This window comes from Bos mutus, chromosome 10, assembly GCF_027580195.1.
Source record: "Bos mutus isolate GX-2022 chromosome 10, NWIPB_WYAK_1.1, whole genome shotgun sequence".
NCBI lineage: Eukaryota > Metazoa > Chordata > Mammalia > Artiodactyla > Bovidae > Bos > Bos mutus.
Genome location: NC_091626.1, coordinates 92,912,363 through 93,335,591, shown reverse-complemented (window position 1 = coordinate 93,335,591; position 423,229 = coordinate 92,912,363). Strand labels below are relative to the sequence as shown.

At 43.2% G+C, this 423,229-nt stretch overlaps 3 protein-coding genes, 1 long non-coding RNA gene and 1 other non-coding gene across 10 annotated transcripts; 1 reads left to right on the top strand and 4 right to left on the bottom strand.

The window, feature by feature from the left end:
* Window positions 1-19,591: 19,591 nt before the first annotated feature.
* Window positions 19,592-57,636, bottom strand: GTF2A1 (general transcription factor IIA subunit 1). The gene is made up of 9 exons (XM_005894264.2): window positions 57,213-57,636; window positions 53,129-53,230; window positions 45,950-46,154; window positions 43,730-43,794; window positions 38,811-38,886; window positions 37,240-37,373; window positions 34,609-34,929; window positions 31,492-31,581; window positions 19,592-24,461 (listed from the first exon to the last, which is right to left on the bottom strand). Exons 1-9 carry the CDS (start codon window positions 57,240-57,242, stop codon window positions 24,354-24,356), a joined length of 1,131 nt encoding a protein of 376 aa, XP_005894326.1. The 5' UTR covers window positions 57,243-57,636; the 3' UTR covers window positions 19,592-24,353.
* On the bottom strand, window positions 44,640-44,783 carry LOC138989630 (small nucleolar RNA SNORA79). Its single transcript, XR_011465887.1, has one exon. It is a non-coding gene; the product is annotated as a small nucleolar RNA SNORA79 (small nucleolar RNA).
* A 182-nt stretch (window positions 57,637-57,818) lies between the features above and the next one.
* Window positions 57,819-71,620, top strand: LOC138989445 (uncharacterized). Its single transcript, XR_011465750.1, has 3 exons — window positions 57,819-58,752; window positions 62,549-67,484; window positions 69,050-71,620. It is a non-coding gene; the product is annotated as an uncharacterized lncRNA (long non-coding RNA).
* A 15,838-nt stretch (window positions 71,621-87,458) lies between these two features.
* Window positions 87,459-272,062, bottom strand: STON2 (stonin 2). Of its 6 annotated transcripts, none has more exons than XM_070378421.1 (8): window positions 271,911-272,061; window positions 264,637-264,830; window positions 223,017-223,295; window positions 218,948-219,241; window positions 189,948-190,142; window positions 105,507-107,345; window positions 96,610-96,812; window positions 87,459-94,701 (listed from the first exon to the last, which is right to left on the bottom strand). In XM_070378421.1, exons 3-8 carry the CDS (start codon window positions 223,102-223,104, stop codon window positions 94,618-94,620), a joined length of 2,703 nt encoding a protein of 900 aa, XP_070234522.1. In that variant the 5' UTR covers window positions 223,105-223,295; window positions 264,637-264,830; window positions 271,911-272,061; the 3' UTR covers window positions 87,459-94,617. The 6 variants fall into 6 exon arrangements, with proteins under 6 accessions (XP_070234522.1, XP_070234523.1, XP_070234521.1 ...); XM_070378422.1 differs by lacking the exon at window positions 264,637-264,830 and adding an exon at window positions 235,649-235,721 and having other exon boundaries at window positions 271,911-272,057; XM_070378420.1 differs by lacking the exon at window positions 264,637-264,830 and having other exon boundaries at window positions 271,911-272,062.
* A 32,885-nt stretch (window positions 272,063-304,947) lies between these two features.
* Window positions 304,948-369,498, bottom strand: SEL1L (SEL1L adaptor subunit of SYVN1 ubiquitin ligase). The gene is made up of 21 exons (XM_005894262.3): window positions 369,316-369,498; window positions 363,954-363,991; window positions 362,680-362,911; window positions 342,038-342,205; window positions 340,554-340,659; window positions 339,571-339,733; window positions 333,767-333,820; window positions 333,617-333,676; window positions 331,213-331,294; window positions 330,746-330,900; window positions 327,979-328,035; window positions 325,625-325,693; window positions 323,893-323,970; window positions 322,475-322,537; window positions 321,084-321,171; window positions 320,622-320,770; window positions 319,621-319,786; window positions 317,712-317,786; window positions 316,598-316,770; window positions 312,414-312,542; window positions 304,948-309,260 (listed from the first exon to the last, which is right to left on the bottom strand). Exons 1-21 carry the CDS (start codon window positions 369,383-369,385, stop codon window positions 309,051-309,053), a joined length of 2,385 nt encoding a protein of 794 aa, XP_005894324.1. The 5' UTR covers window positions 369,386-369,498; the 3' UTR covers window positions 304,948-309,050.
* Window positions 369,499-423,229: the final 53,731 nt, after the last annotated feature.

Here is a 423,229-nt window from a genome sequence, read left to right as displayed (position 1 = left end):
GATGGACTGGTTTGATCTCCTTGCGGTCCAAGGGACTCTCAAGAGTCTTCTCCAGCACCACAGTTTGAAGGCATCAATTCTTTGGCACTCAGCCTTTTTTACTGTCCAGCTCTCACATCTGTACATGACCACAGGAAAAACCATAGCTTTGACTATACAAACTTTTGTAGGCAAAGTAATGTCTCTAGTTTTTAATACACTGTCCAGGTTTGTCACTGTTTTTTTAAAGAGCAAGCATTTTTAAATTTCATGGCTGCAGTAAACCGTCCACAGTGATTCTGAAGCCCAAGAGAATAAAGTCTCTCACTGGTTCCATTGTTTCTTCATCTGTTTGCCATGAAGTGATGGGACCAGATGCCATGATCTTCATTTTTTGAGTGTTGAGTTTTAAGCCAGCTTTTTCACTCTCCTCTTTCACTTTCATTAGGAGGCTCTTTAGTTCCTCTTTGCTTTCTGCCATAAGGGTGGTGTCATCTGCATATCTGAGGTTATTGATATTTCTCCCTGCAATCTTGATTCCAGCTTGTGCTTCATCCAGCCCAGTGTTTCACATGATGTACTCTGCATGTGCTGTGCTGTGCTTAGTCGCTCAGTCACGTCCGACTCTTTGTGACCCCATGGACTGTAGCCCACCAGGCTCCTCTGTCCATGGGATTCTCCAGGCAAGAATACTGAAGTGGGTTGCCAGGCCTTCCTTCAGGGAATCTTGCCAACCAGCAATCTAACCCAGACCTCCTGCACTGCAGGTGGATTCTTTACCATCTGATCCACCTGCATAGAAGTTACATAAACAGGTGACAGTACACAGCCTTGACATACTCCTTTCCCAACTCTGAACCAGTCTGCTGTTCCATGTCTGGTTCTAACTGTTGCTTCTTGACCTGCATACAGGTTTCACAGGAGGCAGGTAAGGTAGTCTGGTATTCCTATCTCTTGAGGAATTTTCTACAGGTAAGCTCAAACATTACTTCCTCCAAGAGGACGTCCCCAACCATTTTCTGGAGCAGTACTCATTCCCCTGGCCACTCTATTTTATCATCTTTCTTTGATCTCAATTGCACTTACTATTTTCCAATATTATCTTGTCCATTTATTAATTAATTTAAAAGTTTTTTTAATGAATCATGTCTTTCCCAACTAGGATGTGAGCTCCCAGAAGGCAAGGACTTGGTCTGTTGTGTTCCTTGTTAAATCTTTAGCACTTAACAGTGCCTGTCATGTTGTACACACTCAATAAACTGGATACACTGCGTGAATAAATGAATGAATGACAGAAATTACATCTATTTTTGCTTCAAGTCATTTTTCTTGCTCTGCGTGGTCTTTATTGTCAATAATGGCGTGTCCCCTAACACTCCTGGGTAGAGGTGAAGATGTGACCAACTCGGGTTAATTATGGACCTGCATTCTTTCAGATACAGTGATTAGTCCAAGGATTGGGTATACAGTCCAAGCCAGGTCAACTGGTACAGTTCTCTAAATTTTAAAAAATATGAAGTTAAGAGACATATCCCTTTCTTAGCTCACAAGCTTTAAGAATTTATATACAGGGCAACTTGTGGCCACCATCTTCCTTTGACATAGTCTGTCAAGGGTAGATCAAAATGAGATTAAAATTTAAGGTTAAATTGGACCACGAGATGAAGGTAGAGGGAATGCCTTTATAACATTAGACAAGCTTCTACTTCCAGTCTTGCTTCAAAAGCCTGGTATCCCAATTCTGTGAGTCACTACATTTCTATTTTTGCTTAAGCCAGGTTTTTGTACCATGTGATTCTGAAAGAGTCCCGACAATGAGTTGGTGCTTACACAGTAACTTTTAAGGCCTCCACTCCTCTTTTACAAATGAAACAATAAAGAACCGCCAAGCGACAGTCATGGCATTTGGCCCCATAGTCCTGGAGTGCTGTTTATAACCTGGGCTCGAGAGATGGCCACCACAAGTCTATCCCACCCCCACTCCCCCGGCCCACTTCAGAGAAGCTGCATGCTAAGTGAGAGGTCACAACAGTTTTCCCTTCCTCTCACCGCTCAGTAAGCAACAGAGAGCGAGGCTTATTTATGGTCAGTGAAGGGTGACTTTCTCTCCCACCCCATACCTGCCCTGAGGGTGTCCTTTGCCTCAGGTCTGGCCATCAATAGCAGTGGAATGACGGTGACCCTCTCTCTGTTTTCCCCACACCCCTTTCCTACCGGCCAAAGCCCAGATGAGAGGCAAACCAAGAATGTATGCCTAAAGTAGTAGCTGGCTTATCCATTCTGCTGCTGCTGCCAAGTCGCTTCAGTCGTGTCCGACTCTGTGTGACCCCATTGACAGCAGCCCACCAGGCTCCCCCATCCCTGGGATTCTCCAGGCAAGAACACTGGAGTAGGTTGCTATTTCCTTCTCCAGTGCATGAAAGTGAAAAGTGAAAGTGAAGTCGCTCAGTCGTGTCCGACTCTTAGCGACCCCATGGACTGCCGCCTACCAGGCTCCTCCGTCCATGGGATTTTCCAGGCAAGAGTACTGGAGTGGGTTGCCATTGCATTCTCCGTGATTGTGCCTGGGTGGTTATAAAACAGTTCCTTTCCTGCCAAGGTCAGAGCCTGAACGGTTCACACTGGCTTTAAAGCTCATCAGAAAACCCTAGGCAAAAGGTGGCAAACATCAGACCACAGAGGCAAGGCCCTCATCTCACTATGTTCAGTGCCTGACCAGATCCCTTGACTTTTCAATCTAATTCTCCTCATTCTTAAACCTATTTATAACCTGGCAGGGATCGGTTCCTTTTCCTGAAGCCTTCCAGCATGAAAACAGCATCTCCCTCCACACAAACACTCACCCCTCCCTGTCAGTCCCCTTAAGTGGGGTGCTTCAGTTAAGAGTTCATCAGAGATGTTTATCAGTATTCACAAATTAATAGCCAGACAAAAAATAAAAGATAATTCTGTTGTGATTATGTAACTATTACTCAATACTGTTGTATCATGATTGGTCAACAAAAAAACAATAAAATTCTATATCACCCAAAGTACCATTTAATACAAAATACCTGTAATCATTTTTTAAAATCCAGATGCTTATCAGAATTATCTTAGAATTTTTTGAAAAATACACAGGCCAGGTATTGCTTTTTTTTTCCTTCAGAGCTCCAGGTATGTTTCTAACGAGCAGCCATGTTTGAAAACAACTGGACTATATGATGATCTTTTACTTTTATCTAGCTTGTTTCACTTTTTCTATTTCATATTTAGTACTCCCATTTCATTTAGTTTATGTTTTCCAGTTTCTCCAACTCTGTTTTTTTTTTTTTTTATGGTCTTTCTCAAGCCTTTATCAAGTGTAGTAGAAAAGCTTTTGTATACATATATACAGATAATATGCATAACATATATATTTCAGAAAATTTATGAATTTTGGCCTAACTAAAAAATGTATGACATTTTGATTCCACTTGTTTGACTTAGTATGAACAGAATGCTAGATTTTTTTTTTCTTAATTTTATTTTTAAACTTTACAATATTGTATTAGTTTTGCCAAATATCGAAATGAATCCGCCACAGGTATACCCGCATTCCCCATCCTGAACCCTCCTCCCTCCTCCAACAAGCAACAAAGGTTTACTGTACAGCACAGGGAAGTATAGTCAATATTTGTAATAACCTATAATGGGAAATAATTCCAAAAACAATTTATGTGTGTATGTGTACCTGAATCACCTTCCTATGCACCTGAAACATAGTAAATCAACTATACTTCAATAAAATATATATATTAAGAAAAAAAAAGTTCATCAGAACAAAGGCCTCTTCACATTCCTACTCATGAACTTCTTTCAGTTGCCAAGACCTAGAGGCAAGAAAACCCTGTAATGAAGGAGCTTCCAGAGTCTGCTACATTATCTGGACCACACAGCGAAAAGAGAAGACACAGAACCAAATTTGCCCTGGCACGTGACTGGGGAGAAGAGCTCAATATATGTTCAGTATTTATCTGTTTTTATTGGAGTAGAGCTGCATTACAATGTTGTGTTCGTTTCTGCTGTACAGCAAAGTGAATCAGCTGTATGTATACACACAAAGGTGAAAATGAAAGTAGCTCAGTCGTGTCCGACTCTTTGTGACCCCATGGACTGTACAGTCCATGGAATTCTCCAGGCCAGAATACTGGAGTGGGTAGCCTTTCCCTTCTCCAGGGGAATCTTCCCAACCCAGGGATCGAACCCAGGTCTCCCACATTGCAGGCAGAGTCTGTACCAGCTGAGCCACCAGGGAAGCCCATGTATACACATATCTCCTCTTCTTTGGATTCCCTCCCCATTTAGGTCAGCACAGAGCACTGAGTAGAGCAACTATATAAATATATGCCAATCCCAACCTTCCAATTCCTCCCCCCGCAACTTCCCCCGCCCTGATATCCATACCTTTGTTCTCTACATATGTGTTTCCATTTCTGTTTTGCAAATAAGATCACCTAAACCTATATGCAAGTCAGGAAACAACAGTTAGAACTGGACATGGAACAACAGACTGGTTCCACATAGGAAAAGGAGTACATCAAGGCTGTATACTGTCACCCTGCTTATTTAACTTCTATGCAGAGTACATCATGAGAAACGCTGGGCTGGAAGAAGCACAAGCTGGAATCAAGATTGCCGGGAGAAATATCAATAACCTCAGATATGCAGATGACACCACCCTTATGGCAGAAAGTGAAGAGGAACTACAAAGCCTCTTGATCAAAGTGAAAGAGGAGAGTGAAAAAGTGGGCTTAAAGGTCAACATTCAGAAAACGAAGATCATGGCATCTAGTCCCATCACTTCATGGGAAATAGATGGGGAAACAGTGGAAACAGTGTCAGACTTTATTTTATTGGGCTCCAAAATCACTGCAGATGGTGACTGCAGCCAGGAAATTAAAAGACGCTTACTCCTTGGAAGGAAAGTTATGACCAACCTAGATAGCAAATTCAAAAGCAGAGACACTACTTTGTCAACAAAGGTCCGTTTAGTCAAGGCTATGGTTTTTCAGTGGTCATGTATGGATGCGAGAGTTGGACTGTGAAGAAAGCTGAGGGCCGAAAAATTGATGCTTTTGAACTGTGGTGTTGGAGAAGACTCTTGAGAGTCCCTTGGACTGCAAGGAGATCCAACCAGTCCATTCTAAAGGAGATCAGCCCTGGGTGTTCTTTGGAAGGAATGATGCTAAAGCTGAAACTCCATTATTTTGGCCACCTCATGCGAAGAGTTGACTCATTGGAAAAGACTCTGATGCTGGGAGGGATTGGGGGCAGGAAGAAAAGGGGACGACACAGAATGAGATGGCTGGATGGCATTACCGACTCGATGGACATGAGTTTGAGTGAACTCCGGGAGTTGGTGATGGACAGGGAGGCCTGGCGTGCTGTGATTCACGGGGTCGCAGAGTCAGACACGACTGAGCAACTGAACTGAACTGATACCATTTTTATAGATGCCACATATATGCATTAATATACAGTATTTTTCTTTTTCTGACTTTGTATTACAGTCTCTAGGTTCATTCACATCTCTACGTGCATCTGTGCATGCTCAGTTGTGTCCGACTCTTTGCAACCCCATATACTGTAGTCCACCAGGCCCCTCTGTCCTGGGAATTTTCCAGGCAAGAATACTTAAGTGAGTCGCCATTTTCTTCTTCAGGGGATCTTTCTGACTCAGGGATCAAAACCCCATCTCCTGAATCTCCTACACTGATAAGTGGATTCTTCACCAACTGTGTCCCCTGGGAAGCCCCCATGTCTCTACAAATGACCCAATTTTGTTCCTTTTTATGGCTAAGTAATATCCCATTGTATATATGTACCACATCTTCCTTATTCATTTCTCTGTTGATGGATATTTAGGTTCCTTCCCTGCCCCAGCTATTGTAAATAGTGCTGTAATGAACACTGAGGTGTGTATAGCATTTAATAATACTAATAGCTGACTGTAGTAGGTGGAATGGTGACCTCCCAAAAGATAAATGGTGGCTCCCTAAATGTGACTGTATTTGGAAAAAGCACTTTGCAGATACAATTAAGGACCTTCAGATGAGATTATCCTGGATTACTGAAGTGCGCCCTAAAGACGAGTGTCTTCACAGAGTGAGGCAGGGAGATGAGGAAATGGCCATGAAAACGAGGCAGAAGTTGAAGGGACACAGCTATCTATCGAGAAAAACCTGGGCCACCAGAAGCTGACGAAGCAAGGAAGGATTCTCCCCTTAGAGCCTTCAGAGGGAACATGGCCCTGCCGATATGTGACTTCGAATGTCTGATTTCCAGATCACAGAGTGAACTTCTGTTATTTTGAGCCACCTGGTTGGTGCTGGGTTGTTATGGCAGCCCTAGAACGGAACGCATGGCCCTCGTGGTGCTTGCCTTGTGCCAGCCCCTGTGCTAAGTGCTTTGTCCTCATTTCCTCCTCTGTTCAGGGCAAACCCTCCTTCCATGGGAGGTAATGCTCTTCCCCCTGAACAGACTAAAGATTTAAATGCCTCACCCAAAGTCCCCTGAGGAAAGGTGGAGACTGAATTCAAATTCAGATCCAACTAACTCAGAGGCGCATGCTCATTCCACCATGCCTCTATTTCTGTATTTAATAAACTGTTTCTGAATCATTAAATAGGGTCTCATCCTGATGCTCAGTTTCTAGAATATCTGACACCCAGAGCGCTTCATTTTTTAACACCTCCTCCTCTCGTAGACGACACAATTATTTTCAGTAACGGTCATGATATGAAATGAGTGTATTCCATTTATAGATGAAAATTTGCATTAACCAAACAAAACGGTTGCACTTCAGAGTTTGTATTGTTTCACTGTTTTGATACATAGATATGTGTGTGCTTAGTCAAGTCTGACTGTAGCCCACCAGGCTCCTCCGTCCATGGGATTCTCCAGAAAAGAATACTGGAGTGGGTTGCCATTTCCTTCTCTAAGGGATCTTCCCAACCCAGGGACTGAATCCCCGTCTCCTGAGTCTCCTGCAATGTCAGGTGGATTCTTTACCACTGAGTCACCTGGGAAGCCCCACTGTTTGATACTTAAGCATAAATAAAAATTTCCAACGGTCATATCAAAGGACATAATTAAAAACCTAAATTTTGTTTCTCTGCTTACAATTACTGTGTTCCAACTGTTTCTTTCTAATCTACTGTTTAGATGCAGAAATATATAGTACCACAAGAGTTCAGTTCATGAGCTTAGCCTTCAGTGAGTGTGAAGGTCCTGGACGCAGGGGAATTTATTCTTGAAACAAGTCCGACTGTGCTCCAAGTGTCCGGGTGGGGCAGTATTAAGTGGAAGATTTCCAAATTAACTTACATGCTGTTTACAATGGTCATGAAAAGCTATTTATACTTTTAAAAATTTTGGTTAAAAACATATAAAATTTACCATCTTAATTTTAAGCATATACTTTATCAGTTAAGTATATTCATCTTTTTGTGCCAATAATTTCCAGAACTTTTTCATCTTGCAAAAATGAAACTCTCTATCAATGAAGCAACTCCCCACTTCCCCTCCCCAGCCTCTGGGACCCCCATTCTACTTTCAGTTACTATGAATCAGACCACTTTGGACACCTATCAGTGGAAGCATACAGTATTTGTATTTTTTTAACTGTCTTTTTTCATTCACCTGAAATGAAGAAAAATGGCTTTTAAAAAGATGTAATGCAAATGAAGAAAACACATATATTATTAAAACAACACTAGGTTGTTTTATATAGGTTCATTTTTTAACACCTATATTTAATATAGGTTTTTTAACCTATATTTTTAACACAATATTTAATATATTAAACCTATATTTTAAAATAATATAGGTTATTTAAAAATAATGCTATATTTAGGTTAATTAGAACTCACACTAAAAATTATTTTTTGCAAGGAGTTGTTTTACTATTTACATTGCTTAGGGTTGCTGATACACAGTAATAATAAAATAATAAATAATATTATAAATAATAAAGTAATACACACTAATAATAAAAACATACCAAATTTAATCAGCACTATCGTCATATCTAAATTCTCTGGTTTGCCACCATCTTGCTTGCTCCTGGGACAGACTGCTCCCTGCCTTGAGGATGTCATTGCTGCAAAATGTGTCTGGGAGGGCTGCATGCAACAGCTTTACCTGCAGGCAAGAAGAGCTACCTATGCTCAGGTACTTCAGTTAAAGACTGAAAGTAGGGCTTTTTGATGACTGCAGGGCATCAGCCTTTGGGTTTCCATATACCTGCTGTGCCCTGCAATGAAACACTCAAAAGCTGCAGAAACTGCTCTGATTGCATTAGGGAGCTTACTTGGGAGTAAACTTCCAGAAGAGAAGCAATGTGAGCTGTGAAGACAGCCCTCCCTTCCAGTAAACAAACAAACAAACAAAAAAAATTATTTTCTGAAACCATATTCTTTTCCTTTAACTCATCTGATCTGATCCTATTAGTAAGAGGGGAAAAACCACAACTAACCACTTTGCTGATCCTCAAGTGAGCACAGAACCACTCTGCAGACTGGCTTTGCCACGTGGCCCAAGATGGTACATTCATTTCTCTCCCTATCTTTTCAGTGCCTTTTTAGAGTGATAAATGCAAACAGTGGTGATTCAGAGTGTTCCCAGAATGTTACCTCATAACAAAAACAGGTGACCAGGCTACTGGAAGGCCACAGCCTCTTCTCAACGAGTTTAGCTAAGGTGAAAACCATTTTTTCCTGCAAACTGAGCAGAGAGACTTTAACTCAGCCTAGCTACCATTTTGACCTAAGCTTCACTATTACCATTTCACTATGTAATCTTAGGCAAGTTATTTTACTTCCACAAAAATAACCATCCTTGGGGCTATTATGAGAATTAAAAGAGCAGAAGTTTCTGTGCTCAGTTGCTCAGTCATTTCCAACTCTTCGTGATCCCCACGGACGGTAGCCCACCAGGTTTCTCTGTTCATAGCATTTCCCAGGCAAGAAGACTGGAGTGGGTTGCCATTTCCTTCTCCAGGGGATCTTCCTGACCCAGGGACTGAACCCACATCTTCTGTGTCTCCTGCATGGCCATGCTGATTCTTAAACCACTGAGCCATCTGGGAAGCCCTATTAAACAATAAATAACATTAATAATAATACATTGCTGTCTTGTGTATCCAGTGAGGGCTGGTAAAGAATCCACCTGCAATGTGAGAGACCCGGGTTTGATCCCTGAGTTGGGAAGAGCCCCTGGACAAAGGAAAGGCTACCCACTCCAGTATTCTGGCCTAGAGAGGTTATGGGATACTGAATGCCTAATGGGAGGAATGAGTTAATACGAAGTCGGACAACTAAGCGTAGGAAGATGGTTAAGACATACCTCTGTTTCCACAGTTCTGCTGAATCAAACCTTGTTTACCCCAGCTTACTAAGGGATAAATGTGGAAGTGTTTGAATACTGCATAGGTATATATAACTGAGTGTGAACCTTGCTGGTGAACCATGCAAAGGACACTGCTTGGCATGATTAATTAACCTGTTAACTCATTGTGGCTCATTCCCAGATGAAATGAGCTACACCATCAGGGTTCTTGGTTGTGAACAATAAAAACAGGTTCTGATTAACTTAAGCAGAAGAATAAATTGGAATAGTTTGCTGAATCAGTGCAAAGCCTGAAAAACCAGGTTCAGTGAGTAACCAAGTGAAGGAGGCAAAGCCACAGCCCTGCCCCAGCAACAGTGTACCCAGGCAGCTACTATGCGCCCCCTGCCCCAGATAGCCACTGTCACACCACTGAACCAAAACACATACAGGACCTCCCCCTGCTCCTGAAACTTTGTTTCAAACTCTCAAGATTCAGAGTTCTCGGATTTTAAAACTTACCTCAAAGCTATCATAATTAAAACAATGTGGCACCAATTATAAAAGCAAATATATAGCCTAAATATGCTCGTCTAATATGAGAGTCTGGATTATTAGACTAATATGAGAGTCCAGAAATAAACCCTCACAAATATAGTCAAACTACTTTGACTAGGGTGCCAAGATCATTCATGGGGAATGGACAATCTTGAGGATAATGGGGAAAGGACAGTCTTTTCAACAAATGGTGCTGAGGAAACTTTATATCCACATGCAAAAAAATGAACCTGGACTCAACACATGTAAAATTTAACTTAAATGTCTAGATCTAAGGCCCAAAATTATAAAATTCTTAGAAGAAGAAAAAAAAGGGCAAAATCTTCACAAGACTGGATTTGGCAGTTATTTCTTGGATACTGCACCAAAAGCACAGACAACAGAATTTTTAAAAATAGATAAATTGTATTCAAAAAGGAAGTTCAACAGTAAAAAAAAAATCAATGCACGGAGAGAAAATACTTGCAAATCATATGAGATTAACATCTAGAATACAGAGAACTCCTAACACAACAACAGAAAACACAAATCACTCATCTTAGAAATGGGCAAAGGACCTGAACAGATATTTCTCCAAAGAAGATAAACAAATGGCCAATAAGCACACAAAGCTCAACATCACTAATCACTGAGAAATGCAAATCAAAACTAGGAGATACCACTTCACACCCATTAGGATAACTACTATAAATTTTTTTTAAGAAAAACTAATGTTAATAAGAATGTGGAGAAATTAGAAATCTGCATTGTTGATAAGAAAATGGAAAAGCAGTGTGGAAAACAGTGTGGCAGTTCCTCAAAAAATTAAATACAGAATTATCATATGATGCAACAGTTCCACTTCTGGATATGTAATCAAAAGAATTCAAAGCAGGATCTCAAAGAGATGTTTGTACGTTCATATTCACTGAAGCATCACTGACAATAACTAAAACGTGGAAGCAACCCCAGTGTGCATCAACTATGATGTGTCAGCTCAAAAACTAGTCACAACCTAGAAGTTAGAGTTATGTTTTATTTGGTGGGTATTTTTAGGACGTCAAGGCCTGAAGACAGCATTTCAAGTGACCCTGAAGGAACTTTTCCGAGGAGGTGAGGAGGAAGAGTCAGGTTACGTAGAAGACTGCAATAAGTGGAAGGTAGTCTGAACATCACAAGATCATTCTTAATTAAGGGAAACCAGATTCAAGGGATTAGATCTGATAGAGTGTCTGAAGAACTACGGACAGAGGTTCGTGACATTGTAGAGGAGGCAGTGATCAAAACCAACCTCAAGGAAAAGAAATGAAAAAAGGCAAAATGGTTGTCTGAGGAGGCCTTACAAAGAGCTAAGAGGAGCAGTGAAAGGCAAAGGAAAAAAGGAAGGATATACCCATCCGAATGCAGAGTTCCAAAGAATAACAAGGAGAGACAAGAAAGCCTTCCTCAGAGATCAATGCAAAGAAACAGAGGAAAACAATAAAATGGGAAAGACTAGAGATCTCTTCAAGAAAATTAGATACCAAGGGAACATTTCATGCAAAGTTGGGCTCAATAAAGGACAGAAATGGTATGGACCTAACAAAAGCAGTAGATATTAAGAAGAGGTGGCAAGAATACACAGAAGAACTAGACAAAAAAGGTCTTAATGACCTAGATAACCAGGATGGGGATCACTCACCTAGAGCCAGACAGCCTGGAATAAGAAGTCATGTGGGCCTTAGGAAGCATCACTATGAACAAAGTTAGTGGAGTTGATGAATTCCAGCTGAGCTATTTCAAATCCTAAAAGATGATGCTGTGAAAGTGCTGCAATCAATATGCCAGCAAATTTGGAAAACTCAGCACTGATTACAGGACTGGAAAAGGTCAGTTTTCATTCCAATTCCAAAGAAGGGCAATGCCAAAGAATGCTCAAACTATCACACAATTGTTTCTATTTCATATGCTAGCAATGTAATGCTCAAAATCCTTCAAGATAGGCTTTAGCAGTCCATGAACTGAGAACTTTCAGATGTACAAGCTGGATTTAGAAAAGGCATAGGAACCAGAGATCAAATTACCAACAGCCGCTGGATCATAGAAAAAGCAAGGGAATTCCAGAAAAACATCTACTTCTGCTTCACTGACGACACTAAAGCCTTTGACTGTGTGGATCACAACAAACTGGAAAATTCAAGAGATGGGAATACCAGACCACTTTACCTGCCTCCTGAGAAATCTGTATGCAGGTCAAGAAGCAACAGTTAGAATCGGACATGAACAATGAAATGATTCAAAATTGGGAAAGGAGTACATCAAGGCTGCATGTTATCATCTTGCTTATTTAGCTTGTGTGTACAGTACATCATATGAAATGCTGGGCTGGATGAAGCACAAACTAGAATCAAGATTTCCAGGAGAAATATTAATAACCTCAGATATGCAGATGATATCACCCTTTTGGCAGAAACCGAAGAGGAACTAAAGAGCCTCTTGATGAAAGTGAAAGAGGAGAATGAAAAAGCTGACTTAAAGCTCAACATTCAAAAAACAAAGATAATAGCATCTGGTCCCATTACTGAATGGCAAACAGGTGGGGGAAAAAATGGAAACAGTAACAGACTTTATTTTTTGAGGCTCCAAAACCACTGCAGATGGTGACTGCAGCCATGAAATTAAAAGATGCTTGCTCCTTGGAAGAAAAGCTATGACCAACCTAGACAGTATGTTAAAAAGCAGAGACATTTCTTTGCCAACAAAGATCCATCTAGTCAAAGCTATGTTTCTTTCCAGTTGTCATGTATGGCTGTTAAGAGTTGGACCATAAAGAAGGCTGAGTGCCGAAGAATTGATGCTTTTGAACTGTGGTGTTGGAGAAGACTCTTGAGAGTTCCTCGGACCGCAAGGAGATCAGACCAGTCAATCTTAAAGGAAATTAACCCTGAATATACATTGAAAGGACTAATGCTGAAGCTGAAACTCCAATACTTTAGTCACCTGATGCTAAGAACTGACTCATTAGAAAAGATCCTAATGCTGGGAAAGACTGAAGGCAGAAGAAGGGGATGACAGAGGATGAGATGGTTGGATATCATCACTGACTCATTGGACGTGAGTTTGAGTAAGCTCTGGGAGTTGGTGATGGACAGGGAAGCCTGGTGTGCTACCTTCCATGGGGTCGCAAAGAGTTGGACACAACTGAGCAACTGAACAACCCCAATGGAATGTATAGTCCAGTGTTCATCTTCAGCTCCTAAGGAACCGCATAGAATATTATTGAGGCTTTTAATAAATGCCCACATTCTGATCAATATGATGGCTGAGAAATGGAATATTTCCTGCCATATCAGTAGTATGGATGTCACAGACATCAGTGATTCCAACCCTCCAAAGCAAATTTCTGAGTCTGGAGGGCACAATACCAGGAAAGAGACAATATGTGCCATCTGGCAGCCATAAGGCAAATGCCAGTGCCTATGGTGAGCACTGAGGAACTCAGGACATGAAACAAAGCAGGACACTGGCCCCAGGTAGGTGAGATACATATGAAAGGCATGATTTCAATGAGGGTAGACTCTCACATCTTCCCAAACATAGAAAAGCACTACATTCCTTAAGATAGCTGGTTTTAATGAACAATGATCTTTTGATGTTTAGACCACCTGCCCTTTGTTGTAAGATTTCTTTAGCACCTGACTCCTCCCCTCACGTCCTTGGAGCAGTTATCTCAGGGTCACTGGAGTTGTCGTCTCCCAGTCTTGAGGACCTAAAAATTCCCATGGGAAATAATATAACTCTCTACTTTTAGACTGTGACTATTTTATGAGTCAACATGGCCTCCAAAGTCTACGCCTAAGAAAACAAAATGACCCAGATAACCCCTCGTTTCCTTTATCCTATGGGAAACTTGGAATGTGTAAAATTTTCATATTGAGTTTTTTTCATATTTTAGACCTCTTAATAAAGGAATGAGTATCAAGGAATGGAAATTATGCCTTTAAATCAAGCTTGACAACAAAACAGCCAGCTCTACTCTATTTCTCTAATTACACTCAGGAGAATTTCATACACAAAGGTACATGATTAAGCCCACAGAGACACTGTGGTGGTCTCCAGGTATCCCCTTACTACCCCGCAGTCTGCCTTGTTGTAGAATACAATTGACTTTTATTTGAAAAGGCAGCAAGGCTTTCAGCACCTTCTCACTGATAAACCCAGAGAAAATACAGTGGGCTAGGAGGGTAACCACTTGACTCCAAATTGAATGGTGTATTTTCACCAATCACTTTGAACCTGTTCTTAAAACCAACACAAGCTGACAGGCTGTTACACGGGATCAGAGATGTATTGCAAAAAAAAAAAAAAGTTAGGACAAATGTGTACAGTAGACCAGGTGCAAGAAGAGAATTGCTATTCTTGTGCTGCAACTGTGCATTAAAAAACATCCCAGGATACTGTTTAAATTCAATGAAACTTTGCCACGGACCACCACCGCCTGCCTCAAGGATTCCACCTAGGCATCAGGAGGCTTTCTGGCTACACCTTATACTAGTTGCACAATGTTGGTTAGTTTGCATTCGTTTTTGGGTTTTTAAAGGCCTCAACTGTAGAGTATTAAGATCAAACCAAAAGAAACTTAAGGCCCTTTTGTTAATATAATGAAATATTTTTCAGGGAATTCCCTAGCAGTCCAGTGATTATTAGGACTTGGTGCTTTCACCTCCAGGGCCTGGGTTTGATCCCTAGTCAAAGAACTAAGATTCTGAAAGCCACAGTGCACGGCTAAAAAGAAAAAAAAATTAGACCTAATGTGTACTCTACACTTTACATTACACTACATTTTACAAAAAGGGTGTAAGGTAACCATTATAACAATGGTTTTACTATAGATTTTATAGATGAGGGATCTGAGTCTGAGAGAGAGTGGTATAGCTAGCCCCCACCCCGAGATCTGGTTCCAAAGTCAGAGCTGTCTCAGCCTCTAGTACTGTCCACTGTCTGGGAGCTACGCTTACAGGCTCCTCTGTCTGCAGGGAAACCATCTCACAAGTGAAGTGTTAGTCGCTCCATGATGTCCGACTCTGTGACCCCGTGGACTGTAGCCCTCCAGGCTCCTCTGTCCATGGGATTCCCCAGGTAAGAATACTGGAGTGGGTTGCCATTTCCTTCTCCAGGGGATCTTCCCGACCCAAGGATCAAACCCTGTTCTCCCACACTGCAGACGTTTTATTTACCATCTGAGCCACCAAGAAGCCCAAGTCTCAGTCTGACAACCCAGGCCTAAAGCAAGCTAGCAAGTGAGCAAGGTAAAATGCAGAAAACTGTATACAGCTAAAAGGCAGAGAGGTGAGGAAGATTAAAGGAAAAGAATGTAAACAGAAAATATAAAATCAGTATTTATGGTTGGTGTAAACAGAATAAATTATCAACTAAAAGGCTTAGTTAGTTGTAAGGTCATGAAAGACATTGTTTCTTTATGTCTTTTGCTCTGCCTCCCCATATCATCTTTACCTTAAGCTTAGTTCTTCTCAAGGTCACAGGATGGCTGTTGAACTAATACCTCCTCATTCAACTCTGAAGGGAGAGTCTGAGCATTTCAAGTAAGAACTGTGAACCCCAGAATCAATGACCATAGCCAGGAAAGAATGGCTTAAGCTTTGTTGTTGTACAACAAAAAGCGGTGTTCGCCAAGTTGTGTCTGACTCTTTGTGACCCTATGGACAACAGTATGCCAGGTCCTTAGTTCACTATCTACTGAAGCTAGCGCAGATTCATGTCCATTGAGTCAGTGATGCCATCGAACCATCTCATCCTCTGCTGCCCTCTTCTTTTACCTTCAATCTCTTCCAGCATCAGGGTCTTTTCCAATGAGTCAGTTCTTCGCATCAGGTGGCCAAAATATTGGAGCTTCAGCTTCAGCACCAGTCCTTCCAATGAATATTCAGGGCTGATTTCCTTTAGGATTGGCTGGTTTGATGTCTTTGCAGTCCAAGGGACCCTCAAGAGTCTTCTCCAGCACAATTTGAAAGCATCAAGCTGACCAGGACCCGACCTTTATTAAAATACTGTGCTCTTTGAGTTGTAAGATACCAACCTCTCCCCTTTCTTCCTTCTTCACTAGCCTTGCTTCCTCATTCTCCCTGACTGACTCCCAGGGCCAGCTTCAAGGGTATGTGACAAGTGCACTCACAAAGGGTCCCACAGTCACTACCTTTAAATTTTTAATATGTTTTGAACAATGGGCCTCCGTTTCTCATTTTGTACTGGGTTCTATAAATTATGAAGCCATTCCTGTTAGCTAATTCTTCTCTCAATATTTAGCTTGGTTGTGCCTTCAGGGTTGGTCCTTGACCCTCTCTTTTTACACTCTTGCTTGGGTGGATTATCTCTGTGGCTTTAAATGCTCTTCACATGCTAATAAATCCCAAAGGTATTACTCAGCTCAGGCATCCCTGCTGAGCTCCAGGCTCCGTCTCCTTATCTTGCTTTCTTGGTATGTCAAGCTGGATGTCTAACAGGCACCACAAAGTTAATATTCCAAACATGGGTCTTCTTAGCCCACCCCCAAGGGCCTGTCCTCCCCCACGGTCACTACACTCTTCTTAGATAGCTTTTGTTAAGGGGGACGAGTAGGTACCGTCCCCGCCCTGACTTGAAGCACTTGTGTTTCTTCCCTCTGTCCACCAGAAAGTAGTACCATTTTGCACTCCCACAAGCAATCCACTGTAAGGTCCATTTATGCACACCCTGACTATGACAGAGTATTGTTTTCTGATCACTGGGTAAGTAGAAAAATGACTTAATATTTTGTTATTATTTGTTGTTAATAGTCTTATTTTGTACTCCTTCAATTATTAAGAGAGTCAATTAAATGATATGTGCTTTTCTTCTTTGATGAACTGACTTGCTACACATATGCATTTTCCCTGATGGAGTATCTTACTCATTCTTAGAGTCCATTATATATTTAAAATATCAGCTGTCTTAATAAGAGTAAGTTAGAACAAATCTGGAATGAGGAAGGAGGACCAATCAAGAGATGTCACTGTTAAAACAAAGCATGGTAGAAGCAACAGGAATGTTCTTGATAATTAGAATCTAAAGATCTGAAGGGAGAGTGTTGCAGGACTAGAGAAAAATCAGCTGCAAATGCCTCACTTAGGAACTGTACTTGTATGCTCATGTGACCAGGTGAGTCCCCCTGTGGAGTTGCACCTGTGCATGAATGTGGGGTAAGAAATGGGCTTTAGTGAGACAAATCTGCAAGTCAGGGTCAGCAAGAAAAGAACAGGAAGGAGCCCACATCCTGAGAGGCAGACCAGGGACTCTGACAGACACAGCTGAGATCCGATTAAGGAAAGCTTGCCCCTTCCCTTTGTAGGAAGGTAAAGTGTAACTTTTGTCAGACCGGTTGATGCCGGTTGGGTTTAGGGGTGACTTACAGTTGGTACCTGTGAAAAGAGAAAAAGGAAGGGAATAAGGAACAACTTGTGGATTTTGTTTTGAGCAAAACTTAGTAGGCAGTAGAGCTATTTCCTAGTATTTGTTAAGACTAGGTTAGATGATATTGAGCTTCAAATCCCAGTGATGGCTGGGGAAAAAAAACAACAACAACAAAAAACAAGAATAGCCATCAAATCCAATATGTGCTGAGGAAAAGGAAGAGGGCTAGAGACACTTTTCAGGAGTCCCAAAAGACACCTAGTAATGATCGGACTGATTTAAAACAGTTGACAGCAAGGTTACCTGTGTAAGTCTTTAAAGCTACAATGATCAAGGCCATTTCTGGTGACCCATTTTCCAATTGATAATTTGTTGGTTCACTGTAAAGAGAGTGAAAACTTGATTATTTGGTAACTTGCACTTCTCTGAGGGATAATTTATAATTTTGGCTAACAAGAGAAAACTAGTATATAGGCAGGCACATGTGCTATTTTTAAGGACCTGTTTTTGCAGATTTAGTTATTCCAATTGTTTTTATTGCTTTAAAAAAGTGATTGGGAAAACAGTAGTCACTAATTCACATTGTGTATTTGGGAGTGGGGAAATAGAAATCGGAATGAATTCTGTTTCTGTCATGTTGTGTTTGAGAAAGTAGGCTATTTCAAGAAGTGCTCAGGAGGTAACTGGTATCGTATCAACACAACAACCTTCAGAAAGCTGAAGTTCAAAGCTAAGATCCAGGCCATTCTTGGTTCAAGGACACAAAATTCATTTCCAATGTGAGGAGCACAACTATAAGTTTCTAGAACTATTTCCACTAACAAGTTCAATGCTCTCAATAATTGCTAATATTAAGTTCTCAGATCTCTCACTTCTTTAATTTTTTTATTTTTAATTTAAAATTCCTTTTTTTTTTTTTAAATTTTATTTTTAAACTTTACAACATTGTATTGGTTTTGCCAAATGTCAAAATGAATCCGCCACAGGTATACATGTGTTCCCCATCCTGAACCCTCCTCCCTCCTCCCTCCCCATACCATCCCTCTGGGTTGTCCCAGTACACCATATCTCTCACTTTAATCTGCTTAAGTCTCATTATAGATGGTAGACCTCTTTCTATTAAATAGGAAGATAAGGAGAACTCACATAAGTAACCCGGCCAGTTTAAGATCTTTTCTGTGACCATCATGCCTTACAAAGACATATGGGTACATACAGGTGTCAAGGGTACATACACGTTGTCAAGGACTGTAATAAATGCAACGTATGTATCATGTCATTTGTCATTATGTCACAACAAACCTATGAGGTAGTCTAGTTTGGTAATATGCCCAAAGTCACTGCTGTCAATCCAATCCACACTAGGATTAGAACCCAGACAATCCAACTTCACTGCTTTTAAAGACAGCAACTACCTTATTCATCTGTGGCTTATCCAATAACACTGATCACAATTCCATGCCTATGGAAGATCACAGAGTTGAATGAGTATGTTAATACATGCTCTGTGCTTGATTCCCTTTCAGCCTCAGAAAACATACATTTCAGACAGAAACAGAAGTAACCAGTTACTTACACAGCATCTTCCTCTTTGGCTGGAAGTAGGAGCAATGACACAAAGGCTATTTGCCTCCATAAACAGGATTGCCAACAAGCACTGGGAGAGAGGTTCATGTCAGAGTGATGTAATCATTCTTTCAATGTCTTTCAGTAACAGTGTTTCATTATTTTCTCCACAAATGAAATGAGCAGAACCCAGTGCTATTTAGGAAAATTACATAATTTTTAAAATGTTATAACATTACTACAGTTTTAGCTTTGGGAAAAATCCAATCTATTTTAGACATATAATTCAAGAAGGGAAAGCAAAGCTTACAGACTTCCCAGTGTGTTTCATTCTTCTTCTCCATACCCCATCATTCACTTTTCTCCTCTTAGGCCCTTTCTGCTACAGACAGACGCACGGCTCCATTAACTCAAACCTCCCAGGCTTAATTTGTTTTGGTGTATCCAAATCTTTTACTGCCTCTCAATTCAGACCATATTCTCTTTTGCTATTCTTGACCATTTAAAAGTATTTTTCAGCTCCACGGATATTATGAAGTTAATAACTGGGATATCTGAGCGCCTACTATGGTACAAAATGCACCACTTTAGGATCTTTATGTATATTATCTCACTTAATTCTCAAAACCATACTGCTGTAATTTTATGTATGGAGAAACTGAGGCCAAAAAGGTTAAGGTCATCAATGTAGGAGCCTGAATTAAACTGCAAAAATACAAGATTTGCTGCAACAAAGAAAGCATCTTTATTATGATTGTTTTAATGGTTAAACTTTGCAAGTTTCCTAGATAAAATAGTAACAGGATAAAAAAAATTACAAAAAAGCAAGCTTCTTAATGATTCATTTGAAATAACTATAAATAAAAATACTTGCTAATTATTTAATACTTTCTAAAATAACACAAAATATATTCAATATGTAGTACAGGCCTTAATGATCTGATTCTTTTATGCAACTATTTACAAACTCTAAAGTAAAATAAAAATATATAGCTAAACAGTGAAATTAAAAAACAAGGTTGTTCTCAAATAATTTTATCCTAAGTAATCTATTCTTTGGAGTAGAAATACTCACTTAATACAATATGTTATTTATATCAATTTTTAGTTACACTTTGTTGGTGTGGCTTTAGCCCAATTTAAATTCCTGTGTGCCTAGAAATTACAACTATTCCTTTTAAAAAGTACTAAGAATTTATAACAGTTTAATATTCAGACTGACATCCCACCCCAATTAAAGGTATAGAATTTAATGATACCTCTTTTTGATAATGGAACTTATTAACAATGTGAAGCATTTTCCTTTCTCAACTCTATAGTTTTATTCAGTTATCTATATAACAATTTTATAAACTAGTAAGCAAAGCAAGCAGCATTACTTTTTTTAAATAACATCTTTAATTAAAGTTTTTGCAAAGGTAAAATATTAAACTTAAAATAGGTCTTAGTACATCAAAATACTAAGTTCTCTAATTGTATTCCAAGATGGTCTTTAAAACATAATATCCCGTATATCACAGAAGAGCAACCTTGATCTGCAATTGTACAGAATGAATTTTACAAACATAATAAATATATTTACGCCCTTACACATAACAGTATGTACAACAGCAGTTGACAATAGTAGCTCAGAACAGCAAAAAGAATTAGCTCCTCCCCCCAAATTGTAGCCCTGAAGCATACCGGATGATTTAAGGAAACTTAACTTGAAATAGTAGTTAATAACTCAGTGTAGTTCTTCTCCTAAAAGAAAAAACAATTTTTCTTGTTCCTCAAAATAAAAATATCAAGTTCTGTGTGTTCTTCCTTAAACCATAAAAAATGACAAAAAATAGACTAAGGCAGACTTAAAAAGGGAATACAAACTTCAGAATAATTTCCATAGCATAATAGATTAAAATGCAAAACTATTTAACATAAACCCATGAGGAAATATATAAAGCAACTATTTTTCAACCAATGAATTAAAAACCTGAAACAGCCGACTCAGACGGATAGGTGGGAGATAGATAGATGTATGAAATAAAATGAAAATGTACAAAGGTGGATCAATAAAATATTACATTGCACAAAAGCTCAAAAAAGTTCAAGATGAAATAATCTGAAAATACAGGAATTTCTTAAGAGGAAGAAAAAGCTAAGATATAAAGGGAGCTCCCAAGAAAATTATGTCTGATTTCTTATACAAGGTTTATTTATTTCTGAAAAGAATGGTGACATTATTGCTATAAGATAATCAAAAATTACTCTTAGAAGGAGATAACACTTTTCATTCCTCCATAAAAGCCAGAAAAAAAGCAAACCAAATCCTTGATTTTCATATAGCAAAAGAAAATCTTTATACAAAAGCTATTATACTTTTATTTTTATGTTCTTGCAGTCTAAACCAGAGTCTATTAGACTATGCTCTTCAAGAACACATTTTAATCATATACACACTGCTCAAATCTTGATGCATGCCAAAAAGAACATCATCAAGGTGGCTTTGATTTTAAGAGAGGCAACAATATAAATGTGGTGCTATGATGGCATTTAATAGAAAGAAATGTGAACATTTAAAAAAATATAAAAGCCCAATATAAAGATCCCCCTCATATAACAGACATTTTAGTCCAGAAACTAATTGCACATTAGAGTTGTTTTAGCCAAATGTGGCACTCCACAGAATTTAAATGTGCTCTCAGCCATTCAAATGGTCTGATTATCCAAATGACCACCAAAAAAAAAAAGAGTACATACACTGAAAGGCACACATTTTCACACTTAAACCTAGTACTTTTGTGTAAATTTTCCTTAGCACTGTTGATTGTTTTTTAATAAAAGGTGCCATCATCATCTGTGCAAATCTAAACAAATCCTTTTCTGAAACCTTCACTTATTTCATAATACCAAGTCTGAACTATTTTCCTTCTTTGAATAAACGTTATCTTTACTTCAAAATTTTGAAAGTGGGAATCCTTGCATTTTCAAAGGAATGACATTTTTAATGGAACCTAATGAAATGATGTTAAATAAAATGTTAAAAGCATGATTAACAATTCAAGTACAATAAAAGATAAGCAAGTGGCATTCTTACAGCAAGCCACTATAATAAAACTAAAACATGCTATTTGACTGTAAAGGAACACAATGCAGTGATATATAAGAGCACAATTTGGTATGCAGTGTTGTTTGGACCAGTTTTCAGAATTTTCACAGGTAAAAGAAAAGCGCTTGCCAAGTATGTTATAATTGATATGCAATATACACAGGTGCAAATATAAATGGTTATTTTCTGCTTCAAAACAACCCTACTAAGTCACACTGAAAGCAGTGGTTGTTCATATTTCACTGTTATAAAAACAGGCTAGTATACAATTCTATTATGAATACAATGTTTTTGTCTACATAGAGAGTCCAAAATATAAGCTGAGTATCATATAGTAATCCAAGGTTCAGTAGCGTAAGAACTACTAGATAGCCAAAGGGTTTCAATCAACACTGCAGCAATGCTAAACTTTTATAGGTAGTTCAGGTCACTGACTTCTTCACCAGGTAAATATAAACCTACTAGCAACTATACTGAAGGACAAACGAACAACAGGACTTCTGTGATTTTACTCCCTTCCTCTCTCCTCCCAGGCTCAAAAAAAACAAAGCAAAACAAAAAACCTGCGTGTGCTTTGAGCATAGTGGGGTAAACAAATAAACCTCCAAAAAACTAATATAGTAAAAATTAAAACCGTATCACCAGATATGGCATCGAAATAAATCTAACTACTAGCATGCTAGAAACCACCATTTATATCAAAGTTCAGAACATAAGTTAAAGGGACCAAGGTGGTATTTTGGGAGGGAAGTAGGCAAAAGAAAAAAAAAAAAAATTAGCCTTTTCAAGAAGTTTAAAGATTTGTGCTAAAAAAAAAAAAAAAAAAACAATATAAAACAGCTCACAGTTTTTCTCTGCAACGTACTTTAAAGTGTTTCTCTGTTACTTCTGGAAACACAAAGGCAAATAAAAGGAAGACAAAAGTGGAAGACTTAAAAAAAAATCAATATACAAGTTAAACACATGTGAATTTTGTCAAAATAAACCATGAAAAGAATTAGGTGTTAAGAACAAAGGTGAGGACACGTGTTCCTGCAATTCTCCCAAGCAACTCGTTCACACTGAACATAGAGCACTGCCACATCGTTCTTTAGAGCCCCTTACAGAATACAGAGCTATGCATTCTTCATATACATATTACATTTCTACTGTTTTTAATATACAAGTCAAATTTCTATGCTGTCTTCCCGATGTGCAAACTGGAGCCCATGTCTGTATTATCAGCGGCCTGGAAGGGCCAGTGCAAGAGAGGTAAGTATGTACTTAGTGGCCCACCCTCCTCTAACCCCAAAAATTTCTTCCTCAAATTACAAAGTTGCATTTTAAAAAATGTGTTCAATTAGAATAAGAGTTTTAAAATTCTTTACTAGTAAACACAAAAAACTTTTAAAATTACTAAACTGTTTGATAAAAATCCAGGTCCTCACCACCTGCCCAATGCATCAATCAATGCACAGAATGTTATCTAAATGTTTGTTTAGCTTAAAGACTAAACATATATATAAGCATACACTTCAGCCCAACAGGAAAATTATCTATTCATATGTATATAATTCCAGCTAGATGGTACCTGTGTGCAACAAAACTGCATTCCTGAGGAGCCACTTGGGGTTTCTTTTTAAGGTGTGGGACTAAAAGAAACAAATACAATTCTGTTAGGAAACTGAAGTTGTCATTTTAATTCTGCTCAACTCAGACAAGACCCAAGTCTTTATAATGAGTCTGAAAACCTAATTAAAATAAACATCCACTCCTAGGTAAATTTTGTCTCCAAACTGTAATTACTGATTATACACTTCCTTTAACTTGTAAATAGATGTTTCATCAAGCAGGGAAGGAAGAGGTATATATTACTGAGGGAGAACAGCAAGTAAAAATATTTAAGACCTATAAGAGTTCTAAACTGTTTCCTTATACAAGTGAATTAAAATTCAACACCATAATTCTTACCCTTTTGTAAAAAGCTCAACACGCAATTTTTACCAAATATAACCACGTACAATAAGCAGTTTCAGTTCAATCTATCAAAAGGGAAGTTTCTTCAGTTCATTCCAACAAGTATCTTCTGGCTGAACTCAAGTTGGAGGAAGGAATATAAACAAAGCTTTACATGCTAATCACCAGTGGCAGGTACCTGTATTTAAAATCGACAACTCTGGTTTTCTTACACAAATCCCCACCCTCCCCACCCCAACAACCCCAGGTGCTACAGTTCCATGGCTTGCCAGTTAGAAGTAGTGTCTGTGTTGTCAAGGTCTCTTTGTTCCAGTAGCTCTGCTTCTACTGCACTTTTCTGACATGCAGAAGTTAAGTTTTGGTTGGTATATGTCCCAAGTTTCAAACTGTCCACTTTAAATTTTTTTTTAAGTTTCTTTTGTTTTATTTATAAAAGAAAATGAACCAACTCTTTTCACCATTCTGCATCTCCAATGGCTTTGGAAAATATATAATCTCTTCCATTAAGATTCATAATGCCATCCTTGAGATGAAATTTCCATTTGTTTTTACTTCTGTGTATCTAAATAAATAAGTAAAAAATGCATGAAATAAAATAAAAAGAGGAAACAAACAACAACAAAACCCATTCACACACCAAACATGTATATTATTGCAATTGCAAACTGTTTTCTTTTTTGAGATATAATTGACAAGTAACATAGCAGTTTCAGATGTACAAAGTAATGACTAGATCTCTGTGTATACTGCAAAATGATCTCCACAGTTAAGCCTGTTAACATCCATCACCATGCATAGTTACAAATTTTTTTCCTGTGATGAGAACATTTAAGCTCTTTGTTAACTTTCAAATACACAGTGTCATCAACTGTAGTCATCATGCTGTGCATTGTATCCGTGAATACTTATAACTTGAAGTTTGTGTCTTTGACCACCTTCGCTCATTTCACCTAACCTCCAAACCCTGTCTCTGGCCATCTGTTCTCTGTATCTATAAATTCAGGGTTTTTTGTTTAGATTTTCTTTATGCTGCAGTTGTTAATGGGATTGTTTTCTTATTTTCTCTTTCTGATAGTTCATTATTAGTGCATAGAAACCCAACAGATTTCTGTATCCTGCAACTGTACTGAACTCATTTATAGTTCTGACAGTTTGTTGGTGGAGTCTTTAGCATTTTTTTTGTAGTATCAAGTTACCTGCGAATAATGAGTCTTACTCCTTCCTTTCTTCATTTGTGTTTTATTTCCTTTTCTTGCCTAACTGCTCTGACTAGGACTTTCCATCCAGTGCTGAATAAAAATGGTGAGAGTGAACATGCCTGTCTCTTTTCTAATCTTAAAAGAAAAGCTCTGTGCTTTTCAGAGTATGTTACCTGTGGGTCTGTCATATATGACCTTTATTCAGTTGAGGTACATTACCTCCACAACAATTTTGTTGAGACTTTTTATGTTACATTTTGTCAAATGCTTTTTCAGCACCTACTGAGACCATCCCATGATTTTTGTCCTTCATGTTGTCAACATGGTATATCACACTGATTTGAAGATGGTGAGCCTTCCTTGAATCCCTGGAATAAATACCACTTGATCATGGTATATGATCTTTTTAAATAAATTGCTGAATTTAGTTTTCTAATATTTTGTTGAGCACTTCTGCATCTATACTCATCAGGATGATACCAGCTTATAATTTTCTTTTCTTATGGCACCCTGGTCTAGTTTTGGTATCAAGGTAACTAACGCTGGTCTTGTAAAATGAGTTTAAAAATGTTTTGTCTTCTTCTGTTTTTTCGAACCATTTGAGAAGGATTGGTATTAATTTTTCTTAAATGTTTGGTAGAATTTACCAGTGAAACCATCTGGTCCTAGACTTTTGTTTATTGGGAAGTTTTTCATTATTGATTCAATCTCCTTACTAGTAATCAGTATGTTCAGATTTTTAATTTCTTCATGATTCAGTCTTATAAGGTTTTATGTTTCTAGGAATTTATCTACTTCTATATGGACCAATTTGTTAAAGTATAATTATTCACAGTAGTCTCATATGATCCTTTGTATTTCTATTATCAGTTGTTAACTCTTTCATTTGATTTGAATCCTCTCTTTTCTCTTTTTGAGTCTCACTAAGGTTTGTCAAATTTGTTTATCTCTACAAATAATCAGCTTTTAGTTTCATTGATCTTTTTTTCTATTATCTTTTTAGTCTCCATTTAGTCCCTCTGATCTTTGTTATTTCCAGCCTTCCATTAACTTTGGGCTTCTTCCTGTTCCTTTAGGTGTAAAGTTAGATTGTTTGAGATTTTTCCTTGTTTCTTGATGTAGGCATTTCTATGTACTTCCTTCCTAGAGCTGCTTTTGCTGTATTCTACATGTTTAGTATGGTGTATTTCCATTTTCATTTGTCTCAAAGTATTTTCAAGTTCAGTAGCATATTGTTTAATCTCCATCTGATTTCTATTTTCATACAACTGTGGTCAAATTGCATTTTAATAGTTTGATACAATCTCTCTCTCAAAAAAACCAATTAGCTAGGTGAATTTTTCAAAAGTCTATAATTAATATTTATTTTATAGCTCTTAGTATTTGGGTTCATTAAAGTAGTTAATAATGTTTCTCTGCAAATTATTTTAATCTCTACCAGGTCTGCATATACGTGTCATTTCCTATACAATTCTTTAGAGGCAAATATTTAAAACAGGAATACCCTTTGTTCTCCCTGATGCTTCTAGAACACTTTTTATGTTTTGCCTTTTCTCTGTAACTCCTTTTAAGTCTATACGATTTAATTAACCAGAGGCTTTTCTTCATTCTCCCTATCTACTGACCACCAGGACATTTTTTCCTCATTATTGGTATCATGCTTACAACTACTCTCTTCTTCCTCACATACACTAACAACTTACATATTGCTGACTTTTTAAATACTGTGGCCCCCCAGTATAAGAATTCATACTAATATTAGTATTTCTCTAATTATTATTTTATCTCTAATTCTACTTTACTTGTCTTCAGGACACCTGGCAACTGTTTTCTAAAAGGCCACCAATAAGTTTCTAGTTACTGCATCAATAGCCTCTTGTCATACGACATATTAAAATACTTTTTAACTGATTTCCAGGTCTTCACTCTCTCCCTTACCTTCAATCATAAGCATCACTCCCATTTCAGGCTTTCATTTTAAAAGGAGAAAATTACAGCCTGGAGAAGTTCAATGAGATGATCAATGACATATCACAATTAAGTGACAAAAGATGATTCCTTTGCCCCAGTCCAAGACGCTTTCTATTTATCAGGCTGTTTTCCATAATAATGCAGAAATTCTCACTATGTACAGGCATTTTCTTATCCCACTGCTAAAACTCCATGGTCTAACATCCCCATGCAAACAGTCTCCATGAGTATTCTTGGCAAATCACTGTTTAGTGTCTGCTTGAGTGTGATTAAAAGTGGAAGGTGAAGAATTGCAAATTCAGTTATCCCTTCCTGGGACAGCCCCCTTGCAAGTCTTTCATACTTTACCCCTTACTAAAAGCTGCTTACCCCAAACTTCTTATTGATCCTAGTCCTGCCTTTTGGAAAGTTAATCTAAAAAACAGTGAATACTTCATATATTTGAAAACCACTCTCATGCCCTTCCTTAAGATCACTAACTTAAGCTATATATAAATTTACCATATATCTATCTTTTCTCATTTATTACAGCAAAATAGAGTATAATAAAGTGAAACAGTATTCAGAAGAGGGCCTCTTACATTAAGTGGTCTTATTTTGTTGTTGTTTAGTCACTAAGTCGTAGCTGACTCTTTTGTGACTTCCCCTAGACTGAAGCCTGTCAGGTTCCTTTGTCTATGGGATTTTCCAGGCAAGAGTACTGGAGTGGGTTGCCATTTCCTTTTCCAGGGGATCTTCCTGACCCAGGAATCAAACCCATGTCTCTTGTGTCTCTTGTACTGGCAGGTGGATTCTTTACCACTGAGCCACCAGAGAAGTCCAAGTGGTCTTATAACTCTGGTCTAATTACACTATTTAGATTATTACACTTAACACCTTAGGATGGATGATTTGAACATCTAACAGATATAAAACTAACATGTCCCAAACCAGCCACTCTCCCCTCCTAAATCTGCTCCATCTGCAGCTTTTCCCATCTCAGTTGATGGTATCTTCATTCTTTTGACTAATTCCTCATTTAAAAAAAAAAAAATCCTGGAGTCATTCTTGATTCCCTTTTTTATCTTCTTCCACATACACAAGAGTCAGGAAAGCCTGTTGACTCTTCCTTCAAAACATCCAAGATCCAGATGCTTCTCATCACTTCCAATGCTATCATCCTAGCCTTAATCACCATTTTCACTCATGTGGATTACTATGATTTCCCTCTATTAATCTCATTTCAACCTTTGTTTCTTCTATATTCTGTTCCCAACAAAGCAATTTTTTTTTAAGATTAAAATGTAAGTGATACTACTTTTGTATATTTGAAACCTTCCAAGAGCTTCTCACTCAGAGTGAGAGCCCATGTCCTCACAAAGTCCTACACCACACCGCCTGCCCTCACTGACCTGATTTAATCTCCTGCTATACTGCTCCCCCAAGCCCAGCTACACTGGCCTCCTTGCTGCTTCTCACACAAAGAAGGCAGGTATGCCATCAAATAACGACATGGCTAACTTTCATCAAGCCTTTGATCCTGTTTCCTTTCCCACTCTATAATTACCCACACTAATTATCAACTTCTAACATAGCATATTAATTACAGTTGAACCTTTAACAGTATGGGTTTGGAAATGCACAAATCAACTTATACACAGGTATTTTTCAATAATAAATACCACAGAATTAAGTGGACTGTGGTTGGATGACTATACATATACAGACGAACCACAGATACAGAAGGCTGCCTCTAAGTTACATGCAATTAGCCCCAGTGTTGTATTAAGGTAACTGTAATTTGTTTTATCTTTTTGTTATGTTTTAGCCTTTTCTCCCTCAACTAGAGTAAGCTTCCAAATGGCAGGGACTGTTTTGTTTTGTTCACTGGCTTATCTCAAGCTCCTAGAACAGTGAGTGCCCTGGAACATCACAGACACTAAGTATTTTTTGAATAAAAAGATCTCTGTCTCCTTTTCTCTTTGACTTCCTATAGAGAAAGTATTAATTATCCTAAAAATGGATATATAAATTTATTTCTAGTACGGAACAAGTAACTATAAGCTGAAAGATATGGAATTAAATAAACAAGCAATGAGTAGCCAGGAAAAAAGAATTCCACAGACAAGTAAAGGAACTGCAGTTTGCTGCAAGACAACTTGCAAAAAGCAAATACAGAAAGTATCATATGCATCAAGTAATATTCCATATACTAAGTACTGAAGTCATATTGAGTATTAAGTAGTAAATATTTTTACTTGACTAAATCACAAAATATAACTTGAAAAACAATTCATTTACTGGCCTTACATTAAGTCCTGTATAAAGGAGTATACAGGACTGAGTGCAAGGAAAAAGGCCTCTGAACTTTCCTCATGACAAAAATATTAAGTAACACTATCTACAAACAAGGCCGATGCCTCAATACCTGATGCCATCAGTCCTTACCTATCCATACTATGTGAGAACTCTGCCTCATTATTAGATTTAAAGCTCTCATCTGACTGGCAACACAATCAATTCTTTGTATGACTGCTGCTAAAACTGACTCACTGTTGAAATTTAGGCTTCAAAAATAAACTCCTAAAGTTCAAGTTGCCTCAAACTACACCCAAGCCCATTTCAGAACACCACCATTCTTACACTGTTGGCTAAAACCCTCCAATCTCCAAAACTCATTTGATAATAAAAATTAGATCTCTGTAAACTTTAAAACTGTTTACCATACAACAAACTACTTAAAAGTTACTTTTAAATTTCTTACTTTAAAACATTAAAATATTGCCTCCATGAGCAAAACAAACCAATTTTAACGTTAAAAATATTAAGTGTACAAAGGAGAATACTAGTCTCTTATAATATGAAAATACTTAGAAGCATATTCCTCAGTCAAGCTAAGGTAAAGGTCCTTTCTTATGTATCTGACATCCTGCTATCATGATACTGCATTCTGGATAATCTGGTTGCCAACAGGGTCCCTTGAGTCTTCCTGACAATAAAGATTTACTGGTATCCCCTGTTGTTTCAACTTCAATACTTTTCCTCCAAATGCATATAACAAGAAATTACTTGTATTACCATGTGCTTGGTGTAAGGTATTATGAGTGCTTAACTTAGTAGTCATAAGGTACAAAAGTGGATGCCCTGATACTCTGAATCAGTGACCTCACTAACCTAATTCTATAATTTCACTGGTACTTAACTGGCTTAATTTTACCTTTACATTAGGAAATGATAAGATTCATTTTTTAATAAACATTTTTCCTACAGATGTTTGCAATAAACATGGCTATTTATAATATTCATTTTATAAAAGCAACACAAATTTAAGACTTTCATCATTTGTAAAAGAGGGCATAAAGAGCACAAATTTTGCATGAGTATAGATTGATCCCTGGGTTGGCAAGATCCCCTGGAAAAAGGAAAGGCTACCCACTCCAGTATTTTGGCCTGGAGAATTTCATGGACAGTCCATGAGGTCACAAAGAGTCAGACACGACTGAGCAACTTTCACTTTCACTTCTAGTACTTGACACAATTAGGCACTTAATAAATAGACGTTTAGTGAATGAGAAGTGCTTATAAATAAAACCCAACTATATCTATCATAGTTTTCAACACTCGGAAAAGATCTCTGTTGAAATTAAACTATAAAAATGAAGCATAATTTGTGGATTATAAATTTAATGGCTATAGCCAGAAAACAATTCTGATTAAATGTTTCAATAAACAAAAAAATCTCGACAATGCCAAAACTATAACGAAAATACTTGAGAAGTAACATCCTTTTTAAGAATTAAGAAATTAAGGAGTCAATAGCTAATTTTCATAGAACCTAGTTTAAAATTTTTCTATTGCTACCAAAATTTTGTTGTTGTTCAGTCCCCACATTGTGTATGGCTCTGCGACCCCATGGACTGCATACAGCAAAGTTAAATAATTTAAAATAACTTTCAGTAAAAACGTATCTTTTGTTAGTTACCAGTCTTGTTTATTACCCTCATTCAAAAGGCTACAGAAAGGTTCAATTAAAGCCTTTTAAGTTTTGAGGTAGTTGAGGTCAGAGGGAAAATAGGGTTATCCCACTTACTTAATATTCATATTAAAAGACAACATAAACTGGCTTTACTTTGTTAATAAGTTGGGAGACACAATCTAAATGGAAAACAACATACTTTTTATGATTTCATGCATAACTTATTTTTCAACTATAGTTATACAAATTAATTTCTCACTCCATTACAATAATCTACTAAAGTATAACACTGTTTTCATTCACACAGTTTATACTCAAGTTTCTAAGAGGCACCAATCAGCTAACCAAATGCTTGAACACGGCAGACAGGATGGTTTAAGAAAGAAATTACAATAGCAAAAATGTTAGTAACCTGATGACTGGCTTCCCTGGTGGCTCAGACAGTAAAGAACTGATTAAATCCTTACCTTATCATACTGGCACACAACAACATTTTCTGTATCAAAGAGTTCCTGTCCTTCCTCATCACTCACATCATCTTCACTATTGAGAGGTTCCTAAAAATTAAAAAAGAGTTCATTTATTTATATTTCATGTATTACTAAAAAAAGGTCCTTCTAATATTCACTGAAAAGAAACACAGTGACCTTGAAGTTCTTTGAGAACCAAGGGCCAGACAGATCCACATACACTATGAACATATTGTTAATTGGCTATGTTAAGATTCTGCCAGTGTCACTGAAATTCCAGCAAGAAATTAAATATAGTAATTAAAATAGTTAAGCTATATAATTTATATGACTCAAAAGATGTTACTTTATTTCATTTTTTCAGAATAGCACAAGAAGATAACTCTTTCCAGTAACTATTTGTCTACAAGTGGACCTAGGAAAATATGAAGATTTAATGAGATAATGGTATGTGTACCACCAGAAGCAGCTGTGTAAAAAAAAGAAAACACTGGTGAAGTTGGAAAAGGAAAACAAGTATATAAAAAAGGTCGGCAGCCTAGCTAGTCTTGACATTAAAGACTAGGAATACAAATTAGTATGTCTACTGGTGGAGGCTTAAAGCATAACTAAGGCAACCACATTTTAAAGGGGGGGATCTTGATCTCACTAATGAAGAGAATCAAATGCCAAGATCTAGCTAGAACATAAAATGACCAATCAAGTTAACCTTGACCTCAGCTGTGACAGACAATAAAACATACAACTCTAATTTCTAATTAATGAAGAAAGAGAAGCTAGGGCAAAATAAAAATGGAAAGAAAAATAATCAAAACAAATACTGTATATAAACTATGAAATCTAGAAAAATGGTACAGATGAACTTACCTGCAAAGCAGAAACAGAGACACAGAGAATAAGTGTATGGATCCAAAGGGGAAGGCAGGGGTGGGACAGATTGGGATTGGCATATATACACTCTTATGTATAATACAGATAACTAATGACAACCTACTATATAGCACAGGACTCAATGATCTGTGATAACCTAAATGGGAAGGAAATCCAAAAACAGAGGTGATATGTGTATATATATAGCTGATTCACTTTGTTGTATAGGAGAAACTAACACAACATTGTAAAGCAACTATACTCCAATTTAAAGAAAAAACAGATTTTAAGTCTCTAAGCCTGTACCTACTTACACACATGTATATGTATATATTCTGTAATTCAAAATAGTTATCACCAACATAAATGTAAAAAAATTTACTGAGGTAAATTTCATCAGTTTTAACCATTCTAAGGTGTACAATTTGCACTTAGTATGTGCAATTATCACCACTATCACCGTTTCTAACCAATATTATAGAACTTAGCCAACTAGGCAAGAAAAACTGCTATTTTTTCACATTTGATTTGATTGCCTACAAAGAATACATGAAAGAGTCAAGAGGCTACCCAGTAAATACAGATGACCATGGCCGCCGGCACCCCCACCTGAAAATCCTGTTTCTTTTGATCATCCCACTGTGTACAGGGAAGGAGTAGGTAGGCATTAAGTACACTCAGGAAATCAAGAACTATATGTTTCTCTTTTCAAAGAGCTTTTTAAAATTTGCTATGGTGTTTATAACAAAAAAGAAAATTGAAAAAAAAAAGTGGTGTAGCAGAAGCCTTTTGCTGCTCATCATTAATCAAGGAAATAAAAATTAAAATCAAAATGAAAAATTTTCTGCCTACCAAACTGGCAAAAAAAATTAAGAAGCCTGACAATGTCAAGTATTGGTGAAGACAATGCATGCATCATTATATACTGAATGCCAGAAGTGTAATTAGTACAACATTGTGCCATTTTATTGTAACTTGAAGATATGCATGCCTTATGATTCAGCAATTCAATCTTTAGGTATAGCACTTGAATGTGTCCCTAGAAGACATATTCCAGAATATTTTATAACTGTACAGTTAACAAGTGGAAACAACCCTAATGCCCAATGTATCACAAAAATGGATAAACTTTTAACATTTAACAGTGAAAATACTTTTAGGTGTATGCAACAACTTAGATGAACCTCAAGAATACCATCTTGGGAAAAAAATCAACTTGCAGAAGAATACACAATTATTCCACTTCTAAACAGGCATGAAAAACTAAACAATATGCTCCTTAGGAATATAAATACTTATGGTAAAATATAAAGGCAAGGTAGTGACGAACACACAATTCATGAGCAAGGATACTCTGATGGTAGAAGGAAGAAGATGGGGATTAGGGAGGGGCACTCAGGGGACTTTATGTTTGGTAAGGGGATTTTTTTTTTTTTAATTAGATGCAGACACTGGGTTGTTTACACCATAAAACACTTTTTATTTGTTTTATCTATTCAATATTTAATAAAATAGTACTCTTTAAAAAACATTACTTAATTTAAAAGAAGAAAGAAGATAAACCAGAAGATCACATCTTAGGTTGTTGCAGGAGGCAATAACAGTGAAAACTGTGGATAAGACCAACACCATCTTGACTATAAGTACCTAAGCTGGAGCACTGAGGAAAACAAAGATATATTTATGTACTTCTAGAAATACACAACAAAAGATGAATAAGAAAAAATGGTTTGTGAAACTGCCGACAGACAATAAGAGCAGATGAGGTTATCTAAGGAACTGGTATGGAATATGGAACATTTTAACTCTGAAGTGTCTTCTCTTCCCAAATGCTGTTTTAGATTACTGAAGGAAAAGATGAACCACATCTACCTGGTTCTACCAATGTCTTACCCTTAAGCCACATCATGATGAATGTATTAAGCCAAAGAATTAGAATTACTTGCACTGTCATCACATTTCTAAGTAAAACCTAATTTGGTATACGTCTGCTTTTTGTTACCAGCTACAGAAATATTTTATAAATACATCCAGAACAATCTAAAAAACTTATTAACAGTTTAACATTATTTAAAATCTTACACTGTATAGTAATTTTTAAATTATTTAAAATCTTAGTATTTAAAATCTTACATTGTATAGTACCCTAACAGCCTCTAAAAACATAGAATTCATCAATTTGGCACCAAGTGAAGGAAGAACAACTGAGCAGGTCCTCATTTCAAGTCTTTTACTTAAACTTACCTCTTCTACTTGCCCATCTTCAGCTCCATCTTTCTCTTTGTCTTCCTCCTCATCATCATCATAGTCTTCTTCTTCATCTTCATCTTCTTCAGATGATGTATCCCCAGTTCCATCAACTTGCAACACCAGCGGAGCCTGCTGTTGAGCAGGCTGGGCCTGTGGCTGCTGCTGGCCAGTGGCAGTTATCTGCGCTTGTGCTGGTGTAGGTGCTGCCACTGTTGTAGGTATGACTTGAGTCTTGTTTCCTGTAAATAAGATTTGCTGGGGCTGGATGATGACACCTGTTTGTGGTGAAATCCCTCCAGGAAGAGGGGCCAAGACCTAAGACAAAAGAAAAACTACACATTAGGAACTACTCAGAGGATCAAATTGCTCAGATTCATCATTTGATACACAGAAACAGGCCCCAGTGGGAAAGAATCACCCTCAAATGGCCGTATCTCATATACAGGTAAAAACTACCAAAGCACAAGAGGAATGTTTATTGAGTGTACAGATCCACTCAATTTTCATTTTACCATTCAAATTTCTAAAGAAAAACAGATTTTAAAAAATTACAACTGCTACATTTATCAAGTAATTGCTATTATGTATATTTCAGATTCCAGGCCAAGAGTTATATGTTATTAATTTGCTTGAGGTATGGAGGTTTAATAACTTGCAAAGCTTGCAATCTAGTCACTAGGAGACAAAACATGAACCTAGGCTTTCTGGTTCTGCTCTTAATACTAGGCTACACTTTCACTCTATGAAGAACACTGATCTGGAAACTGAAGCCTTGGGTTCCAGTTCTAAGATCACAGATAAAGATGTAGCAGAGGCAAGTCATTTAACCTCGCTTCATTGTTTAAGGTCAATGGTTCTCAACCCTGCTACAAATTATAACAACCTGTAATTTAAAAATATTGATACCTAAGTCACTACTTCTAATATTCTGATTTAACTGATATGAGATAATATCTATTCATTTTATTTAAGGCTTCCCAGATAATTCTAATCATATAACCGAAGTTGCGAACTACCAAGTCAGATGACTTCTAAAGTTCCTTCCAGCTTCTGCATTCTAGGGTTCTGAAGTAAATCGCAGCTCAGAAAGAACATATTAATAAACATTAATTACATCTGTTATAATGGACATATTTATAATTATAGTTACTAAGTAAAAAGCAGAGAATACCCAGTTATAAATTAAAAGTACTAAATGGCAATGTCTTGTCTCTAGGTTCAAGGAAAGCAAAAATAACAAGATAGTATTTCTCTTCACAAGTTTACAGATAAAGTGCAATAGACAAAACAATAACAACTCAAAAAGACAGAAGGTGTAAGAGACATATGATATAGCATATGAGAGGACAGGAACGAGTACTAAACTCAGCTATGGGGGACAAGACCTGGTCAAGGAAGTTTCTCCTGTAGGTAATACTAGAGGTTCTAGTATTTGTGTTTTGGGAGATTAGCCAGGCTTTCTCTGTTTGCCGGGGGGACAGTGGGGAGAACTGCTAGAAGGAAGGCCAAAGGTGGCATTCTATACAGACTGGCATCAAGAGAAACCCAGAAGAACCAGCAGAGCAAAACTGGGAAAGCTGTGAACAGGTTTGATGAATGCGACTCCTCTGACCTAACCTCCCTCATCATACTATCATATAAACATGTGTTTTTGTCTCTACCTCTTTTTCACAGTACACAAGATCCTCAAGAAAATAACTATTTCTCTTTCATCTTTGTCCTCACAAAAGTGTTTAACACTTGGCACACAAGCAGATTCAAGTTATCTGTCAACGTTGATATAAATAACAGCTGAAGCAGGTAAAAACTGGAAGCATGGCAAAAAATAAACAGGAAAGATTAAAAAAAAATCAAGATCACAAAAAAAGATCTTACAACCCATGCTGAGAAATTTACATGTTTTCCAATAAGCAAAAAAGATTTACATATGTTTAGAACAATGACTATAAATAGAGCGGCAGTCAACTTAAGAGGGCATAAGACTGGAGGCAGGGAAATCAAGAGGATAACACAGTATTTTAAGTTAGAAATTATGAAAACATGAACTAAGAAAATGAAAACGGAGTATGGGAAAACAAAACTTGCTTCAAATATATTAAAGGATTGAAAACATGTTTAAACTGAAGTCTGAAAAAAAGAACTATTAAGAACTGGTAGAACTTCATGGTACCTTAGATATTAGAGGTAAGCAAAAGGGAGGAGTCCATGTACCCCTTTCCAGATAATACAAAAGCAAAATGAAACTAGACGTGTTCCTGCTTTGTTCACTCCTAAGCTCCTAAGTCTTTAGTCTCTTGCAAAGACCCTGATACGTAGCCACCCAGTAAATGTGTGTTGAATGAATGCTGAGTAACTAGCTTACGAGGCTGGATGGAGAGTGGTGCCACATATAAAAAGGAAGGTGGGGGTGGGGAGAGGAGAAACCATTAGTAGTGATAACAATTCAGTCAAACATACTGAATCTAAGTTAAGCTATGAGGTGTACAGGAGAAATTCAGAATGACAGGTTGTGTAGTATTGGAGAAGAGTCTAAGAATATGTGTAGATACAGCTGTGGAAAAAGGAAAGGGAAGCACGGAGAAGACAAAAGAACCCCATGGTGGTCAGAACTTAAAAGACTTTTACCTGCTGTATAACAGGAGCTTGTACTCCACCAGGCTGCATTTGTGGTATAACCTGTTGCTGCAGAACCACTGACTGCTGAGGCTGAAAGATATACTGGGCACCATTGGCTGCTCTGACCACTTGCAGAAGCTGGCCTAAAGCAAAAAGTATGCATTCCAAGTTACCACTTCAGCAGTGACCACCTCAAAATAAAACATTTATAGTGACTGACAGCCCATAGTGAATGTCAGAAATTGTTGAGTAAGAAAATTAACAATATTATTAAGGGCTGTCATCTATACACAGTAAACTATAATCCTCACCTTCTCTAACTTCCACATATGGTGAAATACATTGCTTAAAATACTTTATTTTCCTGATAAAGCTGTTTTCCAAAAAAGTTTTAACAGGTTATAAATTGATTAAAAGCATAAATTATTTTTGATAAGTCATGTAAGACCAAATATTTCAGGGGCTGTTTATTTTCAAAGCTTTAAAGAAACAAAAGTATAATAAAGCATTAATATCTTGAACCAAAGCATTGCATTAACTTAGCTTCAACATGAAAAAAAGTAAGAGTTTGCTGAACCAATTATCAATGCCATATAACACTGCATGATTGGCTTACGCAAAATCCCTCTAAAATATTGTTTTAGATAATTCACAATCTTGAGTTAAGTAGCAAGCAATTATATTTCATTAAAATATGCAGCAAGATAAGCTCCTAAGTTTGTTCTTCAAAAATTAAGAAATTAACAAAATAACAAGAAATTGCGTAATTAATATTACAAAGAAAATACTTAAAATCCAGATAAATAAATTCTTCAAACATTATGCTCAGAAGTAAATTTTGCCAGCCTATAGAGAGATACTATTAGAATGCAATAAATTTTGCTATTTTATAGTAAAGTACTATAGGATTTAGTTTAATGCCACAAATTAGTTCAAACAAATTAAGCTTAATTTGGCAGGTTTTAAATTTAAGTAAAACTTTAATTATTTCACAGGTTAAATGCATTTAGAAAAAAAGACCAAGTGAAATAAGCATTCTAGATAATCATACTTTATTTCAAGAAATAGTATTTCATTCATAGATCAAAAGTTCAAGTGCAATTCTCATCTTCTTTACTGCATCCTCAGCAGTGTCTATGGTTTAATAAGCTATAGTCCTCAAATCATCTTATTTTAATAACGTAAGCCAAATGGCAAAAGAAATATTACTATTTTCTGTGTTTCAAGGAAGACAAAACTAAGGCTGCTGCTGCTAAGTCGCTTCTGTCGTGTCCGACTCTGTGCGACCCCATAGACAGAAGCCCACCAGGCTCCCCTGTCCCTGGGATTCTCCAGGCAAGAACACTGGAGTGGGTTGCCATTTCCTTCTCCAATGCATGAAAGTGAAAAGTCAAAGTGAAGTCGCTCAGTCATGTCTGACTCTTAGCGACCTCATGGACTGCAGCCTACCAGGCTCCTCCGTCCATGGGATTTTCCAGGCAAGAGTACTGGAGTGGGGTACCACTGCCTTCTCCGAAACTAAGGCTAGATGGTACCATATTCTGAGTTAAGTAAGTAACAGTTCAGTTATTTCTATTTACCTGAATTTGTTAATATCTGTTGAACAGGAGTCACACCAGCAGGGAGTGCCAAGGTTGCAGCTGTAGCAGCAGCACTCTGAAAAGAAAACAATCAAACTATGTATGTGCTTAACAGCACCTCAGTTTACCTCTGGCATATATTAATCGTATTTGAAGTTTCATTTAGAATATACTAAAATGAAAAGTTCTGGCAGTAAGACTACCTCCCAATTAATAAAATGGTACAAAAAAGACCAATGAGCTAAATATCTTACCTAATTATTTCAAGCAATTATGCAGAATAATGTAATTAAGAGGTTCTCCGCTCCTAGAGAACGTACGCTAAGGAACTCTAACCCACACTAATAATGCTGTACGATAAATAAAATATCCATTCCATTATTTCTTTCTTATTCTATTTGCTTACCCCCAATTCCTTATTGTCAACTAATATACTAGTGGCAAAAGTATATCTTCATTTCAGAGATCCTAATATTCTTAATTTATACCGTAAGTAACAAGTCTGTAAAGAAAATCTTTTATCAAAAGATTGCAATTCTTAGCTGGCATCTCTAAGAATTGCAATCTTCTGATAAAAGATTTTCTTTATAGAGAGCTGTTAACTATGGTATAAATTAAGAATACTAAGATTTCTGAAATGACAATACACTTATGGCATAAGGTGACAACACTGGCATTATCAAGGTTAAACATATATTACTAACAGTTTTAGTAATATAAAAAATGCCTTAAAAATCTTGAGTCACAAAAATTAATTTCTGCATTTTAAAATGGAGTTATATTTTCTGACTTTAAGCTACAAAAATATACATGGAATTACATACTCTGTTTTTAAATCCAAGATAAATTCTTGATTTACTACTTCAACAGATTTCTCCCCTTTCCTCCAAAAGAATTATACGTTTTTACTGTTTTTCCTTTTTGTTAAAAAAAAAAAAAAAGAAAAATCCTGAGCTGTAAGTATTTCCACGTAAACACATGCATGCTGTCACTACAGTCATGTCCAACTCTTTGCAACTCTGTAACCCGCCAGGCTCCTCTGTCCATGGGGATTCTCCAGGCAAGAATATTGGGAGGGGTTGCCATGCCCTCTTCCAGGGGATCTTCCAGACCCAAAGAGCAAACCCTCGTTTAATTCTCCTGCACTAGTCGGCAGGTCCTTTACCACTAGTGAAACCTGGGAAGCCCATTTTTCCATGTATCTCACTATACTGTAACTATAAAACTACAGAAGAGTTGTTTCCCCCCCTCCTCTCCTTCAACCTTTTTTGGGGCTTCTGGTGGCTCAGCAGTAAAGAATCCGCCTGCAATGCATGAGCCACAGGAGATAGAGGTTCGATCACTGAGTTGGGAAGATCCCCTGCTGGCGGGCATGGAAATCCACCCCAGTATTTTTGCCTGGAGAATCCCACGGATAAAGGAGCCCGGTGGGCTACATACAGTCCATGAGGTCACAAAGAGTTGGACATGACCAAAGCAACTTAGCATGAAGCACGCTTCAACCTTCTTCAAGGTACCAGGCTCGTATATACAATCTAACGAACACATTTTTATAAACACTTTTATGTGAGTACTCACCACCCTCCACTCCCTCCAGGGGCCAGTGCAGGGACAATACAGGTTAGGGAATCAAGGGAGAATTCCTTTAGAATTTTCACAGCCCACAAATCTGCCTGCATTGCAGGAGACTAGAGTTTGGGAAGATCCCCTGGGGAAGGGATTCACCACCCACTCCAGTACTCTTGCCTGGAGAATCCCATGGACAGACAAAGCCTGGTGGGCTACAGTCCATGGGGTTGCAAAGAGTCAGACAGGACTGAGTGACTAACACTTTAATTTGAAAACACTTCAAGAAATAAACATTAACTGCTTTGGAGATGCTAATCTTCGAGAAGCCAACAAATCTTGGAAAATTATACTGAAGTAGTTTAATGATGTAACTATCAAGTTAGGCTCTAGAAACAGCCCTCCAAGAAAACATGCTTGTTGCCATTTGACAGCCCTAAGTAATCTTTATATCTCAAGCCTGAAATTCCCATTATATCCTCCTAATTCAGCTACAGCTTGCCAGGTTCTCTTTATAAAATGCCGCATTCTGCATTTCATTTTATTAAATAAATGAAAGATTTAAATAAATCTTGTCCATATAAGCAAATGAAAGGTAATCTAAATTTAAGGAATATACTAAAAACCACTCAGTATTGAGAAATATTATTTAGGAATGTTAAGTGCCTGTAATTCACAACTTAAGATTAATAGATCTCACTCTACTAGCAAACTGACCTACCATTTTCCTTATAGCACACATGACACAATACCACCTGCATACCTCTGCACATTCAAGTTGCTATAAATATCTCTTGTGATGTATCATACACATGGGCTTCTTAGGTGGCTCAGCGCTAAAGAATCTGCCTGCCAGTGCAGGAGACACAAGAGATGTGGGTTCAATTTCTGGGTTGAGAAGATCCCCAGGAGCAGGAAAATGGCTACCCACTCCAGTGTTTTTATGCCTGGAGAATTCATTCCATGGACAGAGGAGCCTGGTAGGCTATATAGCCCATGGGGTCACAAAGAGTCAGACATGACTGAGCAACTGAGTATACACACATACATCATACACAAACCATCTTTTTAATGTCTGCTGAAAGTTCGTTCCTGGATCTTGTGAAAAGGCCATAACATGAATAATGCATTTCAGCAATAATTTCATAAAGAGAACCTGCAAAACTAGTTTGATATAAGGTCCTGTTTTATAAGTTCCCTGAAACAGCCTTCTACCAAATACATTATCAGTATTTCATATCTTATGAAATTATGTAACTCTTCAATATGTTCATTTCCAATGCACAAAGAGCTGTTAGATTTTTTTTTTAATCAAACTTTTTAATGGCTATCTCTGAATCAGGAATAGTAATGCAAACATATAAAAATCCAAAAAACTTTTATTTGCAAGAGCCTATACTGATTGCATTTTAGAACATGAGAAACACATGGAACAAACACTAACTGAAAACAAGTAAAATGCTGAAATATATATAAATGCTAACACATTTTATTGATTGAAGTCTGACCTATGATCTGTTTAAATACATATGTTCTTTAGAATCAAGGAGACACAACTAATCAGAGATGGGTCATTAATTTTGCCAGTCCTTTTAAAGACAATTTTAATTCAAAATTCTTTCCCACAACACTAAAAATTCTTCAAAATTAGATGGGCCTACTACAAGTGATTCTGCCAAACTTTCTGTTTTATAGTTATACAAGTTATTCCCTAGGAAACAGCCTCAATAGTACCAACCATAATATGGATCGTACTGTAAAACTTTTTTGTTGAGAACTTTTTAATTTTATTTTTGGCTGCACTGGCTCTTCACCGCTGCATGCAGGCTTTCTCTAGTTGCTGAGTGGGGACTATTCTCTAGTTGCAGTGTGCAGGCTTCTCACTGCAGTGGCTTCTCCTGCTGCAAAACACAGGCTCTAGGGTGTGTGGGCTTCAGTAGTTGTGGCTCACAGGCTCTAGAGCACAAGGCTAACTAACTGCCCAGTGGCGTGTGGAAATCCTGGACAAGGGATCAAACCTGTGTGCCCTGTACTGGCAGGCAAATTCCCAACCATCGGACCACCAGGAAAATCTGAGGTTTATTTTTAAGGGTGGAGGTTAAAAAGAAAATTTTGGTGCCTGGAACTTGAAAGGAAATTTTTTTAAAAATAACAAAACTATGTGTTAGAATCAACAGCAGTGGACTTTTGTGATTTTCACCCAAAATAACTGACTCTGGCAACCTGAACTAGAAGTACAAATAGAGATTCTCAATTTTTTGTGAATTAAAAATTCCAATTTCTGTCATACAGAAGTGGAAAATTCTGTAAAATTATACATATGTTAAGGCTGGTATATAGCAACAGATAGAAGTTATTTGTCTGGTATGTTAAGCGCTGCTCCCTATATGTCTTATAAAACACAATTTTCAGGTTCACTGCTCATCATTCACAAAATCATAGAAACTGACTTTTTTTTAATTGCTTCTTCATTAAAAAAAAAAAAAACTTGGATCAGAAAAGAAAATATCATAGATAGCACTAAACTAAGAGATGTTATTTAAAATAACAATTCTTACCTAATAAAAAGATTTGGTTGAATTTAAGAATGGAGTGCCAGAGCTGAGATACCACTAACAGTCTGTGTATTTTAAACAAAAGAAAAGCCATCTATAAGAAAGTACTGGAACAACTATGGTAATTCAACTTTATTTTAATGTTTCGGTTTTATAGTTATACTGTATTATATCTGACGGGATACACTTTATGTGCTGAGTGAAATGTGAAAATTTGAGGACTTATGAAGTTCAGTGGCTATCCCTTAGAAATATCAAGTCTACATATAATAAACTCAATCGGTTAAAACGCATTTTATATATTGTATAGCAATTTATATACTGTAATAAAACTTACTAGGCGATGCTATGGTTAAATCAGAGCAGAATTTGTAAATGTCTGATCTTAAAGATACTAGGTATCTTTATTCAAACAGTTTATTTTCATTTAAAAAAATTTATAATTCTTAGCATTCCTAACCTGTTTCAGTTAATAGATCTTCTGAAACATAACTATACTTGGCATAATGTTTGGTAGGTCCCCTAAACCTATTTTCAAAAAATAGTTCCCATGAAGCATCATCCTTTTGGTATTTTCAACAGAAAATTATGTAATTTTATGAACCTTAATTGTCTTAAGTATCAAGCTAAACTTTAGATTTGCTGTTAAATCTAATACTTAGGAAACCAAGCAAAACAGGTATTTTTCTCAAGTCTTGATTAAAACTTTAAGATGTTAATACACAACATACTCAAGCATAATCACAACCTGGACTAGAATAAATAGAGCCAAGCAAAGAACTGTGTTCTGAGTCTTACCATGTTTGATGCATTCATATGTTGTATCAGCTTAGAATCAGGAACAATAACTTGTGGTGCTGCAGCTATAAAAAACATAAGCACACATAAAGACAATGGATGATGAGGCTATTTCATAAGAAGGCTATACCATACTGAAATTTTTTTTCATGCTGTCCAAATATTTGCTATCTCAGAATGTTATAAACTTCTATGGTAAATAACAGCCATGATATACCCTCCTTCTACTGTAAACCACAGTTTAAAATATTTGAGTTAACAAACACCTACAAATACAAAGGACCTTGGAAACACAAAGCAATGAGATACCTAACACCTAAAACTTTTTTAAAAAATGCACAGAAATATATTATTTGTTTATTTTTGGCTATGCTGGGTCTTCATTGCTATGCCGACTTTTCTCCAGTTGTGGTAAGCAGAGGTTGCTCTCTAGCTGCAGTACACAGGCTCTCATTGTGGTGGCTTTTCCTGTTGGGGAGCATGGGCTCTAGGGGGTATGGGCCTAAGTAGCTGCGGCTCCCAGGCTCTAGAGCAGAGGCTCAACAGTCATGGCGCTCGGGCTTCAGTGCTCTGCCACACGTGGTGGATCTTTCCAGATCAGGGATTGAACCCGTGGCTCCCGCATTGGCAGGTGGATTCTTTACCACTGAGCCACCAAGGAAGCCCTCTGTATATTCTTAAATTGGAAAATTTAATACTGTCTTGCCAACTCAGCACTGACCATATTATTAATATATTACTGCTGAATGTGTTATTAACTCATTCAGAGTGAACTCAAAAAGTTATAATTTAGCATTTAAAAATCTTTTTCTCCCAATCTGACAGTTTCCAGAATCTTATTTTCTTCAGCTTAAAAAAAAAAACACAACCCATAAATAATGGCAATACTTATGCTGATATAAAAGGAATTAGGTGTTTGATTCCGCAAATTTCAGAGAATAAACAGATAATTCCATTATCCTAATATCCTCTGAGTGAAGAAAATCAAATTTTAATTTATGATGACCTAAAATCCTAGTGCCAGATCTGAAGGCAATAGGAGGAACAGTCATCAAAAAAAATTAAAAGGACAAAGTTACTTAGTATAAGGTATAGAATAAAATCAAATATTGTCATATTTGATACAAACAGTAAAACAAACATTTCTAATATGCATCAATATCAATTTTCAGTCTCATATAAACTCTCAGGTGAGGCAAGTGAGTAAACAGTTACCTTAAATTGAAGCTTTCATCTTACCTTCATTCTCCTCTCTGATTTACATAATTGAATGCCCAGAAGTTTTACAACTGAACTGTTTGTCAAGACAGAAAATACTCCATGTAGAGGATAAAGCTTCTAAGACTTTTCACGGCCCAGGTTTTCCTCACTTGTGATTTTTAAGAGCTATTTCACAAAGCCTTTAAGAGGCTTCAATGAAACAAAATCTTTAAAATGACTTGCACAGTACAAAAACACTATGGACACAGTCTATGCTGCTAAGTCGCTTCAGTCATGTCTGACTCTGTGCTACCCCATAGACGGAAGCCCACCAGGCTCCCCCATCCCTGGGATTCTCCAGGCAAGAACACCGGAGTGGGCTGCCATTTCCTTCTCCAATGCATGAAGGTGAAAAGTGAAAGGGAAGTCGCTCAGTCGTGTCCGACTCTTCGCAACCCCATGGACTGCAGCCTACCAGGCTCCTCCGTCCATGGGATTTTCCAGGCAAGAGTACTGGAGTGGGGTGCCATTGCCTTCTCCTATGTAAAATCATATAAGATATCATATATCCACTCTTTACTTAAAGGAAATCTAATCTAGTAAATTCTCATAAATGGGAATTTGAATTTCAGACTGCCAAAGTATAGTAACAAAAATCCTCCAGTGTTTATTAATAAAAACTAAGGTGAAATATCTTTGAAGGAACAAATCAGTTTCATAAAGATAATGATCCTACTATAATAATGAAACTCTTAATAAACAAACTTATAGATCTGACTTATTTTAGGAAATTCACCATTGCATAGCCTTCTCAAAGTATTAATATACTTACCTAAATATCATTTTAGGCTTCTGTTAGTGAATTACTCTTCATTATTACACAAATAGGACCCACATCGTATATACAGACACACACAGATCCAACCCCTCAGCCAACAGAAAGGAGACATGCAGAGTATTTCTCTTCTTTGAAAATGACAGCTTTCACCTCCAAGCTGTAGTAGGATTACCCAGTCTCACCTTGCTGTGAAGCAGGAATAAGGACCTGCTGGGCCTGCGCTTGCTGAGGCACTGTCTGCTGAGGCTGAGCTTGCTGATGGTGGTGATGGTGATGATGCTGCTGCTGCTGGGGTTGATGCTGCTGTTGAACTTGCAATAAAAGCTGCTGCTCTTCTGAATGAAATCCATCTACCGCTCTAGACTGCATTAGTTTATTCTCCCATAACTGAAGCAAAGAACATTAAAGATTTCTAAGTAAGAGGGAAGATCTGGACATGTGGATAAAACATACTTTATTCGTCTGTTTATAAAATTCTTCCATTTTCAAAACTGATAAAACCATAAAACCTGCAAATCTCTAATTCTGACCCAAGTGTATACAAATATGAAAACCAATTTCTAAAGCATCAAACCTCATTTTTGCTACTTATTTTGCTACTGAAGAATTTTTTCTATTATCTTCAACAAACTTTGTATAGTAATTCCTTATTTACCAGTTTCATATAAGTAATTTTTCGGCAATCAAAAATCATCCTTTTTAATATCAAATCATTATCTACTTTATGGAAATCTTTCTTTCCTTTTAAATAACATGTAAAACACAAATCCATCTTTCCTCGAACTATGAGAAACACTATTAAAGGCAGTTCTCAAGTTACAAAAATCCACTTTTCTATCTGTCCAATCCTATATAAGGGAAAAGAATTCTTAATGCACTTTCAAAGGTATTCTCAAACCTCCACACTTCTTGAAATTCCCTTCCCTCATTTCATTATGACAAGGATTGACAATCCTTTTTTGCTTAACCACTTCTATTTTCTCATCTAACCCATTTCTGTGATGAAGGAGAAAAAAAAAAGTGGGCAAAAAAGTAAGAAAATATTTACAACTATTTCATCCGTCTCCCAAATACATTTTCTCTCTACAAGGTTCAATGTTCAATCTATAGAGCACTTATAAAAAATTGCCCAAGAAAGTTGCAAACCTTCCTTAAACATACACATCAAATTTAATCCCATCATTTTGTATACAAGACTCTATGGAAACTTTGTTTTCTCCCCTAGGATCTGCTCTTCCGATACTGTCTAACTCATGTGAGGCTTCAAAATACAAAATAGGCTTAGACATTTAATAAAATATACTATACAGTGTAAGATACACTCTAAATGTATTATGCAGTAAGGCTATATAGTAAGCCTCCCAAACAAGTCTATCACCCAAACTGTCGACACTTTGCTCTGCTCTAACACAAAACCTTGCTTCTTGTAGGCCAAAATCAAGGTTGAAAAAAAGTACTATTAATTAATGTTTTAAGATACAAGTCTTTACCCTAATTTTCTAAATTTAAAGCTTCAGTTTTATCACCTCCAGTTGGTCTCCCCACTGTAATCCTGACCCCTTACTTCAATGAAGTTTCCATGATAAAGGCAAATATTAATGAATACACATTACGTGCTAAGTGCTATTTACCACTTCTCATCTAGCCTCTCAAGTCAATGATCTGTGAGTCAGAATCTACCCTGACACCCTATTATCACTGTTGATTTCCCTTCCAAAGCATTATTCCAATCTATCCCTACTATTATGGTCCCAGGTTCAAGTCCTTTCCTCCCATCAATATTACTGCAAAGTGTTAATGATAAGCTAACTGAGCTCCCTGCTTCAAATCATACATTCTACACATAATTACTGGGTATCTCTCATATGCTACACTGTTAGTGGCACTGAGAACAGAGTGAACAAATATGACAAAAATCCTTGTCCTTAGAGACTCAACATTTTAGTGCAAACTTGTCCTTCCAACTTATCCTCTATAAATCAGTGGTTCTAGACTAACAGCATCAATATCACCTGGGAACTTGTTAAGACAGACCAATTCTAAGCCCCCTCCCGCCCGCCCCCCCCCCCATCAAATCAGCAACTCTGAAGGTAGAGCCAGGAATCTGTTCAAACAACCTGTCCAGGTTATTATGTACACTAAATGAAGAGCTGCCGCTTTAAAGTATAAACCAATACTTTAAAAACTGCAGACTACAACCCATTAATGCATTTTCAATTGTTAATTTAGGGTGGGTTTTTTGGTAAATGCAAATTTTTCTTTTTAAATGTTAGAATGTACCACTATCAAGTGAGATTTTCTGAGGCAGAAGTCCAAAACTCTGCCTTTTAACTAGCACCCCAGAGAATCCTTCTCATTCTAAAGATGCAGCTCCTTCAAGCAGTTATTATGCTAACTTCTCCAACTACTATAACTTGCACTCTATTTTTCAAACTACCTGCAGTTCCCTGAATATAGCATACATATCTCATTTATTCAGCTAGCTTAGAAAATATAAAGAACTCTCTACTCATTTTCATAGTACTTTTTTCCCCCAACAGGCTATTATTTCTGGCAGTCCTTCTTTAGCAATCTTCACCAGGTCTCTGAAATTAGACATGGAGAAAATTCATTTTCTGTTCCCAAAATGATTTGGTTATGCATTTGAGGATCACGTTTACTAGACTAATACTGAGCTTAATGTGCACCTGATAAGTACTTTATGTGTACCAACTCATTTTTCACAAAAATTCTTTACAACAGACATTGTCATCATCTTCTTTTCACAGAAAAAGAAACTGAGGAACAAGAAGTTAGGTATCTTTTCCAAGATCACCAGCTAATAGTAAGCAAAACCACAGCACAATCCAGGCAATCTGACTCCAATCTTCCCAGACATGGAGTCAGGAACACTGGAACCTGAGAATAAATGTCCTTTAAATATAAAGTTTAAGTTTTGGACTCTGGGACCTTGCTTGCTTCATACAAGTCCAGCTCTGGTCCAAATTTCTAATCTTTAAACTGTGCTGCTGCTATCAGAGCAGGTCTAGTCACATCTTTGGTGCCTTCCTTATCTGGACACAAAAGGCTTACATTCAAGTCTCTACCACTAGCTAAACTAAACAATCAGCTATTTATTCCCTCTGAGTCTTATTTTTGATCTATAAAATGTGATCAGAGCTACTGCTTCCTGGAAGTACGCTGGGCTAGAAATTCTGAGGGATTCTCCTACTCTCACAAAAACATCTAGCTTCCGGACAAAACATAAAACAAATGTATTTTAGGGCTCTGTAGAAATGACGTTGGGAAACAGAGCTTTCCCCAAGGCCAAAAGACGTAGAACAGTAGATCCCTGTTCAACAAGTGTTTATATAGAACTAGAGAATATTTAGAATAGTGGTTCTCAGTCGGGGTGGTTGTGCCCCTTCTGCCTGGGGGACACCTGGCAATGCCTGGAAGTACTTTTGGTTGTTAGAACTAAGGGGTGCTACTGTCATCTAGTGGGCAGAGATCAGTTATGCTGCTAAATTCCAACAATAAATAGCCTTCTACAGCAAATAATTAACACGTCCAAAATGTCAGCAGTGCCAAGGATGAGAAAACAGATGTAGGGGAAGATTAACTACTTCAGATTTGTTTCCAACTGAGGAATTCTTCTCACTTTGTTCTGCTAAAAAGAGGGTCCATGTTCTCTCTCCCACAGTACTTGGATAGGGGTGGGTCTGACAGTTTAGAAATCAGGATAATTCTTTCACTTTCTTTGAAGAAGACTCCCACCTGTAGTCATTCACCAATCTAAAACACAATTTACATTCAAATATAGATTTAATGAAAATCAAGTGGTGATCATTTTGAAATGCATAGAAATCCTGAGTCACTATGTTGTAGACCTAGAACTAATAGTGTTGTAGGTCAACTACACTTCAACTAGAAAAGAAAGAAAAACACTACATTTCATGTGTCTTTTCTATCTCCTATAATTTATACATTAAAGGAGACCCATACTGTTAATAACCTCAAGAATCAGGTTGAATTTTTTAACGCAAGAGGTCCCTTCCTGTATTATCTAGCTAAACTTCAAATTACAGGCACTCTCATTACTCATCTTAATTTACAATCTAATACACCACTGTATCCTTCACAGCCGCATGGAAGTTTTTGATAAAAGTCTGTCAAATACCATAAAAGGGTGAGAAAGAGGACAGAGCTAATGACAAAGTCCTTTATAAACCACAGAATATGAAACACTTAGTTTTCATTAGCAAGAATATTCAAACCTATAAGGTCCAATACAGTAGCTACATGTGATGATTTAAAGTGAAATTAATTGTAATTAAATAAACTTCAGTTCTTCAGTTCCACTAACCATATTTCAAGTGCTTTAATAGTCACATGTGGCCAGTGATTACTATACTGGAGAGCAAAAATTATAGAACATTTGCATCATCACAGAAAGTTCTACTGGGTAATGCTGGCTGTCAAAACTGTAAAAACTAGGGCACATTCTGTAAATTCTAATGAGATCCGGAAGAAATCTAGTGCAGAGAATTAAAATAATGCAAACTCATTTCAGTCTAACAGTTTTATATTTAAGTTCAGCTACAACCCAGAATAGAAGAGTATGTCCCATTTAAAAAGCAACAAAAACATTAAAATACTTTTTTCAGTTAGATTCTGAAGCAACATTTGTTATTAAGTTGTTTAATTAAATATTTACTGAATGCCAATCACATACACCAAGCATTGTGGTAGAGGCTGGGAATTCAAAATTAAATAAGGCAATTTTTGTCATATAAAGCTAAGCATTGAACAAAAAATCAGTGCATAACCTATAGAGCATAGATATATATATTACTTTTACAATATACGTACATATATCTGCAAGTATGTGTGCATATATACGTAAAATCCTATGTACTAAAAATGTAGGTGGAACTATTTGGTCTCAAAGACAGTTCATTCTGTTTGAAGACAACACCTTGATTCTAACTGGGACCAGGAGCAAAATATCAATCTCAGACTGAAAAGCTAGAGCAGATAATAACTTGGATTGACCAGTAGTTTGACCAAGGGTAAATTAAAGCTTTGGGACTAATTTTCTACACCTAAAAATGCTGTATCTTTTACATAAGGCCACAGAACTACAACAATCATCTTAAGGGTTATAACATAATTTGTAAAATATTCATTCCAAAAAACACTAAGGAATCAAAATAAGTTTATACTCTTATTCATATCCCTGAGATACATTATGTGTTTGAGCAATTTCCATTGCTATTTTTCCAACTCATATCTCAGAGTTGGCATTCCTTCATTTTATTTTTAGATACCTACTCTTCACTTGCAGTAACCATCATATTTCTCCTAAGGTAAATAAATGTTTCCTCGTCTCATTCAAACCTGTATTTTCCCTTCCTCACATGGGCAGACTCTTAATGAAAACCCTACAGAAGCTGCCTACAGATGCTGCAATATTCTAAGATATATTTCATCACCACAATACAAGTGAGATTTGCTTTATTTAAATTTATAAGTTGCTAAATTGCAGCCTCCACACCTCTGTTGAACGGATAAATAAGACCACAACAAGTGCTACATAGCATTCACTAACTGTGATTTCTTATTTATACAGAGCTCTAAAGGAGCTCAATTTCCAGCCTCTAAACCAGCAGTTTTAAAACTTTTTGGTCTCAGGCTCCTTTATCATTTTCACAAATTAATGAGGACCTCAATGAGCTTTAAAAATAAAAAATTATTTATTTACTCAGCTGCACTGGGTCTTAGTTGCTGCACATGAGATATTCCATCCTTGTTGTGCAATGTGCACTCTTTAGTTGCTGCACGTGAACACTCTGCTGCCCAATGTGGGACCTAATTCCCTAACCAGGGATCAAACCCCGGCCCCTTGCATTGAAAGCATGGAGTCTTAGCCACTGGACCACCAAGCAAGTCCCTCAATGAGCTTTTACAAAATTTTAAATAAGATTGAAAAAAAAACTTTTACTTATTTAAAAGTAACATGTATCCATTATATGTTAACATAAATACTTTCAATGAAAATAACCATGTCTTCCAAATAAAATTTAGTGAGAAATGGCTTAAAGGAAAATAGTTGGGTTCTCTCATCTGCTTCTGCATTCACTTTGTTTTCATCGACGTATATTAAGAAAATCTGTCTTCCCACAGCTAAGTAGCTGGGAAAGGAAGTATTTTAAGTAATGGTTTCTTAAAGGTTAGCTGCAATGTACTATGTGAAACCACATACTAATTAACTTTTCATATTCTTAGATTAAAATCCATTCATTTATCTTTAACTTTGAAAGGATTTTGCAACATCATGCATTGGTCATTTGGAAAATGCGAGTTCAGTGTAGTATGCAGATAGGCTGATGTTAACACATCTCACTACAGAATATCAAACAACTGAATATCTTAATATCAACAATGATCTTATCTCAACTGTAAAAGTAAGCATATTTTTAACAGTCAGTGCATCAAAATATGAAGCATGCATAATGCACTTCTGCTGCATATGGAGCAGTTATCTCAAGCAATAGCACTTGTTCATTTGAGTTTCAAGTTTAACTGGTCACTTTTTTCATGTAATACAACTTTTACTGGAAATGTGAGAGACATACTATGATTATTCAGACTTGGGCATTGCTCTACCTCACTGACCCCTTGGAAGAGCCTGTGGGAAAGTCCATGGACCATATTTTGAGAACCTCGGTTCTGAGCAGTAAGGTAAAAATACTCCTTGATTTCATGACTCATTAGATCAATAAGAAAACACAAACATAAAATAAAAATATCTATATTTTTCTGCTTAAATCCACATACATCTGAGAGACAGAAAAGGCGCTCCCAAACTAGGATATATGATAAACCAAATACTTGGCCCACACGGAAAATCTGACTCCAGAATGTGAAATTTATCAAGCACTTGCTCAATCTCTACAGCATACACATTTTAGAATATCCATACATTGAGACAACAAAAAAAAAGGAGAGGAAAAAAAAACTTACAGGAATATAAATATGAAGTTATTAGATCATAAATGAAACTGCCCACTAATAATAGCTAATACTACTGCCAGGCACTGTGCTAAACACTTCAGATAGTTATTACATTAAATCCTCAAAACAAACCTAAAAGGTCAGTACTATGAACTCCCATCTGATATATACAGAAACTGAAATATAAGTGGTTTGCCTAAGGTCAGAGGAAGAATGTATGGTAGAAATGGAATTCAAAACGAGCATCCTTCACATAACTACACCGCCTCCTGCAACAAAGTCAAATGGCCATCATATGAAAAAATAATGGGAGTATCGTTTTTGAATGAAGAGTGTTAAAAAGGCAAAAAAAGAGGCAAACTCACAGTTTTTAGTTCCATCAGAACTTGTTCATCGACTCCATCATCCAAAAAGATGTCTCTCACATCATTAATAACATCTTCAATCACAGATCTATATAATTTAGGCTTTAAAGGGAAAATAAAAATTTAAGACTGTTGAAAAAGACTTTTTCACATATTAAAATAGGTAACATGTTTCATAAATTCAAAACAAATTAACACAATAGTCATTTTTCTAACTCTCTAAAACTTATTTTAGAAGATGTAACTTTAAAGGAATGGTCATTGTAAAAAGATCATTTGCCTTAGTTAAACTGAATGACTTGATGACTGCATATTGTAACAAAAGTTTTATGACTAATACAATTCATATTTAACAGAGAAGATCATTACACATAAAGAGCCCACACTATTTTCAGTTATAATTTCTATGTTGTTATAGTCAAAACAGTCAATGGGACCCAACAATATAGTATTACTGGTTGCTATGTCTGGTTCTTATTATTCCTTGCTTAGTTTAACCCGTTATATCTCCTAATCTCATCTCTCTCTTAAGACTTCGGAGAGTCTTATGTTCTGTGATCATTCGCCTGGCAGTAATTTGCAAGTTAATGAGTATTCAAATTTAAAATCACCTGATTTTGGCTTTTGTTACCCAGTCTGTACCTTTAAATTATACCATAAAGCCTTTCCTATAACCACAATAACAGGTCTCGGTCTCAGAGGAACAAGGCACAATGATCTCTTTTCCAGGATTTCTCTCCTACTACTGCCCAGAGAAGGAAATGGCAACCCACTCCAGCATTCTTGTCTGGGAAATCCCATGGACAGAGGAGCCTGGTGGGTTCATGGGGTCGCAAAGAGTCGGACATGACTGAGAGACTAAAACCAAGGAGCTGCCCCAGATGACGCTATGGAACAGAATAATGAGCAGCCTTGATACTTATTTTTTAAACTATTATTATCATAACTGTTATTATTGGCATTACTGGCCGGGGGTGGGGGCTTTTAGAAGGTTGCCAAAAAGTAAAATGAGAATAGATGTGAAAGCACTTCAAAAGTATATAAAGTATTTTTAAAAAACCAAAAAGTAAGAGAACAATTTGCCCAACCCATATCCTATTTTTAACATGTTGGACAAAAGGAAGTTTGCTGTCAGAGTGTAAAACCAGAACCACCTTGTTATAAATTCTATCCATTATCACACAAAGCTATTAACAGCCTTTTTGTTTTAATGCTTTGTCATTATTTGCACTTTATATGTTGCTTAAGGTAAAAGTTACTGCTACCCAATAAAACCAAAGGTTTGCTCTTATAAGCAAACCTCAAATACAAAAGTTTTATTAGCATCTCCATCAGCAATACTGTTATCACAGGGGAAACCTCTTTATGTGTCCTTGTCCAGCCAAAAATACAAGTTATGTTCCTCTATATAACTTACCTCAACCATTAAAATCCATTTGTTCCCTTTCAATGCAACAGAATAACAATGTATCTGAGTTCTCACCTTTGCTGTTCCACTTCTTTTTATTTTGCCACATCTGTCTCTGTGAACTAAAATTATTCAAGTGACTTCTGCCATCTCTACAATATCTCCTTAAAATGTCTCTCTGACTCTATAAACAAGGAAAGCCTGACTATGGATATTACTTTATCTATAGTGATTCAACTACTGAATTACAAAAATACATTTATAAAGTTTTTTTAACCAATGATTCAAGGCATTATAAAGATGCAGTGTAATTTTCAATTGGCAGTGTAAATCTCATATTGACAATATAAATTTATTTTTCAGCAAAATAATTGTAATGTTTCTGAAGTTAGTCATCCCTAAAAATATTCTGCTTGGATATCTGCACATTTATTGGTACAATGTGCTTTCTTCTGGCACTCCCTAGTTAATGAAACAATCCTGTTTTAATATTTTGTTTTTCTGCTTTAATTAACCCACAACCTGACCACTTAATGTGTTCGTATGCACTATAGTTAAAGGGAAATGTGTATTCATCATTAAGTACAGAATTTTAAATTGTTCAAGAGTTAAAAAGCACCCAAATTACTGTGATCTTTCAGAGTATGCGAGTACATAGGCAATATTTGAAAAAAGCAATTTCCAAATTATTTAAAATGCTAAACTTTACTTGAACCAGTTTTTGCTTTTTATGGAATACACAGTAATTGAGGTTTGTCCTGGTTTTCAAACACCAGATATTCCAAACTCGTAAATTAAAGGGCCATTAGTGTCATTAAGTAACAAAGAATTTCTTTCAAAAGTGTTAGTTCCTAGTACAATACTGGAAAATAAACTGGATTAATTTCTACACTGGATACCATATGAACATCCAATGCAGCAAGAAGTCTACTTAGAACTTTTTTAATACCCAGTTTGCACTAAGCCTCTTCACATTACTCACAATTCCCCTAACAATTAATATACTGTAGACACAAGACCCTACGTCGAAGGTTTAGGCACTTCTCTATTTCTTTGCAAAGCTGTGTGTCTCAAACATTTATTATAGGAAAACATGATGAAATATTATAAGCTGTATTTCTAACATGTCCTGAATGCTCGGTGAAAAAAATACTACCAAATCAAACCCTCTACAGCTAGCAGTTAGGGTTATAAAGCTTTTTAAAAAAATGACAATAATGCATGTACCTTCTTAAATACAGAAACGACTAGACATCTGAGCTTAAAATTGTTTTTAAAAACAAAAATAAAAAGAAGAGACGGCAAGTCTATTCTCCCCTAACAAAGACCGGCAAATCCCAGCTGCTGCGTCCAAACAAAAACTTGCGGCTCCGAAGGCCGCCCCGACTGGGCACAAAATTACAGTAGAGAGAAAAGGACCTAGAAATAAAAGTGAGCTCTGCACGCGTCTGCTTCTCGCCTCGGGAGCACGCACCTCCCAGCCCCGCTCTCAGCAGCTCTCACTATTTAAAGCCGGATCTGGTGTTTAAATGGAGAGGCGGTGACGTAGGCCTGAAAAGCACCTTCCCATCCTGGCAGAGTCTATATTAGAGAGCGGCAATGGCTCTATATAAACAGGGCAGCCAAAGGGAGGAGGACCACAAGGCTCAGGGACTGAAAAGCAGGGTAAGCGGCCGCAGCCATGATGGATCGACCCGAGTCGTCAACGGTACGGGGCCGGGCTGCCGCGGGGCTGGTCTGCGTTTGGGACCGGGCAGAAACGTGTTTTATTGTCAAAATAAAAATAAAAAAGAGTGGGGGTGGACTCGTGATCACACTGCGTTGGTGACTGACAGACAAGGTTATTTATGTGACTGCTTTTTGCAAACCTACGTGATCGCAAGGAAAAAAGGAAAAAAAAAGGGACCAACGGTGGCAAGTTGGCAGATTTCAAGGCGAAAGCGGGGCACTTTGGACACTGGAGGCTTTGTTTTGTTTGGTGCTTTTGCTAGTCGGAGGTATATACGACGTGCGGGGGGGTGGGGGTTGCTTCCCCTTCGCCATTTTACCGATTCGGAAGGAACCGAGATAAGTGCTTTTCAACCTTCGTCTTTTTTTTTTTAAATAATACATAAAATGGCCCCAGTGAAGGCTCCCTAAGCACAACCGCCAGAACACCTCAGAGTAACCCCCAGAGTAGCCATTCGCCTTCCACCGCGTTAACAGTGGATCGCGGTGGGTCTCGAGGGGGGACTCGCCCGGCTCCCCCAGACGCCGGTTTTTCTTTGAGGCGGCTCGCGGGGAGCCCCTTCTCCTGCCGGTTCGGGGGCGGGCGGGCGAGGTGGGGGTAGGGAAGCGGCGGCTCCCCTCCTGCCCTCCCCTCCTGGCGGCCGGGGGGGGTCCAGGCCGGGACCGCGCGCTCGCCCCGGCCCAACCGCCCGCGGCGGCCCCAGGCCCGGCCGGCGCCCCCGCCCTCCCCGCGCCGGCGCCCCGCCGCGAGCCCCGGCGCCCGCCCCCCACCACCCCCCGCGCCCCGCCGCCCCGGCCCGCGCCGCCCGAGGCGGGAAGCGGCGGCCGCGCGCGGGCGGCTGAGGAGAGTCGAGGCCGGGGAGTCGCCGCCGTCCCCGCCCCCGCCCGGTCCGGCCGTTGCTCGCCGCCTGAACGAAGCCCCCGCCGGCCACCGAACCACGTCCTTACCACGGTGTTTGTATTTGCCGAGTTCGCCATTTCCACACACAACACAAACAAGAGTGGGGGGGGCCACCCCGAGGAAACAAGATGAAAACAAAATGAAAAAGAAAGGGGGGAAAAAAAAAAGAACACTCGAGGGTGACCCAAGCCACCGCAAAACTGAGGGGAAAATCTTTCAAACAAAATCGGATCCTGACGGAGGAGAGGGGAGCGGCGAGAGGAGGAAGGGGAGGACGGCGGGAGGGGGAGTCCTCCCGGAGCTAAAAAAACTCGAGAATCGCCCTTTAAAAAAAAAAAAAAAAGGCCACGACCCTTCAAGGGTCCCGGGGGGCGTTGCCCGCTCCCCACCCCCGCGGCAAGGAGGGAAACCACCACCAGTCGCCGCTCCCCGCGCCGCCGCCGCCACCGGCTGCAGCTCCAGCCGTCCGGTCCGCCCGCTTCTCCCCTTTATATAGTGAGCCAACGAGCTGCGCGAGCCGCCGCCGCTGCCGCCGCCGCCGCCGCCGAGAGACAGGGCGGAGGGGGGGAGGGAGGGGCGGAAAGGGCGGGGGCAGCGGTGGGCGGGGCCGAGCGCGAGAACACCGCGAGAGCCGCGTGCGCAGGCGCGCCGGGGCGGAGGCCGCCGCAGGCCGCGTTGTCGAGCCCTGTGGAAGGCATCGTGAGGGGCGGGGCCGACTTAAAGTTGTGAAGAAGACCCGCCGCCTCCCCAAGTCTCGCGTGATCACGTGGTCGGCACCCAGGCGGAAGTCTCGGGCAGCTGCTTCGGGATAGAGAAGTAAAGTGAGGTGGTTCAGTCGTGTCCGCATCTTTGCGACCCTGTGGCCTGTAAGCCCACCAGGCGCCTCAGTCCGTGGGATCTTCCGGGCAAGAATACTGGAGTGGGTTGCCATTTCCTTCTCCCGCTTCGGGATATAGGGGCTCGCTAACCGTTGCTGGAGAAAAGGCGTGAGTGCTGGTAACCCTGGAGTCCAGAGCTAGCTGGGGGACCGCCTCCTGAGGGGTGTCTATACGCCGTCCGGTGCCGGAGGGGCTCGAAGATGTGGAAGGGCCTGTGGCGGTCACCCTACTAGGCCTGGTCGCGGAGGAGAGTCGGTCACGTGCCCCACCCCGTCGCCCGCCCGCGCTCGGACCGTGGGCAGAGGTTCAAATGCGGAGTCATCTCTGAAGAGGAGCTCAGCTCAGATACCACATTCGGAGGCGTGGGCACCTCTCGCCTGGCCTGGGTCTTTAGCTTGCAGAATTGTACCGAGTTCCTAAAAGGGATGAAAGCTGACTTGCCACACCACCCCCCTCCCCACTTTAACACATTCCAGAATCAATGACACCTGAAGCCAGATGAGTTGTCTCCGCGGGTACATCCACGAAGCCTCTGGGTTTCAAGTTTCCCAAAGGTCCGGCCTCCACGTACTTTAAATGACTTTTCAAGGCAGTGGAAAAAGCCACCCCCTCCCTCTCCAACCCGAAACGGATCACCGGGATTATGACTGCACAAGTCCCACCGGTTTTTAAAAATGTTGCCCCAGTTCAGTGACTCCACGTGGCAAAGGTATATTAACATCTGAAATATTGGGCCTCTGACCCCCACTAACTGGTAGGGCCTGTTGCTGCTAAAGAGCGGGCAGAAAATGTTCTTGTCTTCGGGTGCAGCTCCATAGACATTTGACCTACTCTGCGGAAGCTAATCACCCGCCTTTATAGCAGCATTTCACACAACAGAGAATGTTCTATGTTTTAAAAGGTGGAACTTAACAGTACCTAATTTTTTTGTCCATAGGGAATTTCCAGAGACACGGAATGTAGTCTGGACAAATGAGGGAGTTTATCCTCAAAAGGCAAAGCAAAACAAAATGTCAAAGTTATATAGTGTCTAAAGCCATATTGGAGGAACATCACTTGCTTCTCAGTTCCCTGCAGAGTTGCTTGTTTGGGAGCATCAAAAGGAAAAAAAAAAATCACAGAAAATGATAGTGTTCTTTATGCTGTTCAGCCGCTCAGTTGTTGTCTGACTCTTTGCAACCCCATGGATTGCAGCACACCCTTCATCTACCGGAGCTTGCTGAAACTCGTCCATTGAGTCGGTGATGTCCCCTTCTACTGCCTTCCATCTTTCCCAGCATCAGGGTCTTTTGCAATGAATTGGCTCTTCGCATCAGGTGGCCAAAGCGTTGGAGCTTCAGCTTCAGCGTCAGTCCTTCCAATGAATATTCAGGGTTGATTTCCTTTAGTGTTCTTTATACATTATATAAAATTATGATTCTGTCTACATTTGTAGTTCATTTAAATGTCAGGTGACCTTTAGCCGGAAAAGTTAATACTAACCAACACTTTCCTTTTCTATTTTAAGAAGACTTGCTGGTGCCTTATATAATACTGCTGTTTGCCTGTGGAATCCCTCACTTTTAACCTCATTTTCTTTATCGCTTCATGTTCTTGAATGATAAGTGTTCTGCGGTTAAAATTAAGATCATTGCAGATGGGGCATGGGGAAGAATTTATGAGATTTATTTGCCACAGAATTATTCCTTAAAGGAATTGATGACAGTTATTCTCTGACTGGATCTGACCTGTAAAATAATAGAATACAGTGACTGGATTAAAAAGGCAGAAAACTGAGTCCAGGCCTCCATTTAGGACCTTCAGACTCCCTGGAGGCTCTGCATCAACCTCCTTTTACATACTCTACATTACAATAATACCTTGATTCATACTTACCCAAGTGTCTCAGTGGTAAAGAATCCTGCTGCCAATGCAGGAGATGCGTTTGGTCCCTGTTTGGGAAGATCCCCTGGAGAAGGACATGGCAACCCACTCCAATATTCTTGCCTGAAAAGTTCCACAGACGGAGGAGCCTGGCGGGCTATAGTCCGTGACTGCACAGAGTGGAAGGCAACTGAGCACGGCACATTTACCTTCACCACTGCTCCTCTCCCATGACTAGCATCTAAGAAACCATCATGGATTCCATTCCAATTAATTGTTTACAATATTCATTTAACTATAATGTGCCTTCAATCACAATATGTATATGTCAGCTAGTTTAATTCTGAAAAAGACGTTTTCTGATCTTGCACCAAAATGGTAGTCTGAGTAATTTGGAGGTCATAGCTCTCGACTTCACAAAACTGAAAATTTGTGAACAGAAAACCTCCCATGTAAGACTGGGGTTACCATCATATTTCAGTTGCTTTTATCTAAACTTTTTCTTTGAAAGTTATGACCAACCTAGATAGCATATTCAGAAGCAGAGACATTACTTTGCCAACAAAGGTCCGTCTAGTCAAGGCTATGGTTTTTCCAGTAGTCATGTATGGATGTGAGAGTTGGACTATGAAGAAAGCTGAGCGCCGAAAAACTGATGCTTTTGAACTGTGATGTTGGAGAAGACTCTTGAAAGTCCCTTGGATTACAAGGAGATCCAACCAGTCCATTCTAAAGGAGATCAGTCCTGGGTGTTCTTTGGAAGGACTGATGCTAAAGCTGAAACTCCAGTGTTTTGGCCACCCCATGCGAAGAGCTGACTCATTGGAAAAGACTCTGATGCTGGGAGGGATTGGGAGCAGGAGGAGAAGGGGACGACAGAGGATGAGATGGTTGGATGGCATCACTGACTCGATGGACGTGAGTTTGAGTGAACTCTGGGAGTTGGTGATGGACAGGGAGGCCTGGCGTGCTGCAGTTTATGGGGTCGCAAAGAGTTGGACACAACTGAGTGACTGAACTGAACTGAACTGAAACTTTTTTTTTATATATGAAAGTTTAAATAACTTTTCTAATTTTATCATCTCCTTATACCATATATGAAACACTTATATTGGATTTTCAGTTTGTGAATTCATACTTTATAGCAGTCACATACTTAGTAACCTAGTAGTGCTCTCTTGCCTCTAAATGAATCTTTTTTTAACTTCAAAACATTTTATGTTTGAGAATAAAAACTTATTTATTTCTTTTAATATTAATATCTGCCTAACACTGAGTAACTGTCAAGAAAGAAAAGGAAAAACTCAATACCTAAATTTTAATATACCATGAACAGAGTGACACCAAACTTTAGTGTGTCCAAGCATTTAAATGTTTTATTGTCCAAATGACTATTAAGCAACAATACCAAGGAAGAAGAAAATCTAAGAAGACTACTCATTGGCTTAAAGTAAAATATCATTTTGTAATTTCCCTTTATCCTATATCTTAAATAATGATAAATGAATAAATAAAGCAAATGATGTATATAGGCATCATGCAGCTCATATATGTTCAGTAGTGTTGGTTTCTTTTGTGGGATACATAAGTTGAGAGGAAAGATCTTATATCTCAAACTTGCTAATCCTAATGAAAGTCTTATTGTAAAGTATACTGCATAGTTATTGCATTCATTCAAGGTATATACTGCATTCATTCAAGGTGTGAAAAGCACTGATATATTTCAGTCCTACTAAAATATTCTGGTTTCACCTCATTTTTATTTGAGGTATAGTTGACTTATGATATTGTGTTAGTTTCAGGTATACATCAAAGTGATTCAGTTATATATGTGTATTTTTTTCAGATTTTTTTCTATTATAGGTTATTATAAGATATTGAATATAGTTCCCTGTGCTATACAGTAAATCCTTGTTGCTTATCTATTGTATGTGTAGTAGTTTGTATCTGTTAATTCCATACTGCTAATTTATCCCTCCACCCTCCCTTTTTCTCTTGGTAGCCCTAGTTTGATTTCTATATTTGTGAATCTGTTTTTGTTTTGTTAGGTTCATTTGGATTTTTTGAGATCCCACATGTAAGTGATATCATATAATACTTCCTTTTCTTTGTCTCACTTACTTTACTAAGTATAATATTCTCTAGATCCATCTATGTTGCTGAAAATGGTGATATTTCATTCTTTTTTAAGACTAATATTCAGTGATAAATATACACACACGTGAACACACCAGAAATATATACCACATCTTCTGAAGGCAGTCATTGGTTGGTGGGCACTTGGATTGTTTCCATGTCTTGGCTTTATAAATAGTACTGCTATGAATATTAGGGTGCATGTATCTTTTCAAATTAGAGTTTTCGTCTTTTCTAGGTATATATCCAGGAGTTGGATTGCTGGGTCATATGGTAGCCTGTTTTTAGTTTTGTCAGGATCCTCCATACTGTTTTTTATAGTCACTGCACCAATTTACATTCCTACCAACAGTATAAGAGGGTTCCCTTTCTCCACACCCTCTCCAGCACTTATTTGTAGATCTTTGATGATAGACATTTTGACCTGTGTGAGATGATACCTCACAGTGGTTTTGGTTTGCATTTCTCTAATAATTTCGTATTTTCTTTGGTCATCTAATGCGAAGAACTAATTCATTGGAAAAGACCCTGATGCTGGGAAAGATTGAAAGCAGGAAGAGAAGGGGATGACAGAGGAGGAGATGGTTGGATGGCATCACTGACTCAATGGACATGAATTTGAGCAAGCTCCAGGAGTTGGTGATGGACAGGGAAGCCTGGCATGCTGCAGTCCATGGGGTCGCAAAGAGTCGGACATGACTGAGCGATTGAACTGACTGTCTAATAAGTAGCAATGTTGAACATCTTTTCATGTGCCTATTGGCCATCTGTATGTCTTTGAACAAATGTCTAGGCCTTCTGCCCATTTTTTGACTTCAATGGACATGAATTTGAGCAAGCTCCAGGAGTTGGTGATGGACAGGGAAGCCTGGCATGCTGCAGTCCATGGGGTCGCAAAGAGTCGGACATGACTGAGCGATTGAACTGACTGTCTAATAATTAGCAATGTTGAACATCTTTTCATGTGCCTATTGGCCATCTGTATGTCTTTGAACAAATGTCTAGGCCTTCTGCCCATTTTTTGACTGGATTTTTTTCAATATTAGGTTATATGAGTTGTGTGTATATTTTGAATATTAGCTCCTTGTTGAGTGCGTTGTTTGCAAATATTTTCTCCCGTTCTGTAGGTTGTCTTTTCACGTCGTCTCTGATTTCCATTGCTGTGTAAAAGCTTTTCAGTTTCATTAGGTCTTATTTATTTTAGCTGTTATTTGTTTGGCCTTGGGAGACTGATCTAAGAAGATATTGTTACTATTTATGTTCGAGGATGTTTTGTCTGTGTTCTCTTCTATGAGTTTCATGTAGTATGTCTTATATTTAGGCCTTTAAGCCATTTTGAGCTTATTTTTGTGTATGGTGTGAGGGAGTGTTACGGTTTCATTGATTTACATATCACTGTTCTGCTTGCCCAGCACCACTTGTTGAAGAGATTATCTTTTCTCCATGTTATGTTCTTTCATATTCTTTTTTGTAGATTAATTGACTGTAGTTGTGTGGGTTTATTTCTGGGCTGTCTATTCTGTTCCATTGTCTGTTTTTTGTACCAGTACCATACTGTTTTGATACTCTAGCTTTGTAGTATTGTCAGGATTCTTTTGGTCTTTTGTCATTCCATGTAAATTTTAGGATTATTTGTTCTAGTTCTGTGAAAAATATCTTGGGTATTTTGATAGTGATTGCATTAAATCTGTAGATTGCTTTGGGTAGTATGGTCATTTTAACAGTGTTAATTCTTTCAATGTAATAACATGGGATATCTTTTCATTTCTCTGAGTCATCTTAAGTTTCTTTTATCAGTGTCTTATAGTTTTTACACATAGCCACCTTGTTGGTTAAGTGCTGCAGTCCATGAGGGTTGCAAAGAGTCAGACATGATTGAGTGACTGACCTGAACTGAACTGAATGTCCTTCTCTGCTTTCTTTTATGTCCTTTGTTTTAAAGTCTGTTTTTGCTGATATGAGTATTGCTACCCATTCCACCCCCACTTTCTGTTTCCATGTGCTTGAAATATCTTTTTACATCTCAATATTTTCAGTCTCTTTGTGTTTTTTACCCTGAAATGAGTCTCTTGTAGGCAGCACATTGTAGGTTCTTGTTTAATCCAATATGCCGTTCTCTGTCTCTTGATCAGAGCATTTAGTCTATTGACATTTAAAGTAATTATTGATAGTATGTGCTTACAACCATTTTAACCAGTTGTTAAACATAACAACATAAACATAAACAACATAAACAACATAAACCAGTTGTTTATGTTCTTCTTTGTTCATTTCTTCTTTTTGTTCTTTTTTGATAGCCTGGTGATTTTCTTGTATCGTATGCCTGAGTTCTGGAGAAGGCAGTGGCACCCCACTCCAGTACTCTTGCCTGGAAAATCCCATGGACTGAGGAGCCTGGAAGGCTGCAGTCCATGGGGTCGCTGAGGGTCGGACACGACTGAGCGACTTTACTTTCACTTTTCACTTTCATGCATTGGAGAAGGAAATGGCAACCCACTCCAGTATTCTTGCCTGGAGAATCCCAGGGAGAGGGGAGCCTGGTGGGCTGCCGTCCATTGGGTCGCACAGAATCGGACACGACTGAAGCGATGTAGTAGTAGTAGTAGTATGCTTGAGTTCTGTTTAATGTGTGTGTGTGTGAATCTGTTGCATGTTTTTGATTTGTGGTTACCATGATGTTCAAGTCTGTTGACCCATAACTATATCTGCTTGCTTGATGATCATATAAGTTCAAACACATTCTAAAAGACCTGGATTTTTATGCTCCCCTTCCCCACACTTTGTGATTTTGATGTCTAATTTTACAAGTTTATGCTTAGCCTTGTGCTGAATGATTAACACAACCCTTTTCTGTTGGCTGTGGTTATAATCACTTTTACCAAAGTTTTTATATTTTTGCCTTTTTTATTGGACTGTTCCCTTTCCAATAGATTCTTGTTTCATCTCTATTTAAAGAAGACCTTTCACTATTTCTCTTAGGGTTGGTTTGTGTGTGTGAGTGTGCTCAGTCGTGTCCAACTCTGCAACCCTGTAGCAAGACTGTAGCTTGCCAGGTTCCTCTGTCCATGGAGTTTTCCAGGGAAGAATGCTGGAGTAGGTTGCCATTTCCTCCTCCAGGGGATCTTTCTGACCGAGGGATCAAACCCATGTGTCTAGCATTGGCATTGGCAGATGGATTCTTCACCACTCACTAGTGCCACTGGGGAAGCCCAGGGTTGATTTAGTATTGCTGAATTCTTTTTGTTTTTGCTTGTCTGAGAAACTCTTTATCTCTCTATTCTAAATTCTTCTGTTTTAAATATTTTGAGTCATAGAGTAGTCTAGGTTGCAGATTTTTCCCTTTCAGGACTTCAGCTATATCATGCCCCTCCTGGCCTGCAGAGTTTCTTCAGAGAAGGTTTCACCCAATTTTTAGGCTTTTACAAAAAAAAAAAATATATATATATATATTTGATTTTCACATACAGTAATTTTTGATCCAGTGTATAATATGAAATTGGCTGACCACAGAAATCATTTCTATTCATGTTCTCTTCCTCCCTTCTCACTTATAGTTTGATATTGTTATCCTGTTCCTTAAAACAGCAAACTAAACTGCAGTTTCTATATACCAAAATATAAAGTAGTCTGTGGTGACTTAGCAAAAATGAATTAAATTAGTTTAGCAGAGTCTTTGTGGAATCAGGCTTGACTGTAATTATTGTATGACCTTCTGCAGTAACTAAGCCTCTCTGTATTGCTAAGACCACCGCATATGAATGTTGGGAAGATCAAAGGTACTAGAAAGTGCTTTAATAAGTATTTGGTGGCAAGTAATTTATTATTACTAATTATTAGTATTATATTACTAGTTAATTATTAATAAGTAATTTATTAATTATGGTAAGTATACAACAGCTATATCAGTGATGTCCAAACAGGTGGAATGTCTCTAACTCAGTTGTAGAACACTACCATTAGATTTTAATAATGATGCCAATGGTCAGTGATTACTTTTCTACAAAAACTTTGGCAAAGCTTTAGTATTTCAAGTGGTGAATACAAAATATAATTATGTGCTATCATGAGTTAAAAGTTAAGGTGAATGATAATTTATTGGTTGAATTCATCAAGTTGCTTACTCACATATCCAATTATATATAGCAAAGTTACTTGTGAACTTGCCCATTTACAGTCCTAGTTTTAGGACTCTGACCCATAGCTATATGGCAAAAATATGGAAAGATGTATATGCAGGACTATTCATTGTGAGACTAATTGTAAACTGAGAGAATGGAAATACCCCACATGTGCATAAAAGGAGATTGGTTGGATGAGCAGTAGATTACTGTGCACTATGACAAGAAATGAGGAATATCTCTATGTACCACTGTGGAATGATCTTTGGGATATAGTGTTGAGTGAAAATAGGAAAGTATTCTTTGTATGCTACCTTTTAAGAAATAATCATAAAATATGCACATATATGTTTGCTTACATTAAAAATTAGAAAGGGAAAGATAAACCATAATTTTTTAAAAATAAAGTTACTTATAAGAACAATGAGAAAATAGTGTATAGAGGACAGGAATAGAAGCTGGCTTATACAAATATACTGAATTATTTAGATTTGACTCTGGAAACAAATACTTATAAAACAAAATTAACTTTTGAGAAAAATCCCAAAATTGAAAACAAAATGAAGCAGATTATTAACAGAATGTTCCCTAACACACAGAGAAGAACTTTTTCAAGTGACTTGAAAAACACAGTAGTTAGATTGTATATCTGCAGTGGAATATTCTCTAAGGACAAACATATCAAAAGATTATTTTCACTTTTTTTAGTAGTTTTATTGGTGGTAGTAATGTTGTATATGTATTCTTTTTTTAATGTGATGTGTAAGATAAAGAAAATGAGTACTTTATATGATGTTCTAATTAAAAAGAGTGAAAAAGTTGGCTTAAAACTCAACATTCAGAAAACTAAGAACATGGCATCTGGTCTCATCACTTCATAGCAAATAGATGGGGAAACAGTGAGAGACTATTTTGGGGGCTCCAAAATCACTGCATATGGTGACTGCAGCCATGAAATTAAAAGACACTAGGTCCTTGGAAAAAAAGCTATAACCAACCTAGACAGCATATTAAAAAGCAGAGTCACTTTGCCAACAAAGGTCAGTCTAGTCAAAGCTATGGTTTTTCCAGTAGTCGTGTGGATGTGAGAGTTGGACTATAAAGAAAGCTGAGCGCCAAAGAATTGATGCTTTTGAACTGTGATACTGGAGAAGACTCTTGAGAGTCCCTTGGACTGCAAGGAGATCCAACCAGTCCATCCTAAAGGAAATCATTGAATATTCATTGGAAGGACTGATGCTGAAGCTAAAACTCCAATACTTTGGCCACCTGATGCAAAGAACGGACTCATTGGAAAAGACCTTGATGCTGGGAAAGATTGAAGGTAGGAGAAGGGGATGAATGAGGGTGAGATGGTTGGATGGCATCACTGACTCGACAGACATGAGTTTGAGCATGCTCCAGGAGTTGATGACGGACATGGAAGCTTGGAGTGCTGCAGCCCATGGGGTCGCAAAGAGTTGGACATGACTGAGTGACTAAACTGAACTGAATTGAATTATGCCCTTCCAATCATTCTTGAGAATCTGGAGTCCCAACATAGGAGAGATTTAGATTTAAGATAGAAGAGGCTGAGTGAAAATTCTATAGTCCTGAATTTGAAATAGAGATATCATGAGGTATTTTGTCTTAAATTTTTCTCCCTGGCTCTGAAAAAGCCTGGGAACAAGAACCAAGCCAGTAGCAATGAGTACACCTAGTACCTAGATTATGATACTTCAAGACGAGTTTTCCTTGGAGAAATATCTTACTCTGATTCTAGGTCAAGAGCAGGAAACGTCTTTTTTTTTTTTTTTTTTTAAGCAACTAAAATCCAAATTTGGTATATTTTAACTTATATACATAGTTCTGAAAAAGCCTAGACGCTTCACTGGTGATCACCCCAGTATACATGATAACTTCTAGCTCCAAGTTATAATCTTACAGTACCATTTTCCACTAAGAGGAATCAGAACTGCTTGAAAATAGTTCTGACTCCAGGACTGGGGCAAGAAAAATACTAATTTTAACCAAATTGCCTTATTGCAATGTGAGTGTGTGGGTACTCAGTTTTGCTGGACTCTGCAACCCCATGGAACTGTAACCCACCAGACTCCTCTGTCCATGGGATTTTCCAGGCAAGAATACTGGAGTGGGTTGCCTTTTCCTCCCCAAGGGGATCTTCCTGACCCAGGGATCAAACCTATGTCTCTTGTGTCTCCTGCATTGGCAGGCAGATACTTTACCACTGAGCCACCTGGAAAGTTCTTTTAGTATTGCCCTACTTAATACAGAATGAACCTGGGATATCTTTTCATACAGCTAGCACTGAAGTATATTGGTTCTCTAGAGCTGTTGTAACAAAATAGCGCAAACTGAGTGACTTAAAGCAACAGAAATATATTGCCTCATAGTTCTGGAAGCTTTAAGTCTAAAATCTAGCTGTCAACAGGGCCGTGCCCTATTTGACACTCTGGTTAGAATCTTTCCTTGATTCCTCCCAGCTTCTGGTTGTGGCTAGCAACCCCTGGAATTCTTGTATCAATAAGATTGTTCTTGCAGCAAGTTGAACTCCATCGAATATTTATATTTGTTAATTTATAATGCTGCTAAAAAAATGAAAATTCTGATTGGTCACCATTGGAGAATGGTAGGGAAACAATTCATCATCTTGAAGATTGGTAAATAAAAATAGTCAAGCATTTCCAGCTTTTCCTATGAACTGTACACCAAGTATCAAATAGTAGATGTCCTGGTTTGACTGGTAGCCTCCCAAAAGATATGTTCATGTTCTAATCCTTATTTATTTATTTGGAAAAAGGGTCTTTGCACGTATAATTAAATTAAGGATTTTGTGATGAGATCATTACCATGGTACACCCTAAATTCATTGGCAAATGTCTTTATAAGGGACAGAGAAATGAACAAACAGGAGAGGAAGAGGAAATGTAACTACAGTGGAAGAAATTGGAGCAGTACAGCAACAAGGAATGCCAACGGCTAACAGAAGTTGGAAGAGACAACAGAGTTCTCCTTTAGAGCCTCTGGAGGAAGTATGTCACTGCCAGCATTTTTGTTTTGGACTTCTGGCCTCCAGAACTACGAGAATAAATTTCTGTTGTTTTTAAGCCACCAAGTTTGTGGTTATTGCAAAAGCCTCAGGAAACCAGTACAGTAAATAAGAGGATGTTTCTCTTTAAAGAAGTAGCTAATAAGCGAATAAAGAATCATAAAATATCACCGTTTCCCAAACTCTAATAAATTAAGAGATAGACACTGACATCTGCCAGCATCATAAAAAGGAAAATACCCTGACATTGTGTCCTTCTTTTTTTAAAAAATTAAGTATTTATTTATTTGATGGCTCAGGCTCTTAATTGTGGCATGTGGGATCTAGTTCCCTGACCAGGGATCAAACCCAGGCCCCTGCACTGGGAGTGCAGAGTCTTAGCCAGTAGGCCACCAGGGACATCCCTGTCCTTTTTTAAAAGTTTTTAAAAACTTTTTATCCAGATATTATGTGCTTCTTGAAGAAAATACTACCACCTGTAAAGTAGTCTTACTCACACTCCTACCGCCCCAAAATATAAACCCTGAATGTGATCAAGCGTCTATATCCAACTAAAATTTACAAAAAATACAGAGGATGCAGGGACGTTTAAAACTATTTGTGTCAAAAATGCAATCATTAAAATCCAGACCCTGAGAAGGTATGGGATAAATGATGTCTCTTCTTCAACAAACAATTTCAGAAAGAGAGTGGAACTTTCAGGCTTAAGACATTTAAGAGACTTAACAGTCAATCACAATACACAGAACTATAAACTATAAAAGATGACAATTTGCAAGACAACTGGAAATTTGAACACTTACTGGATATGTGATGAAATTAAAGGAATTATTAAATGAAATTTTCCACTAAAGAATTCAAAATAAGCCCAGTGAATCATTTACAATCAAATGGTTCTTTATCCATACAGCAAGGCCTGGTATTGTAAATAATATTAAACATTTTGTTTAATTACACAGGTTTCCTGTTTCTCTGATTCTTGGATCTCAGCTGCAAGTTGAGCAGCTGTGATTTGGGACAGTTAGAAATGCTGAAGAGTAAGGTGCTTGCTTATCTTTCTAATGGCCAGGTTTTCTTTGATTTACCTACGAACTTCATTGTTCCTGTATCTTCAACTTGAAAGAGGTTTGAAGGATAACTACACAGACAATTTTCTAATAAAATACATCATAGCAGGTAAATTAAATCTTAATCTACAAACTATATCTTAGAGAATTATTACTGAAACTAGATGGGCCAATTTCAGTTCTGCAAAACCTACCTTCCTCTGATAGTAAAGGTAGGAGAGATTATAAGAGGGGAGGTGGCAGAAAGATTATTATAGATTTCAGACCATAATGGAAGCAAGGAATGTGTAAATACTGAGGGCTGGTATTTGATTTAACAAGGGTTTCTTGGAGGAAATCAAGAGGCATAGTTCTAATACCTTCTTGAGAACAAGGGTCTGCATTAAATTAGGATGGTTCCTCAAAGTAAGGAGATAGCCAGGAGGCACAAAGAAAGGACGTTTAAACCGGAAAAAATGGAGGTTTTAAAAAAGATGAGGAATTTGCCATCTTGTGTTCCCTGCCAAGCTGAGAAGCAATAGTGAATTTACTCTAAAAAACATGCAACCTCCTTTAAAACTTGTAATAGTCCAATGAGACAGGTAATATTATCGCTTTGTTATGGATAGGAAACAGACTCGGGTTAAGCAGTGTCTTGCCAACATATTGCTGTTTTCTCATGAAGTGTTAGAGGTCCAAGTTCAAAGCTCTTTCCACCTGTCTTAGAAATAACAAGTTATCAATCAAGGAAGATGTGAAGGATTTGAATTAAATCATGTTGGTCCCTGTTGTCGTCGTTGTTTAGTTGTGTCTGATTCTTTTGCAGCTCCATGGACTATAGCCTGCCAGGCTCCTCTGTCCATAGGATTTCCCAGCAAGAATACTGGAGTGGGTTGTAATTTCCCTCTCCAGGGGATCTTCCAGACCCAGGAATCTAACCTGTGTCTCCTGTGTTAGCAGGCAGATTTGTTACTGCTGAGCTACCAGGGAAGCCCCTGTGCTGGTCCTTAAGCTTGTCAGATACATGTTAATTATATAATGTGTTAAACTTCACTTGGGAGAAGAAACTGTAACATATTCAAAGTTGGAGACTTTGTTCCAATTAAATGTAATTGCATCTGTAAAAAGCATCATCAAAAGCATTTATTAAATCATTTAAATAACTGATTTCTCTGTTTCTACATTAGTTGAAAATCATCCATTTCCCATTCAAAATAGCATTTACTCATTTACAGAATTTGACAAGAGTGGTCATTTTCTAGCAAGTATTTCTAATCAAAACCTTTCTGTCTTAACTTTACAATTATATTTTAAATGCTTTCATAAAACAAGAGAATGGAGGGTGACTTTTTAGTGGTAGAACATTGGGAAGGAGAAGGCTTTCTATTTTACCTGATGAACCAATAGTATAGCTCCCATTGTGTAGACAGGAAAATATAATTAAATTGGGTCTGTGCCAATGTCATTGCACAATAAATTAGAAGAGGCCATGTATATTGACTGGAATAATGGAATAGCAGTACTCAAGAGCGTGAACTTTGTAATTACATAGACTAAGATGCTTGTCCTTATTCCAGGCATAGACAAGTTACCTCATCTGTAAAATGGCAGGCAGTGAAATTAATAATTCTCTACTTTAGAGAACTATGGGAGGACTAAGAGATAGTACATGTCAAGCCCTCTATCTGATTGGCACAAAGTAGGTCCTCCATAATGATTAGAGATGAGGATAATATTGATAGCACTGAAAATTAAATGGATTCTATTTTGTCCTTGCCTAGATCATGTTAAGCAGTGGAGTGGAATAAAAATTAGGAATCAGAACATACTTCTGAACTGAGTTTGCCAATACATATCTATCTTTGAACATGTGAGTTTTTTCCATCTGTAAAATTAGAATCAAAAAAGAAAGTAATTCCAGGTTTGAGATAAAACACATACTACACTCTAGATACCAGTTCTTGAGGATAGATCATTTGAATAACTGATTTCTCTGTTTTCACTTCAGTTGAAGATCATCACGTTTCCTAAAATGACTCAGATTATTTAAAACTGAGACATTATATAAATCTCTAGTCAAGAGTTATAATTGCTCATTTGTGAAGTGTAGAATCCATTATCAGTTCAGTTCAGTCAGTCATCTCCGACTCTTTGCGACCCCATGAATCACAGCACGCCAGGCCTCCCCATTCATCACTAACTCCTGGAGTTCACTCAAACTCATGTCCATTGAGTCGGTGATGCCATCCAGCCATCTCATCCTCTGTCGTCCCCTTCTCCTCCTGCCCCCAATCCCTCCCAGCATTAGAGTCTTTTCTAATGAGTCAACTCTTCGCATGAGGTGGCCAAAGTATTGGAGTTTCAGCTTTAGCATCATTCCTCAGTAAATCTCAAATGATAAGTTTTCAGGCTTCAGATATATTGTCAGATCACAGATCAGATCAGTCGCTCAGTTGTGTCCGACTCTTTGCGACCCCATGAATCGCAGCACGCCAGGCCTCCCTGTCCATCACCAACTCCCGGAGTTCACCCAGACTCACGTCCATCGAGTCAGTGATGCCATCCAGCCATCTCATCTTCTGTCGTCCCCTTTTCTTCCTGCCCCCAATCCTTCCCAGCATCAGAGTCTTTTCCAGTGAGTCAACTCTTTGCATGAGGTGGCCAAAGTACTGGAGTTTCAGCTTTAGCATCATTCCTTCCAAAGAAATCCCAGGGCTGATCTCCTTCAGAATGGACTGGTTGGATCTCCTTGCAGTCCAAGGGACTCTCAGGAGTCTTCTCCAACATCACAGTTCAAAAGCATCAGTCCTTCAGTGCTCAGCCTTCTTCACAGTCCAACTCTCACATCCATACATGACCACAGGAAAAACCATAGCCTTGACTAGACGAACCTTTGTTGGCAAAGTAATGTCTCTGCTTTTCAATATGCTATCTAGGTTGGTCATAACTTTCCTTCCAAGGAGTAAGTGTCTTTTAATTTCATGATATTTTGAAATTTCATGAAATTTTCATAAAACTTTCATGAAATTTCAAAATATCAATTTCCATAAAATTTCATGAAATTTTAATTTCAGATATATTGTAGTATATGATAAAAATCAATACTGTTATTTGGCCACAGGATGGCAAAATACACCTGAGCCTGGATAGAATACAAGACTAGGAAACCACAGTCCCTAGGGTAGTATTTCATTTCCTTTTCATATATTTTGTTGTCTCCTTAGTGACATTTATCACTAACTGTGGTTTTATTTTCAAAAGATAGAAATCATCACATATTTCCTTCTTCAGTTCAGTTCAGTTGCTCAGTCATGTCCGACTCTGCAACCCCATGAACTGCAGCATGCCAGGCTTCCCTGTCGGTCACCAGCTCCCAGAGTTCACCCAAGCTCATGTGCATCGAGTCAGTGATGCCATCCAACCATCTCATCCTCTGTTGTCCCCTTCTCCTCATGCCCTCAATCTTTCCCAGCATCAGGGTCTTTTCAAATGAGTCAGCTCTTCGCATGAGGTGGCCAAAGTATTGGAGTCTCAGCTTCAACATCAGCCCTTCCAATGAACACCCAGGAGTGACCTCCTTTAGGGTGCACTGGTTGGATTTCCTTGCATTCCAAGGAACTCTCAAGAGTCTTCTCCAACACCACAGTTTAAAAGCATCAATTCTTCAGCTCTCAGCTTTCTTTACAGTCCAACTCTCACATCCATACATGACCACTGGAAAAACCATAACCTTGACTAGACGGACCTTTGTTGACAAAGTAATGTCTCTGCTTTTTAATATGCTGTCTAGGTTGGTCATAACTTTCCTTCCAAGGAGTAAGTGTCTTTTAATTTCCTTCTTAATTCTTGCTAATTTTAGCAAATGACAACACAGTCAAGTCTAAATCCCTTCTTTCTCTTTGCCCTTTTCCCTTAAGTTCTATTAACATATTATACTTTTCTTTCTCCCTCCCTTTTCTTCTCATAGTCTCCGTTTCTCTCTTTGCTTTTATTTTTCCTTTTTAATGCAATAGTTACAGAATGGTAAACATAGCCCTTGTTCAGTGACCTTGATGTAGTTTCATCCTCCTAATAATGGCTTCAAAAAATCAAATCAGAGTTCCTGTCCTTTAAGAAAGGTGATTGGATGATTATCAAATACAGACCATTTTGAAAGTCTCAATTTGTTCTTAGTCTCTATTTAGCCCTCTTAATTTTAACCTTAGCCAATCATAACATTTAAAAAATATTTTGTTGAGAGTGGGAGGGCAGCAAAATGAGGAATGTTAAATTACTAAAACCATCAAATAAAAATTATAGAAAATAAAAATGGAATTCCTGTGTTCCTGTCTCTGCTCAGACCTCTCAGTCACACCTGTGTCTTCCCTGCACGTATCTCTAGATAGGTAAATATGATAATGGAATCATGCTTTAAATTTTAGAGGCAACTTGCTTTTTTTTATAGATCCAGTCTATCACAGATCTCTTTCTAGGCTAGTGAATTTCAAGCTGACTCAAGTGTTTTTAGTGGCTGCATGGAATTTCATAGTATGAATATGCAGTACTGTATTCTCTTGAAAAGTACAGTTAGACTCTTCCCCCCCACCCCAACTATTTTAAACACTGCTGCAACAATATCCTTGTGCATTCCCCTGTATATACTTCTGTTACTATCTTTGTAGGATGGATTGTTAGAAATGGAGTTTATGAGTCTTAGGATTTCCACCTGTTAAGTATTCATCAGTAGTCACAAGTCAAGCCAGTCCACAGGTTGTCCCTGCTGCCTCTTTGACTTTGTAAAATCCCACAAAGCTATCCTGTAAAATTGGGACCAACTTCTGTTTTCTTTCCTCTAGAAAAAAGTTCTTTACCTTTTTCTGTACCTTTCTTCATACCACACACTTAAATGTCTCCACAGATCTTTATCTTTTCTTCCTTGCTGGAGAAATCAGCTCTTGAATCCTTTAATTCCTTCCATCATTTTCCCTATCATTATTTCTCTTTTTAAAAATCATTAGAAAAGTAATAATATTTGATACAATTACTTGTGTATTTTGTTCTGACATACATTTTAAAGGGAAAATTAAGACAAACATTTTCCCAGTGTTCTTTATTCGGGTACTTATTTTTCTTTCATACAAAGAGAAAGATTAAGCTGTACCTAATTCTAAGGTCTGGAAATAATATCTTTTCTACATTGTGTACATATTCTCCTTTTTTGGAAAGTTTTATAATTACATTTTTGACTCCCACTAGACTTTTCTTCCATTCATTCAACAAATATTTATGGTGCATCAAGTCCTGTTCTAGGCCAGGAGGGCACACACAGAGCAAAGCAGACCAAATTCCCTTCACCCGTGAAGCTCATAAGGCTGGAGAGACACAATAGATGAGGTACATAAATAGAACGTTATGAAGCATGTTTGGTCATTGTAGAAACTCAGGTAAGAAGAGTGGAGATAGACTGATCATGTGTTTTGAAAAGAGACACAACGAGGCTTGCTTGGGGTAGAATATGAAGCTTAGAAAAATGAACAATTGAAAACACCTCATAGGTTTCTATTAAGCAAATGAGAGAATATTGGTGCCCTATTATACTAAGGTTGGGGAGAACTGAAGGAAAGACATGTTTGGATGAGAAAAGTTATGCTTTGGTTAGGTTTAGATGTCTGTTGAACATTCAGATGGAGATAATAATAAGCCTGAATATGAGTTTAGAGCTCAATAAACTCACCTGGAGATAAAGATTTGTGAATCATTTAGCATATACAATTATTTATAGCCATGGAATGTATGAGATCATGGGTGGAGTGTAAAGGGAGAAAGTGGAAGCATGCTGATATTTAGGGAATAGACCTAGGAGAAAGAGCCAAAAAACACAACTGGGAAGGAGCAGGAAATGATGTAGCATATAAACCAGGAGAGTGGGACGAAGAATGAAGGCTGGATATAGGCACCAAGGGAAGAGGATGTTTCAAAGAGAGTGCTTCTTGCTGTCCAGTGGTGCTAAGAAGCAAGCAAGATAATGATAGAAAAAAAATCTTGGATTTATCAAGTTGAAACACTTTGGGAAAAAACCATTAAGGTGTAATGATGGAGACGGAAAATAAATTGGAATGAGTTGAGAAGAAAATAAGTGAAAAAATGATGAGAACAAATATAGACAATTTTTTGAGAAGCTTTGTTGTTAAAACACAGAAATAGGATTGTATTTGGTGGGAGTGGCCACCTCATGCGAAGAGTTGACTCATTGGAAAAGACTGATGCTGGGAGGGAATGGGGGCAGAAGGAGAAGCGGACGACAGAGGATGAGATAGCTGGATGGCATCACTGACTCAATGGATGTGAGTGTGAGTGAACTCCGGGAGTTGGTGATGGACAGGGAGGCCTGGTGTGCTGCGATTCATGGGGTTGCAAAGAGTCGGACACGACTGAGCGACTGAACTGAACTGAACTGAATCTCCTACCCTTATGTTGCCCCTGCATAGCCACTGTTAGTTCTCTATATCTGTGAGTCTTTTTTTGGTTGTATTTTGTTATAGTTTTGTATCTTAGATTACACACATAAGTGATATCATACAGTATTAGTCTTTTTCTGACTTAATTTCACTTTGCAAAATTACCTTCCAAGTCCATTTGTGGTTGCAAATGGCAAAATTTCCTTCGTTTTTATGACTGAGTAGTATTCCATTATACTTCACACCTTATTTTCTTCACCTGTCTGTTGATGGACACTTAATTTGCCTCTGTATCTTGACAATTGTAAGTAACACTGCTATGAACATCGGGGTGCATGTATCTTTTCAAATTAGTGGCTTCATTTTTTCCAATATATGTCTACGAATGGAATTGGCGGGTCATGTGGTGGTTCTATTTTTAGTTTTTAAATAAACCTGTTTTCCACAGTGGCTACACAAATTAACATTCCCAACAATGGTGTTCAAAAGTTCCCTTTTCTCAACATTCTTGCCAACATTTGTTACTTGTATTCTATTTGATGATCACTATCCCAGCAGGTCTGAGGTGACATCCCTGCGGTTTTGATTTTCATTTCCCTGATGATTACCAGTGTTGAGCATCTTTTTCTATGCCTGTTGGCCACATGCATGTCCTTTTTGGAAAAATGTCTATTCATTTCTTTTGCAGATTTTTTTAATTGGGTGGTTTGGGTTTGGGGAGGAGGTTGTTTACTTGTTGATGCTGAGTTGTATGAGCTGGATAAGCTGTATATATAACATTTGGGATATTAACCACTCACAAATAATACAATTTTCCAAGTTTTTCTCCCATTCAGTAGGTTGTCCTTCCATTCTGTCAATGGTTTCCTTTCCTGTGCAAAAGCTTTTAAGTTTGATTAGGTCCTATTTGTTTATTTTTACTTATAATTCCTTTGCTTTAGGAAAGAGAGCCAAAAATATACCGGTGTGATGTATGTCAAACAGCATTCTGCTTATGTTTTCCGCTAGGAGTTTTATATTATCCAGTCTTACATTGAGGTCTTCAGTCTACTTTGAGTTTATTTTTGTGTATAGTGTTAGAAAATAGTCTAGTTTCCTTCTTTTACATGTAGCTGTCCAGTTTTCCCAGTGCCACTTACTGAAGAGACTGTCTCTTCTCCTTCGTATAGTCTTGCCTTCTTTGTCATAGATTAACTGACCTTAAGTGCAGGGTTTTTCCCCTAGTCTATCTGTTCTGTCCCATAGATCTACATGTCTGTTTTTGTGCCAGTACCATATTGTTTTGATTACTATAGTTTTGTAATATAATGTGAAGTCAGGGAGCCTGATTCCTCCCGCTCTGTTCTTTCTCAGGATTGTTTTGGCTATTCAAGGTCTTTTGTGTTTCCATACAAATTTTTGAATTATTCTAGTTCTGTGAAAAATGCAGTTGGTATCTGGATAGGGATTGCATTGAATCTGTAGATTGTGTTCAGTAGTATGGTATCATTTAGGATCTCTGTTGCCTTATTGATTTTCTGTTCAGAAGATCTGTCCATTGATGTATGTAAGCCTGAAAAATGTTTTCCTATTATTGTATTCTTATCATTTCTCCCTTTATATCTGTTAGTTTTTATGTATTTGGGTGTTCCTATATTGGGTGCATGTTTGTTGACAAGTATAATTTCCTCTTAGTCATCCTTTTATCATTATATAGTGTCCTTCTTTATCTTTCTTTATGGCCTTTGTTTTAAAATCTGTTTTGTCTGATATGAATATTATGACCCCTGCTTTCTTGTAATTTCCATTTGCATGAAATATATTTTTCCACCCCATCACTTTTAATAGGTGTGTGTCTTTTGTCCTAAAGTGAGTCTCTTGTAGGCGGCATATTGTAGGATCTTGTTTTTTTAATCCAATCTGCCACTCTTTTGACTGGAGCATTTAATTCATTGGCACAGAAGGTAATTATGAGAGAGAAGTATTTACTGTCATTTTAGACCTTATTTTCCAGTTGATTTTGTATTTCTTCCTTGTTCCTTTTTCTTTTTCCTTTTGTGATTTGCTGATTTTCTTTTGCATTATGCTTATGATCTTTTCTTTTGGCTTTTCTGACTGTGTTGTATGTTTTTGATTTGTGGTTACCCTGTTTTTTCAAGTATGTTAACCCTTTCCTATATATACTTTCATTAGACTTAGAAAAATAGGCTCAAACACCTTCTAAAAAAGAGTTACCTTTTCTTAATCTCTTCCCCCACATTTTATGATTTTCATGTCCTCTTTTATATCTTTGTGTTTGTCCTTTTGCCATTCATTGTGGTTATCACTTTCACAAAGATTTTTTGTTTGTTTTTTTAATCTGAAGACTGGTCTATTTAAGTAATTTACTTTTCAGTTGTAATTTCTTCTTTCCAATAGATTACTACTTTTCTTATATTTATAAAAGATCTTTCAATATTTCTTTTAGGAAAGGTTTAGTATTGCTGTATTCTTTTAGTTTTTGCAGATCTGAAAAATTCTTTATCACTTCTATTCTAACTCATAAACTTGCTGGGTAGAATATTTTGATTATAATATGTCTTAGTGTAGGTCTCTTTGGATGCATCTTGTTTGGGGCCTTCTGTGCTTCCTGTACCCAAGTGTCTCTTTCCTTCTTCAGGTGTGGGAAGTTTTCAGCCACAGTTTTTTTTCAGTTTGTTTTTGACTCCTTTTTCTCTTTCTTCCCCTACTGCAGTCCCTAATATGCATAGATTGGCAAGCTTTATGTTATTCTATAGGTCTCTTACATTGCTTTCATTTTTTTTTTTTTTCATTTGGTTTTCTGTCTGCTGTTCTGATTGGGTGATTTCCATTATTCTGTCTTCCACTCAGATATCCCTTAGGCACTGAGTTTCCAAAGCCGACATGAAGGCATAAATCTGCACACCTCAGGTTTCAGCCCCACTGCCGCATGTGGGCAGTCTGCTGGTGCTCTCCCCGAACTTGTAGAGGTGGCGCCAAGTCTTCCGAGAGTGTGCGGGAAAAGAGGATTTTATGGAGACCTCGGTCCCTTCCTTCCATGCTTATTAACAAAGGCACTTCACTTTTATGGTGGGCCTATCTCCACTTCATTTATATTTTTTCTCTGGGCTTTTATATTGTCCCTTCATCTGGGATATAACTTTCTGCTGTTTCATGATGATTAACTTTCTGTAATATGGTGTTTGTTTTAGCCTCTGTGAGACTGTGCCTTTTCTTGCTTCTTCTGTCTGCCCTCTGATGGATGAGGCTAAGGGGCTTGTGTAAGCTTTTTTAAATTATTTATTTTATAATTGAAGGATAATTGCTTTACAGAATTTTGTTGTTTTCTGCCAAATATCAACATGAATCTGCCATAGGTATACATATGTCCCCTCTTGAGCCTCCCTCCCATCTCCTTCCCCTTCCCACCCATCTAGGTTGTTAACAGAGCCCCCATTTGAGTTCCCTTAGTCATACAGCACATTCCCAATGGCTATCTGTTTTACATGTGGTAATGTAAGTTTTCCATGTTACTCTCTCCATACATTTCACCCTCTCCTTCTTCCCCGCCACGCTCTATGTCTGTTTTTCAATTGCTTCCCTGTAAATAAATTCATCAGTACCATCTTTCTAGATTCCATATATATATGCTAGTATATGATATTTATCTTTCTCTTTCTGACTTACTTCATTCTGTGTAATAGGCTCTAGGTTCATCCACCTCGTTAGAACTGACTCAAATGCATTCCTTTTTAAGACTAATATTCCACTGTGTATCTGTACCACAGCGTCTTTATCCATTCATCTGTTGATGAACGTCTAGGTCGCCTCCATGTTCTAGCTATTGTAAATAGTGCTTCAGTGAACATTGAGGTACATGTGTCTTTTTCAATTTTGGTTTCCTCAGAGTACATCCCTAGTAGTGGGATTGCTGGGTCATTGGTGGTTTTATTCCTAGGTTTTTAAGGAATCTCCATGCCATCTTCCATAGTGGCTGTATCAATTTACATTCCCACCAACAGTGCAAGAGCATTCCCTTTTCTCCACACCATCTCCAGCGTTTATTGTTTGTAGAATTTTTGATGATGGCCACTCTGATTGGTGTGAGGTGATATCTTGTTGTAGTTTTGATTTGCATTTCTCTAATAATGAGCAATGTTGAGCATCTTATCATGTGTTCGTTAGCCATCTGTCTGTCTTCTTTGGAGAAATGTCTGCTTAGGTCTTTTTCCCACTTTTTAATTGGGTTCTTTTTCTGGTATTAACTTGTATGAACTGTTTGTATATTTTGGAAATTAACCCTTTGTCAATTTTTTCATTTGCTATTATTTTCTCCCATTCTGAGGGTTATCTTTTCACCTCATTTATAGTCTCCTTTGATGTGCAAAAGACTTAAGTTTAATTAGGTCCCACTTGTTTACTTTTGTTTTTATTTCCATTACTCTAGGAGGTGGGTCATAGAGGACCTCGATTTATGTCATCGAGTGTTCTGCCTGTGTTTTCCTCTAAGAGTTTTATAGTTTCTGGTCTTATATTTAGGTCTTTAATCCATTTTGAGTTTATCTTTGTGTATGGTGTTCCGAAGTGTTCTAATTTCATTCTTTTACACATAGCTGTCCAGTTTTCCCAGTAGCACTTATTGCAGAGGCTATCTTTGCCCCATTGTATATTCTTGCCGCCTTTGTTGATAATAAGGTACCCACAGGTGTGTGGGTTTATTTCTGGGCTCTCTATCTTGTTCCATTGATCTATATTTCTGTTTTGATGTCAGTTCCATACTGTCTTGATGACTGTAGCTTAGTAATATAGTATGATGTCAGGAAGGTTGATTCCTCCAGCTCCATTCTTCTTTCTCAAGAATACTTTCACTATTCAGGGTCTTTTGTGTTTCCATACGAATTGTGAAATTTTTCATTCTAGTTCTGTGAAAAATGCCATTGGTGATTTGATAGGGATCACACTGACTGTAGATTGCAAGCTTCTTGATGGGATGGATTGGCCATGGGAAAAACCAGGTCTTGCTCTGGTGTACAGGGCCTTGCTCAGTAAAGCTTTAATCCAATTATCTGCTTATGGGTGGGGTTGCACTCCCTCCCTGGTAGTTGTTTAGCCTGAGGTGACCCATCCCTGGGGTCTTTGGGCTCTTGTTGTTGTTGTTGTTCAGTCACTCAGCTGTGTCTGACTCTTTGTGACCCCATGGACTGCAGCATGCTAGGCTTCCATGTCCATCACTACTTCCTGGAGATTACTCAAACCCACGTCCACTGAGTCAGTGATGCCATCCAGCCATCTCATCCTCTGTCGTCCCCTTCTCCTCCTGCCCTCAATCTTTCCCAGCATCAGGGTCTTTTCTAACGAGTCAGCTCTGCACATTAGGTGGCCAAAGTATTGGAGTTTCAGTTTCAGCATCAATCCTTCCAATGAATATTCAGAACTGATTTCCTTTAGGATGGACTGGTTGGATCTCCTTGCAGTCCAAGGGACTCTCAAGAGTCTTCTCCAACACCGCAGTTCAAAAGCATCAATTCTTCAGCCCTCAGCCTTCTTCACAGTCCAACTCTCACATACATACATGACCACTGAAAAAACCATAGCTCTTACTAGATGGACCTTTGTTGGCAAAGTAATGTCTCTGCTTTTTAACATGCTGTCTAGGTTGGTCATAGCTTTTCTTCCAGGGAGCAAACATCTTTTAATTCATGGCAGTGATTTTGGAGCCCAAGAAAAAAAAGTCTGTGACTACAGGTTCTGTGGTAGGGTTGATGGTGAACTCCAAGCGGTTTATGCCAAGGGAGCCTTCCAGTGCCCCCGTCCCTGTGGTGAGCCCCTGCCGACCCACACATCCACAGGAGCCCCTCCAACACTAGCAGGTGGTTTTGGTTCCGTCTCCTGTGTGGTCACTGCTCCTCTCCTCTGGGTCTTGGTGTGAACAAAATTTTGTTTGTGCCCTCTGTGACTGGAGTCTCTGTCTCCCCCAGTGCTCTGGAAGACCTGTAATCAAATCCCACTGGTCCTCAAGGCCAGATTCCCTGGGGATTCCCAGTCCCTTTGTTGGATCCCCCAGGCTGGGAATCCTGATCTGGGGTTCAGAACCTTCACAACAGTGTAAGAACTTCTTTGGGTATTACTATTCTCCAGTCTGTGGGTCACCCACTCAGCAGGTATGGGATTTGATTTTATTGTGATTGCGTCCCTCCTACCGTCTTGCTGCGTCTTCTTCGTTGTCTCTGGACGTGGGGTACCTTTTTTTTGGTGGGTTCCAGCAGCCTCCTGTCCATGGCTGTTCAACAGCTAGTTGCAATTTTGGTGCTCTGCGGAAGAACACACATCCTTCCACTCCCCCTTCCTGAACCGGATGTCTGTGGTGGGCCTAGACGTTCACGTACACCCCTGGTTGTGGCCTATACCATGCTCCAGTCACTGCAGGCTGTCTCCATACTGCCAACCCGAGTTCTCTCCCCAGGTGCGGCCTCCGAAGCCTGAGTTTCAGCGCTCAGCCCCTGCCTGCTCCAGCAGACACAGGCCCGAGGCTCAGCACAGAGTGACGGCCCAGACCGTGTGTGTAGGTCTCTGTTTTGCTTGCCGCAAACCAACAGCTGCACTCTCCTCCAAACCTTTGCAGCTTCCTGTCTGTCCTGCTTTGTCTTGAGTACTCTTTAAGTTCATCATTTTAAAGTCTCAGGAGAGAATATATTAGTATATACTTGTTAGTTTGGTAGCAAAAGAAAGAGCAAGTTTTGGATTTTTTAAATGTTAGGTTTCTGATAGGCTACTGGCAAGACTTGCAGGATAAACACACTCAGGTTCAGTAGGTCTAAATTGTTGATTCTCCTTTGCCCCAACATTCAATCTGGTCACCAAATATTTGTATCCCTTGCACTGAGCATTTCTTTTTTGCATTGCAGTTGTCATCCCCTTATTAGATGTAATTATTAAGAGAGTGAAATTGAGGCATAAGTTTTGTACTGCCTAGTGTCATGTATGGATGTGAGAGTTGGACTGTGAAGAGGGCTGAGCGCCGAAGGATTGATGCTTTTAAACTGTGGTGTTGGAGAAGACTCTTGAGAGTCCCTTGGACTGCAAGGAGATCCAACCAGTCCCTTCTAAAGGAGATCAGCCCTGGGATTTCTTTGGAAGGAATGATGCTAAAGCTGAAACTCCAGTACTTTGGCCACCTCATGCGAAGAGATGACTTACTGGAAAAGACTGTGATGCTGGTAGGGATTGGGGGCAGGAGGAGAAGGGGACGACAGAGGATGAGATGGCTGGATGGCATCACCAACTCGATGGACGTGAGTTTGAGTGAACTCAGGAGTTGGTGATGGACAGGGAGGCCTGGCATGCTGCGATTCATGGGGTCGCAAAGAGCTGGACACGACTGAGCGACTGAACTGAACTGAGCAAACTGGGAGAATTCAGCATTCTTGCAGCATTTCTAACAGCAGTAAACCTCTGAGGTGCATAGAGAAAGAAAAGCAGCAGTAGATTTCCCAGACTGCAGAGGCTCAGAAAGGGAAAGAGAAGTTGACTTCAAGAAAGTCTTAACTAAAATACAGAATGAATTTTAGTCATATTCAGTTGCATGTTGATTACACTTGCTGACTCATTTTGGTTTAGGTGCACTTTGGCCATATACTGAGAAAGCAATAATAGCTGTTGCTTTTTAATGAGGAGGATAAAGCCAATAAATATAAAATGTTAAAATGCAGCAGATCAGCATTAAAGGCAGTAGAAAAGATGTACAATGGGGGCTTGTTCAAAAAGAGTTCAATGTGGGAAGAAATAACTGGAGACTGTCCCAGTTTCTGAATTATATATATATCCTTTTCTCTGCTACTGTCAGCAGATTAGTTTGGGCTTCTGGGACTTTATCCCTATTGGTGAAAAGAAGAGAAGGGAGGAGAGCAGAGGGGGCTAAGAGAGAAGTCTTGACCCCGGGTCCGCTCTTGACAGGTAGAGAATAGATTTCATCCCATTCTTTTCTGTTGAGACCTAGACTGTGTTTGGGAAAAGTACCTGTATTTTGGTTTTAACTCCTACTGAAAAATATTATCTGTAATTTTGAGACCTCTAAATAAAAATCGTGAATAAGTTCTCTTTGAGATCTAACACATAATTCTCTTTGGTATGGAAAGATACTTCAGCATCTTTTCTTGGGTCCATAACAGGATGTGATGGAGTGGAATTAAAAATTGCCTTGTGTAATAAAGTGAAGTATAATGGATATACTTCTGTTCAAGTTACTTGGTCTGCCATTCCACTCAGTGGATCTGTGAGGCAGATAAAAGATGCTGTCAAGCCTGAAACAGTCAATTCACATCGCTAAACTCAGGGAATAATTGTGTGACTCATTTGAATGATTTCTCCACATTGACCGTGAACTGGAAGGCACTTTTCAGGGGGCTGGGATTTTGGGTGGTGATGATTCGGGTGGTATCCTCCATGAAGAAGCTGAAAAATTAAGAGTCACAGAGTGACTTTCATTAAAGACTGACACCCTAGTCTATTTTGTAGACAATTTAAGTGATTTTCAAGAGTGTTGAAACTTCAAAACTTAATTCCCACTTAAGATGGGATTTTAAGAAGAGTTTTCAGTTCTCCCTTGGCAGTGAAACAGTAAGTCTGGGGACTTGAAGGATTGGTGCCTTTACTCAAGCTAGAGCTAAGTGAGAAAGATCTTTAATAAGAATTCCCTCCGTGGGTTATTGGCAATGAACTTTAGAAACAGGGATATGTGATGCTTTGTTTTAGGTTCTTTCCCTGCTGTAAATACTCACCATTGATTTTAAACTAAAGTAAGCATCAATTGTACCACCAGCCTTGAATTATTAGTGCCTTGACGCATGGAGAGAGGGGGCTGCCATCATTAAATAAGATCTAAAATACTTGGTACAGGTGGTGTCACCAGAGTATAAGTACTACCTAAGTGTTCAGTCATGTTATTATGTCTAGGGAGTCAGAAAGTGCCCATCGTGGAGGAATACAGAGCACACAGTAGGAAGTGATGAAAGAGGAGCTGAGAGGAGTTTAGAGTGAGAGCTGACAGGTGACACGGAAGACGTTTAAATCCTCGTCTTCACTTCCTCTCATTCCCAGCCCTTCCTCCCCTACATCCTAAGGAACCCCAGGAAGCATACTTGGCTCCCAAAAGTTACTTGAGTAGTTGCTCCACTTGGATATTAAAAGAAAGGGGGATTTTAGAAAGCTAAAACCTTGTGACAGCACAGGAACTAGACAATTAGGTCTCAACATTTGCTCAAGAGGACTCTGGGCAGATAGGAAGGGAAGGATAAGGGGAAGGAGTAGAATATCCACAATCTAAGAAAACCTTATGTTCCTATTTGGCTTTTCATCCTATTGTATACCTGATAAGTTACTAATATAAATTACTTTTGCGCCGACTAGGCTATGAAACTCTGTGTGTTCTGTTCAGGATAGAGTTTTCTCAAAGTAGGCACCACTGAATTGGCCTGAGTTCTCCCCTTGTGGATAACTGTATTTTGCAATAAGATGTCTATGGTCTGTTTGAACTAAACAAAACACAGATCTCTCTTTCTTGTTTACACCAAAAAAAAAAAAAAAAACAAACCAAAAAACCACCCTTTATTTTCCTTGCCTTTAATCTTTCCCCTAGACCAAAACAACCTGCATGTTGCAGACAGATTAGTCATTCCAGAATAAAGCTTTCTTGGCAAGATCCTCAAGTGGCTCCATGGCATTTACGAGACTGAGTCCAGCCACAAGCTGGAGGCCAGCTCTCCCACAGCTGGCCCCTCTGTCACTTGTACCTCTTGGTGTGCATGAACCCCTGACCCAGGTGAGGCTTATCTCTTAATCCAATTATGTTTATATTTGCTTCTTCCCAACTCTAAACCCCTGTTCTCTTGCCACTGAATTCAATTTTATCCCCACCTCCAGGCCTCACTGAAAAGCCGTCTTTCTTATGAAAACCTCCCAAGTATTTTAGTCCATAATGATTTTTTTCCCTGCATTTATGTTGACATTAGTCATTTGGACTCATCAGTGAATTAAACAGTTTTTTGTTGAGTGCTAACAATATGTGTGGATGTGAGAGTTGGAATACAAAGAAAGCTGAGCACAGAATTGATGCTTTTGAACTGTGATGTTGGAGAAGACTCTTGAGAGTCCCTTGGACTGCAAGGAGATCCAACCAGTCTATCCTAAAGGAGAGCAGTACTGGATTTTCATTGGAAGGACTGATGTTGAAGCTGAAACTCCAATACTTTGGCCACCTGATGTGAAGAGCTGATTTGAAAAGACCCTGATGCTGGGAAAGATTGAGGGCAGGAGAAGTGGACGACAGAGGATGAGATGATTGGATGGCATCACCGACTCAATGGACATGGGTTTGGCTGGACTCTGGGAGTTGGTAATGGACAGAGAGGCCTGGTGGTTCATGGGGTCGCAAAGAGTCGGACACAACTGAGCAACTGAACTGAACTGAACAATATGCCAGGAACATAATATAAATAAGTGTGTTATTTGATTATATTCTGTTTTATATTTCTCACTTATTTATATATGTATTTTCTTACTGCCAAAAAAATCCCTATAAGAACTGTTTTCTTACAGAATTAGGCACAAAGTAGGAATGCAGAAAATATATCTTGAATTCACTAAAGTATATTCATGATAAACAACTTAGGATACAAATCACTTGGTTACTTGTCAACTTATGATCACTCACTGTATTAACTGGGTGATGAGTCTTAATAATAAACATTTTTTATTATGCTTGATCAAATTAAATCTTGCATCGTGACAGATTTTGTTTAAAAGTTTTTATTAATAGGTCTTTTTCATAGCTCAAAAAGGGGGTTACAGATGATAATCAGCAGAACAATTGAAAACAAAACCTCACCTCCTTAGAGTTAGCCAGTGTGTAGACTTTATTACATAGGCACATATTTTTTTAAGTAAACTTTTTACATAAAATAAATCACAACACTGAATGAGGATGGATGATGAAGAAAGAAAAACCCAAGCCTTGGACCAGCTGAATCGTTCACTGGGACCCTGGGTCCCTCCATCCTGACATATTGAAATTCACGATGAGCATCACAAGTGGAAAGTGAGGAGGGGGCGCTCTTTTATCACTTCCAGGCTTAACACACTGGTTGTTTCATTTCCTGAATACGGTAAACTTTCTCTAGGTTCTGTTGGCAGGCTGACACAAAGGTTAAATGAACACTGACTCAGAGTGAGAGCTGTTCATATTCTTCCCTCTGCTTCCTCAGTACTTCAAAACCCTTAGACGCTCTGGTCCAACTAACTGCTTGCTGTCAGGACCTGAGTGCACATCTGCTTCCCCAGAGCTGCTCCCATTGGGAACCACATGAGGACACTGACCCTGAAGCACACGGAGGCAAGACCGTGGAGCTTAAGGCGTCAGTCACAGTGCAGCTAGAGGGAGACTGCAGCCAGCGCTGAGGGCTCGATCTGAGGCAGAAGATGGGGCCGGAAGGAGGAGGAGGCTGGAATTTCTTCCTCTGGCTGGCTGGAATTAAGCCATTACATTTGACCAACTCTTAGTACTAGAAACAAAATCATACTAACACATACCACAAAGGAGATGCTACTGTGTAGCTTGTATGTGGTTTTAAAAAAATTAATAGTTATATTTTCCTGTTACTAAAAGATCGGATAGGGAGGACCGGCCCTTTCTCTAGTCTGGTTTTGCCATAACTATGTGACAGATATTCCCAGAATCTTTCCTGTTTTTTCTTCCTTCGATCTCCAAAGTCTTTTATATAAAAGGACATATTTATAAATTGTTGGTCAGCCTTCCATATCTTGGAGGGTTAGACCTACTTCTGTTTCGGGTAGTATCCAAATCCTGTGAAGTCCTCTTCACCCTCACACCACTGCTGTGCTGGATGATGCTAGGGGAACTTCCGGAGCAGGGTGCCAATGAGATTACAATCCACCATGTTTCTCTGTGTTTTGAAGGCAGCTTCTAAATAGAGGGTTGCAGGGTCATGTGGGCAGACGGTCAATGATAGAGACATAAAAAGGGGAAAGATGGGCCAGCTGCTTTCCCCAGTATTCAAATCCTAAACTTCCTGCTTCTCAAGACTGTATGAAGAGTCCTACTGACATGGAGTATGACCAACGGTGGCACCAGAGCACCGTTTATGCAAGTGGAGCTGGAAAGGACCTGCGGGAACAATTAGTCCGGCGTCTTCACTTTTTTAGCTGAGGTTTCTGAAACCCAATTGGAAAAATAGCCAGTGACTTGCCATGATGATTTTCTCTATGACCGTGTCCTTTAAAGATTCCTAGAAACCCCGGTTCTCTTTACATCAGCAGTCCGCAGTGTCCTTAGCTCCCATTACAGAACTGGCTGCTGGGACAGAACCTTGACCAAATACTTGTTGAACTCAATTACCTCTATTGTTTACCCCTGCCAGGCAAACTTAGTATTCCTGGAGCTCCTTACTTTTAAGGGATGACCTCTCATTCACATATTTTGAGGTTTGGTGGCCAGTGCTCTATTTGTCATTTCTCTGTACTTTATATTTTTTGATTCTGTTCTTTCATAACTTTTCATTAAATGCCATTATTATTTGCCTCTCTTCAGGCACTACCAAACACATTACTATGGATATTTTCTGCCTTTACAGGCCTGGAATATTACAAATTCAGAGATACTTTTTTTTTTCCAGTTGTTAAAAGAACTAGACTCTTAACCAGACTTGCTAAGGCACCATTAATAGAAATGTAAAAATTCCATTTTCCTGGTTTAGTGAATACATGGGAGAACACTACTGATACACACATTTATTTTCTACCTTGTTGACTGCCTTAAACATCTCTTTCACTTTTAATTCCTTAAATACATAAATATGAGCCACAATATCGAAAGCAAGTTTCATTTACAAAGAACATAATTAAGAAATGAAGAAACGGTGACTTGTAGGGAATTGGCACTTAAAGATTGGTCATGTTTAGAAAACATGTTTAGAAGTTGGTGAGAGTGCTATGACTAATTTCATAAGAGCTGTCACGGTTCGGATGACACTTATTAGTGAAATGTTAAGAGATAATTCCTTTATTGGATGATATTTTTTGTGGATTTAGTTTTTTGGCCAGTTTTGTTTGAAGTTCCTGTTGCATTTTTAACATGGCCTACACTCTAGATATGCCAGAATTAACTTACAATCATCATTCATAGAAGAGTTAAAGTTACCATTCCCAACGGAGAAAATTTTAAAAAGTAGGCTCGATGGCAGCGCTTCCTATTCACATCAACTTAATATTTTCAAGAGTTGGAGGAAAATTTCCGGATCATTCTGTTTTCCCACCACCATGAAACTTACAAGATTTAAAGCAGTTCTGAAATCCTGATGTTACTTGACAAGTTTCAGCTTACTGTCTCAGGCCTCCTTACTATCAGGTCTCCTTCTTACTATGATAACAAAATAAACAGCGACACTGGTGAGTGGTTACTGTTAGGGAAAACGAAAGACCTAGCACACGAGACTGCCCACGATTCTAGCAAATGCTTCCTTCTCCCACGGACCATTCGAAGAGACAAGGCTCGGGCTCACAGAGCTCTCTGACTTGCCGGAACAAAACTGAATCAGTAATCCAGACTATTGACAGCATCTGTGCTGCTGTTATCTTTGGGCACAAAAATGTTTTTCAATATGAATAAGGTTCACTGTAGTTTAAATTCAGCTGCACATTAAGTGCTTAAGTGCTCACAGTTATTAGTTGACAGTGGAGGCAAGAAAAGAAATTACTTAAGTGCTCCAGGAAATGAAAGCGTGCTTGTATGCTTTAAGGTTAATGATGTTTGATGATAAGGAAGGGTTAGGTAGTCTTGGAGTCTCAGGGTCAGTATTCATTCAGCAAACATTTACTGAATACCTAATAATTTTTCTTTATTACATAAATATGTTTGTCCTATCGGCATGGATTTAAGGTAGCTGAAATTTATTATATTCCAAGTTTGGTGCTAGATAGTAGAAAGAAAGAATAAGATACATTTCTTGCCTCCACGAGTCACATTTCTTGGGAATGTGAATTTCTGGGGACCTACTGATGCTAAAGCCAAAACTCCAATAATTTGGCCACCTCATGTGAAGAGCTGGCTCATTGGAAAAGACCCTGATGCTAGGAGGGATTGGGGGCAGGAGGAGAAGGGGATGAAAGAGGATAAGATGGCATCACCGATTCAATGGACATGAGTTTGAGTGAACTCTGGGAGTTGGTAATGGACAAGGAGGCCTGGCGTGCTGCGATTCACGGGGTCACAAAGAGTTGGACACAACTGAGCGACTGAACTGAACCGAACTGATTTCCAGTATACTCTTGCCTGGAGAATCCCATGGACAGAGGAGTATGGCGGGCTACAGTCCAGGGGTTGCAAAGAGTCAGACACAAATGAGCGGCTAACACTTTGAAGCTCCTGCCCTCATCTATAAGATCTGAAAAGAAATTACTCTCATTTCAAATAAGAAATATTTTACATTAAACAACATTCTCAGGAATTCCCTGGCAGTCCAGTGGTTATAACTGAAAGCTTTCAATGTGGTGACCCAGGTTTAATCCCTAGTCCGGGAATTAAGATTCTGCAAGCCACGCAGTGCCCCCCACCTCCAAAATAACGTTCTCAAGAGTTATGAACCCTGAAAATAATGCAGGATGGTCAGGGCAGGTGGGGGGCGGGGGACAAAATAGAAAAAAAAAAAACAACTGTCCAGATTATATTTAAGTGAAATACAAAATTTTGATAAGACATAACTAGTACTATGTTCACAAGAGTAAGAGTGGCAAAGGGGGGGTTAATGGTCTCCCCCCAAAGTACCTCATATTCTCTTGTCTGATATATCATAATGAGAGCATTTCTTATCTTCCTTTACTATGAAGTCATAAAGCAAGTCACCAGCCTCAAAAAAAAAAAAAGCACAGCTCTTGATATCAAGGGACATCTAATTTATGTTCTAATAGTAACAGTCTGTGTACTGGTAAAATGAATTCACTTCTAATATTTTCACATTACTGGTAACATAGAAAAGGAATATTTGTGGCTATAGACACACAAAATAGAAATCCAGGGTAGCAAACTTACAATCTGCCTATCAAAAAGGTATTTCTCCAACTGTGTTTTCTATGTAGGCTATTAACAAAACTACATAGAAACTATGTCTAAAAATAAGTAGTCTTACATTTTGCAATTCCCTAAATGCTACCCATAAACAATTTCTAAAATACAGAGGAAAAACAAATCTGATGAAATCAAGATGTTAAGTTTTTAAAAATGAATGATAATTTGAATGTAGATAGCATGGAAGGAAGTTTTCCAACCCTTGGTTTTAAAAAAAAAAAAATCCAGGTAAAGCACAAAGGCAATGAGAATTAACCAATAGGAAAAAAGGCCAACCACCAATACGTACGCGATGCCAGCAGGTGAAGCGGAGCTCTTGAGAGGGTGCAGGGCTCTAAACTTGGGTAAAGAAGGTGTTAGAATACGCTTGACCTTGACAACTCTTCCAGCCATCTCAGTGCTTCTATGAGGAATCCTCAGGCGCTTTTAGCACAACGGGGGAAGGGCTATGCCTTGGAGTCCCCCCACTTGACAAAGACCTCTAGAGGAACCCACCGTATTTCAAAGAGCATGAAAAGCCACTTACAAACTAAAACCAGGTAGAGTTAGAGTCCTATTACTGCTGAAACTAAACATCTATGTAGAAGGTATCTTGGTAAGAACCTTGCCTACATCCAATCTTAGAGTCCCTTTCATGGCATTTAGGAGAGATGGGTTATTTTAGCTTTTGCTTGGGTATCTATAGCAACTGGAAATTCTACTAGTTGAGTCCATTCCTCTTTAGAATAACTCCTATTACAAGGTTCTTTCTTGTGTTGAAGCAAACATCTGTCATCTATTAAGCTCCTCTTTTTGCCCTTTGAAGCAACACAGGAAAAATCCAGTTCCTCTCCCCTTTTATAGTTCAATGGAGATTTCAAGGCAGCTATTATATCATCCTCTCTTTTTCCCTTTGCAGCTATATCTTCTGTTCTTCAGGGGAACTATTTCCTGGTTCCACATATAATCAGACTCTTCATGGTCCTGGCCACCTGACTCTGGATGCAATAATTTATTAATGTCTCTCTTAAAATGCAGTTCCCAGAAGGGAACCCAGTCCTCCATGCAGATGTGGACTGAGCTGTGCCGCATGCAGGGCTCCCTGGATTTCTGTCACCACAGGCCGAGTGTGTCCGTTTAGCCATGAGATACCCCTAACTCAAAGCTGGACTCACATTTCCCTACGAAAACATTCCTACAAAAACTGCTGTGAAACCAGGACTTTCTAACACCTTTCCCATTAACACACACATCGTACACACATAGGTGCCCTCATCTATACTCAGAAGGTTGCATTTAAGAAACTCAGAATATGGAAGTCTCTCGTTAATGCCTGTTCAATTTTATCCTTTTAGTTTCAGTCTTATGTTCACATATTTCAAAAATTATAATGATTTCTGTATCCCAATGTCAGTACATAGTTAGAATTCAGTGAATATTCATGGGATGAATTCATCCTGAATCTACTAGTCAACAGACTAGATATATGTGTCTACTTCTGGGTCATCTATAAATCTGATAGGTGTACTTTCTGCCCCCCTTACTCTCTTCTTCATCAGAGAACTAAGAAGGCAAATAAAAGCTGCCTTTAAATTGTTGAGCTAGTATCCCCTTTGGGATGCGGAGGTACAGAATGTGAGCAGGAGCAGATAAAGAGAAAGAATACTGAGTGTCCTAGATCCTTGGAATCAGGATTTAAGGTTCCCAACATTAGAAAAATATGGCTTCCCCCTATCTCTACCCTAGAGTCTTCTGCCTTTCAGATCTATTAGAATACTGTGATTATCAAACTGTGGATTTTTAGGAAAAACTCATACAAGCTTAATTTTGAAACAGCTTTTAAAATGATCTTTTCAAATTACATTTCCTGTAAAGTCTGAGTTAGAGACACACAGCTGTCTATTGGCTATGAGGTATAAAATGGAGTTCCCAAAATGCCCTTGACAAATGCCTGAGATAATATGTATCCATTTATTTCAGGAGTCAGAAATGGCATATATTTTTCAGTGTGAATTTAGAAAATCACTGAGCTTGAAGCTGTCTCCTGAATTGAATATTATCTCAAAATGAACGTTCCTTTTCCCCGGAATGAAGAAAAATAGCTCAATTTTGCTTTCCCTTCAACAGCCACTCTGCAGAATACAGGGCTAATTACGGAATTTAAAAGCATCCTATTGTGCCCTTTTCCCCATTGTCTATTGTGACCCAGGATGGTGAACCCTGGGACTGACACTTTAGAAAGATGGAAAAAGCGTTTCAATCTCGAACCCGGAAGAAAACATTTCAGAAACGTCCTTCTTGCATAGTGCTAACGTTTGAAGCACGGAGACACCCATGAAAGGTCTAGCAGACCCAGAGAAGAAATTGGTTTTGTACCTTTTGTCATTTTTTCTCTAGAGGGAATGATGGAGGTGGAGTCTTGGTTAATTAACTTCTCAAGAAACTGTTTTCCAGAAATTGATTGACAGATGAACATCAGGAAGGAATTGCACCAATGCTGTAGGGGGCGGCGGGGGTGGGGGGGTCTTTTCCTGACTATTATCAGTCACGACAAGCAACACGCAAGAGCCGTGAGATAAGCAAGAGTGGAGATGAGGCTTAATTATACGGTAAGCTCCACAGGCCAGGGGACCCGAGAGCTTCAAGCATAGTCAGAGCCTCTCTCAGGCAGCCACCTTAGGGTTCCTGTTAGAATACAGGTAACTGCAAACAGGACACTCTATACCCTGTTCCCCACAGGGAGGAGCCATGCTAGGTACTGACTTGAATTTCAGCTATTCAGGAAGACATCCTATCGGGCTGCTTGGGTCAGGAACCCCTGCAAGACAGGCTCATCACTGGACCCCGCACTCCTTGGGATTTTCCATGTCGTCTCCTTCCAAGTCCAGCTTCAAACTCTTTTTTTGCTCAATTTCCACCTGTCAAGGAATAAACATCGGAGAGAAATAATCAGAAAGAAATATCAGGAAAACATCCCAACAACTAACCAAAAGAGAAAAACCTCACTAGGTTCTTTGAGAGTGCTCCTTATAGTTTGGTTAATGTTCTGGGGTTTAGCCACACCAAGCTACTGGGCCTGTGTACATCATGGCTTTGAATGTGCACATGCCCTTGGCTTGGTCTGGAATTGCTCTCCCTCTCAGTCCACCTGGGAAATCCTTCTTTGCCTTGCACAGTTGCTCAGAGTCTCCTGTAAAGCTATTCTTGACTCCCCAGGTAGAATCAGGTGCCCCCCTGGGTATACTTCCCCTGCACCCAGTACACTTGCCCAGCCCCACCACACCACAGGCTCTGTAAGACAGGGCAGGCCCTTTTTAACTGTTAAACCCCAATAATACAGGCATACACAAAGGTTTATCAAATGAATGGATTTCTTTGCAGTTGGCTGTTTACACTCTCTATGACTTTGTCCCTTTAAACAGTCTGCGGAGAATTCCCTGGCAATCCAAAGGTCAGGACTCTGCACTTCCACTGCAAGGGGCACAGGTTCGATCCCTGGTCAGTGAACTAAAATCTTACCTGCCATGCGGCACAGCTAAAAAAAAAAAAAAAGTGTCCAATAGTATTTACAGTTCTGCCTGTATCTTTTGCAGAATACTATAGCTGTTAATTATAAAGGGACTAATCAATTAATCTTGTCTTGAGAGTGACACAGCTCATCCGAAGCCTTTTGAGAAGTCAGGCAGGGAATCTTTTGCGTTACGGAGCTTCATAATGAAAGCTGCTTCCCTCAATACCAATATTTATAATAATGAGGGAAAGAATTCAAGACAAAACAGCTGACTATGGTCATGTTTGAAGTGCTGAGTTTTTTTTTTTTTTTTCCTGGCCACAAGATGGAGTATTTGTTCTTTTCGGTAGTTGAATGTTTTGGATCACACAACTAAGGAAACATTTAAAGAACAATTAAACGATGGTATAAATCTAAGCATGTTATTATGAATAGAAAATTATTAAACCACTTTGCCAAATCCTTCTTCAGTATGTCCCCCCCTCCCCATTTTCCATCCCCTTTGGCATTTAATCTCCCGTGTGTGTACTCAGTTGCTTCAGTCGTGTCCGACTCTTTGCAACTTTATGGGCCTTAGCCCGCCAGGTTCCTCTGTCCATGGGATTCTCCAGGGAAGAATCCTGGAGTGGGTGGCCATGCCCTCCTCCAAGGGACCTTCCCAACCCAGGGATGGAACCCGAACCTCGATGTCTCTTGCATTGGCAGACGGGTTCTTTACCACTAGAATCTCTTCCTACTGAATCTCTTAACTCCCCAGGATATAATCACTCTTTATGTCAGAACTCTCCAGCTTCACGGCCCCCTATGCAGCCCTGATCCTGTTACTACTATAAAGGTTTGCTTGGCTTTTGAGATTGCTCTGTTACAGCCCAGTGACCAGGTCAGATGTGTCTTAATGTCACTCAGATCCACTTCATCAACATCTGCAGCTGAAATATATGCTTAGAGTTAGCATTTTCCTGAGCCTGCCTGCACTTCCAAGCCCACTCCACTGCACATAAATTATATGATAAAAGAGTAATAATAATCCCCTTACCCCATGACTCTTTTGTTGTTGTTCATGACAACTGAGACATTATATCCTCCTCTTTCATTAGCCTCTATTTCTCTTTCCAGCCTTTCTGTTGCCCACGAGCGGGATTATTCATTTAGCTCGGAGCAGACTCAAGCCCAGCTATGCACGGTGGGCCACCTCCACGGTGGCCGGAGCGCCCGTCTGCACCCCGGGCGGGCATTGCTAAAAGGAATGGGAGCAGGGAGCGTTTGGGGGTAAATAGACAGACTTGGAAGCATTAGCCAGATGCCCCGAGGCTACCTTGTAGCTGTAGTGTGCGGAATAATTGACCCACTTCCTGACGTCCGTCTTGTCTTCCACTGAGATGGATCTCACAGCAGCTTTGGAGGCAGACGTTGTAGGCATGCTGAACTCGACGTTCACATGATTGGCAAATCTGGAAGGCACTTCCCGGTCCGAGCCAAGTTCAAGGTGGCAGAAGAAACAGTGTGGGTGACCAGAAGCTATAAAAGAAAAACAAAGAATCTAGGGTTCGGGTTCTTTGGCGAAGAAATGGAAGGAGAGCCTGAGCAACAAACAAAGGAGGCCTGGCAGCCTTTCAGAGGGTCCAACGCTGAGCAGAGGACTGGCCTCGGCAGAAACCACACTGCGTGTATATGCCTCAGACCGTTGGATGTAACACTGTCTCATTTTGGTAGCCTGGTATCCTAGCAATAAAACGCGGGACCTGGGAAATGAGGCTCACTCCGCCTGCTCAGGTCAGAGTGCCACGTGAACACAGCACAAATACCAAGAAACAGAGATTGTAGATTGGCAGAAAGGAACAAAAGAGATCAGCACTTAGCACCTAATAAAACATCCAAGACAGCCACCTGGAGCAAAATCATCAATTTCTCTTGAAAGCTGAATTGAATTTTCTTCATAGCCGTTCATTTTTTTTTTTAAATGCTTTTGGCATGTTTTCCAGGTGAATGAAATATGTAAACAACAAAGCCCTTAGAAACTGCACATAAGCATTAGGGAAGCATGGTTTCCCAGCTGTCTCCCTAGGAAGACATCTTTCCCAGTGGTCAAGAATCTGCCAATGCAGGAGACCCGGGTTCCATCCCTGGGCCACGAAGATCCCCTGGAGGAGGAAATGGCAACCCACTCCAGCAGTCGTGCCTGGGAAACCCTGTGGACAGAGGAGCCCGGTGGGCTACAGTCCATGGGGTCCCAATGAATCGGACACGACTGAGCATGCAGTCATGCCCATGGAACACCCGAGCGAACACAAGACTAACAGCCAGGACCTGTTAGTCCTGGATTTGACTTGCAACTCTTCTAAGTGTGAGGACCACACACCCAAATCCTTTGTTCTCTCCAGGCTTCTTCCTCAAGGATGAAGTGCAGAGTTGGGGGTTGGTGGGAAAGGGTGAGCTGAACAAGGCCAGGCATCGGCCCTTACTGCTATTTAACTCTGTAAATCTGTGGCTGGTTCTGCCGTATCTGGAAGGCAAACTTATGGTCTGATTTTCATCTGAAGATTGTTACCAGATTATTTGAGGCAGAAGAGCCAGAGCTGAGTTCCCTGCCTCGCCACGGACGCGTCGCCGCCGCCACTGGTCAGATGCGGCAGGAGGCATTTTCTGAGAACCCTGAGCCAGGTTGTGAGCAAAGAGTTTGCTGCAGATTCTCTCACTGCATCATCACAACCGTCCTCTGAAGCTGTGCTTTGTTTGTACAGATGAGGAACTAAGGCTTCGGGAGGTGAGCTTGGCCGCCCAGGATCATAGTTAGCAAGTGGCAGAGCCAAGAAAACTGGACCTAGCGGTCCGCCTCCCAGACGCTCTTAACCGATTTGTCTCTGTGACAGCCTCACAGTCCTCAGACCTCGGTACCAGGTTTGCAGGGTGACAGGGGTGGAGAAAAAGCCTTAAGGACCCCGTAAAGCAACTCACTAGGGATAAACAGTGTGCCTCTGACTTCATGATGTAACTGAAACAGCCCTTGGTTATCTGAGTTTCCCCAAATAAACAATTCCAGTTTCCTCTATTGGTCTGGGCAGGACTTTTTAATCTCGGAGAGTGAGGACATACACACCCGCTCTCCAAGGAAAACATTACGGAGTGAAGTATTTGTTTTGCTCTGTTTCACAAATGTAACACATTTCAGTGGTTCTTTCTAAAAAGCAATACTTAAGAAAAAGATTGCAGTTTTTTCGGAAAGGAATTTAAGATACATGTAGTAGTAAAAATTACATTATTTTAAAATGAATTGATTCAGCTTTTTTTAAACTGTATAACCACAGATGTCATTATACAGCCATCACTTACTGAACTTTTATTATAGGCCACAGACTGTGCTAAACACTTAAAAGCATTATCTAATTTCATTCTTATTAATGAAATAATAATATTAATGAAATAATAAGGGTATTAATAACGCTGTTTCATAAAACAGGAAACTGAGATTTCTCTGAAAGGTTTAAGTAAATTGACTGAGGTCACAGCCATTAAACTGTAGAACTGGGAATAAAATTCATATCTAAGTGCCTCCAAATTATGTCCTAGACTCCTCTCAATATATTGCTATTCAGATCAGATCAGATCAGATCAGTTGCTCAGTCGTGTCCGACTCTTTGCGACCCCATGAATTGCAGCACGCCAGGCCTCCCTGTCCATCACCAACTCCCGGAGTTCACCCAGACTCACGTCCATCGAGTCAGTGATGCCATCCAGCCATCTCATCCTCTGTCATCCCCTTCTTCTCCTGCCCCCAATCCCTTCCAGCATCAGAGTCTTTTCCAATGAGTCAACTCTTCGCATGAGGTGGCCAAGTACTGGAGTTTCAGCTTTAGCATCATTCCTTCCAAAGAAATCCCAGGGCTGATCTCCTTCAGAATGGACTGGTTGGATATCCTTGCAGTCCAAGGAACTCTCAAGAGTCTTTTCCAACACCACAGTTCAAAAGCATCAATTCTTCGGCACTCAGCCTTCTTCACAGTCCAACTCTCACATCCATACATGACCACAGGAAAAACCATAGCCTTGACTAGATGAACCTTTGTTGGCAAAGTAATATCTCTGCTTTTGAATATGCTATCTAGGTTGGTCATAACTTTCCGTCCGAGGAGTAAGCATCTTTTAATTTCATGGCTGCAATCACCATCTGCAGTGATTTTGGAGCCCAGAAAAATAAAGTCTGACACTGTTTCCATTGTTTCCCCATCTATTTCCCATGAAGTGGTGGGACCGGATGCCATGATCTTTGTTTTCTGAATGTTGAGCTTTAAGCCAACTTTTTCATTCTCCACTTTCACTTTCATCAAGAGGCTTTTGAGTTCCTCTTCACTTTCTGCCATAAGGGTGGTGTCATCTGCATATCTGAGCCTATTGATATTTCTCCCGGCAATCTTGATTCCAGCTTGCGTTTCTTCCAGTCCAGCGTTTCTCATGATGTACTCTGCATAGAAGTTAAATAAGCAGGGTGACAATATACAGCCTTGACGAACTCCTTTTCCTATTTGGAACCAGTCTGTTGTTCCATGTCCAGTTCTAACTGTTGCTTCCTGACCTGCATACAAATTTCTCAAGAGAGAGATCAGGTGGTCTGGTATTCCCATCTCTTTCAGAATTTTCCACAGTTTATTGTGATCCACACAGTCAAAGGCTTTGGCATAGTCAATAAAGCAGAAATAGATGTTTTTCTGGAACTCTCTTGCTTTTTCCATGATCCAGCAGATGTTGGCAATTTGATCTCTGGTTCCTCTGCCTTTTCTAAAACCAGCTTGAACATCAGGAAGTTCACAGTTCACATATTGCTGAAGCCTGGCTTGGAGAATTTTGAGCATTACTTTACTAGCATGTGAGATGAGTGCAACTGTGCAGTAGTTTGAGCATTCTTTGGCATTGCCTTTCTTTGGGATTGGAATGAAAACTGACCTTTTCCAGTCCTGTGGCCACTGCTGAGTTTTCCAAATTTGCTGGCATATTGAGTGCAGCACTTTCACAGCATCATCTTTCAGGATTCATTACAAGGTAGACAGAGGAGTTTCTTAATTCAATAGCAACCTCAACAACAGTTTTATCTCATTGCCCTTATTTACATATTGTTGGAACATTGAAAATCATAACTTTCCACAAAACTGACCCTCCTCTTCTCACCCCACCAAAGAGTATTCACAGCAAATTCTATGAAAACAACAGTCTTTCTTGAGTTCTAGCATCAACCAATGGATGCTGGGGCTCGTGGACAGACGTGCTGTGTGCTCAGCTGTGTCTGACTCTGACCAGCAGGCTCCTCAGTCTCTAGCCTACCAGGCTCCTCTGGCCAGGCAAGTTTTCAGGCAAAAATACTGGAGCAGGTGGGTTTCCCTGGTGGCTCAGCCAGTAAAGAATCTGCCTGCAATGTGGGAGACCCAGGTTCAATTCCTAGGTCTGAAAGATCCCCTGGAGAAGGAAATCGCAACCCACTCCAGCATCCTTGCCTGGAGAATTACATGGACAGAGGAACCTGGCGAGCTATAGTCCACGGGGTCGCAAAGAATCGGACATGACTGAGTGGCTTAAACTTTCACTTTCACTAGAGTGGATTGTCATTTCTTACTCCAGGGGATTTTTTCTGACCCAGGGATCAAATCTGCGTCTCTTGTATCTCCTGTATTGGCAGGTAGATTCTTTTTTTTTTTTTTTAATATAAATTTATCTATTTTAATTGGAGGCTAATTACTTTACAATATTGTATTGCTTTTGCCATACATCAACATGAATCTGCCACAGGTGTACACGTGTAACCCATCCTGAACCACTCTCCCATCTCCCTCCCCATACCATCCCTCTGGATCATCCCAGTGCACCAGCCCCGAGCATCTTGTATCATGCATCAAGCCTGGTCTGGTGATTCGTTTCACATATTATATTATACATGTTTCAATGCTATTCTCCTAAATCATCCCACCCTCGCCCTCTCCCACAGAGTCCAAAAGACTGTTCTGTACAACTGTGTCTCTTTTGCTGTCTCACATATAGGGTTATCGTTACCATCTTTCTAAATTCCATATATATGCACTAGTATATTATATTTGTGTTTTTCTTTCTGGCTTACTTCACTCTGTATAATAGGCTCCAGTTTCATCCACCTCATTAGAACTGATTCAAATGCATTCTTTTTAATGGCTGAAGCAGGTAGATTCTTCACCACTAATCCATCTGGGGAGCCCAACAGATAGGGAAGTGCAATTTTGAAAGCTAGTATAGTTTAATTCATTGGAATTAAATTAAAATTGAATTCATTGACTCATTGGAAAAGACCCTGATGCTGGGAAAAACTGAAGGCAGGAGGAGAAGGGTTCGACAGAGGATGAGATGGTTGGATGGCATCACCGACTCAATGGACATGAGTTTGAGTAAACTCCAGGAGTTGGCAATGGACAGGGAGGGTTGGCCTGCTGCAGTCCATGGAGTCGCAAAGAGTTGGACAAGACTGAGCGACTGAATTGAACTGAACTGATAGTTTAATTCACAGTAATGTACTAATTAGCTCACAGATTATGTCATCTTATTCAATGACGTTGAGAAAATTTAACATTAAAATTCAGCCTGCTATTTCTCATGGAAGGGGAGCCCTACTGGAATTGTTTTCTCTTTATCTGATCTAACGAGAACTGTAATTCCAGCAAAGAAACCTACCTGTGCAGGACAGAATGTTTTGTTCCCCGGCAGACAGCCTGGGAAAGCACAAAACTTGTTCTGAGTGCCTTCTAGGAATCAGGAACGCCCTTGGGGTTAGAGTGAGAACGCGGACGGGCCCCGCCAACGGGAGCCATGTAGGAATCTAGTGGGGGGCTTGTTAGCCTTTTGCTGGCTCGTTGGGATTGCCCTGCTGTGGCTGCAGGCTTGGGGTGCTGGCAAGGCCTGGGATGCCGGCTTGGCCATAGCTGCCTCTCAGCCTGACCATCCCGTCTCCAGGAGCTAGGGTTACAGGGCCACCACAAGTGGGATACACGGGCAGAGGTTCAGTCGTCTTCCACTGCAGAGACGTGAGGATTCTGACAAATAATAGCCTTACAAAGGCACCTTCCCAAAGCTATCTCTAGACTGAGACAGAAGAGCTCAGAAAGGCGACAGTTACTAATAGGTCATCACCAACTCTCTGGGTTCATGGGTGGAGCCCCGGATGGGGAAGGCAGGGGGCTCAGAACACCAGCAACGGTAAGACCCTGCAGTCTGCCTAGAATTCAGATCCTGTACATTTCCAGTTGCCAGAAATGGGGTGCTATCAATTTCCTGAACCGATACAGAAATATACTGTTAGCCGAAGTAAAATAAGAAGTTCTCGGGGCGGGGGGGATTTCACTTCTAAAAACATACAACCATGACAGCAAATCAGTAATTGAGGAGGCGGCGGGGGTAGGTTTAAGTGAGAAACATCCCCAGATATTCTTGCCATGTCGTGTATTTTAACAATCGTTCACAAGTAAGGTGCCAGTAACCCGGAAATAACCTACTCGATATATAGGCTGTACTGACCTGGCCTTGAGCATGCTGAATACTTCCTGCCGTGGGAAGCCTTAAGGAGACTAGTTGCTGTTGCTTGAGGACGATGTATTCCCTATCCTGTATCTACTCCTTTTTTAATCTGGTAACAATCTTCTTTTTGTTTTTTTTTCTTCTCTCTCTCTGAGAAATACTCTTCCCCAGCACGGCATCTCGGGAGAAGGAAATGGCAACCCACTCCAGTACTCTTGCCTAGAGAATTCCGTGGACAAAGGAGCCTGGTGGGCTGCTGTCCACAGGGTCGCACAGAGTCAGACATGACTGAAGCAACTTCAGCTGCAGCAGCAGCAGCAGCAGCCCACTGTGTGTCATCTTGGTGGTCATGTCAGTCACGACCTTCAAGCCTTGGGAAGTGACACGAAACGGCTTGCAGTGGTTTGTCCCAACGGCTGCTGCCTGAGGACACCTCCCAGGGCTCCTGCCTTCCAGAATTATCCTTTCTGAAGCCTGCTTGATCCTCTAGTTCTCCGAGACCACCTGTATCTTCCGGTCTCTCTCTTTTTGCTGAAAGAAGCCAGTCAGTCTCTGCTGCTTATAAAGCCCCTCATGTGGTACCTTTCAATATTTGAGAGAAGGAACTTTGAAGCAAAGGAGGTATGTGAGGAAACTGCAAATCCCTGTGCTCATAATGGAAGTTACTTCAAGTTTGTGTCTGTTTTGTATGACCTAGCTAGAGGCAGCGGGGGTATCGAGAATAAAAAAAGACCCTGGATGTGATGGGTCAGGTCACTCCTGGTCCTTAATTTTCTTGTCTGTGGAAGGAAGAGGTTTGCCTAAGTCATCCCCCAGGTCCCTTCCAGCTTGAAAATCCAGTTATTTCATAAGGAAGTGACCTGAATCCAGGCTTACTAAATTGCAGAGCTGAAAATCCCAGTAAACAGAAACCAGAGGCCCTGTTTTTTGTGATGTCACCCCTCCAGCAGGTTAAACAGCGATTTCCCCTCTGTGACCTTGGTTCTGTTCTCAGGGGGCATCTGTGCCACAGGAGAGGTGAGAGGTGAGGGCCTCTTCTCTCTGCCATCAATTCAGATGGGCCAAGACAGAAATCCCGGTGCTGTCAGCCAGGTGATACCGTGCTGGCCTCAGAGAAGTGAATGAGCAGGCGCCGAGAGGAAGGCTTTAAAAATCCTGCCCGTTTAGCAACAGGGTGTCCAGTCCAGCCTCAAACACAGAAGCCCAATTGTCCCTTCAGTCTGCACCACTACACCAAGCGTCGACACAGAAAGCCCTGGTGTGTGTCCCCCGCCTGTCTCGCTGGGGGAGCTGACATGATCGTATTGCCTCTTGGCTTCATGTCATATGGCATCTAGGGTAAAACACAGCCACTCCACACTCCCAACAGGAAAATGAAGACTCTAATTATGTTGTTAGGATTTAACAGGGAGAATGGAATAAAGAATATCTGCATAAGGGAAACTTTAACCAACAGTTTTCCCAAATATTTGTTGTTGTTGTTGGCCACAATACCCACTTTTGTTTATTAGAGATGAGAGGTGGTTTCAAGGACCATGGGTTTTATTGCCTGCCATTGGGATCGCCCAGACTTACTCTAAGAAATAAAACTATTAAAGCTGGTTTGCTCACTCCCGAGTTTTGTCATTCCACCAAATCTCACCGGATCCAAGAGGAAAGCCATTGCCTTTGGGCTCACCCAGGCAGACAAGCACCCCTGCTCACTTGTGTAGGCCAGCAAGGGCTGGTGAGCTGTCTCCTTTGATCAAACACTCCTTCCCTTACTTTTTGTCAGAGTTCCAGTCCTTCTGGACTTCATGTCCTGGCTGTCTTCAGTCTGACCAGAGGCCCCTTCTCTCTCTCCCTTTCTCTCTCTCTCAAAGTCGCTCAGTCGTGGACGAGTCTTTCAACCCCATGCACTGTCGTCCAGCCTTCTCCATCCGTGGCGTTCCCAGGCAAGAATACTCAAGTGGGTAGCCATTCCCCTCTCCAGGGGATCTTCCCAACCCAGGGATTGAACCCAGGTCTCCCCCATTGCAGGCAGACTTCTTTACCATCTGAGCCACCAGGGAAGCCCCCGGAGGCCCCTTCCCCATACCCAAATCCCAGCTCTAAGCTTGGGACATTATGATTGACGGGCCTTGCACAGGATTGCTGGAATCATAAATCCAACTCCCCGCCTACACTGTACACGATTGGCCATCACCTGGCCCTTTTACCTGCACCCAGGCAGGGAAACCTGGCGTGCAGCAGCCCGTGGGATGGCAAAGAGCTGGACATGACTCAGCAACTGAATAACAACAACAGGATGCAGATGTCTCTTCAAAACCCAGAAGCCTTCTAGGGTCTGAAAAAAAAAAAATAGCTTCCAACACCAGCTAAAATTTTGAGTCAGAAAACAAATTCATAAGCTGTCTTAGAAATGTGCTTGGCAACTCCGCTAAGAAGAATAACGCATTGTTTCAGGAAAGAAGTGTGAAGAAGGTAGGGGAATAAAAAGATGGAGTGACCTGGGTCATGCAGGTTTGTGACTTAACCTCACTCAAATAACTTGTGCTTCCTGGCCGTCCATTCCCCTGACCCTGCCCACTACCATTCCCCTCACATAGCACAAAACCAGCACTTTGCAGGGGAAGAGAAAGCGGGCACTTGGATCCCAGCTCTTTCGCCCTGTGTGGCAGCTCTCAAAGAAGATGGAACTCTGCCTACCTGAGTTTTTGTCGGGCAGTCGGTTTATCCTCCACACGATGGCATTGAAAGCGTGCTCGTACTTGGCAGTCCCCAGGGTGACTCTCATGACCGGCTCAGAGCCGGAAATGCTGGCTGAGCCAAAACTTGCCCCCCGGTTCACTTTGGCTTTCAGAGACTTCTCCCCCAGGACGCTTTCCCTGCGGAAGTTTTTCACCCACTCGCTGGGCACGGGGTAGCGGACCATCACATTCTCGCAGGGGACCTGGGTGAGGGGGTCCCAGTTGGAGGAGAAGCCCGCCGACATCCTCAGCCAGCTCTGCACCTCCACCTCCGCCCCGTGGATGCTCGCCGCCGTCCTGAGCGTGAAGGGCAAGGTCTTCTCAGCGAACACGGTCCGGAACCGCATGAGCTCGAAGCGGCAGGCGTCCAGAGGGTTGAAGAGGATGACGCGCGAGCCGCGGAACACGTCCTCATCCACGCAGCCGTGGAAGCGGCACTCGTGGAGCCGGATCCACTTGGTGGTAGTGGTGGGCACGATGTCCTGGCGGGACACCACCTCGTTCCCTTTGACCAGGACGTCGTTGAGACCCAGCCGGCACTCGGCCAGGCCCGAGAGGAAGCTCAGCACGTGGATCCGTGTCAGGACACGGTGCTGGAGGATCTGGTTGTCTCCCTTGCTCACGAGGCCAGAGAATTCATCTTGGACGTCCACCGTCATCTCCTCTTCCAGGTAGTTCAGGCCGACCGTGCTCAGCTCCGTTGACAACACCGGCAGCTCCATGAGGCGGTCCTGAACCGCACGGATGAAGCTCAGGAAGTCCTCGTAGTTGGTGGTGCCCAGCTTGATGACTTGCTCCCTCTCGGCCAAGTGGGCCACGGCGGGTTTAGGCTGGTACTTCTTCTTCTCCTTGTAGGTGACCCGGTCTATCCGCAAGCTGTGGATCCTACCATTCTCGTCGTAGTTTTGGAGCCGGGGTTCAGAAATCTCATGGTACATCTCCAGCTTGAACTCACGGAATGGCCTCTCCAGGCCCTGCTCGTAATACAGCTGCAGGTAACCACCGTCCGTCAGTTTGATGTAGATGGGTCCCCAGTGCCTAGAGGACATGATGTTCTTCTTCTCGGGGATCCTAAGCATCATGGGCCACCCATCCCTGGGTGGGGACTGCTCGGAGCCTGCTGGGTGGGCATCCAGTTCAGCCCAGGCGGCCGGGTCATCATCAGGGAGTGTCACACCACCCAAGTGGTCGGAATCCTCGATTTGGAGCCTCTTGAGTTTTTCCACAGCATCCGAGCGTGACTGGTTTCGGCTCGAGTCATCAAAACTGATGGCGTCCCGGTAGACGACAATGAGGGAATCTCTCTGGCTCTTGCCTAGGGTACTGGACACAGAACTGCTCTGGGCTCGCCTCTCCTGCTCCTCAAAGAAAGCCCGGAAAGGGTTGATGGGGGAGGGCTGTACATCCTGTAGCGTCTCATTCAGAAAAGGATTGGTGGCCCGCCACGGTGGAGCCTCTGGCACGGCAGGCGGACGGCTTACGGAGGACACGTCTAGCTTCTGAACTTTGGAGAAGTTCATCAAAGAGCTCTTGGGCCGTTCCCTCTTCTTAAATGACCCTGTTGAGTTGTAAGGTCCATCTGGGGTCACAGAGGCGAGAGGCAGTGTTTCTGGCTTCAGAGGAGACGTGATGGGGGACAAAGGGCCGCTGACTTCATTGTCATCAAAAGTGACCCAGCTGGGGAAACGCGCAGAGGTCACTGGTGTGGTGGGGTGCCCGTTCATGGCCGGGCTGCCGGCCTGCCAGCTGATGGCCTCCATCTCTACCTCTTCATCCTCCTGAAGAGAGGAGGAATTGTCTGAAAGGAAAAGGAGAACATGTGAGGGACTGCTGTTCAGGGCCTCTATGAGTATGGGGACGAGGGAGTTTTGCTAGAATTTTAGCTGGAATCCAGTAAATTCCTAAGCAGTTCATTACCTATCTCAAGTGTTTAGTCTGGCACAGCTCTTAACAGTTTTGTAGTAAGCACACCAGAGAAAGTAGAAGTCGCTCAGTCGTGTCTGACTCTTTGCAATGCCATAGACTATACAGTCCTTGGAATTCTCCAGGCCAGAATACTGGAGTGGGTAGCTTTTCCCTTCTCCAGCGGATCTTCCCAACCCAGGGATCGAACCCAGCTCTCCCACATTGCAGGTAGATTTTTTACTGTCTGAGCCACCACAGAAGCCCACTAGGGGGCCATACCTTAAATGCAGTAAGAATGCAAACGTCAATACAGAAGCACTGAGAGAACCCAGGTCCGTCACAATTTAACTCTTATACATTCTACTTTATTTTATAGAAGTTTCTGGAATAGGTTTCTTTTTTCTTTTTGACTCTAATGTATGTACTCTTAATTTTTAAAAATCAAAACCACCTCTTACATAAAATGATATAAAGCTGATCACATTGAACAAAACAAGCCATATGCTCTAAGTCATGATATGACTGTGAACAATGTAATTAGAGGGATTTTTACCCAAATGTGATCAATAAATACTAAAGACAAAATGCTAACATCCTTAATATGAAATAAGTTTCATATACAAGTGAATAAGAAAATATAAAAACTTGAAATAAAGGCAGAGGACAGATAGACAACCCAGGAAAGAGAAAGCAAAAATGTCTAATAACTACGTGGGAAATGTTCAGTTTCACTAGCAATAAGAAAAATGAAAATTAAATTCCCCCCAAATAAAGTGAAGATTTTCCAAGTTTTAGTATTTGATGAGGGTAAGGGTGCTATAATATAAACAGTAAATAGATCCTCAGTGGGACCATAAGTTGCTACAAATTCTCTGAAAATGGTTTGGCCGTTTGTATTAAGGGTCTTACAATGACTTAGTAATCTTACCCTAAGGAAATGAATCCAAACTGTGAACCAAGTTTGGGGTGAATGTTAGGAAACTGAGGCACACAGTGGAATAACACACAGCCATTAAAATGTTTACAAGTCCGTAGAAACATAAGAAAATGCTCCTGATATTAATCTCTTCTTTTTTCTCTAAAATATTTTTTCCATCTTGGGGTTTATTTTATAAAGGACAACAAAGACTATTATAAATAAAACTCCACTCTTGCAGAGCCTTCAAGGAAGGAGCTGCAAAGTTGAGTTTCAAGGCAGGAAAAATCCACACCTTTTCAGTAAAGACCCTGTGCATCTGCTGTGGTTGTGCAAAGGGAGAGGGGTGTGGGGCCTTTACAAAGCCAGGAGTGGATTCTGATGAAGGAATGTCCAGGAAAACAAATCAGTGTCTGGCACAGAGCCATTGCTCAGTAAAGGGTTGTTGACTGAATGAGTGAGAAAAGAAACTCTGCTCTGGAGCAGTTGTGTTCTCTCTGTCTCCTTAGAAATGTGTATCGGGATCTCCATCCCACCCACCGTCTCCACCTCCAGACATTTGGACTCAAAGAGAAATGAATATTCAAACAGTTGAGTTTTCTTACCATCCTGCTAAATCTTCATGAATATCATACCCAGCCACGCCAAATCAGCAGTGTGACATATAATTAGACACGTAATTACACATGGATGGGATGGCTACCTGTCATCCATCTTTCAAAGTATATTTATTCAAACAAATAGTGATTACCTCTACTGAAAGCATCAGTTTGAAAATGTAAGCTGAATACATGCGCGCACACACATACGTACCCACACTCACCCTAGAAATAAAATGAGCAAAAAGTATTTTCTGTATGTACAGCATCACAAAAGAATTTCAAAGCATTTTAAAATTAAAGAGGAGGCTCTCCTTCAAATTAATGATTAGTGTAGTTTGTAGATGTATAAGTGATTTATTTTCTGGAAAATGAAGGGAAAAGAATCAGAAAACAATCAAGGTTTGTAGGACATATTTTACTACTACTACTACTACTACTATTGTTATCATTATTATTACAGTGAGGTGGTTGTAATGAGGGCTAAAGGGAACAATGTAGCCCTAAGTAAAATATAATCACTTCCTTGAAATAGTAACTGAACCTCCCTAGGGAAGGAGATGTATCACAAAATGTATCACTTTCTAATGAAGCAGCTCTATGGAGCTTTTGTGGACAGTATTTTCACTCAGACAGTCTGGTGCTGACTCACCCCTTGTACCAGGGATATCCTTTCTGCCTTGGAGCTCAGGACTACTCCCAAGCTTCACATGTACCCTAAGTCCTTTTTGCTTGGAGTGGATTCAGCCAAAGCTGTTTATTCTTGCTGCCAAAGGGTTCTCTTCTGTTGGGAATTTTGTCCCCAAAATAGCACTTACCATCCTCTCCCAAACTGAAAAAAAAAAAAAAAAGGAAAAAAAGGCCTTTGTCTCCACTGAAGATAATTTAACTTTCTTACAGTAAGTCTTAGAGTTTTAAGCCAAGTTACTTGAAATCACACCAAGTTCTAGACAGTTTTGAAGCATCAGACTCAGAATACAATTTAAATGAAGTTATCTTTAAATTTGGGGCTTCCCTGGTGGCTCAGACGGTAAAGAATTTGCCGACAACGCGGGAGACCCAGGTTTGATCCCTGAGTTGGGAAGATCCCCTGGAGAAGGAAATAGCAACCACTCCAGTATTCTTGCCTGGAGAATTTCATGGACAGAGGAGCCTGGTGAGCTACAGTCCATGGGGTCACAAAGAGTCAGACACAACTGAGCGACTAACACACACACATCTTCAAATCTGGAGGCAAACTTTTTAATTAGATCAATTTCTAGAGATTCTATATTCATTAAATAGTATCAAAAGACTGTTACAAAGCTACCTCTTCTTTGGCATCTTCATCTTCCATGATTACAAACTGTTTTAAAAATCCATCTTTGGGGATGGTGGTAGTGTAGTAGGTCAAATTTCTGAAAATGAGAATTTGGTTTTCTACAAAATCATTTATAAGGAAAAAATAATAAAAGCATTTTTCTAGATGAAAAACAAAATTGGTTCATAGTTCACAGAGGGTCATGGTGGTTCATATTTTCATATGAAAATAAAGCATTTCTTGAAGTGAACCTAAGGACTGCCAAATACTATTTTTAAAATTCTCCCCTATTAACACAGAGTTCTCTTCCCTGCTCGGGAAGATCCCCTGGAGAAGGGAACAGCTACCCACTCCAGTATTCTTACCTGGAGAATCCCATGGACAGAGAAGCCTGGAGGGTTACAGTCCATGGGGTCACAAAGAGTCGGATACGAATGAGTTAAAGAACACTTTCACTTTCTAAATATCCACTAATAGGAGACTGGTTATATCCACTGTTATATCCTTAAACTGGAATCCCATCAGTCATGATGACGCTGTTGATGATGTTAACTCACATGGAAGCTGATCATGATATCTATATTACTGAGTAAATAACAAGAGCCCACAATGTGGAGTCAGACTGCCTGGGTTTCAATTCCATATCCATATATAAGCCATATAGCTTATTAGCTATATGGCTTCGGGCAAGTTGTTTTAACTTCTGTGTCTCCACTTTCCCATCAATGAAACTAGAAAAATATTAAATCCCACCTAACAGCGTTGCTCGGAAAAATTAATCCAGATGTTAGAATTGTGTTTGGTAAACATTAAGTGTTCATTAGACATTGGCTGCTATACCTACTGTTGTTGCTGCTGCTAGAATGATATATGCTCATGATATAAAGTATATAAACACATTAAAAAGCTTTTTGATGTGAAAACAAATATGTGGGGTAAGAAGTGATTTTTGATATTCTAAATCTGTAGTCTTTTTGTCTTTCAAAAATGCTGTATTGCTTACAAAATAAAGAAATACCAAAAGGTCAAAATGTATCTTTATGCCTCCCACTAACTAACCTTAGAGAAAGAAAACCAAGAGCTTTGCTGTAGTCTGTGTTGATAAAGCCACAGTTAGATCTTTCCTAAGACACTTGTGACTGGTGTGGCTGGTATTGGAAACAATCGGGGGAAGGGAAAGTCTGGCAAATTTCTCCACTAAGAAACAAGCAAAATGAAATCTCTTCAGAACAACACTATCATCCACAATTCTGTTTTACTGACTTATTAAAATATAACCAAAATCCAGCTTCATTTTACTTACTCTCTCTTCCACTCGCTACCTCCAAATTACTTTTAGTATTATGAGTTGTTGGTGGTGGTTTAGTAGCCAAATCGTGTCCAACTCTTGTGACCCCATGGACTGTAGCCTTCCAGGCTCCTCTGTCCATTGGGATTCTCCAGGCAAGAACTGGAGTGGGTTGCCATTGCCTTCTCCACAGGTGTTATGAGTTGGGCTGCTGCTAAATAAAAGCCATGGATGAGGGTTAGGTTTTCATCCTACATCACAGGGATAATTTCCAGTACCTTTCCAGTAGTCATGTGTGGATGTGAGAGTTGGACTATAAAGAAAGCTGAGTGCCAAAGAATTCATGCTTTTGAACTGTGCTGTTGGAGAAGCCTCTTGAGAGTCCCTTGGACTGCAAGGAGATCTAACCAGTCTATCCTAAAGGAAATCAGTCCTGAATATTCATTGAAAGGACTGATGCTGAAGCTGAAACTCCAATATTTTGGCCACCTGATGTGAAGAACTGACTTATTGGAAAAGACCCTGATGCTGGAAAAGATTGACGGCAGGAGCAGAAGGGGACAATAGAGTATGAGATGGTTGGATGGCATCACCGACTCAATGGACATGAGTTTGAGTAAACTCCGGGAGTTGGTGATGGACAGGGAGGCCTGGTGTGCTGCAGTCCATGGGGTCGCAAAGAGTCAGACACGACTGAGCGACTGACCTGAAGTGAACTGAAGAGCTTCCTTAGTGCCTTTACCAATATAAACAAAAAAGAAATGGTGGGCCCTTTTGATGTTAGTCCACAATCGATTTTAAGTTCCCCAAAGATTAAATTAATTGATTACAATGGCAATCAAAACCACCAAACTGCAGAAAAAGTAAGCTCTGTGGGGGAAAAATGTAAGGTTATATAATATTTTTGAAAAAAGCAGATGAGACTTGCCATCTTCCTCCCCCATTTGTTAACCTAATTTATTAAATGCAATGACAAGTGCAAAACACTTATTGAGAGCTGTCCCTTGGAATTTATGAGCAGTGGCAAAAACAAACAGATTACTGCAGTAACAGTTACTGTTGCACAAGAGCATGTACTGCATGACCAGCCTTGGATTATCAGTGGGCACCTAAATATTTGTGTGTGTGTTCAGCTGCCAAGTCGTGTCTGACTCTTTGCAACCCCATGGACTGTGGCGTGCCAGGCCTCACTGTCCCTCACCATCTCCCAGAGTTTGCCCAAGTTCATGTCCATTAAATTGGTAACACCATCCAACCATCTCATCCTCTGTCACCCTCTTCTTCTGCCTTCAATCTTTCCCAGGATCAGAGTCTTTTCCAGTGAGTCAGCTGTTTGTATCAGGTGCCCAAAGTATTGGAGCTTCAGCTTCAGCATCAGTCCTTCCAATAGTATTCAGGGTTGACTTCCTTTAGGACTGACTGGTTTGATTTCCCTCCTGTCCAAGGGACTCTCAAGAGTCTTCTCCAGCACCAGAGTTCAAAAGCATCAATTCTAGCAAGAAGAGGAACATAGAATTTTCTGACTTGAAGGGATTTTAGAAATAAGAAAACCTGACTCCTTCATTTTGTTGAGAAAGCTGACACTCAGTGAGTTTAAGTCAACTGCCTAAAATGAAACTGAAAGTCAAGTCCTAATTTTAATATTCAGTAACTCTGGTATTGTCTTAACGCTTGTTCATTAAGTTAAAATCTGGTTAATTTACCTTTGAGATTGGCAAGAGTTATCTCGACACACAACTTTTTAGGAGCACTGTTCAGCGGGAGAAAAGAAGTTAAACAATGACTGACATTTCCAGAGGGAAGCCTTTCGGCATGAAGTCAGCCCCTGATATGTGAAGGTGTATGGGTGAGAGAAAGGAGTTATTCGTTTAAACCTTATCAGGGAAGCTTCTTAACTTGGATAAAATAAGCTTAGTCGTCGCAATACACTGATAAAAAGGGGAGTCAGAGGGTCTGAGTCTGTTTATCTGTCCTTAGCATTCTTAGCATTTATTGTCCTGGAGAGGGGATGTTTGGATGCTGGTCAGAGATATATCAAAGTGAAGAAGTGAGTTCATCAAACTACCACTTACCACCACTTGACAGAATCTCTATCACTTCACACTAGGTTCTGGTTTTTATTCAGTGAACTGAACTGAACTGAACTGAAGAGGGACTAAGAAGCAGTACTGAGCACCTTCCAATGACTGGTCCAGCTCACAGGCCAACTCCCTCCCTGCTTATCAAGATGGGCTAACATATTTCATCACTTTTTTTCCCTCATAAAAACAAGCATCAGACTTTAAGTTTGATGAATGGCCCAGGAACATCCCCAGTATTTTGGGTGTGCCTACCTAGTCTGTTGGAGAAGGTGCTATCACCCCACTCCAGTACTCTTGCCTGGAAAATCCCATGGATGGAGGAGCCTGGTAGGCTGCAGTCCATGGGGTTGCGAAGAGTCGGACATGACTCAGCGACTTCACTTCACCTAGTCTGTTCTAAATTTTTAAAATCTGGTTCTAAACATCTGGGCTTCCCAGGTGGCTCAGGGCTAAAGAATCCACCTGCCAATTAAGGAGCCACAGGAGATGAGGGTTCAATCCCCGGGACGAGAAGATCCCCAGAGGAGGCAAAGGCAGCCCACTCCAGTATTCTTGCCAGGATAATCCCATAAACAGAGGAGCCTAGAGCGCTACAGTCTACAGGGTTGCGAAGCATTGTACACGACTGACCACGCACGCACGCATGTCTAAACATTTCCTGGTTTTACCATTACCCATTTCCCCATGCATCTTCAACACTCAGCACTTTGGATCCGTGCTTTTGGCTTCTTCCTCTAACAACTAAACTTCCAACTCAACTGGCTCACCAGTTCTCTGCCTTAATGTGCCTCTCTGATGTCGGCTTCTCATGTTGTCTGAGACGAAGGCTCTAGTCTCCAACACCCACCTGGGCAGAGATCCCACTGTAACACCTTGCTGTTGTCTGAAGGGGCCAACTTCAGTTCCCCAGCAGAGGTCACAGGCAGGGGAGCAGGGCTAGATTCCAGTATCTACAGTAAACTGAAAAACTGGCAATCCATTTTACAAATTAGTCTCTTAACATTTTAAATATCAGGGCATCTCAGAGACTTAACTAGTGATGCTACCTGATGACCTAACCTAATCCGTGTTTTACTTATTTTTCCATTCCATAGTGAAAAAGCCTCCTGCATTTCTCTCCCATCTTAAACTGTTTTCAGAGCCCACCAAAGAGGAGCGAACTGAGAGGAGTTTCCAGGGTCTGAGCCCTTTTGGACAGTCTGTGAAGCTCTCTGCTTACTGACCCATCACAATCTTCCATGTGACAAAGTAGTGGAAAGGGCTCTTCTGGTTCAGGAGCTAAAAAGAAAAGGAGCAACGTCCTGGTGTTACTGTCAAGGAGACCATATAGGCGGGGCAAGAGAAACGAAGGTGTCCATCCTGACTCTGGTTTGAGCACAGTTCTGTCCTGCCAGTGCCAGGCCTGGGGACCTGGGACAGGACTACCTAGAGGGGCACTGGGCAAGTTCCCACACGCCTTCAGTGTGGTCAGGACGGATCGCTCATCAGGACTGCCTGCGTCGTTGCCATCGTGGGAGTCTCACCTGTGTGTGTCCCCACAGCCTCACACACGATTCACCTGGTCACCACGTGAAGACACACCCCAGTCACGAGCCAGGATGCTCATAAGCTCCAAGGGACCACTGAACCCACAAGGGGGGCAATGGTGCAGTCAAGGTCCGGACTTCAGTGAAAAACTAGACATCCTAAAGCAGTGTTAAAAGGGACTGAACCCTGCTGTTACATTTGGTCAGAGATCTCAGTGTCTAACAGCCTCACCCCTCTTATACAAACAGGTAAAAACCAGGTGTCAGGTTTTGTAGGTTGCTCCCCCAATCCTGGAACTTCTTCTGATGAAGGTAATGACACACCTCACCACATTTACCATGTCTTACTGCAACACTGAGAAATGGAGAAGGTCCAGATCTGTGAAGAATTAGGGAGCACCCAAAGAAAGCTGAGCGCCAAAGAATTGATGCTTTTGAACTGTGGTGTTGGAGAAGACTCTTGAGAGTCCCTTGGACTGCAAGGAGATCCAACCAGTCCATCCTAAAGGAGATCAGTCCTGGGTGTTCATTGGAAGGACTGATGTTGAAGCTGAAACTCCAATATTTTGGCCACCTGATGTGAAGAGCTGACTCATTCGAAAAGACCCTGATGCTGGGAAAGATTGGGGGCAGGAGGAGAAGGGGACGACAGAGGATGAGATGGTTGGATGGTATCACCGACTCCTATATGCAGTAAGTCACTTCTTTTCAACTGAATTTGGAATAGTTTGATTTCATTTCAGTACTTGTCCAGCTCCCTTTTAGTCAGCAAGATCAAAGGAGACATTCTTACAGACTGGTGGTAGGTGCGACTTATAAACTGTAAGTTCAGTTCAGTTCAGTCGCTCAGTCATGTCCGACTCTTTGCAACCCCATGAATCGCAGCACTCCGGGCCTCCCTGTCTATCAACAACTCCCGGAATTCACCCAGACTCTCGTCCATCGAGTCAGTGATGCCATCCAGCCATCTCATCCTCTGTCATCCCCTTCTCCTCCTGCCCCCAATCCCTCCCAGCATCAGAGTCTTTTCTTCTTGCATGCGAAGAGTCAACTCTTCGCATGAGGTGGCCAAAGTACTGGAGTTTCAGCTTTAGCATCATTCCTTCCAAAGAAATCCCAGGGCTGATCTCCTTCAGAATGGACTGGTTGGATCTCCATGCAGTCCAAGGGACTCTCAAGAGTCTTCTCCAACACCACAGTTCAAAAGCATCAATTCTTCGGCACTCAACCTTCTTCACAATCCAACTCTCACATCCATACATGACCACAGGAAAAACCATAGCCTTGACTAGACGGACCTTTGTTGGCAAAGTAATGTCTCTGCTTTTGAACATGCTATCTAGGTTGGTCATAACTTTCCTTCCAAGGAGTAAGCATCTTTTAATTTCATGGCTGCAATCACCATCTGCAGTGATTTTGGAGCCCAGAAAAATAAAGTCTGACACTGTTTCCATTGTTTCCCCATCTATTTCCCATGAAGTGATGGGACCGGATGCCATGATCTTCATTTTCTGAATGTTGAGCTTTAAGCCAACTTTTTCACTCTCCACTTTCACTTTCATCAAGAGGCTTTTGAGTTCCTCTTCACTTTCTGCCATAAGGGTGGTGTCATCTGCATATCTGAGCCTATTGATATTTCTCCCGGCAATCTTGATTCCAGCTTGTGTTTCTTCTAGTCCAGCATTTCTCATGATGTACTCTGCATATAAGTTAAATAAGCAGGCTGACAATATATAGCCTTGACATACTTCTTTTCCTATTTGGAAGCAGTCTGTTGTTCCATGTCCAGTTCTAACTGTTGCTTCCTGACCTGCATACAGATTTCTCAAGAGAGAGATCAGGTGGTCTGGTACTCCCATCTCTTTCAGAATTCTCCACAGTTTATTGTGATCCACACAGTCAAAGGCTTTGGCGTAGTCAATAAAGCAGAGATAGATGTTTTTCTGGAACTCTCTTGCTTTTTCCATGATCCAGCGGTTGTTGGCAATTTGATCTCTGGTTCCTCTGCCTTTTCTAAAACCAGCTTGAATATCAAGAAGTTCACGGTTCACATATTGCTGAAGCCTGGCTTGGAGAATTTTGAGCTTTACTTTACTAGTGTGTGAGATGAGTGCAATTGTGTGGTAGTTTGAGCTGTAAACATAAGTTAAAACGGTGGTTTAGCCACTACGTCGTGTCTGACTGGTGTGACCCCATGAACTGTAGCCCTCCAGGCTCCTCTGTCCATGGGGTTCTCCCAGCAAGAATAGTGGAATGGGTTGCCATTTCCTTCTCCGGGACATCTTCCTGACCCAGGGATTGAACCTGGGTCTCCTGCATTGCAGGCAGTTTCTTTACTGAGCTACCAGGAAAGCTCCTAAATTAAAATAATCTGTTAGAAAAACAACAAACAACTAATTCCTACCATGCCAATAGATTTATTCTAGCAGGTAGAGATCTATTTGTACTCTCGGACCTGTCAAGCTTTTTGGAAGACCTCAAAGGCAAATGGAGTGTAAAGCTCCTCCAGATGATTTGCACCCACACTCAGCGTTTTTCCTGGCTGGCCCCAGTACCCTCTTCATCCAGCATATGAACAGCAGGGTCCCCTGGGTGGACACAAGGTCTATAATAGAAAACATAGCTTCAGGGTGGTTTATACTAATGCTGCCTTGAGTTCCTGGCCCCATGCTCATCCTCACCACTTAATCTGTGACCCTGCAGAGAAGGTAAAGGACTTTGATGTCAGACTGACATGGCCTTGCTTTGGAAAATTGCAATATTGGGCATGTTACTGAACCTTCTCTAAGCCTCATGTTTATCAACTCTTCAAGGGAATTAACAGTACCCACTTTGTAGTGTTGTGAGGGTAAATGAGATCAATTAAGGACAGTGAATTTAACTAGTCCACAGCACAATAAATGTTAGCAATCATGATAAAAATATGTAAATATTATCATTATTTCAGAGTCCTTAAGCAAAAAAAGGAGTGAGTTGGGGGGGAAGCAGGGAGAAACAACTGCCTTGGAAGTTTTATCACTATCAAAGGAAAGGGGGGAGTGGAGAAAAAAAGAAGAATGTTTGTCTCGGGCTACAATTCCATGAATCTGAATCTTCCCACAATTATTGCAAAGGCTTAGGAATTACAAGAGATGTGAGAGTCTGCATTCACAAAGCCACCTTGATTATCACAAAACAGCGCTAGAATCAGCTACATAAGGGAAGTGCGAAGTCATGAGTGCACTTTGCTCAAGACAGGACACAAAACTTCCTATTAACCCTCTAGTACTAAGAATTGCCTTTGCAATTGCAGGCTGAGTCTAAGATGTTTTAGTGTTCCAGGGCAGCAGGCCCCAGAGAGGAGGAGTGCACCCAAGTATGTACACAGAATGAGCCACTTGGACATGAGAAGAAAAATACCAGAACTTCTGTTTTTGTTGACTTTTTAACCCATCCTTTAAACATTTCTATTTTTTTGTTTATATTAGAAAACATATACTAAAAATATCTAGTATGTTTGTAATTTAGAAATACATTTATAATATAGTATATTTATAAATATACAAATATTAGAGGTTCATGATCAAACCTTTGGAGAGACATGACCAAACATTTAGAGAAGGCTGGATCAGTGCACTAGGCATATTTTAAATACTTATCATGGGTGCACACACACACACACACACACACACACACACACAGATACCACCTCTTCCCTGTCTCCGTCAGAGTGGGCTACTGTAATCAGAAATATGGTCTTGGTTGTCAGTCAAAAGGGAAAGGTACTTTGGCAAATAAGAAGGATGTATTACTCTCTGAAGCTCTCCTTTTGTTTGGGCAATAATTGAATCGTAGATGCTCCAGCTCCCTGGTGGTGCTAGCAACCTATATCTTAGCCTTTTCACGTTGCATAGAACCCAGTTAAGCTTGACTTGATCATCACCCACCTTGCTCTCTAGGAAGTTTTAAAACCAGTCTTCCACCTCTTCAAAATGATAAAACTCATCTAAACAAATAACTGTTGGACTTGCTGCCAGGGCAACAAGTTCAACCTCACTATCACAATACTGGTCTTTTGATGTCTCTCTCTTGGCTATACACTTAGTGCCCAATAAACATATAGCAATGCTAGAAAGAGGGGCTGTCTCAAAAGACACTGAATAGCCAAAGCAATCTTGAGAAAGAAGAATGGAGCTGGAGGAATCAATCCTCCAGACTTAAGACTGTACTGCAAAGCCACCATCATCAAGACAGTTCAGTACTAGAACAAAAACAGAAATAAAATGTAGGGTAAGGGAGTTAGAGAAGGCGAGGTTCAGACAAAGAACAAGACGAGCACTTTACGGGAACAGATCCCCTTTAATGAGGCGAGAATGCGCAGCAGTCAGATTAGTGAGCTGCTGCACTAACCCAAGAAAAGAGTAAGTATATATAGGCATGTATGTGGAAAGCTACTGTCTTAAGGGGGCCTGTTCTTCTCCAAGGTTGTTCAGAGTAGTTATCTCTTAAACGGCTGGGGCAAGGAATTTTGGAGATCGGCCAGAGGCTGGACTGTGGGAGCTGGGCGTAATCAGCCTTAATGTCCAATTTTTTTTTTCGGTTGAGAGAGTTCTTTGTTTTGCATAGAATGGTGAGGAGGACCTGGAGGGGAGTTTTAACTCCAGGCTATTTTGAGCCATGTAACTTTCCTTCTTATAAACCAATGGAACAAGATGGAAAGTCCAGAGATAAACCATACACTTATGTGTACCTTATTTTTGACAAAGGAGGCAAGGATATACAATGGGGCAAAGATAGCCTCTGCAATAAATGCTGCTGGGAAAACTGGACAGCTATGTGTAAAAGAATGAAATTAGAACACTTCTAAACACCACACACAAAGATAAACTCAAAATTGATTAAAGACCTAAATGTAAGACCAGAAACTATAAAACTTTTGGAGGAAATCATAGGCAGAACACACTATGACATAAATCACAGCAAGATCCTCTATGACCCACCTCCTAGAGCAATGGAAACAAAAATAAACAAGTGGGACCTAATTAAACTTAAGAGCTATTGCACAGCAAAGGAAACTATAAACAAGGTGAAAAGACAATCCTCAGAATGAGCGAAAATAATAGCAAATGAAACAACAGAAAAGGATTAATTTCTAAAATATACAAGAGCTCACACAAGTCAATACCAGAAAAATAAAACTCAATCAAAAAGTGGGAAGAAGACCTAAACAGACATTTTTCCAAAGAAGACAAACAGATGGCCAATAAACACATGAAAAGATGCTCAACAGCACTCATTATTAGAGAAATGCAAATCAAAACTACAATATTACCTCACACCAGTCCGATTGGCCACCATCAAAAAAATCTACAAACAATAAACGCTGGAGAGGGTGTGGAGAAGGGAATGCTCTTGCACTGTTGGTGGGAATGTAAATTGATACAGCCACTATGGAAGACGGCAAGGAGATTCCTTAAAAACTAAGACTAAAACCACCATATGACCCAGCAATCCCACTACTAAGCATAAACCCTGAGGAAACCAAAATTGAAAAAGACACGTGTACACCAGTGTTCACTGCAGCTCTGTTTACAACAGCTAGAACATGGAGGCGACCTAGGTGTCCACTGACAGATGAACGGATAAGGAAGCTGTGGTACGTATATACAATGCAATATAACTCAGCCATAAAAAGGAATGCATTTGAGTCAGTTCTAATGAGGTGGACGAACCTAGAGCCTCTTATACTGAGTGAAGTAAATCAGAAAGAGAAAAACAAATATTGTATTCAGTTCAGTTGCTCAGTCTGACTCTTTGCGACCCCATGGACTGCAGTACGCCAGGCCTCTCTGTCCATCACCAACTCCTGGAGTTTACTCAAACTCATGTCCATTGAGTCGGTAATGCCATCCAACCATCTCATCCTCTGTCATCCCCTTCTCCTCCCACCTTCAATCTTTCTCAGCATCAGGGTCTTTTCAAATGAGTCAGTTCTTTGCATCAGGTGGCTGAAGTATTGGAGTTTCAGCTTCAACATCAGTCCTTCCAATGAATATTCAGGACTGATCTCCTTTAGGATGGACTGGTTGGATCTCCTTGCAGTCCAAGGGACTCTCAAGAGTCTTCTCCAACACCACAGTTCAAAAGCATCCATTCTTCGATGCTCAGCTTTCTGTATATCCAACTCTCACATCCATACATGACTACTGGAAAACCCATAGCTTTGACTAGATGGACTTTGTTGGCAAAGAAATGTCTCTGCTTTTTAGTATGTTGTCTAGGTTAGTCATAGCTTTTCTTCCAAGGAGCAAAGAAAGAAAAGAAAGATAGCACTAAGTCATCTCTGACTCTTGCAACCCTATGGACTGTAGCCTGCCAGGCTCCTCTGTCCACAGGATTCTCCAGGCAAGAATACTGGAATGCATTGCCATTTCCTTTTCCAGGGGATCTTCCTGGTCCAGGAATTGAACCTTGGTCTCCAGCACTGCAGGCAGCTTCTTTACCAACTGAGCTACATGGCAAGCGTCTTTTAAATTCATGGCTGCAGTCACTATCTGCAGTGATTTTGGAGCCCCCAAAATAAAGTCTCTCCCTGTTTCCATTGTCTCCCCAACTATTTGCCATGAAGTTATGGGACCTAGAGCTACCAGGGAAGCCGCAAATACTGTATATTAACACATATATATGGAATCTAGGAAAATGGTACTGATGAAGGTATTTGCAGGGCAACAATGAAGACAGAGACATAGAGAATAGACTTATGGACACAGGGGCTGGGGAAGAAGGCTAGTGTGGGATGTATGAAGAGGTAACGTGGAAACATACATGACCATATGTAAAATAGACAGCCAGTGGGAATTTGCTGTATGACCCAGGGAACTCAAACCAGGGCTCTGAAACAACCTAGAGGGGTGGGTTGGGAAAGGAGGTGCGAGGGAGGTTCAAGAGGTAGGGGACTTCCCTATGGCTGACTCATGTTGATGTTTGGCAGAAACCAACACAATCAGATCAGATCAGATCAGATCAGTCACTCAGTTGCGTCTGACTCTCTGCGACCCCATGAATCGCAGCACGCCAGGCCTCCCTGTCCATCACCAACTCCCAGAGTTCACTCAGACTCAACGTCCATCGAGTCAGTGATGCCATCCAGCCATCTCATCCTCTGTCGTTCCCTTCTCCTCCTGCCCCCAATCCCTCCCAGCATCAGAGTCTTTTCCAATGAGTCAACTCTTCACATGAGGTGGCCAAAGTATTGGAGTTTCAGCTGCAGCATCATTCCTTCCAAAGAACACCCAGGGCTGATCTCCTTCAGAATGGACTGGTTGGATCTCCTTGTAGTCCAAGGGACTCTCAAGAGTCTTCTCCAACACCACAGTTCAAAAGCATCGATTCTTCAGCGCTCAGCCTTCTTCACAGTCCAACTCTCACATCCATACATGACCACAGGAAAAACCACAGCCTTGACTAGACGAACCTTTGTTGGCAAAGTGATGTCTCTGCTTTTGAACATGCTATCTAGGTTGGTCATAACTTTCCTTCCAAGGAGTAAGCGTCTTTTAATTTCTGTAAAGCAATTATCCTTCGATTAAAAATAAATAAATTTTTAAAAAAGATTAATAAGAGGGGCTGTCTGTGAGATCCTGACCTATGCCAAAGTCACCACTAGCTTTATAGAAAATGTCTTTGAATTAATGCTTTAAATCTCTTATTGTTCAAACAACAGGTTGACACTATGGTTTTCAATGAAGTTTTAGAGGAAAAGTCAATCCCCATGGTTCAGAGGGGAAGAACAAAGTCAATATAGTGAGCAATATACAGGGAAGGAACATTGTATTGTTACCTGTCCCCGGCATCCCTCCCCTGATACTTGGGGTAACAACATCGCAGATGAACTTCTCTCCTCTCATGCAGGTCTTCCTGGAGTATCAGTCAAGGTACTCCACCCAGGATACATATGACCCAGGTAAAGTCAGAGTCTTGTTGGAAATTTTGAATGGACTAACTCAAGTGCAGGAAAATGGTGGGGGCTGTTATTCAGATGGACGCACCCTGAAGAGTCTACACGGAGGTCCTGACCATCTGTTGTTGTTGTTCAGTCGCCTGGTCATGTCTGACTCTTCCTGACCCCGTGGACTGCAGCACGCAGGCTTCCCTGTCCTTCACTCTCTCCTGGAGTTTGTTCAAACTCATGCCCACTGAGTCGATGATGTCATCCAACCATCTCATCCTCTGTCGTCCCCTTCTCCTTCCACCTTCAATCTTTTCCAGCATCAGGGTCTTTTACAATAGTTGGCTCTTTGCATCCAGTGGCCAAAATATTGGAGCTTCAGCATCAGTCTTTCCAACGAGTATTTGAGATTGATTTCCTTTAGGATTGAGTGGTTTGATCTCCTTGCTGTCCAAGGACTAAGCTGCCCATCTGTGGGAGACAGCAAAAATGGCCACAGAATCTTTTCTCTACCCATGCTCTCAGGCAGCCCCCGCCCCACTGACTTTGAGACAGAGTACACAACTTGTTTTATTCTAGATCAAATACCTTGCTAGCAGAGAACTCAAAAGTGCAGTGAGCTATGACTTGTCGTCTTCTGCTCTACTTGGAACCCACAGATCATCATTCGAATGAGGCTGCAGGTGGATGAGTGGCCAGGTGAAGAAGTTACCCAAGTCAACCAGGCAACTGACTACAGACGCATGCGTGACCCCCTAAGGAGATGAGTCAACTCTGCTTAGACAGAGAACTGCTCAAGCTTGCCCAGATTGCCAAGTTGCAGAATCTTGAGCTAATCTTGAACAAACGGCTGTTTTGCGGGGAGGCACTAATTTTCAGGGTGCTTTGTAACACAGTAAAAGCTAACACAGCAACTTCCAGGATTTGAGTTTTTAGCATTTCTTCTGATTCTGTAAACAACTATATCCTTAAAATAAATTCCTTTCCTTTAAAGGTAGTCAAGTTGGCTGCTGCTGCTTGCAGTCCAAGCTCCTTAGCCGCCAGGAGGAAGAAAGGTGAAAAGATCTTTGTTGGAAACATGGGCGGATATAAATTCCTAGAATCTTCCAAATGTGTCTGGCTATTGAGCAAAAGTGTTTCCATTTATTGCTTCTATCTCCTTACTCTTTCTGCAAGGAAGTAGGACAGTACTCTTCTTGTTTAAATAATACAAGACACATACCTTCAAACTCTGCAAGTTTGGAGGAAAGGAGTTTCAAAGGCTCTTATCCCTAAAATTGTCATCTTTGGCCCTGGTCACACACAGGTGGAGGATAGATCCTGACTGCCCTGTCCCGTGGTCAAGAGTATGGACTCTGGCTCTAGGCTGGCTCCTATCCTAGCTCTGTGACCTTGGACAAGAGCACTAGTTACTACTTAGTGCAGCATGACAAATTCACAAAGCCTCAGTACCCTCAACTGAAAACGGAGGTCATAATAGTACTGACCTCTTAAATTGCGGTGAGGACTGAGTTAATGTATTTAAAGTTTGCATAGCAAATATTATATAAGTATTAGGAGGATTATTATCACAATACTCCTTAGGGTCCCAGTACCCTTGGGAAAGATTTTGAAAAGAGACACTTGGCACTGCGGGATCTTTGATAAAGCCCCACCACAGAAGGGTTTTCTTCTAGCCCTGGCTCTGCCACAAACCCCCGGTGGTCTTAGGCAAGTCTCTCGGTGCCATTTCCCCCTCTAACGTGGATAAATATAATCCCTCTTCTGGGTTGGAAGCAAACATGAAATAACACATGGGAACAGGCTTCTACACACCCAAAAATGCTCGACCCTGTTTGGGAAGGCCTGTGATTGCTTTTCAGATAGCCAGGTGGTTTGAGGTTCCAAGTGAGCCCTGTAGTCCCTCATGCTGTGTGAGTGGATCCGAGGTGGGCAGTTATTGCATTTTTTAGAAACAGAAGACCACGGACATGCAGAAAACAGTCTTGGATTAAAGACTTATTTACAGGACTCCCCTGGGGGTCCAGGGGTTAAGAATCCACCTGCCAATGCAGGGTGCACGGATTTGATCCCTAGTCCGGAAGATCCCACGTGCCATGGGGCAACTGAATCCACAGGCCATGACTACTGAAGCCTGAGCACCCAGAGCCCATGCTTGGCAACAAGAGAAGGCACCGCAAGGAGAAGCCCACACCCCACAACTGGAGAGTAACCCCTGTTCGCCACAACTAGGGAAAGCCCACACACAGCAACACAAACCCAGCCAAATAAATACATCTCTAAGAGTAAATTTTTATAGACTTATGTACAGAGACATTAAACTCAAACTTGTGTGTTGAGAGACTCAGTTGCATATCAGATCAAAGGGGTCCTGGACTTTTCAAAAGTCTCCGAGAGACCAGTGAGTGTTTCTGAGCAAGGACATGAAATGAAATAAGCAGAGAAGAGGAGAAAGTAGATGAGCGATCACACTTTCACACCTTTATACCCCTTGAACTGACTTAAGATGCCCCTTAAGTGATTTTGCTCCCCAACTGTGCCTGGGACCAGGGTTGAGTGTTCTTTACCACCACTGGGGACAATGCAAGATTTAAGGCCCACAGAACTTAATGTACTCACATTTGAGTTCATTTTATTATTTTTTAAATGTTTATTTTTATTTATTTATTTGGCTATGAAAGTGAAAATCGCTCAGTTGTATCTGACTCTTTGCGACCCCATGGACTATACAGTCCATGGAATTCTCCAGGCCAGAATACTGGAGTGGGTAGCCTTTCCCTTCTCCAGGGGATCTTCCCAACCCAGGGATTGAACCCAGGTCTCCCGCATTGCAGGCAGATTCTTTACTGGCTAAGCCACCAGGGAAGCCCTTATTTGCCTGTGCTGGGTTTTATTGTCGGCATGCAGGATCTTTAGTTGCAGCATGCGGGATCCAGTTCCCTGACCAGGGATCGAACCCAGGCCCCCTGCATCGGGAGCACAGAGTCTCAGCCACTGGACTGCCAGGGAAGTTCTGTTCAATCTGAGTTCAATTTAAAGCACACCAGTTTTATAAATGTTCCAGCCACCAAATCCTAAAGCAAATAAAAGTTTATTTCTATAATACAAACAAGGCGAAATTTTTGATAATTTTAAGGAAGAAGTCGTATCTTAGAAAATTTGGATGGTGCAGAAACACAGACAGTTAAAAGCACCCAAATCCTGCAGCCACCTGAAACGATCGACGTCACCATCACAGCATGCTTCCTCCACGCTGGGCACTCTGCTCTGACATGTTCATGAACACATGCCTCTCTACAAAGCAGGGCTCATTCCACACATGCAGTTTTAGGGTCTAGGTTTTTTCGTTTAACGTTCTCAGATGAGACTTTTCATGGGACAATACTCACAACGAGTACGTGCCAGTAGTCTGGCAGGATCTGACCGAGCCGTTAGTATGAGCGTTATGTTTGCTACAAGGGTTTGGAATGCAGAGCATGCAAGTATATTCATTCCAGTCCCTAAATGCAATGTCTCGCTGCCTCTGTAGGGAGGCGCAGGACATGTGAAAAGTAATAAGAAAGTATGACACTGCTTGAAGGGTGATCAATGCTGATGATTTGTTTCAGGAAGTAAATGTGCCTCCTGTTGATAGTTAGGGGCTGCAGAGATGAGGCAATGGGATCAGGACTATTTCCAAGCCTGAAGCTTCTAGCCTGGCTGTGACACAGAGAAATGTTGACAAACATCTGTGTCTCACTTTGTAAAAACAGGAACTTTTCTGTCCTCACTGGGGGCCTTTCCTGGGGGTCATAATGAATTTCCTCTGCAGTTGGATGCACAGCCAGCCAACCAATACATGTGGCTGGGACTTCCTCAGAGATCCAGGGGTTAAGACTGAGTTGCTTCCACTGCAGGGGACACCGGTTCAAAGTCTGGTTGGGGAAAAGAAGATCCCACATGCCTTGCAGCGCAGCCAGAAAAATGAAAATCAAACAAACAAACAAAAAAATACACGTGGTAACTTGTTACAGTGTTGTGGAATCCGGAGTCGCAAAGCACACCTTGGAGGACACTCAAGACAGTGGAGTACAGTTTATTACACCAGGGGGTCCAAGGGGAATCAGTTCCCAACAAGGACCCTGATGTTTCTGAGACCCAGTTTTATACCCCACACTACGTGACTGATTACATGTTAGCAACCTCTTCATTGTATATTACTGAGTTTTACATCATGTAGGTGCTAGGAGAACAAGCAATTAAGGTTTAAAGCGGGGAACAATGATTATACATCAAGGGGGGATGTCTCCATGGTTAATCTAGCAGGGGCAGCCTGACCTCCACTAGAAATCCCTGTTTGTTGTCTGTAGGGGAGGAAGTCTCCAGGAGAGCTGGTTTTCACCAGCAATGGTTTCCTCATTCTTGGGCAGGGTTTAGGCCCAGTTCATATCCTGTCTTTAAGATGGATGACAAGCTTCAAGGTGGACTCTCTCCTGCTTTTCTCACGCTGACCCCAACAATAGCTTCTTTGCGTATATGAGAGAAGTTAAGCAAAGGACCTAAGTCCAGAAGCATGTTGCAGGGATCACAGTTCCCCTACCAGGGATTTGAACCCACATCCTAGACAATGAAAGTACAGAGTCCCAACCATTGCACTGCCAGGGATTTGCCACTATACAGTCTATTTTCATTATTACTGATAAAAGGAAAAGAAAGAGGGCACTAATTTCTTCTTCTTTTGAGGTTTTCTTTCTTTCTTCTTCTTCTTCTCTTTTTTTTTTTGCTTAGTATAAAAGTTTTAATTTTAACAATCAACATAAAGCAATGAAAATAACTAATATTCACTAGTAGGCGAATCTGCAGGGACATCTGTAGGGGAAGGCAGGTACATTAAGTATTGATCAAAAATCAGAAACACTTCCTGTATCAGGAACCTATGATTAAGAAAGAAAAGGAAACAGGACAATGTCTTAGAATGGCTCCTTGCGGGGCTGGGCAGCTCTGGTGATAAAACTACTCTACTGGCAGGCAGGTGACAGTTCCCTTTCTGGAAAGGGAGATGAACTCTCAAGGGTTTGTGACTCTCCAGATAATGACTTCCTGCTCCACGAAAAACAAAGCCCAGCCTCTGGAAATAACGGCCTGTCTCTGGTCCCTGTTGTCTATCCTGGGGCTTCCAGTCTAGGTCTGGTCTGAGGGAGGCTTCTCAAGCTTCAAGCCTCCAAAGCTTCCCTGTTTCAGAGACACACAAAGATACCAGGCTTCAAAGCCAAGGTTAGAAAGAGTCACCTCTGGGTGAAGTCACCCTGGGCTCAGACTCTGTCTGCTGGAAGTCATTAAACACCCAAGCAGGCCTGGAGTTCCTGGTCTATACTTCTATTCCAACACCCACAGGTGGGACCTTTGTGTTTATTTTCCAAATATGGTCAGTAAGTTCCTGGAGAAGAGAGGCTACATAAAAGCCTTTTGGCAGGGGGAGGAAGCTCCCTAGTGGTCCAGTGACTAAGACTCCGAGCTCCTAACAGAGGACACCTGGGTTCAATCCCTGGTCAGGGAATTAGATCCCACAGGCCGCAAGTAAAGATCCTGTATGCTGCAACTAAGACCCAGAGCAGCCAAATGAATAAAAATAAGCTGTGCGGTTGTTTTTTTTATAAAATTTTTTTGAACTGAATTGTACTGGGGACTTCATCTAGGCACCCAACATTGGGACAGAGGGAAAAATGAGCATCTCCTGTAATTACATGGTAAAAAAAAAAAAAAAGACCAACAAAGAAGCATTTAGTCATCCATTACTAATGGTTTGTGAATGTGCTGCTCTCAGAAATTTAGGAAACACCCAATACTAATCGAAGGTGACTTGGGTATAATTTCAAAAAGATTTGATAGGAATGGGTCTAAAGTTTACTATCCATAATCTAATTACATAGAAGTTTAAAAACTTTTTTTTAACACAAGTAATTCATGTCCATTGAAGAAAATTCACAAAATACAGAAAAGTGAAATAATAAAAAGCATCCAAAGTCCCACCTTTACCATCAAAATAGAAGACATCTGTGCTGTCATGAAGGCTGATGAAGGAGAAACAGAAAATTCCAGCCACAAGTGCTCAAAAGTTAACTGTCATGTGATGCTAAACCTGCATGGCACTAGGAGCTGGTGGTCATGTTAATACACATGCCGGGAATCTGTCCTCTTAGGCAACTCCTCTTCACTTCGCAGGAATATTATGAACGTTATCCACATGTGCAAGGGATAGTGTTGTGCAAGAATATTTTGCAGCATCACCTCAATAAATTAAGAAAAAGTATCTAGTAAAATGTAAGACCCGTTAGTGATAAAAACTTTCAGCATGCTAGGAATGGAAGAGAACTTCTCCATCTGATAAAGCGCATGTGTCTTAAAAAGACCAGCTAACTTCACATTGGTGGAATACTGAATGCTTTCTTCCAAAACTCATCACTTTATTCAGTATTGTATTGGAGCCCTTAGGCATTGCAACAAGGTAACGAAAGGGAATCAAAGAAGCTATACAAATGGCCATATAACACATAAAAACGTGCTCAACAGCATTAGACACCAAGGAAGTATCTTATGATGAAGCTACAGTGAACAACAATGAGATGAAGCAACAATTAGATACAACAATGCGATACAACAAGAAAGGCTTAGAAAATGTGAGAACACTATTACAGCGATAAACATGAACTATTTAGACATGCAGAAACATAACGAATCATTAAACCGCTATCTGAATCTCAAGTCACTATCACACCATTGCTCACCTTGGTTTCATTCATTCATTCAATCTCATACCAACCCTATAAAGTAGATACTATGACCCCTATTTTAATAATGAAAAAGATTCACAGATGAAAAGCAATCCCCAAGATTATGTTAACTCATTCAGTATTTATTGAGCATATGATTTGTGCAAACAGGCAGTGCCGCATGCGCTGAGTGTATAATGTCAGCAAAAGTGAGCCCAGTTCTTCCTCTACACAAAACAGCTAGGAAATGTGATGGGCCTGTCATGAAAAAATAAGACACTGTCACTACCTTTAAGGAGCTCAGAGTCTAGCTGTACACTAGAATCTACCACAGTATTGTAAATCAACTATTTGGTGGTGTTGTCCAGTCTCTAGGTCATGTCTGACTGTTGGCAACCCCATGGACTGCAGCACGCCTGGCTTCCCTGTCCTTCACCATCTCCTGGAGTTTGCTCAAATTCATGGCCATTTAGTCACTGACGCTACCACCTAACCTTCTAATCCACTGCTGCCCCCTTCTTTTGCCTTCACTCCTTCCCAGCATCAGGGTCTATACTCCAACTTCAGAATCTAGGAGAAGAAACAGGCAGATAAATAAACAATTACAATGCAGTGAAAGAAAGTGAAAGTCACTCAGTCGGATCTGACTCTTTAAGACTCCATGGACTATACAGTCCCTGGAATTCTCCAGGCCAGAATACTGGAGCGGGTAGCCTTTCTCTTCTCCAGGGGATCTTCCCAACCCAGGAACCGAACCTAGATCTCCTGCATTGCAGGCGGATTCTTTACCAGCTGAGCCACAAGGGAAGCCCAACAATGCAGTGAAAGCAATTACAGATCAGCACGAAGTGCTCGTATAGTATACGCAAAGTGCTATGTGAAACCAGAACAGGAAATGACGGATACTTCTGCGGGATTCGTTGAAGCCAAACTGGCAAACATTTGAGTTGATAATATAACAACAGACAGAATGCCTTCAGGCCCTGAGGAAGAGCTCAAGATTTGTAACTGAATACACCTGGCTAAGATGCCAGCTCAGGATTCCCATGTGTGAAATGTGAGTTTCCAAAAATTTGAAAGGTTGTGTGAGAACTAAAAATAATACCTGTAAAGATCGAAGTACATACATAAGGAACTCGATTCATAGTATTAATGGCTTTTAGTTTTTGAACAAATCACTAGTGACAGTCATCTTGCTCACAGACATCTCCCATTGTAAACATGTGTCATTCCCAAAAGTCTCAGCTCCCAATACAAGAATGATTCACTTTCTGAAGCTGCAAAGCTTAAGTTGTTGTTCAGTCACTCAGTTGTGTCCGACTCTTTGCGACCCCATGGACTATAGCACGCCGGGCTCCCTGTCCATTACCATCTCCCAGGGTTTACTCAAACTCATGTCCGTGGAGTCGGTGATGCTATCCAACCGTCTTGTCCTCTGCCGAGTGCCGCTGAATACTGAGTCATTTACAGAGAAGAGCTCCGAAGTTTTGTGCAAGGCTGACTGTCTCTTTATTGCCATTTCCAGTCAAAGCAGAATGGTGACAGCGAGAGGTGACCACGGTGCCCAGCTCCCTTCTGACTACATGAGTTTATATGCACACAGTTGACAAACTGATGCAGAAGGGTGTTTGCATGATTTAATTATTCGAGCAAACCCTGAACAGCTCTACCAGGAGCCCAGCACCCAGAGACAGAGCTGGCTCGCACTGTGCCACAGATGGGCTGTGGGTGATGCTGGGCAAATTATGCAAGCTATCCAAGCCTCAGGTTCCTCACCCATAATGTGGGATAATGATGCCTGGAGGATGTCATGAGAGTTAAATGATGTAGACAAGAGCCTGGCATAGTCCCTTGTGTGTAATGAACACCTAGTAAATGGCTATTTCTGTTACCATAACTAACGGAACACATGGTCATCCACAGTGTGGGGGAGCCAAGGAAAAAATATATTGGGTTGGCCAAAAAGTTCATTTGGGTTTTCCTGTAACATGTTATGTTAAAATCTGAACAAATTTTTTTTGCCAATTCAATACTATGCTGCCTTGATTGTTTTGTTAGATAGAGGCCATGATAAATAGCCTTTAGCCTGTGTACATGGAGTTGAGTGAAGGTTGCGTGTGTGTGTGTGTGTGAGTGAGTGAGAGAGACAGATGATGATGAGAATGAAAATGCGAGAATATGTACCAGGTGAGTAGAGGATACCAGAAGAGAAGGGAGGAAAAGCTTTCAGAAGAAACATGCACATCTTTTTACTAGACTATAAGCTATTTGCAGGCAAGGCCTCTGCTTTATTTTACTGCACGTGTGGCCCTGTTTTTGTCACTACTGCATGCTCCATCAGAGTCTGCTGGAACGCCTGGTACCCAGCAAGCACTCAGTAGACAGCTCCTGGGCCAGGCACTGCCCTCCCACTTGCAGGTGTGGCTGTGACTACACAGGAAAAGGAAAGCAGCAGTGGGGGGGGGCACCTGTCAAGCAGTGGCTCTGATAAGCAGAAGTGCCCTTTGTCCCCGGAGTTGAGTCACTGCACCACCACTCTGTGCACTCTGGCAGGTTCCATTCACGCCAACAATGACATGAGGTCATTCCCCCAACAAAGCAATAAACCCCAGGTGGAGGCCCCAGATCTTAATGCAGGAAATGTCAGCCTCTACCCTAGGGAACCGATCAGGGGCATGAAATATTTTGCCATTCCACCCTGGAATAGGTATCGCACATAACCTGCTCCCAAATCCTCATGACAACCCTTTGGGAGGTTAACAGTCCTAGCTTAGAGGTGAAGATCCCCTGGAGGAGGGCACAGGCAACCCATTCTCCAGGCATGCCTGGAGAATCCTATGGACAGAGGAGCCTGGCGGGCTGCAGTCCGTGGGGTCACACAGTCGGACACGACTGAAGTGACTTAGCACCCATAGGTGAAGAAAATGAAATTCACAGAGGTTAAGTAGCTTGCTTGAGGTCAAATATCCACCAGGTTTCAAAACCAATGCCTTTTACATATACTTGAAGGAGAACACACATACAGAAAGGTGCACAGGCGTGTACAGCTCCATACATTTTCACAAACTGAGCTCATCCGTGTAACCAACACTCACATAATAAACAAGTCATCTGCATCCTTTTTCTTCACTCCCCCTCCATCGGCAGCCACTACTCTCACCTCTCTGTGAGTTTCACCCAGAACACTCTATGACCATCTCTTCTTCCAATGAATCCTTAGGCTTTTCTTATGTGTACCTCTCATCTGGAATTTCCCAATACTCCCTTGTAGTGTCAACTATTTATTCTTTTACCCACTTTTTCTTTTCTAATTACTACTATAAACTCCTTGAGGCCAGAGTTTTTATGCTTCTTGCTGCTGCTGCTGCTGCTAAGTCGCTTCAGTCGTGTCCCACTCTGTGCAACCCCATAGATGGCAGCCCACCAGGCTCCCCCATCCCTGGGATTCTCCAGGCAAGAACACTGGAGTGGGTTGCCATTTATGCTTCTTGACATGCCCCCTAATACATTTGAAAGTGAAAGTGAAAATCGCTCAAGTCGTGTCTGACTCTCTGCGACCCCATGAACGATACAGTCCATGGAATTCTCCAGGCCAGAATACTGGAGTGGGTATCTGTTCCCTCCTCCAGAGGATCTTCCCAACCCAGGGATCGAACCCAGGTCTCTCACATTGCAGGCAGATTCTTTACCAGCTGAGCCACAAGGGAAGTCTTTTTTGGTATGGAGCAATTACTCCACAATCTATGTACCTGACAGTTATTGTCTGTACATCTGACACTGTTTCCAGCACTTTATCTGATCTCATTTAATCCTCCCAACAACCCAATAAAGTAGGTGCTGCAATCATCTCCCTTTGATGGACGACAAAACTGAGGTACAAAGAGGTAACCGGCCCAGGGTTACACAGGTAGCAGGGAATGGAGTAAGGTTCAAACCCAGGCATCATTACTCCAGGCCACACGTGGACTGGAGGCCTTTCATTATCCTGGTCCCCTTTCGTAAATTGTTTACTGAACAACTGAGAAAGAAAACCGCATAAATCACACACTTAAAGTTCCGCAAGTTTTCACAAAGTGAACGCACCTGGGTAATTCACACCCAGATCAACAGACAAGGTGGCCAGGAGCCCAGAAGACCCCTTCATGACCCGCCTCAGTCACCCCCAGGTTACCTGCTGTCCTGACTCCTAACACATTAGGAGTTCACCTGTTTTTAATTTCAATTCTAAAAAATGCATTAGTTTACCTGTAACTATATAACTGAATTACACAGTACGCCTCTTTATAATCGTGAGATTCGTTCATTTTGCTGCACGTGGTTTTATACAAACACTAATTTGTATTTCTGTGATGTATTTAATTGCGTGAACATGACATAATTTATCCATTCTGTTAATGGTGTTAATGGACAGTTAACAGACTCTAGATTTGAGTACCTATAGCTAGTGCTTTTATGAACACTCCTATACATGACTTTTGGTACATATATGCCTTTTTAGCATACATATCCAAGAATGGAATTCTTCTGTCGTCAGGAATGCAAGGTGACCATGGCAACTGACATTCTCGTTCACAGTGTTGGAGAGTTCCGGTAGCTCTACACCTTTGCCACTGGCACTATTATTTTCGGTTTAGCTATGCTGGTGGGTGTGTCACGATGTCACATTGTGGTGTTAGTTGGCCTTTCACTGATGACTAATGAGGTGATACAACTTTTCACGTGTTCGTTGGTCATCTGGATATCCTGTTTTGTGAAATAGCTTTTCAAGGCTTTTGCCCACTGAGTGATCTGTGGCTTTGTAGAAGGTGATTTGTAGAAGCTTTATGTATTCTAGATATGAGTTCTTTGTCAGCCCAGTTCTCTATTGTAAATACCCTCTTTCACTCTGTGGCTTATCTTTCTCTCTCTTACCAGGGTCTTTTGATTGACAGTCTTTATACTAATGTAGTCTAATTTATCAGGCTTTTTTCCCTTTATAGTTAGTACTTTGGGATCTTGTTTAAGATGCTTCTTTTGGCCATGCAACATGGCATGCAGACCTTAGTTGCCCAACCAGGGATAGAAGCCATGCCCTCTGCAGTGGACCCCCAGGGAATTCTCTAAGATGCATTTTCTAGGGACTGTCTCATCAGATTCACTGGTAGGACTGTCAGTAAAGGTACATTGCCTTCCTATAGCCACGTGAGTTAAGCTCAGCCACTGTAAAATTCTTTCACTGAAATTTAAGTCTTATTTGAAAATAAAATTGAAAATGGTTGTCATTCATTCATCATGATAGTAGCACTGGAAGAAACATCTGCAAATCCTTTCCAGAGACCCAAATACTATTCCAACTACTGCCCTTTTCGGGTCTGGCTTTTCAGCTTGATTTCTCAACCTTCCCTTCAATTCTGTGAACACAGTCTCTTGTCCCATATCTTTTCAACAAACTCTCCTTTTTTTATTTCTAAGTAGCCAGAATCTACTTCTGTTGCTTGCAACCAAAAAATCCTATTGATTCCTTCTTTCACTTTCTCTATGTTGACAGTTTTTCTCTATTTTTATATATGGTACTAAGCACAGAAGCACAGCTTGACCACTCACACACACTTTCATGATTTCAGTATAACTTTTCACAGCTTTTTGAAAATATTTATTTATTTGGCTGCAACAGGTCTCAGTGCAGCATGTGGGATCTAGTTCCTCTGCTGCTGCTGCTGCTGCTAACTCGCTTCAGTCGTGTCCGACTCTGTGCGACCCCACAGACGGCAGCCCATCAGGCTCCCCCGTCCCTGGGATTCTCCAGGCAAGAACACTGGAGTGGGCTGCCATTGCCTTCTCCACTAGTTCCTCTACCAGGGATCAAACCCGGGCCCCACGCATTGGGAGAGTCTTAGCCACTGGACCACCAGGGAAATCCCAGTTTCAGGACAATTTTTGAAGACTATGAGCTTCCTGACATCCCAGAGCTGGCTCTGACTTGACACTCACCACGGTAGGAAAAACAATGGCATTTTCAACACATTGGCTCTTAGGGAAATGAAGAAGGGGAAATCTAGCTAAAACTGGATGTTCTCCAATAAAGCTGACAATAAAAAGGTACAATAGGGCATGGACCCCTTAAATTATCGAGCAAAGGCAGCCCTGCAGCTGTGTCTAAGCATGATAATTGCTATCTTTTCTACTGGTAGCTATAATAACGAGCACTGATAATTTAAATGGAAGAGCAAACAATACTGTGGGTGGAATATTGTTTAAATAAGGAGCACTTCTAAAAATCAAATTTATCCTGAAAAGCCAATCTATAGGAACACTTATTATCGGAAGGGTGTCTGGGGAATCGTCTCAAAGATTGCTCTCTTAGACCCTTCACGTTTCACAAAATATGAACACAGGCCAACATTAACAAGAGAGATAAAAAGAAAAAGAAATAGAAGTTACAACTCCAAATAAATCTAAGATGGTCCAGGCATCGTGCATGCTAAGTCACTTCAGCTGTGTCTGACTCTTTGTGACCCTATGGACCACAGTCTGTTAGGCTCCTCTACCCATGGGATTATCCAGACAAGAGTACTGGAGTGGGCTGGCATGCTCTTCTCCAGCGGATCTTCCCAACCCAGGAATCGAACCCATGTCTCTTCCGTCTCCTGCATTGGCAGGCGGGTTCTTTACCACTAGTGCCACCTGGGAAGCCCCAAAGATGGTGAGCCATACATGTATTGCACTGACGAAATTATAACATTAGGTGTGGTGGGTTGCATCTTCTGGAAGTGTTTTCAGAAGCTGTGGTGGTATCTTCAGCATGACGCAAGAGCTGGCATACCTTTATTCCTCAAGGTCAACTGGGTTTGATTTTGCAAGACAATCAAAACTCACTTGGAGTGAAAGCTAGTAAGTAAATTTCTATAAATCTCTCTTCAAAAAAAAGAGAGAGAGAGATAATACAACATAGTAGTTGAGAGTACTGACTTTTAGAGAAATCTAGATTCTAAATGATACTTGCTGGTATGATCTTGAATACAAACAGCCTATTTGAGCCTCAATTCCCTTATGCTTAAGAAGGGACTAACATGGAATAAGGATATACTCTATAGCATAGGGATATATAGCCACTATTTTTTAGTAACTTTAAATGGAGTATAAACTATAAAAATACTGAATCCCTATGTTGTACACCTGAAAATAATATAATGTTGTAAATCAATGATATGTCAATTTTTTTTAAAAAAAGAAGGGACTAACAGTCTATCTGATTGATGGGTGTGACTGGTAAATGAGATCATGCAACTGAAGCTATTACAGCTTTAGCTTTTATTATTACAACTAAGGAAGAAGAATGACTTTTGCCTGTGGAATGTAAATTGATTCTGGAAGAACTTCCCAAACAGAAGTGTATGAGTTTTACACATTAGCATAGTCATTTGTGAGTGTCAAGACTTAAACTGTCTCTGAATTTATGGAATGGAGCTCAGACCCAGAAATGTCTTTTTAAAAGAACTTACAGAACATGATCACAGGGTCCATGTCCTACCACAGCTGGGGTATTTATTCATAGGTGTGCTTCCTGGTGTTTGACAAGGCCTAGCCACTCATGCTCTGAGTTCATCATTAACAACCCACGGGAGGTGAAGGGGGCCATGAACACAGGGTGACCTGGGCGCAGGGAAAAATGAAAGAACTGATGGAGGAAACAGACATTCTCAAGGGACAGTCAGATTTACCTAGAGACATTTGTCTATGTTTTCCCCATAGACATATACTCTGAGAAACTCTGGAAGGATTCAGAGCAAAAAACCCCCCTTAGATAGGCAAAAATCAGAATTTCAAAATTCAGAAGGGCTGGTTTCTAGGGTAGTGCTTACCAGGTAGAACAGGCGGATCTTCTAAAAGGAAAGCTTTATTTGATTCAGCAACGGGCTGAGCGACCTTTCCTTATGTTTGCCTAAAACTTCTGCTCTGCCTAGCTTCGACAAGAATAGAAATCAGTCATCAAAACAGCCACAAAATTGTTACCTTACCCCTGAGCCTCAGTGTCCATATCCATAAAATGAGACAACTCATACCTACCCTCACAGTCCTGTGCAAATTAAATGAGAGGTCATGAAAAGCATTCATTACAGTGTCTGGCACATAGCAGTTGCTTAATAAGTAACAGTTATTACTATTATTGGTTTTAAACAAACAAAAAAAGAGCTGCTAAATATTTGGATTCCGAACTATTAGGAAGATAATAATCTGTAGGTTCAGGGAAAAATTAGGTCTAGTCTGGATAATCCTAGAACTTGCTGAATCTTGGTTTGAGCTATCATAGCCTGAATGTATATTTTCTCAAAATACATTCTCTATAACTTTTTGTTTCTTTACATATATCACACAATTTTACTTAAGATAATTTTTTTAACCACTTAATCAATTCTAAAACTATTCATAAATTTCTGGGTCTCATGCTCTGCAGATCTGAGCCTTTCCTGGAGTTGCAGAGCTGGAGAACGGCATTCCACTGTGAAGCGTGCTTTCAATCAACCCCTTGGACCGTGTATGGAGCTCAGGGATCTGGATCTTCTCGGATCATGGCTCTACCTACAGGCACAGTCTGTGGAGGAGATACCCTTTAGAGGGAAAAACAGGAACTGTTCACATTGTCGTGCCTGCCACTGTCACATAACAGACAATGTGCATTTCCTATGGAGAGTCAGGGATACCGTACCAAGGACAGGAGGAGACTGGGTCACAGGGGGTGTTGTTTTGTTTGTGAATCCCCCACACTGATGACCACGTGCACATTTCAAAATGATGACTCAAATGTCCCCGGTTACTCCGGAAGGGCAATAAACCGAGAGGCCCCGTATTCAGGGCCTGAATTGGGGTGGAAGACCTGTCCTTCAGCCACTCAGAGAATTCATCAAGTGCCCATGGGCCTCAATCTCCACACCTGTGAGTGAAGGGACTGCATTAGATGATCCAGAATTTGTCTTGTCTTTAAAACGCAAAATTCATCTCCATTCTTCTACTTTTTCATTGTGAAAGAAAACAGGGTAAGCCACCTCACTTCCACTAGAATGAAGGATATGACATTGCTTTGACGAGACCGCAAATAAAAGACGTGATAAACTGTGGATTCGTGTTAAAGAAAGAAATACACACAGTGCCATCCTGCAGTTGTTAACAGAGAGCTGTCTGCTTACCATATCACGGGCCTGCTTGTCACATGCTCTTTCTCTCTCGTCTATGGCAGTGATCGAAAAATAGTTCTGAACTCTCAAAATGGGTCATTTAATTTCCATTTAAGAACTGTCAAGACTAACCAGAGCTGCAGACAGTGCACCTCCATGGCCAACAGGTGGGTAATGGCAGCCTCAGGGGCAGGTGGTGACGTCTAAGTTATACAGACTGAGAAATCCAGTTAGTGTTATTCACTCAGTTCTGTCCGACTCTTTGTGACCCCATGGACTGTGGCCCGCCAGGCTCATCTGTCCACAGAATTCTCTAGCCAAGAATACTGCAGCATGCCCTTCTCCAGGGGATCTTCCCGACCGAGGAATTGAACCTGGATCTCTTGCAATGCTGGCAGATTCTTTACTGTCTGAGCCACCAGAAGTCTCAGTTTAGTTCAGTTCAGCCACTCAGTCGTGTCTGACTCTTTTCGACCCCATGAACCGCAGCACTTCAGGCCTCCCTGTCCATCACCAACTCCCGGAGTCCACCCAAACCCATGTCCATTGAGTCGGTGGTGCCATCCAACCATCTCATCCTCTGTTGTCCCCTTCCCAGCATCAGGGTCTTTTCAAATGAGTCAGCTCTTTGCTTCAGCTGGCCAAAGTATTGGAGTTTCAGCTTCAACATCAGTGCTTCCAATGAACACCCAGGACTGATGTCCTTTAGGATGGACTGGTTGGATCTCCTTGCAGTCCAAGGGACTCTCAAGTCTTCTCTAGCACCACAGTTCAAAAGCATCAATTCTTCAGCATCAGCTTTCTTTATGGTCCAACCCTCACATCCATACATGACCACTGGAAAAACCATAGCCTTGACTAGATGGACCTTTGTTGACAAAGTAATGTCTCTGCTTTTGAATATGCTGTCTAGGTTGGCCTTAACTTTCCTTCCAAGGAGTAAATGTTTTTTAATTTCATGGCTGCAGTCACCATCTGCAGTGATTTGGGAGCCCAGAAAAATAAAGTCAGCCACTGTTTCCACTGTTTCCCCATCTATTTGCCATGAAGTGATGGGCAGATGCCATGATCTTAGTTTTCTGAATGTTGAGCTTTAAGCCAACTTTTTCACTCTCGTCTTTCACTTTCATCAAGAGGCTCTTTAGTTCTTCTGCCATAAGGGTGGTGTCATCTGCATATCTGAGGTTATTGATATTTCTCCCGGCAATCTTGATTCCAGCTTGTGCTTCCTCCAGCCCAGCATTTCTCATGAGTCTAATTGCCCTCTAAATAGCTAAGTATCCAGGTGTTGTCCATGAGCTAATTGTGGCTAACATTTACTGAGTACTTATTAATACCTGGCCTTAAATCCATGAGCTAAATGTATGTATAAGTAAGTTTATGTATGTATGTGTGTGCATATATATAAAATCTCATTTTATGTTTGATTATCACACTTATTTTGTGGGCCAGGAAACTAGAGCTATGCAGGCCCAGGGTCCTGGCCATGCTACTCAACCCAACTGTACTGACAGCTGGTGAACACGGTGGCGATGAACAGGACATCTCCTGCTTCCTTCCTTGTGTGCCTTTTTTCCTGGCCCAGTAATTCACATCCTTTTCTCTCAAGTCCTGAGAGGTTGGATGACTCAGGAAGGTTGATACTTGATCTACCCTTAAACTTTTAAAAAGTGCCCCTGAACATGAAATGGTTAAACAACTAGCTCTGTCAGCCATGATCAAGTCAGCTGGTGCCACTGATACCCCTACAGGGCTTGCTATGTGTTGGGCATAAGTCCGTGTGTTTGGGTTGAACAGCGAGCACATGTAAAGCAATGGTCAATGATCTCTGCCTGCTTGCCTCTCCTCCCACCACCCTCCACAAAACTGGAATTAAAAACCCTGATACTCAGGAGCATCAAATGTCAAGCACTGTTTCTAATTCTGGAGGGGCAAAGGAGAAAAGGCTGAAATCTCTCTTATTGGAATTAAAAAAAATTATAATTTTTAAATTTCTACCATGTGCCAGGCACTGTGAAAGTGCCTTTTCAGGCTGGTCTTCTTTGCTTCTCACACAAATCCTGTGAGGGTGATGCTATTACTGACGCCACATGAAGAGGAAGAGAAAGAAGCAGAGAAAGGCTGAGTAACACGCCCATGTGTCCAGTTAGGAAGTGCCAGAGCTGAGATTTAAGAGAAGCTGAAAACGTTTGTAAAGAATTTTGTCGGGACTTCCCTGGTGGCCCAGGGGCTAAGAATCTGCCTTCTAATGTGGGGTACGTGGGTTTGATCCCCGGTTGGGGAACTAAACTCCCACGTGCTGAGGAGCAACTAAGCTCATGCACGCAGCAGCAACTGAGCCGGCAAACCACAGCTAGAGAGCCTGCAGGCCGCAGGGAAGATCCTCTGGCTGCAGCGAAGACGCAATGCAGCCGAATACATAAATGAATAAATACTTTTTTCTTTCTTTTTAGAAAATTTTGTTAAAGTGATATTTGTCCTGACAGCTCTTTAAAAAAAAAAAAAAAAAAGGCAAATCTCCAGGAAACCCAAGAGATTGCTTATAGCTGACCTTCTCTGAAACAAACTGGCCAGGAGACATCAGATAGTAAAGTACCCTATCCCCACAGATTATCCTTGCTGTGTCTATTCTTGTAAATAAAGGAGTGGGCAATTTATATTGCCCAGGGAGACATGAGAGCCTGATGCTTGGCTTGGCTGCATTTTACTCCAACACAGTTATTTCCTGGTTTTTGGCCAGCACAGCATACCATACTGTCTCTGCTTAACTATGTGAATAAGCAAAGTGGATGTGTGTGTGTGTGTATAGTGTGGTGTGTGTGTATGCGGTGTGTGTGTGTGTGTAGTGTCTGTGTGTGTGTGTGGTGTGTGATGTGGTGTGTGTGTGTTTGTGTCTTAGGCAGCACAGGCACAAAGCCCACAGGCACACCTTGCATTCTTGGCTGGCGTTCCTTCCTCCCCACGGAGAAGAGAGACTCATGGTTTAGTCCTTCCTCGCTTCCTGAAATGGCTTTGGGAGGAACAGCCGGGTTGGGGTCCACGCTCCCAGCTGGACCGAGCACAGCGCAGCCTGTTAATTGCCTCTGTGTCTGGGCGCTGGGGAGAAAGGGAGGCAGGTGCAGCCACACAGGGAAAGGCTGTCCTCTGCCAGTAAAGGGGGCCTCTAGGCGCAGAACCGGGAGAGGGACTACCTGCCTTCACCTGCCTGTATTCTCTCTATATATACCTCTTCTCGAAAGAAACTGAAGCTGCTTTGGCTTTTTGAAGCTACTAATTTCATGCTTCCTACCAAAATTTAGTAAGTAAAACTCCCCTAAGCCCCTTCCCCTACAAATTGCAAATTCACTGAGACCAAAAGGAGTTGCATCTTCTAATTCAATCTCTTCCCCTGCCTCCTGCACCTGGCTGACTGATGAGCATCCATTGCACCTCCCAACCTAAGGAATTCTTGCTCTTCCCTCCTGGCATCATCTAGACCTGGCTTGCTGTTTAAAGTCAAATTGCTCCTGGCTGTTTTATTGTGTACTGGCTCGCTCTGTTTCACAATGCAGAGGCCTGTTATTGATCACAACTGTATGGGTTTACAGGAATCCACCAATCCTTCTGAAAATTAGTATCTTTCCGGTAATTAAAGCAAAGAGATTTCTGATGTCCAGTCAACTTTTTGTGTATTCGTAATCACCTTTTGTTGCCAACTCTCCATACCATGACTCAACACTTCGGGTAAGAATTCTATTGAAGAAACATGTCTTTGCTTGTAAAGCCTGGCAGTCAAAAAAAGAGGACACTTAGCAGCAAATTAATTAAAGAGACACAGCTGAGGTTTTCACTGCCCTTCTGGTCTCTGCCTCCTCTTCCTCTTCATCTCCTTCTCCCTCCCTCTCTTTCTTTCCTTCTTTTTTTTTTTTTTTTGGCCACCACTGCCGTTCTATATTGTTGTTGTTGTTTAGTAACTATGTTGTGTCAGACTCTTTGCAACCCCATGGACTGTAGCCTTCCAGGCTCCTCTGTCCATGAAATTTTCCAGGTAAGAATACTGGGGTAGATTGGCATTTCCTTCTCCAGGGGATCTTCCCGATCCAGGGATCGAACTGGTGTCTCCTGCAATGGCAGGCAGATTCTTGACCGATGAGCCACCAGGGAAGCCCTCCATTCTATATAAGTAAGTAAGCGTTAGTCGCTCAGTCGTACCCAACTCTTTGCGACCCCATGGACTGCAGCCCACGAGGCTCCTCTGTCCATGAGATTTTCCAGGCAAGGATACTGGAGTGGGTTGCCATTGCCTTCTCCATTCTATATACTATCTTCTAAAATCTCCTTTCAGAGTCTTGGTTCATTTCATGGATTCTGACACAAGAGACTAATTGGTCCAATCGAGGAAAAATAAAGTCTATTGAATGAATACACAGATCAGTGACAAGAACCCAGGGTTTTTTGTTTGGTTTTCATTTCTTGCAGCATATTTTGGGTGTAGACTGGGATGATGCTAGAGAAGAGGAAAAGCGAGAGCAAATCTGAAGACCCTTGAGGGCAGAGGCTGATCCAATCACTTCTCACGCTCCATGGAACCTGTCAGCCACACAACAGTATTCACTGGGCAGCTTCCACGTGCAGAACCAGCGGTGAACAAAACGCACTGGGTACATGCCTCAGAGAGCCCTCAGGCTCATACCAAGAAAGAAAATTAAATGAGAAAAATAAATAAATGGGTAATTACAAGCCACGGTAAGCATGGTGAAAGAAAAGAACATACCATCAGGGAACATGTGCCCGGGGCCTGATCTAGTCTGGGGGTCAGTGACACTGAAACAGAAGCCTAAAGTCTGAGCAGGAGTTAATAGAGTTGCAAATTATAAGACAGTCAACAAAGCAAAGGGCTTTTCTACTTCTAAAACAGCTGCAGTACCACTTCGTGTGTGGGAGAGACATGAAAGAAATGTTAGGAATGTCGTCCAAATCTTTTACTTTACATGTAACAGAGTTAAAAATCCCTGTATGAGCTGCCCAAGGCCCCTCCAGCTAGGACAAGACCCCAGGCTCCTGGTTCCCAGCCCGGAGCTCCCTGGAGCACCCTGTGACTACAGCAACAAGAAGAGCAGTTTCAGTGGCCACAAAGGACTTAAAGGCTACTGGAGTGGGGAGCCTTTCCCCTCTCCAGGGGATCTTCCCAACCCAGGGATTGAACCCAGGTCTCCAGCATTGCTGGAGTATTCTTTACCAGCTGAGCCACCAGGAGAGCCCAAGAATACTGAAGTGGGTAGCCTATCCCTTCTCCAGAGGATCTTCCTGACCCAGGAATTGAACCAGGATTTCCTGCATTGCAGGCAGATTCTTTACCAGCTGAGCTATGAGTGAAGCTAAACACAGTTACGGCCAGGACTCTGAGATGTAAAGATCAAGGGCTTATCCCATATTCAAATGGTATGTAGTGGGTTCTCCTGAAGAAGGAAATGGCAACCCACTGCAGTATTCTTGCCTGGAGAATCCCATGGACAAAGGAGCCTGGCAGGTTACAGTCCATGGGGTCATAAGAGTCGGACATGACTTAGCAACTAAGGAGAGAGTGGGTTGGGAATAAAAGGTTTTTAAGCTTTTAATAAAAAAGGGATCAGTGCTGCTTCTGAAGAATGACTTGATATGGGATTTTTTGTTTTTTGGGTTTTTTTGACCAAAAGGTATTTGTAAATCAGGAACAAAGAGTGAGCCAGGCAGATATCCCCATCCGCAAGCAAAGTGCAAACCAGGGGTGGGGGTGATAACAGTGGTAACAGCAGTGTGGCGACGCGATAAATCAATCTGAAGTGACAGTTAAAGTCTAGAGACTTCATCTATCAGCCCAGCGAGAACTACAATTAGCCCTAAACTCAGATCACCCCCACCCCCACCCCCAGATGGCAAGCATCACCCCGAGTGACACATGGGGCAATTTTCAGGTGCCTGTGAAGCCTCCTAGGAAGTCAACAGCACCTAAGCACCTTTCTCAGCAGATTCTGTTTCCTTTCCTCTCCGTGACACCAGGGGAAAACAAACGTCACCACTTATCTTTCCTGATTGGCTTGAGGAGAGCTCTCAGAACAGAGGTCTCATTAAAAAGGGGGAAAAAAAAGATTCTATTGACGAGAGATTAAACCTCAATTCTTCCCGCTGCCTCACACCTCTTCAAGGGACAAGAGATTGGAACTGTTGCTCCAATCAAAACAAAATCTCTCTCTGCCTTTCCGTGATTCTTAGCCCTTGCTTTGTATTGGCCTCTTGGTCTCTGCCAAAAAGCTGCTTCATCGAAACATCGCAGAGAAAAAAAGACAAAGCCGTTGTCCCCTCCACCAGACAATGAAGTCGCCTGCACTCGGCCATCTCCGATGTAGGCAGAAGACAATGCCCGGCAGAATTCTCAACCTGTTGCTATAGTAGCAGAAAGAATGTGATTCCAGCAGCTCTGCAGAGATCCATATCCAAATCCCACCTGCTCCCAAAAAGCACATTAACCCTTTGCTGGCCCTTTCCAGGGGCAGAAACACCTGGAACGAATCCTAAAGTTTTCTAGGAGCTGGATGTTACAATCTTAACATTCACTCACACATTCATTTATCGAATGGCCATTTATTTTGATTCCTTTAGGCTGGTTCCTAGGTTTTCCCTGGAAAACCATACAGACATGGCTCTTGGCGTTATGCAAGAGGGTGGAACAGGATATTAAATCACTGCTCAAAGAACAATATACTCTGTGGCAACAGGGTTACAAGGGAGACACCTTTTTCAAAAAAGCCATCACCAGAATGGAAACAACCTACCCAAGAAACTAGCTGGAACATTAGTTGTAGCTGCTGCTGCTGCTGCTAAGTCACTTCAGTCGTGTCCGACTCTGTGCGACCCCATAGACGGCAGCCCACCAGGCTCCCCTGTCCCTGGGATTCTCCAGGCAAGAACACTGGAGTGGGTTGCCATTTCCTTCTCCAATGCATGAAAGTGAAAAGTGAAAAGTGAAAGTGAAGTCGCTCAGTAGTGTCTGACTCTTAGCGACCCCACGGACTGCAGCCTACCAGGCTCCTCCATCCGTGGGATTTCCAGGTAAGAGTACTGGAGTGGGGTGTAATCGCCTTCTCCGTTAGTTGTAGCAGACCCTATATATTCGAGACGACTGCAATTCTTTGATAGTTTACATGTGTTGCTTTGACAAAAACACCACTAGCAAGGCACATCTCAATCACATCATGCCTCCTAAAAAGTATTAGTTTAAATGAGCTATTTACTCAAATCAGTTGTCCAGATAGAATAGAAACTATTTGTCAGAGAACACTGCAAGCAGTTGCTGAGCTGTCACCTGGGAACAGAAACAGCAGGTGAGGGCTCAGAAAATACACAAAAGAAACACTGTCCTAAGGACCCTGGGAGCATCCTATCAACAGCCCTCATCCCAATTTATTTCTGGGATCGACAGAGTAACAAAGAAACCTCAGGAAATACAATTTAGAAATGGCCTCTAATCCAGCTTACTTTCTCTAACCTTGTGGTGTGAAATCTCATGCCACTGAATACCTTCCTACTAGACTTGCTTGTTTCCCATGGACAATAAATACCAGAAGGGCAGGGTTTCTTAGGAGGATAAACTCTGTAGGTAATGATATCCTTATATGTATTTTTGTGAAATGAGGCAGCATGGAAAAATCAAGCAAAAGCTGAAAAACCAAGAAGACAGGTTACTAATCTTGGCTGGCTAGTAAGACATGGTCTCAGGGAAGTTACATAAACCTTTGTACCTCAGTTTCCTCGGAGGTAAATTTGATACACTACATGGATCCAAAGGCACATGGATCAGCAGCAGTGCTGGAAATAAAGTACTCCGTCATTACGCTTAGTAACACTGTAAAACGGGCTCCCCAGGTGGCTCAGTGGTAACCTGCCTGCTAATGGAGGGGAGAGACACGAGTTTGATTCTTGGGTTGGGAAGATCCTCTGGAGAAGGAAGTGGCACTGCACTCCAGCATTCTTGCCTGATAAATTCGACGGAGAGAGGAGTCTGGTGAGCTACAGTCCATGGAGTCACAGAGTCAGACGCGACTGAGCAACTACACCACCACCACCACCCTGTAAAACAGGCTCTCTGTCCTGAGAACCTCAATCATCTTTTAGAACCCTGGCTTCCTATCTGAACCAGACACACAGGTACAAGTCTTGCACAGAACACATCAGGGAAAACGGACCATCAAGGAAGGGTCCTCACCCAAATCTCATTTAACCACTGCATTGCTAGAGAAGGGTTTAGGGATATAAAGAAAAGAATGTTACCCACCATTCCAGTTTTATAAGGATCAAGTAACTGGTGACCACTGTCTTCCACCAACAGTGTGCCCTGAGGGGAATTCACGGTGGAGTAAAACAGGAAGCATTCTGGGCTTTGGATATACCAGCCCCTAGATAAGATCCATAGAGAAGTAAAAAATTCAGTGACTCCCGGATTCCTGCATCTTGCCACACATAGAGAAGCACAAAATCACTAAGTTAAAACCATTAGCTTGAGACGTGTGTTCTTTGTGATTAGCAGTCATCATTGGATGTTTGACTACACAGGTTTTTTTTTTTTTTCCAGCAAAAATAAAAAGATTCATATATATTCTGGCTCCTCCTTGACCTCTTCCGAGTAGTTCCTTAGAGATATCTGAGAGGCTGTCTCCCAGGCTAAGGTAAGGTCCCCAAATTAAACTGGAGTCACCACTTTTACAGGGTGCACTTTCATTTCCGTCGAAAAGCAAAAGGTCCTAAGTGTTCAGACTACACGGAAACCTGGTCTAAGAGAAAAAGTGACGATAGCAAAGGGATGTGTGAGGTAAAGTTATGACTCCACTCAAACAGTGCCGTCCTGGAAATCCATGGCCAAGCCCAGTGACCCCCCCCCCACCCACATACCCCTTTGCATTTTGGACGACAGAGCAAGAATGGAAACGCAGGCATTTTGTTGGAATTCCGGTGCCATGTCTGTATCTGTCAAGTTTGAAGTCCCTGCAGGAATTCCTTCCCTTTAAAATTCCATTGGCTAGATCCCAGTAGCAGAGAGTCTGATGCTTACTTCCACATTACAAGGAACCGGCTGGTTCCAGGAGATGGACACTTTCTGCCTCCTGTTACTCTGACATCCTGCTATGACTCCACCAGCTTTTCGAAGCAGGCAAAAGGACACACACACACACACACTCACACACACACACCACTCCCCCACTAAGGAAGCTTAACTGTAATAGTCCTGATTCGTCACCCCTCGCAGTATCCCTGCCCTTTGTCCCATGACTTTACGGTCTCTCCCTGCCAATATACTTTTCCCCACCCTTTGACGATGGACTTGGCGATTTGACTTACATTGCTCTCCAGGAGGTAAACATTAATGACATAACCAGAAGACTGAAATGAGTGTGCTCGCCGTGGTTTGCACTCTTGTATCTCTGCCATCGCCATGAGAAGAGCGTGCCCAAACTAACAGCTGGTTCCAGGGGGGAGGAGGAGGCACACGGAGAATAAAGCCATGCCCGAAGCCCAGACAAGATCAGCTGATTCTCCACACCCCAACCTACAGTCATGGGGTTAAAGCATACTGTTGTATGCTGCTGAGATTTTGTGGTTGCTTGTAACACAGCATTAGTACATCAATAACTAACTGATATATCCACCATAGCAAAAATTAACCTGCAGTTTATGAATTAAAAGTTTGCTTTTCACTTTTTGCCGTTTCCTTAATACATAACAAGTCATGGATCTCTGATTTCTCCCATTACACTAAAGCAGGGTCCCATTACATCCCCAACACCCAAGATTTATGTGCATGAAGTCCACACCACGTTCTAAATCCCAGGGGCTACACGGATAAACAACACGCAATTCCAGCCATCATCAGCCTGCACCTGTGAACTTTTCCCCATGTAGGCTCAGGTCAATGTTCTTTTGCTCAAAGACGATTATAAGGTTTACTTAAGCAGCTGGAAGTACACCGAGTCAGTGGTGAACTCTGAACCACTTGAGTGTTCTATGCCTAAGCACAGGTGATCTGGAATCATAACATCTTTCAGTAATGGAAGGAATTGAGAAGACCACTGGAGAGTGGCTTTCAATATTACCCAATCACCAGAGCTTCTAAATTACAGATTCCTAGTTCTGATCTGTAGATATTCAGTTGACTACTGTGGTACAAGGCCCAGGTGGCTGTGTTGTTAAAAAGGTCTCAAAGTAACGCTGACAAAGATAAGAATTGAGACTCCCCCCATCCCTGCTCCCACACCTCATAAAACCCCTCCCTCCAATGACTGAATCTCTTATGTTGAGTCTCACTAAGCATTTGTGATGACAATAACAGACCCAAAAGTGGACACTGAGGGACTGTTTCCAGAGGACCACATGCATCCACCAGTTAGTGTTAGCATAATAAACCATCCCACAACTCAGTAGCCTGAGCTACTACTCATGAACTATGAACCTGGATCAGTTTGCCTGATCTCTGCTGGACCTGCTCATGGGTCTAAGTCAGCTTGGCTGGTCTAGGATTGCTTCATCCACATGTCTGGTACAAGATCACTATCGGCTAGGGTGACAAGGGTCTTAGGGCCACAGCAAGTGAGTCCAGGAGTGTCCCTGTGGTGACTGGGCTGGATTCCAGGGAGCAAGCAGAAGTTTCAGTAAGCTCCAGGAGTTGGTGATGGACAGAGAGGCCTGGCGTGCTGCGGTCCATGGGGCTGCAAGGAGTCAGACCTGACTGGGACTGAACTGAACTGAAGCAGAAGTGTGTGAGGCCTCTTCAGACCTAGGCTGAGGACCAGTACACGAGCACACCTTTCCTTCTGCAACGGTTATGGCCTAAGTCACTTCGGAAGCCAGGCACAGACTCAAGGGCTGGGAAAACAGACTCCACTGTTTGATAAGAGAAGCTTCAAAGTCACATCACAGGGACTACATCCAAAGAGGGAAATAACTGGGGCCATTATTTGCAATCACTCTATTACACAACCTAATGAGAAAAAACGTTGGCTCCAGCCAAATGGGGCTTCCAAGCGCGGGCCGAAGTTTTCACCTTCATCTCACAATGTCCTAAAATCCCCAGGTTGAAGTTCCTTCTGACGTTCCTCATTTCTATTCCTGCCTGCAGATGCGTGCGCACACACACCTTAGTCCTCAAGATCTTGGTCTCAAATGAAAGCAAAAGTAATCTATTTACTCTCATCACATTTTATTTTATCCTTTGAGGCTTTTAAAGATGAGGCTGGGTGGCGTGCTACCCTCATGAGGATTTGCTCAGGGCAAGTCTTTCTGTGACACGTCTTCCTCGTTTAGGACGTCCGTACAGATGAAAGGTGAATGAATGATCACCAGGGTTACAGCCTCCAAAGGACCCCGCAACATTAACATGAAGAGCAGCAATGCACAAGAAGTATTACAGAAAAAAGGAGACACCCGAGAGCAGCAAATGGCCTTGAGGAGCAGGAAACCGGAGCTCCCTGAAGATTACAGGCTGAGGCTAATTATATTTCAGCCCCCAGCTGCTGGCGAAGCCCTCTTCATTCCCACTTCCCCCCTTGGTTACCCTTGCCCTGTGACCATTTAAGAAATGCACTAAACTACAGTGTCTGAGCTACAGTTTTTCCATTAGTCATGTATGGATGGGAGAGCTGGACTATAAAGAAAGCTGAGTGCTGAAGAATTGATGCTTTTGAACTGCGGTGTTGGAGAAGACTCTTGAGAGTCCCTTGGACTGCAAGGAGATCCAACCAGTCCATTCTGAAGGAGATCAGCCCTGGGATTTCTGTGGAAGGAATGATGCTAAAGCTGAAACTCCAGTACTTTGGCCACCTTGTGCTAAGAGTTGATTCACTGGAAAAGACTCTGATGGTGGAAGGGATTGGAGGCAGGAGGAGAAGGGGACGACAGAGGATGAGATGGCTGGATGGCATCACTGACTCGATGGACGTGAGTCTGAGTGAACTCTGGGAGTTGGTGATAGACAGGGAGGCCTGGCATGCTGCGATTCATGGGGTCGCAAAGAGTCGGACACGACTGAGCGACTGAACAACAGTGGCTGAATCCACAACTGTCTTCCCTGACCCTGCCCCTCATGTGTGCAGCAGCTATTAGAGCATCCCTACCATTAAGGTGCTGCTTTCTGTGTTTTAGAAAAATTAGCACGACCTTTCGGGGCACTCCACTCAACTTCTCTCCACACCTGCTTGTGAGGTCTGGGGCAGCGGGAGGTGCTAGAGAAAGGAACTGCAGAAAGCAGAAAACATAGAGTGGCTGGGGTTAGGCAGGGCCTGAGGCTCTCTGGGGAACGTGGGGGAAAGCTCAAGGGCAAGGCCAGCTCAAGGGCAAGGCCGGCTCAAGTGCATGGTTTGGTTCCTGTTTAACAGAGTCATTTTTCATGCTGCCTGGTTGGAGCACTGCTTCAAAGACTAAGAAACAGGAGAGGATGAAAAACACAACGAAAAAAGCAGCGAGAAATTCATCATAAAGATGCCTCAGAAGATACTGCACTCGATCTATGAAGAAATTCTAGTAAGTTCTGAAAACGTTTAGAACAGGACTTCTATAAGAAGAAATGTTGTCTACAGTCTTCAGATCTGTATTCTATTCCTGAGCACTGAATCTGGGAGAGGAGGAGGTTTGGTAAGAATGGTGACGGTTTTATACCGTAACACTTAGCATCCAAAGCACAAATGCCTAGGAGAGCCAGAAGGGCTGCAGCTTCTGCTAAGTCCACAGGTGGCCTGGAGGAGCATCTGTTTTTTTGATCACGACTGTAAAGAGTCACACGCTGAAACCTTGCGTCACGAGGTAAAATCATCATAAAGGTACCCAGCCTCCCCATCTCTTGCTCCCTTGGCTACAAAGTAAGTGGCATTCTCGGATGCCTTCTATGGGCTGGTTGATCGGACTGCAGTCAATCTGTGCATTTGATTAATTAGCCAAGGGGAATCCGGAACTGTAAAAAAGCAAACTAAATGGCATTATCACCACAGGAACATTGATAATGACAATGATGACAAATCGCTGATTTCTGTTCAGCAAAAGCCATCCTGTACTTTCTGAAACATAAAAGAGGGGTATGCTATCTAAGGAGATATTCACCCTGTCTGTGCCCCTCCCTACTTCAACACACACACACACATACACACACACACACACACACACACACACCCCAACTTCACCCCCTTCCGGGTACACTACTTTTCAGGACTATTATTCACTACTGCTCTAAAACCCTAGACATGCTAAGTACAGGGTGCTCCTTATAGAGAATCCTTCAGTTGCTTGCAGAGCCAAGAAAGAACCAGGGCTGCATTTGCAGACACCTGGACACCAGTCAAACTCTCCCATGTGTCTTGGAAGTGCTTCTGGCTTGGGCAATTTCTATTGCAGTTTCCCTTGCCATTCTCCTACAAAATCACTTAGCTCATCATCTCCACACTGTAATTTAATCATGGTGTAACTCCTCATGGCTATTAAAAGAACAGAGCGTCTCAGATATACTGGTGAAGTATCAGAGCTTCCCAGGTGGCTCAGTGGTAAAGAATCCCACTACCAATGCGGGAGATGCAGGAGATGTGGGTTCGATCCCTGGGTTGGGAAGATCCCTTCGAGGAGGAAATGGGAACCTACTCCAGTATTCTTGCCTGGAGAATTCCATGGACAGAGGAGCCTGGCGGGCTACATTCCACAGGGTCGCCAAAGAGTCGGACACGCCTGAGCACGAAGCACGCCCAGTGTAGTATCAAATTCACGTGACACTTACACAAATGTTGTCTTTCCGACAACATTTTTCTTGAAATCTCCTTAGGTATTAAAGTTCAGGCAAGGCAAGGACCCAGAGGCAGCCGTTTCATTCCTACGCATGCCAGTGCAGTCAACAGCTTGTGTTCAGAATAAATATTTGGAACTCAGAAGCCTGTGAACAATGCAGCGCTTGATTGCTCTGAATTACTCTCACCCCCAGCAATCGAGGGAGAAGTCCTTGGCACCAGCTCCATGCAAAAAAACCTGCTTCCCAACCTCCTCCATTTGCCTCGAGACTCTCCCCTCACAGACTTCTCCTCACACCACACAAAGGTCTCAGTTTTCTCCCCGAAATACCACATGAATCCCACATTGAACATCTGACTTCTCTCTTCCCAGAGCACCACAGACTTACACTTCCACGTTCAGATATCCTTAACGAGATCGACTTATCTTCTAACCCTTTGACCGACTTACCTTCTAACCCTTTGACTCAAACCTTTCTGCTGGCATCTTTCATTCAATACTGAAAATACGGCTTTCTGTTTACCAGGTTTGAGAGGAAATGTCATTTGGTCTATTTTAAAGCTATGCTAATGATTCAGCTACATTTCAATGAGTCAGGGGTGCCCACGGGATTAAAATGCCCACAATTCTTACCTGCCTTTCCTTCTCCAAAAACCTATTTGGTAAGCAATGCCATTTTCTTTCCTACGGGGGCCAAAAGGTAAACTCAACTAACCAGAAGTAATAAGAAGGTGAAATGTTGCTCAAGGCCCGGCTATCAGATTACAAGTTCTGATAAACCCTGCTGGGAGGACTTGCCTTTGTCTTGGGACCACTGAGAATGAGCCAATCAACCAAACCAAACAACTTCGATTCTATCTGAAACTCTCCCATCTTAAACACGATGGAAAAGGAAAGCCAACACCAAAAGCAAATATGATGAATGAAGTGGTCCCACTGCTGGCAGCCCTTACCATGGGGGGCAGAGGCCCCCTGCAGACCCTTGCTGGGGCTCAGGCTCCTCGTGGGGTGCTGGAGGGTGGCGAGGGGTCCAGACGTGGGTGCGGGAAGAGGTATGCCGCATGCATGCTGGAACAGGACTCCCTGCCTCCTGCCTGCTGCCTGTCTGCCACTCCGTCCTCCCGTCTGGGTGGGAAGGGCCAAGAAGAAAAAAAAAAAAAAAAACCCTGCAGGTTACTCACTGGCCTTCCCAGGCGGGGCGGGCGCACCCAGGAGGAGGGAGAGGCCAGGCACAGACAGGGAGGGTCTTGGAAATATTGCTTCTGATTTCCTTTGTGAATACTTCCTGAACTTTAAACTCCATCTGCACAAGCCTGGGTACTCGGGGAAGCAGATAACACTTGGGAAGTTAGATTCCAAAAGCTCAGTGCAAAGCTTACTTTGAGAAGGCCAGGCTTTTGTGCACATACTTTCACATGGAACCCTGTAATTTGTTTCTCCTCTGTCTGAGCATCAATCCTAGCACAGAAAATGAGAGGAAGGGGGCAACCTCGGTGCAGGGGCCTGGAAAGGCCATGAGTGGGAGAGCCTGGATGCAATTCAGAGAATGAATTTCTCTTTTAGGCTCTCAGTTTCAGAAAAGGAAGATTCCTTGCCTTGTATAAGAGGCACATTCTTGAAACGGGTATCAGAAAATCAAGATTAAAGGAATGGAGGCACATGGAAAAGGCAAGAACTTGTTACCTGAGAGCTTGGCTGTTGATCAGTCCTGAAATGAAGTCTTTCATAAATGGGAGGGATCCTGCAGTTGACCGAAGGCTTAATTTTTTTATATACCATTTCCAAAACTGATGTGCCATGAAATGTACTTCTGCAAGATACTAATAGGTATAATAAAAGTAAAAAAACCCAAAAATGTGCTGTACAGGTTTCTTTACTGTTGTTGTTCAGTTGTTAAGCTGCGTCTGACTCTGTGATCCCACAGACTGAAGCCCGCCAAGCTCCTCTGTCCATGGAACGTCCCAGGCAAGAACACTGGAGTGGGGTGCCACTTTCTTCTCCAGGGGATCTTCCCGACCCAGGGATCAAACGCAGGTCTCCTGCATTGGCAGGTGGATTCTTTACCGCTGAGCCACCTGGAAAGCCCGAAGCTCCTCGAAACCATTGCTGCTAAGTCGCTTCAGTCGTGTCCGACTCTGCGTGATCCCATAGATGGCAGCCCACCAGGCTCCCCCGTCCCTGGGATTCTCCAGGCGAGAACACTGGAGTGGGTTGCCATTTCCTTCTCCAATGCATGAAAGTGAAAGTGAAGTCGCTCAGTCGTGCCCGACTCTTAGCAACCCCATCAACTGCAGCCTACCAGGCTCCTCCGTCCATGGGATTTTCCAGGCAAGAGTACTGGAGTGGGGTGCCATTGCCTTCTCCACTCACAACCTTTAACATGCAGCTATTGTGAATCTCCAAGATCAGGACTTAAAGTGTCAAGTTTCATTTTCCAGATGTTTTCTACTTGGGACCAGGAGGTCTTTGAGGTTCGAGAAATACAGAGATGGATTACTGGCATAGTTTTCGTCTGAATGTTTAAATCCTCCCCAAATTCACATGCTGGAATCCAACGCCCAAAGCGATGGGGTTAGGAGGTGGGGCTTCGGGAGGTGATTAGGTCGAGGGTGGAGCCTCGTGAATGGCACTGGCGATCTCTGATAAAGGAGCCCTTCCTCCACGTGATGATACAACAAGAAGTCTGAGACTCTAAAGAGGACCCTGACCTGATCTCAGCCTTCCAGCTTCCAGAACTACGAAAAATAAATTTCTGTTGCTTATAAGTCACTCAATCTGTAGTATTTTGTTATAGCAGCCTGATTAGACTAACACACCTTCCTTTTTCTTTTTTTAATTTTTTAAACTTAGAGAAAAATTCAAGACAAAACATTTCAAGCAGTCTGTAAGGATATAAAATAAAAAGTAAATATCTGCCTATTCTAACAACCAGCCACATTCCCCAGAGGCTAGGAATTTCTTATGTATCTGCTTCAGAAATATTTATGCATGTAAAGCACACATAAATAGCCTTTTAAAAATAACACAACCAGAAAAATAACACAACTGGAATTAAAGTATACAGTATATTTAATTTAATATTAAAGTATATTAAAGTGCTAAGGTGTGCAGCAGTCCATGGGGTTGCAAAGAGTTGGACAGGACTGAGCGGCTGAACTGAACTGATGTGTTCTTATATTTTCAGGATTTTCCATAATAGCACACAGAATGACTACTAGCAAGTCAGAGTCAAAAAAAAAGTCAAAGGTAGATCTATAACATGGGAATCCTGCTTTACTAAAGGGTCCCTTACGTGGGTCACAGGACACTTTGTGACTCAATGTCAGAACGCCCACTTCCTTTCCCTGCTGCTGCTGCTAAGTCGCTTCAGTCATGTCCGACTCTGTGCGACCCCAGAGACGGCAGCCTACCAGGCTCCGCCGTCCCTGCAATTCTCCAGGCAAGAACACTGGAGTGGGTTGCCATTTCCTTCTCCAATGCAGGAAAGTGAAAAGTGAAACTGAAGTCTCTCAGTCATGTCTGACTCCTAGCGACCCCATGGACTGCAGCCTACCAGGCTCCTCCGTCCATGGGATTTTCCAGGCAAGAATACTGGAGTGGGGTGCCATTGCCTTCTCTGACTTCCTTTCCCAGCTCTGTCTAAACCCCACACGTGACACCTGCGTCCAGAATGGAGAGGACCCGAAGACTGAAAACACACTACCAGTCACTGCGAGGATCAATAACAGTGACAACGGCACCTCAGCTGCCACTCTGCACATTTTTTAATGCTTTGCACTTGTTAATTTCATGAAGCCTTACTCTCAACAATCTGATGAAGCGGGGCTATTACTAACCCGTTTCAGATTGAGACAGCCATCTCAGAGCGCACACCCAGCACACAACAAGTGCACAGTAAGGGCTGGTCCAATGTGTTCCCAGTGGACTTAAAGGTTCTTTCTTCATTGCAAGAGAATTCAGGGATGAAGCTAGGAGGCTAAGAAAGTGAAGTGAGAGTTGACTTAAGAAAGAATAGACCCTGAGACAGAGAGCAGGCGGAACAGAAGAGGAGCTCCCGCCCTGGGTTTCTTCAGCAAGCCGGTTATGTGGTTCAGTTGCTCAGTCATCTCAGACTCTTTGTGACCCTGTGGACCGCAGCATGTCAGGCCTCCCTATCCATCACCAACTCCCGGAGTTTGCTCAAACTCATGTCCAGTGAGTCAGTGATGCCATCCAGCCATCTCAGCTGTCATAGTCAGCATCAGCTGGTGATGAGGGGCATGCAAATGAGGGGGCGGGATAGTCACTGGGGGAGGAGGAGTTTGGGGGCTGTAACTCCTGATTTTCATCCCAGCTCCAATCTTTCCAAGGGGAGGAGGGGCTTTGTCCTTACTCAGATCAGAAAAGTCACCACTTTGGTGCATGATGAGTGTTTCTTATCTGTAAGGCTAATTTTATTGTAATGAGAGCATCACAAACAACAAGTTACATTTGGATAAGAGAGATTCCTGACTTTTCCCGCCTTTCTTTGTCCACTTCCAGGATACTTATCAATCAAAAAATGTGCCGCTTCCTGTCAGTCTGGAGGTTCCTGTTTTTCTTTATCTACCCAAGGACCCTGGCTATTTACAAAATGCCGTGATCTCCCGTCACCTGGTCCCTGGCCCCATTTCTCTGCTCGTACCTAGCTACCTGCTGTAAGGCCTGAAGTTCTATCCAGGAAGGAAACACGATGTTGGCAACCCTGATCCACAGGTTTAGGTCAGCCACAGGTGACCCACACATTTTCCAAATGTTATTTCATTCACTGATCAGTAAAAAGGAAGGATCGTAGGGGCTAACCTCTCAGAATCTCTGAGCTCACAGAACATCATTCTGCTATTCAAATGAGATTTGTTGTATCTCTCATTTTACCAGATCTTATATCTGGCGTGAATAGGAAGCCAGAGGCAGGTTTGGGAATGGAACTCCCAGTTGCATTATCTCTAAGGGAACATGGGCACCACTTTCTAGTACCACTGTGAGGAATGTGCTGTGCCAAAGATCAGGGTTGCCAACATCGTGTTTCCTTCCTGGATAGAACTTCAGGCCTTACAGCAGGTAGCCAGGTACGAGCAGAGAAATGGGGCCAGGGACCAGGTGACGGGAGATCACGGCATTTTGTAAATAGCCAGGGTCCTTGGGTAGATAAAGAAAAACAGGAACCTCCAGACTGACAGGAAGCTGCACATTTTTGACTGATAAGGTACTGTGGGCACGTACCTTATTATATTGTCTCAGTCATAAAACAATGCTTAAATGTGCACAGGGACACCAAGATATTCTATTGGTATCGCACACACAGAATATACGGTATCACAAATCTGACATAATGTTAGTACACAAGTTAGAACAAGCATCAAATATTTACTTAGAAATAGCTTGTCTCGCATTCTTAGAATTTAAAGGTCACTTGAGAAGTGATTTGACCGATTCGTTTCTCTTAGAAAAACTGTCTAGGGATATCGGGAATCAAATCTCCTTAACTCTCTGAATCTATTTTCCTTTAAAAGCCAGAGACCTTCAGGATCAGTCCACTGGGTTCTTCTTCCCCTAGGACAGCTACAGAAGCATCCCTATGGTTTGGGACATCACTCTGGGCCTTAGCTTGATTCCAGGCGCTTGGATCTGATTCTCCTGCCAATCTCTCTCTCTCTCTCTCTGTTCCCCATCCTCCCTTCCCAGCAGGAAAAGCCTTGAAGGTGAGCTAAGTCTCGGAGAGGCCAGCAGAAAGACGGGAAGAAGAGGAGAGACACAACTGGCTACAAGCGATGCATTTTCCTCTAAGGGTTAAAAGAAAAAGAAGGACAAAGAGCCTAGCTTCTTCCCTCCTCCCCTTTGACTCTGACCCAATGCTAGACGGTCGCTTTCAGCAGGGTACCCAGAAGATGGTAAGGAGCTTATGCATTTGGGGCCACCTGTCCCTACCCTGCCCTACAATTTAGCATCATTTTCATGCCCAATGCAGTGTTTCTTATCCTTAATTATATTCAGCAAAGACTGTCCATCCAGAAAGAAGTCCACACCAGCAGAGGTAGCACAGCCCTCCTCTGACAGAGGCATGCATTTAAAAGACAGAAATGTTTGCTTTGGCTGGTGCAGGGTCAGGAGGGCTGTGGGGAAGGAGCCTTCTTGACGGCACCAGAGGCAGGGCTTGGGCCCCAGCTCAGCTACGTTATGCTCTGGTCCCGTTACAGGCGGGGACTCAGCTTCTTGGTCTCTCAGGTAAGGATAATATTATCTACTTCACGAGCCTGTGATTGAAGATTAACCAAAAGAGTACATAAAACGTTCTTTAAACAGCAGAGTTCCAGGTAACAGCATGAATACCGGGTAGTGACCATCACTCTAAAGGCCTCGGTGGTGGAGCATGACGATTGCTTTAATAGAGAAATAATGTTTCTGTGGTTCATGACCCCTCAGCCCGGGGTCTACTCAGCTGCTGTTCCCAGGTCCATCAGAATAACTAGTAAATGAACACAACTCCAGTAGGAAATGGACCAGCTTATTTTCATGTGGACGCTGATTTTTTTTTTCCTTCATCCTTTTCGATTTATCAGCTCTTCTGAACTACTTCCTTTTGGCAGAACTATTTTTAAATCTTTTTTTATGGAAAATTTCAAACATACATAAAAGTAAGAGAGAAAAGTCTAACAAATCGCCACGTAGGTACCACCAGCTTCGATAATTATCAATGTATTCAAATGTGCTTTTACCCTACCCGAATGGAATAAGCAAATTCCAGTATCATATCATTTTATTCAAAAACATTTCTACATGTATATCCAAAAGATAAGGAATAGGTTTGCAAGCATACCCAAAAATGTTACATCAGAAAACTATAATTACTTAATATCTAGTCAGTATGAAAATTTCTCCAAATATCAAAGATTCTTTGGTTCCTTATTCAAATCAATCCTGTAATTAGTTGACAAATGTTGCTTTTTTAAATATAAAAGTTCTTTTTTTATCTTTCCATCTTTATTTTCTTCCTGGCAATTCATTAAACCTGGTTCTTTTGTCATATAGATTGTCCCACAATCAACATTTTGATGATACTGTGATTTAACAAGTTCCTCCACCTCCTGCGTTTCCTGTGAATTTATAGTTAGATCTAGGGGCTTGCAAATATTCAGATTTAATTTCTGGATAGGATATTAAATTGATAGGTGGTCTTATGTCCTTCCATCAGGAGGCAATTCATATCAACTACCTCTGGTTTTGTGAGCTAAGCAACCATTGAGAATCAGGGCCTAGTTATACCTGCATAGAGATTGGAAAACGGTGATTTTTTTCCCCATCATTTCTCACATTACTACTTCTTATTAACTGGGTGCTATTATTATTAAAGGTTTACATTTGCCAGAAAGTATATAGTTCCCACTTCTGCTTTTGGCCATGAGGTGTTATGTTAGACAAAATATCAGTTCCTTTCTATCTACATATTTTATTAAAATCCATTATACTGAAAAGATGACCTAGTTTTAAAAATACTCTATTCGATTTCTGGGGAAACAACTGGGAATACTATCCAGAAACCTTCACTCCAAGGCAGAGAAAACGCAAGCCCACAGCAACCATTCAAGTTCAAGCTCGATTCTTGGCAGCATATTTTAGTCAAAGTGTAACAGTTTAACACCCAGTTTTTTCATCTATAAAATAGGGATATAATACCAACTTTGTGGATTTTGTGAGAATCCATGATAAAGTATGCAAAGAGCCTGTTCCAGTGTCCAGAAAAAAAAAAAAAACAGTAGATGCTCCACAAAATGCAGTTACTACTGGTTTCAGCTCTGTCTCCCCCAGACCCAGCACAGATTCTGGCCAAGAGGAGTCACACAATAAATGCTGGATAAATAAATAAAGGGCTGCTGGGCTTACTCTGTCCCACGTTGATGATGGCTTAAAGATGCTGAGAATATAGAAATGAATGAAACAAAGTCTCTACTCATTAATTTACATTTAATTGTGTGAAGGAATGGAGATGGGCATTATTTGCTCCAGGATAATTATCCCAATTGGCTACTTAGAAAATAAGTACTGTTGGTAACTCACAGGGTGGGGCAAGAGAGCGGAACAGGATCGACTCAACTACATCACCAGACACATGAGAAGACATCAATTTTCTCCATCAGAATGATAAACCAGTACTATTATTACCTTTGACTTATGCAGTAGACACTTATCTAGCACACTGGGCTCAACTGTATCTTCCCAAAAGACAGGCTGATGTCCTAACTCCCAGAACCTGTGAATGTGAGCTTATCAGGAAATACAGTCTTTGCAAATGTAATCTATTTAAAATGAGGCTTCCCTGGTGGCTCAGATGGTAAAGACTCTGCCTGCAGTGCAGGAGACCCGATTTCGACCCCTGGGTCAGGAAGATCTCCTGGAGAAGGGAACTGCTATCCACTCCAGTATTCTTACCTGGAGAAGTCCATGGACAGAGGAGCCTGGAGGGCTACAGCCCAAAGGGTAGCAAAAAGTTGGACATGACTGAGTAACTGACACTTTCGCTTTTCACTTTCACACTGGACTAGAGTGGGTTTTTAATCCAGCCACTGGTGTCCTCACAAGGGACAGGGAAACTCGGATACACAGGGAAAACCATGGAGAGATAGATTCAGAGATTGAAGTTATGCTGCCATAAAACAAGAAAGGCCCAGAACTGCCAGTAACTATCAGAGGCTAGAAGAGGCAGGGAAGGACTCTTCCTTGCAGTCTTTTGAGCGAGCACGTCTCTCCTGATACACTGACCCCAGGTTTCTAGCCTCCAGAACGAGGAGAGAATGGATTTCTCTTGTTTTAGGACACCCAGCTTGTGGTAACTTTTTTGGGCAGCTCGAGCAAGCTAACACACCCAGGAAACCCAACCAACGATCTGGACCAGTCAGCCTACTTATGGCTCCAACCGTTTAGTGGAATAAAGAGAGGCGAGGAGAAGGGAGGGGGTCCTGGACAGGAGAACCGGAACCAGTTTTAGTCCATCTTACATCAGCGGGGCCCAGGACTGACTCATCGGAGCTGTGCAAGTACCAACAGGTAAGCCTGCTTTACCTGAAAAGCAGGGAGACAGAAGCCACAGAACTTGCTGACATGGATACCTTGGGAATGAGACTGCTCTTTGTGAAGTCTGGCAAGGGAGATACTGATGGCCTCTTCCACAGGATAAAGGGGGAAACACAAACACTTCAGACACCGCGGGAGAAGCCTGTGTCCCAGGCACCCACCTCTCTACCCTGACGGGTCTCGAGAAGGCTCGATGGCCTAACAGAGAAGCTGCCAAGCGCTCCCTAGTTACCCAGCCCCTGCCACCTGAGCCCTGAGCTCTGAGTGCCATGCGGAGCCTCTGCCACCCACCCCCTCACACTCAGTGCAGTAAAGAACTCAGCCTGGGAGAGGTGCTAGTCTGGTGCTCTTTATAAAGTCCTTATCTGGATACTGGGCTTCCCTGGTGGCTCAGCTGGTAAAGAATCCACCTGCAATGAGGGAGACCTGGGTTTGATTCCTGGGTAGGGAAGATCCGCTGGAGAAGGCACAGGCTGCCCACTCCAGTATTCTTGGGCTTCTTCTGGTGGCTCAGCTGGTAAAGAATTCACCTGCAATGCAGGAGACCTGGGTTCAATCCCTGGGTTGGGAAGATCCCCTGGAGAAGGGAATGGCTACCCACTCCAGTATTCTGGCCTGGAGAATTCCATGGACTGTATAGTCCATGGAGTCGCAAAGACTAGGACATGACTGAGCGACTTTCACTTTCGCTTGTCTGGATCCTGGGGTAGGACCAGTGGCCTGGCCATTCACAAATGCCTTTGCAGCCCCCTTTCTGTGCCAGCTGCTGGGCTCGATGCTGGAGTCTAAGAACGAGCTACCACTTCTGATAAATCAATTATCTTAGGGATGAGGGATTCTCAGTGGGTCAAGAATCTGCCTCCAATGCAGGAGACACAGGAGACACGGGTTGGATCCCGGGGGCAGGAAGATTCTCTGGAGGAAGAAAATGGCAACCCACTCCAGTATTCTTGCCTGAAAAATCCCATGGACAGAGGAGCCTGGCGGGCTACAGTCCTTGGGGTTGCAAAGAGTCGACACGACTAAAGTGTATGGGATTAGGTATGGCTCCTTTTCTTCCTCTTACACTCTCTTTTAATTTTATAATAATGTTTTATAATGAAATACTTAAAACTCTGATCTAAGTTTAAAAAGAGATGTGGGAAAAGCTACATGTATGTGTATATATGAATGTAGTTTATATATCATACATACATATCTCCCCCTACACACACACACACACACACACACACGTGCACAGGCACACATGCGCACACACTGCTCAATCTCCCCACAAGGCACAGCACTAGGAACTAGGAAGCCAGGGCCTGCCCTCCGGTCCACCCACCCCCACACCACACTGCCTACCACTGCTTCGCAGCACATGAGTCAGTCCTTAATTGGTGGCTAATTATCTCAAGTGTGCCAGTCTTATTTCCCCAGACGAGCTCCCCGAGGGCAGGAATCCCCTCCTTTCAGCCCATCTGTTAGGACCTGCTCAAAAGCCCACCAGGCCCCAGGATTAGCAGGCCTTACAGACTGGACGATGCAATAGACGTCTCTGGACATTCCTGGAAAACAAGGACGAGCTGCCTGGGGATTATATTTGGGCAAGGAAGGAAGCAGAAGAGAGCGGGCCTGAGAGCTCTGCTCACATGTAGGGTCTGCTTATTCATGACCTATCCGTTCACCATATGGCACCACCAAGACCTCGGTGTAGAACAGGCAAACAGATTAAGAGAGAGGCACCTGTGAGGCACCAGCACCTGGGGAACAGATGTGTGTGCATGCACACGTGCACATGTGTGTGCATGTGTGTGTGTGCGTATACACATATGCACACTGGCATGTGTGCATGCACACGCATGCCCCCTGGCATGCATACAACACTGGGAGGCTACAGCAAATAAAAGCCTCTGTGGTGGGTTCTGGAATTGTATTGCTCCTTCATGATTGCCATGGGTGCTTTGGAGGCCTGCTGGGAGCAACCAGGATAATTTAGTCCCAAATGTCTTTGGAAATGTGGAGTACTACGTGCCAGCCATGGTGACTTAGTGGTAAGGAATCTGGAAGAATCCACTTGCAATGCAGGAGACACGTGTTTGATCCCTGGGTCAAGAAGATCCCCTGAAGAAGGGAATGGCTACCTGCTACAATATTCTTTCCTGGAGAATCCCATGGACAGAGGAGCCTGGCGGGCTCCAGTCCATGGGGTTGTCGAGTCTGACACGACTGAGTGACTACAACAACAACCACCCGTGCCAGACTCTGAGCTAAGTCCTTTATGTCTGTTCCTTGATGTGTCCCATTCAGAGGCTCTGCCTCCGGGTACTATTATCCCTGTGCCAGTGGCTGGGAAACTGCCGTGAAAGCACAGGTCTCCTGTTTTGGTGACACCTGCATAGATTTTCTCGGAGAAGGCAATGGCACCCCACTCCAGTACTCCTGCCTGGAAAATCCCATGGAAGGAGGAGCCTGGAAGGCTGCAGTCCATGGGGTCACTGAGGGTCGGACACGACTAAGCAACTTCACTTTCACTTTTCACTTTCCTGCATTGGAGAAGGAAATGGCAACCCACTCCAGGGTTCTTGCCTGGAGAATCCCAGGGACAGGGGAGCCTGGTGGGCTGCCGTCTATGGGGTCGCACAGAGTGGGACACGACTGAAGTGACTTAGCAGCAGCAGCATAGATTTTCTGCATGACCGCAGTTCAACACTACCGGGAGGGAGGGAAGAGGAAAGTACTAAGGGACGTTGTGAGTCCCAAGCCCTTTTTCTTCTCCGCTTGCGTCCATCAGGCAGCAATATGAGCGAGGAGCTTTGACCAGAGACCCTGAAATGATTCCACAAAGCCATCTCCATGCATCTCTCTGTCCTTGAGCAGAAGGGGAAAGAGAATCTCCCTGAAGCTGCTGAAGGAGGGTTAAAAGCGTATGACCCTATATTCGAGACAGCAAAAGAGACACAGATGTAAAGAACAGACTTTTGGACTTTGTGGGAGAAGGCGAGGGTAGGATGACTTGAGAGAATAGCATTGAAACATGTATATTATCATATGTGAAACAGATCACCAGTCCAGGTTCAATGAATGAGACAGGGCACTCAGGGCTGGTGCACTGGGATGACCCTGAGAGATGGAGTGGGGAGGGTACGGGGAGGGGGGTTCAGGATGTACACCTATGGCTGACTCATGTCAATGTATGGCGGGAACCACTACAATTTGTAAAAATAATTAGCCCCCAACTAAAAAAAAAAAACCTGCATCCTCCTTCCTCTCCATACAGAGCGGCTACTGGAGGTGAGAGCCATAGAAACCAAACAAAAGGCGCCCAGGAGCCACACATCCTCGCCCGCCTGCTGCCAGCCGCTGTGGGAAGGGGAGGGGGCGGCTCTCCTCAACAGCTTAATGCAGATCGGGGCTGTCATCTTCCCAGGGAACAGACTCCACGGCTGGCTGAGAGCGAGCAAGTGTTATCCTCAGGCAACACAGCAGACAGATTCTCTTTTGAATCCAAAAGTCAGCAACAGAATGGATCACAAACATGTGGATGAGGTTCTAACCCCCCCACCTAATCTAAGGAGGCTGGGTTCCTCCCAGAACCGGCCCCATCCACCCACCCATCCTCACCCCCACCCCCAGTCTCTCAAAACCAGGCTCCCAGCAAGTTATCCCATGTCACAGCGGGAAGGGGCGAAGCTGGGGGTGGGGCGGTGCAGGCGGCTTTCCTGGGTTCCAGCCACAGACGGCACTCTCAGGCCACGTCCCCTGGGGTCTCATGGTAATGGGCGAGTCTGTCTGACAGCATCTATTAGCAAATGAGAATATTCAGCTTGCTGTGCAGATTTAAGAAGATTGTGAAAAAAAATCACAATCACACCCTAAAATGTCCAAGATGCTAAGTACATCAATGACCCAAAAAAGGCAAGTACTTTGCATACATCACAAGCAAGCACTGCGTTTTAACCCAGCAAAGAAAACAGAGCCATTTCCTTGTTGGGCTTATTTTATTTATACCCTTTAAAATCGCTCTTCTGGGGATATAAATTCCATGAAAGAAGTCATCATTTTTTTTGGACATTAAACATATTTTACTGCTGAGGTCTCCAAATGGGCTTGAGTGTATTAAACCTACCTCAGTGCCTAGGACTTCTTTTGTCATCTTTGTAGAACTAAGCTGAACAGTAAGCTGTTCAAGTAAACAGCTTACAGGTCAACTGTTTCTGGGACTGAGGCTGCCATACAGAAAACAGATGATCTATCCTTTATCAATCCAAGGCATGGTGATAATAACTATAATAATAATAATCATTATATTATTATACTAGAAGAGCTGACAAGAAGCACACCTATAGTATCAAGCACTTTTCTAAAAGCATTAAGTACATTTTTCGGCCCTCTCATCAAACCTATGAAATGATTAACACCACTATGATTGTTCTGTGGTTTCCCCGTGACTCAGCAGTAAGGAATCTGCCTGCAATGCAGGAGATCCAGTTCGATCCCTGCATTGGAAAGATCCCCTAAAGGAGTTCACAGCAACCCACTCCAGTATTCTTGCCTGGAGAATCTCATGGACAGAGGAGCCTGGTGGGCTACAGTCCACGGGGTCGGACACACACAGAGCTGGACACGACTGAAGTGCCTTAGCAATGATTCTTCTAATTTCGTAGACAAAAGAAACCGAAGCTCAGGAAAGTTAAGTGTCTTGTACAAGGTCAAACTGCTCATAAGTACAGAAGCCAGTGTTCAACCCAAGCAGTTGGTTGCCGAAGGACTAGTGGGCAGATAGCAAACGTGGCTTGAACATGGAAGGGGCTGCCTCTCTAGGTAGAGCATCCTTCAACGTGAGGTGTTCAGGCAGTGACCGCTGTACCAAGGACCCATATACACACTGCTCAATATAAAATGGAGAGCCAATAGGGACCTACTGTACGGCACAGGGAACTCTACTCAGTAATCTACAGTGACCTATATGGGAAAAGAATCTAGAAAAGAGTGGATATATGAACATGCAAAACCGATTCACTTTGCTGTACACCCAAGACTAATACAACATTGTAAATCAATTCGTCTCCAGTAAAATTTATTTTTAAGAGCTTCACTGAGAACATGGGCTAACTACCCGCTCTGGTCCCTGGTGATACTCAGTTCTTCACATTCCATTACTCTGAGCTGTTAAGTAGTTACACTGAGTAGGTGTCACTATGGCCAAGCTTCAGATGAAGAAATAGAGGCTTGGAGGCATTAAGTGATTTCTTAAAGCTTGATCACTGCTAAGTGGGAGAGTGAAGCCTCCAATCGAGGTCTTCTGACTCCTAGTCCAGGGCTCAGTCCAGCACGCCAGGGATCCACATCACTGGAGGTAACATGAAGGGGAGGACGGGCCTGGAGAAAACCTAGTCAAGGGCCAGAGTCAGCAGTACACATGCACGGCCTGGGCAGAGGGTGGTGGAAGTGCACTCTGGAGGCTTATTTAAAATGTGGGATGGTGGCAGCCCACAGTGGCATGAAAGTGACCCAGGGGAAAGGACATGATGCCCATCCTTCCAAGGGTGAGGAACTTAGGATCACAGAGGAGGAAGGGAAGCCAGACAGCTTTAGGACAAGAAAGTCAAAGGAGCAGGTCTTCCTCAGAGGCTAAAGAATCTGCCTGCAATACAGGTTTGAGCCCTGGGTCAGGAAGATCCCCTGGAGGAAGGCATGGCAACCCACTCCAGTATTCTTGCCTGGGGAATCCCATGGACAAAGGAGCCTGGAGGGCTACAGTCCATGGGGTCACAAAGAGTCAGACATGACCGAAGTGACTTAGCACCCATGCAAGTACAAGGAGCACAAAAACGGGTAGAGAAGGCGAACTATTTTCTCACTATCAACAAAAGTTTGAAAGATACAGGTGACTGAGGATGGAGCATGTGCTCAGTCACTCGGTCGTGTCTGACTCGGGCTCCTCTGTCCATGGAAATTTCCAGGCAAGACTACTGGAGCAGGTTGCCATTTCGTACTCCATGGGACCGTCCTAACCCAGGGGTCCAACTCCCATCTCTTGCGTCGCTGCACTGGCAGGCAGATTCTTGACCGCTGCGCCACCTGGGAAGCACAGGATGGAGTCAGTGAATGAGGAAAAGGCGGAGCGGGGCAGAGGGGCTCTGGCCTCAGACGGATGACGAGTGGCAGCGGGGATGGGGGAGACGGGGGATCTCGAGGGGTGGGGCTCTAAAAGGAAAGGTGTAGCTGCTGCAGAAGCTGGGGAACCTTCCCAGGGTTCCATGTCCTAGTCCCAAAGCTCTCACCAGAATATTAGTATGAGGATGGGAGAGGCACTGTGAGTTTTAGATGAGACGACATGTGTAAAAGTACCTGATGGTGCCTGGCAGAGAGCAGGGACCTGAGAACTTTTTGCTGAAATTAAAGCTGAGTCCTGTAGACCTTCCCTGGTGGCTCAGATGGTAAAAGCGTCTGCCTACAATGCGAGAGACCCGGGTTCGATCCCTGGGTCGGGAAGATCCCCTAGAGAAGGAAACGGCAACTCCCTCTAGTACTATTGCCTGGAAAATCCCATGGATGGAGGAGCCTGGTGGGCTACAGTCCATGGGGCTGCAAAGAGTTGGAGATGACTGAGCAACCTCACTGTCTATCAGTTTCACTTTCCTGTAGACCTTGGGAAATTTTCTCCTCTCTGTTGGCTTCCGTCTTTTAGCCAAATACTTACCGTGTATACTGTTACGGGCACTGTGTTTGAGGTGATCTGAGAATGACTCGATGGACGTGAGTCTGGGTGAACTCTGGGAGTTGGTGATGGACAGGGAGGCCTGGCATGCTGTGATTCATGGGGTCACAAAGAGTTGGACACGACTGAGCGACTGAACTGAACTGAACTGAAGAATGAATCAGATATTGACACAGCTTTCAGTCTCACTGATAGAGACTATACTGCAAACTGATGGTCAATATTCACTTGTTCAGCAAATAATTACTGAGCATCTATTGTGTGCCAGGCACTTGGTGATGTACCAGTGATGACAGAAAGTCCCTTCGAACAAGGAGCTCGTATGCGGCTAACAGACGATATCAGAAACAGACAAATATCATCAAGTGAGGTTAAGGGCAATGGAAAAATACAAAACAGGGTAGGAATACAGAATGAAGACCGGAGCACAGGAGGCCCTATGTCACATGGGGTGATCTGGGGAGGCCTCCCCGAGGAAGCAACTGAGCAGAAACACGAATGCAGTAAGGGAGGGAGGTGTGTGACCATCTTGAGGAGTGGTTTTTCCAGATAGAGGGACTAGCAAGAGAAAGAGTCCTGAGGCAAAGAACAGCACATGAGCCAGTTCTGTATGAACATAACAAAGCAGAAAGGAGTGAGGGATCCAGTGGAGCTGCTGTGGTAGAGAAGTTACTCCTGCTGGGGGAGTGTTGGTGTATTTCGGGAAAGCATGATGAGGAACCAAGGCAGGCTTCCTGGAGGTGCTGACGTCTGAGATGGACCTTGATTGAGGGACCATATGGACCCCTGGCAAAAAACACTGACAACCAAACCCCAAAGAGAGGAAAACAGAGGATGTGCACGGGGAACAAAGAAGCATTTGGTTTAGACGGACAGTGTAACTGATAGAAGGTGGTGGTTGACAATCAAGCAGGAAAAGTAAGACCAAAAAATGGATAGAGAGAGAAAGGGAATCATACTTTATACGATTTCACTTAATTACTATTTACTTCAGTAAATAATCATTTTTTTCCATTAGATGAAACAAATATTTCTCTTAGTAAATAGCTCCCAATACACACTGCTGCTGCTAAGTCACTTCAGTCGTGTCCAACTCTGTGCAACCCCATAGATAGCAGCCCACCAGGCTCCCCTGTCCCTGGGATTCTCCAAGCAAGAACACTGGAGTGGGTTGCCATTTCCTTCTCCAATGCATGAAAGTGAAAAGTGAAAGTGAAGTTGCTCAGTCGTGTCCAACTCTTAGCGACCTCATGGACTGCAGCCTACCAGGCTCCTCCGTCCATGGGATTTTCCAGGCAAGAGTACTGGAGTGGGGTGCCATTGCCTTCTCCGATACACACTGCTAAGCTCATTTAAAGATGACGAACTGTGGGACTTCCCTGGCAGTCCAGTGGTTGAGACTCCTTGCTCCCAAGGCAAGGGGCAAGGGTTCGATTCCTGGTCAGGGAACTAAGATCTGAGTTCCTTACGGCTCACAGCTCCACCAAAAAAAAAAAAGACAACCTGAAGACAGGTTAAACCTGAGACTGAGCCATGGATGACAGAGTAAGGAGGTCAGAGTTCAGGCAGGGAAGTCCTAGAAGGTTTGTGAACACAGGCGGCACTGTGCCACCCTGGGGTGAACACAGTGCAGACTGAGGTTGCAGGGTCAGGGACAAGCAAATGATGGTACAGACCTCAGACTACCGACTTCCGGGATTGCCTTCTTTCTTTTGAAGAGTTGGCCCTTCCACATCCCCGGATGAGAAACAGATATGGCGCTCGGACTATACTCATTACATCACATCATTTTACACATGGTATTTTAGCATCCTTGGGTTTTTGCATCCACAGGGGCTCCCGGGGTCCCTGCAGAGATCAGGCATGCAAGCATGTATGCTCGGTCGTGTCCAACTCTTTGTGGCCCCCTGGACTGTAGCCCACCAGGCTCCTCTGTTCATGGGATTCTCCAGGCAAGAATTTGGGAGTGGGTTGCCATTGCCTACTCCAGGGGATCTTCCCAACCCAGGGATCGAACCAGCATCTCTTGCAACTCCTGCCTTGGCAGGTGGATTCTTTAACCAACTGCGCCTCCTGGGAAGCCTGCAAAGACGGGGGGGATGACGATATTCCCAAGGTCACAGGGCACAGTGATTGGCCTATATTAAGTTTCTAGTACCTGATTACTAGCCCACCCAATAAGAAGTTCGGAAACAAGAAAAGCACAGACCTGCGCAATCTAGTCCTCTTTTTCTTGTGACTCATATTCTGGGTGACACACTCAGGACCTGCCCACAGAAGGCTGGGCATTCTGAACTTTTTCTAACTGTCACAAGGCAAAGTGTCAAGAAGGTCCTCAAACTTTGAAAACTTGGATTTGGGGTTTTTAAAAAAAACAAAATAATACAAATTGTGGTATATTAATAATATAATTAAGCACTACTCAGCAATAGAAAGGAATGAATTATTGATACATGCAACATGGATGAACCCCCAAATAATAATGTGTGAGACAAGCCAAATTACAGAAACTGCGGTACGATTCCACTTAGACAAGATTTTTAAAAATGTAAGCAAGTCTGTGTAGGCAAAGTAAGGGGTGCCTGGGGCAGGACTTGGGGGTGGGGACAATTAAGGAGAAAAGGAGGATTACAAATGGACACCAGGAACTTTCGAGGGTGGCGGATGCATTCATCATCTTGATTATGGTGATGGCTTCACCGATGTAGACAAGTGTCAGAGCTCATCACACTGTACCCTTTTAATGTGTTTCGTTTATTGTGTGTCTATTATACCTCAATAAAGCTGGAGGAAAAACAGAATGTTCTGTCTGCGGATCTTAAACAAAGCCCCTATAATCAGGGGAGAACTACACATTTCCATGAACTTTGTGGCACAGATCTTGTGTATTCACGAACAGCTGTGTTCTCTGCTTTCTGGGCACGAAGCGAGACCACGTTTTCCAGCCTCTCTGGCAGGAAGGCATGGCCAGGCCTTGAATTCTGGCCGGCAGATTGTGCACGCCCACCTCCCACCCACCACCTGAATGGAGGAGACTCTGAGGGCAAGTGGGTCCCCGAACTCTGGAGCACAGCACCCTGTCACCAGTACCCACGGTGGCGAGAATGAGAAATAAACCTGAACTCTGCTGAGCCACTGAAATCTTCAGAGATGCTAGAGCAGTTAGCCTCCTCGCCAAGGCATCATATAAATTACTTAAACATCATGAACATATCTCAATATTTGACATAAAGTATATAAAATATATATAACACATAAGACAAAATATATCATTAACACATGTATCGTACAATACATGCATGCGTGCTCAGTCACATCTGACTCCTTGAAACCCCACAGACTTTAGCCTGCTAGGTTCCCCTGTCCGTGGGATTATTCTGGCAAGAATACTGGAGTGGATTGCCATTTCCTACTCCAGGAATATTCCTAATACCAATACTACTATTGGTAGCTGAAGAGAGAGCAAATCATTGGAACTTAAGAAGCCTTAGTTTTGCCCTCTGTGAAAAGGCAGGACATTTTTCTTCTTATCTCATGGACTATAATAAAGAGTGAATAAATTTATATATGTATTTGAAAGCTTTTTGAAAAAAAGTATGTTTTTCACCTACAATATAATTACTTTAACTGCCATTACAAATGTCCGTATTTGATAGCCTTAGGACAAGCTCACGGTATTACTCCTATCCAGGACTAATTTGTGACTTTTCTTTGTTCCAAATCAGATAGTCTCAGCTCCAGCAAGTCCCTCATATTTGATATAATCTGAGCAGCCAGAGGACGAGATGGTTGGATGGCATCACTGACTCGATGGACATGAGTTTGAGTAAGCTCCAGGAGTTGGTGATGGGCAGAAAAGCCAGGCATGCTGCAGTCCATGGGGTCACAAAGAGTCGGACACGACTGAGCGACTGAACTGAACTGAACTGAGCAGCCATGACCTGAAAACCATTCACTGGGATAATTCTTAGCAATAATAATAATGCTAAGCAATAATGTTAGCAATTCAGGAACAGCAGTGAGAGCAACTGGGTGCCTATGGGGCCCAGATGTGCCCAGTCACCCGCTCTGCTTCAGAGGGTGCCCCCAGACCCTGGGTTAGACCTGGTTTTGGTGCTTTCTCTGGCTTCAGTTGTCCCCACACTCCAGCTTCTAGACCACAGTCCACTTACCCAGGACTCTAGAGTCCTTTGCCTAGATAGCCATGGGCCTGCTCTCTGATCTCTTCTCCCAAGATTTCTCAACTCCCAAGATTTCTTCCAGACTCTTCCAGGTAGCACTAGCGCTGCCATGGGAAAGTGAAAGTGTTAGTCACTCAGTCGTGTCCAGCTCTTTGTGACCCCACAGACTATGGCTTGCCAGGTTCCTCTGTCCATGGAATTCTCCAGGCAAGAATACTGGAGTGGATTGCCATTCCCTTCTCCAGGGCATCTTCCCAACCCAGGAATAGAATCCAGGTCTCCCACGTGGCAGGCAGATCCCGTGCCAACTGAGCCACCAGGGAAGAACTACCATACGTACAATAACAAAAAGTTCTGCCTATAATACTACATTTCAAGCAGGTGAGATCAGACATCTTCATCTAATGTCACCTCTTCATTTTGGAATTAGTGATCTCAATCTAAGTTACACCATTGTAACAGACAACTCCAAAATACTGTGGACTTATAATTATGAAGATTTATTTTTCCCATAACATCCATTGAGAATTAGCTAAGCTTGGTCCACATCCTTCTGAGGCTCAGGCTGAAATGCAGCCCCATCTCATCTGAGCATTCGTGGGAACTGCCCAAGCAGTTCTGATGCAGGCCCATGTAACAGATATCCAAGTATCTCAGAGCAAGGACCAAGCTAAAACTGTTTTAATAAAGTATGTCTCATCCTCCATGACCAATGCATGTTCATACCAATCCAGAAGGCCAAGATGGAACTGTGACTTCCTAGCCTCCTCAGAGCATGACACAGAAACCTCTCTGTGCAGCTAGAAGAGAGCCCCGGCCGGAGGGTCCTTCCCTTCTCTCTCCCCTCCCCTAGCCTCCTCCATTCCCCACTGTCCTCAGCTCCAGGCTTTATTCCCAGCCCCTGCAGGCCTAGGGCTACACATGCCCACAGTGCGGGCTGTATCCGGGCACACAGATCTGGAAAGAGATCAGAGAGCAGGCCCACGGCTATCTAGGCAAAGGACTCTAGAGTCCTGGGTAAGTGGACTGTGGTCTAGAAGCTGGAGTGTGGGGACAACGGAAGCCAGAGAAAGCACCAAAACCAGGTCTAACCCAGGGTCTGGGGGCACCCTCTGAAGCAGAGCGGGTGACTTTGACAAAGGGAAAAGCACATGGAAATTTATGCTGGAAATGTGACTTCTACCTGCATTGCACTGGTCAAGAAGCAGGTCCCGTGGTCAAGCCTGACATCAATGGGGCAGGAATATCATCCTGTTGCAAAGGGGCCTCTGTCATGGGGAGGGATCAGGAATGTTTTGGCCACTGATACAGGCCAACTTTGTTTTTATTGCATTTTGCTTTATTGCACCATACAGAGGTTTTGTTTTTTTTTAACAGACTGAAGTCTTGTGGTGCCCCTGCGTCTAGCAAGTCAATGTTCCAATAGTATTTATTTGCTTACTTTGTGTCTCTGTGCCCTGTTTTGGCAATTCTTACAATATCTCAAACTTTTCCATTATTACATGGTTATGGTGGTCTGTGATCAGTGATATTTGACATTACTATTATAAGTGCAGATGTGGTGGAAACGGCAAGAGAACTAGAAATGGAGCCTAAAGATGTGACTGAACGGCTGTCATCTCATAATAAAACCTTAACAGGTGAGGACTTGCTTCTTATGAAGAGCAAAGAAAGTGGTTTCTTGAGATGGACATTCCTCGTGGTGAAGATGCTGTGAAGATTGTTGACATGGCAACAAAGGATTCTGAATATTAGGTAAACTTAGTTGATAAATCAGCGGCAGGGTTTGAGAGCACTGACTCCCATTTGGAAAGAAGTGTTACTATGGGTAGAATGCTATCAAGCCTGCTATAGAGAAATCATTTGTGACAGGAAGAGTCAATCAATGTGGTAAACGCCATCGCTGTCTTATTTTAAGAAGTTGCCAGAGTCACCTCAACCTCCAGTCAACATCAAGGCAAGACCCTCCACCAGCAAAAAGATGACAACTTGTCAAGGCTCAGGTGTTGATTAGCATTTTTTAGCAATAAAGTATTTTTGAAATTTTTAATCTTTTATTAATCTGGCTGCACCAGGTCTTAGCTGTGGCATGCAGGATCTTCAGTCTTCCTTGAAGCATGCAGAATCTTTAGTTGCAACATGCAGCATCTAGTTCCCTGACCAAGGATTGAAGCCAGGCCCCCTGCATTGGGAGTATTAGCCACTGGATCACCAGGGAAGTCCCCCAAAAGTATTTTTTTAATTATGGTATCTATCTTGCTTTTTAGACATAATGCTATTGCACACAAAATAGACTCTAGTATAGTGTGACTATAACTTTTACTATACTAGGAGACCAAAAAATTTGCATGATCCACTTTATTGCAAAATTCACTTTACTGTGGTGGTCCGGAAAGGAACCTGAAATATATCCAAGGTCTTCTTTCTTTAGACATCAGTTATTGCTGTCATTGTTGCTGTTATTGTTGCTGTTGTTCAGTCACTAAGTCATGTCTGACTCTTTGTGACCCCACGGACTGCAGCATGCTAGACTTCTCTGTCATGCACTACCTCTCAGACTTTGCTCAAATTCAGGTTCATTGAGTCAGTGATGCTATCTAACCATCTCATCCTCTGCTTTCAATCTTCCCCAGGATCAGGGTCTTCTCCAATGACACCAGACACCATTACTGAGGGTTCAAAGAAGGTGAGCAAAGCCCAGGGGTTGAAAACAAGGATTAACAGCTTACAACTGGTTGCTTTCTCAATGCTTAATGCCTTGCCAGAAGCAGACACTCAGTGTAAGGGAGGTGGAGGGGGGGTGGGTACTGAGATATGCCAAAGTGGAAAATGCCCCCACAATCCCAGCATCCTCTTTGGGAAAAGGACAATTACTTGGCAAAAGGAAAGCAGCAAGTCTCCCGGGATACATTCTGGCTCAAACTAATAATGTGTTGCTTGAGGCAACCAATTTGTACAAACAAACCAACCCTGAAGAGGAGGAGGGGGAGGCCCCTCATGAAAGTAACCCTGGCACTGGCTTCCTGCCCCATCCAGCCCTCTCTCTCACCCCACCTTCCCTCCCACCTCTTTTCAGGAAAGCATTTTATTCCTGATTCTAATTCTGCAGGAAAATGCCATAGACACAAGTGGTTTCCCCAAGCATGCTGATGAGCCCACCCTTCAGTCAGTAAGAAGAGAACAGATAAAAGAAACTGCCTTTCTCTAAAGGCAGTTTACACAAATTAGCCAGCAACATAAAGTGGGACTTCTTTGGGGTTCCATTTAGCCGTTTTTCCAAAACATGAAAGAATTTTCCTCCCAGAGACTCAGTCTTGGATCTAAAACAAGAGGAATTCTGAGAACCACTTGATATTGCTACCATCATAATAACTACTCCTTATTTTATTCCAGAAACTTTCTGTTCCAGATCTCGTGGAACCTTCAGAATAAACCTGCAAGCTCAGAGTTATCATTATTATTTCCATTCTACAGTTGAGGAAACTGAAGGTCACTGAGGTTAAAGAATCTGCCAGATGTCACAGAGCAGAGAAGCAGCAGAATTGATGTTTGGTCTGTCAAACTCAGAAGATTACGGCTTTCCATTACACTATATTTACTTCCTGCAAAGAATAAGCAACTAGCATTATGCTAGTGAGAAATCAAACACAAGTGCGTGACAGCAAAACCTGAAATTCTAGCCTCCTGTCCAAAGCAAAAGAGGCTAGCACTCAACCCCTCAAAAAACCAGCCTCCAAACGAATGCATATATCATAAAAGAAATTTTAAAATGCTCCAGTAACATGTCTAATTTTCTAAAAGGAAGTATTTTCATGCTTATTTTTTCTGATTTTTAGAATTATCTATGGTTATTATAATCTAGATCCTCCAGAAATAAATGTAGTAAGGAATGGAAAGTCCACTACCCCAGTATAACCAATATTAGCAGTTGGGGATATATCCCATTAATATTTTTTCTATATAATTAGAAATATACATACACACACACAAATATAGCAAAAGTATATATACAGACTGGGGCTTCTGTGGTAGCTCAGTCGGCAAAGAATCTGCCTACAACATAGGCGACCTGGGTTTGATTCCTGGGTTGGAAAGATCCCCTGGAGAAGGGCATAGCAACCCACTCCAGTATTCTTGCCTGGAGAATTCCAGGAGCAAAGGAGCCTGGTGGGCTTCAGTTCACAGAATTGCAAAGAGTTGGACACGACTGAGAGACTAACATATATATATATAGACCAGTATAACAAAATAATCATACATCCTATTCTCTAGCCTGCCTTTTTCAATTAATATAATTGGAACACTTCCCATGCCTGCATAGCATTTCACATTGACATTTGGGCTTTGTTTGTTTGCTTTGGCTAATACAAATGGTGCTCCTTTGCACATATAGGCACATATCGAATTATTTCCTTGGGATAAACTGATTGTTAAAAAGTGACATTTAAATTGACATCAATAGCGAGAATGCCCTCCAGAAATGTCTTTCTGCGATCCTTGTATGCAAATTCCCAGCTCTCCACTGCCAACACGAGATACATCCAATCATCTGAACTTTACCAAGCTGATGGACATCATTGTTGATCTGCACAACTGATTATAGGCATCATCATCTTTTTGCATAACATCCGCATTTCTTCTTTTGTGAACTATTATATTTACTTTTGAGTTGGCATGTAAGCCAATGAGTCCAGCAGGATAAACCAACCCCTTCATGAACGAGCAAGCCATTCAACAGGTAAGCAGGCGAAAAGGTTGACTGAGGGGTTTATGAAGCATAAACTCCTTTCTCTTTACTATAACTACGGGAAGTGGGCCTTAAGTGGAGTGTCGGAGCCCAAAATCCAGTTTCCATAGCAAGTAGCATGGGCAGTAATGACTCCAGGAAGACGATACAGGACAGGTTCGTAACGTCAATCTGCCTGCCTCGGGCAGGGCAGGGAGAGGACTTCTTCCAGACTGTGCTTGCATAGTGTTATGGCCTGAATTATATATCCTCCTCAACATTCATATGTTGAAATCCTAACCCTGAGTACCTCAGTATGTGATCTTTTTTGGAGACAGAACCTTTAAAGAAGTCTGTGTATGCGTGTTAAGTCACTCAGTCGTGTCCACCTCTCACAACCCTATGGACGGTAGCCCGCCAGGCTCCTCTTCCATGGGATTCTCCAGGCAAGAATACTGGAGTGGGCTGCCATTTCCTCCTCGAGGGGATCTTCCTGACCCAGGGAGTGAACCCACGTCTCTTATGTCTCCTGCATCGGCAGGCAGGTTCTTTACCACTAGCACCACCTTTAAAGGAGTAGCTAGGCTAAAATGAGGTCATTAGGATGGGCCCTAATCCAGCATAACCATCCTTACAAGAAGAGATCAGGACCCAGACAGACACACACACACACACATACAGGCAACACCATGTAAAGGACCGGGAGAGAGGCTTCAGAAGGAACCGACTCTGCCGATGCTTTGATTCTGGACATCTAAGCTCCAGAATTGTGAGGAAACAAACGTCTGTCGTTGAAGCTGCCCAGTATGTGGTAACTGTCATGACAACCCTAGTAAACTAACAGGCCTGGCACCCCACCCAAGACTCAGGAAAAGCCACGTGTCCACTTGACAGCCGACGCACACCCTGGGGCTGCCACTGTCAGGAGGGCTGACATCTTGCTGCTGTTTATAATGCCGTGTAGAGCGCGTCTCTGTGTTTCCAAATGAACCACAGGGTGGTGACAGGAATATGTTCTGGAAGCTCATGGCAGATGTGAATTCTCCCAAGGACAGCTGCCCTTTTACAGCAGTATCATCCATTTCCTCACTTGACCCAAGCTACGTTGCAAACTCATTGTCTCCCTTGAAATGAACATGAAAAATTAAGCCCCATTTTTTGAAGAAAGTCTATTTTAACTAAGAGTCATCTCCGACTCTTTGTGACCCCATGGACTATACAGTCCTTGGAATTCTCAAGGCCAGAATACTGCAGTGGGTAGCCTTTCCCTTCTCCAGGAGATCTTCCCAACCCAGTGATCGGACCCAGGTCTCCCGCATTGCGGGTGGATTCTTTACCAGCCGAGCCACAAGGGAAGCCTCAGAATACTGGAGTGGGTAGCCTATCCCTTCTCCAGAGGATCTCCCCAACCCAGGAATTGAACTGGGGTCTCCTGCATTGCAGGCAGATTCTTTACCAACTGAGCTATCAGGGAAACCCCATTTTAACATTAACCAGGAGCTTTTCTAAGCTCTGAGAAGTGGAAGGAAGAGATGGCCCCAAGGCAAAGTCAGGTGGGGGGTAACAGATCTGTAAGAAAATCTCAAAGAGAAGACAGCCAGCAGCTTATTGCCAAAGAGCCCCCAAGATGAATCACAGAGACCAGACCATGTCCCACCCAAACCTCAGCACCAGGACATATTTGCTTGGGAGTCAAGAGACCTCCTATGGTCACAGCTCATTAAGGTGTCAAACTTCCCATTAAGGGAAAAATCGCCTTCTTGGATCTCAGGGCTTCCATCTCCACTCGTTCCACAGGGTTTAAATTTTTAGGAGTGAACTGAAGCCTCAAGAAAGAAGGGTTCACTGTTTAATTCAGGAAAAGGAAGAAAAGAAGGGAGGGAAGGAGGGTGCGAGGGAAGAGATGAAACATTCAGAGAGAAATAAAAGGAAAAATTATCGTTATGCCTGGCCAGTCTTTTAGAAATTTTTTTAAAATTTTATTTATTTATTTTTGGCTGTCCTGGGTCTCTGTAGCTGTGTATGGACATTCTCTAGCTGCAGCGAGCTGGGGTCACCCTCCAGTTGCAGTACTCAGGCTTCTCCTTGCGTTGGCTTCTCTGTGTTGCGGAGCGCAGGCTCTAGGGCAGGGGCTCAGTGGTTGTGGCACACAGGCTCAGGGGTACCAGAGCAGGTGGGATCCTCCAGGACCAGGGATCGAACTCATGTCCTCTGCAGTGGCAGGTGGATTCTTAAACACTGGGCCACCAAGGTAGTTCTTAGGTTTTCAAACGAGTCACAGAATGGGCGAGAGACCAGGAATGACAAAGCCTGACTCTGTTGCTAATACTTTCTAGGCTTTGATTTTCTTGCCTGTAAAGTGGGAGAAATTCTACTAAATAATCTCTGACATTTTTTCTAACTTTAATGGCTAAAGAATCCAAACCAACCCCTATGATTCCAAACCAAACATGAAGACATCCATTTCCAGAGGCTCAGGGCTAATAACACACCCTGGAGAGGGCCCGTGTGCCAGCCACCATGGTTTGAGCATTTTATGCCCACTGTTATTTTGTTGAGTTCCAGTTAAAATCTTATTATCAGGGAAAAAAGCAGAGCTTTCCCTCTTGGAAGCCTCACTTTGCTAGGTGTTGAATGGTTTGCACAAAAGCTTTAGTGAGCAATTTCTATCTTAAATCAAATTAGTGGTGTTAAATCACTCACCTGGGAAGCTCCTTAACAGGGATGACACCATCCTTCACAGGTGGATCCAATAAGCTTATATTTAAAATAGTGAGTAAATTAATTCAAACCTGTGGCCAGAGGAACTCACTTCTAGTGAGTAAGCCAAAAATCTCATTCAGGTTTTTCTGGAACATCTAGCAGAAAACCCAAACAGACTTTTTGGCCAACCCAATATTTTTCTTAATTTCTTTTTCTAGACTTGAGTATCTGGGACCAAAGTATTTTGAGGCAAGTTTCCCCACCTCCCTACCCCTGAGGTTGTAGGCAAGGGCATAATGCTCATGCAATGTGGCAAAAAAGGAGAGAAATAATGAAAAACATGCATCGGATGCCTCCTTGATTCCTGCCATTGTGCTGGAGACCAGACTGTAGGAATGATTCAAACATGGAAACATCCTTGTTGCCCTGGAGGACCTGAGCCTGTAGGGAAATGACTTCCATGCAAAGATCCCTCTACCAAAGGTAGAAGAGACGGTAGACACACGGGGGCCTAAAGTAAAGCTCGGAGAGAACCCGCTTGGGGTGGCTTTGTTGGAATGCCATACTTAGCACAAAGTAAGGACTTGGTGTGAAAAACCATCACTTGAGTTTTATTTTAAACCAGGAGTAGGTTTGTCATATTGGGGGGGAATGAGCTATTCAGGATAATAATCAAGAGTGGAGGCATGGAGGTGGAACCATGTGATGGGGACTCTGTCCCTTCTAAACCCTAAATGTCTGTTTTTAAAAGTGTTGCCATTTGTTTATTTATGGCTGCCCTGGGTCTTTGTTGCAGTGCACAGGCTCTTCAATGCTGCGTGTGGGCTTTCTCTACTTGCAGTGAGCAGGGCGGGCTACTCCCAAGATGCGGCACTCGGGATTCTTGCTGCTGTGGCTTCTCTTGTTACGGAGCACGGGCTCTAGAGTGGACCCAGTAGATGTGGCACATGGGCTTAGATGCCCCGTGGCATGGGGGATCTTAGATCCTGGACCTGAACCCATGTCCCCTGCACTGGTAGGTGGATTCTTCACCACTGGACCACCAGGGGAGTCCCCTAAAGGTCTTTTGAATCTGTTCAGTTCCTAACAGGGCACTAACTGAGCTCAGGGCACTAACCGAGTTCACTGCCCTAGTCCAAGCCACCATGTGTGTTACCTGGATGACAGCAGAATATTAATACCACCATTAATACGGCCACTAATACAGTCAATAACTACCACAGTTTCTAAGTTGCAATGAGATACATGATACTTTGAGATAATCTGTCTTATAAACTTATAATGTGTGAATATCTATGATTTCTGTGGATGATTAAGGGGTACTGCAAATGCTACTATAGTTTGCTCCCTGCACTAATAAGTGAAGGAAAGCCTCCTTTTACTAACCTCCCTTGAGGTGAGAGACAATAACAACCTGTTATCCAAGGTCATGTGCTCAGTCGCTCAGTCCTGTCCGACTCTCTGCGACCCCAAGGACTGTAGCCCGCCAGGCTCCTCTGTCCATGGGATTCTCCAGGCAACAACACTGGAGTGGGTTGCCATTTCCTCCTCCAGGGGACCTTTCCAACCCAGGGATCAAACCCGCATCTCCTGCATTGCAGGTGGATTCTTTACCACTGAGCTATCAGGGGAGCCCCATCCAAGTTCATGGACTCTTTCAATTCTAAGTGGTATCTAGTTTAGATCACCTGTTTGGCACTAGAGGAACACAGCCTCTTAAGTTCTGCCCTGTAGGAGTGGATGCCATGACATGGTCCTTGCAGAGAGCTCTGCTACAGGACGGGCGGAGCTGCACAGCGTCAACAAGCCTGGACATCAATCCGAATTCTGTCACTTAACTAATGTGTGCCTCTGGGTGTCGTCATCTGTAAAGCTGAAGATCACAACAGTACACAGAACACTTCAGAAGGTAATCAATAAAAGGCACTGCAGTTGTCACTTCCTCTTCAGGACTAGTGCATTAGCAATTCTAAAAGGGATTTGCAAAATCTCTGGTTGGAGGTCACAGTTTTTTGTTTTTGTTTGTTTACCAAGTAGTTGTCAAAGATCTGGTTTAGATCATCTGTATGGAGCACAGCATCTAAAACTCTGCCACTCCTTCTCAGATTTTGCTTTACACAGATGGTTCAATAGTCACAAGGACTGTCACAAAAACACTTTCCCCAAATCACCTTCTTTGCACTCTGACATATTCTGGGTAAGTGAGATTCTGAGATACCAAACAGAGAGACAATCCCCCACTGCACACATATACATTCACATACAATTTAAAACATCCTTATTGTTCTTTAGTCACTGAAGTTGTGTCTGACTCTTGCAACGCTATGGATGGTAGCTCACCAGGCTCCTCTGTCCATGGGATTCTCCAGGCAAGAATACTGGAGTGGGTTGCCATTTCCTTCTCCAGGGGATCTTCCTGACCCAAGGATCAAACCTTCGTCTCCTGCATTGGTAAGTGGATTCTTTACTACTGAGCCACCTGGGAAGCCCAAAAGGTGATAATAAGATGCAAATAAGAAAACAAAATGAATGGATACCACTGGATAAATGCCTAACATTTGAAAACACAGGGGAAAAAGTCATCTTTTCAGACTAGCTGTAACTATTTGTTCTCTTTTACTTCTTCCCTGTTATGAAGTTACACTTCAATTAGCAAATACACTTAAGCCTAGATAATTGGAGAGTAGGATTGGGAACACAGGCCGTCCAGCCCTTTATCAGAATAGTTAATTTATTCTACGAGGATCCACTGTGTAATTTCAATGTGCCAGGCACACTATGGGAACATAAAATGAATAGGATGTGGTTCCAGCTTCCAAAAAGGTCTCAGTCTAGTGGGGACTCCTGAACAAGTCATTGCCATCCGGTGAGATCGACCCAGAGGGAGGTTTGTACACGGTCCCTGGGATGTAGAGGAAGCAGTGCCAGGCCCCAGGAGGGCTGTCTGCAGCCCCTGTCCACACTCATTGAACCCACAAACACTAGCCTCTCATTCCCAGGAACCAGGTGGGGAAAAGGAGGAGAGAGACTGGGACTGAATCCCAACGCTACTCTTTAGAGTCATGTGTCTTTGGCCAGATAATTTCATATCTTTAGCCATGTTTCTGCATCTATAAAATGAAATAGTAATATCTACTTCAGTTCAGTTGCTCAGTCGTGTCTGACTCTTTGCGACCCCATGAACACCAGGCCTCCCTGTCCATCACCAACTCCTGGAGTCCACCCAAACCCATGTCTATCAAGTCGGTGATGCCATCCAACCATCTCATCCTCTGTTGTCCCCTTCTCCTCCTGCCCTCAATCTTTCCCAGCATCAGGGTCTTTTCAAATGAGTCAGCTCTTCGCATCAGCTGGCCAAAGTATTGGAGTTTCAGCTTCAACATCAGTCCTTCCAATGAATATTCAGGACTGATTTCCTTTAGGATGGACTGGTTGGATCTCCTTGCAGTCCAAGGGACTCTCAAGGGTCTTCTCCAACACCACAGTTCAAAAGCATCAATTTTTCAGTGCTCAGCTTTCTTTATAGTCCAACTCTCACATCCACACATGACCACTGGAAAAACCATAGCCTTGACTGCTGCTGCTGCTAAGTTGCTTCACTCGTGTCCGACTCTGTGCAACCCCATAGACGGCAGCCCACCAGGCTCCCCCATCACTGGGACTCTCCAGGCAAGAACACTGGAATGGGTTGCCATTTCCTTCTCCAGCCTTGACTAGATGGATCTAAAAGATTGTAAAGATTAAATGTGTGTATATGTGTGTGACATACTAGATTTTCTGTAGATGAAAATTATTTTCCGGCACATACTAGATGCTCTATAGATAAAAACTATTTTTAAAGTTATATATAATAATCCTTTCAAAGGCAAAAATTTGCCTGGAAATTATCCATTCTTCATAGACAGATGTCATATATCTCACTCTTCTCTATATTTGCGATGACAGGTAAAACACCAGTTTTACTCAAAAAGAAGTTTGTGTTTCTGAGAAACTTTTGAACCTCTCTGGAGAAACTTTCAAAGAAAGCAATCATCAAAGTTTTAAAACACTGATTTAAATCCAAAATGTACAACCTAATGGAAACAAACCATAGCACAGGGGGGGAAAAAAGGTACAATCTGTTTGTAAGCCAAATACTAAGTTACATCTTAAAAATGCATTCCAGTATACACTGTGCGTCCTAAGTCGCTTCAGTTGTGTTCAAGCCTGTGCGACCCTATGGATGGCAGGCCACCAGGCTCCTGTGTCCATGGGATTCTCCAGGCAAGAACACTGGAGTGGGTTGCCATGCCCTCCTCCAGAGGATCTTCCTGACCCAGGGATTGAACCCATGTCTCTTACATCTCCTGTATTGGCAGGCAGGTTCTTTACCACTGCTGCTGCTGCTGCTAAGTCACTTCAGTCGTGTCCGACTCTGTGCGACCCCAGAGGGGGCAGCCCACCAGGCTCCCCCGTCCCTGGCATTCTCCAGGCAAGAACACTGGAGTGGGTTACCATTTCCTTCTCCAATGCATGAAAGTGAAAAGTGAAAGTGAAGTCGCTCAGTCGTGTCCGACTCTTTGCGACCCCATGGACGGCAGCCCACCAGGCTCCTCCATCCAAGGGATTTTCCAGGCAAGAGTACTGGAGTGGGTGCCATTGCCTTCTCTCTTTACCACTAGGTGTACACAAATACTGTTTGATTCTACTGATTCTACTTATATGAGGTACTTAGAATAGTCAAATTCATAGAGTCAGAAAGTACAGGGGTGGGGAGGTGGGGAGTTGGTACTTAATGGGGACTGAGTTTCAGGTTAGGAAGATGAAAAATTCAGGAGATGGATGACGCTGAGAGTTGCACAACAATGTGAATGAACTTCGTGCCACTGAACTGTACAGTTAAATATGGTTAAAGCAATATGTTTTATATCATGTGACTTCTACCCCCTCCAAAAAAAATTTTAAAAAGAAGAACATCAAGGATCCTGGGCATCCTAAAAACAGAAATGGGGACAAATTTATATTTGTTAATGAAAGAGAAAGGCTTTCCTGATAGCTTCCCTGGTGGCTTAGATGGTAAAGAATCTGCCTGCAGTGAGGGAGACTTGGGTTTGATCCCTGGGTTGAGAAGATCCCCTGGAAGAGGGCATGGCAACCCACTCCAGTATTCTGGCCTGGAGAATCCTTGCAAAGAGTTGGACAAGACTGAATGACTTTCACTTTCAATGAAAGAGAAAAAGATGTAGTTTGTTTAAAAGTATGTTCTACTGTCCTTTAATGTTGAGGAGACTAATGCTCAAGAGGAATATGAGTTATCACTGATATTTGTAGCTGGGTAAAGAATTTCTAAAATAAGTTAACTCATTTCGTCTTCCACACAAAATATATTCAAGGCGAAAAGAAAATCATAAAATACAAATATGCCTTAGGAATAACCAGAATCGTGGACTTGGCTGATGGCACAGTGGTTAAGAGTTCGCCTGCTAATGCAAGGTCACGGGTTCGATCCACGTGCTGCAAGCGAGCGGAGTCCGGGAGCCACAATTAGAGAGTGCTCCCCACTCACTGCAACTAAAGAAAGTCTGTGCGCAGCAACAAAGACCCAGAGCAGCCAAAAATAGATATATAATAAATCAAAAATTAAAAAAAAAAAGAATAACCAGCATCCCCTGTAGCCCCATCATGCTCAATGATAATCACCGTTTACTGGGACTCTGGGCCCCTGAACCTAGTCTTCTACCAGCGGCAGCAGGATTATGAGAAAGCAGGCAACAGAGAAACATGTTACATCCTGCAAAGAGCCACACAGCCCCTGTGATGTTTTCACATCATCCTTAACCAGTCATTGAAAACAGAAACTTTCTGAGCATCTAAGAAATGCTTGTCACAAAAAAGTGAATTATCCAGTCCAAAGCTTTCTACCCATCATAAACATTTGTGTCTGAGAAAAGAAAAAGTCCAAAATCCCTGGGGATATCCTACTGCTCTGGCAGAATTCCACTGTGATCAGTTAAATGCAAATAAATCAAGAACATCTGGTCTACATTTATTTTACAGCCCACAAGGGCTTTAAATACAAAGAATGTTTGGCAAAATGTAGTCTTGAGTCTATTGAATGAGAATTTTAAAAAAGGCCAAAAGGTATAGCAGAGCGTGAGACAAAGGAGAGCGACCTTTGTAAATCCAGAGAAGTTTGTCCAAGTATTTCCTTCTGGTTTCTCTGGATTCCCAACACTTTAGCAATGGCATGTGCTTCCAGCACAAATCTGCGAATTTATGTATGTTTGGGTTTCTGTACCTTGAGATCTGCCCAGGTAGCCAGGTAGGCACTATGGGTGAATGTAAGACCAAATTTATTTGAATACATATATAAACATAGGTGTGTGTACATATACATACATTGTTGCTGTTTAGCTGCTGAGTCGTGCCAACTCGTGACCCCACAGCCACCAAGGAAGCCTGGATATACATGTATACACACACAAATATAAATTATACATATATGTAGATCCATACATAAACATATATCATTTCAGGAGGCTTCAAAATCTTTAACAAGCTAATACATGCTATGACTCTATCTTTAATAAGCTAATACATGTTACGACTCTCCGGAGAGTCCAGCATTCTGGCTTTTCTTAGGCTTCTGCATGGGACACACTTGGGCTTCCCTGGTGGCTCAGATGGTAAAGAATCTGCCTGCAATGCAGGAAGACCCGGGTTCAATCCCTGGGTCGGGAAGATCCCCTTGAGAAGGGAATGGCAGCCCACTCCAGTATTCTTGCCTGGAGAATTCCATGGACAGAGTGGCCCAGCGGGCTACGGTCCATGGGGTCTCAAAGGGTCAGACACAACTGAGCAACTAACACACACACGTGGACACACCTGGGAGAAATGCTGGACTCAGATCCACGTGGGATACAGATGTCTGGGATGCAGAGGAGTCTCACCACCTGCAATCCTACTCCTTTCATCCAAGGAGCCATTCAACAGACAAGGAGTAAACACCTGCTGTGTGCTTCACCCAGCATGACACGCCTCCGTTTGCACACAGGACCGAGCACTCTAACCGCACGCTAAAACAACACCTTTCCTGTGCATAAAACAAAACCAAAATGCAGACCCACCACTTGGCGGCAGCCTGTGCGACGGCGAACGTTTCTGTATTTTCTCTTCCCTGGGTTGCCATGGACTTCTGAGGCAGAAGGCTGATTTTTTATTTCTTGGCCCCTCTATTTATCAACTCAGGTAAAACTAGCGGCCTTACAGAGGTACTCTGACCGCTGAAGACAACAGGGTGTGCCTGTCATCTGGAGGAAGGGGACCCTGGGGAGACAGGGTGTTACTGGGGGATCTGGCCTGTTCCCACCCGTGCCATCTGCACTGGCAAGTCGAACCCCAGAGCAGACATCCACATGGCTCTCCAGCTCTGCCCTCAGCCTGTGATTTAACCAAGGTGAGGGGATTTGGGGAATGTTTGCCTTCCTCCTCCTAATTATCCCCTTGGTGAGAAAATGACAAGAGAGGGGTAGGCTGATCACAGAGTCTCTCTTCCACAATTACAGTGGGAATCGGGGGCTGCCTGGAGTCGCTGCCAATCCGCTACAGAACAGCTGCCCTGGGGGGCAAGGAAGGGCCAAGGCTTGCTGCGGGGGGTACAGAGCAACAGAGCCAAAGTAAGCCGGCCGGGCCCACCCGGGGCCACCGAGATCCCACTCCACACAGGAGAGGGACCACGAGCATCAGCCTCGCCCCATCCCATTCTCCACTTGTTCACCTCACCCCTCACCCAAAGCCATTCTCCACCCACCAAGACCTGCTGCGTGGTCTGGCGGCTGACCGCTACGAGCTTTGTGCCCTTTGGTTTCTGATGAGGTCTGCCGATGGGAGCACCAGCACAAGTTCGGGGGGGTTATTTCCTTCGCCCTCCCCACTTCACCAAGCCCCTGGCAGGGGTGCTATTCTTGCAACCTATGGGATAGTCCCTGTCTCGTGACTCTAAGCTCTCGCTGCCTCTGTAAGCAGTCCTTGCATTAAACTCCCTTCAGATGAACCCCTTTGAGGGCACCATCCATTTCCTGCCAGGACCCCGACCAAAAGACACGGGGGTAGGCCTTCTCTACAAAAAGGTAGATACTGAACATAATTATAAGCTTTGGGGACTGATGAGCAACATTCAATTCAGCCTAGGACTCTGATCTTCATCATCTGAACCTCTAGGAATGAAAGCAATTTTCACATAAGAGGAGACTGAAAAAATTCAACCTGAGGCCAGCGATTTTGACTCTTCCTGCAGTGAGGAGCCCACCTCTACTTCTTTTAAGCAACCAGAACCCTGGGGCAGGAGACAGAGGAAATTATCCTCGATGAGCCTTTATTCTGTGTCAGGCATTGTGTAATTGTTATACATAAACTGTCTCACTTGGAATGAGTAGTAATTTGGCAGAGGTAAGTACTATTCTTATGGCCATTTTTCAGATGGGGAGACTGAGTCCTAAAGCTATTAAGAATCTTGCCTGAGGTCACAACGGCCGAAGGAGGATGCAAACCTGAGCAGTCTGACTCCAGCGTCCGTGTGCTCTTAGCAAATACACTGCATGCCTCCTCCTCCTGGGGAAGGCTGGGCCAGGAGATTGGGAGCAAGGAGAAGCGAAGGGAGCCAAGCACAGCCGCAGCTTCTGACTTCCCATCCACGAGATGGTCCCATCCATGAAATGCTTCCCATGGGGGAGATGGGTGTGTATTCTAGCCGCAGACCAAGACACAGAGCATCAACCAGAACTGAGAAAATGTCAGAGCAAACAAAACACAATAAAGAACTGTGGCTTCTTCAGAAAGAGATCATCATAAACCAGGATTCCTTGCAATATTATCAAATACCAAACCAAATCCTGTCTGAACCCTTTAGTCTGCAAGAGGGATCACTCTCTCCACTTGTGGAAACCCCCAGGAGCACACAGCATGATGGCAAATGTTACCCCAAATTTGAAAACGGATCCAGAGACACATTCCCAAAGGACAGCTTTGAGAAGGAGAAACAAATATTGCCAGACATGCTGGGTAAACTCATCCACAGAGAAACCATTAGTAACTCTATCCCTTTCAAAGGAAGGCAATCCCTGGGGCCAAATGGCCTAAACCCTAAGCACAGGCAACGTCCTTCCAACACTGTTGTAAACCCAAGCCACAATCCAGAGCGTAGGGACAGGCCGACAACCTCTACCTGCAAAGCCAGCAAGCATCCACCTTACACACCTACCGGAAATGCTATAAATGAGAACATGGGATGTTTCAGACTGATGCACAGCTAGCTCAATATTCAGGCACAAAAGAGTAAACAGACAATGAAATTATCTGCAGCCTAGACACAACGGCTGCAGCCCGATTCTCATTCCGCTTCACATAACGTTGACTTTTTTCTCTGCTTAAATCTAACCTCCCTTTGCAGAACAGGGGAGGTGCGTGGGTGGTGGGATGAAAGCTTCAGCCTTGCGCACATCACACACCGTTCAGTTACCCAAGGAGAAAACAAGCCGACACGGAACTGTGCTTGAACAGAACAGTCAGAAGACAGCCCCTTAAGACAGCATGGCAAATGGTTTCCCAGGTGTGCGAACCTGCCAACCAACCAGCCAGTCTGTGCGCGTGTTTTCCCCAACACAATTCTGAAACACTGAGGGCACTGGCTTTCTCCACTGGATTACTATGCCTCACTTCATTCTGCAAACAAAGCTGGCTGCAGAGATTTGATGAGAGGCAACCAAAAATGCCGTGCAGAGCCCTCTGGCCTGGGGCTCCCTCTTACCTGTCGAGTCAGCCCCGGAAGCCAGGCCACTCTGCTCCCCAGCACTGACGAGCTGCAGGTCTGTGTACGAGGGGCCAAAACTAGGACTGCTGGTGTCTTCAGAATGTGTGGTCCAGCTGCTCTCGGAGGGCAGTGGGCATCTCCCCAGGGAGTCGAAGGAAGGGCAGGTCCAGCAGGGCATGGCCAGTGATGTGGCTGGGGACAGACCGAAAGCATGCAGGGTAAACAGCTGCACTCTGCTCATCTTTAGCGCTTGTCTGACTTTGATGCTGCTCTGATCCTATGACATCTCAACAATCATACAGGGCAAAGAAGGAGAGGGAGTGTCACTCCTGACACAGACAGGGAAAACTAATTGACCGAGACCCCACCAGCGAGTCAGGATCAAAACTGGTGCTATAAGTAAGGTCTCAGCACCCTCAAATAAAAAATTAGCTCTTCAAAGAACATGTGTGATTTTAGGCTCTACTTGTATTTCCTCATCTTCTTTAAAATTTGTCTTGGAGTATAGTTGCTCCACAATGTTGTGTTAGGTTCTGCTACATAGCAAAATGAATCGGCCATGTATCCCCCCTGCTTCTGGATTTCCCTCCCAGTTAGGTCACCGCAGTGCGTTAAGTAGAGTTCCTTGTGCTATCCAGTATGTTCCCCTCAGGTGTCTATTTCACACATTAGGCTTTACTTAGATTTCTAACCTAGGCTGCAGCTTCCTTCAGATCCAAAGTGCACGCAGTTTCACCCTTACCCTTACATTTTCCTCCATTTTTAGTGGCGCGCCAACAATCTCAAGAAAACTCACCAACCTGCACTGCAAAATTAGAGCTAGATTGGGTTAAGGGACAGGAACTTGAATATCTATCTATGTATGCGCCTAGGAATGCGATATGTGTCTGCTTGCCTTGAGTTTGACTGTAACTGGAGTCTGTAGTCTGTTACAAATACAAATTGAGATCTACCAGGGCTGCTGACCTGCTGGACGATGAAAAATACCTTTAATGGGGAAGTGCACAGGATCTGGCTTTATCTCTGTAACACTACACACTGAATTCAGCAAAAACCATTTTGCAGAGTCCCTTTTTTGAGTTTTCTGATGTTCCTAAGTTGTTTTTGCTCAATTGGCCATCACATGGCTTCTCCATGGTGTTTCCTGAGAGGCTTATTGCAAGTTTACTGACAAATACTGAAAGCAAGTGCTGAAAAAACTGAGGACAGGGAAGGAAGACTGAAAAAGAAAGAAACTCAGCTTAATGACTTTGACGTTCATTGACACTGTTGAACGTATCAATGCTTCCTTCCTTTTTATTGCTGAGCAGTCTTTCATGGTGTGGATGTACTACAGGTAGTCCCACCATTCATCGGCCAAAGGACACTTGGGCTGTTTCCAGTCCTTGGCTCTTATAAATAAAGGTGCTATGAACATTCATGTACAGATTTTTGTACAAACATAAGACTCAATTTCACTGGGATAAACACCCAAGAGTACAATTTCTTAGATATATGGTAACTGCGTGTTCGGTTTTATAAGAACCTACCAAACAGTTTTCCAAAGATGCTGGGCCATTTTACATTCCCATCCGCATACATGAACGTCTCCTTATTTTCTTAACAGGGTCTTTGCAGAGCAAAAGTTTTAAAAGTTTTACAAGTCTTTAACCAGCAAGAAAACAATATAGCATCTATAAAAGCAACACAAAATAGGAAGCATCTGTAGTACTAAATTTAACAAAAGAGGGGCAAAGCCCCAGAGGAGATACTTGTAAAGTTAAGAGACCACTGAGAAGACCTACATAGATGGAGAGATTCTATATTCATCGATTGAAAGAACTGAGGATGAAAAGATGTTTGTTGTTCTTATTTTGTTGCTCAGTCGTGTCCAACACTTTGTGATCCGATGGACTCCAGCCCGCCAGGCTCCTCTGTCCATGGAGTTTTCCAGGCAAGAATATTGGAATGGGTTTCCACTTCTTTCTCCAAGGGATCTTCTCCACCCAGGGATTGAATCTGTGTCTCCTACATTGGCAGGTGGATTCTTTACCACTGAGCCACCAGGGAAGCCCTTGTAAAAGATGTTAATTCTCCCTAAATTGGATTATAGAATTTTGCACTCTCAATCAAAATCCTAGCATGGCTTTTCTCCCCTCCTAGTAAGCAGAATCACATGATTTAGATATGAATGAAATCAAAATTTTAATAATACAAATTCATTGTAAATACACATTAAAATAAATAAAGTGATAGAAATAACATAGAAAAAATGCTACTATAAGAAAAAAATTAAATTAGACTCCGACTTCACACTATATAGAAAAATCAATTCTAAATGGGCTGAATGTCAAAGTGTGAAAGCCTACATAAGATGTTCTTTAGAAGGCATATATTGGGTTGGCCAAAAAGATCTATTACAGCTTATGGAAAAATCCAGCGGATGTTTTGGCCAGCCAAACAGCTTAATGTGGTCATGATTTCAGAGGTAGTAAAAGATTTTCTTTACCGAGACCAAGAAAACACCAAGCATAAAAGAAAAATAAACAAATTTCATAGCATTAAAATTAAGTACTTCTTTTTACTAAAAGTCACATAGCACCCCACTCCAGTACTCTTGCTTAGAAAATCCCATGGATGGAGGAGCCTGGTAGGCTGCAGCCCATGCAGTCGCTAAGAGTCGGACATGACTGAGCGACTTCACTTTCACTTTTCACTTTCATGCATTGGAGAAGGAAATGGCAACCCACTCCAGTGTTCTTGCCTGAAGAGTCCCAGTGACAGCGGAGCCTGGTGGGCTGCCGTCTATGGGGTCGCACAGAGTGGGACACGACTGAAGTGACTTAGCAGCAGCAGCAGCAGCAGCAGCACCATAATGAGTAAAGGGGACTTCCCCAAAGACTGAGCAGGTAAAGAATTTGCCTGCAATGCAGGAGACACAGGAGACTCGGGTTTGATCCCTGGGTAAGGAAGATCCCCCGGAGAAGGAAATGGCAACCCACCCCAGTATTCTTGCCTGGGAAATCCCAGGGACAGAGGAACATGGCCGGCGGGCTACAGTCCATGGGGGGTCACAAAACAGTCGAAAACGACTGAGCTACTAAGCACACACGAAGCGTAGAAAGACTCCCCACAGGGCGGGAGATAATATCTGCTGCACATTGTGTCCGCAAGGAACTCCTAGAAATCAGCAAGAAAAAGGGAAATACCATCAAAAAATACTCTCCAATAGGCATTTTATGAAAGGAAAAAACTAAATGGAAAAAAAAGGAAAAAAAAACAAACTCAACCTCATTAGTAATCTAGGAAATGCAGATTAAAACCACATGAGCATTCACTGGTCTTCGCCCTTCCCTTCCTCCCTGTCTCCCTGTGACAAAATTAGTGAAACGTGCCTAACCCGGTATAGTCAGGGCAGTGGAGCCACGGCTGCTTTTCTGTGTGGCTGGTAGGAAAGCAAACTGGAAGCACCGCATAAAACACGTTGCTGTTAAAGTCATCTGATCGATTGGAGGATAAACACACCCTGCAGCACAGCAGTTCTCCTCAGATGTTTTTAAACAAGAGAATCACTTGCACTTGCACGTGTTCACTAGGATAGGAAGGCTCACTGAAAAGGCAAAATGCATGTTCACAGAAACACGTTCATAATTGCTCCAAAGTAGAATAATTCTAATATCCATCACACTGCACAGGTAAATGAACTGCGGAATATTACTAAGATGGAATGGGCTTCCCTGGCGGCTCAGTTCAGTTCAGTTCAGTTGCTCAGTTTTGTCCGACTCTTTGCGACCCCATGAATCGCAGCATGCCACGCCTCCCTGTCCGTCACCAACTCCCAGAGTTCACTCAGACTCACGTCCATCGAGTCGGTGATACCATCCAGCCATCTCATCCTCTGTCATCCCCTTCTCCTCCTGCCCCCAACCCCTCCAAGCATCAGAGACTTTTCAATGAGTCAACTCTTTGCATGAGGTGGCCAAAGTACCGGAGTTTCAGCTTTAGCATCATTCCTTCCAAAGAAATCCCAGGGCTGCTCTCCTTCAGAATGGACTGGTTGGATCTCCTTGCAGTCCAAGGGACTCTCAAGAGTCTTCTCCAACACCACAGTTCAAAAGCATCAATTCTTCCGCACTCAGCCTTCTTCACAGTCCAACTCTCACATCCATACATGACCACAGGAAAAACCACAGCCTTGACTAGATGAAACTTTTTTGGCAAAGTAATGTCTCTGCTTTTGAATATGCTATCTAGGTTGATCATAACTTCCCTTCCAAGGAGTAAGCATCTTAATTTCATGGCTGCAGTCACCATCTGCAGTGATTTTGGAGCCCAGAAAAATAAAGTCTGACACTGTTTCCACTGTTTCCCCATCTATTTCCCATGAAGTGATGGGACCCGATGCCATGATCTTCATTTTCTGAATGTTGAGCTTTAAGCCAACTTTTTCACTCTCCACTTGAGGCTTTTGAGTTCCTCTTCACTTTCTGCCATAAGGGTGGTGTCATCTGCATATCTGAGGTTATTGATATTTCTCCCAGCAATCTTGATTCCAGCTTGTGCTTCTTCCAGTCCAGCGTTTCTCATGATGTACTCTGCATAGAAGTTAAATAAGCAGGGTGACAATATACAGCCTTGACGAACTCCTTTTCCTATTTGGAAGCAGTCTGTTGTTCCATGTCCAGTTCTAACTGTTGCTTCCTGACCTGCATACAAATTTCTCAAGAGGCAGATCAGGTGGTCTGGTATTCCTGCCCCAACCAGTAATGCTGAAGAAGCTGAAGGTGAATGGTTCTATGAAGACCTACAAGACCTTTTAGAACTAACACCCAAAAAAGATGTCCTTTTCATTATAGGGGACTGGAATGCAAAAGTAGGAAGTCAAGAAACACCTGGAGTAACAGGCAATTTGGCCTTGGAATATGGAATGAAGCAAGGCAAAGACTAATAGAGTTTTGCCAAGAAAATGCACTGGTCATAACAAACACCCTCTTCCAACAACACAAGAGAAGACTCTATACATGGACATCACCAGATGGTCAACACCGAAATCAGATTGATTATATTCTTTGCAGCCAAAGATGGAGAAGCTCTATACAGTTAGCAAAAACAAGACCAGGAGCTGACTGTGGCTCAGACCATGAACTCCTTATTGCCAAATTCAGACTAAAATTGAAGAAAGTAGGGAAAACCACTAGACCATTCAGGTATGACCTAAATCAAATCCCTTATGATTATACAGTGGAAGTGAGAAATAGATTTAAGGGCCTAGATCTGATAGATAGAGTGCCTGATGAACTATGGAATGAAGCTCGTAACATTCTACAGGAGACAGGGATCAAGACCATCCCCATGGAAAAGAAATGCAAAAAACCAAAATGGCTGTCTGGGGAGGCCTTACAAATAGCTGTGAAAAGAAGAGAAGCGAAAAGCAAAGGAGAAAAGGAAAGATATAAACATCTGAATGCAGAGTTCCAAAGAATAGCAAGAAGAGATAAGAAAGCCTTCTTCAGCAATCAATGCAAAGAAATAGAGGAAAACAACAGAACGGGAAAGACTAGAGATCTCTTCAAGAAAATTAGAGATACCAAGGGAACATTTCATGCAAAGATGGGCTCGATAAAGGACAGAAATGGTATGGACCTAACAGAAGCAGAAGATATTAAGAAGAGATGGCAAGAATACACAGAAGAACTGTACAAAAAAAGATCTTCACGACCCAGATAATCACGATGGTGTGATCACTGACCTAGAGCCAGACATCCTGGAATGTGAAGTCAAGTGGGCCTTAGAAAGCATCACTACGAACAAAGCTAGTGGAGGTGATGGAATTCCAGTTGAGCTATTTCAAACCTGAAAGATGATGCTGTGAAAGTGCTGCACTCGATATGCCAGCAAATTTGGAAAACTCAGCAGTGGCCACAGGACTGGAAAAGGTCAGTTTTCATTCCAATCCCAAAGAAAGGCAATGCCAAAGAATGCTCAAACTACCACACAATTGCACTCATCTCACATGCTAGTAAAGTAATGCTCAAAATTCTCCAAGCCAGGCTTCAGCAATCTGTGAACCATGAACTTCCTGATGTTCAAGCTGGTTTTAGAAAAGGCAGAGGAACCAGAGATCAAATTGCCAACATCCGCTGGATCATGGAAAAAGCAAGAGAGTTCCAGAAAAGCATCTATTTCTGCTTTATTGACTATTCCTGGTGGCTCAGCTGGTAAAGAATCCACCATAATGCAGGAGACCCCAGTTCAATTCCTGAGTTGGGAAGATCTGCTGGAGAAGGAATAGGTGACCCACTCCAATATTCTTGGGGTTCCACTATGGCTCAGCTGGTAAAGAATAATGCGGGAGTCCTGGGTTCGATCCCTGGGTTGGGAAGATTCCCTGGAGGAGGCCATGGCAACCCGCTCCAGTATTCTGGCCTGGAGAATTCCATGGACTGTATAGTCCATGGGGTCGCAAAGAGTCGGGCACAACTGAGAGACTTCCACTTTCACTAAGATGGAATACACTGCAATAAACACTATACCCACAGGTAATGAAACGGAAAAACCTCATAAATAAAGTGTAAAAGGAGTCGGCCACAGAATAATACATACAGTATTGTTCCACTTACATAAGCTTCACAAACAGATGAAACGCAATTCTATCATTTGAGATGCATGTGTAGGAAAGCTGTTAGGAAAAGTCGAGCAGTTATCACAAAACCCAGGGAGAGGGTGACAGAGGACAGAGGGAAATGGATGACTAGAAAAAGGATGTCATGATCAGTGGGGAAACAGAGTGCTTCTGAGCGATGCCAGTGTTCTATTTATTAAACTGGGGGGTGGGCTGTACTATCGTCCTTTGTAATTTAACACACACTTTAAACGTGATCCTTAGTGTTTACTCAGTAGTTAATAAAGCTTATTAAAGCCACATATCAAAAGACTATTCAAGAAAGGAATCTAACTATTCGTATTTTCACATTAGCTCTTCTTTCTTCCTTTATGTAGCTGCACCTGGTCTTCGCCGTGGCACGCGGGATCTTTAGTTGCAGCATCTGAACTTTTAGGTGTGGCATGTGGGGTCTAGTTCCCTGACCAGGGATCAAACCCAGCTCCCCTGCATTGGGAGTGTGGAGCCTTAGCCACTGCACCACTAGGGAAGTCCCCAGATACAGCTTCTTTACATTTGTTAGCTAACACTCTCAAATTTCCCTCGAAAGAAAAACTAAGAATAATAAAGCTGGGAGAAGACTCTTGAGAGTCCCCTGGACTGTAAGGAGATCAAACCAGTCAATCCTAAAAGAAATCAACCCTGAATATTCATTGGAAGGACTGATGCTGAAGCTGCAACTCCAATACTTTGGCCACCTGCTGCAAAGAGCCGACTCATTGGAAAAGAGCCTGATGCTGGGAAAGATTGAAGGCAGGAGGAGAAGACGCAACAGAGGATGAGATGGCTGGATGGCATCACTGACTCAATGGATATGAATTTGAGCAAACTCTGGGAGATGGTGGAGGACAGAGGAGCCTGGCGAGCTGCAGTCCGTGGGGTCGTGAAGAGTCAGCCACGACTGAGTGACTGAAGAACAAAAACCAAAGTAGCTGGGAGAGGTGATGTCTCTACATCCTACCGTCTGTTCTCATTTGATCTCATACATTTTATTTATCGGCTTAGCAAATTTGAATATATCATGGTGTCTAGTTTCTGGATTGAATATCCTCAGGCCACATGATCAGTTGAACAGTGAGAGAAAGTTCTCAGTCTGGAGTTGACTCTTCTCCCAGAGGAAGACCAGACCTCTGACAGCCAGGCCGGTGAGCAGCAGGTTGCTGTCATCATGATGCTTCACATCTGATTTGCAAGGAATACAGAGAAACAAAGACAGAAATCTGCCTTCTCTCCTTTCCTATGAGGTTGTATGTAATGACTCTGGGTCCAGACTGCTTGCTGCACACAGCCCTGTAGCCTGGGACAAGTTACTCAATACATCTGTTCTTCTGTGTTTTCACCTGTAAAATGGAGCAGAAAACAGGGCCCCCCTCATAAACGGATTAGGCCAATACTGATGAAGCACTTGGCAAAATGCTTGGCACAAAGGAAGTACTCCAAAAGGGTGGTTAGTCGCTCAGTCTTGTCTGACTCTGTGCGACCCCATGGACTGTAGCCCACCAGGCTCCTCTGTCCACAGAATTCTCGAGGCAAGAATACTAGAGTGGGTTGCCATTCCCTTCTCCAGGAGATCTTCTGCACCCAGGGATTGAACCCAGGTCTCTCTCATTGCAGGTGGATTCTTTACTGTCTGAGCCACCAGGGAAGCCCCAAACAGCGTTAAGTGGTAGTTGCTACTTCCAGACATAAACTTATATCCAAATTTACTTGAAATCTTAACTGACATCTCTACAAGTTGGAAACTAAGTTCCTCTTCTCCCTTCCACACCAGCTCGCTCTCCCTTTCCGATGTTCAGAAGGACACCTTGATTCTTCTCACCTTTGGCGCCTCACAGCTTCTGTTAATGTTACCTTCAAAGGACACTTGGAATCCAATCACTTCCCACCGTCTCCAAGCTACCACCCCAATCCCAGACCCCATCCTCTCCGCGGTCATCCCAGTGGCTGTCCTTGGTCTCCCCACTTCCACATTTACCCTCCTCCTCAGTCTGTTCTCCACATAAGAGCCCCCCAGTGTGAACAGAATCACCTGTGTGTGCAAGCCTAGGCTGCTCACATCTCACCTCAGGTGCAACCCCTGCCCCCTCCCCACATACACACAGCTTTCCTCCTCACCCACAGTCAAGGTCCACGTCCTCACTGTGCCCTTAAAAACCTACGCCATCCAAGACCCCACAATTTCCCGACTCGCTGCCTTCTCGAACTTCTCCCCCATTCATTCCACTTGAATCACACAACATGAACATGGCCACCTCCCCAGGGTCCCATCGCTTGTTGCTCCTTCCTCCTAGAAGACTCCTTCCCCAGTTTCTGCAAGGCTCAGGCCTCACTTCCCTCAAGTCTTCATGCCAAAGCTACTGCTCAGAGTAGCTCCTGGACCTTCTGTAAGTTTCACATCCTCTCTCACCCGGCTCCCTTTCTTTGCCTCGTTTTTCTCCTCTTCCCACTGAACACGTTATCTGACACACATTCATCTACTTCTCGATCCAGTTTCTGCTGTGGCTTCCCCCGGCAGAATGGATCAGGCAGGACTTCCTGCTGTATCCCCAGTGCCTTGAATAGTGACTGGCCCAAAGTGGGGGCCCAAAGCTCCATTGGTTGAATAAATAATAAACAAGCTGTCAGGGCTTCCTTGATGGCTCAGCAGGTAAAGAATCTGCCTTGCAATGCAGGAAATGCAGGAGAGGTGGGTTCGATCCCTGGGTGAGGAACATTCCCTGGAGAAGGGAATGGCAACCCACTTCAGTATTTTTGCCTGGGAAATCCCATGGACAGAGGAGCCTGTGGGCTACAGTTCATGGGGTCCAAAAAAGTCAGACATGACTGAACAGGGCACAACAATAAGTTATCAGCTAAAACAATTCATACAGCAAATACTCTTCTCTCTTTTTATCCCCTGGGATCCTGAGCAGACTAAAATTTAAAATACTTATACACACTTTGATGTCATGTGCTTTATTTATACTTTAATGCTTACTCAGTTCAGTTCAGCCGCTTAGTGGTGTCTGACTCTTTGGAACTCCATGGGCTGCAGCGCACCAGGCCTCCCTGTCCATCATCAACTCCCCGAGTTTACCCAAACTCATATCCATTGAGTCAGTGATGCCATCCAACCATCTCATCCTCTGTCGTCCCCTTCTCCTCCTGCCCTCAGTCTTTCCCAGCATCAGGGTCTTTTCCAATGAGTCCGTTCTTCACATCAGGTGGCCAAAGTATTGGAGCTTCAGCTTCAACATCAGTCCTTCCAATGAACACCCAGGACTGATCTCCTTTAGGATGGACTGCTGGTTGGATCTCCAAGGGAATCTCAAGAGTCTTCTCCAACACCACAGTTCAAAAGCATCAGTTCTTCGGTGCTCAGCTTTCTTCATAGTCCAAATCTCACATCCATACATGACTACTGGAAAAACCATAGCCTTGACTAGATGGACCTTTGTTGGCAAAGTAATGTCTCTGCTTTTTAATATGCTGTCTAGGTTGGTCACAGCTTTTTTCTTCCAAGGAGCAAGCATCTTTTAATTTCATGGCTGTAATCACCATCTGCAGTGATTTGGGAGCCCCCCAAAATAAAGTCTGTCACTGTTTATTTGCCATGAAGTTATGGGATCAGATGCCATGTTCTTAGTTTTGTGAAAGTTGAGTCTTAAGCCAGCTTTTAAACTCCCCTCTTTCACTTTCATCAGAGGCTCATTAGTTCCTCTTCGAATTCTGCCATAAGGTGGTGTTATCTGCATATATGAGGTTACTGATATTTCTTCCAGGAATCTTGATTCCAGCTTGTGCTTCATTCAGCCTGGCATTTCACATGATGTAGTCTGCATATAACTTAAATAAGCAGGGTGACAATATACAGCCTTGATGTACTCCTTTTCCTATTTGGAACCAGTCTGTTGTTCCATGTCCAGTTCTAACTGTTGCTTCTTGATCTGCATACAGATTTCTCAGGAGGCAGGTCAGGTGGTCTGGTATTCCCATCTCTTTCAGAATTTTCCACAGTTTATTGTGATCCACACAGTCAAAGGCTTTAGTGTAGTCAATAAAGCAGAAGTAGATGTTTTTCTGGAATTCTCTTGATTTTTCTATGATCCAATGGATGTTGGCAATTTGATCACTGGTTCCTCTGCCTTTCCTAAAACTAGCTTGAAAGTTCATGGTTCACATACTGTTGAAGCCTGGCTTGGAGAATTTTGAGCATTACTTTGCTACCATGTGAGATGAGTGCAATTGTGCGGTAGTTTGAGCATTCTTTGGCATTGCCTTTCTTTGGAATTGGAATGAAGACTCACTTTTCCAGTCCTGTGGCTACTGCTGGGTTTTCCAAATTTGCTGGCATATTGAGTGCAGCACTTTAACAGCATCATCTTTTAGAATTTGAAATAACTCAACTGGAATTCCATCACCTCCACTAGCTTTGTTTGTAGTGATGCTTCCTAAGGCCCATTTGACTTCACATTCCAGGATGTCTGGCTCTAGGTGAATGATCACAATATTGTGGTTATCTGGGTCATGAAGATCTTTTTTGTACAGTTCTTCTGTGTATTCTTGCCACCTCTTCTTAGTATCTTCTGCTTCTGTTAGGTCCATACCATTTTTGTCCTTTATTGTGCCCATGTGTGCATGAAATATTCCCTTGGTATTTCTAATTTTCTTGAAGAGATCTCTAGTCTTTCCCATTCTATTGTTTTCCTCTATTTCTTTGCACTGATCACTGAGGAAGGCTTTCTTATCTCTCCTTGCTATTCTTTGGAACTCTGCATTCAAATGGCTATATCTTTCCTTTTCTCTTTTGCTTTTCATGTCTCTTCTTTCCTCAGCTATTTGTAAGTCCTCGTCAGACAACCATTTTGCCTTTTTGTATTGCTTTTTCTCGTGGATGGTCTTGATCCCTGCCTCCTGTACAACGTCACGAACCTCCACCCATAGTTCTTCAGGCACTCTATCAGATCTAATCCCTTGAATCTGTTTCTCACTTCTATTGTATAATCATAAGGGATTTCATTTAGGTCATACCTGAAAGGTCTAGTGGTTTTCCCTACTTTCTTCAATTTCAGTCTGAATTTGGCAATAAGGAGTTCATGATCTGAGCCACAGTCAGCTCCCAGTCTTGTTTTTGCTGACTGTATGGAGCGTCTCCACCTTTGGCTGCAAAGAATATAATCAATCTGATTTCAGTATTAACCATCTGGTGATGTCCACGTGTAGACTCTTCTCTTGTGTTGTTGGAAGAGGGTGTTTGCTATGACCAGTGTGTTCTCTTAGCAAAATTCTGTTAGCTTTTGCCCTGCTTCATTTTGTACTCCAAGGCCAAATTTGCCAGTTACTCCAGGTATCTCTTGACTTCCTACTTTTGCATTCCAGTCCCCTATAATGAAAAGGGCATCTTTTTTGGGTGTTAGTTCTAGAAGGTCCTATAGGTCTTCATAGAACTGTTAAACTTCAGCTTCTTCAGCATTACTGGTCAGGGCATAGACTTGGATTACCATAATATTGAATGGTTTGCCTTGAAATGAATAGAGATAATTCTGTTGTCTTTGAGATTATACCCAAGTACTGTATTTCAGACTCTTCTGTTGACTATAAGGGCTACTCCATTTCTTCTAAGGCATTCCTGCCCACAGTAGTAGATATAATGGTCATCTGAGTTAAATTCACCCATTCCAGTCCATTTTAGTTCACTGATTCCTAAAATGTCAATGTTCACCCTTGCCATCTCCTGTTTGACCACTTCCAATTTGCCTTGATTCATGGACCTAACATTCCAGGTTCCTATGCAATATTGCTCTTTACAGCATCGGACTTTAATTCCATCACCAGTCACATCCACAGCTGGGCACTGTTTTTGCTTTGACTCCATCTCTTCATTCTTTCTGGAGTTATTTCTCCACTTATCTCCAGTAGCATATTGGGCACCTACTGACCTGGGGAGTTCATCTTTCAGTGTCCTATCTTTTTGCCTTTCCATACTGTTCATGGGGTTCTCAAGGCAAGAATACTGAAGTGGTTTGCCATTCCCTTCTCCAGTGGACCACATTCTGTCAGACCTCTCCACCATGACCTGCCCATCTTGGGTGGCCCCACACGGCATGGCTTAGTTTCACTGAATTAGACAAGGCCGTGGTGCATGTGATCAGTTTCTAGAACTGCCATAAGAAGTTACCACAGACTTCACTGCTTAAACAACAGGAATCAGTTTCTCTCACATTGTTCTGGAGGCAAGAAGTCAGCAAAACTGGTTCCTTCTGTGTGCTGGGGGGGAAGACTCTGTTCCAGACCTCTCTCTTCGACTTGTAGATGGTCATCTTCTCTTTGCATCTCTTCAGATGACAAACCCCTCACTTATGTGCATGTCTCCAAATTTCCCCTTTCCATCAAGGCACCTTTATTCCCCTTTCATCTGATATTCCTTGTCCTGGGTTGCGTTCTCTGGAAGCAGCTGCTGAGATGGTATTAAAAGTTTGATATGTGTCTTAGAGAGTAATACCTTCCGGAATGTTTTTTTCTGCTCATCATCCTCTGAGATTTGAAGGCGGCCTGGGCAGAGATGCCAGGTCAGGAGAGCCAAGGTTACCCCTGCTAGAGTCTTCCACTTTCTGCTTCTAGTTAGATGTTCACTAACTAGGGCTAAATGATTTCTCCAATGTTGTAAACACGGTCATCCATGAATACAAAATAGATCTCATTTAACTCTTCATTTGTGGCTTTCACAGCTTGCGATACAAAGCAGTGGCCCCAGGACGGGTTCAGAGAAGCTTTGGCTCACCCCAGAAGGCTTCATGGGAAATAGGCTGCTGGACTGTTAGGTAATCTCAGCTTGGGGAGAAGAGGGACTGTGTCCAACTTTCTTATAATTGCATTCCCAGCACCTAAATATGCTTTGCATGAATGAACTGGTTAATTGATGCATGCTTGGGCAGCTGATTGTGTTCTGTGTCCCAGACTGAGGGTGGATGGGTCACATGGCCCCCTGGGTGAGTTAGCATATTCTCTGGAAGAGGAGAACATCGGGGTTGTAATACAATATGTACATGTTATGCTAGGTGTATATGTAATATGTGTGTATGTGCATGAATGTCAGTGTATATGTTTTATGTATGTATGTAAATGTACATTACTATGTGTATGAGTACATGTTAGCTGCATATGCTATGTCTGTGGATCTATGTGTACGTATGTGGTAGGTGGGTATACATACTGCGTGCACAACAATGGAAAGCAAACAACTGATGATACCAAAGCAAAACAAAAAAATCACTTTCCTGTGATTTACCGAAGAGGGCATCGTTCAAGTTCCACCTAACAGCTCATTAGCCACATAAACAGGAGTCCTTCTGCAGTAGATTTCATGTCCACCTTTTACCTTTTCCTTCATTTATCCGATAAATACAAAGAAGGCCGCTACTAAGTTCCATGGACCATGTTCTGGGATAAAGAGTAAATGAGACAAAGTCCCTTTTCTCTAGTGGGGAAGACAGACAGTAAACTCATAAGCACACAGCCTAATTTCAGGGAGAGACATGTAAGGGCCTTCCCTGGTGCTCCAGGGGTTAAGAGTCCGCCTGCCAAGGCAGGGAACATGGGTTTGATCCCTGGTCTGGGAAGTTCCCTCATGCTCTGGGGCAATTAAGCCCACCTGCCAGGACTACTGCGGCCCGCGCGCCTTGAGCTGGTCTCCGCAGCACGAGGGACCACCGAAAGAGAAGCCCACAGACGCAACCAGAGAAAGCCCGGCACGACTACAGGGCACGGCCAAGAAAGGAACAAATACAGACTTACAGAAAGCAAACGAGGGCCTCACTTAAAAACAAAGGATGAAGAAGCAGAGAGGGGCTGGGGGGCGGTGGTGCTGAGCAGAGCTCGGAGAGAACTTCGAGAGAGAGCCTCAAAGGCTGAGGGAGCCGGCAGGAGCGGAGAGGCACTCGGGGGAGCAGCGGGAGAGGCGACAACCGGAGCAGAGCGGAGTTCTGTGGGGACGCGCAGGCCCTGAGGGAGGCGGGCTCGGTTAATAAAATTCATTCCGGAGAGCATCCCGGGTCTGAGGTGGAGTCCCGGAAGGTCATGAATTACCTTTCCAAGCAGAGAAGAACCATGCAGGGTATTAAAAGAAAGCGAGACCCAGAGCCGAAATACACGCAAGCCTTGCGGGGCGCCTGGCCTCCATAGTCAGCAAAAGGCTGGGATCTTATCCCACCCCCGCCCACCACTCTCCCCCAACAACCTCACAGAAACTAACCGCTGGGCTCCTCTTCTTCAGGACTCTCAGCTGCCTCCTTCTTACATGGCTGACATCATCTCTGGTCCTCCCCCAAACAAGCGGGTCTTTCTCTGGTCAGACAGTTAGCTTCCCTCTGCTCCCCCAGACACAATGGGAAGGCCTCAGTCCAAGCTCTGAGGGAAGACATTTGAAGGACAGGGGAAATAAAGGTTCCGGAAATCAAGGTTTTTTTTTTTTTTTCCATGTTCGAAATTATGCATATCCTGCAGGATCCGCATAATGGGTCCAATTCAGCCTCGTGGCCTTGGCCTTGCCACAAAATCACTGTGTCCCTGGAAGAAGGTCAGTGCACAACACGATGAGTGAACAGGAAGCTTCCTGCAGATAATAGCGCCTTAATTTTTTTTTTTAATTTCGGGGATGAACTTTGCTCTTTCAACTTGGCTGCATGCATTTGCAAATGTATTCTAAGCACACCCACACACTTGAAAATGCACATTGGCCTTGTCTCTGAGACAATCTGTGTAACAATTTTAGGTGACAGCGAAGCTGACATCTACATTCCTCCTGGTGCGTGGTACAATTTAGAAGTCTGAGGAGGTAAAACATTAAGTTAGGAAAATTCTGTGCAACTGGCCCACTTCAGAAACACTACTGCTAAAGCACAACACGGGAATAAAACACACCTGGTGTAGATCCATTTTCAAAAATGTTTCTTTGAGAGAAAAACATAAAGATTCAATTTTGATTTGAACAGATCCATCAGAATCTTTTTTTTAAAAAGCACTTTGGTTCCTCTCATGGTTTAACAGAATATCTTTGCATTTACTTCAGAGTTCAGCAAATGAGTTTTCAGTTAAGTTTGTTTTTTTTTTTTGACATTTTTTACCATGTAATTCAGACTGATCACACAGCATTTTCAAACCGGAACAATATTTCCAAGGTGTGAACAGTATTCCTACGCTAATTTAAGTCCAAAGTGTAAGTGTTCCATGGGTTTCCCTTGTGGCTCACCTGGTGAGGAATCTGGCTGCAATGCGGGAGGCCTGGGTTCGATCCCTGGGTTGGGAAGATCCCCTGGAGAAGGGAAAGGCTACCCACTCCAGTATTCTGGCCTGGAGAATTCCATGGACTGTATAGTCCATGGGATAGCAAAGAGTCAGACACAACTGAGTGACTTTCACTTTACTTTAAAGTGTTCGACGTTCAGTTCAGTTCAGTCACCCCAGTCGGTGTCCGACTCTTTGCAACGCCATGAACTGCACACCAGGCTTCCCTGTCCATCACCAACTCCCAGAGCTTGCTCAAACTCATATCCATTGAGTCGGTGATGCCATCCAAACATCTCATCCTCTGTAGTCCCCTTATCCTCCCACTTTCAGTCTTTCCCAGCAGCAGGGTCTTTTCCAATGAGTCAGTTCTTTCTTTGCCTCAGGTGGCCAAAGTATCGGAGTTTCAGCTTCAACATCAGTCCTTCCAGTGAATATTCAGGGCTGATTTCCTTTAGGATGGACTGGTTGGATTTCCTTGCAGTCCAAGGGACCCACCACAGTCTTCTCCAACACCACAGTTCAAAAGCACCAATTCTTTTGCATTCAGCTTTCTTTATGGTCCAACTCTCACATCCAAACATGACTTCTGGACATTATTTGTTCTAATAAAAAATCTAAAGAGAATATTTTGAAAGTGAAAGAGGAGAGTGAAAAAGTTGGCTTAAAGCTCAACATTAAGAAAACTAAGATCATGGCATCCAGTCCCATCACTTCATGGCAAATAGATGGGGAAACAGTGGAAACAGTGGCTGACTTTATTTTGGGGGGCTCCAAAATCATTGCAGATGGTGACTGCAGCCATGAAATTAAAAGACACTTACTTCCTGGAAGAAAAGTTATGACCAACCTAGACAGCATATTAAAAAGCAGAGACATTACTTTGCTAACAAAGGTCCGTCTAGTCAAGGCTATGGTTTTTCCAGTAGTCATATATGGATGTGAGAGTTGGACTATAAAGAAAGCTGAGCACCGAAGAACTGATGCTTTTGAACTGTGGTGTTGGAGAAGACTCTTGAGATTCCCTTGGAGATCCAACCAGCAGTCCATCCTAAAGGAGATCAGTCCTGGGTGTTCATTGGAAGGACTGATGTTGAAGCTGAAACTCCAATACTTTGGCCACCTGATGCCAAGAGCTGACTCATTGGAAAAGACTCTGATGCTGGGAAAGACTGAGGGCAGGAAGAGAAGGGGACAACAGAGGATGAGATGGTTGGATGGCATCACCGACTCAATGGACATAAGTTTGAGTAAGCTCCGGGAGTTGGTGATAGACAGGGAGGCCTGGCGTGCTGCAGTCCATGGGGTTGCAAAGAGTCAGACACAACTGAGTGACTGAACTGAACTGAACTGAAAGAGAATACTTGGGCTTCCCAGGTGGCCCAGTGGTAAAGAAGTGAAGTGAAAGTCGCTCAGTTGTTTCTGAGTCTTTGCAACCCCATGCATTATACAGTCCATGGAATTCTCTAGGCCAGAATACTGCAGTGGGTAGCCTTTCCCCTCTCCAGGGGATCTTCCCAACCCAGGGACCAAACCCAGGTCTTCTGCATTGCAGGTAGATTCTTTACCAGCTGAGCCACAAGGGACGCCAAAGAATCCCCCTGCAAAGGCAGAAGATGCAGGAGACTCGGGTTCATTGCCTGGGTCAGAAAGATCCCCTGGAAGAGAAAATGATAATCCACTCCAGTGTTCTTGCCTGGATAACCCTGTGAGACAGAGGAGCCTGGTGGGCTACAGTCCATGTGGTCACAAAGAGTAGGACACAACTGAGAACACACTCACACACACACACACACACACACACACATGTACACAAAGAGAATATGTATCAACATGGCTTGAGCCAAACTGATCTTAAGTCAGATATGTGAATTTCACATTGGCCTTCACCAAATTTCAGGGGTTTTAACAGAGGAAACAACTTTTCCAAAAGATTCAAGAGGCATGATTTTATATGCCCTTTCATTCCTAACATCATCAGGTCCAGGGAACTGGTGCCCATTCTTTTTCCTGTATATGTGTTTTTAGAAAGGCTCCATATTTTATCTATATTTTTTATCCATATTTTTCTGAAAAAGATCACACAGCCCCTTTTTCCCAGACCAACCATAATGGCACTCCACATTCTGCCCTCGCTGATGTCCAAAGAAAGTCGTCTCCTTGATGGATTTAAGCGTTTCTGGACCTGTTTTCCTTCTAGCTGTTGCTCCTAGTTATTCAGTCACCCTTGGTACGCATCAGTGGTCAGTGAACAATGAATTAAGTGGCCAGGTCACCAGGGTGGGGACACACCACTCTCTGGCTCCTCTGAGTCCCCAGTGCAGCTTCTGGCATTCAAATGCCACAAAAATAAGAGATTTACCACTACTGACAGTCTCTTTGTCCCTTCCTTTCCCTGCCTACAGCCTCCTGCATTTTAATGAAGGCAAATTGCACATTCTCCTGCCAGGCTAAAATCCAATGCCCCCTTGGCTTTATTCTTAGGTGGCACCGCTTAAAAGAGAAATTCTTTTGTGGGGTTTTGGGAGGGTTTTTTTTTTTTTTGGTTTTCATCTCTCAGGAAAACTGTGGAGGTGCTGAGGAGCAGGGACCGAGGGAGAGGAAAGAGTGTCCCAGGGAACATTTCTCTCCCTACAGACTCCCCTGTGATTGCTTCTTTCCCAGCTTCTCTTTGCAAGCCAGGATGTTAAGGTAAGGGACAAGCTGGTGGAGTAAAGCTCCATTTTTTTGCTTCCAGGAATCCAGGCACTCATCAGTTCTCCTCTGTCACCCCCCCCGCCCCTCCCCCACCTATTTCTCTGAGGCCAAGATCATCCTTTTTCTTATAAAAGTATATTAGTAGAGAGGTCACATGGGATGAGTCCAAGACACACATTTTTCCATTTTTTCCTGACACAAAGACAGCAGATTGGAAAGTGCTAGGCATTTGCTAGAAGCAAATAGAACAGATGTTAAGGAATAAAATGAGAATAAACTGAGAAACTACAATCACATTATAGGTAAGAGTCAGTTTCCATGGGTGATGCTTATGTGACTGGGAAGAGGGCTGAAGTCAAAAAAATCAGTTTCCATGGAAACTTTGTTCTTGTGGAACGTCACACCCTGCCTGCATGCGTGGGGCTGTAAACTTTGGAGGTAAAGCATTGTGGCTACCACAGAACATGCACTTAATAAATGGCCTGCCCTATTAGAGGTGCTCCCCTAGACCAGCTTGACTTACTCAGCCTGCCTCCACATAGAGAGGAGGGGTATAGATGTATACTTATGGACACTTGCTCCTTGGGAGAAAAGCTATGACCAACCTAGACAGCTTATTAAAAAGCAGAGATAGATATCACTTTTCTGACAAAGGTCCATATAATCAAAGCTATGGTTTTTCCAGTAGTCATGTATGGATGTGAGAGTTGGACCATAAAGGAGGCTGAGCGCCTGTTGGGGGCCAGAGTGAGGTACTCCGCCCGTGACAAAGGTCATGAGGAAGGAGGCTCGACATACGCAAAGGCGGGATCGAGCCTCAGGAGTCCCCCTGGAAATCCTCGAGCGTCTACCCCCATAACCAGAGCCTGCCTACTTTACTACTTTGTGCTCTTACCTACACCTCTGACTTTACGGGGGGCTGTCCCCCACCACCTCTTTCGGAGAAGGAGTTAACCTAGAGCTCTAGTCAATAAAAACTCTTGGGTGTGACAAGAGTGTTTTAACCTACAAACTCCTCTGAAGTTTCTCTAGCCTGCCTGACAGGCTCGTCGGGCCACATGTGATTGCTCACAGCCTCCCAACCGTGAGAGGCACGAGATGCTTTAAACCCTCTAAAAACAGGTTCTTTAGAGAAGTTAGAAAACTATAAGTATAGTGGGCTAATTAGAAATTGTGTTGGTGAAGGGTTTTTCATTTGTTGAGCCAATGTTTGTTGCTAAGTCTCCATATCCCCTGCCCTTACACACATTAATGAATATATAGAAGGAATAAGTATTAACCTTTGATATTAATCATGTTAGACCTTAGGCTAAATAAATTCTTTCCTTAACTAAAACCCACTACACCCTCACCCTGTAGGAATGTAACTTTATTTGGGTGTAACTTTATTTATCTGTTTTGAGAATAATCAGCCCTGGAGAAATAAGTGTCCTGATTGACTGACCACTGTCACAAGGAGAAGGTCGTAAATTGTCAGCAGGCCCCCCTGGCCAGAAGATGATGTAACACCCCTAAGACCTCTGTATACATTTGTCTGAAGCACCTGACTTTAATAAAAGTCAGGACTGCTGTCCCCACGTGACTTTTGTATAACATCTCAGTGTATAAAAACAGACTCTGGAAAATAAAGAATTGGGATCAGTTTCTCGGAAATACTGGTCTCCCCATGTCGCTCTCTCTCTCACCCTGGTTGAGTCTCCATCTGGAGCGCGGAACCCACCATGCTTACTAATTATGCCTGGGCTTCTAAGATCCGACCGGGGAGGCCTCAGTGTCTCCTCTCCTTCGGGAGAACGGAAGGACGCCTGCGGCCTATGTAAGTGGTGCAAACTTCTTGTCTTGAAGTTTTATTGGTCTCCCGCGTAAACCAAGCTACTCAGCCTCTTTTCTCCACTGAATTTTCCTACTGAGCTATCCTCATCCTATTACTCTTTATATCTTTGATAAAATATTTAAATAAATAGGTCGCCGACGCCGTCCCCGCTTCGAATACCCTGGATCAGCCGGGGCAGGACCCCGGCAAGCGCCGAAGAATTGATGCTTTTGAATTGTGGTGTTGGAGAAGACTCTTGAGAGTTCTTTGGATTGCAAGGAGATCCAACCAGTCCATCCTAAAGGAGATCAGTCCTGGGTGTTCATTGGAAGGACTGTTCCTGAAGCTGAAGATCCAATATTTTGGCCACCTCATGTGAAGAGCCAACTCCTTAGAAAAGGTGCTGGAAAAGATTGAAGGCAGGAGGAGAAAAGAGGGTACAGGATGAGACAGTTAGATAGGACCACCTATCTGGAGATAATGGAGAGGAGGAGAGAGGAGCCTGGCCTGCTGTGGTCCATGGGGTTGCAAACAGTCAGACATGACTGGGCGATTGAACAACAATGTGGCTGATTCACAATGTTGTACAGCACAAACACAGCCCTGTAAGCAATTATATTCCAATAAATAAAAGAAAAGGCAAGAAAGTTAAACAAGAGATTCTTTTTTTTTAAGTTAAAAAAAAAAGAAAGAAAAGTGGAGGGAGGGAAAGAAAGGGGGAAAATATTTTAGAAACTTGGTATTTAAAGTAACCATGGCTGCTGCACCAAAAACCTGGTGTGTTCAAACAGCAGAAAGTTGTTCTCTCATAGTTCCAGAAGCTAGGAGACTGAACTCTGAATCACTGGGCCAAAGTTAAGATGTCAACAGGGCAAGGCTTCCTCCAGAGGCTCGAGGAGAGAATCTGTTCCTTGTGTCTTCCAGCATCTGGTGGCCACTGGCATTCCTTGGCTACAGCCTCCTCACTCCAGTTCTCAGGGCCAGCATCTTCAAATCCCTTTCTGTTCTGCCTTCACACTGCCTTCTCTATGTGAGCAACATCTCCCCCATGTCCCTCTTATTTATGTATGATTATACTGCGGACCCACCCAGATAATCCAACACAATTTCCTTATCTCAAAATCTTTAGCTTAATCCATGAGCAAAAATCCCTTCTACAAATAAGACAAGGTTCACAGGTTCCAGGGCCGAGGACCTGACGGCTTTAGGGCCCACTATTCAGGCTACCACACCAGGAAAACTCAGTATTACCCAACGAACAGAGCCAGCAGCAGCGACTACAAGAAGTCTCGGTCTGTTTCTATCACGGTGAAGATACTTGCTGTAAAACACGGCACCACTGTCGTGTAATGCCTGCAATTAATGTATGTGATGTTGCTGACATAGCACAAGTACCAGAACCTTTTGGATTCAAATTAAAACCTGAGTTGCTCAACAGCCTCCAGGATGGAAGCTGGGGAGATGTCTGCATTATCTGTGTTGAGTGCGGTGAAGCCTCACTTCTCCTGCAAGTACCCTGACCTGAGCTCTACCAACCCCTCACTCTTCCTTACTGTTAAACACAGCTTATGTGAGGAAACCCATGAAGGAGCTAGTCTAGTCGGTGAGGCTAGTTGGGGTAATAGGGATGTACCCAGCAATCCTTTACTTGGTAGGTTCCTTGATGGGCAAGAGAGGGCTCCTGGATTTTTTTTTACTTTTTATTGGAATATACTTGCTTTACAATGTTGTGTTAGTTTCTGCTGTACAGCAAAGTGAATCATCCATACATATATATATCAGTTCAGTTCAGTTGCTCAGTCATGTCTGACTCTTTGTAACCCAATGGACTGCAGCACACCAGGCCTCCCTGTCCATCACCAACTCCCAGAGCCTACTCAAACTCATGTCCATTGAGTTGGTGATGCCATCCAACCATCTCATCCTCTGTCGTCCCCTTCTCTTCCCACCTCAATTTTTCCCAGCATCAGGGTCTTTTCAGGTATGGTAGTGATGGTGGTTTAGTCACTAAGTCGTGCCCAGCTCTTGCGACCTCATGGACTGTAGCCCGCCAGGCTCCTCTGTCCATGGGATTTTCCAGGCAAGAATACTGGAGTGGGTTGCCATTTCATTCTCCAGGGGATCTTCCCAACCCAGGAATCGAACCCAGGTCTCTTGCATTGCAAGCAGGCAGATTCTTTACCAACTGAGCTATGAGGGAAGCCCTCATACATTCCCAGTGTATACACATATCCCCTCTTTTATAGAATTCCTTCCCATTGAGGTCATCACAGAGCACTAAGCAGAGTTTCCTATGCGTAGGCTGTCATTAGCTATCTATTTTATACATAGTAGTATATGTATATGTCAATCCCAATCTCCCAGTCCATTCCACCTCCCCTTCCCCCACATTGGTATCCATAAACTTGTTCTCTACATCTCTAGTTCTGCTTTGCAAATAAGTTCATCTGTATCATGTTTCTAGATTCCACGTATAAGCAATATTATACATTTGCTTTTCTCTTTCTGACTCACTTCACTCTGTGTGACAGACTCTAGGTCCGTCCATGTCTCTGCAAATGACCCAATGTCATTCCTTTTCGTGGCTGAGTGATGTTCATGGCAGCACTACGTGCAATATAGCCAGGACACAGAACCAGCCTAAATGTCCACCAACAGAGGAATGGATGAAGATGTGGTACATCTATACAAGGGTCCTTGGATTTACTACCATTTTCTTTGCCACCCTGTGGCTCTGCACAGTCCTCCAGGTACTTGGGTCTCTGAGCTAGAAACACGGGCTGAGGCAGGCCTGATCCTACACGTCCAGCCTCACATCTGCTGGGAAACCAGTTGATAAGACTCTTTCTGCAGAGGAGAGTCCCACCTCCACAGAGCTCAGTTAAATGTTCATCCATGGAAACAGATGGAATTAGTAATGAATGTCTGAGCCAATGTTCTCAGGCCAAAATTATGCTTTCAACACATTTCAAAGTTGTCATTTCTTGATTCGTTCTCTAGTAACATCAATAAATCCCCTGTCCTTAGTACAATGCAAGGCTAGCACAAGGGTGAGGCAAGGGAGGCACTCACTGTGGGTGCAAAATTTAAAAGATAACTTAAATAATTCAGTAATTAAATAATATTTTAAATGCAACATTTAAAAAATATAGACTCAGCCAACCGCAGCCTATAGGCTAGCTATCTATTTCTGTATGCAGAATTTTACTGGAAAAAGAGCTAGGATTAGGGTGGAGTATGGCAGTCATCCAGGTTTTAGTTGGATTTTGTCTTTAGTCTTTAAAATGCTGATATTTTGTTCATTAAGGAATTTTTTTTGCATTGTTTTTTACTTTTTCAAATAATTTTGGCTTTTAAATTTATTTTTTTAATCACAATATTTTCAAGCCTAATTTTTTCAAGATAGCTATTTTTCTTAAGACAACCATTATATCTCGATACAGAGCACAAATATTTTATATATATTTCCCAATTTATCACAGAGAATAGTAAAAAGATGTACTTACAAATCCAGATTCAATAAAATTAGTCTTTACCACTTTGCCAAGGATATTAATGAAATTAACTTTATTTTTTACTATATGTACACAGTAGCCATAAGTTTATTTGCCATTACTTTTATACTATTAATGCAAATGCCAATATAATAAAAAAGGCAAAAAGCATCTTAGACTTCTTATGAAAATATTTTTGATCCTACACATCCCTTGATAGGATCTTAGGAAAACCCAGAGATCTATAGATCACACTTTGAAAACTGCTGACTTAAAGGATAAGGTTTTAATGATTTAAAGTTAAAACCATTAAAGGTCAAAACCATTATCAATAACGAGCTAAGGTCCTCAGTCAGATGGGGGCAACATAATTATGACTAACTCCAAAGTTAGCTTTGCAGAAACAAGCCGAGAAGAGTTAAAGTAAATTGATCCATCTGTCGTATAACCAGTTCTGAGCAATTAGGAAATCTTTAAAGCTCAAGGTATGCACAAGATGTGAAAGAATCTGAATGCTTTGAAAATAATCAGTGATCAAGCCGGCAGGGCCATTTTAGGGCAACCGAGCAGAGAAAACTGCCCACCGCCTTCGTTTCTCGCCTCTGCTGTCTCCTGGGAATGAGGCAGCAAAGGAAACTATCTCAGTAGCAGGAAGATCGAGGCAAATATACCACACAGGGCACCCCTAGGCTGTTCAAAGGTCCTGGAGCCAGTCTGCCTGGTGGGAAACTCTCTTGCCACTTCCTAACATATAACTGTAGGCATATTCCCAAACCACTATCTGTCCCAGTCTCCTCATGGGTATTCAGTTCAGTTCAGTCGCTCAGTTGCGTCTGACTCTTTGCGACCCCATGAATTGCAGCACGCCAGGCCTCCCTGTCCATCACCAACTCTCGGAGTTCACTCAAACTCACGTCCATCGAGTCAGTGATGCCATCCAGCCATCCCATCCTCTGTCATCCCCTTCTCCTCCTGCCCCCAATCCCTCCCAGCATCAGAGTCTTTTCCAATGAGTCAACTCTTCGCATCAGGTGGCCAAAGTACTGGAGTTTCAGCTTTAGCATCATTCCTTCCAAAGAACACCCAGGACTGATCTCCTTTAGAATGGACTGGGTCTCCTTGCAGTCCAAGGGACTCTCAAGAGTCTTCTCCAACACCACAGTTCAAAAGCATCAATTCTTCGGCACTCAGCTTTCTTCACAGTCCAACTCTCACATCCATACATGACTACTGGAAAAACCATAGCCTTGACTAGACGGACCTTTATTACAAATATAATATTAAATACCTTCCTCCTATGACTCTTGTAAATAGGTCATGAGATGATGTAGAAAAGCACTGAGCACAGTGCCCAAAAGAGTAAATATTTAGTAAATGTAACATTAAAAACAAACCTACTGGGACTTCCCTGGCAGGCCAGTGCCTGGGACTTCACCTTCCAACACAGGGGGTTTGGGTGTGATCCCTGGTTGGGGGACTAAGATCCCACAGGTCTCATGGCCCAAAAAAGCAAACGTAAAACAGAAGCAATACTGTAACAAACTCAACAAAGATGTTTAAAATGGTCCACATCAGAAAAAAAAACAACTTAAAAAAAAAAACCTTCTGTACCAATTCATTGCCCTGTGTTCAGTAACTTTTCCCCACCAGCACAAATGCTCAACCCATTGTCTTATTGGTGTTAGGTGTTCTGTAAAGGTTAAATCCTCCTTCCAGCCAGGTTGGGAAGCCTGTCTGGACCTGTCATTTATTTCATCCATGCTGCTTTGAGCATCATGGGTTTTTCACCAACAATTCACTGAGAAAAATGATGCTTAAATACTAAAAAATATAATAATATGCAAATTGTTATATAGAAATGAAAATTTTATATGATAGAATCATGCTTGATATTTGTTTAATGATGTTGAAAACCCATGTGAAAAAGGGATTGTTTTAAAAAATCCAAACTAGCAAAACATTTAATCCATCATGAGAAAAACATCCCTTTTTCTAGGTTTCTGTGGTAGAAAAAATGTTTGCTCCCCTACAAACATGTCTACATCCTAATCCTCAGAACCTGTGACAATGTCCTCTTACATAGCAAGAGACTTTGCAGAAGTGATTAGGTTAAAAAACCTGGAGATGGGGAAATTATCCTGGATTATCCTCGTGGGCCCAGCATCATCACAAGAGCCCTTAGAAACAGGAGAGGAAGGCAGAAGTCAGCCAGGGGACGACCTGACGCCTGAAGAAAAGCACAGAGAGAAGCAACACTGCTGCGTTTGGAGACTGAGGGAGAGGCCACGTGCCAGAAACACGGGCAGCCTCCCGGAGCTGGAAAGGGCAGGTGAACAGAGGCTTCCCCAGGGCCTGCTGAAAGGAGCGCAGATCAGCAGCTTGATTTCAGCTCGGTGACATCCACGTCAGACTTCTGAGCTACAGAATTACAAGACAATCAAGCCGTGTGGGCTCCTATGTATAAAATAGATAACTAATGGGAACTCCACCCGGTGCTCTGCGCTTAGTCACTCAGTTGGGTTTGACTGTTTTGCGACCCCCTGGACTGTAGCCCGCCAGGCTCCTCTGTCCATGGGATTCTCTAGGCAAGAATCCTGGAATGGGTCGCCAGTCCCTCCTACAGAGGATCTTCCCGACCCAGGGATTGAACCCAGGTCTCCTGCATGGCAGGTGGATCCTTCACCGTCTGAGCCCCCAGGGAAGCCCACACTCAGAGCACTTTGCTGCACCCACGCTTGGCGATCTGCGGTGACCTAAATGGGAAGGAAATTCAAAAAAAGAGGGGACATATGTATGTCCGGCCGATTCACTCTGCTGCACAGCAGAAACTGACACAGCAGTGTAAACAGCTGTGCTCCAGTATGTTTTTTTTTTTTTTTATGTGGTACATGTATGCAATGGAATACTACTCAGCTGTAAAAAAAGGATGAAACATGCCATGTGCAGCAACATGGACGCAACCAGAGATTATCGCACTAAGTGAAACAAGTCTCAAAGAAAGACAAACGCCATAGGCTATCACTCATATGTGGAATCTAAAATATGACACAAGTGAATCTACCTACAAAACAGAAGCAGACTCCCAGGCACACAGAACAGACGTGCGGTTGCTACGGGGGAAGGGGAGAGGGAGAAGGAAGGACTGAGAGTTTGGGATTAGCAGATGCAAACTGTTAAATTTAGGATGGATAAAAACAAGGTCCTACTGTACAGCACAGGGATCTATATTCGATATTCAGTGATAAAACACAATGGAAGACAATTAAAAAAAAAGAATGCATAAAAATAAGTATGTGCTGCTGCGAATCTTGTTATAAATAATTTCAGACATAGTAAGTAAATAAGTTGTGTTGGTTAAGCCACTAAGTTTGTGGTAATTTGTTATAGCAGCAAATAGAAAGCTAATACAGTCCTGAAGGTTATCCCACATCCCCCCTGGCAAGCTTCAGCGCCCAAGAAAATAAGTAGCCAGCTCACCAGGGTGGGAACTAACCAGTCCCCTGGCTTCACCCAGCTTCCCAGTGCAGCTTCTGGCCGTTCAAATGCCACAGAGTCAGAGACTTGACCATTCATGACAGTCCCCACTCCTGAAGATTTGGAGTCTTAAGGTGTGGGATACAAGAACATCCACGTGTAACTGGTGACCCTGATAGAGATGGTTAGCGGTCCACACTTTTAGAGACATCCGTTTTACTCAGAGGGAGCTTACAAGTTAGGTGCTGAGTAAATACAATTGCAATCCGTAATAGATGAATCCATACGCATCCTTCCAGGGAGAGATGAACAGCCAGGAACAAAGGTATGTGGGGAGCGAGCTCCGCCCGTGGCAAAGGTCATGAGGAAGGAGGCTTGACATACGCAAAGGCGGGATCAAGCCTCAGGAGTCTCCCTGGAAATTCTCGAGCAATCTACCCCCAAAACCAGAGTCTGCCTACTTTCTGCTTTGTGCTTTCACCTACACCTCTGACTTTACGGGGGGCTGTCCCCCACTACCTCTCTGAAAAAAAGTTAGCTTACAGCTCCAGTTAATAATTCCTGGGTGTGACAGTGTTTAACCTACAAACTCCTTTGGAAATCCTCTAGCCTGCCTGAATAGGTTTTTCCGGCCACATGTGATTGTTCAGAGCCTCCCAACTGTGAGAGGCAGGAGATGTTCTAAACTGTCTAAATACAGATTCTTTTGAGTAGTTAAAAGATTGATTAGAAATTGTATTGGTGAAGGGCTTTTCACTTGTTGGGCCAATGTTTGCTGCTAAGTTTCCATATCCCTTACCTGCTGTGTCCCTGGCAGTGTATTGATTAATATAATTGGTGTAAGTAGTAGCTTTAATGTTTGTAACCTGGGACCCTTGAGTTAATTCTTTTTCTTGTTGTAGCCCACCACACCTTTGCTCTGTAGGAATGCAACTTTATCTAATGCTTTTGGAGGGTGGCTCCTGACCAATCACCTTTAGAGAAAAATAAGTTTTCTGAAGAAAAGGTCTTAAAATGTTAACAGGCCTCCGGGCCAGAAGATGATGCAAATCACCTAAGCTTTTGCATATGATAAGTTTGCAGGAAGAAAGCCTGGCTTGCTGCATGACTCTACCCCTTCCCCCATTATCCTCTATGCATAACTTAAGGTATAAAAACTACTTTGGAAAATAAAGTGCGGGCCTTGTTCACCGAAACTTGGTCTCACCGTGTCGTTCTTTCTCTTACCTTCTGGCTGAATTATTCAGCCTCTTTTCTCCACTGAATTTCCTTACTGAGCTATCCTTATTCCATTACTCTTTATATCCTTAATTAACGTTTAATTAAGCAATTGTCTCCTGATCTTCGCCTACGCCGTCTCTCCTTCGAATACCCTGGATCAGCCGGGGCTGGTCCCCGGCAAAGGTAAAAGGCTAGAAATGGCCCAGAACACATAGATCCTTCCACAAGGTGCAGAGTCAAGCCCAAGGAGACCTCCGCCTGCTGTCTCCTAGGCAGCCAGGCTCAGGGCCCTGGAGCAGGCACAACAGAATCCTGGCAGCCCCGCAGACCTCTCTTGGGAAAGTATCCCTGGGAAAGCATCCACAGACCTCCATCCCAACCCTCCCCAGCCCCTCACCTGGCCTACCTGTCCCCCCTGCTTCTTTAGGAGGTGGTGATGAGCTGGCCCAGGGTGCATCGTCTTCAAACTGAACCCAGCTGCTGATGGCCGAGACCAGCTCAGGTGGGCGCTGCTCGGGGCTCCCGGGAGGGGAGGCTGCTTCAGAGATGAGGCCCAGCTTTTCGGAAGAGTCATCATGCTCCGAGTGGGAAAGGTCCTGAGAGCCTCCATCCAAGGCATGATGCTCCCCAGAGGAGCTCTCTGACTGGTCTGAGGAAGAGGATGCTCCTGGGAGGTGCTCTTTGGGGCCCCCTGAAACAGATACCAGAAACTGCCATCACCTCACAGGTGGAAGGTCACTCTAAGAACTGTCTCGTGGAGGAAAAAAAAGAAAAGGCAACGGTGATCAAAGGACTCACCATGACAGGGTGTGAGAGCAAAGAGACAGCCGTGCCCACCTGCTTCTATGCTAAAGTGTTTTCCTAAAAATGTATGAAAACTACACCCTAGGATGTGGTGCTGGAGAAGACTCTTGAGAGTCCCTTGGAGACAAACTAGACAAACTAGACTCTTGAGAGTCCAAGGAGACAAACTAGTCCATCCTAAAGGAAATCAGCCCTGAATATTCATTGGAAGGACTGATGCTGAAGCTGAAGCTCCAATATTTTGGCCACCTGATGAGAAGAACTGACGCATTGGAAGAATCCCTGATGCTGGGAAAAATTGAAGGCAGGAGAAGACAGAGGATGAGATGGCTGAATGGCATTACCGACTCTATGGAGATGAGTTTGAGCCAACTCTGGGAGAGAGTGAAGGACAGGGAAGCCTGGCATGCTGCAGTCCATGGGGTGCAAAGAGTCAGACATGAGTTAGTGACGGAACAACAACAAAGGTTGTCCTAACAGTCTCCATGCAGGCTAAGACTGGGAGTCTGGTCTGGTTCACTATTCTTATCCTACCATCTACTTCAGTGTTTGTGGCGGGGGGGGGGGGGGTCACACACAAAAAATTGTTGTGAAGGCCAAGCAAGAAATAGAACTAGGTCAAATTGAAAAGCAAACGGCAATAGGGATTGGTGGAGACTGTGGCTCAACAGGCAACCTTCTGTCTGGACTAAAAACACTCAAGTTCAAACTGTACAGTCCAGAGGACATTCATTTGTGGGCCACCACATGCAAACTCTCCACCAACGACTAGTTCAGTATGGCACAGAGACCCTTCCTCTAGCTTTGTTTCACTTTATTGGTCCTAGAACAGTTAACAGCCTTCAAATATTTGTTTTTAAATAATACAATTGACCCCAATTGTGGTGGTGATTACATAAATCTATACAGGTGTTAAAATTCATCAACTGTAGACTGAAAATGATCAATTTTACTGTATGAAAGCTTTGAAAAATAAATGTACTGATACGAAACTGCTTTCTCCCATCACTAGCCAAACAAACTGGTCCACTTGAACGTAATCAAAGCCTTTAGATGAGAGCTGTCCCAAAGAAATAAAAGGCAGGCCACATACATAATTTAAAATTTTCCAGTTCAGTTCAGTTCAGTCGCTCAGTCGTGTCCGACTCTGCAACCCCATGAACCGCAACACGCCAGGCCTCCCTGTCCATCACCAACTCCTGGAGTTCACCCAAACCCATGTCCATTGAGTCAGTGATGCCATCCATCTCATCCTCTGTAGTCCCCTACTCCTCCTGCCCTCAATCTTTCTCAGCATCAGGATCTTTTCAAATGAGTCAGCTCTTCTCATCAGGTGGCCAAATATTGGAGTTTCAGCTTCAACATCAGTCCCTCCAATGAACACCCAGGGCTGATCTCCTTTAGAATGGACTGGCTGGATCTCCTTGCAGTCCAAGGGACTCTCAAGAGTCTTCTCCAACACCACAGTTCAAAAGCATCAATTCTTCGGTGCTCAGCTTTCTTTATAGTCCAACTCTCACATACATGACTATTGGAAAAACCATAGCCTTAACTAGACGGACCTTTGTTGGCAAAGAAATGTCTCTGCTTTTTAATATGCTGTCTAGGTTGGTCATAACTTTCCTTCCAAGGAGCAAGCATCTTTTAATTTCATGGCTGTAATCACCATCTGCAGTGATTTTGGAGCCCAGAAAAATAAAGTCAGCCACTGTTTCCACTGTTTTCCCATCTATTGCTAAATTTTAAAATTTTCCAGTAGCCACATTTAAAAAAGAAAAAGAAACAGGGGAAACTATTTTTAATAATGTATTTCTACTCAATTTGTTGAAAATGTACAATTCCAACATTTAAGTGATAAAAAATTGTTAATGAAACATTTAACTAGGTCCTCGGAATTTAGTGTGGATATTTCACATTTCTTGAAGTGACAGTGTTAGTCGCTCAGTCATGTCCAACTCTTTTGACCCCATGGGCTGTAGCCCACCAAGCTCCTCTGTCAGTGGGATTTCCCCAGGCAAGAATACTGGAGTGGGCTGTCATTTCCTTCTCCAGAGGCTCTTCCTGACCCAGAGGTCAAATCCTGATCTCCTGCATTGCAGGTGGATTCTTTACCATCTGAGCCACTGGGAAAGCCCAGTTTATAGTGCGTCTCAATTCAGACTAGCCGTGTTTTAAGGACTCCATAGTCACATGGCTAGCAAGCTGGACAGCACACCTGTAAACCCTGCTTTCCAGGTGCTGTAAATGGAGCTGGGATGATTCAGGTGGCAGTAGCAGTGGCCATGGAACAGAACCAGCTGACAAGGCTCCGTAAAAAGCTCCTGCATCCTACCTTGATCTTCATCCTCGAGCACAGTTCCACAGAAGTCAACCTGGCCACCTTCACCATGATCACAAGTGACAATTACTGAGTTCTCTGCATTGCCCATCACTGTTGTAAGTGGTTTTTTAATATGTTAATCACTTAATCCTCACTGCCACCCTCAGGTCGGCACTGTGATTATCCATATTGCTCAGATGAACTATCACACAGAGAGGTAAACAAATCATCCACCCAATTATCCACATCCATGATGGAGCCAGGATTTCAGCCCAAGGGATCTGGTTCGAGTGCCTGTCACTCTTTTTGACAACTATCCTTTGAAAACTGAAACAATCCGAATGGCTGTGGAGAGTAATAACCAAAAAGACTGAGTGTAAAGTACTTGGTAAATAGGAAGTTTATATTCAGGGCTTCCCTGACAGCTCAGTTGGTAAGGAATCAGCCTGTACTACAGAAGACCCTGGTTCGATTCCTGGGTCATGAAGATCCCCTGGAGAAGGGATAGGCTACCCACTCCAGTATTCTTGGGCTTCCCTTGTGGCTCAGCTGGTAAAGAATCGGCCCACAATGCAGAAGACCTGGGTTCGATCCCTGAGTTGGGAAGATCCCCTGGAGAAGGGAAAGGCTACCCACTCCAGTATTCTGGCCTGGAGAATTCCATGGACTCTATATTCCATGGACTTGGTAAATATGAAGTTTACGTTCATTGGAAGAAAGCAGCTAATACTTCTGGTTCTTCCAGGTCTTTGGGGGCTTCTGGTGTTTCCAGGTCTTTGTTTGGGAGCTCTGAGATTCCTCAGATGCTTCCTTTGAGCCTCTTAAGTGAAAAACATCTGCATCTGAGGAAGGTGATAAACTGACTTTTTCCTTATCAATATCCCACTGAGGACTTCCTGGTGGCACAATGGATAAGAATCTGCCTGTCAATGCAGAGGACACAGGTTTGATCCCCGGTCCGGGAAGACTCCACATGCCATGGAGCAACTAAGCCCGTGCACCAGCACTGCTGAGCCAGCACTCGACAGCCTGCACACCACAGCTAACCAGCTTCCGTGCTGCAATTACGGAAGCCACACGCTCCGAGGGCCCGTGCTCCACGGCAAGAGAAGACACCACAGTGCTAAACCCACACACTGCAGGCTGATTGAGAGAGTGGCCCCCGCTCGGCACACCTAGAAAAAGCCCATGCAAAGCAACCCAGACCTAGCACAGCCAAAAAAATAAATAAATAAAATGTTAAATAAAAGATCCCCTGGAAAGAACACTCCAATAGAAGCCACAACACACAGGTGTGGTCCTTCGTTAATTTCTCCACGTAGGCAATGAAAGCTCTCCTTACCCTCAGAAGGGACGGGAAAGAGTGGCTCCTCATTGAAGGAGACCCACTCGGACTGGTGGGTGGCGATCACATGGTCCAGGGTCGTCATGCTAGGAAGGTGCTGGGCATCTTCACACTGCAGGCCTCAGGCAGACCCCAGAGCGATGTCTGGGGCTGGGTGGGGGTCTGGGAGCACAGTGGAGTGGGCCTGGGGTCTGTCGTGGGGTCTCGCAGAGAGCAGCATGCAAAAGGCGGACAGAGTAGCTTCTCTTGCCTTTGGCTAATCTGCCAAGCAGAAATCTGTTTAAAAAAAATAATAAAAATTAAAAGGGGATAACCATCACATTATAACCAGTCCACACAGATCTGGGCTTGCCACAGTGTCCACCAGAAGACCCGGGTCGTTTCCAACCTATTTCCCTTTCTCTGTCCCTGTCTTGCCCTCACTTCTCATGTAGAAATATCTTCCATGAGCACGGAGATCTCTGCATGTACCTTCATATCAGATTTACAAATGTTGTTGCCATTGTTCAGTTGCTCAGTCGTGTCCAGATCTTTGCGACCCCACAGACTGCAGCACGTCAGGCCTCACTGTCCCTCACCGTCTCCCAGAGTTTGCCCAGATTCTTGTTCATTGCATCGGTGATGCCATCCGACCATCTCATCCTCTGACACCCTCTTCTCCTTCTGCCCTCAATCTTTCCCAGCATCAGGACAGATTTACAAATAAGCACACACATTTTAGCAAACAGATTCTCAAATGTTCCCAATTACTATATTTTGAAAATAATTTTTATCTATAATATAATACTATCATTGTAAAACTAATACCAGCATTTTTCAAAGAGCTTTCACTTTCCTTTACCAGATGGCAAAATAAAAGCACGTTCTTTCCTATTAAATCAGCGTAGTTTCTTGCCTTAGGCAGGTAGCTCTTTGCAAGCCTGATTTAAACCTTTGGCAGAAACCCAACCATCTCCAGATGGTATCTCTGAGCACAATTTACCAGTCAAGAAAAACAGAAATGGATTTATTTTGTTCATTTGGAGTAAGGGGGTAGGGCATATTTGCTTTAGTGGAAAATATGAGTTAAAAAAAACACATTTGCATTCTAGGTCGATTTGAATTAGCATGTAAAAGGGTAGCCTGTACTCATGGTGCAATTATGTTCCACGGAAGGATACTTAATAGACTTCTAATATTGTTTGTACTATTAATGACTTTTTTTTTTACAACTTCTTTTTTTTTTAATTGGAGCGTAATTGCTTTAAACGTTGTGTTGGTTTCTGCCATACAACAGTGTGAGTAAGTGCACACATGTCTCCATGAGCCTCCCTCCCACCACCCCCATTCCACCCCTCTAGGCCGTCACAGAGCACTGTGTGCTCAGCTTCGTGTTACACAGGCAACTCCCCCCAGCGATCTACGCTACGTACAGTAATGTATATATTTCCATGCTACTTCCCCGACTCATCCCACCCTCTCCTCCCCCACTGCTCTCTTGTTTGTGTCTCTATTCCTGCCCTGCAAATAGGTTCATCTGTACCGTTTTTGTAGACTCCATATATAAGCATTAACATATGATATTTGTTTTTCTCTTTTTGATTTACTTCACTCTGTATCACAGGCTCTAGGTTTATTCACCTCACTAGAACTCATTCAAATTCGTTTCTTTTGATGGCTGAGTAATATTTCATGGTATATGTGTACTCCAACTTCTTTATCCATTCATCTGTTGAAGGACACCTAGGTTGCTTTCGTGTACTGGCTATTGCAAGCTGTGCTGCAGGGTGGTTTTATTCCTATTTTTTAAGGAATCTCCACACTGTTTTCCATAGTGGCTGTATCAATTTACATTCCCACTAATAGTGCAAGAGGGGAATCTAACTCTTGATCTTGCACTGAATTAGTAAAATCTGAAAATGCAAAATTAATGTCATTAATTAATCCCCAGAATTAATACAAAATTAATGTTTCCACATAAGAGTTACTATCCACCTTGAACAGTATCAGTTCTTATTAACTGGATACTCAATATCCATTTTAGTCTAGAACAATTTAACTCATAGCCTTCTAGCTGGTGCACGATAGAAAGAAAACGTTGAAATTTTACTACAGGTTATTACCTGCAGTAAATATTCTATGCTGAGGATAACCAGAACAGAAAAGTTTAATAGCTTTTGTATTTTTGGTAATTACAACAATTAATTTTGCTGCATGATACTTCCTAAAATTAAATAATGTTTCTTATAGAATCTATAATTTTCAGAAACCTATTTTCATACCATACTTTGATTCAATAGAACTGTAGTTGGGTAAGACAGGTTATTACCATAATTCTTTCACAGATGAAGAAATGTGGGCTGAGGGAAGGTAGGCGACTTATCCAAAGCTTCTGTTGTTTTGAGGCTTTTGTATGGTACACTAAGATTCCTCAGATGTTGCCTCCAGGTTTCTAAGTGGAAGAACTCACATATCCTAGGATAGTGACATAGATTCTTCTTATTCCACAGTAAGAGACCACCAAAAATGAGTCAAGTAGAGGTCACCACAAGCAGGTGTGTTAGATGCTCCAAGCTAGAAAGTGACGGATGCAACACTTGAACCCAGGTCTTCTGATGCCAAATCACTCTGATCTTTGGGTCACAGCCACAGAGAAAAATACTGGAAAATATATATATAGACTATCCCCCAACTGAAGCACTCTAGAGACATCAATTCCAATGGAACTATAATGAAATGATTGGTAAAACTCCTCACTGGACATCCGCGAGGGAATCCAAGCTGTGCAGAGAATTGAAAGTTCTCTTTCAAGTTCTTCTCCTAAGATCCTTACAAGTCATGGGACCAGACATGTGCAAAGAACCTGGAGAATGACTGCTCCAACCAGATCTCACCAGATAACCATGTAGAGCTCACAGACCCAAAGAGCTGAGTCTGGTGGGCTTCCTCCATAAGCCTCTCTCCAGCCCGTCAAATGCTAGCATCGCTCAGTGTGGTAATGGCTGCAGGCCAAGCTAAGACAGTAAAATTGCAGAGTCAGATTCCCTCTCTCCAACAACAGCAGCGTGTAAACTAGCTCCAACAACGACCACCACAAAGCCACAGTACAAATCCACATGCTGACACACGCGGCCTCATAGCTCAATGGGGAAAATATGCCGTCCATCCCGTGATGATGAATCCCGTGAAATTCACGGATGAAAGTGGGTGGGTGAGGGGAAGCAGAGAAAGACAGGGAAAAGAGTGAAGATAATGGACAAAACAGCTAGAAATTTTAGAACTCAGAGATTTTAAAGACCAGTAGTCCAGCTTTCAACTTCTACAGATAAAAAACAGACAAACAAACAAAACAAAACAAAAAAACCAAAACTGAGGCCCAGGGAAGTCAGGCAGAACAACAACAGAGACTGAGATAGGCTGGGGAGTCCCACCATCTGGATTTGAATCACGTATAGTCTGTAAGCCTCAGCTCACCCCGGTGCAGCAAGAAAAACAAAACACAGCAATAGTGTAAGGATTAAGTAAGATATCAGACATCGAGTGTGTAGCACTAGTGCTAAAGAATGCTCTGTAACAATGGTGTGATCATAGCAGGTGAGTTTCCAGAAGGCTTACTGTGTGCGCCAGGCTCTAATGCAAACTCTTTAAAAATGCCAGCTATGGCCATCACTACGCTAGGTAAACGACTTGCACAATGGTTCACTGCTTACTAGTGGAAGTTTTGAGATCAGAAAGGAAAATTCGTGAAACCACCCCATTTCTGTCACTGACCCGTTCAGATTTTATAATGATTTCCCTTTTCAACTCCTTCTTACAGCAGTTCTCCCAGATGCTAAGTGGAGTCAAGCACAACACCCTCTTCCCAGATGCAAGCTCATTCTGGCTGAGAAACCAAGACACCTACTCAGAAGTATGAACAAAAGAGGAGCCCCCAAGATTTATCTCCCCTTTCTAGTCCATCCCAGATCCAGACTTGAGCTCGTTGCAGATCATAAGAAGTCTCAAGAAAGCCTGAGGGACAGCACTGAGTACCAGGAACACCCTATCCTAACCCTGTAAAATCGATTCTAGGTGTCTGCCACAAACCAGCCACATCTGGGGAACCCTGAGATGCCTGACCTTCAGGAGAGCTGGGCGCCCCCAGAGGAACCTGATCACCGTGAGGCCACATTCAGACCGGAACTGGCTTCTCTGCAAAAACCTCACCCCATTTTTAGAACATGAATCATGAAGTGAGGCTTAGACTCACCACAAATGAGCAATGACTCACCATCAGCAACAGGGTTGACCAAGAGCCACTCAAAACCTCACTGAAGTTTCTGTGCTGCCATTGCAGAGAGAAGCTTATTCCTCAACTTCCCTAACAACACTCAAATGTGGGTGTGGAGAATGCAGTTGACGGAGAAGATGACGGCCTGAGAAACAGATCCGCCTTATGGCAACCTCTTACTATGCATTCATGAGCCCTAGGTGTCCAGAAATGTATTAGGCACTGAGATACTGAGAGATCAGGCAGCTCGCAATCTAGCTGTAGAGGTGAAGATGCTCAGAACAGCAAACACAACAAATCTGGGAGTAACTGCCTGCTGGAGGACACACCGGAAATGCTGCAAAAGTTTGGTCACAGAGAGATCTGCAAGGGCTAGAACCATCAGGGATTGAGCAGGACTTTGGATTTGAAAGATATCCTTGGCTGAAAGATATCAGGGTTTCCCTGGTGGCTCAGATGGTAAAGAATCCATCTGCAATTCAGGAGACCAAGATTTAATCCCTGGGTAGGGAAGATCCCCTGGAGACTAGGGAATGGCTACCCACTGCAGTCCTCTTGCCTGGAAAATTCCATGGACAGAGGAACCTGGTGGGCTACAGTCCATGGGGTCACAAAGAGTCGGAGATAACTGAGCAACTAATACTTGCACTTTTTTCACTTGGCTCTGAACCACCAGAAGGAAAAAGTAAGGACACCCTTGGAACAAGGGTCAGCCTAAGTAACAATTAAGAATCAGACCTTCGTGGGGCTTGTTTCTGGGCCAGTGAAGAAGTCAGTCTGATGACAACTGGGGAAATGTGGGGAGAAAGGACCGATGGATCTTAAATCTGAGAAGAAGATTTCAGGGGGCCATGGGAAGCTTATGAGTAGAGAGTGACTCAAGAAATGTGCTTAAGGGAGATGGACAAGCCTTCACTGAGCAGGAGTCTGGTGATGGATGCTACCAGCTGCACCTGGACCCCAGTGTGTCCCACAAAGCCGGGGGTCAGCATCATTGGGAACATGTACAGGGTACTGTGCGGAACCCCACTCTAGGGCCTGACAGTACCCGGGAGAATGAGAAAGCATCGGTAGACCCCAGTAGCTTACAGGAGGTTGTCATTAATGACAGTGATGTTAAAACAATAAACTTCCTGGTGGCTCAGAGGGCAAAGAATCTGCTTGCAATGTGGGAGATCCAGGTTCGATCCTTGGGTCAGGAAGATCCCCCGGAGAAGGGAATGGCCACCCACTCCAGTACTCTTGCCTGGAGAATCCCATGGACAGAGGAGCCTGGTGGGCTGCAGTCCATGGGGTCACAAAAAGTCAGACACGACTGAGCAACTCACATGTGTCTACAGGTTCTTTAACCTATTGTGACAAGTTAGCCATAAAACACTGACAGCACCCGGGCAGAGAGTTAGGCTGTTAAGAGACCATCCAGGGCTTGAGTGGTAGGTGGTCACGAGCTACATCTTAAACGAGAAGGGAGGGATCTAGCCAAATAAGCAGAGGGGCAAAGGCATTCGGGGAACAATAGGCAGAAATGGCATGTCCAGGTCACCATAAGTCAGGCTCTGTTCATCTGAAGAGGGTGGCACTGAGTTGAGTGCACTAGGAAAGGAGGGGCTGGAACAGTGACAGTCCTGAATTTCAGAGTTTGAACTCTTAAAACTACCTTTTCTGTTTCCACAGCCATTGCTGTGGTTCAGCCCCTCAGTCTCTCATTCAGACAATTACCAGTCTCTTATCTATCTCCTTCCCTGGTGGCTCAGCTGGTAAAGAATCCGCCTGCAATGCAGGAGACCTGGGTTCGATCTCTGGGTTGGGAAAATCCCCTGGAGAAGGGAAAGGCTGCCCACTCCAGTATTCTGGCCTGGAGAAATCCATGGACTGTGTAGTCCAGGGGGTTGCAGAGTCAGACACGACTGAGCGACTTTCACTTTATCTATCTCCCTGCCTTTAGCATCATCCCCTCTAAACCTGTGGTCCAACCTACTATGCCAGTGTGGTCTGCCTAAAACCTGAAAATGCCCACGCCAGAGCTCTGCTTAAAATTAAGTCCTCAGGGGCTCCCTGCGGGGAGCGAGCTCCGCCCGTGGCAAAGGTCATGAGGAAGGAGTCTTGGCATACGCAAAGGCGGGATCGAGCCTCAGGAGTTCCCCTGGAAATTCTCAAGCATCTACCCCCCAAACCAGAGTCTGCCTACTTTCTGCTTTGTGCTTTCACCTACACCTCTGACTTTACGGGGGGCTGTCCCCCACTACCTCTCTCTGAAAAAAGAGTTAGCTTACAGCTCCAGTTAATAATTCCTGGGTATGACAGTGTTTAACCTACAAACTCCTTTGGAAGTCCTCTAGCCTGCCTGAATAGGTTTTTCCGGCCACATGTGATTGCTCAGAGCCTCCCAACTGTGAGAGGCATGAGATGTTCTAAACTGTCTAAATACAGATTCCTTTGAGCAGTTAAAAGATTGATTAGAAATTGTATTGGTGAAGGGCTTTTCACTTGTTGGGCCAATGTTTGCTGCTAAGTCTCCATATCCCTTACCTGCTGTGTCCCTGGCAGTGTATTGATTAATATAATTGGTGTAAATAGTAGCTTTAGTGTTTGTAACCTGGGACCCTTGAGTTAATTCTTTTTCTTGTTATAGCCCACCACACCTTTGCCCTGTAGGAATGCAACTTTATCTAATGCTTTTGGAGGGTGGCTCCTGACCAATCACCTTTAGAGAAAAATAAGTTTTCTGAAGAAAAGGTCTTAAAATGTTAACAGGCCTCCGGGCCAGAAGATGATGCAAATCACCTAAGCTTTTGCATATGATAATTTTGCAGGAAGAAAGCCTGGCTTGCTGCAGGACTCTACCCCTTCCCCCATTATCCTCTACGCATAACTTAAGGTATAAAAACTACTTTGGAAAATAAAGTGCGGGCCTTGTTCACCGAAACTTGGTCTCACCATGTCGTTCTTTCTCTCACCTTCTGGCTGAATTATTCAGCCTCTTTTCTCCACTGAATTTCCTCACTGAGCTATCCTTATTTCAGCCTCTTTTCTTCACTGAATTTTCCTACCGAGCTATCCTTATACTATTACTCTTTATATCCTTAAGTAACGTTTAATTAAGCACTTGTTTCCTGATCCTCGCAGACGCCATCCCCGCTTCGAATTCCCTGGATCCACCGGGGCTGGACCCCGGCAGCTCCCCACCGCCAGAGAGTCCTTTCCCCCTTGTGTTAGCCAGAGTCCATTTCTGTTGCTTGCAGTGAAGAACTCTGATGTAGGGTACCCTTTCCCAGCTCCCACTAATCCCACTGGTTCCTCATTACCCATGTCCTCTGCATGCTGACAGTATCTTACCTACACTCATTTACCAAATGATAATGAACTGGTTGGCTAGTGGGACTATCATGTCAATTAGCCTGTGAGGAAAGGGACTGGATTTTATTCTTGTGATGTCCTCCAACTCATAGACGAGGGTCTGGCGTTTAGTAAATGTTTATTGGGTAAATAGATGAATGAATGAACAGATGAACTTATCTTACCATGTAGTAGGTGGCCTCTTCAGGCCTTCTGAACTGGTAAATATCTTAGAAAGGTTAATTTAAACACTATGTGTAAGACAGATTAGGAAACAACCTGGATACAGAGCAACTTGTCCATTCTCCTTTCTCTTTGACCTAAAACTAGGCTATTCGATTCCAATACAGTAGCCACCAGACACGGATAACTATTAAAATGTGCTTAGACCAAACAGAGATGTTCTTCAGGTATAACATACACACCAGATTTCAAAAAATATAAAAATGTAAAAAATATCTATTTAATAATTTTTATATGGATTTCATGTTAAAGAGGTAATATTTTAGAATATACCAGGTTTAAAAATATGTTGTTAAAAATGAATTTCACCTGTTTAAGGTTTTTGAATGGGGCAATTAGAAAGTGTAAAACAGTACATATGCAGCCTACGCTATACTTCTGTTGGACAGAGCTGCTCCAAAACAGTCCGTTATTCATCTTTGTTTTTGAAGGATACTTTGCACTAGACATGAAATTTGAGTATAACTTTTTTTTTTCTTCAGTATCTTGTCTTTTTGTCCCTGTTGTTCTGATGAGAAGTTTGGTTGTAATTCTTATTCTGTTATGAAATTTTTGTTTTTCGTTTTGAGCAATTAACTATTGTATGTCTAGATGTGGTTTTCTTATAACTCATCCTACTTGATGTGTAAGATTTTGAATATGTTTGCTAATAGTTTCATTAAATTTGGGGACATTATGCCACTATCTCTTCAGGTATGTTTTTCTCTATCTCTTCCTTCTCCTATTGATCTGTCTTCACGTCCACTCTCTCTTCTGTCATCTTCTGTTCTCCTCTTAAGCCCATCCTGTGAATTTTTCATCTCAATTATTCAACTTTTTCACTCTAAGATTTTCATTAGATTCTTTTATAGGTTCTACTCATCTGCTGAGATGCCTTTATATTCACTCATTCTAACAACATTTTTCTTTAGTTCTTTAAACTTTTTTATAATAGCTGCTTTAAAGGCTTTGACTGCCAAATCCAACATCTAGTCCATTTGGAGATTACCATCTATTGACAACTTTTTTTTTTCACTATGGGTAATATTTTCCTATTTCTTTGTATGCCTCTGTGATGAAAGACTGTGATGAAAGACTGAAGACATTCTGGATTTGATCTTCCTCTGCAGAATTAATTTCTGTGGGAGTCAAACTGTCTCCCCTTGATCTTGCATAGGCTTGGTCTTCCATTTCATTGGATGAATTTGTGTAAGGTCAGAAATGTTCCCCAGTTCCTCTAACTACTGCAGGACTCAACTTCCAAACTCAACTTCCCTTGCAATTTCCTTGATAGCTCTTGGCTCAGGGTAGATTTAAAGTAGGCCTTTAGTTCAGTTCAAAAGTTCAGTTGTGTCCGACTCTTTGCGACCCCATGAATCGCAGCACGCCAGGCCTCCCTGTCCATCACCAACTCCTGGAGTTCAACCAAATTCATGTCCATGGAGTCGGTGATGCCATCCAGCCATCTCATCCTCTGTTGTCCCCTTCTCCTCCTGCCCCCAATTCCTCCCAGCATCAGGGTCTTTTCAAATGAGTCAACTCTTCGCATGAGGTGGCCAAAGTACTGGAGTTTCAGCTTCAACATCAGTCCTTCCAGTGAACACCCAGAACTGATCTCCTTTAGGATGGACTGGTTGGATCACCCTGCAGTCCAAGGGACTCTCAAGAGTCTTCTCCAACACCACAGTTCAAAAGCATCAATTCTTCAGCTCTCAGCTTTCTTCACAGTCCAACTCTCACATCCATACATGACCACAGGAAAACCCATAGCCTTGACTAGACAGACCTTTGTTAGCAAAGTAATGTCTCTGCTTTTGAATATGCTGTCTAGGTTGGTCATAACTTTCCTTCCAAGGAGTAAGCGTCTTAATTTCATGGCTGCAATCACCATCTACAGTGATTTTGGAGCCCCAAAAAATTAAGTCTGACATTGTTTCCACTGTTTCCCCATCTGTTTCCCATGAAGTGATGGGACCAGATGCCATGGTCTTAGTTTTCTGAATGTTGAGCTTTAAGCCAACTTTTTCACTCTCCTCTTTCACTTTCATCAAGAGGTTCTTTAGTTCCTCTTCACTTTCTGCCATAAGAGTGGTGTCATCTGCGTATCTTACCCTAGAGTAAATGTTGGCAAACTACAGTGATGACCCAAATCGAGCCCTCTGCCTTTGTTTAAAAAAAAAAGTGATATTAAAACAAAACCATACCCATTCATTTACACATTATCTATGAATGCTTTTGCTCCATAACAGCAGAAGTGAGGAGCTGTGAGAGAGATTGAATGGCTCACAGGGCCTAAAATAATTACCATCTAGACCTTTATTTATTTATGTTTAATTACCAACTCCATTTGAAATCATAGCATTTGCCCCAAAGATACAGATTTCTTGTGACTTTTCTGGATGCTCAGGGTGTTATTAAGGCGGCCTTTCCACTGTGGCTGGGCTGCATCCCCAGTATCCCTCAGGATCGCTTGACCTTTGGTCTCTGTCTCATCCTCAACCCTGGAGGCACCACTTTTTGATAAGTCTTACACAGTTTTGATACATAAATGTGCACATGAGCCTGGCCAAGGACTCCCTGGGTACACCAGACACACTTCTGTTCCCTCCTCGTGCCCCAGGCAGCCCTCTGCTCTCTAGAGCCCTGCCCTGTGAATTCCAGTTGCTTCCATTGCCCCAAACTCGAATCTGGGTTTGCTTAGCTCAGCAGGACTGCTGTGCTCAGCCAAGACTCTAGCATACTGTGCTGCACTCAGGAAATTCTTTCCCGGAAAACAGCGACGGGGAACCCTGGGCTCATCCCACGAGTTGCCCTTTGCTTAGTAGCATCGAACTGTCGTGCTTCCTGTTACCCAACACCTGAAAACAGGCCTGCGACACTTTGCTGGGTTTAGCGGTTGTTTACTGCAGAAGGACCAGTCAGCTAATCAGAGCAAGAAGTGGAAGTCCTCCTTGGAATAGTCTCTTACTAACGTGTTCATTTCTTTAAAAAAGGAAAGAGACTAGTTCAGATCATCTAAACTAGGGGGATTTTATACTGTCCTAGAAATAAAATTAGAAGTTTTATAGAACTTTTATAAGTCATGTGAAAAGGAAAGGAGGGTTTCATGTAGCTGTATGGATTAAATCCATCCCTTCAGAGCTGAGGGTTTCAGGTTTCAAGTGAAAGCTGCCCAGTCATGTCCTACTCTTTGCAACCCCATGGACTATCCAGTCCATGGAATTCTCTAGGCCAGAATACTGGAGTGGGTAGCCTTATCTCCTGGGGATCTTCCCAACCCAGGGATTGAACCCAGGTCTCCCATATTGCAGGTGGATTCTTTACCAGCTGAGTCACAAGGGAAGACCAAGAATACTGGAGTGAGTAGCCTATCCCTTCTCCAGTGGATCTTCCCAACCCAGGAATCAACCTGGGGTCTCCTGCATTGCAGGCAGGTTCTTTACCAACTGAGCTATCAGGGGAGCTGAGACAATGGTTTATTTTGTTAGGTTAGGTACGCGACATAGGAGCTTCCCAGATGGCGCTAGTGGTAAAGAATTTACCTGCCAACGCAGGAGATGTGCCTTCGATTCCTGGGTCCAGAAGATTCCCCTGGAGTGGGAAGTGGCAACCACTCCAGTATTATTGCCTAAGATGATTCCATGGACAGAAGAGCCTGGTGGGCTACAATTCATGAGGCCTCAAAGAGCTGGACTTGACCGAGCGACTGAACACACACATGCCACCTAACAACCTAACATAATTTATTTAAATCTGAGAATTTAGGACTTCCCTGGTGGTCCAGCGGTCAAGGATCCACCTGCCAATGCAGGGCACATGGGTTCGATCCCTGGTCAGGAAAGACTCCACATGTCGTGGGGCAGAGAACAAGAGAATGCAATGAGAACTCCATGTGCCTCAACTAGAGAGTAGCCCCCACTCACTGCAACTAAAGAAAGCCCACCCACAGCCACGAAGACCCACTGCAGACATGTACAAATAACTTTTTAAAAAATAAATAAGAAAATCTGAGAATTTAGTGATCTTCCTTCTATATCTCCTTGTCATATGTATTCAACTAGGCAGCTACTTTAAAAAATCTCTGCATCCACTTGTTGGGTTTTGAGGTTACTGGCAAATGCTATCCAGCCGGTTATTAGGGCTTCCTGCAGAAACATCTTAAACTAGATCCTGGTGCCAATTCCAAACCCCAAAGTAAAACCTCAACTTTTTCCTGATCAAGGAAAAGCAACTCAAAGTCAAAAGGAAAACTGGGAAGAAAGGAAAAATAAGACTGTAGGAATTCTTTGTATTTCTTTAGAACTTTCTTATAAAACTGGACATTCAACCAATTTACACCAAGCATCTACTGTGTGTTCAGAATGGTGCTCAGAAGAGAGATGCAAAATAATATCAAGCATGGTTTTACACTCTGCAGCCTTTGTCACAGTGGGCTGCAGAAATCACAGAAGTTTAATCAGGAAGTTAAAGTAACAATGCTGCTTGCTTCATGAATTCTCAGAATAAACAGAAGCCTGGAAGGCCTGCCTATCCTGCACCAAAGACCCAAATCAGATTAAGGACTTGGAACATGGTTTCTTTTCCTTCTTCTCTCAAACTTTTTTCCTTTGTGAGAGAACAGAGTTCATGTTCACAGAACCTGAGCAGAGTTTACTGGAAAACACACACACACACACTCACTTTAATTAACAGATGCCTTGATATTCTTAAAAGCATAAAATAGGATGGCCCTGGTTGTTTGTTCTTCCTATCTTGCACCATTTTTTCTTTCATTCTTTCATTTAAATATCTCATTTTTTAAAAAATAAAAAGAGACTGATACCTCGTCTTCCATTGGAAACTGGTGAATAGAATGAATACCCCCGTCTCAAGTCACACATAAAGGAGAAAGAGCTCTAAAAGGAAGGAAGACAATAAATATTTCAACTATTTATTGTTGTTCAGTTGCTCAGTTGTGTCCGACTTTTAGTCAGTATGTATCCATGACTCTCCATAAACTCACTCCATCTACTTGTCTCTTTCAATCATGTACACCACAATCCACCAGCCCTAGATGTCAGTTTTTGCCCCACCTAAAGTCATATTATTTGTGTGTGTGTGTGTGTGTGTATACACACATGTATACAAATACATACACATATAAATGTATGTGTGTACATGCATATGTGTACCCCAAGATTATAATTATAAACAATTACAAAAATTGATTTTTCTTCAAAATAAACAACCTTGATGGCTGTGCTATCCAACAACTTCAAGGCTCCACATTCGGAGTCAAGGGTCGAAGTCACACTTGACTTCCACATTCGGAGTCAAGGGTTGAAGTCACACTTGACTTGCAAAACAGGTTGCCTCTGATCTTGGTGCATTCCTGAGGCAGTGACCCTGAATGGCATCCCTAGGCAGCTGAACAGTATGTCATGTTCAGTGAATGACCCTAGTAGGAGGTCAAGCTGTCAAGTTTGCAGAACACTTTCTAGCACCTTTAACTCTTAGAAGATGGCTTATTCCATCTTGTAAACCCATCTCAGCTTGCTTCAGTTTTGTATCTGAAAGAGAGACACTAATATCCCCCTGTACGAAAGCAGGAAGTAGGCATGGGTAATTTCTTTTCATTTACATTTCGGATGTTCTATCCTGAGAGTGTCAGTTTCCTAGGAATCTTGAGGAGTCTGCGCATCCCAATGGCCACATTTCCTAAGCATAACCTTAAGATCTTCCAAGAAGCTTAACAAAATATTGTTATTATATTTCACTGAAACTGTCTTGGATTGTAAAATATATCAAATTTCAGAGATTATAACTATCAAAAATTGTCTATGAACATAAACAGTTCTTAGAATCCATGAAATACATTCTTATTTTTATGCTGGTGCTTTAGTCACTTAGTTGTGTCCAACTCTTTGCAACCCCATAGACTGTAGCCCACCAGGCTCCTCTGTCCATGGGGTTTCACAGACAAGAATACTGAAGTGGATTGCCATTTCCTCCTCCAGGGGATCGTCCTAACCCAGGAATTGAACCCAGGTCTCTTGCACTGGCAGGCGGATTCTTTACCAACTGAGCCACCAGAGAAGCCCGATTTTCTTATACCAAATACTTACCGAAACCCACAATTAGCATATATTTACAGGGTGCAAAGAAGCTCATGGGTTATTTTGATCCATTTTTATAATAACACTGAGATAAGCAAAGCAGAAATTTCTCTCACTTGATAGATAAGGGAACTGGCTCAGAGAGGCTATGTGACTAACCTAAGGCCACACAGCTAACCATGGCATGACAGAGGTGGGACAGGATCACAAGCCTCTTACTCTAAGTTCTGTGCTTCCTCCCCTATGCCACATTCTGCCTTCCAGAAAATAGGTACCACAGACACGTTAGCTACGGTGTCAGCATCCATTTCCTCTTATCATCCGGCTTTGGAGGAGAGGTCATTATCAGCATCACGGTAATTCTTATTCCTGCTTTCCCAGCCTCCCTTGAACCTAGGGGTGGCCGCTTGGCTAAGTTCTGGCCAATGAGACAGAAATGGAAGTACAGTCAGAAATAAAGCCCTGAGAAGTGTTTTCTGTCTTTGTTTTGCACTCCCAATGAAGGTAACAGGTAGTACTCACGCTGTCCTAATTGTGCTCATGTTCTCTTGATTACAGTCATGATGGCTGGAGATACTAAACCACAAAGAAAGGCTCAGAGGGTCACAGAGTCATTGATCCTGATGTCACTGAGCCTTTGAACCAGTATCAATGATCACTCATCTCTGTATTTATTGTGATGTGAAAAAAAATTAAGTTATTAGAATCAAGTGTTCTGATACTTACAGGCAAATGCAATTCTAACTAATAAAACAGGGAGAGGAAAAAAATGTGGCAAGCAAATTTCTACAGGAGACGCCTGTCATCTCCACACCCTGGTGTTACTATTGTGATTATGTCTTTGTGCATGACAAGGCAAAAGAGGAAGGGGGCGGCAGAGGATGAGATGGTTAGATAGCATCACCGACTCAATGGACATGAATTTGAGCAAACTCCGGGAGACAGTGAAGGACAGGGCACTCTGCAGTCCATGGGTTGCAAAGAGTAGGACACGACTTAGCAACTGAACAACAACGTAAGTCATGGCAAAGGGAGTTTTGCAGATACAAGAATGTCACTAATCAGCTGACCTTAAGATAGGGTGACTATCCAAGAAACTTAACATAATCAATGAGCTCTTTAAAAGCAGGGAGTTTTCTCTGGTAGCAGAAGAGGAAGTCAGGGAGCGTCAAAGTGTGAAAAGAAGTTTCTCCACTGCTGAGACAGAGGCCACAGGGCAAGGACCTGAGGCAGCCTCTAGGAGCTGAGAGTGGGACCCAACTGAAAGCCAGCAACAAAAAGGAGACAACAATCCTATGACCACAAACAGCTGAATTCTCCCAACAGCAGGCATCAGCTCGGAGGAGATTCTGAGTTCCAGATGAGAACTCAGTGGCCAACCCTTGATTTCAGCCTGTCATACACTGAGCAGAGAATCTACCCAGGCTGGGCCAGCACTGTGGTTTAAAAATGGGAGAACTTATTCCAAAAAGATCTCAAAATCTTAGAGCCTGGGCATAAATTCTTCAGAAAATTTCCCAATATAGATTGGAGACTGAATTTCAACAAAAATCAACATCACCCATAGTACACAGTAAATTAAACAACAACACAATAGCAAAAGATTCAATTCCACTAAGTTTTATTTATAGCACTTTGAGAAATATTATGTCAATTTCTCTCTCCAGAAGGTTTAATTTCAAGAAACTCTACTTAATACACTGTGGTGACCTAAATGGAAAGGAAATCCAAGAAAGAGGGGACATACGCATCTGTATCGTTGATTCATTTTACTATACAGTGGAAATTAACACAACATTGTAAAGCAACTATACTCCAATAAAAATTAACTTAAAAACCAGAAAACTTGATTTCTTTTTCTGCCTTGCTTACTTCAGTTCAGTTGCTCAGTCGTGTCCGACTCCTTGCGACCCCATGAATTGCAGCACGCCAGGCCTCCCTGTCCATCACCAACTCCTGAGTTCACTCAAACTCATGTCCATCGAGTCGGTGATGCCATCCAGCCATCTCATACTCTGTTGTCCCCTTCTCCTCCTGCCCCCAATCCCTCCCAGCATCAGAGTCGTTTCCAATGAGTCAACTCTTCGCATGAGGTGGCCAAAGTATTGGAGTTTCAGCTTTAGCATCATTCCTTCCAAAGAACACCCAGGGCTGATCTCCTTTAGGATGGATTCATTGGATCTCCCTGCAGTCCAAGGGACTCAAGAGTCTTCCCCAACACCACAGTTCAAAAGCATCAATTCTTCAGCGCTCAGCTTTCTTCACAGTCCAACTCTCACATCCATACATGACCACAGGGAAAAACCATAGCCTTGACTAGACGGACCTTTGTTGGCAAAGTAATGTCTCTGCTTTTGAATATGCTATCTAGGTTGGTCATAACTTTCCTTCCAAGGAGTAAGCGTCTTTTAATTTCATGGCTGTAATCACCATCTGCAGTGATTTTGGAGCCCAAAAAAATAAAGTCTGACACTGTTTCCACTGTTTCCCCATCTATTTCCCATGAAGTGATGGGACCAGATGCCATGATCTTAGTTTCTTGCTTACTTAGGTCACTGCAAAATTAGCTTGTCTTTTTAGAGACATGGAGCGAGGCTAGAAGGGTGCTCATTTTCAGGGTAAAAAGTTAAAACAATTTTGGGTACCTTTCCTTTGAACAGCAGGAATCCACGAACATTCAACCAGTTTTCTAAAGCAAGAATGATAATATCATGCCCATGAGTCTTCAGGGAGGGATGTGAGCACTTTGGAAGGTGGTAGAGGTGGGATGTGGAGAAGGCAATGGCACCCCACTCCAGTACTCTTGCCTGGAAAATCCCATGGACAGAGGAGCCTGGTAGGCTGCAGTCCATGGGGTCACAAAGAGTTGGACACGACTGAGCAACTTCACTTTCACTTTCATGCATTGGAGAAGGAAACAGCAACCCACTCTAGTGTTCTTGCCTGGAGAATCCCAGGGACGGCAGAGCCTGGTGGGCTGCAGTCTATGGGGTCGCACAGAGTCGGACACGACTGAAGTGACTTAGCAGCAGAGGTGGGATGAAGGAAGAGGGAGCAAAAAGGAAGGAAAGGAAAAGCAGAACCAATTGTGGAATCTCCACCCAAACATCATAAAAAAAATAGGCTATGTCTTAATTCATTCAAAAAAATTGTTAGTAAAGACCTGCTAGATATTCAGGATATAAAATAGATACAAACCCTGCCTTCAAAGGGTTTCTATCCAAGAGCAGAAAATAGCAATGGGACAAAGCAACTATAAACAAGTAAGAACACCTGCAAGTCAATAAAGGGTTTAGAAAAGGAATAACAAGGGGCCTTTACAACACATAGGGTGACAGGAGCTCTCTCCAAAGAGGTTACATTGACTACTACCTAAAGGATGACAAGCAGGAGAATGTATTCATGGTAGAAGGAACCAAAGACACAAAGAGTCTGAGACGGGAAGAAAGTTAACAAGAAAGAACTTGAACTGAGTGGGCTTCCTTGGTAGCTCCGGGGTAAAGAATCTGCCTGCTATCGCAGGAGACACAGGTTTGATCCCTGATCCGGGAAGATCCCACGTGCCGTGAAGCAACTAAGCCCATGCGCCTCAACTACTGAGACTGTGCTATAGAGCCAGGAGCCACAACTACTGAAGCCTTCACATCCCAGAGCCCACGGTCTGCAACAAGAGAAGCCCGCACATGGCAACCAGAGAGTAGCCTCTGCTCGGCGCAACTAGAGAAAAACCCACACAGCAACAAAGACCCAGCACAGCCAAAAATAAATAAAATCATTAAAAAAAAAAACACTTGAATTGAGTATAGAGGGAACCAGGAGGATGTGGCATGGGATAAAGTTGCAAAGCCAGTTCACTTTATGAACTATGTAAATACAGGGTCTTATGAGCCAGATTTGGAGAAGGAAATGTCAACCCACTCCAGTACTCTTGCCTAGAGAATCCTGCAGACAGAGGGGTCTGGTGGGCTGCTGTCCACGGGGTTGCACAGAGTCAGACACGACCGAAGCGCCTTAGCATGCATGCATGCTTTGGAGAAGGAAATGGCAACCCACTCCAGTCTTCTTGCCTGGAGAATCCCAGGGACAGAAGAGCCTGGTGGGTGGCCGTCTATGGGGTCGCACAGAGTTGGACACGACTGAAGCAACTTAGCAGCTGCAGAAGCATGAGCCAGATTTAGACAGTTAGATTTTATTCTGAGCACAATGAAATGTTAATGAAGAACTTAAAGAAGAATAACAAAGTTCAATTTGCAGTTTCAGACTTGAGTGGAGAGCAGATTGGAAGATGAAAGAGTGGAAGCAAAGAGAACAATTAGGAAGCTACTATCATAGCTGAGACAAAAGACAGTGAAAGCACTCAAGCATCCGTCAACAGACGAATGGACAAACAAAACGTGGTAGATAATACAAGACAGTACAATGGAATATTAGCAAGGCTTGAACGGGAATGAAATTCTGACACGTGCTAAAACAGGGATGAACCTTGAGGACATGTGCTAAGTGAAAGAAGCCTGTCACAAAAGGACAAACACGGCATTATTCCACTTATGGGAGGGAATCAAGAGTTGTCAGATTCACAGCAACAAAAAGTAGGATGGTGGTTGCCAGGGCCTGCAGGGAGGGTGGGGAGAACGGGAGTTATCATTTTAACGGGTCCAGAGTCTCCGTTTTGAAAGATGAGAAGAGTTCAGGAGATGAATGGTGGTGATGATTGCGCAGCAATGTGAATGCCGAATGCCACAGAACAATACACTTAAAAATGATTTAAACAGTAAATTTTCATATATATATTTTAACACCATGACATTCCATCCAAGCCCTCAGACTTGGTGACAATTCCAAATGGACAGAAAAGGGAAGGGAGCCCAAGGAGAGTTGCCACACAGTTAGGGAGAGCTGTTCCTCAGTACAAGGGCACTCTATATCTGACTACTCAGAAACTGGTTGGAAATGGGGCTTTTCTCTATGAGATTCTTCTAATCTCAGGCTTGGGGGTAGGGTGAAAAGAAAGAAAATGCCGCTAAACAACTCCATAAATATAGAAACAAATGTCCCTGGTGAAAACTCTATTATCAGGAGAGGGGCCAGTACCAGGCATATCATAACAAGGGGAGGAATTTCCTGAAACCACAGACAATTTTACAATGCTGAAAAATTGTTAAGCAAGACAATGTGGGTGAGAGTGCTCTGTAGACTGCAAAGTAAGCTCGGCATATCATTGTCAATCTCGCTGCAGAATGGGGAAAGGAAGAGGGGCCCAGAAAACCAAGTCAGAGGCTTTGCAGACTCTCCTGGGGCCACCAACCATCCATCCCTCCTGGCTGATCAGGGAAGCAAAGGTGCAGGGGAGGGAAGCAGCTGGGGGCTCTTGCTTTCCTAACAGTGAGGCCCACAGACCTGTCTTCCACCTCCTCACCTGGGCCCAAGCACTACGCATGTGCAGGCTCACCCTTGTCGTCCCACCGATGACCTCCCACCGTCCTTCCGAGGGAGGTTCTGTTGGTATTAGCACCATTCCTGAGATGACAAAAGCTGAGGCCAGAGAGGTTACATAACCTGCTCAAGGCCAAAGAGCTATGAGATAGACGTAGGTGCTGGGGTCCCAACAAAAACCTGCTCCGACTTCCAGACTTTTCTAAGACCATTCACCAACTCATTCAACCAATCAACCAATGAGGAATACCAGCTTACAGTGATTCATGTATATAATGGAATACTACTCAGCCATAAAAAAGGAACAAAATTGGGTCATTTGGAGTAATGTTGATGAACTGAGAGTCTGTCATACAGAGTGAAGCAAGTAAGAAAAGAGAAAAACAAATATTGTCCATGCATCTTTAAAAATGATACTGATGAATCTATTTGCAGGGCAAGAATAGAGATGCAGATATGGAGGATGGACATATGGACACAGGGCGGAAGGGGAGGGTGGGACAAATTGGGAGGGTAGCACTGGCGTCGATACACTGCCACGTGTCAAACAGATAGCTTGAGGGAAGCTGCTGTGTAGAACAGAGAGCTTAGCGCGGTGCTGTGAGGACCTAGAGGATGGGATGGGGCAGGGAAGGGAGGGCCTCGAGGGAGGGGGTATATGTATGTAAATATAGCTGATTCAGGTCGTACAGTGGAAACTAACACAACATTGTAAAGCAATTAGCCTCCAATTTGAAAAGAAAAGACAGCTGATAGTGTTCCCAGTCCTGGCTCTGTTCTAGAAGTTACCAACAGAGAAGCAGATAACACAGAATGCAGAAAGGCCAATTAGTCAACGGCCTCATACTCATGAAGGACTTTCAGTTCAGTTCAGTTGCTCTGCTGCTGCTGCTGCTAAATCGATTAAGTCGTGTCCGACTCTGTGTGACCCCATAGACGGCAGCCCATCAGGCTCCCCCATCCCTGGGATTTTCCAGGCAAGAACATTGGAGTGGGTTGCCATTTCAGTTGCTCAGTCGTATCCAACTCTCCGCGACCTCGTGGACCACAGCACGCCAGGCCTCCCTGTCCATCACCAACTCCCAGAGTTTACTCAAACTCATGTCCATTGAGTCGGTGATACCATCCAACCATCTCATCCTCTGAAGGATTTTAAATATTATTAAAAAGGAAAGAAAGTATGTTTAGTCACAGAAATACACAGAAAGGATTGAGAGATGTGCCTCCTACAACCTTAAATTCAAAGTTCCATTTACCATGCAACCCTTCACAGAGAGGTTGATGAGTGTCACAGCTCCTATAATTACCTTGTATGTACCAAAATTAGATTATATTGGGGGTTTCTATGTGCTTGAGGAGACATTAAACATGTGACTTTGGTTAAATGCAAATACACACAAAAATACCTAATACTCTTCTAACCCTGTCTTAGAACCTTTTCGGTCTTTACTGGGAACCTCAGAAAAAGGAAGAATAGAAGTCTTTCTCCACCACCTCGAAGAGGCCCTGAACTTGAAATGACAGCAGGCGTTACTGGGGACGATGACCAAAGGTTGCAGGGATGGGGTGGGAGGGTCACTCAGGGAGGCTTCCTGGAAGAGGCTATATCTAACCAGGGTCTTAGGAAGACGGCTAGCAGAAATTCTGCACTCAGGCGGGCCACCCTCACCCCACTGTCAACTGCAATCAAGGGCACGTCTCTTATTAAACTCTCTAAACCTGAATTTCACCGAACAGCTTCAGAGATTCCTGTAAGGACGAAAAACGCTGCCTGTCAGACTTCCAGCACAGCCAATATGAAGAGTCCCACTGCTCCACGAGTGTTATCTAGCTCCACGGCAACTTCCACTAATAAAGGCGGAGTAGGAGTCAGCCTGCTAAAGAAACACGGCACAAACTTGCTGATGGCGTTCCTGCAGTCATGGAGTTCAGGAAGTGAAAGTGGAGGAAGGGGCAGATCTTAGAAATTTGGGAAGAAAGGGAAGCCAGTGGTGTGAGCTTCAGCCTGAGACAGGAAACGGCCAGCTCAGCTGCATGGCAGGCAGCGGGGAGGTCTAGAGAGTGAAGGGACTGCAGGCGGAACCCCGTGCGTGGTCACCTACGTGAGCGGAGTCTGCGGACTATGCACAGGGGCAGAAGTGGGCCCTGCGCTGTCGCCCACCTCTTTGCGGAACCCCGTGCGCGGTCACCTACGTGAACGGAGTCTGCGGACTATGCACAGGGGCAGAAGTGGGCCCTGCGCTGTCGCCCACCTCTTTGCGGAACCCCGTGCATGGTCACCTACGTGAGCGGAGTCTGCGGACTATGCGCAGGGGCAGAAGTGGGCCCTGCGCTGTCGCCCACCTCTTTGCGGAACCCCGTGCGTGGTCACCTACGTGAGCGGAGTCTGCGGACTATGCACAGGGGCAGAAGTGGGCCCTGCGCTGTCGCCCACCTCTTTGCGGAACCCCGTGCGCGGTCACCTACGTGAGCGGAGTCTGCGGACTATGCACAGGGGCAGAAGTGGGCCCTGCGCTGTCGCCCACCTCTTTGCGGAACCCCGTGCGTGGTCACCTACGTGAGCGGAGTCGCGGACTATGCACAGGGGCAGAAGTGGGCCCTGCGCTGTCGCCCACCTCTTTGGACCCGACGGAAACTCTGGCTAAAGGAGCCCAGCTGTGTCGAGGTAAAGTGGGACTATCACAGTTTACAGCACAGCTTCAGGAACTTGCCTTTTAGAAATTCCTGCCAGTGGTCCCTACACCAAGAATAAGAAGGACTGGAGGAAACAGCACTTGGCCACAGATCTCAAGTTTGGTGGCTCTGTAATAAAGCAAGCTCGGTATGGATTTGTGTAGACAAGCACAGGACTTTACTCGCCCAGGTAGACGACAAACAGAAAAACGATGACCCTATATTGCCTTCTTGCGCTGAAATGAAACTTTCCTCCTGGGCTGAACTGCCAACTCTTTAAAAAAAATTTTTTTTGGCCATGTGCAGCATGCGGTGTCTTAGATCCCTGACCAGGGATCGAACCCAGGCCCTCTGCGTTGGAAGCATGGAGTTTTCACCACTGGACCACCAGGGAAGACTCTGCTGCTTCTTGGTTAGTCTTTCCATTGCAGTGGTCAGAATCCCTCCCGCTCAGAAGCCCTCCCACCTGACACCTGCCCAGTGCCGTGCTGCACAGCTCTGGGTGGCACCATTAACATACCATGCAAAGAGGACACGTCCCCTGACCTGAGTGCTGCCCTACGGGTACAAAGTCCAGCAGCCCTGAGACAGTGCACGTCCTCCCAGCCCACCATCCACACTTTAAAAAAAAAAAAGAAAGGCAAAGTCAAACGTTCAGGAGAAAATTGCACCGGAAAACCAGATGAAAGTGACTGCCTATGGCCATAGGAATCCCTGGGCTCATTCCTCACTCACCAGAATAAAAACAGCAACAGCGATAGGAAGTAACAATCAAGCCTGGGTAATGAGGGGAACGGGCTTCCCAGGTGGCTCAGTGGTAAAGAATCCACCTGCAATGCAGGAAACGGGAGTTTGATCCTCGGTCTGGGAAGATCCCCTGGAGAAGGAAAGGGCAACTCACTCCATTGTATTCTTGCCTGGAAAAATCCATGGACAAAAGGGTGAGCTACAGTCCACGGGTTGCAAAGAGTTAGACAGGACTTAGCGGCTGAACAACAGTTAGGAGAATGGCAGTTGAACTGAGGGCAGAAGTGAATAGCTTAAGGAAATTAGGAGTACAGAATTAATTTGGAGTGATTTGCCACCCACTACAGTATTCTTGCCTGGAGAATCCCAGGGACGGGGGAGCCTGGTGGGCTGCTGTCTATGGGGTCGCACAGAGTCGGACATGACTGAAGCAACTTAGCAGCAGCAGCAGAATATGTCACGATTCAAGGCCTGTGAAACCAGAAGGTAGATGTAGAAAATAGGCAGTCACTTTCATCTTGTTTTCCAGTGGAATTTTCTCCTGAATGTTTGACTTTGCCTTTCTTTTTTTTTAAAGTGTGGACGGTGGGCTGGAAGGACATGCGCTGTCTCAGGGGGTCTAGAGAAAAATTAGGGGTAAAAGCTAGATTTTTTAGAGTCATTAAAAAAAAAATGATGATGTATGAAGCCAAGGGAATGAATCAATGGAGGACGTAAAAAGACGGACAAAAAAGGATGGTTGACTCGGACTTCCCTGGTGGTCCAGCACTTGAGACTCCATACTTCCACCACCAGGTGCGCAGGCTTGATCCCTGGTCACAGAAGTTCCGCACGCCAAGAAGTAAGGCCAAAAAGAGAGAGGGGGAAAAAAAATGAAAGGTGGCTGACTCTTGGAGTGTGCCTACATATAGCGGGGGTGAGGAGTCTATCAGATGGATAGAGGAAAAACAGAGGCCTCTAGGATCATGAAGACAAGAGAGATTTCAAGAAAGCAAGCTTCTCTAGTGTTAAATGCTATGAAGAGACATTATGGGGGCTGGGAATGTCACTGCCGACCTTTCAGAAAGTTAACTGGAGTGAAGGTTCCTTGAGGGAAGGCCCATGCCCTATCTCACAGTATTGCCAAAGCTCCAAGTGGCTGCACAGAAGGAAAGGGACAAGCATTCGTGGAATACGGTACGGCAGCTACACTGAACGCCCAATTGCAAGGAGTTAATAATATACTGTGATCATGAGGGACTTCCTCGTGGTCCAGTGGTTAAGAATTTGCCTTTCAATGCAGGAGATGTGGGTTCTACTCTGGTCAGGGAACTAAGATCTCACATTGTTGTTGCTGTTGTTCGGTTGCTCAGTCAAGTTCAACTCTTTGCGACCCCATGGACTGCAGCAAGCCAGGCTTCCCTGTTCTTCACCATCTCCCAAAGCTTGCTCAAACTCATGTCCATTGAGTCAGTGATGTCATCCAACCATCTCATCCTCTGTTATCCTCTTCTCCTCCTGTCTTCAATCTTTCCCAGCATCAGTGTCTTTTCCAATGAGTCAGCTCTTCCCATCAGGTGGCCAAAGTATTGGAGCTTCAGCTTCAGCATTGGTTCTTCCAATGAATATTCAGGGTTGATTTCCTTTAGGATTGACCGGTTGAATTTCCTTGCAATCCAAGGGATTCTCAAGAGTCTTCTGCAACACCACAGTTCAAAAGCATCAATTCTTCGGCACTCAGCTTTCTTTATGGTCCAACTCTCACATCCATACATGACCACTGGAAAAACCATAGCTCTGACTGCTGCTGCTGCTGCTGCTAAGTCGCTTCAGTCGTGTCCGACTCTGTTCGACCCCATAGACGGTAGCCCACCAGGCTCCCCCGTCCCTAGGATTCTCCAGGCAAGAACACTGGAGTGGGTTGCCATTTCCTTCTCCAATGCAGGAAAGTGAAAAGTGAAAGTGAAGTCGCTCAGTCGTGTCCGACTCTTAGCGACCCCATGGACTGTAGCCCACCAGGCTCCTCCATCCATGGGATTTTCCAGGCAAGAGTACTGGAGTGGGGTGCCACTGCCTTCTCCGATAGGTCTGACTAGACAGACCTTTGTCGGCAAAGTAATGTCTCTGCTTTTTAATATGCTGTCTAGGTTTGTTGTAGCTTTTCTTCCCAGGAGTAAGTGAGTGAAAGTTGCTCAGTCATGTCTGACTCTTTGTGACCCCATGGACTATACAGTACATGGATTTCTCCAGGCCAGAATACTGGAGTGGGTAGCTTTTCCCTTCTCCAGGGGATCTTCCCAACCCGGGGATTGAACCCAGGTCTCCCACATTGCAGATGGATTCTTTACCAGCTGAGCCACCAGGGAAGCCCATTCCCTTCCAAGGAGCAAGTGTCTTTTAACTTCATAGCTGTAGTCACCGTCTGTAGTGATTTTGGAGCCCAGGAAAATAGTCTCTCGCTGTTCCTATTGTTTCCCCATCTATTTGTCATGAAGTGATAGGATCAGATGCCATGATCTTTGTTTTTTGAATTTTGAGTTTTAAGCCAGCTTTTTCACTCTCCTCTTTCACTGCATCAAGAGGCTCTTTAGTTCTTCTTTGCTTTCTGCCATAAGGGTAATATCATCTGCATGTCTGAGGTTATTGATATTTCTCCCAGAAATTTTGATTCCAGCTTATGCTTCATCCAGCCCGGCATTTTGCATGATGTACTCTGCATATAAGTTAAATAAGCAGGGTGACAGTGTACAGCCCTGGTGTACTCCTTTCCTAATTTGGAACCAGTATGTTTTTCCATGCCTGGTTCTAACTGCTGTGTCTTGACCTGCATACAGATTTCTCAGGAGGCAGGTCAGGTGGTCTGGTGTTCCCATCTCTTGGAGAATTTTCCACAGTTTGTTGTGATTTACACAGTCAAAGGCTTCAGGATAGTCAATAAAGCAAAAGTAGATGTTTTTCTAGAATTCTCTTGCTTTTTCTATGGTCCAACAGATGTTGGCAATTTGATCTCTGGTTCCTCTGCCTTTTCTAAATCCAGCTTGTACATGTGGAAGTTCACAGTTCACGTACTATTGAAGCCTCACTTGGAGAATTTTGAGCATTACTTTGCTAGCCTGTGAGACGAGTGCAATTGTGCAGTAGTTTGAACATTCTTTGGCACTGCCTTTCTTTGGGATTGGAGTGAAAACTGACCTTTTCCAGTCCTGTGTCCACTGCTGAGATCCCACATGCCGTGGGGCAACTAACCCCTTGCACCACAATGAAGAGCCTGCAAGACACAGTGACAATCCCATGTGCTGCAACTAAGACCTGAAGCAGCCCAAAGCAAAGATTCTTATTTAAAAAAAAAAAATATATATATATATATATACACCATGATCACAGTTTACATTTTATGACTCTAAATACAGCTTTTGTAAAAGAAGGCAAAAATTCCCTGCATATACAGTATTAATCTTGATTACAAGGAGGAAGCACTTTTACTATGGAGGAAACACTTTTCTACCTACTTGGCACAAACTGAAACTTATCACTGGGGAGGGGAAAGCTTTTTCCTGGGATCTTCCCTGGGAGGAATTCTCTGAATGACCATAGCACAACGAAAACTTCTGATTTAATTTCCACACATTTATTAATTGGGGATTGATATCAATCTATTCACAAAGACCTTGAAAATACTTGGAAAATGGGAAATAGACTTACCTAGTCTCAAGTCCTATGTGATCCACCCATGTTCTCCAATAAAACAGTTTGCAGATAAACACTTCTTCCATGGAAGCTTTTTACCAGGTCCTTCTACTTGTTTTAGAAAGATTGAAACTAGGACTGAGAATTATCCAGAAAATACTTCTTTAAAATCCAATAAAACCCAAGAACTACAAAATCTCACCTTGAGCTTGTTTTCCATTCAGAGAGGCGCAGTCTATCGTTCCCAAGTTGTGCTTTAAAACTAGAGTGATAACTATAGCAAATGTCTTTGACTGCTTCTTCTGTAAGACGCTGTGCTGAGGGCTTCACGTGCATCATCCCATCTAGTCTTTATAACTATTCCATGCAATTAAGTGCAAGTATTAATGTCTGTTTGCCAAATAAGAAAACCAAGGCTTGGATCTTTCTCAAGACTACATGAGAAGTAAGTGGAGCTAGGACATCCCAGGATATATCATAAATCCTCCTAAGGATCAATTTTCATGGCTGTATAATATTCTACTGTATCGCTGACTCATGAGGCTCAGTTTTCATAGCTGCATAATATTCCACTGCATCACTGCCATTTAAAGATACACATTTGATGTTTTTTTTAATTAGAAAGATATCTTAAAATAGGAAATCATGGGACTGATGGCCAGCTTGCATCAGAACAAGGTAACAGGTTCTAAATGATGGATCTTTTTCTACTAACAGACCCATCATTCCAGTTCGCCTAGAATGCAGCATGGACAAGGAAGAACAAGGAATTCATGACTGAAGGCTCAGACTCCCAGCTAAGGCCTGCTAGACCCATACACCAGAGAGCACCTGGCCTGTGGTGTTCCTCTCTCTTCTACCTTTACTAGCCCCCATTTTTCTAGAGACATAGTGGTACATGTGAAGGTATCAGGCTGGATTCCTTAGAAAACAGAGGCTGAGACTAAGCTTCTATGCCAGGGCTTTGGAGGAATCCCAGGGACGTGAGAGTGAGGGAAGAAGAGAAATGAGGCTATGAAAGCAAATGTAAGATGGCGTGGGGCTAGTGGTGGCTTCACAAGAATCACAGCTTCTTGCTTGGCCACCCGGGACTTCCCCAGAGGGCCTGTTGGGAACTGCAGAACCTCAAAAGCTTCCATCAGAGGAAGTGGCGTGAAAGGAGGGCATGAATCTGCCAGTGCCTGCCTGTCTCTTGTTCCCCATTAGCAAAGTTCACTCTGTGGTGACCCAACTGCCCCCCTCAACTGGGGTGTGTCAGCTGGTCCTTTCTGCAGCAGATGGGGAAGCCAGACCCTGCAGGGCACACTTCATTGGAGTCCAGAAGCAGTGAGAGGAACCCAGCATGGCCTTGGATGGCAAGATGGTAGAGATCTGGGCTCTACCACTCCCAGAGACAGATGAGGCTAAGAAGATCTGAGGTGGTACCTGAGTGGGAACCAATACAGGAAAGTTAAACCTAGACGGGAATCAACGCTGGTACGTAATCCCACATACACTGAGTGCAGAAGCGACGCTCTGTAGGTATTTCTGAACTCTGGGCTATTTGTGTTCATTGAGTTTCTGCAGATTCTTAGAATTCTGTCACAGGACATCATCCATTCATTTCTTCTTTATTCATGTATTGAATAAATGCCATTCGATAGCATTTATTCAGCATCTTCTATGGCAAGGCATACTCTAGTGAAATTTGAGGGACAGAGAGAGGACTAAGACCCACACTCTGCCTGGGAGAGGAAGACAGGCAAACCAAAGACGGTCTCAGTACAGTGTGACCAGGGCCACCCCAGGGGAACCGAGTAGTGCCATGAGAGCACAGGGGAGCTGCATCTAGCCCCATTCTGGGGTCAGTGAAGAGTAACTGACGGAAGACGACACCTGGGCAGGGGCTTGAAAGATGAACAGACATTAGGTGCTGGTAGGGGATAGGAGTGGCAGTACGACATCTAGAACAAAACAGGACAATACAATATGGTCAGTTCAGTTCAGTTCAGTCGCTCAGTCATGTCCGACTGTTTGAGACCCCATGAACTGCAGCACGCCAGGCCTCCCTGTCCATCACCATCTCCCGGAGTTCACTCAAACTCACGTCCATCAAGTCGGTGATGCCATCCAGCCATCTCATCCTCTGTCGTCCCCTTCTCCTCCTGCCCCCAATCCCTCCCAGCATCAGAGTCTTTTCCAATGAGTCAACTCTTTGCATGAGGTGGCCAAAGTATTGGAGTTTCAGCTTTAGCATCATTCCTTCCAAAGAAATCCCAGGACTGATCTCCTTTAGAATGGATTGGTTGGTTCTCCTTGCAGTCCAAGGGACTCTCAAGAGTCTTCTCCAGCACCACAGTTCAAAAGCATCAATTCTTCGGCGTTCAGCTTTCTTCACAGTCCAACTCTCACATCCATATATGACTACTGGAAAAACCATAGCTTTGCCTAGATGGACCTTTGTTGGCAAAGTAATGTCTCTGCTTTTTAATACGTTATCTAGGTTGGTCATGCAAAGTCACCGTTTATTACCAAAAAGGGTGTACAACAGACATCCCTGACTTTTACACATTCATCCTGAGACCTCCCCACTACCTAAGCCCATCCCTGAATATCTCCCATCACTGACCCCAACTCCTAAAGCAAGTATCAGAGGTGGGATCTGGAGATAAGGGAAGGCACGGTGTGAAGGGAAGATGTGGCTAAGAAATGAGCTTCCAGTTCAGGGATGGCCTAAGATTCAGGATTAGTGTTGGGAATGTGGCGAGCTGGGGATGCAGAGCCAGAATGATGGTGTCTGTTTTGTACACAACTTCTACCCTTGAAGACAGAAAAAAGTCCCCCACTCAAAACTGCTGCAATAAAGTGTAATTATATTCATACAAAACCTAGGGGATGAATAAAAGCATGTTGTGTCTTCTGAACTATAGATAATTCAGTTTAACTCACTGACGCAATAAGCCGGAGAAGGGTAGCAAGAGAGGAGAATGGTGAGACTGAGAGTCAGATCAGACGGGTCCTTGGAGGCCATCCCGAGAAGGCTGGGATCTGGCATAAAGGGAATGGAGATTAGTGAAGCACACGATTTGACAAAGATCCTTCTGGAAGCAATGAGGACGGTGGGGTGGAGGGTGGGAAGACCAGCTGGTAGTTATAGTGATCGGGCATTGCAAAATGAGGGGTAAAGAGGGGGGATGTTCTTTATGAGTCACTTAGGAGGTAAGATCATCCAGACACAGGGATGAAGTCTATCTGGGGTTCATTTAGATCGAAGGGGTAGTGGTCAGTGGATAAAAAGGACCCTGGAAAACCAGATAGATTTTTAGTGTTGTCCTCCAAGATAAGGATTTTCGGGGGAAGAACGGCTGAGGGGTGGTAGGGACAATATGAGTCCACTTTTAGACCCAGTGAGTTCGATGGGCATTCAGGACAACCACACTGAGGCGACTATGGGTCCACTCAACAGACATGTCCAGAGACGAGTGTTCATCCCACAGACTGACAGGTCAGTCATGGCTCTGGACTAGGTCACCCAGAGAGAATGTACAATACAAGGAGCAACAGGAACCAAGGGTGGGAAGGTCAGCTGGGCTCAGGATAAACAGTCAGGCAGGACTTCACTATAAATGCCTTCTCTAGTCGGCTTCAGCAATATGTGAACCGTGAACTTCCTGATGTTCAAGCTGGTTTTAGAAAAGGCAGAGGAACCAGAGATCAAATTAACAACATCTGCTGGATCATGGAAAAAGCAAGAGAGTTCCAGAAAAACATCTATTTCTGCTTTATTGACTATGCCAAAGCCTTTGACTGTGTGGATCACAATAAACTGTGGAAAATTCTTCCAAGAGATGGGAATACCAGACCACTTGATCTGCCTCTTGAGAAATTTGTATGCAGGTCAGGAAGCAACAGTTAGAACTGGACATGGAACAACAGACTGCTTCCAGATAGGAAAAGGAGTTCGTCAAGGCTGTATATTGTCACCCTGCTTATTTAACTTCTATGCAGAGTACATCATGAGAAACGCTGGACTGGAAGAAGCACAAGCTGGAATCAAGATTGCCGGGAGAAATATCAATAACCTCAGATATGCAGATGACATCACCCTTATGGCAGAAAGTGAAGAGGAACTCAAAAGCCTCTTGATGAAAGTGAAAGTGGAGAGTGAAAAAGTTGGCTTAAAGCTCAACATTCAGAAGACGAAGATCATGGCATCAGGTCCCATCACTTCATGGGAAATAGATGGGGAAACAGTGGAAACAGTGTCAGACTTTATTTTTCTGGGCTCCAAAATCACTGCAGATGGTGACTGCAGCCATGAAATTAAAAGAAGCTTACTCCTTGGAAGGAAAGTTATGACCAACCTAGATAGCATATTCAAAAGCAGAGACATTACTTTGCCAACAAAGGTTCATCTAGGCAAGGCTATGGTTTTTCCTGTGGTCATGTATGGATGTGAGAGTTGGACTGTGAAGAAGGCTGAGCGCTGAAGAATTGATGCTTTTGAACTGTGGTGTTGGAGAAGACTCTTGAGAGTCCCTTGGACTGCAAGGAGATCCAACCAGTCCATTCTGAAGGAGATCAGCCCTGGGATTTCTTTGGAAGGACTGACGCTAAAGCTGAAACTCCAATACTTTGGCTACCTCATGTGAAGAGGTGACTCATTGGAAAAGACTCTGATGCTGGGAGGGATTGGGGGCAGGAGGAGAAGGGGACGACAGGATGACATGGCTGGATGGCATCACTGACTCGATGGACGTGAGTCTGAGTGAACTCTGGGAGTTGGTGATGGACAGGGAGGCCTGGCGTGCTGCTATTCATGGGGTCGAAAAGAGTCGGACATGACTGAGTGACTGATCTGATCTGAGTCACGTTGTGGAGGCCCCAGGCTGCAGTCCACCTTCCACTGTGGGGTTGGAAAACCACCTGCTTTGCTTAGAATCAAGAGGCGTGCGTGTGCGCTCAGTCACTCAGTCCTGTCCAATTCTTTGCAACCCCATGGGTTGTAGAATCAAGAAGAAGAGCAGGTAGGACAGATTTTAGTGTTCACGTCAACTAGCGAACGCTTCAGGTAACACCAAGTTGAGGGGGCTCTGGAGGCTCCAGGATGAGACAGAGAGGCAAAAACACAGGCGGCGTTAGACAGAACCACAGGAGTTGTGTATTTCTAGTTTTCCAGCCCTAGGGGAAGTGAAACCTTCCTCACTTGTTTGCACCATGGATTTACTTATGTTTTATGCACTTACCCTGGTACTTCCACTTCATACGCAATTCACCTGTCAGGAAGGGGTCTCTGGTTAGGGCTAAGGCCAGGAGGCACTCAAACTTGAAGTTCTCCCCCTAGGAACTGATTCTTTACCTTATGTTTTTTTTTTTTTTTTAATTGCAAAGTAAGTAATTTTTATTTTTGTCATAAATGTATGTATTGTGACGTACATACATACAATAAAAGGAACGTATCTGCAAACATTAGCTGGCTAACTTCTTACAACGATGAACACTATTGACATTTGTGCCAGATGATTCTTTGCTATGGGGGCTGCCCTGTGCCATGTATGATGTTTATCAGCATCCTTGGCCTCTACTTTCTAGGCACCCGTAGCATGCCCATTGAAATCATGACAGCTAACAGTGTCACCAGATTTGTCTGCTGGGACAAAATGACCCCCAACTGAGAAGCACGATTAACCTTACTTAAAAAAAAAAGTCTGACTCTCTGGATCTCTTTGAAATATAATGTAAGTAAGAGACCCTCCCCTCCAGGTAAATACACATACAGGCAACATTCTGTCTAAATTCAGGAGCTTCAGAGACATCTCTCCTAAGGTCCTTGTATGTGAAATTCCCAGCTAACAGCTCCAACCAAGAACAACTTATCTAGTTCCCGCTGCTGTCAGACTTTTCAAAACGAAGCAAAGCCACTCCAGGGGAGCAGAGCAGAAGGAAGCCAGGCACTGTGGCTTCTTCTGACCCTGAACTGATAAAATTCCTTATTTCCATTTTCAGCACTGCAGAGGGTATCTCCTTCCCTTTTTGAAGATCCTCTCCCCTCCCACTTCCCCCAACAAAACAAGACACACAGGCATAACACCAAGAGAGTCCACCCAAACGCTAAAAAGTAGGGCTGCCTCGCAGGCTGCGGGCCCTGGAGCTGGGCACCTGGCTGACTGCAAAGCTGTCCCTGGGCCGCAGGCCCCTCACAAACAAGAAACACCCCAGTGCAGGCTGCTGACGAAGGCAGGGAGGGGTGCCTGGGTGTCTCAGATGACCAGGGACAGTGGCGAGGAACCAGGCATGCTGGGTGGGCTTGGCGTGGTGTGACAGTTGAGTAAGAATCTGTCCGCTGAGGGCTGGCCCTGTTTTCATAAATCAGGCCTTGGGCTTTGATGGATGACATGCACTGATAGATGCAGAGAGCAGATATATTAGGAAATGTCATGACTTGCAGACAAAATAATCCTCACGTTATGAAATGGGAGTAACTCGGCCTCTTGAAATAGTGACGACTCACCCACCCGCCGTCCTACTCTATTTCCTTCTTTTAAACTTATTCCTCCAATTTTTAATCTAGTTATCTACCTTTTGATTTCTTTATTATAAAAGGCATGCCCTCTCACTAAAGGAAATTGGGAAAATACAGAAAACCGGTATAAGCACTGAGGTACTTCTGAAATTATTTCTAAAAACTCCCTCTGCAAGCACCTTTCCAGCTTCCCAGGAACACTTCTATTGTTTAAGGGGAAAGAGTTCCTCTGTGGGAGCAGGGGGAGGTGTCCCCACAGACAAATGGGACAGAACCCTTTGACCCCGTGATTGCCTGGGCTCTCACCCCGTGGCTGAGCATTATTTATTCTATTGTTTTTTCCAAGTGGACGGAAATTTCCCACAGTTGGTGCCTATTCTCCTTACTTCCTCAACCTGAAAGACCAGAAAGAAAAATTTCATCACCGCAAATTCTTTCCTATTAATTCTTCCCCTTGGTTATTTCTAATGTTTTTTGCGTTCAGTCCTCACACCACCCACCTCCATCTGGACAAGGTCCGTCCAAAATTCTTGGAGGGATTTAGAAACGAGCCACACGGCTCCATACATTTGGTCCACCACTAATAGCAGTGTTCCCTTCGGTAGACGTCTCACTGACCGTAACTTTTGCAAAACAGAGAAGCCACAAATTCAGAGCCTGTAAACCACATATGCAAACACAGCAGACATTCTAATTAGAGAATTGAGAGATGAGACTTCAGAATTCTATGCTCCCTACGTCTTGGTTCTTACTGAGCTTACATTGAGAGTAAGGCAAAAAAAAAAAAATTCAGAATTGCAATGTTGAGTGAAGCCAAGTGTCTTAGGTTCATTTTCCAACCAACTGTAAAACTTGAATTTAAATCTTAGATGCATTTTCCAACCAGCCGTAAAACGAATTTAAAACTGGGAGGCCCAGTTCATGTACTGGAAAAGAGTGAGGACTTTCTTACAAGGCTCACAGTGGTAAAGAGCACATACGATGTTAGCATACATTACGCAGAAATGCTGACACTGCCAGGGGTATCCACTTTCTCTGTTTTTTGGGTTTCTGAATGCCTGCGCATCTGCTGTTCACGTCCCAGTTGCCACATTCAGAGGCCAGATTTGATCTCTGGATGCCCTGTTTCCATTACAGGGGAAACCTAAGTGGCTGACGTGTGTGTAGAATTTATTGCAGTACCTCCTTGACCTCTCTCTTTTATTTTGAATTTAAAAAAAAAGGAAAATAGCAGCAGTGTGGGTTAAATTAAAATGTGGTTTTCAGTTCAGGGAAGATTCAAAGGACTTTAAAAATGTGTGATCCGTCACCGTTCCTCACTTCTCACCCGTTGGCAGGGACGGGAGCATTTTACAGCGATAAAGTGATTAACAGCTTCCCAGCATGAATACCCCTGCACTTCCTGAGCCCTCCAGTCTCAGAGACGGGCATTTTTACTCCCAGTTTCCATCTCAAGCAAGGTCAGGAAACACAGAGTGTCAGAGAGTAAGTCGCTTGCCCCAGAGCCTAAAGCCAGGTTGAGGCCAAGCGGTATCTGACCTGAGAACAGTGACTCCGAAGTCCGTGAGTTACAGAACTCAAACAACAAACTAGCTAAGAAAACACCCGCATCAGAGAGGCCCACATGTCACTTTATACAGGCAAAGGGAAGAGCAAACAAGTGGGAATTCCCTGGTGTCCAGGGGTTAAGACTCTACACTTTCAATGTAAAGAGTGTGGGTTCAATCCCTGGTCTGGGAACTAAGATCTCACACGCCACAGCCTTTAAAAAAAAAAAAAGGAACAAACCAGAAAACTGGAAGCAGCCTGACTTTTCCACTAGAGCTGGAATAACTCCTGGCTCAGCCCTCAGACCCCTCTTCTTGGCCTGCTTCCTTTCTTTCCCGATGGCTTTGGATCCATCCCCAGCTGGGGAAGCACCACCCAGAGGCCTCCAGCCCCGACTTCCCCCAACACTGCCGAAGCACCTTCGTTTCATCATCCAACAGGCCTCTCAAACTATCACATCCAAAATTGAACAGCTACTCTCTGTTCCCCCAAACTACTCCACCAGAAGCTTTCCCAGCCCAGAACGATGGCAGCTGTTTTCCAGTTGCCTTGGGTTGGCGGGGGGGGCGGGGAGCTGGAAATCAAGTTATCCTGGACTTCCCTCTTCCTGTTACACTGTTTCATTCATTGAACAAAAAAGGCATTTTATAAACATATTTATCAATGATTCCTTTGGCTGTGGCAGGTCTCAGATGCCGCGTGTGGAATGCAGGATCTAGTTTCTTGTATGTATGTGTGCGTGTTAGTCGCTCAGTCGTGTCTGACTCTTTGCGACCCCATGGACTGTAGCCCAAGAGACCCCTCTGTCCATGGGATTGTCCAGGCAAGGATACTGGAGTGGGTTGCCATGCCTTCCTCCAAGGGATCTTCCCCACCCTGGGGTTGAACCCAGGTCTCCTACATTACAGGCAGATTCTTTACCATCTGAGCCACCAAGGAAGCCCCCACTTCCCTGACCAGGGACTGAATCTGACTTCCTGCCTTGGGAGTGCAGAGGCTTGACTGTGGGACCACCAGGGAAGTCCCTCTCAAAGGATTCTTTGAAATGGCAAATTCCACTAGTACACTTAATAGCTGTGTCATTTGCATGCAAACTGGTCATGAGGCCCTTCACTAAAGCAGTTCAGATCAGATCAGATCAGTCGCTCAGTCATGTCGGACTCTTTGCAACCCCATGAATCACAGCACACCAGGCCACCCTGTCCATCACCAACACCCGGAGTTCACTCAGACTCACATCCATTGAGTCAGCGATGCCATCCAGCCATCTCATCCTCTGTCGTCCCCTTCTCCTTCTGCCCCCAGTCCCTCCCAGCATCAGAGTCTTTTCCAATGAGTCAACTCTTCGCATGAGGTGGCCAAAGTACTGGAGTTTCAGCTTTAGCATCAGTCCTTCCAAAGAAATCCCAGGGCTGATCTCCTTCAGAATGGACTGGTTGGATCTCCTTGCAGTCCAAGGGACTCTCAAGACTCTTCTCCAACACCACAGTTCAAAAGCATCAATTCTTCAGCGTTCAGCTTTCTTCACAGTCCAACTCTCACATCCATATATGACTACTGGAAAAACCATAGCTTTGCCTAGATGGACCTTTGTTGGCAAAGTAATGTCTCTGCTTTTGAATATGCTATCTAGGTTGGTCATAACTTTCCTTCCAAGGTGTAAGCTTCTTTTAATTTCATGGCTGCAGTCACCATCTGCAGTGATTTTGGAGCCCAAAAAATAAAGTCTGACACTGTTTCCACTGTTTCCCCATCTATTTCCCATGAAGTGATGGGACCTGATGCCATGATCTTCATTTTCTGAATGTTGAGCTTTAAGCCAACTTTTTCACTCTCCACTTTCACTTTCATCAAGAGGCTTTTGAGTTCCTCTTCACTTTCTGCCATAAGGGTGGTGTCATCTGCATATTTGAGGTTATTGCTATTTCTCCCGGCAATCTTGATTCCAGCTTGCGTTTCTTCCAGTCCAGCGTTTCTCATGATGTACTCTGCATATAAGTTAAATAAACAGGGTGACAATATACAGCCTTGACATACTCCTCTTCCTATTTGGAAGCAGTCTGTTGTTCCATGTCCAGTTCTAACTGTTGCTTCCTGACCTGCATACAAATTTCTCAAGAGGCAGATCAGGTGGTCTGGTATTCCCATCTCTTTCAGAATTTTCCACAGTTTATTGTGATCCACACAGTCAAAGGCTTTGGCATAGTCAATCAAGCAGAAATAGATGTTTTTCTGGAACTCTCTTGCTTTTTCCATGATCCAGCGGATGTTGGCAATTTGATCTCTGGTTCCTCTGCCTTTTCTAAAACCAGCTTGAACATCAGGAAGTTCACAGTTCACATATTGCTGAAGCCTGGCTTAGAGAATTTTGAGCATTACTTGACTAGGGTGTGAGATGAGTGCAATTGTGCGGTAGTTTGAGCATTCTTTGGCATTGCCTTTCTTTGGGATTGGAATGAAAACTGACCTTTTCCAGTCCTGTGGCCACTGCTGAGTTTTCCAAATTTGCTGGCATATTGAGTGCAGCACTTTCACAGCATCATCTTTCAGGATTTGGAATAGCTCAACTGGAGTTCCATCACCTCCACTAGCTTTGTTCGTAGTGATGCTTTCTAAGGCCCACTTGACTTCACATTCCAGGATGTCTGGCTCTAGGTCAGTGATCACACCATCGTGATTATCTGGGTCATGAAGATCTTTTTTGTACAGATCTTCTGTGTATTCTTGCCATCTCTTCTTAATATCTTCTGCTTCTGTTAGGTCCATACCATTTCATTTCTGTCCTTTATCGAGCCCATTTTGCATGAAATGTTCCTTTGGTATCTCTAATTTTCTTGAAGAGATCTCTAGTCTTTCCCATTCTGTTGTTTTCCTCTATTTCTTTGCATTGATCGCTGAAGAAGGCTTTCTTATCTCTTCTTGCTATTCTTTGGAACTCTGCATTCAGATGGGAATATCTTTCCTTTTCTCCTTTGCTTTTTGCTTCTCTTTTCACAGCTATTTGTAAGGCCTCCCCAGACAGCCATTTTGCTTTTTTGCATTTCTTTTCTATGGGGATGGTCTTGATCCCTGTCTCCTGTACAATGTCACGAACCTCAGTCCATAGTTCATCAGGCACTCTTATCTATCAGATCTAGGCCCTTAAATCTATTTCTCACTTCCACTGTATAATCATAAGGGATTTGATTTAGGTCATACCTGAATGGTCTAGTGGTTTTCCCTACTTTCTTCAATTTCAGTCTGAATTTGGCAATAAGGAGTTCATGGTCTGAGCCACAGTCAGCTCCTGGTCTTGTTTTTGCTAACTGTATAGAGCTTCTCCATCTTTGGCTGCAAAGAATATAATCAATCTGATTTCGGTGTTGACCATCTGGTGATGTCCATGTATAGAGTCTTCTCTTGTGTTGTTGGAAGAGGGTGTTTGTTATGACCAGTGCATTTTCTTGGCAAAACTCTATTAGTCTTTGCCCTGCTTCATTCCATATTCCAAGGCCAAATTGCCTGTTACTCCAGGTGTTTCTTGACTTCCTACTTTTGCATTCCAGTCCCCTATAATGAAAAGGACATCTTTTTTGGGTGTTAGTTCTAAAAGGTCTTGTAGGTCTTCATAGAACCGTTCAACTTCAGCTTCTTCAGTGTTACTGGTTGGGACATAGACTTGGATTACTGTGATATTGAATGGTTTGCCTTGGAAACGAACAGAGCTCATTCTGTCATTTTTGAGATTGCATCCAAGTATTGCATTTTGGACTCTTTGGTTGACCATGATGGCCACTCCATTTCTTCTGAGGGATTCCTGCCCGCCATAGTAGATATAATGGTCATCTGAGTTAAATTCACCCATTCCAGTCCATTTCAGTTCGCTGATTCCTAGAATGTCGACATTCACTCTTGCCATCTCCTGTTTGACCACTTCCAATTTGCCTTGATTCATGGACCTGACATTCCAGGTTCCTATGCAATATTGCTCTTTACAGCATCTGACCTTGCTTCTATCACCAGTCACATCCACAGCTGGGTATTCTTTTTGCTTTGGCTCCATCCCTTCATTCTTTCTGGAGTTATTTCTCCACTGATCTCCAGTAGCATATTGGGCACCTACTGACCTGGGGAGTTTCTCTTTCAGTATCCTATCATTTTGCCTTTTCATACTGTTAGGTAAGCTTTATCCATGGCAGCACTGTCTACCTACAATGATGATCATGTACTACTTTGCTTTTGTGTGCTATTGGATAAACATGTATGTGACACCTCCTGTCTCCCAGAGACTGACCTCAAAGTGCCTTACAACTCATTTAACTAAGTAACTCATGTACTCCTCAAAAGAGCTGTATAAACTAGATACTTTTATTATAGGAAACTGAGGCACAGGGAAGTTAAAGAATGCCCACCACTCAAACATGGATAGTCTGGCTCTCGAGTCTTAATAATCCTACAGCTTCATCCGGTTTTCTTGCGGCCAGGACCCAGCTCTGCCAAGTGTCCAGGGTGGACTGCGTTTTCTTCACAGGACAGAGGCCACCGGAGGATGGGGCGCAGAGCCCCTGGTCCCAAGAGCACAGGGCTGCTGTGTGTGATGGTGCAGCTGGAAGTGCAGACATGCCCGCCCAATTAGGCTGATGTGAGTGACAGCCGCTGAACTGGCGCAAAGAGGTCCCCCTCCCAACTCACCCCCTTTCTAGCTAATACTTTATAACGAAAATTTTAAGGAGGAAGAGATAGGGAAAAGAAAGAAGGAAGTGTGCTTCAGCAGTCCTGCTGATAGTGCGAACCCAGAGAGCAAAAACAAGGGCCCGTTTCCTCCCACCGGGATCTCTGCGGGTGTGGTGGACAGCACAGACCGCCCCCCCCAACTCCTGGCCTTAATTCTTTCTAGCACTTTTCCTTTTGTTTCCAGCTACAGCAGGGACTAAAAACTCCGGGAAATGGTGATGGACAGGGAAGCCTGGCGTGCTGCAGTCCACGGGGTCACGAAGGGTCAGACACGACTGAGCGACTGAACAACAACAGAGGATCCGGAATTAGCAAAATTCAGTGAATGACAGCTATCGACCGTGATTTTGATCATTTCGATTTCAAAAAAGCTTTTTCCCCATCTTTCAACTGCCAGAGTCTAAAGTAGAGGGAGATCTAAGAACAAAGAGTATTGTTAAAAAATTAATACTTTGTACTGGGTGAAGACACAAGCCAAGCTATTTGTGACAACTCTGGGTTCATGGAATAGATGGTGTTTAAATAATGTGTCACTGAATAAGCAAGCTATGGATCACCCCAACCTTATTGACTTAACTGTGGCATTACAATTACTCTCTTAACAACTGAAGTCAGGAAAGACAGACAAACATATTCGATTCCTAAAGCAAACAGATATAAAATCTGTTCTCATTTGAAGCAGCTCACATTTTTTAAAAAAAAAGAAAAAAGCAATTAGTTAACTTCAAAAGGCAGCCAATGGAGGGATTCTATCTTGCCGGTAAGGGTCTGGTGTCTCACTTCAAAGTTCAGGCAGATTGAAAGCCACTGACAGTCCTGTTATACCGCTTGGCATCTGGCGTGAAAAATGCTGAGACTGCCATTTCATTCAGATGGTGTGTTTGCACAAACCCACAGCACTGAAATGGTACCTCCTTTCAATGAGAGCCAGGGTTCAGCCTGAAAGAGAAGGGTGTAATTATCTCATCCCCCAAATTAAAATTAATGAGGACCTTTTGCGAGACAGTTGGAAGGCCTCCGTGGGGTACAATAATAGATGGAGAAAATCTTAACTGGATGTCAAGGGCCCAAGTTCTGAGAGCCACCATCCCGACGGGAAATCTGCGAAGCAACTGAAGCTGGGCAGCACCACATGCCAGGGAGATGGCATCAAGGGGTGTGATATGCCAGGGGATTCCTGCACGACTTTCAACAAGTCGTTTGACCTTCCCAAGTCATTTTTCGCAAGTGGAGAGAGACCGACCTCCTGCAAGCTTGACAGAGTTTATGATGGGATTAGACGGTATTTATAAAGTGGTTTGTCATCCTTCATTCCAAAGCGCTTTCCTATTAATAAAGTAAAATGTTAAGCTCAGATGAGAGTCCGGCGTAACTTATCTTCTAATGAATCACTGAATGGCTTTGTTTTTCAGGAGGTGATGCAAACAATGGAAGCTGTCAGGATATCCGGATTACAGGGTCAGATGGGGATCGAGAAAGAAGACTCGAAGAAGCTCAGGTTTCCCTTTTCCCCTCTCCCTTGATCCCTTCACTCAGATACAGAAGTTGAGTCACAGTCCTCAACAAGCCTGTGCTGACCATCAGAGCCACAGTTCACTTGGGTCCATTCCCTAAAGCCCGATGGTGGTGGTTTAGTCAAGTCGAGTCTGACTCTTGCAACCCCATGGACTGTAGCCCGCCAGGCTCCCCTGTCCATGGGATTTTCCAGGCAAGAATACTGGAATGGGTTGCCATTTCCTTCTCCAGTGGATCTTCCCGATCTACGGATCGAACCTGGGTCTCCTGCACTGCAGGCAGATTCTTTACCGACTGAGCTACCAGGGAAGCCCCCTAAACCCCAATGCTCCCACCCAAATGCTACTTCTCCCTCCAATCCAGTGCAACTGCTCCTCCATGAGCCTTCCCAGCCCAGGACAACCTCAGAAAAGACCCCGTTTCTGGATTCACAGCATGCGTGCCCCCTCTGCGTATGTGGCTCCTCTTGGCCTTGCTGTTATGTATCTATTATTAATTCTGCACAAATACTATACCCTTTCTCAGATCAGAGCACCAAGTGTTACCCTTTTCTGAATTCCTCATGTCTTCTTCAGAGCCTTATACTCAGGAAACACTCAATGCCATTCATGCGAAGCCACCTTCCAAAGATATTACTGGGCAGATTAGCAATCTGCCAAGTAGCTTCACACTCCTCACTGTGACTGAATACTATAAAGGACACTGACCACCTCTTGCTGCTAGTGAGGCCACCTCCAAGCACATAAATCTGGGTTATGTGGGACCAACTGCAGTGACAGATGTGTATACAATGAATAAAAACATTCAAGGAACTCTGAGTTTTCAATCCTGCCCTTCTATTATCCATCTATAGAAATCTGGCTGTTTCTATCTAAGTTGTCACATTTCAGAAAGACAACAACAGCACCAGAAACTTACCACCAGAAATTGCTAGACATGGAAAAAATATACACGGTATATTCCCAGGTGGCTGCTGCTGCTGCTAAGTCGCTTCAGTCGTGTCCGACTCTGTGCGACCCCATAGATGGCAGCCCACCAGGCTCCCCCGTCCCTGGGATCCTCCAGGCAAGAACACTGGAGTGGGTTGCCATTTTCTTCTCCATTGCATGAATCTGAAAAGTGAAAGTGAAGTTGCTCAGTCGTGTCCGACTCCTAGCGACCCCATGGACTGCAGCCTACCAGGCTCCTCCGTCCATGGGATTTTCCAGGCAAGAGTACTGGAGTGGGGTGCCATTGCCTTCTCCAATATTCCCAGGTGGAGCAGTTGGCAAAGAATTTGCCTGCCATTGCAGGGGACGCAAGAAACTCAGGTTTGATCCCTGGGTCAGGAAGATCCTCTGGAGAATGAAATGGCAACCCACTCCAGTGTTCCTGTGTGGGAAATATCATGGACAGAGGAGCCTGGCGGGCCACAGTCCACAAGGTTGCAAAGAGTCAGATATGACTAAGTGTGCATGCACACACATGACATGATCCATAACATTTATTCAATATAAACATACAGAGAGTATGCTATTTATGTAGTTATTTAATATCTGTGCTTTTTAAATGTCAAATATCTGGATAAATGCTATCCAACAATGAACAAAAACACTTTCTAATGAACATGTTCAGTGTTTCACATCCCTCCTGGCTAGTTTAAGTGTCCCTTTCCTCACTGGTTCTCACTCATGTCTAGGGTTTGGTTTGCTACATCTTTTGAAACTGCAGACCAAGTTTCCTGGAGACCTGAGATTGAGGGAACTGTGGAGTTCACTGTAGAGCTGATCAAGGGAAGGTAACACTAAGGCCAATTCTGCAGGAGGAGGAGAAACAGCCGGCCTTCCAAAATTACCTGGACAGGGTAACAGACAGATCTGACCAACGGAGCTGGCTGCAGGCCTCCTGGACACAGGCTACAGGCTTTCACATCCTTCTGGAGGTACCCAGAAACCTAGGGAATTCTCCTGCCTCCAAGAGCACACTTTTATTTATTTTTAATTCATTTATTTTAATTGGAGGCTAATTACTGGACAATATTGTGGTGGTTTTGCCATATACCAACATGAATCAGCCACAGGGGTACATGTGTCCCCCACATCCCGAACCCCCCTCCCACCTCCCTCCCCATCCCATCCCTCTGGGTTGTCCCAGTGCACCAGCTTTGAATGCCCTGCTTCATGCATCAAACTTGCACTGGTCATCTATTTCAAATATGGTAATATACATGTTTCAAGGCTATTCTCTCAAATCATCCCACCCCTGTCTTCTCCCACAGAGTCCAAAAGTCTGTTCATTACATCTGTGTCTCTTTTGTTGTCTCGCATATAGGGTTGTTGTTACCATCTTTCTAAATTCCATATATATGCGTTAATATATTGGATTGGTGTTTCTCTTTCTGACTTACTTCACTCTGTATAATAGGCTCCAGTTTCATCCACCTCATTAGAACTGACTCAAATGCATTCTTTTTAATAGCTGAGTAATATTCCATTGTGTATATGTACCACAGCTTTCTTAGCCATTTGTCTGCTGATGGACATCTAGGTTGCTCCCATGTCCTGGCCATTGTAAACAGTGAAGGGTACAATTTTAAAGTGTCATTTGTCTATCACATTTCTGTTAGGAAAATGATCTTTTTCAAATCTCACTTCATTTGATAGCACAGGCACACCATGCTTTCAAGTTGCGGTATTAGAGAAGACTCTTGAGAGTCTCCTGGACTGGAAGGAGATCCAACCAGTCCATCCCACAGGAAATCAGTCCTGAATATTCACTGGAAGGACTGATGCTGAAGCTGAAGCTCCAACACTTTGGCCACCTGATTCGAAGAACTGACTCATTGGAAAAGACCCTGAGGCTGGGAAAGATTGAAGGCAGGAGGAGAAGGGAACGACAGAGGATGAGATGGTTGGATGGCATCACCGACTCAATGGACATGAGTTTGGGTTAAATCTAGGAGATAGTGAAGGACAGGGAAGGCTGGCGTGCTGCTGTCCATAGGGTCACAAAGAGTCAGACATGACTGAGCGACTGAACTTAACTGAACTGAATATGCACAGAGTTTCTAGTATATTCAGCCCCACAACAAACCATTTTATACTCATGACACCTTGAAACAAATACTGTAAATTGCGAGCCAGCACTCAAAAGTTGACCCTGAGAGTATTTCATTCATTCACATGATGTCCATTGGGCAGGACTATCACTGATTAGACTTTTGCCGCATCTGGGATTTATGAAAACACAGTGAAAAGAAAACAAACCCTCATTATGGTTTATTTCTTGTGTCATGTTGTACATGCCAACATATTTTCTCCTTAACGTCTGATCTTGGAATGCTTTCTCATTACAGGAGCTGTGAGTCACAGCTAAGGGAACTGTCACAACTTCCTCCAACCAGAAGCATGATCCAAACTAGGAATGACCTTGGGTTCTCAGGGGGTTATTTATCCAGGGGGCGGTGATCACAATTTGCATGATCATATGGTACAGATGTTTATTCATGAAGACCCTCAAGGGAAACGAGTAATTTTTTCGACTATTTTAAAATTCAGCCAAATGTCCACCCAGTGAGCAAACCCAGCTCTGGAAGAAATCAAAATCGGGATGACAAGAAGTGTGACGGGTCAGGACTGGAACTGCGTTGACAGACTCATGGATTGGACAGGGCGTGGGGGCAGAATGACAAAGGCAGGGTGGCACATTTCTCGCCTCTCCGAATCGGAGCTGTTCTCCTCTCCTGACGAGAGCGCTGTGCCTGCAGTTCAGTGTAGCCCAGAGACTCAGTCACTCTTACAGGCCAAAGCTGGCCTCCAGCAAAACTGCCACATGGATTATCCTGGGACCTTCCAGATTTTCTCCTCCTTCCACTAGGCCCTTCCTTTCAGGTCTTTCCCCTCAACTCTGTCATAATTCCTCCCTGTAATTCGGTGACTTTCAGAGTGTGGCGTCTGGGCCAGCATCATTATCACCTGAGTACCTCTCTGAAATGCTCGTTCCCAGGCTCACCCTGCTGTACTGGTTCAGAGACTCTGGTATGGGGGCCCATAAATCTATTTTTTCAAGCCTTCTAGGTGATTCCAATGCACCCTAAATTTTGAGAACAGTTGCTTTGGATGATAATTATGAAATAAGGACTTTAATGTGAGAGAGACGCCCATTTTAGAAGACCTGTGAAGACCTGTGGGCTTCCGTTGTAGCTCAGTCAGTAAAGAATCTGCCCACAATGCTGGAGACCTGGGTTTGATTCCTGGGTCAGGAAGATCCCCTGGAGGAGGAAATGGCAACCCTCTCCAGTATTCTTGCCTGGAGAATTCCATGGACAGAGGAGCCTGCCGGGCTACAGTCCCTGGGGTCGCAAGAGTCAGACATGACTCAGCAACTAAACCACCACCTGTGAAGACAGGCCACCCAAATGAGCCACTTCTAGGAGTGGACTCTCAAGTCATGTGACAGACAGTGAGAGGGAGAGATCTGAGATCTCAACTGCTTCAGTCTCCCTACATTGCTACTAGAGATGCACTCACCCTGAAAATTTGATCATCTCAACCACCTTAAAACCCTTCGAGTAACACAACCTTCTAAATCAACTATATGTCAACTGGGCTTCCCTGGTGGCTCAGATGGTAAAGAATCTGCTTGCAATGCGGGAGATCAGGGTTCGATCCCTGGGGTCAGGAAGATGCCCTGGAGAAGGGAATGGCAACCCACTCCAGTACTCTTGCCTGGAGAATCCCATGGACAGAGGAGCCTGGCGGGCTACAGTCCATGGGGTCGCAAAGAGTCGGACAGGACTGAGCGCCTAACACTACTACTACTATATAGGTCCACTGAAAAAAAACCTTCAGTGGCTGCTCCCCACCTATAGGATAAAGTCCCAGGCTCCTGGCACATAACCCTGTATCATCTGCCTCTGGGACACCTCCCTGGCCTTGTTTCCTTCTGTGCTTTCCCTCCTAATCATCTCTGCCTCCTTTGCAAGAGGTTACATGTGCCCACACCACCAGCATTAGCTCTGGCCACGTGGCTTACCTTGGCCAACAGCATGAGGGCTAAAGTGACACCCGCTCCTTCTCAGCAGACCTTTCAGGGCCATGGTCATCTCGTTCTGTCACGTTCTCTTTTTCCCCCTCTCCCATAAACAAGATTAGTACGTCCAGCAAGAGGCTGTTTCTTCAGCCTTGAAAGTGAAACTCACCCAGTCTTGTCTGACTCTTTGCGACCCCATGGACTGTACAGTCCATGGAATTCTCCAGGCCAGAATACTGGAGAGGGTATCCTTTCCCTTCTCCAGGGTTCTTAAGCCTTAATGGGCCCCAAAATGGAGACACATGAGGAGCAGAACCATGAATGCCCTACCCTGGACATGTAACATGGGTGAGAAACAGACGGCGGTTGGTAATAAGCCACTGAGACTGGGATGGGGTAGGCGGGGGTAGGTATTTGCTGATTTTTCCTAAGATGACTATTATAGCACTTCTGATATCCCGTACCCTCTCTTTCTGGAATCCTCCCCTCTGCCTTACTCTTCCTTCCAATCCCAGCTCAGTTCTGTCTGCACAAGAGAATTGCCTGTTAGTCTACACTCAGCTCAGGTGTATCCCCTCAACAAAGTCTCTCTCTCTCCAGAGAGACTTTCCCAGGTACAGTTCATCATTCTTACCTTGTAGACCTCCTCTGTCTGCTACTGATCTATAACCACATCCCTGGAATGGCACTAGGGGTTTCTATTCATTAGCACCATCCTTAGAACAATTCCTCTAAAAAAAAAAAAAATTTTTTTTTTTGAGCCCTCATTTTGCAATGTGAGAGAGACTTTGGCTCAGAAAAAATCAAGCAACTTCTCCAAGTTTCCCAGCTGTCAGGGGCGGGTGTGGCTCTGAACTCGGCAACCTGCCCCCTGCCCCACGTGCCTCTGTGTCTCCTCCAGCACAGCTTCCAAATCCCCCCACTCAGGTGCAGAGGGAGGGTCTTCTCACCAACAACTGAAAGGGCTGGTGAATTAATCTGACATTTGAAACATATGACTTCCCTGGTGGCTCAGATGGTAAAACATCTGCCTAGTTCGATCCCTGGGTCAGGAAGATCCCCTGGAGAAGGAAATGGCAACCCACTCCAGTACTCCTGCCTGGAAAATCCCATGGACGGAGTAACCTGGTGGGCTACAGTCCATGGGGTCGCAAGGAGTCAGACATGACTGAGCGATTTCACTCACTTTGGAAGAATCACATCTGGAAGTTGGCTCCTTACCCTCTCAGATGATAGTCACGTTCTCTGAGTGGATGTATTTATTCTAAGGCTCCTGGTAAATGTGCCAGAGACCCTAGGAGCACTGGGGCACTTTACCTGCGCCCTCTCCCCAGCTCTCAGGTTGTGGGGGTAATGTTCTGAGAAAGACAGACAGGTTCCCACTAACATTACTCTAGAGCTGCCCTCCCCAACCTGTTTGGCACCAGTGATAGGTTTCATGGAAGACAATTATTCCACAGACCAAAGTTAGGGGTTGGGTTTCGGGATGATTCAAGTACATTTACTACGCACTTTGTCTCTATTATTGTTTCATCAGCTCCTCAGATCATCAGGCATTAGATCCCAGAAGCTGGGGACCCCTGCCCTAGAGAATTTCTGGGAAGGCCCTTTGGGATTTGTCGGGGGGTAGGAAACAAGTAGCAGAGGGCTCAGAAATCCAAGCGAGTCTGATATATATTGATATTTTAGCTTTGAAAAAGACACATTCAGGGAGTGAAACATTTATCTGACTCTTCAAATTAAACAAGGAAAGTGACACAGTGGCAAAGAACCCAAGCAGACCACCCAGGTCAGAAACTGGAAAAAAAAAAAAAAACCTCAAGTGGGAACTATAATTTTAGGTTTCTGTGAGCCGTTGGCATTTTGTTGTGTGGTTGGGCTTTTGTTTGCTTTTCTCTTCTCTCTCTTTTAAAATTCACTTGTTTTAAGGGAGGAGTAGGGAGTAGAAGAACGTTCAAAGTTTCCCCCTAAATCAGCCATAGTAATGAGGCAACACAGTCTTTTCACATGACATTCATACACTTTTTTTTCCAGGGTTACAAAGTTTTCTCAGTTACTAGTTGGAATCCATTTATCTCTCACCATTCCAGTGAAGCAGGCTTGTTTTTCTTTTTTTAAATCCCTCAAAGGATATAGTACCTTTAAATGATACCATCAGTAACATTAGTAAGATTACTTTTCCCCTTCAAGTGTAAAGAGCTGTTCAGAACTCCAAAGAGTCACTGGGCCCGTTTGGACACGTCTGATTTACTCTTTAAAAAGGCCATCCGCTCCCTATAATGAACACTAAGCCAGCGTTTATGGAATACTTAAGCGCTGGCCTCAGTGTTTTCCAGCTTGGCTCACTTACTCCGCAAAGCCACGCCATCGGGCAGGTAAAGGCAGTGTTTTGACTTTACAGTCTAGAAGAGTGAAGCGCAGGAGACCACGAAGGACCTGCCTCAGAGAAAGAGACGGAGGCCACTAGCTGTACAGAAACCAGTTAATGATTGACTCACAGCCCTGGGGCAGCTCCTTTTAGTACAGGCTGCAACAGAGGCACACACACACCAACCACATCAACTCTCTTCATCTCAGGGAGAGGGGCGGGTGTCAGGCAAATCGCTTGGCAACGCGAGGAGGAAACTCCATCCAAAGGCCGGGTCCAGGCCGCCTCTGGGCGCTGTCCAGCGGGCATCGCGCCTGAGAGGCCAGGCTGGGGTCCCTGTATCCGGGCACCCCGAAAGTGGGGCGCAGAACGCCAACGCAGTTTGGGGGAGGGTTGGGGTGAGGAGTGGACGGTGGAGAAAAGCACCGTCCGCAAGGACACCTGTTGTCGCCTCTCTCGCTCGGGCCCCACGAAGATGTCCCGGGGACCCAGATCTCGGGGCGGACACGCACGGGCAGACAGCGCCTGTGTGCGGGGCAGGGTGTCCAGGGACCACGTCTTCCCCCCCGACCCTGCACCCCTGCCCGCCTTAGCGGACTCCCCTCGCTCACTCTCACCGCTGGAAGCCCGCGGTGGGGAGCGGCTGGGGGAAGCGCGTCTCCCCGGGGCATTCCAGCCGAGGCAGCTTCGGGGGGCTCCAGGGGTGCTCGCGCAGCTCCCGCAGCGCTACGACCTCGCGGCCGGCCCGGCCCCCGCCCGCTCCACCCGCGGGGGCCCGGAGCGCGATCGGCCTCCCAGCTCGGGGAGCAGCTACCTGCGGCGCGGCGCGCAGAGTCCCGAGGGTCCGCCGGAAAGTGGCCGCGGCTCAGCGGGAGCGGCGCCGGCCCCGGGGCGCCCCCGTCCCGCCGCGCGCTCCTCCCTGCCGCGCTCGCTCCGGGGCGGCCAGGCCGCCGGCTCCGAGTCCGAGCTCGCTCTGCGCCCAGCAGCGCCGGGCGCCGCTCCCGCCGCTGCGGATTGGCCGAGGCGCGAGCCCGAGCCGCGCGCTGACTGGCCGGCCGGGCGGTGGGCGGGTCCGACGCGGCGCGGACCCGCCCCGACCCCGACCCCCCGCGCCGCAGCCCCGCGGCGCCTCTCTGCGCCCGGAGCCCGGAGCTCAGAGCCAGACGCTGCAGCCCGGGCCCTGCCGCGCGGCCAGTGCAGCTCAGGCGCGCGGCCCGGGGGTGCAGGGGGGTGGGGACCGCCCAGGAGGCTGTCCCACAGCCCGTGTCGAGGCTGCATGGTGCGGATTGCTGCTCTCCCGTCTCACTCTTATATGAGGTTTTGACTCCGCATTCATTTAACGCTTTTCCTCTCAGTTCGGTTCAGTCGCTCAGTCGTGTCCGACTCTTTGTGATCCCCTGGACTGCAGCATGCCGGGCTTCCCTGTCCATCACCAACTCCCGGAGTTTACTCAAACTCATGTCCACTGAGTCGGTGATGCCATCCAGCCATCTCATCCTCTGTCGTCCCCTTCTCCTCCTGCCTTCCATCTTTCCCAGCATCAGGGTCTTTTCCAATGAGTCCGTTCTTCGCATCAGGTGGCAAAGTATTGGAGTTTCAGCTTCAGCATCAGTCCTTCCAGTGAATATTCAGGACTGATTTCCTTTAGGATGGACTGGTTGGATCTCCTTGCAGTCCAAGGGACTCTCAAGAGTCTTCTCCAACACCACAGTTCAAAAGCATTGATTTTTCGGCGCTCAGCTTTCTCACATCCATACATGATCACTGGAAAAACCATAGCTTTGACTAGACGGACCTTTGTTGGCAGAGTAATGTCTCTGCTTTTTAATATGCTGTCTAGGTTGGTTTTACTATATATACATATATATATATATATATATAGGCATACTCTCTCTCTCTCTCTCTATATATATATATATATAAATATAAGCTATAGGATTATAGCTAATAATGCTATTGGCCACCTGAATCGTTGGAAAAGACCCTGATGCTGGGAAAGGTTGAAGGCAGGAGAAGGGGATGACAGAGGAGGAAATGGTTGGATGGCATCACTGCAGTGATGGACATGAGTTTGAGTAATCTCTGGAAGTTGGAGATGGACTGGGAGGCCTGGTGTGCTGCAGTCCATGGGGTCGCAAAGAGTTGGACACAACTGAGAGACTGAATTGATATATATATATATATATATATAGGCACAGGACGCAGGGCAGTAGCTCATAAACAGTGGGCACCAAATTGTGTTTCTAGACTCAGATCGTACTTGACACACAATCTTTGTGGAGCTTGCAAAGGGTAAGCGACTTGTCCAAGGTCCTAATCACGTTAAGAGATTACTAAGGACGAGAAGGACAGCGAGGTCTTCCTCGACAAGGAATCTTTACCTAGCTATGGAGATGAGTCTGAATAATAATAACAACAACCCTAACGTTTCCATGATGCATAGTATTCGCCAGTCAGGTTTCCAAGTATTTTGCATATATTAATTCAGAAATGCATATAACAGCTGTCATAAGTATGTACAGAGGTCCTTTGTGGACAAGAGACATCAGCTCTGAGTGCGAGAGATTTTCATCTGGAAGACAATCGCCCTGCATTGCGATGGAGAGGCACAAGTTAGAATGGAGAGCAACCGTCAGGAATTAAAACTGTCCACATCTTCATCTCTCCTCCCATTTTACAGTCTTCAGTCCTCCCAACATTCTCTCACACCTGCAATGAATCTTTCTAAAGAATAAAAACAATCACTGTAAATCAGGGTGCTCCCAGAACTTTGTTCTACCACTCATCAAAGGACCCCAACCCCATCCCCAAACACCCAGCTAGACAATGAATATAAACAAATAGCACAGTTTCTGTCTTACCTTTGACTTTGGTTGCAGTAATGTCTTCTTGACAGCAAGTAAATAACCATTTTCCTACAGGTATTTCCCCCTAGTTCTTTTCTCCTGTGTTGACAGAACCCTTGAGAAAGAAATTTAGTTTAATAGAGAAGTTAAAAGACCCTGGTGAAAGCCAGTATGACTCATTCTAAAGAGCCTGATTTTTGCCCTAAGGATTAAGTATTACTTCCTCAGTCGTGTCTGACACTTTGTTACCCCACGAACTGTAGCCTACCAGGCTTCTCTGTCCATGGGATTCTCCAGACAAGAATACTGTAGTGGGTTGCCATTTCTTTCTCCAGGGGATCTTCCTGTTCCAGGGATCGAACCCAGATCTCCTGCATTGCAGGCGGATTCTTTACCATCTGAGCCATCAGGGAGTGAGCTGAAACACACTTACTTTGAAGAGCCCAAGACCCTTGGAGAAAATGAGCTCAGTTTTCTCCAGTTTACATTAGTGGATAAGCAATCAATTAACTTCATACTGAAAAGATGTATTGGTATAGTGAAGCCTTACCTGGTAAAAAAGAGGGCACAGCAGATTGTATGAGGAAGTCCCTTTCACCAGCATCCCTCCCACACACCATGGGTGTGGCTTTTGGTAAAGCAGAAATTCCATCTGGATTGATCATGCAGTCACTCTGAAGAAAAGAGGCTCCTTCAGCCAAAGAACTAGGCTCACCCCAGATGATTTCTTAAACTGATCAACCTTGGTCTCATCACAGTAAACTCAGCCCCCCTGGAAGGACACATGGAAGACTCTGGTTTCCTGGACTTCCCTGGTGGTCCAGTGGCTAAGACTCCTGGCTCCCAACCCAGGGGGCCTGAGTTCAACCCCTGGTCAGGGACTAGATCCTGCATGCTGCAAGTAAGAGTTTATAAATAAATATATATTTTTAAAAATCTGGATTCCATCACATTCACTGTGAAATCCCCCTTTGGCAGGAGCTTTTTGTGTATCCATCTCTCATCCCTGTCTCCTCTAGCAAAATGCTTTGCTTGGTTCTGCTTCCTGTGTGGCTTTTCTTCCCTGGCTACTTGGCACTCAAGATAACTAAAATAGCTCTTCCTCCATAAGGCTGTCATTAGCTCTCCCAGGCAAAGGTAGAATCCCCTCACCTGTGTTATATCTGCATGACAGCATTCTAGTTTACATGGTTGTCAGCCAGTGGGAGGTAATAGGTATTCAGTAAACATGAACTGATTGCCTAAAGTCCTTAACAGGGTAACAGGGTGGCATTAAGGAGACTGGGGCCACACCCTTATGCTGGTCAACAGGGCATCCTCCAGGTCCAGACTGGTGTGGGTCAAAGTGATCACCAACCTGACCTGATAGTGAGCAAGCAGTTTCTGCATGTCAAGCACTATCAAGTAAAGAAAAGAATAGTTCTCTCTTAAATTTATGCAAAATAAAATGCTGCAGCTGATTTAGAAAACACTTTGGCAGTTCCTGAAAGAATTAAACATAGAGTTACCTTATCACCCAGTAATTTTGCTTCTAAAGTATATATTCAAGAGAATTTAAAACATATGTGCATGCAAAAATGTGTACACTGATGTTCTCAGAAGCATTATTCATCATAGCGGATAAATGCAAGCACCCCACATTTATCAACTGATGAATGGATAAACAAAATGAGGTGCATCCATATGATAGAATGCTATCCAGCTATAGAAAGGAGTGGATACAGATACACGCTACAATATGGATGAACCTTGAGAACACTATGCTAAGTGAAAGAAGCAGAGACCCAAAGGGCATCATATTGTAGGATACCCCTTAGATGACATTTCTACAATGGGCAGATTTATGGAGACACAAAGCAGATTAGTGGTCATCAAGGGTCTTGGGGAAAGAGAAATGGGGAGCGACTGCTGAATGGATCTGGGGTTCCCTTTTGCAGTGACGAAAATGTTCTAAAATTAGATAATGATTATGATTGCACAACTTTGTGACTATATTAAAAATCACTGAATCTTTTTTTCATGTCCATAGCATGCATTCCAAGAGTGTAGAAACTGTCAGGGAAGGCAATGTCAGTTAAATCCTAAAGTGTAGTAGCTAAAAGTATAAAAGTGTAGAGAAACAGAAAAGCCTATGAAAAAGTCAGATTGTCTTGCCCTCGTGTTGCAGCTTTCAACAACAGATCTTTTTAGATCTGCATTGTCCAACTGAACATTCTATGGTAACGGACATATTCTCCATCTGAGCTATTTGTTATGAAAGCCATTAGGCATATGTGGCTATTGGACACTTGCAATGTGGTTAGTGCAAGTGAAGAACTGGATTTTCAATTGTATTTAAATAGCTACGTGTGGGTAGTGGCTACTTCCCTGGCAGGGTAGCTTTTGCAGGTTTAGAGGACTAGAGCCATCTTCACTGGCAGTTTGGTACGACACTTCAGGGCATGGGAATGGGAAAGCCTATGTCCTTCTGTCCCAAAGCTTAGCTCAACCCTGTATCCAGGAAAAATCCCTCAATACAATCTCATTCCTCCTGATCTCCTCCCTTCTGTGAACTCTTAATGAACTTCTATCAATAATACAGTGTTTAGTTTTGTCTTTATGCAAGGTGTTTCCATTCCACAAATATTAATGGACCAAGCGCCATGAAGAATTCTGGGGAGAGCAAGGTCTGTAGACAATGTCAGCCACATCTAAGGGCTGGCCTCAAAAAGGCTGAGAAAAAGAAAAGATAAGAGAAATCCTCTACTGGGATCTGGTTGCTTCCTTTCCTCCAGCATCTCCTGCTCACACACACAATACTCTTCCAAGTGGGAAATTGTGCTACTAAGATGCTGAAGAATCTTTATTTAGATTTCCAGTTTCCCACTCAAGCCTTTTAACGTCCTTAATTCCTTCAACACACCTTCCAATTCATGTAGCTTTTCTCCTTCTATGAACTTTCATTGACTTTGAAATTAATAGAACATAATGGCTCCAAAATCACTGCAGATGGTGATTGCAGCCATGAAATTAAAAGACGCTTACTCCTTGGAAGGAAAGTTATGACCAACCTAGATAGCATATTCAAAAGCAAAGACATTACTTTGCCAACAAAGGTCCATCTAGTCAAGGCTATGGTTTTTCCAGTGGCCATGTATGGATGTGAAAGTTGGACTGTGAAGAAAGCTGAGAGCCAAAGAATTGATGCTTTTGAACTGTGATGTTGGAGAAGACTCTTGAGAATCCCTTGGGCTGCAGGGAGATCCAACCAGTCCATCCTAAAGGAGATCAGTCCTGGGTGTTCATTGGAAGGACTGATGCTGAAGCTGAAACTCCAATACTTTGGCCAGCTGATGCAAAGAGCTGACTCATTGGAAAAGATCCTGATGCTGGGAGAGATTGAGGGCAGGAGGAGAAGAGGATGACAGAGGATAAGATGGTTGGATGGCATCACTTTCTTGATGGACATGAGTTTGGGTGGACTCTGGGAGTTGGTGATGGACAGGGAGGCCTGGCGTGCTGTGATTCATGGGGTCGCAAAGAGTCGGACACGACTGAGCGACTGAACTGAACTGAATGACTTTCTAAGTGTTCTTCTGTTATGTGGTGTCACCACTGCAAGATTTATTTGTTACAGAAATCCTTACTGAACTCCTGCTTATTTTTTGCTGGAATAGTCGTAGAGGGCATGGATAAAAAGAAAGACAGGGTCACTGGGAAGCTGAGAGCCTAGCAAGAAGGCCCACAAAGACACTGTTCCATAGAGTTTGGCTTAATATTTATTTCTTTATTGCCATACCATATGCCTTGTAGGATCTTAGCTCCCCTACCAGGGATTGAACCCCAGGCCCCAGCAGTGAAAGCATTGAGTCCTAACCACTGGACCACCAGGTAATTTCCAAGTTTGGCTTATGTGTGTTGGAAGGTTCACTGAACGCACAGGGCAAGGAACAAATGAGTAGACATAGAGAAATCAAGGAAAGCTTCTCAGAAGGGGTGATGTTTGAATTGAAGGAATTTGAAAGATGAACAAGAATTTTTGAAACATTTTTTTAAAAGTAAGATGCTATTTTTATTTTTTTAAGTGAAGTATCAGTTCAGTTCTGTTGCTCAGCTGTGTCCAGCTTTTTGCGACCCCATGGACTGCAGCACTCCAGGCCTCCCTGTCCATCACCAATTCCTGAGTTCACTCAAACTCATGTCCATTGAGTAGGTGATGCCATCCAGCCATCTCATCCTCTGTCGTCCCCTTCTCCTGCCTTCAATCTTTCCCAGCATCAGGGTCTGTTCCACTGAATCAGTTCTTCAAATCAGGTGGCCAAAGTATTGGCGTTTCAGCTTCACCATCAGTCCTTCCAATGAATGAATATTCAGGATTGATTTCCTTTAGGATGGACTGGTTGGATCTCCTTGCAATCCAAGGGACTCTCAAGAGTCTTCTCCAACAGCACAGTTCAAAATAGTTAACATTATATTAGTCTCAGGTTAGCTACTGAACAACAACACCACCACCAATATAACGAACCAATGTTTGTATAGATTGTGAAATGATGATCAATTCTTAAAATGTAAGATGTGATTTTTTTTCTTTATAACTTAAAATTTTTTTAAATTCATTTATTTATAATTTTATCACCCAAAGTTGGATTTGAGGCAGCATGTCAGGGAAAGCTTTGGGGACCAATGTTTGAAAGAATACATTAACATCAAAGTCCAGCTCATCATCTGTGGCAACGGTTTTCGTTGCTAACAATGGTGTTAACTGGACAATCACTCTGGCTGCCCTCAAGGCTTAATCCTGAGAGCAAAACAAAATAAATATAAGACTCTAATCAGAGGAAGTTGAAAATGTCTCACCTGTATTATTGCAATAACCTTCTTACTGGTCTCTTGTGTTTAATCTTACTTTCTTCTATTCCAGTGTATCTTAAATTCCAGTCATCTGTGTTTGACTGTACATTCTTGCAGATGTACAAAAGTCTCCATGTATCAGCTGTACTTGTTGCTATTGTTGTTGTTTAGTTGCTAAGTCATGTCTGACTCTCCTGTGACCCCATGGCCTTCAGCCCACCAGGCTCCTCTGTTCATGGGATTCTCCAGGCAAAAATATGGGAGTAGGTTGCCATTTCCTCCTCCAGGGGATCCTCCCAACCCAGTGATGAAACCCAGGTCTCCTGCATTGCAGGTGGATTCTTTCCCACTGAGCCACCAGGGAAGCCCCTATCAGCTGTACTAAGGTTCTACTTAGTATACACTTAACTGTTTCTTAACAGTATACACCTATTTCTTTAAATTCGTCTCATTTTGCTCAACTTTATTGAAAAGGAATTTTTATATCATTATCATCAATGAAAAAACCAGTATCATTTGCCATAAATAGAACATTAACCACACAAAAAATAGTAGAATGAAAATAAGCTATGTTATCTAATCTTAGCAGGATACAATTGGCTGCTGAAAATTTCAAGTTTGAGGTCCTACTTTTTCTTTGCTCAAAAAGAAGAGTATCAAGATTTAGGGCTTCCCTGATGGCTCAGATGGTGAAGAATTCACCTACAATGTGGGAGACCTGGGTTCGACCCCTGAGTTGGAAAGATCCCCTGGAGGAGGGCATGGCAACCCACTCCAGTATTCTTGCCTGGAAAATTCCATGGACAGAGGAGCCTGGTGGGCTACAGTCCATGCAGTTGTAAAGAATCAGACCAGACTGAGTGACTAAGCACAGCACATCAAGATTTCAGTTCAGCTCAGTTAGAGAGGTATTAAAGACACACGGCCACCACACTGATCATTTCTTCTTGGCTAAATCAAGCAAACAGACTGAAAGATAATTGGAAAAAGAATAATTCTCACACTATGCGAGCCAATGAAATTTATTGCCCCTTTTGCATACCACTTAAAACCTGCTTCTGCATCAAGGAAAACCAGCTCTTCACAGGTACCACATAAACATTGCTCTGATCCATCCCACCCAGAGCTATTGATCTAACCTCTAAATGTCAAGAAGAGGTGGCAAGAATACACAGAAGAACTGTACAAAAAAGATCTTCACGACCCAGATAATCACGATGGTGTGATCACTGACCTAGAGCCAGACATCCTGGAATGTGAAGTCAAGTGGGCCTTAGAAAGTATCACTATGAACAAAGCTAGTGGAGGTGATGGAATTTCAGTTGAGCTATTTCAAATCCTGAAAGATGATGCTGTGAAAGTGCTGCACTCAATATGCCAGCAAATTTGGAAAACTCAGCAGTGGCCACAGGACTGGAAAAGGTCAGTTTTCATTCCAATCCCAAAGAAAGGCAATGCCAAAGAATGCTCAAACTACCGCACAATTGCACTCATCTCACATGCTAGTAAAGTAATGCTCAAAATTCTCCAAGCCAGGCTTCAGCAATATGTGAACCATGAACTTCCTGATGTTCAAGCTGGTTTTAGAAAAGGCAGAGGAACCAGATATCAAATTAACAACATCCGCTGGATCATGGAAAAAGCAAGAGAGTTCCAGAAAAACATCTATTTCTGCTTTATTGACTATGCCAAAGCCTTTGACTGTGTGGATCACAATAAACTGTGGGAAATTCTGAAAGAGATGGGAGTACCAGACCACCTGACCTGCCTCTTGAGAAATCTGTATGCAGGTCAGGAAGCAACAGCTAGAACTGGACATGGAACAACAGACTGCTTCCAAATAGGAAGAGGAGTATGTCAAGCCTGTATATTGTCACCCTGCTTATTTAACTTCTATGCAGAGTACATCATGAGAAACACTGGACTGGAAGAAACACAAGCTGGAATCAAGATTGCTGGGAGAAATAGCAATAACCTCAGATATGCAGATGACACCACCCTTATGGCAGAAAGTGAAGAGGAACTCAAAAGCCTCTTGATGAAAGTGAAAGTGGAGAGTGAAAAAGTTGGCTTAAAGCTCAACATTCAGAAAACGAAGATCATGGCATCTGGTCCCATCACTTCATGGGAAATAGATGGGGAAACAGTGGAAACAGTGTCAGACTTTATTTTTCTGGGCTCCAAAATCACTGCAGATGGTGACTGCAGCCATGAAATTAAAAGATGCTTACTCCTTGGAAGGAAAGTTATGACCAACCTAGATAGCATATTCAAAAGCAGAGACATTACTTTGCCAACAAAGGTCCATCTAGTCAAGGCTATGGTTTTTCCTGTGGTCATGCATGGATGTGAGAGTTGGACTGTGAAGAAGGCTGAGCGCCGAAAAATTGATGCTTTTGAACTGTGGTGTTGGAGAAGACTCTTGAGAGTCCCTTGGACTACAAGGAGATCCAACCAGTCCATTCTGAAGGAGATCAGCCCTGGGATTTCTTTGGAAGGACTGATGCTAAAGCTGAAACTCCAGTACTTTGGCTACCTCATGCGAAGAGTTGACTCATTGGAAAAGACTCTGATGCTGGGAGGGAATGGGGGCAGGAGGAGAAGGGGACGACAGAGGATGAGATGGCTGGATGGCATCACTGACTCGATGGACGTGAGTCTGAGTGAACTCTGGGAGTTGGTGATGGACAGGGAGGCCTGGCGTGCTGCGATTCATGGGGTCGCAAAGAGTCGGACATGACTGAGTTTCTGAACTGAACTGATAAACATTATCATTTCTCTTATCCAAAACCATTCAATGGCTCTTTACTACCAGGTCTTCTCTTGAACTTCAGGTTCTAAGCACTGCATTCTTAGAAGGTGCTCTCTCTCAGTGTCAGCCACACCCCTGCCTGCCTCCTACCACCCAGAGGGGAGGACAGGGTGAATGAACAAGCTTATTCACATGAGGAATGTCCATCCTTCATCCAGACAGCTTAAGGCCTGACCAGGGAGAGCACGATGTCACCACATTGAGCAGAGGCAAGAGAGGACTTCAACCAGAAAAGCCTGTAGGCATTGTGAAAATGGGCTGGAGAGCCCCAGGAGAAAACAGGCATCGCCACCCTGGGGGCTGGTGGGAGAACACAGAAAGGAGGGGTCACTGTCCCGGGTGCCAGCTCGGAGTTGAAAAAATGCCTCAGGTAGCCCAGAGGCAGCACCGTAGCTGGAATATTGCCAGTCAATACCAACGCCTGGGCTCACACACGCAGCTCAACCAAAATTCCAGAAGTGAACTGTCCACCGCCCTGATCTCTGAGCTTATCCAGTGTATGATGTGAGTGAGTCATCCTGAATCAGCATATCAGGACCACTCTGGCAGTCCGTCTCATGCAATCCTGCAAAAGAAAGAGTGCACAGGCCAGGGAAGCAATCCATGCTCCCGGCCAGCCTCCTGGGTAGAGAAGACGGCTACAGGGTACCAAAAAGACCCCAGCAGGACGAAGAAGCTAAGAGCTCCTTGGGGCTCCGGTCAGTTCCATGTGCACCTGGAGAGCCCCAGGGCGCTTGTGTGCATGTGTGCCAAGTCACTTCAGTCGTGTCTGACTCTTTGCAACCGTATGAACCGTAGCCCACTAGGCTCTTCTGTCCATGGGATTCTCCAGGCAAGAATACTGAAGTGGTTGCCATTCTCTTCCCCAAGGGACCTTCCTGAACCAGGGATCAAACCCGAGTTTCTTGTGTCTCCTGCATTGGTGGGTGGGTTCTTTACCACTAGCACCACCGGGGGAGCCCCCAAGAGCACTTACAAGGGGAGAAAAGGGGACAGACAGGGCCTGACCCAGGCTCAGGGTGCCTACCCAGACAGCACTTTCAGCCCCGCCAGTCTCAGGCACAAAGTGGAAAATTGTGAGGAAGGCATTCTGAAACAGGACCCCGAGGCCTGGAGTCTGGGGCAGTACCCCCTCTGCCTGCTGTAAGGACAGTACTGTCAGTCATATAGCTACTTTTCACTGTTGAGGCTGAAAAACTCATATACTGGACTAATTTGTCCAGCCTCCTTTGCCCCTAGGGAAGGCCATGTGGCTTAGTTCTAGTAAATGAGATGTAAGAGGCATTTTACCAGATGGGGAGGAGTGGGTGTTTGAGAAAGATTTTCCTCCCTGATTTAAATGAAAGCCTCTTTCCCTGCCCAGTCTACTTTCTTCCTTCTTTGAATATACTTTTCTGAAGATGAGATACCTGGAGCTGTGGCAGCCATTTTGTGCTCACAAGGCAGCAAGCCTAAAATAAAGCCAAAAAGTCAAGGATGAAAGAGCAGAAAGAAAGAACCTAGCTGCTTTTGCTGTCACAGAGCATCATACCTTGGAACTTCTGAGACCTGGTTGGAAGATGTGTAATTCTATCTTAATAAGGTTGCTGACATTCAAATGAGATTATACACCCGTGAGTCCTTCATAATGTACATGATGTGTGGAAATATTAATTATTTTTATTTGTCTCATTTGACAGATAGGAAATCTTTTTAGCTTTTTAGAGGAAAATTAAATGACCCCATCCCCTGGCCCCCAACACACACACACACACACACACACACAGAATAAAGAGACACTATAGGATTTTTGTTGAAAGGGAGAACTCATTTCAGACAGCCTAGAATTGACACCCAGCTCAGCCACCTCCTGGTATCATCCTGGGCTGGTTCCTGAGCCCCAGTCCCTTATTTATAAGTGGGGATAATAATATACCTACATCCCCAGAGGGTTTGGGGAAGTATAAAATGAGAAGATGCCTATAAAGAATTTAGCACTGTGCCTATGTTCGGAGAAGGCAATGGCACGCCACTCCGGTACTCTTGCCTGGAAAGTCCCATGGATGGAGGAGCCTGGTGGGCTGCAGTCCATGGGGTCGCTAGGAGTTGGACACGACTGAGCGACTTCCCTTTCTAGCACATAGTGGGCTTGCCAGGGGGTGCAGTGGTAAAGAATCTACCTCTAATTCAGAAGATGTGGATTTGATCCCTGGCTCAGGAAGATCACCTAGAGAAGGAAATGGCAACCCACTCCAGCATTTTTGCTGGGATAACCCCACAGATAGAGGAGCATGGCAGGCTACAGTCCATGGGATCACAAAGAGTCGGACATGACTGAGTAACTGAGCACACAAACACACTGGCACGTAGTAGGTGCTTGACAAATATTTAATATTAATTATTCTTTTACTCCACAGATGTCTGTAGCTACAGATCTCCTGGATCAGCCCTGCTGTGCACTAAAAAGGAGTTATGAGAAAACATTTTGAAAGGAAGCTTGCCTGAGGCTGCAGTGATATATGAGTATCTGGCATTCGAGAGGTAAAACAGCAGGTGGGCAAGAGCAGAGCGTTGGGAGCCAGGTGGCTTGGCTGTGAATCCTGGCTCAGTCACTTAATGGTTATTGACAAGTTATTTAGTCTGTGCCTCAGTTTCTTCACCTCTGAAATGGGTTCTCGTGAGGAGTGAATGAGATAAGGCACACCAAGTGTTTAGGGTGGTGGCTGGCACATAGTGTTAGGAATTACTACATACCATTCATATTAAATCTCTGAGTTAATTTAAAATTCAAAATAAAGTTTGTTCTTGAAAATCCCAGTTGGCTTTTACTTCAAGATGATTGGGCCGGGGGAGGGTGGATAAAAGAACACAGAGATACATCTGATGTCTTTGTCTTAGGCCCCTTTGCCTAAAAATCCACCCTCCCCTTTTCTGGCCCATAAAACCACCACATATTCTCCACTGCCCCAAGGCCAGGGCTTGCTCTCTTATGCTTCTGTCCCTCAAAAAGGCCTCATCTCTCCTTTTACTGCCCATCTGTAAATTTCCCAACGTCTTTAATAAATGTTTCTTCCGCGGAGAGGTGAAAGTAAGGGGGATGTTTTTAAAATCTTGGCAGTTTGCTGACAAATACAGAGCCATAGTTCACACTGGAATTCGTGCCTCCCTCTCCAAAGATGAAGGGATTATCAGAGGACTTGGGCAGACGGGGCTTCTCAACACCAGGAGGAAAAAACACACAGAATAACAATCTGATCTTCCATGGGAAAGAGCGCCAGCCCCCACGGCCGTGTCTTGAGGAGGAGATGTACCCTTGAGTGAGCGCGAGTAAGGTTTGGACCCTGCACAGCCTCTGTCTCAGTCCCCATTCTGGCATTTAACAGCTATGTGACCTTTGAAGCAAACATCTCTGAACCTATTTTCTCACCTATAAAATGAGGGTAATACCAGCCTCCAGGGGTAATTCTGATGATGAAATGGGATACTAATGCAATGCCTGGCACTAAGTGCTTCATGTTTGTTAAGCAACTGAAAAGGGCTATGAAAAACCAGTACCGTTGTTGGATGGATGTATGCAAAGCCCGAAAGCCCAACAAGGCTTCACGTTGCCCACCCCTTCCCTGATCACAGACCAGTCCCCAGATTGTCCCGGAGGCCTTCACACAGCTCCTCCTACCCTCCATCTGAGGTTGATCTGCAACTGAGAAGCCCAGACGGGCGGAGACTTGGCATTCACCCCCTTCCCCAAACCCTTCTCCTCTCCAGCTGGCACAGAAACGCTCCACATTTGCAGCCTCCACGGCAATTACGAGAACCTACTCCCTTGTATTGTTTTTCTTCTCTGAACGAGGGAGCAAGCGCGTGATTGCAACAGGAAAAACAACTCTGGAATTGGACACTGTCTGGACTGGTCCCCGTGTCTGAGCCCCTGGAAAAATGTTCGATGCTGGTGGGATGGGGGATGAGCTGGACAAGCAGCACATGCTCACCGTAGGCTGGCCAGCAGAGCAGCTTGCATTTCAGGATGAGAAATAGTACAATCCTAACAAACACAGAGAAGGCGATGGCAGCCCACTCCAGTACTCTTGCCTGGAAAATCCCATGGACAGAGGAGCTTGGTGGGCTGCAGTCCATGGGGTCGCAAAGAGTCGGACACGACTGAGCGACTTCACTTTCACTTTTCACTTTCCTGCATTGGAGAAGGAAATGGCAACCCACTCCAGTGTTCTTGCCTGGAGAATCCCAGGGACAGGGGAGCCTGGTGGGCTGCCGTCTATGGGGTCACACAGAGTTGGGCATGACTGAAGTGACTTAGCAGCAGCAGCAGCAGCAACAAACACAGAACTCCTAGAGTTAGTTTACAGGGCAAATATCAGCACTTTGCGGGCATCGTCGAGCTTAATCATCGTAGCTGTCTCAGAGAAGCATTTTTTATCTTCATTAGATCAGTGAGGCAAATGAGGCTCAGAGAGGTTAAGGAGGTCTTTGAGGGCACACAGGAGTCAGGGGTTTTGTGAACGTTCCACTCCTTTTTGCAAGCCCTCAGAGCCTATTTATCTCCCAGCCCCTGCCTATAGCAACACTTCCAAACCCCTGGGAGTGCTAAGTCCTGTCTGACTCTTTGTGACCCCATGGACTGTAACCCGCCAAGCTCCTCTGTCCAGGGGATTCTCCAGGCAAGAAGACTGGAGTGGGCTGCTATCCTCTACTCCAGGCATCTTGGTGACCCACGGACCAAACCCCCCTTCTCTTATGTCCATCCTGCATTGGCAGGAGGGTTCTTTACCACTAGCGCCACCTGGGAAACCCCCAAACCCTCAAGAAAAAAAGAAAGTGAAGTCGCTGAGTCCTGTCCAATTCTTTGCAACCCTATGGGCTGTAAACCCACCAGGCTCCTCCCTCCATGGAATTTTCCAGGCAAGGGTACTGGAGTGGGTTGCCATTTCCTTCTCCAGGGGATCTTCGTGATCGGGGGATTGAACCTGGGTCTCCCTGCATTGCGGGCAGACACTTTACCATCTGAGCCACCAAGGAGTCCAAACCCTCAGGTGCACTCCTGGGACCTTGTGGAAAAGCAGGTTCTGATTCACTAGAGTCGCAGGTGGGGCCTGAGATTGCATTTCTAGCACATTTCCCAGGGCTGCTGCGGATTGGGGCACTTGAGTTAGACCAGTGGTCTGGACCTTGGCTGCCTGTCCGAATCACCTGGGAGCCTGCAAAAGGCTGATGGGCGATATCACCCGAGAGATTCCGATCCTGCAGGTCTGGGGTGCAGAGTGGGCAGATGACTCCCCCCAGCGGGAGTCTGTGTCACCAGGGCCGAGCCTGCCGTTCTGGAGGGAGGAAGTGTCTGTGGGCTCCCGAGTATACCGGGCCACCCCAGGTGCCCCTTTTGGCCCCCGCAGAGGCGTCCAGGGCTGGGGTCGCCCTTGAGGAGGCCTCTGGCAGCCAGCTTCCAGAGGGGAGGAGGCCAGAGCCGCCACCTGTCTCCTTGAAATAGGTCGCAGCTGTGCGGGGGTGATGACCTCACCGCCTCTGGCTTCTGCCACCGGCCAAGGGGCGATCTGGAAAGCTCTCTCCGCAGATCCCAGATTCAAGGCGGCTCCGGGCTCCCCGGGAGGCGTCGGTCAGCGGAGAGAGAAGGGCAGCCGCGCAGGGGCAGCTGCGGGGCCGGGCGGGGGGTTCCGGGGAAGGGCGCGCCCCGCCCCCGCCCCCCGGGGACTCCCGGCCCCCTGCCCCACATACACACACCCCGGGGCTGCGCTGTGAGCACCAGTGACGGCCTCAGGCAGCCTCCCTCCCCAACACTGGGGGATGGTGAAATCACAAGTCCTCCTCCTCCTCCCTTTAAAGTGATGCCTGAACAAACAAATGGGCTTGGGGAGCTTCCCTGGTGGCTCAGACAGTAACGTCGTCTGCTTGCAGGGCTGGAGACCCGGGTTCGATCCCTGGGTCAGTAAGAGTGGGAGACGACTGAGCAACTTCACTTTCACTTTTCCCTGGTGGCTCAGCTGGCAAAGAATTCGCCTGCAATGCTGGAGACCTGGGTTCTATCCCTGGGTTGGGAAGTTCTTCCCTGGAGAAGGGAAAGGCTACCCACTCTAGTATTCTGGCCTGAAAAATTCCATGTACTGTATATAGTTCATACTCTTGCAAAGAGTCCGACACGACTGAGTGACCTTCACTTTCAAACAAACAAATACCAAAGTCTGTAAGTAAAAATGGAAAAATCCATCTTTTCTTCCTCTTCCACTTCCCCCAGGCAACCACAGCTAACAGTCGGGGATCTTACCTTCCACATTTTTTTCTATGCCTAAATATGTCTTTGTACACACACTGTTGTTTAGTCATTAAGTCTGGTCCCGTTCTTTTGAGACCACAGGGACTGTAGCCAGGCTTCTCCTTCCATGGAATTCTCCAGGCAAGAATACTGGAGTGGGTTGCTATTTCCTTCTCCAGAGGATCTTCCCCACCCAGAGATGGAACCTGTGTCTCCTGCATTGTAGGCAGATTCTTTACCACCAGGGAAACCCTTGTACTCATATACACACATGTAATACTATTTTTATTTTTTAAATTTTATTTTATTTTTAAACTTTACAAATTGTATTAGTTTTGCCAAATATCAAAATGAATCCGCCACAGGTATACATGTGTTCCCCATCCTGAACCCTGCTCCCTCCTCCCTCCCCATACCATCCCTCTGGGTCGTCCCAGTGCACTAGCCCCAAGCATCCAGAATCGTGCATCGAACCTGGACTGGCAACTCGTTTCATACATGATATTATACATATTTCAATGCCATTCTCCCAAATCTTCCCACCCTCTCCCTCTGCAACAGAGTCCATAAGACTGTTCTATACATCAGTGTCTCTTTTGCTGTCTCGTACACAGGGTTATTGTTAGCATCTTTCTAAATTCCATATATATGCGTTAGTATACTGTATTGGTATTATTATATATTCCCTGAATGCTCAGTGGGTAAAGAATCCGCCTGCAGTGCGGGAGACCCAGGAGACACAGGTTTGATCCCTGGGAGGGGAAGATCCCCTGGAGGAGGGCGTGGTAACCCAATCCTGTATTCTTGCCTGGAGAATCCTATAGACAGAGGAGCCTGGTGGGCTACAGGCCAATGGGTCACAGAGTTGTACATGACTGAGTGACTAAGCACACAGCACACATATTATTCTAAACACTGTCATGGATATCTTTTCCCTATAGTTACATGTACTCATAAATTATTTTAGTGTATGTCAAACATCTGGAAATCAGAATCTCTTGAGGACATTTTTAAACATAGAGATTGAGAGGTCTCATCTCAGACAGACTGAACAGAATAAGTATTCATATGTAACATGGTATTCATGTTGCTGCTGCTGCTGCTAAGTCACTTCGGTCGTGTCCGACTCTGTGTGACCCCATAGACAGCCACCCACCAGGCTCCCCGGTCCCTGGGATTCTCCAGGCAAGAACACTGGAGCGGGTTGCCATTTCCTTCTCCAATGCAGGAAAGTGAAAAGTGAAACTGAAGTCGCTCAGTCGTGGCCGACTCTGAGCAACCCCATGGACTGCAGCCTACCAGGCTCCTCCGTCCATGGGATTTTCCAGGCAAGAGGACTGGAGTGGGGTGCCATTGCCTTCTCCGGTATTCATGTTAGGTATCCGATATCTCTAGTGGGTTTTGTGGAGAATGTCTTGCCTTTGTAATAATGTTGCACAGAAGCAGCTGGGCCGCAGTTCCTGAACATTTAGGCTGTTCCGGCTCTTTTCTTCGTGCTACAGACAGTATCGCAAACATATGCATATTGTACAGGCACCTGCATGTGTGTGTTTCTGTAGGATAAATCTGTGGAAGAGCTAAGTCTTAGGCTTACCTAGAACTTCTTTTCCTTCTCAGAGTGCTCATGGTTAAAACAGAAACTCATAGCAGGACAGACACTGAAAACCTACATTGTCAGGACCGGTACTGCCCAGTGGAAATATAAGGAGTCAGATACATCATTTAAATTTTTCAGTAGCCAGAATCATGTTAGTAATATACTTTTATTTAAGCTGATGTATCAAAATATTATCTCAACATATAGTCAAGAATTATGAATGAAATATTTTACACCTTTTTTGTTGTTGTTAAATCTGTGACAATTGGTGTAGATTTTATACTTTACAGCACACCTCAGCTCAGACTAACCACATTTCAAGTGTTCAGTCCTCACATGGGCCAAATGGTTATTATTATAATGGACAGTTCAGATCTAGAACATTTGTTCCCCCCCCCCCTTTTTTTTTTTGAAGAACTGTTACTTGGGAGATAGTTATAGGAGACAAAGAGAAAACAACTGTGGAGTAGATACAATTTGCTTTTAAAGGAGCACTTAACATCCATTATTGCTAACTGCTCACAGAGAAGTGTGGTGGAGAGAGAGGTGAGAGTTTTGCAGAGGATTAAGCTGAATAATATATTAGGTTAAAGACATTTTCTCTTTGGAACAACTCTATGAGGAAGACAAGGAACATGTTATTTTAATTTGAACTTAATAATTTGCCAAGATCACACAGCCAACAGACACAAAGGCAGAACTAGAATCATGTCTTTTCTTTGATCCCACAGAAGTCTCCAAAATAGTTATTCAAAGTCCATCCTTACATTAGCGGTGCAGGGAGAGCTGTCAACAAATTAGGTGAATTACTGGAAGTCACAGGTGAAACTAATTTCATCTCCCCTAAATGGTTGTCGATTTTGTATTGTTGAAAACCTGGGCACTGATGCACCCTGGTGGAAGTGAGAGTTATTGCAAGCCGCCGGTAAATGCATTTGTGCGCCTTCATTGTTCGTTAACTGTTTTTATATACAAAAGTATGACAACAATTACATGGTGGTCCTTGAAATTTGAAAAAAAAATCATACTGAGAAAAGTTGGGACTCATTGCAGGAGATTCTTCTGTCTCAGACTGTCAGAGTTGTACAGTCGCTCCGTCGTGTCTGATTCTGCGCCCCCATTGACTGAAGCCTACCAGGCTTCCCTGGTCTTCACCATTTTCCGAAGTTTGCTCAAACTCATGTCCATCGAGTCAGTGATGCCATCCAACCATCTCATTCTCTGTCACCCCCTTTTCCTGCCTTCAATCTTTCCCAGCATCAGGGTCTTTAGTGAGGCTCTCAATCAAGTGCCGGGCCCCACCCTGGCTGACGGGTCAGCCTAGAGATTTGAATCATCTCCGACAGTGGGGCTCACACTTTCAATCCCAGCAGACCCCAACCTTTTTGGTACCAGGGACTGCTTTCGTGAAAGACACTTTTTCCACGGACGTGGGGGAGCAGGGTTGGTTTCAGGATGATTCAAGCACATCACATTTATCGTGCACTTTATTTCTATTATTATTACATCAGCCCCACCTCAGATCAACATGAATTAAGTCCCAGAGCCTGGGGACCCTGAGCCAGACCATGAGAGCTGCCTGCATCTTCAGCTTTTGTATCGATTCTGAGACCTACCCCAGACCCTCGTAATAAATGTCTCTTTTATTATTTCCAGCATGAATCTCAAAGATAGACATACACATTTTAATTGAATTCTGCTTCGGTTTGGAAATTTGAACAAGCTCTCATAAGCATCCAAGGAATGGAAGACTTTCACTTGCTGAATATACAACTAGCTCTTTTCTCTGGAGGGCAAAACGATGACCAATGATGAATTGGACCAAAATTGTCCTTGGAAGACCTCCCTGGCAGTCCAATAATTAAGACTCCATGGGCCCCACACAAGGTGCACAGGTTGATTTCTGGTTGGGAAACTGAGGTCCTGCACACTACTTGACGTGGCCGAAAAATGAAAAAAATGTCTTTGGAAAGAGAGACCCCCAGAGGTCAGCTGCCCCTCTAACTGCAGCCCCCGCACACCCTCTTTGATCCCTCCTTTCTTATCAGCTCCTGACAACCCCCACGCAGCCCAGCACTTCAGTAGGAAGGGCCACCTCCCATCCTCCACCCACAGGTCTTCAGCTCTCATCTCCACTCTTGGCCAGTCCACACTGACCAGATGGAAGCCTGGCTCCTTCCACCAAACCTAAGGTGTGAGTTATTTCTTAAGATCTTACTTGCAAGCATTCAAAAATTGAATACTGATGAATTAATGGAAGGAAAGTTATGAGCAACCTAGATAGCATATTCAAAAGCAGAGACATTACTTTGCCAACAAAGGTCCATCTAGTCAAGGCTATGGTTTTTCCAGTGGTCACGTATGGATGTGAGAGTTGGACTGTGAAGAAAGCTGAGTGCCGAAGAATTGATGCTTTTGAACTGTGGTGTTGGAGAAGACTCTTGAGAGTCCCTTGGACCACAAGGAGATCCAACCAGTCCATCCTAAAGGAAATCAGTCCTGAATATTCATTGGAAGGACTGATGTTGAAGCTGAAACTCCAATACTTCAGCCACCTGATGCAAAGAACTGACTCATTGGAAAAGACCCTGATGCTGGGAGGGATTGGGGGCAGGAGGAGAAGGGGACGACAGAGGATGAGATGGCTGGATGGCATCACCGACTCGATGGACGTGAGTTTGAGTAAACTCCGGAAGCCGGTGACGGACAGGGAGGCCTGGTGTGCTGCGGTTCATGGGATTGCAAAGAGTCAGACATGACTGAGGACTGCACTGACCTGAATGGTGACAATTCTAGTGCAACAACATCACCGCTGCTGACTTAGCTGCTGCAGACAGGCCACCACATTCACAGAGCTTCCACACCCTGTAAAAAGGACATCAGTGATTCGCCACGATTTGTGTGTGTGTGTCCACGATTCTGTACGAGTTAATCATCGCCAGAATGCCCCTGGCACTTGCTTTTGGACTGAAGCCAGGGGCTCGCTCAGGAGTGGAAACCGTGCAGAGCCCACGAATCCACACTCGGCACTCCGTTACTATGTGTTGGTGGCAACCGGACGACTGGATTTAGATAAGAGTTTAATGAGGCGTCATCCAACTGCGTGACAGCCTTAACAAGAGAAAGGGGCAGGACCCAGGAAACTAAACAGGCAAAGGGCTCCTGGCTGCCTGACGCTTCTTCATGCTAGAAGATGAGTCACCGAAGGCAGGAATGTTTGGGGCAATTTCTAGCTGCAGGATATCCAGCAAACTGTGCAAGGGTACTTTGCCTGAAGAAGACATAAGTGTGGCAGGTGTGAAAACGCAGTGTAGAAACCACAGTGGAGGTAGTCCACACACAGCTACGCAGGAGTCACTGAGGGCTTGAGGAGAGAGGAAGATGGGGAGTCCGGGAAGGTCCGCTTTCAAACGCCATGCAGAGTTGGCGTCCAGTCGTGGAGGTATTATGGAAAACCCCATGGTGGTGAAAAAAACAAAACAAAACACCCAGTCCAGTGTTGCAGAAACAGAAAACTGAGGCAAAAGCCACTTACTTGCTTGTCTATCGTGTCCTTAAATCCCACTCATGAGAGAATCTTTCAGCTGGTGACGTGAGAGTGAAACACGACTGATTCTACTAGCACCAATATTTTAAGAACATATGCCAAAAAGCATAAATGCTAACTTAACATTCAGATTTTTTTTTTTTTGCTTTTAATTTAACATTTGAACAGGCAGCACAGTGCCATGGTCCAGGGCACACAATCAAAAGTTGATTCCCCATCGGGGCCACTCTGTTTCCTTCCCTTTAAGCACACCACTGTCACCAGTGTAATATGTATCTTTTCTGTGATACTTCAGTGGGTCAGCTGGTAAAGAAGCCACCTGCAGTGTGGGAAGATCCCCTGGAAAAGGGAAAGGCTACCCCCCGCTCCAGTATTCTGGCCTGGAGAATTCCATGCACTGTATAGTCCATGGGGTCACAAAAGTTGGACACGACTGGTCGATTTTCACATACAGATACATATTCTTCCTCTCTGCTTGTATAAGAATGACACCACTTTGTAAATGTTCTGCTCCTTGCACTTTTTTACTTAATGTATTTTGGAGATCTTCTACTAGTACACAGAAGGACTCCTCCTGTGTGTGTATGTGTGTGTGTGTGTGTATTGTATTCCTTGGGTGTATCACAGTTCATTCAAATAGTCCTCACTGATAGACATTTAGGTGATTTCCAGCCTTTTGGTATTATCAAAAGTGTTGAAATCCCTTCCACTATACATTCTTAATGGGATGATATTGCCCACCCCCCAAGGGGTGAAAGTGGATTCTTGACAGGGGCTGTGATTTATTTACAAAGCACAGCCATGCATGCAATACATAAGACACATATTCAGTCTAGACTTGGATACGGGCCATGGGATTTGAACATCCATTCAACTCACTTTGGTATCAGTAGCGGATCCCAGAACCAATGCTCTATGAATACCAAGGGTTGACTCTGCCAGGGGTATTAAAATTCCATGAGGGCAGAAGGATGTGATTAGGGAAAAAATATCTAAAATGATTCCTTAGGAAGCCAGCAATGAAAAAACCTGAACACTGTGTTGTAAGTTTAATCCCCAAGTCAACAGGATACAGGATGCAGTGACTGGCTTAGACCTGACACATTACTTTGCCAACAAAGGTCAGTCTCCTCAAAGCTATGGTTTTTCCAGTAGTTTGGATGTGAGAGTTGGACTGTAAAGAAAGCTGAGCACCGAAGAATTGATGCTTTTGAACTGTGGTGTTCGAGAAGACTCTTGAGAGTCCCTTGGACTGCAAGGAGGTCCAACCAGTCCATCCTAAAGGACACTGGTCCTGAATATTCATTGGAAGGACTGATGCTGAAGCTGAAACTCCAATACTTTGGCCAGCTGATGCGAAGAACTGACTCATTGGAAAAGACTCTGATGCTGGGAAAGACTGAAGGCGGGAGGAGAAGGAGATGACAGAGGATGAGATGGTTGGATGGCATCAACTTTTCTTCCAGGCAGTAAGCATTTCTTTATTTCATGGCTGCAGTCACTATCTGCAGTGATCTTGGAGCCCCAAAAAAGAAAGTCTGTCACTGTTTCCACTGTTTCTCCATCTATTTGCCACGAAGTGATGAGACCAGATGCCATGATCTTAGTTTTCTGAATGTTGAGCCTTAAGCCAACTTTTTCACTCTCCTCTTTCACTTTCATCAAGATGCTCTTGTAGAAAAGAAGGAGGAGCCTAAAATGCCTTTCCCTGAGGAAAAAAAGTTTAGGTTCCGGCTATATTTTGCTTTTCTCTCTCTTTTGTAACATCTTAATGTTTCCTCATGTTGAAGTGGAGAAGGACCCTGTGGTCCTTGCCATCACCCCCTCACCCCCACGTCCTCAGCCTGCCTTTTGCCTGTGGGAGTGTTAGCCATTCAGTCATGTCTGACGCTTTGCTATCTCGTGAACGATAACCCACCAGGCTCCTCTGTCCATGGGATTCTCCAGGCAAGAATCCTGGAGTGGGCTGCCTTTCCCTTCTCCAGGGGATCTTCCCGACCCAGGGATCGAACCCGGGTCTCCTGCATTGCGGGCAGACGCTTTACCATCTGGGCCAGCAGGGAAGCCCTGTGGGAAACTTCAGTCAAGAATAATTTTCATCAGAGAAGTAAGAAAACACAGAAACAAAGGGAAATAGTCAAAGGAGACCTAATAATAATAATAACGTAGTCATTAAGCATAGTCGAGGACCTTTAGTTCCTTCTCAAGGGCTGGAGATAACATTCTGAGTCATATCCTGGGAGTTGTCTTATAGATACTGAATCCGACCCCCTCCCCCAAGGTGGAGAAGTCAACTATTATCACACGATGACCAGACTGTAGCCATGACAGAAGCTGCCACAGTTCTGAGAATTGGCCTCAAGCGAATGGGACCAAACCTTCCATGGAACTGAGGATTTAGCGCACTTAAGACAGGATGGTGCTGGTCAGACCACTGATGACCAATTTCAAGATGCCTCTCAGAGCTGACTGTGCTGTTTCTACATGTAGGCCCCTTCCTCAGCCTATGAAAGCGCTAGCCCCCTGATTTTCTGGGTTGGGGGGCATCTCCTCTGCCTTTGCTGGCATCCAAAACAAAGCAGATTTTCCTTTCCACCAACCCATCCTCTTTAATGGCTTTTGAGTGGCAAGTGGCTGGATTCCACTTTTGATTACAATGTAATCTTAAAAATTAAAAGTAGCACTGATGTGCCGGGGTCCAGCCCCGACTGATCCAGGGTATTCGAAGGAGAGACAGCGTAGGCGAGGATCAGGAAACAATTGCTTAATTAAACATTAATCAAGGATATAAAGAGTAATAGAATGAGGATAGCTCAGTGAGGAAATTCAGTGGAGAAAAGAGGCTGAATAATTCAGCCAGAAGGTGAGAGAAAGAACGACATGGGGAGACCAAGTTTCGGTGAACAAGGCCCACACTTTATTTTCCAAAGTAGTTTTTATACCTTAAGTTATGCATAGAGGATAATGGGGGAAGGGGTAGAGTCATGCAGCAAGCCAGGCTTTCTTCCTGCAAACTTACCATATGCAAAAGCTTAGGTGATTTGCATCATCTTCTGGCCTGGAGGCCTGTTAACATTTTAAGACCCTTTCTTCAGAAAACTTATTTTTCTCTAAAGGTGATTGGTCAGGAGCCACCCTCCAAAAGCATTAGATAAAGTTGCATTCCTACAGGGCAAAGGTGTGGTGGGCTATAACAAGAAAAAGAATTAACTCAAGGGTCCCAGGTTACAAACACTAAAGCTACTATTTACACCAATTCTATTAATCAATACACTGCCAGGGACACAGCAGGTAAGGGATATGGAGACTTAGCAGCAAACATTGGCCCAACAAGTGAAAAGCCCTTCACCAATACAATTTCTAATCAATCTTTTAACTGCTCAAAGGAATCTGTATTTAGACAGTTTAGAACATCTCCTGCCTCTCACAGTTGGGAGGCTCTGAGCAATCACATGTGGCCGGAAAAACCTATTCAGGCAGGCTAGAGGACTTCCAAAGGAGTTTGTAGGTTGAAACACTGTCACACCCAGGAATTATTAACTGGAGCTGTAAGCTAACTCTTTTTTCAGAGAGAGGTAGTGGGGGACAGCCCCCCATAAAGTCAGAGGTGTAGGTGAAAGCACAAAGCAGAAAGTAGGCAGACTCTGGTTTTGGGGGTAGATGCCCGAGAATTTCCAGGGAGACTCCTGAGGCTTGATCCCGCCTTTGCGTATGCCAAGCCTCCTTCCTCAAGACCTTTGCCATGGGCGGAGCTCGCTCCCCGCACTGATGTGTGTGCAGCATAAGTGTAGAGGAGTGATTTTCAGTGTGGGGAAAAAATGATCATTCCCATAAGGAGCCTTGGTTAGATTTTTTTTTTTTCCCCCTGGTTTTATTATTTTTAGTATCACAGATAATGGTGGCTCAGTCGGAAAAGGATCCATCTACCATTACAGGAGAACTGGGTTCGATGCCTGGGTCAGGAAGATCTCCTAGAGGAGGAAATGGCAACCCACTCCAGTATTCTTGCTTGGAAAATCCCATGGACACAGGAGCCGGGTGGGCTACAATCCATGGGGTTGCAAGAGTCGGACATGATTTAGCAACTAAACCACCCACAGATAGACTGCATATCTGCTTGTATACTGCGGTCCTTTGCAGGGCGACAAATCACTGCAGTATCTCAGATTTATTCATGCATTCCCTGCCCCCTTCCAAGAAACAATTTCCTCCTCCCTGGGGGCCATTTCACCCCTTCTGAGAATGTGCAGTATGACTATATTCGTCTTCTAGGATTGTTGTAACTTATTACTACAAGTTGATGGCTTGAAACAATAGAAATTTACTTGCTCATGGTTCTGGGGCCCAACAGTCCAAAGATCGAGGGGCGCTCCCTCCAGGGAGGGCCCCGGGGAGACTCCCTCCTTGTCTCTTCCAGCTTCTGTGGCTCCAGATGTTCATGGGCTTGTGGGTGCATCCTCCAGTCTCTGCTTCCGTACTCATGTGGACTCTCTTCCCTGTGTTCCCTCTTTTGTCTGAGCCGAATTTTCCTTCTGCCTTTCTCTTATAAGGACTGCTGTCATCGGATTTAGGGTCAGCTCCAATTATCCAGGAAATATCATCTCGAGACCCTGAAACTTTTCCAAACAAGGTCACACTTACAGGTGCTAGGGCTGGCATGAAAATGTCTTTGGGCAGCCATCACTGGGCCCCCTACAAGGACTGAAATATTTGGGGGAGGCTGGGGACATCATTCGTGCCAGTGACACAGCAAGAAAGCTTGGTGTGCATTTCACAACCCACACTGCTGGTGCAGGGCACTTGCTAAGTCCTGTGATGCTTCTAGCAGTTACAATGGTGTCACTGTGGAAAGCATGGGAGCAGACCCCTCTAGGATCTTACCTGGCCAAGAAAGGACTTTTCCAGCCTTCATCTTCCATCAGATGTAGCCCTTTGGCGTCCTCTAGGGGAACCTGTGCGAACTGTAAAGTTAATTTTCAGAGGAAATTTTCGATAGATTTGAAATGATTAGCTAGGCAGGACATAGGATAGAAATGAAACAACAAAAAAACATGACTTAGAGAGTCTGAATTACAGCGCAGTTCAATTTACCATCCACCCTGGAGACAAGTGATACCAGGCACAGTAGGAGGAGATGCCTGCGTGTGAATTCAGGTTCTCCTGGATCTTGCCCTCCCCGTTACACAAAGAAAACCAGTCAAGGGAAGTTACCTGCAGGAGGGAAATAGGATGAATATGGCCGGATAACCGCCCAATATCCCCGGAGAGGAGTGAGGTGCTTCAGTCATAAAGAGATATTTGCAGACTTCTTCATTGTCAGTGATTTTGTTGTTGTTGTTCCTTTCCTTTTAATGTTTGTTTTTTTTTCTATTTATTTGGCTGCGCTGGGTCTAAGTCCCAGCACGTGGGATCTAGGTCCCTGACTAGGGATGGAACCTGACCCCCTACATTGGGAGCAAGGAGTCTTCGCCACTGGACCAGCAGGAAAGTCCATTTAGCCATCAGGTTGTCATAGCAATGTTACTTGGAAAGACTTCTGAAAAAAACCCGAAGTGAATTCCCTACCTGTTTCCTTTGCCAGGTTTTTATCATCATGTTCTCATGATGATATCTGTCTATCGGATGAAGGAAGATTCGTGGGGAAAGGCCCGTTTCCCAGACAACTGTATGCAGGTGGACCTGAGACAGCAGCAGCTCAGGGAGCACCAGCGGCCCAGTTACCCCCCTCTGCCACATCTGAGCGCTGCTCTCTCCTGGCACAGGGTCTCAATGAGCGTCCAGGTAGTGAGCGGACCTGCCCCTCGGAGGACACTGTGGTTTCTTTTCAGTGGTGGCTTGTGAACTATGGGCTTCCCTGGTGGCTCAGATGGTAAACAATCTGCTTGCAATCAGATTGGGAGATCTGGGTTCGATCTCTGGGTCGGGACAATCCCCTGGAGGAGGGCATGGCAAACCCCTCCAGTATTCTTGCCTGGAGAATCCCTACGGACAGAGGAGCCTGGCAGGCCGCAGCTGATGGGGTCACAAAGAGTTGGACATCACTAGGCGACTAACACTTGGGCACTTTCACCTACTAACATTTCCTGCTTCGTCACTTCCCGTGAGCTGCCCCCAGCGTAGAGCTCTCCTGCCTCTGTTTCTGGGGCACAGTTCCCCCCTCTGCAGGGTGGGAGTTTGAGGACCTTCCATGGGCCACAGAACCCAGTTCCAGACAGACCAATTTTCCTCTTGCTCACTTAGAGCTGTGTCCAAGCAGGGATTTCCCCTCCCTGTGTGCGGATGGGAAGAACCACGAAAGAGAACAGGGAAAACTTAGACCACGCGGGTGAGCCACACGGTAATAAACCTTTCACATATGTCTGCGTCGAGGCTGGTTTTCTCAAGAGCTGGCTCTGGATCATAACTCTTTTCATAATGTTGCTTTTAAGTCCCTCCACTAACTCAGTTCAGTTCAGTTCAATCGCTCAGTCGTGTCTGACTCTCTGCAATCCCATGGACTGCAGCACGCCAGGCTTTCCTGTCCATCACCAACTCCCAGAGCTTACTCAAATTCATGTCCATTGAGTCGGTGATACCATCCAACCATCTCATCCTCTGTCGTCCCCTTCTCCTCCTGCCCCCAATCCCTCCCAGCATCAGGGTCTTTTCGAATGAGTCAGCTCTTCACATCAGGTGGCCAAAATATTGGAGTTTCAGCTTCAACATCTGTCCTTCCAATGAACATTCAGGACTGATTTCCTTTAGGATGGACTGGTTGGATCTCCTTGCAGTCCAAGGGACTCTCAAGAGTCTTCTCCAACACCACAGTTCAAAAGCATCAATTCTTTGGCGCTCAGCTTTCTTCACAGTCTAACTCTCACATATATCCACGACCACTGGAAAAACCATAGCCTTGACTAGACAGACCTTTGTTGGCAAAGTAATGTCTCTGCTTTTTAATATGCTGTCTAGGTTGGTCATAACTTTTCTTCCAAGGAGTAAGCGTCTTTTAATTTCATGGCTGCAATCACCATCTGCAGTGATTTTGGAGCCCCAAAAAATAAAGTCTGACACTGTTTCCACTGTTCCCCCATCTATTTGCCATGGAATGATGGGACTGGACTCCATGATCTTAGTTTTCTGAATGTTGAGTTTTAAGCCAACTCAAACATGTACCAAATTGATTGCTATGTCAGGCATCATGCCAAGCTCTGGGTGTCCACTGGGGAATGAGACACAGATGGTGTCTGTTCTCTAGGGATTTACCAACAGGGAGACCAAGATTAAACAGTGTGAATAATCAATAAGAAGTGCTATAAAGGAAAGACACAGGGGTGCCTAACAGGTGCACCTGATTTAATGCGGAGACGAGAGGAAAGTGGGCTGGGACAAAGGGCAGAGGGAGGCAGGCAGGCAGTGTGAGACCTGAACAGCCCTGCCGGGATGAACACAGCACATGCACACGCGCCTCCACTAGCTGTCATGACTCTTTGCTGCTGCTGCTGCTGCTGCTGCTGTCACTTCAGTCGTGTCCGACTCTATGCGACCCCATGGACTGCAGCCTACCAGGCTCCTCGGCCCATGGGATTTTCCAGGCAAGAGTACTGGAGTGGGGTGCCATTGCCTTCTCCTCGACTCTTTGACTAGCTCAGCTATTTCGGGTAAATGGACGTGGGAGGTCTTGTTCTAAATTTATACACAGGTTGGGGTGGTGACAGTTGGGGTTAACTTAGAATCACAGAACTCATGGAAGCCGCTTTGGTCTTCAAAAGCTCCTGGAGGCCATTTTTAATTTTGTCTTTTCTAGTTAGAGGATAACTACTTTACAATATTGAGAGTCCCTTGGACAGCAAGGAGATCCAACCAGTCCATCCTAAAGGAAATCAGTCCTGAATGTTCATTGGAAGGACTGATGCTGAAGCTGAAACTCCAATATTTTGGCCACCTGAGGCGAAGAACCAACTCATTTGAAAAGACCCTGATGCTGGGAAAGATTGAGGGCAGGAGAAGGGGACGGCCGAGGATGAGATGGTTGATGGCATAACTGAGGCAATACACATGAGTTAAACTCCGGGAGTTGGGGATGGACAGGGAGGCCTGGCGTGCTGCAGCCCATGGGGTCCCAGAGTCGGACACGACTTAGTGACTGAACTGGACTGGACAATGCTGTGATGATCTCTGCCACACCTCAGTAGGAATCGACCATAGGTGTACATATGTCCCTTCCCTCTTGAACCCCCTCCCGCCTCCCTCCTCATCCTACCCTGCTAGGTGGTCACAGAGCACCAGCTTCTGACAGGTTCCCGACGTCATACATCAAACTCCCCCGGCTATCTATTTTTATCTATTTTACACACGGTAATGTATATGTTGGGCTTCCCTGGTGGCTCCTGCAACGCAGGAGATGCAAGTTTGATTCCTGGATGGGGGGAAGATCCCCTGGAGGAGGGTGTGGCAACCCACCCCAGTATTCTTGTCTGGAGAATCCCATGGACAGAGGAGCCTGGCGGGCTATAGTCCACGGGTCACAGAAAGTCAGACATGACTGAAGTGACTTAGCATGCCACATACAGGGAAAAGCCTGTGCGGCAATGAAGACCCAGCATAGCCAAACATAAATAAATACCTACAATTATATAAAAAATAACCAGCCAACCAGTGAATTAAATGACCCTTTGACATTGTTCATTTGCTCCGTCTCTGACCTTTACTAGACTTGAGTCTGGAAACGCTGATCATTTGTGCCCATTGAATCAGCTACCCCATTCCTTGTGGGCAAAATCTCCAGTTGATATGGGCAAAATTTGCCCATCCCATCAAGATTCAAACAGATCCTGCAAAACTTCGTTCCAGAATTAATCGAGATCTTATATAAATAAAGAAGCCCCTCAAGGCATAAAGCCCATAACGGAAGATTGCAAGACTCAAGGCCGCATAATCCACCCTCCTGACCCTTGTAACGCTCTGCTCTCCTTCTCAAGTCTCTTCACGGGAAGGCAGCATTCACTTGCTGAAGCTTTCAGTCTTGAAGGGACATAAGGTCCCACAGAGAAAAACTGCAGTTTGCTCAAACCCAGGTTTGATATTTAGGGCATCCGATATTAGAACAAAATGCACACCTACATCTAGATGGACTTCATGGTGACCTGTTCTCCAGAACCCCAAACTGAATGCCAACTGTGAGGCATTTTCTCAGGCTGGTTGGTTCTTGGAAACATTCCTCTTCAATTGCTTTTGGCATTGAAGACCTCCAAGGGCTGGCAATACCTGAATGAACACCCAGGGCCACCAACCTCACCATACAGTGAGTGGTCTGCCCAAGGCCATCCAGTCACTGTGAGGACCAGAGGCCAGGCCAGATCTCTCCTCTCCCTTGCTGTGGTGTCCTTCCTTTCTCCCTTTGCATATCAGGGCCACTCAGTGGGGGCTGGACTGACCACTAATCTTCTACGAAGGGCTTAGGCAACTCGGGAGGGTCAATGGGAGAGGCCCGCCACAGGCCATGGAGGTTGAGTGGGGGTCTGTCCCATTTATCATCGTGACTCAGCCACTGGATAATGACTCGTGATTAAAATGTCCCTTTCATTGGTGACGTAGGTCTGATGGGTGCAGTGCAGATTTTCTCTGGCTAAGGTTGGCCTTTCATCCCAGTTCGTAGGCCTTTCTTCTACTTCACTGCTCTCAGGTTAAGCAGTATTAATCTATTCCTAAACCTACTCTACTGTGCTGGGAGAGAGCTACGAGATTCCTTCTTTGGTTTAGTGAACTTGAGGACAAAAAACATTGCTTATGCCATTTTGATTACTTTTAAGTCTTAAGTGAGTGATGAAATACCAATGAACACATTTAAGGCTTCTTGAAGTACTTTTTTCCTTGCCCTTGAAATAACAGAGGCTGTTGTTCACAGCTCTGGTGTGGACAGTTCCATTTACAGCATTTGCTTCATCTGGAGTCAAATTAGGGACTGTAGGGAAAACAGTGTGCTCTTCTCACCTGTCCTGGCAGTAAATTTCCACGCAGTGCTCACGATGCTACCAAAGAACATTGTCTAAATGGTATGCAAAAGAAATAACAAATGTGGAGGCTGAAAAACATTCAAGTAAATTCTGTACTAGTACCTAAGAGACAAGACCAACTGGATGGGCTCCCTTTACTACCTCCCCCTCCCTTGCACGATCAGCATTAGTTTTTATTTGTTTAAAAAAAAAATTTCATTTAGAACAACAAAAAATTCAACTAATCAAATTTTCTTAAGGGGGAGGAAAATATAGGCAAAGCATGGGTGAAGAATGGGGAAACCCAGATGCACAAGCTCTGAAACCAACAGCTGGGCTTTAACATCTTGAAATAAATCTGTTTCCGGCAACCGAGGTTTCTGTTGTTCCCATTTAAATCCTGAATCACGTAAAACTCGACGACCACTTTATTTTTCAAAGTCAGAATCCTTGTTTAGGATACTTAAATCTCTATCTGATACATGTAAGGCTTAGGAGAAATTCTTTTCAATCCTGAGAAGCTAAATAAGAGAGTTGTATTAGGTGGTAGAGAGAAGGCACAAGGAAACTGGATTTGAGCAAAACCTGAAAATATTTAGATGAATGTTCTTGGGTCAATTAACTGACCACATTCTCAACTTATATGAGAAAAAAAATCATGTGGGATTTTTAAAAGTTGGATTTAACGCATAATTCAGCATTAGCACTAGGTCCTGTTTAGAAGAAATTAATCCAGATGGAAAACATTTGGCCACTAGGAAAACCAGAGTTTTGCTCAAAATGTAATCCTAACAGTAAATCAGAAGGTTGGCAGAATTTTCAGGATCCCATAAGGTTGTTCAGCGTGATGGCTTTCTCAACAGTGGTGGGAATGACACTGGAAGAAACAGACAAGACCCGTAACATAGAGGCACCTCTCCTTTTGAACTGGTAAACTCTAAAGCTCATTTTATTTTTCCCTTGACTCAAGTGATTTGCAAAACATTCAAAAAGTGAAAAAATCCTTTTCCCCCCTATAGTTTCTACTACAGAAACTATTGGTAATTTCTTACGTGCATACATTCATGTATGCGTCATGACATAGGATAAGCAAATTTCAGGGTTAGTGTGGCCAATCAAAATTAGTGTTGTACAAGGAACAGGGAGAGGCTGTTTCTCTCCAGGCTGGATCCAGTGAAGCCCCAGGACTCGTTTTACTGACTTGTCAGAAAGGGGTGAACTGGCAACCAGGGATCACGCCCAGCGCCAGGCGGAACGGACACACTATGGACGTTTCAGCTGATGTGCAACTTCCTCACGACTCTGATTTCAGTCAAAGTTAGTCAAGGTCACCTTGGGTGGCTGACTGTCTTCCCAGAAGTAAAATCTGAGGTGCGACTTCTCACCTGCCACAATCTGCATCATCCAGACTTTTTAAAAGGATCTGCTGCTTCTAAGCTGAACAACTTCTTTTGAGTTGGCTTCGAGGACGTCAGGGCTGTGTCTGTAGCCCAGCTCTGATGTGCATCTCTGTACAGTGTTCACTCCTGATTCAATACTGTTTTCTCCTTTGTTTCCCCTTTACTGAGCTCTTACTCATGCTATGCACATTTCACTGTGCTGCATGGTATGCAGCTCTGTAAAAACCTTCTGGGAAAAGGCAACGCCTAAACACACTGTAGCTAAGTTTTAGTAAAATCAGGATTAAAGTGAATCACGCTTACTATCACAGGCCAACTCAGGTCCAAGATCTCAGGGATTTAAACATGGAAACGCTTCTTGGCAAGTGTATATTCTCAGTACTCCGGAGGATAATACTCAACTTACAGAAATCTGAATTTCAATAGCTAAAAGTAAATTTAAGATGGATTCAAAGCGCCCCCAATGAATGTTTTTCCAAAAGCTTCTGAAAATCCAAAAGGTTCATTAAAAAATTGAATCATTCAGGTTTTTAAAAAAGTCTGTGTGGAGTGGTGCCTGGCCATGGTACATGATTAGCATACAGGATAACCAGAGGTGGAATCTTTATTTCACAAGTTTCAAGATACAGTACAAAACGAATCTGTACATCTCTCTATTAACAGGATTTGTTTACACAATTATATTACACTTCACCAGCCTTTATACTGAATTTAATTAAATACAAAATAAATTTACAAAAAGTCTACCATGGTGTTCTTTCCAATGTCAGTTTATGGTCTTTTAAAATGTCTCCTAAATATCAATAGTGGTTACACCTTGATCGTATCAAATGTTATGATTTTTTTTTAAATCAAAGAGAACAGTGTCATCTTATAATTCCAAACAGGAAAACTGGTGCTGTGAGATGACTCTACATATAACCAAGACATCCTTCTCGTGCACACACAGGCTTTTCACTTGTGCAAATCATTTTTACGTGGAATATTTTCAATCTTCTTGAAATACCAAGTGGAAGGAGAAATTTAGCTTCTTTTTACTACACATTTAAAAGTCAGGTAGTGCCTCAGACAGTACAGTATTCAGAAAGTTTGTATTTTCACTTATATCTGAGACCAATGACTGATGAAAAATACTTTCATGAAAATAGAAGTTCTTTTGCTTTATTTCTTGCACAGTGGTAGTCATAATATTGTATAACATATAATTAAATTCACTTTTAAAACAAACAGTAGCTGTTATTGGGGTAAATGTAGCCCATGCTGCTCTTCTTGGTAAGGGGGGTGTTTAACGGCTGAAAAACTTTTGTTTTGAAATGTGCATGTGAAATGTTAATCCAAACCTCTGAATAAGGTGTTTGCAGATGTAGCTAGACACTATAATACACATGCTACATACATGAAGACCTGTGGTCTTCATTTATAGGCTTGCATGCATACTTCCAAAACACTGGTTTGAAGAACATGAGGAGCAAAGAAAGGAGGTGAAAGAAAAAAAAAAGCTCATACAAAATTCTTGAGTTTCCTGGAGGCAACAGCAGCTCCTTAAATAAAGCAACAGATCATGGGCAGAAGTTTCTACAACTTCCCAGTGATAGAGAGATACAATGGCTTAGCAGTAAAACTCACAAATTAACCGCATATGCAGAAGGGGAACACATCCTCAAGAGTATTAGGATTAATGATCCGCAAGTTAATCTCCTTTAAGTGCTAAATCATTTTGGAAGAAAAGAAACCTTCTGATTTTTCTGTGCCATTGAATAGAAACTAAAAACAAGGTAAGCCTTACCCAGAAAACAGAAACAAAAGCTCCAAGAACAAAAAGGAAAACAAAACAAAACAGAAAACCAATAGCAAACCCCAAACACCAGTGCCACCTTCTTAGCAGAAAATAAAAAGCTAAAGAGTCTCCAGACTCTGGAACGGTTGGATAAGCAACAGACCTAACGCACAAGAGAACGGAAGCTGAGCAAAGGCCCTACTGCCGCTGCCCCAGAGGCAGGAAGACAGCCTCTCACAGGGACGGGGAGCGGGGCTACCTCGGAGAGGTGAAGCCTGAGCAAAGGCCCTACTGCCGCTGCCCCGAAGGCAGGAAGACAGCCTCTCACAGGGACGGGGAGAGCTGGGCTACCGCAGAGAGGTGAAGCCACACTCTACCTGCTAACTCTAAATCCTAACATTAAAACTCCTGAATCCTGGAGTTGGTTTAATGTCACTGACATTAACTAGCTTGAGTTACTGTCATTGTATTCAAATGGATGCCATTTGATTAGGTTAAGTATTGAGCGTTATTTTAGGAGAAACCCCGTTCCTATTTGTTTAGGTATCAGGTCCCTTGTACAGGCCGAGGAAGGGAGCCAAGGATTTCGAGACAAGTCTTTGAATGAAGTCACAGGAACTAAACTATTTTAGGTTTACCATTCAAACTGCCAGTAGCAAATGAGCCTGCGTGAAACAGGAGGTGGACAAAGGCCAACAGAAAAAAGATCGATTTGGAAGATGAATAAAAAGGACATGGGCAAGAGGTACGCCAACAGGAAGTCTGTCATCACCTGGAGAACAAGACCGGCTTTTCCCGTCTGCCTCGGGGTAGAGACCACTGTTGAAGAATTGTCTTTTTCCAAGTACTAAGAGGGAAGGAAAGATAAAGAGATAAGAATACTGCTAAAGGAGAAATTAGGTGGATGACAGAAAAACATAGAAGTTATTTGTTAAACGTTTAAATAAAATGAAACAGTTTCTTTGAAACGGAGAGTGGCTCTGACCGTGGATCATACTTATTTTGAAGGGTGGGGAGAAGAGGCAGGGGTGAAGACATGAACATCCTGTACCAAATGCAAGCGAATCTCTCACATAAGAGAGCCAACAGAAGTCTCAGTATTTACATGAGCTGCCCAAAGCGACATTACATTTCTGAGGGTAAAATGGCCTACCTTTCAGATGTGCATTTACACATGGTTCTCGCTGTGACCACCTCTTCAGGTTTAGAAGCAACTATCCAGGAGGAAAGTTTGCTCACCAGGTTTCTCATAATACTCTACACACACACACACACACACACACACACACACACACACACACAAAAGCACACAACTTCACATTTAGAGCCCTCAGCTTCCTTACGGACTGATTAGACCTAGTTCTAAATACAATCCCCACTTCAAAAACCAAAGTTTTACAAGTCTACAGGTAAGGAACTCTTCAAGTTTTCTGGCACATGAGGGGTTATGAAAAGAGTATAAAGATTAATAGAAACAGACGGAGATCAGCAAGCGCAGAAAGCCTGCTCAGACGCTAAACGGGCCTCAGATTGGATACAGGCTGGCGAACGCTGCCATCCAACTGTAAAAAGGAGTATGAGTTTGGCTGACGTGTTTCATTTGTGTATGTGATGTTCTCAGTGGTCTTTGCTGGTGCCGTGGTGGCTTTTCTCCGTATCCTTAAGCAGACAGTTCTGAAGTGTAACAGCCTGCTTTTCCTCCTGTTAACAGTGGGATGGCGATGAAACATGGTAGCTACGCAGGTGGTTGATTTTCTCCCATTACATCAAGCTGCAGAAATAAAAATCTGTCTGAACAAGGAGACTTTAGTAGCTTTCTTCAACCACTGATTTTAATGCATCTCTGACTCGCTAGAGTTTTAGTATTGTAATGGTAGTTTCTGTCTGCCATAGCCTGGCAAGGATATTTCACATTTAAAGAATTCAGGAGGGTGGTCTGTTCTTTTGCAGTAAGAAATGCAAAGTATTAATAAAATGAATCCTGGGAACAGAAGCGTTAACTTTTGGGAAAGTGTGTCTGTGATCCTGGTACCCCACCCAGAGTCGTTCAATATTGCTTTCTAATCCTCCCGTTCAGTCCAGCCTCTGGCTCCAGATAAAGGCTCTGCATACTTGTAACAAACAAGCAAATTACAGTGAGTAGGTGGGGCAAGTTCATGTGTTAGCTCAAGGAGTCAGTTCACAAAGTTTTCTATATACTCCACTCCATGGAAATGAAGTTCACATAAAACTCTTTAACAAGGCCTTTCAGTCTTTGAAGGAGAGAAGTATGGTATAAAGTATGACAATCAATCACCAATAATAAGAAACCGCCCAACCTTCCCTTTTAAAGGAACAAATACGCTGCATATGTATACTTGCACATGGACTGATCAAAGGTCCTTGGTTATCACAGTTCTGGAACACTTTGAGGACTTTTTTTTTTTCTTAACTTAAAAGGCAAGTTCTATTTTCAGACTTTCAAACATGTTAAGGTTAAATTTGCAACTAACTGGGTTTTCCTTTTTTCACTGATCAGTTCTAGTGTCAATGCATAAGACCTTCAAGACGGCTGACAGAACTTATGCACACTGAAAGAGTGACTGAAGGGACCCAAGACAGACAGCTGGACACAGCGGACATGACCACTGCGAGTGCCTTGCAAATGTTTCCGGGGTGAAAAAAGGGGGGCGGGGGAAGCCACTGAGAGCTGTTATTCCGTACGGCACTGAAACGGACATTCAACTTAGTTTAGGTAAGAGTTACTTATCCCTGAAAATAAAGGCATCAGATTCCAAGCAGCTTTAGGAATTTAACGCTTCCTTGTGCCTCTTCCAGGAGGTGGCGATCACTGATCCAAAGTCCTACACCGAATGCAAGCGTTCTCAGCAAACCCTTTCTTTGTCTGTCACCGTCGGGGGGGACATGGCGGGTTACTGCGGCGGCGGCTGCTCTGGGGGCCCCTCCTGCTGCGGTGGGGCCGGCCGTGGCCCCGGGGGCCTGGGGACAGGCATGTCCTGGTGCTGCCGCTGCCTGTAGGCGATCACTGTTCCCAACAGCAACGCGATGATGGTCATGAGGTAAAGGTCCCACTCGGGTCCCAAGAGCTGGTCCATATCAAGTTGGGTGAATATGTCTCGAATCTTAGTGAGAATAATATAAAAATCATTATGATCACTTAAACGTAAAGCTAGGAAAGTTACCTCACAAATTAGGAGATAAATACAGAATTTATTGAAACAATTGGTTTTAGTAATATTTTGCAATGTCTTTTTTAGAAAAAAGATTTTACTATAAAAACTACCACATGACCCAGCAGTTCCACTACTGGCTATTTATCTGAAAAAAACAAAAACACTTAATTCTGAAAAATACATGCAGTCCGATGTTCACAGCAGCATAATTCATAATTGCCAAGATATGGAAGCAACCTAAGGGCCCATCAACTGGTGAATGAAGATGTGGTGCATACACACAATGGAATATTATCACTCAGCCATAAAAAGAATGGCATTTTTCCATCTGTAGCAACGTGGATGGACTTGGAGGGCATTATGCTAAGTGAAGTGAGTCCGACAGAAAGACAAATGCTGTATGATATCACTGATATGTGGTATCTGAAAAATTTACAAACTAGTGAATACAACAAAAAAGAAGCAGACTCAGATATAGAGAACAAAGTAGTGGTTACCAGCAGGGAGAAGGAGTGGGAGGGGCGATACAGAGGTCCGGGATGAAGAGACACAGACTGTTACGTACAACATAAGCTACGACACGGAGAACATAGCCACTAATGTCTAATAACCATACGTGGAGTGCAATCTATAAAAATGATGAATCACTGTATTGTATATGTAACTCTAGAGTGCTGCACATCAAATGTACTTCAGTAAGAAATAAACTAAAAATTAAACCCCGCCAGACTTTAACACAGTAAACAATCTAATAAAATTAAGGACTAGACAAAACAATCAGTTCAACTGAAGAAATGAAAAGTACTTGGGTTTGATCTCTGGGGCAGAAAGACCCCCTGGAGAAAGGTACAGCAACCCACTCCAGTATTCCTGCCTGGAGAATTCCATGGACAGAGGAGCCTGGCGGCTACAGTCCATGGGGTGGCAAGGAGTCGGACAGGACCAAGTGACTAAACAACAACAAAGTATCTTACAGGACTCCTTCCGGTCAGTAACAACGCGCTAATTTCCAACCATTTTCACAGGAAATATCTGAAACAAACACTAGGAACGAGGACGGGGCTGGGGAAGCAGTGTATGGGCACAACTATAACCTGTTTCCAGTGATGACTCACTCGCTACCAAAACGCTTTCTTCTAATGACGGCAGGGCTATTTTACTACGGTCGCCCGTTTATTGTAACTGAAGGTGTTAGTTCTGTATGTTTCATATGAATCATAGTTAGATTCATGTTTAACAGCTGCACAAATGATTTTAGTTAGGATTTAACTGTAATTGACTGCTAAAACTGAACTTTAAAATTATGTTCTTTGTATATCATATTTTAATGTTGCTTAAGTTATTCCTGGTATTTTCTGACTGCTACTTACCCACCAAGAAGAAAGGAAATATGGGGCATAATCCTTTATGTTTAAATAAAACTACATTTAAAAGGTCCCCACAATATACATTTGTAGGTATAGAATCTAATTTTTTCTGGAAAAAAATTATAAGAAACTAATAGTTTCCTGGGGTAGGACCTACAAGAGGAGACTGTTTTTCTGTACTGTTTGACTTTCTTACCATCAGTACTTCTTACTCCTTTCACAGGGAAGGTGGGAGAATATCCAAGTGGTAAGATTATGGGGCATCTGATTGTTTTCCTATACCTTATTCCTTATTTAGGAGTAAGTTCCTAAAACACAACTTATTATGGAGTATTACACAACCAAATCCTAGACTGTGCTCAATACTGATAATTAGGTAAACATGGATAATAATGTAATACACATTTAATCAATAGTTTAGTTGAAATAGTCCTGAGAGAGTAAGAGCTGGTGGCCACACTGTTAGCTTTTCAGTGAAAGGAACAAAGGTCCTTTGAGTTACTGATAGCAGAGCGCACAGTGTACCCTGGATCCTGCTACCAAACAATCCTACGTTGATTATAAGTGTATAAGCAGAGGACAGGACAGACGCCAGCACCTTCAGCCCTCAGGAGCCCAATAGGTGGAGAACCTTGGTGCATCGCTAGGATTGCAAAACGAATTTCGTCTTCTGGATGCTGAAGCCTAAGGCCTCAATCTACACATGTTAACACTGAGTGAAGCCCCTTCTGGAATCTAACGGTGAAAGGGTGCATCAACTCGTCCTGAAAGATGCCAACAAAAGGTTGACATCATCCCTTTCTGGCCTGGAGTGAATTAAAGTTAAACAGCCCTTCTTTCTGCATACCTTTTAGGACTTTCAGAGTTAAATGCTGCACCAGTGAATCTGTTATGAGGAATGACAGGTACTGTAAGCAAAACAGACACCTGGAGAGCCCTAGAGCCCTGTGTTGGAAACTAAGCTGGTAGTTGTGAAGAGAATGGGTAACCCACCCACCTCCTAGCAAGGATCTACCGTTGAGCACATTTAAATAATTCTAGGTATTTTTAGAAAACACTTCCGGTGCTGTTTTTAACATGTTTCACTAGCAGAAGAATCTGAAGTACAATAGCCTGGGCAGGCTCTCAGGTTCCACTTCTTTCCATGTTTTAAATTCTCTTTTTAAGTGCTTGGTCTGAGTCACTGCTAGGCAGTCATCTGAGTAAATGGTTTTGAACTTAGTTAACTACTATTTCAAGTTGTCATGGGTTAGTCTCAGATTCCCCTAACCAGAAAACATCTGCACCAATGAAATGCACTAGCAATGGGCATACATGCATGCACGGTCACTCAGTCGTGTCTGACTCTGCGACCCCATGGACTGGAGCCCGCCAGGCTCCTCTGTCCATGGATGTCCCAGGCAAGAATTCTGGTGTGGGCTGCCACTTCCTATTCCAAGGGATCTTCCCGACCCAAGGTTTGAACCCGCGTCTCTGGTGTCTCCTGCATCGGCAGGCGGGCTCTTCACTGGTGTACCGCCTGGGATGCCCTTTAGCACCGGGGACCCGTCAGGCGCCCCTGGCACCTGTAAATGCTCTGCGGCACCCTCGTCCCTCACCCGACGAGGTCCCTCTACCCAGGAAGAAGGGCAAAGACCAGTCACTTACTCTCCTCTCCCCCAACTGAGCAAAACCAAACCTGTGGGTTGAGGTTATAGCATGTGTATTTTCATTAGGAGAGTTGTGGACCACTTACATTTGTTTCCCGTATGTACTGCAAGAAATAGACAACGCCCAACTTGCAGAGTGCCAGGAAGACTGGTACTTGAGCATCTGGGCTGGCTTCGGCTGCCATGTCATAAAAACGCTTTGCAAGGTGAATATCCTATAACAGAGGTAATAAGCCAAGATTCATTTCTTGTTAAAATAAAAATAATTACTATTTACATGTTCGGAAAGTTTATTTTACCTTTCAAGTTTCATTTTAAAATTTCCCTTATTCAAAGAAAGAACTCAAGCTTTAATTAGGGAGAATTTCTTTTAATTATCTAACTGCTTGCTTTTGAAGAATCTAATGGAAACAATTTGAAAGGTCACCTGTGTGTCCCTGACCTGACACCCCCTTGCTGGACACAGTTATATGTGAGGTCTCTGCAGAACACTGTTAACCCGGAGACTTCTGGGGTGACCTGTAGGTCTCAAGTAATTTTTTCCTACTTATAAACCAGTCAGCGTAAGGAATTTCTGGTTTCTGTCTGGAGTAGAGATCTTTATACTGGGGTGGACATACTCAAAAAAGTTTTCTAAGGGGTGGTAGGGGTTTCTCAATCCTCTTTTTCCCTGTCTTAGATGTATTTCTGTAAAGGGAGAAACAAATTATTACTAACTGTGGCCCAGATGAGGGCGCTCTGCCTTCAGATAAATGGTAGAATGGGATGGTGTGAGTTGCAAAAATCTCATTTAACAACCTCACTTCTCTCATGCCCTGAGTATTGTCAAAGAATACTAAATTCGTAGGTAAGAATTCCATGACACGGCAAAGAAAGGCTAAACACTAAGACTGACTTTTTCTGCACAGTTAAATAGAAGCAGTTACTTCCGGCTCTTCTCTGTACTTGTCCCCAGGCAAGTCATTAGTTAAAAAGAAGAGAGCATCAAACAAAAGTGACAGGATGGTGAGTGTCTTTGATTTTTTTAAAAAAGTAACACATTTTACTTGCACTGTCATATTTTTCAAGATCACACATCAAACTTTATGTGATCCATGGCCTGTGTGTGGATGATTCGATAGAGAAATTAAATCTTATCAATCAAATCCTGAATTATTTATTCCAATTATCACCAATCCTCATCTTAATTTAATACTTAAATTTTTCTATCTATATTGCATGCTGGATTGGTTAGTTTTTAGAGTATGAATATGTCATTTATTTAAAAAACAGAAAACAAATAAGAAAAGGTGATCATAACGCCTTATTAAAACTAATGGAACTCCTTAAAAAATTAGGAATAAAACCACCACATGACCCAGCAATCCCACTCTTATACATATACCCTGAGGAAACCAAAATTGAAAAAGACACACGTACTCCAATGTTCACTGCAGCACTGTTTACAATAGCTAGAACATGGAAGCAACCTAGACGCCCATAGACAGATAAATGGATAAAGAAGTTGTGGTACATATACACAATGGAACATTACTCAGCCATAAAAAGGAACACATTTGAGTCAGTTCTAATGGGGTGGATGAGCCTAGAGCCTATTATACAGAGTGAAGCAAGTCAGAAAGAGAAAGATAAATACTGTATATACTAATGCATAGATATGGGATCTAGAAAGATGGTACTGAAGAATTTATTTGCAGGGCAGCAATGGAGAAACAGACATAGAGTACAGACTTATGGATAAGAGGAGAGGGGAGGAGAGGGTGAGATGTATGACCAGAGTAACATGGAAAGTTACATTACTATATATAAGATAGATAGCCAATGGGAATTTGTTTTATGTCTCAGGGAACTCAAACAGGGCTCTGTACCAACCTATGGGGTGGGATGGGAAGGGGGATGGGAGGGAGGTTCAGGAGGGAGGGGGCGTATGTGTACCTATGGCTGATTCATGTTGAGGTTTAACTGAAAACAACAAAATTCTTGTAAAGCAATTATCCTTCAATTAAAAATAAATAAATTAAAAAAAATTATGGATACCAGCAGTCTCTCCCCTAACTCTAATCAAAGGAATACTATGCATTTCATTAGTCTTTATTCGTAAGAATTTGCATAAGCTTTGTATAACATTACAAATTAAATTTGTATAACATTACAAATTATGACACGAAAAGCACTGATTTTCTTGTTGTACAGCTTATTATACAGATTTTTTTAAAAATTAAGAGTTTCATCACTTTAATTCTGATTGTCTTTGCAAATTATTACTAAATGTGTAAAAACCACAACTTATGTGTGATCTTTTTAGGCATCAAGCCCATTAATTTTATTTGAATTAACAAAGTCAGGCCCTCTGATAGAAACCGAGTCGGATTTGGCCGACTGGTATGACAGGGCAAGGAGGCTTCAGCAGCTGTGCTATTCAGCAGACTGTCCACGAACTGAACGCACAGCCTGCAGCTCCGGATTCTTGATAAAACTATATTCAACATCTAATGTTCATATAAATGTATCAAAACTTACACACTGGAAATAAAATACTCAAATTCAATAAAATAAGCACTTTGACAAAAAAGCAGTGCATTAACAAAGTGAAATGAACCACCTTCTTTTAAGCACAAAAGGTCTCTAGGAGACTGAATGAGTAAGGAGTATCATTAGCTCCTTATCAGCCCTGGGAAAGCCTTTCAGATGTGACTCCCAGAAACTGAGAAAGCGTGAGTCCAGTGGCCAGGGAACACCTCTTTTTGCAAGTCTCTAGTTTCTAATTTGTTGTTTTCAACAGAACTGAAGGGGGGACCTACCCAAGTTATCCAGTGATGGATCATTAGAAATAACTTCGATGACAGATTAATCTGATTTTTGGCATATGTTACAGACTAAGTGTTTGCATTATCCCAATATTTATATGTGAAACTCTATGCCCTAAGGTATGAAGAAGTGAGGGCTTTGAGAGGTTATCGGGGTTGGGTGAGGTCCTAAGAGGACAGCACTCATGACCGGAATTAACGTCCTCATCAGAATCCTCAAGGAGCTTGCTGCTTCTTTCTCCCTCTTTCCTCATGAGAGGCCACAGAGAGGACAGGGCCTTCACCAGACACCAAACCTGCAGGCACCCTGGCCTTCAACTTCGCAGCCTCCAGAAATGGGAGAATAAACGCCTGCTGCTTAAGCCACTGCTCTGTGGCACTGTTTCAGAGCCCACACTGACCCAGACAGCACAGCACTCTAAAGCCATTTAAAGAGCCAATAACCTTGCTACGGAATTCTTCCCATTCCCATGTACTTACTTATGTGAACGAGGTTCCACTCATATATTTATAAAACAGAAAATAGAATGCTAAATCTATTCTACAATACTTACAATAATTTTTTAAAATGCTCTATTCATCTCAAAGATGCATTAGAGAAAGTAAAATTTTATAAAATCATGAATTTGATGAGATCAACAGTATATTCATAATTGACTATAATAATATACCCATAATATTTCTTAAAACAGCCTATAATCACAGGAAATAAAATTCAAATTCGAATTTACATACTTTTTGTTTTAGATAAGCATGACAGAGTGATCAGTATATTACACTGGTATATAACTTTTAGGAATAATGGACTAAAATATAAATTCAGGGAGAAAAGTAAAGGATACAATTTTTATTAACAAATTTGCCATGCTTTTTTTAAAAAGTTAATAATGAGGGTATCAAATTATTTTGGGATTTAAAGTAATTTAGTCATTCCATTTATAAAAATTTTAGTGTTTAAAATAGCTAGAACTTAGACTCTTTGAAACTTAAGAGAAATTTTAAATGTCAAATTAAAAATGTGTAAGAGGATACGTTTCTCAAAGTTATTTTAACACAGGTAGAAACTTGCATGACCACGGGTCTAAAGGATGACTTCAGTAGGAAGGTGTAGGAGTGAGAATAAGTTCAGCAGTAGCAAACACTTTAATTCATTTCAAAGTAATTTAGAAATGACAGAATTTGGCTGTTGATGGACAGTTTCTCAAACAGGAGTTAACAGCAGAGGCAGCGATGGTTTTCCACTTTTATGGATCTGTCTTTGGCCTAACACCCTAAATAGCGTACACACGTATGCTTGAGGGTGAGAGAGGTGGAGGGTACTCTTTCGAAATACTACAAGACTGGCTTCTAACTTAGCACCTAAAACATGAGCACACTCCAAAGGAAGCCTATTTCCTATAAAAACGAAGATGCTTTCCCCCAAATCAAAACGGCAGCACGCATACATCTGAAGTCACGCCCACCTGTTTAATGCCCAGTCCTTTCTCATGCATGTAGCCCAGGTTAAACATGGCCTGTGCGCTGTGCTGCTGCTCAGATGCGAGACGATAGTGGATAAACGCAGTCTCATAATCCACATCCGTGCCGAAGCCATAGAAGTGGTAGTCTCCAAGCTTGATTCTAGCCACAGTATAGCCTGAAATAGCGGTTAAATGTAAAACTGCCAATCAGAAACTGTGTTTAAAGTAGATGAAACTCTTATTTCTCCTCCTGCTAACACGCTTCCATAAAACAGAATGTTCATTTGTAACACAGCGTGCACGTGCGCACTCAGTCATGCCCAGCTCTTTGCGACCCCATGGACTGTAAACTGCCAGCCTCCTCGGTCCATGGGATGTTCCAGGCAAGAATACTGGAGTGGGTTGCCAGTTCCTGCTCTAGGGGATCTTCCCAACCCAAGGACAGAACGCGAGTCTCCTGAATTGGCAGGTGGGTTCTTTCTCACTAGCGCCACCTGGGAAGTCCATCTTCTAACACACAAACTTTATAGCAATTTCTTCAGCCAAGCTACAAATTCAGTAAAAAATTAAAATCAGAAGAGTTGCCCTTCTGAAGAAGGCTTTTTAATAGTCAGGGAGAGGCAAAACAAAGTGGGTGTAATCTCTATTTCACTAACAATACTCTTCAAATGATCACTGTATTCTATTGTGTCATCTAACATTTTATATAGTTCAACTGGAGCAAAGATGGGCAGATAACGTTGGGAGTAGTATGCATGAGAAAGAAATAGTCAAACAAAAAAGAGTGGGGAAAGGCTGAAATCTTACGTTTTACACCTATATTCTATTACACATTTTATTCAATTGTCATTTTACACAACACACTAGACTCAAACTAAAAATCAGAGTAAAGCATAGAATGATATAAATGTCCAGTACAAAGATCCTGCATTTCAATTTAAAAACCCTGGGATTAGAACTCATTCTAAGAATGAATACCAATCAGGCAAACAAGTTAAGCAACAGTATCTCTGTTTAAAGTCACGAATGAATCCTTATTATGGAAGATAAAAACAAAGATACAATAAAGAAAGGCCCCCAGGTTAAACTCTTATTCTAGAACTAACCAACCACTCACCTTGTGAGGCGGCCCGGTTCCAGTGAAGCAAAGCTCTGGGATAAGTTTCATTCTCACCTACAATGGTCGCTTCTCCTGCAAGGAAAATGAAACACAAACCAGGCGTTTAAGCAAAGGCACTAGAGTTTTAGGCTTCATCTGCAAACCAGGGTGGATACATGCAGCATAATTTAAATAAGAAATGGGATACAAAATATTAAATGAAAAAATTATTGACATTAAATGAGTATGGGAATAAAATACTGAGTTCAAAGGAACCATTGCATTCAGGACAATACTACTTCCCGAGGCATGTTCTGACCACGGAATTAATAATGAGACTAATTACTGAACCACTCAGTTCAGTCGCTTAGTCGTGTGTGACTCTTTGCGACCCCATGGACTGCAACACGCCAGGCTTCCCTATCTATCACCAGCTCCTGGAGTTTAATCAAACTCATGTCCATCAAGTCAGTGATGCTATCCAACCATCTCATCCTCTGTCATCCCCTTCTCCTCCTGCCTTCAACCTTTCCCAGCATCAGGGTCTTTTCAAATGAGTCAGTTCTTAGCATCAGGTAGCCAAAGTATTGGAGTTTCAGCTTCAACATCAGTCATTCCAATGAACATTCAGGACTGAATTCCTTTAGGATTGACTGGTTGGATCTCCACACAGTCCAAGGGACTCTCAAGAGTCTTCTCTAACACCACAGTTCAAAAGCATCAATTCTTCGGTGCCCAGCTTTTTTTATAGTCCAACTCTCACATCCATGTGTGACTACTGGAAAAACCATAGCTTTGACTAGATGGACCTTTGTCGGCAAAGTAATGTCTCTGCTTTTTAATATGCTGTCTAGGGCTGCCATCTATGGGGTCGCACAGAGTCGGACATGACTGAAGCAACTTAGCAGTAGCAGTAGCAGCTAGGTTGGTCATAGCTTTTCTTTCAAAGAGCAAGCCTCTTTTAATTTCATGGCTGCAATCACCATCTGCAGTGATTTCAGAGTCCAAAAAAATAAAGTCTGTCATGGTTTCCATTGTTTCCCCATCTATTTGCCATGAAGTGATGGGACCAGATGCCATGATCTTAGTTTTCTGAATGTTGAGCCAGTTTTTTCACTTTCATCAAGAGGCTCTTTAGTACTTCGCTTTCTGCCATAAGGGTGGTGTCTTCTGCATATCTGAGGTTACTGATATTTCTCCCTGCAATCTTGATTCCAGCTTGTGCTTCATTCAGTCTGACATTTCACACTGAACCACTAGGAATCTATATGCCACTGGAAAAACAATATTTTTATATTTGCTGTAGTTTGAAAAATGTATTTAACTGAAAGCAGTTAATTTTATGATCAATGTTGGATCTATTTCTAGTGTCAACTCCATAAAACTCACTTTGATGGCTTAGAGATCTGAGGTAAAATAACTTGAGCATGTGGGCTGTTCAGTTCAATAAAGAAATATCTTTGTGGCTTTTCTGTTTAAACAAGTTAACTTGATGTCTTAAATTGATGCTTGTGAACTGTGGTGTTGGAGAAGACTCTTGAGTGTCCCTTGGACAGCAAGGAGATCCAACTAGTCCATCCTAAAGGAGATCAGTCCTGGGTGTTCATTGGAAGGACTGATGTTGAAGCTGAAACTCCAATACTTTGGCCACCTCATGCGGAGAACTGATTCACTGGAAAAGACCCTGACGCTGGGAAAGATTAAGGCGGGAGGAGAAGGGGATGACACAGAGGATGAGATGGTTGGATGGCATCACCGACTCAATGGGCATGAGTCTGAGTGAACTCCGGGAGTTGGTGATGGACAGGGAGGCCTGGCGTGCTGCGATTCATGGGGTCGCAGAGAGTCGGACACGACTGAGCGACTGAACTGAACCTGACGTGCACCCTGTGTTCCAACACCCAGGCAGGACGGGAGTGGGCCTTACTCTGGTCGAGGATGAAGGCTGCGTTGCTCTGTGCCACCTCGTAGCCCTGCTCGGCCAGCAGGAGGTACTGGATCACGGCGGCGTTGTAGTCCCCGTCCTTGTAGCTGTTGTAAGCAGTCATGAGCCGCTCAGACCACCGGCCCCGTTCACAGACATTCTTAAACAACTGTGAGAACAGGAAAAAAGAGAGGTGTGTCAGAAATCATTTTTTGCACGTTGGCTACAAGCAATTGTTAAGCTTGCTGTCTGAATCTCTGGCAGTTTTATTAAAAAAAAAAAAATATATATATATATAAATCTGGGATACTAATTTGAACAGTAACTCACTCACTCCTCCTGTGAGGGGCCACCCTCTTATGCGGTAAGTTCCAGTAACAGCTCCACTTTACGAGGAAGGAAACTGAGGCATAGAGAGGTTTAGAAACTGTGTGTGCATGCTCAGTCCTGTCCACCTCTTTGCAACCCTGGGGACAGTAGCCCGCCAGGCTCCTCTGTCCATGGGATTCTCCAGGCAAGAATGCTGGAGTGGGTTGCCATCACCTTCTCCAGGGGACCTTCCCAACCCAGGGACTGGACTCACGTCTTGCATTGGCAGGTGGATTCTTTACCACTGTGTCACCTGGGAAGCCCTGAGAAACTGTGCTAAGCGTTGAACAATGTTCCTCTGACGTGCCAATCATGAGAAAGCTAAAGAGGAAAGGCTCCAGCTGGGAGATATCAGCATTCCCCCTGCAACATTCATTTAACATATACTTTTTGATGCTATGTCTCAGATACTGTCTGAGGTGCCAGAGAGACCGCAGACAATAATATCCGCTCTTATGAAGGCTAATTCCAGGGGGACAGACAAACTGAATCAGTAAGTGTGACAGTCAGAGCCTTCCCTCATTGTCTCAGTGCCAGTCGACGGAGTCTGTCTCTACTCTAGAAGAAACCATACGAAGAGAACCAGAATCAGAACCGCAGACTCTCCTCCCGGGCGAGCGCAGAAGAGCCCTCACCTCCACCGCAGTGTGACACGATCGCATGACTCCAGTGCCGCTGGCATGCATCTGAGCCAGGTTGTAGAAAGCCAAGATATGGCCTCCCTGCGAAGCTAGGTTAAAATACTTCAAGGCTTGTTTGTAATCCCTCTTGACTCCAATGCCGTCTGTAAGGAAAATCACATGAGAGGTCAGGAACAGTGTTAAGTGAGGTTTAGCTAAAGCATCAGAGAAGCCCTACCTAGGAATAAAACTAAATGAAACTCAGAATTCTTACTCCAGAATGATATGAATCTTATTAACATAGATTTGCACATTAATACAGATTAATACATTCTACAGGGCAATACAAGATGTACACAAATTATTGACTTGGAAGGACATTCATCAGATAGAAACTCAATAGCTCTCACTTCCACATCACAGTGACATCTAGAGGAAAACAGGGAATTTAGATGTGGAGTATCCATCATTACTTACTATAGTACATGGAGCCAAGCTGCAGCTGCCCATCCACCCAGCCTTGTTCAGCAGCTTTCTGGAAATACTTCAGTGCCAAATCATAATTCTGGAGAAAAAGAGGTCACATGATCACACGATGAGAAGGCTCGAAAGGCTGACATATTCTGAAGTCAGGAGATTCATTCATAAAAAGAATTCACAAAGCACACAATATTCCTGAAGTCATTAAAAGACCTTCTTTTTAATAATACACAGATGGTAATATTTTTTCAGTCATGGTGGATTAACATTTAAGACCGTGCAGAAAAACAAATACATTATTTTGTGAAACAACTTGTATGTCTGCTCTCAGAAAACATAAAACAACACTACTAAAACAGCAGACCAAAAATTAAGAAACAGTCACAGCTTTTCTATTAATCAACAAACCCTTTTAAACCTCAATTTTTAAACATTAAATAAGAAAAATTATTCTGTCCTTATTAGTTCCTTCCCTGAACAGCTTATCAAACATTATTATCATATTTCAAATATACATATCCTCAGAGAAAAATGAAACAAATGACACTCCTGGATTCTACTACCCTAAAATGACTAGAAGGAAATCAGAATGAGACCACATCCCTGTCTTTAATGCTAGGGAATATCTACGGACTAGAATACTCAACCGAGCTCTTAGTCTGGGCCCAAATTAAAAGAATACATGGCTTGGGAGATCGGACAGAGGTGGGGACGGTGATGAGGATCCAGGGCCTCCAGTGTGAGTAAGAAGCGCAGAGGAGTGAGGCGCAGTGGCCCCGGAAAACCCAGATGGCCCCGAGGAGGAGCGAGTCCAGGGAGGCAGAACCAGCGCCGTGTGGGCCGACACGGAGGTCACTGCTGAGCCGGGCAGCGCAGTGACAGGAGGTAGAAGCCTGACTGCTGAGAGCGGAGGAGTGAACGGCAGCAGCTCACGGAGCTCCTTCTCCGGAGGAACCTGGACTGAAGGAAAGGGCTGGAAAGGAGAGAGGTGGCAGCCAGAAGGGCAAGGGGTAGCACAGAGAGCTTTCCTCACTCTACACGACAGGACTTGAGAATTTTCTTAGGCCTGAGTGAAGATGCGGCCCGGAGATACTGAAGCCTGAGAGAGATGGGAGAGTAAGTGAGGCGAAGAGCAGAGATGGAAACATGAGAAACAGTTTCACGCCCTGAGAAGGCACCAGAGACACAGCCATGCCAAGAGGCAGCTGCTACGGTGGGACGGGGTGAGCGGTGGCAGGGAACCAAACCTAAGAGAGAATGGCCCAGGTTGAGCTCTGGTTACAAATGGAATGGCCTCACCTGGGCTGACTGGGAGCTAGTTAAGGAACACTTCCTACGTCACCAGCTGACTGCTTGTTGAAGTCAGAACATTAGGACTGAAAACTTACAACTTGAACTCCTCTCCCGTAGAGGTAAGCCATTCCAAGCCCACTCTGTCCAACTGGGTTGCCCTGCCAACCAGACCAAAATGAAAGGATTCATTAAAAAAAATAGGCAAGAAAAAGTGACTGCAAGAGAAATAATTTATAAGCATATTCAGAACATGTCTTAGTAAGTTTTTCAATTCAAAACAGAATTTCCTCCTTCCCATCAGACTACACAGGTTACTGAGTTTTGGAGACCTAACATTCAATATTTGCTGAAAAACAGTAACGAGTAAATTCACTTAGAATTAAATTTTGGTGACTTACCTTATGAATATCTGGCTCACAAATCTGTGATATGAAACATGACTGATATGTTTAATCTTTCCAAAATTAAAAGTAGGTCACTTTTTTTTGGGGGGGGGGTTGGTTTTCCACTGGTAGCCTCCCACCCCAACAAAGAAGATGCTGCCACAGGGCAGAATCAACACATTGAGATCAGTGGCAAGGGTATGCTTAAGGTTGTTGGACTGTGTGGAACAAAGACAATCACTGCTTTGAAACCTTAAAGAGAAAAATCTAGTATCCACCTAAAACTCAGGAGAGAAGCATCTTTAAAAAAAGTGTCACCATGCCCCTTCAGGAAAAACTTAACTGTCGTTGTCGTTTGGGACAACAAGTACTAGTCGTACTAATCCACTTAGTAGTAGTACTACCAGCTAGTAACGTGTACTAGTTGACAGAGAGGTAAGCGCACACACTGGCGTCAGAGGGTCTTAAATACTCAAGAGGCAGCTTTCTCGGGGCCAAAGAAAGTCTAACTTGTGTGTTATAATGATCAAAACTAGTCAGTGAAGCTTTAAACCTCAAGTTGCAATACAAACAGGGTAAATTATATAACTCCCATTCTATTACTAATTATATAAATTATATATTATATATATATTTTTAATATACATTAAATTATATATAAATTTATTATATATATATTTTATATATACTATATATATTAAATATATATTTATAATATACATTATATATATATAATATATATAATATATATTCAATATATATAATATATATATTGAATATATATAAAATATTATATATATGTATAATTATATAAAAATATATATATTAAAAAATTATATAATTCCCATTCTATTCCTGGCCAGGAAACTTCTCAGTAAAACTGAAACAGACTTAATATTCAATGATCTGGTCCCTAATATACACATACATGCACGCACGCACACACACACATATATGTATATAGCTTTTTATTGAGAAGGTTTCTTCCTAATCCATTCATCCAAATGAATCAAAAGCACTTCCAATAATTTATAGAATAAGTTGATTATGATTAATTCCTTTAAAAACTTATCTCTTAAAGTAACAGGAATATGGCACACGTTTCAATACACTGAGTCAAGAAGGCTTACCATGTCAGCAGCCTTTTTAAAGTAGTGAAGAGCCGTCTCGTTACTCTGAGGTACAATATCACTTCCTTCTGAGTACATCTGGAAAACAGACAGACCCCAATTTCAGTATGAGCTGTAATCATCTCAGCAATTACATTTTCCCTAAGTCATCTCATGGTTTCATGAAATCTTTCAACAAAGGGTCATAGTTTCCCACAGGATATTTTAGAATTAAAAGCAAAATCTTAACAGTAGATATTTTTAATATATTCTTGGTCATGCCAAATTTACGACTTATCTATAAACATGACTACATAAAATCAGTTCACTAATCAATCTCAGGAGAAGTAATCTTAAACCCCAAGATAAATCTTTCTTCTCACGCTGACCGAGGGCAGTCAAATGGTCAATCAGTTGTTAGGAATAAGTGATTACATGAGAAAAAGGAGAGCTGAGAGCAATGTTGTCCACTGCTTTCCCCATAATAAGATGCAAGGACAGTCTTAAACTCAGGAAAAAAGGTAACTCAAAAAGTTATTTTAAAAGGTTCCAAGCACTGAATGATTACAGAGTACCAGGTATGGGACCTGATAAAAGGGCCAAGAGAAAGGAAGATTGAATGACCAGTAGTACTGTTTTTATCCATGTGTATATTGGGGAAATAAGGAAAGGAAATATTTTTTTGAGATAGGGGAAATCAGAAATTCAGAGCAAGAATCGAGAGGGCTGAAAAGAAAAGTTCTTAAACGCTAACAAAAATAGACGGGTGATACAAATTTCTACACTGCAATAGTTAGAATGTCTAAATGTAAAGTTCTCAGGCCCCAAATGACCGGTTGTGATCGTGTGGCAAATACTGATGAGATCCTTCTCTTTGTAAAGGCTTCTGAGACATATTCTAGCTGAGCCTCCTAACCCTAGGACTTGGCCAAAGATGAAAATACCCATTGGTTTACACTGTGTTAGTGTTCAAAATAATGAAAAAGGAAGTGGTGAGAATATGCCGTGACATATAGAATCTGTTCATTAATCTCTAGACTTAAATGCTTCCTTGGCTGAAAAAAGAATAGCACTGAGAAGTGGGTGATGGCTATCATACTTAAGACATTAAATAAGGTCTGCAGATAAATTTCAACACACTCTGATCATCTCGATTCAACATGGAAGTAAACAGGCAATTATGACAGACTTAGCAAAACAGCACAACGTAAAGAGTAAATCCCTTATTACTGCATATCATACACCAAAAGCAGGGCCACAGACAGTGACAGTTAGCGTCAGTGGAGAATTAACATACTGATAAACAAATGCTACGTTCCCTCTAAGTTACCTAAGAAAATGTCTCAGGGTAGCACTTTAAAGGAGAAGGCAATGGCACCCCACTCCAGTACTCTTGCCTGGAAAATCCCATGGGCGGAGGAGCCTGGTAGGCTGCAGTCCATGGGGTCGCTAAGAGTCGGACATGACTGAGTGACTTCACTTTCACGCATTGGAGAAGAAAATGACAACCCACTCCAGTGTTCTTGCCTGGAGAATCCCATGGACGGAGAAGCCTGGTGGGCTGCAGTCCATGGGGTTGCACAGAGTCCGACACAACTGAAGTGACTTGGCAGCACTTTAAAATATAATATGCTTGTATTGGAAATTTTATTTCCAGCTTACTTTTGTTAAATTGTAGATGATGAACACCATATGTGCTTACTAGGTGAGCACCTCCTGCTATCAAAGAAAACGCTCACAGGACGTACAGTACCTTTCCCAAGAAGGCCATGGCGTGGGAATTGCCAGCATTCGCTGCTAAGTTGAAGTAGTCAAATGCTCTCTGCGAGAAGGAATTTATGAAAAGAATCAGTTATTAACAGAATCTGCCCTTGGCTTTTAACCAGAATAGTTACTTCAGAAACATTAAAAAAAAAAAAAAAATCTTGTTACACTGAAGCATACAAGTTGAAATAAATGGCAAGGCAACATTTGCTGGTTGCCATAGGTGCCCCCCAGTCCCTCTGGCAGCCAATCCAGCCCCTAGTCCTGTTTCCTTCACCGCCGAGCACGCCTGGAGCGCATCTACGACCCTCCCTCCCCATGGCTCCAGTCGAAGCGGCGTTCTTTCCTGGCAAAACTTCTGCAAAGCACCCATCCCTGATCTTTCTGCTTTCATTGTTGGGGTCACCCAAAGCGACTGCTCTTAAGTCTCAACAGGCTGGACCTTGCGGCTCCTTGAAGCGCTGTAAGGAATAGATCAGACCCTTTATCTCAGCACTGTCGCACCTTTTGCTCACTGCTCTCCAGGTACACCAACGCCCTGTTCCTTCCTGCCTGACGACCTAGACACATATGTTCTTTTTGGCCTGGGATGACCTTACCGCCAAGGTTCAACTTAAATGTCAACCACATTTCTTCAGAGGCAAGTGTTACTTTCCAGTCAGGAACCTACCACCGGACACTTTAAGTCTCCTTTGTAGCAATAATCACAATTTACTACACATTTGTTGGTGTGATTGTTTAAAAAAATAACTAATGCTTCTGTTAAACGTGAAGCTCTGCCAAGGTAAGAACCAAAGGTAAGGTCCAGCGTTGTATCCTGAATGCCTCGGGGGGAATGGGACACGTGGTACTACTCAGTGCTGGCTGAGTTCATGCGATTACGTATTGGGGATGCCTTCTCTTCCGTGAAAATCTATCCCTGTGTAACTGCTTCCCAGGCAGGTAGCATACAGCACCAAGAATATCCAAAAACTTGCTGTATAAAGGAAAGCAGAAAATTCTTAACCAGATTTCTGTTCTCTCACCTGACATTTTTACTCATCAGTTCATTTGGTGTGTTCACTGGCCTAACATGAAATTTTAATGACCGAGAGACACTGAAAGTAGTTAAAATGCTGGCTGAATAGTAATTTTTAAAAAGCATCAATATTTGGTATAGTTTCAGTGATAAGTGCATTTTGTTATGCTCTAATTCTTAAAGCTGATGCATTATGGTGTATAAAATAACCTTAATTGGAACATATAACTGGCATGGCAGAAAAACAGGGTTTCTTTAGTAAGCATCGCCAGCTGCAGGCAATGAGGTGGCAAACAAGGCAGACACAGCCCGTGCTGTTTCGAACCTCATATTCCCGCAGGAGAAACAACTATACTACATCCCTGACTAATTTACAGTGACAAAGGCCGTAGGGAACACAGACTTGCAGAACTCCTAACCGTGGTACACAACCTGTTCCTGCAGTGCGGTAGGGGTCAGGGGAGATGTGTTAGGGGAAGAGACACTGGACCTGACTTCCAGAGGATGAGTACGAACTGTCAGGCGAAGAAAGGAGGTGGGATAATAATATTCACTCTAGACAGAGGGACTGGCCTTCCAGAAGTCCCCAGACAGGGAGCTTCTTAGTATTTTCAAAGACCCGAGTAAAGGTCTCTGTGCCTGTGACTCAGAAAGCAAGGGGCTGGCGAGGGAAACAGCCATATCCAAGGCCTTGGAGTTCAAGCTGAGGGTTTTGGCTTTCGAACTATCGGAAATCACAGACCACTCAGAAGAAATTAGAGCAAGGGAACTGCACCATCAGATGCCGTTTATATCTGCAGGAACCTGTACAAATTACTGCTTAGAAAATGCAGGCAGGAAATTATTCATGTAAGTGACAGGTGTATGAGGGCAGAAGGGAAGAGATGAGCGATACACAGGACAAAAAGCTGATAAAAAACAGATTAAAAACTGGGGACTGGAAATGGATGTGGCTGCTACAGCTGCACACGCCTAATTTATAAAAAAACTCAACACTGAGGTCTCCTCGGTTCTAGGAAATACTTTCCAGTAGGAGTTTTCAGACATATGTCTATCACATTCCTATAGAAAACCAAGACGTTGTTCTATGCATTTTTGGCAGCACCGACCACTAGTTTTGGAATTAATAAAACCTTTTGCATCACCGCAAAGTATGACCACGTTTTTGTTCTTCAGGTTCCTCAGGGGTTAGATCTTGAAAGCTCATTTGTGATGGTGACTCAATTTCAAAGCTTGATATTGTAACTGACTTTGCAAGAAATACATCTGGAGCGTCACAGCTTGCCATGGCATGAAAAGCTAAGCCCAAAGATCAGCAAGGGTACCTGATGGTTTTGTTCCACTCCACGGCCGCCGTGCAGGTGCAGCTGTCCCAGACCAACCTGAAAATGAACAAAAAGGAGGCAAGGTTTGTAAATCACAGCACCTGCATCTGGCCTGTAATTAAATTAGCTCAACAAGAAACATTTGGTCACAAAAAGGGTTCTGTCCATAACACTGAATATTAAACACTTTTCTTAATTCTTTAAGATGCTACTCTACTTTAACTATATTTTTAAAAAACTTAAAAATGTCTGCTTTTAGTTGCAAAACATCCTTCTGAAAGAGGTGAGAAAACGCATTTCCACACAAACTAAAGAAAAGTTGACATCTTTTGAATTACAGGGTGTTCTTCAGGAAGTAAGAAAATTATCTTAGGAAGCTTGGAGACGAGACAAGAAATAAAGAACAACAGAAAGGTACATCTGTGAGGAATGCTATACTTACTGGATGGACTGTATTAAAGAATAATTATCTGATGGGGTTCAAAAATACAAAGGATTAAAATACAGACAGTCTCCAACCAAACAAAGGAGGGTATGAAAGGAGAGAAAAGGAAACACAGAAAAGCAAAATAAAAACAAGAAAGATAGAAAATTAAAACCCAAATGTGTCATTAATTACTCTAATTAAAAGACCGTCAGAATAGATTTTTAAAAATGAACAAAACTAGTCATATGTTACTCATAAAAAACATACCTTAAACATTAGAAGGTTGAAAGTACAAGACAGAAAAGATATTCCATGTAAATACTAACCAAAAGAAAGTAGGGCACTATGTCAGTATTAAGCAAGTTAGTGAGTTAAAGTCGCTCAGTCGTGTCTGACTCTTTGCAACACCATGGACTACACAGTCCATGGAATTCTCCAGGCCAGAATACTGGAGTGGGTAGCCTTTCCCTTCTCCAGGGGATTGAAAGCAAAAATATTTCTGGAGATAAAAAGAGGACATTTTACGATACAAAAGTTAGTTAAACAGAAAGATAACAGTATTCAGTCTGTATGCACTCATCATGGCTTAAAATACAAAGTCAAATTGACAGAACTGAAAAAAAAAGAAATCCACAGAGTGAAAAACTGCAATCATGTCGTCTCCACACCAGACAGAAAAAGCAGACAAATTCAGTAGGGATTCAGAAGAGTTGAATAAAGAATGAAGAAACCCGATTCAACTGACACACACAGAACACTACACCCGACTGCAGAAATTCACGTTCTCTTTAGCATACGGACTATTTGCCCAAACTGACCAAGTGATGGGGGCATAAAGCAAGTCTCGAGAAATCCCAAACAACAAACAGCAAAGAGCATATTCTGACTACAATGGATTAAGAAAGACTCCATCAACAAAAAAGGCAAATAGAAAATTCATGTCCAGTCATCCCTTGGTATCCCCAGGGAACTGGTTCCAGGACCCCCGCCCCTGCACAGACACCAAACTTCTCAGATACTCAAGGCTCTTGTATAAAATGCGTACAGCCAACACACAACCTCCTGTACATGTTAAATCATTTCCAGATTACTTATAAAATTTAATGTAAATGCTATGCAAATAGTTGTGAATACTATGTAAAGAGCTGCTGAAGTGTAGCAAATTCAAGTCTGCTTTTTGGAACTTTCTGGGGGAAAAAAAAACTTTTTCTGAATATTTTTGATCCATGGTTAGTATACGGAGGGCTGACTGTATAAGGAAATGAAGCAATTCATTTCTAAATTATGTAAGAGTGAAAAAAATTAATATCAGAGCTAAATATGATGAAAACACGATAGTGGGAGAATGTATTTATATCAGATATCAAGTTCTATAAAGCTATGAAAATTTGAGACAAGATTTGCAGAAGACGTATTATGCATGTGTGCATAATAATGCTGTGTGCGTAATAATGCTGTGTGTGTAATAATGCTGTGTGTGTAATAATGCTGTGTGTGTTATTATTTGTAATAGCCCAAATCTGGGAAGAACAAAATGGATAAATTGTGGTAGTTTCATACAACAAAATACTATATAGCAATGCAAATCAATGAATTATAGCTATGCGAAAACACATGGATTGATTTCAGAAACAATACTGAACAAAACAAGCTGATACCAAAAAAATGCCATAAGACTTTTTCTTTTTTTGCTTAAGATTCAAAACCTGGCCAAACTAATCTGCAGTGTTAGCTTCTATTAGTCTTAAAATTAATTGGAAAAGTATCTACTGCTCATCCCTATACGTTTCTAAATCAGAAAGAACTGTCAACTAAAAAAAAGATGGATGGTGAAGTTCTCTTTTTTAATATCATCAAAACCACCCATGACACAACAAATCACACATGCCACTTTGATGTACGTCACACAGTTCACATTAAACAGGCCTACTTCGGTCCCTGACCTTGAGAAAATTATAGATAAGATACGCAAAGGAAATGAATGGTAAATAGCTCTGAAGAGCATCTGAAATTACAAGTGTTCCAGAGACTTTCTGTTTAGAGGAAGTGACAGTTCTTATCTTGGTGACTCCAGTAAGAGCCTTCATCACCACTGTAATGTCGCTCCACTGGAGCAACAGTTTCCAACCTCGGAGCACGCTGGAGTCACCCGGCCAGCTTTTAGGGCCCCATCAATGCACGGGTCACAACCCAGACGAATCCAAATGGAAGGTCTGGAGACTAAATGGGACTCGTTTATAGCTAATAATAGCTCAGTGAAAACGTTATAGCTCCGAGTGCTTGCCCCCGGAGGCTTAACACACAGGCAGTGAACCTTGCATGAGACCTTTAAACACATACCTGGGCTTGCACATCCCCCTTTTCAGCTAAGAACTGGTAATACTGAATCAAGTCTTCCTCGAGCATTCCGCTGTTCATTCCTGGGTTTTCGACCTCATCAGGCAGCCGTATTCTCTGCACCACTGAGCCTCCCGTCAGCGAGATATCACTAGCAACTGAAACAGGGGCAGAGCAACACGGGGATGAGTCAGAGGGGTGGTCCCACAGCGAGAAGTGCCGTTCCAGCTCCAAGTGCCAACAGACACGGTGTTAAAGGAACTTCTTCTCAACGAAATTCAGTTTCTTTCCCACACAATATTAAGAAGTGGAATCCAAAACAAACTTTTTAAAAGTACTTCCTAATCAACTAGTGTAAAGACGATTCCACTTGAGTAAGCCAGTCACAGTATTTCAAGTAGTACAACAGATTTAAAATTAACTCTGTTTTTTTTTTTTTTGGTAACGTCAAAGGCAAAAAAAGCAAGTACCATGATTGGCCACAAGACGATAATGAGTCAGTGCGGATTCACAGCTCTGGAGGACCCCGATGCCAGCCCAGTATCGGTAACCCTGTAATAAATACAACCTCAGTGAGAAGAGGGCAGTTTCACGTGCTCCAGTGGCATTCTAGCGGGAACAGATAAAGTGAACCACGTGCAGAGGGGAACAGTACTATCCTTTGATACAAACACATGGCCACCTCATTTATCCTGAGTGCCACATTCTGAGGTAATTTATTCAGCAACTTTTAACAATCAGACTACAGCTAAGACCTGGGAAATAGATACTAAAGTTCTAAGAGCAATCAAAATAGATGCCATCAACTTTCTATATGCAGTGTGTGCCCGTTTACCTATACGAGAAAATTACCTAGGCGCTTGCTTTTAGACGAGATTTTAATCTTGCTTCAGACACAATTTTAACAAAAATCGATTAATCTTCCAAAGCATTAATAACTCTTAAGGAAAGCAATCTAGGGAAGACAAGAAACTACTAGAGACAGACACAGCAGTACCAGGAATAAATGACTTCAGAATAAGGGGAAGACAGCCAATTATGAAGAAGAGAAGAGAACAGAGCTCTCTGGAGTCACACAGACTCATGTAACTTCACCAACTTTAACAGTCCTCAGGGCAGAAGTATACAATAACACGTGTAGTAATACCTGGATTCTCCAGGCAAGAACACTGGAGTGGGTTGCCATTTCTTTCTCCAATGCATGAAAATGAAAAGTGAAAGTGAAGTCGCTCAGTCGTGTCCGACTCTTTGAGACCCATGGACTGCAGCCCACCAGGCTCCTCCGTCCATGGGATTCTCCAGGCAAGAGTGCTGGAGTGGGGTGCCACTGCCTTCTCCAGAAGATTGGTTAACAGCTTTAAAATGAGATTTCTGTCAAAAATACTTCATGTTTTCTGAAAATTCATCTAAAAACAACGTTTCAATGACTGTGGGAGCAATAAACATTTTTGGAGATGAGACGAACAAATGAAAAAACTTCAAAGTTAGCGAGGAATGTTTCAGAAGGTTAGAGCGACGCTCTCATTTTTCATGTATTAGAAAACAGTTTACCTCTGTAACAGGACCAAGTCCAAGCTCCCTGGCGTGACGTCCAGCCCTTTACACGATCCCTGTCTGCCTGTCCTGGTGACGATCTACCTGGCATTCCCTTCTCCACTGACAACTGCTTCTTTCTTCAGAAGGCTCTCCCTAACTCCCTCTCCTTCCCATGCCAGCGTGGGCTGGGGGCCTGTCTGTGATTCCTTGATGTTCCCATGCTGTACTGTAATGGTCTCCCTACTCATGTCTCCCTCTCGAGAATAAACGCTGCTTGTGGGCTGGCATTAGATCTTATTGTACTAGAAGCCCAACAACAAGTATTCAGTGTTTTAGAATACACAGAGGGAAAAGTATCCAGGATCCACCCAGCTGGCCAGAAAACCAGATTTTCCTTCTTTGTTAAGTCTCATAGTCCTATCAGTGACCAGGCCTGTTGACCCCTTCCAGATTTTGGACTTGTTTCTCTGCTTTTGGTCTTATTTCTGCTCAGTCTATTCTTTTTATTTCTGCAAGAACTTAACACCTTCATTTGGAACATAGTAATATGGGCCAGGGGCTTCCCTCATAGCTCAGTTGGTAAAAAAATCTGCCCACAATGCAGGAGACCTGGGTTCTATTCCTCAGTTGGGAAGATCCCCTGGAGAAGGAAATGGCAACCCACTCCAGTATTCTTGCCCGGAGACTCCCACGGGCAGAGGAGCCTGGCAGGCTACTGCCCATGGGGTCGCAAGAGTCGGACATGAGTTAGTGACTAAACCACCACCACTACCACCACCCATATGGGCCGAGGTCACATGACTCTCTTAAAGTCAATTTATAAAGTAGAAGGCAGATTAAACACCTCAGAAGAAAAGCATGCGGAGGTCAGATGCTATGTTTTACCACCAAGCCATGTAAATGATCAGCACTGTCAGGTAACATATAAAGAATACTCTGTAGTAAACTTTATAGGACACTGGCTCTTTCTATAGTTAGTCCATCATCGATTTAAACGTAAAATCTGCCATAATCCAATCTAAAAAATGATTCTGACAAACAATTCCAACTTAGAGAAAATTGGGAAAAGAGTCATTTATCAGATTCTTATTTTAAGGGCAATCAGCCAAACTAATTATTTTAATGAAAAATCATGGACTCTATCAATTTTCATCCACATGCAGATTCAACTGCTCTATCCAGTAACAAGAATTTTAAGGACATTCAATTGAATATTGGGTCTTAATAAATGTAAGTAAATTGTAATCATGAAAGCTAGAAAAGTGGTGGCCACTTGCAATTATTAATGTTATTATAATTGTTAGCAATTTTTTTACCTTCCATTTAAATCTTACTTACCAAAACCATGTGGGCTATTAGGTTGCCCCCAAGAGCTCCGAATGTGTAATAAACAAGGGCCTGTGAAAGAACGAAAGATGCTTAACTGAACACGGGCACACAGTCACCCAGTTCACACTGTGTATACAATGAAGTCTCAACAAGAGTTACCTTTGCCTGACTTGAATTAACACCAAGTCCAGAAGCATAGAGAAAGCCAAGAGCCTGAAACAAAATGATAAAAGTCATGAGCTTTAAGAAGATGCAAGGGTCTTTAAATGCTAAAAAATGTGAAAGCTGCAAATATGCACAACTGTGGAATTAAAAAGCCTCAGAAATGCATTAAAGGTTTTACAAATTATAAAATGAAATGTAAGTTTAAACAAGTAAAAAAATTTAGCTTGAAGATTAAAGACAATTTAAGAAAACCAAAGCTGAACACACTTAAATATGACTTTTACTTGATTGTTGGGGAACGGCTACTATGAAAACAAAATGCCTCCTATATCATTACATTAAAATATTATCTATTGGACTTCCCTGGTGATACAGTGGGTAAGAATCCACCTGCCAATGCAGGAGACATGGGTTCCATTCCTGGTCTGGGAAGATTCCACATGCCACGGAGCAACTAAGCCCGAGAGCCTAGAGCCTGTGCTCGAAACAAGAGGGGCCACCGCACTGAGAAGCCCGAGCTCAGTGGAACTACAGAAAGCCTGCGTGTGGTAACGAAGACCCAGTGCTGTCATAAATTTAAAAACAAAATTTTCTTTCAATATATTATCTATGTAGAGGGTGGTACACAATGATAACGGGTGAGTGAAAGTTGTTCAGTCATGTCTGACTCTTTGCAAACCCATGGACTGTATAGTCCAGATTCAGGCCAGAATACTGGAGTGGGGAGCCTTTTCCTCCTCCAGGGGGTCCTCCTCCTGGGTCCCAACCCAGGGATCGAACCCAGGTCTCCCGCACTGCAGGTGGATTCTTTACCAGCTGAGCCACCAGGGAAGCCTGATAATGGGTAAAGGAATCACTATCCTAGGAACAAAAAGAGGCAGCAAGGGGCTAAATTTAAGGGGTGAAGGGAAAAAGTCACCTCTCCTTGCTAGAGCATATACAACTTCTTAAAAACAAAACAAAACAAAAACACCAATCAAGCAAACAATGCACTGGTAAGGTTATACCCTCTGCTCTCTGAGGATCAGCCTTGATGACGTGAAAGCGTAAGCTAAAGTTGTAAAGGCAGGTGCTATTCTCATCCAAATCCCTGAGCTCTTCTGTATTGCCCAGTCTCCCTTGAAGTTAGGGAGGGCAACTGCCTTGGATGTGACCAGAAGGGACGCAAGCCAGTTTCAGGCCTGGCCCTTGAAAACATCCTGGGCTCCTCCAGATCCCCCTTCTCCCTGATCGACGGCTTGGAAGTCCTGTGCTCTGGATGGAGGACAGCTACACGATGGAAGCAGCCTGGATCCTGAGCCATTATCTGAAGACTGGCTCAGGCAGGAGCACTGCACGGGACCTGGCGTGAGCAAGAAATAACTCCTCGTTGTGTGAAGCCACTGTGATCCTGCGCTTTGTTTCATCAGCGAGCGTTAATTACAGTGGACAGAGTGCTTTGCAAGTGTAAAAAAGCACTGTAGTACTGTAAGGTTCTATTATTAAACAGAAAGAGGTCTTAAAAGTAAGGCCATTTCTCGGAATGGAATGTGTCTGAAGATGAAGAAGGTATCTGTGTGTATATTATCATATGTGAAATAGATCACCAGTCCAGGTTCGATGCATGAGACAGGGTGCTCAGGGCCAGTGCACTGGGATGACCCTGAGTGATGGGATGGGGAGGGAGGTGGGACGGGGGTTCAGCATGGGAGACACATGTGCACCCATGGCAGATTCATGTCAATGTATGGCAAAAACCACCACAATATTGTAAGTAATTAGCCTCCAATTAAAATAAATGAAAAAAAAAAAAAAAGAATGTATGTGTGAATTTCACCTAAACTCATTTAGAAGGGGGAAAAAGCCTTGAAAACACAGGGGAGCAATTAACACATTACCTGTTTATAAACCAAAACCAAAACTATCTAAGAGTTGCAGACTGGTTACCAGTCCTGTAGAAAACAATGGTCACAATGCCTATTATTACTTATATAGCCTGAAAACAGACTTCCTTTGTGACCAGAAATTTTATCTTTAAGCAAACCCCACACTATTGCTAAATCTTTATTACTGAAGGCATTTTTTTTTAAAGTGGGCAAAATACCTTTATAAGTAGGACAAAAGACCCAGAAACCATAAAAAAGATGAATAAACTCAACTACATAAAACTGCTTATTTTACACGAAAACACATAAACAAAATGAAAAGACAGTATAAAGCATATAGATAAACAGCTGGGTGCAGAGGTACTCAGGTCAAGGCCTGTAAGGTTCCTAACCACAGGAGCGTCCGTCCCCACAGAGTTGGGTGCAAATATAATTCTGGGAAGATACAATTGCAAAAATGCCTTCAGATAAGATCAGTCGCTCAGTTGTGTCCGACTCTTTGTGACCCCATGAATCGCAGCACGCCAGGCCTCCCTGTCCATCACCAACTCCCGGAGTTCACTCAGACTCATGTCCATTGAGTCGGTAATGCCATCCAGCCATCTCATCCTCTGTCGTCCCCTTCTCCTCCTACTCCCAATCCCTCCCAGCATCAGAGTCTTTTCCAATGAGTCACCTCTTCGCATGAGGTAGCCAAAGTACTAGAGTTTCAGCTTTAGCATCATTCCTTGCAAAGAAATCCCACGGCTGATCTCCTTCAGAATGGACTGGTTGGATCTCCTTGCAGTCCAAGGGATTCTCAAGAGTCTTCTCCAACACCACAGTTCAAAAGCATCAATTCTTTGGCACTCAGCCTTCTTCACAGTCCAACTCTCACATCCATACATGACCACAGCAAAAACCACAGCCTTGACTAGATGAACCTTTGTTTGCAAAGTAATGTCTCTGCTTTTGAATATGCTAGCAAGGTTGGTCATAACTTTCCTTCCAAGGAGTAAGTGTCTTTTGATTTCATGGCTGCAGTCACCATCTGTAGTGATTTTGGAGCCCAGAAAAATAAAGTCTGACACTGTTTCCACTGTTTCCCCATCTATTTCCCATGAAGTGGTGGGCCCGATGCCATGATCTTCGTTTTCTGAATGTTGAGCTTTAAGCCAACTTTTTCACTCTCCACCCTCACTTTCATCAACAGACTCTTTAGTTCCTCTTCACTTTCTGCCATAAGGGTGGTGTCATCTGCATATCCGAGGTTATTGATATTTCTCCCAGCAATCTTGATTCCAGCTTGTGTTTCTTCCAGTCCAGCATTTCTCATGATGTACTCTGCATATAAGTTAAAAAAGCAGGGTGACAACATACAGCCTTAATGAACTCCTTTTCCTATATGGAACCAGTCTGTTGTTCCATGTCCAGTTCTAACTGTTGCTTCCTGACCTGCATACAAATTTCTCAAGAGGCAGATCAGGTGGTCTGGTATTCCCATCTTTTTCAGAATTTTCCACAGTTTATTGTGATCCACACAAAGGCTTTGGCACAGTCAATAATGCAGGAATAGATGTTTTTCTGGAACTCTCTTGCTTTTTCCATGATCCAGCGGATGTTGGCAATTTGATCTCTGGTTCCTCTGCCTTTTCTAAAACCAGCTTGAACATCAGGAAGTTCACGGTTCACATATTGCTGAAGCCTGGCTTGGAGAATTTTGAGCATTACTTTACTAGCATGTGAGATGAGTGCAGTTGTGCAGTAGTTTGAGCATTCTTTGGCATTGCCTTTCTTTGGGATTGGAATGAAAACTGACCTTTTCCAGTCCTGTGGCCACTGCTGAGTTTTCTGAATTTGCTGGCATATTGAGTGCAACACTTTCACAGCATCATCTTTCAGGATTCGGAATAGCTCAACTGAAATTCCATCACCTCCACTAGCTTTGTTCATAGTGATGCTTTCTAAGGCCCACTTGACTTCACATTCCAAGATGTCTGGCTCTAGGTCAGTGATCACATCATTGTGATTATCTGGGTCGTGAAGATCTTTTTTGTACAGTTCTTCTGTGTATTTTTGCCATCTCTTCTTAATATCTTCTGCTTCTGTTAGGTCCATACCACTTCTGTCCTTTATCGAGCCCATCTTTGCATGAAATGTTCCTTTGGTATCTCTGATTTTCTTGAAGAGATCTCTAGTCTTTCCCATTCTGTTGTTTTCCTCTATTTCTTTGCATTGATCGCTGAAGAAGGCTTTTTTATCTCTTCTTGCTATTCTCTGGAACTCTGAATTCAGATGTTTATATCTTTTCTTTTCTCCTTTGCTTTTCGCTTCTCTTCTTTTCACAGCTATTTGTAAGGCCTCCCCAGACAGCCATTTTGCTTTTTTGCATTTCTTTTCTATGGGATGGTCTTGATCCCTGTCTCCTGTACAATGTCACAAACCTCATTCCATAGTTCATCAGGCACTCTATCTATCAGATCTAGGCCCTTAAATCTATTTCTCACTTCCACTGTATAATCATAAGGGATTTGATTTAGGTCATACCTGAATGGTCTAGTGGTTTTCCCTACTTTCTTCAATTTCAGTCTGAATTTGGCAATAAGGAGTTCATGGTCTGAGCCACAGTCAGCTCCTGGTCTTGTTTTTGCTGACTGTATAGAGCTTCTCCATCTTTGGCTGCAAAGAATAGAATCAATTTGATTTTGGTGTTGACCATCTGGTGATGTCCATGTATAGAATCTTCTCTTGTGTTGTTGGAAGAGGGTGTTTGTTATGACCAGCGCATTTTCTTGGCAAAACTCTATTAGTCTTTGCCCTGCTTCATTCCGTATTCCAAGGCCAAATTTGCCTGTTACTCCAGGTGTTTCTTGACTTCCTACTTTTGCATTCCAGTCCCCTATAATGAAAAGGACATCTTTTTTGGGTGTTAGTTCTAAAAGGTCTTGTAGGTCTTCATAGAAGTGTTCAACTTCAGCTTCTTCAGCGTTACTGGTTGGGGCACAGACTTGGATTACTGTGATATTGAAAGGTTTGCCTTGGAAACGAACAGAGATCATTCTGTCATTTTTGAGATTGCATCCAAGTACTGCATTTCGGACTCTTCTGTTGACCATGATGGCTACTCCATTTCTTCTGAGGGATTCCTGCCCGCAGTAGTAGATATAATGGTCATCTGAGTTAAATTCACCCATTCCGGTCCATTTCTAGAATGTCGATATTCACTCTTGCCATCTCTTGTTTGACTACTTCCAATTTGCCTTGATTCATGGGCCTTGACATTCCAGGTTCCTACGCAATATTGCTCTTTACAGCATCGGACCTTGCTTCTATCACCAGTCACATCCACAGCTGGGTATTCTTTTTGCTTTGGCTCCATCCCTTCATTCTTTCTGGAGTTATTTCTCCACTGATCTCCAGTAGCATATTGGGCATCTACTGACCTGGGGAGTTCCTCTTTCAGTATCCTATCATTTTGCTTTTTCATACTGTTCATGGGGTTCTCAAGGCAAGAATACTGAAGTGGTTTGCCATTCCCTTCTCCAGTGGACCACATTCTGTCAAGTCTCTCCACCATGACCCGCCCATCTTGGGTGGCCCCACGGGCATGGCAGAGTTTCACTGAGTTAGACAAGGCTGTGGTCCTAGTGTGATTAGATTGACTAGTTTTCTGTGAGTATGGTTTCAGTGTGTTTGCCCTCTGATGCCCTCTTGCAACACCTACCGTCTTACTTGGGTTTCTCTTACCTTGGGCGTGGGGTAAAAATGCCTTACTGACTATAAATGTTCTCAAACAAAGAAAAAAGACTGTCCAAGAAGACTGGTAAAATAATCTGCCACAAAATTAATATTTACAGTCTTACTTGTTAAAGGAAGTCAGGGCAACGAGAGTATCAGGCTGTTAAAATACAACAGCACTGTGTGCAGAGAGATCTCCATAGAAAGCACACTCACAGTTTGTCCCTTGGGAGAGCCTTCCTCGGTCAGCTTCTCAAACATCTCTTTTGCTGCCTGGATATTCTGTGTCAGGTAATCACCGAACAAGAGAGCGTAGGACACTCTCTCCAGGGCCTTGGTGTGGTTCATGCTTGCTGCCTTCTGAAGATACCGATAAGCTCTGTAAACACAAGTAACGAAAAAACAAATTAGCAACATTTTGGAATTACCATTAAAATTTGTTTTCAAGATCTAGTAAAATGTAGCTTAATTTCCTTACTGTACAATACCCTTTTGATAGTTTTACTAAAGCAGTGTTACTTACAATACATTCTGGCTACTTTCATTTTTACGTAGGATACCAGTTCTGTTGTTAGAGTATCTTGGAATTCTAATTACATTAACAGTAATCCTAAAACGTTCTATTAAGAAAGTTAACTTGATTTGCAGTGTCAGAACAGTAATAATATGGTCTCCAGTAAAAAAATCCAATGATGACCACTACAACCGTCTTTAAAATCTTTGCACAGACTATAGCAAAAGTCAGCTGAAATTAGGGGACACAAAATGTTAGAGGACAGTCACTTGTTTTATGTTCCTTCATTTCTAAATTCTAGACTTTGTCTGTAAGAAAATTACAAAGCAAAAACAAAACCCCCCAGAAAACACCTGACAACAATTCCTTTTGTTTGTTTTATGTCACTTTGAATTCTGAATAGTATGTGTTCCAGGCACTGAGAAATGACTACAGCTTAATCATATACAGCCATTTGCTCGCAGTTCATTCTTAGGACTGGTATTTATGACCTGTTTATCCCAACAAGCTAAAATCTGATAAAAGTAATGTCCCCAATGTCCATAGATACCATATTAAGTTTTCTTGTAATGCAACTTAGGAAATCTTTTTATCTCTGGCAGTACGTTCCATTTAAAAAGCACTCAGCCATTATCTCAGCAAGGGCCTAGCTCAAAGGAAGGATGGAGTGGGCTGTGCAACCTACTCTCTTTTTTGGCTTTTCTTGTTGCTTCCGTTGAGGATTTTCATCCCGGTCTGGTACATCATTTCCGCTTCCTGCATTTGCCGTCTTCTTGCAGCCTCTTCTTCAGCTGAAAACAAAACGTCAGTTGCATTTACATGGGTAATTCTGCACCAGTTACTTGTCAGACATCAGAACACATTCCTTCTCTTGGGTGGCCATGCAAATACAATTCATGATTGTTCACCATTTCAAAATCTCACTCTAAAGATACATGGTTGTAAGTATGGCCTTTATCTGACAAAAGATAGGACTCAGGGAAACAAAATTTGTTGAAATCACTTTCCTTCAGAGAAAGCACTCTCAGTCTGCTTTTGGAGGTACTTTTCTGCTAGTAATTCTAACTTTGTATTCAATTTAACTAAAATTTCACAAGGAGCTTATGATTATATATGCCAAGGTCAGCTAAAACCAGGACAGGAAAATAAAGTCAGAAAAATATTATTATTGTCAAAGAACACTTCTGCCTCACCTGAAATGCTGTATATTTTTACAAGGAAAAAGTATTTGACTAATTATGCTAAAAAAATTAATAAAAAACTTTGATTTTTATTAACTAGAGATCCCAATTTAATGTTCAAGTTGTCTATTTTCTCCTATACGTTAACATTAATACAACCCTGAAAATAATAGAATTATCATAAATTTCGCAAAAGTTATTTTGCTATTGTAATATATCATTTTAATCGAAATCTGTAACTCATCAAATGACAGACATATGGATATTTCATTAGGACTAATATTTATAGAAACAGAAGTGAGTTGTTTTTACAATATTAAAAAAATCTGATGTATTAAACTGGAGCATTTAATCATATTGGCCTACCTCCAAAGATGGACCATGTAAGATGCCATATTCTAGGACAGCTTAAATATTCTACCAGAGCCACTATTCTGAAAATGTCATTTGGTATCAACTGAGATATGTTCAAGGTTTTCTGTTGCTCTTTATCTTCAAGTTTTTCCTGAAAATACAGCTTGCCTTGAGAAGTCAGCCCCTTTGTACTGACACAGTTAAATATACTGTACTTGTCAAATGTTAACCTAGCACAGTGCATTTCACTCAAGTATTTAGAAAAGGAATTCTCTGTATTTCTTTTCACCACTATTAGTTAACCTTTACTGTAATGTTCTGTTTCCTTTGTTGCCAAAAAAACATTTCATGTTAATTAATTCAGTAGCCTGCCTACGAGTCTTCAGAACAACCCACACACACCCTGGAAAACCAGCTCGACATAAGGCAGGAGTGTGACAAGCTGCCGGGTGATGGCCTGGAAGTGGGGACACGGCCCGCTTCCTGTGCTGACGTCCAGGCTTTAAGGGACAGCCACAGCATCAGTGCTGACGCTTCTCGGCGAGGGAGAAAACAGACAGCTACCAAAAGGCCTCTGAACTGCTGGCCAAGACGCCACACGACGTGGACCTGTCTTCTGCTGAACGACACTCACTCTCGCAGAAGCCCCACTTCTCGTCCGCCTTGTAGTCGTAGGTGGTGGCACACCACAGTCTGCCGTCTTCCCTCCCGTCCGAGGTGCACTCGTCATATTCCTTATCCAGGAACAGGAAAGGGAAGTGGCAGGGCTCCCCGTGCGCTGTGCCTTCAATGGCGGTCAGGGCTGCAAAGGCAAGGAAAACATGGAAGCACAGGCAGCACCTCTGCTATTAACACTGTCGATTTCAGCTATGAGAACCCAGAGACACAGACGCGTGATTTGTAATGGGGAACATAAAGAGCCAGCGCTGATTTCTGTTCAGGGACAACGAGGTCAGTCAACTTAGTGAGCGTGGCTAGCTACCTAGCTCTACATCTAGGTTAAAATTCTGTCTTGAGATAACCTTAGAAGGTCAAAAGTACAGCCGCTCAACTAGTGAGCAAATAAAGCAAACACAACTGAGTCAATTCCACTGCTCAGCACAACTCTTTTTTTTCCCCCATCTGAATGCTGTCAGTTTCTTCTATAATATAAAGTTACACAGTGAAACTGCTCCCCCAGGCCAAGTTAATCACTCACATAGTCCTCTGTGATCCCACAGCATTTTATTACAGGACTGATCATCGGCACTGAGCTTCTTTCTTCACTATACTCTGGCTCCCACTAGACTCTGAGCTTGTTAAGGGAGAAACCGTATCTCTAATTTGTTCTCTAAGTTCTTTCCACATATCTCCCAGGCACTGGGAATTATGCCAGGGGCTGGAAATGAGGGGGAACCGAGGTCTCCGCTACGGAGAACCTGCTGCCTTACCAGGAAGGGAGACATTAAACGAACGTATGACCGATGTTTTGGAGGGGAAAGCCTCCCTGCCAGTAACTGAAGTTTACACTGAACCTCAAGGGTGTCCAGGAGGAGGCGGTGGACAGAATGCTCCGGGATGGGGTAGGGAGCAGCACCGCAGGCCAGGGGGAAAGTGTGTAGGAATCAAATGAAAGAGAGCACAGTGCGTAAGAGAAAATCAAGCTCGTCGTCTCAGGACATGTAGAGTGAGTATCAAAGGGGACGAGAGAAAAAGCCAGAGGAGCACCAAAAAGCCAGACTAGAGAGGTCCTGACAAACCTAACTAAGGAATTCAGATTTCATCCTGAGAACAATGGAAACTCAAGAGTTTAATGAAGGAGTGACATGCTCATCCTTACACTTTCGAGAGTGGACAATGGAACGCCAGGCTGGAGGCCAAGTGACCAGTTTAAAGGCTATGACAATGGTCTAATTGAGGGGTGATGACAGCCTCAAGAAGACAATGGAATGAAAACAGCGGATGCACTCAAGTGATGCTAAGCAAACAGAGATGGTCCTACTTACTTACTAGATGCGCAGATGAGCACAGAGAGAGGCCAAGGGAGGTGCCCAGGCTCCGAGGCTGCAGGATGAGTACCGGGTTGTCCCTACCAGGACAGAGCACACTAGAGGAGGAGCAGGTGACTGGGCAGGGATGGAGTGGATCAGGAGAGAGGCTGATTAAGCTTTGCTCCTGCTACATTCAAAGCAGCTAAACAAAACAAGAGAAAATATCTCAGACATCTTCTCAGCTGTAGCCCCGCAAAAAAAAAGGCCTCCAGGTCACAGATAAATTTCAATGTGAGAGTGTGCGTAAGAATGCCAAGTGAGAAGTGTAAGAGCATGCCAAAGGGCTAGGCCTGAGCCTGGTCTCCAACCACACTCGATGAGTATGAGTACATACGTGTCAGCATCCACTGGTTTGCTTTTACATGGAAAATTTACTTAAGCAGCAGAGCTTGTAAGTAACAGTATAGGTTCTGGAGTCAGAACACCCAATTCAAACCCTACTGATTATTACCTGTGCACTTTGAGTAAGTCATTTAATCTCTCTTATTTATAAAAGTATTTGCAGACAACTTCCTAATCTACAAATAGGGACAGCAGTCCTTGCCACATAGAGTTACTCGCAAAGACGAACTGACGCAGTACACGTAAGGGGCTCCTCACGGTGCCTGCCACTTAAGGTGATGAGTCTAAGAGATGGCACATCTGTTATTATTACTGGCATGTCTGCTCTGAAAGGCTAGAAAATGTACGCTCCTTCTTTCCAATGTAAAGAAGAATACATCCTAAGGCTAATTTGAAAACTAGTTTCAGTAACTTATGAGAGGCAAATGAATTTCTAACATTTTATACCAGATAAAAGTCACTCACCATCCTGGTAATTACTGACCAGAGGCAGTAACTTCTTCTTTGATCTGTCTACTTTTTAAGAAATGATCTTTAATTCAACCTATAAGCAAAGCATCCTTTATCAACAGCCTCAGAGGGGTCACTATGACTATAGAACCCGAAAAAGGTACTCCTGTGCACTGCCAATGGGGTCAAATCTGCTTTAGAAAGACGCTATTTGTATAACTGCAGTTTGTAAACTTGAATTTCAAACATCCAATGGTTTAACGAATATTTAATCTTTTCCTATGAAAACTGAAATTTCTGTTTTAAAGGCAAATAGCTTGTCATAAGAATTCTAGTTTGCCAAAACTTGTACTTTTTAAGAAGTTCAAATATATGAAAGGATTCTTTCATGTGATGGAACGATACACCAGAAAAGAAACTAAAGAGAATCCAAAGGCAATACAAGATTTTAATCCACTACTGAATCAGCATTAACTTAAGCTAGAAGAATACCCAGGGTACACCTGCTTCATCAGTTGGGTTAAACTGAAAAATCTTGGTCAAATTATACACTGGTCAAGTAATGTGATTATAAGTAAGTTAACAGAAAATCTGTATTTCTCAGTTATCTTCTCCAAGCAAAGCCACCATAAGGAAACTGCTATTACCTAAAGTCTTCCAAAAGTTACTGACTGGGGCTTGCTAGTTTCAAGTCAATTGTCTCAGGTATTCCTCACAATAGGGTTAATTTCAGTTAATTTTCTTTCCATGGAGAAATTCTGTAAGAATTTAAATTTTAAAAACAGCCATGAAAACAGTACTAGTTTTAAAAACAATGGTAATCACTGCTCTGGCATATGGAAGCTGACTGATTACGCAATCTGAATTAATGACAGCCAGCAATCAAATCTGACACTCAAAAGGGAAAACTGTGCCATTAAGTCAATTCTGAACCTTCATGCAAAAATGACATAGCATCACAATTTATTTAGACTGTGGGAGTAAGATATTAAGCTTACGGTATTTGAGAACTTATGATGAACAGAACACTTTACACTTAAACTAGCAGAAATTTGCTCTCTCAATTAAAATCATTTAGGAAAGCTAGAAAGGTATTTTTTCCCCCCTAAAAAAACCTACCCTACCTGAATATGTAATCCTTCAGCGCTGGCCAGAATATAGGTAAATGGCAGGAACGTAAATTTCGTACTATTGGCAGGGGTGTAGAGGGACATTTAGTAACATCTGTTAGAAGTGAAAAGTTCCATACACCTTTAGATCAGATTTTTTCAATTGTGGGATATTTACTTAGAGAAGTGTTCTCACAAGGATACAACAGAGAGGTATGTCCAAGGAGTGTTTGCACATCATCATTATTTTAAAAACATAAACCCCAGAAGAACTCAGAGAGGTAAGGAAGAGAGGGTTGGTTAAATCAACCACAGTGCAGCTGTTACAGAGGGGCATCCACACCGATGACTCAAAGGTTACCAGAGACTAGTGGAGACACAGAAGACGAAAGCTGAGTCCTTGGGGCAACCTTCTATCTCAACAACGGACAGATTCTGAGGAACCACAGCTAAGTGAAGAAAGTGTCCTCAGAGAAAGGAAAAAAGAAAAAACGCTTGAGGGGCTGGGAAGATAAGGACCAAGGACTGCCCAGGTCTTCAGCCATCAGGATGTGCCTGGAGGGGTGTGGATTTAATGGTCTGGCGGGGGACCGGGGCCTCACTCCACTCAGACTCGAGAATGGAAAGAGAGGAACTGAAGTCAGTGGACAGAGACCCCTTTTCCAAGCAAGACTGCTATGAAGGCGAGGGGAGCAAGACTGCTATGAGGCGGCCGCTGGAGCGGCACTGGGGGTCAGGTTTTGGTTTCTCTGATGTTCAGATATTACAGCATGTTTGAATGTTGGTGAGGACAGAGGGTGGAGAAAAACAGGACACTGGTCTATCAGGTACCATGCGCATCTCAGGGATAATCTCAACGAGCCCAAACTCCTACATCTCCTCAAACACAGAAAAGCACTAAAATCATTAACTTGAGAAGTTCAACTTTTGTGATTAGCAGTAATTTTTTGATGACTGACTACCCGCATTCCCTCCCCACCCTGACCCTGCCCAACAACAACTCCTATATATCTTGGCTCTGCCCTTGCCTCTTTGGAGCAGTTCCTCAGAGCAACCTGAGAGGCTGTCTCCCACACTGCAGCCCTCAGCAAGGTCCCTGAATAAAGTTATTATTTGCAATCTGTAGGTTGCATGTTTTAAAACAACAAACGTGGCCAGAATTTTGCTGTTGGTTCTGAATGAAATACCCTGGAATACTTACATCTTTGCCTCATTTTTATTTTAAAATTCAAAACAAAAACATCAACTTCTTGATTCACACAAATAAAGGCAACTGTTCTGGCTTTACAAATTTCTTCATTTTTAGAGCATTTACGCTATTAAAGTGGGCTTCCCTGATAGCTCAGTAGGTAAAGAATCTGCCTGCAATGTAGGAGACCTGGTTCAATTCCTGGGTCAGGAAGATCTGCTGGAGAAGGGATAGGCTACCCACTCCAGTATTCTTGGGCTTCCCTTGTGGCTCAGCTGGTAGAATCTGCCTGCAATGTGGGAGACCTGGGTTTGATCCCTGGGTTGGGAAGATCCCCTGGAGAAGGGAAAGGCTATCCACTCCAGTATTCTGGCCTGGAGAATCCCATCGACTGTATAGGCCAGAGGTTGCAAAGAGTCAAACACAACTGAGCAACTTTCACTTTCACGCTATTAAAAGTAGTACAAACAAAACACGGATACAGATGATTTAAAGCAAGCATACTTGAGATAAAGCAAATGGTACAGGCCGCATATTTACTGCTGACTGAGAAATACGGTATATTAATCTTCTAAGGAAAAGAACAATTTTATGTTAGTTGCTACAAGAAGACTGCTTTCATCCAAAGTTGAGAATTGCTAACTACAGTTGAGAAATTACATGTTAATGAAGGGAGGACAGACAGATACACACACTATACCAAGGAAGGCACTGCTTTAAGGACTAAGATGATTTTTCAGAAGAAAAATGAAATGCAGTCAGATGGAGAATGAACAAAACATTAAGTCAGAGGTTATACAAGCTCAGTTCTCTCTGTGAAAACAATCACTTAAAAGAAGAAGCAGCAAGTACTGGCCCATGCACCCAGAGGAAAGGGACAAACTTCAAGACACTTAGGTGACAGGAACTGTCAGAAGCCATGCACAGTGAAACCTCCTCAGGAAAACTGCTACTGAAGGACAGCGAGGGCCTCCCCTGGGGGTCCAAGGGTTACAGATCCACCATCCAGTGCAGGGTCAGTTCAGTTCAGTTCAGTCGCTTAGTCGCGTCTGACTCTTTGCGACCCCAATGCAGGATACAAGGGTTCAATCCCTGGTCGGGGAACTAAGCTGTGGGGCAACTAAGACATGATGTAGCCAAAAAAAAAAGGAACAGTGAGTTTCACTAAATAATGACTGTAAAGGTACTTGAGTTTCAAAAGCGCTGGTGGGGCGCTGTTCCACAGGACGGTCTCCCAGAGGAGTTTGCGTCCACAAATAACTTGCTGGACGACAGAACAAAGAAACACCGATGACAAAGAAATCCTTAAAGTCGGACCTGTTGAGGGTCATGACCTGCTTCCTTAACCATCTATCCATATTCTGTTTAGTCTGAGTACTAAGTTAAGGTTTGTTTATTCCTTGCCACCCTCTTGCACGTGACGATGAAGCAAAAATGCGATGCTATTACTCAGTCAACTTTCACACTCCAGAACCCAATTTTAAGCACGTTTAGTAAGTTTCAACGCTATGCCGCTCAAAATAGAGAAAGATGCTGGTTATTTCTCCTTTTTGTTTTTTAGACTATTAGGATAGCGTGCTTATTGCAAAAAAGATGATTCAAGTGATGGGAAAGTATACAAACTTTAAAGAAAAATCACACTTGAGTTACCACTGAAAACTACCTTTTTCTCCAAAGGTAATGACCGTTACTAGAAAAGAGATTCATTTCTCAAGTGCGAACATGTTGGGGGGAAATGGTTTTCTTTCACATAAGGGACCTATGATGGTTAATGGTGCTTCCCTGGTGGCTCAGATGATTGAAGAATCTGCCTACTACTGCTAAGTCACTTCAGTCGTGTCCGACTTTGTACCACCCCATAGACGGCAGCCCACCGGGCTCCCCCATCCCTGGGATTCTCCAGGCAAGAACACTGGAGTGGGTTGCCATTTCCTTCTCCAATGCATGAAAGTGAAAAGTGAAAGTGAAGTCGCCCAGTCGTGTCCGACTCTTCGCGACCCCATGGACTGCAGCCCACCAGGCTCCTCTGTCCATGGATTTTCCAGGCAAGAGTACTGGAGTGGGGTGCCATTGCCTTCTCTGAAGAATCTACCTACAATGCGTTAATTCTGTGTATAAACTTGGCTAGGCCACAGCGTTTCAGGTGTCTGGTCAAACTCTATGCTAGGTTTCTATGATGGCGTTTTTGGATGAGATTAACACTTAAATCAGTGGATTTATCTGAGTAAAGCAGATTACCTCCACAATGTGGGTGGGCCTCGTTCAATCAGTTAAAGACCTAACAGAAGAAGGGCAAGAAGGAATTCCGCCAGCAGAGCCTTCAGTTCTACTTCTCTGAGGAACCCTGACCAATACAGGATCATACTAGGTGAATTATTTACGACACGGCATTTTCACTTACCACTGACGCTCCCTCCAGTGGCAGCCAGTGCAAACTGGCTAGTAATTCTTAACACCTTCCTCACCGCTACGGGTTTCCAGTAGTCAAGTATGGATGTGAGAGTTAGACCATAAAGAAGGCTTAGTGCTGAAGAACTGTGGTTTTGAACTGTGGTGTTGGAGAAGACTCTTGAGAGTCCCTTGGACAGCAAGGAGATCAAACTAGTCCACCCTAAAGGAGATCAACCCTAAATATTCATTGGAAGGACTGATGCCAAAGCTGAAGTTCTAATACTCTGGCCACCTCTGCGAAGAGGGGACTTGTTGGAAAAGATCTTGATGCTGAGAAAGACTGAGGGCAAGAGGAGAAGCGGGCGACAGAGGACGAGATGGTTGGATGGCATCACTGACTCAATGGACATGAGTTTGAGCAAGCTCCGGGAGTTGGTGATGGACAGGGAGGCCTGGCGTGCTAGTCCTTGGGGTTGCAAAGAGTCAGACACAACTTAGCGACTAAACAACTCGCTTCTGTAGAGCGAGGGATGGACAGGCCAAGTGATAAGTTCTGACATTTCCTCTAGTGACTTCTGAAGGGGGCTCCCCCTTTGACGCAGGCACATCTTCCTAAGGACCCGGGACCTGGAGGTCCAGCAATCACCAGGTGTGATCACTTGGGACAGACATGACAATGAAGTCAATTCACAGAACAGGAGAGAAAAGAGCTGGAGTCCTTGATGGCATGAGTCCTGAACCACCTTCTCTATGGAGTTCTGATTATGTGAGTCAAGCAAACTTCTGCTCCTGCCAGGGTTTGGTGGATTTTCTGTTATTTGCCAACAAAACATGTCCCTTTTAAAATAATCGTGAGTGTCTGGTAACGGGAATACCACAGTGTAAACCATTTTGCCTCTTAGTGGCCTTTTTTCATTCATTTTCAACAAATGTTTATTACTGAGATGATATGCAGAAAACAGATAACACAACAGACATGACTGTCATCCTTTGAGAGGCTGGCCCTCGGCTGGCATCTGGGAACTTAAGATGTGGGGAGGGTTCCTGCAACCCCAGTGACTCACTGGGCCTAAACCACTTGGACAAACAATGTGGTTGATGCTCAACACCTGTGTTCCTTCTGGGAATCTGTAATTTCAGCGGATGCCAGGCAGACAGTGACTACACGGTTAGCCCACTGGACACTCCCGGCTGGGTTGCCGAGTTCCCTGGCAGATGACAGGCACACAGTGTCACCTGTGCTGGGGAGCAGTGAGGCCTTCCCTGTGGCTCAGCTGGTAAAGAAGCCGCCTGCAATGCGGGAGGCCTGGGTTTGATCCCTGGGTTGGGAAGATCCCCTGGAGGAGGGAAAGGCTACCCACTCCAGTATCCTGGCCTAGAGAATTCCATGGACTGTGTAGTCCATAGGGTCGTAAAGAGTCAGACGCGACTGAGCGACTTTCACGTCACTTCACACGACTCTGCTGGGAAAGAACCTTTGCGCCTGTTTGCTCTGGACCTCGCCCACACTGATTTTGCTTTGTACCCTTTTGCTACAATAAATCAGAGCTGTGAGGATAACTACATGCTGAGTCCTCCCGGCAAATCACGGAGACCAGGGATGGTCCTGGAGACCCCCAGTTTCGGCTGGCATCAGACGGGCTTCTTTAGTTTGGGGGAGAATGGACGCACGTATCTGTACGGCCGAGTCGCTGTGCTGTCCACCTGAAACCACGGCAATGTTGGTAACTGGCTATGCTCCTATTAAAAAAAGGAAAAAAAAAAAAAAGCGTGGTTCCCTAACTCACACCTGACCCACTGAACGAGGGTGCAATTTTGGGAAAAGAAGGGTAAGGGGCCGGGTACGACGCTATCTCCGGTGCCCAGGTGATGATGGAATTCTCCATGGTATGCAACAACAGCCGATCTGTTATCTGTTCTGAGAAATAAAAGCTACCTGTGGAATTTGGAAATGAGAGCTCCAACTCCTGGAGTGGGCTCGCTGGGTGCCACCACCTGCTTCCAGCCAGGCCAGCTAAAGTCATGCCTTTAGGGTCTAAGGGAGGACAGAACGGACCCCCCTAAATGCCCGGAGGTGAATATGTTAAAATGGAGGCCAAAATGTTAAAAGTTTGCATTGCTCTCTTCTCCAAGAGGAGAGGGGGTGGGGCTGAAATCGGATCCCAGGGCTAGAACTACACTTCAGATAAACTAGGAAAAAAGTGGGGAGGCGGGCAGAGGGAGCTGATTCCAGGGACCCCAGGGTGGCAGGGATGCCAGTTTTTCAGCCTGGCTGCTGAGGCAGTCCCTATCTGACCCCTGCCCTTTCTGCATTCCAGCCTGGATCTGCCCTGGCAACGGTGACATCACACTGCAAAACACTGAATTTACTGCTAGGAGTTTACATAAACTTGCAGTGGGGGAGGGGGAACAGAAATTTCTTTGTGACTTTAGATTTGTGGCCATGACATCTGGATGTATAGTAAAAATGGACATAAAACGTTAAATGCTGTAACTGCATGCATGGCAGAGGAGTCATCCTGATCAAGGCAAGCTCCAAAAAAGAAATGTGTTAGTGGGACACAACTTCGTTGCTTTCTGCTGCCAGTGGGTGGGCTGGAATTGAAACTCTGTGTACTGGAAACTGAACCAGCTTCCGTAACTGATGAGTTCTGCTATGGAAGACAGGGGTTTTTGCTTAATTGGAGCCTCTGGGAAAATGGAGACAAAAAAACAGAAAGAAAGGTCCTCTACAGATGGAGATGTCCTTTTGGAGTTCTGAAAAGCAGGTTTCAGTTGACTGATGGGAGCTGGTGAGAGTAGAGATCTGTCCCTTGAAGGCTGATGTGTGTATGTGTGAGTGGGGTTGATCTGGACTTCAGAGGGACAAAACCAAAACCTCTGTGGTCTGTAGCATCTAGGCTTTGCTACTGAAGAAAAGCCTCTACCTTTTTTTTTTTAAAACTCCTGAATTCACAGATCCTAACTACCTGGACTTGATTCTAAGCTAAGGCCCCACACGTCTGGTATAAGCGTCCAGCCTCAATGGGAGCCGGAGCTGAACTGAAAGCCGGCATGGCTGGCTCGTAAACACAGCTCAGGCCCTCTGGCCTCTGGGCATCAGGCCGCCTCTCTGCAGTGCATCACGGCTGCTTGGCTGGACTGTCTGGGTCCCCTACAAAGGCCCACAGGAAAGGACTTTGATCTTTGATGGGACCATCCAAAATCAAGCTGCAGGTAGAGCCTGTATGGTTCCAATACAGAGCCTGACTTACATTCTTAACTTGTGGCTGGAGCCGAAAGCTGTAACTGGGGAGAAGGGACATTACACCAACGGTGACCTCTGATCACTCTGGACTGGCTGAGTCAACTCTGACGCCCTCCGGAGCACGTCTAGCAGAGGTCAACTTCCCTGGGCTGTTCAAGATGACGGACTGATGTCTGACTTTGCCTCCCTCACTCTCTCCGGCTGTGGCGTACGCCTTAGTGCAATCTGATTAGCCAATGCAGCCGTCCTCAGAAAGGGACCAGTCTTTTCTAGGCTGGTCACTGGGGAAGTGATGTTCACAGGGTGAAAGGGCTGGGGGGTTACATAAAACCATTTTTAATTTTTTTTTTTTTTGGAAATTCAGGAGTTTTGTCCTGACCAATCTGTGCATTTGGTATTTTTCTGGTTCGGCTATATTAACAGTGTTTTTTTTTTTTTTTTTTTTGGTAATGCCATGTGGCAAGTAGGATCTTCCCCGACCAGGGATCAAACCCAAGTCCCCTGCGATGGAAGGGTGGTGTCTTAACCACTGGACCCCCAGGGAAGTCCTTAAAGGGGTATTTCTAGGAAGATGTTTCGCCACCTCTTTCCCACAACCCCTCCAGACGGAAGGTCAGGATGAGAGTAGGGCATGACCAGAAAACATAAAATGACTGCTGAATGGAAGCACGGATTTTGTAACCACCCAGGAAAACGAGCCAGAGCCCCTGCACCTGGAAAGGCACAGGGGAGGGGTGGGGCGCTACGATCCTTGCCTTTCGAAGCTATTTCTGGAAGTGTCTTCCTCTTCGTGAAGGAACACCCTCTGGGCCCCTCTTGCAAGCTGTTGAGAGTGCTGTGAATTCAGACTCAGCCTACAATCACACCTGGCAGGGCTGCTGAGCGGCAGAGGGGCTGACCCAGGCGCTGCACTTTCCACGCAGAAGACCTCCAGATGTCGATCACACTCGTGAGGTGGACCAACTGTCGTCACAGACAACAAAACTCTAGGGAACTGACTGGCGGTCCCTTGGAAACCAAGCACTGAACTTAAATGACCTGGGATGGACCGGGAACCCAGGACAAGAAACCCACGTGGGCAGCTGCATCGTTAGTCAGTTCAGTCGCTCAGTCGTGTCCGACTCTTCGCGACCCCGTGGATCACAGCACGCCAGAACTCCCTGTCCATCATACTGCTAGTTAATGTCTTGTTCTGGGTGCCCGGCGATCATAAACTGTTTTTTTCGGATTCCGTGGGAATCCCGGCAATTTCTTCTGGGATGGGACTTCTGTATGTGCGCCCTGACTATCACGACACTGCCTCAGCCCTAGAAGGCTTTCAAGCCAGCTTCAACTTACTGGCCAGACTTGTACTTGGCCTGAACTCATGCTGCTGGTGGTGTTTAGTTGCTCAGTCATGTTTAACTCTTTTGCGATCCCATGGACTGTGGCCCACCAGGCTTCTCTGTCCATGGGATTTTCCAGGCAAGAATACTGGCAATTCCTGGTTGCCATTTCCTTCTCTACGGGATCTTTCCCAGGGATTGAACCCACGTCTCCTGCATTGGCAGGTGGATTCTTTACCACTGGGCCACCAGGAAACTGATGCCCACAGTCAGGTAAAAAAGGCTGATACAGAAACTTGAGGAGGGTGCTAACCTGCCTTTCCAAGGGAGATCTTTAAGATTAATGGGATTTCTCAGTTGGCTAAAACATGTTAAAGAACACAGCTGAAATCAATACTGCAGGGGGTCTCCTTACTCTTGCTGTCTGGGTCACACTGATAATAATTTTGCTGTAAAGACAACCTGGCCAGTGACCAAGGGGGTCTGCGGGGACACAGAGAAGAGTGAGCGCGGCAGGCCTGAAGTTCTATCCTTGAAAAGGCCTGTTTACCAGGCCGGCCCTTGGCTCATGTCTGAGAACTTAAGATCATGGAAGGGTTCCCACCACCCTCACAGTTACCAGCAACTCACCCCAGCTGTATAAACAACATGCTTATGCTGAACACCTGCTTCCCTTCTGGGTGAACGCGAGGCATGGAGCACTTAAGTGACCCGGCCCCTGTAGAAACTCCGGGTCCTGGGCCTCTAACGCTTTCCCTGACACTTTACACGTGTGGTCACAGCTCCTTGTAGGGAAATTAAACACGTCCCGTGTGACTCCCCTGGGGGAGGACCCCTGCAACTTGTGTCTGGCTTCCCCAGACTCACTCTGTGCACCCTTCCCTTTGCTGATTTTGCTCTGTATTCTTTTTCTGTAATAAACTATGGCTGTAGGTATGACTATATGCTGAGTCCTGTTGAGTCTCTCCAGAGAATCATCAAGCCCAGGGGTGTAGTCTTAGGGATCCCTGACAGCTGTGAATTAAGTGTGAAAGGTTCAACACGCAGCAGAAGGCAAGTGTGACTGTGTCACGTGAGTGACAGAAGATGAGGTCAGACAGGAGGGGCCTGATCATTCAAAGCCTTGTTTGGATTTTATTCTCAACGTGGCAGGAAGCCACCTGTGGCTTGTGAAAAGGAAGGAAGACCAGTCTGGCTGCTGTTAGATAACTGACCTCAGCGGGAGAGTGCAAATGGGGGCACTGGATAGGAAGTCTTTACACACAAGAGACTCTCAGCTACCCTCAGGAACTGCTTCAGAAAAGAGAAGCCTAAGTTTGGCTTTCAAGATGAGCAGAAATGTGACACATGGATCTGAGCAAGGAGGTGAGCAAGGAATCCCAAGCGGTGGGGCGAATTTGTACAAAGGCCCAGAGGCACACACCTCTGAAGAAGGGTGATGGGCTTAGTCTCCTTGGAAAAAGGCACATGGAGGGGAAGGTTCGGGAGATGAAGCCACAGAAGGTGGCGGCCACGCGCATAGAGAGGCTCTGTTAGTCACCCTGGGAGCAAGGACTTCATTTCACAGGTGAATGGGAGCTAATGGGAGTTGTAAACAGTGAAGTGACAGGATCACATTTGGGTTTTAGGAAGATCAGTATGGCAGAGACATGGATGAGAGGCTGCCAGAGGAAGCAAGTCTGGAAGTTAACTGTCATATAACCCAGTTCTAATGCAACTGCGACCACACGCACACACCAAGCCATGCAGACACAATGCAAGTTTCGTGTACATACGTAAGTCCTCTCACGTACTGAGAACACATTAAAAACAAGCGTGAATGAAAAGAAAAAAACAATTACTGAAAGCTGAACAATCTAAATGTTTAAAAAGTTCTTGGTATGACCACACACAGCATTACTGAAGTGATTTTAAAACACATCATGTTACAAATCACTAGTAAAATATACACCAAGAACAAAAAGAACCACAACGAAATCTTAAAATGACATTCAGTGACCTTACTGTTAGCGGTACGGTTGCCATTGTTATTTTGAAATGATATATACTTTGTTTGCTTGTCTGATTGAAGATAACATACATATTGTTAGATACCAGCACCAGGGCAAGGAGACCCCAACATAAAAATAAAGCAGCAAAGATCCTGACAGGTAGAAATCCTGGCAGCCCTGAAATCCATTCTCTCCTTTCACTGTCTGAGAAACAGAGAGACAGCGAGCGGTGGGGTCAGATCATCTAAGAAACACGCCAAGAGGCCTTCCCGTTACCACCGGGAGCGCCCCTACTTGTGCACTGTAGCCGGCTGCAGCTGGTGTGATCAGACTGCTCACTGTGTGGAGACCCAGGATGTCAGTATTTACCAGGCACAACTTCCTAGAGAACACCACACAAGTCATGCAGTTATCAGGGAATACCCTGAAGATGTCTGATAACCAAAACAGCTCCCTACTGTGGGGCTGACACTCCACAGCATCGGTCAAAGCCATTGTAAGTTAAAATCGCACGTGAAAATCAGCCAGGGCACATCTTAAATGAGGCAAGACAGGACCTGGGAGCGGCTCTGGTGGCCTAAGACCTGTGACTTGTGTCTTGTGATAGTCACATCTATGAAAATATTAGTAAAGTCGGACAGTAGGTAGGATCTTGGATTCTTATGAACTCAATTTGTCAGTCTGATCGTTTGTTATCTCACCTGTAATATTTAATCTGAACTGGAAAAAAATCAATATGAATGTTATATTTCCTAAGCCTTTCACCAAAAAAAGCCTATTAGTAATGATAACGCAGCTGCAATGCATATCCTTGGTGTCTACATTATACTCTCCAAAATAAACAAATTTCCCACTAAAAGGAAGGCTAAGATTCATTTTTAGGTCAGGAAACATATAAGGTGAATTTGGGACGTTTTGTGCCGCCTAAAAAGAAAAAAACTTTAAAAGTTACCTACAATTAGTCAAAAGCACAAAGGAATAAACTTAAAGGGACTCTCAATAGCCAAAAATGGAAAAATGTAAACAATAAAAAAGAATGATTACAAAAGAGTAATGCATAGATATATAAAACCCATGGATTTCTAATGATGCTCAAAAGCAAAGCAAAACAAACAGAAATGAAAACATATTCACAGGTCTCTTTTGCAGGTTGCTAGGGTACCAAATCCAGAGAAGGCAACGGCAACCCACTCCAGTACTCTTGCCTGGAAAATCCCATGGACGGAGGAGCCTGGTAGGCTGCAGTCCACGAGGTCGCTAAGACTGAGCAACTTCACTTTCTCTTTTCACTTTCATGCACTGGAGAAGGAAATGGCAACCCACTCCAGTGTTCTTGCCTGGAGAATCCCAGAGACAGAGGAACCTGGTAGGAGGCCGTCTATAGGGTCATACAGAGTCGGACACAACTGAAGTGACTTAGCAGCAGCAGCAGCAGCAGGCTACCAAATCATTATTTGAAAATATTTCAGGGGAAAGACGGAGAAGGCAATGGCAACCCACTCCAGTACTCTTGCCTGGAAAACCCCATGGATGGAGGAGCCTGGTGGGCTGTAGTCCATGGGGTCGAGAAAAGTCGGACACGACTGAGTGACTTCACTTTCACTTTTCACTTTCTTGCACTGGAGAGGGAAATGGCAACCTACTCCAGTGTTCTTGCCTGGAGAATCCCAGGGACGGGGGAGCCTGGTGAGCTGCCGTCTATGGGGTCGCACAGAGTCGGACATGACTGAAGCGACTTAGCAGCAGGGGAAAGAATCGAGCATTTATCCTACTGTATGGACTATATTTCTGGGTAACCAAATAGTTGATGAGGAAGAGTTCTTTATGAAAGAATCCCAGATAACAAATGCAGAAGGAATAAGTTAGAAAGCCATATTCTGCAACTCCCACTGAAAAAAATGGATCCATACAAAGAATGCAATGGTTCTCAAAACATCTGGGTGAAAGGTCAGTGAGGAAGCTTCCAATGGCTGGATCAGCTGACAACACCCAACCCTGCTGACAAATCCCTGAAGTGGGACAAATACTACATCCCTCCCAGGTAATGCAATGGCAAGTGTGCGACACTATCTATGAATATTATCAGTTAAAAACAGTTTCACAGAGATCAGAGAACAGACTCTATATGGTTGCAATACCTTTAGACCATGAAATGTGTGCACTGTGTTTCATGTCGCTGGATACGTTCCCGTGTCTCCTAGTTTACAGTATACGGGAACTTGAACAGAATCTGTATCCTACTGTTATGTGAAATTACAAAAATCTTAATTATGTTGAATTAGTTCATGGTGCTTTTCAGGTCTACAATATCCTTCTACTTTTCTGTATATTTATTGTTATTTTTTGAGTTTTATATCGAGATTTCTACTAAAAAATCTCAATTTATCTACTGGAAAAAATAGTGGAACTATATGTAACTTTGTTCTGTATTTTCTAAGTCTCCTGTAAATATGTAATCATACTTTCATAATTTAAAAAATAAAAAGATTCTAGATAAAAAATAATAAATTAAAAAACTGACTTCAAAGATACACAACACATTGAGTATAGTTAACAATACTGTATATATGTAAGTTGCTGAGAGAGTAGATCTTTAAAGTTTTCTTCACAAGAAAAAGAATTTTAACTATGTGGTAATGGATGTTAACTAAATTTGTGGTAGTCATTTCATAACATAAACATATATTAAATCACACACACACACACACACACACACACGACTAAATCTACCCAAGACTTTGGATTGAATTTCTAGTTCACAGACCAGACAACAGATAGTGGAATAAGTTTGATTACGTTACATAATATGATCTACTAGATCTAGAATGCGGGAAATCCTATAGCACAAAGGACATTCTTTCTTTAGCAAATAAAATAGCACTTGAAAACAGGGAGGGAGACTTGTTACAGAATAAGAGAGATCTAAGCTCTTAGTGTGGATCCTGACTGAAAGACACCAATTCCAAGAAGACACTGGAAACAACTGGGAAAACAGAGCAGAATCTGGGTGTCGGGTGATAGGAATAGGAATAATAGATAATCCTGTGAGTGTTTTAACACCTGTAATTTTTGTTTGGTTAAAAAAAAAAAATTCGTACTTTTAGAGACATGTATGCAGGTAAAACAATGTGGCATTTGCTTACTACTCCAGGAGAAAAACAGTAAGTGGACACGGAGTAGCAAAGACACGAGCACAAGCGCTGACGGCTGCTGAAGCGGGGGACTGGGCACGCCGGGCTCAGTACACGCTCTACTTTTGTACTTGTTGGGAAGTCTCCCTGATAAAAAAGAAAGCAATGAAAATAAGTATTTGGCAAAAACTTAAAAATGGCAATACACATCTGACTGAGGGAGAAGAAAAGGAGTGGTTTCAAAGAAACTAAAGAGACTTATTTTTCTGCAGAACTGAGCAATATGACTCAAAAATGTCTTAAAATTTTATATTTTACTTTCAAAGTTTACTTTTAACAACTCTAAGGAAACTTTCCATTTCCATAGAAAAGAAGTGCAAAAAAGCAAAATGGCTGTCTGGGGAGGCCTTACAAATAGCTGTGAAAAGAAGAGAAGCGAAAAGCAAAGGACAAAAGGAAAGATATAAACATCTGAATGCAGAGTTCCAAAAAATAGCAAGAAGAGATAAGAAAGCCTTCTTCAGCAATCAATGCAAAGAAATAGAGGAAAACAACAGAATGGGAAAAACTAGGGATCTCTTCAAGAAAATCAGAGATACCAAAGGAACATTTCATGCAAAGATGAGCTTGATGAAGGACAGAAATGGTATGGACCTAACAGAAGCAGAAGATATTAAGAAGAGATGGCAAGAATACACAGAAGAACTTTACAAAAAAGATCTTCATGACCCAGATAATCACGATGGTGTGATCACTGACCTAGTGCCACACATCCTGGAATGTGAAGTCAAGTGGGCCTTAGAAAGCATCACTACCAACAAAGCTAGTGGAGGTGATGGAATTCCAGTTGAACTAGTCCAAATCCTGAAAGATGATGCTGTGAAAGTGCTGCACTCAATATGCCAGCAAATTTGGAAAACTCAGCAGTGGCCACAGGACTGGAAAAGGTGTTTTCTTTCCAATCCCAAAGAAAGGCAATGCCAAAGAATGCTCAAACTACTGCACATGCTAGTAAAGTAATGCTCAAAATTCTCCAAGCCAGGCTTCAGCAATATGTGAACCGTGAACTTCCTGATGTTCAAGCTGGTTTTAGAAAAGGCAGAGGAACCAGAGATCAAATTGCCAACGTCTGCTGGATCATAGAAAAAGCAAGAGAGTTCCAGAAAAGCATCTATTTCTGCTTTATTGACGATGCCAAAGCCTTTGACTGTGTGGATCACAATAAACTGTGGAAAATTCTGAAAGAGATGGGAATACCAGACCACCTGATCTGCCTCTTGAGAAATCTGTATGCAGGTCAGGAAGCAACAGTTAGAACTGGACATGGAACAACAGACTGGTTCCAAATAGGAAAAGGAGTTTGTCAAGGCTGTATATTGTCATCCTGTTTATTTAACTTATATGCAGAGTACATCATGAGAAACGCTAGACTGGAAGAAACACAAGCTGGAATCAAGATTGCCGGGAGAAGTATCAATAAGCTCAGATATGCAGATGACACCACCCTTATGGCAGAAAGTGAAGAGGAACTCAAAAGCCTCTTGATGAAAGTGACAGTGGAGAGTGAAAAAGTTGGCTTAAAGCTCAATGTTCAGAAAACGAAGATCATGGCATCCGGTCCCACCACTTCATGGGAAATAGATGGGGAAACAGTGGAAACAGTGTCAGACTTCATTTTTCTGGGCTCTAAAATCACTACAGATGGTGACTGCAGCCATGAAATTAAAAGACGCTTACTCCTTGGAAGGAAGGTTATGACCAACCTAGATAGCATGTTCAAAAGCAGAGACATTACTTTGCCAACAAAGGTCCATCTAGTCAAGGCTATGGTTTTTCCTGTGTTCATGTATGGATGTGAGAGTTGGACTGTGAAGAAGGCTGAGCACCGAAGAATTGATGCTTTTGAACTGTGGTGTTGGAGAAGACTCTTGAGAGTCCCTTGGACTGCAAGGAGATCCAACCAGTCCATTCTGAAGGAGATCAGCCCTGGGATTTCTTTGGAAGGAATAATGCTAAAGCTGAAACTCCAGTACTTTGGCCACCTCATGCGAAGAGTTGACTCATTGGAAAAGACTGATGCTGGGAGGGATTGGGGGCAGGAGGAGAAGGGGACGACAGAGGATGAGATGGCTGGATGGCATCACTGACTCGATGGACGTGAGTCTGAGTGAACTCCGGGAGATGGTGATGGACAGGGAGGCCTGGCGTGCTGTGATTCATGGGGTGCAAAGAGTCGTACATGACTGAGCGACTGACCTGATCTGAAGGAAACTTTCAAACATTAAAAAAAAATACTGTTACGGTACATTTACATGAAAAAATATTTATAGGCATTAACCGTCAAATTGTAAAAGAATGTTAAATAATATGGGGAAACGTTCAAGATTAACTGTTATGTGCAAATGCAGGCTGTAAAACAGTATACACATTCTGAACCAATTTAGTCTTAAAACCAAACATCTAGAAAAAAGCCTGAAAGAGTCTCCATTATGTTAACGGCTGTTACTTCTAATTGATGGGATTAAGGTACTTTTAATTTTTAAACAGTGGTTTCTCTTTTTGTATATTTGCAATAAACTGTATTTTTAAAAGGTCAAATCTGGACCAGTTCTCGAGACTGCCTGCTAACAGAGTAAGCGCAAATGTTGCTGATCTTTGAAATGATGAACTAAATGACAGAAGGGGGGTGGGACAGGGCAGCAGGGACACATTAACAGTGAATTTTTAGAAGAACAGGTTATTTAGCACACTATTGTGAGAAAGAGCAAGTCGTAAATTTAAAAATTACAGTGTCAAGAAAGTGAAAATTAGAATTGGATTAAAGTTTTTATGTAGGCTTCAACTAGAGAGGGATAAACACCTAAATCAAATAATCCAGGATGACTGAAAAGATTACTGTAGTGAAAATCCTAACACAGTTCTGAAAGTAACCAAAGCAGAACATTAGACAACCCTCCCTGTCTGAGTTTCTATTTAGTGTACCACCCTGCTTATTTAACTTCTATGCAGAGTACATAATGAGAAACGCTGGGCTGGAAGAAGCACAGCTGGAATCAAGATTGCTGGGAGAAATATCAATAACCTCGGATATGCAGATGACACCACTCTTAGGGCAGAAAGTGAAGAGGAACTCAAAAGCCTCTTGATGAAAGTCAAAGAGGAGAGTGAAAAAGCTGGCTTAAAGCTCAACATTCAGAAAACGAAGATCATGGCATCAGGTCCCATCAGTTCATGGGAAATAGATGGGCAAACAGTGGAAACAGTGTCAGACTTTATTTTCTGGGGCTCTAAAATCACTGCAGATGGTGATTGCAGCCATGACATTAAAAGACGCTTACTCCTTGGAAGGAAAGTTATGACCAACCTAGATAGCATATTCAAAAGCAGAGATATTACTTTGCCAACAAAGGTCCATCTAGTCAAGGCTATGGTTTTTCCAGTGGTCATGAGACTGTGAAGAAAGCTGAGCACCAAAGAATTGATGCTTTTGAACTGTGGCGCTGGAGAAGACTCTTGAGAGTCCCTTGGACTGCAAGGAGATCCAACCGGTCCATCCTAAAGGATACCAGTTCTGGGTGTTCATTGGAAGGACTGATGCTAAAGCTGAAACTCCAATACTTTGGCCACCTCATGTGAAGAGCTGACTCATTTGAAAAGACCCTGATGCTGGGAAAGATTGAGGGCAGGAGGAGAAGGGGGACGACAGAGGATGAGATGGCTGGATGGCATCACTGACTCGATGCACATGAGTTTGGGTGAACTTCGGGAGTTGGAGATGGACAGGGAGGCCTGGCATGTTGTGACTCATGGGGTCACAAAGAGTTGGACATGACTGAGCGACTGAACTGAACTGATGGATTATTACATACTGAAGTTCTGAATATTAATAAAACACAAGTGCAATACTGACTGTCAAATTCAGCTTATGTAACACACCCTGTAAAATTATACTCTACACATTATATGTGATGAATAATCAGTAAAACAGGACTTCTACACCCTCTACACTAGCTTTAAAATTTCAGTTGCCTCCTTGCTAAATCAGACAAAAGCAAACAAAATGTCGACTACCTGGTTTCCGTACTTTCGTCAGCTCTTCATAGTCCTTGTTTTCTGGATTTGGAGATTCTAGAAAGCTGATTTCTTCTGCAATGCTTTCCCCTTCTTGGCTTCTGAGGTTGCCTTCCTCTTCTTGAGGAGGTGATTCCAATTCGGACTCTTCTGAATCAAGGAATATCTGACCAGCGATTACTCTGCTTGCTGGGCTATGGTTCTCTACCGACTCATCTGACGGCACAGAAGTCTGAGAATATAAAGTATTTTCAGTTACCAATAGTAATCAGACTCCTTCCAATCTAATCTGACCATTACTTTCACTAATCCAGACATAGCTCCTTCAGCCCCTTGAACGTGTCCTACTTACTTGCCTCTTCAGACTTTGGTTATCTGCCTATCATGTGCCCTCGTCACCTGCCTAAACCTGATTGTGCGGATTTCAACTTGGATGTTACCTCCCCCGCAAGAAGCCTTCCTTAAATCCCTTAAGTCTTGGTTCCCCTCCTTACTCCCAGTATATCTCATACTTCCCAGTATGACAGCCCTGTACAACTTCCTGTTTCTTACCTGCATTCCTCCTAGTCTAGAGATCAGGGATCATCTGTGACTGGTCTCTTTGAATAGGCAATAATCAACCTCATTCATTCAACCAATCAATTTAAGGGCATTAATAGATTTTGTTTTTAAAGAACTTACATAAGTGGAAACAATGACAGAGGTTAAATCTTCAAATTAAAAAACTAAAAAAAATGAATAAAATCAATCTCTCATTAGGCAGTAAAACATAACTACCTTAAGGCTCTTCAACACACAGATACATACACATTTAAGTTGAAATTAAACCTAGTAACCAACACTCTTAACAGAAATATTTATTATTCTCTGGGGGCTTCCCAGGTGGCTCAGTGGTAAAGAATCCACCTGCCAATGCAGATGCCACAGGAGATGCAGGTTCAATCCCAGGGTGGGAAGATCCTCTGGAGGAGGAAATGGCAACCCCCTCCAGTATTCTGGCCAGGAAAATTCCATGGACAGATGAGCCTGGTGGACTAGAGTCCATGGGGTCACAAAGAGTCGGATGTGACTGAGTGACTGAGCACTCCAACAGGTCAGTGATTTCCACCTTTCCCTGCCCCCAGAAGAATTAGTAATGATGCTAGCTATCTTTTTCTTTTTGAAATCCAATTCTGTTACTCATAAGATGCAGATTTCATATCCTTTCTAAGATACATAATTCATGCTTTTAAATTGGGCATCAAACACTGGTCAATGCAAATCTGAGTACACACCTTGGAATCTACGGATTCATCCTGGTTGCCCTCTTCATCTGTAAAGAAATTTTAAGACAATTTAGTCGTCTTTCTTGTTTGGCAATCACAGGTATTACTAAGTGAAAGCAGTTGATAAGTATAATAAATAATAATCAGACACTGGATAATCTAGAATTATTTAAAAATTTGTTGTATTCAACAACTGTTCAGAAAAAACTAAGTGAAAGGAAAAAGGGGTGTTGGGGGTGGTATTTCTTCCTCTTTATCCAGGAAGGACAGTAGCTTCATCTGTTACACAGACAGGAAGACCAAGAACACCACCACCAAAACCAGGTATTTCTTCAGATACCATCCAGTTCTTTTGTATACAGTTAGTCCACTATTGAGCATGAGTTACTAAATTTATAAAAATAGAGCCCTCATTGTGTGGTTTGGGATTCCACTCCTTCTTTTCCTCTGCTCAGAATCTGAAGTTACTGTAGCTTATTTTAGTGATGACTAGCATTTTAGTATTCACTAAGACCACTTTCACTAATGGGCTTCCCTGGTGGCTCAGAGGTTAAAGCGTCTGCCTGCAATGCGGGAGACCTGGTTTCGATCCCTGGGTTGGGAAGATCCTCTGGAGAAGGAAATGGCAACCCACTCCAGTATTCTTGCCTGGAGAATCCCATGGACGGAGGAGCCTGGTGGGCTACAGTCCACGGGGTTGCAAAGAGTCGGATACAACTGAGCAACTTCACTTCACTTTCAAGACTACTAAAGATGGACATCGAGAATGATTAGCGGAGTTGCCAAAGACAGTTAGGATCTGTGTTTGACTTCACTAAAGATATAACCAGATAACATCACACTGTCATGTATCCATTCACATGAGATCTAATTATTAGGAAATCAATAGCCTATATAATTAACAATAAATCCAATCACTACTTGTATCTTTCTTCCAAATTCATATTAGCTGTTTTGGCTTTGTCAGATTAGATTAAGATTACTTCTGTTATTCTCTCTGTATTTCTCTGTTAATTCTATTCTAGCTGCTTGTTATTCTTTTTACTGCCTTATATAAACACATTCAGCAACCCAACTGGCCATTCGCAAATATTTGATCTTTGTATTCCAATTAAAAAAACAAGTGTCAGATGATCTTTAAATTTCCTTCTTACTCGCTTCAGTACTGCCAGCTCCACAAGTTATGTGAGAAATTAACCATAGGCAAAAATGCTATAAACTATGTGATTTTTACTAGAAAATGTGGTGCTATGGTTGCCATTTACCTTTACTTCATATGATTATAACCTAAATATTATTGGTAACTTGTAACTCTTCAAAGTACAGCAAAAACATGTTTTGGAGTTTGTGTTAGCAAAGCACTGAACTAAACTTTAAGAAGTATAAGAAACTCATTATGTACCAAATACTCAACTCTATTTCAGGTTTTGTCTCCGTTGAATATTTCAGAAATCGGTCTAGTGGTGAGGTTCTGCCACATATAAAGGTGCTATTAATTCAAAGAAAACTTAAATGATCATTATTTTCACATTCACTACTTTTAGATTACCTTCCAAATATTTTATTTCTGGTGGGTGGGGAAAAGAGGAGAACAGCATATATCAGTCCCATAGGGCCTATAACTTTTAGGTTTATGGGTAGTGATGTCAATTAATAAACAGTTATTCTTTAGGCTCACTTCTTCACAAGTATTACCCAAAGCCCAAGTTCTAACATATGGTTCAAAGTCCATTTTCAGCAAATCTTTGGAAAAAGGAAAAAAAATTCACCTCTATTACACAACTACATTGTATGTGTGAATGTATTTAATTAGTCACAAATTTTAACTAGTTAATATATCAAGGGCAGATATTAAATGTGAAATGTATAGGGTATACCCCCAAATTCTGAAACTTATTCTATTAGTCAGAACTCTTAAATCATTAACCACCCAGCTGAGTACCTTGCCACAACAGGTCATGTATGTAGCTAATAGGTAAATAATATAGATGCCTATAAATAAATTATAAAAAATGTATATTTGAGACACTACAAGCTGTTAGGCATCAGAGTAGCAGGGTATGTTTTTGAACTCCCAGAGACATGGAAACTTGTGACATCAGGGTATTTCATACGAATTGCATCATGCTTCTCTTTCTCTTCTAACAAACCAGGAATATATACTCGGGTTACTGGCAAATTAAGAAAATTCTCACTTACTAAACTGGGAAAGCCTACTCCAGATGGTAATCTGAAAGCATCAGCTATTTTCTTTGTCAAACTAATAGGTCCATTCACATAATACTTTACAAATAAGTTTCTCATAACCTAGAAACTTCTGATAGGCAGTCAGGTAAGGATGAAAAATACTGAAGTTACATATAAATAAAAAGAATACAGTAGTGCTTTTATCAGATTACATATATCAAGCAAGAAGAAAAATGCAAAAAGGATACAGTGAAGAGTTAAGGATTTCTCACTCAACAGTACTGTATCCAAATATCATGGTTTACATTACTTTGGTAATCATATCCCCTGCTTTGAGAAAGACCAATTTTCAGTTTTATTATATTAGTTAACAAAACTGCTTAGTATCAAGGATCATCTTTCAAGGGAAAGTGGTCACTACAAATTCATCTTCTAATTGTCATGTAGATTAAACAGAGAGACAGATACACTTTTAAACACAGAAAGTCTGGAAAGTTTAGTGAAAAGAGACCAGACATCCTGTTTTCGGATTTGCCACTGAATCTGTGCAGATCCTAGGATACTGTTGATTCTTAACTACTCCAAATCCAAGGCCTGGCAACTAGGCTCAAAACCTGGCTTCATGGCATGTCAGTGTTACACACGCGGTTCAATGCGGCAAGCCTGCTCAGCTTCTTATCCCAAGTGTCAAAGGGAAGAACATCACCTGCCCTGTTGACTCTCGATAAAGTTTTAAGGAACAAAGGAGAGTGAAAGGAAACATATTTTGCAATCTGAAATATATGGCGTGACTATTACCTGAAATACCTAGCAGTGGACCTAATTCACAAGACTCCATATTATTATTTGGCATTAAAAAAACAAACAAAACCAGAAACGAACAGTAAACTATTTTAACCAGTAAGCCACTTCCTGTCAAAATCAAGAAAACATGTGAGAAGTTAAAGCATGTTTCATTATAATCTGGAGAAATTGAAGGAGAAATATCTTTTAAATCTCCTCCTTTAAATTTATTTATTCAGAAGGAAAAGAAAATGTTTATAATAAAAGTACAAAATTTTTACACAGCTTCAAGGTAAGTTATTAGATAATAGCTACTAACCACGACAGGACCAAGATTCCCTTTGCTGGCTGATCAAATTCTACCTGGCAAAAATGCGACTCGCCCCGGGTAACTGCTAACAGTCAAACATTTTAAGTCAACACTAAATTGTGAACCTCATTTTTAAATAGGAGCAAAACTTTTTAAGCTAAAAATGAGGCCAACACCTTGTATAAATAAGCTATTTAATGAATAAAAAAGCCAACTGAAAGTCCATGTACTCAATTTATAAAACTATCTCACTTAAGTGTCTTATCATATTTGCTCTTCATGTCAGCATGCACATCTAACATTGTTCTAGTTCGAGTTAAGTAAGGCTTTAGCCTCTACCAGAGAAATGTTTCTGCAGTTTAATATAATGGAAATCAGAGCAGACGTTTTGTGAACTTAGTCCTTTGCTTGTATCAACACAACCCAAAGATTTAACAATTTTATTATTAACAGTCTTCTATTATAATCTACTGGGAATCCCAACTGTTGATTAAAAGACTTCTTCAGTCATCATCTCCACTGAAATGACACTTTGGATATGTGAAATCTGGTCAAAAGAAAATGCAGGAAAATGTTTATATGCTTTTTCTTTAAATTCTGCAAACTGAATTCAGAGGGATACACATTGTGTTCTTAACTATTTCTTACACTTTAGTGTGAAGAATCACTTGTGCAGCTTGTTAAACAAACAGATCTGCTAACCCATTCCAGACCTAAAACTGCATTTTTAACAAACACATAAGACAAATCCTGATGCAGGTGGCTCCTGGACCACAGGGACTTCACTGCACTGATTTCATACTTCCTTTGATCAAATAACTACGAGCAGTGCTTCAGGAGTTACACCGAGTTTTAAAGATCTGGTCATGAACACAGATTAACAAGAAAAGGGGAGGCGGGGGCAGACTTTAAAGCTTGATGTTGGCAGTAAAGGAACTGGCATATGCTTGCTTGTTGCTTTTGAAACGGTGTCTTACACCACATTATGGATAGAATTTTAGGTTTAGATCTCTTATTTTAGAAGCAGAATGACGTTACAACACTGACTTACAACTAGGACAGATAATTTGAGGATTCAAATAACCATCTGGGAAATTTTCTGTTGGGGAAAAAAAAAAGCGTTGACATTTATACCCTGCCTTGTTCCAAAAAAATTTAAAGCCACGGAACAGCTGTTTCGTTAACTGAAACCAATTAAAATTCAAAAGCTTTACTGTACTAATTCTTTCTTTACCAACACTTGGAAACACTAAGTGCTTCTTTACCAACACTCTCAAAACAGACGTTTTCAGATGTTGGCAGATTAAACTATTAAAGAAGGGAAATGATAATTTCCACAGCCAGGGTATAAATTAGCTAATTGGGAAAACAATTCAAAGGCACATGAATCTATTTATGCAAAAAAAAAAAGTTAAATCTAGAGGCTATACATGTACACTGATGGAAAAAAAAAAAAACAAGTTTTTTCTTTTCTTGAAAAATGACCGTCAGCAAACATGGGTCACAGCTCAGAAACCCTGTGACACAGTGAAAAAACAAAAACAAAAAACCCTTTCTCAGGAATTTTTTCTTTAAAAGGGGTACCAGACTAGGGACGATCAGATCAAAAGCCTTCGTTCATTGTTTTTTTTTTTTCAATAAACAGAGACAGGATCATCTGAGGTGCCATGCAAACCCAACCACACACTGTCAACATCCTGCTTTTTTGATGGACCTGGCTCTGCCCAGGGGACAAGCTCAGGTTGTGCGAAGTTTCTAAAGCGACGGAGCACAGCATCTCCGTGGCAGTCGTGGGTCCGTAAGCTGTCGGGGTTCACGCCCATCGAATCAGTCCTCCTTCCTAAGGAGTCGTGCAAGTTTGTCAAGGGAGGAGAGGCGTGGGCAGTGTGTTGGGCGGGGGGGACCCTTCTCTTCCTTCCCTCGCAACCTCCCCTCAACAAACACTCTGGCCCCGGGCATCCCAAACCCAACAGAGGACCGTGAGTGACAGGCGAGGGCGAGGCTGGAGCCCCCACGGCCCTGCCACGGGAAGGAGGCCGGAGCGGGGGGCGGTGGCTCCCGGCCTCCAGTCCGAGGGGGGCGGATACTGACCCGAGGACGCCAAGGCCGAGCCCAGCAGCACTGCCCAGAGCAGCAGCGTCAGCCCGACCCAGACCCGCATCCTGCTCCCAAGGGCCGCTGCCACCCCCTGGTGCTGTCTCTTCCGCCTCGGCCACCACCAGCTCAGCCTCCTCCTCCGCCGCCGCCGCCGCCGCCTGGCCGCTGGGCTTCCTGCTCTGGTCTCCTTCCTCCACCCCTTCCCAGACCTCCCTGTCCCAGCCGGCAGCCAATCCACGCCCGCCGCCGCGTACGCCTCGCCCAATCGTCGCGGCCCTCCCCGCCCACCTAATTTCCCCGCCCCCTAGGTCAAGGATTCGACCAATCGCTATGCGCGATTCTCACACCGGCTGTCTCGGTTGGACCACGGCCTCAGCGACATGGCCCCAGCTAATTGGTAAGCTCCTTGGTTTAACCATCCCGGAATCGGAGCGAGAGCCCGGAATTGGACGAGGGTAGTCACCCAGGAGACTACAATTCCCACAATGCACTTCATGGGCCTCTCTCTCCGGTGTGGCCTCTTGGGAAACGTAGTCCGTTGTGGGGCAATATCTAAAAGCGCCGGTTCTGTAGAAGTTAAGAGAACTTAGCTAACACCTGAACCAGACGCCCTCTCAAGGCCATGAACCCAGAGGTTGTTGTTTTATTTTTTTGGGCGCCAAGTAATTATCAAGAAGGGGCTTCTCCGGTGTGGTGCTAGTGGTAAAGAATCCTCCTGCCAATGCAGGAGACCTGGGTTCGATCCCTGTGTCGCAGAAGAACCCCTAGAGGAGGAAATGGCACCCTACTTCAGTATTCTTGCCTGGAAAATTCCATGAACAAAGGAGCCGGGCAGGCAACAGTTTGTGGGGCCCTCAAAGAGTCCCCCGGGACTAAGCGACCGAGTGCACAAATATTAAGAAACACACATTATAAGATTAATAAGAGTTTGTGGTGTGTTAACTCATTGGAAAAGACTCTGATTCTGGGAGGGATTGGGGGCAGGAGGAGAAGGGGACGACAGAGGATGAGATGGCTGGATGGCATCACCGACTCGATGGACGTGAGTCTGAGTGAACTCCAGGAGTTGGTGATGGACAGGGAGGCCTGGCGTGCTGCGATTCATGGGGTCGCAAAGAGTCGGACACGACTGAGCGACTGAACTGAACTGAACTGAAAGCTCTTCTTCCTCTTAGTTTTATTTAGAGAGTTTGGATTGGGCTTAGTGATAACAACACTGAGGAAAAAATACAACGGCTAGACTGAATGCGAGGTATTTCTTTTTAACTTAAATGAAACAGTACCTGGTATAGGGATACCAGGTTGGCACTCACTAACCGGCCTCCTTTCCCCTACAAAACAAAAGGAAATAAATCCTACCCAGTATCAGAAAAACATCTACTTCTGCTTTATTGATTACACCAAAGCCTTTGACTGTGTAGATCACAACAAACTGTGGAAAATTTTTCAAGAGATGGGAATACCAGATTACCTTACCTGCCTCCTGAGAAATCTGTATGCAGGTCAAGAACCAACAGTTGGAACCGAACATGGAACAACAGACTGGTTCCAAATTAGAAAAGGAGTACATCATGGCTGTATGTTGTCACCCTGCTTATTTAACTTACATACAGAGTACATCATGTGAAATGCTGGGCTGGATGAAGCACAAGCTGGAATCAAGATTGCCAGGAGAAATATCAATAACCTCAGATATGCAGATGACACCACTCTTATGGCAGAAAGCAAAGAAGAACTAAAGAGGCACTTGATGAAAGTGAAAGGAGAGTGAAAAAGCTGGCTTAAAACTCAGCGTTCAAAAAACAAAGATCATGGCATCTGGTCCCATCACTTCATGGCAAATAGATGGGGAAACAATGGAAAGAAACAGTGACAGACTTTATTTTCTTGGGTTTCAAAATCACTGCAGATGGTGACTGCAGCCATGAAACTAAAAGATGCTTGATCCTTGGAAGAAAAGCTATGACCAACCTAGAAAGCATATTAAAAAGCAGAGACATTACTTTGCTGACAAAGGTTGATCTAGTCAAAGCTATGGTTTTTCCAGTAGTCGTGTATGGATGTGAGAGTGGTACTGTAAAGGAAGCTGAGCACCAAAGAATTGATGCTTTTGAGCTGTGGTATTGGAGAAAACTCTTGAGAGTCCCTTGGACTGCAAGGAGATCCAACTAGTCAATCCTAAAGAAAAATCAACCCTGAATATTCATTGGAAGGACTGATGCTGAAGCTGAAACTCTGATCCTTTGGTCACTTAATGCGAAGAACAGACTTATTGGGAAAGACCCTGATGCTGGGAAAGATTGAGGGCAGGAGGAGAAGGGATCGACAGAGGATGAGATGGTTGGATGATACTACCAAGTTGATGGACATGAGTTTGAGCAAGCTCCAAGAGTTATTGATGGACAGGTAAGCCTGGCGTGCTGCAGTCCACGTGGTCGCAAAGAGCCAGACACAACTGAGCAACTGAACTGACTAACAGATCATGTCAATACTAGTTATTTTTACAAGGGTCACCAGATAATAATAATCTTGAAAAGGGGGCCAACAGTCTTTGAAAAACCCTTTCACGTATTTGTGCTCATCACTCTCCTTTTGTCAGTTACATTATTCTCTTCATTGACTACCTAGGTCTTAGGTTGACTAGGTTCAGGTATCTAGGTTGACATATTTGGAGATAAAGGTGACAGTGATTACATTGCGGAAGTGGAAATAGTCTTGTGTATTAAGTACCAACGCCAGCATGCTCTCATGAGGTAGCAGGGCAGTGGCTTAATGCTCCTGCTCCTTCAAAAACTGGGTCATTCTGTTTTCCTTAGCATTCACCCACAGGCAACTCTTAGGTCTGGAACCTAGACATTCTGAGTTCGGGATTTTGGAGAAGTTCACTCTGGACAAGAATCTTCATACCATTTGTGTTCCATCTTCTCTGATGAAGAGTCGTCTTTTCCAGGAAAAGGATAAAAAAAAAACTGTTGTTCAACATTCACATTGGAGAGGACGAAGGACAAATGCTGTCCCATGAAAAAGAGTTCTCTTTTCTAATACTAAAAAGTATTAGCACGATTCATCTCTATTTTTGTCACCAAGTGCTTCCTTAGAGTTCCTCTGATTTTTAAATTATAGAGTAAAATCTAGTATATTATGTGGCCATTTTCCCCTTTCTCACTGAAAACTTCCCTGCTGGCCCTCATTTTCCCTTACCTGCCTGATGCACCTGAGTTCTAGCCATATTCACCAACACCATTCTCTCTTCTCTCTAACCTAAACTACATACCACAGCCAGATTAATTTCCCTTAAACACTGCTTTCATCTGCATTTTCAAAAATTTCCAATGGCTGGCTTTGTCATAGAATAAAAAAAAATTAGAACATCTTCTGACAAAATAGAAACTTGTACAGATAGTTCTACTTTCTCAGGAGGATTATTGGGAAAGAAACTTCTGTCTTCCACAAGAGAAGCAGTGATTATCTGATTGATAAGATTGAGGAAAGCTCACTGCTTGGTTAAAATCTAACTTCATCTTTTTTCATCTTTTTTCTTTACTGAGTGCTTCTTACATTGCAAGCCCTGTGCTAGGCACTGCACTGATAAATTGCCAACTTCTCCTTTACTATTTTCTCGATTTCTGTATTAACACTCTCTTGTTTTCTCTTGGGCTCCTTTGCCGTCTGCCCACTGCTCTGCTGCTGCTTCTTAGCCACAACGCTGGCATCTTCCCAGTTTCACTGGCAGTTCATTTTAGCTGAGCCTTCTCCTTTCAGGCCAGTCTTCATTAATCCTTATTTCTCTGAGTGTCTGCAGAACAGTCACAAACTTGCCTTTTAAATTTGTGGTAGTTTGCTGAGACCAAAGACAATTATACAATTAAGTGTATAGGTATATAGCATTGAACATCTACTAGCTTTAGATGATCTTTGATTAATGATGTGTGTGTGTGTGCTCAGTTGCTCCATTGTGTCCAGCTCTTTGCGAGCCCATGGACTATAGCCTGCCAGGCTCCTCTGCCCGTGGAATAGTCCAGGCAAGAATATTGGAATGGGGTGCCATTTCCTCCTACTCCAGGGGAGCTTCCAGACCCAGGGATTGAACCCAAGTCTCCTGCATGGCAGGTGGATTCTTTACCACTATTGCCTCCTGGGAAGCCCTGATTAATAGATACACCTTACAAATAAAGTGTTCTAACAATATTTTCAAAGCACATGTTGTGTACCGTAGATTAGTCTTAAAATATCTACCATAATTTTATCTTACAGGAAATATTAAGGAGCCCTTGTGCCCCTATTACTCAGGAAATTCACCTCACTCCTATTCACCTCATCTGAAAACCAGATATGTTGTTCATTCCCTCTTCACCAAGTCACTAGGTCTATCGTGAAGTTCAAAAGAGATATGGGGTGAGGAGGAGTGATTTCTTCGTTATAGAATTGCCTACACATGGTATTTCTTACTGATTCTTTGAGGCAAAGGAGCAAAACAAGTTAAAATTAGTTTTTATTAAGACTTATAAAGTTAACTTTATTACCTTAATTTGAAAAGGGTTTAGAGCTGCTAAAGCGATTGTCTTAGGCCAGCAATGAGTTACTGACATGTTCTGAGACCTTAACACCCTGGGGAAATTCTAAGCCTCCTGAGCAGGTCTTTAAAATGGTGTGGGAAAGCCAGGTTTATTTTGTCAGTCTGCTACCTTGCATGATGATTAATTAGTGAAAAGGTAGTAGATTTTCCATGGCTTTATCCAGACTGAGCACACACTCCTCAAGGTTTCCTGCCAGCATTCCCAGTTAAGTTGTGTACTCAGTCAATTTGCACAAAATGTTAGCATTATTTATTAATTCATAGACTGCTTTACTATTTGCTCAGCTGTCTGTACCCTGTTCTACTTGCTAATGTCAGTGTTCTAGTTCATTGTTACAGATTTCCAAGTTACAGAACACCTTTTTGCTCTGCATTACGACACAGCATAGAACCCAGAGGAGGTAGACAATAAGTGGCTTGTTATTCCGTTGAAATTGATGTGACCTTATTCTATTGAAATGAATCAAACAATCCATAACTATTCAGAACCTCTGCAATGTGTTGAGCATGTGAATTCAGCTTGCTCTTCGTTTAAGGATGGTGAGATAGCCTTCAGAGCCTTTTCCTGAGAACAGAGTGATGATCAGTATTTCTAGTCAAGTATCCTTACCCATGTTATTTTTAGAGATCTATTTGAGTTGGCAAAAATGTGTGAAGGCTGCCAGTGCTTGAATTATTGTATCTGCCAGTGCAGGATTAGGGAGAGAGGAGGAATTGTAGGTTTTCCCCTCAGGGCTTGGAAAAGAAGATATTTTCTTTCAGGTAGATGAGGGGAATCAAAGTCATTATTTTTATGTTTGTTTTTCATGGATAAATGAAAATATAGGCCCTTGCATCGTATTGTAAGGTAGAACCTGGCATCTCTTTCTGCACATTCTGAGCTCCTTGAGTAAGTGGATAATGGTTTTATATCCCATTGTATCACCTGGAATTCCAGATTGTATATGGCAAGTCAATAATTAGTAATCAAAACAAACAAGCTTTAAATGTTCCAGTCACTTTCTATAACTGTCTCGTAGAAGTCAAGTGTAGATCCAAAATTGCAGATAAGTGTATGCAGTATACTACCTAAGTGTGTAGCAACAGAATGAATGGGGTTGGGTGTGTGAGTGTAAGGCTCTGTTTACCAACTTTCATCCAGAACTGACATTTACTTTGGAGGTGTGTATTCTTTCTGAGCAGTATTGACTCACAACAGATAAAGGAAAAGTCAGGATAGCTTTATACCTTGAATAAACAGACAGGCATCATTTGACCTGTTTTTTTTTTTTCATAAATTTAACTTCCCTGGTGGCTCAGACGGTAGAGTGTCTGTGTACAATGCAGGAAACCTGGGTTCGATCCCTGGGTTGGGAAGATCTCCCTGGAGAAGGAAATGGTAACCCACTCCGGTATTCTTGCCTGGAAAATCCCATGAACTGAGGAGCCTGATAGGCTGCAGTCCATGGGGTTGCAAAGAGTCGGACACAGCTGAGTGACTTCACTTTCTTTTCACTTCTTTCTGGAGAAAGGCTGGGTTATAATTAAATTTCAGTAAGAATTTGATTAAGGGAATCTTAGAAAATGGAGATAAACCAATGGGAGCTCCCATTGTTAGGCTCCTCTGTAATGGCAGTGTGTTTCATTTGTGAATGTTGGGTTAGGAACATTATGTTCATAGGATAATCTTTCCTTTCTTCCTTCATTGGTTCAACAAATATTTGGGTGGCACAGTCAATGGCCTCCAGCCAAAGATCAACCAAAGGAATACACCAGTCATTGAACATACTGGGTTTAGTACTTACTGCAATGAGGAAGAACACACACACTGAAGGGTATTTCAGGATGGGGGATTTAAATGAAAACTGTTATAGGATTTGGGATTTAGCTGAATGATTTGTGGGAGAATCCAGGGAAGCCAGGTTTACTCTCGACTGGATGCTATTAGAAGTACCCCTGATTTCTATAATTTGGTAGAAATCTATTGATAAACCCCCTTGGACTGCAAGGAGATTCAACCAGTCCATCCTAAAGGAGATCAGTCCTGCGTGTTCATTGGTAGGACTGGTGTTGAAGCTGAAACTCCAACACTTTGTCCACCTGATGCAAAGAGCTGACTCATTTGAAAAGACCCTGATGCTGGGAAAGATTGAGGGCAGGAGGAGAAGGGGACAACAGAGGATGAGATGGTTGGATGGCATCACCGACTCGATGGACATGGGTTTGGGTGGACTCCGGGAGTTGGTGATGGACAGGGAGGCCTGGCGTGCTGCAGTTCATGGGGTTGCAAAGAATCGGATATGACCGAGCGACTGAACTGAATTGAACTGAATCGATAAACCTCATCTTAAGGGAGATGAGACTAGAAGGAGGATAAAGCTGTCATTGGTGAAGAAGCAGCAGTTACTCATTTGGGCCAAGAGAGGACGTATTTAGTGTTCTGCGAGTGGCACAGGGAACTTGTTTTTGTCTGTGCTTGGGTAAAATTATGAAATAATTGTATCTTGGTCTCAGGGTAACCTGTCTGCGGGTGGTATTCTGTGACACTGTTTATGTCCAATGGGAGAACAACAGGGCCTAGGTGTGCGAGCCAAGGGCGGTTTCTGAATGCTGTGGGCTGCTCTTTGTTTAACCTCAGCCCTTCCCAGGAGGCCCTTGATGCTGGGGATTCTGCAATGCACACAACACACAAAAGTTATGGAGTTTATATTCTAGTAGGAGGAGAAAAAAAGAATAAATTATACTATATTAGAAGATGATAAATGCTCTAGAGAAAAAACATAGAACAGAAGGAATTAGGATTCGAAGGGGAGGGTTGGAACCACTTAAATTTAAAGAAGGGAGGTCAGGAGGTTTCCCTGTAATACACATGTTTGAACAAAGATTTATATTGATGAGCGTATTAAGCCATAAAGATGTGAGAGTGAGGAACCTTCGGGAATAAGGAGAAGGAAACAAAGATTCCAGGGGAAAACCCCACCTGCTGTGCTCTAAGAACAGCAAGGAGGCCAGTGCTGCAGAGGGACTTGCAAGTGAAGGGGAGGTCAGAGAAGAGCTGGGGCCGGATGGTTTAGGGATTTGCCGTCAATGTTAAGGGGTAATCAGAACACTACTATTTAATACTCAGAGACTGACTATCTGGAAGTGTGGCTTGAATAAGGGCCTAGAGTTTTCCCCTGTGCCACGCTGCAATGACCAATTAATTACACAAATGTCTTTGTTCATCGTTTGGCCATATGCTACAGTGGCCGTTTCCCTCGTAGCTCAGTCGGTAAAGAGTCTGCCTGCAATACAGGAGACCCGGGTTAGATTTCTGGGTAGGGAAGATCCCCTGGAGAAGGAAATGGCAACCCATTCCAGTATTCTTGCCTGGAAAATCCCATGGACAGAGGAGCCTGGTGGGCTATGGTCTATGGGATTGCAAGAGTTTGTCAGGACCGAGCGAATAAGCACGCAGCCGTATGCTAAAGCAACCAATTAAAACAATTGTATTCAAAAGTTTGATTCATAGGAAGTTCTTACACTGGTTAGAAATTGAGATGGATAAGCGTAAAATAGCCATTATCAAGAGAAGGATGGTCAAATAAGTATTTTCAAAATATTGAAGTAATACTGTAAATACAATCCCTTTTGAAGTAAATTAGGAATTTTGATTATCTCCTATACTTGAATAGGCCCCACCTATGCTGGGATGACTTTGTATAAATCTAACTCAAAGAGGTGCACTAACAAAATACTAAATATATGTTACATATATTAAAATAACAATCACTAAATATCAATATCAATAAATTTAATAATTAAACAATTAACTAAATAAATGTCAATAAATTAAATAAAAATTAGTAAATTAAGTATATATTAAGAAATCAAATATATATTCATATATTCATGGTAAACATGTATATACATAAACACACATGTATATAATTAAAACAATTGAGAATGAATTGCAGACATGATACCTCTTTATCCCTAGATGTATTAGTGTGTATTTTTTGAAAACAAAGCCTTGGAAATCCCATGGAGAGATGAGTGTGAGTGTGGCAGACTACAGTCCATGGGGGTCACAAAAGAGTCACACCACATAGCTATTAAACAACAACAACAGATAATCACAGAACTGTTAACAAAGTTAGGAATTTACCACTGATTCAAATACTGTCATCTAATCTACCAATGTTATTCAGATTGTCCTGGTTTGTCATGTCTCATTACTGCTGCTACTGCTGCTGCTAAGTCGCTTCAGCCGTGTCCGACTCTGTGCAACCCCATAGATGGCAGCCCACCAGGCTCCTCTGTCCCTGGGATTCTCCAGGCAAGAATACTGGAGTGGGTTGCCATTTCCTTCTCCAATGCATGAAAGTGAAAAGTGAAAGTGAAGTCGCTCAGTCGTGCCTGACTCTTAGCGACCTCATGGACTGGAGCCTACCAGGCTCCTCCGTCCATGGGATTTTCCAGGCAAGAGTACTGGAGTGGGGTGCCATTGCCTTCTCTGCATGTCTCATTAGTCACCCTTTAATGTGGTACATTTAACGTGGTACATCCTTTAATGCCTAATCCTTTAATGCGGTGCAGTTCTTGAAGGTGTGTGTGCTACTGTGTTTCCCTGAACCTCACTATATTGACGTTTTTAAAGTGTTTAAACAAGTTATTTCCTAGAATGTGCCCTAATTTCAGTTTGTGCCATTACACACACTTGGTAAGAATACCTTAGAGGTGATGCTGAATTCTTCTCAGTACTTCACGTCAGGAACCAAATGCTGGTGGTTAGTCCAAATCCTGGTAATAATAACTTTGATCAATTGGTTAAGGAGAGATGCCTCCACTATATTTTTGATTTGTAATTAATATGTATCTTGTAGAAGGTACTTTGAGACTTTGTAACCATCTCATTAGCTCTCAAACATTCACCTACTAGCTTTACCAGTGTATTCATGTTTCTTGCCTGAATCAATAATTACTATGGTGATTGACAAATGGTTATTTTTTAATTCCATCATTCTTTCTGTATTTATTATTAGCTTTCTAGTGTAGGCAGAGCATTATCTTTTATTTATTCATTTAATTAATTTACATTGGTACAGACCCATGTATTCTTTCAGTTCAGTTCAGTTCAGTTCAGTCACTCAGTCGTGTCCGACTCTTTGTGACCCCATGAACCGCAGCACGCCAGGCCTCCCTGTCCATCCGGAGTTTACTCAAACTCATGTCCATTGAGTTTGTGATGCCATCCAACCATCTTATCCTCTTTTGTCCCCTTCTCCTCCCTTCAATCTTTCCCAGCATCAGGGTCTTTTCCAATGAGTCAGCTCTTTGAATCAGGTGGCCAAGGTATTGGAGTTTCAGCTTCAATATCAGTCCTTCCAATGAACACGAAGGACTAATCTCCTTTAGGATGGACTGGTTGAATCTCCTTGCAGTGCAAGGGACTCTCAAGAGTCTTCTCCAACACCACAGTTCAAAAGCATCAATTCTTCGGCACTCAGCTTTCTTTATAGTCCAACTCTCACATCCATATGTGACTACTGGAAAAACCACAGCCTTGACTAGACCGACCTCTGTTGGCAAAGTAATGTCTCTGCTCTGTAATATGCTGTCTAGGTTGGTCATAACTTTCCTTCCAAGGAGTAAACATCTTTTAATTTCATGGCTGCAATCATCATCTGCAGTGATTTGGGAGCTCCAAAAAATAAAGTCTGCCACTGTTTCCACTGTTTCCCCATCTATTTGTCGTGAAGTGATGGGATCGGATGCCATGATCTTTGTTTTCTGAATGTTAAGCTTTAAGCCAACTTCTTCACTCTCCTCTTTCACTTTCATCAAGAGGCTCTTTAGTTCTTCTTCACTTTCTGCCATAAGGGTGATGTCATCTGCATATCTGAGGTTATCGATATTTCTCCCAACAATCTTGATTTCAGCTTGTGCTTCTTCCAGCCCAGCATTTCTCATGAGGTACTCTGCATAGAAGTTAAATAAGCAGGGTGACAATATACAGCCTTGATGTACTCTGCATAGAAGTTAAATAAGCAGGGTGACAATATACAGCCTTGACGTACTCCTTTTCCTATTTGAAACCAGTCTGTTGTTCCATGTCCAGTTCTAACTGTTGCTTCCTGACCTGCATACAGATTTCTCAAGAGGCAGGTTAGGTGGTCTGGTATTCCCATTTCTTTATTCAATAGCTTATAATCTTCATTATCATTATTATTTTGATGTTCAGATTGCCTCAGATTTGGCCAGTGAGTACTCCTTCAAACTGACTCCTACATCTTTTTGACATGTCCCCATCATTTTTTTTTTTTTTTTTTTTTCCTAACCCAGCACTGGAACCAGACATTTCTCCAGAGAAGCCTGCTTTCTTTCAGTGGAGAAGGTGTTTACATTCCAGGAATACCCATCGCTATGTGGCGTTAAATGTTTCTAAAATCTCTGAGTGGACTCAGTTGGGAAGTGAGTGTCTGTGTGTCTTTGTATGTGTATAAGCTTGTGAATGCACACACACACCTATAATTCACATATACATAGCCATACACATCTGTACCTGTTTCTGTATTTATCTTTCTATATATTAAAACCTCTGAGGAAATGAACATCTGACATCCAGAGCTGAGCCGTAGAAAAAATAGAAGAAAGTATCTGTAGTACTGTACTCTTGAAAAAAATGATCCAGTGATATCAGGGTACTAGCTCTTCTTTTCTCGACATAGATGACACGGTAGCAGTGGATTGCATTCTGAACAGCTGCTTCAAACTTCGTGCACCGGCCTACACTTGGGTCCTGTGCTTCAAAAACTCACAGCGCCTCTTCAAATAAAGACAACTCCCCTGCCCTTTGCTGCATCATGACTCTGCAGTTCTTCAGTTGCTTCTCCTTTCTCTTCTCTCTCTCTGTTCTTTCTCTGGCCCTCTACTCACACCAGGCCTTCATTAGTGAGCTCCTCACGCTGCACAGCAAGGAATTCGTGTGCACCATCTTTTCACCTTGCCCCACTCTCTCAATGATTTTCACCTTAGTTTCCATCGTTATCGCTTGGTGCTTCTTAGCAGGACCAGCTACATCACCACTGCTTTTGTGCCTGCTTCTAGACATCCTGGGTTGAAAGAAAGATACTATACTATTGTATGCTATACAGTATTATACAGTAAAGTACACAAAGCAAAACCACTCACAGAGGATGCATGCATATGTCAATGAACGCCAGACACGTGAACTAACTTATCATGATTGGTCATAAGAACATGTGTTCATATCTTTGAAAGTTTGCAACCCGAATGTTCACCTGTAGTGCAAGTGTTGTAGATATGTTTTAAAGTGGATATAACTGGTGGGACTGCAAAGGCTTTCAACTGCTGAGGAAAATTGTTTGATAGTAGTTCTTATACATCAAAACATACACTTTCAAAATACCCACCTTCTGGTAAATGGATAAACAAATGGAATACTACTCAGCAAAAAAAAAAAAAAAAAGGAAAAGACAGACTGGTTTGTACACATCATTGATAAATCATAAGAATCTTATGTCGAATGACAGAAACCAGACAGAAAAGAGAGTACATCTTTCATGATTTTATTCATGTAGAGCTGAAGAACAGGTGAGACTAATTATAGTGAGGAGACTCAGAATAGCAGCTGCTTGGTGTGAGGGTGGGTAGGGCCACTGGCAAGAGGCAGGAGGGAAATTTTGGATAATGGCACCTTCAATAGTCTAATTAGTGGGTAGTTCACATGAGTAGATACATTTGTCGGAATTCACAGATCCATACATTTTACTGTATGCAAACAATACATTGGGGCAGGCAAAATAAGGAACCCTCCCAGAAGGTGTCCTAATCCCCAAACCTATGACTATGTTACCTTATAAGGTGTAGGGCTTTGCTGATGGATCAAGTTAAGGGTCTGGAGATGGGAAGATTCTCCTGGATTATCTGGATGGTCTAAATCACAATCATTCTTACAAGAGGGAGGCAGGAGGCTCCGTGTCAGAAGGAGAAGATGTGACGATGGAGGCAGGGGTGATGCCATTGCTGAAAGGGAGTCATGTGTCCAGGGGGAGACAGCCTCTAAAAGCTGGAAAAGGCAAGGCATGGGTTTTCCCTTAGAACCTCCAGAAGTAACACGGCCATGCTAGTTTCTTGATTTCAGCCTTAGAAGGTCTAGTTTTGGACTTCTGACATCCAGAACTGTAAGAGTATAAATCTGTGTCCCAAACCACTGAATTTTTGGTAGTTTGCCAAAAAGTAAAAGTGAAAGTCAGTCAGTCATGTCCGACTCTTTGCAACCCCATGGACTGTAGCCCACCAGCCTCCTATGTCCATGGACTTCTCTAGGCAAGAGTACTGGAGTGGGCTGCCATTCTCTTCTGCAGGGGATCTTTCCAACCCAGGGATCTAACCCAGGTCTCTCGCATTGTGGGCTGATTCTTTACCATCTGAGCCACCAGGGAAGCCCACGAATACTGGAGTGGGCAGCCATTCCCTTCTCCAGCGGATCTTCCTGACCCAGAAATGGAACCGGGGTCTCCTGCATTACAGGTGGATTCTTCACCAGCTGAGCTACCATAAAGTCCATAGCCACAATAGGAGACTAATTTATACCTCATTTTAAAATTTATTTAAAAATACAGCTCTTAAAGAGCAGTCTCAGATGGTACCAAAAAAAAAATCCCCATTGCAGAACAGACCTGGGTTCCATTCTGGACTGTGTCACCTGCTAGCTCAGCCAGGGAACCTTTGCCAAGTTACGCAACATCCCTGAGGCTCAGTTTCTTAATCTACGAACTCAGAATCACTAAATCACTATTGCCTTGCTTCTCAGACTTGTCATGAATACTATAAGCAATAAAATAAGAAAAGATTCTGTCCACAGAAGACCGAAAAGGTAAACTTCATTATTGCTGGACTTGTCATCCATCACAAATGCATGACTGACTAATGGTGATTGGGCAGTTTGAATTTTCCCTCTGGTACGAAAGATAATTAGAGTAGAGGGGCAAAGGTCACGTGGAGAACTTATCAGGCTGTTCTTGTTCATTTCTTAAAAACAACTTTTTATTTTGAAATACTTTAAGACTCAAAAGACATTGCAAAATAGGTTATCTATTCATTTTCAAAGGTGCTTATTACTTCTACTTATTACACTCCTTGGAGAAGGCAATGGCACCCCACTCCAGTACTCTTGCCTGGAAAATCCCAGGGACCGAGGAGCCTGGAAGGCTGCAGTCCATGGGGTCGCTGAGGGTCAGACACGACTGAGTGACTTTGCTTTCACTTTTCACTTTCATGCATTGGAGAAGAAAATGGCAACTCATTCCAGTGTTCTTGCCTGGAGAATCCCAGGGATGGGGGAGCCTGGTGGGCTGCCATCTATGGGGTTGCACAGAGTCGGACACGACTGAAGAGACTTAGCAGCAGCAGCAGCAGCATTCCACTCCTACTGGCAATCTGGGCGGATCCTAGATTTGCTCAGTGTCCAATCATATTGGAGTAACTAAGTAACAAAAGTAACTAAGGTTTGCTGTGAACTCCCACTTTACACACTTGGTTGTCATTTACACTTGATGCTAATGGTAACATGAGAGGGGTGCTTCCCTTTTTCCTATTTTGTAGACAGAGAAACTGAGGCATAGAAACGGTTAGTAACTTCCCCAAGCTGGGTGTGGGCACCAGGATTTCAGCCTGGCTCCTGACTTTAGAGACCAAGCACAAACAGGAAGAAGGTATCTTCCCCATATCACAGAATCACTTAGAGACATTTCTATATTTTATACACAAATATACATGCAAGAGAGCTTCCTTGGTGGCTCAGTGGTAAAGAATCTGCCTTCCAATGCAGGAGATGTGGGTTCTATTCCTGGATCGGGAAGATCCCCTGAAGAAGGAAATGGCAGCCCACTCCAATATTCTTGCCTGGAAAATCCCATGGGCAAAGGAGCCTGGCGGGCTACAGTCCATGGGGTCATGAAGAGTAGGATGTGATTGAGCAACTAAACAATGATAGGTGCAAAAGGAGTGCACGCACACATATGAGGGGTGGGTTTTTGTGCTAAGTCAAGGAATAAAGGCAAAAAAGGATTTATGATAAAAAGAGGGGAGGAAAAAATTGGAGACCATCTGAAAACAGTAAGCAACTTTAGCAATTTTTCAAAAGCCCTTGGGACTTTCCTGGCTATCCAGTAGTTAAGATTTCGCCTTCCAATGTGGCGGGTGGGGGAGTGGGGGATTCAAACTCTGGTCAGGGAGCCAAGATCCCACATGCCTTGGGGCTAAAAAATAAAACAGAAGCAATGAGGTTATAAATTCAGTAAAGACTTTAAAAATGGTCTGCATCAAAAAATCTTCAAAAATAAAAATAGAGGCACTGATTAGTTGGCAACTAAGACAGAGGGTGACCTGGGTGTTTTGTCCTAGGGCAGTCTCACTCAGTTCATTTCAGTTCAGTTCAGTCGCTCAGTGATGTCCGACTCCTTGTGACCCCATGGACTGCAGCACGCCAGGCTTCCCTGTCCATCACCAACTCCTGGAGTTCACTCAAACTCATGTCCATTGAGTTGGTGATGTCATTCAACGATCTTATCCTCTGTCGTCCCCTTCTCCTCCTGCCTTCAATCTTTCCCAGCATGAGGGTCTTTTCAAATGAGTCAGTTCTTCACATCAGGTGGCCAAAGTATTGGAGCTTCAGCTTCAACATTAGTCCTTCCAATGAACGTTCAGGATGGATTTCCTTTAGGATGGACTGGTTGGATCTCCTTGCAGTCCAAGGAACTCTCAAGAGTCTTCTCCAACACCACAGTTCAAAAGCATCAATTCTTCGGCACTCAGCTTTCTTTATAGTCCAACTCTCACATCTATACATGACCACTGGAAAAACCGTAGCTTTGACTAGATGGACCTTTGTTGGCAAAGTAATGTCTCTGCTTTTTAGTCTCACTAAAGATACCTGACACCATTTTCAGTTATTCATGAATTCTCCAGAACACCTTGGGAGTTTAGTTGGGGAGCAGGCAGAACAGGGGCCTCTAGGAAAGAGGGCCAGGTCCCTATGTCCACTCCTCTGTGCTCATTGGCCAGGCGTCCACCATTTTCCTCATCAGAATCTCTCACTTGTCAGGCTTAAGAGATGAGTTCATTGCTTAATAGCAATTAATTTCATCTCCAAGTTCTGGCAAGTCTTGTCCCCTAATGTTTCTTTAAAGTTTTGCTCCCTTTTCTATTTCAGTGGCTACTGTCCTAGTCACAACTCCCATTACTTCATGCTACATAAACTAGCCAATGGGACCATCACTCATCAGATGTATTTTCCTCAAACTCTCTTGCTTAAGAAGTTATAAGGGGGCGCTTCCCTGGTGATTCAGTAAAGAATCTTCCTGACAATGCAGGACACATGGATTCAATCCCTTATCTGGGAAGATCCCACATGCCACAGAGCAACTAAGTCTGTGTGCCACAACTACTGAGTCTGAGTTCTAGAACCCGGGAGTGGAAACTACTGAGCCCATGGGCTCCAAGTACTGAAGTCCACACCCCCTAGAGCTTGTGCTTTGCAACAAGAGAAGCTACCACAGTGACAAGACTGTGCACTGAAACTAGAGAAAAGTCCATGCAGCAACGAAGACCCAGCACAGCCAGACATAAATAATTTTAAAAAAAAAGAAGCTATGAGGGTTTCCTGTAATCATAGGCAATGAGTTCAAATTCCCCCATGTGACCACCAAGCATCTTTTTTCTCTCCTGCCCTCTACATCTCCAATCTTATATTTTTTCCCCTAATATATTTGGATTAGGGCAGCTTGGGCTGCTGTACAAAATAATATAGACTGGGTGGGTTAAGGGACTTCCAGGGGTCACTGGTGGTAAAGAATCCACCTGCCAATGCAGGAGACATAAGAGACTAGGGTTCAACTGTTGGGTCAGGAAGATCCTGTGGAGGAGGGTATGGCAACCCACTCCAATATTCTTGCTTGGAGAATCCTATGGACAGAGGAGCCTGGTGGGCTAAGAGTTGGACATGACTGACATGACTTAGCATGCACACAGGGGTGGCTTAAAGAACAGAATTTACTTCTCACAGTTCTGAACGCTGGAAATCCGAGATTAGGGTGCATGCTGCTGGGTTCTGGTGAGAGCTTTCTTGCAGACAGATGCCTTTTTGTTGTGTCCTCATAAGGCACGGAAAGTGAGTAAGCATGCCCTCCAATTCTGATGTCTCTTTTTAGAAGGGCACTAATCGTTCCACAGGACCCCACCCTCATGTTCTCATCTAACCCTAATCACCTCCCGAAGTCTCCATCTCCAAACGCCATCACATTGGAGGTTTAGGGCTTTGACACATGAATTTGGGTGGCGGGGGCACACAACTCAGTCCATAGAACTACATTCTGCTTCAGGTGCAATAATACTGCGTGGACTCTCCTGTACTTCCCCTATCTCTCCTCTAGCTGCATTATTTGCCCTTATTTTCTGATAAACTTCCTTTCCAAAGATAAATTCTGAAGTCTAAGAATCATTGCTGCTACTGCTAAGTCACTTCAGTTGTGTCCGACTCTGTGTGACCCCATAGATGGCAGCCCACCAGGGTCCCCCGTCCCTGGGATTCTCCAGGCAAGAACACTGGAGTGGGTTGCCATTTCCTTCTCCAATGCATGAAAGTGAAAAGTGAAAGTGAAGTCGCTCAGTCGTGTCTGACCCTCAGCGACCCCATGGATTGCAGCCTACCAGGCTCCTCCATCCATGGGATTTTCCAGGCAGGAGTACTGGAGTGGGCATACATCCAGTTTAATCCATCTCTTGTTGGACGTCTCCCTTTTCATAAAATATTCCTTTGTGCTATTTTAGTTTGCATGTATTTGATCTTAAGCATTTTGCTACATATTTTATTCCAAAATTATAACTGGGTTGTAATGAGGCAAGTGCCATTTCTTGCAGAATAAATACTGTTATAAAGAGAATCTCTTTATTATGAAAAGATTTTGACAACCTAATGGACTACTTATCTTTAGGATTACAAGACTCCATTATAAGCAAGATAGGGAAAAATGCACAGTAACTGGGAGTCTGTTGTGGCAAGATTTACAATCATAGAATTTTCAAGATTTATCTCTCACATTATGCATTTTTAAAACCTCATGCCTTAAGAAGTGACTTTAAGATCATATAGCAAGTTAATGATGGTGATGTAAACCTTGATCTCTTGATTTCCAGTTTAAAGTTATTTATTAAAATGTTTTTTTATTGGCTGGTAAACAATCTTTATCTATTGCTGATAAACAAATTATAACAAATTTAGCAGCTTAAAAACACATTTATCATCTCATTGTTTCCATGGATCAGGAGTTCTGGAACAGTTTAAATGAGTCTTTTGGTTAGGGTCTTGCAAGGTTGCAGCTGAGGGGTCTGAGGGGTCTCAGACTTGGTTTCCTTCTCTGAGCGCATGTGGATGTTGGTAGAATTCATATTTTTGAAGATGAATGAGAAGTTGAGTAAGGCAGTAAACTCACTGCTTTTTCAAAGCCGGCAGAAGAGTCTATTGCTTCAAATCCCAGTACAGTAAACTTTCAAAGGGCTCACTGGACCAAGTCAGGCCCTCACAGGATAACCCGCCTTTTGATGAACTCAGCGCCAACAGATTAGAGGTCTCATATTGGTAAAAACCCCTTCCCTCTTGCTATATCATGTAACCTAATCATGGCAGTGACATCCATCATAACCAAAGGTCTTGCTTCCATGCTCCAGGCCAGGGTAGGTACACAGTGTTAGTGTTTAAAAACTAGGCAAAGCAGCCACAGAGAAAAACAAAGTCACTTCCTGTTTGATTTCCTAAACCAAACACCTTATTGATGCGTTTCTTTCTAGCCATTTGTACTTATTTCTGTCCCTTGTGTCCACTAGGGCTTTGTTTTTCACTATATGACTCACAGAGAGTCACATAGTGTGTGGAATGTGGAAAGTGGAAAGTGTCAGTCGCTCAGACGTGTCTGACTCTTTGTGACTCCATGGACTGTAGCCTGCCAGGCTCCTCTGTCCATGGGATTCTCCAGGCAAGAATACTGGAGTGGGTTGCCAGTCCCTTCTCCGGTGAATCTTCCCAACCCAAGGATCGAAACTGCAGGCAGATTCTTTACCTTCCAAGCCACCAGGGAAGCTCTATAAACATAGAGTCGTAGAGTATATACAACTAAACAGAGTCATATAGTATATACAACTAAATTTGACACTTCATTCATTTGGTTTTATTTTATAAGAATTTAAAAATGTTGTTATATATTCCGCGCCAGCACCCTCCCCTCCCCCCTGACCTACTGTTTTCTTTTATTAAAAATGTCTTTCCAGTGGTGGCGGGGGTGGAAAATATAGATAAGCAAAAGAGAAAAAAAAACAAATCAACTGAAATTGCAATATTTAGAAGTCACATCACTCAGGAAAAAGATTTTGATAGCTCTTTGAGGGGTAAGGTGAAGGCCTGAGTTCCAGGATGTTCGATGATATCAAGACTTCAGAGAAGGGCAAGTACAGTTCAGTTCAGTTTAGTCACTCAGTCATGTCTGACTCTCTGCGACCCCATGAATTACAGCACGCCAGGCCTCCCTGTCCATCACCAACTCCCGGAGTTCACTCAGACTCACGTCCATCGAGTCGGTGATGCCATCCAGCCATCTCATCCTCTGTCATCCCCTTCTCCTCCTGCCCCCAGTCCCTCCCAGCATCAGAGTCTTTTCCAATGAGTCAACTCTTCGCATGTGGTGGCCAAAGTATTGGAGTTTCAGCTTTAGCATCATTCCTTCCAAAGAACACCCAGGGCTGATCTCCTTTAGGATGGACTGGTTGGATCTCCTTGCAGTCCAAAGGACTCTCAAGAGTCTTCTCCAACACCACAGTTCAAAAGCATCAATTCTTCAGTGCTCAGCTTTCTTCACAGTCCAACTCTCACATCCATACATGACCACAGGAAAAACCATAGCCTTGACTAGACGGACCTTTGTTGGCAAAGTAATGTCTCTGCTTTTCAATATGCTAGCTAGGTTGGTCATGACTTTCCTTCCAAGGAGTAAGCGTCTTTTAATTTCATGGCTGCAGTCACCATCTGCAGTGATTTTGGAGCCCCCAAAAATAAAGTCTGACACTGTTTCCACTGTTTCTCCTTCTATTTCCCATGAAGTGATGGGACCAGATGCCATGATCTTCATTTTCTGAATGTTGAGCTTTAAGCCAACTCTTTCACTCTCCTCTTTCACTTTCATGAAGAGGCTTTTGAGTTCCTCTTCACTTTCTGCCGTAAGGGTGGTGTCATTTGCATATCTGAGGTTATTGATATTTCTCCCGGCAATACCACCACCCAATCAGAAAAAAGTCCGTATGATGCAACCCTTACCCAAAATGTTGCCTTTAAAAATCCTTCCTTGAGCTGCAGTCTGAGAAAGTATCAGCTGATGGGGTGCCCAGAGCAAAGGCTAATAGATTCCTCATTGGGCACAGTGGCTGACTCAAGTCTCCTGCATGTTCTGGCTGAAGCCAAGCTGGGAAAGACATGTCGTTGTTGTTATTTAGTTGCTCAGTCGTGTCTACCTCCTTGTGATCCCATGGACAGTAGCCTGCTAGGTCCCTCTGTCCATGGGATTTCCCAGGCAAGAATACTAGAGTGGGTGGCCGATGCCTTCTCCACGGGATCTTCCCGAACCAGTGATCAAACCTGCATATCCCACATCAGCAGGGGGGTTCTTTAACACTGACCCACCAGGGAAGCCCCGGGAAAAGCATAGTCTCTGTATGAATTCACAGCGTACCGAGGGTGCCCTTGTCACAGGTCCTTTGGAAGGGGGTTCAGCACAGTGCACCCCTCACCTCCATGGCCACTGCACGGGGCCATAGGATGCATATTGCTTTAACACCAACTTGTTTTCCTCACTGGTTGTAGATTTTGGCACACTGAGCAACACAGGTCTTGCTACAGCTGCACACAAGGCCACAACATACCTGGAGAAAGTACACTCTGCAGGCGGTGGGTGCTTGGACCTCTCGTGAATATTGCCTTCCCACATGAAGCTCTGTTTCACTCCCTGGCTTCAGAAAGTCTTCCCTGGATGTGATATACCATAAACAAGAATGAAATTCTGCCAACATGGACAGACATAGAAAATAACATGCTTTGTGAGATAAGTTGGACAGAGAAAAACAAACACTGTAGGATATCAGTTATACATGGGATAAAATCCAAAAAATAATACAAATAAATGTATCAGTTCAGTTGAGTTGCTCAGTCATGTCCGACTCTTTGCGACCCCCTGGACTGCAGCATGCCAGGCCTCCCTGTCCATCACCAACTCCTGGAATTTACTCAAACTCATGTCCATTGAATTGGTGATGCCATCCAACCATCTCATCCTCTGTCATCACCTTCTCCTCCCACCTTCAGTCTTTCCCAGCATCAGGGTCTTTTCAAATAAGTCAGTTCTTCACATCAGGTGGCCAAAGTATTGGAGTTTCAGCTTCAGCATCATTCCTTCCAATGAACACCCAGGACTGATTTCGTTTAGGATGGACTGGTTGGATCTCCTTGCAGTCCAAGGCACTCTCAAGAGTCTTCTCCAACACCACAGTTCAAAAGCATCAATTCTTCAGCACTCAGCTTTCTTTATAGTCCAACTCTCACGTCCATACATGACCACTGGAAAAACCATAGCCTTGACTAGATGGACCTCTGTTGGCAAAGTAATGTTTCTGCTTTTTAATATGTTGTCTAGATTGGTCATAACTTTTTTCCAAGGAGTAAGCACCTTTTTATTTCATGGCTGCAGTCACCATCTGCAGTGATTTTGGAGCCCAAGAAAATAAAGCCTGCCATGGTTTCCACTGTTTCTCCTTCTATTTGCCATGAAGTGATGGGACCGGGTGCCATGATCTTTGTTTTCTGAATGTTGAGCTTTAAGCCAACTTTTCACTCTTCTCTTTCACTTTCATCAATAAATGTATATGCAAAATAAATGTATATGCAAAGCAGAAACAGACACACAGATGTAGAAAGCAGACTAGAAGGTACGAGCAGGGAGAGAAGAAGAAGGGGCAGGAAGGGATGTGGGATTAACAGATACAAACTACTATGTATAACATGGATAAGCAACAAAGATGCATTGTAAGGCATAGTTATAGCCAGTATCTCATAATAACTTTTAATGGAATATAATCTGTAAACATACTGAATTATTATGCTGTTGCCTGAGGAGGATTTACAAACAGCTGAGAAAAGAAGAGACGTGAAAGACAAGGGAGAAAGGGAAAGATATACTCAACTGAATGCAGAGTTTGAGAGAATAGCAAGGAGAGCTAAGAAAGCCTTTTTGGATGAACAAGTTTTTAAAATGTGAAGATTTGAAAGGGATATGATATTTTGGTACTTGATTCGGTTAGTAGAAAACTTTACAATATGTCCCAAACAATTTGGGTGTATAAAAAATGTAGTTTCTCAATTGTGAATTTTATGAACTCTAACTACAAATCAAGGATTTGTGATGAAAACTTAGTATCTGCATTGAGATGTGCTGTAAAAATGTAAATGTAAAATATACAACAGATTTAAAAGACTTCATATGGCAAGAAGAATGAAAGATATTTCAATATTTTAAAATATTAATTACATGTTGAATGATTATTTGAAATGTAATGGTTAAATAAAATGTTATTAAAATTAACTTAAAAAAAAAAGCCTTCTTAAGTGAATAATACACAGAAACAGAGGAAAACAATAGAATGGGAAAGACTAGAGATCTCTTGAACAAAATTGGAGATATCAAGGGAACATTTCATGCAAGGATGGGCACAATAAAGGAAAGAAATGGCAGGGACCTAATAGGAGCAGAAGAGACTAAGAGGTAGCAAGAATACACAGAACTACACACAAAAAGGTCTTAATAACCCATATATATAGAGCAGACATCCTGGAGTGTGAAGTCAAGTGGGCTTTAGGGAGCATTACTAGAAACAAAGTTAGTGGAGGTGATGGAATTCCAGTTGAGCTATTTAAAATCCTAAAAGACGATGCTGTGAAAGTGCTGTACTCAATATGTCAGCAAGTTTAGAAAATTCCACAGTGGCCACAGAAATGGAAAAGATCAGTTTTCATTCCAATCTCAAAGAAGGGCAAAGCCAAAGAAGGTTCAAACTATACAATTTCATTCATTTCATGTTAGCAAGGTTATGTTCAAAATTCTTCAAGCCAGGCTTCAGCAATACAAGAACTGAGAACTTACAGGTGTACAAGCTGGATTTAGAAAAGGCAGAGGAACCAGGGATCAAATTGCCAACATCCTCTGGATCTAGATAAAGCAACAGAATTTCAGAGAAACATCTCTTGCTTCGTTTGACTATGCTAAAGCCTTTGATCACATGGATTACAACAAACTGTGGAACATTCTTAAAAAGATGAGCAAACCAGACCACCTTACCTGTCTCCTGAGAAACCTGTATGCAGGTCAAGAAGCAACAGTTAGAATTGGACATGGAACAACAGACTGGTTCCAAATTGGGAAAGAAATATAACAAGGCTGTATGTTGTCACTCTGCTTATTTAACTTATACATCATGTGAAATGCTGAGCTGGATGAATCAAAAGCTGGAATCAAGATTGCTGGGAGAAATATCAACAACTTCAGATATGCAGATGACACCACTCTAATGGCAGAAAGCAAAGAGGAACTAGAGTCTCTTGATGAAGGTAAAAGAGGAGAGTGAAAAAGCTGGCTTAAAACTCAACATTAAAAAAAAGTAAGATCATGGCATCTGGTCCCATCACTTTATGGCAAATAGAAGGGGAAAAAAGTGAAAGCAGTGACATGTTTTATTTTCCTGGGCTCCAAAATCACTGCAGATGGTGACTGCAGCCATGAAATTTAAGACACTTTCTCCTTGGATGGAAAGCTATGACAAACCTAGACAGCACATTAAAAAGCAGAGATATCACTTTGCCAACAAAGATCTGTATAGTCAAAGCTATGGTTTTTCCAGTAGTCATGTATGGATATGAGAGTTGGACCATATAAAAGGCTGAGGTGGTGGTGGTTTAGTTGCTGAGTCGTGTCTTTACTCTTGCGACACCATGGACTGTAATCTGCCAGGCTCCTCTGTTCATGGGGATTCTCCAGGCAAGAATACTGGAGTGGGTTGCCATTTCCTTCTCCAGGGGATCTTCCCGACCCAGGAATTGAACCAAGGTCTCTTGCACTGTAGGCAGATTCCTTACCAACTGAGCTACAAGGGAAGAAGGTTGAGCACTGAATTCCTGCTTTCCAATTGTGGTGCTGGAGAAGACTCTTGAGAGTCTCTTGGACTGCAAGGAGATCAAACCAGTCAATCCTAAAAGGAAATCAACCCTGAATATTCACTGGTATACTTTGGCCACCTGGTGTGAAGAGCGGAGAATTGGAAAAGACCCTGATGTATATGGGCATTAAGGAAGGTCCAGGAAAGTGGTAGGGGCTATTTGCCTCTGCTGGATGGAAAAATATCAGTTCAGATATAAAGGACTCAGACCGAGAGTCACCTCAGGACACATTCTGAAGCAGTCTGTTGCAGCACACTTCCAGACAGCTGACTCATTGTCTGTCTCCTAAGAAATGACAAGGGAACGTTATAATCAAGAACATTAGGCTATTAGATAAAACTTGGCAAGAATAGTCTGTATTAATATAACCGCAGAAAACTTTTAGGCAGACGCCACACAGATACTCTGTATGCGTGGCATTTCACTGCATGTGCAATAAACATCGTACACATGCGCAGTTATCAATAAAAGGACACGGCGAGCCTCCACCGGCGCGCCTATTCTGCCTGGTGGATAGGTGGCCACTTCGCTACATCATCTCCGTGTTTTTCTTTGCTGTGACACCACTCCTCATCCCCGACAAATGGTGCTCGAACAGGGACCTGATGGACTCATCCGCCTGGAGCAGGCTCCGGGCGTCGCCCATCCTATATGGTAGGATCCCGGTGAGTCTACATCATGGGAAATGCCCGTTCTGAAAAACAAGATGCGCATAGGCTTGAGTTGCAGTTTTTATTACTCAAGGCAGGGCATGAAGGAAGTCACAAGATACGTGCTCAGCTATTGATGGAGATCGATTCCCATTGTCCTTGGTACCCCGAGGTGGGTTCCTTGAGTATCAAGGATTGGGAACAAATGGGGCAAAAGTTACATGAGGAGCCTCGTGCACCAGTTGCAATTCTTGCATGGCATCTCTGCCGGGACGCCATTTCTCGTTTTGGTGTCCCTATTACCCCTGCTGTGGAATATCAACCCCCTCTTTCCGTTGCTCCCATTGTCTCTCACGATCCCTCTCCCAAGCTAATGGAGACGCCTCCTAGGAAGTCCCCCATGACTGGATGCATGCAGGAAGCTCTCAATCAGGGGGATCTATCTCCATTCGCTGTTTGTCCAATACTACGCGCCCCAGGTCGAAAGTCCCTCTCTGAGCATCTTCCTTATTCAGTTTTTAAAGAGTTAAAAAGGAGTATAAATGATAATGGGTTGAAGGCAATGGCACCCCACTCCAGTACTCTTGCCTGGAAAATCCCATGGGCGGAGGAGCCTGGAAGGCTGCAGTCCATGGGGTCTCGAAGAGTTGGACACGACTGAGCGACTTCACTTTGACTTTTCACTTTCATGCATTGGATAAGGAAATGGCAACCCACTCCAGTATTCTTGCCTGGAGAATCCCAGGGATGGGAGAGCCTGGTGGGCTACTGTCTATGGGGTCACACAGAGTCGGGCATGACTGAAGCGACTTAGCAGCAGCAGCAGCAGCAGCTGTTTGACTACTGGCATTTTGGAGGAAGTTGCAGAAGGATATGAGATGACACCTTGGGATTGGAAACAGTTAATAAAAATGGTGGTGATGCCTGCACAATACATGGTATGGTAACAAGAATACTCTGAGTTAGCCGCCATTGCCGCCATGAACAATCTAACTGCTGGCATTAATGTGGACCATAATATGTTAATGGGAATTAGGCCATTTGCCAGCCTTCAAAAACAGCTGGCCTTTCCACAGGAGGCCATCCAACAGGCTGCTGAAATAGCTGTTAAAGCTTGGAGAAGGATGCCGGATGGAAGGAGTGCTACTCAATCCTTTTCTAGCGTTAGACAGGAGAATAATGAATCTTATTATGCTTTTGTAAATCGCTTGCAACTCACAATTCAAAGACAAATAGAAAATCCTGAGGCTAAAAAAAAAATAAAATAAAATCCTGAGGCTGCTGAGATCTTACTTAAACGATTGGTCTTTGAGAACGCTAATAAAGACTGCCAGGAGGTTTTAAAGGGTATCTATACTAAGCCTGATACTACTCTGGCCACTATGATTCAAGCATGTCAAACAGTATGTTCTGAAACTCATCAGGCTACATTATTGGTGGCCACTTTAAAACCTCCTGGCAAAACTTGTTTTAATTGTGGGAAGATTGGACATTTACTCTGGGAATGTCGAAATAAGAGAGCTGATAGACCCAAGACAACCAATACAATATTGTAAAGTAATTAGCCTCCAATTAAAATAAATAAATTTATATTAAAAAAAAGTGTTCCAAATGTGGGAAAGGATATCATTGGGCTAATCAATGCTGATTACCAAGTCAGAATTAGGGAATCAAAAAGACGGAAACATCTCCAGCCCCCATCCAAAGGAGCCCTCCATACAAGAACAATAAAAGAATTCAGATTTATCCAATAAACAGCTCTGCCCTGGTCAATTCTCCGTCTCTCAATCCATTCATGCCACCCATGGAAGTGCAGGAATAGGTCTTATAAATGGTGAGGAAGTCAACATTCAATTGCCTGGGGAAGTATATTTGATTCCTACTCAGTTTCGGGCACCTCTACCAAAAGATACGGTGGGACTTTTATTGCCTCGCTCTCATGCACGAAAAAAAGGCATTTTTGTTATCCCGGCGGTTATAGATTGGGATTTTACTGGTATTATAAAGGCTCAAGAATGGACATATTTACCCCCCAAAATAAATTTCAGGATTATCTATATCCCAACTGGTTTTACTCCCTTATGTTTCTGTAAACAAACTGGATAATTATCAGGGTGATCATGGTTTTGGTTCTACCGTTGTTGCTGCTACCACACCTGTAAAATCAGATAAGCCAGTACTTACCTTGTCAGTGAGTTAACGGGAAACTAATCAACGGTCTGTTGGATACAGGCGCTGATTTCCCTCCTTCTTGCTGGCCTGCGGCCTGGCCTTGGAAACATACAAAGCCCCTCTGGGGCATTAGGGGCAACACCCTATCTCAACAGAGCACCTTAGGGCCTCATGTGCAGCCGGGAATGAACCCTCTAAAGTAATCGCCCGTATACAACCTTATATTTTAAACATTCCCTTTGTGGTATGGGGGAGAGGTTTACTACAGCAATTAAATACAAAGATTATTATGCTGTTTTTGTAGGGGCTTCTGCAGGAGAAAGGACAGCAGTACCTTTAAAATGGCTGACAGAAATGCCCATATGGATTGATCAGTGGCCATTAACATTAGAGCAATTACAAGCTGCATAGGCCCTTATTAATGAACAATTACAATTAGGACATATAGAAGAGACTACTTCTGCTTGGAACACTCCCATTTTTGTTATAAAGAAGAAATCTGGTAAATGTAGGCTATTGCAAGACTTAAGAGAAATTAATAAAGTAATACAACCTATGGGGACACTTCAATGTGGATTTCCTAACCCTAACTTGATTCCTTTAGATTATCAATTTATGAGAATAGACTGAAAAGATTGTTTCTTTACCATCCCTTTGTCAGAGAAGGATCGAAAAAATTTGCATTTACTTTACCAATATTAAATAATATTCAACCTACTAAAAGGTATCATTGGGAAGTTCTCCCTCGGGGCATGCTTAGCAGTCCCACCTTATGTCCATATTTTGTTGCTCAAGCTTTAAATCCTTTTTGATCCTGATTTCCTGATCTTGTAGTTTATCATTATATGGATCATATTTTGTTGGCAGGCAAATCTGTCTCTGAAGTTCACCTTATAACATTACAAAAAATGTCACTTTCTTATGGCCTTACATAGCCATAGAGAATAGAGGAAAGTCAAAGAAATTATCCAGATTTATACTTGGGACATAAAGTTCTTGAAGATGCTGCCACTCCTGCTATTCCTCAACTCACATTGCCTGCCAAATTTTCTTGTGTACAATTACAACAATTTTTGGGTCATCTTACTTGGGCCCGACCCTACATACAAATCACTACTGATATGTTGGCTCCTTTTTACAAATTATTAAAATAATTAAAATCACCCTCAGCTTCTATTCTCAAAACACCCAAATTGGATAGAACATTATCTGCTATTAATGCCCATTTAACCTCCCACTTTGTAGATCGTTTTCCTCACCCACATTCTCAGTTGAGGCTGGCCTTGCTACCTGGGTGCCCGTTTGCATCTGCAGTTCTTTTCTCCAAAGACGCTCAAAAAATATATCTATTAGAATGGTTATATTCCCCTCATTTTTTAGGCCGTAATGTACTACCAGATATGCAGATGACACCACCCTTATGACACAAAGTGAAGAAGAACTAAAGAGCCTCTTGATGAAAGTGAAAGAGGAGAGTTAAAGCGTTGGCTTAAAACTCAACATTCAAAAAACTAAGATCATGGCATCTGGTCCCATCACTTCATTGCAAATAGATGGAGAAACAATGGAAACAGTGAGAGACTTTATTTCTGGGGGCTCCATCATCACTGCAGATGGTGACTGCAGCCATGAAATGAAAAGTCGCTTACTCCTTGAAAGAAAAGCTATGGCCAACCTGCTGCTGCTGCTGCTGTTACTTCAGTCGTGTCAGACTCTGTGTGACCCCATAGACGGAAGCCCACCAGGCTCCCCCATCCCTGGGATTCTCTAGGCAAGAACACTGGAGTGGGTTGCCGTTTCTTTCTCCAATGCATGAAAGTGAAAAGTGAAAGTGAAGTCGCTCAGTCGTGTCCAACTCTTAGCGATCCCTTGGACTGCAGCCTACCAGGCTCCTCCATCCGTGGGATTTTCCAGGCAAGAGTACTGGAGTGGGATGCCATTGCCTTCTCCAGATTAGCCCTGCTGCTGCTGCTGCTAAATCGCTTCAGTCGTGTCCGACTCCTAGCGACCCCGTGGACTGCAGCCTACCAGGCTCCTCCGTCCAGGCAAAAGTACTGCAGTGGGTTGCCATTGCTTTCTCTAACCTAGACAGCATATTAAAAAGCAGAGACATCACTTTGCTAACAAAGGTCTGGTTGTCAAACATAGTCAAAGTTATGGCTTTTCCAGTAGTCATGTATGAATGTGAGTTGGACTATAAAGAAAGCTGAATGCTGAAGAATTGATGCTTTTGCACTGTGGTGTTAGAGAAGACTCTTGAGAGCCCCTTGGACTGCAAGGAGATCCAACCAGTCCATCCTAAGGGAAATCAGTCCTGAATATTCATTGGAAGGACTGATGCTGAAGCTGAAACTCCAATACTTTGGCCATCTGATGCAAAGAGCTGACTCATTGGAAAAGAGCCTGATGCTGGGAAAGATTGAAGGCGGGAGGAGTAGGGGATACAGAGGATGAGCTGGTTGGATAACATCACTGACTCGATGGACGTGACTTTGAGCAAGCTCCAGGAGTTGGCGATGGACAGGGAAGCCTGGCGTGCTGCAGTCCGTGGAGTTGAAAAGAGTCGGACATGACTGAGCAATTGAACTGACTGACAGCGCAGGAGAGAGAATGTTCCTTCCCTCAGTGTCTGTAAGGTCAGAGGCTGCTCAGAGGAAAAATGATCTCAGGTTCTGAGGGGTTGCTGATCTTGGTGACATACACACGACTATTTCCTAGACAGCATGTCCATGGCATCAGGGTGTCCGAGCAGGACGGTTTCACAGTCGATGCCTTGCTCTGCCCAGACTAGGCATCTTCTAGGATTATCTGAACCCTGGATAACTCTGTCCCAAGCCCATCCTTCTCTCTCTGGGGTGTCTTCTTATGTTTTCTTTGCCAGCTGTGTGTGTGCTCAGCTGTGTCTGACTCTGTGACTCCATGGACTGTAGCCTGCCAGGCTCCCTGTCCATGGGATTCTCCAGGTAAGAACACTGGAATGAGTTGCCATTTCCTTCTCCAGGGAATCTTCCCAAGCCAGGGATCAAAACATCTTCTGCACTGCAGGCAGGTTCTTTACCATCTGAGCCACCAGAGAAGCCCATCCCTTGCAGGCTAGGAGGCTTCATTTTAGGTCATTTTGTCCTTCAGACACATTCTGTTACATTTTTAAAAACTTAACTTTTAATCAGAATAGTTTCAGGTGTATAGAAAACTTGCAAAGGTAGTACAGAGTTCCCATTGCTGCACACCTGGTTTCCCCTAATGTGAATGTGTTCTTACGTTAACGAGGTACCCTTGTCACAGTGAAAGAACCACCATGGATACATTATTATTAGCTGAAGTTCATAAGACTTCTCAGGTGGCGTTAGTGGCAAAGAATCGCCTGTCAATGCAGGAGATTTGAGAGATGTGGGTTCGATCCCTGGGTCAGGAAGATCCCTTGGAGAAGGAAATGGCCACCCACTCCAGTATTCTTGCCTGGAGAATCGCATGGACAGAAGAGCCTGGGGGGCTACAGTCCATGGGGTCAAAAGAGTTGGACACGACTGAAGCAACTTAGCACAGCACATACTTCTTTCAGTTTCTGGTAGTTTTTACCTAATGACCTTCTGGCCCAGCAGCCCACCCAGGACACCATATTGAATTTAACCTTATCTTACTTGGCTCCTCTTCCCTGTGAGAATTTCTCAGATCTTCCTTTGTTGTTGTTGTTTGTTACTTATTTTATTTTTTTTGAGATGGAGATATTATTGAGGTAATATCTAGATAACTTGAGATTGAGATTTTTTGAGATATTATTTTATTTTTTTGAGAGATACGGGCAGGGTATTTTGTAGGATCTCCCTCAATTAGGACTCGTCTAATGTTTTTCTCATGATTAGATTGGGTTTTGTGAGGAAGGTCACAGAGGGCACTCACATCAGCTCGATCGATATGGCTGATCACTGAGGTTCAGGTTGACCTTGATCTCACCTGACCGAGGTCATGTTTGTCAGCTTGCTCCACTGAAAGTTTGCTCATTGTTTCCCTTTCTGTACTGTACTCTGAGGAAGAAGCCTTTCTGTCACTTTAGAGTCTCAAAGAAAAGAGCCCGTGTCTCTAGCGATGATTGTTTAACAGGGTTCTCCATAAGCAATTTATTATTTGTGGTGCAAGGAACATTGTTGTTGTTCAGTCACTCAGTCATGTCCCACTCTTTGCAACCCCATAGACTGCAGCACACCAGGCTTCCCTGTCCTTCACTATGTCCTGGAGTCTGTTCAAACTCATGTCCATTGAGTCGATGATGCCATCCAGCCATCTCATCCTCTTTCCCAGCATCAGAGTCTTTTCTAATGAGTTGGCTCTTCATGTCAGGTGGCCAAAGTATAGGAGCTTCATCTTCAGTATCAGTCCTTCCGATGAATATTCAGGGTGGATTTCCTTTAGGACTGACTGGTTTGGAACATTACAAAACAATACTTGGACCCATTTTCATGTATGACTAGTGAAAGTGAAAGTTGCTCAGTCGTGTCTGACTCTACAGTCCATGGAATTCTCCAGGCCAGAATACTGGAGTGGGTAGCCTTTCCCTTCTCCAGGGGATCTTCCCAACCCTGGGATGGAACCTAGGCCTCCTGCATTGCAGGTGGAATTCTTTAGCAGCTGAGCCACAAGGGAAGCCCAAAAGCTTAGTATCCTCTAAGCACAAGAGGATGCGTAAACCTCCCGCCTGGACAGGTGCGGGGAGCGAGCTCCGCCCCTGGCAAAGGTCTTGAGGAAGGAGGCTTGGCATACGCAAAGGCGGGATCAAGCCTCAGGAGTCTCCCTGAAAATTCTCGAGCAATCTACCCCCAAAACCAGAGTCTGCCTACTTTCTGCTTTGTGCTCTTACCTACACCTCTGACTTTATAGGGGGCTGTCCCCCACTACCTCTCTGAAAAAAGAGTTAGCTTACAGCTCCAGTTAATAATTCCTGGGTGTGACAGTGTTTCAACCTACAAACTCCCTTGGAAGTCCTCTAGCCTGCCTGAATAGGTTTTTCCGGCCACATGTGACTGTTCAGAGCCTCCCAACTGTGAGAGGCATGAGATGTTCTAAACTGTCTAAATACAGATTCCTTTGAGCAGTTAAAAGATTGATTAGAAATTGTATTGGTGAAGGGTTTTTCACTTGTTGGGCCAATGTTTGCTGCTAAGTTTCCATATCCCTTATCTGCTGTGTCCCTGGCAGTGTATTGATTAATATAATTGGTGTAAGTAGTAGCTTTAATGTTTGTAACCTGGGACCCTTGAGTTAATTCTTTTTCTTGTTATAGCCCACCACACCTTTGCTCTGTAGGAATGCAACTTTATCTAATGCTTTTTGGAGGCTGGCGCCTGACTTTAGAATAATCACCTTTAGAGAAAAAGGCCTCCGGGCCAGAAGATGATGCAAATCACCTAAACTTTTGCATATGATGTTTGCAGGAAGAAAGCCTGGCTTACTGCCTGACTCTACCCCTTCCCCCATTATCCTCTATGCATAACTTAAGGTATAAAAACTACTTTGAAAAATAAAGTGGGGGCCTTGTTCACCGAAAACTTGGTCTCACCATGTCATTCTTTCTCTTACCTTCTGGCTGAATTATTCAGCCTCTTTTCTCCACTGAATTTCCTCACTGAGCTATCCTCATTCTATTACTCTTTATATCCTTAATTAACGTTTAATTAAGCAGTTGTTTCCTGATCCTCGCCGACGCCGTCCCCGCTTCGAATTCCCTGGATCCACCGGGGCTGGACCCCGGCAGACAGGGACATGAACCCTGGACCCTCAGATTAAAAGTCTGATGCTCTACCAACAGAGCAACCCAGGCTCCTGAAGGCTCTTGCCTTGCAAAGAAAAGATGGTGCATTTGCCTTGTGCTGGGCATAAGGAGGAAGGAAGCCTTCACTGGTAATGCTAAGCCCGTGTCACACTCATGTTCCTTGTTTGACAGACACCAATGGACAAGCCTGCCAGGCCTGTGCCAGCTATTTCAGGGATTGGGGCGAGTAGAAGTGGAGGCTTATAGACTGTGTTTCCAATGAAGTAAAAATTATAAATTAAGCAAACCAGCTGTTGAATTATATTCTATCCTCCTGCCAAAAGAAATACTCCTTCACAAAAACATGTGCAAAGCTAGAGATGTCAATAATTGCAAGCTGGCAAATATCAAAGGCAGCTGAATTTAATTATTATCACACATGCCCAGGTGTTCTGTTGATGGTCATGTTTAGGTGAGTCATAAAGACATAGATAATTTACAAGTTACACATTTATTCCAAAATTTTAATTTTTCCTGTCTTGAATTCAGCAATATCTCCACTTGGGTTGTTTAATCATGATTTTTCACAACATTTCTGCTTTGTTAAAGAGTGGCAAATTAGGTAATCCTTCTTAAGGCATTGAAGATTTTAGATAGTTTTTTATTCCAAGTTGGGGAAACCAGTTTGCTGAGGCTATAGCAATTTGAATTGCCAATAAAGTTCTTAAAGCACCACTTAAATTCAGAAATATACCACTAATATTATACAACATGTTCAAATATTGTTATAGGGTTGCATGTGGTAAATTGCATCTATTATAGAAAATATTACATATTTTAATTCATGACAAAATTGCTATTTTATATCATAATTTAAATTTTTTGTTTAGAGTAATAATTAGATCCATTCATGGATCGTCTTTCAAATTTCTCAATGTGGGGGTGTTATAAATAGAACTTAAAAGTAGTGGTTAGATATTCAATTTGTTAAAAATCAGTGTTCAATTAACAAAATACCCTGATCTATGATTTGTCAGAAGATAGCGGTCATGTATGGACATGAGAGTTGGATTGTGAAGAAGGCTGAGCACCGAAGAATTGATGCTTTTGAACTGTGGTGTTGGAGAAGACTCATGAGAGTCCCTTGGACTGCAAGGAGATCCAACCAGTCCATTTTGAAGGCGATCATTCCTGGGTGTTCTTTGGAAAGAATGATGCTAAAGCTGAAACTGCAGTACTTTGGCCACCTCATGCAAAGAGTTGACTCATTGGAAAAGACTCTGATGCTGGGAGGGATTGGGGGCAGGAAGAAAAGGGGACGACAGAGGATGAGATGGCTGGATGGCATCACCGACTCGATGGACGTGAGTTTGAGTGAACTCCGGGAGTTGGTGATGGACAAGGGAGGCCTGGCATGCTGCGATTCATGGGGTCACAAAGAGTTGGACACGACTGAGCGACTGAACTGAACTGAGGGTTTCTAACATTTGTTTTGAAAATGTTTATACATAGTCATGAAAATATTTTCATTTTATTTTTCTAAATTCTTTATAGTTTATTAGAATCTCACTTCGTTGTCTATTTTATATCAGTTTCTTTCAATTTGGAAAAAAAAAATCTCCGAAATTAAAAATACATAGTTTAATAGCTTTGAAAGTGGAATATTATAGTAGATCTGTTTTGTTTCTTTTTTAAAAATAAGCAATGGATCATTTGTATTCATTCAAATGAATAGAGATAGCACACATTCAAAATTAATTTCAATTTTGATGATTATTCACTTTTTATTTGGGAATATTATTTTACTGAATTCTCCTAGTACGTCTTAGTCTTGTCTAAATGGGATCTAGTTACTTTAAGGAGAATGTATTCCACACCTCATATGTAATGAGGTGTTAAATTTTGGTTTAGTGTCCAATTTCATGTTCCATCATGGTAGTCCATCTTTGGGCAGGTCCAGAAAACACTACATTCTATCTCTGGAATTGTTCCAAAGAGTAGCATTCCTGTTGGTTCAGATAAGCCCATTTCTCCCAGCAGTAAGTTCTAACTATGTTCCACACAGCACAGATGCTTCTGGACTTTTGGTAAAAATTCTGGCTGACTCATCTTCTTCTGTGCCAGCTATGTTAGTGAGATTGGGCAAGCCTTTCAACCTGTTTTTTTCATCAGTCTCCTAAGTCAGTCCCTAAAACTGAAAGCTATTTTCTCAGTTTGCCAGTAAAGTCTAAACTTATTTTCACAACTGCTGTAAAACCCAGTGAAATACATAAATGTTGACTTGTTTTCCTTTTCTTGTAGTTCAGCAGCCATACATGTAATGAAGACACATTTCTGTGATATGAATTTTGATGCTTCTACAGCCTGACTGAACTGAGTAATAACTTTTTAAAGTTGTATATGTTTTCTTTTCTCACTTTATTACTCATCAGATTCATGGCCTCATCTTGAATTTTCAGTCCTTAAGAATGTTCATTCACTTCATTGTGTTTATCTGCATTATATTTTTGTTTATTTTAGCACCCCAAATTGAAACCATTTGTACTAAACCTGAACATTTTCCATTGTTTTCTGTAAATACTTCACTTTTATTCAGCCAAAAAGCATTATTATGTTTGGCAAGCTTTAGACACAGAGGGTCATTTTTTAAAAGAACATCACAGTAAGGGTCTCAGTTGGAATCACTTATGTTTACTGAATATTATCAACTGTACTTTATACATCCCTTTTTCAGTGCTATAATTGCATATGTATTTTTTCTGTGTGAGAATTATATTTTGTGCTGTGTAGTTGTACCTTTATTTGGTAAAGAATATGAGGTTGTAGGCCCTGGAGGAGTATTCTTGCCTGGAGAATCCCATGGACAGAGGAGCCTGGTGGGTTACAGTCCATAGGGTTACACAGCCGGACAGGACTGTAGTGACTCAGCACACGTGCATGCATGAGGTTGTAGCAACTTCATCTGACCTATTCATATTGTGAATTGATGAGAAAAAATTGCTAATTTGCATTTTTTAAATACCAATTACATTTTCATTAGAGAATATATAGTAAATTGTTCAGGAATTTTACGTGAGTCATGCTTGACAGAAATTTGCTCATTTTTTTGGGTTCCTAGCTTAAAAATATTTAAGCAACATGCTGAGTTCCACATTCATATATTTCCTTTCTTTCATGATCTCGATGATCTATAGCATTAGGCAATAGAACTCAAAATATGTAGAATTTAGCCACATTTTCATCTAAAATTTGAAAATAAAAGTTAATATTTTATGTATATTAAACATGTTTATTTTGAAGGACTCAAAATTATGTCAAAATGAAAGGTGATGAATACATTATAATGAATGAATATAAACTTTTAACAAAAAAGAGTGAGAACATTTTAATATAATTTTTCTTAAAATTTAATTATATCACATTCAATATTTCATAAAAATAAAACGAGATGCATTTCCAGCATCCAGTGTCCATATAGCTGCCAACCTAAAGAATCAATATCAAGCTTCATACATGTTATACCTAAACCTATTTCCACAAATTTAAGGGTGATATAAACTACTGAAAATTGCAAAATGCCATTTGTAACTGCTGTGAACATCTTGAAATTTGTGAGACTCTTCTGAACTGTAAATTGGAACAGGAAGTGCGTCAGGAAAAAATACAGAGAAGGCACTGGCGACCCACTCCAGTACTTTTGCCTGGAAAATCCTGTGGACGGAGGAGCCTGGTAGGCTGCAGTCCATGGGGTTGCTAAGACTTGGACACGACTGAGCAACTTCACTTTCACTTTTCACTTTCGTGCATTGGAGAAGGAAATGGCTACTCACTCTAGTGTTCTTGCCTGGAGAATCCCAGGGACGGGGGAGCCTGGTGGGCTGCCATCTACGGGGTCGCACAGAGTCGGACACAACTGAAGTGACTTAGAAGCAGCAGCAGCAGGAGGAAAATATAGATGCTTGTCGTTAATGGGAAACAATAGTTTATGTTGAAGGAATCTTAGTCCCTCCTCAGACTGCTTTAACAAAATACCATTAATTGAGTGACTTATATACAGCAAAAGTTTATTGTTCATAGTTCCGGAGGCTTAGAAGTCTGAGATCAGGGTGCCAGCATGTCTGGGTTTTGGTGGGAGCTTTCTTGTAGACAAATGCCTTTCTGCCATATCCCCCTAAGGCAGGGGCCATGCTGGGGAAGTGGAGCCTGGAGACCGCAGGGAAGACCCAACCCTGGGCGTTTCCTCCATCTGGATGCTCTTGTGTCTTTTATCATGTCCTTTTATAATAAACTGGTGAGTGAAAGTCTCTCAGTCATGTCTGACTCTTGGCAACCCTATGGGCTATACAATCCATGGAATTCTCCAGGCCAGAATACTGGAATGGGTAGCCTTTCCTTTCTCCAGGGGATCTTCCCAACCCTGGGATCAAACCCAGGTCTCCTGCATTGCAGGCGGATTCTTTACCAGCTGAGCAACCAGGGAAGCCCAGTAGACTGGTAGACAGTAAGTAAACAGCTTTCCTGAGTTCTGTGAGCTGCACTAGTGAATTAGTCACACCTGAGGAGTGGGTGGAGCGAGCCTCTGATTTGCAGCTGATTGGTCAGAAGCATGGGTGGCCACATGGACCTGAGGTTGGTACCTGCAGTTGGGGGCGAAGCAGTCTCGTGGGACGGAGACCTTCCTCTGTGGATCCAGTGCCGCCTCCCGGGAGACAGTGTCTGAACTGAGGTCAGTTGTAGGATGCCCAGATTATGTCAGATAATGTCAGAGGACAGTGCGGTGTGGGGCAAAAGTCTGCATATGTGTTGTCAGAAGTGTTGCAAGTGTGAGAGTAAAGGAGAAACACAGGGCTTCCTGGGGAAGGGGATGGTGGGCACAGTGGTAAAGAATCTGCCTGCCAATGCAGGAGATGTGGATTTGATCCCTGGTCAGGGCAGATCCCACGTATGGCAGAGCAACTATAAGCCCAGGAACTGCAACTCCTAAGCCCAAGCGCTGAAAGTACTGAGCCAGTGCTCTAGAGCTTGTGAGCCACAACCACTGAATCCCGAACACTGGTGCTCTGCAACAAAAGAAGCCACCAAAATAAGAAGCCCCTGCTCGCTCCAACTACAGGAAAATCTAGCACAGCCAAAAACAAAATTATAAACCTCATGGACAGAAGAGCCTGGTGGGCTACAGTCCATGGAGTCACAAAGAGCTGGACACGACTGAATCGACTTAGCAGCAGTATGTACATAAAAAAGGAGACATTCGGAAGACAGACTGGGGTATTTGTTATACACAATGTTATTTTCCATGACACTTATTCCAGTGTGTAATTAATTTTTAATTTTTATATTATCTGTTTACTATTTGTTTTCCTTTTGGGGGGTTGAGGGAGGTAATAAATCCCACCTCCTTTCTTCTCTGAGTTTGGAATCCATTAAGAAATAAAAGACTTAAGTCAGACAGGAATAAAAACATAAGCGTTGATGACACTGTCGGGACAGTTCCACTTGTGCTGATGTTTATGACTCATTCAAAGAGAGATGCCTGAGTTTTCCTAAAATCACCTGGGTCCTGGGAGGGTATAAGTCGTACTCACAATGCCCCATTCCCCACTTTTTCCAGGAGATGCTGTAAGCATTTCCAGAGGTTAAAATAATTAATCGCAATATCTTTTAATGGGGAGATAAAAAGGCATGCGGTCTGCTGGGAGTAGAATTGCAAGGGGAAAGACTTAGGCGTCTCTGCACCACCATCTGGACTGGGTCAGAGCAGAGGCGCATGCCGTGTATAGCGCCCTGCGCAGACGCACACGGGATCACTACGGGCTCCTTTCAGCGCGTTAGCCAGTGTCAGTTCAGCAACCCGGCGCGTTCTCCAGGTGAAATCTACAACTGGCCTGGGTCCCTGGATGGCAAGGAGAGCCGGGAGACGGAAGCAGACACTTCAGATCGGTAGGTGGCAGGTTTAATATGCATGGGGACTTATCCGAGGTTTGAGTTGGGCAACCCCCAGACTGGAAGATTCCACACCCCACTGCCAGAATCTTCCAAGTTCATGTCACGACCTTCACAAGGTACAGGTGTGTAGTGCAGTCTGTCCAGGTAGCCTCCCAACCCTTCCCTCTCTTTGAGGCTGCATCCTTGAAAACCACAACCGGAGGGCAGAAGATATGGGGGTGGGGGTGCGTCCCCGAAGACCTGGGTCCGGCTGGTGGGTCGCCCGATGGTCACATCCTCCAATGACTTCCTGTGACAGCTGGGCCCTTCTTTCTAGCATGTTGAGCTAGGGACGAGGGAGGTGGATATTTAGGTCCGAACGAGGGGGTTCATGGGGAGAGACAATCACCCAGATTGCAGAGTCCTGAGCCTGCAGGCATCGGGGATCTCTGGCTTAAATGAGAGAGATGCCGGTTTTCACTCCTCTGGAAAAGATGGCTTGAGAGGGTTAGCCTCTTCGTGAGGTCATCTGAGGTCACCAGGGGCCTTGAACTGGGAGACGAGAAGGGGGTGAACAGAATGAAAGGGGGGGTATAGCTTGGGATGAATATTCAGACCGAGTAGAAACTATATGTGTTCGCAGAGCGAGGGTGTGCACAGTCAGATTGCTGCTTGAGTGAGGCTGTGGACAGGCAAGGATCAGCCCTGGCTGGGCCCCGGAGGTGACCAGGAGGAGCTGAACCTGGCTGGGGAAGGTAAATTAAGTGAGGAGGTGGGGGCCTCCTATGGGGGCCTCGCCTGGCATAGATATTCCAAATAAACCTCTGTCCCTCGAGTAAAAACAGTGTTACTGCTGAGTCACTTCAGTCGTGTCCGACTTTGTGCGACCGCAGAGACGGCAGTCCACCAGGCTCCCCCGTCCCTGGGATTCTCCAGGCAAGAACACTGGAGTGGGTTGCCATTTCCTTCTCCAATGCATGAAAGTGAAAAGTGAAAGTGGAGTCACTCAGTTGTGTCTGACTCTAGCGACCTCATGGACTGCAGCCTACCAGGCTCCTCTGTCCATGGGATTTTCCAGGCAAAAGTACTGGAGTGGGGTGCCATTGTTACCTCTAATGAAATTGAGATTCAGAAGCCTGCAACTCACATGAAGGGTCCCTGCTGGTGGCAAAAACAGAACAGCTTGTGCTCCAAGGGGAGCTGAATACAAAGCCACTGCTAAAGCAAGGTAGAGAAACTTGTCAGTTAGGCCTGGAGGCCAAACTGCCTTCCTGCAGAGCCTTAAGAAACACTGCTGCAAATCCAAGGTTATGTGGAGTTTTAAGTGAATGCTCAGTGAAAGTGAAAGTGAAGTCGCTCAGTCGTGTCCTACTCTTTGCGACCCCATGGACTGGGGCCTACCTGGCTCCTCCACCAATGGGATTTTCCAGGCAAGAGTACTGGAGTGGGGTGCCATTTCCTTCTCCAGAAGATCTTCCCAATCCAGGGATTGAACCCCGGTCTCCCTCATTGTAGGCAGACGCTTTACCGCCTGAGCCACCAGGGAGAATGCTCAGTAGGGTTTACTTAAGGAGGACATCTCTGCAACGCAAACCAAAATGACCTAAGCACGGCTCAGGCAGTGGATTTCTATGTAAGCCAGTCTGTACACAGTCCTTATTTAGTCATCCAGTTTTATGTTGGATTCCGTTTTTACCAGGCTGTCATAGGAGATTGAAAATCCAACCCCAGGGACAACGTGGCCTTCAAAATGTTAGCAGTAGCTAGGCAAACAGTATGTGTCTTGTGCAGCTTGGCAGGGAAATAGGTAATGTTGCTGGCCCAAATCCTGGCCTTCTCTGCCCACTGAAGCTGAATGAAAAAATACGGAGACAGAGTTTGGAGGAAATAGAAAGGTGGCTTTAATTCTGTGCTGGCAGAGAGTGGAACACTGTAGCCTCAAGCCTCAAGAACTGTGCCCCTCTTCCATGAAGAGTCTGCTGCTGCTGCTGCTAAGTTGCTTCAGTCGTGTCCGACTCTGTGCGACCCCATAGACGGCAGCTCACCAGGCTCCCCCGTCCCTGGGATTCTTCAGGCAAGAACAGTGGAGTGGGTTGCCATTTCCTTCTCCAATGCATGAAAGTGAAAAGTGAAAGTGAAGTTGCTCAGTTGTGTCCAACTCTTCTTGTATAAGATGAGGGCTCGCAGTCAGGAGTTGGTGATAAGAACAACGGTGATAGGACCTTGGTTTTTTCCTCTTGTGTTGTTTCAAGGACAGTCATGGGTGGCATCAGTAACCCAGTAAATGAGACGGGCAGTTCACGACCCTGTGGCCTTCTTTCTGATACGTAACTACAATGGGAAGGGTGTTGTCAGGGTGAACACCAGATACAGGATGTATTTAACATAGAGTCAAAGGAAAATAGGTGTGAAGTGTACCTCTTGCAGTTACGGTGCAGAAAAGCAAACTTTGTTACAGACATGCAGAGTTAGGAGCAGTTAACGAAATGGCTGCCCACTTCAGTATTCTTGCCTGGAGAATCCCATGGACAGAGGAGCCTGGCTGGCTACAGTCCATGGGGTTACAAAGAGTCAGACCTGACTGAGTGACTCACACAAAGTAAAAAAAAAAAAAAAAACCTAGGAATGTTCAGATCTGCTTGCTATTCTCTTTGTCATCTTTGTTCTCAGGGAAGGGGATGAAAAAAAAATTCCTCTTTTTTTTTTTTTTAATTTCCTTTCCACTGCAGCAGTAACAATGTGTAAATATTTGTAAATCTGCAGCTTCTGAACCATTTAAAGACTAAGGAGTGACCTAAAATGTCAGTTTACTTTTTTTTAAGGAGAGTTTACGGTTTGATTAATCCTGAGGTATCATCTGATTCCACCTTCTCTTTTTTCCATGTACATGAAAAAGCAAGAGAGTTCCAGAAAAACATCTATTTCTGCTTTATTGACTATGCCAAAGCCTTTGACTGTGTGGATCACAATAAACTGTGGGAAATTCTGAAAGAGATGGGAATACCAGACCACCTGACCTGCATCTTGAGAAATGTGTATGCAGGTCAGGAAGCAACAGTTAGAACTGGACATGGAACAACAGACTGGTTCCAAATAGGAAAAGGAGTACGTCAAGGCTGTATATTGTCACCCTGCTTATTTAACTTCTATGTAGAGTACATCATGAGAAACACTGGGCTGGAAGAAGCATAAGCTGGAATCAAGATTGCCAGGAGAAATATCAATAACCTCAGATATGCAGATGACACCACCCTTATGGCAGAAAGTGAAGAGGAACTCAAAAGCCTCTTGATGAAAGTGAAAGTGGAGAGTGAAAAAGTTGGCTTAAAGCTCAACATTCAGAAAACTAAGATCATGGCATCCGGTCCCATCACTTCATGGGAAATAGATGGGGAAACAGTGGAAACAGTGTCAGACTTTATTTTTCTGGGCTCCAAAATCACTGCAGATGGTGACTGCAGCCATGAAATTAAAAGACGCTTACTCCTTGGAAGGAAAGTTATGACCAACCTAAATAGCATAATAGAAAGCAGAGACATTACTTTGCCAACAAAGCTCCATCTAGTCAAGGCTATGGTTTTTCCAGTGGTCATGTATGGATGTGAGAGTTGGACTGTGAAGAAGGCTGAGCACTGAAGGATTGATGCTTTTGAACTGTGGTGTTGGAGAAGACTCTTGAGAGTCCCTTGGACTGCAAGGAGATCCAACCAGTCCATTCTGAAGGAGATCAGCCCTGGGATTTCTTTGGAAGGAATGATGCTAGAGCTGGAACTCCAGTACTTTGGCCACTTCATGCGAAGAGTTGACTCATTGGAAAAGACCCTGATGCTGGGAGGGATTGGGGGCAGGAGCAGAAGGGGATGACAGAGGATGAGATGGCTGGATGACATCACCGACTCAATGGATGTGAGTTTGAGTGAACTCCAGGAGTTGGTGATGGACAGGGAGGCCTGGTGTGCTGCAGTTCATGGAGTTGCAAAGAGTCGGACATGACTGAGTGCCTGAACTGAACTGATGAACCATGAACTTCCAGATGATCAAGCTGGATTTAGAAAAAGCAGAGGAACCAGAGATCAAATTGCCAACATCCACTGGATCATTGGAAAAACAAGAGAGTTCCAGAAAAACATCTATTTTTGCTTTATTGACTATGCCAAAGTCTTTGAGTGTGTAGATCACAACAAACTGTGGAGAATTCTTCAAGAGATGGGAATACCAGACCACCTGACCTGCTTCCTGAGAAATCTGTATGCAGGTCAAAAAGCAACAGTTAGAACTGGATATGGAACAACAGACTGGTTCCAAATTGGGAAAGGAGTACAGCAAGGCTGTATATTGTCACCCTGCTTATTTAACTTATATGCAGAGTACATCATGAGAAATGCTGAGCTGGAGGAAGCACAAGCTGGAATCAGGATTGCTGGGAGAAATATCAATAACCTCAGATATGCAGATGACACCACCCTTATGGCAGAAAGCAAAGAAAAACTAAAAAGCCTCTTGATGAAAGTGAAAGAGGAGAGTGAAGAAGTTGGCTTAAAACTCATCATTCAGAAAACTAAGATCATAGCATCTGTTCCCATCACTTCATGGCAAATAGATGGGGAAACAGTGGAAACAGTGACAGACTTTATTTTTTTGGGCTTCAAAATCACTGTAGATGGTGACTGCAGCCATGAAATTAAAAGACGCTACTTGAAAGAAAAGCTATGACCAACCTACACAGCATATTAAAAAGCAGAGACATTACTTTGCCAACAAAGGTCTGGTTTTCAAACATAGTCAAAGCTATGGTTTTTCCGATAGTCATTTATGAATGTGAGAGTTGGACTATAAAGAAAGCTGAGTGCCAAAGAATTAATGTTTTTGAACTGTGGGGTTGGAGAAGACTCTTGAGAGTCCCTGGGACTGCAAGGAGATCCAACCAGTCCATCCTGAAAGAAATCAGTCCTGAATATTCATTGGAATGACATGCTGAAGCTGAAGCTCCAATACCTTAGCCACTTGATGTGAAGAACTGACTCATTTGAAAAGACCCTGATGCTGGGCAAGATTGAAGGTAGGAGAAGGGGACGACAGAGGATGAGATGGTTGGATGGCATCACCGACTTGATGGACATGAGTTTGAGTAAACTCTGGGTGTTGGTGATGGACAGGGAGGCCTGGCATGTTGCAGTCCATGGGGTTGCAAAGAGTCAGACATGATTGAGTGACTGAACTGACCTGATTTTATTTTTTAATTATTTATTTTGTTTATTTTTGGTTGCACTGGTCTGCATTGCTGCACATGGGCTTTCTCCAGTTGCAGGCAGTTGGGATGCCTCTCTCGTGTCGGCCTCTCTGCTGTGGAGCACAGGTTCTAGGTGTCGGGCCCTCAGTCATTGTGGCTCCCGGGCCCCAGAGTGTGTGGGTTCCAGTCATTTTGGTGTAAGGGCTTTAGTGGCTCCAGGGCATGTGGAATTCTCCCAGACCAGAGATCGAACCTGCGTCCCCTACACAGGCAGGTGGATTCCCATCCACTGGACCCCCAGGGAAGTCCCCTTTTAAATGTTTTATTTAATACTGGACTACGGCCGATTAACTGTGTTGTGATTGTTCCACCTTGTCATTTCAGAAAACATAACAGGCCCACAGTGGGGCAGAGTTTTGCTAAGGATAACAAGCCCTTGCTCACAATCAGGCAGGCTCTGGTCATCTGAAGGCATTGCCCTCTATTGGACTGGAATCTGGGGAATCTGTCTGTGGGGTTTATGTGACTGGCTGGGCAGCAGGGTGTCCGAGTCCTGGCTAAGTCGCTTTAGTCGAGTCCGACTCTTTGCGACCCTCAGGATTGGAGCCTGCTAGGGCTACTGGGTCTATGGGATTCTCCAGGCAACAATCCTGGAGTGGGTTGCCATACCCTCCTCCAGGGGATCTTCCTGACCCAGGGACTGAACCCTCATCTCTTATGTCTCCTACATTGGCAGGTGAGTTCTTTACCACTAGCACCAGCTGGGCAGCAGGGTCTCCGAAGGTGCCCTCAAATCCCCCACCCTCCTGTCTTGGGGGAGTCTCCTCCTTGCCTGAGCCCCGGGCACACTCCAGAGGGCCCCCGGGAGGATAAGTGAATCCCATGCGCACTCACTGCCCTGCAGCCTGGCCTCTGGCTGCCCGCTGTGGCCAGCTAGTTAGGAGAACACAGAGACATTCGTGCCATTTTCTTTCCTTAGCCATCTCTCAGGAAGCATCCTTTGTATGCAGTGACACTGGGGGGAAGGAAGGATTGGGTTGGGACCTTGGATTTGAGGAGGAGGAGAAGGGTCAGTGCTTCCCTGGTGGCTCAGATGGTGAAAAATCTGCCTGTAGTGTGGGAGACCTGGGTTCGATCCCTGGGTCAGAAAGATCCTTTGGAGAAGGGAAGGGCTACCTACTCTAGTATTCTGGCCTGGAGAATCCCATGGACGCAGGAGCCTGGCGGGCTACGGTCCATGCCGTCCCAGAGTCGGACATGACTGAGTGACTAACACCTTCCAGGTCATCGTGTCCTGCAATTTCTCAGCGGAGTCCTGGAGACTGACGGCCTCGCCTGTCCACTTCTCATGACCACTGCTCAGGTGGGAGCAGCCTCTTCAGGTTTCAACTCACTACCAAAGCCCCAGCCTCACTCCCTCTCTGCCATGCTTTGGAGGCCTTTCAGCCTTTGGAAAGCTGCTTACCTACTGTGTGCCTCCTCCCTTAAATAGGAGAGAAGGACAGAGGCAGGGAGGTCACAGGAGTGATGCTGAAGGGAGAGTGTAAAGCAGTGATGTCAGTTTCCTTCTCTGTCAAATTCACACCCAGAGCTGGGCTCAGTACTGCCCATAGTGTTATTCAACAGATCTTCGTTGACTGAAAGTAAATTTTTGGGTTAAAAAAAAATAAAAGAAGATTGAGATTTCCGAACATGGTGGAGTATGTTTAACATTGATTCGCTGATCTCAGAGAAAAGAAAACAGAAAGGCAATTTTCCTCTAGTATCAATCGGAATATTTTGAAGATGAAAGGGATCTTAGTGATTAATCGGTCTCCTGGCTGTTTTACAAATAGTTATTTAATGACGTATGTTTCTCACTGTCTGAATCTTGGTTCAGTAACATATACTCAAATATTTTCATTTTTGAGTTGAATATCTGTTGGATGGATACCCAAACAGCCCTTCCCTCAGATTTTCAATTCCTTGCTCAGGCTTCCTGAATGTCTGGCTGTCGAGTGGCTCATCCAGTTAGGAAACAGGTGGTGGTTTGGGGTCTTTATGCTTTAAACCTGAGTCTTGCCATGGGCTCCTGACTTCTGAAGCCAGTCCCTTGACAGTGAACAAAAAACTGCCCAAGGTTCAGATTTACAAACACGAGTTTTGCCAGGGCTGTTGTGATGAATGCAATTAAAAAACACCACACAAGGCCCGCCTTCCCCTTTTAAAGTGCTATTGCATGCTACCGCCTCTTAAGTAATTTAGATGATCTAGGATGTTAATAACGAAGGTCTGTGCTCTGAAACAAGACACAGCGAAGAGGTGCAGGACTGTGGTTCAGCTCCAGCCGGTAGATGAGACGTGAAGGCGGCAGCCATCTGTGAGGCTCAAGGAATGCCACCCGAGCTTCACCGCGGCTTGAACTGTGTTCCACGCATAGTAGGTTCCTCTTGAACACTTGTTGAATGATGAACGCGTGTGTCTCTGAGAGGGTGCTTAAATGCTTTTAAATAATGAGCTAAAAAATATATCAGAACAAGTCACCTTTTGCTCTGCTTGGGTTCGTGTTGTCATTTCAGTCGTGTCTGACTCTTTACAATCGTATGGACTGTAACCCGCCAGGTTCCTCTATCCAAGGGATTCTCCAGGCAAGAATACTGGGGTGGGTTGCCATGCCCTCCTCCAGGGCATCTTCCCGACCCAGGGATCTAACCCGCATCTTATGTCTCCTGTATTGGCAGGTGGGTTCTTGACCACTGATGCCACCATACTCAAATGACATGTGTGCATGGCAGGCACTCAACACATGATGTATATGCTAATTATATGTATGTGTATATGTATTCGGAGAAGGCAATGGCATCCCACTCCAGTACTCTTGCCTGGAAACTTCCATGGATGGAGGAGCCTGGTAGGCTGCAGTTCATGGGGTCGCTAAGAGTCGGACACGACTGAGCGACTTCCCTTTCACTTTTCACTTTCATGCATTGGAGAAGGAAATGGCAACCCACTCCGGTGTTCTTGCCTGGAGAATCCCAGGGACAGGGGAGCCTGGTGGGCTTCCGTCTATGGGGTCGCACAGAGTCGGACATGACTGAAGCGACTTAGCAGCAGCAGCAGCAGTATGTGTGCATGTGTGTGTGTGTGTGTGTGTATAATGCTGTTGTTGCAAAGTGACGCTGCTGCTGGTGTTACTCATCCACCCAGCACATATTTTGTACCCACTTTGTGTACAGTTGGAGTTGCAGCTATCAGCATCTGATAACAGTGGAAAGCCTATGGACTTTGAAATCAGACACACCTGGGTCTGATTCCCAGCTGTTTCCTTTACTCTCTCCGGTGTGAACTTGGGCGTGCTGACTTCTCTGAGCCTGTTTTCTCGGAGAAGGCAATGGGACCCCACTCTAGTACTCTTGCCTGGAAAATCCCAGGGAAGGAGGAGCCTGGTAGGCTGCAGTCCATGGGGTCGCTAAGAGTCGGACACAACTGAGTGACTTCACTTTCACTTTTCACTTTCATGCATTGGAGAAGGAAATGGCAACCCACTCCAGTGTTCCTGCCTGGAGAATCCCAGGGACGGGGGAGACTGGTGGGCTGCCGACTATGGGGTCGCACAGAGTCGGACACGACTGAAGCGACTTAGCAGCAGCAGCAGTTTTCTCATATTTAATGTGGGAATTTTAGTAGCATCCTTGAAAGTAGGGTTGTTAGGAAGATTAAATGAAGTAAAAAGCATCTGTTAAGTTTAGAGAGTCACAGAATATGGTTAGTGTGGGTTTTTCCGCAGAGGCGTTTCGGATAGTATGGCCTTTCACCACCAGAGGGCAGCATAACCACAGTGTTCGGAACTCGCCTTTCTCCCCACACACAGGGCTCAGCGCTGGACACAGCGTTACCCTCTTACTGTGAGTTTAAAGCAACATTTAAAGGCCTAAGCAGCTTCTTACAATGTTTTAAACATGGCAGGTTCTAACCTCCAGGCTTCTGTTCAACTGGGTATCGATGGGAATGATCAATTAAGTATTCTGTATCCCAGATGTTGAGAATATTTTTGCCATTAAGACTCAGCTAGAGCTGGCTTTTTGAATCTTAAAAATTAGGCCAAGTTTATCTAAAAGCATCAGGCTGTTTGTGGGTATATCCAGAGCTTTATGGAGAGTTGGTCCTGCTGTTCAGCCCAGGCCTCCTGGCAGTCATGTAAAAAAGCAAATTCTTTACTCTGTGTAAGACAGTCTTTTATTCAACAGATATTTATTGAGGACCTACTATGTACTGAACTTCCCTGGTGGCTCAGATGGTAAAGCGTCTGCCTACAATGAGGGAGACCCAGGTTCAATCCTTGGGTCGGGAAGATCTCCTGGAGAAGGAAATGGCAACCCACTCTAGTACTCTTGCCTGGAAAATCCCATGGACGGAGAAGCCTGGTAGGTTACATTCATGGGGTCGCAAAGAGTTGGACACGGCTGAGTGACTTTCACTTTTTCACTTTACTTACTATGTACTAGATGCTGATCCAGGTGTTAAATATTCAGCAGGAGGTTAAAAGAAACACATCATCACTATCAGTAAGCAACATACGAGATTTATTAAATTCCTGAATGAGAGTAAGAAGTGACAAAGAAGCAGCACAATGTGCTGAACCCTGGAAATGGGGCTGTTGTCGATGTCCTTGTTGGAGTGATCTGGTGCTGGCGCTCACCCACGGCGGAGGCCAGACTTTGCCAGTGTGATGTCCAGCAGGGAGCATTTGTATCAGTGCCTACAAACCTATGTGGCACGACACACAGCTGTGTCATTGTCCAGTCACTCAGTTGTGCCTGACTCTTTGCAACCCCATGGACTGCAGCAAGCCAGGCTTCCCTGTCCTTCACCATCTCTGGAGCTCACTCAGACTCTCATGTCCATAGAGTTAGTGATGCCATCCAACCATCTCATCCTCTGTCGTCCCCTTGTCCTCCTGCCTTCAATCTTTCCCAGCATCAGGGTCTTTTCCAATGAGTCTGTTCTTCGCATCAGGTGGCCAAAGTATTGGAGTTTCAGCTTCAGCATCAGTCCTTCCAATGACTATTCAGGACTGATTTCCTTTAGGATGGACCGTTTGGATCTCCTTGCAGTGAGAAGTTCATCTCACTGGAAGGAGTTCACCTGCATTCCTATATGCTGAGTTGCTTCAGTTGTGTTGGACTCTTTGCAACCCTATGGACTGTAGCCCGCCAGGCTCCTCTGTCCATGGGATCCTCCCAGCAAGACTACTGGAGTGGGTTGCCATGCCCTCCTCTAGGGGATCTTCCTGGCCCAGGGATTGAACTTGTGTCTCTTATAGTTCCTGCATTGGCAGGTGGGTTCTTTCCCACTCACACCACCTGGGAAGCCCTAGTCTTGTGGAAAACCCCAAATCTAGAAGGAATCTCTTATTTTTTTTTAAACAGGCTAGTTTTCCTTCTTTTCTTTTTTATTTATGTAGTCTGCGCTGCATGTTTGCTGCAGCACAGGGACTCTCTCTAGCTGTGGGTGCAGTCTTCCCGTGTCAGCGGCTTCTCTTATTGCAGACCATGGGTTCTAGGGTGTGCAGGTTTCAGCAGTTGTGGTGGGTGGTAGGCTTAGTTACTCTGGGCACGTGGGATCTTAGTTCTTGGACTGGGATCAAACCCATGTCCCCTGCAATGGCAGGTGGATTCTTAACCACTGGACCACCAGGGAAATCCCTAGAATGAATCCAAAGTGGCTGTTCGCTTTTCTCTTGCTGCATCTCTCTGCCCTCCTTCTCCCTGCAGAGTAAGCATGGGCCAAGCTTGCTGCTCAGGCGTGAGGCGAAGGGTAGGAGGGTGAAAGGAAACATGGGGGGAAGTACCGGTTAATATTTCAAGTCCATTATCCTGCCACGCCAATAATAAAGCACCCACATTTGTGAATGATTTATCTTTTTTATAAATTGGAGTGGTTTCAAGGTTATCCTATAATAACTTCCATCCTATTGTTCCTCTGGACTTCAGCTCAATCATTGCTTCCTCAGGGAAGGGTCTTCTGACCTACCCTCATCTATGCTTTCATTGCACAATTTTTCTCCCTCCCATAATACTTACTCTCATTAAAAAAAAAAAAATTATGGCAAAGTACACATAACAAAATCATCCATCTTAACCATGTTTACGTGTACAGTTCAGGGGCATTAAGTACGTTCATATCATCATGCCATCATCACCACCAATCCATCCTCAGAATTCCACCCGTTTTACAAAGTTGAAATCGTTTCACGTTATTTGTGTGGTTCTTTGATTGATGTCTGTGTGCCCTACTAGGCTCTAAGCACCTCGAGGGCTGGCACTGTGCCGCATCGTCTTCACTGCTGTTTTGGTGGCGGTTATAGTGTGTGCTGGGCTTCCCCAGTGGCTCAGATGGTAAAGAATCTGCCTGCAATGCAGGAGACCCGGGCTCCATCCCTCTGTTGGGAAGGGCCTCTGGAGGAAAGTGGGTACCACAGAGTAGTTTTTCAACTGGTGTTTGCTCACTTGCTTTTCTTAAATGCATTCTTGAGTAGGAAGGAGGGAAGCACAGCTCATGTGCCAGAGATTTCTCACAATCCTGAGCGTACATGGGGGTGCTGCTGTACGACTTCACATCTAGAAAAATTTGAGGACTTTGGTTTAATGTGGCATACTCAAGCTGCATCTTTCCCCCAAAACCTAATGAAATAACAAAATAATGAAGAAACTGTTTTATGAATTGAAGACAAAACTGATTCTGCAAATCCAAAGGGTATATACTATGTTCGAGGGTTTCCCTGGTGGCTCAGATGGTAAAGAATCTGCTTGCAATGTGGGAGAACTGAGTTAGATCCCTGGATCAGAAGGATCCTCTGGAGAAGGAAATGGCAGCCCACTCCAGTATTCTTGCCTGGAGAATTCCATGGACAGAGGAGCCTGGTGGGCTACAGTCCATAGAGTCAAAAAGAGTCGACATGACTGAGTGTGCCTAATACTGTGGCTTTTGGCTTTATATTGTGTTCTAGGGAAATTAGAAGCATAAAGCTCGACGCTAAGACATATGTTAGTTAAGAAACTGAAATTCAGTGATGAACAACTCTTTAGGAATTGAGAGAGAAAAAAAAGTCCTCTACAAGGAGGAAGAACACCAGATTTCCTCACAATGATAGTTAATGTCAGAGGACAGTGGAACCTGAGCTCTACAATCCTGATGAGGAAATATTTAGATTCTTTTACCTAAGATGACGTTCAGGTGCAAAGCGATTTTGAAGCAAAAAAGAACAGCACCTGTAGGAACTTCTTGGGGAAAAAAAACTGTCAATACATGCAAATAAAGTTAGCCACTTAATGTGTGAATCAGCATACAGAATACAAGAGTGTTTTAAGCCCTGGTGAATACTGGTGGTGAAAACTGAATTCAGATAAATTTAGAATTAAGCAACTACAGGAAATATAGGTAAAGAACAAAATGTAAATGTTATAAAACATGGACAATGTAAAAATAACATAACTAGCAAATATCAAGAAAGGGGAGGGTAGAAGAGGAAGAAATATGGAAATAGAGTGAAGAAAACTCTACTGAAATATTCAGCCTTAAAAAAGACTACAATTCTCTGATGTTTTTAATAAATTCATTTCTTAACCTCAGAGACCTTAAAATTGTTATTTTAAAAAGTAAGAAAACATTTGTTTGATGTTCGACAGTTCCTTCTATTTCATTGCAGTTTCTTTTACTTTTGTAAAATCAAAGTAAATTTCAAAGTAATATTTTTTAAATGAAAAACATACATATATAAGAATAAGCTCATTTTAATGAACACATTTCCCCTCTTTCTCTTTTGCTATTTATCTTTCCTTTTTTCTGTACTTATGCTTAGAAAGACATATATGGTCATTTTAACTTATTAACAGTTATTCCTAGCTGTGGGATTTGGATTTTTTTTTAACTTTTGGCTTTGTGATTTTTCTACATTCTTTACACTTTTTCTAGTACGTATGTACCATCTTTATCAAAAAGAGTAGATTTTTATTTAAAAACCAAAGAAAGAGAGGAAATTAATACGATGCATTAACAGTGGTTATCTCCAGGAAGGTGGAGATTGGACCACTGTTAGATTTTTCTTTGTACTTGTCTGTATTCTTTTTTAATTTTCAAAAAATTTGTAGAAGTCAGTGAGAAGGATAAGCTGAGAATATCTGCCTTAAATCAACTGAATAGCAATCATGTGAGTGTCGTTTATAGGCTGCCTAAGAAGCTCAAGGACAGGTTGATAGGAGTGGCTAGTCAGAATGGGTCTGTCATGGTAAGCCCCAGGATGGCGGGCTGGCGTGGCACAGGGCCACTCTTGGGTGGCCCAGGAAAAAGGGGACAGCGTCTGGGTGCTGGGAGTCCCTTTCAGAGCACTGGGAGAATCACAGAGCTTTCGGGAGAACACTCAGACCCATTCATCATTGCATGTACTTAAATATGCCATGACTCAATTTTCCCGTTGAAGCATAACACCTTGTAAAGTCTGGAAACACTCATAGGTGTTAATTTTTTCATTGACTTTGTAATGGAATTTTATTCTGCTTATTAAGTGTTCATCATGGGGGGTGGAAATGTGTCAATGAAAACTGGTGAAACAAAAGTTTTATACCAAAAATAAGAGCAGATTGATTTTGTTTCATTAACAGGAAGAGGATACGATGCCCAAACAATAAAACATTAAACTACTATGGCTAAAAAAGTAATCGCAAGTTCTGATGTCCTTAGCCACTCTGGAATGACCCTTCCCTTGGTGCTCTAAGACAGGCAGGCAAGGTAAAGTCGAAAGAGCATGAAATTTAAAGTCAAATTCCCACTCTTCTACCTCCAGCTCTTCTATTTCCTACACTCTCTAGGAAGTGGAGAGCCTACGCCCAACTTTGCTGGGTTTGATTCAGATGATGACCTATATGTAAAGAGGAGTGAACAGTTCAAGGGAGGTAATTGCTGTTGAGCACTTGATGAGCAGCTTCCCAGGTGGTGCTAGTGGTAAAAATCCCATCTGCCAATGCAGGAGACTTAAGAGAAGCGAGTTCAACCCAGGGAAGATCCCCTGGAGAAGGGCATGGCAACTCACTCTTGTATTCTTGCCTGGAGAATCCCATGGACAGAGGAGCCTGGTGGGCTACAGTCCATGGGGTCACAAAGCGTCGGACACAACTGAAGCTACATAGCACTCATGCACGTGATGAGCAGGGTAAACCTCTTCCTTTTCTCTGGAATGACCACCGACTAGCTGTTACCTGAAAAGTATGATCTCTTTTCCTTACTGCTGTCTTGATTTCCAAATTGACTGATTACTAACCCACACAGTTGACCTTTGCCACCAAAGGTCTGTCTAGTCAAGGCTATGGTTTTTCCAGTAGTCATGTATGGATATGAGAGTTGGACTATAAAGAAAGCTGAGCACCGAAGAATCGATGTTTTTGGACTGTGGGGTTGGAGAAGACTCTTGAGAGTCCCTTGGACTGCAAAGAGATCCAACTAGTCCATCCTAAAGGAAATCAGTCCTGAATATTCATTGGAAGGACTGAGGCTGAAGCTGAAACTCCAATACTTTGGCCAGCTGATGTGAAGAGCTGACTCATTTGAAAAGACCCTGATCCTGGGGAAGATTGAAGGCAGGAAGAGAAGGGAATGACAGAGGATGAGATGGTTGGATGGCATCACCGACTCGATGGACATGAGTTTGAATAAACTCCAGGAGTTGGTGATGGACAGGGAAGCCTGTAGTGCTGCGGTCCATGCGGTCTCAAAGAGTTGGACACAACTGAGCAACTGAACTGACTAAACCGACACAGGGAGGCCACTGGGGCACCTGCAAAATGAAACCAAATTAAACTTTATTCAGAGGGAGGGGTAGGGTGCTCTAGCCCTGATGCTGTAAGAGAAGAACGTGTGTGTGAGACCCATGTATTGGCTTGGGTACCAAGAGCTGGAGGGAGTGCAGGGATGAGCTGGTCCACCATCCTTGCTTTCTAGGTAAACACACTGAGACCCAGAGGGAAGGAGGCTTGCTTCCTGTATTGCTAACTGGTAGTGATGCTGTGATAAAAGTACTTAGCGTCCTGACTTGGCATAAGCACTTCTCCTTTGGGTTAGGAGGGGAGTTTGAATGGAAGGCTGTGCAGTGCTCAGTCATGTCCAACTCCTTGTGACCCCATGGGCTGTAGCCCACCAGGGTCCTCTGTCCATGGGATTTTCTAGGCAAGAATACTGCAGTGGGTTGCTCTTTACCCTCCAGGTTGAATGGAAGGACTGGCTTGTAAAGAAGTTCAGAAGCTTAGAAATTAGATGGAGGAGAGAGTTGACCCTGAACACTCCTCGCATA

Coding starts and splice junctions, on each gene's coding strand:
- GTF2A1 (XM_005894264.2), bottom strand. CDS start 57,242: ATGGCGAACTCGGCAAATACAAACACCGTG. Junction 37,374..38,810: donor ACAGATATTAACAAATTCAG/GTAAATAGAAAT, acceptor TTTTTGCTTTAG/GCCAGCTTCTGCAAGTGGTC. Junction 24,462..31,491: donor TTGTGTGCCAGTATGATAAG/GTAAGGATTTAA, acceptor TTATTTATTTAG/ATACACAGAAGTAAAAACAA.
- STON2 (XM_070378420.1), bottom strand. CDS start 223,104: ATGACGACCCTGGACCATGTGATCGCCACCCACCAGTCCGAGTGGGTC. Junction 219,242..223,016: donor CTTTCCCGTCCCTTCTGAGG/GTAAGGAGAGCT, acceptor TATCTGTTTCAG/GGGGCCCCAAAGAGCACCTC. Junction 94,702..96,609: donor CCGCACACTACAGCTACAAG/GTAGCCTCGGGG, acceptor ATTCCTTGACAG/GTGGAAATTGAGCAAAAAAA.
- SEL1L (XM_005894262.3), bottom strand. CDS start 369,385: ATGCGGGTCTGGGTCGGGCTGACGCTGCTGCTCTGGGCAGTGCTGCTG. Junction 363,992..369,315: donor CTCGGCCTTGGCGTCCTCGG/GTCAGTATCCGC, acceptor ATTTCTTTACAG/ATGAAGAGGGCAACCAGGAT. Junction 333,821..339,570: donor GCTCTCCCAAGGGACAAACT/GTGAGTGTGCTT, acceptor ATTTTGTTTCAG/GCTCTTGGCTTTCTCTATGC.